The sequence below is a fragment of the Cervus elaphus genome, chromosome 15, assembly GCF_910594005.1.
Source record: "Cervus elaphus chromosome 15, mCerEla1.1, whole genome shotgun sequence".
NCBI lineage: Eukaryota > Metazoa > Chordata > Mammalia > Artiodactyla > Cervidae > Cervus > Cervus elaphus.
This window is the reverse complement of record NC_057829.1, coordinates 61,754,643-62,158,592: the sequence shown is the minus strand read 5'-3', so window position 1 is coordinate 62,158,592 and position 403,950 is coordinate 61,754,643. Positions and strand designations below refer to the sequence as shown.

The 403,950-nt window shown below is 45.8% G+C and overlaps 17 protein-coding genes, 3 non-coding genes and 1 pseudogene across 44 annotated transcripts; 12 read left to right on the top strand and 9 right to left on the bottom strand.

The window, feature by feature from the left end:
• Positions 1-2,548: 2,548 nt before the first annotated feature.
• Positions 2,549-10,829, top strand: AVPI1 (arginine vasopressin induced 1). 3 transcript variants are annotated; one of them, XM_043925637.1, is made up of 3 exons: positions 2,549-2,701; positions 8,883-9,328; positions 10,272-10,829. In XM_043925637.1, the coding sequence occupies exons 2-3, from the start codon at positions 9,042-9,044 to the stop codon at positions 10,429-10,431; spliced, it is 447 nt and encodes a 148-aa protein (XP_043781572.1). In that variant the 5' UTR covers positions 2,549-2,701; positions 8,883-9,041; the 3' UTR covers positions 10,432-10,829. The 3 variants fall into 3 exon arrangements, with proteins under 3 accessions (XP_043781572.1, XP_043781574.1, XP_043781573.1); XM_043925639.1 differs by having other exon boundaries at positions 2,550-2,701; positions 9,034-9,328; XM_043925638.1 differs by having other exon boundaries at positions 2,552-2,701; positions 8,931-9,328.
• Positions 10,830-11,731: 902 nt separating this feature from the next.
• Positions 11,732-38,457, bottom strand: PI4K2A (phosphatidylinositol 4-kinase type 2 alpha). The gene is made up of 9 exons (XM_043925636.1): positions 37,928-38,457; positions 29,826-30,026; positions 25,182-25,313; positions 24,655-24,808; positions 21,326-21,387; positions 19,301-19,400; positions 18,409-18,542; positions 17,858-17,917; positions 11,732-14,146 (listed from the first exon to the last, which is right to left on the bottom strand). The coding sequence occupies exons 1-9, from the start codon at positions 38,360-38,362 to the stop codon at positions 13,985-13,987; spliced, it is 1,440 nt and encodes a 479-aa protein (XP_043781571.1). The 5' UTR covers positions 38,363-38,457; the 3' UTR covers positions 11,732-13,984.
• LOC122709683 lies at positions 21,506-21,612 on the top strand. Its single transcript, XR_006345658.1, has one exon. It is a non-coding gene; the product is annotated as a U6 spliceosomal RNA (small nuclear RNA).
• A 10,404-nt stretch (positions 38,458-48,861) lies between the features above and the next one.
• On the top strand, positions 48,862-62,134 carry MORN4 (MORN repeat containing 4). 4 transcript variants are annotated; one of them, XM_043926106.1, is made up of 5 exons: positions 48,862-48,996; positions 57,204-57,296; positions 59,950-60,064; positions 60,482-60,591; positions 60,820-62,134. In XM_043926106.1, exons 2-5 carry the CDS (start codon positions 57,230-57,232, stop codon positions 60,966-60,968), a joined length of 441 nt encoding a protein of 146 aa, XP_043782041.1. In that variant the 5' UTR covers positions 48,862-48,996; positions 57,204-57,229; the 3' UTR covers positions 60,969-62,134. The 4 variants fall into 4 exon arrangements, with proteins under 4 accessions (XP_043782041.1, XP_043782043.1, XP_043782042.1 ...); XM_043926108.1 differs by having other exon boundaries at positions 48,874-48,935; XM_043926107.1 differs by having other exon boundaries at positions 48,880-49,028.
• A 2,719-nt stretch (positions 62,135-64,853) lies between these two features.
• Positions 64,854-87,481, bottom strand: HOGA1 (4-hydroxy-2-oxoglutarate aldolase 1). 4 transcript variants are annotated; one of them, XM_043926103.1, is made up of 8 exons: positions 86,874-87,481; positions 76,231-76,359; positions 75,910-76,037; positions 75,306-75,440; positions 74,938-75,034; positions 73,136-73,269; positions 67,300-67,365; positions 65,729-65,817 (listed from the first exon to the last, which is right to left on the bottom strand). In XM_043926103.1, the coding sequence occupies exons 1-7, from the start codon at positions 87,082-87,084 to the stop codon at positions 67,300-67,302; spliced, it is 900 nt and encodes a 299-aa protein (XP_043782038.1). In that variant the 5' UTR covers positions 87,085-87,481; the 3' UTR covers positions 65,729-65,817. The 4 variants fall into 4 exon arrangements, with proteins under 4 accessions (XP_043782039.1, XP_043782036.1, XP_043782040.1 ...); XM_043926104.1 differs by lacking the exon at positions 67,300-67,365 and having other exon boundaries at positions 64,854-65,730; XM_043926101.1 differs by lacking the exon at positions 67,300-67,365 and having other exon boundaries at positions 64,854-65,817; positions 86,874-87,478.
• C15H10orf62 (chromosome 15 C10orf62 homolog) lies at positions 80,468-86,413 on the bottom strand. The gene is made up of 3 exons (XM_043926276.1): positions 86,390-86,413; positions 83,759-83,765; positions 80,468-83,275 (listed from the first exon to the last, which is right to left on the bottom strand). Exons 1-3 carry the CDS (start codon positions 86,411-86,413, stop codon positions 82,344-82,346), a joined length of 963 nt encoding a protein of 320 aa, XP_043782211.1. The 3' UTR covers positions 80,468-82,343.
• Positions 87,482-87,890: 409 nt separating the features above from the next.
• On the bottom strand, positions 87,891-97,119 carry ANKRD2 (ankyrin repeat domain 2). The gene is made up of 9 exons (XM_043926171.1): positions 96,826-97,119; positions 93,118-93,219; positions 91,652-91,810; positions 91,436-91,543; positions 90,815-90,913; positions 90,346-90,444; positions 89,449-89,547; positions 89,240-89,338; positions 87,891-88,185 (listed from the first exon to the last, which is right to left on the bottom strand). Exons 1-9 carry the CDS (start codon positions 96,898-96,900, stop codon positions 88,036-88,038), a joined length of 990 nt encoding a protein of 329 aa, XP_043782106.1. The 5' UTR covers positions 96,901-97,119; the 3' UTR covers positions 87,891-88,035.
• Positions 97,120-98,718: 1,599 nt separating this feature from the next.
• UBTD1 (ubiquitin domain containing 1) lies at positions 98,719-149,104 on the bottom strand. 2 transcript variants are annotated; one of them, XM_043926175.1, is made up of 4 exons: positions 148,373-148,505; positions 143,595-143,633; positions 101,143-101,370; positions 98,719-99,803 (listed from the first exon to the last, which is right to left on the bottom strand). In XM_043926175.1, exons 3-4 carry the CDS (start codon positions 101,315-101,317, stop codon positions 99,418-99,420), a joined length of 561 nt encoding a protein of 186 aa, XP_043782110.1. In that variant the 5' UTR covers positions 101,318-101,370; positions 143,595-143,633; positions 148,373-148,505; the 3' UTR covers positions 98,719-99,417. The 2 variants fall into 2 exon arrangements, with proteins under 2 accessions (XP_043782110.1, XP_043782109.1); XM_043926174.1 differs by lacking the exon at positions 143,595-143,633 and having other exon boundaries at positions 148,373-149,104.
• Positions 149,105-149,261: 157 nt separating this feature from the next.
• Positions 149,262-185,305, top strand: MMS19 (MMS19 homolog, cytosolic iron-sulfur assembly component). Of its 4 annotated transcripts, none has more exons than XM_043926161.1 (31): positions 149,262-149,416; positions 163,791-163,839; positions 165,978-166,078; positions 166,869-166,954; positions 167,341-167,415; positions 167,829-167,898; positions 168,275-168,403; positions 168,490-168,551; positions 174,703-174,789; positions 175,224-175,298; positions 175,709-175,786; positions 176,424-176,562; positions 176,805-176,959; positions 177,214-177,292; positions 177,699-177,824; positions 178,018-178,099; positions 178,410-178,507; positions 178,625-178,774; positions 180,035-180,190; positions 181,239-181,338; positions 181,842-181,944; positions 182,093-182,161; positions 182,367-182,493; positions 182,957-183,057; positions 183,196-183,252; positions 183,399-183,585; positions 183,912-183,994; positions 184,135-184,299; positions 184,382-184,441; positions 184,730-184,830; positions 184,911-185,305. In XM_043926161.1, exons 1-31 carry the CDS (start codon positions 149,305-149,307, stop codon positions 184,936-184,938), a joined length of 3,090 nt encoding a protein of 1,029 aa, XP_043782096.1. In that variant the 5' UTR covers positions 149,262-149,304; the 3' UTR covers positions 184,939-185,305. The 4 variants fall into 4 exon arrangements, with proteins under 4 accessions (XP_043782096.1, XP_043782094.1, XP_043782095.1 ...); XM_043926159.1 differs by having other exon boundaries at positions 181,230-181,338; XM_043926160.1 differs by having other exon boundaries at positions 178,407-178,507.
• LOC122709755 lies at positions 179,113-179,230 on the top strand. Its single transcript, XR_006345717.1, has one exon. It is a non-coding gene; the product is annotated as a small nucleolar RNA SNORA28 (small nucleolar RNA).
• A 207-nt stretch (positions 185,306-185,512) lies between the features above and the next one.
• ZDHHC16 (zinc finger DHHC-type palmitoyltransferase 16) lies at positions 185,513-194,857 on the bottom strand. 8 transcript variants are annotated; one of them, XM_043926164.1, is made up of 11 exons: positions 194,676-194,857; positions 190,767-191,014; positions 190,400-190,594; positions 190,159-190,247; positions 189,676-189,765; positions 188,990-189,035; positions 188,804-188,851; positions 187,882-187,967; positions 187,094-187,217; positions 186,834-186,904; positions 185,513-186,105 (listed from the first exon to the last, which is right to left on the bottom strand). In XM_043926164.1, exons 2-11 carry the CDS (start codon positions 191,007-191,009, stop codon positions 185,991-185,993), a joined length of 1,107 nt encoding a protein of 368 aa, XP_043782099.1. In that variant the 5' UTR covers positions 191,010-191,014; positions 194,676-194,857; the 3' UTR covers positions 185,513-185,990. The 8 variants fall into 8 exon arrangements, with proteins under 8 accessions (XP_043782099.1, XP_043782098.1, XP_043782101.1 ...); XM_043926163.1 differs by having other exon boundaries at positions 188,990-189,123; positions 189,737-189,765; XM_043926166.1 differs by lacking the exon at positions 188,804-188,851.
• Positions 194,858-194,929: 72 nt separating this feature from the next.
• On the top strand, positions 194,930-203,230 carry EXOSC1 (exosome component 1). Of its 2 annotated transcripts, XM_043926176.1 has the most exons (8): positions 194,930-195,089; positions 195,196-195,311; positions 197,776-197,850; positions 199,019-199,107; positions 199,875-199,908; positions 200,512-200,562; positions 200,695-200,779; positions 201,105-203,230. In XM_043926176.1, the coding sequence occupies exons 1-8, from the start codon at positions 195,059-195,061 to the stop codon at positions 201,209-201,211; spliced, it is 588 nt and encodes a 195-aa protein (XP_043782111.1). In that variant the 5' UTR covers positions 194,930-195,058; the 3' UTR covers positions 201,212-203,230. The 2 variants fall into 2 exon arrangements, with proteins under 2 accessions (XP_043782111.1, XP_043782112.1); XM_043926177.1 differs by lacking the exon at positions 194,930-195,089 and having other exon boundaries at positions 195,245-195,311; positions 199,875-199,915.
• On the bottom strand, positions 202,789-209,480 carry PGAM1 (phosphoglycerate mutase 1). The gene is made up of 4 exons (XM_043926173.1): positions 209,219-209,480; positions 205,472-205,746; positions 204,763-204,943; positions 202,789-203,877 (listed from the first exon to the last, which is right to left on the bottom strand). Exons 1-4 carry the CDS (start codon positions 209,355-209,357, stop codon positions 203,708-203,710), a joined length of 765 nt encoding a protein of 254 aa, XP_043782108.1. The 5' UTR covers positions 209,358-209,480; the 3' UTR covers positions 202,789-203,707.
• Positions 209,481-222,960: 13,480 nt separating this feature from the next.
• Positions 222,961-251,567, top strand: RRP12 (ribosomal RNA processing 12 homolog). Its single transcript, XM_043926495.1, has 34 exons — positions 222,961-223,193; positions 223,724-223,956; positions 225,450-225,533; positions 226,879-226,955; positions 227,419-227,524; positions 227,729-227,845; positions 228,918-229,056; positions 229,145-229,272; positions 230,210-230,308; positions 230,916-231,007; positions 232,880-232,991; positions 233,223-233,320; positions 234,593-234,707; positions 235,766-235,908; positions 236,118-236,239; positions 237,169-237,233; positions 237,322-237,484; positions 237,894-238,048; positions 238,340-238,407; positions 238,954-239,047; positions 239,876-240,034; positions 240,172-240,252; positions 240,452-240,557; positions 240,784-240,891; positions 241,412-241,569; positions 242,549-242,640; positions 242,824-242,985; positions 243,105-243,277; positions 243,513-243,641; positions 248,058-248,107; positions 248,815-248,884; positions 250,289-250,356; positions 250,646-250,728; positions 251,028-251,567. Exons 1-34 carry the CDS (start codon positions 223,055-223,057, stop codon positions 251,128-251,130), a joined length of 3,891 nt encoding a protein of 1,296 aa, XP_043782430.1. The 5' UTR covers positions 222,961-223,054; the 3' UTR covers positions 251,131-251,567.
• A 17,553-nt stretch (positions 251,568-269,120) lies between these two features.
• LOC122709306 lies at positions 269,121-270,622 on the top strand (annotated as a pseudogene). The gene has a single exon (XR_006345469.1). The product of XR_006345469.1 is annotated as a protein FAM50A-like (transcript).
• An 82-nt stretch (positions 270,623-270,704) lies between these two features.
• Positions 270,705-271,033, top strand: LOC122709308 (40S ribosomal protein S28-like). The gene has a single exon (XM_043926569.1). The coding sequence runs from the start codon at positions 270,730-270,732 to the stop codon at positions 270,937-270,939; it is 210 nt and encodes a 69-aa protein (XP_043782504.1). The 5' UTR covers positions 270,705-270,729; the 3' UTR covers positions 270,940-271,033.
• An 8,670-nt stretch (positions 271,034-279,703) lies between these two features.
• FRAT2 (FRAT regulator of WNT signaling pathway 2) lies at positions 279,704-282,073 on the top strand. Its single transcript, XM_043926568.1, has one exon. It carries the CDS (start codon positions 280,015-280,017, stop codon positions 280,693-280,695), a length of 681 nt encoding a protein of 226 aa, XP_043782503.1. The 5' UTR covers positions 279,704-280,014; the 3' UTR covers positions 280,696-282,073.
• Positions 282,074-290,517: 8,444 nt separating this feature from the next.
• Positions 290,518-293,103, bottom strand: FRAT1 (FRAT regulator of WNT signaling pathway 1). The gene has a single exon (XM_043926826.1). It carries the CDS (start codon positions 292,921-292,923, stop codon positions 292,087-292,089), a length of 837 nt encoding a protein of 278 aa, XP_043782761.1. The 5' UTR covers positions 292,924-293,103; the 3' UTR covers positions 290,518-292,086.
• Positions 293,104-300,251: 7,148 nt separating this feature from the next.
• LOC122709767 lies at positions 300,252-300,384 on the top strand. The gene has a single exon (XR_006345729.1).
• Positions 300,385-308,588: 8,204 nt separating this feature from the next.
• Positions 308,589-371,973, top strand: ARHGAP19 (Rho GTPase activating protein 19). 4 transcript variants are annotated; one of them, XM_043926248.1, is made up of 12 exons: positions 308,589-308,668; positions 335,564-335,829; positions 336,746-336,826; positions 338,717-338,926; positions 341,543-341,769; positions 343,109-343,195; positions 354,870-354,935; positions 355,946-356,137; positions 361,166-361,264; positions 363,273-363,383; positions 363,905-363,983; positions 368,111-371,973. In XM_043926248.1, the coding sequence occupies exons 1-12, from the start codon at positions 308,613-308,615 to the stop codon at positions 368,119-368,121; spliced, it is 1,485 nt and encodes a 494-aa protein (XP_043782183.1). In that variant the 5' UTR covers positions 308,589-308,612; the 3' UTR covers positions 368,122-371,973. The 4 variants fall into 4 exon arrangements, with proteins under 4 accessions (XP_043782183.1, XP_043782181.1, XP_043782182.1 ...); XM_043926246.1 differs by lacking the exon at positions 308,589-308,668 and adding an exon at positions 308,719-309,035; XM_043926247.1 differs by lacking the exon at positions 308,589-308,668 and adding an exon at positions 308,721-309,035 and having other exon boundaries at positions 368,106-371,973.
• A 6,246-nt stretch (positions 371,974-378,219) lies between these two features.
• LOC122708977 (dehydrogenase/reductase SDR family member 4-like) lies at positions 378,220-379,635 on the bottom strand. Its single transcript, XM_043925907.1, has one exon. It carries the CDS (start codon positions 379,489-379,491, stop codon positions 378,721-378,723), a length of 771 nt encoding a protein of 256 aa, XP_043781842.1. The 5' UTR covers positions 379,492-379,635; the 3' UTR covers positions 378,220-378,720.
• Positions 379,636-403,950: the final 24,315 nt, after the last annotated feature.

Here is a 403,950-nt window from a genome sequence, read left to right as displayed (position 1 = left end):
CCTAAGGTTAAGCAGCTAGAATCCCTTTCCTAGACTCTATTCCCCTAAAAATGAGCACCTTGCTGAGCCATATTGGAGCTCAGGGCAAAAGGGAAAATGTGCATCCCTAGATGCAATTATCAAAACATCTTTCCATATTTTGAACCAAATGAAAAAAGTGGATTAAAGCTCTACGATTAAAAAACACAAGCACATATAAATCTCTGTGTTGCCAATCTATTCCAACACTATTGTCAACACTCATAAATCCAACTGGCAGGGGACACAGTGGCGACCTGCCTGGGAACTGCAGGCTGACTGGAAATGACTGTTCTCGATGGACAATGAGGCAGGGTCATAAAACAAACAACATGTCTTTACGTTGTGCTGTGCTGAGTAGCTTTAGTCGTGTCTGACTCTGTGACGGCATGGACTATGGCCCCCCAGGCTCCTCTGTCCATGGCATTCTCCAGGCAAAAGTACTGGTGTGGGTTGCCATCAAATGTCAATATTTTATTCATCATAGGTATTTTGCATTAATTTTTAAAGATAGCACATTAAAATATTTATCTCAGTTATGGCGTTTCTTGGTGCCCCTCAAATATTTCTCCCAAGGAGATTCTACCCAATTAAGATTGTCTCACCTTAATCTGATCCCTGGTAAAACCAGGTGTTAGTCTGAATTACCCAGGACTCCATTCCCCAGAGTAGTAGTCATTCGTTCTTTCTTTAAACAGAGCTCTGTTGGGGAGTGGATACCAGAGGCATTCTGTGGATCCCAGATGTCCCACTCTTGCATGCCCACATGATTATGGAAGTGCCTCATCTTCTCAGCAGAAATACTGAATCATAAAGCTGCAATAATGGAAACTGTTCCATTGTATAGTAAGCACACAATGGTCACATGCCTGCAAAGATGTTTGGAGACACCAGATATTCTCCACCCAGCCTTAGTCACATCTGACCCAGAAACCACAAGCTCCTAATTCCTATCCTGGTACGTTCATCAGAGCTCATGGCATCAGAGTTCCTAGGCTCTCCAAGCACTAATATGCCAAGAGTTTGGCCTTCCTGTTGCTAAGAACGGGGTAGAAGGAGCTCCTGGTTCAGAAGCCCAGCCTCTTGGTTTAAATGTCTGCACAGTACCGTCCTCAGCCAAGCAGTTGACTGAAAGGTTTTCCAATACTTTCTATTGAAGATGAACATTGCTGATTTCTTTGTTCTTTTCAATATTTCCACAGGGCTTCAGGGATAACAAAGAGAAACCACTGTTAAAACCCATTAAACTACAACAAAGCAATTGCCAATGTTTGTGTGCAGAGAGGAATTGGAGACCATGGAATGAGGAAGAACAGCTCCCAAATATACCCTCCACCTAGCCAAAGGGGACCCACAGTCCCACACGCTGGCTCTTATTCTTCCCCCCTTGCAGCTCACAGAAAAGAACTCAGATGACTACAAAGGTCAGCTCTGAAGTGAAAAAGAAGTCAGGGAGACCCAGCTGCCTACTCCCAGGCTCCCTTTGTGACCATTTTTGAACCAGTGCACAAATAACTTGTCTTCCAGTGAAGCAAACAAGTACTGATCAAGGGCCTACTGGACACCCTACATCCACTCCTGCCCTTCCAACCCAAGTTTCAAGCCGTAGTCAGAGTGAATTTCTATAAACACAAATTTGTCATGAGGATGAAATGAGTTAATATTTGTAAAGTCTGACTGGCATTGCTGGCACATTGTAAGTGCTATAAAGTGTCTATTAAATAAACACATGCAGTGCTATTCCCCACCTCTCTCTCTCTGTTGCTGACCTTACTCCAGGCCTCAATTCAAGACTTCCTCAATCAAGTTACCTCCTGGCCTTAGCCTTATCATGTGCCCTCCTCTTTTCCCAGATCCACGCCTCTTCATCTGTTCAATCTCAATGCCTCCTTCACAGAAAAATATTATTCTGCCTTCTAGGACCTCCCCAAGGGAGCTTAGGTTCCTTCATAATGTTTATCACAACTGTAATTCACAATTAAATGCTTTCAGTTTTTTAATATTTTGCTAAGCTGTAAATTCCCCGATTTCAAGATTAGAACCCACGACATTCCGGCTTTGAAACCAAAGGTCTGACTACCGCACTGACTGCCCCTTCCTCTCCCTCAAAGCTGGAGCCAGAAGACAGGTGGAGTAGAGTTCAAGGAGCTGCAAGTCTGTTTGCAGAGGGCCACACGCAGCAGCAAGGAAGGCGGCGCCGCGCGCACAGGCCTCGGGTCTAGAGCAGGGGGGCATCCGTCACGTGTACCCGGCAGGGCCAGCGGTCGCCGCACCCCGGGGCAGGAATGCGGCCCCGCCCCCACTCCGGAGCCAGCAAAACCGCGCTCTCCTGGAGGACTGACGTCAATGACGGGGGCACCTCCGGGCGCCGCGCGAGGGTGGCCGTGGGCGGAGGGAAAGGGCTGGGAGGGCACGCCCCTCGCTGCTGCTCCGCCGCTAATTGGACCTGGGGCCCTTTCGCACTCTGATTTCGAGGCCATTGGAGAGAAGGGGGCGGAGCCGGGACACGCCCCTCGCCTCTTTACGGCCGCCGATTGGCTCACTGTGTCTCCGCGTTCGATTTTGGAAGGCTCGCCGGGAGCTCTCACCTAGGCTCGGCTGAGGATTGGCTGTTCCGGGGCTGGGGAGCGCTTTCTCCGGGGAGCCGCGGCTGCGACCGAGGTGGCCCGCCTCGGGAGGCCAGGTACGTAGGTCGGCAGCCAAGCTTTTGCTGCGGTGGAGGCGGGTGGGAGGGCTGTCAGAGCAGAGGTGTCGCTGAGACCCGAACTCCCAGGTCCAGTTAGGGCCCGTCATGCGAAGCGGCCACGTCTAAGACTCAGGGGCAGACCCGTTCCGGTGGTGTCGTCGTGTGACCTCGGCCGGGACACCCCCTCCCAAGGTCTTGTCCTGTTGATGAACGCCGTCTGGTCCTTGAGAGCACCATCGCGGCAGGAAGCCCAGAGCTGCGTCCGCACTTTAAAAAGCGTTGAAAGGGGTTGGAGTGGGCGCATCTTAACTGACCCCATCCCGATTTGAGGTCTATCGACTCTGTGCTCCTGCGTAGTGAGTAATCGCTCTAACTCCCCACGGGACCATGGAGTGCTGAGGGCACAGTCACACAGTCTTGGGAGACCTGCCTTTCCATCCCTGCGTCTTCCAAAACCTGCAGAAGCAGATAGCAGGTTTCAAAGCCTCCTGGGTCCTTCCTCCCGGTGAAGACTTCCTCAGCCATCTGGCAGGAACAAAAATAGCAGTGGTTGAGAGTGTGGGCCCTGGGATCAGACTAGGGTTCCTAGCCTAGTCTCATCACCTACCCATCTGTGTGACTTTGGGAACTTACCAAACCTTTCTGGGCTCAGCTTTCTCATCTGTAAAATGGGTGTAACAACGATAGTTGCCTCCTCATAGGGGTGTTGTGAGGATTAAAGATATTACTTCTCAGTAAGTGCTGTTCTGCACTTGACAGGGAGCAAGCTTGACAGGGAGCCTCTACTGCAGGTATGATTTAAAAGTCCACAGATGAACCTATCTCCCTTTACTCTCTTCTCCCAAGAGTGAAGGCCCTTTCTGAGGGAATTTCATGACAGTAGTGAGAATGGAAATGGCAGTGATTCTTTAGTCCCTGGTGGCTGAATAGCCTGTCTCCCTCCCATCAGCTTCCCTGGCGGCTCAGTGGTAAAAGAATCTGCCTGCCAATGCAGGAGACACAGGTTTGGTCCCTGGGTCAGGGGTATCCCCTGGAGAAGGAAATGGCAACCCACTCCACTATTCTTGCCTGGGAAATCCCATGGACAGAGAAGCCTGCCAGGCTACAGTCCATGGGGTCACAAAAGAGTTGGACACGACTTAGTGATGAAACAACAGCAATAACAACTCTCTTCATTCATTCATGATGTAATGTGCTGGGATAGATCCTTGGCATACTAAAAAAGTATTAATCTCCCTATCCCCTAAGGGTTATTTATCCTCACCATTTGGATAATGAGCAAATTGAGGCAGGGGAAAACCAAGGCCTGCCAATGTACCCAGTTATCAATGGCAGAGCCAGAATTCAGGGTTCTTGGACTCTAGGAAAGAGTTATTCCTAGATCTAGCAGTTTATTTTCAGGTTATATCTGAGAATTAACCTGGGGAAAGGGTCCATTTCCTTTCTCTACCTTCTGGGACACAGAATTGTAGACCAACCTGTGTCTAGTTCTCTACTGGCTGAGCTAGGCCCTGTGGGAGGCAGGACTCACATAGCCATTTGGACTGAGCCTTCTACTTGAAGGAGCCACTGATTTTGGCTGCTGTCCAGTGGGCAGGGAAACAGGCCAAGGCTACAAGTGTTGATATGGGCCTTGGGCCAGAGCCTCCAGGTTTTTTTTCTTTTTCTAAGAGGCCCTTGGCCTCTGGTTACAGATTATCATCATCACCAGTGCTATCTGAAGGGGGTGAGCTGAGCAAGTGAGGGCTCAGTTGCCGCCCAGGTCATACGAGTGTGTTGTGCCTGTCATAGTTCCCTGCACCTCCCCGAGACCACAGTGTGAAAAGCTGTCTGAACTGAGCTTCATACATTACAAAGAGCGCTCAGTTGGACACCATATTTGTATACTGCAAATTCAGTGCATGGTGAGTCACTTTTTAAATATATTTCTTTGTTGGAGCTCAGCAGTTCCTTTATTGCCTGTTTCAAAACAAGTTGAACTTCAATTTCAACATTTGATATTTACTTTGGGAGTTCATTTTTAAGCTAGTTTGGATCAAATTGAAGGATTTCGCAATTAATCTTTACTCATTAGCTCACAGATCCATGCCTATCTTTTATGTCAGCTCTAAAATGAAAGATCCATTTATAATCTTTTAATAGCCCCATGGTTTCATTTCCCAGCTTAAACAAGTGCCATTGTTCAAGTACACACTGACTTCCCTGGATTCAGGTCTTGTCCAGGAAATCAGTGGGAAAGTAACACATTGAATGAGACAGGAAATTTTTTCCTGATAGTAAATTTTCTCTTGAATTTTCTGATTCAGCTTTCTCAAAGTTTACCATCTAATCCTACTTGAAATCCACTGGTTTTTATTCCCAGCCTCACTCTGCTGTTTGAATTTCAGGGTGGGAGGCCAAGCCAGGAGTGAGGGACCTCAAAACCTGGAGTTGCCAAGGCCTCCCCGAGGTTCACGAGGATATGGTTGAGGCTTGGGGGCTCAGACTCACCCACATGGTTCCTTGTTGGTTTGTTTGTAACTCTGTAACTGACTGCTGGAGGCAGGGCCTTGCAGCCCTGGCAGAGGTAGGTGGCTAGACCATCTGGAAAGTCAGGCTCTGAGCCATTTCCTCCCTGAGACAGTGCTGCTATTTGATCCTATGGCCTGTCTCTCTGAAGGGCGGGTGAGACTGCCTGAGTCTCAGAGCAGGACTATCAGCCCTTCTCCCACTGCCCAGATCAGCCTAGGAGCCTGCTCTGGGCTTGGCCATAGCCAGCCTAGGTCACTAGAATGCTTTCGAGCAGTGAGTTCTTTTTTCTACCAGACCCTAACCCCACAGCAGCACAACAGTGTCTGGCCTCCAAGGAAGACTACGGAGGGCAGAAAAGGGGAGTTCCCTGGCACCTAACTATACAGACCTGTCCACACATGTTGCTTCTGGGCCCTGGCAGACAAGCTAACTCATCTCCACTTCCGTGTGGACCTAGCCTTGCCATGGAATCATTGACTCTCAACACCAGCACACGCCCCGGAGACTGTAAGAATAAACCCTTCCTTTCAGCTCTAAGGAAGACAGGCCCACAGAGGCCATGTGAAGTGCCTGAGGTCTCAGCCAGTGTGTGGCAGCACTCGGGCTCAAAGCTAGTCCTCTGACTCAGAAGCCAGAGCTCTGTGCAATTCCAGGTTTCTTCTGTGGAGGCTGGGGCTCTTCCCCTTCAGAGTGCCATGGGTTCACGGCTTCAAGGCTGGGGCAGCCTGTCACCCTGTAAACAGCTTTGGTGCTACTGAAGATTAAAACAAATTCCACACCCCAACTCTTGCCTGGGGTGTGGGACATTCATCCTTCTTCCCTTTCTACTGGTTGAGTTTCCCCCTACATAAATTAGAAAAGAATAGTGAAAAAGTCTTCACAGAAATAATGGGAAGAAATGTGCTTTGAGCTGCCAGGCTGTGAGGGCAACTTGGTGATTCAAAAGCTCGGGCCGCGGTCACTTAGCCTAGGCCTCACCTGAGGCTAGGGCTCAGGGTTATGTATTTCAGTTCCTCTTTAGTCCCCTGTGAATGGCAATGAGGTTAACAGTGCCTGATTCCTAACAATTTGAGGATGAAATGATATCATGCACGTTGTTGATTCAGAATAAACACCCCCGGCGTGCGTGCTTAGTCGCTTCAGTCATGTCTGACACTTTGCCACCCTTTGGACTTGTAACCCACCAGGCTCCTCCGTCCTTGGGATTCTCCAAGCAAGATTACTGGCATGGGTTTCCATGCCCTCCTCCAGGGGATCTCCCTGACCCAGGGATTGAACCTGTATCTCTTATGTCTCCTGCACTGGCAGGCGGTTTCTTTACCACTAGTGCCACCTGGAAAGACAAACACCGCATAGTAGTTAGCTTTTATTTCTCTTTATCAGCCTGAAAATGTGACTTGGTGACTGTTGTTTTCTGGTCACAGTATATTTATATCATCCAGCTCTGGAGGTTTAATTACCACACATATTAGGTCTTAACTGGTTTCCCATAATTGTGCCTACAGAGAGGCAGATTTTTAAATTCCAGATAAAAAGCACAATTTTTTTTTTAAATTAATTTATCTGAAAGTCTTCTGCAGGTTTATTTTAGCTACTAAATCTTTTCAAAAGAGAGAGCAGTTTATGATAGAAACTGGGACAGGGTGAGTGTAGAAATTATTACAAAGAGGGTGGCTACTGAGGTGAGGAGGAGGGAAGGCCAGGGCAAGGGGGTGTGGGGAACAGTCATATCTGAGGAGTCTGAATGGGAGGGAGAGATGGCTCAAATTCTCAAGAGCATCAAAGGCAGGTGAGAGTAAAGGTTACGTCTGCAGGTGGATAAGCTGAGGATAGGAAGCTGGTAATGCTCTTATTTATATGATTCTGATCTTTTTTACTTTTTACAGTTGAGTATGTACATTTTTTATTTAAATTTATTTCAAATTTGATTTCTCCTTTTTAAGCTGGCTGCTGGTTGACAGATATCTCTGTAATTAACTGTGTAGTGGGGTCTGACTTAGCAACCAAGCCTTCCTCATTAGGCTCAGGACTGTGCAGGGAGAAGGGAGCACAGGCAAGGCCTTCAGCTGGCTCAGGCCAGACTGCTCAGAGGAAAAGGAGGGTCCACATTACACCCCTGACCTAAGTGAAAAAGTCCAGAAGGCCAAGAAGAGGGGCGTTTGCATTTATTTAGCTCTCACTGGAGACCTGATACACACTAGACCCATTTAATCCTTACAATAATCCTGAGAAGTGGTTATTAGCCCCATTTTCTAGTTGAGCAAACAGGCCCAGAGAGATTGAGTAACTTGCCTAAGGTCACAGCCAGGAAGAGCTTGGGTGTGTTAGTTGTTCAGTCGTGTCCGACTCTTTGCAACCCATGGACTGTAGCCTGCCAGGCTCCTCTGTCCATGGAATTCTCCAGGCAAGAATACTGGAGTGGGTTGCCATTACCTTCTCCAGGGGATCTTCCCGACCCAAGGATTGAACCCTGGTCTCCCGCACTGTGGGCAGATTCTTTACCATCTGAGCTAACTGGGAAGCCCGGCACAGCTAGGACTCAAAGCCAGTTCTAAATAATGCCAAGTCTTTGCTCTTCCTGGTCTCCAGTCTATTTTCCAATCCCATAGCCATTTCAGGCTGTAGTGAAGACAAGGATAAGGTGGGTAAGCCTCTTATCCCTTTACCATTCAAGGAAAACTACACACAACTCAGATAATTCCGTTTTCATTTCTTGCATATGGGGTGGGGTGTGGCACTGACCCGAGCCTAACTTTTATTGAACTTATCATAGATTTCAGCCTCTGCGCTGAGAGGATATTTCAATCCTGTAGCCCCTTCTTCTGCCCCTACCTTTCTCTCTGTGGTTCTTCGGACTGTAGTTAGATCTGATTGGTCTATTTCATGCTGTTTAACTAAATTATATGGACTTGTTTAACTAAATTATATGGGGGGGGGGGGGGACGCTCATCCCACCCCCCACCCAGGAGCTTGAAAATAGAAGACAGGATGCTATTCTCAGTGTTACAGATGGAAAAGCAGACTGGTGGGACATCTTGCATGGTCTTAATGCTTTCTGTGTCTTCACTCGGTCCTCACAGCAACTCTAAGAAGTAGGTACTTGTATGACTGATTAAGTTTACACGGGAGGCAGTGGACACGAGGAGGGTCACCTAGCCAGTAGTGGTAGAGGCGGCCAGAAGCCGGATTCCTGCCTGTGAAGCCCAAGGCCACAGCCCCTCTCTTGCCTCTGTGCCACAGAGCTGGGGTCTCAGGATCAGAATATTCTTCTTCAGTTTCCTCACCTGTGACATGAGGAGGTTAAAAAGTATCTACCTCCTAGGATAGTTGTGCTTGTCCATGATTCAATGATGTTATGTGAGTACAGCTGTTATGGGGGTACCTGCGACCTGAGTGCTTAAGACATTTCAGCTGCTGCTGCTATGGGTGTTATCACTCGGGCCTGGGGTCTGTGTGGACTCTGGAGCCAGAGAGACTTGGCCTCTGCTTCTGGCTATGCACTTACACATGGCTTTGTGCCCATGAGAAAGTCATTTAACATCTGAGGTGTGCATCTTCATCTCTAAAGTGGAGACATACAATCCTCACCTTCTGTGACCCGTAAGTTAATACATAGGTCAGGCACGTAAACACTGTAAAGTCTGACTATCATTATTATTTCCCCAAGGTGTCCTGGGAAATCAGTGATTTTAAGTCAAGACTTACTCCATTTCAGCTACCGGAGAACAGAAACACCAGAAGCCCTTGTGTTGGTCAAGACCCCCAGGCTTGGGAAGGGCCCACTGAGCTGCTGACATCCCTCCCTGCTCCTTCCTCAGCACCCAGGATGGGTACCCCTGCCTCTGTGGTCAGCGAGCCACCCCCCTGGCGAGCCCCGCCGGAGGCCCGGGGCCGCAAGCAGGCCGCGGCCAACATCTTCCAGGATGCTGAGCTGCTGCAGATCCAGGGCCTGTTTCAGCGCAGTGGGGACCAGCTGGCCAAGGAACGGGCACAGATCGTCTGGGAGTATGCAGGGGACCATCGTGTGGCTGAGGCCTTGAAGAGGCTGCGCAGGAAGAGGCCCCCTCGGCAGAAGCCCCTGGGCCCCTCGGTACACCACTGCAGCCGGCTCAGGTAGGCCATGGAGCATGACAGGCCCGCTCCTCCATTTCCCGGCTAGTGTGGCCTGGAGCCACTAACCTGGCCTCCCCGTGAAGTACCTGCCATTGGGGTTGTTGCCAGGCCTACACAGTGCCTACCATGGGGTTGGCACTTAGAGACTGTCACTGCTGGAGTCACCTAGGACCCTGTGAACTCCCGTGGGAAGGGGTGCCTGGGTCCACCCGGTGCCACATTTCACAGTGATTCTGAACCAGGAGCGAGGGAGGGACTGTGGTTTGGAAGGGAAAAAAAAAAATCCTGTTTACCTGTTGTTGAACAGGTAACATTCAAAAGGAAGCTGGGTGGTAACCTGAGCTGTGGGACTGCTGAGAACATAGCATAGAAGGGTACCATAGAGGCATCAAAGGTTAAAAACTGTGGAGAAACTTCACCTGAAATTTACCCCAGTCCTTCACCTCTTTGCTTAGGTTGCTGCCCACTCAGGAACAGCAAGCCCCCAAGAGACCAAGCTGAACCACAGAGGTGGCCTAAGCAGTCACTCTGTGTTACGCTCTGGGCCCACAGTCAGAACATTAGAGCTGAACAGGCCTTCAGAGGTCATCAGGGCCAGGGCAGCATATCAGCTTTGTTGCTCCTATGAATTTCAGTTGATCAGTAATCCCTGCTGGAATCATCTTAAGAAGGCTACTTGCCCTCTGGTCTTGCATCAGGACAGGATGAGGAGGGTGGAGAAACACAGAGTGTCACACCCCCTGATCTAGTCCAACTCCCCTTACAGAAAAGCAGTCTGAAAGCTTTGCCTTGTCAGGCAACCCTCTGGGGGCAGAGATGAGACCAGAGCCCTGGTCTCATTTGGCTCTGAACAGTGTGCTTTAATAGTTCATCATGACCAAAATCTCTTCAGCCCGTTCTGTCTTCCCCATTGATGTTGGCTTAACATGACTGTTCCCCGCAGAACTGCACAGCGCTGTGCTCCACCAGCCGAACCACAGAGCAGCGCCACGGAGCCGGCTTCCAGGGAGCAGCATGTGAACTCTAGGAGGACCAGTGCCCGGATCCGCCGGAACTGGAGGAAGCCAGGACCCACAAGCTACCTCCATCAGATCAGACACTGAGCCGGGGAACGGGCTAGGGCCGGCTGTATCTTCCCCAGGATTCACAGAGACTTTTGCCAAAGGGCTGGGGAAGGCAAAGAAGAAAGAGACAGCCTCACTGCTGCCACTGGCCTGCTTGGGGCAAAACAGGCCCGGAGGCTTCCACTGAGTTGTTATAGGGGACCCACTCCTCACCAGACTGAGGAAAACAGTGCCTCAGCCCTTCTCAGTTTAACACTATGCCTGGGCTGCAGGATAGTTCCCTGGGAGTCAAGCGACAGGCACTCTGACGCAGCATCCCACTACTCCTGCTACAACTGTGGCCCATGGTCCAGCAGCTCGTCCCACACCCCTGCCCCTTCAGGCCAACACAGGAAAAACGTAGTTCAAGTGTCAAAATAAAACCATGTGCATCGAGAGTTATGTGAGTCTGTCACACAAGGGGAAGATCTGGAAATGGACACTCTGGAGCCGGGGGTGAGGCTCGGGTTCACTGCAGGGAGGGGGCAGTTCCCAGGAAGGAGAAAATAGGGCTGGCTTCCTGGTCCAAGGAGAGGAGAAGGGTCTTTGGCCCCTCACCAGCTCCTATTACAATCAGAGCTGCGTAGTGGACAGCGGGCCCTGGGTGGGATGAGTACAGTCAACTCAGTGGGTAACTAGCTCCTCAGCTGCCCTCTTTACCCCTGTGGGCACCAATCATGCCTTTTGCGTTACTGAAGTTTCCCGAAAACCCGTGAGGTGAGGATTTCTGACTGCTGTTCTGGCTTTGGCTTAAAAGAAGCCATTAGGATTTAGCTTCCCTCACACCCCTCCTATCTGCTTGATTATCCTCACTTATTGGAGCCAGGGTTCAAATCGCTCCAGGTGGACAGGGATGCACACACAGAGCAGGGCTGCCCTCTTGTGGCCAAGAAGAAAAGCCAGTCCACATTCCATCTCCCAACCCCTTGGGGAAAGATGATTTTGGAATTTAGAATTATTTCAGCTTTTAGAAAGTAGACATTGCAAAAACTGTAAAACCCCTATCGAAGGAACATCTCAAAAAGAAACACTAATATTTCTGCAAGAAATATTCATAGTAAGAAAGATATATGATGATTATAAACAGCTTTGCATCAATCAATGTAGGTTCAGGTCAGGTGTTGATGTCAAATGGGATAAAACCATATTTTGGGAAATGAGAACCTGTACCTTCCTCTACTAGAGGAAAATATATTCAAGAGCCATATCTCAGCAATTCCATGGCAACACAGGGTTCTCTGTCCTTAAAAAGGCTTCCTACCTTGTCTTCTTTCCACCAAAGAAAGCTAGACAAAAAAGGTCGGAATTGGACTTGTTATTCATACATTTGCATTGATTTAAATACATTACATATACAATTTCTACAGTGCATTAGAAGAACAATACAGAGGCAGCAGCACTCTCACAGCCCAGCCTCCACTCCCTGACACTGGGAGATGGGACGAAGGCTGGCAGAGGGCTGGGCCGGGCAGCTCCGTGAGGGCCACCCAAAAGCCTGCCCTGGCACTCAGGGCCCAGGCTCTCCCAAGGTCCACATTCAAGGCAACCTGAATACAGGCTTCAAGGAGAACGGATGTGGGCCAGGAAAGGATGCGCCGCACTTTCATCTGCCAGGACTGGGACCAGCTCCCTCTTACATTGGACCCAATTTCCTTTGCATCCCAGAGCTGGTCTGGCTGAGGGCAATGTGCAGATCTCCTCGGTGGGTGAAGCAACCAGCCCTTTAGACCGCTCAAGCCCTCTCCACCCCAGGTGGGGCAATTCAACAACACATCTATAAACAGATGTCTGTGGAGAGCTAAATATACCCTGGTCCCCTCCGGCCTCTGGGAGCCCTGCTGCTCCCAAGTTCTCACAAACATGGTCCCCAAGGCCAGAGTCCAGGTCAGTTCCATGGGATTGTCAGGGCTGGGGCCGGCGGGGAGCAGTGCCTCTGTCCACAGGGCGTGCACACCCAGCTCCAGAGACTCTTCTGTTGGCGGGGTGGAAGCCCAGGATAAGCTGGCTCCTGGGGGCTGTACTGGAAGGGGACCAGCCTGGCCCAGCTGACGAGAGGGCTGCACACCTCCGCTCTGCTCTCTGCAATAGCGGGAGCTAGGGAAGCAGAGGGAACACGGCAACAGTCCCCACTCCTTTTCTTTGGTTGGTTTTCAAACCTTCAAGATAGTTTCTTTCCAAGGCTGACTGACCAATCGCAGGGTGCCAGAAACCGTCCAGGGCTGCCCCATAGCCGTGGGTGGCACCCTCTGTGCTCCCCACTGAGGCCATTCTTTGCTTTGGTGCAGAAAGGGCTCGGACAGCTGGTAAGGGGGAGAGCTGAGGGGAAAGAGACGTGGAAGCAAGAAGACGCACACTGGGCCGGGCAGGCACCGGGGACAGTGGGAATGCCTCTCTCCTTGGGGCCCCACCTTTCTCGAGAAGCCATAGAAAAATTGGCCTGGAACAAGAATCAGGGAGGAAAAGGAAGCTGCTAATTAGGAGGCAGAATACAAGTCTCATTGCCTCCATCCAGCAGCAGTGGTATCACAAAAAGAAACCCAAGGACTTAATATCCTGTCCTCTCATGAGCTAGACCCACCCTAGAACCCTCACCAAGAGACACTCCAGAACCCAGAACTGAACCTATCAAGTGAAAAGAGTTGAGAAAAAACATCAAAAACAACAGGAACAAATCAGAAGACTGGGAAAGTCTGTCATCTCTGCTAGGGCCAAGGACCTAGGGAGCAAGGAGGGGGTAAGCCCACCCACAGACCATCACAGCTCCCAGCATATACTTAGTGGTATGGATCATGTTCCCATGCTGGGGAGGTAACTTCCTCCCTCCTGCCTTTGCCTGAGTGATAAACAACCTACAGTCCTGGCCTAGAGGGGCTGGGTCCCCAGAGGGGAAGGGAGCAGAGGTGATCTAGACAATCACTGTAAAACTGCTGGGAGTCCCAGAGCAGATGTCCCCCCACTGTGAAAATCGTGTCTGGAGTCAACCTATCGCACTGGTGGGAGGAAGACGGAAAGAAGACTTGGCAAGACACAAAAGGGAAGTGTGGCTTCTGTCTGTCCCGGCACTGCAAGTCACCCAGCTGCCTTGGTTTGCACAGTAAGGAACTGTGAGACACCTGGATGTTTGGGTCCATGCACATTTAGGTCTGGATCAGGTTTTGCTATGAGAGGGTCTGGGATTCTACCTGGGTTTTGCTACTAGTACTGAAATTTGTATTTGTATTTTTTCTGATGCAGAATATAACAAGGAATAGCAACAGAGCAGGGTGTCCAGGAGGGAAGGGACTTTCCCAGCCTGCCTCCAGGAGATGCTCCTTTCCCGGCATCCGGACGGCTTGCGTGGAGCGCTAGCCCTCCCCAGCACTGAGGAGGGCGCACAGCACACACTGTCCCTCTGCGCATGCTTCTCCCCGGGCCTGGGAAAGCTCGAGGGGGTGGTTAGCAGAGAGGGAGGGCTCTTAAGGGCACTGATCTCCACCGGCTTCTCTTGCAACCCGCTCCCCAGGCTTCCTCCCAGCCCAAGTCTCAGACAATATGCCTTTGTCTGCCTCTGGGGCTACCACCAGGAAAAGAACGGCTTCCGACTCTGAAAGCTCTGTGTGTAGGACTCGCTAGAAGATCGCTGGTGGGAACGGGCCGTCTCAACAATCACAGGTGGCATCTGGACGAGGTGCAGGGGACACTTGTTGTCTTTCAGGGCCTGGGTCAGATTTAGGATCTGCAGGGGGGAAATAAGATCAGTGAGAGCAGTGCCTAGGCATCCTGGTCTGCCTCTGAAAGGAGACCTGCAGGCAGAGTGCTCCTATAAATCAATACAAAAATAAACCATACACTAGTGGAAAACTGTACCAATAGGCTATTTACTAAAATAAGAATATAAGAGGACAATACACAGAAAATGGAAACCTCTCTACCTTTTTAAAAAATATAAATGAAAACACCTCCTCTTTTTTGCCTGTCTAGTTAGTAAAGATACAGAAGAAGATAACGACTCAGAGTTGGGGAGTGTTCAGATCGTGGGACAGTTTTTCAGAAAGGCAAGTGGACCATAAAGGCTTAAAAGTGGACAAGCCCTCTGACTCAGCAACTTCATTTTTAAGGATTAAGGGAACAATCATTGACATGCACAAAACACTTAAGTTTCAATCAATGCAGTGCAGTATTGTTTATAACTGAAAATTATATAAATGCCCGAGAGTACGGGATCAGTTAATAATTTAAGGGATTAGAAACAAGCAATTAAAAAACATATTCTGCTGGCATGGAAAACTGATCACAATGTCTTGGACAGAAAAGAAAGGAGATAAGGAACCAGTATTAGTGTGACCCCCACCTTTATTTTCTAAAATCCTATTTTCTTATCTACAGAGGAAAAAAAGTCTTAAAGGTTGGCAGTGATTATTTTTGGGTCAAGAAAGGTGACCTAGAGATAGAGTGATTTTAGTTTATCCTTATTTTCTGATTTTCCTACAAAGACTATGTGTTTAAAAAATAAAAGCCATTTCAGTTGATCTTCACCTCTCATGCTGTCTTTTTTTTTTTAATAAATTTTTACTTTAGAATAATTTTACACCTACAGAAAAGTTACAAAGATATGTAACATTTACCCAAGTTCTCCTAATTTGATCATCTTCTATAACCATGGTACCTTTACTAACACTAGGAAATCAACATTGGAACATTAATATTAACCACACTCCAGATTTGATTCGGATTTCACTAGCTTTTCCAGTACTGTTGATACCACAGTATGTTTGGCTCCTCACAAATTTTTGTCCGTATTTTACAGATATTTCAGACATGTGAACAGAGGAACACACTTCTTTTCCCTGTCACAATCAGTCACCACCGTGTATCTTCTTGGGTAGGAAAGAACAAAAGCTGAAGTGGTCCTACCACAGCCTTTAAACCACTGGATGCTGAAGATTTTCACAGCCAGGCCAGGGACACAAGAGAGAGGTGGCTGGGCGGCTGCCCCCAGTCACACAGACACAGAGGCCTTGAGCCATAACGATCCTTGACCTACAAATGCTACCCTCAAGAGGCAGAGGTTCACCTGGAACAGAGGGCAGAAGTGGATCCTACCAGTAATGAGTTCCTTTTTAACTTCACTGTTTTGGTATTTATCAGCACCCTACACGGCTTCAAAGAGCCTTGAGTACAAGATCAGGGCAGAGAACTAAGAGGTTCAAACGGAATTAAAGTGCACCATGCCGGAGACCATCCAGCTTATGACACAGGATTTTACTACCTCTCTGGCTGGCTCTTCTTCGGGTTAGAAGCCACCTTTCAAGCACATTTAAGTCTTTGGGGTAAAATGTCAAACTGTCTACAACTTACTTCCAAAAGATTTGGCCAAATGCAAACATACAAAAATCTATCTATCTAGGGAGAGAGACAAATTATAAAAGAGATAAAATTATACAGATGTATAGATAATACTCAGATAGATAATATTTAGAGATATGAGATAAAGCAAATGTGGCTAATTAAATGTAATGACTGGTGAGTCTAGATGACTCCCCTCTTTCAATTTTACTGAGGTTTGAAATGTTCCTAATTTAAAAGTTGAAGAAAAATGTATAGCAGGTACATAATGCCAAAAGAGAATACTGTCTTTGAAGATGTTATCTAAAGTAGCTTTCCCTCAGACCCTGCATTCTTTATCTAACGTCTGGTTAGAAGCCTTCATGGTGAGTAACAACCCTATCACCCGAGTCCACCTCTCCTGGGTTCCCCATTCTTCCCCTTTGGCTCCAGGCCACTGTACAGTCTACTCCATGATTGCGGCTCAGGTAGATAGAAGGTGGTGCATTCCTTTTACCCATGTGCTAGGAGGAGGAGCTAGATACTCATCCATGACTCATCCTGACAGTTTCAGAGGTAGGCACTCTAGGTTGTAAAAGGCCACATGCTCTCAAAGGACATTAAGAGCACATGATGGAAAGAAAGCTAAAATGGCTCTCTCTCAACCCCCGCCCCTCTGCCTTTTGCCACTCTAGACAATGGCCTTAACTAAATATAAGAAGAGGAAAGTTGCTATGATGTTAAATATAACAAGAGGAAAGTTGCTATGATGTTCGCAACAGATTGGGAAGGGATTAGAGAAGACAGTACAATAGGGACAGAGGTACAATCTATATAAACTAGAGAAGAAGCTTGTTCCTTTATGCTGTTTCACAATACCAGAGTATGTCACGTGGTTTTTAAGATTTCTAACAATTCTGCCAGTCTAACCGGGCCTTTATATTATTTGGGAAATGTAGGAAGACTATATTATGGTATTCAGGCAGCTCTAATAACTACAGCTATTAAATCCTCTGTCTGTCCCATTTCTAGAGAAAATGGGTTCGGTAAGCTCAAGAGTTGCCCTCATCAGGAGCCTTTTGCTAAACGGAAGAAAGAGATTAACTGGCTAGTTATGACTGAGAAAAGCTTCCTGTCCTTCAAAGATGTGAGAAGCTGTATACAAAACCCTAATAAAATAGCTAACTCCTATTGAGTACTTCACTATACCAGCACTACTCCAACTGCTTCCAATCACTGATCTCATAATAACCTTATGAGATAGGTGCTGTTATTAATCCCATGTTACAGATGGAGAAACTAAAAGGAGGAGAGATTAAGTAACTCAACTGAGACCTCATAGCTAATAAACGGCAGAGACAGGCTTCAAATCACATACCCTGATCAGTTTGTGCCCTAACTGCTAGGCTATTCCAGCTGTCTTTAAGACTTCAAAGTGATAAGCAGAATGTCAGTGTCCATGAGCTTTTAGGAAATTTTCAAGCTATTCTTTGCTCTGCTATGGAAGATCAACAATGCCTTGGTGGTTTCCTTGGTTCTCTTTGAAGATGAAGGGGAGAAAGAAGAAATAATGTGGCTTGTAACTATAACAACAAAAATTATAACCATGATCAGCATCTGAGTGCTTACCATGTGCCAGGCATGGTTTTTACTAAACACTTGGTACATATAATCTTATGTCGTTCTCTGACCAGCTCTGCAAAGAATGGCAACTGTCCTACTTTATAAAAAGGAAGCAGAAGCTCCTGCCCAAGGCCATGGTACTGGGGAGTGGTGAAGCAGCAGTCTGACTCCAGAGCCTAGCTCTTAACCACCAGGGCTTACAGCTGCCTTGAGCAACTTGAGGACCCAGACCACCAGCTAAATCCACCAATGAACTATCAAGCAAGTGGCACAGAACCAAGCACATAGTAGGTGCTTCACCAAGTGCTTGATACCATGGAAGAGGTGGGAGATCTGGGACGGCTACCCTTCCTCTCAGGTGTTAAGACAGAGTCACAAGCATGGATGGCACAGACTAAAACGGGTATGAGATACGACATTTACACACTCACTCAACACGAGCATGTGACCCTCTCAGAGAGACCCCGGGGATGACACCGGGAGGATGTCCCAGGCTTACCTGCCCCCGCATGACCGCAATCTGCTTATGGAATTGGCCCCTATCGAAACCAGGATCTTTCTGCAAAAGAAGGGCAGAAGGAGATACAAACTGCATGAATGCCTCAGAAGAACGCATTTCCCTCCCCCAACTAGAAACTTTCTAACAAAGAAAACCCTCAGGAGGCTTAGTGATGTTCACCCCAACCCCAATGACTCCCTGTTTCACAGACAGGAAAATAGAGAACAAGTAACCATCTTGTCCTCAGTTTCATGACTAACTCTGAATAACTCCAGGCTCTGGGGCTCCATTTGAGAAGGAGAGTTCTGTAGACACACTGCAGCCACGTGACACACAGGACACAAACCGGTGTGATTCAGCCCAGCTGCCAACTGTTTTCAAACCAACCCAAACTAGGTCCTGCTGTCCACGGGAGGAAACCTTGCTCTCCACTGGCTAACACAAGCCAAAGGGTGTTTCCATTCTATCTTGGCTTATATCAGGACCAATTAGGAAAAGCGTTGGAATTCTTTCTTCTATACGGTTTTAAGGCTAAGGTTCCCAGGCCTAACCTTGAAGAGTTCATACAGATCCTCCTCCAAGTCCTTGACGAAGTTAGGGTCTGATATTTTTGGAAGAATCAGATCTTTAATCTCCTGAGAGAACTGGACTTTTGCCTGGGGCAACCAGGCCCAGTAAAAAGGATCTGAAAAGAAGAAAAGTCAAAAGCAAAGCTGGTGTTGAAAAAGTCTCTGTCCATCTATGTCCTCCACCTATAAGAGCAAGGGTAAAGTTGGATATCCCTCTTATTTGAAATACAACAGAAAATTAAAGTTACAGGGGTTGCTAACCCTAAAGGTTAAACAGTTAAGTGGAGAAACCAGGATTCAAACCCAGGTCTGTCTAATCCCTGAGCCTGTGCTCTTTCCCAGACATTATATGACTTTTCAAGATGCAAGCCTATCTAGAAGCAATTATCAATGTTTGCCACTGAAACACTGAGACGCTCCTTCTCAAAAGACAGACAGGTACTGTAAAGGGACTAGTGACCCCCCACTTGTATCTCTCTCTTTTTAAAGGTTTCTCAGTTATAATGGGGCCAAGGGTTGGTTTCCAGGATGTCGACAAGGAAGACAGAACAGGAACAGCAGCTTATATTTAGAAACACAAATAGAATAAATTACGGTAAGACAGTCTTCAGAAAGACTAAGAAAAATGCAACGCAGAGATGTGAAAACTCAGCTCTGTGCTTTTGATGGGAATAATGTATGGGAAAAAGGATACTAACAGCTTCCACTGTGGAGTAGTTGCCGTGTGCCAGCCATTGTGCTCAAGCACTGAGCTGCATTATTGCATTAGTCCTTAGAACAATCCTGTGATAGAGGTATTATTCTCTTCATTGCACAATAGGAACACTGAGAAAGAGCAAGAAAAGAGCCAGACCACGGTGGTCCTGAGACTTACATGCCCTCCAGGAGTCAGGATGCTTCAAAGGGAAAGCCAGCCCATTATCTATGGCGGCCACCTTGATAACAGGCTCCTTCACCACCACCCAGTCTGTGTCCTGAAGAGCAAGGGAAGATTAAATATTTAGGGAGTCCCACCTTCCTCCAGCGCTTTAAATTAGCAGCAAAGGCTCCCATCTCAACCTGCTCAGGCACCGGTCCTTACTCAATCTCTGAACTGACTTCCAAATTGTTACCTGGACTTAATATACTTATGGCACTTTGATTTGGCTAATTCAAGGTTCTCAGAGTCCCCTTCTCTTCATAGAAAAGGTACACTTCCTCAAAAGTTGTCACAGTCCTTGGTAACACAGGAAATGACAATAACAAAAGAGAACTATAAGCCATTCCTCCCAGGGAAAGGCAGTGAGAACCCTAAGAGTCCAAAAAAAAAAGGACAAAAAGTTGTGTCTGACTCTTTGCGACACTATGGACTGTAGTCCGCCAAGCTCCTCTGTCCATGGGATCCTCTAGGCAAGAATACTGGAGTGGGTTGCCATGCCCTCCTCCAGGGAATCTTCCCAACCCAGGGATTGAACCCAGGTCTTCCACACTGCAGGTAGATTCTTTACTGTCTGAGCCACCAGGGAAAACCAAAAATACTGGCTTGGGTAGCCCATCCCTTCTCCAGGGAAACTTCCCAACCCAGGAATTGAAGCAGGGTCTCCTGCATTGCAGGTGGATTCTTTACCAGCTGAGCTACCTAGGAAGCTCATTTAAAAAAGGAAGAAAAACCAGTTATAAGCCAGTCAAGGTCCTTTCATGTGGACCTTGACTCAGTGGCCACATCACTGGTGGTGACATTTTCCAGCAAGATACAAGAACCATGGATGATAACAGCTGGTTGCACTTGTACAACGGAATCTGTTCCTCTGCTTCACTGAGGCATTAAGAGGAAAAGGACAAGAGCTGAGTGCAGAAAGAGTGGAAGAGGCTGCCTGGGACAGTGCGTGTCAGACCCTCCCATGACTGTGTACTTGGCTCCATGCTCAGGTTAACTAGTGCCACGAGAGAATGGGGCAGATGGGCCCAGAATATCGGTACCAGAATCCTCTGGGATACCTTACTAAAAGTGTGAGATACTCAGTGTTACCCGAGATCTAATGGAGGAAAGGCTTGTAGAATCTATACTGTTTTTAATAAGATCGTCAAATGATTCTGATGTACAGAATTTGAGAACCACTGACCTTACTGTGGGAAGCATTTTGCAGTATATACGTGCATCAAATCATCACAATGTACATCTTAAACTTGCACAGTATTATATATCAATTATATCTCAATAAAGCTGGAAGGAGAAAAAAAATACTAGAAAGAATAAAAGTCAGTCTTACTCTCCTTCTCCAGGTGGCCTTCCTGCTAATTTTTTAAAATGCACAGCGCAAGTATGGTGGAATAGAAAAGCAATGAGATGGTAAAGAAAGTTGTAGGAAGCAGCTTTTTCTAAACTGATATTCTGTGGAATTGCAGGCTTGTGAGAAAAGTATTCCATGGCCAAAGGTTTAGAAATCACCAGGCCAAATGAACTCACACAGCTGCACTAATGCATTCGTTCTCAGACCTTTACTATGCCCCCACACAATGCGAATCTTAAAAGAAGGCACGAAGAATGTAACAGGCTCCACATTTATTGAACTTTTCTTTGTTCTATCTCTATTAACATCAATCAGCAGGATATTCCTTAAAAAACATATTGAGGTGACAGAGGGTGAGATGGTTGGATGGCTTCATGGACCCAATGGACATGAGTTTGAGCAAACTCCAGGAGATAGTGAAGGGCAGGGAAGCCTGGTTGGTTACAGTCCAGACATGACTTAGCAACTGAACGATGACTACCAAATATTAACCTCAATTTTAAAGACGTGTGCTATCCTGATTTCTCTGAACTTATGTGACCTAAATATCACACTATTATGTGCTTCCATATTATGCATATACCCCACCTCATCCTCTCCTTCAAAAAAGATACAGATTAACCGCTTACCCGAGAGTTAGAACTATCCATTGGACAATCGTATTTGATCAGCCAGTTGTCATTGCCTCGATCTGTGAACAGAAATATGAAGTTAGTAGACAAAACTGGGGTGATTTTCACATTCAGTAGTGGTGAAGCAGACATTCTGACACTTGGTGGAAACCAATCATACTGTTAAGAATCACTATAGTGCTCGCTTCGGCAGCACATATACTAAAATTGGAACGATACAGAGAAGATTAGCATGGCCCCTGCGCAAGGATGACATGCAGGTTCGTGAAGCGTTCCATATTTTTAAAAAAAAAAAAAAAAAGAACAACTATAAAAAATGGACAAAATGTTTTAAAATTTCTTGAAGGCCCTGGAGATTTTATAAGACTCTTAAAAATTTTCTCCCATGATCTGGGAGAAAAAGACTCCAGAAAGGGGAGTCCACCCTTTGTGGCTTCTTTTTTCTTACATCACCTGCTGCTGATTTGGAAAGAGGTGGTTATGAGGCTGAGAGGTAGAACAGTGTGCTAACAGCCCCAGGGAGCTAGGGAGACAAAACTGCGGCCTGGTGAGGAAGGAGGAGGAGGAAACCCTGATAGATCATCCATGCTCTGCATTGAAACCTAAAGGGCTACACCTTGGAAGTAAGCAGAATTTCTTCTCAATACCTAAAATTAATGCGATGCTACATTTCTGATGACCCCGGCAGCTTGCCAGAGGCAAACATCTTCTTCCAGACAGGATTGATACCAACACCCTTGACCTCCAAATAATTCTACAGTTTTTGATATACAGCATCTGACACTTAAAAATAACAAGGTATACAAAGAGACAAGAAGACACAAAAACGAAGAAAACAACAGAAAATTCAAATAAATAATAGGGGCACCAAATAAAGATACAGGCTCTGAAGTGTTCAAGATAAAATCCTTAATACGTTTAAGAAATAAGAGTATCAGCAGAAAACAGTAATTTATAAAAAAGAATCAAATAGAAATTTAGGAAATGAAAAATATAGTTACCACATGGACAACTTCCTTCTCCACAGAAGCCATGGGAGCACAAAGATTAATTAAATGTATTTTAAAAATACTGCTGAAAGAAAATAATTGCCAATCTCAAATTCTATGTATAGTAAAAATATCCTTCAAAATGAAGCTGAAATAAAGACATTTTCAGACAAACAAAACAGAAAATTTGTCACCACCAGACTAGTACCTCAAAATAATAAAACTCATATGTGAAAAACCCAGAACAAACATCATATTCAACAGTGAAAGATTAAAAGTTCTTGCTCTAAGATCTACAGCAAAGGAAAAATGGCCAATATTACCACTTCTATTCAACATAGTATTGAAAGAACAGAGCAATAATGCAAGAAAAGAAATAAAAGGCATCTGCACTGGAAATGAAAAGGTAAAATTATCTCCATAGATGATATGTTCTTATGCAGAAAACCCTAAAGATTCTACAAAAAACTGTTAGATCTAATAAATAAACTCAGTGAAAGTCAGGATCAGGATACCAAGTCAACCACAGAAATCAGTTGCACTTCTAATCAATAACAATGAACAATTCAAAATGGAAATTAAGAAACAAACCCATTTATAATATCATCAAAAAGAATAAAACATTTAGGAATTAGTTTACTAAGGAAGTAAAAGACTTGTATAATGAACACTATACAACATTGCTAAAAGAAATTAAAGAGACATAAATAAATGGAAAGACACCCCATGTTCACAAATTGGAAGATTTAATATTGTTAAGACAGCAATACTACTGGAAGTGAACTAATCTAGAGATTAAATGCAATTGTATAAAAATCCCAATGATGTTTTTTACAGAAACAGAAATTCATATGAAATCTCAAGGGACAGCCAAAGAGTCAAAACAATCCAGAAAAAGAGTAAAGCTGGAGGAAATCACATTTCCTCCAAAACTTACAAACTGATGACAAAACTTACTACAAAACTATAGTAAGCAAACAGTGTAGTACTGACACAGAGACAGACCAATGGACTAGATTACAGAATTCAGAAATAAACCTTTGCATATATAACCAAACAAAGTTTGACAAGGATGGGATGACCATCAGCAGGCTACGGTCCACACAGTCTCAGAGAGCTGGACACAACTGAAGTGACTTAGCACGTATGGAAAAAGCATATGAAAAGATGTTCAACATCACTAGTCACTAGGAAAATGCAAATCAAAACTACAATGAGATACTACTTCATACCTATTAGTATTAGGATGGCTACTATATATATATATTTATATATAGACTCAGAAAATAACAAATGATGGTGAAAATGTGGAAAAACAGGAACTCTCATGCACTGCTCTTGGGAATGTAAAACGATGCAGCTGTAAAATGTTTTCCATACTATGGAAAACAGTATAGCGGTTCCTCAAAAAAATCTAAACACAGAACTACCATTATGATATAGCAATTCTACTTCTTGCTACACACTCAAAAGAACTGAAAGCAGGGTTTCAAAGATATTTGTACACCCATGTTCACAGCAGATTTATTCACAATAGCTAAAATGTGGAAGCAACCCAAGTGTCTGTCTACAGCTGAATGGATGAGTGAAATGAGGCATATACACACAATAGACTATTATTCAACCTTAAAAAGGAAAGAAATTCTGACACATCCTACAGTATGAAAGAACTCTGAGGATATTATGCTAAGTGACTAAGCCAGTCACAGGATGAAAATACTGTATGAGTCCACTTGAATGCATGCATGCTAAGTCACTTCAGTCATGTTCGACTCTTTGAGACCCCATGGACTGTAGCCTGACAGGTTTCTCTGTCCATGGGATTCTCCAGGCAAGAGTACTAGAGTGGATTGCCATGCCTTCCTCCAGGGGATCTTCCTGACCCAGGGATCGAACTAGTGCCTCTTACATCTCCTGCACTGGCAGGCAGGCTCTTGACCACTAGTGCCACCTGGGAAGACATGAGCCCACTTAGATGTGGTATTTAAAGACAAAACTGCCCCGTACTAGGCCAGGCTACCACGAATGACTAGGGATCAAGGATGAGAGCACTCTTTGTGCTGCTTTAGAAGAGCCAAAGTGTCTTCTGTATGAGATTGGGAGAGACGCAAAGATGAAACATAAATACTCACTGCCTCCAATAACTACACATGATGTGCCTACACAAAGCTAGTCTAGAAAAAGTATTTTCAGTACCCTCTCCTATGTGTATAACCCTTCTGTCTTATTCAAAACTCATCCTGACAGGGTACTCTGATACCAAGCTCTGCAAGGGAGCCTCCATGTCTGCCCTGTGCTCACGGCAGCCAGGCCACAGGACCACCCAGAGCTGCTCACCAGTGTTGCGGATGATGTAGTCCAGTACCACCAACCGCTCAAACTGCAGGAGCAGCTGCCTGTTAGTATTCTCAGGAAGGGGTTCTGCTTCAAAACGCCGTAGCCAGTAGTCTGCATCTTTGTAGCTTTCAACAAAGAGCTGGAATGAACCAACCTGCAACCAAAAAGGAAGAATAGAAGAAGTATTTCCCTACAGCCTAAGTCCAAAGATCCCAGGAATAAGCCAGGTACCCACTAAGGCCCTACAGAGTTTATATCAGAAAAGGGTTGTGACAGTAATTGCTCATCCAAATTCAAAAGGCACAATTGAATGGTCCAGGGGAGTAAAGTAAGAAAGTTATAGTCTCTATTCTCTGGAGAATTACTCCTCAAATCTTAGGCCCTTGACAGAAATGAGTAAGACTGGTGCCTCAGGGCAGGCTATTCAAGTGTCCAAAGGTGAATCTGCAGACACCTTATTTCACCACTTGGATGGTTATGCCATTATAATCACCACCTTTGATGAGCCACCTAGGTGCAGTCTATACCTTTGGTGGTAGCCCAATGCGGTTAAACCGCTGTCCAACTTTTGGCACTTTCTCCAACGCAAGCCGCTTGCCTCTGGACTTCACTCGGTCAATGGCACTATAGTTGAAGGTCTCACTGGCCAGGTACACTACCTACAATGGAAACAGAAGAGATACCAAGGTTAGAATGAAGTTTAAGGAACTATACCCATAAGGCAGAGAATAATAGCTAGATGCTCACCAGTACTGTTCCTCTTCTGCATATGGAAAGGATGCATTTCTCAGCACTTCTAACTGGTAGGAGAGAGCATGTGACTAGTTCAGGCCAATGCAATGTTGACAAAGTGATGTATGCACATTACTTTCAGGCCTGGCCCCTAAAATTTCCCATGATCCTTAGTTCACATTTCCCAATCTGTGCAGCTGGAAGAAATGAAGGGCTCTGAGATGGTAAAACCACAGCATGGAAGGATCCAAGATCTCTTGTGGCTATATAAAGTGACGTGGATCTAGGAGAGCTGCCTAACTGGCATGAATCTTGATGTGAGCAAGAAATAAACACCTATCGTGTTAACCACTGCAATTCAGGGGTTGTTATAGCATCTAGAATGAATTATGCTGACACAACAGCTAGCTCCTGGGATAGGAGAAGATGGTCCAGGGTCTATTTTCTCTCCAGATAAAAATAAATTGCACTTTATTCCATACCTTTTTATTTCCTGTTGAATTTTATACTGTGTGCAACAATTTACATTTAAAAATTAAGCAAACATTAAAAATGGTTTTAATTTTTAGACTATATCTGGAATAAGCAGATATTAAACTAAGCAGGAAACTAGTAATAACATCTGCCTCTGAGGAAGGAAACCAAGTGGCTGGAAGACAGGGGTGGGAGAGAAGCTGGATTACTCTTCTTTGTTTAGGTATGTCGGTGTGCTCAGCCGTGTCCAACTCTTTGTGACCCCATGGACTGTAGCCCACCAGGCTCTTCTGTCCACGGGATTTCCCAGGCAAGATTACTGGAGTGAGTTGCCATTTCCTTCTCCAGGGGACCTTCCTGACCCAGGGATCAAACCCAAGTCTCTTAGGTCTCCTGCACTGCAGGCAAATGCTTAACTGTTGAGCCATGAGAGTGGGCTTTTTAAAAAAAATCTATTATGCCTTCTAATTTTTGCACTAGATGCATGCATTACCTTTAAAAAAATTTTTTTAATGGGCTACCAATATTACACTTGATTGTCAAACTGCAGTGATACCACTATAATCCATAATCCATTTGGACATCCATTATCACACTTAACCACACTGTCTCATGATAATCCATATCTAACTTGTTTTTTAAAACTAATGAAATGTGGGGTGGATGAGAACATCTTATTTACATTAGCATCCTGAGTACAAAACAGTGCCTGGCATATGCCTATTTATTAAGTGAATGAATGAATGAGTTACAAGCTTCTTTTAGATAGCACTGAGTTTTAGTATATAAATACCAAAAATAAAATTTATAAGAAAATTCTTTTCCTAAGCCTTGTAAAATTCATTACAAGTAACTAATTATTTTGCCCTTGAACCTTAGAGATAGCATAAAGTAATTCCCTTCCTCCCATCCATCCATCCAGTTTGAACAGGGTACCTAAAACAGATGTGCCAAGATGTATTACAAGTTAGCACTTTCTACCTTACAAATTTGGAAACATGGCACAAGAACAAATGGGAAAAAAGGCTTTCTTAAGACTACCTTGCCAGTTTCTATGACGAAAACCCTGCTCTCAAGACACATACCACACTTTCCCTCATCAGATTTATTTTTGATCAATTTTTGTAACGAACCACTCTTTCCCTATGACTAATGAAACTCTCATAACCTGAAACCTTGTAGGAACAGAGAGCAGAGATTGTGATTAAGTGAGAATTAGAGCCTTATTATTTGAAGCTCTAGCACAACTTAAGCCCCGTTTCCATAGTGACAGATACTGTGATCAACTGGATAGAATGCTGTCACAAGGGTGGGGAGGCAGGAAAGAGAGAGATCTCCTCTTACTATTCTCCAGCAGCCGTTATGTTAAGCTTGCAAATGTATGTTAAGCTTGCAAAGTTCTGCCTCATCTCAGTCTCATGGAAGACAAGATTTTTTGTTGCTGACTTTTTGATGCAAAAGATCCTCAGGCCTCATTAAGGTTCTCGAACAGCGAAAGAGGAAGACTAGAGATGGGGACGAACAGGATTATGGGGCGTGGCATTAATGATTAGAACAGTCATAAAAATAGCACAGGCAAAAATGTATGGAGTGTTTACACTGTGCCAGGTGCTGGGCTACATATTCCACATGGATTATCTTGTGTAATATCAATGGCCACCCTATCAAGTAGGAACTCTTTTTTTTTTTTTAAACTTATTATTTTGGTTGCACTGAGTCTTCGCTGCTGCGCTTGGGCTTTCTCTAGTTGTAGTGAGTAAGGACGACTCTTCCTCGCAGTGCTTGGGCTTCTTATCACAGTGGCTTCCCTTGTTGCAAAGCACAGGCTCTAGGGTGCATGGGCTTCAGCAGTTGTGGCATACAGGTTCAGCAGTGGTGACTTACAGGCTCTAGAATGCAGGCTCAGAAGTTGTGGCACGTGGGCCTCATTGCTCTGCAGTATGTGAAGTCTTCCCAGACCAAGGATTAAACCCACATCCCCTGCACAGACAGGTGGATCCCATCCACTGCGCCACCAGGGAAGTCCAAGGAGGAACTCTTTATATCCCTATTTTTATAGTGAGGAAACCGAAAGGGAGAGAACGCGGAGTGTCTTAACTCACTTGCCCAAGGATTACTCAATAAAGAACTGCAGCACCAGAATTTGAACTCGATTCCTGATTCTTAGGCACTGCACTGAGAAGCACAGGCAAAACAGACAGGCATGGGGTCTGGGTGGTCTGCGACTTACCCAGCAAAGGAAGGAGATTACAGTGATGAGCAAGGAGTACTGAGAAGGATTTCTAGAGTCTAGGAGGGGCCTGCTGGGAGGATTTCAGGTTAGGCAGGAGATCTTAGGAGCATTCATCACCATATAAGATGTTCAGTGTGCTGTTTCACTCTATGCACACAGAGAGAATGAAAGCGCAAAGGGAAGGAATGCGCTACACAAGGCCAGGCAGTGACGTAGATGTCAGATGGAAGCTATGAGCCGGGAGCTACAATCAAATATATCAAACATTCACTCCACTGGCCTGAGGTTGGGGGATCTCTATCACTGTTCTTTTTTCATGGTTTGATATCTATTCACTGATTCAGCTGGTATTTAAGGGAACACTTACTAGAAGTATAGTATTTTGCTAGGTGCTGAGAATGAGCAAAGGAAATTTAAAGAAGTTTTCCCTGATTTCTACTTCCTTACAAACTAGTTGGCTTATTTGAAGTTTTTTGGCAAAGGAGCAGACATAGTTAAACATCCACAACTATCACATTTTCTTGTAACATACCCTGGGAAAACAGGAAAAAACAGATTTGAAGGGAAGCTCCTGTCTACTGATTAGGCTCTTTGCCCACAGTCTGCTATCTAAACCTGCAAAGAAAACCTCAAACAGGGGTTTTTAATCTAGTTCCTATGGGTCAAAGGGTAGATTTCAACTGGTCCATGAACCATCCTCTTGAAATTATATACAGTAATTGCAAATATGTATATTTTTTGTGGGAACAAAATTTATAGCTTTTATCCAATTTTCAAAGACAATTTTTATCCAATTTTCAAAGACCCAGACAGAGATACAAAGACGGCCCTGCAGCCACAGGGCATCAGACCAGAGTTCCACCTTGTTACTAAATCTCAGGGAGTAGTATATTAAATGCGTGATGATGTGCCCTTAGATGTTCATATGCTGACCAGAAGATTTCTTCCCCTCAGAATCCTTGGAAGGTTTCATGAGACACCCTGTGGCAGAGTGGTTCTTAACCCAGTATCAGTAAACTTTCTGAAACTGTTACAATCAATTCTATATTTAAGCATGTTTTTGAAAGGGGGTGGGAGGTATGGTCCAGATCCTGAGTTAGAACTTCAGCTAAGTCTGTAACACATATAAGGTATGTACAAATCCATTCTAAGTGTGGATTTGCCTAGATCTGGGAACCCGATTTTGTAATGTTCACACAAGCACCAAAATCCATAGCATAAAGATGGGTGAGGAGAATTCCTTGTCAGTTCCCTGTAGGTGTTCAGGCTAGACCTTTACACTAACCCTCAGCCAACCCTAGAGTCCTACTTGCCAGATCTCACATTAGTGCTTAGCTGACAATCAGCCAGTCCATTGTAGACTGTGTCTAAATCCTGGAATGGCTCAGAAATCTCAGAGTGAGCTACAAAAGTAGCTAGGTTTCTAACCAGCTTGCGGTTACCTGGAATCCAAAGGCCCAGGGAGCCCATACATGTGCATCAGAAGGGAACCTCCTGAAATTGTATGCAAAAAATTTATGTGTATCCTTCTCAGGACAGCTTCCATCAGATGATCAAACCATAAGCCTGCACATACCACTCCCCACCAAAAAAAAAAAAAGGCTGAGAACCCTAGACTCGGAGCACAAATAGCCCTTCACTGGATCTAGCAGTCCCACTAACATGTAGCCAGGGCTTAGGCCCAGGAAAACCTTGGCCAAGCAGAAAGGCAACCGGAAGACAGGTCACCGACCTTTGTGCGGGGTACGATGTTGAGCTCCAGTTTTTGGTCCACCAGGCTGGCCCCTGCCTCTGAGAGGTAGCCCTGGTTGAGGACAAGGCAGTCACGGCCAAAGCAGCAGGGGCAGCACAGCTTCTGCAGCCACTTGGTCCACTTAGGATTAAGCTGCCCATACGGCTCTTCATTCTTGGGTTTGAAAACTGCGATGATCTTCTACAGAGACAAAAGGAAAAGGGTGTTAAAGGCAAGTTCCTGCCACTGGCTCACAGACCAGGTCAGCGAGACTCTAGAAGGAAATGAGAGGGCACAGGCAGACAATCCCTATGTACAGTTAGACACTTCCCTTGTAAGGGAAGACACCAGCTCATATGCGCAGCTGAGAATAACGCTGCCAGAAGGGGCTGTGGCCAAAGAAGATGCCAATCTGGTATCGATAGTACAACAGATTTTAACACCATCAAACCCCAACTTCTAAGGTACATTAATAGTCACTGTTCCTCTGCATCAATTAAGGAAAGTAGCAACTGAAAGGAAATCAGTAAGGTATTATGGAATGAGGTTAAGAAAATTCTTTTATCAATGGCTGACTTCCTCTATCAGCCTTTTTACCCCCACCCATCTTAAAATAACAAGTTTAGGAATGACAAATTAAGTAAGCAATGGAAGAGAAAGATCACAGCAGGAAAAAGGGTCTGCTACCTGGTTAGAATGGGTTCTTTTAAGTAATTCTGATAGGCAAGGGACCAGGACATGAGAGGCCACAAAGATTAAGATCCACCTTCTCTAGCAGACAATAACTTAATCCTCAAAGATCCTCAGACATATGGGATGCTGCTGCAATCTAGAAACTAAGGCCTTCCTTCCTGAAGGCTTTCCTTCCCAAGCCAGTCAGCCCCCTTAGGTTGTTTTATATTTATCTCATTCCCTCCAGTCCCCAAACTGATACTTTCAAAGAAAGAAAAGTAAAGTAAATATGCTATTCAAGTAATTCATCTTAATATCATATGACTCTCCCTCTCCCCTCAGCCCACAGCCAACTCAAGCTAGTCTGGGTCATAAGACATTCTCCTGTGGGTGTCATTTCCTGAATGGCCAGTCACAGCAAAAAAACATACATCCATCTGCCTGCATTATGTAAGTACTCATATTAGGAACTGGCTAGGCATATGTCTGAAACAATAACTGGTCAATCTTGAGGGCAGTCCCTTCAAGAAGCCTTGCAAGAAGGCAAGAGAAAAGAAGCACAAAAGAAATCAATTGATTCTTAAAGATAAACTTATTCACTGGAAAAAGTCAAATGCATATGTTCATTCAGAATTATATCATTATCCAAAGTGGCTAGGAAGAGGCCTCTTTTGGCAATCTTCCTATCTCCACACCCCTGGAACCCTGGGCTCTGAATCACATAGCAGCAGTAGTAACTGGCTCAGCTAGCAGAGAATGACTTTTGACTCCACCGGAACTCTCTGGAACCTGGGCAGTGAAACCACAGGACAACTTGAGGCCCATCCCAAAACCCACCAGTCGGTTCATTGAAGTACAATGCGGAGTTCAGCAAGCTGGTCCCCAGTGAAAGGGAAACCAAGACTATAAGCGGGGCTGAAAAATACCAGGACTGAGGCTTAAACACTTCCACTTAAAGAAAGCAGAACTTGGGAATTCCCTGATGGTCCAGTGGTTAGGACTCCAAACTTCCACTGCGGGAAGCACAGGTTTGATTGCTGTTCCTAAGATCCCTCAAGCCGCATGATCCCTCAGCCAAAAAAAGAGCAGAACTTGAAGGCCAAGATTGCAGCCAAGCATCATTTATAGACCAACCTCTCTAACTTCTCAATTTCCTTCCACCAAAAGGAGAATCAGAAAGCATTTCATCGACTCTAAAAGCATTAGTCATCATGATTCTCTCAGTGTAACAAGGGTTTCATTAAATAATAATGTCTGGCATGCACAAATAAGGGAATAGTAGGGGGCGGGAAGGATGGAGGAACAGAAAGACATTCAGACAGAAGGGGGACAAGTCCCTTTCAGGACTAAGCGTTGCTTCAGTTCACCTAGTTGGCGCAATACAGTGTATCGGCACTCTGTGGGTTTCCTAGAGAGACACATAAAGCAGTGTCTGGCCTAATTTCCAAAGCTAATGTTAAATTCACATAATCAACTGTTTGTTACTGAAGACTCAAGAATATTCTCCCAATTCATAAAAAACAAACTCTAAAAGAAAAAGAAAAAAAACTCTAAAACCACCCACCATTATTTGGTTGAGAAAGAAAAAAATACTAATTCATTTCACCATATTCTCTCTTCTTCAATAAACTTTCAATTTCTTTTTACAAGCAGCAGAAAGCTTCAGTTTGATGTCAGTATTTTAAAAAACACCCTCCCTTAACACCCACTTACTAAAATCCCTTTTAACGAAGGGGTTAACATGCAGGTAGCTCGAGTAGCAGTAATGCATGAAGTCCAGGATAAAAACAGTAATGCACAAGAAAGCAATGGGGCTTGGCTGGGCCAGACCCACAATGACTGAAACCTGAAACCCAAAGGGTTTTCTGAATCTATCCAGCAGCTCCAAGGAGCAGTGTACTAGGCTATACTAAAATCTAAGACAACTCAAGCACATCACTCATATTATATAGTGAAATATGCAGAAATAACATAAAAGTTTTGTGGGTTTTTTTTAAGTTTGGTAAATACAAAGTGGATGGTTCTCAAACTTTCTGGTTTCAGGATTCCTTTAAACTTTTAAAAACTATTAAAGACCCCCAAAGCTTTTGTTTACATGGGTAAAATCTATATTTGCTGTTATTAGAACTTAAAACTAAAATGTCAAAAATATTTAATTCACCTAATCATAAAAACAAGCCAATTACATGTTAACATATGTGGCATATTTTTTTGAAAAAGAACTATATTTTAAAAAACAATTTTTAGTGAGAAGACTGGTATTGTTTTACATTTTTGCAAATCTCTAATGCTTAGCTCAATAGAAGAAAACTGTATTCTCACATCTTCTTTAATATTCAATCTGTTTCAATATCACACATCATGCAACCTCTTGAAATGTCTGCTATACACTTATAAGGAAATGAGAGTGAAAAAGGTAAGTCTGTATTCTGTAGAGGCTGGATGGAAACAACACTTTTTGACTTAACTATTTAGGTAGAGAAGCCTGATTTACATGTTAACTCTTACAAAAGAGAGGATGGACTACTCCAAATATGTGAGACTCTGAAAAAAGATGGGATCCAAATATAATGTAATAAAAGAGATTCAGCCTGTATTTATTTTCCTGTTTACTGCTATCAATCCAACCTGCCTCACTGATTATAACTTGGGGCTTGGGACAGCTCCCTATAACAGATAACAGGTGTACTGATGATGCTTAAAAATCTCCAAACTACATCTATGTATGGTATATAAATATGACTGCATCTTAACATTTTAATAATAAAAAAGTTACTCTGGGGGCTTCCCTAGTAGCTCAGTGGTAAAGAATCTGCCTGCCAATGCAGGAAACAATGGATTCGATCCTTGGTCTGGGAAGAGTCCACATGCTTCAGAGCAACTAAGCCCATGCACTACAACTACTAAGCCTGTGCTCTAGAACCCACATGCTACAACTACTGAAGCCCTAGCCCTAGAACCTGTGCTCTGCAACAAGAGAAGCCATCACAATGAGAAGCCTGGGCACTGCAATGAAGAGCAGCCCCCACTCACCACAACTAGAGAAAAGCCTGTACAGCAGCAAAGACCTAGCACAGCCAAATAAATTAAAAAAAAAAATTTTTTTTTTTTTAAGTTACTCTGAGATCCTTATTCTTTATTTGGCTATTAGTGTCCTTCTCAACCAAATGTAAGGACATCAAAACTTCCTGGAAGACACAGGTGGTTGGAAGAAACACATGTGATATTACAATATAAATTTATATTTGAAAAATGGAAAATAATACTGTACTATTTTCAAGACAAACTCTTGGTGAAGAAAGTATTTTTAAAAGGCTAAAAAGTGCTAATATAAGGCCAAGCTCCTAGAACATGTGAGAAGTATCTATAAAACTGTTTTGCAACTACCACTTAGAATTGTCTAATGAATTACTATCCTAAATAGGAATGGATCCTCTTAGAATTACACTACTTTTGCTTTATTCAATGCCATGTATCCAAGAAAGCCTAATCCAGGGGTCAGTCGGCATGTAACTTAAAAAAGAAGCAAAACACTCTGAACTCCTGCTAAGCACCAGGAACTAGGCCAGGGGCTTTCATATGTGGTATCTCATTTATTTGTCCAAATAAACTAGTCAGTCATATGCTGTTCTATGATCTGGCAATATGAATGCTTAGTATTACTAGCCACTCAAAACAGAAAATGCTCAAAAAATACTTTTGTGAGCAGCCTGACACCTGAAACACAAGGATGTAGGTGAGGAGGGTAACCTGAGCATTCTACCATGACTCCTGATCCAGCATTTTCCATCTTACTATTTCAGGTCCGTACTTGCTCATTCTGAGGAAGAAACCATTCTCAACCGGGAAATGAAATCAGGGCTGTTATCTTCAAGAACGTTTCAGATTGTCCAGCTCCAAAAGTACCTGTGGCAGAAACTGCTGGTTCTGCCAATTTCTGTTCCCTCTTATTCCTCGGGCACAGGCCCCTGATTTTTAGCTGGACAAAATAAAGACTATAGTTCCCAGTCACTAATGAAGCTCAGTTCTGGACAACGGCATGTAAGGAGAACAGTCCAGTGCAACTTCTAGGAAATGTCTTACAGGAAGAGGGTATTCCCTTTCTCCTCCTCTCCTTCCAACTGGTTGGCTGAAAAGCAGACAAGACGTCTGTAGTCTGAGCATCCATCTTGGCTCTCGAAGTGGAAGCCACACACTAGGGATGGCTGGACCAGCTGGACGTATGGATGCATACTGTTGATACTGTCTCCCCAATAAACGAAAATGCCATGCCAGCTCTAAGTAGTCTGTAGACTTCTTTCATGAGAGTCAAATGTACTTTTATCCAAGTTATTATTATTTAAATATTTCTGTCACACACAGCCAAATTTAGTCCTAACCAATATGGTAGCTGAAAAGAGAAACCAGAGATTCAGATGACTAACTCTGAGGTAGCAGGACATGGTAGTTAGAAGCATGAACTCTGACGCCAGTCTGCCTGGGTCTGAAACCCGCCTTCCATTTAATAGCTTTGAGACTCTGGGTAAATTAGCTGTACTGTGTGTCTCAGTGTCATCATCTGTGGGGACAATGATAGTACCTACCTCAGAAGGTGTTGTGAGTATTACATGAATTTTTATTTGTAAAGCACTTTATTTTTTTTAATGTATTATTTTTATCTGGGTATGTGTGCTCAGTCACTCAGTAGTGTCTGACTCTTTGCAACCACATGGACTGTAGCCTGCCAAGCTTCTCTATCCATGGGACACTGCAGGCAAGAATACTGGAGTGGGTTGCCATTTCCTTCTCCAGGGGATCTTCCCGACCCAGGGATCAAAAGTCTCCTGCATTGCAGGCAGATTCTTTACCACTGAGCCATTGGGGAAGCCCTGTAAAGCACATTAAGAGTACCTGACATACAGTAAATACTATCTAAGTATTTTTAAATAAAATAAACACATTTTGAGCAGGCTAAAGATGACAAAACTAACTACAGTTAGTTTGTGGTCTAGTATAACCCACCACAGCATTTAGGAAGTGATCCTCTGCTCTGAACCACATTTTCCTCAGTGGGAACAGACTGGTTACACTAATAAGTTTTGCTTGGTCATATGTATTTTGATTTCCCCTCTAAGAAAGGACAGTGGCCAGAAAATTTGGGAGACTAAGATCCTGCAAATCACCGGGAAACATATCCATAGTCTGCTATTCTCCATGGCCTATGTACTAAGGTGGCAGTACTTTACCTGCCAGGTAGAACAGAGAGATCACGTTACTCCCACCTGTCAGAGCATCAGATCACTTCTCTGCTGACCCAACACAATTCCAGTGTTACAGAGCAGCTGTAACAGTGTCATGAAAGAAAAACAAAAATCTTCCTCCTGCTGTTGTACCTAACAAAGATAATCTTAGCCCCTTCAGCCAACAAGCTAGCAACAAAATAAAAACCATTCATATCTTAGATTTCAGTCTGGTTCCTAAATAAAAAATGATGAACATCTCCCTAACATTTAAACCCAAGGACACCCTATCTTTCTTTTCTTCTAGAACTGATGGTTCCTGTTTGAGCTTTCGATTTAACACACTACTCCCTTATCTGAGAGATCTGGAAAAACCTAACTACTCTCAAAGCTTTTTCCCATCTCAGTTTATGTCAACTGAGTTAATGGTGGAAATTCTCTCTGGTTCTTGGTGATAATTCTAGGACATCTGGGAGAATAACTGAATCCAACATGAACCTAACCAAGAGCTACAAGTCACAGCGCATCCTGGCCATTCAGCACTCCTGTCAAAAAAGCACACCACCAATCTCAAGAGTTCACATAAGAGAGATGTAGGGAAAATGTGAGGGAACTCTGATCCCCATCATTTTAATAATAGTATATTTTTCCAGTAAGTCATTCTGGACCACCTGAGAACATTCACATAGAAGACTTGAAAGGGTTTTTCCAGTGGTCATGTATGGATGTGAGAGTTGGACTATAAAGAAAGCTGAGCGCCGAAGAATTGATGCTTTTGAACTGTGGTGTTGGAGAAGACTCTTGAGAGTCCCTTGGACTGCAAGGAGATCCAACCAGTCCATCCTGAGGGAGATCAGTCCTGGGTGTTCATTGGAAGGACTGACGCTAAAGCTGAAACTCCAGTACTTTGGCCACCTCATGCGAAGAGTTGACTCACTGGAAAAGACCCTGATGCTGGGAGGGACTGGGGGCAGGAGGAGAAGGGGACAACAGAGGATGAGATGGCTGGATGGCATCACCGACTCGATGGGCATGAGTATGAGTAAACTTCGGGAGCTGGTGATGGACAGGGAGGCCTGGTGTGCTGCGATTCATGGGGTCGCAAAGAGTCGGACACGACTGAGCGACTGAACTGAACTGAATATTTCAAAGACACCTCTAGTTTGATTTGTTGGTGGGCTGTTTAGTCGCTAAGTTGTGTCTGACTCTTTTGCAACTCTATGGACTATAGCCCATCAGGATCCTCTGACACGGGACTCTTCAGGCAAGAATACTGAAGTGGCTTGCCTTTCCTCCTCCAGGGGACATTCCCGGAAATCAGGGATGGAACCGGCGTCCCCTGCATTGGCAGGCAGATTCTCTACCACTGAGCCACCACGGAAACCCTAATCAAAAGAATAAATGTCACTTTTCAGCTGCCCTCCTCACTCTATGTCCCAACTCATCCTCATCTCCCTTTAAACACATACAAGGGACAAAATGAAGGTGAGATAAACACTAGTCCTGGATGAGAAATGAAAGTAAAAGGTAACTGACAGTCCCATGTTTCTCAAAGTTTACACTCTAAACTGAGGAACAATAAAAAAAGATTTGAACAATTTCTCAGAAGTAAGCAATAACCAGGACAGATGAAACTGATGAGTCCAGTCAATCAGCAACATCTGCCAATAGGAGACCTGGGTTGGTGTCGGAATACAACCCCACAACAGAGAAAGCTGGAAGGGAACCATCAGAGCCCCTGATGGGTCACCGGTCCTCCTGGATGAACAGTGACAATACTGATTTGGTCCAAAAAGAAAGGACGGGCTCAAAGCTCAAATCAGTAAGTAAGTAGCTGAACTAATGTCTGTAGTTTAAAGCTAAGGAACCTACTAGAAAGCAGCATCTCCCTGCACGTCTCTATCCAGAGGCCAACTGCCCCACCACACCGCAGGGCCCCTCGCCTATATCTGGTCAATTTCCTCTTTTCATTTTCCGCTTACTCCTCCCCTACCAAATAAGTTCTGATTTATTTCTTCATTCCGCAAAGCTTCTCCATCTCCAGTTCTCAGGGGCATTCCAAAATCCTGCCCACGAAGCTCCGCACTGTAGTTTTTTCCTTTCGCAGCCTTTCAAAACCCCTTCTCGCTCTGACTGTGCGAAGCCTCAAACTCCCCCGGACAGGTCCACCCTCCCCGAAGACGGCGGCCGCAGTCCCCAGCCCGCTCTCACCCCCTGAGGGTCCTTGACGAAGTAGCTTCCGCTGGAACCCTGATAGATGCGCTCGGGGAAGATGCCACGCTCGATGGCCAACTCGGCCTGCCGCACCACCGCCTCGAACTCCGGGTCCTCCGGAAACTCGTTCCGCTCGCGGTGGGCCTGCGCGGCGTGCGCCGCCGCCGCGGCCTGGGCCGCCAGGGCTTGGGCCTGCGCCGCCACGGTTTGGGTTTGACCCTGGGCCGCCGCGCCCCGGGCCCGATCCAGCAGAGGCTGCCGCTCCCGGTCGTGGCCTGGCGAGCCCGGCGGAGAGGGGACCGGGCCGGCTGCCGCCGCAACGCGGACCGCGCCCCCCGGCACCTGCGGAAAGTGAGCGCTCGAGCCGGACGGGAAGGTATAGTCCGGAGGTTGCGCCCGCTCGGGGGACACGAGTGGGCTCGTCTCGTCCATCCCTCAGGCCGCGGGCTCCGGGACCCGGTGCGCTCCACACAGCTGAGTTCCTGCCCCGGACCAATCCGCGAAACCCTCAACCCTCTCCCGGCCAACCAAGTCCCGGTGCCTCCTTGGCCCCGCCCCTACCTTCCCTGTTTACTTGGCGACGAGTAGGCACGACCCCTCGCGCGCAGACTGTATCCAATCAGAAACAACGCCTACGCAATCCCGTCCTCCGCATTTTATGCCCGTCACCTTCTCTGAAGATTGCGCATGCTCCAGGAGCAAGCGTCTGGGTCAGACACGCCCCCTTTCCCTTCCGGCCCAGCCCCGCCCTTAGCTTCCCACTGCTGGCTCTTATTTGGCATCGAACAAATAAAGTAGCCTACCTCAACAGTCCTTAGGGATTTAATTTAGGTCATATCTAAATGGTATAGTGGTTTTCCCTACTTTCTTTAAGTCTGAATTTGGCAATAAGGAGTTCATGAGCTGAGCCCCAGTCAGCTCCGGGTCTTGTTTTTGCTGACTGTATAGAGCTTCTCCATCTTTGGCTGCAAAGAATATAATCAATCTGTTTTCGGTGTTGACCATTTGGTGATGGCCACGTGTAGAGTCTTCTCTTGTGTAGCTGGAAGAGGGTGTTTGGTATGACAAGTGGTTCTCTTGGCAAAACTCCATTAGTCTTTGCCCTGCTTCGTTCTGTACTGTCAAGGCCAAATTTGCCTGTTATTCCAGGTGTTTCTTGACTTCCTACTCTTGCATTCGAGTCCCATATAATGAAAAGGACATCTTTTTTGGATGTTAGTTCTAGAAGGTCTTGTAGGTCTTCATAGAACCGTTCAATTTCAGCTTCTTCAGCATTACTGGTTGAGGCATAGACTTTGATTACCATGAAATTGAATGATTTGCCTTGGAAACGAATAGAGATCATTCTGTCATTTTTGAGATTGCACCCAAGTACTGCATTTCAGACTCTTTTGTTTACTATAATGGCTACTCCATTTTTTCTAAGGGATTCTTGCCCTCAGTAGTAGATATAATGGTCATCTGAGTTAAATTCACCCATTCCAGTCCATTTTAGTTCACTGATTCCTAAAATGTCGACGTTCACTCTTGCCATCTCCTGTTTGACCACTTCCAATTTGCCTTGATTCATGGACCTAACATTCCAGATTCCTATGCAATATTGCTCTTTACAGCATGGGACCTTGCTTCCATCACCAGTCACATCCACAACTGGGTGTTGTTTTTGCAACACCCTAAGTCAAATCCCTAGCGATTATACAATGGCAGTGGGAAATAGATTTGAGGGACTAGATCTGATAGACCGAGTTCCTGATGAACTATGGACGGAGGTTCATGACATTGTACAGGAGACAGGGAGCAAGACCATCCCCAAGAAAAACAAATGCAAAAAAGCAAAATGGCTGTCTGAGGAGGCCGTACAAATAGCTGTGAAAAGAAGAGAAGCAAAAATCAAAGGAGAAAAGGAACGATATACCCATTTGAATGCAGAGTTCCAAAGAATAGCAAGGAGAGATAAGAAAGCCTTCCTCAACGATCAGTGCAAAGAAATAGAGGAAAACAATAGAATGGGAAAGACTAGAGATCTCTTCAAGAAAGTTACAGTTACCAAGGGAACATTTCATGCAAAAATGGGCTCAATAAAGGACAGAAATGGTATGGACCTAACAGAAGCAGAAGATATTAAGAAAAGGTGGCAAGAATACACAGAAGAACTATACAAAAAAGATCTTCATGACCCAGATAATCACAATGGTGTGATCACTCACCTAGAGCCAGACATCCTGGAATGTGAAGTCCAATGGGCCTTAGGAAGCATAACTACAAAGCTAGTGGAGGTGATGGAATTCCAATTGAGCTATTTCAAATCCTAAAAGATGATGCTGTGAAAGTGCTGCACTCAAATTGCCAGCAAATTTGGAAAACTCAGCAGTGGCCACAGGACTGGAAAATGTCAGTTTTCATTCCAGTCCCTAAGAAAGGCAATGCCAAAGAATGCTCAGACTACCACACAATTGCACACATCTCACATGCTAGTAAAGTAATGCTCAAAATTCTCCAAGCCAGGCTTCAACAGTATATGAACTGTGAACTTCCAGATGTTCAAGCTGGTTTTAGAAAAGACAGATGAACCAGAGATCCAATTGCCAGCATCTGCTAGATCATCGAAAAAGCAAGAGAGTTCCAGAAAAACATCTATTTCTGCTTTATTGACTATGTCAAAGCCTTTGACTGTGTGGATCACAATAAACTCTGGAAAATTCTGAAAGAGATGAGAATACAAGACCACTGACCTTCCTCTTGAGAAATCTGTATCCAGGTCAGGAAGCAACAGTTAGAACTGGACACGGAACACAGACTGGTTCCAAATGGGGAAAGGAGTATGTCAAGGCTGTATATTGTCACTCTGCTTATTTAACTTATATGCAGAGTACATCATGAGAAATGCTGGGCTGTAGGAAGCACAAGCTGGAATCAAGATTGCTGGGAGAAATATCAATAACCTCAGATATGCTGGTGACACCACCATTATGGCAGAAAGTGAAGAAGAACTAAACAGCCTCTTGATGAAAGTGAAAGAGGAGAGTGAAAAAGTTAGCTTAAAGCTCAGCATTCAGAAAACAAAGATCATGGCATCCAGTCCCATCACTTCATGGCAAATAGATGGATAAACAGTGAAAACAGTGGCAGACTTTATTTTGGGGGGCTCCAAAATCACTGCAGATGGTGACTGCAGCCATGAAATTAAAAGACTTACTCCTTGGGAGAAAAGTTATGACCAACCTAGACAGCATACTAAAAAGCAGAGGCATTACTTTGCCAACAAAGGTCTGTCTAGTCAAGGCTATGGTTTTTCCAGTAGTCATGTATGGATGTGAGAGTTGGACTATAAAGAAAGCTGAGCACTGCAGAATTGATGCTTTTGAACTGTGATGTTGGAGAAGACTCTTGAGAGTCCCTTGGACTGCAAGGAGAGCCAACCAGTCCATCCTAAAGGAAATCCACCCTGAATATTCATTGGAAGGACTGATGTTGAAGCTGAAACTCCAATACTTTGGCCACCTCATGAGAAGAATTGGCTCATTGGAAAAGACCCTAATGCTGGGAAAGATTGAAGGTGGGAGGAGAAGGGGACAGAGGATGAGATGGTTGGATGGCATCACCAACTCAATGCACATGGGATTGGGTGGACTCCGGGAGTTGGTAATGGACAGGGAGGCCTGGCATGCTGCAGTCCATGAGATCACAAAGAGTCGGATACAACTGAACAACTGAACTGAACTGAACTGACGTCATCAGTCAGTCACTCATTTCTTGAGTACCTACTATGAGCCAGCTGTAAGATCAGGGAACTGTCGTCTTTGTGTCTGAGTCATTCCATCATGTGCTCATTCATTAAATATTTATTGAGCACCTACTGTTTTCAAGAGAGCCAGGAGTGAAGCAAAGAAACAAAATCCCTGCTCTAAGTAAAAAAGTTTTTAAAAATTTCAGTCCTCATGCAGTTTACACAATGCGTGACTCAAATCTCAGTGCTTGTTAATTGAAGAAAAATATGGTACCATTAGCCTAAAAAATTCTGAGATCCGAGAAGTAAGAGTCCATGACTTCTTTTGTTCATCACTGTGAAACCTCAGTGTCTAGACTTTGTAGGTGCTCAATACATTTTTATTAGTGGAAAAGAGGACGATACAGCCCCTGCCCACAAGCTGAAGACCACAGCTCTCTGAGACAGTAGAAGAAAAAGTGTCACTAATGAGAGCTGGAAACGCCATAATAGGAGTTCAGCAATTTCGGGGTTGACTGGAGAGTCAGCAAAGGCTTTCAGTTCAGCATGTGCTATGAGCTAAGTCTTAAAGGAAGAATGGAATTAGATCACTGGAAGGAGGGAGGGCACTGTGGGATTAATCAGTTGTCAATTTACAAAAGAAATGGAAAATTTTATTTGATCCAGCCTGAAGATTATAACCTTGGAGAGGGTCTCTCAGACAACTATGAGCACAGTTCTGAAGAGGGGAGGGGAGGCATGATTTTGAGGAATAGGTACTGCAGTTAAGCACACATCTTGGTAGAAGTTTACTGCTATTCACAAGGAACAGAGATATCTTACTTAATGTTTGATGAGGGTGAAAGAGGAAAGTGAAAAAGCTGGCTTAAAACTCAACATTCAAAAAACTATAATCATGGCATCCGGTCCCATCACATCATGGCAAATATTGTAGGTGAGTGACTGCCGTGCCTAATGACTTGATTCCTATAGGACTGAATGGTGCGTAACGCTCTTTATTTTACAGTCCCTTCTCTTTCGGTCTTAATTTCAGCCAGGGCTTGGGAGGCATTTTGTGACCAATTTGTCCCATGGCGTGCTGATTCCCAGGTCAGGTGAGAACTTCATTCATAGGCCATTCCATGTGCTATTCCTGGACTAGGCTCTGTTAACAGTCGCCCAGAGCCTCTTGACCACCTGTCCTACTTGTCTGTTGTGGTCCAGGAAATAGTTCCCTTTTGTTGTTTCTTCCCATATCTAGAGTTACACTATTACATCATTGATCTTATAGGACTATGTATCTGGTCAGTCATTTCAAGTCAATTAATCATCATTAATTTTACTGGAGACTCAGTTTCACATTTCATAATGCAAGAAACAATAATTCCATAAAACAGGCAGAATACAAGTAACATAGCTAGTGACATTAGTAAAGTCATAAGTAAGTACTTAAGCTAAGAACTTCTATTACATGGAGCCTAGTATCTCCCCAAGTGGTCGAATCAGTCCGTTCTTCACTAATTGCTATTGTTAAAGAAAATGATATACTGGAATTGTACATATGTTAATAGTTCACCAAATATGTCTGTACACACAAGGATTGAGAAATGAACATTATTTTCTAAGGAGTTATATGGCTGGAGCCAGAAGAAAATTTGATCTTTATAGTTGAGCAGGTATTTCTGCCATTGAGGAGGTCTGATTAATGCATAAGGCAGATGCACAGTCCACACTAGAGAGGAAGAAGGAAGTCCAAACTGGCAGACAAAATGTTTAAGTTCTTCTTTTGTCTTAAAATGTGAATATTTATTTCATCATTGGGAAAAGAATGAATCAGAGACATCTGAGTTTGAACTCCAGCTCCACACATTATTTTGTACATTACTAAACTCTCTAAGCCTCAGCTTCCTCCTCTATAAAATGAGAGTAATCATCCCTTCCTCAATTGGTTAAATAGGAATCAAGATAAGCACATAAAACACTAAGCGTAGTGCTTAGCACATGAAAAAGCATTCAATGAATGGTAACTTTTAATTTTGTTAATATTGTTGATGTTGTTTTTGTTTTTATGTTTAAAGTAACCAACAGACTAAAGGCATAGGTTTTCACAAAGGATGACCAGCCACACAGTAACCAATATTTAAAGGTCATTCTTTCTTGAATCAAATTATTGCCACAACTAACTAGAAGCAGTGGTGTTACAGAACAAAATTCAACTGGATAAATTTTAAAGAACTTCCTGGCTTTCTTAAATGATTCATGAATTGTGCAGCATCCCATCTAGCAGATAGAAAGGAGCTCTGAGGAGCTGCACAAAATGAAAGGCCTGTATAGGCAGAGGGCAAAGAGCCAAGGAAGTTACAGGGAAAGCAGATTGGTTGCGGCAAGATTCCCTTGAGGGCCAGGCTGATGGGGTCTATTAGAAAGATTACCTCACTAGTGCTGACCAGGTAATTCCAGATTGCCTGGTTTAAGATTCCATGTCTGGGAGAGGCTGTAACAGTAATTAAGAAAGGTATTAGGTTTAGGTTTGGTGACATAAGCTTAGCCTAAGTGATTCTATTTGGGGCCTGTGTCTTATTTTTAACAATAGGAATGTCTTAAACACTTTTTTTTGCCAAGTAAACCTAGGCAAAAGTCCATACAGATGGTTCAGTTTTCCTTTTCAGTTATGACATATATTTCCTTTTCCTAACTAGACATCAAATAATTAAGTAATACTTGCCTCTTATGTCCCAGGGGCCATAGCCACAGAGGTGATCTCTTAGTATTATTCATCTCATTTAGCCCTTAAGCTTCAAATTATGGTCAAGGAGAGCTCCAAGATTCAGAGTTCTCCTTTGAATTCTGAGTTTTGTCTATGGAAAACCCTCAGAAATTATTTCTGTATTTACCTCTGAGAGCTTGATTTTCCTTTTACTGAAAAGTGTCAGTACATTCCCTAGACATTTTAAGAGCTCCTGCTGAATCCATGCTTGATTGCCCAGTTGTGTCCAACTCTTTGTGACCCCATGGACTGTAGCCCACCAGGCTTCTCTGTCTATGGGATTCTTTAGGCGAGATCACGGGAGTGGGTTGTCATTTCCTCCCCCAGGGGATTTTCCCGGCTCAAAGATCAAACCCCTGTCTTCTGTGGCTCCAGCATTGTTAGGCGGATTCTTTACCCACTGAGCCATCTACCACTTACCCAATGCTAAAGCATGTGGCAAGTATTGTTTTACATATATTACTGGGATTAAGCCATGTAACTGTCATTACAGCCTCATGATGTTGGAAACCAAGGAAACTAACCTGCCAACGGTCATGCAGCTGATAAATGGCAGAGCTGGACCGAAATCCAGTCAGACTACCTCCATGCTTTCAACACCACATTGCTTCTTATTATTTCTATGAAATGTGTTTCATATTTACCCCTTTCTGTCCATCCTCACTGATCACTCATTACTTTTGGTACTCTCAGGATGTCTTAGCTACATTATTGCAATAGTTTCTTTCTTTCTTTCTTTTTTAAATAAAGTGTCAGTTCAGTTCAGTTCAGTCCTCAGTCCTGTCCAACTCTTTAAGACCTCATGGACTGCAGCATGCCAGGCTTCCTTGCCCATCACCAACTCCCAGAGCTTGTTCAAACTCATGTCCATTAAGTCAGTGATGCCATCCAACCATCTCATCCTCTGTCATCCCCTTCTCCTCCTGCCTTCAATCTTTCCAGCATCAGGGTCTTTTCCAATGAGTCAGTTCTTAACATCAGGTGGCCAAAGTACTGGAGCTTCACTTCAGCATCAGTCCTTCCAATGGATATTCAGGGTGGATTTCCTTTAGGATTGACTGGTTTGATCTCCTTGCTGTCCAAGGAACTCTCAAGAGTCTTCTCCAAGACCACAGTTCAAAAGCATCAATTATGAGGCACTGAGCTTTCCTTATGGCCCAACTCTCACATCCATACATGACTACTGGAAAAATCATAGTTTTGACTAGACAGACCTTTGTTTGCAAAGTAATGTCTCTGCTTTTTAATATGCTGTTTAGGTTGGTCATAGCTTTTCTTCCAAGGAGCAAACATCTTTTAATTTCATGGCTACAGTCACCATCTGCAGTGATTTTGGAGCCCCCAAAAATAAAGTCTGTCACTGTTTTCACTGTTTATCCATCTATTTGCCATGAAGTGAGAGGACCAGATGCCATGATCTTAATTTTTTTAATGCTGAATTTTAAGCTAAATTTTTCACTCTCCTCTTCAACTTTCATCAAGAGGCTCTTTAGCTCCTCTTCACTTTCTGCCATAAGATTGGTGTCATCTACATATCTGAGGTTACTGATATTTCTCCCGGCAATCTTGATTCCAGCTTGTGCTTCATCCAGTCTGGCATTTCACATGATGTACTCTGCATATAAGTTAAATAAGCAAAGTGACAATATAAAGTATAATTTAAAAAAAAAAAAAGGAGGAGGAGAATGGGGAGAGAACATGCACAAAACAACTGTTTTCAGCAACACCATGGTGGTAATACTAACATTGTCAATTGTGTATAATTTACCAATTGTGTGGAAGGTACCAAATAAGTGATTGTGAGATATTTTAACGTCATTTGTGCCCTGGAGAATCAGGGTGGAAGAAAAGTAGAGACATAGAATGGAAGAAATTAAGTAAAAGCCTTGTAGTCCCATATTTGAATTGGACTTACCAGTATGAACTCATTAGATATTTTAATCTTTATATATATATATATATATATATATATATAACTTAGTTTTAATTGAAGGATAATTGCTTTACAGAATTTTGTTGTTTTCTGTCAAACCTCAACATGAATCAGCCATAGATATACATATATCCCCTCCGTCTTGAACCTCTCTCCCATCTCCCTCCCCATTTCACGCCTCTAGGTTGACACAGAGTCCCTGTTTGAGTTTCCTGAGACAAGCAGCAAATTCCCATTGGCTATCTATTTTACATATAGTGGACACAGGAGGTGGGGGAGGAAAGGGCAGAACAAATCAAGAGAACAGCACTGACACATATACACCATCATGTGCAAAACAGATCAGCTCAGTTCAGTCGCTCAGTCATGTTCAACTCTTTGCGACCCCATGGACTGCAGCAAAACAGATAGCCAGCAGTTAACTGCTGTATTGCACTGGACACTCAGCCCCGCACCCCACAACTGCCAGAGCTTCTGAGTGTGTTTCTCTGCTTTCACTCTCTCTCTGATCATCTCTGGTGTCAGTGCCAGATTAATTTTCTTAAAACACTGGTTTGATTGTGTCACCACTCTGATCAAGAAACCATTTTTTTTTTTTTAAGAAACCATATTTTTTTTACTGTGGTAAAATATATGTAATATTTATTATTTTAACCATTCAGTTCAGTTCAGTCGCTCAGTCGTGTCCGACTCTTTGCGACCCCAGAAACCACAGCACACCAGGTCTCCCTGTCCATCACCAGCTCCCAGAGTTTACCCAAACTCATGTCCATCGAGTTGGTGATGCCATCCAGCCATCTCATCCTCTGTCATCCCCTTCTCCTCCTGCCCTCGAACCCTCCCAGCATCAGGGTCTTTTCCAATAAGTCAACTCTTCACATCAGGTGGCCAGAGTATTGGAGTTTCAGCTTCAGCATCAGTCCTTCCAATGAACACCCAGGACTGATCTCCTTTAGGATGGACTGGTTGGCTCTCCTTGCAATCCAAGGGACTCTCAAGAGTCTTCTCCAACACCACAATTCAAAAGCATCAATTTTTCGGCGCTCAGCTTTCTTCACAGTCCAACTCTCACATCCATACATGACCACTGGAAAAACCATAGCCTTGACCAGACGGACCTTTGTTCACAAGTGTCTAATTCAGTGACAGTAAATACATTCACAATGTTGTGTAACTATCACCACTATCTATACTCAAAGCTTTTTTTTTTCATCCCAACAAAAACTCTGTACCTGTTAAACAATAATTCCCTCTTCCCCTGGCTCTTGGTAACCTCTATTTTACTTTCTGTGTCTACAAATTTGCAGATTTGAGAAACCACATTTTGCAAAATATATCTTCTAATTTTTCAAGTCTTTCCATAATTTGACCAGTGTATTTAACTTTATTTCTTCATATTTTCTAAATACACATTCTCCAATCTAATATCTGTTTTATTAACACTATGTTCTCTCAATTATTGTACTTATATCCATAGCTAACACTACATAGTTCGGCTCCTTGAACCAGTGAGTTGGAGCTGGACAGAATCTTCCAGGTTTGCTAGTGCAAACTCATTTCACAGGCTAGAGAGCTTACCAACACAATTGGTAGCAAAGAGGGGATCTGAAGACAAAATCCCAATCATTTAAATGTACAGTTTACTGAACACTTACAGTGTCAGACTCCTACAAGATCAGACACAGTACTGAGAATTTTATGTTGTATTTTCGTACAAGTTCTGGGGAGACTTTATCATTATTACTATTACCATCCTATTCTACAGATTAGGAAATCCAAATTCAGAGGAGAAATCTACTTACTCTGTTCATGTGCTTGCCTTCTCTTAATAATTAAATATAGTCTTGGATTTTTCCACTTGCACGAATCTTTTCTTCTCCACATGGAGGCAGTTTAAATCCTATGAGAGCGGTGATCATGTCTATTCTAACCTGGCAGAACCTAGCATCATGTAGCTTTCACATTGTTCAGTAAATAAATATGGGTAAGTCGGTTGGTGTGCATGATATTTGGGAGGATTTGTTCCAATCTTGACATTATATTTTAAATATAAATGGTATGAGTAATGCGAACGACAACACAAATCTGTATAGTGAATGCAAAAGTGCCCTGATATCACAATGCCAGCACAGGGCGGATACTTATGAGACTGCAGTTGTCCTGTCTTGCTCTTTACAATTTACAAAGTCGCAACCTCTGAAGTCCTCTGTCCTTTAGCTCCTCATGGGTGCCTTTGGCAACTGTGGAGATCTGAGCAGGATAGAAGACGCTGGTGTAGGTGGTCATTGCTGCCTCTGACTCAGGTTTGGTTTGGTTTGGTTAGTCAGCTAGGCTACCCCTGGTAGGTGAGTTCTGAGTTCTCCGGGTGGCTGAGACGTGACGGTAGTTCAGCTCCACCCTTCTTTCGTGTATTCAGCGCAGGGAGCCTGAGACACTGCCCCGCACAAAGATGGCGAAGAGCCCGGGGCTGGCCCAATGGGGAGTGGCGTTGCTACCGGTTGCCTAGGTAACAGCCAATGGGCTGCGGGAATTGTTCCCGGTGTGGCTACGCGGGATGGCGGCGTCCAGTGGGGCAGGCACTGGAGGTAGCCGCGGAGAGGCAGGTGGCAAGGGCGAGCCGGGCGGAACCGAGGTCAGGGCCGTTGCAACCCGGCGTCGGGGTGAGACGATCATCCTTGAAGCCCCGGCCCAGGTTGACTGGCAGCACGGGTGGGAGGGGGCCGGGAGAGTGTGATCGGGAAAAAGGGACTGGGGAGCCCAGCCCGAAATGACAGGGGCTGGGGAGCGCGGGTCCATCCCGGGGGGTAGCACCCGCGGGGGTCCCAGAACCCGGGCTTCCGTCTCTGCTGCGGGGTCTGAGGCTCGAGGGAGCCCATGGCGCCCGGGATAGCGAGCGGGGTGGGTGGGGGCTTTGTGAAAAGCGGATGGCAGACCTGTGTGAGCGGAAGACCCCGCCCGCGTGGAACAGCTGACCCTGGGTGAAGGGAAGGAGCGGTGCTGAAAGGCCAGGACCCGTGGGAGAAGAAATGGGGAGGTCGACGAGAAGAGTTGCTTTCTTGCGGTCTAGGACTTTGTTTGCTCAGGGTTCGCCTGTCACACTTTGGTGGAGAGGCGTCCCGCACACACTCAAGTGAGGCTTGGGAAAGTGGATGCTTAAATTAGCTGACGGTGGCATTCCTACATCTAGCATCTCCAAACTGCTCAGGTACCAGCGGAAGTCACGCGGCTATATTAGAACCCAGCCCAGGCATTTTACTTTCTCATGGACCAGAATATCATCCTGACAGTTCGCATTGCCCCAAGGCCTCTGGGTTTTTTGTTTTGACCTTCTTTCTGGCATCAGGATTTGCTTTCCACTTTCTGCAATCTTAACTGTCTCACAGTCTTCCTAAATAAGACCTTTATCTAATAGTGATACATTTGTTTACTTTTCCTGTGGAAGGAGGAATTGGTATAGTGAAAGAGATTTACAGACTTAAAAGAGACAATATTTTAAGTTCACTTAAAATACTTTAAAAAGAACATTTGACTTTTTGTTCTAAGTCCCTTACAAGCCTGATGTTTGTTCATCAAAGCCTTCATTTTCTTCTTTTTGGAATTCTAAAAGCATAAGAACTGCTTTCTTTATAGCTCAAAGAACTTTGACAAGACTGTCATACCCTGGGGAGGTTGGCTTTAGGGGAACCATGTGACGCTTATTAATATATGTGGGTAGTTAAAGTGGATGCCTTCAAAAAATATTCTTAAACTGAAAATCTGCTCTCTTTTAGTTTGTTTTTTTTTTAATTCTCTGGATTTGGACATATGTTAATTACTGTGGATGCATAAATATTTTTGATCAATTTTATTTCTGAAATTTTATAAAAAGACAAATGAAATGGAAACAAAAGTTTTCATCCCTGTCTTCTAGCTCTATTTGGAAATGTCTGGGGCAGGAGAAAATAAAGATAGTGAGGATATAGTGTATGGTGTAGCCTAACAGTGTGTTGGTTTATGAGGACAAAATAGTCATTTTCTTTTAGATAAATGTTTGGTTTGATCCTTTGCAACCTATCTATCAAGAGAGAAAGGGTGGGCATCTGTTAAGAAGGATGACTCATCTTGACTTTCTAGCTAGATTCCACATATGTATCTGAAGCCTAAACTCCTAGGCCATCTATTCTCTTTAAAAAGATTTTTTGAATAGCTGATACAAATACTGATTTGCATCCCTTATTAAAGTATTGGGTTTTTGTTTTAGTCTATATCAGCACTGGCTATACTTCATTAAACTAGATTTGTCTCAATAACTATGATTACTGATAAAGTTCCTTTTTGGGTCAGTGGCTATACAGCTATTAATTAGCATGGCTAATTACAGAAGTCATAAATGAAAACCCTGACACTGTCTCAGGCAGTGACAATATCAATTATTTGCACACATGTAGAAGTTTCTAATCGAGTGTGTTCAACCATGACCTGAGAGGAATGGAGTATACATCTGGTTCCTTTAATTAGCACTTCTGATTGTGTTCTTGGGAACTGACATCATTTTGACAACCAACTATTGAAGTTTGCTCTATCTCCCTAGAACAAAAAGGAATGGGAATTTGTAGTACCTGCAAACATACTACATTGAAAACAAATGGAAAAGGACGGTGGCAGGGTTAGGTTGAGAGATGATGTTTCAGTTACAATTGCTATATAACAGCTACCCCAAAATTAGCTGCTTAAACCCTGCCATATGGTGCTCACAGATCCTGTGAGTCAGGAATTCAGAGAGGGCATCATGGCAATACTTCAGCTGAGATGCAGGTTCAGTGGCTGGGAGCTGGAATCATTCTGAAAGCTCCTTTACTCACTCCTGGTGCCTAGGTTAGGGTGGTTCAGAGATGAGGACTGCTAACTGAAAGTACCAATGCATGTGACTTTATATGTGGCCCAGCCTCTGAGCATGGTAGCCTCAGGATAATCAAACTACTTATGTAGTGTCTCAGATCTCCGAGCTCAAGTTTACCAGTGAGCAAGATGGAAACTGCACCACCTTTTATGATCTAACCTCAGAACACACCATCACTTCCATCACCTTCTATCGGTTGAAGCACTCATAAGCCTGGCCAGGTTCATAGGTGAGGAGTTAGACACAAGTTTTTGATGGGACAGTGGCAAGGTCGAATTGTAGAAGAACGTGTAAGACAGGAAATATGGTCGCAAATATCTTTGGAAAATACAGTCCACTCTATTTCATTTCTTTGGCTTTGAAATGTTTAGGATATATTGCCCAAAAGCTAAGAGCATAATGAAAGAGTGGCTAGGTTTACAATTGGAGGGGCTGGCTAGTACTTGGTCCCTAGATAATCATGAAATTCTAGAGAAGCACTGTTCCCTTTCAGGTTCCTTCTACTGGTAGGATGCCACTGTTTGGAAATTTCATACAAGAAAAGTAAACATACAAGAGACTAGGCCCCTGTGTCGTCAGTCTGATTCCTCAACGTGCACTGCAATAACTCCTACCAAAACTGTGAAGACAAATTAGCTGCTTCTAAACATTTAAAGGGAATGTCCTTAACATCTTCTTCCTGTGGAAATAATGATTTTGTGTTTATGTATCAGAACAGTTGTTTAGTTTCAATATTTAATAGAAGATGCAACCATTCATATTCTGATTTGTTTTGAAGGAATGAAGTAGTTCAGATTTATATCATAGCTGACACTTTTAGTTCTCTGATGTAATTATTTCTAGGAAGAGCCAATGGTAGCCTCTAGCTGTCAAAATGTCTGTCTGGACTGGAAAGAGTTTTTTTCCTCTTTAGTTTTGATGGCGAACTGTTCTCTTCTTCTCATTAATGTTGTATTTGCCATGGAGTCATGTTGACCTCTACCCCAGGCATACTCTGATGCTGGGTTGATTATAAGAAGCTTGTGAGCCTGAAATTAGATGCTGACCTTCTGGAATGTTGATTCGACAGAGATGGCATGCCAGAGGCCATCATCACCTCACTGAGAAATAGCCCCCTAGAGGTACTGAGGGGCATTAAGACAAGAAAATGATCCTTGTCTTGGGATATCTTCTACTATTTAAGGGACCCTGGATATGGAGCTCCTGAGTAACTGGAAAATTGGCAAAAATCTCTGGTGGACCTATGGGAATGACTCTGCAGTGAAGTGAAAGTCACTCAGTCGTGTCCAACTCTTTGCTACCCCATGGACTGTGGCCCACCAGGCTCCTCTGTCCATGGGATTCTCCAGGCAAGAATACTGGAGTGGGCTGCCATGCCCTCCTCCAGGGGATCTTCACAACCCAGGGATCGAACGTGGGTCTTCTGCACTGCAGGCAGATTCTTTATGATCTGCGCCACCCGGGAAGCCTCTAAACATCACCTAAAGAACTTCCACAAAGCTGGCCTTCATTATAGAGGTAGAAATTAATATCCCTGTGTATTTGGGTGAGAGCACAGGGCTTCTGCTCTGTTCAGGACAGGCTGTCTTCACATCAGATCACTTAGGGGCTTTTAACATCTGTATCAAAATCATTACGACATAGGCCAAAATTAGAATATCCCATACGGCACTGATAAAGAACAGATGAGTGGCTTTAATTTACTTTTCCTCTACTCAGTACTTACCTCATTAGTCAAAATTGTTGATTCCTTTTCCAAAATGTTATTTGAATTTGTCAGGAACACAAAAGATCCTGAATGGCCAAAGTAATCTTAAGAAAGACAACAAAGCTGAAAGTATCATGCGTCCTGATTTCAAACTATACTACAAAGCTAGAGTGATCAAAATAGTACATACGGGCACAGAAACAGGCACACAGATGTAGAATAGAGAGCAGAAAAATGAACCCACAGTTCAATGGGCAACTAGTCTACCACAAAAGAGGCAAGAATATACAATGGAGAAAAGATAGCCTCTTCAGTAAATTGTGTTGGGAATACTGGGCAGCTGCATGCAAAGGAATCAAATTGGACTACTCTGTCACATCATGTACAAATGAACAAGCCCTCAAAATGGAGTAAAGACTTAAATGTAAGTTGTGACACCACAAGACTCCTAGAAGAAAAAATAGGCAGCATGCCCTTTGACATCAGTCTTCGCAATATTTTTTGGATATGTTTCCTCAGGCAAGAGAAACAAAAGCAAAAATTAACAAATGGGACTTAAACTAAACAGCTTTTGCACAGTTAAGGAACCTATCAACAAAATGAAAAAGCCACCTACTAAATAGGAGAAGATATTTGCAAACAATGTATTTGATAAGGTGTTAATATCCAAAACATACAAAGAACTCATAAAGCTCAATATCAAAAAAGCAGACAGCCTGATTGAAAAATGAGCAGAGAACCCGAATAGATATTTTTCCAAAGAAGATGTACAGATGGCCAACATCACTGACCATCAGGGAAATGCAAATCAAAACCACAATGAGAAGACTTGCTTGGTGGCCCAGTGGTTAAGAATCTGCCTGCCAGTGCTGGGGACATGGGTTTGATCCCTGGTCCAGGAAGATGCCACATGTTGAGGGGCATCTAAGGCCATGGGCCACAACTACCGAAGCCCACACACTCTAGAGCCTGTGCTCCGGTACAAGAGAAGCCACTGCAATGAGAAGTCTGTGCACCACAACCAGGGGGTAGCCCCAGCTAGCTGCAACCAGCAAAAGCCTGTGCGCAGCAATTAAGCCCCAGCACTGCCATAAATAAATTTAAAATTTAAAAATATTTCTAAAAACCCACAGTGAGCTATTACTTCACACCTGTTAGAATGACTGTTATCAAAAAGACAACAAATTATAGGTGTTGGCAAGGATGTGAGAAAAGGGAAACCTTGTGTACTATTGATGGGAGTGTAAATTGGTACAGCCACTATGGAAAACAGTATGGTAGTTCCTCAAAAAATTAAAAACAGAGCTACCATATGATCCAGTACTACCACTCCTGGATATTTATCTGAAGAAAACGAAAACACTAATTGGAAATGATATGCACCCCTATGTTCATTGCAGCATTGTTTACAATAGCCAAAATATGGACACAATTTAAGTGCCCATCAATAGATGAATGGGTAAAGAAGATGTGGTGTATATTAATGTATATGTATATATATGGTAGAATACTACTCAGGCATAATAAAAAATGAAATCTTGCCATTTGTGACAATATGGATGGACCTCTAGAGGGTATTATGCTAAAATGAAATAACTCAGATAAAGACAAATGCCATATGATTTCACTTATACATGGAATTTTTTTTTTTTAAATTTTTTTTTATTTTTATTTTTTTTTTTTGTTCATTTTTAATTATTTTATTTCCACTGACTTAATTTCTCCTCCAATACCTGAGTTGTTACTGTTAATGATTGGCTATAGATATATCCTATAACACATTTCATCTAGTCCCCTTTGTAAAAATGTAACAAGGTCATTTTACATTTTTAAAGCACCAAGTAAAGTGGTTTAAAAATGCAAAGTGAGCTTAAATGCTCCTCTTAATTCTTCCTAACTCTTCCACTGGGAAACCCTAGAAAACTGAATTAATGAAATGCAACTTATACTTTTTAAATTCTAACTGTCACATTAAGTTGAAGGTGAGACTAAAACTGCTATATGTTAACTAAGTCAAGAGATGTACTATATCATACATGTTATTTAATGTGTGAATGTTAAAAGTCAAGTTCCCGGCAGAAATAGAAGTCTATACATGGAATTTATAAAACAAAAATAGATGAATGAACATAACAAAACAGAAAGTTACAGAGAACAAACAGATAGTTGCCAGAGGAGACGGCACAGGAAGAAGAGAAAGAGAAAGAAAGAAAGAGAAATAGGGATTGTATGTTAAAAAATACATCAAATTATTCTGTTTATCTCTGTTTATATTTAATTATGTTTTGAGTATCTTAACCCCTTCTTATAGAATACCCTTGAAGATAAACATTGTTTTACCACTCATATGAAGCTATACCTAGTCAGTCTCCAAATATTATCGGTTGTTTTCATTTATTCTGTAACATATCTAATAATCATTCCTGCTCCCATTACCCTGGGCTTCCCTTGTGGCTCAGCTGGTAAAGAATCCGCCTGCAATGCAGGAGACCTGGGTTTGATACCTGGGTTGGAAAGAACCCCTGGAGAAGGGAACGGCTACCCACTCCAGGATTCTGGCCTGGAGAATTCGATGGATTGTATAGTCTATAGGGTCGCAAAGAGTCAGACACAACTGAGCGACTTTCACTTTCACTTTCACTTTATCCTGTTGTCTCCCTAGTTCAGGCCTTAGGAGCTCAAACCTGGGCATATCAGTTAGCTTTTGCTAGGTGTGTTATTACACAGCATCCCCAAATTATAGTGGCTAAAACAACCATTTCTTTAGTCTGTGATTCTGTGGGTGAGTAATTTGGGGTTGAGCTCAGGAGGGCAGCTCTTCCAGTCCTGCCTGAGCTCACCCAGGCATCTGCAGTCCGCAAGTCAGATAACCCACGCAGATCCAATGGGCAGAGAAATAAATAACCTGCCTCTTAGTGGAGGATCTGCCATGTCACGTTACAAAGACATGGATGGAGGGAGAATATGTCATGTGCATTTTTACAGTTGACTATGGACAGGGAGGCCTGGCGTGCTGTGATCCATGGGGTCGCAAAGAATTGGACACGACTGAGCGACTGAACTGAACTGAAAGGATCACATCTCTTGTAGCTTTTCTGGCTGTAGGCTTTTGCTGTTCCAACCCATCCTGCTTCCTTCTGCCACATTCATTTTCCTTAGACTCTGCTTTTATAGTTTGTGTTGTAACCCGCAGAGGTTTCTTCTTTTCCCCTATCTTATCAGCCATCAACTCTTCTGCCTAGCTTCCGAAGGTCTCACTAAGCTGGCCTGACCCTAAAAGCAGAGACATGGTCCAGGGGGAAAGGAACCAGTGGCAGTCGGGGAGGCACGGGCACCATCATCATCATTGCTCACTAAACTAGTTCTTAGCCTCTTTGGGCTTCTGTTTTCTCCAAATGGTTCTCCCTCCAAAATGAGGGGGTTTGGATTCTTTTCAGATTTAAGATTTAAGCTGGGTGTACATAAATGAATTTACTTCCCATTGAAAGTGAAATTGCTCAGTCGTGTCCGACTCTTTGCAACCCCATGGACTGTAGCCTACCAGGCTCCTCCGTCCATGGAATTTTCCAGGCAAGAGTACTGGGGTGGGTTGCCATTTCCTTCTCTAGGGGATCTTCCCAACCCAGGGATTGAACCTGGGTCTTCCGCATTGCAGGCAGATGCTTTATCATCTGTGCCACCAGAGAGGCCCTACTTCCCATTACTCTGTAAATAAACCTTCAAGACCCGGCTTCTTATTTCCCACTGCACATGTCATGTTTATGTTGCTCTTGGTGCTTTCATCCCCGTGTTTTTTCAGTCTGGAATTGCCCTTTGCGTTCTTCACTGCTTGTTTTAAATTCTGCCAATCCCTTGTCTTTGTAATCTCTGCCATCCAGTTTGATATTTAATTATATTATCTCTCATATTATTCAGTGTTTCAATTGTTACTTTTATCAACTAGACTACAAACTCATCAAGGGACAAGACTATATTCTATGCATTGACTAAGCACATAGTAGGTATCAAGCAAATGCTTAAAGATTAATCCTAAATTTCCATCCCAGGTCTTGGAAAATTAGAACTGGCTGAAACTTTTGAGACAAGTAAGAGGATAAGACTGTTTGGGCAGAGGTGGTGATGGTGGTGGTGGTGGTTGGGGGTGAGGATTTTTGTTAAATGTACTCAAGGTAGTTCATGCTTACCAGGCTGGTAGCCTTTAGAAGATATCTGTAAAATTGCTCTCCAGGCCTTTCCTCCAGCCATTCTATGACACTGGTTCTCTCTATTGTTTCTTGCAGATTTCACCCTTCTGTGAGCTGTCACCATGACCCTGACAAAAGGTTCCTTCACTTACTCCAGTGGAGAGGAGTATCGTGGCGAGTGGAAGGAGGGTGAGAGGACCCATGGGGGACATCCAGTGATGAACCCTGCATTTGGCTGAAGGAGAAATACATCAGGACATATAAGCAAGCTTTATGAGACTTTATTTCTATATCCAGGATTTAATCCAAATAGTGCCTTTCCTTTATTCAATTTTAGGATTATAAATAAAAGAATTGGAAAATGCTACTATTATGCCAACCTCCAAAAATTAAATGTTCCCACTGCTAAAACACTCATTTATTACTTTTTGCCATGCCTCATGGTTTGCAGAATCTTAGTTCCCTGACCAGGGATGGAACCTGGGCCCTCAGCAGTGAAAGCGCTGGATCCTAAGCACTGGACCACCGGGGATCCCCCCCAGCACTCTTTTTCTCTTTTCATGGTATTATTTGGGAATTGTTTTTATAAACGCTAATGTACTCAGCAGAGCAAAATGAATGATTTTTAGTGCCTATAAATTAGAAGGTATAAATTCATTGCAATGACTTGATTCTAGGGAATCTTAAGAAGTTAAGGAGGAAATTAGGGCAGACACTCAAGAGAAGATGACATCCATGGCCTTGAGTTTCCTGTGACAGCTCATTACACTTGGAAGTATCTATTCATAGGCATGGCAGAATTCCTCAGAGCCTGAGACTATACAGGAAGCAGGTTAATGATGTTCAGCTTGGAAACAGTCTGGCCACTTAAAAGTCTCATGGGTCCAATCCTAGCAAGCCAGGAACTGCCCTGAGGAGACTAGACTCTTTATAGTTGTGCCAACGAAGAGCAGTTCACACAATTTCCAGACACCTCATTTTTTTCATGGTAGATTCCTGTAGCTGATGAATTGTTGAGATTTGAGAGGAGAAATTGTGCATATGGGATGTGACCTTACCTCCATACATCCCAGCCTTTTCTCCTGCCTCCCAAACTGCTCTCCCCTTCAATGTGACCTTTTCGAGGAGAGTCTTCCTGAGGCTCTGCTGGGCAGTCTCTATCCACCAAAAGAACTCCCTGGTACCCTGAAAGGCATTGCTGTTTCTCCAGTATCTTACTCTGTTCTCTGGTCAGTCCAGTGGGTAGGCACAGCCGTATTGATGGAGCAGAGCTCAAACTAGTCTTGCCAGTCAGGCTGTTAGGTTTGCCCCGCCGCTTCATAGTCTCAGAGGGTACTTTTTCTTAGACTGGCAAGGTAGTTAAGTGTTGAGGGCTCCCGAGTCAAGGTACTGACTGCGTTTGCTGTCTAGCTCTGCCTCTTGGTTGTTCTGTGATCTTGAGTACCTTTTTTTTAGCTTCTCCTTGCCTTGGTTTCTGCATCTGTTAATGGGAACAATAGGGGTTTTCCCTGGCAGTTAAGTAGTAGAGACTCTGCACTTCCATTGCAGGGGACATGGGTTTGATCCCTGGTCAGGGAGCTAAGATCCTATATGCTGCATGTTGTGGCAAAAAAAAAAAACCAGTGGAAATAATAATAGTATTGTGCCTCTTAAGGTTGTTGTGACGATCAAATTAGATGGTAAATACAAAGTGTTTGAAAGAGTCCCTGGCACATAGTGAAGGCCCTGAAAACATTAGCTATTGTGATTTTTATTTTAAAAAAAAAATTTTTTTTAGCTATTGTGATTTTTAAGTGCTCTCTTACCTTCATACTTAGATCTGCTCCAAATCTGAGGGCTGTTGCTGGCCAAAATCTTGGCTTTCTCTGCCCATCAAATCCAAATAAAAAAATGTGGAGACAGAGTTTGGAGGAAATAGAAGGGTGGCTTTAACTCTCAGCAGGCAGAGAGGGAAACACAGTAGGCTCATGCCTCAAGAACTGTGCCCCCTCTGCTTCATGAGGAGTCTATGGGCTTATATAAGATGAGGGCTTGCAGTCAGGGGTCTGTGATGAGGAGCGAAGGTGTAAGAATCTTGTATTCTTCTTCCTCTTGCATTGTTTCACTGCAAGGCTGGCGTCAGTATCCCAGTAATTGAGTCTGGCAGTCCTGTGGCCCTGCCCCTTCTTTCTGATATGTAAAAAGAGAAAAACTACAAGAGGTTTGCAGAGAGAGTGCTATAAAGGTAAGCACCAGATACAGGATATAAGTAGCACAGAGTCAAGGGCTTCCCAGGTGGTGCTAGTGATAAAGAACCTGCCTGCCAATGCAGGAGACATGAGAGACATGGGTTAAATCCTCTGGAGGAGGGCAAGGCAACCCACTCCAGTATTCTTGCCTGGAGAATCCCATGGACAGAGGAACCTGGCGGGCTATAGTCCATAGGGTCACAAAGAGTCAGACACGACTGAGGTGACTTAGCCCACATGCATGCAAAGGATAATAGGTGCAAAATGTAGCTCATGCAGAGTTAGGGGGCAGAAAAGCAATTTCAGTTACAGATTACAGATTAGGAAGAGTTAAAGTAAAAACTGGGAATCTTCAGGCCTGTTCACTGTTCTCTTTATCTTCTTTGATCTCAGGAAAGGGAAAGAAAAACTCACTGCTCTTTTTTCCTTTTCACTGCAACAGTCCTTGGAGCCAAGTTATTACTCTAGGCAATGGTTCTCTGCCCTGCTAATGTCACTGTTTCTCTTCTTTCCTTTGTGGGTGGGGTGATGCAAGGCAAAGGATGTTAGACAGTGACAGAGGACCCTGAAGCTGCCCCATCCCAACCTGACCAACCTGTCTTCTCTTTGCTCAGGCCGCAGACATGGTTTTGGTCAACTGATGTTTGCAGATGGTGGCACCTACCTGGGCCATTTTGAGAATGGGCTGTTTAATGGCTTCGGGGTACTGACCTTCTCGGATGGCTCAAGGTGGGTACCCGGTCATTCTTTTCCCAACCTTAGACTAGGGAAGGGAATGGTCTAAAAATGATAGTGAGAAACACCTGGTCAAATCTGAGCTTGTCCCTGACTCTCTGAAAACAGGCAAGGAGTAGCATTTGTTCTTTTCTTGGTTACTTTATAAATACATCTAAAATTTGAGGTGGCAAGGAGGTCAGTGACCTCTTAGCCCACCACTGTGTTCTTTGGTTGTTTCCTTGAGATTAGAGCCTCATATCATTTGGGCTGTGTGACTCCTCTCTGCTGGGTGAGGTAGGAGGAGTGGGGTGGGGGGAGCTCTGGAAGAGTGGAATCAGCTTTGCTCCTTAGCGTTAATAAACCACATGTTTGGTGTTAGTAGCTGCCTGACTCAGTTATCCTGAAGGCTGACATCTTGCGTTTCCCCAGGTATGAGGGGGAGTTTGCCCAGGGCAAGTTCAACGGCGTCGGAGTCTTCATTCGACATGACAACATGACCTTTGAGGGAGAATTTAAAAACGGCAGAGTGGATGGTTTGGGTAAGTTGCCAACCAGCAGGACAGGTGACTAAGGCGAGTGTAAATGGGTGGCAGGACACCTTTGCAGCTTTAATCCTTCTGTGGACACCCAGCAATACAGAAAGGTGGGTCCCTGGACTCAGCACCCAAGAGCTGCAAATTTTCTCTCCCTCGGCTTCAACGTAGAAAGCTGGCCTCCGAGCCACAGATGCCACCGTCACACCTTTATTTTCTCTGTCCCCCTCAAAGGCCTGCTGACTTTCCCTGATGGTTCTCATGGAATACCCCGCAATGAAGGTCTGTTCGAGAACAACAAGCTTTTGCGGCGTGAGAAGTGCTCGGCGGTGGTCCAGCGGGCCCAGAGCGCCTCCAAGTCAGCCCGGAGCCTCACTGCCTGACGGGGGCTGTGCCCGGCTGACAGCAATGCCCGCCACCCCCTGAGGGTGGAAAAATGAACCCAACGTGAGAGGAGACAAAAATGACCGTGGAGCAGAAGCCCCGGGAGGGGCCTGTCACCTGCAAGACAGGGCTTTGGTCACAGACGGTCTGAGGCTCAGGCCACTGCAGCAGTGGTCACCCAGCGTGTCCTTCCCTTCTCTTGTTCATTGGTACTCTGTCCCTAACACCGTCGATCACCTGGTGCAGACCGGCTGCCACCTTTCTACTTAATTTTCTGCCAAGTGATGCAGAATCTCTTCCTTCTGCCTCTGTTTGGTGCAGGTGATCCCAGCCCCAGATGAGGGCCAAGTGCTCAGTGCTCTGTGAGAAATGAGGAAAACAATAGGGGTGGCCTCGACAGTATAGCGGTCCCGTGAAAGTCAAGACCAGAGCTTTTCTGTATGTTGTCCTGCATTCCTGGTGGGCATCATGGCCCCGGGCCTTCCGCTTTGCCTGACCAGCCTGGTCCTGTGTCTGCCTGTTGCCCCTGTGAAGGTTTCAGTGAAGTACTGTTTTCCTCTCCCTTGACCTTACAAGCTATCTTCCTTCCCTGAGTTCCAGCAGGTAATCTGTGCCCCTTGCTCCTTCCTTCGCCATGGGAAAGGATCCTTTTAGTCAGAAAGAAACTGATGTAAACAGTCATCTTATAGCTTGTAATTATTACTTACTCCAGGTCAAGGACAGACATCTCTGGGTCGCATCAGGCCTTGTCATGGAGTGAACTGAATCCTCAAGGATGGCTTGGGCTGACACAGCTCCTTTCCAGTGGACCAGTGGGTCAGACCCACCTCAACCCCTTGGGGTTCAGTTAGAATTTGACCCATCTTGGGAAGGCAATGAACTCAAAGATCATTTGGTTCATGGTAACTTTTCCACCATGAGCCTTGGCCATCAGGCCTAGGGATCAGATCTGGATTGATTGGACTCCTGCACAATTCGTCACAGAGGCCTCCAGTTACCCTGGGATCCCAAAATGCCCCACCCCATCCCCAGCCCCTTATCCTCACACTGAATGTCTCCTCAACAGCAGATTGTGGTGGAATTGATAGTTGTGTGCCTCTATTTATTCTCTGCATTATACTGTGGAAACAAGTATATGAGGAATAAACAAATCACCAGAACTGCCTATACTTGGTTTTCCTGACTCTCTTGCTCTACATCTGCATGGATATTGGCCCATTTGCTGTTTCTAAAAGTTAGTCATAGATGAGGGTTGAAAACTGAGGGTTGCACACTTTACTATGAAATAGCATCTAATTCTGCAAGGTAGGTATAGGCAGAATTTAAAAAAAGAAAACACAAACAAACAACAACAGCAGACAGGCTGAGGTTGCCCTAACTAGTGAGTAGCAGAGCTGGGTAGGATTTGTATCTGGGACTTTCTGGCTCCAAAGCACTTTCCCCACTGTACTCATCTTGAACGTCAGGGTGCCCAAGTCCTGAGACAGGTTATTGTCCCACCTGCTGGTTATCTCGGGCAACTCTTTGCACAATCACCTGCCACGCCAACCCTTTCACATGCACGATCTTATAAGTCCTGAGAGGAAGGTACCATCATTATCCTGCTATCACCGATGAGGTTCAGGGTATTTACATAGTCTTCTAGGATCCTGCTGACACTAAGGCATCTACAGATCCAAGAACTTAAGCTCAGTCAGTTTAAGCCCAGAGGCTGAGCTCTTTACCAGTGCACCAGCCTGTCTCCCTAGCCCTAACTTTTTGCCCGGTTCCTGAACCTGATTCTCCTCAGTCCAGATCCTCTAGAAGTCAACTATGAGAAGAGCCCAGATGCCAAGCCCCAAGCTTCTAAGTGTCAGCCAGATGCCCAGTTTCTGTTGAAGACTGATACCCTTTATATTCTGTCCTGTAGTCCTTGCCCTAAACAAGGATTCGTTTACCTTTCTTTTTAACCAGAGTGGTTTTTTTAAAAATTCATCTCAGGTTTCCTGCCACTAGTCAGATTATCACTGAATAAGGTTAAACATTTCAGAGAAAAGTGAAAGTGAAGTCACTCAGTCGTGTCTGACTCTTTGTGACCCCATGAACTGTAGCCCATCAGGCTTCTCCATCCATGGGATTTTCCAGGCAAGAGTACTGGAGTGGGTTGCCATTTCCTTCTCCATAAAAGCAGCCTTTTAAATTAATATGCTAGGTGTTTCTAAATATCTCACTTGAAATGTTTTGCCTCTTACCTCTCCCATGGAAAACTTCAACAAGCTTTTTCCCTAGGACACCAATAATCGAATGCTTATGTTTGTTCAGTATTCTTAAAGCCTCTCTCAGAGCTGGGAAAAAGCAGACATTTGGAGCTAAATTGCCTCTAGGAAGGTCTTGATATCTGAGCAGGAAACCTAAGATCTGTGTAACAGTGGAGTGTTAGTCTGTACATAGTCATGCCAATTTAACTTATTAAACTTTATTGCAATAACAGGGGAGGAGCTAAGATGGCAGAGGAATAGGACGGGGAGACCACTTTCTCCCCTACAAATTCAACGAAAGAACATTTGAACACTGAGCAAACTTCACAAAACAATTTCTGACTGCTAGCAGAAGACAGGCGCCCAGAAAAGCAGCCCATCGTCTTCGAAAGGAGGTAGGACAAAATATAAAAGATAAAAAGAGAGACAAAAGAGTTAGGGATGGAGACCTGTCCCGGGAAGGGAGTCGTAATAGAGGAAGTTTCTAAACACCAGGAAACCCTCTCACTGGCGGGTCTGGGGGAAGTTTTCGAATCTTGGAGGGCAACCTAACTGGGAGGAAAAATAAATAAAACCCACAGATTACATGCCTAAAAGCAACTCCCAGCAGAAAAGTACCCCAGACGCCAGCATCCGCCACCACAAGTGGGGGCAGAACGGAGAGGAGCGGGCGGCATTGCTTAGGGTAAGGACCGGGCCTGAATGCCCTGAGGGCAATCGGAGGGAGCTAACATGAGATAGCAACTTAAACTGTGGCATAGCAAGCGAGAGAGAGAAAATTAACCGGCCCGATCACACTGCCAGCTGTTGGCAGAACAAAGGGACTGAGCAAGTCCAGAGAAGAGCTAGCCGGCGCATCCCCCACCAGAGGCAGGAAGCAGTGGGGAGGGGAAAGGGGCAAACGCGGCCCCAGAGATGGCACCCCCTACCAAACGGCAAACAGGCTCCCAGTTTCTAACCAAAGACTTCCTGAGATTCTGGATGGTCGACATCCACAGGGAGGGTCGTGGCTAGACACAAGGGGCACGCACCCGACTGGCACGCGGAAACTGAGGCTGGGACCACGGAGGGGAGAAGGCGCACCGCGCCGGGGAGAGCGCGCCAGTCAAGCTCCTGGCCGCCTGAGCTGCTCAGGCGGGGAAGGCACAAAACGCAGGCCCAACCGAGTCCGTGCTTTTGTAGAATACCCGAAAACTGGAACCGCACGCAATGCAGGGCCCGCTCCAAACAGAGCAGCCGGGAGCCTGAGCAGTGTAGATGGGGAGAGCACACACCCGTGAGCGGGGGCAAACCCAGTGTGGCTGGAACACTGCGAGTGCTCCCCACACAGGCCAGCGCTATCTGTCTGCAGTGCCCCTCCCTCCCCGCAGCAGGACTCAACAAGCGAACCTAAACAAGAGTCCACCTCCACCCGCCTGTGTCAGGGTGGAAATTAGACACCGAAGAGACCGGCAAACAGAAGCCAAATAAACAAAGGGAACCGCTTCAGAAGGGACCAGTGCAACAGATTAAAATCCCTGTGGGTAACACTGACTACACCGGAAGGGGCCTATAGATATCGAGACGTGTAAGCTGGAACGAGGAGCTATCTGAAACCGAACCGAACCCACACTGACCGCAACAGCTCCAGAGAAATTCCTAGATATATTTTTACTTTTTTTTTTAATTAAACTTTATTGCAATAACAAAGTAACTGTTCTTAATAATAAAAGCAGAGTGTGTATAGGCAAGAAGATGGTCTTTTCTCAGGTCAAGTCCCCGTTCTTAATGTTTCAGACCTGGGTTGGCTAGCATAGCCTTCTAGAATGTCACATTTATCCACCAGGTGTCATTGTTTACCAATTCTGGTTAAGTCACTGGGCTGTCTCACTGGTACATCTGATGGCTGGGATCAAGGCTAGAGACAATATGAGATGAATCAAAATAGATTTAGGAAAGGACTACAGTGTAGCTTGGGGGACTGTCAAAGACCAGTGACAGCCTTCTGATCAGATTTTCCAACCTACCGCTTCTCCTGGAAGGAGTCAGAACTAGGGCTCTTAGAATTACACCAGCTTCCTGCTGCGCTGTGCTGGACACAGGTTTGTACCCTCAAGCCTAAGCAGTCTTCCTGCCATTAAAACATAGCCTTTCTGTGCCCGACACCCTTCCCGTCTGACTCCTGGTTCACGGGTCTCAGGGGACAGAAAAGCACAGTAGAGAGATAAATAAGTCATGTTCCTTCCTACACTGAAGGTCTCTAAAGACCCAGAGTTCAGGATACAAATACCCAGAGATCAGAGATCATGGGGCTGGGAGGACAGGAAATGAGCATGCCTGGTAGTGCCTGGAGAAAGTCTACCTGGAGGACTGAAGTAAGAAGAGGAGCCTCGAGCCCTGAGCCCTCGTCTTCCCCACGTTTCCTTCAGGCCGCCGCCACCCGGCGGGAGGCTGAGGTGGGCGTGGTCCGGCAGTCCGGCGCTCAGAGCCACCCGTTGCTGGCGAAGTCCAGGCGCAGCGCCTCCTCCTGGGCGGGGCTCAGCTCCTGCAAGGGGGAGCGGCAGGGGCCTCCGTAGTAGCCAAACCAGTCCATGGTTTTCTTCAGCCCTGGGATCCCGAAGCGCCGGGTCACCTAAGGAGCAGCTCCTGTTAGAAGAGACTGGGAGTCCCCTTCACTCAACACACACACACACACACACACACACACACACTCACTCACTCACTCACTCACACTCACTCACTCACTCACTCTTAAAGTACCCAGGCATGTCCCTTTCAGAACGTTAGGAGCAGCGCCTGTTAGAAGAGACTGGGAGTCCCCTTCACTCAACACACACACACCCAAGGCATGTCACTTTCAGAAGGTCACACACACACACACCCCTGGCATGTCACTTTCAGAAGGTCACACACACACACACACACACACCCCAGGCATGTCACTTTCAGAAGGTTAGGGTACCCACCCTCCTTCCCCAGTAAAGTAACTCTGCCAAATCTATGACAGCCAGGGTAGATTGGGAATCCAGAAGGCAGGTGGGTGGTAGAGAACACAGGCCAAAATCTAGAATGAAGGAAGGCACTTCCTTTGGTTTTAGAGAAATCCACCCCACTGGGGAGGAGAGCAGCATTCAGTCCTCAAGTTGAGAAGGGAAAAGGCAGCAGTGCTGTGGGTCTGGGGGCTAGAGCATCCCTGGTCTACAGCCCAGTTCCCTGGTACCTGACCTGGGCGGATGGGTTGCGGGAAATCAGCATGGTCCAGACCTCTACTGTCCCCACAGCAGGGTCCTCCCATCCACCCATAACTCTCCCCTGATCCCCAATTACAAATGCTCTCACAGGGAAAACAATGCGTCTGTTGTCCAAAGAATAACCTTGTATCCGTTTATCTCTGAGCAAGTTCACTTGCCTCAAAAAGGAGGGGTCTGGACAACATGATCTCTAAACTTTTCCACTGTATTGGGAGACCTAATTTAAAATCAGGCATGGAGTTTTACAGAAAGTGAGGCATCTCGTTTCTTTGCTTCTAGCATAGCAACTGGTTGTTTCAGGCTGATCACAAGTGTTAGATTGGTCTTTGATTGCTTAAAAAGAAGTAATTATTACTTAATAAGGTTTCACTTTGAGGGAAGTAAACCCTTAGAAATATAGGCTTCGTGAAGGGTAAAAATAGAAAAGAGGTTGTTTGGGGTAAAAAAAAAATTGGGAACCACTGATGAATGACTGACATTTAATAACTATTCACCACTAGAGGCCAGTAGACTTTAGCAAGCTTCCTCCCAGTCCTGGTTCCAGCCATAATATTCTAATAACCTGGGCATGTGCGTGAGTGTGTGTGCTCAGTCGCTCAGTCCTGTCTGACTCTTTTGGACCCTATGGACTGTAGCCCACCAGGCTCCTCTGTCCATGGGGTTCTCCAGGCAAGAATACTGAGTGGATTGCCATTTCCTCCTCCAGGGGATCTTCCCGACCCAAGGATCAAACCTGTGTCTCCTGCATCTCTGGCATTGGCTAGAGGATTCTTTACCACTGAGCCACTTGGGAAGGCCCAATAACCTGGGCATTTCACCCAGAACCTGAGTAGGGTGGGAAAGACGATGGAAACAAGAAGTACCTAGAAGAAAGCCTTCTTCCACCGTGGGTGTCTGAAGATCTCTGATTTGTTGTCCCTCTTTAGACCCTGAGAAAGGGTGGAATGGTTTGGAGGTAAAAACCATGGAAAGTCCTAAATATAGCCAGGGCAAGAGGCTGGCTGGGTGGGAGGGCAGCGGAAGCACATTGTGTTCGAGCAGGGCAGGGCAATAAGGTGACATCAAGCTGCTCTTGGGGTGGCTGAGCCTATAGCCCAGGCAGCAGAAAGGTGTTCCAGGCATTCCTGAGTGTGTGCCCAGAGCTGGCACAGGATGGGGCACAAAGTGAAGGGTAAGACAAGATGGCATGCCGAGGGCAGCAAGCATCCTCTCTTCCCAAGGGGCAGCCCAAACTGCTTCGTCTGTAAAATTAGGAGATAACGAAAGCTACCCCATGTCACAAGAACTGGATGAGAAAAATACCACTATTATAAGCAACAAGGTTCTACTCTGTAGAACAGGGAATTATATTTAATATCTTGTGATTAAACCATAATAGAAAAGAATATGAAAAAGAATATATATGTGTGTATAACTGAGTAACTTTGCTATATAGCAATAATTAACAATATAATTCAACCATGCTTGGATAAAAAATAAATTTAAAAGATCCTACTATTAGTCCAGACCCCAAGGGGCCTGGAAGCTCCTCCTCTTCCTGTCTGGTGGTATGTAGACTCTGGAACTTTCTCTCTCACAGGGAGGGGAATGGGAGAGCAGAGGTCCTGCCCCAGTGGAATGTTGGTATGTATAGTACAGCCTGGGGCCAGATGGGGCTCAGCCTAAAGGACCTTATTCCTGCAGTTATTACAACGTATCTATAGCGCATCCTATGCCAGGAGAGTTTCACAGCCAGGGAAACTCAAGCTTGCCTCCTCAGCTGTCCTTTCTCTACATCTGAATTAATCTGTCCCTTTGAGGTAAAGATATAAACTGTGAGGGACATCTAGAGCCCACCCACCACTTTACCTGCCTCAGAGGCAAAACTGGACGGAGCACCAAAATACTTAGTCATGAGACAAATATTTAATGCAATATTTTTTAAAATGTAAAAATCAATGCAAAAAAAGCCCACGATGAGCAATGATGAGTCAAAGTTTTTTTTTTTTTTTTTTCAAAGTTTTAAATAATGGCAAGATCCAATAGAACCGTGCCCAGAATCTTATAGCCTGAGGCCATTAATTACATGTGCCCCCTATACATGTTTTGCATGTTTTTAATGGTAAAGTTTTTTTTCTAGAAGTAGATTTAGGGAAAAAAGTTGGTTTGATGTGTTTGCTTCCATTCAAGCCAGGGAAGTAAAATTCTAATAAGTTATGTTTTTGGTATTAAATGAAAAAAGTGTTGCAAATGTTAATGTACCTACTTTAAAATTTTTCAATGTTTTTTCTCAACTATTCTAATATCCTGGGAGGGAAAAGTCACTGTTTAGAAAACTACCTGAAGAACTTCCCTCCTGGTCCAGTGACTAGGACTCTGGTCTCCCAATACGGGGAGCCTGGATTCAAGCCCTGGTCAGGGAACTGGATCCCACATGCCACAACTAAGAGTTTGCATGCTGCAGCTAAGATTTGGTACAGCCAAATAAATAAATAAAAGAAAACTGCTTAGAGCTTTCACTTCCAGGAAGATGAAATAGGTGTACTTTTCTTTATTCCTCTCAAAAAGTAGAACTAAAAAAAAAAAAAAAGCAAAGCCCAGGACATTATATAAAAACCAACATAAAAGTTTGAAAGGAAGAGAGAAGGAAGACTGACTAGTGACCTCGGGACCCAAGAATCAACACCGTGCCAAGCTCCTCGGCCCAGACTTGGAGCCAAAGGAGCAGTGACCCTGAAATGCCAGTAAGCAGAGGCAAGAAAAGCCCCACAAAAGCCTGCTCCCTCTGGTCTGAGACAAGGAAGGGGCAGCTGAGCAAGATGGAGAACTTGTGAGCAATAATCACTCCAGCCAGACCCCACAGGAGAGTCAGAACTTTGACCACTGCCCACCCTTAAGGAGGCCACCCTGTCAAACACACTCGAGGTGTCAGGGGAGGCCACATGGGGAGCAGTAAGGAAGCACTTCTACCCCTTCCAGCCAGTGAGGTATCAGTAGAGGCCTAGTATGGAGTTATTGTTATTTTTAAACTCCCAAAAAAGAAACCTCCAGGCCCAGATGGTTTCATTGAAGAATTCTAAAAAATGTTCCAAGATATAACATCAATTTTCATAATCTCTTCCAGAAAACAGAAGAGAAGGGAACATTTCCCAATCAATTAATGAAGCTATTTTTATCCCGATACCAAAATCAGACAAAGACAGTACAGAAGAAAAGAAGCAAAGAAAGAAAGACTATATACCAATATCTCTCATGAATATAGACATGAGAGGCTAATATTGATAAAATATTAGCAAATGGAATTCAGCAATATATAAAAAGAGTTATACATCATGTGCCAGTGGAGCTTATTCCACTGGGATACAAGTCTGGTTCAGTATTTAAAAATTATTAATGTAACTCACCATGTTAACAGGCTAAAGAGGAAATAAAACACTTGATCATATGAATCAATAAAAAAAAATTTGACAAAAATTCAACATCCATTTATGATTTTTAAAAACTTTCTGAAAGCTAGAATAGAGGAAGGAAACTTCCTCAACTTGATAAAGAGCATCTACAGAAACCTACCTACCTTTGTGCTTAACAGTGAAAGACTGAATGCTTTTCCTTAAGATCAGAAACAAGTCAAGATGTCTACTCTCACTACTCTTATTCATCTTAGTGCAGGAAATTCTAGCCAGTGCACTAAGGCAAGAAAGGAAATAAAAAGCATGCAGATCAGAAAGGAAGAGATTAAAACATGCCCTGTTTATAGATGATATGATTGTCTATGTAGAAAATCCCAAGGAATATAGAAAAAAATCTCGTAGAACTCACAAGTGAGTTTAGCAAAGTCATATACAATATGAGATAAACAAGCAAAAATCAATTGGTTCCTATACATACTAGCAATGAACATATGATAGTGAAATTAAAAATACAATATCATTTATAATCACTCAAAATATGAGCCACTTAGGTGTAAATCTCTCAAAACTTGTAGAGAACTGGTGCATCAAAAACTACAAAATGCTGATGAAATAAATCAAAGAAGGTTTACATAAATGGAAACATAGCCTATTCAAGGATTTGAAGACAACAAAGCAAAAATGTCAGTTTTTCCCAAATTGGTGCACAAGTTTAAGACAATTCCTACCAAAATCCTAGCAAAAGTATTCATAGATATAGATACTATTTTTCTAAAATGTATATGGCAAGATAAAAGATTTAGATTAGTTAAAACAATTTTGGGGAAGAAAAGAACAAAGTAGGAAGAGTCGGTCTAGCTGATTTCAAGATTTATTATACACCTACAATAATCAAGTCTGTGTGGTACTGCAGAGGGATAGATCAATGGAGAGAATAGAGAATCCAGAAATAGACCCACACAAATACACCCAGCTGATTTTTGACAAAGGTGCAAAAGTAATTCAATAAAGGAAAGATCATCTTTTCAACAGATGGTGCTGGAGCAAGTGGATATCTACAGGCCAAAAAAGAAAAGAAAAAAAAAAAAAAACCTTGATCTAAGTCTCATACGTTTTACAAAAATTAACTCAAAATGGGTCACAGGCTTGTAAAACATAAAACTTTTAGGAAAAAGAAAAGAAAACTTCACAATCTTGTGCTAAGCAGAGAGTTCTTAGAGTTGCATCAAAAGCATAAACATGAAAGTAAATATTGATAAATTAGACTTCTTTAAAATTAAAAAAGGGCTTCCCTGCTGACTCAGAGGGTAAAGTGTCTGCCTACAATGCGGGAGACCTGGGTTCAATCCCTGGGACGGGAAGATCCCCTGGAGAAGGAAATGGCAACCCACTCCAGAACACTTGCCTGGAAAATCCCATGGACGGAGAAGCCTGGTAGGCTACAGTCCATGGGGTCGCAAAGAGTCAGACACAATTGAGCAACTTCACTTTTCACTTTCAAAATTAAAAAACTTTTGCTCTGCAAAAGATCTGTTAAGAGGATGAGAAGATAAACTACAGACTGGGAGAAGTATTTGCAGACAACATTTTTGACAAAGGATTAGTATCTAGAAGGTATAAAGAACTTCTAAAACTCAACAGTGGGAAAAAAAAATCCAATTGGAAATTGGGTAAGAGACAAAAATAGACATTTCATATAAATGGCAAATAAATACATTATAAGAGGTTCAATAGCATTAGCCATCAGAAAAATGTAAATTAAAGCCACAATGAGATGTCACAACATGCCTATCAGAATGGAAAAAAACTCACAACACCAAATGCTGTTGAGGATACAGAGAAGCTGGGTTACTCATACATTTACACTGATGTAAATACAAAATTGGAGAAGGAAATGACAACCCACTCCAGTATTCTTTCCTGTGAAATCCCACAGACATAGGAGCCTGGCAGGCTGCAGTCCATAGGGTCACAAAAGATTTGGACACAACTTAGCGACTAACAACAGCAAAAATACAAAATGGTACACTTACTCTGGAAAAAAGTTGGTCAGTTTCTTAAAACGCTAAGCATGCAAACATTATACAACCCACGAGTTGTGTATTTATCCCAGAAAAAATGAAAACTTATAGTCATACCAAAATCTGTTCATGAATGTTCACAGCTGCTTTTAATAGCCCCAAACTGGGAACAACCAGCTGTCCTTCAACAGGTAAATGGTTAAACAAAGCTGTTTCTGGCCACATTCAATAATAAAAAAGAACTGCTACATGTGTTTGAATGAATCTTCAGAAAATTATGCTGAGTGAAAAAAAAGCAAATTTCAAAAGGTTCTAGATGATCTTATTCCATTTATATAACTGTCTTGAACTAATAAAATTACAGAAATGAACCTATTTGTGACTGCCAGGGGTTAAGGAGGGGGTGGGGGCAAGAGGTGAGTAGGTATGACTATAAAAGAATAGCATAAGAGATCCTTATGTTAATGGAAATATTCTATATCTTGACTATATATTAATCAAAATCCTGGTTGTGATATTGTGCTATAGTTTTGTAAGATGTTACCATTGGGGTAAACAGGGTAATGGGTAGATGGAATCTCCCTGTATTGTTTCTCATCATTTCATGTGAATCCACAGTGATATGAGAGTAAAAAGTTTAATTTAAAGTATAAATGAAAACATGTCTCCAGGGACACAGGTTTTTCTTTTTGCCTCAGACTCCAGTATGGCTCAGCACAGCATTGCCTACACTTGACCAGCATTCCACCTTGCCTCTTCTCCTTGATTTGCCCAACACAGTCTTGGGGTACTCGGTCTGACTGCAGAATGGATTATTTGAAGACAGGACTCTCCTGGGAAAGCTGGGCTCTGAATACCTCCAGGCTTCCCACGCCTTTATTAACCTGTCATTCCACTTTTCAGGATCTGGCCCCTTATAAAGCTGACATTAAAGGCCCATGGTTCCCTCTCTAGGCAGTGTATCTCTAAGTACAGTTCCAGGATTCCCTATGTCACAATCACCTAGGACGTTTGTCTCAGTGACTATTCCTGGGCCTAAAAGAGCAGAATTTTAACCAGCTCCCTGAATGAATTCTAATGTACACTTAAGTTTGAGAACCAACGGGGCTTGACTTTGTCTGAAGTCAAGATTTTCTGGGAAGGCACAAAGAGTTTCCCACACTGGGATGTTCTCTAAAAGGCCTTTCTGGAAGAGGAGAGACCAAGGAGGGACCCTGTGCCAGCACTGGCCCCTGTTCCAACAAGGACACAGACCACCCCCATGCTGGGCCCACGGGCTGGGAGCTCACCGCAGTGTTTGGCTCGATGAGGCGGTGCTGCAGTTTCTGGGCATCTTCCCATTGCCCTGTGAGGCAGAGTCGCTCCAGCTGGCACACCTGAGCCCCCAGGACATTGGCCAGGGCACACACGCCCCCCACAGCTCCTGCCACAGGGTAACAGGCAGAATATCAGCCAGAACCTCTTCTCGAAGAGAATTCCAAAACTGGTCCCCAGCACCTCTTTGTTCTGGGGAGTCAGGCTGCAGATTTTTAGGCCACCGGTGAGCCACAGCTGAGGCACGGTCTGTCAGTTTATGGAGTACAGGTTTCCAGAGAGAACCTTGCCAGCATATTCAGAATAGAACCCCACAGGCTGAGGGGCAAGGAACAGAGCCTGAAGGCTGACTCAAGGACGGTTCCTTTCTCTCATCCCCCTCTCCCCCACAGTAAATTCCCACCTGCCAGTTGGCACCTCTACGCTCCTGCAATTGCCCCCTGACTCATCAGCCCTGGAAGGGGATGGCATGGATGGGAAGCCTCTGCTCTATGGAAATTGTATTCCCCCCCGTGAATTCAGCCTGGGCCAGTCGTGGGGGAGGAGAATGAGCACTAGACTTAGTCAGGAGACCTGGTGTTTCCTCCCATTGGCTGTGTGAACTTGGACGAGTCATCCAACCCTCGCCGGCCCTCTTTGTTCTCATCTGGGCAGTGGAAACGGGCTGGCTGTGATCTCGGAAGTTCTGTCACTTCTGCCAGCCTGTTTAGTGTGATTCCAAAGCTAGTTAGGAGTGACTCAAAGCAGAGTGGCCTCAAGACTGGAGAGAGAGTGGGCATTTCTCATGAGTGAATATAACTGCTGTTTATCAAAAACCTACTGTGTCAAGGGCTATGACAGACACAGGGCCAATGCTCTCTAATCCTCACATCTCCCTGCTTTGCCGAGTAAGAACTCAGGCCCAGAGAGGTCGTTTACCTTGCCCGGTGGTAGTCAGTGAATAAATGGCAGAGCTCAGATTCCAGCTTAGATCTCCAGCCTGCAGAGCCAGTGCTATTTCCACCTACCACTCTCAGGAAGGAAGCATAAATGGGTCTCCTTTAACTCTCCCCTTTAGAGACTGTGACAGGGCAGAGGGGAGTTATGTGGAACCTATACCACAAGCCAAAGTCTGCAGAGACCAGAAAGAACATGAAGCAGCATTGTCCCCTGCATCGCTGGGAAAGTAACTCAAATTTCAAATCACTGGGGCTTCAGCTGATGGGAGCAGGTGCTCCCCTCCCCTCTGGGGCCCAAATCCAGTCTGAACTCAGGGACCTTGACCCCAAGCAGACAAGAGCACTTGGTCTAAATGGTAACATTCCTAGGATCCTATACTGGAATAGTGTCTGATCAGTTAGCTGAAGATCCCCAAGGCCAACCCTGCAGGCCTGACAATTCATTCTGGCCTGGGCCCAGGGAGAGAGGAAAACGCACTCCCAGACTGGTGGGAAGCACCCCAAGGCCTCTGCCCTTAGATGATGATTTACAAGGTGAGATTAAAGGAGCTAAATTTGTCACCTAAGCAGGGAGCTTGGGACTTAGAACAAACTGCAGGCATCCCCACTACAGGCCAGGGGATTGTTCACGGCCACCCTCCTCCGCCTAACAAGGTCACTTAGAAGCATCCACTATTCAAATAAGTAAGTGGTGAGACATATCTCTGAGGTTTCCCAGCAGGCAGGCTGGCAAAAGCCCCCTGTCCACACAGTCCTGGCCTTCAGTGTCTTTCCCAGCAGAACCCAGCTGCCTGTATCATGACCACTTGTCACAATCTGAGAGGAGTGGGAGGGCCTACCTATGGCATAGCTAGCCAGCAGGAAGCCAGCCGATCCGGCCAACACCTGGAAATCCTGACTCCTGGTCTTGTGAACAATCAGCCCAATCCTGGTCACCTGTAATAACGGCCAAGCTAGTGTGAGAACTGGGCCCACAGGCTCTGCTGCCGACCTGGCTGGGGGCTGGGGGCTGGGCAAGTGTGGGAGAATCAGAGTCGAGGTCCCAGAGAGATACCCCTCCTTGATTCAGACGAACCCCAGAGAGACCAGAGGACAGAGGGAATCCACACCAGAGTCCAGAACTGAAGCAGGTCCTAGAGCTGCCCTGAAGTGGGTATCAAAGGAGAAGAGGAGGAGGAGTCCCTGGCCGAGGGCTGCTGCCACTCACGTCACCCCCGCTGTCCTTGATGCCCACAATATTGGGGTGATGGGAAAGCGTGACCACCGCATCCACCGGCAGGTCCAGCCCCGTGTTGGCTGGGACACTGTACAGCACCACAGGAATTGGAGACAGGTCAGCCACCTGAGGGGTGCAGAGAAGAGAGGGGAGGGCAGCTGCCCCAGGCCTGAGGCGGTCGGAGCCTGGGTCTGTGCAAGACTGCCTGGACTGGCCCACCTCCTGGATGAGAAGTCACAGAGTTGTGCACCCTGATTGCAAACACTGATGCTGGGTGATATTTAAGAGTGCTTTCTGTGTGCCAGACACAGCTCCAAGTCCTTTTTGTTTTGACTGATCTTAATCCTCCCTGGAGGAAGATTCATCATTCCTCCCATTGGAGAGGGGCGGGAAGAGCGACCCAGCAGGGTTAGGTCAGTTGCCCACGGTCACACAGCTGGTAGCTGGTGGTGTCCCTCCCCTCTCCCAAGCTGCCATTCATGGGAAGTCAGCTCACCACTCTGCTTCTAGCTTCTCCCCTCCCTGAGCAGAATCTCTGCTCCACCCAGCTTCCTCTGGGCCCAGGCCTCAAACCTACACCTCCACCTTAACCCACCTTGGTGTAGTGGTGAATGAGGGCGGCGCTGCTCATGCGGCCACGATAGTAGCAAGGGGTCACCACCATGGCGGCGTCAGCCCCGACCTGGGCCATGCTCACCGTCATCTCCACCGTGGCCTGAGTAGCTACAGGGAGAAGAAAGAAGTCTTCCCTACAGGCCATGGTGGGTGAGGGCAGGAGGGAGAGGACCAGACTAGGACCGAGGCAAGCAAGGGACGCAGCAGAGAGAGAGCAGGACTTAGACTGAACCCAGCTCCAGGCTAGGGAGCCAGCCCCCCACAACCAACCACCACCAGGCCCCGGGCATTCAGGCCTCACACTCGCAGCCGGAGCCGGCCAGCAGGAGCTTGTCCTTGGGCAGGGCCTGGCGTGCACGGCTCACCACCTCCAGGCGCTCACTGCTAGTCAGGAAGGGGAACTCGCCATTGGAGCCCTGGATCACGAAGCCTGCAAGAGAAGCGACACCTTACCATCTGCTTGTGAAAAACCGGACGTTGGTCTTAACTCACCCAGGTTCCTACCTCCCCAACACCACTGTTTTTCATACATCTCCTTCCCATCTTTGTCCTGAGGAAGGCAGAGTGTTGTACCCTGTTGCAGTGAGAGTGTTCACACCATTTGTTTTTTGTTTGTTTTAATGAGATATTTCAGCAAACCAGAAAGAATAGATAATAATATAATCCACATCAGTGTAGCCGGTACCCTCGACAACCTCCCCCCATCTCTTCCTCATCTCTGGCCTGTCTCAAGTGTCCATGGTTCCCATTCATGTCTTTTTACCCTTAAAACACATATCTGGAGCCATAAACAATATATAATAGGTTTTTTTGCCTATTAAGACTTTACAGAAATGGAATCACATAATCTCCTGCTCTTTGCCATATTTGCTCACCATTATGTTCTGAGCTTTGTCCACAGCAGTACAGAGAGCCCTGATTCATTTGTTTTCATTGCTATATAATACTCTCTTGTGAAGCTAGACCACGACTTACTTTTCATTCTCCTTTTGATGATATTTAGAATATTTCCTATTTTGCTATTACAAACAATGCGAAAACCAACAGTTTAAGAATTTCTCTCAGTTTAGATACTTAGGTGTGTAATGGCTGAGTCACAGGTAAATGCACCTTCATGTGCCAGACTTCTAATTAGCCAGTCCATACGTAGCAGCACGTAGAAAAACCTGTGAATTTCAATACTCAGTATTCACGTCAATACTGAGTATTGTCAGAACAAATTCTCACCAATTTTCTGGATGAAAAGTGGCATCTCATTATTTTATTTTGCATTTCCTCATTTATCCATCATTTGTGAGGTTTCTAATATTAGAGGTGTCAATCCTTTCATATCCACAAGAGACCAGTAGAACTGATGTTCTTCAACTAAATCTAAAGGGAATGTAAAACCATTTTCCTCTCAGCTTATTTCATTTAACTTTCTTTTTCCTCTTCTTTCTCCTCTCTACTCCATTCCAAATTTTTTCCTTTAAATGTAGCATACAATACATGAAGATTATTAATAAATAGAAGACTGTTGGGGAGAAAGGAAAGAAGCGGGGGCTATCTTAATATACAAAATCACTGCCATACACTTCTGACAGATATCTGATTTGGAGGTTCCTGACAGTCAAAGCTAAAAGGGAAATGTAGTCATCTGACAGATATGTAGAAATCAAGATAAAGCAAAGCAGCTGCCCTGGAGAAACACAGATTTTCCTGGCACTGGGACTGAGAAAGATTGTTCCTGTGAGTCATCCTTAAGGGGACACAGTGTGGTGGGGAGTCAGCTTTACACCACAAGGCTTTCTCTGTGCTGTTCACTATCCCGTTCAAGTCCACTGAGCGGGCTTCCGGGAGAGCTTCCTGGATACTTAGCATTTCTCCCCCAGTTTCGTGTCTTAGTAGCATTGCAGGGAACATCTAGAGGCAAATAGCTTTCTGCTTCTGTTAGATCATTGCCTCAGCATCAGTTCCTCTATGTCAGGCTAGGAGCCCATGGTAGGAGCCTCCTTCTGTCTTGCTACATAAGGTCCCGGTGGTTTCCCAGTGGATCTTCCCACTTGCAGAATTGCCAACCCCAGAGAGGGCTCCAGGCCAGCCATGACAGGACCAGTAACTTCTGGCTAAGGATTTAGAGGTCAAGCTGCTCCTGCCTCCCCAAGTCCTCTTGAAGGGGGATTCTTGCTTCAGACATATCTCCAGCCATGGTCATTCACTCCCAAGTCCCCTTTCATTCTGGTGGCCAAGCCCAGAAACCTCCATGTCCCACAGGTGGACTTGGCCTAAACAGCAGGACAGCTGGGTCTTGAGCTTGGCCAGGGGTGGGAGCAGGTGGGTGAAGCAGGCCCTGTGCTCAAGACTCCTAGTGGCCTCTCCTCATTTGCTTAAGGGGGCATCCGACCCAGATCTGACTCTCAAGAAGTCAGTGAGTCCAGGCTGGGGAAGAGGATGTGTGATAGAGTCAGGCAAGTGCTGGACTCAGGCCCCTCTGGCTGGTGGGCGAGTTACATCGCTTTCTGAGACTCCGGACAATAAGGGCACTTCAATCCTACCTTATAGAGCTGTCTTAAAGGCTCAAATGAGAAAATGTATGAGAGAAAAAGCACTTTGAAGTCTGTGAAGTGATACTGCAAAGAACCCCCTCCTTTTCCTTGGCCAGATGTCCAGGTTTAGGCCCAATGTGCCGCTGGGTGTGGAGGCGGGGCTAAAGAAGAGCTTGGGTGTGGAGGCGGGGCTAAAGAAGAAGCCTGGATGGGTGGCGAATGAGGAAAGTGAGCTCTGGGTAAGCAGGGAGCAGCAGAGTTGGCAGCCAGAGCCCAAGTTTAACTCCCAAGGTGGCCCCTTGCCAGCTCTGAACTCTTGAGCAAATAGCTTAATCAAACTTCAGCTTCCTCAACTGAAAAATGGGGGTAATTTTAGTGCCCTTTCTAGAGTTGTGTGAAGTTTTAATGAGATCCTATTTACAAATGCCTGGAATAGACAGAACCTGGCATCAAGTAGCTATAATCATTATGGAGTCAGAGGAAGTGCTCAAGCCTTAAAACTGGAGGGTGGCAACTTTCAATCTGAGGAGGGGGACGGTGGTTGGTATGGGAGGGGAGGCTGCATCCAGGGACCTCTCAGCCCCTCCAGCTCTGAGAGGAAAGAGGCTCATGTCAGAAGCTTCTTTCCCCTAGGAGCCAGTGTGGCCTGATAAGGGGAATTGGGTGGAGGCTGAGGACACACAAGCAACAGGGTGACTTACTGTGGCCAAGAGGAATCACAATCTCTTTTATGTAAGGAGCTTCCCCAGTCAGTATTATACACTTTGGCCCATCGTCATTGCCACCTCTTCTGAGAAGTCTTCCTGGAATCCAGTCTTCCCTGAACATATTTCCTCTGAACTTCTCCTGCCTGTTCCTAGTCCTTCCCTGCTGTCTACTCAAAAATGCATGTTGATCCTCAGAATCCTTCAACCTCCCTTACCCCCACCTGTTGGGACTAGGAAAAATTTCTCCAACTGGCCTCTGCTGTGAAATGAGGAAACTGAACATTTTCCTAAGTCCTCCTTGGCTTGAGGCTTTGGAGTCACTTTTCAGGCTTTTCCTCCTCCCCTTTGCTGATCTCTAAACACTCCCTTCCAGCCAAACTGACTGTCAGAGCCCGCCAGACACAGGCCCATCTTCCTGTGGTACGCCTTTGCTTCTGCTCTTCCCTCTGCCCAGAACACCTCCTTAGTTGCAGCCCCCCACATGCTGCAAGGATCTTGAAGCCTTTCTCAACCCCCCTCCCCACTGGGTGTTTTGTCCTTGCTCAGCACTTGTCTAGAAGAATCTAGGTCAAGGATGGCGTCTGCCTCATTTTGGCCTCCTCTGTGACACCTAGCACACTGCCTGTTGACCTATGCGTTGATAATTGGTAGTATAAAAGGAAAATTATCCCAAACCTGGTCTGGGGCAGAACTTTTTTGCATGATGTAATTCATAACCTCCCACTAGGAAGAAAGGAAAGTTCCTGATGAAATGTGGAAGCAATTTCCTAATGAGTTTTAATGGAATTAAGCCTTGATCTGGGAAACCAGCCACCCCCCACCCCCCAGCAGACTCTCAGGCAAGAGGCTAGTGACTGTTAACTTTTCTTTGTATCTAGTCTAACAATGATTTAACCATTTTCTTTTCTTATAAAAATATCCTTACCAAGAGTTTATACTTGAATTGTCTCCTTAGAAGCTATTTTCCTTGAAGTACAACTGTAGTAAAACTTTGACATGAGCTCATAACTGAATTGTCCAATAATTTTTTGACTTTTAACTTGAACTACCTTCAGATTTACAGGAAAGCTTCAAAAATGATACAGAGGATTTCCATACATCCCTCCATCATTGTACCTAACTAGAGAACAGTGATCAATACCAGAGAGGGAACATGAGTACAATACTAACTGCAGACCTTATTTGAAATTTTTGCCAGCTTGAAACTTTTTTAAAGCTAAGATTCCAAAGTCATAATTAGCTAATCTGAAATTTTATGTATTAAGTTTTAGTAAGGGATTTAAGGTCTTTCAGATAAATGCACATATTTTAACAATCATTTTCAGAAGCCAAAATGCACTGCATTTGGTTTCTGTCTAATTAGCATCTTCCAACATTTTCCAGTACGATTGGCTCCATTTTTTTTCCCAATTGAGATTTTTATTATGAAGTACCTTCCACACTCACACATATCAGTGTTTATATAGCCAGTGATTAATAGTGTCAGAAATATTCAAATACTCCTAACTGTGCTCCATAAAGTCACAATTGACAACAGGTAGACTGTTTATAGATTTATTCATTCTTTGCAATGATTCTAGGCACCTCCTTCCTGGAGTTTGAGGCCCACAGTTTGGAAACCACTGGTAAATCCATAATAGTTACAAATGGTAAGACATGCCTATGTAAAGGAGACACTGGGGGTTAGACAGTGCCCTGTAGCTGACTTCTCTCAAGTTTCCTGGGGAAGACAGCTGTCTCCCTTTAACAGCTTAACAGGGAGGTCACCACTTGCCCCAGACATGGCTTTCTGGGACCCAGAAAGAGGAGGTGGGGGAGTCCCAGGCTTGCAGGTGGGCACAGAGCATGTCAGGACATGTGGGAAGAGGACAGGGACAAGTATGAGAGACAACAGTTCAGGGGACAGTGGGCATCAGACCAGGGAGCAGCACAGGGCAGGGATGAGGGGTACGGGCTTTGCAGTCAGGCCACACTGGGCTCTGACCCCAGCAATATCCACCTGCTGTCTATGCCACCTCTGGGAAGATTGCACCTCTGAGCCTCACCTGCAAAGTGGAGATAACGTCATACCTTCCTCTTCGGTCTGTGCCATAACATGACACAGAGCGCGGCATGTACTAAAAACTTGAAAAAAGATGGTGGTTGGAGGGAGGGATTTCCCTGGTGGCCCAATGGCTAAGACTCCACACTCCTAATACAGGGGGCCCAGGTTCGATTCCTGATCCGGAAACTAGATCCCAGATGCCACAACTAAAGATCCCACATACTGCAACCTAGACCTGGCACAGCCTAAATAAATAAATATTAAAATTTTTTTTAAAAAGGCAGGGGGAGCTATTGTAGTATGAGGAGTAATGCTACTACTTAGTAGCACTGCAGCAGTAGCAGCCCCAGCCCCAGCAATAGCAGCATAAACCAGGAGAGAGAGTACATAGCCCAATACCATGGCTCTGAAGGTAGCTGGTGGGGAGGCACCACCACGATCCCAGTGGGGGCGGGAAGAGAGCAGCATCGTGTGAGCAGCACAGGGTGGGAGCAGCACCAAGAGGACCGTAGCCCCACATCCCACCCCTACTTACTTCCAACCCGCACCTTACTTCCGCACACCTCCCAGCTCCTGGCTGCTTCCTCCTCCTCTGGCGGCAGCAGGTTAGTGGGGGCTGAGCCCTGTGGAGAGTTTCCATGCCCAGAACCTAAGACCCCAGAAGCTAATTTAGGGATCCTTGAACCAGCCTACCAGAGGAGGACTTGGGAGGAGGAACACTCTCCCCAGAGGCCCGCCCAGACCCAGGGCTGGCCACAGAGCCTCCAGACTCAAGAGTAAGGGCATGCAAGGCTTTATTGGCTCAGCTCAGGCATTTGGCATCGGTGTGTTGCTCTCGGCTGCTCCTGGGATCTGCCTCTCCCATCTTCTCTCGGGGGTTCTTCAGGGGCCTGTGAGTCTGCCTCAGCTACCCCAATTCTCCCCAGCTCTCCCTCATCAGGGGCCGTCACGGGCAGACCCCACTCACGGAGAGCTGAAGGGGCCCGGAACCCCTTGTGGGGGGCCTGAGGAAGAAGGGACTTGGGCAGCAGCATCTCACTCTGGGCCACACAGGTTGCCCCATCAGAGAGGTGGGCCACACACGATGCCTGTGTTTGTGAGCCAGCCCTGCGGGGGGAAGGGGCATCTCCACCTGTGGTCAGGTGGCTTTAAAGGGGTGGTAGGCCTGGGGGCTGCGGCTGGGCAGGCTGTGGGACTGGTGGTTCGGATAGCCCTGGTGGCCGTGGTGGCAGTGGCTGTGGTAGGTATGTGCGTGGTTGGCACCAGCTACGGTGGATTCCCGCTGGGTGAGGAAATTCCCCTTCAGCTTTATCTCCACCTCCTCGAGGGCCTTCAGCTCCTCCTGGTTGATGTCCTTGGTCTCCAGGTGGCCCGAGTTCTGGCAGGCCGTGGCCCGTTGCAACATGGAGTTAGCCAGCTGCTGCCCCTTGGTGTCAATCTCCTTGGTACAGGCGGCCACGGCGGCCCACGTGGCCTCCTCCGGGGACGAGGACTTCCCAGACTCCTTGTGGGTCTCTTTGGTCACGGAAGTCCCAGACATTCTCTGCTTGCTGGTGAAGGACTCCCGGTGAAGGGCCATGCCCTCGTCTCCTTGCCGCGTGCTGAAGGTCTCCACGCGAATCGTGGTGCTGGCCTCCCCGCTGCCGCTGTTGGGCTGCGGAGCAGCCGCGGAGCTGCTGGGCCCGGCGGTGTTGAGGCAGACAGTGTTGCTGGCGGCCAGCTTCTCTTCAGAAAGACGGCTAAAGTGCGATTTGATCCAACTCTCATCCTTCGAGTGTTCGCTCTCGGCCGGCTCCTGCACCTCTGGTGTGGTCTCAGAATCTGTCTTCCTTTTCCTCTTCCTCTGCATCCACAACACGAGGCCTCCACCTCCCAGTAACAGGGCGGTCCCCAGCACCACCCTGCATGATGGTTGCTGGATGAGCTCCAAGAAGGGCTCCAGGACCCCACGCCAGGCGGGCAGAGCTAAGGGCACACTGGGAGTGGGGGAGCCCAGGTGGTCTGGTTCATGCTTGGCATGGTCTGGCAGGCAGGCCCCCCACTGCACCCTCCCTAGGATGCCCCTCCCACCTCAGCAATGAACCTCATTGTGAGGAAGGTGGTTGAGGGGCGGGGTGGGGAGAGACCACACAATCCTTTCTGTCCAACCTGACAGGAATGGCCTGAGGCCCGGGACCTTTGTCCCACCCTGACAGCTGTTCCTGAGGTCAGTGAAAGAGCAGCTTCCCCAATTCTGAGTCCCCTCTGCCTCCTGCTTGGGATCTATTCTGCAAACCAGGCCTTCTTATCCTTCAGTCTTTGGTTTCTCTTCATCCTCATCTGGTGGTCCCCAGGGGACAGAGGCTTCTGGGTCAAGCTGGCCATGGATGAAGGGCCTTCTTGACTGGGCTGGCATCCATTCCTTGTTGCCTAAGCCCCGTGTCTGCCCCCGTGCAGGGCCTACCCGTACTGTCGGCTCAGAGCATTCCATCTCCACTTGGAGCCACCAGCCCCATTACAGAGAGGGCCCAGAAGAAAAAGGGAGGGGCTCATTCTGAAGTAACACGAGCTCACAATTGGGCTGAGAAGGCAGGAAACAGAATAGGCGATTTCACCCAGCCCCAGATTTCTGGGGCTCTTTCAGGATGAGGGGCTGCTACCTCTTGCCTTAGTGATGCCCTTGCAAACCCAGACTTTGCCCTTCCTCCTCACTCCCCTGTAAATGAGCACAGCTCAGGTGATGAGTGGGTGGGCTGGCTAGCCAGGCTCTTGTAGTTACAGACAACCGAGTCTGGCCCTCAATTCCAAGTTATACCCAGGGCCTCTCAGGGTAGAGACAGACCTGAGTCACTCCCAGAGGCATAAAACACATTTTTTTTTTAATGCCAAAATACAGTTATAAAAACTGTGATATTTTAAACAAAATATTTTATCTAACAAACAAATGGCTTCAATATACACAAAATATTAACATGACACCTTATCACAAGAATCCATGGTCTTGCCTACATAATAAGGAAATAAGACAGAAGCTTCAAGTTTTATAGGAAACATCATCTCTCTGCTCCTGATGGAGTAGTTTTGGGGTAGTCCACTAACCTCATTTGGAAATAACAATTCATAGTTCATCTTTGAGGTTGTTTGTGGGTGTGAGTTCAGGGACAAACGGCCCTTCTGCAAAAACCCCTCCTTTTGTTCTTTGGTTATAAGTTTTATTTAAATGAATAGTCTTTATTCAAATAATTAATACAAATTAACAATGCTAAATAAATAATAAAAAGTTTTAGGCAATGTCTTCCAGAAGAATCTATCAACTGTTCACTGATTCCTCAAAGACAGGTTCCCATCTCTTTATTTTCTTTTGTTCTATCTATATTTGCTCAGTCATGACCAACTCTTTGTGACCCCATGGACTGTATCCTGCCATACTCCTCTGTCCATGGGATTATCCAGGCAAGAATACTGGAGTGGGTTGCCATTTCCTTCTCCAGGGGATCTTCCCGACTCTGGGATCAAAGCCAGATCTCCAGCACTGCAGGCAGATTCTTTACCATCTAAGCCACCCAGGCAGCCTATTGATCATCTCCTCTTTGGAGGACCTTTAATTCATTGCAGGACGCCCTGGCAATGGGACGAGTAATGGTTCCCTCCCCTGCCCCTGAAACCTGGGCTGCAAAAAGAGGCAAAGATCCAGCATGAGAGACACAGATTTTCGAGCTAAAATGGCTCATTGCCCCTTTCCCAGGCATTCTGACTGCATCCTGGGAGCTGGGACAGGGCCATATAGCCCGATGTTTTCTCTGCCAGGGCCTCAGGTTTGGGCTCCTTAGGAGAACTGCATTGAATGCTGTGGCCCAGTTCTCATTCTAAAATGAGGAAACCGGATTAGAGAGTTTCAGTGATTTTTCCAAGGTCGTTGTAACAGGCAGAAACATACTCCTACAAGTCTTCTAACCCTGGATGTTGGCCTCTTCCACACAGCGCCCTGCTCCCACATGTGTGGGGGTAAGAGAGAGCTGAGGTGGGAGCTGACGCCTGCATAGGTTATATGGGAAATGGACCAGTGGCTAGTCTGCCGAAGTCACGGCAGCCATGCTCCCAGGCACCCCAGTACCCACCTGCAGCAGTGAGTGGGGTAGGGGAGGGGAAGGAAGGGTGCAGAGAAGAGTCTGGGGTGCACACAGACCCCAGATCAAAGTCCACCCTCCCCACCCCCTGCACTAGAGTGTCCTTGAACCTGGGAGGTGAGGCCCAGTCTTCTCTCAGAGATTCAAGGAGCTTCTTACTTTGCCTCAAGAGAATCAGGCCTCAGCTCAAACCTTCACGCTTCAGTGAGCTGGGCCCCAACAGAAATATCTTTTGTGTTGCTGCTCAATGTGGGCATCCACAGGGCACTCACTGTGTCCTAGGGAAGGGTCACATCGCCTGAGCACAGAGATATGAAAGGGGTCTCCATTAGGCCAGCGGGCGCTGTCACAATGCGTCTCTGCCCACGGTGGCGATCATACTGTTATTCTAATCAGCACCATCATTGGAGTCCATACCTGCTAATGTATATCACCCTCCACAGTTTACAGCATGCTCTCACTTGCATTCTCTCAGATTTTTCTCCCAACCCTCCTATAATGTGGCCGTTATTACTCCCACGTGTCAGATGGGGCAACTGAGGTCTGGAGAGATTTATCGCACAGCTAAGTCAGTGGTTGAGCTGTGGTTTGAATCCAGAGTCCATGTTCTGAACTGCTCCACTGCATCACCCTGGTCAGAACCACTCCATTCCCAAGTTGGTGCTGGGTGTGCTAAGTCACTTTAGTTGTGTCAACTCTTTGTGACTCCATGGACTGTAGCCAGCCAGGCTCCTCTGTCCATGGGATCCTCCAGGCAAGAATACTGGAGTGGATTGCCAGGCCCTCCTCCAGGGGATCGAACCTGTGTCTCTTATATCTCCTGCGTTGGCAGGCAGGTTCTTCACCACTAGTGCCACCTGGAAAGCCCTGGGAAGTTGGGGCTGACCAGGGTCTATTTGTTGGAATCTGGTCTAGTGCGAGGAATTCATCAGTCAGCAGAGGAGTAAGCCGAATGTGACCGTGCAGCCTGACCTGAGTTCAAATCCCACCTCAGCCATTTATTAGCTAGAGTGACCTTGGGCAAGTGATCTCATCAGTGTGAGCTCCAGCTTCCCATCTGTGAAATGGAGCGACTGACAGCGCTGCCTCGGGGAGCTGCCATGGGCGCGGGATGAGGGTGGGCAGGGCGGGATGATGGGCGGGACTTGCCCCTTCTATCTTCATTTATTGTGCCTGTGACTGTATTGCATGTTGAGTGTCACAAATATGATCTGTCCCTGATCTCAGAGAGGGGAGGCCCCTGTGTAAAAGGGGAAATGAGTCAGAGGGTGCAGAACAGGAATTAATCTGGCCAAAGGAGGCTTTGCCCAGAAGAGGGTGCTGACAAGGCTTTGGGGGAGATGATCTTTGTTCCAAGATCACAGGCCAGCAGTTAGCTTCCTCTCTGCCTCCTGACCCCAGACAGTGCCCCCTGCTCCTCTCCTGTAATGGAATGACCCCCAGGGTACCTGACTGTCCATGAACAGCTCCACAGAGCCTGTGTACCCTCCTCTGGTCGCTGGCTGAGGAGACCAGGGTCATTCACACCCCTCCAACTCCCCCACTGGACAGACCCCACTTACCTCGGAAGGGAAAGGTGCCCAGTTTATGCAGATTCTCCTGCAGTTTCCCATAGTCCACCTCAGCCGTGGCAGTGAAAGGGGTGGTCACAGGCGGGTAGATGCCCGAGAGGTCCATCCTCCTCCCCTCCCCTGAGGGCCAGCCCCCCAGGGTCCTGGACAAGAACTTGCTCAGCCCCGGCCTCACAGAGGACCAGACTCGGGGGACCAGCATCTCCACAGGAGGCTCGAGATTGAGCTGGTCTCTGCCCTCAAGGAATGCTGAGTTTGGACTCTTTCCTACCCCTGTTAATGATCAACGTTCCAAGTTAAAAATTTGCTGCCCCCTGCCCTGACTTGTTGGCCCTCAGGCAGGCCCAAGCTGGGTGTTTCCAGGGTCAGAGGCTAGGCCTATGGTTCCAGGGAGGTCCTCCCTCCCCCTAGAGAGCCTCTGGAGAAATGCCACAAGCCTGTGTCCCTCTTTCCAGACAGAGGATTGGTTCCTGGGGTCTTGATACTAAAGGTTGCCTCCAGTGGGGCCTGGGCCCTCCTCCCACAGTTCCCAGCCCCAAAGCCAGGAGCCAGGCTGGCTTCCTGTCTTCTGCTTGGCAGTTGCGAGGTTGGCTGAGCTGACCGACTGAGCAGGCCCGGCCCTGTGGGAGGTGCCGCCAGCGGGGTAAGAAGCTGCCTGGGATGTGCCGCCCCTTGACTGCCCCACTCCCCTGCCAAGCTCCTCCTGAGCCTGCCACATGACAGCCTGCTCTGGGCATACACCGCCCCACTGGAAAGCTGTCACCAGGAGGGGGCCCCAGGAAGAGTGCACTGCGAAGCTGATCCACGCTGGGTCTTAGGAAGTGGGGTGAGAGGGAAGCGGCAAGGCGAGGCCTCGGGCAGGAAAACTAGCAGAGCTGGCTCAGGGAGGGCGGAAAGGCTCCCAAGTGCCCCCTCACCTGCGCCCGTCCTTGCTCCCAGTCTCCCTTCATTCCTAAATATTTCAGGCACAAATAGAACAAACATCACACATAGCAAAAATGATTCTTTTTTTTTTTTTTTTATTGCAGTAGCTTGTGGGTGCTCCTGGGGTGTATGCAAGAGGAATGGTATCCTCAGCTCTGCGGGCCATTCCTATGACCCTCGGGCTGTATGCAGGGGACTGGCCAGGCACCTGGTAGGCCAGGACAGGCGTTTACTCGGCTGCCACAGGCTGGGGGGTCTCCCGCCCACTCTCAGCAGACCCCTCCAGTCCATTCTGCTCTGACCCCGGCTCAGGGTTCTCCAGAGCGTGCCGGGTGTCGGCTTGCCACAGTTGCACCAGGTCCGTGGGGGTCTTTCCTGCCTGCGGGAACCAAGAGGAAATCTGGTCACTGTTGAGAAGTCTGTCCCAGAAGGTGCCTCACCTATACCAGTGGCCTCCAGCTGGGAGCAACTGGCAATGTCTGGAGGCATCTTTGGTTATGACAACTTGGGGGTCGGGGGTACTTCTGGCATCTTGAGTAGAGGCCAGGGATGCTGCTCAAACATTCTATAATGCGCAGGACTCCCTCCACCACAGAATATTTTCATTTCAAAATGTGAGTAATGCCCAGGTTAAGTCCTCATTTACACCGTCCTCTCATCTTCCTGATTTTCCCGCTACCCCCTCAACCTTCCTCTTTTCTTTCATACAGCTAGCTTATTTTCTTTAAAAAAATGAAGTATAGTTGATATAAAATATTACATAAGTTACAGGTGTACAATATCGTGATTCACAATTTTAAAGGTTATACCCCACTTATAATTATTATAAAATATTGGTTATATTCCCTGTGTTTTACAATATCCTTGTAGCTTATTTTATATATAATAGTTGGTACCTCTTAATCTCCTACCCTTATGTTGCACTCCCCGCCTCCTACCAGCCTTTCTTGAGTCACAGTGCCCCCTTACTCAATTCTCCTCCCTTTTGTGATTGTTCTAGGCCCCAGAGAAGACCTTGGACGAGGGCACATAGGATCCTAAAGAAACTAGGGGACCACAGGAGCCAATACAGGGTGATAGGAATGATTGTACCAAGTGCTTAGCTTCCTTTCAGCTCTGTTTTTCCACAACTCTGGCCTCCCTGAGCCTGGACTTTAGGACACCCTGTGTTCTATCTGGGGGCCTTTGGGAGGTCCTCTTACCCTCCTGGCTGTTTTCTGCACTTAGATTTTCTGGATGTAGAAAAGCATAGAGAGTTGGGAAGCTGGGTGGACCCCAATCCCCAGGGGCCCAGAGAAGCCCTCCACTGTGATAGTGTCCCGAGAGCAGGCCAGCCAAGTCTTGCTCAGTTCCGTCTTTCCTCCAAGTGCCTGGCACAGGGCCTGGGAGACCAGTGCACCCTGTTTACTGAATCAGGGAAGGAGGGAACTTACCAGGTTCTTGCTCATCATGTCAGCCCCATGCAGGAGTAGCAGTTTGATGATTTTGTAGCGATTGAGCCTCACAGCATCATGCAGGGCGCTGTCCCCTTCCTAGAGCCAGTATGACACTCAGCATGGTCCACGGGAGCATGTGGGAGCCCTCAGGGGGCACAGGGAGACCCCTGCAGCAGGGCTGGGCAGGAGGGAACCCAGACACTCACTCTGTCTTTGGCATTGATGTCCAGGCCCAGGGATAGAAAGTGTTCCACGATCTCCACCTGCCCCGTCCGGACTGCCACATGCAGAGGGGTGCTCAGCAGCTGGGTGGGAGGAAGCAGAAAATGCTGGCTGAAGGGACCTGGGCTCTGGTGCCTCTGAGGGTGGAGGGGCTGTCAACTCCAGCCTTCTCCCAAGGAAGGGGAGGGAACTCTAATTTCCCATCATCCTATCTGATGATCTAACTCTAAGGCATTACCTGCCACCTCCTCTGGGATGCCTTCTATGATTCCCCTCTCACTCAGATGTGAGCAACTGCTCACTCCTCTGCCCTTTGAAAATAATTATAATAGATGCCATTTATCAAGAGATGACTATGTGATGTACACAGCAAAAGCTTATAAAACATCAGTCTTATGTTAAATAAATAATTACTTGACATACATTTCCCCATCCAATACATACAAGAACTCTGCAAAGATGTTTCATAGATGAGCATCAGAGGCTCAGAGGCCATCACCTGTTCAAGGTTACATACAAAGGATTGAGTGAATTAAAAATGGTGAATGGATAAAAAAGTGAACAGATGAATGAATCAATGGAGGGATGGATGGATGGATAGACAAATAGAAGGATAATGAAGGATTGCATGGGTGAACAAATCCTGCATCTTTTGGATGGTCCCAAAGTCACCAAGATAGTGTATTTCCTCTGCTCTTCCTGCTTCCATTCCCAGATGGTGGTCTCCAACGATCTGACACTGATGGCAAGACCTATCCGTGGGCTCTGAGGCACCCCAGAAACCAGGCTAGCTCACTAGCCACCTGCTTTCTGCTTTTCTGCCCTCTGCTTCCTTCCCCTCCACTCTGCCACCCCAACATCTGTGAGCATTATTGCCTCACCTTATCCCTCACATTGGTGTCTGCTCCTCGGCTCTGCAGGAGTCTCACCACCTCCAAGTGGCCCCCACGACAGGCCCAGTGCATGGCTGTGCAGTCCAGCTAGGAAGCAAGAGTGGAGCCTCATTGCAAAGCTTCAAGGAAGAGTGTGCCTTTGGGGAAATGACCCCACCCAAGAGGGCAGGGAGATATCCAGGGGAAGGGTTCAAGGAAGGACAGTGACACTCCAGTGGCTGGACAGTGGGTGGAGTGGAGCCGGAGAACCCTTGGGGTCCATTAGTCCAAGCCAGATTTACAGACAAGGCTTGGGGAGGAGGTGGTGCCCACACAAGTTCACACAACACACTAGCGGTGGGGCCTGGCCCCGGAGGCAGTTTGTTTATGTCCCAGGTGGGAGGTCTGCAGGGACAGGGAGTCTATTAGTGCTGGACCCACCTCCTGCCCCTCACCCAACACCTGCCCTCTTGCTCACCCGGTCCTGGAAATCCACAGTGGCCCCACGCTCCAGAAGCTTCTCAAGGATCTCCATGTGGCCCTCCAGGGAAGCTCGGTGCAGGGCAGTCCGGCGGAACTGTCCCCAGAGAAACAGTCAGGGCCCCAGCCTGACCCCATCATCCACCCAGATTGAGACCAGGGCTTATCCCAGCCCGATTCTGACCCCTGTGCTGGATCCCCATATGGTCCACATTCTGCCAGCTCCTTCATGCTCTGTGGGGACCAGCCTTGGAGGCCTCCTATGCACTGGGGACCTTCTCACTGGCCCCCGAGCACACAAGCTGAACCAGGGCATGGTGCAGGTGGGATTCCAGCCCAGTTCTTCTGGTCTTCGACTCTGTATTTGATTCCATCCTCTTTCCCCCCTAAATATCCAGGTATGTATTACTCTGGAGGTGGTTCTCCACCACCAGCTGGAAAGGATCTCCTTAGAGACCTGTGTGGGGAAGGGAAGGGGGCATCCCAAATCTTCTGAGGGGCCCCCTCTCAAAGGGGGCCTGTTCTCAACCGATGCCTGTTCTCAATTCACAAGGCACAGCTCTTGTGTGTGCCAGCCAGAGGAGGCTGGCACAGGTACAGGGCCTGCAAAGACCATCACCTGATCGCAGGTGTCAGGGGAACCCCCATCCGCCAGGAACTTCTCGATGACCTTCATCTTCCCCTCCACCGCAGCTTTCAGGAATGTCTCCTCATCCACAGGGCCCGTCTGGAGGGCAAGAATGCAGTCATGGGGGGCCGCCCCGAAGTGATCCGCGCCATCCTCCCCTCCCCCGGCTCCCCCTGCCCACACAGGCGTCCTCCCTAGGATGCTTACGATCTCCTCCGGCTCTGGAGGTGGCTCCTGGGAGGTGGCCAGGGCTTCCCGCTTCTTCTGCTTGCGTTTTTTCCGCAGCTGGATGAGGTTCTGGATGCCGCCCACGTCGATGATCTCCCTCCGCAGGTCTAGAGATGTCTTCCGCACGCGCTCTTGGCCCTGCAGGGGGAAAGCCCATCAACCCCGCACTTGGGTGCGGAGTGTGGGGCTTGGGGACCTCTGAGCTGAGCCGGAGGTGGAGGACAGGGAGCTCCTCTCAAGGAAGAAAGAATCCAGGTCTAACTCTGCCACCCAGGACTAGGTGAAGCCAATGAAACTGACACAGATACCTCAGATTGGGGGACCAGGCAGGCCTGAGGGGGCTGCCTGGGAGTTGCCCAGTTTCAAGGCTCCACATAGGGTGAGGGGGGGTAATGAGGCAATCTCAAGGGCAGTTCTTAACCCAGGTCTCCAGAACCAGCTCCTGATTCTCATTTTTCCGTGCAATTCTCCGCCTCTCTCCCTCCCTCCATCCCTCTCACCCTTCATAAAAATAATACAAAAACATGAAAGCTCTTCTCTCCCAGAGGTAACCTCTATCACAGCTCAGTTGATGCCCTTTCAGAGGGGATCATCCCCCACATTGTGGTCTGGAAACTGCTTTTCTCTGAACAGCATGGAGATCTCTCCCATCAGCACACACAGCCTCCTCCCCACATCCCATTACCACCTGCATCCCGCCCTGTTGTAGGGCTGCCCCATCAGGGCTGCTTCCAAAATGAGTCCCCTGGGATCTTGGACACCTGCAGATTCTGACTCAGAAGGTGTGCAGAGGAAAACTCTTACCCCCCCACCACCCTCCCCCACCCGCCCTTTTTCACTTCTAAGTTCTTCCGCTGGCCTAATAGTTAAATTGATGTAAGACTGATTAATAGGAGAAACAAATTTAATTTCATGTGTATGGTAGTCCATAAAAATATGAGACTCGAAGAAGTGATGAAGCAGGCAGCTTTTATACCTTTTAGACAAGGAAACAATAAATTTGTGAAGCACTGAAAAGCCAAAGGAGTTTGGATTTGGAGGAGCTAATTAGTGAAGAAACAACAAGGTTTGTTTATATAGCCTTCTCAACCCTGAATTCCCGATATCTGGTGATAAGGAAGCTCTCTACTTTCCTGATAGAGGGAGGCTAACTTCACATGGGAGATTTATCTCCTACTTTCTGGGAAGCAAAGGAGGGTCAGTGTATTCTTCTTGCACTGGCTTTTTCCCAAGTGACTTTAATTTAAAATAATCAGTAAGCCAAAGTGGTATATTTGGGGGTGGCATATTCCCCTTCACAAGTGTGGGGTGGGGCCAGGAGGCTGCATCGCTCACACCTCCCAGCGGTGCTGAGCTGCAGGCTCATGGACTCTACTAGGAGGAGCAAGACTGTAACTGCCTGGCCTGTCTGCTGAGGGTGGATTCTGGCTTCTCCTAGCACTTACCTTAACCTTTTGTAAGGACGGACTCTCAGGCCTGTGGTGCTTCTCATCCTCCAACACCAGCATCTCCATGGGCAACTTCTGATGGGTGGTTCCTCGGAGTTTCTGGGCAACCAGGGAGAAGACAGGTTCCGGGATCTGCCTGCTATGCCTAGAGGACCTGACAGCCTCCCCCACAACTAATTCAAGGACACCCCCAAAAGTCTTCCTCCTGTGTGACCTCACAGCCCTTCACCTGCTCCACGCCTGTCTGGTCCAGGAGAGGCCCAGGTCAGAGCTGCGCTCCCCACCTCAGAGCTGGGCTCCCCAACTCAGCCTCAACCCCAAATCCACTTCAAACACCTGCCTATTGACAGCCCTGGGTCTCCAGAAAAATAGGATTAAGGGCTAGCATAATGAATTTTCATGAAATTAAATATATTCAATTTTTATAAGCAATGAGGTCTTTTGGGGGGTTAGGTTTAGGGGCATTTAAAATTCACTGATAAAATAATTGTGATAAATGATAAGTGTTTTTTAATGGGCTTACTTGACAATATAAAATTTTGGGAACTCTGTCAGTTACCAACTTCTTTCCCTCAGATTTTACTGATCTGTGAAATCCTAGGGCATGGAAACGATTGCTCTCAAGGAATCTGAGGGGTGGGGCCTGCAGCTCTCCAGCTCTCAGCCTGAAGTGAACTCTAAGTATTAACCTCAGATGTGGGTTAGTCGCTCAGTCATGTCCTACTCTCTGTGACCCCATGGACTGTAGCCTGCCAGGCTCCTCTGTCCATGGGATTCTCCAGGCAAGAATTCTGGAGTGGATTGCCATTCCTTTCTCTAGAGGATCTTCCTGACCCAGGGATTGAACTCCAGTCTCCTGCATTGCAGGCAGATTCTTTACCATCTGAGCCACCAGGGAAGCCCCCAAGTGTTAACCTTCTCTTTGTAATAATACAGGGGGGAAACTCTGGCAAGGTCTCCTCCCAGCTTGTAGCTCCAACTTGCCTGGACTACTTCCTTGTCGCCACCTCCTCTTTTCTAAAGAAAAACACTCTTTGAGAAGTGCGGCCCCTCCATCTCTGAAGCCCCCCCTTGCCAGGATATTCACTCAGGCTGGAGGGTGCTGAGTCTAGATGGCAACGGGGAGGAATGACTCCCTCTTCCAAAGTTCTCAGCTGCCTTTTGCACTCCAAGGGTTGTATTCGTCAAGGGTCATTTGAGGGCTGATTTTCCAGGGCTTTTTTTCAGATGTTCTGTAGTCCACTGGCGCCTCCCTTCCATATGAAGTTTACATGGTTTGAGGTCACCCCAGGGCTGGCCTTGCCTGAAACATTGCATCTTTACCAGGGGACAAGGGATCGCCTAGGGCTTCAGCTACTACTGCATGTGGGATCTTGGCTGGCCCCTGGAGCATCTAGAGGATGGGTTGGTCGTAATCATCTTGGCAACCTGGCAACCAGCTTGGCAATCACTTGGCAACCTGTGACAGAGGCTAGCACACAGTAGGTGCTCAGCAAGTTTTTGGAGAGTAAATGAATGAATGAGTTCATGGATGATGTCAGGCAGGCTCAGCAGCTCTGCACAGCTCCAAGTCTTCAGTGATGACCTAGCCCAGTAAACCCCCCACCAAAGAGCCCAAGTCCCTGGGCTGGTCTCCGAGGTCCTCCTTCCTCACCCACCCCAAGAAAGGGGTGCAGGCTGGACATGAGGCTCTGCTCTAAGAATGCTGCTGGGCTGGGGCCTGGGGGGGACAGCTGGGTCTCTACTGCTCACCCGTGCCTTACTCAGACTCCATAGCCCCTCGCTTCGGATTTGTCTCTGTGGATTGGCATGCAGCAGGTGCTCGAGAAATGTTTCCTGAATTGGGTGTTCGTTGATGAAACGCAACACAACAAAACGTCCACCTTACTTCATAGACGGTTGCATGGATGAAATGAGAGAATGCCTGTCCGCTTGTAGCACAGTGCCTGGCACGAAGAAGGCATTGGTGGCAAGGCTGGCTCTGTGGGCACGCAGGGCCCTGACAGTCTTGCCACTATATTTATTGGATGAATGAATGGATGAGGACTGCTCCCTGTCCTCTTGCTGAAGATCTCTGTGTCCAGTGGCAGCATTCCAGAAATGGGCCAGCAGCATGACTCACCTGCCTGGCCCTGGTGCTCATGCCCTTGGGGGGGGTGAGAAATGGCATTCCTGGAGATCCAGGGATGCCCCGACTGGGACTCACTGGGCTCAGTCCAAGCTCTTCTGAGACAAACCTGCCCTCCCTTCCCTAGGCCTCTTGTCTTCTTCCACCGGAGCCCTGACCCTCCCCTCTTCCTCACTCCCATTCACTTTTCCTTTTATGAATGAAGTCTGTAGGAGACGCTGGAGACCCAGGTTCAATTCCTGGCTTGGGAAGATCCCCTGGAGGAGGAAATGGCAACCCACTCTAGTATTCCTGCCTGGGAAATTCCATGGACAGAGGAGCCTGGCGGGCTACAGTCCATGGGGTCTCAAAGAGTCAGACATGACTGAGCAGCTGAGCGCGCGCGCACACACACACACACACACATACACAATCTCTAAATGAATTTAACTCCTCCCTCCCATTCCTGCTAGGGCTAGTCTCTCCCCCTCCCAGTTCTTCTCAGGGCCGTCAGAGATGCCTTCCTAAAACAGGTCAGATGGCACCATTGTGCCTCCCTCAACACTCAGTGGCTTCCCACTGCCACAGAGTATCTTTCATGTGGCCCTTGCCCGCTGGTTTGTGCCCTGCCTGCCTTCCCAGCCTCAGCCCATAATGCCAGACACCCTCCTGACAGCCACATTTCCACACCTGGAAATTAGCACCTGCCATTTCCTTAGCCTGGAATACCCTCCCCATCCTGATCACCACTCGCCATCATTGAAGGCCTGACTCAGTGCCCTCCTGTCCACAGAGAAGTCCTCAAGAGGGTCCGTGGGCAACGTGATCACCCACGTTTTGTGCTCCTTCATTCTGAGTTACGCCTCTATTTCACCCTCTCTCCACTCTGCCTTGTTTCTGGGTTGACTGTGCGCCTGACAAATGTCAGCTAAAATGAACACAGGGTTGGTAAGGGAGAGGCAGGGGCTGACCTTACTGAGCCCCTCATTCCTCCCAGCATCAGGCACTTGGCAGAGAAACTCCAAGTCAAATATTCATTTCCATCAAATGAACAGTGGGACCAGACCACACCCTCCTCCCTTGCTTCTTTATTCCACAGAAGATGCAACTGTCCAGAGCCCTGTGCTCAGAGGCCTCCCCTGGTGTGACTGATGGTCCTAGAAAACCCATGTTTCCTTTGCCAGCATCCCTTCCTCACTCTGCTCCCAGTCTTTATCCTTCTTCAGGGAACAAACACTGGAGTTTCTTTTATCCCAGCCTCCCACCCAGCAGCAGGGGGATCTTGGGGCCCCGCACTCCCAGGCCACATCCTGGCTGTCCTGCTGTGTAGCTTAGCCCATCTTCTCAAGGCCCAAGTGAGCAGACAGGGTCTCGGGGAACCCAGCTTGGCTTGCCTCTTGTCTCTCAAGATCTGGGGGCTAAAGCCTTCATATCCCACGACCAATAGCCCCCTCTCAGGAGCACCCTGGAATAGCACCAGCTGGGCTCTTGAGGACACCTGTCTTCCTTCCTGCCAGGTATGGCAGCCGGGTTCTGCCTTCCCTTGACAGCAAAGCTGGGTGTCCCCAGAACCCCTTGGGCCCCCACCCCAGCCCTACCTCATTCTCCTCCTCCTGTGCCAGCCGCTCCTCAATAAGTGCCGTGGCCCGCTGCACCTCCTCAGAGTCTGCCATGGTGCCGTCGCAACCCGCCTCGGCAGGCCCCGGGGGCTTTATATGCCAGGGCCCCCACCCCCGCCCCGCTAGGCGCTTTTGCCATGAGCTCACTGGCCCAATTCTCCACCTGCCTCCCCCACCTGTCACCTTCACCCCAGGCAGCCTCAGGGCACAGGGGGAAGGATGGGACAGTTGCAACACCTAGCCCCTGGCCTATTAGAACTGGAGGGCCCAGTGCCTTGAGAGTGGCGATTGCAGGAAGGAGCCTGCCCGGCGCCTGTCCCGAGTGCTTAGGCCCAGCTGGGCCCCAGCCAGGGCAGCCGGGCCGCTCCAAGGACCCGCTGGCTGCTCTTAGCCCTGAGGGCAGTGCCACCTGCTGGATGCCCAGAAATCCTGCCCAGCCAGTGCCAGTGTGGGGACCCAAAAGCCAAATGTGGAAACCCAAGACAGGCCTGCATTCCGAGGCTGTCCTGAGAACAGGCTCGCTGGCTCTGGGGAGGTGCAGACGCTGTCTCCTCTGCGCTGCAGTGCTGGATGGGTGGTGGGGAGAAGGGCAGTCGCCTCCCTCTGCCTGTAGCTCTGGCAGATCTTTGCGGCTCTGGCATCCCACAGTGCCCCCTAGTGAAGCATCGCTGCATTTGGCTGCAAGTCCATGTAGTGCTTGGGCTCAGTCGTGTCCAACTCTTTCCGACCCCATGGACTGTAGCCCGCCAGGTTCCTTGGTCCGTGAAATTTTCGCAGCAAGAATACTGGAGTGGGTTGCCATTTCCTTCTCCAGGGGATCTTCCTGACACAGGGATCGAACCCCCAACTTTTGTGTCTCCTGCAATGGTAGACGGATTCTTCACCACTGTGCCGCCTGGGAAACCCATGAGTCCCTGACAAACCTCACCCATCTGTCTCAGGGGACCTCTGGGGGACTTACAGAGTCTTGCTTCAAAAGAAGCCACCAAAAGGGCCAGAATGCAGAGCCAAGCCCTGCTGACAAGGACGCCAGCTCCAGCTGATCATCCTTCCCTCTCTGGTTTCCCTGTCAGGACACCCTGACCGGTGGTCATGCTCACTAAGAAAGAAAACTACTCCCAACTGGAGAAAGAGCAGACCTGCTTTGCTGAGCCCCACACCTGGATCTGTGGGAGCAAGCCCTGGGTCACCACAACCCAGGTTTAACCTGCCAGTGAACCAAAGATGCCACAGCCCTGTGCTTCCGTGACACTCACGTGGCTTGCCCTAAGCCAAACAACCTTATCTAAGATGCCCCTCTCTGCTTACCTGCATGCTCTCCCTTAAGGAAGCACAAGACCCGGCTCCTTCTGCCCTCTGCTTCTCTTGGTGGCAAGCCAACCCAGGCTCATCATCAGAATGTGTCAGAGATTTCACTGGAATGTCACCGAGGGTACTATCTCCATGACACTGCACATCCCCCAGTCCCAAGGGCCTGGCTCAGGGACTGAGAGGGAAGCCAGCGCCCTTGAGCTGCGGGGGCAGAGCAGCAGGTAACTACTGCTGCCCGATGTGCCACCTTGGCTTTCAAAGTGAGTTCACGTCCTTTACCCCACTGAGTCCTGCCAGCAACGGAGGGAGGGCGCAGGGCAGGTGGCACCATCTCCACTCGAAAGATAATCAAAGCGGGCTCAGAGGTTAAGTGGGTTTTCCTGAGGACCCACGAGAACGCAGGCCTGAATACCAGCAGTTCGTGGCTTGCTTCACCATACTCTCTGCGGTGCCCAGAGCTGCTGGGTAGGCTGGACACCCACCTGCTCCACCCCTCTGAACTGGCTCCAGGCTCCACAGAGCCGCAGGAGAACCCAGAGTCAAAGCCAGGCAAGCAAGAAGGAAGGAGCAAAAGGCTTTATTGATAAATATGCAGATATGTCTGTACACAGGGACCTGCCGTGGGGCCATGACCAGGCTGCGGACCCCCCACCACCAGGGTTACAGCCAGGAGATGGCCCTGTGCAGACCCCCGGCCACCACTGCCCAGCCACTGCCTCCTCTCTGCCAATTGTGCCGGGGGCTGGGAGAGGCAGAGGCCAGCCTCAGGCTCCTGGCCCCTGGGGCTCACGCGTGGTCCCCTCCCCTCCAGGGCACTGGCCCTGTGCCCCAGGGCAGAGTCAGGGGAGGGAGACAGCAGCTGCTTCAGACCCTGAGCAGAAAACCGGAGTGAGCACAGCCATCAGCACCAGAGGGCAGATCTGGGCTCCAGGGGCCTCCGGGCTGGCCCTCGTGGCTTGAACCGGCCTCGGGAGAGAGACCGGGTGGAGGCCCTGGTTGCCTTTTCTCTGACCAAGCTGGCAAGGCCGGTGTGTGGCAGCACACTCTTTCCTGGGTGCTGAGCACTGGTGGCCCGCGGTGTCCCCGGGAAGCAGGGTCCTCTCAGGGCTTGCCCAGCAGCCGTACACGAGAGGTGCCCCTGAAGAAAAGGACAGCTCTCAAAGGCAGCAGCAGGGTGGGGGGGCCTAGTGCTCCAGGCTGGAGGCCTCTCGGCCCTGCAGAGCGCTCCCTGGCCTCTCTGCCCAGGGGTCCATGGGCTCCTCAGTCCTGGGGCGGCGGGGGCTGGTTGATGATGACCTGGATGACAAAATCTTTCTGGATCTTGGTTTCCTGGAGCCGCGTGCGGTCTGTGAGCAGCTTTCCGGAGAAGAACCATCGCTGCCAGGATGGCTCGATGCCCTCCTGGGTGTGCAGCTGCCTCTTGAGCTGCCCCACCGTGTCGGGCAGGCTGGCGCTGAGCCTCACGTCCTTGCCCGTGGAGAGGCGCACCTTCAGCGGGAACTCTCGGCGCACGCTGGGGGTGGGCTCGGGGGGCTCCAGGCTCTCCTCTTCGGCGTGCTCCAGAAGCAGGTTCACGGGCGGCGACAGGCAGTAGATGGGGAGTTGGTAGCGATTGCCCAGCTCGTCGTAGCACTCACAGAGGGTGCCTGTGGGAAAGGCAGGGCGGTCAGAGTCGGCTCGGGGACCCACTGATATGGGTCAACTTGTGTCCCCTCCGTCATATTCATACACTGAAGCCCTAACCCTTGGCACCACTGTATTTGGAGATAGGGGCCTATATGGGAGCAGTTATGGTTAAGTGAGGTCATTGAGGTGGAGCCTTGATCCAGGGGGATTAGTGCCCTTATAAGAAGAGATACCAGAAAGCTCTCTCTCTCTTCTCCCACAATGAGGACTTAGTGAGCAGGTGGCATTTACAAGCCAGGAAGACAGTTATCACCAAAACCCAAATCAGCTGCCACTTTGATCCTGGGCTTCTCAGACTAAATTTCTGTTGTTTAGTGAGCCACCCAGTCTGCAGTATTTTGCTATAGCAGACCGAGCAGACAAATATACCTGTCATGGTCACCCCACAGTCCTCAAACCCACCCTACAGTTAGGTCTTCCTCTTACAGCTGGTGGGGGCCCTAGGTAGAGTCAGGAAGAGCTGGGCTGACACTCTGGCTCCACCAGGTTCTGGCTCATTCAACCCTAGCAAATTACTTTTCATTTGTTCATTCAACAACCCCTTCCTGAGCACATGTGCCAGGTACTGGCGTTATAAGGATGAATGAAATGGCATAGGCCCTGCTCTTCATGACTCATACCTAATGGGCCTCAGCCTTCTTACTGGTACAATGTATTGCACGTAGTAATGTATTTCCTGTATCTGAAGCACCTACTACGTGCTGAGACTGGACTAAATGATGTTATCTGTATCTTACTGAATCTTAACACCCATCCTGTGAGGTAGGTATCCCCACTTTATAACTGTTAAGTCACTTGGGCTTTAAATTCAAGAAGCTCAAGGTCACATAGCTAGTAAAGAGACACAGTTAAAACCCAGTTTCTGACTCTATAGAGTTTCCACTGTTATTCTCTGCTTTACACAGCCTCAGGGGCTGTTATGAACTTAAATGAAATGATGCCGTAGAAGCTTCTAGCTCAGTGCCCAGCATATAATAATACTCAACAGAAGGTTGGTACCTGAGGTGTGCTAGGATCCCAAAGGGCCCCAAGTAATCTTTAACTTGCTCTCATCACACTGCCCTGAGGTGTGTTGTTGTCTTTCCACACGCTCCTTAGGCAAGCAGGGACTGTGCTCTCATTTTCTAGGTGTCCCGCTCCTGGTCTATGCTCGTAACAGTTGCTTGAATGAACAAATGACTAGCCACACTTGCCACCCACAGCCTGCATGGAAGCGCCTGACATGGGGCTGGCCACTGGCTCTCTTCCACCAACAGCCCCCTTGCTCTGGTGGAGATAGCCCCCGCTCTGCCCACTGACCATGGGGCAAGGTGATGCTGGCTCCGTCCAGGATGGCCTGAGCCAGCTCGTGGTCGTTGGCCTCGGCCGCGTAGGCGGCAGCCTTGAGGGCGTCCCAGATCTCCTTGCGGCCCTCGAAGGCGGGCGCCGTGTCCCAGAACTCATCCCTCTTGCTCCGCAGCTGCCCGTCGGTCATCGGGTAGTCGCTCTTCCACTTCAGCCGCTCCTTCTTCAGGGGCTCGTTGCGTCCTGGGCAGGAGAAGGGAGAAGCTCTGCATGCGGAAAGCCAGGACTGTAGTCCACCCTCTAGCAGCCCAGCCCGCCCAGTCCTCACTGCTGTGGCTCCTGAGCATTCCGGTCTCTGGGCCCCTTCCTGGACCAGGGAAGAGTCTGGAAACTGCACAAACCCCTCCTGGGGGTGAAAACCCCTTTTGTCAGCAAAGCATATACTGCCTTTGTTGCTGCTGTCTAAGTCTTAATTTTACTCTTTCTTTGATTATAAAATAGGATGTGTTCAGTATTTCAAAAATCTGGAAAAAATGTAGTTGTGTCAAAAAACAGAAAAACAACTGTGACCATTTTCAGACCCAGCTTGTGTCAGAATGACAGGCTAGGAATTTTAGACTCAAAACGACCCAACAGATGGGGAAACTAAGCTTGTCATTGGTGTAAAGCCCCACAGGTACCAATTTAATGCCAGGTTTTCTGACTCAGAAGGTCACTCTCGGACCACTGTCTCTGTACCATGCTGCCCTTGGAGAAAACTTACTCAAGAATTCCACCATTTAGAAGTGACCATTGCTGGGGCTTCCCTGGTGGTTCACTGGTAAAGAACCTGCCTGCCCATGCAGGGGACATGGGTTCAATTCCTGATCCAAGAAGATCCCACATGCCATGGAGCAACTAAGCCAATAGGCTACAACTACTGAGCCTGCTCTAGAGGGTAGGAGCTGCAACTACTGAAGCCCAAGCGCCCGAGAGCCCCTGCTCTGCAACGGGGAAGCCTGACCACTACAACTAAAGGGCACGTCCCCTGCTTGCCACAACTACAGAAAGCCCACGCAGCAATGAAGACCCAGCAGAGCCAAATATAAATAAATATAATTTTTTTAAAAAAGTAACCACTGCTGACACTTAAGACACATTTCCTTTCAGCTCCCTTTCCTCACTTTTCTCAATAGAGCTGGAGTTCTAAATAGAGTTTTAAACACAAAAAACAATTTATTTTAAAAATAATACTTGTTATAGAAAAGGATTTAACTGTTTTTGTGCCAATACACAACTTGCTGTTTATTTCACACTTATATTACTGTCCATGTATATTCCCATGACTAAAAATAATAAACATTTATACTGTCTTGTTACTAATATTCCACCATAAAGTTACACAAGAAGTTTTTTGAATGGTAACCAACCAACCAAAAAACCCCTGCAGCACTGGAAGAAGAAAACAATTCTGTGAAATGTCACGATTCTTGTTACCCAGCCCCAAGTGACCCCCAAGACAACTCTGGACCGAGGTCAAGACTTGAGAGCAGAAACGTCTCTCAAAGGCTTTAGGAAGCTCAGTCATCTCAAAGCTGAAGGCAGAATGAGCCACACGGGTGAGGTCGAAAGCACCTGGTTCCTGTTACAACTCAGATTCTAGGAAAGATGGGGAACTAAAGCTGGGGCAGGACCCCGGGCTGGAGCAGAAGAGGGGTCCTCAGGGGAAGAGGGAGACATTCACTGTCTACCAACCGTGTGAAAGAAAACTTGTGGAAGCACTTTACCTACATACATCATCCCGTTTCACCCTTCCAATGGCTTTAGGTGGCAGGTACCATTATTGCTATTTCACAGATGGTGGGCCAGGCAGAGAGAATGAACGACTTGGCCTGCAGTCACACAGCAAGTGACGACAGGGTGCGGGTCCCACCGCAGGTCACACCGAATGCACAAGCGGCCCGCCTGTGCCTGTGCCACTACCTGTGCAGACAGAAAACTCTCAAGCCAGACGTTTAATCTCAAGTGTTCCTGGGTGAGCACAAGGAAATGCAAATCCTCGTTGTAGGAAAACAACTTCAAACCAGGCCTCAAAGAATTCCCGAGATGAAGTTCCAAGAAAAATAAATAATAAGGTCATAGTTTTTTTTTTTTTGTTTTAATCACAATGTACAAAGAAACAAGGCGCTGTGAGCCCGAGCCAGCAAAAACAGCAGGCAAGAGAGTCAGACGCACAAAGACTTCAGATACGGGGCTTATCAGACACAAGGGATGAAGTACCAAGTCTAAGAAATGAGAGCCTTAAAAATATGAAAAGGGCATGGGAAAGACACCCACATAACTATCATCAGGAGTATTCTGTGAGAGCAGCAGAGGAGAAACACTGGAGATTTTTATTTACAATGGGCTATTGATAGACAGTGTTGGGACTACAGGTTCTCCATATAGAAAAACATGAAACAGGATCCCTACCTCACACCAGCCGCAAAAATCAAAGCCCAGGTGGATCAAAGGCTTAAGTGCGAATGCCTTAAGGAGGCAGAAAGAGGCAGAAAGGAGGCAGAAAGAAATAGAGGATGACAGAATTATTTATGTTTTGTTGTGGAGTTTTGGCCTGGAGGTGTTTCTGCCTGGATCAATCAAATCCCCCTGCTTCATGATTTCTGAGTCCTTTTCTCTTTGATCCTTTAGCATTGGTGTCTCTCTAACAGCTTTGATCCCTCCAGATTCACAGGCTTTATGCAGTGACGCCTTTGGGACCTCTGGCATATGGCACTTCTGCCCCTCCACCCAAGGACCCAGATGTCAGGACCTTTTAACTTCTTGAGCTCATTTCTATAGTTTTCCTGTCTCCTTCATCTTTGCCAGATGTCACTTCTTCCTGGTCTCTATCTAACTGCTGTTCCCTCTGGGTAGAGGTCAGGCCCAGCTAATGGGCCACTCCTAATCTGCTGAGGGTTGAGAAAGCTTTGTCAGCACTGTCAAAATTGAGAGCATCTGGTTCTAAGAAAGAAGTTTCCTAAGGAAGACAGAGACAAGGCTTTGTTAGGGACATCTGTTGTTCCTGCTCAGATCCTCTACCCCACCGCCTCCCTTACTTACATGGTCAGGTTTTAATTTTGTCCCTGACAATTGAGGTTGTGACCTCAGGATACCTGAAGTGTAACTGTGTATGCATTCATCTCACTGTAATATCAACAGAGCCCCATGGTGTCACCTTTCAAAGCTGTCACCTGAGGAGGCCCCACGTGCCTGGAGGAGGCTTTGCTTGCATACCTGGCCCTCAGAGTCCCCTCTCCTCCATGCAGAGAACAGCATGCTTTCCTGTCGGTGCTGTCAGAGACACACTTCTCACCCCAGGATGGACACGACGCCCATGAGCCTCCCCAGGTATTAACTGCATCTGCATCACCCAAGACACAAAGGCTTAAAAGTTCCTCACCCTGTGCACTGGTCCTTTTAGACTGAAAATACCAGAAAATATTAGAACAGGGGGCAGTGGTAGGAACGGGGAGGGTTGAAAGGGCAGCAGGAGCCCAGCCTTCTCAGTCGGCACTGCACCTCTTCACCAGCAGGGGGCAGCCACAGCACCTCTGCTGGCCCAGGACTCACTTCCTTTGCAGTGAATCAAACACAGCAACAAAGTACCCAGGAAGTTTTCCAGGTTCAAGGAAGCAGGAGTAACAGACAAGACAAAATGTCTGGATCCCTAAACACCAGTGCTTACAATTTTAGACAAGTTACAGACAAAACATAAAAGAAAGCTTTTACTCTAAACATAGAAGCAAACTGATGATTAATATTTTAAATTTCATTTCCCTAATGTCTTTTATATTAAAAATACTGGGCAGTGGAAAGGGTGACTTTTATATGTGGTACAAATTGATACAAACTTTCTGGAGGGCATTGGCTATGTTACCAAAAGAACTTAAGTGTATCCCTTTGGCTCAGTGATCTGGTTTCTAAAGTGAAAGTGGCTCAGTCATGTCTGACTCTTTGCCACCCCATGGACCATATAGTCCATGGAATTCTCTAGGCCAGAATACTGGAGTGGGTAGCCTTTCCCTTTTCCAGGGGATATTCCCAACTCAGGGATTGAACCCAGGTCTCCTGCACTGCAGGAGGATTCTTTACCAGCTGAGCCTCAGGGGAAGCCCAAGAATACTGGAGTGGGTAGTCTATCCCTTCTCCAGCAGATCTGCTGGGCCCAGGAATCAAACTGGGGTCTCCTGCATTGTAGGCGGATTCTTTACCAACTGAGCTATCAGGGAAGCCCTCGGTGTCTAAGGAAGTATTCAAAGAAAATAAGCACAAGTGTGTGGCGGAAGTTCATCTACAAAGATGTTTAGCTCAGCCTGGTTTTCTAGAAATAAACTCAGTGCACAGGAGAGAGGCTACATCATATCAGTGCATCCCTGGCAGCCACTGTATGATGGAGTGGAAGGAGGCTAAGCAGCATGGGGAAAGGTCCTTGATATGGTGAGACGCAGCGCTCTATGCTCCAGCTTTTATTTCTAAAAATATATGTAAAATTACATATATAAAAGACTGGAAGGATTTATACTAAAATGTTTGGTTATATCTGATTGGCAGTTAGCAACGATTTTCTTTTTGCTTCTATTTTCCAAGTTTCCAACAATAAGCATTAATTATTTTAGTAATAAGATTAATGAAAATTGTTAACAATGAAAGCTGTTAACAAGGGAAAGGGGAGGAAGAGTCTGGGGCGCCAAAGGGGTGGGGTTTGAGGGTGGTGGAGAACTGGAGAACCCAAGGCCCACAGCCTCTAGGATTTCAGTTCCTGGCAGCTCTGCGTGACTCTGCTCAGGGCCAGGCAGGCTCTGCTGGTTTCAAGAGCAGCAGCAGCAGCATCTAGGGGCCTCTACTTGTGTCTCCACCTGTCCTAGATAAGCTCCAGGTCAAAGACAGAGTAACAAAAATGGTCCTTATCCCCCGTGAAGTTGACAAAAGAGAGATTAAAAAAATCACAAAATAAAAGATCAAGGTACCTGCTTGTCTAGGGAGGGACAAAATGCCCACGATAATCCTGGGTTTCTGTGATTGTGGTAGGCAGGGAACTGAGAAGAGAATGTAAGTTTCTGAGAAGAGGCAAAAGCTGGGGTCCTGAAGGGTTACCTGAAACATCACAGGTGTCAGGACCAGAGCTGGAGGGCGAGGCTGGGGTACACACTCAATTCTGACTAACGAACCCCACACCGAACACAGAACAGAAGTGGAGATAGCACGCTCATCCACACCCTAACATCAGCAAGTTCAGCGGATCGCCTCCAGAGTCGCTGCTGAGAGCAGATTCGGAGGGTAACGAAAGAAGAAAACAGAGGGCACGATGTCTGGGTCGGGGGAGGATAATGATGGTGGACGCTGTGGTTTGGCCAGATAATGAATGGTGTCTGGTGATATATCACCCCCAGGGGAGGGTACTGAAAGGAGAGTGGGAGAGGGAGCATTAAAGGTCCTTTCCAATTTGCATAGAGCTGGAGTGCCTCTGCGAGTGTGTGTGTGCACGCATGTGTGTATGCGTGTGTGTGTGTGAGATTCACACTGCTTAATTCAGAATAACTACACAAGAGGAGGTTCTCAAGAACCCATGGAAGGGGCTGCTTCCTGGCTGCTTCCCTCTGAACCATCATGGCCCAGGTTCTCAGCAAGTGTCTGCTGAGTTGAAAAGGAACTGACAAATGCACAGTGAACGGGGTGGGAGGGCAGTGGAGGAATCACAGCTGAGATCAGCAGTGGGCAGCTGGGGGAACTGGGAGAAAGGCCTGCCGGCAGGGAAAACTCAGGCAGTCCCTTCACTCGTTCATCTCAGACCCCAAGAGATCCTTATCGTGGCTTCGAGCGCTGGCACACCTGAGCCACTGGGGAGTGACACCAAGTCTGAGACCAGCCAAGGGAACCAGAGATTTCCCAGGACAGTCAGTCCACCCAAGCCGGGAGACGGCCCTATTTATACCTGCGGCAATCCCCAAGCTCTATTTCCACACTCGTTTACCAAGCTCCAGCTCCAAGTCCCTGCTCCAAGGCTGGGGCCAGCAGTGTTTTCCCCAGAGGCACTGATTATGTGACAAGCCTGGGCCTGCTCGGGCTGGTGGGAGAGATGAGGCTCCAGGCAGAAGGAGAAGGGACAAGGGCCTCCCCATCCCAATGGCCTGGGCTGTAATGGCCCTCTGACCAGGATGCAGACTCAAGTCTCTCCTCCCTTCCCCTTCCGCCCTGGCAGGCAGAGCAGGGCTACAGGGGGCTGGAGAGACATGGCTGAAGTGCCGCACCTGGCAGAGGGGATAAGAGGTCCAAAAGAACAGCGGGCCCAGAAAAGGATCAGCCTGGCCAAGAAGGGTGCAGGCAGGGGAAGCGGAGCCCAGGTAATCCCTTCAGGAAGCATGGTATTTATAGTCAGCCTTAACCTAAGATGACCCTCAGAGCCTGGGTAACCTTCGAAAGGAAAGTGCTGGCCCAGCTCTGCTCAGCTGGGGCCTCCCCACGTGGCCTCTTTACAGCCTGGGCCCATCTTCCCCATTCATTCCCTCAGGCCCAGCTCCAGGCTTCAGGGAGGGAATGGGATGGGGCCAGTTGCTAAGTGACAGCCCAGGTTTCCTAAACTGCAACCCTTCCTAGGACGCGTCTGGTCTCAGGGGTCCTGGGCAGGGTTGAAGGACTCGAGGCTCCTCTGGGAGCCCTAAACTCAGCTCTGTGATGGCACCCTGCCTGGGGCAACTGCAGCTCCCTGAAATGGTCCAGTCTTCCCCCCAGAGGCTGGGACCACCCTCAAGTTCATCACTGGGGTCCTGGGGGCAGGCACACTAGCAGGTTTCAGCCACTGTTTGCCCAGTGAATGAATGAATGAAGTGAAAGAGCTGTTGAGGAAAAATGGGAGGAACTGGGGAGGCAGAGGCCAGATCAGAGATGGGGGAGCAGAAGGAATCTGCTAGAAGAAATCCCAGGAAGGGAGAGAGGTAAAAGACAGGGGGAGGCCGGCCAGGAGGGACAAAAACAGTTCCTGAGGTGTACAGTGAGGAAACCGGCCGAAGGATGGGGGCCTGGATGTCAGAAACCATGCCCAGTGCGGGCCTGGAACCTTCGTGGCAATGGGAGAGACGAAAGTGCAGCCAAGGAAAATAAACTTACCCAGAGGCCCCCTGCTTGGGTGTGGACAAGGGGGGCACACAGAACTGTGGAGACAGTGTGTGCTTTCACTGCGCTTGCCCACAGCGCACACATTTACTGGGTTGTGCTGAGGGGAGCAGGCCCTGCATCTGCTCTCCGCTCTGTGCCCCCAGCCCAGGGCCCCTGGCAGCAGGGCCAGGCAAGGCAAAAAGAGCCATCCCGCATTGGGCTCTGATCAATTCTCACCCTGACCTGAGCTGACTTCCCCCAGCCACCCCCCATCCCATTTCCCAAGGGAAAAATTGGCCTTCCTGAGCTCTACAAACAGAACCCCCAAGTCCCCAGGGCCTACTCTGGGATCCAGGCTGCCATACGACCAACAGCTCCTTTTCTGGGGCTGACTGGGGAAGAATGATGTATTTCATAAGCAGAGTTAGCACATCAGGTGTTTCAGAAATGACAGTAGTTCTGCTTAAGTTCATATGAATTTAAAAAAAAAAAAAAAAACCCTCAAAACCCAGCCTGTTCCTTTCTTATAGTTCATATATTCCCATCCTCATCACGTGCTGATTTTTACTCCCAGGTGTAACAAAGTCCTGGCCTGAATGTGAACAGTCCCAGGACTACCGGCTCTAGGAGGAACCTAATTACAGATGATTGTGAGTTACTAGACACTTTAGCAAAGACTCCCTCCCCAATCCGGCTACTCACGTATGCATGGGGGCTTCAGAGATGGATGGTGTTGGGGTGGGGGCAGCCTTGGTTATTGACCACCTGTGTGAGTGCAGAGACCCACCTCGTCACCCTAAGCCTCAGTGTTCCCATCTGTGAAAAGGACGTAACTGCCACCTCATGGGATTACTTTGAGGATTACAGAGACCACTCTGCCTGGTACTTAGTAAAAGACAGTAACTGTTGTAATTAGAAATCAAGCCAAGTCAGTAATGCTCATTACCTTTAGGCAATGAACAGAATGAAAGGGTATCATCTTTTTTTTTTTTTTTTTCTTTTTTCCATAAAGTTGCTGTGATTTTGAAAAGTTTGAAAACTCCTGCTATAGGGAACTCCTGGTCTCTATCTTGTCCTGTGCAGGAGGATGCAGGGGGTTAAATGAGGTTAAGTGTGACCGGGACAAAGAGAGGGTTTGATGGATGCTCGCTTCCGTGTGCGGCTGCACGGCACAGGGTCAGCACTTCTCCTGGGGCAGGAGAGTGAGGATGGCGGCTAATAAATAAAACAGGAACTCCCCAGAGGTTGCTGCAAAGGTCTCCGGTGTCTGGCCAGCTCCCCTTGCTACCTCAGGACTCTAGAGAGGACAGACAGGTCACCTCTGCCACTTGCTTTCCACAGCCCCACAGTCAGGGAGGGAGGGTCCCTGCAGCAAGGATCCATCTCAGCACCAGCTTGGCAGCCAGGTGCCTAGAGGCCTGACTTCTGATACCCAAGGCTCAGTTGCCCTGGATGTCAACTGCCACTAATGCTTCACTCACCCCTGCGCCACTCCATCAGGCCGGGTCCCCTGAGCCTGGCAGGATCCTGAAGCCAGGAGTGACCTTAAAGTCTTTATCCAAGACTCTTCATTCTACAGATGAGGATGAGGCTCTGGGGGGTCATGTGACCTGTCCATACCCCCACAGCCTGTGCCTGTGTGCATGTCAGCATGGGGGGTTCGAGGGGTAGGTAAATTGTTTCTAGCAAACCACTCCACTGCCAGTGAAAGCTGAATTATAACTACAACATTAAAACATCAAGAGTTTGACCCAAAGATAATGAATACTCTGATAGGAAAAGCAGCGAGCAGAACACACTTCAGGAACAAGAGTGGAGGAGTTAAGAGGCGGTCTGACCTTTCCTGTCCTCACCAGGAAAGAAAGGACTCTAAGAGCTGGGCCCTCCCAGGACACCAGGGCCTGACCGGGCATCCACATCTCCTGCGGGCTTGACAGAAACACAGACTTGGGCACTAGCCCAAGACTCTAAGTCCGTATGGCTGGTTTGGGGCTCAGTGAGGCAGACCAGGGGCAATTCAGACTCTGCGGGCACTTCCGGACACACTCACTGCCAGGAGGAAACCTCTTCCAGTGTCAAATGGATCAAGTGGTTAGAAAGCTAAGTTTTATAGTCACTTTTCACTGAGCACCAACTAAGGAGCAGGCAGGACAGAGAAACACAGAGACTGAAGGTCAAGATTCTGGAGTCAGAGAGACTGGGGTTTAAACATCAGCCCTGACATAAATCAGTGGAGTGACCTTGGGTAAACGCCTTAAACTTTCTAGCCTCCCCTTCTGAGAAGCAGGGAGTTAATTACAGCCCACTTCTTAGGGAGGTAGGGAGGACTGAAAATATACACATATATATTCATTAGCTAATAGGCTCAAGAAGATTATATATAATAAATCAACTGACCTATAAGCCCCCAGGCCCGAGGTGCAGTCTTCCTGGGAGCATAGCTCTAGCTCCCTCCACCTGAAGACTAAGACACACACACACCAGCTCCATATTGGCTAGAGGAGGCATGACTACTGTCACTGAAGTTGGTTTTGCCATTATCATTATTAAGCCACCAGCTCTCCTCTAGAATGACACAGAGTACGTCACCACCCGGCACAGGGTGACATTTTGCTCTGCTCCACACTCAAGAGCCCTCTTCCCTCTATATTACTCCAGCTTCTTTAACTTTCTGTCCACCCCCCACTCAGCTAACCAGTTCACCTAACAGCCCATGGAGGTGTGCCCAGCGCCAGGTGCCCCCAGGGCTCTGGCTTCCTCCGCCGAGCACCAGTCCCTCTGCCTCCACGGCAAACAGACAGCAAGTCTGCCCAGCACCGCTGCGGCTGCAGCTAGAAGAGAACCCATGACCTTCCCCTGGCTGTGGCTCTGTCCTCTCCTGGACCTGCCTTTCTTCAGGCCTGTCTTAAACGGGTGAACTGGAGTTAGAAGGCCTGGGTCTGTTTCCACACTGGCCCGTGCCAGCCCCTCACTCTCCGCGCACACCTGCCCAATTCTGTGCACCTCAGAGACGCTGAGATGCCCTGGGGAGCATCAGTGAGAAGTGCCTGGGTCAAGTGTGAGGTGCACACTGATGCCGGACACCCCTGAGACCTGGAAATCCACCTTTTTCAGGCTCACCCACTTTCTCACATGGCACAGCTCAGGGCCCACAACATTCTGCTTATGGAGCAACAGAGGACTCTTCATCTGAGCACGTTCGTTCTCCTCCAGAGCCTGGCTCAGGCCTTGCAGGCAGCTAGCTGGGCCTGACTCATTGTTTCCCCTTCCTCCTCTACTGCCTGTGAATCATGGACCGCGTCAGGCGAGCATCCTCCCTGGTTTCCTTCCCATGGTCTGCCTGCTCCTGACCTCCATCCAACAGGACAGAGCCTCTTCCCTCCAGGCCCACACGCACCTCACCCCTGGTCCTGCCGGGTGTGAGCATCCCACGCCGGCCCTGAGTCACAGGTTGCCTTCCTTGTGTGCATGTCCCCTACACATTGTGCTGTCCCCTTGCAACTTGGCTGTCAGCTCCCGGAGGGCAGACTCTCGAGAGGCAACAACACAGCACGTCAAGTCCAAAACCTGGCTGCCTGGGCCTCAGGATTCTGGTTTAGTTGCCTGGGGTAGGGCCCAAGCATCGGAGGGGTTTAAAGGCTCTCCAGGAGCTTCTCGTATGTGACCAGGGCTGAGAAGCACTGATCTGGAACTAGGCCGACAGCCGGACTGGCTGCTTTGACTGTTTAATGAGGCCTCTGAGAGAGCCTGGCAGGGGGGTGCTCCGGGGAACCCCAGGCCTGCCTGAGCTGACCATCTGGACCATTCTTTGAAGGCTCACAGCCAGAACTGGCCATAAGGCAAGGAGCAGAGGGCTCAGGGGACCCTGTGCCTTGGGAAACCCAGCTTCCAAAGCCCCTCTTTGGAGAAAGGAGTGGGTAAGCCCAAAGGAGAGGCCCAGAATGGGGCTCTGGAGTTAGACAGCCCTGGACTAGCTGCCTCACTCTCCTTACCAACAATGAGGGCCCTTTCTCTCTCCACTCTGCTCAGCCCGAGGCCTGCTCTCTCGTGCCTGTGTGACCAGCACCCAGATACCCGCTTCTGTAGGGACTCAGGCTGAGCCACAGACTTTTGGATAGAAAATGTGTAGCTCCAAGGCACTGGGGGACAATGGGAGAGCAGAGGGAGGGAGGTCCTGTTTCCTAACAAAACCCCCCACCCTCTCCCCAGCTGCTCTGGGCAAGAAGGAGGGAAAAACCTGACTCATCAACGCTGTGTGACTCACAGGCCGACAAAACTCACTTGCCAGACGGGCAGGGACAAGAGCCTGCTGCTCCCACCACAACCGGGGGCCGTGGGCAGGTAAAGCCCGTCCCTCTAGCCCTGCCCACCGCCAGCTGCCAGGCCTGAGTGGCTGGCCTGGCAAGAGTGCCTCGCTCCGCTTGGCCCCCTGACAGCCACACCCTCCCGTGGCTGGTTCGGTACTAGCAAGGGGCAGGGCCGGGAAGGGGAGAGAGAGCTCAGAAGGTCTGGAATATAGAGAGGTGGCCTGTGTGAGCCCAGGCAGTTGAGCCTCCGGACCTGTTTCCACAGCCATGAAATGGGAGCTAGTGTAAGGATTAAGCAGGCACTGTGTGTAATCTAGTGTTGTGTGAGGGGCTAAAAAATGGCAGTGATTATTATTAGTCATGTCAAGTACTTGATTTAAGGTTATAAAGAGCTTTTTTTTTTTATAAAGAGTTTTTTTAAAACATCATTTCAATTAATCCTTACAACAACCTTGCGTGGCAAGTATTATTACTCCCATCTTACAGATGAGAATACTGAGGTTCAGGGACTCTGGAACAGTGGTAGGAATCCAGTGAGTGGTTTAGATCCCTTCACTTTCAGCCCAGTGCCTGTCCCAGACCCTGTCCTGTTCTGCCTGCATGCCACGTCCCCAGGGCTGTGAGGAGGCCCTGGCTGGGGCTGGGAGCGGGTAGGGGAGATGACCCCCTCTCTCCTCTGACACGCATAGCTGACAGGCACAGAAGCCGCTCTGCCTCCAGCCCAGGAGGGAAGGCCCAGCTGGTGGCACCCCTGACCAGTCCCGTGTGCTCTGCGGCATCGCTGCCAGCCCTGCCCTGCCTCCCACTCCGCCTGGCTTGACTCTAATGCATGTGGTGCCTCCGGAAATTCAGTCATTGATGACCATGTGTGTGTTGGCCTCCGCGCCAGGCTGAGAACTCTTCAAGGCAGCACCTGGTCTCGTTAGTGTTGGCATCTGAATGCCCAGCCCGGAGCCGGCTAAGCAGCTCAGTCGGGTTGCCAAAAGCCTCAGACTCCAGGTCTGAGATGGAACCCTGGCTCTGCCACTTACATGCTTGACTTGGGCATGTTATTCATCCTTGAAGAACCTCAGTTTCCTCATCTGGAAAATGGGGATAATATCAGCTACCCTCACAGCATTACTATGAGAACTATGGTAAATACCAGGAGATTAATAATCATGGCTCACATGTACTAACTTCTTATCATATGTCAGATACTGTTCTAAACCTTTACATGTACTAAGTCACCTAATCCAAAGGTCACACAACTAGGTGGCAGGCCAACTCTGAAACCCCCAGAAGGTTCGATCTTCTCCTGAGTGTTGAGGGCTTGGTAGGTTGTGAAAGTTCATCATAGAAGCTACTCCAACAGATGCTCAGAAAGCATTTCTGAGCCAAATAGATGAACGAACCTCCTTGGGTCTAATTTCGCTTTCATCCACAAACATTTATTACTGAGCCCTATTCTGTGTACAGCTAAGCTGAGTTATTTGAAGTTCCTATGAAATAAAAAGTAAAAAAAAGAAAAACAATTTTTTTTTTTTTAAAGCAAGGCCTCCTCACCCCTCTCAGGAGGGTAATGGGATCCAGATTGCCAGAGTCAAAGGCAGGGGCCCAACCCGGGAAGTTCCCCCAGCCCCTCCCCTTCCTCAGAAAAGGTTCCAGCTGGAAGCCCCGGCCCTTCAGGAGGAGAGGGGACGGAAATGGATGGAGGTGCTGACTGCGGTGGCCTCCAGGGTGCTGCTGCGGGTGGCTGTGTGGAAGGGCCTCTGGGCACCCAGGCACCTCCGGCTGTTTGTTTTGGCAACGCCTGAGGAGGCGGTGGGCCGGGGGCAGGGAGCTCCCAGGGGCCGAGGGCCTCCAGGGGTGGGCCTGGCGCCTGTGTGGAGTGCTGGAGAGGCAGGGCCGTCCTCCCACAGAGCACAGCCCGCCCTTGGCCAGGCCACAAGGGCAGGCCCCCAAGTTAAACAAGCAGAGGGCGCCTCGACCAGCTCCAGGCAGCTCTTCTCTAAGCGGCAAAACCCTCATTTCAGAGAAAAGAGTGAATGATTTTCAGAGAAGCTCACTTCCCGTGGGAGGCAGGTAAAGTGGAGCTGATGGGGACGCGTCGGGGAGAACACGGATACAACACACCGCACGCTCACCCCTCCCGACAGCCCCCAGGAATCCCAGGCTCCAGTCCCTATGCTCACTGCCCATGGGGCCTCTTGGGCACAGACCCCCTTCACCTGCAGAGCAGCTCCTGACTCAGCTCTGAAGGCTGCACACCTTGGCCCCAAGACCACCTGGTTGGTTCAGCCACTGTGGCCTGGGGCAGGTCATCTCCCTGCAGGCTCCCATCTAGAAAATGAGGCAGCGGGACTTCAGGCTCTAAGACAACACAATCCACTTGTGGACAGACCTGTACGGGGCTCGCAAGGGACACAAAGACTTAAGCAAGAGCCTGGCCCTCCAAACACTCATGGCTCCCACCCAACACTGCAAAGCAAACCACACGTGCAATCGTGCACGCACGCACGCACACAAGAGCTACGAGAGTCGGTGCACAAAACGCTGCAAGACTGGCAGGGGAGACAGACTCTCAAACACCCCTGGGGCCCCCGCTAAAGTGGAAATGGCTCAGTCTCGCACATGGCCAACTGCCAGCGCCAGGCAGTGTGCAACCCCGGGGAGCAGGACGCGAGCTTCTATGATCAGGCTGGTCTCCTGGTCAGGGCTGAATCACACTAATGATGCACACTGATCCTTCCTCGTTTGGGGACACATTATGTTCACATTCCTTATTTTGAAAACACTTGAATGCATAATTTAGGAAACTCTTGTAGTGTGTTACTCTGCAGCACATTTAAAGAAATATAAACAAATGCATGATAAATAACTGATCCACGCAAATTTTGTTCAAAGAAATCCTGACTCCCACATAAGGCAAATTGCTCTGTACTAGGGCAGAGAGAGGTGTGTGGACAGTGTATACCGGAGCCCACACCCTGACAACCAGACCTTGTTTATGCATCTGTTAAAGGGGTGGGCAGGAGCCGGGTTAGAACATTTTCACACGCCAGCCGCTTCCATCTCTGACCCTGTGACAAGGACGCTGGAAATAAGCAGGCTCCAGTGGGCTGGGAGGTCAGGATGGGGGCAAGTCTCACCCTCACCCTTGCATTTCAGACTTTCCATCTCTTCTCCCTGAATATACAGACCCCCTTTTGAGCTCTGCTGCTGCTAGGAAAAGAGGAAGCTTCCAAGCTCTGGGCCTCAGTTTCCCTCTGGGGTTATAGCAGTGGTAATGGTGCAGGTGGTGGTGGTTGCGAACCGTCCCTGAAGGAAGATCCAGATGCAAGAGAACTGGCCACACGGAGAGCCTCCAGGCTGTCTGGAGCTTGTCAGCCCCTGCTCATGCTCGCTTTCTCTCCAGCCCCTGATGCGACGAGCCTGGCCTGGGAGCAGCCTGGCTGGCCCTCACCCAAGTTCACAGGACCCTGCACCCCACCCCCAAAGTAACCCAATTCTTCCTGGTCAAGTGACAGCTGGAGGTGGGGCTAGGAGCCCTAAAGCGGGAGAGGGCAACGGTTACCGGCTCCCAGACCCCCAGGCCGCTGAAGCCCAGACAAAAGGGTCGTGGCCTAGATTCATTTCAACACGATTCTGCACACCCATTGTGCTCAAGATCCTACCTGACACTGAAGGACCGGAGATTGTGAGGATGATATTTTCAGGACCTTAAGGTTTAAACAGCACCTCCTCGGAGAGGCTTTCCCTGCTGCCCTAACTAGGGCGGGCTTCCCCCAACCCCCGCCCCCGTCCCAGTCTCTCCTCTCCTCTCCTAAGTGGTGCGATCCCAGTTCTCTGGTGGTGAGTTTACTTCTCTTTCTGTCTGTCTCCCATCAGAACACCAGCCACTCATAGGCAGGGCCCTGGTCTCTCCTTCACAGACGCACCTGGCACCTCACACAGTATAGGCCCTCAGTATTAGCTGAATGAAGGAATGAGTGAACAAATGAAGGGATGACTACACCACCAGACAAGCCAGAAGTACCACAGATTCAGAAGGCGGTGGGGAAGCAAAGGAGGGAATGGGCACATCCGAGAGGCTCCATGGAGGAGCCACAATGCTGTGAACTTGGCCTTGAAGTAGGTGATGGAGGAGGTGTTCCAGGGGGAAGGTACAGAAGCAACAAAGGCCTGGAGTCATGCCGGAATAGTGAGTGCTGGGCAGCAAGACGGGATGAAGTCTGATGAGTCCACCCACGCCCCGATGGGTGCCCTCTCCCGGGCCCACTGTCCTCCCACTCAACACTGCTCTTCACCCTTTGTGGACAAGGTCAGGACTACAGAAATATCTGAACACCAGCTGCAGTGTGGTAAGCAGGGGCCATTTCTAAATCAAACTCTAGTTGTCGTCTCCTGCTTTCTTCATTTCTAGTGCCCACCCCTGGCTAACTGGTTCCGGTTCTACACAGTCATGCCACCACTGGGGGACTGTGGAGCAACCCCCAACCTTGTCATGACAGAGACCTCTTATTACCCTCCCCCACAAGCCTCCAAAGAATTTCTCTCCAACTACATTTAGACTATATTTTTTCTAATGGAAATGCTAAGACATCTGTCAATTACAGCTTCTGATCTGCATATGTAAATGAGTGGCTCATGGAGCTGACAGAATTCCAGCCCAGAAAAGATGCTTTGCTCAATTCTAGAAGGTTGTGATGCTTTTGTGACTCAGTTATTTGAGGTGAAGAGATGGGCGAAGAACAGAAGAGGTAAGAGACATGGTCAGAGGCAGGAAGAATGGGCAGAAAAATCCACAGGCCCCACCTCTAGATCCAGATGGGACTTCTCCACTGCTCACACAGGTCTAGTCAAGGGAAGAGGAGCCTGGGGCACAAGGCGGGAGGGGAGGCTAGTAGGAAATTCTAGCCAATCAAAGGCTTTCAACACAAGAGTTTTAGATGTTGGGCTGTGCTGTGCTTAGCTGCTCAGTATCTGAGTCTTTGCAACCCCATGGACCGTAGCCTGCCAGGCTTCTCTGTCCATGGGGATTCTCCAGGCAAGAACACTAGAGTGGGTTGCCACGTCCTCCTCCAGAGGATCTTCCCAACCCAGGGATCGAACCCAGGTCTCCTGCATTGCAGGCGGATTCTTTATTGACTGAGCCACCAGGGAAGCCTTGACTTCTATGCAAATTAGTGCAAATTGGTGTGTGTTGGGGGAGGGGGCAGGAATCAAGGAAGACTGTGAGCTTGACACCATTTTTCTGGGTAAAGGTATAGAGCTGGAATAACTGCTAGGGGTAGGTGGTGGTCCTCGAAGTCTGTGTGCTTCCCAAGAAAAGAGGCGCCTTCAAATAATCCCAAGTTTATAAAGATAGTACTAGCATGGGCAGCAAAACATATCTGGGGGATACACACCAATTTTTCCACCAGCGGGATGTGGTGATGGGCCTTTAACTTTCTAGAATATATATTTGTATATTCATTGACTTTCTTTTTTTTTTTTCATTGACTTTTTAAAAAACAAGATTCCTGTTGTGTGTCTATGTGTTTTAAGCTTTTAAGTGTGGTTTGGTAGAAAACTTTATAAGCCTTATGGGGAAAGGCAGTAACAGCTCAGCCAAGACTTAGGGCGTCTTCTGCCCACAAGGCACCTCTAAGGAAAGATTCTTTCTCAGCTGCCCTGTATCAATAAAGCCTTACACCACTTCACACGAGTTGCACTACAAACAAACTATCAGGGCAGGGCTGGGCCTTACCCATCTCAAGAGCTCCAGGGCCCAGGCCAGTGCCTGGCATACAACAGGAGCTCAATACAGGCTGAGAGGAGGATCATATGGTGGGATAGAGCTCAGGTCTTCTGGGAGGAGATGAGGGTGAGAGAGAAAGGGGACAACAGAGAGCATCTGCCCAAAGGCAGAAAACACCCGACTTCCCAGTGGAGCCACCCTCAGGCCTTGGTCTCAGGTGAAGGCCTAAGGTCACCAGCTGGGTGACCAGGAGGGCTGTGGCCGGCCCTGCCTGCAGGGTTTCCCAGAGGAGAAGGCTGCAGGGCCTGGCCTATCTCTGGCCTGGGCCATGGCCCACAGCACCTGCCCTGCCTGAGACCAGTCTGACGAGGACTCCAGATCTGTGTCAAGCAAGAGCTGACCCAGACTTGAGGGGACAGGTCAGATCTCATCCCTTCAGGTGTGCGCCGCTATCCCGAGGCTGGCCAGGAACAGCCTCCTCATCCCCTTCCCCGCCTCCATCCACCCCCACCCACCACCCTCCAGGGCAAAGGAGAAAGGCAGGCTCCCAGGGGAGCTAAAACCCAGAAGAAAGCAGGGATGTGGGAAGGCTCCCTGGCATACAGGATGCAGCTGGCAGCTGGGTGCTAGGAGACCACCTGTTTTGCCCCAAGCCTCCCCCCTGCCGTGGATCATGCCGACAGGCTGTGGCAGAGGCGGGGGAGAGGAGGCAGCAAACCCGGGGCAGCGGGAGGTATCTGTTTTCAGCACAGTCACTACAGGGGCAGAGAGAGAGCCCTGTGGGCTGGGCTCTCGGGTGCTGGAACAGGCATCCTCTCAGTTTCAACTCAGCTGGGGTCAAGAACTGCTGAGGCCGGCAGCCCTGTGCGGGGGATGCTATTTGCTTGTGGGTGAGCATCCTGTCGCCGCGGTGACCCAGGGAAGCACCAGGCAGGAGGCCAGCCGCAAGGCCAGGAGCAGAGCCCTCCCTGCTGCAGCCTGGCCTTGACCTTTCCAACTAGGAAAGCAGGTTCCAGGCACTTCTCCACCTTCCCTGGACCTGACCATGGCTTGAGTGGACTGTAAAGATGCATGAGACTTCATCTGACCCTTAGGAGGGCACAAGACATGCCCAGAAACAAGAGCACAAAGATAAGAGAGTGATCAAGGCCATAAGAGGCATGGACAGGACCATCAGGGCTTTAAAGGAAAGAAAGAGCTCACCTTGATGGAGGACATACAGGGAAAAGACTCAAAAAGGCTCTGGGAGGAAGATGGCATTAGATAACAAACAAGCAAAGACCACCCCTCACCACTCCCACCCCCGCAGACAACCCCAGCAGCCAGAGTCAAGAGATTACAAATCAAGAGCTTCTTGGTTCAGGGTACTCCCTCCAATTGGCTGCTTTCCTTGACCCAGTCGGTCCCATGCTACCTGCTCCCCAACTGTCTCACCTTCCTAGCCCTCAGAGTCCCACCTGGCTGCCCCTCCCTGCCTCACACTTATCAGGTGGCTCTCAACCCAGCCCCCAGTATCACAATGTCCCTACTGGCCTTGGTCCCCAGGTCAATGGCCTCACCTCTGGCCCAGCCCAGCTCAGCTTTTCTGTTCTGAACCTATTTGGAGACTACATTGTGTTGGCAAATTCTTACCCCCAAATCCCACCACATTCCTCAACCTGGAGACCTGGAATGACAAGGCAGCCTGCTCCAGACCGAGCGAATGTCTACAGCAGTTTCCAAGGTACCCGGGGTGGGTGTTCAGAAAGGGTTAAAGAGTCGGGTTCTAGAGCCAGAGTCAGAATTGGTCCCAGGAGCCCAGGGAATGCTACAGGCCAGGACGGACCCCAGGACCAGCCATGGCAAGCACGACCAGGACCCCTTTGTCTAACTGCCCTTCTTCTCATTCTTTATGTTGTTTAAAAGATGACATATGCAGAACTTCTCTTGGCGCGGTGGGGGGGTGGGGGGCTCCAGTGGTTAAAAATCCTGCTTTCAATGCAGGGGACACAGGTTCAATCCCTGGTTGCGGAACTGGGATCTCACAGGCCAACTAAGCCTGTGCAGTCATTATTGAGCCCACATGCCACACTAGAGGGGAGCCCAAGCACTGCTGCAGAAGATCCCTCACCTGAAGCAACCAAACAAATAAAACATAAACATTTTAAAAAGTAAATGACTTTAAATAAAAGTGACATATGCTACATAAAGAAAAAGTACACAATAAAACATAAAAAGAAAAAAAATTAAAGTCACCCAGATCCTGACTCCTGACACCCAACAATAACTGGCAATAACACAGTGTGGAATTGTTTCTCCACTTCTCTCAGTGAGTGCATACATGTATCGCAGGGAACACATAGCATGTACAACCCAAACTCACACCATCAATACGTCCTTGGTCCTGTTTTTATTTTAAGCTACAAAGCCAGTGATTTGCAGCCCCTGCTGCTCACCAGATTCACCTGTGGAAGCTCTATAAAAAAAGGCAGATGCCCAGGGGTCCACCCCGTGAGATCAACTCAGGAAATAAAGGAAATCCAGAATTAATGAGACACTTCCCAAAAATCCCATTGTTTCTGTTTCACAAAGAATCATTCAATAAATATTTATGGGATATCTGCTACATGTTTAGCACTGTACAGGATGTATTTCTTCATAACAAAAACTTACATCATTCTCCACTCATTCATTCATTCACTCATTCAAGAAAATGTTTTGAGCTTCTCCTATGTACCAGACCCCATGCTGGGGAGCAGAGACATAAAGTCAATGAGACAGGCTCTCAAGGTCAGAGCTGGTAAGGGAAACAGAAATGCAAGGAGATAGCAGACACCAATGTAAACACAAATGCAAGGACTGTGATCACACAGGATCATGGGAACACAGGAGATGGGGTCTCGCTCAGTCAATGAAAGGTCCCGAAGTCCAGTCCAAGTCCTAGGATGAGTCAGCAGGGTTTGCGGAAGTGAGCCAGGCAGAGGAAGCAAGGGGAGCAAGGGTCTGGAGGTGAGCAGGGTTTGGGGAAGCACAGCAGTATTACCAGAGAGCGACATGCAAGGTAGGAGGTGACATGCAAGGCACAGCGGAGGTGAAGACAGGCTATGGAAGGTCTAAGGCCAGTGTAGACATTATCATTAAGAGCTAGAAGAACCCAAAAGAGACGCTGGAGAAGGACATGCATCTTGGAATCCACGCATAGGGTGGGTTTGAGGGGAAGAAGGCCGCTGTATTAACTCATGAGAGAAAACAAAGGCCTGGGCTCCAGCTGTATGGAGGGTCTGTTCTGTGACAGGCAGAGTCTTGGTGAGATGGAGATGAGGGGTGGATTTCAGAGGTACTTAAGTCACACATACAGGTAATTTCTTATTTTTCACATTGGCACGAAAGTCTTCACACATAGAGCTTTGCACATACTTTGGCTTACTTTCCTATGATAAAAAGTCCTTGTGGAATTTCTAGGTTAAAGGTAGGGATATCTCTAAGGTACTTGGTTACCTTTTGCCAAATTGCTTTCCAGAAAGACTGCATCAATTTTCACTTCCACCAGTGAAGTGCACATGAGTGCTTATTAGACCCTCTTTGGCCTTCAAAAAAGAAAAGCAGAGGTCAGCTCACATCCGTTCCGCTGCTAGGAATGAAGACTTGCCAGAGACTGAGTTTCTGCTCGGCCCTGAACAAAAATGACTGCGCCCAGGGCAAGGTTTCCAGGCTGCACCAATGGAGCACAGGCTGAAGGGTATATTGCTGTGGAGCTGGGGCAGGACCAGGGAAGGGGCACTCCCTCCTTGCTCCAACCCTTCTTCCTGCTGCCAGTAACCTTCTCTCCAGTGGCTATGTCATTCCCCTGCTCAAAAGCTTTCCTTTGCTTCTCACCACCTCCAAAATAAAAGCCAAACTCTTCAGCATGGAAATCAAGGTGTCTCAGGAATGCGATCTTCAACACACATTTCTGTTCATTCATTTATTCATTCAACAAACATCTGAGTACCTGCTATTTGCCAGGGACTGGACAAAACAAAATCCTTGCTCTCATGGGGCTTACACTTTAATGGGAAAGACAGACGATGCACAGGTCAGTAGAGATGTGCCAGGCATTTATATGTGTTATGCTCAAAATAAAGCAGAAGAATAAAGTCAGGAGTAGGGGCACAACTGTAGAAAGGGTGGCCAGGGAAGGTAGGTACAAGGAGCAGGTGCAGAGGCCAAAATGGAGTGAGGAGTGAGCCATGTGGACATCTGGACTCTCCGTCTCCCCACTATGCTCATACCACCCCCAGCCCGGTGACCCTGCCTGGGTTTTCAAGTCTGCATGCCTTCTCTCTTGGATTTCACTCTTGAAGATCCCCACCTCCTCCCCTCCCTTTCCTTCAGCTGAAACTGAACCCTCCTGTGCCTGGCTCCAACATCACCCCTTCTGAGAAGCCCTCCTCATTCCCCAAGCCAGCCCTGATCCCAGCACTTCACTTCCATCTAGTCCACACAACTGCAAGCATATGGAGGCCACGCAGAGTCCTTTAGCTTTGTATCTGCAGTGCCTTGCACACAAAAACAACAGAACCTCTGTGTTGGCACTTACAGACTGGCCTCCACACGTGCCCTCTCCAGATGACACCAAGTTGCTAAAAGGCAGGAATTGCCTTACTCAACTTCTGGTTCATCCAGTTTGTGCAGCACTGAGTCTGGGGCACAGGTGTTTGCCAAGGAGGAAGGCATGTGTGCAAGTTATCAAAGAGATCTGGCGCATTACAGGCAGGGAAAGTTCTTCTTATTAGCACATGCAAATGAAAATACTCTCCATTGTCTGCGGTGAGGCTGGCAGCTGTCTACCCAAATCCATTCTCCCTTCCTTCTTGGCAAGGGGCAGTCCAGCTGGACTACATTTCCCAGCCTCCCTTGCAGTCAGGGCGGCCACGGAATGTGAGCTGTAGGGATGTGAGCTCTAGAGGACCTGGGTCTAAGGGCAGAAGGTTTGCCTCCTCCACCTCCTCTTTTCCCTTGCCCTGGTTGGAATCCAAGCTTCAACCACGTGGACAATGGGGTCCCGTGATAAAGCAACACCTCTAAAGGAACTGGATCCCAGAATGACACAGCAGCAGAGGCGCCCTCTCATGTGGCCTGTTCACATCAGGGAGAATCAGGGCCACTGTAAGAGACAGAAAAATAAACTTCACTCTTCAAGCCTTTGTATCATTAGGCCACTTTCATACAGCAGGGGAGTGCTACATGAATAAATACACTTGCCTTCACAGGGTGAGCCGAGCACCGGGGGGACCTAAGTCTTCATCATCGTCTATACCTTCCTCAGTTCCTGCTGGGAAAGGGTGAGTGCTGACCCCCAGCCCAGCCCCTAAGATCAATGAGCATCAGGGGAGGAGGTGAGGTGAAAAGGGTGTACAAGGCAAAGCAAATGCTCCGTGAGGAAATCATAAGGAGGCACGAACAGGGGTGATGAACACTGTGGTGAAAGCAGAGAAACGCGGCCTCAAAGGCAATGGAAGTGACGACAAAAACAAGTCTGAAGCCCCGACTCTCCCTGGAGAAAGCACTAGGGGATGCAAAACCATACGCACACCAACATTTATTCCAGCCCCTTGATGGTCTCCTCACACTCGGCCTGCGGCCTGTCATGGGGCAGAAGGTGGGGAGAACAAGAGAAATGGGGAAGAAGGTGGCATAACCTCCCCAATACCACCTCCCACAGTGGTACCAGGAAGCTGGTCTCTGTCAGCCTGGGGAGCCAGCCGAGATCAAAGGTCCTGCCGGAATGCAGGGTCTCTGTTAGCCCCAGCATCCACTTCTGGATGCTCTCAGCTGTGAACCTGGTGCCCACCAAGTCACACCCACACAGAAGGCCCAAGGACAGAGGACAGCGCTACCTTCCTCCAGCCCCAGGAGCCTCAGACATCTGCCCAATCGTCCCAGGTCTACCCGGCTCAGCAGGTCCCTGTCTGACAGCCCGAGCCCACCTTCTCTAACCACCATGATGATTCGTGCTCATGCCAGGGGCTGGGCTCAGTGCTGGTAGGGAACAGTGAAGACAGAGGCCCTGAGGAGAGGGAGCACAGACCAGGAGAAGGAAGGAGCCTGGGCTCTGGAGTTGGCAAAAGAGGAGTCACATTCTGACCCCACTCATGAACTGGCTGTGTGACTCTCAGCAAGCTTGAGTTCTTGAATCTGTAAAGCAGAGATAAAGGTGCCACTTCACAGGCCTGCTGGAAAGAGAAGCTCGCTCTGTTCCTGACATGTGAAGGTACTCCACAAATGACTGGTTTCCTTCCATTGCTCTCTGAGTCCTCTTGCTGACCTGCCACAACACATCAGATTCCAACCACTTGCCCTATCCTTCAGAATTATGGCACTGTCGTGAAATGTCCCTGTGGAATAAGATGTCACCTGCAGGGCAATTAAATGCTCCAGGTGGGCTGGCAGCCAGGCATCCAGACTCTCTGGTAGAGGCTCAACATTAAAGCTCCTAGGTCCAGGAGTTGCTCTGAAGTGGCAGGTATGGCTGCCGAGCCCTCAAGGGGAAGAAGTTATAAAGTGTCAAGGACACTATATCTTAAGCTCAGGAATTTCCAGGTGGACAGAAAAGAAGACACTAAAGAGCTGGAAAGCAGAACAGCTCAAGGCTGCCTTACAAGGAGAGAAAAAGAAAAGCAGGAAGAAAAAGGAGGCAGAGGGGTGAAAGACCTCTAAAGGAGAAACAGGAGGGAGTTACCAGGGTGGCCCCAGCCTCTGACACAGAAGCCCTTCTCTGAGACACTCAGCTATCACACCTGGCCCCCCTCCAGATCCCTCCTCCCACTGCTATGTCCTGTTCCTGGTACCACGTGGCTCCAACGTGTCCATCCAGCCAGGTGTACTTGAAAGAAAGAAGCTAAAAGGTTTGTCCTTGCTGTTTGGAAAGGGCTTTCTGAATCTTGCCCATAAAACACGCTGGAGATCAGGGAGGAGGCAGACTGTGGCTGAGCGGCAAAGGACAAGACTGAGCATCTCAGGGATTGTGTCTCTGGCCTGGTCACACGTGTGGAATCATCTGGGCAAGGCCCATGCCTTATCTTTGATCCTCACCATGTTGTAAGACAGGTCACCAATGCTCACCCCGGACTCCCATCCCAGGAGCGGTAACAGGAAAACTTCACCAGAGGGAAGCAGACTTGCCCGTGCAGAATCAGGGGGTAGGAGACACAAAGGAGGCCCACCCAGGATCACCCAAGCTCACTGAGCACTCCCAACAAGGCCACGGTGAGGGGCGGCAAGGCAGTGCACAGGGACACTCTCTGCAGAGGGCCGCGCCCATGTGAAGGACTTCCCCGCTTCAGAGTCACCCAAAGTTTTGGCCCTGTTGAAGGGAAGCCTGGCCGACTGCCTGGCAGGGGTGTTGAATGAAGCAACTCCCTGCTGGGTGGGTAGCTAGATAATATCACCTTTAGTGCTTTCCCAACTCTAATTTCTGGCCATAATGCTCTGGAGTTGAAAACGCAATCTCATCCGTGCCTTGAAATTCCAACTGGTTGGCCCCTGTTCCTGCAGCCTCCTGGAGTTTACAAAAGGGCTCCCGGAGATATCAACTCACTCGACGTGTGGCAAGGGCTTGAGAGCCACAGCACACCCTTCTGCATCCTAGGATTAGCCACATGGCCACCAGAAGTCAGTGAGGCAAAGCTAGAGTCAAAGGACAATCAGTGCATCCATGTAAACATCTGTAGCCCCAAGGAGCCCGGAACACATGTGCCTGACCAATCTGCCCTTCCCTGCAGCCTAAACAAGTGCCAGGGTCCGGAGACCTGGCCAGGTGGTTGTGTGGCCCATTCCAAAGGGGTCAGGTACACGCTCCTGCCCAGCTCTTGGAAGAAACCAGAACTCAGCCCTGTAACTGAGGCTTCAGGGAGAAGAGAGACCAGAACCCAGAGTCCAGGCTGGGACTCAGGAAGTCTGGGTACTGCTGCTCATGTTGGCTGCAGGTGGCCCTCACTGTTCAGCTCAGAAAAAGCCCCTACCACGCTAGGGCAGGAGAGCTTCAGCTTTTGTGGAACCAGATCCCAGTGGAGCTGGAGATCCTGGGAGGTCTTTTGCAATAGAGGCTCGGCTCTCAGAAGGCCGCCCAGTCTAATTTCAGGCTGTTCTCCTTTAGGAAGAGAAATCACCTTATGGGGAACAGAAAACTACCTTCCTGAACTCCTACCCACAAGTGCTGGCTCCAGTTTCTGAAACCACATGACAGAATCTCTAGGCAGCACTGTGTGGTGGTTAAAATCTATGCAGAATCAGAACTATGCACAATCAGAGACCCATCCCAAATCCCAGAGAGATGATCTTGGGTGGGTCATTTAATCTAAGCCCCAGGTCCCTCCCTTATCAAATACAGATACTAAGATTCTTCTCTTTGGATTACTGTGAAGATTAAATGAGATTATATATATGAAGCCCCTAGCACAGTAGCCAGCACATTGGAAGGGCTCAGCAAAAGGTTAATAATGTCACTTGACAGCAGTTCTTAGAGGATTTAAAGACCACCTTCCTGATCTCCTTATGCCTTTGTGTTTTCTTGCTAAGCACTCCCAGTTCCCCAGGGCATGATTTCAAGTTCCTCAAATATCCCTTAGTTGTTCTGTCACTAGGCAGCTGGCACAATGGCAGGCCTTGGGCAAAGAGACAGAAAACCTGGGTTTGAATTTGGACAGTCTTCCTGGAGAGAGACTGAATCTCCAAATGAATCTCTAAGCCAGACTGGGAACCTACATGAACCAGGTGTCAATATTCAGTACTTCATATTATCTCTTCCCCCAAGAGCTTAGAGTTTAGCCCCTCCATAAATTAATAGTCCATGGCATCAATGCTGAGGGCTTCCCAGGTGGAGCAGTGGTAAAGGATCCCACCTGCCAATGCAGGAGACACAGGAGACCTGGGTTCAATCCCTGGGTGGGGGAAGATATCCTGGAGAAGAAAATGGCCAGAGGAACTGGAGGGCTACAGTCCACGGGGTTGCAAAGAGTCAAACACAACTGAGCACGCACATGCATGCACACACGTGCATTAATGCACCTGGGACTGACTCAAATGCCACTTCCTCCAGCTCTCCCTGCCACCTTCCCCAGGACAAGCAGAGCCCTCCATGCAGCAGAGCCTCCCTGCACCAGCCATCATTCACATTTGAGTCCATTATCCCTACTTGTGGATTGAAAGGTGGTGTGCCCCAGGGAAGACAAGAAAATGGTCAAAGGTTCATGACATTCCAAACTGACATGATTAGCGAAGAACTTGGCACAAAGCATGTACTTGGCCTGGGGTGGCTGAATGGAAGCTGGCAGGGACAGGCCCCAGGCTTTGGTCTCTGTCCTGGCTTCCCTGTAACACCCTCCTATGGGTCCTTCTCTCCGCCTAGGACCCTGTGGAAGGGACATCTGTTGTGGGAAGAAGGTCAGAGCAGACACTCACTAACTATGGCCCCATGGAAGCCAGACTCCAAGGGCTTGTTGGACAGCCTCACAGCTCTGGACAATGCCCCTGACACAGCCTCTCTCCTTCCTCCTTGAAAGGGAAAATACCTCCTTATGCGGGGAGAAAAGCTGAGGTGGTGACTGGCTTCTTCCGACGCTTCTTCCCCTTCTTGGAAGGCATCAAGCCCTTTGCTGTCCAAGGCCTTCACCTGTGCAGTTCCTTTTATCTGGCTTGGGTAACCCTCCCTGCCCTTGCCCCACTTTGGGTTGTATCAGCACATAAGGGCCAGGACCTGGGGCCAGCAGAGGCTGAAACCTAGCTCATGTCAGGCATCAGCAGTGGGCTCTAGTAGGAAGGCTAGGGACAGAACAGGCATCTTTTTCTCATTCATCCAAAAGGTGTCTCACAGGCCAGCGAGTAGCCCTGGCCAGGAGTGGGGCCACATGAGACAAACATGGCTCCCTCAGTCTCAGCCTTCAGGTCAGCTTAGGTATCTGTCAAGGAAGTGATTTTGACCCTCCACCCCCAAATAATCCACTCCCCTACCCCATGATTCTCTCCCAGCACCCTTTTCTCTCCTTTGTAGTATGCATTTGGATGATTTGGGTATAAACTATCTCTCCACTTCTCCGTGGGTTCTATGAGGGTAGTACCATACCTGTTTTGTTCAGTTGCATACCCAGGACCAAGCCAGGGTCAGGCACACACAAAACAGTGCATACCTTAGCTTTACAAAGGTATATGCTTCACATTCGCTTTGAACTCCAGGATGGGGCCTCTACCCTAGATATCACCTTCATTTGGCACATGACAAAGCCATCAGGTAGGCCACCCAGAGCCCCAAGAGAATTTGGTCCAGCTGAGACAAAGCAGGCAAGATGCCCCCACGCGGTGTAAGGCATCCACAGGCCTCTCCAGAAAATACCTGTAGGGCCATAGGATAATACAGTCTCCTACTGGGAAACCGTGTTTCCCAGCCTTTTTAAGCACACACCTCTTTTGATAAATACAGACTTCACACACACACACACCCACCCACAATTGTATCATGCCCCACTTGAGAATTACTGTAACATCAGGCAAGATTTTTTGCCAAACACTACCTTTGATAGTTTATATTTTAGAAATGACATATTTTCCCAAACCTAAGATGTGATTATGATACTGAAGACACTCTTTCAAACTTCCTATATGTCCCAGTCCCCAGAGATTTAGTTCCAGCTCACTCACATTGACATTCAACAGTCACAGATAAGAAAAGGACACAGAGGGCTGACCGCGAAGAGCAGACGTGTTCCAAGTCAATACGGAACGTATGGAAGAGGCAACCTCGGGGGCATATTTCCAGCACACTCAGAACAGAATGGCAACATGACTCAGTTGGAAGGGTACCAGACGCCTGTGAAGAGATCAGACTACGATTTCAACTTCTGGAGGTCCTTTGTCAGAATAACGTCAAACGCAGTTCTTAAGACTAGGAGGCACTTTCCCATCCGTAAAATGGAAAGCTGGTACAGGGGGAGTACACAGCAAAGAGAAATATGATGACCCCTGCCATCTGAAGGTCTCTGTTTGGGGTACAGAGAAAAGAAAAGAAAGAAAGCACAGCTCTGAGAAGGATACCATGAGGGTTCCTTATCTGGGCAGTTATTAGTTCCAACGGGCAACTGGTAGAAATGTGAACTTGAAGTTTTTGTGGGCTGAGGGGATGTTGGCCCTGTGGCAACTTTTCTTCCTCCGGGGGAGGCAGATACATCACCGCAGTTAGGAGACGGCTGTGGGAGTTAGACCCACACGAGTTCCAGTCTCATTCTGCCACTGACTCACAGGTAATGTCAGACAATTTACGTAACCTCTCAAGCCTCAGTCCCCCTCAACAGTGAGAGGATGACAATAAAATCTGTATCTCTGGGTTGTTATAAAGATTAACTGTAAATAATGCATGTAAAATATTTAGCACAGCATCTGGAAAATAGTAAGTGGAAATGCAAAGGATTAATATCAGCATTACCCTTATTATTTTTGTTACTATTACTGTTTTCCCGGTAGGATTGCAGGCAGCAGGAAGGGCTGCCCAGAGGCACCAGGCAACCCTCTCATTCTCATTTTTTATTTATTGTAACAGATTACATGACCTCTGTGGTCAAGGACAAGAACAGCTGGGGAAGCCAGCAAAATGCACAGCTGCTGCGATTGAGGAAAAGTAATACTCCTAGGGGCCCTGGCTTGGAAAGGAGTTGGCAGCAGGGAGCAGAGGCTCCGTGGGAGGGAAACAGACAGAAACGGCTGAAGGGGCTGGAGGGGGAAGAAGAGAAAGCACCGGGGAAGACCCAAACCAAAGCCAGGTGGGCACAGGAAGCCGGCCCTCCCAGTGACAGGAAGCTGCAGGTGAACCGGCAGGAAGCCAGGAGGCACAGGACGTGGGCAGCCAGGGAAAGCCAGGCCACATCCTGAGGAAGGGGCGGCAGAGAGGACGGAGTAGGCTCCCAGGCTGCTGGAGGCTGCAACATGGAGCCAGGCGGGGACAGGATGGGAAGCAGGGCCACACATTAGGCTCTCCCTCACCCTGTGTCCCCTCCTCAAGTCTCTGCTCCCCAAACTCTGCAGGCCCCAGAGTTTCACCAGAACTCCTGTCTCTGCCACCATCTACCATCCCCACCTGGGTCCCCTTCCCGAGGCCGGTGGCAAAACAGGATGCGGATTTCATCATTTCCCCCTTTCCTGGGAACTTTGACACAAGTGCTCCATAGTTTTCTCTGTGGGGAACAGGCCAAGGAGGCCCACATAGGGGAAAAAAACACCTTCCAGCTCCACTCTGAAATGCAGATGGGTAAGCCAGCGCACATCTGGTCCTTCCCCAAATGCCTCTTCACCTTCTCCTAAAGGACTAGCTCAGTCTCAGCCCTGCCCACTGGGCTCCACATACCCAGCACCCATGAGGGGAACGCTGGATGTCAATGAGGGGGGACTGATCTTTCACTTATTTGGCCCTCTGGGTACCCCCAGGCTCAGGTTCCAGAAGGGTGCTTATCTCAACGTGACCCCAGGTGATAGGGCGTCAGCAGCGAGGTCAGCTGGGAGTCATGGGTGGCCTCGGGAAGGAAGGCTCCCTGACCCGGCAGAGGGGTCAGCATGCAGGAAGGCAAACCAGCAGCCATGGTAACAAGGCTGCCTGCAGCTGCACAAGCTTCTCCCGTGATGAAGCATTGTCCTGTATGATGACCTTTGACCCTCCCCACATGGCTAGCAGGGGACTGGGCAGATACTGCTCCCATTTTGAAGATGAGGAAGCTGAGTGTCTCGGGTAAGATCACAGTTTCTGAGAAGCAGAGCTGGTGGGCCCAGGACCCAATCTCCAGAAGTCTCCTTTCTTTAGCCTGGGACTTACTTCCCTTTCCGCGTTGACTCAGTTCTCCCAACTTAAAACAACAAGCGCTACAGCAGCCCTCTGCCCTACAAGGCTGACGGTCTCTCTCCTTTGACGAGTTTCCCCAGTGAGGGCCACACCTCTGGCCCTCATTCTCTTTTGGTCAACCTGTCACCCAGGTTGTGGATTCCTTCTTCAAAGGGGCTTCCACTCCCAAGACATCAGGGCTGACCTTTCCCCTCCTACCCCTATCCAGCCTCACTGTCTTTGGCCTTGCCCCAGCTCTCCTTCTCAGCCTTTGAGTCCAGAGTACCCTTTCAAGTCCCTGGCATCCGCCTGGCCACATGCTCCCAGGGGCTCCCCATCACCTCCACACCCCTGGTCCACAGATTGGCTTGCAAGGTGCCTTTCAGGCCTTGCCTCCTATTGCCCTCTCCCTGAAGCACACACCGGCCTCCAGCCCCTCCCTGCACCCTTGCTTCAGCTCAGGCTGGTCCCCCTTCCCGAGCCCTCTACTCTCTTCCATCTTCAGGGCTCCCCTCATCTGTGTCCACAAGCACTCCCCTGACTGCAGGAGAGATGAAGAGACCCTTTCTTAGCACCTGCCCTGCCCAAAGTCCTGAAAGACGCAGCCACACGGCCTGGAGAATCAGGCCTCCCAGCTTCTGCTGCCTGTACCTGGGTGATCCCCGCACCCAGAGAACTGGCTGCCAGAACTTGGCACTGGTGTGCTCAGTTGTGGAACAAGCCGACAAGAGGAGAAAGCTGTTTATAGGGAGGGAGCCAGGAGCAGATGTTCAGACGCAAGTCGAGAGGTCACCAGCCGCCTCCATCCCTGACTACTCTCCGGGCCCGGCTCCCATGAGGCCAGCTGACTCGCTGTAATCCTGCCAACAAACCCTTTGCCCCTAAGTTGACAAGGAGGGACCCCAGCTCTGCAGGGACCACCGCTGACACCAGCCTGGGAGCCCTGTTACCTCCATCAGACAGCCCCAACTGGAGGAGCCGTGTACAACATCCCCTGCCAAGGGTCGCTTCTTTTCTTGTCTCCCTGTGTGGCGAGTAGGTGTTCCATGTACACCTGTTCCCGCCCTGGGCTGGAGCTCCTGGCTAAGGGCTTGGGAGTTGTCTGTGTGGCTCACCAGTGCCCCCGCGCCAGAGCTGCCTCCAATAGGCACAGAGTCCGAAGTGGCCCCACTAGTCGGGTTTTGTTGTATGTGAGCCCACCTCCTGGCTGGAGCCGAGTGGACCAAGCTGGGCCAATCAGGCCCGCTTCCCTGCGAGTCTGGAATGAGGCTGAGCAAGCTGAGCCCCTCTGAGTGTGTCTGGAGCTGTAGTAGGAACATTTGTGGCCATGTGGGCTGAGGAAGAAGAAAGCCTGGCTGCAGAGGTGAGGAGGAGGCCCAAGGGACAGCAGAGTTGAGAGGAGGAGGGAGAATCTAACAAGGCTTTTCCAATCTCTGCTGAAGGCCAGGCTGCAACTGTGCTGTGGGCTCCTGCACACCCCTGAGACCCTGTAATTAATCACCTCTTGTACTGAAGTTAGATTCAGCTGGTTTCTGTTACTCGAAATCGAGGGGTGCTAATAAAGCCGGGATCTCTCCTAAGCTTTTCCAGGAATACAAAGCAGGTGCTTGACAAACAAACTTGCTCAATGAAGAAAACTGGCCCTAGATCCTGGCTTTCTGATTTCTGCCAGAGGCGCCACCATGCTCTACAAATACTCCACATATCAAATATGTAACTCAGCCCCAGGCAACTTGAGTTAAATGCATTTTCCTTGCCTGAAGTGCATTATATCCTCACTTTCATCTCATCTTTGGGACAAACCAGCATTCAAAGGAAAGGCAAGCAGGAGCAGGCCAGAGAAAAACAGCCTGTGAGAGTGTGGGCCAGCACATCCAACTGATCTGCAAACTGTGTTCCCCCGGGGGGTGGCCCCCACTACAGAAACCTCTGCCCCGAGATTTCTGTCCCTGTGCCATTCCTGCCCCTGCGAAGATGACCATCAAGGACTCCAAGAGGTCACAAAGTTTCCACCCCTACTGATGGGTCATTTATGCCACAGGCCATCGTTAAGGACAGACCCGCGAATCCTAAGGCTGGAAGAAACCTCACAGGGTCACTTCACCTAGTGGTTTTCAAACTGCACCTACAGGACCCTGAGACTCCGATGGAGCCTCTTGGGGCTCCAGTCTCCCCAGCCTCTACAGTGCACTGCCCACTTGGTTGTAAGCATCAGGCTACCTTGTGAGCGTGCATCTGAAAGGGTTCCAGGGGCTTAACGCAACAATGCAGAACTCCTGTTTCAGATCAACTCCTCTATCATTCAGATGAAGAGCCAGAGACTCAAAGGCATAAGACCACAGAGGTGCCAAGTGGCTGAGCTGGCAAAGAACCCCGGGTCCAGACTCTCCCTGCTGCCCCTTCCCCTAGGCAACTCCTTTAAAGGTTCTCTTGGGCCTGGGCGGAGCCCAAACCCCAGTCCTGTGTGAGTGAGCAGCGGCTGGGGAACACAGAGAGAATTGAAGACACAAGGCAGAGTCCAGTAGATGCGCGCTGAGTCCCAGGTGACCCTGTCTGTCGGAGGAAGGGCAATGCCAAACGGCCCGAACAATATGGAGTTGTCCTGATGCTAGTCCTCCGCTATATTTAGTTTCTCCCCTGAAATGACCTCAGGCAGCAGCAAAGCTTTGTGGTGTGGCAAAATCGGCCGTGTGTCCCCAACTCCAGGGGAGGAGAACTCTGCAGGAGACACCGGATAGTAAATAGGAAAGAGAGTCTGTGGGATGCGGGGGTGGGAGCAAGCTGTTGACACAACTAGAGACAAATTCTTTCCTTTGACCCCCTGGGTGGTAGCAGTGAGGAGTAAACCTGTGACTCTTGTGCAGTGGGTGATGAAATTTGAGACCCAGGGCCGGGGTGGAGGAACCCCTGCTTCACCCCAGGCTCTGGTCCCATCCGCTCACAGGTGTTGGGTGCCTCTTCCAGAACCACTTCATTCACTGCACCCCTGTGGAAGGAACCAACAGAGGTTCTCTCTGACCTAAACTCCCCATCTACTATTCGAGACCTTCCCCGACCTTGGTGTACACAGCGATTTGATCCTATCGCCTGAAAAACAAAAAAGAAAGGCTAGAAAAATAAACACCAAACAGGAATAGGGACTCTCTGGGTGGTGGGAATATGAAGGAGATTTTCTTCTTTGGATTTTCTGATATTGTCCACATTTAATACCTAACCACATCCTACTTTTACAATAAAGAAAACTGTATTGCTTGCTTCTCTCTAACCTGAACCCCCTTACTCAGATCACTAACCCTTCAGTAATCTCTCCTCACTTGTCCTTAATATCTGCCCTATCCAACCTCAACTCTTTCTAAAATGTCTACATATTGCCTTTGTCTCTGCTTGTCTACACTGCATGATTTAGCACTTGCTTACGCATTATCTTGCCTGAAATTGTATCACACCTCTATTTGTCTTTGCTCCATTCCCCAGATTGTAAGCCATTATGGACGATGAGACATACATATATAACACGTGTACCCAGGAATGAGGCAGGATGTACAGAATGGGTTTAGAGACAGTCAGACATGACTGAGCACACACGTACAGAAAAGACATAGGAAATAGAGTCAGGTTGCCTGGGTCAGGTACTAGCTCCACCACTTCTGACTGTGGCAGGACAGGCCACAGATCAGTGGCTTGACCTTTCTGAACCAGTTCTTCCAGCTGAATTCCCTAGTAATGCCAAATTCTCTTCTAAAAGGTAAGGGTGGATTCTGAGCAAGCCTGGCCACCCCACAGTTTTTGGATCATTTCACCTCTAAAACAGAGGCCCCAGACTACAAAAGGGGTCCCCATCAATCCATATCCAAACCAGCATCAGGTGGTGAGCCAGACACCAGGGGAACAGGGTTCGCAGGCTGAAGTCTTTTCTTGAATATTTCCCCTGGGCCTCGGCCCCTGAACGCCCAAGGAGTGGTGCTGTCAAAGCAGCAGACTGAGCAGCTCTGCCCGGGGCTTCAGGAAAACGTGCCTGGGGGCCAACAGTGGGTCAGACATGCAGGCCTTGGATCTTCCGTGGGACATATGTCAAAGCTAGGCTTCAGAGAGGAGGGGTCGGCTGCAGATTAAAGGGTCCAATGTGGCTTTCCTTCTGCCTGTGGACTCTGAAGACTAGCCCATTCTGTTCCTCAGGGGACAGGACCAAACAACAGTGCATACAGCATGTGGATGTTTCCCAAAAATCATTTGGGGCCTTATAAAAAGCCACAATAGCAGCAGATTTCCAGTGAAATAAGGCCTCCCTTCTCCATGTCCGCCAGCCTAGCACTGGGCCACAAACAGGAATATCACACGGGGCCAGAGCCAGGTGACCTCTGGGCTCTAAGAACTTGATATGAGAGGCCAGAAGGAAGAAGGGTAAAGAGCAAGCAGAGAAGTCAACCTGGGGTGTAAACACGGCCGTGCAGGGCATCATCAGCTCCCAGGGGCTGTCCCCTCAGCTCGCCCTGCCTCCTTGGTGTGCGTGGCATGAATCTGCCCACCCAGGTATGCCCGTGGAAATGGGCTTGGAATAAATAAAAACAGATCACAGGAGCTTGATATTATTCAGCCCATCACACTGTGAAGTCCTAGAAGAAAGGAACTCTTCGCACTGCTTCCTGTGCAAACACCACGGACAAGGCAGATGGGGTGGCTCTTTAGAGGCAGTTTCCCATAGCAGTTAAGATACGGGTCCCCAGGGTACAACTGCTAGGCTTCAAATAGAAGCTGCAGCACTTTTGTGGAAAGGGTCTTAACCTCCCTGAGCCTCAGCTTCCTCACCTGTAAAATGGAGGTAATTATGGCTACCTCCCGGGGCTGATGGGGAAACTGAAGACAGTGAGGTCAAACCCATAGTAGGGTGCTAACACACGTGGAGATTAGCACGTACAGGGGACTGGTTCTGGGGAGGGATGATTCCTGGAGCTGCTGTGAGTGCTCATGAAAGGAAGCGCCCAAGCCATGCAACAGTCTATTTGCGGGGAAGAGAGCACAGTAGCTAAGTGAAAAAACCAATGCCATGCACCATATCCTATGGTATGGAGGCAGATACTGGGGGTATGGGGGACAGGGAGAGGTGGAAGGAGGGGAAAACCCATGAAGGCTGCTGCAAAGTGCTCTTTCTGGCATACTCAGGATACACAGAAGCGGACGATTTGAGAGTCATGGGTGGCAGTGACGTCAGTAAACCAGCTATACCTGTTTAGGGCCTCGTGAGCCCTCAGTTGAAACTGACGGTGAGGCAGGTGTCGCATGGAAGGAAGGCAGGGCTGAACACTGAAAACAGAAGTCTGGCATCTGAAACCTTTCATGTTTCACCATGTGACCCTGGGCATGACAGTTAATATCATGGAGCCACTCCCCTAATACAAGGACAGTGTCACTCACAGCGAATTACCAGAGGATTGGAGATGTGTGAGAAGCACCTAGTGAAGTGCCTGCCATGCAGTTGGTGCCCGATAAATAGCAGGATACAGTAATTCTAAAACAGCTGCTTTTGAAGCCAGTTGCAGGGGGTTGTGTATCAAATGTGGAAACGTGGGCCTGCTGTGGATGCTTATCACCACTTTCTTGGAAATTCATGGAGGAGGTGCCAGGCTCCAGGAAGTAAGCCCCAGTGGACCCAGACAGGTTCTGCCAAGCTGCAGCTGGGTCACAGCACCTGAGGGCACTCCTGAGCCTTGACCCACCAGGCAAGAAGTTTGTATCTGTTCCAGAGAGGCCAGAAAAGTAGCCACTGGTTGTTGCTGGAATCAGTAAGAGTATGTTGGACGCTGCAAGAGATCTGTAACTTACAAGAGTTGAAGTCCCGGGTTTTTGTGAATGCTTCACATTTTTTAAAGATGAAGCTAGATTCAAGGTTGTCTCTATAATAATTACTCTTGTGCAACTTGCTTCCAATTTTTCTTTCCTGAATGAGTAAGTGGAGATATAAGAATGGTAAATAGGCAGGGTACACAGCAGAAGGTAGGTTTTGTATATGAACTTCACTGGCCATATATCTCATCTGGTGGAGGGAGAAGGTGGCTGGGGACAGCTGGCTTAAATACAGTGCCAAGCATGGTGATAGTAATAAAAAATAACAACTACCACTAACTGAATATTTTAACATGTCCCAGCTACCACTCTGAGGGTTTTATGTGTTTTAACTCATTTGATCCTCATGACAGCCCCGTGGAATAGGTACTGTTATCTCCATTTGACAGATGAGAAAGGTGAGGCTCCTAAATCCAAAACAACTTGCCCAGGTTACACAGCTAATGAGCTGGAGGAGCTAGGATAATAGAATGCAAATGGATACTAAAAGAATAAAATATTTGTCACAACTGTCATAATTACCTGTTATCAAAAGAAAAGCTCCATCTCATCAATGCCCTCTTTGACAGATCTCATATTTTGCAAATCAAAAGAAATTCATGGGGACTTCCTTGGTGGTCCAGAGGCTAAGACTCCACATTCCCAATGCAGGGGACTGGGGTTCAATTCTTGGTCAGGGAACTGGATCCACATGCTGCAACTAAGACCCAGCACAGCCAAATAAATAGATATTTAAAAAAAGAAAAGAAATTCATGGTCAGCACTTGCTATGTACTCTGAGTGCAGAGGAAGGGCCAGAGGGTGCACCAGAATCAGACTTCCCATGTTGGGGTAGAGGAGACTACACTCTGCTCTTCCCAACACTCTGAGCTGAACAAGAGTCAGCAGAATACAAGCCCCCAAAGGAACAAAGAACTTCGCCTTGGTTACTGTCATTAATGACCCACTGCCATCATTTGCTAAGCATCTGCTATACATAAGCACAGTGGTGATCACTTCATACACATCATCACCTTTAATCCCTGACTACCTAAGCAGTCTACTCTTGTCCCCATTTCACAGATGCAAAAAACGAGGCTCTGATCTCAGGCTTCCTCACAACAGTGAGAAAGCAGAGGAACCACTACCTCCCATGGCTTCTGCCTCTCTGCCACTTATTTGTCAACAACCTTGGACGGTTCTTAACATCCTAAGTCTCCGTATCCTCATCCATAAAACTGGAAAAATGATTCCTGCTCTGACTACCTAACAGAATGATTGTGAGGATCAAATCATAATATTTGAGAAAGCACTTTGAAAACGGCAAACTGCTGAACATAGCAAGGGATCATTAGTCTTGTTAATTACAAAGAGTAACACCTGATCCAGCAAGTACTTTGCTAAAGTGACTCTCCACTGCCTCTTTTCCCTTGGGAATTTGGGGATAATTCAGAGCCTGCAGAGCAGGGGCACTCTATTCTTCAAGTCCCTGGCATCTGGGTGCTGGGAAGTAGAGGTTCCTTCTGGGAGGAGAGGGAGGAAACAACGCTGTTTGCATTCCGCTAATGTTTTTCTCCAGGAACACTACAACGGCTGAGGTTCTGCTTCCACCGTCAAAAAACATTCAATGCAAAAAAAAAAAAAAAAAACATTCAATGCACATTTACTGGGCACCTACTGTGTGCCAAGTACTAGATCTGATGGATGCATGGGACCCCTAGATGTAGTCTAGGGGCTAGGAAATGAAACGAGGAGGCAAAAGCCATGGGGAGGGAGCAGAGTGACCACAGTCCTTGGAGCTCTGCAGACTTCAAAGTCACCTCCCAGATTCAAGTCCTGGGGAGGGGGGGCAGGGTGGGGTGGAGAGTGGCAGCACATGAAGTGAGCTCAGAGCACTGAAATTTTCAAGTCAAAGTACTTAAACTGAGTTCCAGTTCTGTGTCTGCTCAGCCTCATGACCACTAGAAATCAACTTACATTCTTGACTGTGGCGGCTTTCCTTTATGTTGGGTAGGAATGTTCCCATAGGCAAAATGAGAAGAATCAAATGCATGACTGATTGACCCTGGTAAGCAGGGTGCCTGAAGGTGCTCAATAAGAAGCTCTTATTTACAAAACAAAACAAAATCTTGTTCCCTTCCTCCCAGTCTTGAACTATATAGGGGCTGAAGCTCAGGCTCTGAAATCAGGCCCTGCTGTTTACAAGTAGAATGGCCTTAGGGAGGGGACATTACCTTTCTAAGGCTCAATTTCTTCCTCTGTAAAAAGGTGATAATAGTATCCACCCATAGGAGGGTTGTGGAGAAGGAAGTGGCAACCCACTCCAGTACTCTTGCCTGGAGGATCCCATAGATGGAGGAGCCTGGTAGGCTGAAGTCCATGGGGTCACTAGCAGTCGGACATGACTGAGCGACTTCCCTTTCACTTTTCACTTTCATGCATTGGAGAAGGAAATGGCGGCGGCCCACTTCAGTGTTCTTGCCTGGAGAATCCCGGGGACGGGGGAGCCTGATGGGCTTCCGTCTATGGGGTCACACAGAGTCGGACATGACTGAAGCAACTTAGCAGCAGCAGCATAGGAGGGTTGTGAGGATTAACCAACACACTGCACATGATGCTCCCAGCACATGGCACACACCCAACAAAGGTGAGCTGTTGCTAACTGCCCCTCTCCAAGTCCTTAAAAACAACAGAATTTCAAGTCCACAGGCTCACCTCTAAGATCCAGGCTGCCTGGTAACAGGCTGGCTGCCTAGGCTTCAGCTCTAGTGCCAGCCTCCCAGAGGAAACAGGTACCAATGAGGCGCCATCCCCACCCCCCTGTCTCCACCCCATGCCCTGAAGAAGGTGCCCCAGACCTCTTCCTGACACGTTCCCCTTTCCGAGGGCAACAAAGGCCACAAGTTGAGGGGCTGTGGCTGGTCAAAGGTGTGAGGGCACACTGAGTTCAGTTCCCCATTCCTGTGGGCTCAGAAAGCAGGGAGACCTTGCCCCCGACAGCTTAGGGAAAAGCACGTGGCCGGGAGCAGCTGACAAACACACCAGGAAGCCACGTCTCTATAAGACCCTCTGCCTTTTACCCATCCCAAGTGCTCCCAACTGAACCACAGACCTACATCTCTGTGCAAAAGGGAACACTCCATGAGGAAGACAGCATCGACCTTCTTTGGGAGCCACATGAATTTTAAGAACCCAGAACTGCTTTGCGTAACTGGAAGCCACTATCCACCTATCCTAGCCACTGACCACATTACTAGAAACCCAGAAGCAAGCAACATTCTGAGTGACCAGAAAAGATGTCACAAAATCTACCCACCCAAGCTCCTGGACTTCCCTCTCTGGAGGGGCCCTCAGGCTTCTCTTTGAGCCCGTCTACTCTGGGGCTTCCCAGATGGCTCAGATGGTAAAGAATCTGCTGGGTTCAATCCCTGCGTTGGGAAGATTTCCCCCGGAGAAGGGAAAGGCAACCCACTCCAGTATTCTGGATAATTCCATAGACAAAGAAGCCTGGTGGGCTAAAGTCTGTGGGGTTGCAAAGAGTTGGACACAACTGAGTGACTGACACTAACAAACTAACTCTCTCTCTACGTACAGTTCTAACCAGCTCTGCCCTCTGTTTCCCCAGGAAGTCAGAGGGGCTGCTATCTGACCCTGGGAGATGCTATCTCAAGAAGTGACCACTACGCTGAGATGCCACTGCACACCCACTGGGATGGTTACTATTAAAAAGACGGAAAATAACAAGTATTGGTGAGGATGTGGAGAACTTGCAATCTTTGTGCACTACTGGTGAAAATATAAAATGATGCAGTGGCTCAGCAAAACAGGACAGCAGTTCCTCAAAGAACTAAAAATGGAATTAACATACAATCCAGCAATTCCACTTCTAGATACATACACAAGAAAACTGATAGTATCGAACAGATACTTGTACACCCATGTTCACAGGAGCATTATTCCCAATAGTCAAAAGGTAGAAACAGCCCAAGTGTCCACCAGCAGACAGTGGATAAGCAAAATGCGGCACAGACATACAGTGGAGTTCAGCCCTAAAAAGCAGTGGAAGTACAAGGTGGATAACCCTGACACAGAAGGACTAACAGTGAACAAGTCCCCCCCAAAGTGGTACCCAGAGTCGTGAAATTCACAGAGACAGAAAGTAGCATGGTGATTGCCAGGGGCTGGGGAAGAGGTGAATGGTGAGTCTGTGTTTAATGGGTGCAGATTTTCAGCTGGGGAAGATGAAAAAGTTGTGAAGATGGATGGTGGTGAAGGCTGTACCATAATGCCAAGTACTTAACGCTACAGAACTGTACACTTAAAAGCTGTTACAATGGGATATTTTATGTTGCGTATATTTAACCACAATCTATTTTACTGTGGGCGGGGTGGAGGAGGAGAAGTGACACTGATTACCAGGGAGAGGACAGAGCAACAGTTTTGGGTGGAAACACAAACCCCAAAAGCACAGCAGTCAGGAACCACCATATCGTTTGGGGCCCACGGCCCTACCATCTCAGAAACCTGGGGGCCTCACACTGTCATGAACACAGTAACTGATCTGACAGGACTCACTCTTCTCATTCAGAGCCCAGAACAGGATTCCAGAGCCTCCCCACACCAACAGGGCTTGGGCCCTTGAGGCAGACCACTGTGTAAGGGGCTCTCCCTTGTCAATCTACCTTCCACCCACCACCAGTTCATCCCTATCTTCTTTCAGAGATAAAGGCTTTTCAGAGAAAGAGGCTTTTGTGGTCCCTCCCCTCCACCAAGCAGGTGCTTTGTACATACAGGTATGAACTCAACACCCCTGAGTTGCAAAGAGGAGGTTATTCATGCTCGGCATACTTTGCTTGGAAGGGTATCATCCATTTCAGAAAGATCCCATCCAAAAATAGTTTTTAAACATTTCTTTTATAGTTTTGCTCTTTAAAAAAGAGTAAGCTTCAATGATCTGGGGAAAATCACTGGCTATGGTTTTTGTGTGTAAAAATCCTATAGCTTTGAATAATATGAACTTCATAAGTTCACAAAGTCTCTTTTCATACAGGATCTCACTTGATTCTTACAATGTCTCTGGGAGCTGAATAGGGCAGCAGCCATCCCACTGTACAAATGAGGAAACTGAGGCTCAAAGAGATCAAGAGGCCTGTCCAAAGCAGCACACACAGCTAGGAAGGAGCAGAGAACTAAGACCTCATTTCCCTTGGATGCCAGATGACACTCTGGATTAGAACCTCACATTTGAGCAGACCATTTAGCCATGAAAGTTATTTTAAAAACAATGTTTGATTGTTTTAGCCCCACAACATCTCTGAAATAAACTGGAAATATCATCTTTTTTTTTTTTTAAGAGATGATCAACTAAGCAAAAAACAAATGACTTGCCCAAGAGCACCATTCAAGAAAGTGGCAAAGACACTATAGCCCCTCCCTTTGAATGCACTTGACCTTGACCACTTCCCTTATAAACTTAACTTTGCCCACAATTTCTTCTTTTTTTTCAGCCATGCCATGCTTAGCATGTGGCATCTTAGTTTCCTGACCAGGGATCAAACCCACGCCACCTGCAGTGGAAGCTCAGAGTCACCAGATGGCCAGGGAAGTCCCCTGTCCACAATTTCTTGACCTTAGCATACTCAAAACTTAAAGGAGCCCATGCAGTTTTTATATAGGTTGCACCATATTTCTGTGAAGTTGGCAGGGAGTAGACATACCTTTATTCTCTTTTTAATAGCTGGGGAAAAGAAAAAGAGGTTAAAGAAATCTTTAAGTTCCTTTTCAGCTCTAAAATTCTATGATTCTAAAAATTCCCCAGCAAGTCAATTCAATGTGTAGAGAGGCCTGGAATCCACTTCACCCACTCTCCGGCCTCACACTCTATCCGACCTCCCCATGTCCACCCCTGAGTTAATGGCCACAAAAAACATGTGTGCCTGGGAGAAGAGCCCACGCCTACAGAAAGTGCTACTGCTTGGCTGGGACCCTGGTAAGAGGCTTCATCCTGTCCTCCTCCTTCAGCCCCAGTATCTCCTTCCAAAAGGCCCCCAAACAGTGGGGAATTATATCCTAGGTATCTGAGAGCTTCTCCAGGCCTGGGCTGAGACAGAAGCCAGTCCCAGGAACAGAACACCACTTTGAGGTTGCAGTTAAATCTGTTCATTAGGATACACCCACCCACCTAACACCCAACTAAGATGAGAGCAATCAGGACTGCTTCCTCATGCTCTTCCACAGACCTTACAACTCTGTTCTACACACTAACTTCATTCAATAAATATTTATTAGGTACCTACTCCATGACAGGCATGGATCTAGGTGCCATAGAACAAACAAATAAGAATCTCAGATCGCACAGAGTAGGGGAGATAGCCAATGTCAGGTGGTGGGAAGTGACAGGGAGAAAAATAAAATAGGGAAAAGGTGGTAGATAATGCTGAGAGCAGGCAGTGGAGGGAAGGGGATCAATTTTAAAAAGGATGGCCTGGGAGGGCGTGACTGATGAGAAGTGGCGAGTCTTGGAGGAGGAGAGGGGGAAACCCATTTAGCTATCAGAGGGTGGCACAGGAATGAACAGCCAGAGAAGGCTGAGGAAAGGCAAGGTGGTGACCATCCTCTCATGCCTTGTAGGCCAACACAAGGACTCAGAATGAGATGGGGAACAAAGGAGTAACAGAATCTGACTTACAGTTTGCAGCATCTCTCTGGCTGCTGTGATGAAAATAGTCTGTCGGGAGACAAGGGAGGAAGCAGGAAGGTCAGTTAAAATGCCGATGGGTAGCTTAGACCAGGATGAAAGTAGTAATGATGGTGAGAGTCAAGTGCTGGATATATTTAAGGCAAAGTCAACAGGATTTATTGATTAAATGGATGTGGGATTGAGAGAAAGGGAGGAGCCAGGGATGATGATAGAATTTGGGGGGGGACCTGAGCAATTGAAAGGATGAAATCACCATCAGCTGAGATGGTAAAGATTGGGAGAATGTAGGCGGTGGGGGGTGGGGGTGGCGGCAGTGAGGATAGGAGGGTTCATTCTGTTTTGGACACATTAAACTTGAGAAGACTTTTAGACATTAGATGTGTTGAATAGGCAGCAGAATATACATGGTTGGAGTTGGACCAAATGGGTTGAAATGATATATGTGGGAGTCACCAGCATATATAATAATACATAATTGTATGTATTATCATATAGCATTTCCATGTATGGTGAGATTGTTTACTGTCTGCCCCCCACCCCCACCCCAAACTATAAGCTCCATGAGGCCAAGGACCATGTCAGTTCACACCCAGCAAGGTACCTGGCACTCGGTAACTATTTACTGAGCAAATGGAGAAGTTGCCCAATTACTCCCTTAAGAATAGTCACAGCAGCCTACACAACGAGAAGTACACTCTCTTGCAACCACAGCGCCAAGCCCAGCCAGCCCAAAACAGGGCCTTGGGTCTGTTCACCCCGAGCTTGAGATTCCAGAATGTAAGTGGATATGCTTGGCACATCACAGATATCTGGGTTTCAGCCTTGCCACATTCTCAAAGGGTGGAGCTGGGCGAGAGACCTGCCTGTTCTACCACATCTACTTCTCCCCGGGATGGGCAGGGGAGGGACTGCCTCACCCACTCACGGGCAGAGAGATTGCATCTATCCAGGGCACAAGCACAGGTTGGTGAGAGCCCCCCAGAGGAGTCATTCCCCTCCTTCATGTATTCTCCGAAGTTTGAAAAGACCACTCAGCACCTGAAGGTGAGAACACAGACCTACTGGGAACCTATTACAAGTAACAGGTGAAAAAAAAAAAGTGACAACCACAAATCTTGATGAGAGTACTGCCTAATCCTTCGAGCTAAAGCAAGACTCCCTGACCAGTGGGCATCGTGTCTTTGCTTCACCCACCAAGTGACCAGGAAGACAGAACTACAGCCAATAAGTGACATAACCAGGCGTAAGATTTCAGCTCATTAACTTCCCAGTTTAGAATCGCTACCTTTGTGGAGATGATAAAAACAGCTCTAATGATCTGGTATAGTCCCCTCCCTTTCTGAAATAATGCAAGTGCGACCCTAAGATGGTTGATGACTGGCCAAGGGTTACCCAGCTGCAGGCCCAGGACAAGAAGTAGGGTTTTAGCCCTCTATTGAGGGCTTCTTCAGTGACAAAGGAAGGGTAAGAGTTACAGTGGCAGTTTTAGGCATTAGTCTTATAACATAAAATTATGTCCTAGTCAACAGGGAAACTACAGGTGTCATAGGAACACCAGGTACACGCTGTGAAGTTAAGAATGGTTCCTTCGCTTGTACCAAATTTGTCATCCTCCAGGGTTCTGCTTGGCTTTGGACTTCATGAATAAAGCTGTTCACAGCAGGACCCACAAAAGTGAAATAAAGATACACTAGCAGATTTTCTTTTTTCTTTTTGCAGATTTTCTTTTTTAATGCAGATATATACCCCAGTAAAACTTTAAGGTGAAATTTTTATTTGTTTATTTATATTTATTTATATCTAATTTTGGGGGGCTGTGCTGTGAGGCTCATGGGATCGTAGTTCCCAGGGATTGAACCTGGGTCACAGCAGTGAACCTGCTGAGTCCTAACCACTGGATCACCAGGGAATTCCCGTGTAAGCTTTTTAAAATCAACAAAAATTGAGTGCTTCCTCAGTACAAGTCATTGTGCTAAGTACCTAGTGTGTGTGTGTGTGTGTGTGACAGTATCAGTAAGAGGCAAGCACACACACATACAAGGTCTTCAAGGCTGGCAGTGCGGTTGCTGACAGAAGACTAACATCAAAGAACCGTCTAATAACATGGAGTGGATCACTGTTAAGTAAGTGGCATAAGGCGACTCAGAAACAGCAATTCTGTCTGCTGCGGGGCTGGGGGATTTGTCAGGCAAGGTGCTTCTAGAAAGATAAGGGATTGGAGGTGGACCTTGAAGAGTAGAAAGGCTCTTGATAAGAAAGGGGAAAGGGCATGAGTAAACACAGGTGACCTTAATGTCAAGGAAGAGAAAGAAATTGTGTCATAAAAGGAAGGACTGGACCAGACCTGAACAGCCTTGGAAGTTAAAGTTCTTACAGGAGTGGGAGGCGCAGAAAGATTTCTGAACATAGAACTACAAGGTTTGGAATAGGTGAATTTAACAGATGTCTTCTGGGATACCAGTGTGTGTAGGCATTGGATGAATGACTGAAGATGTACTTGTCTCTGTTGGGAAACTAACTTCAGCCTGGGAGATGAGCTGGCCTTGAGGTAACAAGGAGCAGGTCTGTAAGACCTGCTGAATGAAGAACTAGCAGGTCCCAGAGAATGACTCCTCCAGGTCATGGAGGCAAAGAAAGTTAGCAGAGAGGGTTCCTCAAAGTATAAATTTAGACAGCTGGAAGAATGGAAGAGCACAGGGAAGCTAGCTGAAGGCGGGGAGACGCAGAGCTGGTTTAGAAGCATTGACTCTGAAGTTAATTACATCAGTGTCCAGTACATGAATCTGGGGTTGGAGAGGCAATAGCTGAAGATAGAGTCTAGGTATCTTTCCAATGGACAAAGAGTTGTGGGTCTATTTCCTTGGGAGGGAGATGAGAGGAAAAAAAAAAAGAAAATGTAAAACTGAACCATGGGGATTTCCCAGGTGGTGCAATGGATAAGAATCTGCCTGCCAATGCAGGGGACATGGGTTCCATCCCTGGTCTGGGAAGATTCCACCTACCTCAAAGCAACTAAGCTGGTGCACCACAATCACAGAGCCCGCACTCTAGAGCCCGTGAGCTGCAACACTGAAGCTCCTGAGCCCTAGAGCCTGTGCTCTGCAACAAGAGAATCCCCTGCAATGGGAAGCCCTCACATCACAAAAGAGTAGCCTCCTGCTCCCTGCAACCAGGAGAACCCAGCACAGCCCAAAATAAATAAATACATAAAAAACAAACAAACAAACAAACAGAACCACGGTGTCCCACACTAGGAGGTGATGGTGGGCCTGAGTAATCAGAGAAAAACCAAAATGCCAAGGAAGGAAAAGTTTTTGCTGGGAGGGTAGTTTCAAAGGGGAGAGAGTTGTCAACAGTAAAAAAAAAAAAAAAACAAAAACAAAAAAAAACCACCCTACTAATCAATTACATACACTGAGCACATAAATAATAAGTATTTGTTGAATAAATGAATGAAAGAAAGCCCTTGGATTTGAGAACCCTCTTTCCACGTCAGAAGAATGGCTTGTGTTGCCCTCAGACAAGTGGATTTCAATGCTAAATTTTATGTCGTCCTCCCTATAAAAAAACATGTTGCTTCTTGCACAAGTCATCCTGTCCAACACACAGACATCCTTCCCTCCTTTCCCCTTGTTTCCCCTCATTTTCATTCCCAGTTTCCGAAACTCAAGCAACACAAACCTGTGGTGTCAAAGGAGACAGGAAACACCAACTAGAGTTTCTACTTCATTAATAACTGCCTGTGGCTCCTCTTACATAAAGGGCTATGTGGCAACTGAGTAGGAGACTGCGTTCTAATCCCAGCTGTACTACTAACTAGCTGTGTGGCTGAGGACAAGTTGCTCAACTTCTCTGGATCTGGGCTTTTAATAGACAAGAGAAGGTAGGTCTATCTGGACTCTAGACAAGTTTCGAAGGTCTCCTTGAGCATTAAAGTCTGCGATTTTATCATTCTCAGAAGGTCCTTGCAACACTCTCTAAGAAGGAAGTGAAATGAGTACAAGACCCGGGGAAACGACCGCCAGACCTCTTACCCAGGCGGAGCGCCAGGATAGGAGGAGTGTACCCAGAAAGTGAGAAGGCGCTGCCGGCCCTCGCGGATCACCAGCGAGCAGATCCCATCCCCAAGGCTGGGAAGGATCCCAACAACCCGAGCGCGATTCCCACCCCGCACCCCACCTTTCCTAGACACCCAGACGGCCCAGAGGCTCTAAAAAGCCCTGCGGGAAAAATAAAGATTTCTTTCCCAGAGTCCTGCGCTGCTTTTGCAAGTCGGATTCCAGCAGACATGATCTGCAGCCTGATAATGACACAGTCTTCGGAAAGAGAGACTGTGCTCGTCTCGTTCGCTCAGAGTTCTGAGGACGCCTGGCCGCCCGCGCCGTGCCCCGACGTGCGGGCTTCCGACCCCGGCCCCGTGGCCAGGCCAGCTGCGCCCCAGCCCGGGGCCCTCCTTCCCTCCGTCGGCCCCTCAGCGGTCTGCAAACATTTCCTGCCCCTGCCCCCACCCCCACCCGGAGCTTCCCAGTTGGAGCGAGTTGGGCTCACAGCCGGGTCAGGGCTCGCGGTTACCCCAACTCGGCTTCCCCGGCCACGGGGGCTGGGAAGAGGCGGGGGGGGGGGGGGGTCCCGCCTGGCTCGGGAGGAGCCACCGGGGAGACCCAGGCGCCAGAAGCTGCGGGAGGTCGCTCGGGAAGCCCAGGTCTCCCGCAACAAGGAGGAAAACTAGCCGGGCGCCGACGACCCTGCTCCCTTCCCCGTCTTACCTGCTCGCTTGCGGGGGTGTCCTGGGGCGGTCGGCCTCTCCCGGCGCTGTCTCCCCACGCAGTTGCCCATGCTGGCTCTTCAGCCGGGCCCCATGCACCGGAGACGGCGGGCTGATCGGCTGCTCCGCGCTCCTGCCCCGGACGGCGGCGTCCCGGGTCAACGGCTCCTGCTGCCAGGCATCGGGCGCTCACCAATCTACCCCGGGGAGCGCTCTACCCCGGCACCGGCTTCGCCACAAACTTTGCGGGCGAGGGGAGAGAGGGAGGTGGCCGACTCCCCAGCACAGTCCCAGGTGGCCGGGCCAGGGGGGCCCGCGACGGTGCCCTGCCGAAGACCAGCTCCGCTGGAGGGGCGGAGAGAGGGGGCGGGAACCGCCGCAGCTACTCCCGGCTAGCTCGGGGCTCCCAGCTGGGGCCGGCCCCCCGCAGCCTGTCACTCACCTGCCTAACCCCGCCCCAGCCCAGCCCCGCTGCCTGCTGCCGGCTCGCGGTGCCCGCGCCGCCGCCGCCGCCCGCCCCAGGTGCGCATGTGACCGACGGCACCGCCCCCTCGGGCCGGGCCTGGTTTTCTCATTGGTTTCCCCCAGGGTGCGGACCGCCCCCTCGGCCCCACCCAGCCAGGTGCCCGCCCCGCCGCCCGTCTCCCGGGCAGCTGGGCCGGGAATTATTCGCCCTCAATGGCCCCCGGCTGCGTGCCCGGCAGCAGCCTTCCCTTCCCTGAGCCACCGCCCCGACTCCAGGCCCCGCCCCTTGGGGAGGGACCGTCCCCATCCCTCCCGGGAACTGCCTGGCCTGGAGCCGGCAGACACGTGATCCAGGGAGCGCCCCGCCCCTCAGCCTTCGCCAGGCGATTGGCTCGGGGAGGCGCGTGCGCTGAGAGCCCCGGCCAGTGCCACCGCCCACTTCCCCTCCCACGGTCTCCAGTTCGCGTCATGGCCGCCGCCGCGGCTCTGGAGGCGGTGGCGCCTCTGGGCGCCCTGTGGGGCCTCGTGCAAGACTTCGTTATGGGTCAGCAGGAGGGCCCCGCTGACCAAGTGGCTGCAGGTACGGCAGACGGCGCCGGACGGCTTCCTCTTTGGGACATCCAGAAGGGAGCGGCCTCAGCAGAGGCGCCTGGCGGGAAGGGAGTAAGGGACAGCGGTGACTTTGAGAGATTGGTCCGGGGCTGGTTGTGAGCACCGCAAGCTTGAGAGCCATAACAAATTGCGAGTCGCTTGCAGTCTTCCTTAAAACGCCCTTACGCCCCTCGTCTCGGTTTATTGTCACTGTGTGCGCCGGCCGGGGTTAGGAGACTCATTACGGTTTCAGAGATGAGGAAACTGCTGCCCAGCGAGGGCATGAGACTTTCAGATGAGGCCGGTGGAGGAGCTGGGACTCGGACCCAGGTCCTCCAGTTTAGAACCAGGGGCTCATGCCGCGAAAGCGTGTTGTTTCTGTGAAGTTGACGTAAGAAAAAGCGTCTTCAGCGGCATCAGCTCGAGTCGCGTGGCATGTTGGGAGTGGCCGGGCGGCCCGATCTCTGACTGGCTGTAGTTGCAGAGAGGTGGAGAGAAACCTGTCTAGGGGGAGTTTGAGATGTTCTGCGTATCCTTCTTAAGGCTTACCCTCCGTTTCTTGTTAAAGTTCTTGATTAATTTGCTTTGTGACTTTTTAATGTGGTGCAAATGGTGCTTGTTTTTATCTTTTCCCCAGATCTCCTGTTTCCCGCGTTTGATCAGTTTAGGAATCTCTTAGTTCTGGCAGCTTATCTAAGATTTGAATAAAACAAATTAAAGATTTCCTTGGAATTCTGAGACGTTACTCTTTTAGGAAAAGAAAAAAAACCTAAGTAGTTACTGAGTGTCAGAAGGCCTTCAGACCTGACATTTAAGTAATAGAATACAAAGTAATCTTGTCAGTACAGATGACTTTTATTTTTGGAAATTTTGCATGTTTTAGGGAGAAGTAAAGGATACATTTCTCTTGAAAACCGAACATAATCACTTTCAGGATGTGTGAAAAATGAATAAAGTGAATTTGTCAGAAGCATAAACCATTGATCCTTAGCGTATCCCACTTTCATTCAATGCTTCCACAATTATCTAACACATTTTTCAAACATGATACAAAGTTATATATAAAAACAAATTACACTAGATCTGTGCCTGCCAGGGACTTAAAATGTAGTGGGAGCAGCGATCATGCAAATAGTATGAAAAGGACTGCAAGAGGTATTTGCAGGGTGTGGAAACATTAAGGAGCAAATGAATTGCCGGATGTAGTCATTCCTCTAAAGCTAAACTTACAGCTCTGTGCACTATAGTGCGTTGTCAGTGCTTATAATTAACAACTGCACTGTTATCAGTGTCATTTTCCCCAGTGTTTTATTATTAAAAACTTCAAACATCCAGCAAAGTGACACACACCCACTGCCTAGATTCTACCATTAACATTTTAATATAATTTGCTTTATCATGTATCTGTCCATCATTTAAATTGCAGCTATGAGTACACCTCCCTCTGACTGCTTTGGTATGCATGTCATTAACTAGGGTTTGTTTAGTTTATTTTGGTATAAAGTTGGTGTTCAGTGAAGTGTACAACTCTCAAGTATACATTCATTGATTTTGAAAAATGCATACACCTACCAGCTACCAAGGTAAAGAACATTACTATAAAAAGTGTTCTTTGTAACTCTTTCCTTTCCCATTTATATATTAGGAACAAAGTAATTTAGGGTTTTCAAATTCAGAACACAATTGAGAAGCCAGGATGAATAAGGACTGCCAAGTTCTTAAAATATTTTTGTAAAATTTGTATTTTTTATGCCTGAAAAAAAAGTGGCCTAAACTATTGTCTAGTTTAAATTTAACTCAGCTCAGTTAAGTCTGTAATACTAGCCCTGTTGTAATTTAACCCTCCTGATTAGGAAAGGAGGTTAGTAATAACAGATAACTAACAGAGGAGTAATAATAGATAAGGTTGAAAAGGTTTGGTGGGGTTGAATGATGCCTAACCTTGGATTCTAAGCAGAGGGATTTGAATGACCTATTGTACATAATTGGAGTCAGTGTAGATCCTTGAGCAAGGGAGTCATATAGTGAAGGTGAATTTGAGAAGGATTAAGTTGGTATTCTTAATCTTATATCACAGCTTTAGTTAGAGTTGTTGAAGGGTGACAGAGTTTTGAAGCATCCCCAGAATAAGATATGCTTTCTAATCCTCCAGCCTAAGTCAAGCTTTGTGATTGCTGAAGGGGACCAACTTTCTATTCAGCCACTCATAGCAGCAGCGCCTCCTACAAATTGTAACTGCAGAAGGAACACCCTGTGATCACAAAGGTAGTTACCACCAACTTTATTTTGCATTTGAGTTCCTGATGAAAGTAGGTGTCAGATGCAGAGGGTACAAATGATGGAAGAGAAATGACTTGGCAGCCTAAGGGTTAAAGACTTCTCAGCCAGGCATTCAGTGGCTGCCACTCCCCTCCTGGATCTTTAGTTCCAGGCAGCCACCTTGATTTGCTGTTCCCCTGAGTACCTTTCTTCCCAGATCCCTCCACTAGCTCCATCTAATTCAAGTTAGACCTGGGATTAAAGGCCCAGTTTGAGTGCTCAGTGCCTGCCCCCAAGTGTCTCCTGATTCTCTAGGCAGACATCATCTCACACTAGAATCTTTGTGGAACTTATTTCTCAACCAGTCATACTTTTTACCTGACTTTAGTAGCTACTTCTGTAAACGTCTCCATATCATACCCTACTGTAGAGTCCCCTGGAGACTAGCCTAAGTAGGTAGTATAAGAGATGAATAAATGAATAAGAGATGTTGAAGGAAGTATTTATGGAATTTGAGGCCTAACTAGTTACAGGGCTTGGGGGTAAGAGAGGACTCTTAAGATGACCTCAAGAATTTGAGCCTGAGGATGAGCAAAAGAAAAGTACTTTGTCCAAAAATTGGGAAAGGAGATTTTGAACACGTTGGCCTTACAGGTGATGGATATAAAATTTCTTCCTCTTATTTGGATTTGCCTTCATTTTAGTCTTCATTGTATATTCCCACATTTGTGATTCCATGAGGAGACCACTATTCTTGAAATCAGAAGGCTGTTAAAGAAAAATAAATATAGTTCTGAGAAAAGTGTGGCATCCTCAGCAGAAAGGGAATTTTGAGAACTTGATTGGAACTGAGTACCGGCTGGGATTTCTCTCCTGTTCCTTCACATCCTCCCCCCTGCCCGCTTGGCTGCTACTCAAGAGGCTGCGACTCCATCAGACAGAAGTGTGATTGTGCATTCTGTGTCATTGCTCATGGAAATACTCCTTTGACGACTCCTCAGTGCCCCACATGAACTGGTGCCCCACTAAGGAAAGAGTGGGTAGTTAGCAGGTGCTAGTAGGTTCATTTTTAGAGAACAAATCTTGAACACATTGGAAAAACTTAGATCTACCTAAATAGGGAGAGAAACTTACATTTATTTTTCCTTATGCCTGTGAGACTGCTGTTGGGAAAGTTAACTTTTTATTAGCTTCTTTCATCCCTGGAGTTCAAGTGCATAACTAACTTCCAGGTATTCAGGTGTTTTTCATTTGGAAGAACTAATCACTTGAAGTTAGTAATGAGGGGTTCCATCCCTGGTCCTGGAAGACCCCACATGCCATGGAGCAACTAAGCCCATGCACCAGAGCTATTGAGCCTGTCCTCCAGAGCCCAGGGACCACAACTACTGAATCCTGCGTGCCCTAGATCCTGTGTTACACAACAAGAGTGTTAGTCGCTGTTGTATCCAGCTCTTTGCGACCCAATGGACTGTAGCCTGCCAGGCTCTTCTGTCCGTGGGATTCTCTAGATGAGAATACTGCAATGGGTTGCCATTTGCTTCTTCAGGGGATCTTCCCTACCCAGGTATGAACCTGGGCCTCCTGCGTTGCAAGCAGATTCTTTACCGTCTGAGCCACCAGGGAAACCCACAACAGGAGAGGCCACCGCAATGAGAAGCTCATGCAGTGCAACAGGAGAGTAGCCGACCGCTCTCTGCAGCTAGAGAAAAGCTCATGTAGCAATGAAGACACAGCACAGCCAGATAAATAAAATTACATTTAAAAGAAAGTTTAAAGATAAATAAAGTTAGTAATAGATCGTCCCACATGGGCTTCCCTGGTGGCTCAGATGGCAAAGAATCTGTCAGGAATGCAAAAGACCTGGGTTCAGTCTCTGGGTTGGGAAGATCCCCTGGAGAAGGGAATGGCTCCTACTCTAGTATACACTTAAGAATTTAACTCCTTTCCTATGTTATCCCAGTCTCTGTTTGTATCACTATAGTAACACTGAACTAGTTGTTTTTTAATTGTTTTAAATGTCTTTCTGTCCCCCAAAACTGGGTTCCTTAAAAGCTCCCTATCTATATTTCTTTCTCCAGTCCTGACATGTTAGTTGATTTATAATAGATTTCAATAAATATTGAATGAATAAATGAAAACAAACATAAATGATAATCTTTTAAAGAATGGTTAAAGGAACATGTAAAAGGGAGTAATTTTGTTTGGGAAATCAAGGAAGCCTTCATAGGAAGAGTTGCAATTTGAGCTGGATCTTGAAGAGTTAGAGTTCCTCAGACTGACAAGGGCAAAAAAGAGGCATTCCAAACCAAGGGAGCATGTCTCCAGGCCTGAGGATATGGAAGAGCTGCTCATGTTGAGAACTCATGTGACTGAATGATAGGAACTATGATGAAAGGTGAGGCTGGAGGAGATTGAGGGCTAAATCATGAATGACAGCAAGCCAAGGAGTCAGGTCTCAGGCAGTGAGGAGCAAATGGAGAATGGTGAACAGATAATTAATTGTGCATTTTAGATAGATTAGGGATGGAGCAGAAGGCTTTTTAAAAAGTGAGATAGATAAAATTCACTGTAAAAAGTGAGATAAAAATGAGATAGATAAAATTCACACTAACCATTTTAAGAAATAAGTGGCTTAGTATATTCACAATGTTCCACAGCTATCAGCACTCCCTAAAAATTCCAGAACATTTTCATTCCACTAAAAAGTGGAAGGCTATTTTGACAGCTGTCCCTGATAGCCTGGTCATAGGGATGAAAAGGAAAAAAAGATGAAACTTTGAAAGACATTTCTAACATAGGCTCAACAAAACTAGAATAAAATGTTAATTTTAGTCATCTTTTTGGAAACATCCTCAAAATACTGATTCTAGTTTTTTGCCACCTTACTTGCATTTTTCTTACTATTATTTAGTGTTGCAACAGCTTTACTGTCTCTTCATTTTTTTCCTTTTTTTTTTTTTTTCCTTTGGGCTGTACCACATGGCATGTGGGATCTTAGGTTCTCAGACCAGGGATCAAACCCGTTACCCCTATCATGGAGACTCAGAGTCTTAACCACTGGACTACCAGGGAAGTCCCCATTTTTTTCCTAATTTTATATGACTTTTGTACTTCTCTTTTATGTTGGTGCTGCATTAATTCAAGATGAAATCTTTGTGAAAGGATGAAGACTGAAGGGCTGTGCTAGGAGAATTTGCCCATATACTGGGATTCAAGAAATCACATGCAAATGGATGTTTCTTTGTAATTATTAATACAAAGCAGCCAGTTTTGTAATAATATATACTGAATGCTGAAGAAGTCTTTTTCATTTATAAAATTTGAGGCCGGCTGTAGGAGTGAGATTGACTATAGGGAGCACGAGGGGAACTCTATCTGGTGATGGAAATATTCTGTGTCTTGGTTTGGGTGTTGGTTACTCTAGGTATACTCTTGTTAAAACTAATCAAATTATACATTTCACTGTATATAAAGTTTACCTCAATATTTTTTAATGAAAAAATTAGAGGTGACTGAATGGGGCCTAGTAGTCAAGTCTTTGTCCTATAGCATTTGAGGTATTTCCAAAGAGAGACTCTAGCCGAGCATCCACAGTGGGCTGTGATGGTATTGCTGAAAAAGAGTGCTTCAGTTCAGTGATATTCTTTGCTAGTAACAGTTATCAGTCCCCTGTGGCTTCCTGTATGCTAACACCCTTGTGGCTGCTACTGAAATTTGTTTTTAGATGGGTTTTTCAGCAGTTTCCTGGGTTCTGTCCAGGAGATTCCAGAAAAGTACCCTTTTCCACCCTCCCAAGTGGTACAGTAATTTGTAACCTGGGAATGGGTCTGTCTCTTAAGTATTGCCATTACAGGATGGGGTGTAGAACCTAACTCTCAGTGCCTTAGTTTGTCCTGTTAGTCTAGCTGCTGATCTTCCCCCACCCCACTGCTTGCAGATTTTTTTCCCTTGGCTCTTTTTCAGGAGCAGGGGCAGCAGCTGGGCCTTCCACATCCTGGCACGAGTAAGGCTAAGAGTGCCTGATGTCTAAATTGGTGCCAGTCACGAGCTGTGAATCCCAACTAGAGCACTCTCTTCCTCAGTCAGATTGGGCTTCTTACTCTAGTACCAGATTACGCCTCTGCCCAGCTCAGCTCACAGCTATTGTTCAGAGACCACAGACTTAAGGGGAACTGGAGTTTAGTTTTCTCAAGCCTGTTCTTCACTTAGCCAAAGTCTGGTCTTGGCGAGAGCTGACTAATTAGGTCTTGTGTTTAAAGGTACGTAGGTTGAGGACCCAGAACAGACTGTGGAAGTAATTGCCTGATTGCCACACCTTATTGAGCTAAAACTCCTCTACATTAATCAAACGCTTAGAAGATTGCTAACCTTTCACTCTTAGTTGCTCCTTTGAAAATTTCTCCTATGATAATTCTGTTAGATCTAAGTGAATTACCATTGTGCTGTTAAACTTGCTTTTTCAAAAATATACTCACGTAATATATTCACATGGTACAACATTCAAAAGGTGCAAAAAGACCCACAGTGAGAAGTCTTCCTTTCATCCCAGGCAGATGAATTAACTATATTACTCAGTTCAGTTCAGTCGCTCAGTCATGTCTGACTCTGTGACCCCATGGACTGCAGCACGCCAGGCTTCGCTGCCCATCACCAACTCCTGGAGTTTACTCAGACTCATGTCCATTGAGTCTGTGATGCCATCCAACCATCTCATCTTCTGTCGTCCCCTTCTCCTCCCACCTTCAATCTTTCCTAGCATTAGGATCTTTTCAAATAAGTCAGTTTTTTGCATTAGGTGGCCATATTAGAGTTTCAGTTTCAACATTGGCCCTTCCAATGAACACCCAGGACTGATCTCCTTTAGGATGGACTGGTTGGATTTCCTTGCAGCCCAAGGGACTCTCAAGAGTTCTTCAACACCACAGTTCAAAAGCATCAGTTTTTCGGTGCTCAACTTTCTTTACAGTCCAGCTCTCACATCCATACATGACTACTGGAAAAACCATAGCTTTGATTAGACGGACCTTTGTTGGCAAAGTAATGTCTCTGCTTTTTAATTTGCTGTCTAGGTTGGTCATAATTTTTATTCCAAGGAGCAAGTGTCTTTTTTTTTTTTTTTTTTTTGCCCACCCCCTCAAGTGTCTTTTAATTTCATGGCTGCAGTCACCATCTGCAGTGATTTTGGAGCCCAAAAAAATAAAGTTTGTCACTGTTTCCACTGTTTCCCCATCTATTTGCCATGAAGTGATAGGACCAGATGCCATAATCCTAGTTTTATGAATGTTGAGCTTTAAGCCAAGGTTTTCACTGTCCTCTTTCACTTTCATAAAGAGGCTCTTTAGTTCTTCTTCTCTTTCTGCCATAAGAGTGGTGTCATCTGCATATCTGAGGTTATTGGTATTTCTCCCGGCAGTCTTGATTCCAGCTTACTCCTTGGAAGGAAAGTTATGACCAACCTAGACAGCATATTACAAAGCAGAGACATTACTTTGTCAACAAAGGTCCATATAGTCAAGGCTATGTAGTAGTCATGTGTGGATATGAAAGTTGGACTATAAAGAAAGCTGAGAACCGAAGAATTGGATGCTTCTGAACTGTGGTGTTGGAGAAGGCTCTTGAGAGTCCTTTGGACTGCAAGGAGATCCAACCAGTCCATCCTAAAGGAGATCAGTCCTGGGTGTTCATTGGAAGGACTGATGCTGAAGCTGAAACTCCCAATATTTTGGCTACCTCATGCGAAGAGCTGACTCCTCTGAAAAGACCCTGATGCTGGGAAGGATTGAGGGCAAGAGGAGAAGGGGACGACAGGAGATGAGATGGTTGGATGGCATCACCGACTCAATGGACATGGGTTTGGGTGGACTCTGGGAGATGGTGATGGACAGGGAGGCCTGGCGTGCTGCGGTTCATGGGGTCACAAAGAGTCGGACACGACTTAGCGACTGAACTGAACTGAAAGGGGGCATGAAGGGCAAGCTGATGTGTTCGAAAAACAATATTTTGTCTGGAAACTATTTCAGGCTGAAGGCAAAACTGTCCATAAATACTGTGCTCTGTTTATGAATTTGTTTCTCACAGAGGTTGACAATTCCAAAAGTAATTTATAGCTACACTAGGGTTGAAAAGAATAAAAAATGGTAGATAATGGGAACCAAGTTTCTCACTGTCCAAGAAACAAATTATAAATAAGCAAGGGGGAAGGCTAGAATGGACCCTGGGGTACTATATTAGAGTGGAGACTCTAATATAATCTTCTATTTAGTTTGATATATATGGATAGGTACAGAAATAATGATAATATGTGTATACACGTAAGTTAGAATACGTACATATATTTCCCAGCTCTCTCTGCCGAGGAGGGCCTAAAAGCAGTGATATCACAATAGCAATGAGTACAGCTACTTCCATATCTTGGTTTTTAATACCATTCTCCAGTAAAAGGAGCCAGGACTTCTTGGGGCAAAGGCTGATTCAAGGGTTGGGGCAGGGAAATTACAACATGAACCTTTAGTATTTTGTAGTGCCAAAAGGTAAGAAAGCACTTTAAGAAAATAAAAGGATAGGGTATGTCAAAGGGACGCTGGTGCCAACCAGTGTAAAAAAACTCCTGATGGCTAAAGATAGAAAATTGAGCAACAAAATAGCCTAGTATTGGATTATAACCCAAGGCATAAAATATGCATGAGCCTATGCTGATATAAATAACTAAATAAATGAAGGGAAGAGGTGAATCTTCCTTAGAATAACTCCAAATAACATAGATAAATACTCCTCCTTCTAAGAAATGGAGCTTAATCTCCCCTTTGTCCTAACACTAAGTGTGGACTCTGGACTTAGTGACTCCTTCCAAAGGAAAGAATCGGGAAAAGGAAAAATGATAACTGTTTGCGTGGCGCAGAGACCTGCTGGCACTACCTTAACCAAGTGGTCAGAGTTAAAATCACCAGTGATAAGTCGTGTTGATATATTGTACCTGTGAAAGGATGTGATGAGAAAGGCACTTTACCTCTATGCTATTATTCTTACCCCAAATCCATAACCCCAGGATAAACATGAGAAAAACATGAAAAAAAAAAATCATCAAACGACACTTTATGAAAATATTGATACTTTTTTAAAATACCAAAGTCATGAAAAACAAGGAAGATTGAGGGATTCATTATGGCTAGTTGCAATGTGATATCCTTAATTGGATCCTGAAACAGAAAAATTACATTGGTGGAAAAATTGGTAAAATCTGATAAAGTCTAGAGTTTAGTTAAAAGTAATATACAAATGCTCACCTCTCTTTAGTTCAGTTCAGTTCAGTCGCTCAGTCGTGTCCGACTCTTTGCAACCCCATAAATCGCAGCACGCCAGGCCTCCCTGTCCATCACCAACTCCCGGAGTTTACTCAAACTCATGTCCATTGAGTCGGTGATGCCGTCCAGCTATCTCATCCTCTGTCGTCCCCTTCTCCTGCCCCTAGTCCCTCCCAGCATCAGGGTCTTTTCCAATGAGTCAACTCTTCGCATGAGGGGGCCAAAGTATTGGAGTTTCAGCTTCAGCATCAGTCCTTCCAATGAACACCCAGGACTGATCTCCTTTAGGATGGACTGGTTGGATCTCCTTGCAGTCCAAGGGACTCGCAAGAGTCTTCTCCAACACCACAGTTCAAAATCATCTCTCTTAGTTTTGACAAATGTGCTGTGTAAGATGTGAACATTCAGGGAAACTGGGCAAGGAGTATATAGGAACTCTGTACTACCTTTACAACCTTTTTTCTTTAAACCTAAAATTATTCCAAAGTAAAACCTTTTTTTAAGTCTACCTCTCAACCCCATTGGATTGCAAGCAGATCAAATCAGTCAATCCTAAAGGAAATCAACCTTGAATATTCATTGGAAGGACTGATGCTGAAGCTGAAGCTCCAGTACTTCAGCCACCTGATGCAAAGAGTTTATTCACTGGAAAAGACCCTGATGCTGGGAAAGATTGAAGGCAAAAGGAAAAGGGGATGTCAGAGGATGAGATGGTTAGATAGCATCACTGACTCAATGGAAATGAATTTGAGCAAACTCTGGGAGATTGTGAAGGACAGGGAATCCTGGCGTGCTGTAGACTATGGGTTCATAAAGAGTTGTACAGGACTTAGTGACTGAACACACACACTCTCATTCCCCTAGCTGTCAGTCTCCTTCCCTGGAGGCAATCCTTTTTTCTTCTAGAGATAAAAATATAAATAAATACAAATAGAAATAATTCCCCCTCCCTTTAAAAACAATGCTATGCACATACTCTATATTAATACTATTTATGTACAAAGAATTCCAAAGTTCCAAAGAATAGCAAGGAGAGATAAGAAAGCCTTCCTCAGTCATCAATGCAAAGAAATAGAGGAAAACAACAGAATGGGAAAGACTAGAGATCTCTTCAGAAAATTAGAGATACCAAGGAAACATTTCATGCAAGGATGGGCTTGATAAAGGACAGAAATCGTATGGACCTAACAGAAGCAGAAGACATTAGGAAGAGGTGGCAAAAACACACAGAAACTGTACAAAAAAGATCTTCACGACCCAGATAATCACAATGGTGTGATCACTCACCTAGAGCCAGACATCCTGGAGTGTGAAGTCAAATGGACCCTAGAAAGCATCACTACGAACAAAGCTAGTGGAGGTGATGGAATTCCAGTTGAGTTATTTCAGATCCTGAAAGATGATGCTGTGAAACTGCTGCACTCAGTATGCCAGCAAATTTGGAGAACTCAGCAGTGGCCACAGGACTGGAAAAGGTCAGTTTTCATTCCAATCCCAAAGAATGCTCAAACTACTGCCCAATTGCACTCATCTCACACACTAGTAAAGTAATGCTCAAAATTCTCCAAGCCAGGCTTCAGCAATCCGTGAACCGTGAACTTCCAGATGTTCAAGCTGGTTTTAGAAAAGGCAGAGGAACCAGAGATCAAATTGCCAACATCCGCTGGATCATCGAAAAAGCAAGAGAGTTCCAGAAAAACATCTATTTCTGCTTTATTGACTATGCCAAAGCCTTCGACTGTGTGAATCACAATCAACTGTGGAAAATTCTGAAAGAGATGGGAATACCAGACCACCTGACCTGCCTCTTGAGAAACCTGTATGCAGGTCAGGAAGCAACAGTTTGAACTGGACATGGAACAACAGACTGGTTCCAAATAGGAAAAGGAGTAGTCAAGGCTGTATATTGTCAACCTGCTTATTTAACTTAAATGCAGAGTACATCATGAGAAACGCTGGGCTGGAGGAAGCACAAGCTGGAATCAAGATTGCTGGGAGAAATATCAATAACCTCAGATATGCAAATGACACCACCCTTATGGCAGAAAGTGAAGAAGAACTAAAGAACCTCTTGATGAAAGGGAAAGAGGAGAGTGAAAAAGTTGGCTTAAAACTCAACATTCAGAAAACTAAGATGATGGCATTCAGTCCCATCACTTCATAGCAAATAGATGGGGAAACAGTGGAAACAGTGGCTGACTTTATTTTTTTGGGTTCCAAAATCACTGCAGATGGTGATTGCAGCCATGAAATTAAAAGATGCTTACTCCTTGGAAGGAAAGTTATGACCAACCTAGACAGCATATTAAAAAGTAGAGACATTACTTTGCCAACAAAGATCCATCTAGTCAAGGCTATGGTTTTTCCAGTGGTCATGTGTGGATGTGAGAGTTGGACTGTGAAGAAAGCTGAGCACCAAAAAATTGATGTTTTTGAACTGTGGTGTTGGAGAAGACTCTTGCGAGTCCCTTGGACTGCAAGGAGATCCAACCAGTCCATCCTAAAGGAGATCAGTCCTGGATGTTCATTGGAAGGACTGATGTTGAAGCTGAAACTCCAATACTTTGGCCCCCTCATGCAAAGAGTTGACTCATTGGAAAAGTCCAGTGATGCTGGGAGGGGTTGGGGGCAGGAGGAGAAGGGGACAACAGAGGATGAGATGGCTGGATGGCATCACCGACTTTAATGGACATGAATTTGAGTGAGCTCCGGGAGTTGGTGACAGATAGGGAGACCTGAGGTGCTGCGATTCATGGGGTCACAAAGAATCGGACAGGACTGAGTGACTGAACTGAATTGATGTTCTGCTTTTAAATCTTGTTCCATTATTAGTGTAAACATACAGATTTCTCAGCCTTTTTTCAATTTCTTTCCCTAAGTTACCTATAGAGAATTCCATTGTATGGGTGTACTATAACTAATTTAATTGGTTTCTTATCATTGATGGCCATTTGTTATTTACAGTCATTTGCTATTATAAACTACTCTGAAGAGAAAATTTTTACATGCATTATTTTGCACTTTTAAAAGTACATAGGGTAAATTTTGAGAAGATTCCCTGGGTTAAAGCATATATATTGATACATTTGTAACTTAAAAGATACTCTCAAATTGCTCTTCCTAGGGACTTCACTGGTGGTCCAGTGGTTAAGACTCTGTGCTTCCAAAGCAGGGGGCGCAAGTTCAAACCTTGCTCAGGGCATTAAGATCCCTTATGCCAAGTGGATGGGCCAAGAAAAAAAAATGCCCTCTATAAAAAGGCTGTACCAACTTATATGGCACCTACAGTGTTTGAGTGCCTTATTTCTGCCTACCATCACCAAACATAAGAGTTATACAAAATGTTTGATCTTTGCTAGTCTGTTTGCCTTCCTGTTTTTAATATGGTTGAGCATCTTCCTGTCTTGCCCATTTTTAAGTTGGTTGTTGGTCTTTTTCTCATTGATTTGTAGAAGCTCTTTTTATATTGGTAAAATAGCCTTTTGTTATAAGAGTTGCATATATTTTTTCCTAGTTTGTCTTACAATTTTTTTCTTGCCTTGCTGAAAATCCAGGTTTTTTTTTTTTTTCAGGTGTTTTTTTTTTAATGTAGCTAATTTTAATTAATCTTTTCTATTATGGTTAAAGTAGAACTTTATATTATACTCAGAAATGTTCTCCTGTTTTTTTCTTTAATCCATTTGAAATTTACTTTGGTGAAAAATTCAGAGCCATTGGTTTTTTGTTTTTGTTCTTTTTCCCCAAATATCCAATCATTGCAACATCATTTATTGAGTAGTCTCCGTTCTTCTTTAATTGAAATAATGATTTTTAAAATCATATTCTCATGTATTTGTGTCTCTTTCTGGATTTTCTGTTCCATTTTTGTACCATTGATTTCCTTGACTATAAATTCATACTCAGGTGAGTTCAGTCACTCAGTTGTGTCCAACTCTTTGCAACCCCATGAACCACAGCACGCCAGGCCTCCCTGTCCATCACCAACTCCCGGAGTCTACCCAAACCCATGTCCATCGAGTTGGTGATGCCATCCAGCCATCTCATCCTCTGTCATCCCCTTCTTCTCCCGCCCTCAATCTTTCCCAGCATCAGGGTCTTTTCCACTCATACTACACTGTTATTTTTTGTTTGTACTTTTATTATGGAGAATATAAAGTATATTCAGAAGTATACAGTACTTTAATTATTGTAAAATTGATTTATAAAAATCTTTTACTGTCTGGAAGAACCGCCTTTCCTCCCTCATTACTCTTTTTTAGAATTTGCCTGTCTAATTATGTATTATTTTTTGCACATTAACTTTCTTACTTGTGCTTTAAAGTTTTCACCATTCAGATATTCACATTTTTTGTTAAGAAATACTGAGGTATTTCTCTCTCTCTTTTTTAAATTTCATTTGTTGCTGTTATTACTTTTTTCCTTTATATAATTTTATGGGCTAGTGTACATATATATGTGAAAGTTCTTAATTTCATATTAATTTTGTACCTTGCCACCCTAATCAATTATTTTGTCTCTAATATTTTTTCATGTATTTCCCTTGAATTTTTCTAGGTAAACAATCAGGTTACCTACAAATGATATATTTACTTTCTTTTCAGTTTTTATACTTGGAGCTGCATATTTGAAGTATTATAGAAATGCCTCTAGTGTAGGAGGGACTCTTGGCAAGCACAGTAGGCCCCAAGGTGTAAACCCTAGGATAGGCAGAAACATTGGTAATAGAGACATTAAACCCTAGGATGGAGTTTCTTGTTGTTATTGTTGTTTCATGTTTCTTTTTTTTTTTCTTTCCTCTAGATGTGAAATCTGGCAGCTATACAGTGTTGCAAGTGGTGGAAGCCCTTGGGTAAGAGATCTGCTCTAGAACAACCCTCATCAGCCCTGGCAGTACACTCTGAAAACAGTTCTTTTGTCCTCAATTTCTTCCACTGTAGCGCAGTACCCTCCTCCCCCTTCCATGTTAGTACCTCAGGCTAAACCTATATTTCTCTTGAAAAAAGTTTCATGCCAACTGATTGAGACCCCTGAAGAGGTGTTGGGAACACAGCCTGTGGGCCACAGTAGCTCTTGGATCAGCCCACAGGTTTAGGTGAAGGTGGGTGGTTGAAAGCCATCAAATGTTATGCTTCTGTAGCCCCACCCTCCCGCATGGCATCCTAGTCAGCCTGCATCTGACTCATACCCACTGTGAGCCCAGCCTGAGAGGCTGACCTGGCACCAGATTCCCCGCTGTAGGAAAAGGCTTGGGACAACAGCTGAATGACCACTGTTAAAACCAGATATTCCAAGCTCCAGAGGAGGCATGTGCTTGTAGTCTAATGCCTGCTCTCCTCATATTTTGTACTTGGAAGACCATTTAAATTGGAAAGTCTTAGTAGCAAAAGTTGTTAACTGTCAAGGCTAGCATGTCTTCTAAAACAGAGAAAAATAGAAAATTGGGGAGAAGATGGAAGAGTAGGTCACTATTATGCATTTCTCCCATATGTTGTTGTGGCCTTGGTCCATTTTTTAAAGTAACAGCTTTATTGAGATATATAATTTCCCTATCATAAATTCACCATTTTAAAGTGTGCATTAAAAAATAAATAAAAAATAAAGTGTGTATTCACAGATTTGTGCAACCGTTAGTTACCACAGTCAATTTTAGGACATTTTCATTACCCCAAAAAGAAACCCCACACCTATTAACAGTCAGTCCCCATTCCTTTCTCTTCTTGCACCTAGTAACCACTAATCTACTTTGCTTCTGTGGATTTACAGATGCTGAAAATTTCAGATAAATGGAATCATACAATAATATATAATCTTTATGATTGGCTTCTTTGATTTAGAATAATGTTTTCAAGATTCATTCCTGTTGTAGCATGTATCAGTACTTCTTTGCTTGCTGAATAATATTCTGTTATATGGATATACCACAGTTTGTTTACCCATTCATCACTTGAGGGATATCTGAGTTGTCACATTTTGACTATTCTGAATAATGCTTCTGTGAGCATCTGTGTGCCTTGGTCGATTTTTAAATGCACAGTTTTCTGCTTCTGAGTGGGGCCCTTTCTGTAAGTTCCTATCCCAGGGATCCTGTCAAGACTGATCTTTTTTGCTCCAGTTCCTCTAGCTATAGATAACTCTTGAGACTTCCCTGGTGGCTCAGTAGTAGATAATCCGCCTGCAATGCAGGAGATGAGGGTTTGATCCCTGGATTGGGAAGATCCCCTGGAGGAGGAAATGAGGAAATGGCAACAGTATTCTTGCCTGTAAAATTCCATGGACAGAGGAGCCTAGCGGGCTACAGTCCATGGAGTAGCAAAGAGTTGGACACGACTGGACGACTGAGCTCAGCATAGGTACTCTTATCCTTGAGGTTTCCTTAAGGTACCCTGGCCAGCTCTCCTTCAGAAGTCTTCTGCCTCCTTCATTTGCTTAGATTCCTTGTGGTATGTTTAAATGTAATCTCTGTGATTTGTTTTGAAGATAAATCGCCTTGTTGTTGCTTCAGCCTGGGTCCTCCCATATCAATAATCCTAAATCGTTAAAGCCTTTATTCTGACCATCTTACTTTGTAAACTTCCAGTTATAAAGACTGGTCCCTAAGACTATAAAGGTTGCTTTAATAGTGATACATTTATTCTTCTCCTGTTTTGGTAGAAGCTGCCAATCATCTCTTGAGCCCTGTGGGTAACTGCTAAGCTCTCTTTCAGAGGAATGTCACAGTTTTATCACTGTGGAGAAAGAGGAAGCCCCACACCCAGTCAGTGCCTGGAGACAGACACTTCTGTGGCTGTGGTGTCACATGTGCCCCTGATGACACCTCCAGGCCAACCTGGGGTTTGGCCTTTATTGTTGTTTGTAATGCTAAGCGCCTCCAGAGCACCTTCCCCGGCCGGCTTCCAGACCTAGGGGGTGAGTGTGACTAATTGCAAAATGTTTACTTCAGAAGTTTTAACTGGATAATATCAGGCTTTCTATCTTACTCTCCCCCAGGTCTTCTCTAGAGAATCCAGAACCCCGAACTCGGGCACGAGGAATCCAGCTTTTGTCACAGGTGCTCCTCCAGTGCCACTGCTTGCTCCTGGAGAAGGAAGGTACTGGTCGGTGTGCTGAGCCAAGGCGGTCCTTGTCTGTCAGGCCAGTTTTATAGGGCGGGAGTGAGGGAGGGACATAAGGTATCTGCGAACTCCTAACTCAGGGTCTTCACACTTCACTAGTGTATGTGGCAGAGAAGATAAGAATTGAGACACAAGACACATAGATTTCAAATGTAGCCTTTGACAGTTCTTTTTTTCCCCCCAGTATGTCTTCTCCTGTCTGTAAAATGGACAAAGTAGTGTTTCATAGGTGGAGCAGAAAAGTAATGAAATACCAAAATGCTTTGAAGTCCTGAGGAAAAAAACCCCACAACTTATTTATCTTACATAGCAGGGGTAGGCAAACTACAGCCTGTTTTTATAAACAAAATTTTATTAGCATATAGCCATGTCCATTTATTTACCTGCTATTTGTGCTGCATTTATGTTACAGTGGCCCAGCCGAGTAGTTGTGACATGCTGTGTCCTACACACCTAAAAGATTTGCCACATGGCCCTGCGACAAAACTTACCAACCCAAGTTCTATAGAAAGGCAGTTCTCAGGTTGAGAATGGGTTTGATTGTGACCTCTGTGTGAATGGATAACCCAAGATGTTCACCTGTTTTCTTGACAGATAAGGAAGGAACCCCCCAAATGGGAGGGCTTGGGACATATGTCTGGGTGAAGGAGACAATTTGTAGTGAAGCCCAAGCAGGAATAGCCCTTAGAAACTTCGGGAAGAAGCAATGCCTGTGGACCCTTCTCCAGCCTATGGAAACTAATGACTGAATTTCTGATCTGTTCAGTGGTCCACCTGATCCTGTTCTATGAGAACCGGCTGAAGGACCATCATCTTGTGATCCCGTCTGTCCTGCAGGGTTTGAGGGCACTTGTGAGTTCTCCTTTTCTGTATTACATACCATCTTTACAGGAACCTATTTCCAGTGAATTCTCTCCTTCCCCTTAGACGGTAAGACTTCAGGTACTTTAAAGCAGATGCCTAGATATGGGGCTAAACTAGTCTCAGCCAGCTCCACTTCGGTTTTTAGTCTGGAGAGTAAAAGTGTCCTTTGGGGACTGGAATTCAGAGTCAACCTGGAAGGAGCTGCAGAGACCTAATCAGCTTGAGAAAAGGGACCATGTTTCTCACCGTCAGCATCTCTTCCCCAGCCTGAATGTTGTAATTCCCACTGTAGTTAGATAGGCCTGTTTTAGGCTTGAAGGCTACCCTAAAATTTCCAGAATTCACCCTGTGCTCACACTTCTCTTCTCCCCCAGAGCCTATGTGTGGCCCTGCCCCCTGGGCTGGCAGTCTCTGTGCTTAAAGCCATCTTCCAGGAGGTCCACGTACAGGTGAGTGATAACAGTCACCTCGGTATTTTCTATCTTCCAGCCCTTGACATAACTAGAATAAGACGGCAAAAAAAAAAATTTGCCTTCTAAGAGTTCTGAACTCTTCCAGGCCTTTGACCATATTTGCATGCTGTCCCTTGCTCCTGTATAAGGAGAGGAAGGCATGCAATTACGTCTGACCTGTGTCCTCTTACACCTAAAGAAAGTGAGGCACATAGGAGACAGGTTTTGGTTATTGGTTCCACTGCTAGACTACTGGGCCATAGCCATACCTTTTCTCTGCGTTTCCTCTGAGGTTCATCTTATTCTGGTATGAAGAGAATTACCCAGTTAGAGACGGTGAAGCAAGAAATAGTTTTGTCAGCTGAGGTAGTCTTTGGGCACTTTACTTACTTCCTGTCTCTCCTACTAAGTCCCTGCCACAGGTGGACCGACACACAGTCTATAGTATCATCACCAACTTCATGCGAACCCGGGAAGAAGGTAAGAGGCAGGACTTCCGGGAAACCCAAAAAGTAAACACAACTTTTCTCCCCTCTTTACCAGGACTGATGTTAGCCCAGGGTGATATAAAAGAGCCAGTACTCTGAGAGGAAGATAAAGGGGAACTGGGAGTCACTCACTCCCCAGTAAAGAAAGGATGGAGTTTGAGCTGAGGTGTTAAATTCCTACCTCCATAACCATTATATATTGTTGCACATCTTCTCTTCACTGAGAACTCTCTTGGAATAGGAAAACAGAAATGGCCGGCTCTGGGAGGCATGAAGGGGGAGGCAGTGATAGAGGGAAAACACAGGCCAGAAGAAAGCCCCGCTTTCTATCTTGTGTGACAGTAGTGACCTTGTTCTCTCCTCCCCAGAGCTGAAGGGCCTAGGAGCTGATTTCACCTTTGGCTTCATCCAGGTGATGGATGGGGAAAAGGATCCCCGTAATCTTCTGGTGGCCTTCCGCATCGTCTATGACCTCATCTCCAGAGACTATAGCCTGGGTACGTCCTTGTAGTTTTGGATTAGCTGGTTGGGGCTTGTCAGATGAAAGGCTTATAAGTCCTTATTCTTTCTCTGTTGCCTTTAGGACCTTTTGTGGAGGAGTTGTTTGAAGTGACATCTTGTTATTTCCCTATTGATTTCACTCCTGTAAGTAGTACCTTTCATTCATTCATTCAAATATTGAGTGTCTATTGTGTGCCAGGCCCAGTTCTAGGCACTGAGGGTACAGCAGTGAACAAAAGAAACAATCCCTGCCTTGAAGAACTTAACAGGTCAGTGAACTGGGAAGTGAGAAAGCAAACTTCTTAACAAGGTACTTCCTGCTTAGAACTATAGGATCGTAGAACATGATTCATGTCCTTGAAAGCTGAAACATTTAAGTAACAGCAAGAGATTATGGACCAAAACAAGTGGTGTTACAGTTGTTCAAAGAAGACAGTTCAGTGTGAGCTAGAGTAGGCAGGAACTGACTCACAGATAAAATAGGATTTCAGTTGGTTTCTGAAGGATGTGTAGCATATGATCCTGGATTCTGAGGGCACATCTCAGGCAATAGAAACAAAGAGGACACAGTTGAGCATAGTATGTACAGGAGGTGTTTGCTCTGATGACCTCAGACCTTCCTCCCACTCTGCATCTTGATTTACCTTCTCTTTCCAGATACTCAGGGTCTCGTCACTATATGGATATTCATGGTATGTAGACTGAAAGCATTAGTAATTTGGAAGAAATGAAAGGAATTACACCACACACATCAAATTTACATCAGAGCTCAGTCGGTAAAGAATCCACCTGCAATGCAGAAGACCCCAGTTTGATTCCTGGGTTGGGAAGATCCACTGGAGAAGGGATAGACTACCCATTGCAGTATTCTTGGGCTTCTGTTGTGGCTCAGCTGGTAAAGAATTCACCTGCAATGCGGGAGACCTGGGTTCGATCCCCGGGTTGGGAAGATCCACTGGAGAAGGGAAAGGCTACCCACTCCAGTATTCTGGCCTAGAGAATTCCATGGACTGTATAGTACATGGGGTCGCCAAGAGTTGGACACGACTGAGTGACTTTCACTATTGACTTTCCCTGCCTTTAAGATAAAAAGCCATTTTTGCCATAGGGAATTTCTTACCAGCTTATTTTAGCTGACATCATCTTGCTGGGACCACCTCTCTCCTAATATTCTTTTCATTGCTTTTGTAATCAGTATCACTATTTCTGTTCAGAAGTATTTAAGCCTTTGAATTCTTGAAAGCTCTTGGTTAGGCTGCCAGATTTCTCTGTTTTCACTTTATTTTGTGTGTGTTTTGAAAAGATAATAAATTCACAGGATTCAAAATACAAAAGGTACAAATAGGTGAAAAATCTACATACCATAAAGTTTATTTCTCCATTGTCAACCAGTTTTATCAATTATGTCTGTATCTTACAGAGCTTTTTCATCCATGTATTAAAAAGTGCTCTTCCCTTTCCCCATAAAAATGGTAATTTATACATTTTTCCTATACTTTGCCATTTTCACTTAGCAGTATATCTTGGAGAGGGTTCCATAACAGTATATAAATTAGCTCTTTATTCTTTATGACTGTGATTTTCCTTTGCATGGAAATACCTAATTAATTTTACTTGTCCTCCATGGGACAAAGGTTTTTGCTAATCTTTTGCTGTTACAAGCAATGCTGCCACTTAACATACCCTGCCTGTACATGTATCATTTCATACATATGTGGGTATATGGGTGTAACAGTAGGATAAATTCCTAAAATTTAGGAATATGTGCTGGAATATATGCACTTAAAATTTTAGGGTGGGCAAGGATATTTATTTTTTGAAAGATAGTACAATGAACATGATGCAACATTTAGAAAATTAAGCCTCTTTACTGCCACCAACTATGTTCCTTTCAGAGATAATCATTGCTCCCAACTGCTTATATATTTTCTCAGAGATGTTCTAGGCAAAACAAGTTTATAGATAATAATTGGAAACTTTCTTTTATTTGAGCAGAGTTGTGTGTTTTTTTCTACAGTGTGGTCTATGGGAAGCAGAAAGCTCTTGTCAGTTAAAATAGGGGCACCTGGCTTTCAGTGTAACAATTTGTGTTAAAAATATTCTTTATGGTCTTATCAATCTGTATAGGCCACTTGCTGTCATCATCATAGATCACAGCAGTATAAGTTAGGGCCAGATAGCTGCTGTTTTAGACCTTGTGGGCCATATGTTCCCTATTGAAACTCTTCACCTCTACTGTTCTAGCACAGAAATGGTCCTCGCCGCTGGAATGTGGTACAGTGGCTGTATTGCAATAAATATATTTATGGACTTGGGAATTCAGATTTTATGTAATTTTCATGTGCCACAAAATATTATTTGATTTGTTTTTCAACCATTTAAAAATGTAAAAACCAGTCTTAGCCGTACAGTCTTAACTGGTTGCTTCCTACTCTTAATGCAGAGTCAATACTGAATCTTTCTTTCCCATCATCTAGGGATTCCTTTATCTTTTCTCTTGGATCATCTCCATTTTCTGTATTTACGTATTCCTAATTTTATGGTTTATTCCCTCATTTTGGTGGTGCTCGTCGCTTATGAGCTTCCCGTGGGTGTAAAAACAGTATAAAATGTTTTCATTTTTGTAAATCTAGAATCTCTTCATTCTTTGCTCACACGTATTGATAATATGGGTATAAAATTGAAGGCATTGCTTTATTTACTTCTAATTTTCAATTGCTGTAAAGAAGTCTGAATTCTTTCTGCTTTGCAAAACTTTTATGTTCACTTTTTTTCCCCTCTTTTTGGGAAACTTTTAAGCGTTATTTCCCCCCAATATATTGAAAATTCACAATGATGTACCTTAGTACAGGTCTGTCTTCATGCATTGTATTGGGTACTTGGTAGGTCCTGTCAATCTGGAAGTTCATGTCCTTCAGGCCTGGGAAATTTTCTTGGCATTCTTTCATTGATGATTTCTTTCCCTCTGTTAGTTATCTGTTCCTTCCTTTTGGAACTCCTGTCAGTCTTTTACCTTTTCTTTCATATTTCCTTCCTTTACCTTTTTGTTACTTTATAAGAAAATTTTAGTTTTATCTTTTCTATCAGTCAGAGTCCAGGCATGAAAAACAGAAACCACTTTGGTATTTAAAACAAATAATTTAATGCTGGAAATTGTTTATACAAGTTATAGGAGAGCTGAGAAGCCAAAGAAGGGATAGTAAGGCAACCTATCAATAGCAGGAAACCATACCCCCCTGAGGCTGGAGGGACAAAGGGAAAAGTTGATGTTACTGGACCTCAGGGGCTAAGAGTATGACAAAACATAGGCCTTCAGTGGGACCTGGAGCCAAGGAGGAGATGCTACCAGTGGTGAAAGTGCCCACTAAATAGGAGAGATGGGAAGAAATGTCCTGGGTTTTCCTTTCCTTCTGACCTGCATTCATCTACAAGTGCTTCCCATTGACTGAACCTTGGCCATTGTGGGAACCTGGAGAATGCAGCCTACCATGGTCAGCCTGAGGAATGGATCCGAGGGCAGAAAGGCCCAGGGCCAGCACATCTCCCAGCAGTTGATTTTGTTTTTCATTTCTGCACTTATGCTTTGAATTTCCCAGGGCCTTTTATTGTAATTTTTTATGATTTTGTGAATGTTTTGGGGTTTTTTTTTTTTTTACTAGCATTCTATTATTATTTAACCCATGAATGAATTACTTTCTTACCATTCTTGAAAACTCTCCCCACATGTGTGGTCTTTGTTTCATCCAAGTTTTTTTTCAATTTATGTTGTTCTCTGTTTCCAGGTTAGGGGCTTTCTTCAGATACCTAGTAATCCTTGGGAGTTTGCACATGTTTCAAAGTGAGGATTATAAAGTTGAGTGGGAACTCTGAGCACATAGAATGGGCTGATTGAGGATGAACTTCCCTGTAGAGTGGCTTACATGGACAGTTTGGGAACCCCCAGGTTGCAGGATCTTTGTTCCCTGTCCAGGGCTTTGGCAGTGAAAGCGCTGAGTCCTAACCACTGGACATCCAGGGAATTCCCACTTAGACCTCTTGATTCAGCACCCAGGCCCTCAACTGCATTTTTGTCTGAGCTCTGTCTCACCCTCTCCAAGAATTAAACCCCCAGATTCTGCTGCAGCTGGGAAGGACTTGAGAAGCAATCTGGGAGGTCAGACTGCTTCTCCAACCCCACTCCCAGTTCCAAAGGTACCTGGTACTGCTGGTTGCAAAGCTTTTTGAGGAGACTGTGTGGTGTATATGCGGAGTTATTAAGCTTTCCTTAAGCCTACTGAAGATTCTGTTGTCTTGGCTCTAAGTCATTTTCTTCTTACCCGTCTGCTTTTACAATTTTGTTGCTAGTATCTCTTGTCCTATTCACCCTTTAGCTATATATCTTAAAAAAAAGAAAGAAAGAAAAGAAAATCCCCTTACTACATTTTTGGTGGGGTTTCTAAAGAGGAAAAGGAAAATCTGATTCTTTTTTTCAGTCTGCCTTCTTGACATACACATGGGTAATAGGCACATGAAAAGATGCTTAACATTGCTAATTATTCAAGAAATGCAAATTACAGCTACGAAGAGGTATCACCTGACACCAGTCGGAATGAAATGAAGTGAAAGTCGCTCAGTCATGTCCAACTCTTTGCAACCCCATGGACTATACAGTCCATGGAATTCTCCAGGGGATCTTCCCAACCCAGGGATCAAACCCAGGTCTCCCACATTGCAGGTGGATTCTTTACCATCTGAACCACCAGGGAAGCCCCTAGAATGGCCATCATCAAGAAGCCTACAAATAATAAATGCCTGGAGAGTGTGTGGAGAAAAGGGAACACTCCTACACTGTTGGTGGGAATGTAAATTAGGCAGCCGCTATGGAAAACAGAATGGAATTACTATATGATCCAGCAGTCCCACTCCTCAGGTATATATCTGGAAATGATGAAAACTCTAATTTGAAAAGATACATGCAACAAAGTAGAGGACCCTAGATTTTCATACTAAGTAAGACACAGAAAGACAATTATATGTTACCATTTATATGTGGACTCTAAAAAATAATACAAATTTAATTCATTTACAAAGCAGAAACAGACTCACAGACATAGGAAACAAACTTTACACTTACCAAAGGGTTTTCAAAGAGGTTGGGGAGGAATAAATCAGGAATACAGGATTAACAGGATATATAGGAGTACAGTCCATCCTAAAGGAAATCAGTCCTAAATATTCCCTGGAAGGACTGATGCTGAAACTGAAACTACTTTGGCCACCTGATGTGAAGAACTGAGTCATTAAAAAAGACCCTGATGCTGGGAAAGATTGAAGGCAGGAGGAGAAGGGGATAACAGAGAAGATGAGATGGTTGGATGGCATCACCGACTCTATGGACATGAGTCTGAAAAAACTCCGGGAGTTGGTGATGGACAGGGAAGCCTGGCATGCTGCAGTCCATGGGGTTGCCAAGAGTTGGACACAACTTAGCAACTGAACTGAACAGGATTAACAAATATATATTACTATATATAAAACAAGTAAACAAACAAAGGTTTACTGTATAAAACAGGGAACTATATTTAATACCTTGTAATAACCTATAATGGAAAAGAATCTAAAAGATACATATATAAATGTATGTAACTGAACCGCTTGGCTGTACATCTGAAACGAACACAATATTATACGTCGACTGTATACTTCAGTTTAAAAAAATCTGCCTTCTTGATACAGAAATCGTCAGTGCTTTTATATTGCCAGAATTACAGCTTTTATAGGTGGAAAAATAGAATTGTCCATCAAAGGGAGATTATCCAAATAAATTGTGGCTCAACCACACAATGAAATAGTATCAGCCACTAAAACAACTGCTATGAAAGAATAATAACATGAAAAAAAGTACCTAATGTATAAAGTGAAAAAACAGATAGCAAACCATATGTTCAAAAGATTCACGTTTTCTAAAGCTATATATATTTTAAAGGGAAACAGTGTTACCAATCACATAGTCATAATACTCTACATACAGAGAAGAAAGTTGCACCAGAAAGTTAAGGGTGCTTATCTCTGAGTGGTGAAATGATAGATCAGATGGAAACTGCGTGATCAGATAGAAAATAAAGGCCCAACAGACAGAAATTTCCCAAGGAACAACACGAAAGAGCAAGCTGTCTTCCTTCTGGGGCCTTGTACCACTTTTCTGGCAATTTGGGTATAAATCTCACCCTGTTCTGCAGGGTTGGTAGGTTCAGTCCTGTGTCCAGGCATGGTCTAAAGAGATATACAAGGCCACGCCCCCTTCTCCCTTTTGCAGCCACCTAATGATCCCCATGGCATCCAGAGAGAAGATCTCATCCTGAGTCTTCGCGCTGTGCTGGCTTCTACACCACGCTTTGCTGAGGTGGGTCTGGCCAGAGTTAGGGCATGTAGCCTCAACCCTCAGAAGGGTCTGAAGAAAGAACAGTTAAAGGCATGGAGGAAAAGAAAGATTCAGTATACATTCTAGGGTATGGCATCCTGCAAGTGTCTTCAGACCTTTGAAGTAGAAAACTTTACCATCTCTTCATTTAAGATAGTAATCCAGTCACTATATGGTGCTATCTTTTGAGATTCTTTAGCTTTGCCAGCTAGCCCCCGTTTCAGGTCAGTAGTAGCCCGGCCATGGCTTGGGAGGGAGATTGGTTTACAGTCACAACTCCTGACTCAGTGCAACTGAGGTGACGTAGGTGACGTAGCACCTACCCCGGGGCCTGGTGGCAGTGAGGACATGGTGGGCTGGGTGCAGCTGCAGCACCACCCATATCTCGTGCTTCAGTTCTTCCTTCTCTCCCACAGTTCCTGCTGCCCCTGCTGATTGAGAAAGTGGACTCTGAGATTCTGAGTGCCAAGCTGGATTCTCTGCAGACTCTGGTGAGTGATTTTTCTCTTTTGAGGACCCAGCTGTCTTTAGACAATTTAGCGGTGCTACAGGATTATGGACTGATTCTTGGAGAGCCAGGGAGCTGTTCCCTGGGCCTCAGGAGGGGGATACCCAGGGTCTCGGCCTGTAGGTTGTCCTACTGCCCCCAGCTGCGTTTTGTCCCGTTCTGTAGTAACAGAGTGGCAGCTGAGGAAAGGCTGACCAGGGCTCCTTCTTCATGCTTGTTTTCATCAGTTGGGACAAGCTCCTGTTTTTCGGTGATCTGGGTAGGATGGTTATGAAACCCTGCTGGTTTTACTGCTGAGAGCTGCCTCTTTCAGGTGCCATTATGCTGAGGGGGCTGCACATCCCAGGAAGTCTGAGAGTATAGACAGCTGTTAACCTCTGCTTTCCCTGGCAGAATGCTTGCTGTGCTGTGTATGGACAGAAAGAACTAAAGGACTTCCTCCCCAGCCTCTGGGCTTCTATCCGCAGAGAGGTGAGTGTCACTTAGATAAACCAGTTGTCAGGCATGAGGGGAGATAACACACCCTATCCTTTTCCCTTTGTTGCTGTGCCTGGGTATTCAGCAGGAGAGCCAAGGGGCATATTTCTAGTTGAATGATACGGGTAGGGCCAGCTGCTTGGTGATGACATGGTCAGTCTCCCATAGTGCCCACTTCCTGTCCTTCCATGCTAAAGGGCATAGGTCACTGAGTAGAGGGGGAGAGGAAGAGACTTGGGGAAAGGGATCCCAACAACCACCGCTCAAGGTCGGCATTCAGTTTCTCAAGAAGTATGTGGGGATGTCCCTGGCGATCCAGTGATTAGGACTCCATGCTTTCAGTGCAGGGGGCGTGGGTTCAATCCCTCGTCAGGGAACTAAGATCCTACATGCTGTGCAGCACAACCAGAATTGAAAAGGAAAAAAAAGTATGTGTATCAATGTCCTAGTGGGACTAAGGACTTAGTGAGAATACAGCAATTGAGATGAAACTCAGGTGAGGGGTTAATTTCCATTGTTGTGCCCTAAAGGTTCTCACCACCCTCTCCCCAAAAGGAAATAGGCAGCAGGTGGGTAGGGTCTCACCTGGTGCAGGCTCACCTCAGTAGCCATGGGATCCCCTCCCTGACAGGTGTTCCAGACGGCAAGTGAGCGGGTAGAGGCCGAGGGCCTGGCGGCCCTCAACTCCCTGACTGCGTGTTTGTCTCGCTCTGTGCTGAGGGCCGATGCTGAGGACCTCCTTGACTCCTTCCTTAGCAACATTCTACAGGGTAATGGGGCATGGCAGCTAGAAAGGGGAGTGCACACAACAGAGGGAAATTCCTTAAGGCCAGTGACCTTTCATGAGTGACCCCAAGTTCAGTGATTTGCATACTGGAGCCCTGCTTTGAATTGAAAGAAATTTAAGTGATAACTGCTAGTCCTGGGGCTCAGCCTCCAGCTTCTATGACCTGCAGGGGAACCAGGCAACATTCAGCCTACTCCCCAGGTCTGTGATGTGCTGCCTCTCTAGACTGCAGGCACCATCTGTGTGAACCGGACATGAAACTGGTGTGGCCTAGTGCCAAACTGCTGCAGGCGGCTGCAGGTGCGTCTGCCCGGGCCTGCGACCACATCACCAGCAACGTGCTGCCTCTACTGCTGGAACAGTTCCACAAGCACAGTCAGGTAAGGAAGCAGAATCTTTTTAAATGATGGGACCCTGGGCTAGGATGGCTCTCTCATAGAGAAAGCTGTGTTGCACTTGGGCCTAGATATAGTAGATCTTGGGTTTTGCTCCCATTAGCTGCTGCTGGTTCCCTTGTTCACTCTTTTCCTCACACTCTTAACGTACAGCGATAATTCTCCCCACTTCCATAAAAGCAAGACTGAAATCCATTAAAAGGTAGTCTTTGACCCCCATACCCCTTAAAACATTACAGAGCAACCAGCGGAGGACAATCCTTGAAATGATCCTGGGTTTCTTGAAGCTGCAGCAGAAATGGAGCTATGAAGACAAGGGTGAGGCCGTCTTCTAGATGTGCTGTCCTGGGGTGCTGAGCACTGTAGCCCTGTAAGCGAGGGCAGGCCAGGAGTGCTACAGAGAAGTAGCCTAGAACAGCCAACCTGTTGTTCTCAAGTTGTAGCACAAGAGAACACTTAAGAAATGAGACCTGTTCATTTTTTTTCCCGGTGTACTTCCTGGATATCCAATGGATTAAATTCTTTAAACCTCCCAGGAGTTCCCTGGTCCAGTGGTTAGGACTCCATGCTTTCTCTGCAGGGGGCATTGGTTTGATGCCTGGTTGGGGAACTAAGATCCCACGTTCCACGCTGCACAGCCAAAAAAAAAAAAAAATCTGCCCCGTTATCTTTGCATCAGTGCTGAATGAAGTTTCCCACTAACCTGGACTCTGTCTCTCCCTAGATGAAAGGCCTCTGAGTGGCTTCAAGGACCAGCTATGCTCACTGATATTCATGGCCCTGTCAGACCCCAACACCCAGCTTCAGCTTGTTGGCATTCGTACACTCACAGTGTTGGGTGCTCAACCAGGTACACTTAAGGGAAAGAAAAAAGATTGGAGTTCTTGGTCCTTTTCCTGTGGTTTTCTGTCTTAAATGAAGAGCACTCTTTATTCCCTGGTTCTCACAATTCTGTATGATTTGGGATTTCTAATAGGACTTTGGGAAGGATGGTGGTGGCTGCTGGGGAAGAAAGATGAGGTTCATGTTTCCTCCTAATACAGATCTCCTGTCTTCTGGGGACTTGGAGCTAGCAGTGGGTCACCTGTACAGACTGAGCTTCCTGGAGGAGGATTCCCAGAGTTGGTGAGAATATAAGACAGCAAGATAGAGCCAGCTGTTCCAGGGTGCTGGGCTCCTGACCCTTGGCTTTCCCAGAGGACATGGACTCTGCTTGGCTCTGACTGCTAACTGGTTGGAGCGATTGTTGTGGGAATGTTCTCTTTTGGGGGGCATTAAGAAGCCCTGTCCAACTTAGTGGTATAGGTACTTGAATCCTGCTTTTTTAGAAAAGTGGTCTCAGACGCCCACATCCTGAATCTGCCTAATGGCAGGCCTTGGCAAGAGAGCCACAGACCCAGCTCAGCTTATGCTCACCTGCCCTGTGCCCCAGCAGGGCAGCAGCACTGGAAGCATCAGGAACCCTGGCCGCTCTCTACCCCATGGCCTTCAGCAGCCACCTAGTGCCCAAGCTTGCTGAGGATCTGTGTACCGGTACGTGTCTCTGATCTTCTGTGGCTTGCTCCTTCCCAGGGAAGTTGGTGGGGCAGGGGGGGTTCCTTCATGCTTGCCATCACAAAGTGAAACCTAATCTCCTGGGTTGCTTTTCAGAGGAGTCAGATTTGGCTAGAGGGGATGGGCCCACCAGGTGCTCCCGGCATCCACGCTGTCTGCAAGCCTTATCAGCTGTATCCACACATCCCAGCATCGTCAAGGAGACGCTGCCTCTTCTGCTGCAGCATCTGTGCCAGATGAACAGAGGTGACTACAGGGAACATTCACTGAGGAGCTAGGCTGGAGGGGGAGCTGCAGTCTGGTTTGGAGTTGATGTGTCTAAAACAGTGGTTCCAGTGGTGGCTCTAGTAAGAGTCACATAGGAACTTGAAAAAATGCTGACTGCCTGGGCCTCATGCAGTCCTACTGATTCAGTCTCTAAGGAGGGATGGGATTTGGGCAACAGTTATTGAGAATGCCTCGACGATTTTAGTGTGGAATCCATTGAAAAGCACCACTGTAAGGCTGTGCTACTCAAAATAGAGCTTATCAGCTAGGAGCACGGGCATGGTCTGGGAGCTTGTTAGAAATGCAGAATCTCACGCAAGCAGCACTCTGCAGCAGATAAAACTGACACAGTTTGAGCTTGCTATAGAAGGAAAGTCTAGCCTATTCCGGTATTCTCTTCTCTGTGAGACAAGGCGTCATGTAGACTTAAACAGGGTTCCAGCTGAAATATAAAAGAAATGCACAATCTCAGGCCCCACTGGTCAGAATCTGCATTTTAGCAGGATCTCCAGGTAAACTGTACACGCTCTGGAGTTTGAAGATCACTGCTCCTCACAAGTGACAATGGCTGTGGCTGTTACGAACCTGTGCATACCTGCCATGGGCCCTTACTAATTCCCTAAGCTCCCCACTCTGTACTGCCCCATCCTTTGTGGTTGATCCAGTCAACAGAGGATGATCCAGCACCTGATACAGAATAGAAAGAACACTGGATTCAGAGCATGGCCTGGGTTTGATCCCTGACTTTTGCACTTACTGTGACCCTGGAAAAACCACTGCTAATTTATTGAGCTTTCACATCCTCCTCTATAAAATGGGGGAAATGATACTGCTGAGGGGGTTGTTATGAAAACTAAAGGAGAATGTATGTTTGACGCTTGACAAAGCAAGTTTGTACAGCACACACAGATTTTTTTCATTGGGTAAAAACTATAGTACAACACGATCACAGTTGGTTGAGTCCACAGATGCAGATATGGAAGAACCGCTTCAAGGAGGATGATTATAACTGACACATAGATTTCCAACTGTGCAGGAGGGTAGCTCCCCTCACCCCCATGCTGTGTATCAGTGCTTCTGTTGCAGAGCTGGCAGGGCAGGTCTCCATTCCTGGATAAACTGACTTGGCTCTTTATATTAATAAGATACTTATCTTTGATTATTCTTCCTATATCCCGTATCTGACAGACCTGGGAGTGCTTTTAAAAAAACCTTACAGAGAACTTTCTCACCACACAGGGATTACGAGTCCAGGAACCAGTGAAGTTATTGCTATCTGTCACAGCCTCCAGCAGGTGGCAGAAAAATGCCAACGAGACCCCGAGAGCTGCTGGTATTTCCATCAGACAGCTGTACCCTGCCTGCTTGCTTTGGCTGTGCAGGCTTCCATGCCAGGTAACTTCCCCATCCTTGTCACCCCTCCCTCCTTTCACCCCAGCCTTTCCGCTAGTGTTGAACAGCACCGCCACCCTCAGGGTTTCACTAGTATTGCATTTTGCACCAGCAGAGGTGTCTTTTGAATTCTGTGTCCACACAATGAGATTTCACTTTAATCAAAAGGTGCCAAGCTGACCTCTGGAAAGAACCAAAATCTACTAGTGTTAGCAACACTCAAAAGGATGCACACTTCCCCCCCCCCCACACACACACACTTCAATTGCTGTGTAATTAGATTAGTTAGAATTAGGCTCTGGAGTCTAGCAGACCTGGTTGGGTCTCATGGTCAACTGTACCACTTGCTAACTTATGTGCTTAGTCACTCAATTGTGCCCGACTCTTTGCAACCCCATGGACTGTAGCCTGTCAGGCTCCTCTGTCCATGGAAATTCTCTAGGCAAGAATACTGGAGTGGGTTGCCATGCCCTTCCCCAGGGGATCTTCCCAACCCAGGGATCGAACCCGGGTCTCCCACACTGCAGGCGGGTTCTTTACCGTCTGACCCACCAGGGGAGCCACCACCTGCTGATTTAGGTGAAGATATCTAGCCTTTTTAAGCTCTGTTTCCTCACTTGTGCAAAGGAGATGGAGAGTAATATCTATATATCACAGGATAGTTGGTAAGGATTAAACAAGTTAATTCATAATGCTTAGCAACAGTAATGTATGTGTGTATGGTAGCTGCTGTGTAAAAGGAGCTGCGAAGATAAATCCACGTTACCTTTTAAGTTTTTGAAAAGACTGACATTTCTGATGTTAAGAATATTCCTATTAGCTTGCCTTATTTCCCACTGTTGTCTAGTCAGAGGCAATTCTTGGGAACTCCCTGTGGCCCACATTAGACATTCCTGCTTCTGGTGCCTCGCTGGTTCCCAGGGCCACAGCACTACTGAAGGACAGGTTACAAACTGCTCCTGCTGTAAAGGCCCAAAGGCACGAGGGGGACAGGGCCTCAGCATGTGAGCCACAGCCATGGCCTGGGCATGTGTGTGTGTTGATTTGGCAGAGAAGGAGCATTCAGTTCTGAAAAAAGTCCTGCTGGAGGATGAGGTCTTGGCCACCATGGTGTCGGTCATCGCCACTGCCACCACCCACTTGAGCCCTGAGTGAGTATCATCATGCATGCGACTTGATCCCGGGGAGGCTAGCATTCTTGAGAAGCAGCAGCAGATGATTTCCTTCTGAGCTGTCCTCTCACCCAAATGTAAATGTGAAGGTGGTTATTTGTTTTGTAAGTCTTATTGGCAAAGAAAGAAGGGGTCTTTTAGCGCCATGGACTGTGGATGGGGGTTTGGGGAGCCATGGACTGATGGTTCTTAGCTACAGATAGGTGTGCATTAAGAGTCACCTCTGAAGCATTTTTGACATATACACTGAGTCCTCTTGCTAGATTGTAAGCTCCAAGGGAACAGGGATTTGATCTGACTGGGTCACTGCTGTAGCACCAAGGCCTAACACAGGAATGGTTCCTGGCATATAGTATGTGTTAAGTTAGTGTTTGTTGAAGGTGTGAATGAGCATGCTCTGGTCCCTGGACTCAGTGAGTCCCGGGAACCCCAGGGCTGCTGTAGAACCCTGGCTCCTTGGTGACACTAGGTGTACCCCCTAGCTTAGCCACGCAGAGTGTCGCCCACGTCGTGCCCCTCTTCTTGGACGGCAACATCTCCTTCCTGCCTGAAAACAGCTTCTCTGGCAGATTCCAGCCATTCCAGGTGAGGGTCCGATGGATCAGACCCAGATGGGGAACAGTCTTGGGACATCTGCCCTCCAGATCTTTCTGGCAAATCTGGGATGGGTGTCATCAGGGCCACAAGTCTCTTGCTGGTGGGACAGGCTTGATAGGGCTCTTCTTCCTTACAGGATGGCTCCTCAGGGCAGAGGCGACTGGTTGCACTGCTTATGGCCTTTGTCTGCTCCCTGCCTCGAAACGTAAGTGACCACAACCTTTGTGACCAGGGGAGCTGGAGCCCAGGTGACTTCTGGGCTGAAATTTGTCACAGCTAAGCTGATTTTCTGCCTTTGCCACTGGAGAATTCACTTCTCCTTCACCCTGGCCCCTGCTGCCACTCTCTCCTGGGTGTCTCCTGGAGTTCAAGTGTTCTCTGGGTCCATGACATGACCAGGTTTTCTACAGGTGGAAATCCCACAGCTGAACCGACTCATGCGGGAGCTTTTAGAGCTGAGCTGCTGCCAGAGCTGCCCCTTCTCCTCTACTGCTGCCGCCAAGTGCTTCGCAGGACTCCTGAACAAGCACCCTGCAGGTACTGGAGGGAGAATCAACTTCTGATGCAATCTTGAAGTTTAGTAACTCATTCTCTCTTTAAAAGGAGTTTGCTAATATAATCAGGCTTTCCATGGGACAGCTCTTGGGACAAGAGTCAAGACCAGAGCTGGGCAAAGCTTTATAGGATGTATAAGGGCTTCAACCAGAGTACTCTTGTCTAGTTCTGTCCTCCTGTTCCCTACAGGGAGCTATCAGAGGTAATTATTAGAAGTGGACAGCTCTTTTTGGAAAAAAAAAAAAAAGACTTTTAGACTTTTCAAATGGCAGCACCCCAACATTATGAGAATACCAGGCGCATGCTGGTGTCCTAGAGCTGAGTGGGCCAAGTCTCCACAGCCAAAATGACATTGTTCTTTTCTAATGGCTTCTGCATTTAAAGGATTTACAGCCTTTGTTGTCAAAACAGACACATGCGTCAGCATTTCCTCCCTCCTTTTTAGGGCAACAGCTGGATGAATTCCTGCAGCTGGCTGTGGACAAAGTGGAGGCTGGGCTGAGCTCTGGGCCCTGTCGTAGTCAGGCCTTCACACTGCTTCTCTGGGTAAGGAGTCGGAATGGAGTTTGTTAGAGAGAGCAGTTAATCTGGTTAAATAAAATCTCTCCATTGAACCCTGAACCATCTGCATGCTTCTCAGGGTTTGGGCATCTTGCCCTGACTGTTCTTTCTCTCTGGTGACAGGTCACAAAGGCCTTAGTGCTTAGATACCATCCTCTCAGTTCCTGCCTTACAGACCGGGTAAGTCTTTGCTGAACATGCAGAACCTAGGATCTAAACAGGAACTTTGCTCTTGATCCTCTTCCGCCCCAAAATGACTGCTGTCCTCTTCTTGGTATTTAAGATCCTTCCCCACTGACATACCTCAAAAGCTTTCTTTCCTCCAGCTCATGGGCCTCCTGAGTGATCCAGAACTAGGCCCGGCAGCAGCTGATGGCTTCTCTCTGCTCATGTCCGACTGCACTGATGTGCTAACTCGTGCTGGCCATGCTGAAGTGCGGATCATGTTTCGCCAGCGGTTCTTCACAGATAACGTGCCCGCTTTGGTCCGGGGCTTCCATGCTGCTCCCCAAGGTGAGGAGAGGTTAGAGGAAGGCCCTCAAATATATAGACCTCTCCTTTGTTCAGGCCACAGTCTCTAAAAGAATTTAGGACCTGAGTACTTGTAGAGCATAACATGGCCTGTACTGGAGGGTGAACATCTAGATTCTTGACCCACTCTTTTCATTTGATGGGTATGCCTTGCCTATTCTGAGCCCCAGGGGCTTTTTGTTTTTTTTGTAAAAAAGAAAAAATAAAAATCTCTGTAGGCTGATGTCCCAGCTTCACCAGAGATTGGAATTGAATTCCCAAGCTCTGTCTGAGCCCAGTTTTCCCCTAAACTTTTCCATTTTTTGCAGATGTGAAGCCAAACTACCTTAAGGGTCTGTCTCATGTACTTAACAGGCTGCCAAAGCCTGTGCTCTTGCCAGAGCTGCCCACGGTAAGCCTTGCCGTCACAGCCTTTAAGCAGGGACCAAGCCATTGCCCACGCTCCCCCCGCCGGCCGTGCTGGGGCTAGAAAGGGGAGGAGAAGCAGGCTCACCAAAATGTGGTCACCCCCCCTCTCCTGTGACCCCTTAGCTGCTCTCCCTGCTGCTGGAGGCCCTGTCCTGCCCCGACTCCGTGGTGCAGCTCTCCACCCTCAGCTGCCTTCAGCCTCTTCTACTGGAAGCGCCCCAGGTCATGAGTCTTCACGTTGACACCCTTGTCACCAAGTTCCTGAACCTCAGTGCCAGCCCTTCCATGGTGCGTTGAGCCTTAATAACTCTTTGCCCTGTACGTCTCCCCTTCGTGGGTTTCCCCTCACCTCCTTACGGTTGTGTTCTAGGCGGTCCGGATCGCTGCTCTGCAGTGTATGCACGCCCTCACTCACCTGCCCACCCCCGTGGTGAGTACCACAGGTGTCCCTCTCTGGCCTGGAAACTTCCTAGAAGAGCCAGGGGCACCTTTCTACCTTAAGCAGGCAGGACTGGCCACCCGGCTGTGCTACTGAGGTATGCGCTATGTAGTACAGATCGGCAAGGATTTCCTGAGTCCCTGAAAATAGAATGGCCAGCCTGCCACACAGCACTGTCTGGAGTCAGTAAAGAATAGGAAGAGTATTAGATGTAGAGTCAGAGCAGCTTTTTTGGTTACCTTGGTTGAACAAGTCTGATTAGGTCCTCTAACTCCACAGCTGCTGCCGTACAAACCACAGGTGATCCGGGCCTTAGCCAAACCCTTGGATGACAAGAAGAGGCTGGTGCGTAAGGAAGCAGTGTCAGCCAGGGGAGAATGGTGAGTTTCTAGGTCACAGGGAGAGATAGGACTGAAGCAAGCCTCACCGCCAATGCGGTCAACATTCTTTTTGCCTACAGGTTTCTGCTGGGGAGCCCTGGCAGCTGAGCCCCCCATCCCTGGCCTACACTGACTGACAGTCTAACCTGAAGTTACTAACCATCGAGCCGTCTTGCCCAGGCAGGGAGACCGCTGGCCCCTGACTGCCTTTCCCACAGACACAACATGAATGCCAGGCCTCTGCCACATGGCTGTACAAGAAATACAGAAATCCTGATTTCTAATGGTTTTGGGAAGTAACTGCGCGTGAGACTACTTGTATTTGAAGAATGATCCCTGGTCTTGGGGCTTTTCCATTTATATGTCAGAAAAAGGGAGCTATGCTGCTGAGGGTGAATGCAGATGTGTGTGGCCCTGAGGACCAGGGAGGGTGGTGTGTGTGTACCTGCTGGAGAATAAAAGATTTTTTTGCTAATGGGGCTGTCAGTTATTTCCCTCTTCCACTTATGCCTCAGAAGCATCACTGCCTAACCTAGAACAGAAACGGTAGGGATTGTTCAGGACATCCAACCCCTCCAAGTAAGGCACGGGTGGCAGGACCAGAACACCTGCTCACTAGGCCCTAACCCTGATTTCCCCCTTCCCCGTCCCACAGGAAAGGCAAAGAGTGAAAAGCTACAGGTCTTTACAAAATCAAATACCTTTATTTTTGCTCCCTTCAGCAGCACATGAGAAGTGGCAGTGACCTCAGCAGTAGGCCTGGTATCTTTGCCCTGTTGAGAAGCCAGAATCTCATCTCTACCATTCAGCTGTTTCCTCAGATGGCAAGTGGAAGAGGTGGTGGCCAACCCTAGTGCTGTAACCTGGAGGAGGTCGGGGTCAACCTGGCAAGGTTGCTAGCTGCCTGATCTCCAGTCTGGGGCTGGAACTTCTGTTTGCCTGAGTAAACGGACATCAGTCCTAGGATTTCTCCACATCATGCCTTGCTTCTGCAACAGCCAGGAGACCAGTCCTTGAGCTATCCCTGCATGGTACACTGGGGCAGGCCCTCTGGCTCTTTTGGCTCAAGGATCCCAAGAAGCTATCCTTGGAGGCCCTTGAGGCAACACAGGAAGCAGGGTGGTGCTCAAGTTGTGGCTGACACATTCCAGCTCACACGCTCACACTGCCATCACAGAGGCTGAGTGAGCAGTCACCCAGGGCGGGGGATCCCAGCTCATTCCATTCCCGTGGGGCAAGTGACTGGAAGGTAACAACACCCGAGTAAGCCAGTGCCTGTAAGAGAAGACAAATACTCCTGAGATCCAGGCCTTCCTGGTCTTCCTGATCCTCATGCCTCAGCAAAGAAAGCGCAAGGCAGTCTGAAGCTACCTTGGCATTCATCACAAAAGTAACAGAAGTTCCAATTTAGTCCAAGAAACATACCCTTTGGTGCCTTTTGAAGGCCTTTAGAGGTTTTGAGCTAACTTCTAAGGGGCACTGCGAGCACAGTGACAGGCAGCAATAATGAGGATAGGAAAAAGGAGGAGGGCAGGTACTTAATGGTCACCTACTTATTACGGCCTCAGTAGTTGCAATCTGAAAAATGATTTACCTTTTCCCTTGGGCTGAGGGAGCTAGCTTCATTTATTGTCTTAGGACCTCTGTCACAAATAACTTCAGTCCCACAAGTTATCTGTTTGAAATCCAACACTGCCATACAATTGAGAGGTCACTGCTGGCCGACAGACCCCAGCTAGAGGTCCCTTCCTGAGAACAGCTTTCAGGATTCCACTGTAGTCATCTGGTACTGTACCAATAGAATAGCCAGTAGCCACATGTGCCTAATTAAATTGGTGAAAATGAAATTAAATTTAAAATTCAGTCCACTAATACATGAGCCACGTTTCACACACTCAGAAGCCGTATGTGACTAGTGGCTGATGCCTTAGGCAACACAGGTGTAGGATGTTCTCAACACAGAAAGTGCAATGGACAGTGCTGGTCTAGAGGTTTTACTTTACCTTCCTGTGTCCACACCCAGGAATACCTTCCAGTTGTCCAAGCAGCCATAGTTGTAATGATTCCTAAAAACCTAGAGCAAAGAAAAACGTTTCTAGGAACCCTTTTCCTTAAACCAATTTTGAGCCTAAATTGGCTAGGCAAGTTCTGGGCTTCAGGCCTGCCCTAGTTGGCCCTGACCATGGGAGAAAAACCAGCTCTTTACAGAACAGCTGGTTTGGTTACCCACTCACCCCAGCGCCCGAGTCCCAGCCCTACTCACTCTGCCCTTGGCCTGCAGCCGCTGACGCTCCTTCTTGTTGATGTGCCTTTCGATGCTAGTCTCACCTCGACTGATGAGCACGGCGTGCCACACAGTCAGGGCACCCAGGGCCAGTGCCACAGAACTGCGAGAAGAAGGGCAAAGATTGGGGGTGGCATGGACAGGGTTAGAGGCCATGAGTAGGTCTGAAATTGCACTGAGCAACAGTGACTGGGGAGGGACTTCTGCCTTCTCTCCCAGCCGATGGGTCCTAGATGAACTTTTACTTCACTGCATCTACTGATAAAAACAGCATTCATGAAAAAGCATCTATATGGGCTAAGAATAAATTATTTGGCAAGGAGAATGGGGAAATAAGTCTATTACTAATGAAAATGTTATATGTTTCCTAAAATACCCATGCTTGGGAGACAGGAAAGGGGAGTAAAAGCACCAAGGATCAAAATAAAATGGCACATCAGATTCCAGCTCTACCATCTCTACTTGTGTATCACAGAACAAATCACCTCACCCCCTCACATCTGCAATTTTCCTCCTCTACAAAATGCATCTGCTCTTAAAAGGAGGAGTTGAGCTTCCCTCGGCACATACCAAACCCTCAGTGTTAAGTCCTTCGTGTTCCCTCCCCTAAAATGCTGAAGAAAATTAAGCTCTACTCTTGGCCACCCTAAGTGAGACTAAGAACAGCAACAGTTCACACAGGGAGGGGTTCCTGCCTGTGTGGACACTGTAAAAGGCTTTCTGAAGCTGCCCCTCCCTTCAGCTGTCAAAAATGAGAGTTAAGATACCTGCACAGGAACCAGAGGTAGACAAGACTCTTGTGAGTCACTCTTTCTCGGAAGGAGAAGGTGGGTGGTGGGGTCTGGTGGTAAGTCTAGAAAAAGAAAACAGCATAGTCTGGCTCATTGACTCTGCTGGCTTCCACCAGAGCCCAGCACCTGCAGGCAGGGAAGTGATCCAGGCCCAGGGCAAGAAGAGAGGGGGTTAAGCCACAGAGGAGTCAGGGCAGCAGCCAGATGGGTGGACCAAGCCAGTGGCATCGTCATGTGGACATACACTGGGCAGAGCGGGTCTGGACAGGATGGTAAAGCACAGGAGGGACCGACCCTGGGCCTTTAGCTCTGACAACACAAACGGGGCTCCAGGGGAAGCCACTCCACTTCCCAGTTAGAACTGTGTGGCTGTAATCCCCTAGAGAGGGGACCAGATCACACCCAGAATAGAATGACTGGAGAGGGAGAACAGGGAGCCCCACTAAGGACCAAAAGGGCAGCAGAGGCACAATCTCAAGCCGACAATCTGCTCAGAACAAGAAGTCCTAAAAGGCCCGGGGATCCTGATGCAGATGCAGACAGACCAGGAGCAAAGGATCATCAGACTGGCCCAGCCCGACCTCTGTCCCCTGGAACCCCATTACACAGACTAACATGGACTCCTTGCTGCTCAGGCCATCACCACGGCAGAGCCCTTGCTCAGCCTGAAGAAGGTGAAATGGGATAGGGAGCCAAAAACTCACATACCAGGGACTCCCAGTTTGTCCCCAGGCCCCTTGATCTGCTTGTGGCAGGCAGCCCCCAGAACACCCCTGATCCAGTCTCGACTGGCCGAGCCCAATCTCTACAACTCGACTAACAGGTGGGCCCCAGTTGCCTCAGCAACTCTATACCCCTGGCCTGAGCAGCAGGAGGCAGTGGGGTGGGGACAGCCCACCTGGTTGGCAACCGCCTGTAGTTTGTTCTTGTCGAGCTGTTTCATTTTCTAAGGGGATGGAAAACAGTGCTGGTTACACTCTCAAGCCTCTAGGAGAGGGGGATGCTACCAGCCCCTTCTTAGGAACAAATTCCACACCCCGAAGTGCTCTCTACTGAGCTGCTCTTTTCCTAACTATGGGCTCACCTCAATGGCAGCATAAGCCTCCCGGAAAAGGTCCCAGCTTCCATAGCTGCAGTAGACACAGCCCAGAGTCATGAAAAAGCAGAAAGAGAAGAAGTACCGATGGTTATAGTGGCCCACACAGTTGTTTAGCCAGGCTGGTGGGGAAAGGATTAAGGACAAGACCAAACACACAACTTCAGGGGATGTCCTGGTTTCTCCGGTTTATCTGTGGTTCCTAACAGTATCATCCAGGCCCAAGGATTCCATCACCAAAGGCAGAAAAATATGGGACTTCCCTGAAGTTGAGGTGAAAGTATTAAAGCTTTTCAAAGCCCACACAAGTCCCACCGGGAGATCATGAAAACTGAAATCCTTCAGTAAAATGAGTCTGCCAATATTCAAACGGGTTTACCAGACATCTGTGTGGGACAGCAGAAAGGGACTGATGGTTCTATCTGAACCCCCACTGGACAACCCACTGAACAAAACCTCTCTTGCCATCCGATAGATGTTAACGCGAAAGTCTACGAAAGAAACAGCTGTTGAGAGAGGCCTTGCTCCCAGAAGATCCGTCCCAGAAGGCACATAAGCCTCCTGCTATTCCCAGGAGATGGTTGGTCCCCACAACTGCTCTTCTACTAACTTCCCCTGAGCCCAGCGTTCTCTGCAGGGTGAAGCTAGAAGCCTTGGGCCTGCGACTCTTAAACCTGTGCAGTGCTCTGGAGCTAGAGGAGGAGGTTTCAGGCAGAGGAGATAGCAAAAGGATACGGCAGTGATGATCCATCTTCAGCACACACCTGTGAGGGAGGGACACAGGCTCTGTTACGGTGGCCAAGGTTCTTGAGATGTCAGTGCCAATCCTTTCCTACAAGGACCAGCATCCTGCTGAGGCGGAAAGGGCACAGACTTTGAGGACAGCCAGGCCTTGCTTCAAACCCTGCTTCACTGGCTACATGACACCGGACAAGGTAACTCAGGTCTCTTGCCTACTCTGACCCCTCTCTCTGAAACTCACTTTCCCCAAGCAGTGATAACGCATAACTCGCAGGACCATCTTGGGGCCCATGTCCTCAGGACACAAGGCCTGGCACATGACAGGGTACCCCATGAATGTCCGGGCAAATGCCAGGTCTAGGTTTTGCCCTGGGGCTACAGCAAAAGGGCCATGGCTGGGGTTCCCAGAGACCCACCTATTACAGATGCTGCAGTGGTGTGTTCGGGCTGGCTTGGGGTTAATGCACTTCTTACAGATGGAGACTGTTGTCGTATCATTCCTGCCCTGTGCAGAGGGAGAAAAGCAACATGACGACTGTGGCAGCACCGGTTTCGTACCTCAAAAACACCAAGGCACTCTCCCTCCCCGTTCCTGGGACTGGCTCCTGTGGCCTGCAGTTCTCTTCCACCCCCATGCCCCTGGAGGGGGGTACCCACCTGGGGTGGGTATCCAGGTGGGGTGGTGATAGCCTGGTAGTAATGGAAGACGATGAGAATCAGATTCCAGTGACTATAGAAGAAGTGCCAGCAGAGCCGGGGCACGGAGTAGGTTTGGAGGATGAGGGGCAGGACACACAGGTAGGCGATGGCCACGATGGAGCTGGTCAGCACAATCACCAGCACCACGAATACCTGCCAACACCGGGGAGGTCAGGAAGATGCCGTGAGAGAGCTTGGCAATGCCCAGAGCAGACTCAGGAGCTTCCCAAGGGTAGGGGGCCGGTGTGGGTCCCGATCCAGGGTAGGTTTGTCAGACACATGCGCTCCCCAAACAGCCCTTTTCCTGCCCCCGGGCATCACTCACCACCCCACACCAGCGGATCACATTGTCCACCAGCCAGTAGATAGGCTCAAAGGCAGCGTCCACGGCAGTGTCACTGCCCCCGAAGGAGTTGTAGAGCAGGGAGCGCAGGCAGACCTTGCCGTAGCGCCAGCGCTGCACCAGGCCGCGGAGCAGAGGTGGGCAGCGGCGCCTGTAGCCCAGGAGCAGGAGCAGGCGCAGGCAGAGGCGGGCAGGGCCCAGCAGCAGGCTCCGCTGGCCCCGCATGGCTCCTAGGAAAGCACAGCACCGTGAGGGGCCAGCCTGGGTCCTGTCCCTCCCTGCCCCACCAGTGGGCAGCTTAAAGGCAGAGACCTAAGGCTGAGGCCCTCTGGGCCAGTCACCAGCTGGGAAATAGGGAGGCAGCTCCAAGCTCAAGCAGGGTCTCTGGAATTGTCTATGTGGACAGACCACTGCGTAGAGCCCAACCAATGTGCACAAAGCTATCCGCATGGTCCTGTGGGCCTGGCCACTGTGGCAGAGGTGTCCGGGGTCTCCTGCCTGCCCTGTGCTATGCTTAGTTGCTCAGTTGTGTCCGACTCTTTGCGACCCCATGGACTGTAACCCGCCAAGCTCCTCTGTCCATGGGGATTCTCCAGGCAAGAATACTGGGGTGGGTTGCCATGCCCTCCTCCAAGGGATCTTCCCAATCCAGGGATCGAACCCAGGTCTCCTGCATTGCAAGCGGATTCTTTACCGTCTGAGCCACAAGGGAAGCCCCTACCTCCTAACAACTGTCTTTACCAGGAACAGTAGTGAGGGAGTGAGTTCACATCATGCGAATCCTGCACCTAGATCTTCCCTGGTGCTATCTGGGCAAAAGACACTTATCTGTCCTACTGCCATTACCGGCCTGGGGGCATGAGAGTCCCTGTCTCCTGTGGGGACAGCTTACCTCCCCCTTGCATGACATAAGATGCCCTGTCTCCAATTCTAGTCCCATCCCCACCCCAAGTATGAACAAAACAACTCGGGTCCTGAGCAGACCACCACCACCAAGCAGGAGACATGGCGGTATGGAGGACAGTGGAAGAAGACCTCAGAGAAGAGGTCTGCCCTCTGAGTAATGAGTTTCCCTTGCTCTGTTCTAGCTGGATACTTGAGAGCTTTCTCTGCAGCTGCTGCCCTGGCCCCAGGTGTCCCAACCAGCCTGTCCAGCTCTTTAGCGCTGTGCATAGCTCCTCTCAAAGTGCCTTAACCTCCTCCATGTGATTTTTACCTCAGCTAACAGCCATGGGAGGTCGGCTACCCAGGCAATGCCCAGAACAGAACACACAGATTACTTCGATGATATTCTCATCAATTCTGCAAACAAAAGGTCTTATCAGAGAGGAAATCATCTGATTTTCCCCTATGGCTACTTCGTCCTCTCCAACTCCACTGACTTATTTAACAGGCAGCTCAAAGCCCAGCAGAAACTGGAGGAGGCTGCCCCACTGTAGGGATGGTGTCATTTCAGTAACTGGAGCAAGGTACTCCCCTTACACCCTGCCATCCCCACAAGAGGTCTTTCAAAGAAAACTTAATTACCTCCTTCCATAAGCCCCCTAAAGACTTAAGGCAAAAACAGAGCCAGCAGATAAAACCAGCAAGGAGAAGACAGACAATTCAGTAGGGACCTACTTCTGTAGCAGGATAAAGTAAGTTGGCCATTTCCAATCATCTCCGAGTGCCTAAGAGAACAAAGGGACAGTGCAGAAAAGAGGAAAAGGAAAAGCTCAAACTTCCTACCTCCTTTGACTTGGACTCCTGTTGTGTGGAATCATGATTTGGCTGGAAGCATAAATTTTCAAATAGTGTACAGCGACAATCTAATCTAACAGTGGAACGAAACATTTCACCCCAAAACAAATCCAAGTGACTTAGGTTATCCACACCATCATTCACTCCCTCACTAGAGCTAATGAAGAGTTTTCTATTTACTAAAATACTTTTAACAGCAACAGCGTGCAAATAAGATGTGTGCCTTATCTGTAATAAACAAAAATTATATGCCATCTCTCCTGTTTAGAAGAAAAAAAAAAAACTTCATTTTCTGATTCTCCACTTTTTAGACTGTCTCAGCTACTTCGGGAATTACTAAACTCTACAGGAAATGCCTCAAAAACCAGACTTACCAACTCTCACCTGCCCCATAACTTGACTACTTAGGATTCAATTCTGCCCTGAAGTAGATCTGTGACCTTAGGCAAACCACCAAATTCTGTTGGGATTCAGTTTTCTTGTGTTCCCACTGATGAGAGACTAGGATTAACTACTAAGGCACCTTTCTGCTCTACCCACTTTATGACTATATATATACAGGTGGTAAGATACAAATGAAATGTTTACAAAGTGCTTAGCACAATACCTGGATCATGGAAGTACTCAATAAATACTTATTGAATGAACAAACTGGAGGGATGCCTAAGTGGAAAGGCTGGTCAGATGTCCACCTGTCCTACAAGTAACAACAAGGACACTCCTGCCAACGTGATAACACGAAATAAGTGTACGCCGCTACATTCTTCATGATCAATAAAGAGAGAAATGAAAACCACTGGTGGAATCACTGCACTTCAGAGTTAAAAGTCATTCTAGAAAACTATCCAACCAGTAATCAACATAAACATGTAAGCTGAAAGCTGTAGGTGCAGAGCTTAAAACCAGATTATGTAAAAGAAGTCTGAGACCAAGGCCCCCTTCCTTTATTTTACTTAGTGAGGTTTGGGGGCAGGTATGGGAATGCCAGGGAAGAAATATGTAGTCCACGGGACCACAACTGAGCACAGGAAGTTTTCATCTCAGGAAACTGAGATAAAGCAGAGTTCAAAAAACTGTGTGTTGGGGGTGAGGGGTGGTGATGGAAGTGAACAGGGCAGGAAATAGAGTTTCCCTATCACCCCAAACGGAGAAGGCAATGGCAACCCACTCCAGTACTCTTGCCTGGAAAATCCCATGGACAGAGAAGCCTGGTAGGCTGCAGTCCATGGGGTCCCTAAGAGTCGGACACGACTGAGCGACTTCACTTTCACTTTTCACTTTCCTGCATGGGAGAAGGAAGTGGCAACCCGCTCCAGGGTTCTTGTCTGGAGAATCCCAGGGACGGGGGAGCCTGGTGGGCTGCTGTCTATGGGGTCGCACAGAGTCGGACAGGACTGAAGCGACTTAGCAGCAGCAGCAGCAGCACCACCCCCAACACAAGCCTTGAACACTCTGATCCCTCAGTACTAGCAATGTAGTGACACGTGCCACCAGATCAGAGGGGAGTGTACGTCACAGCACTCTCCTCTCTCCAAGGCTCTCAGTCACCAACTCTTTCCCAAGGGGAAACTGGACATGGGGACTGTTAGGGGTGGGAGTACACACATGGATTCCAAAGACACCAAAGGGCAGAGGAAACAAAATCGACAAAACTCATTTGAACAAAGATGCTGTTTTCAGGGTGTTTACAGTCGCAAGCGGCAAGTCTCAATCATCAGTAAGAGCAACACTAATTCATGCGCAGACTTTCCTTCCAGACTAGCACGCTTCCGCAAGATCGGAGGCTGCAGTCACAGAAACTGAGGAAACGTTTTATTTCTCAATAATTAAGGCTGGCATGGTCAAAGAATGATAGACTGAACGTAAAAAATAACTTGAGTACCCGTTCGGTCTCTATCTTGAACTATCTTAGTGATACGGTACAATTCGAATCCTGTCCCTGGGGATGAATTTCCAAATCTGTGAAATGGGAGAGTTGGCTGGACTGACCTTCCAGCTCCACGCCTCAGGGCTGCCCAGAGGGTGTGCTCCGTCCGGTTCGAGGGCACGACCGTGCAGAGCAGGAACTCGGGCTCACAAGGCCCGGGAACAGGGCCCGACCCTAAAAAAAGCGACAGGACTGGGTAGAAAAGGCCGCAGCTTCGCTCTTACCTGCCGCCGGCCGACTCCTCAATCAGCCAAGTCGAACTCCGCAGCCTCCGCCGCCGCTCACTGCCACCCCCTCCAGTTCGGCGTCCACCGGCCCGGCTCAACGCAACCAACCATGGCCCGCCGCCCACAGGTCCAGCCTGCAGACCCGGACCCACCGCCCGCCCATCCTTGTCCACAGGCGCAAGCGCAAGCGTTCCGAAGCCCCGCCCCAGAACTCGTCCCGAAGCAACCTGGGAAACGGAGTTTACGTCTTCTGGAAGCGCTTCCGGAGATTACGTTATAGAGCACACCAATTAGCGCGTTCCTTACTGCGCAACTGCACCTGGATATTGGCCAATGAGAGGTCGGCCTCATTTTCCTCCGGACTTGGGACAGTGGCAGTCATGGCGCCACCCGTGAGGTACTGCATCCCCGGTAAGTCAGCGGTACCCAGAGCGAATCCTGGCAGGGACAGGGGCAAGAAGGCCAGACAACCCACAGCTTCAACGGACCCGTGGCTGATGCAGCGTTTTCTCTGCAGGCGAACGTTTGTGTAACTTGGAGGAGGGCAGCCCGGGCAGCGGCACCTACACCCGGCACGGCTACATCTTCTCGTCGCTTGCTGGCTGCTTGACAAAGAGCAGCGAGAACGGCGCGGTAAATGGGGCAGCTTCCCTTCTCTGTCTCTGTCTTTGTCTTACGCTGCCTTTGATTTCGCTGTCTTTAGACAGGGCTCCTACGAGCGCGTCTTTAGTGCCTGGTTCAGAAGGAGTTAGTCTCTTAAGTTTCTGACAGCTGGGATCCCCGCTGCTGGACACTTAGCCATCACAAATTAGTTGTGTTGTCTGGTTTGGCTGTGTTGCTGACACTCGGGGAAGCAAGCTGGGGAAAGAACGGAAGCGAGCTCAGCCGTGCTGTGAGCTGAATCCTGGCCGAATGTCGCCTACTTCTCCGGCTTCATCTCGCTCCGCTACCCGCGCCTCACTCTTTGCAGAAGTCCTACTGTCTTCTTTCAATATCGCCAGTGGACCACAGAGTCTTTGTATACACGCCGTTTGTCTGGAACAAGCTCCTCTCTTCCTTAACCCGATTAAATCCTACCTACTCAGCGGAAGAGAATCCGCCACCATTGCAGGAGACGCGGGCTCAATCCCTGAGTCGGGAAGATTCCCCTGGAGAAGGAAATGACAACACATTCCAGTATTCTTGCCTGGGAAATCCCATGGACCAAGGAGCCTGGCGGGCTACAGTTCATGGGGTCGCAGGGGTCGGGCACGACTGAGCGACTAAACCACCACCACCCTTTAGATAACCTCACTAGTATCACTTTCTCAGAGAAGCCCTATGGACACCACTAGTCAAAAAAGGGAGCTTTGTTTTTTGTTTGTTTTAACACTCACAAAGAGCTGTTGGGGTCGGTTTGCTTGTTTGTTTTGCCACATGGCATGCAGGATCTTGGATGGAACCCACGCCCCTGCAGTGGAAGTTCAGAGTCTTAACCACTGGCCCACCAGGAAGGTCCCAAGAGCTATTACTCCCTTTCTAAGCACTTAGTTCAGCATGCAATTAAACACACAGTTATAAGTTCCCCAATAGATCCTTCCACTACTATGCATGTAGTGCAAGGTAAATGCTCAGTAGATGTTTATTGAATGTATGAATAATATTATTTATTCTCCCTGGTTCCAGAGGCTGATCCATGATTAGCTTGGAATCATATAAGCAGTTCTTGAAGGAGCAGGTTAGAGACTGGAGGTGGTGGTGGTGGGGGTTTAGTGGCTAACTCATGTCAGACTCTTGTGACCCCATGGACTGTAGACCGCCAGGCTCCTCTGTCCATGGGATTTTCCAGGCAAGAATACTGGAGTGGATTGCCATTTCCTCCTCCAGGGGATCTTCCCAACCCAGGAATTGAACCCAGGTCTCCTGCATTGCAGGCAGATTCTTTACCGACTGAGCTATGAGGGAAGTTCAAATCTCTGTACAGTCCATGGAATTCTCCAGGCCAGAATACTGGAGTGGGTAGCCATTCCCTTCTCCAGGGGATCTTTCCAACCCAGGGATCGAACCCAGGTTTTCGACATTGCAGGCAGATTCTTTATCAGCTGAGCCACCAGGAAAGCCCTAAAGACCGGGAGCATAGTAGAAAGAGGATTCAGTATTGACTAAACCTTGATTCTGCTTTAGGTAAGAAACTTAAACTCCCTGGTTTTAGGTTCTCACCTATAAAATGAGAGACTTTGTATTCAATCAATTTTGGGAATTTCCCTAGGATTTGAAAGTGTGTTCATTTTATAGCTGTGGGATGTGGTATTGAGCCAAATATACGTGGTCTTTGCTATCAAGGGGTACAGATACAAACTATAGGCAAATAAATGCTCAAATGAATGTATGCTTACACATATGATGACTGCTCTGAAAGAGTATTACAGAGTACCATGAGAACATGTAATAGGCAAATCCAACCTAGTCAGAAGTGATATTTAGTCTGAATCTAAAGGATCAATAAGAGTTGAGTGAGTGAGCAGAAAGAACAGGTTGAAAAGATCCTGAGATGGGAAAAAATTTAGTGAATTGGTGAAACTGAAAAAGGACCAGGAGAGCTGAAACATACTGAACAAGGAAAAGGTTAAGAACAGGCTCAAAAATATCTTTCCTACACCAATAGCCAGTACCATGCTCAAGAGGAAACTCTGTAAGTATTAAATAGAAGTAAACAAGTATGGTCACTGTTATATAACATTTATTTGAAAATTCTAGCTTGTCCGATAAAATGACAAACCAAAAGAAAGATATAACTTTGAAGGAAAGAGTCAAATTATCCATGATTACAGGCAATGTACTTGTATGCTGAAAAACTCTTAAGAAAACCACAAAAAAACTCAGAACTCATCTGAAGTGGTAAGATTATATCTTCTTGGAGCTTTCTTTCTGTGGCCCCTTGGCCCTCCTGTATCCTAAAATTTCTAAGGCTTTCTGCTCTGGGCTACAAATGAATCTGTAGTCCACCTGCCCATGTGATGTCATCTGTGGCCCAAGGTATCCCATTTTACTGTCAAGCCACAAATACCTTTATCCAAGGTTTAGCCAGGATATTCATGTTTTATTTTTCTCTCTGTAGCTTCCTGTCATATCTGTGATGAGAGAAACAGAATCCCAGTTACTGCCAGATGTAGGAGCTATTGTAACCTGTAAGGTAAGTTGATCCTAACCTCCCTGCTTAGGATACCATCCAGTGTTGAAATCATGATCATTATAGAACTGCACTGTTCAGTATGGTAACCAGTAGTCACATAAGGTCATTTAAATTTTAATAAATTAAAATTAAACAAAATTTAAAATTTATTTCCTCAGTTCCACTGGCTCCATTTCAAGTACTCAGTAGCCACAGGTGGATGGTGGTTGCCATGTTGGTCAACACAATTTTTCTATCATCACAGAAAGTTTTACTGGACTCTGCTGGGTCTAGAGATTTCTAGGGTAATGATCAGTGTGGTCAAGTTCAAGCTTATGTAGTCCTTTCACAGAGCTGGTTTCCTGAGCATGTAATTTTTTACTTTTGTCTGGGAAACAGGAGTACCAGAAGGTCATAAGGAGGTGTAGTTTTGAACATCTAAAGCGAAACTTTTTCTGCAGAGAAATGAAAGATTTTTATAGTCTTTGAGGGCAAGTGCAAATTAGTGCTGTACCAATTAGTAACTATAAGACATCAGTATTCCCTGCCCATCCCCACCCTCTGCCAGTTAACTTGTAGCTCTTAGTTTTTCTCTATAAATAATTTCTCCAACAGAAAATCAATGTGGGGAATTCCTGGGCAGTCCAGTGGTTAGGACTCTGCACTTTCAGTGCCAAAGGTACATGTTCAATCCCTTGTCAGAGAACTAAGATCCTGCAAGCCACACAGCGTGGCCAAATATAAGAAAGGAAAAAGGGAAAAAAGAGAAAATCTATGCATTATTTTGAAAATAACTGGACAGGCACAGTGATCCAAATATTACCCAGCAGCTGAAATGGGAGACTTAAGTTCCATTCACACTACAGGCCTCTTAGTGAGATCTGCTAAAGGTCTAGTTAGATTTGCTATGCTTCCCTTGTGTATTTATGTTAGACTTGCACATTTTTGAAAATCTGTGCCATATTATTTCATTTGATTCCTCTGGTAACTCTATTTTAGGTGGCCAGAGTGGCTCTTACTCCACTTTATGAACATCACTTATGCAGGGATAAATAGGAGTTAACTTATCTGAAATTTTATGCTTAGTAGGGCTGCTTCAGCTAAAATCCTAGTCTTTCCTAGTTGATTCCTGCCTCCTTCAGCTGACAACTGCTAATACTCTAATGCTGCCCTTTCCTCTGTTCCACAGGTCTCCAGCATCAATTCACGCTTTGCCAAAGTACACATCCTATATGTGGGGTCCACGCCACTTAAGAACTCTTTTCGAGGAACCATCCGGTAAGGAGTATTTTTGTCTTCATTTCTCCTCAGCGCCTGGAATGAGATTAGGATAGGATGGGAGACTGGAATTTTTAAGAATAATTACAGTCTATTCCTGCCCATGTCTCACCTCTTTGTGGTTTGATTCTCCCCAGGTAATATCTAAAGAAAATATTACAGTATGTGAGTTAACACAGAAGGAAGATATTAATGAGATAGGACTTTAAATAAAAAAGAATTGAATAAGCTGGAGGTGCATTGTGGGTATGATTCATACCAAACAAAGTAGAAGGCATTTTAGGAAATACCTTTTTTTATTGTGTTTAATATCAATTAACCCAAACATTATAAGACAATAAAAAGGGTAATGGGTGAAGTGGTGTTTTTTCCCCCTATGGGTTCTTTGAGAAGGGACAGACAGTTCTTGTGAGCTAGATAATTTAACATCTGAGGCTCTTTCCACCCTCAGGATTCTGTGTGGTTCTGTGATGCTGCCATTCAAGCTCTCCTAAGGCAGCAGAATTCCTTATCCTTCTCTGCCAAATCAGATCCACTTTCCTCTAGTGGGAGGTATTGATACTCCTGTTCTGTGTGATCCGAGAATGGGAACTGTGATTTTCTCCTCGGGGTTAGGACAGGGAATACTTCTCCACCTGCTCCTCTGAGTGGCAGCAGGGTCTCGATCAGGACTTGTTCTCTTTGCTCTTATAGCTCTTTGCTAGGAGTCTACAGGATAATTCTTTCTCACAGATAATTAATCTTTCTGTTACTTCTTTTCTTTATAGCAAAGAAGACGTCCGAGCTACTGAAAAAGACAAGGTTGTTGGTTGGTTCTTTTTTTTCTTTGTGGCTTTAGGAATCTCAGTCCTTTTAGATTATTCCAGTGAATTTCAGAAGTCTCTGGGAATGTGGAGTCCAAGGAAGTTTAAGTTGTTCTCTACTGGAAGGTGTGGAATTTACCTCACTATTCCTTTCCTCTTCGTATGATTTTTCTTCTTTTTGTTGACCAGAGAGGAGCTAGTTTATTCTTTGTCTTTGAAGCCAGGTATTTATTCATGGCTGTTCTTTCAGACTTATTTTGGACCCTTTCAGAGCAACCATAGTACCTTTTGTCTAAGTCAGATTCCTGATCAGGTTCCTGAGTTCAGATCTTTCATTTATGAGATGATGCCACAGAAGCAGTAAAAGTTGTTGATCTACTTGAGTAACGGTGACTTCTACCCTCTGGGGGTTAGAAGTAGACTAGCTCTATTCAGTGGGGTTAATAGTTTCGTGTAGTTTGCTCTGCGTTCAGATGTTCTTTCAATGAATTTGTGGGAGAGAAAGTGGTCTCCCCATCCTATTCCTCCGCTATCTTAGCTCCCTCTAATAGTTTCATATAGACCTGATCGGAGCTTTCACTTTACACTCCTTTCTTTACAGGTTGAAATTTACAAGAGTTTCCGCCCAGGGGACATCGTCTTGGCCAAAGTGGTATCCTTTATTCCCTGCAGACTTGTGGTCCTTTGTCAAAGTAAGAAAGGGAAGTAGAGAAACCACTCACGTAGCTGTGAGAAGGAAGACCTGTGAGTCTTTTGTTTTCCTTCACCAGCGTGATGTGACCAGATCTCCCTAGGTGATGCACAGTCCAACTACCTGCTAACCACAGCCGAAAATGAGCTGGGAGTGGTGGTGGCCCACAGCGAATCGGGTGAGTTTGTCCACACTTCCACATACTCAGCTTTCCCTGCGAGCTAGGGTTTGGGATTAGTCCATTGTTTGCCTGCATTCTTTAATTATCTTAGAAGCAATGTGAGTGTAGATACTGACTACTGAGATTAGAATGATTCTCCTTATATAATCTAAGGAAGAGTCACTTGACTCCATGAATCAGTGGAATAAACAAGGCTTTTTTCTGTATGAGGTGAGAGGTTCACTAGGCAGCTTGGTGATATCAGTTCACACCCAGCTGAAAAGAGAAATGTCTCAAGCAAGTATCTGGGGTCCCAGCTCCTACACCACCTTTTCCCTTGCAGGTGTCCAGATGGTCCCCATCAGCTGGTGTGAGATGCAATGCCCGAAGACCCACACCAAAGAATTCCGGAAGGTGGCCCGAGTACAGCCTGAGTTCCTGCAGACCTAAGAAGCCACTTTTCCCATGCAGAGGGGAAGCTGTTTTCCAAGAGTATATGTGTGAGTGACATCAGGAGGCTGTTGTCTTTATTCAGACACCAGGGGTTGGTCAGCAGCCACCTTTAGAAAAATCTTTTCTGTAGGTGGAACATTTTTCTTGTGAAACTTTCAGCAGATTTTATTCTCTGGAGTAATTTCTTTTGGAGGCACCAGCAAACAAACTATGATGGTAGATTATAGCCTGTTCTTTGAGTGTTACAAATGTGTATTTTTGCTATGACAAAGAAAACATTTTTATGAAAAGAATTTTAGTTTCTGTTGTCTCAAGTAGGGTAAAGAATCTAAACTGACATGACATCTAGAGCAGAGTCTTTGTAGACAATGCCTAATCACCTATCTTTTTTTGTATTTTTTATGTTCTACATACTTTTGAGTACTTGCTATGTGTCAGGCATGGGTAAAGTCTTCCTTGGATTACTGTGCACAGGAGATAAAAAGCTAACTTGGAAAGCAAGATGCTTAAATTTTAGAATAAGGACCTTGACAACATTTATACTGGATCCCAATACTTAGTAGTGTACCTTCTGACAAGTTTCTATTTTCAGCATGTATCCTCTTCCGTAAACCATTAGCCCTTTCAGAGGTTATCAGGATTGAAGATTATGTATATAACATGCCTAACCCAATGGCTAGCATAAAGCGCTTAAGAATTTTCTAGATGGAGGGTGTTACTTGTTCCTACTAGAAGAGAAAGGCATTATGGGCTTTCTCATATTCCAGTGATCTTCTCAAAGGCCTCAGAGAAAAGGTAAATGTGAGCAATGCCCCTTCCCAATTATGTAGATAATTAGTTAGTCCTCCCTATTCATGGCTGTGAAACCCATGAATAGAGAGCCCTCTGTACTATGCCATCTTGCATTAAGCACTTTAGCATCTGTTAATTTTGAAATGTTTGTTTTGGCTGTGCTGGGTCTTAGTTGCTCTTCACTGTGGCATGCAGACTCAGCTGCATGCATATGGGATCTAGTTCCCTGACCAGGGATCCAACCCAAGCCCCCTGCATTGGGAGCAGTCTTAGCCACTGGACCAAGGAAGTCCCTAGCATCTGTTAATTTTAATATCCAGAGGAGTCCTGGAATCAGACTCCCCTCTGCAGATAAGGGATGACTATATATTCATTTTCTCCTGCAAGTGTAATTTCTGAGGTTAGTTAACTGACAGGGATAAAACTTTAGGGGCCAAAAGGAAAGGTGTGAATCAAGTTTACAGTTTACTAATAGAAAGGGACTGGCTTTTTTTAAGTCTAGTAAACAAACTTTTACCTTTCTAAAGAAGGTATAATAGTTTCAGAATTTGATTTTAGTAACCAGTACCATTGAGCAAGAACTGTAGAGACAACAGGAAAGAGTTCAGCTCTCCAACCTGCAGTGGAGAACCCAGTGAGATACATGGTATTTGGACCAGGTTGTGTAAAGTTGTGACTGGCTGTCCTAAAGCTCTTAGTCATACACGAACTTGGGCAGTGAGAGACATTTCAAGTTGAATGTTCGAGTTGGTTTCCTCAGATAAGACATATCACACAGAAAATATTGCACATCACTCCTTTATTTTATACTGATCTGGAAAAAAGTTTTAGTACAGTTATGCTCAAATGAGTACTGGGCCCAAGTGCTGGGCCAAGCAACTGGAACATGATTCAGAAGTCAGGCACAGTGAGAGACACACTTGGACATGATCAAGAGGCATTCCGCTGCCATAAAACAGTAAGGCAGGGGAGGGATTCTAAAACACACAGCAGGATGAACTCCTACACCTTAGAAGTCAAGGAGCTTATCCCATGATGGTGTAAGGAATGACTTATTTGCTGATGACCACATGTGGGAATATTTCAACCGCCACTAAAAACCCCAGAAGGGGTTTTTTTTTTTTGTATTTATATATAATTTTTTGTTTTTGTTTTTTAAGTAAATGCAACACAAAAACATTCAGGATTGATCCAGCCTTTTAGAGTCAGGGAGGAATGTTTGATTCAATCACCATGCAGGTTACATTCATCTTCCACTGGAATGACTAGAGCCCTGAGTCACCTAACAGAATAGTGCCCAGCTGGCCTCTGGGGACACGAATAGGCTCTTACTCCTCCTCATTGGTCACACCTCAGCATGGTTTTCTCCCTGTCCCCTACTCAAGCAGCTCCTTAGTACTAAACCACCATCAAACCCCCCAGTGATGACCTCTCAATGCTTCTGGATAAGTCTTCCCTCGGCTTGGACTGAGGACCATGCCCCAGACGTGCCATTCTGACTAGACTGTATGAAGGGAGTGGGTGCAAGAGATAAAATGGCTAATGTGGAATTGGGAGCCACTGGTCCCCACCTGCAGCTACAACTTACAATGCCTACAGATGTCATCAGTGGGACATGTGCCGGGGAGAGGTGCAGAGGAATAGGATGGGCCAGGGCAGGGGAGGAGGGTAATCCTTGGGAAAGTAATCTGCTGCTTGCCCTCACTTCTTGGCCTTGCCCTGGGCAGCCACAGCCTCCATGGCTTTACGCACGGTCTCTTCATCCCCCAGGAACTGCATTGGCTTGATGGGCTTCAAGTTCTTGTCCAATTCATAGACCATGGGAATGCCAGTCGGCAGGTTCAGCTCCATGATAGCCTCTTCAGAGAGACCTGAAAATATACCCCCTCCTCATGATAAGTCAAGCAGGATAAGAATCCACAGACCTCTCCAGCTTTACTGTTCATCCTCCAGGTGGGGAAATGGGTCCTCCAAGGACTCTGGCAGGAATTAAAACAAGACGCCCTTTCTGATACTTGTCATAAGAGTAAGGATCTGTATTAGGGTAGAGTGATCACCCAAGGAATGCCCCCAATATTCTTTCTCAGCCACTGAACAGCAAGAAAAAAGGGATGAAAGGTATCTCTCTCCAAGGGGGATCTGGAAGCCCACAGTGAAGCAGGACTATACATCTTAGTATCATAAATGTCCTATGTTGTCCATACAGCTGCCAAAACGTGGCACATTTGGGCCTCTAGGCCCTTAAGTGAAACACCTTAGGATGCAAATTGACATTCATGGGGGGAGTTGTAATCAGGCTGTGGTTAAGAAGGATTTTTACCAGCAATTTCAACTAGCAGTCCTAGTCTAGAGGTAGGCATCTCAAACTTTCGTGTGTATCTCCTTTGGAGAGAGATACTTTTCATCCCTTTTTTCCTTGCTGTTCAGTGGCTAGGAAAGAATACTGGGGGCATTCCTTGGGTGATCACTCTATTGTAATAGAGCAATGATAGATGCAGCTTCCAAATCAGGTCTGAAGTGGGACCTGAGGTTCTAATGTGTAACAAGCACCCAGTGGGGTATGGCAGCCTCTGGTTCTGCAGGTGATGCTTTGAGAATCAAGGATCATGTTTCTACTAGGAGATAATCTGGACTCTCTCTAAGGCTCTCAGTACATCCAGCCCTTTCCTAAAGGTCTCCTTTATACTAAATCAGTCCAGAGTAGTGGCAGTTCTGCTTTACCCTTCCCTGAGGGCCCCTCTGAAAAACATACATACCCTCCAGATGCTTGACGATGCCCCGAAGGCTGTTGCCATGGGCTGCAATTAGTACCCGTTTCCCCTCCTTGATCTGGGGGACAATTTCTTCATTCCAAAAGGGCAGAGCTCTGGCAATTGTGTCTTTCAGACTCTCACAGGAGGGCAGCTGGTCTTCAGTGAGGTCTGCGTACCTGCGATCCTAAACAAAAAGTCCCAGCTTACCAGTTATTACCAGTTGCATCTGTTCTGCCTATTCCTCATCCCCTAAGGGATTACAGTAATAGGTAAAAGTCTCTCACCAGGGCACTGAGAGCTTGGGAAGGGAGATTATTACTATCCTGCCCTGCCTCCCCCATTACCCACGACTGCAAAGATTGAATAGTCCAAAAGAAACACAACTTAGGAAAGGTAGGCCTCAAGGCTCTTCCCAACTCACTTTACCTCACAATTGGTCTAGAAAGGCCCTATCAGCTATGGTGCAGTTTTTAAAAATATGGCAATACATGTAAAAAAGATAGAAATTCTTTGTAGATAAACCACATAAACTCTCAACTAAAACTTTTAATGAGTGAAGGTCATTCCTTGGAGAAGAGGGATTACCAAGGGGGATTTATTTTATCATAAATTAGAAACTCGGTGATCTAGGCAGATACCAATAAGAGCTGAAAGTCCAGATTCTGATCCCCTGGTCCTGTGTGCAGCGAGCCAAACCTCAGTTTGTCCATACCTTACTGATGTTGCTGTAGAAGGGATGGTCGGGCTCCATGGGCGGTGGCGGGACGTCATAAGAGCGCCTCCAGATCTTGACCTGCGCCTCACCATGTTTGGCAGCAGTTTCTGCCTTATTGAGGCCAGTCAGACCCCCGTAGTGTCGCTCGTTAAGGCGCCAAGTCCTCACCACTGGCAGCCACATTTGGTCAATGGCATCCAGCACTGTCCAGAGGGTCCGGATTGCTCTCTTCTGCACTGAGGTGAAGCAGATGTCAAACTCATAGCCAGCATCTGGAAATCGAAAGTTCAAAGTGATAAGCTAATGAGGTGCACTCTAGAGCCAGAATTTCTTCTTTTTTCTTTTCTTTAGCCATGCCACACGGCTTGTGGGATCCCTGGTTAGTTCCCCAACCAGGGATTAAACCTGGGCCCTCAGCAGTGAGGGCGAGGAGTTCTAACTACTAGACCGCCAGCAAATTCCCTAGAGCCAGAATTTTTTTACATATAAATCTCAGGTATAGACAACCCAAATGAAAATTATTTGGCTAAACATTTTGTATACCCTAAATATTTTATTTTGCATACAGGAAAAACAATATTCTGCCTTTGGGGAAGGTAACATTTGTTGATTTATGTTGCAGTTGACAATATACTTCCCAGCAGCTTCCTAATAATTCATCTAACCAAAGGCCCAAATGCACTGTCAACGAGCTAACCTGAGATCTGCACTACTAATCCCCAGAGTGCTGTGCTTAAGCACATTGTAATTTTTTATTTGCTTTAATTCTTTTTACATAAGGATACTAAAAACTTGGAATCACTTAATAAATATAATAGTTAATATTTATAGAGGGTTTACCATCTGGACTAATGGTACTTGTATGTACTGGACTAATAAGTACTTGTATGTACTTAATTTAGTCTTCATAACAATCCAGTGAGGTTACATCATTACAATCCATCTTACCAGGTGGGGGAAATAGAAACTGCAGGAATTAAGCAAATTATGAGGTCAGAGATATTACATGAAAGGTAAAAAACCCATGTTGTATGACTCTATAATCCAACTCATAACCACCATCTCTAGCTATCTCCATAGTTTCCTAACTTCTAAGGATCCTGATGCTTGTATTTTAGTTAGAACTGTCACTTCTGATTGACAATTACTAATATATTTCAGTCCTCTCTAATTTCTGGTCTAGGAGAAATGGGATTTTGAATTCAACAATTAGGATACAGCAAGAGCTCTTAGAGGATGCTGATAAAACCAGTTTGTTGCATGAAATTGTATCTTCCCTAGCATATGGAAATCACATCACAGCCTCTTCATCCACAGTTCCTTTCTGCTAGTCAAATCACTTGACTACCCTATATATCTACCTGCCTACATCAACTATTAAACCAAATTTAAGACAAGCCACTCACTGGAGAAAGAACAAACCTCTCCTCTACACACAGCAGTTATGAGGGGTGGCATCAAGAGTTATGTTGGCCCAACCAGTAAGTTACCATATATATCTTCATTTATGTTTCACAAACCATTATTCTCCCTCCCACTTTAATGGGGAGATGTCCCTTTCCTTATGTGGTGAGCCAGGAAAACATTCCTGTTTTCTTCCATGAGGCTTACAAGGCCCTCACTGAAATTCAGCACAAACTTTCCTGTGTGTTGCTTCGTATTGAGACCACCAACAGTAATTAATGAAACGTGAAGTGAATTTTCTGCCAGTCATTCAACTTAGAGTAAGGCCAGTAAGAACTACACTGATGGGGGAAGGGAGGATTAGTCACCAAGAGACTCACCAGCACCCACAAGGGAAAAGACACATCTCATCGTTGAGCCTCAGGACAAGTCCTAGTAGACTCACTTACCATCTCCTCCCTAACTTTATGGGGAAGAATGAGTCCCCAGTAAAAGGCTGAGTCACTGGGAAGCAACATCCTCAGTGCACGGCTCAGCTGCCATGCTGAAAAGCTCTGGTTGTTTCATTGAATTTTCTAATTGCAGTGGAGTGCTGCACATTAGATACACAAATAGATCCCAGAGGAAAAGAGCAGTTCCCCTTATAACACTCAGCAAACTCTAAAGCCTCTTCCTTTAACTTGGCCATCAAACAGAAGCAGGGTTTAGGACACTCCCAGGGATGGGGTTGGCTGGTGTGCCATGTGGTCTCCATCCTCCCTTAATAAGGTGGCGTGGTGAAACTCAGGTCTTGCTAACTTGCTCCTGAAATCATTCAAGATTTTATAAACCCTATAGTACTTAAAGCCCTGGTGAAATTAATATTTTATTTTAGGCCTTTTATATTATTATTCATATGGTCTTCATCATTCAGAATTTTTGCTTTTAGTCATTGACTTTTTATTTAATCATCTGTGATGCACCTAAACGGTTATTTTAAAAATTTAATGGGCTTTCTGTTTTAAACTAATGCTACTAACATTTACTTAAAAACTGAACTAGGATCTGTTATTTTAAGAGATTACAAGTTAAGGCTTTTGACCAGTCTTAGAGGACAGTTGCAATTTGCTTTGTCCTGGGTCATCAGCAAACCACCACAGACCCCATTCAGTTCTTCCTGCCAGACAGGAGAGAAAATGGCCTCCTTTACCAGCACTTTCCCCATCCTGGACTCTCCTAACCGGTATGAGGTCACACCGGGCCATCCCAAATTATTCACACACATCCTCATCAGGATTCCATTTCCCAGACTTGTTTCCAAGCCTTTGCTTCATTTCTAAAAGATCTACAGTGGAGGCAAGAAGCTAGAAAGAGCAAATTTGGGCCAAATACCTTATTCACATCAACCAGGCATCAATGACCCATTTCAATGGCTGCAGCTTTGTCGAGGTTAAAAGGGAGCAGAGCAGGATCAATGGAAGCACTTCCCCAGTCCGGAGATTCTTTGAATTGCTGGCAGCTGGGGATGCTTCCTTATTAGCATTTCAAAATCACTGAGAGCCGTCTGCCAGCGGGGGCCAGCCTGAGTAGGCAAGCTTATCTCACTGCCACTTCCACCTTTGCAACAGCCTACCAGTTCCCTCGCACCTACCTGTTACTCATCCCCAGAACAGAGGCCAGCGTGGTGGACTAGGAATAAGATGTGACCTTGATCAAGTCCTCTTTCCAACTCTCACTTTCCCAACTATGAAAGAGGGCCGGGAGAGTTGGGAAGGAAGGGAATGAAATCTGTATACTTTATGGGGTTGTGAAGAGGATTAACTCAAATCCTTCATTCATTCAACCACTCATTTACATTGGTGGATGCACTCTGGACCCTGGGTTTGCGGAATGCTGCTAAACAGCATCCTACAAGAGCACGTGGATGTCTTTGGTCTCCGCGGCGCCGCGTCACTCCCCCCACGGCGGAGAGAAGCATGTGGCCTGCCACTTCATCAGCCTCCCTAGCCTAGAGTAGGTTTGGTTGTAGTCAGTGGAAGACACTGGACATCCAATTTAGTAACCCGTCCCCGAGTTACTAAATGCTCAGACTAAGACGAGAGCGATTTCGCAAGGCGGTGTGGAGACCGCAATAAAACGGCGCGGTGACCGCCCGGATCCTCTTCTTGGCTGGGTGACCTTGAGCAAGTCGATCCCTCACCCCCGGCCCATTTTCTCAACTGCAAAATACACTGTCAGAAAGAAGCAGCCTAAAGTCTAGACGTTCTCCCGGAGAGCGAAGGTGAGGCCAGGCGGCCGTGACCCAGAGGCGCCAGCCCCGGCCTTCGCAGCCCCCATCCACCGCCCCGGCCCGCTACGCACCTCTCAGGGCCTGCCCGCCTCGCTTCGCCTCCTCGTGCCCGGCTGGGCTCAGGTCCGCGTCGTACCAGCCGCTGAAACGGTTCTCCAGGTTCCATGCGCTCTCACCATGTCGGATCAGCACCAGCTTGTAGGCGGCCATGGCTGCGGGTTCGGGATGCGGCGCAGACTGGGGATCACCGAGATTCCGGAGTCGCCGCCCGGCCCCCGGCTGCGCCTGCGCGCTCGCGCCCCACCCGCCAGCTCCCTCTCACTTGCACAGCCAAATCTTTCCACTAGCTCCAGGCCACCCTCCTCCCGCCGGGTGTACGCATGCGCTCCATGCGGGCGCTGCAGCCGCCGGGCGGAGGGGGCGCTCGCCCACGAAGACAGGGCGCATGCGGCCTCCGCCGCTTACCTCGCGTCCGCCGCGCCGGTCACGGAGCGCACGTAAGCGCCCAAAGGCGGTGGAACCTCTGGGCGATGCCCAGAAATGCAGGCCGGCCGGAGTGTCATCGAGTTGAATTGCAGTCATTCATAAGCCTTTCGGTGTAATAAAATGTTCTTTATTATTCCAATCGCGCTTGGCTTGCCGAGATCACTTTCCCATCCGAACACAGATTGTGATTCACACGCCTGCTTTCCAATCTTCACTCATTTTATTCGCTATGTGGACAGACCGCTTAATCTCGCTCACCCTCGTTTGTAAACGAACGTAGTAAATATTCAGCTGGTGGCTATCCACCAGGAGGGTTTCCCAGGTGGCTCAATGGGTAAAGAATCTGCCTGCAATGCAGGAGACACAGGAAACGCAGGTTCTATCCCTGGGTTAGGAAGATTCCCTGGAGAAGGGCATGGCAACCCACTCCAGTATTCCTGCCTGGAGAAGCCCATGGACAGAGGAGCCTGGCGGGCTACAGTGCATGGGGTCGCAAAGAGTTGGACAGACTGAAGTGGCTGAGCGTGACCTGGAAGGTGCTCAGTAAATGGTGGTTGTTTCTATTTCCATGGACAATGATCTCCATGAGGACACCAGTTCTGACTGCTAGTTTGAAAGACTTGCTCTTCATCTAACACAGAGTTGTGTGTCCCAACTTTTCTAGTCTCTCACGGCCTATGGTCAATGCCTCCTGGACCAACAACAGTGAAGCAAACTAGGCCGATCAAACACTCCAGAAAGAGAAGGATTACTGCTTGTCCCTCCCCTACACCCAATCGGCAGTTTCTGTAGACAGCTTATCTGCTGTTTATCTAGACAGCTTTCCAGTGCCCGCGCCACTGTGTCCTGGTTTATTTCAACTTTGCCACTTTATTGAGCACCAAACATGAGTCAGGCAGTGGGCTAAGGTCAAAGATGGGTAGAATGTGTTTTCTGCCCTTCATAGCAGGCGGAGTGCAAATAAGGCCCATGTGTAAAACATCTAACAAAGAAATTGTGCCGTGTGTTATACTTTGACAAATTATACACAAGTTTTTAACACGCACTCATAAAACACCTACTATGAATCAGGCAGTGTTTTAAGTACTTTACAAACATTAACTCATTCACTCCTCATATCCTCATGATGGTCCTAGGAGCCTAGTACTATCAATTCCCTATTTATTGAAGAGGAAACTGAGGGATGAAGCAATTTGCCCAAGGTTGCAGGAACCAGGATTCAAGCCTAGGCTCGCTGCCTCCCAAGTCCGTGTATATCTAACCTAATATTTTCTGTGGGCTCCACATAAATGTTGCATCTGGGGAACTTACTGACTTTAAAAAGTGAGAAGGGGTTGATAGGCAGAGAAAAGGCACTTTGTTAAAAACATGAATCAAAACACGGAAGACTGGTTTTTAGATATGTCATCCACTGTCCGTGAAAGTGTTGCAGGGAGAAGTCAATTCTGACTCCATGTTGGAACTGTTTCTTTGACTTGCTTTCCATCGCTTTTGTTATTATAATCATACGTAATGGCCTGCCACAGAGAATCCTGCCCCCATGCCAGACTGTTAAATTAAAATGTCTTTGTTCAGAACCCTGTCCACCTGCAGGTGGCAGGAAGAAAGAAATGAACACATCCCCCTGTCTAAAGCGTGCTATATTTTAGGAGATACTTGAAAATTAATGGTCTTTTTATTTTGCTTCCTTCCCTGCCCCTCAACCTCTGATTCGTAAAAGAACCCGGCATCCAGACCCAGGGAAGATGATTATTTTGAGACATTAGTTTACCATCTTCTCAATCAGACAGTTCTCTGAACAAAGTCGTATTGCTTGCCTCAACACCTCGTCTCTTGGATTCACTGGCCTGTCATGAGACAAGCAGATCTTACTTGGACTCGGTAACAAAAGTTTAGCATGTCCAGTGTTTTAATGTATTATCTCAACCTTCTCGCAAATCATATAATGTAAGTTCTCCATTCTACAGATGAAGAAACTGAGGCCTAGGGATATAATTTGTCCAAAGTCACAACTGTGGGCAGAAGTGAAAAAGAACCCAGGACTCAAACCCAGACAGTCAGTGGCCAAGTGTGCACTCTAACCACAATGTTCCACTGCCTCCTTCCTCTGCAGCTGGGAGAAGATGGGACTCAGTGACCAGAGAGGTCACTGGAATGAGGTCCAGCACTAAAAACTGCACTTGGAGTTTATAGACTCCCAGGGCTGCAAAGCAAGACCTGCCCTCCTGGAAGGTTTCCTTGTTCAAGCTCCTGGCATGGCCCATGTGGAGACCTTGGAAGACTCCCTCTTTGGAAATTCTCCCTCTGGCCATTCCTTCTGCTTGATCACTGCAGTACTGATGCGCATACACTCCCAGCCTTAACCTTGGCTTTTCAGACTAGCAAATAGTCATAAATAATAATAATGTATTATTACCATATTGATAACAAATGCTATTAGCCATGTGATCAAGACTGGCATTGGAACTGAGCATGTAACTAGGATACTTTGGGCAGGAGGCCAAGGGTGTCTGTACCACCAGCCTTGGGAAAGAGCCCAGGAATCCTAATTTATTGCTTTCACCAATTTGCTCTGCTTCTGGAAGGAATCTCTCACCTCCTTGGAATTCTGAGGAACTCTAACTCACTCACAAGATATCTACCTTAGATTATCAAAGATTTTTTTAATGTATCTGTTTATATCAGATCTACTCAACTAGAAACTCCTTGAGGATGGGCGCTGCATCTCTATTTCATATACCCATGGAGACTTTGGCCTTGGCCAACTCCTTGAGTGTCCCTGAGTGTCAGAGCTGGGAAAGATCTTGAGAATCGTCCACCACAAGTCCCCACCTCCAGTCCACATGCAACAGATGAGGAAAGTGAGGTGACCCTTTCAAAAGAACAAGAGATGAGCGGGGGACCAGGTACATTAGTGAGAAGTCAGAGATGATGCAAGGAAAAAGGCCACAGAACTGAGGCTTGCTGTGCCGAAAGAAGGCAGGAACCCAGAGAAATCGGGAAAAGAGAGGAGGTAGGGCGGGAGGTGGGGGTGGACCATGAGGACAGTGAGGGCTTTGCAGCAAGAAACCAGAATTCCTGGGCAGAGATGGGGATTCATCCAGCGTCTGTCACAGCATCACAAATCTGGGAAGAATCTTAGAGCCGTTCAAACCAAGATTTCTCAAATGACAGTAAAGGGTAAGGATAAACCAGTGTATGTTGCCCTCTAGTACTTTTTTTTTTTTATCTTAATTGTTATCTCTTTTGAACACAAGACACACAGACATTTGTCAGGGGTGATTCCTCAGCCCTTCTAAAGAAGTGGGCAGATAAGGGAGAGCTTTCACGTATCCTGAGAATAAAGCAGTGTGAGGGTCCTGATCACAGCCAGGGGCCAGCTTGGGGAGCAGCCTGAGGGACCCACTGCACAGCTCCCAACCTGGTGACCACCCTCCCTCTCTGCCCTACAGGGAGCAACTATAGCTAAATAAGTCTTCCTTCCTACATGGAGCGTGGGAGTGGGCCCTGTGCTCCAGAGCCTTCTGGAGCCTACTCTTATCTCCTGGTTCGGGCATTCATCAGTAACAGTTCTCATCTCTTCCTGGGCCCCTCACCACCACTCCCAATCCCTGAACTTTTAGGGCACACAGCCTCCCTTCTAGCTCAGTGCTCTAATCCTTCAGTTCATCAGTTCAGTTGCTCAGTCGTGTCCGACTCTTTGAGACCCCATGGACCACAGCACGCCAGGCTTCCCTGTCCATCATCAACTCTTGGAGTTTATCAAACTCATGTCCATCGAGTCAGTGATGCCATCCAACCATCTCATCCTCTGTCGTCCCCTTCTCCTCCCGCCTTCAATCTTTCCCAGGCCTCAAGGAAATCCTTCAGGCCTCAGGTAAATTCACAGGACTCTAACAGCTTCTAACCACCAACTTGTTGGTTAAGCTGCTACAAAAACTCAGATAAGCATATCAGTGATCACATTCCTATTGCCCTTGTCCCTTAAAATAATAAAGGCCTCTCTCAGCCTTCCCTTCCCAAGTATTTTTTTTCTGCAGAAAGATAACTCTCTTATCAAGTAGCAAACATTCAGCAAAGCCCGATTTAGAATCCCAGCGAGGAGAACCACATTTTCTGCTGGGTGGAAGGCAGGGAGGGGCGACTGCCATCAAGTCCACAGGACTCCCCATCACAACATTTTAAGTCTTTATGTGTGGAACATCAAGCAAACCCATCGCAGAATGCTCAGATCTCCCCAGCTCAGCTGATGCCTGAGCCAAATGATTGTGGCTAAAGTCTCAAGACTGAGCTTCCAGGAGAGGAAGCAGTGCTTCGATGAACGGTTAGAGGCACACTCCACAGCCTTCTACAGTCACCATCTGAAGATACAGAGCTGGAACTGGCTTTCTACTGCTCCCCTGACAAAACCCTTTCTTCTCCAACCTCAAAACCCAGCTTTGGACTTGAGTGTCCAGTCTGGCCATAGTATAAACTCTTTTTCTTGGGTTATGGAACTCTTTCAGTCTCTGAAAGGGAACCACAAGGGGTGCCCCAGGTCATTTGTTTCTAGGCCCTACATGTGAGAACTATGACGATGAAAATGCTCAAACAGGGCCCTCTGTTCTCCTTCACATTGGATTGTTCTCCTAGTCCATATATTTTTTTATTCAATTCTAAGTATTTTATATATATATATATATATATATATAACACCCATTAATTTGAGATGTCTGGGTGTTTTGTGATTAGCAGTAATTTTTTGATTTTTTTTTTTGTTTTTTATTTCTGTTTCTTTTTTGTTGTTGTTGTTTTTGTCTTTGCAGCAAACAAGATTATGTATCCTGGCTCCTCCCTTACCTTTCCAGGGCAGCTCCTCAGAGCTATCTGAGAGGCTGTCCTCCCAGCTGTAGTTCTCAGTAAGGTCTCCAGATAAAACTTTGATTCACTCCTAGATCCTAGTTTTGACTTGATACATGACTCCCACCCCCCGGGCCAGGACCTTCCCCTACTGTGCAACTAATTTCCATGATCCCTGTTTTAGGACCACCCCAGGTCCAGGATTTGGAAGGAAAGGACAGAAACTGGATCTTATTGCCACTGCCTGGACCAGGCAGGTGTCTAAGCCCCCAACAGGTCCTAAATCCCTCTGGAGATTTAACCCTTTGAGAAACATGGTCCACTGTTAAAGTAAAATGCTCCTGAGGGTAGGGTGGTGAATGGTTTAAGCTAGCTGTATCATGAAGAAAAAAGTTCTCATACCCCAAAGACTGTCCTGCTGCCAAGGCAACAAGTAACAACCCCAAAGGGTTTTAAACCATATCAGCAATGACAACTCATCTCCCTTTAATGGAACAATGACAGTTTGCCTTGGTGACCACACTTCTGTAGGCCAGTCACTCAGAAACAGTCACCAGCCAGCCCCTAAATGCTCCCGCCTGTAAGTGTGCCCATCCCTGACCTTCACACCTCCCAGCACCTCATGGACGATCACTTCCCTGCTCCACTCAGAGACTGCCCCACAGGCAATGCTATGTACTCTCAAAGTAAATCAGAGATTCAGCTTTCTGTTTCAGCTATTGCGAGGTGGTGTCTTCCATAGGCACCTCCACATCTAGTCTGGAACCGCTTGCTTCTCTGGGAGTAATTTTTCCTCCCTCTAGGACTATTGCTAGTCTCTATGGTGTCTTGGTTACTTAGAAAAAGACCAGTTCCAATGAGGATGGGAATTCAGATCCCTCAGCTGGGAAACTGAGCAGTCCACAGTCTACATAACTGCACATTGCAATCTAGCTCATTCCTCATAACTGGTCAGTCAGTAAGTGCTGCCCATTCCACCTCCTAAATACATTTTTCCATCTATCTTCTCCTTTTCGCTCCCACTGCCACAGCGTTGGTGTCAGACCTCATTGTTTCTTGCCTGTACCTGTGCAGCAGTCTTTAACTAGCATCCCGCCTCTAGAGCAAACATGTTATGTTACCTCTAGCCTCTGTGTCTTTGCAGCTGCTGTTGCCTAGGCCTGGCCCACACCTCCACCTTTCCTTTTGGTCAGCTTCAGTTCACCATACAGCTTGAGTGTCACTGCAGTGGACTGAAGGTTTATGTCCCCAAACTCATATGTTGAAATCTTAACCTTCAAAATGAAAAATCTAAGAGAAATCATAACCGGATGAACCTAGAGCCTATTATACAGAGTGAAGTAAGTCAGAAAGAGAATAATAAATATCATCTATTAATGCACATATATGGAATCTAGAAAGATGGTACTGATGAACATATTTGCAGGGCAGCAATGGAGACGCAGTGATAAAGAACAGCCATCTGAAAAAAAAAAAAAAGAACAGCCATCTGGGCACAGGTGGGTGGTGGGGGCGGGGAGGGGAAGGAGAGGGTGGGATGAATGGAGAGAGTAGCATGGAAACATATGCACTACCGTATGTAAAACAGATAGCCAATGGGAATTTTCTGTATGAGTCAGGGAACTCAAACCAGGGTTCTGTAACAACCTAGAGGGGTGGGACGTGGGAGGTGAGAAGGAAGTTCAAGAGGGAGGGGACGTATGTGTACCTACGGCTGATTCATGTTGATGAGTGACAGAAACCAACACAATACTGTAAAGCAATTATCCCTCAATTAAAAATAAATGTTTTAAAAATGCAAAAAAAGATCATAACCTTGATGTGATGGTATTAGGAGGTGCAGACTACGGGAGGTGCTTAGGCCATGAGGGCTCACGGGATTAGTATCTTATAAAAGAATGCCCAAGGACATCCCTGATGGTCCAGTGGCTAAGACTCCACGCTTCCAGTGCAGGTGGCTGGGGCTCAATTCCTGGTCAGGGAGCTGGATCCCACATGCCACAGTCAAAGATCCTGCATACTTCAACCAAGATTGAAGATACTGTGTGTCTAACTAATACCAAGTGCAGCCAAATTGAAGAAAAATGAAAAGAAATAAACACATTTACAAAAAAAAAGAGAGAGAGAGAGAGCTCACAGAATTCTCTTGCCCTTTTTGCCATGTGGGGACACAGCAAGTAGACAGCAGTCTATGGATCAGAAAGCGACCCTCACCTGACACTGAATCTGCCTCCTAGACCTGACCATACCCTGCCAGGCTCGAGGTTCCCTGACTCCTAGGCATACCGGGATGATGGCACGGATCATATCATCACCACCAGGTTTCTTCACCGCCACCCCAGGCAGCCTGTGAACATTGTACATGAGAACTAGGCCACTTTCATCTCTTTGTAATCAGCTGATCATGAAGAAAAGGACTTGAGAGAAAAGTAAGTTTAAAATGCCAACTCTGTCATTTAGTGCTGTTGGGAACCTAAGCAAGAACTCAACTTTCTTTAGCTTTGGTTTCTCCATATGTATAATATGGATAATGATGTGAAAGGAAAATAAAAAATGGAGTCAGTATTGCTAAGAGAATGCTCTAAAATGAAGCTGGGAAAGATTTCCCTGGTGGTTCAGTGGCTAAGACTGCATGCTCCCAGTGCAGGGAGCCCAGGTTTGATCCCTGGTCAAAAAACTAGATCCCACCTGCTGCAACTAAGACCCAGGGCAGCCAAATAGATAAATAAAAATAAAAGGTTTTAAAATACAAATAAAAAATTAAATGGAGCTGGGAGGTCTTTAAGGATGTGTGGCTTATGTGGGTCTTGGCCTGGATGGAAATCTGACCTTTTGAGCACTTATTGCCTTAGTGAAGGCATCCAGAGTATCTGCCCAGTGTTCCAGAAACTCAAGATATTTATCAGATTACTACCCTAAAACACTTGTCACAGCTTGTCCCTTAAGGGCAAACATTTCTTTTCTTGCTCTAGAATGTATTCTGGTGGCTTTTGTCTTTATAACCCTCTGACTCTTCCCTGGAACACTCTTTAGTTTTCACCCAAATTTGATTCTCCAGAATTACAATTCTTAAGAACAAAATAAACTCTCTTCTTATTTGCAGCCCTCTGTGTGTGTGAGTGCTTGCTGCTGCTTGGCTGATGATAATGACACCTACTGCACAGCACAGCTGTGAGAACTCAGTAGCAGCATGAGTGCAATGTGCTTCCGATGAGAATCCGGACCCCTTAGCCTGGCCCTCAAAGCCCGTTAGGATATGCTCCCAATCTACTTTGCCAGTTTCACTTTCGAAAAGCCACCTCATGGAATTTCTTTGGCCATTCAGAGGTTAGGATACTGTGCTTCCACTGCAGGGTACACGGGTTCAATCCCTGGTCAGGGAACTAAGATCTGTATGCTTCATGGCAAAAAAAATAAATAAATAAAGGGGGGAGTGGGATTCAAAGTAGTAAGTGGCAAAGATTTCATTTTGGAGTAAGACTGATTTGGGGGGAATCAGGACGCCAGTTTATAGCGGCAATCACGCTCTCTCCTTACCCAGACTCCCTTCTACTAGCCATGGACACCTACTGTCAGGTGGGAGGAAAGGGTGGACCCCACCTTGGAAGACAGTTGTTCTTTTGAGCAAGATCACACCTGCCATGCCCAGATATTGGTCCTCTCTGTCATTTTTAGTACACCAGGCCATTCACTTACCCCCCAGACTTACTCTAGGAAGTAAGCTCTTCTTCCTAAAAGCTCTTCTTTGCCAGATGAATGTCACTGCCCCAGAAGCCAGTGCACTCGGCTCCTGCAACAGTGATGTGCCAAGTGCGGTGCTAAGCATTTGGCACGTGTTATCTCATTTCTGCCTCCAAAGAGCAGCTCCATTTTCAGATGAGCAAACTGTGGCTTATAAAGTCCAGTCACCTGTCCCTGGTCATACCTAGGATGTGGCTCCAAATGCAAGCTTGCCTAAGCCCAAAGTCTGGTTGTTAACACAACTCCAGCAGTTAGGAAAACACTCTGGAGTTGCAGCTCCACTGTTTGATCATAATGGGCTGCCCAGGGTGACAAAGCCCTTCTCCTACCCTCAGGGCTTGAGCCCTATTTCAAACATCCAAACCATTGGTTCCTCTTCGTTTAGGGCAAGAGGCTAAACCTCAACTTCCCTTTCCTCCTGCCTAGCATCATAAGAGATTACAACACCACAGATCTAAAAAAGGCCTGGGGCCTTCCTGTGGCCCTGGGCTCAGTGCTTTGGACTCAGCAGCCCTTTTCCTTTTCCTTTTCCATGTGAGCCTTAAAGAGAGTTTTAAGAGCAGTGACTACAGAGGGGGCTCCTCGGCAAAGAGTTGGATCTCCCGGCTTTTGCCCATTGACCGCCTGTATGACCTTAGTGGTGTCACTCAACTCCTTGGAACCATATTTACCCATCTGTGAAATAAGGAAATGTGCTCTCTCTCTCCTCCTCACTTAGATAGTAGGTGAGAAGGTGCTTTGTAACTCAAGAAGATTTTTTTTTTTTGGAGAATAATAATGTTGTTAAGTTGCTAAGTCATGGCCAACTCTTTGTGACCCCATAGACTGCAGCACACCAGGATTCTCTGTCCTTCACTATATCCTGGAGTTGGTGATGGAGATATCCATCAACTCATATCCATGGAGTCAGTGATGCCATCCAACCATCTCACCATCTGTCACCCCTTCTCTTGCCCTCAATTTTCCCCAGCATCAGGGTCTTTTCCAATGAGTCAGCTCACAGTTATTGCCTTCTCATTATGTGCCAGATAGTGTTAAACACTTTTACATGTGTTATCTTATTTAGTTCTCAAAAATGCTATGGGTGGGCATTCTTATCTCCATTTTACAGATGAAAGAAACTGAGGCTCAGAGAGTAAGGTGACTTGCTCAAGGTCAGACAGCAAGTGGTGGTACTCGAATTCTAACCCTGAGGGTTTGACTACAGGATCTATCCTACAAATGTGAGTGGTCCTTTGTTGTTGTTCAGTCACTCAGTCAGGTCCGATTCTTCACGACCCCATGGACTGCAGCACGCCAAGCTTCCCTGCCCTTCCCTATCTCCTGGAGTTTGCTCAAACTCACGTCTATTGAGTTGGTGTGTCGCCCCTTTTTTCTCCTGCCCTCAATCTTTCCTAGCATCAGAGTCTTTTCCAATGAGTCAGCTCTTCTGATGCTGAAACTGAAGCTCCAGTACTTTGGCCACCTGATGCAGAGTCATCTTTATGAGCCATATATACATGGCTAGTCATGGAGATAGTTAATGCCTCTGGGTGGAAGGCGTTGGAATTCTGGGTGGAGGTTAGTCCTTCAGCAAAAAGGTGAGCCCTGAGGTGCAGGGTGGGGAAGAGTGTGCTAGAGTGTGCTGAGGCCATCTGGATGCCTCTTTCCCCTCTTCTGGCACCACATGCCTTCCGGAGGAGACTCTGAGCAGATGCCTCAGGATGGAGGGCCATGAGGGAGCCTGGGGCCCCTCCAATACTTGCTCTAGACTGAGCACCCAGGGGCTGTATCCAGTCATGGTGCAGACTCAGTTTGCCGGCCCACAGTGCCTGCTCTCTAGGAAAAGGATCTGAAGGCTGCCACTACCCTGTGCCTCTTCATCTCCCCATCTGATTTGCAAAACCCCAGGTTGCTTAGTGGTTGTTGCTGTCTCTGTAGGGTTTTGGCTTTAACAGTTTGTTTGCAGTGCTCCCTCTGGTGGCAAAAGGGCACCATAGCACCCTCCACACGGTACCACTAACAACACTTAAACCGTGTTGTAGTCATTTTGACACAATCCTCATTGTAGACCAGTGGGTTCAGTATTATTTTTACCACCTTATGAAATGCCGACTCAAAGAGGTTAAATTCTTGCTCTGTGTGATGAAGAAAGTAAGTCCAGACTTGAACCCAACACTTTCTCTGCCTTCTCTCAAATGACTGTCCCTACATCATGACTTCTGGTCATGAGCTGCTGCTGCTGCTAAGTCGCTTCAGTCGTGTCCGACTCTATGAGACCCCAGAGACAGCAGCCCACCAGGCTCCCCCATCCCTGGGATTCTCCAGGCAAGAACACTGGAGTGGGTTGCCATTTCCTTCTCCAATGCAAGAAAGTGAAAAGTGAAAGCGAAGTCGCTCAGTCGTGTCCAACTCTTCCTGAGCCCATGGACTGCAGCCTACCAGGCTCCTCCGTCCATGGGATTTTCCAGGCCAGAGTACTGGAGTGGGTTGCCATTTCCTTCTCCGCTGGTCATGAGCACTGCCTTGCTTATAGCAATTTCCAAGTTTGGCTCCCTTTTCCTCCTCAGGCCACTGGTTCCTTTTTCTCAGACCTAAAACTCAGCCTCTGTTCCAGAAGTGGGTCTGACCAGAGGAATTGGTGGTGATTCCTGTGGCTGGAGGCTCGGGCAGCGCTCAGCTGCCATCACTGCCTTCACTGCAGTGTGCTTTCTCATGTCAACAGTCTTCATGCTCTCTCTGCCCTGTATGCAAGGATGACTTCCAATTTTTAGTCAAACAATGAAGTGTAATATATACACAGGAAAGTACACAAATTATGTGTACAGTTCAGTGAGTTAGCACACAGTGATAACATCTATGTAAACTCCTTACTCAGAAATAATTAGAATGTTACTATTCCCTTTGTGCCCACTCTCAGCTACTGCCACCATGAACACTGCTATCCTGACTTCTAATACTATAGATTAGTTATGTCTGGTTTTAAACTTCGTGGGGGCGGGGGCAGTGTGGTTGGTGAGGGCCCTTCTCGCTTTGTGGAAACATGGTGGGAAAAGGTTGGGAAGCTCTGCCAGTTCCTTTCATGAGGGTCCATCCTTATGAGTTAAACGCCACCCAAAAGCCCCCTCTCCTAATACCATCAGCTATGGGAATTAGGATTTTTAACATTTGAATATGGGCAGAGGACACAGTTAGTTTGCAATACATAGGGGAAATTCACATTGTATAAAGTGAAGGAAGCAGGATGCAAAATGGTTGTCAATTTCTGGTACATTAAGATTGACTCATTGAAGGGTCTTACTTTAGTGGAAGCCAAAAAACAGAAGTTTTAAAAATGAATGTTTAAAGCCTAATCAGCCTAAAACCCCAGATCAAGCTTTAGTCTGACAAAATCAGATTTATTGATTTGAACTGAGGAAGAGAATTCTGGAGGAAACTTTGAATGTTGCTCTGCAAGAGAGGGAAGGGAAGCTCTTTTGTAAACTTCCAGTTCTGGATAAAGGATTTTGGGGAGGGGCTCAGGGGAGTGGGAAGCAGTTCTGGATTGCATTCTGGTTCTGAAATGAAATTAGGAGAAGACGAGATTAAGTAGGCGGGAATTGAGTGCTATCATGAGGTAAGAGGATGAGATGGTTGGATGGCATCACTGATTTGATGGCCATGAGTCTGAGCAAACTCAGAGATAGTGAAGGACAGGGAAGCTTGGCATGTTGCAGTTCATGGGGTCAAAAAGAGTCAGACAAGACTTAGCAGCTGAATAGCAATAACAATGAGGCAAGAGTGGTTTAGCAAGTGCATATCCCCAGTAATAAATGAAAATAGCTGAGCGGGTTTAGAGAATCACTGGCTGCTTTTCTCTTTTCCCAGCCTGAACTGGTTTTCACTCAGATCTGGCCAGGTTTTAACTCTCTCTCTCCTTTTTTCCCTCAATTGAAGTACAGTTGATTTACAATGCTATGCAAATCTCCGCTTACAGCAGTGACTCAGTTATACACACATACACATTCTGGTTTATATATGTATTCTTTTCCATGTTTCCATTGTGGCTGATCTCAGGAGACTAGATATAGTTCTTTGTGCTATAGAGGACTCTGTGTGTGTGTGTGTGTGCTCAGTCATGACAGACTCTGCATGCAACCCCATGGACTGCAGCCCGCCAGGCTCCTCTGCTCATGGGATTCCCCCAGGAAGAATACTGGAGTTGGTTGCCATTTCCTTCTCCAGGGGATCTTCCCAACCCTGGGATTGAACCCTTGTCTGCTGTGTCTTCTGCATTGGCAGGCAGATTCTTTACCACTAGCGCCACCTGGTTTCTATGCTTACCTTTTGAAATTAGATTTTTTTTTTTTTAATTATTTTTACTTATTTGGCTGCAAAGGGTCTTAGTTGTGGCACGTGGAATCTAGTTCCCTGACCAGGGATCGAACTCAGGCCCCCTGTATAGAGAGTGCAGAGTCTTAGCCACTGGACCACCAGGGAATTAGATTTTAATCCCTGAAATTGGCTTTTAAAAAGTAATATAAATGTACGTTTGTGTTTTAACCTGCAAAGGAATTCCAGTTTAACAAGGCTCACTCTTGTGGCCAAGAAGCAGTAGCCTTGGGGTAAGAGCCCCAGCTACACTCTACCACCAGAGCTTCCTTCCTAGAAATGGGTCTCCCTCCAGCCTCTCCTTCAACCGAGGCTACAGCCTGGAGACTACATGAAACCGGATGTTGATTCTTTTGCCATGGAAACGGACAGCGAATAAGGAAGTTACGCCAGAGGAAGAGGAAGTGGAGCGGCTGCGAACCCACGTGGGTCCTGCGTGTATTTTAGTTCCCCGAACCCAGTCCTTTAAACTCACTCCCTGCATACTAGGCATGGGTCGCTCGGGGAAGTTGCCCTCCGGGGTCTCGGCCAAGTTGAAACGCTGGAAGAAAGGCCACAGCAGCGACAGCAACCCGGTCATCTGCCGCCATCGCCAGGCCGCCCGCAGCCGCTTCTTCAGCCGGCCTTCAGGTAGCACGGTCGCGATCAAGGCGCAGCCGGGCGGCGGGGTTTTGGGCCGGCTTGAGTCTCGATGGATCTAAGCCGCTCTGGGGCCCAGGCACCAGACGCTTCGTCTCTTAAAATGTCCAATCTCGAATCTGCTGTAAGGGCCCACTCTCCCCGTTTAACAGATGCAGAAAGTGAGTTCACAGGAGGGAGATAACTTGGCTTGGGTACCACAAGTGTCTGCGTCTGTAATCATGCCTGTGATTAATCTTGGCTCTTCACAGAGCGCTTTCACCCTCTTCTCTTTCCCAGGCCCCTCACTGCAGCCCCCAGCCGACTCACACAAGCGAAACCGTTAGCTGGAGGGTTCCCTTTCTGGGTCTGATAAGTTCTAGGCGTACCGTGGGCTGCTGAGGCGGACAGCGTTCAGAATTTAGCCTCTCAGATTAGGAGCCAGGACTCTGTCGGTTTGTTTCCTAGGGATGGTTTTTGTTCTCTTGGCCAAGGAGTTTCGAGCAGAAGTGGGGGCCTTACTCTTTATCTCTGGTTCTCAGGAAAGAGCGACTTGACAGTTGATGCGGTGAAGTTGCATAATGAGCTGCAGTCAGGGTCCCTGCGCCTGGGCAAAAGCGAAGCCCCTGAGACGGCCATGGAAGAAGAAGAGGTGACGCCGGCTTTCACCGAGAAGTCTTCTGGCACCTTCCTGAGCGGCCTGTCTGACTGCACAAACGTCACCTTCAGCAAAGTGCAGCGCTTCTGGGAGTCCAACTCGGCTGCCCACAAGGAGGTAGGGGGAAGCTCAGCCTGAGGCTAATTGGGGGGGCGGGGGCGGACAATTGACTGATGTCTGGTGACAACAGGTGGAATTTCTGGGTGTTGTGTCACCCTTCCTATCCTGTGTCCCTGACCTATTGCATCTCCTAGGGCAGGTTCCACTCTGCTTTTTCTGAGTATCTTCTCATCTCAAGTGTAAAGTCCCTTAGTGTATTTTCCAGACAATTTCCAAATGTCCAAAAAATATTTTGCAAACGTTTATCTCTTCAACTATACCTAACACAGGCCTTTTTATATAGACTGTTTTCAGAAAACATTTGTTAAATAAATTAACACTGAATAACAGTGGCTAGGAAATGTTTTATCTAATTGGACCTAAATGATACTTTTTTTTTGTTTATAATTTTAAATTATATATATTTATATTTTTTCATTGTTTAAATGAGAAGTGTCAAAACTATAAATGATAACAAAGTGAGATGAGTAGAATAAAATATGAAAGTTGGCCTCCCAGCTTAACTTCTTTGTGGTAGTTACTGTTAACAAGTCACTGTGTACTTTTCTAGACCAGTGCTGTCCGACAGAAATGTAATGTGAGCCACACAAAGGATTTTAAGTTTTCTAGTAGCTATTTTAAATAAAAGTAAAAAAAGATGCAGGTGAAAGTAACCTTAATTATGTATCTCTCATGTAACCTGGTATACTCCAAATATTGTCATTTCAACTTATAATCAATATTTTTTAAAAGTGAGGTATTTTTCATTATATTTACTGTACTGAGTTTTCAGAATCTAGTCTGACACCTCCATTTGGATGCTAAATTTTCATTGGCAGTACTTGACTAGTATTTAAAGTTCATGAAACTTACAATTGCAAAAGTAGATTCTTATACCCAAATAGTTCTAAATCTGTTTCCCAATAAGTATTTGATGTTTAAAGAGGCAGTTCCTCAGTCATACTAGCCAGATCTCAAGTTCTCAACAGCCTTTTATCAAGTTATTAATACTATTCTAGACTTTTTTACCCAGACTTTGTCTAGTTTTACTGGAGCACCATTATATTTTATATACACTATTCTACAACTTTTTTCCCACTGATCAGCGTTTCTAAATTCATCTATGTAGGTGGTCACCATTCTTTTTAGTGGTTACATCGTATTCGAATCTGTCATTAGTATGTGACACTACATTATTAATCCCCTGCTGAAGGCTGCGTCATTGTTCCAATTGGTTGCTGCAGTGAACACACTTGTACACAAATGTTTGCATATTTGTGCGGGTATTTCTATAAGGGGTAGAGCTCTGGATATAGGTTTTGGGGCAAATGTGTATGTCTTCCAGTTTGCTGGGCCCCGTGATGTGTTCCCCTGGCTCAGGGTGCACTTCATCTTGTCTGCTTTGGGCTTTGTCAGGAGATTAATTGGTGACGGAGGAAGGAGAAGAGGCTACCCTGGGGTGGGATTTGATTGGAAATAGATGTGACAGATGACTTCTCCCTTATGTGCAGATCTGTGCTGTCTTGGCTGCTGTCACAGAGGTGATTCGCTCCCAGGGTGGGAAGGAAACCGAGACTGAGTACTTTGCCGCACTGGTGAGTGAACGCGGCTTTCCGGTGGGCATTGGGAGTAGCAGGTTGTTCAGGCTGTAGAGAGAAGACAGGGACCCCTGCATGCAGGGGTGGAGAAAGACAGCCTTGAAAAGGTGAAAGGGCTTCAGTTATTCTCAAATGGCTTGGTAAGGCTGGCGGGATTTCCTATATGATTCTTGTGAAACAAAATCCAGTCCTCTCTTTTATTTATTTCTTTCCCTAGTTGATAAAACTGGGTTACACCCAGGGGATTCTCTAGTAAAACTGTTTTTAGAGTGTAGTCTGGGGGTTCCCAACACGCTTTCAGGGGATTTGCTGTTGTTTAGTCTCTAGGTCATGTCCAATTCTTTTGTGACCCCATGGACTGTAGCCCGGGCTCCTCTGTCCATGGGATTCTCCAGGCAAGAATACTGGAGTGGGTTGCCATTTCCTTCTCCAGGGGATCTTCCCAACTCAGGGATTGAGCCCACATCTCCTGCATTGCAGGCAGATTCTTTACCTCAGAGCCACTGGGGAAGTCCTTTGGGGGCTTGGCTAGGTCAAAATAATTTCCATAGTACTACTAGACCATCATTTACCTTTTTCTGTGTTGTGAGTGTACCTTAGAGTTTTCCAGAAGTTATGTAATGTCTAATGACATTTTAACAGCTCATGAAATTGTGCTTGCATATTCTTTTTTTTTTGTGCTTGCATATTCTTATGTTTAAAAAAATTTTCTCCATTTTAATTTTTAATATGATAAATATCAGTAGATACAATTTTCATAAACAAAATATCTGGGGAAATCCTCAATAATTTTTAAGGGTTTAAACGTGTGAGAATCACTACTGTGGAGAAGGTGCAAGCTATAACCTATGGGCATCATCTGACCCGTGGCCTGTTTTTGTATAGCCTGAGGGCTAAGGATGGATTTTACATTTTTATAAGATGGTTAAAACACACAAAGAAGAATATGCAGCAGAGACCACATGTGGCCTGCAAAGCCTGAAATATTTATTATCTGGCTGCTTTTTTCAGAAAATGCTTTTTAACCTCTGTTCTAGAATAATGAAGTAAATTGAATAGCAGTATAATGGTTTTCATCACATGTCAGGCAGTGTTCTAAGTGTGATGTGTATTAATTCAGTTAAACCCCACGACAACTTAATTATCCATGTTTTACAAGTGAGGAAACCCAAGTCACAGAAAAGTTAAGTTGCTAGTCCAGAGTCACAGTGACAGAGCTGGGATTTCAGCTTCTGACACCAGGGTTCTTGGTCCTAACCATCCCCATGGGTACACGGGGCCCCAGTACCCCATTTGCCCAGCATGACGTTCTTCCCACATTCCCACCCCATGGCCCGGTCAGATGACAACCATGGAAGCGGTGGAGTCCACGGAGTCTCTGGCTGCTGTCGCTTACCTGCTGAACCTTGTCCTCAAGCGGTGAGTCCTGGCTCCTTGTGAGGGAAGAAGGGAGTGGGGCTGGAGGGGAGGGAGTAACACAGGAATTATTAAAAAGAACCAAGAGATGCTAAGTATCTGGTGGCAGTCTCCCGGCTCAGGCTCCGGGTGGCCTGGGATGTTAACAGGACAGAAGGTGACTGGGGTGGCTGGGCAGGAGGGGTGAGGTGGAATGTGGGGCCCGCTTGTCTGGGGACCTGCAGCCAGGCGACACGTGGGAGAGGACTGGGGGGAGCTTCTAAGGGCCCACTGGGTCGATAGTGGTAGAGAATATGAGGGAGGCGGGGAGCTCAAGGGCCGTCGAAACACACTGAATTGGGTGTCACGACAGGGGAGCCAGCTGAGTGACAGGGCCCGAGCTGCCCCGCTCTGTCCAGCTTCTCCAGACCAGCAGCTCTCAGAGACCCCTCTGGGCTTCTCACCGTCTCTGTTCTCTCCCCCGCAGCGTGCCCAGTCCTGTCCTCATTAAGAAGTTCTCCGATACTTCCAAAGCCTTCATGGATATCATGTCAGCCCAGGCCATCAGTGGCTCCACCTCTGCCCTCCGATGGGTCAGTGTCTGGGTCTGGGTGTCCCCCTGCCATCTTCCAGAGCCCACCTGATTTGGCTAAAGCTTGCACGCCTCCTGGGAGGGGCATAGGCACTCTGTGGACCCTCAGAAAGCCCTTTGGCATTTTCCGGAGTCCCTGAGAACCCGGGCTGTCTCCCACCTGGCTGAAGCGGGTGGAGCTGAGGGTCTCTGCCTCTCCTCTCAGGTCCTCTCCTGTCTGGCCACCCTTCTGCGGAAGCAGGACCTGGAGGCCTGGAGCTTCCCTGTGACCCTGCAGGTGCACCACGGGCTGCTGAGCTTCACCGTGCACACCAAGCCCAAGGTGAGGCTGTGGGACCCCGGGCTTGGAGGGGGCGGCCACTCCCATCCCAGTAAGCTGGCTGCTGCTGGCCCGCTGAGTGGCCCAGGGAGGTCACCCTGAGTGCTGGACTCCTATTCGGAGTTTCTGCTCCGGCCTGAAACCCTGTCTGCTCACTCCTTCTGCAGGACGGATGGTCATAGTCAGGCCTGTTTGAGTCTCTGCTGCCTCACTGGTCAGTGATGTATTTAGTTACAGTGGAAGGAGAGGGGGCTGGAGGGGGCTTTGGAGTCACACAGAACTGAGCTGAATATTTGACTCACTGTGCTGGGACCATGGACAAGTTACCTAATCTCTCTGAGTCTTGGTTTTTTAAGCTGTAAATAGGGATAATAAATCAACTTTGCTGCAAGGTCATGGCGACACTCGGGTGATTTCCTCAGACCTGATACAGGCCCCGGCTTATAGCCAGTGCCTAGTAAGTGGTGCTCGGCCACGCTGCTTCCTTCTGAAATTTAGAACTGGGGGGTGTGTATCAGTCATAACAGTCCTAAGAGTCACTCCTGGTGCTGAGCACTCTGATCCCAGGTAGGCCTGTGCCTCCTTTCCTGCAAATCCCCATGGCGGTCCCCTCACTTGCTTCAGGTCTCTGCTGAAACGTCACATCATTGGAGTGACACTTAACCTGATCACTGCATAAAAAAGAAACAACCCCTGTTTTATTGTCTGCAAAGTACTTTTGTCTTCTGGCATGCATTTATTTACTTCCTATCTCCCGATGAGTTGCTGGTTCACTGCTGAACTGGTGAGCACTCTGTATTGTTGAATGATGGCGTGAACAGAGGAATCCGTGTTGTAAAGATGAGACACTGAAGCGCAGAGACTAAGTAGTTTGGTTTGCTCAAGGTTTATTGGTGAGTTAGTAGAAGAGCAGAAATTGAAACCCAGGTTTGTCTTACTTATCAGCCCGGGAATCCACGCAAAGGATGCCCCCAGCATGGGTGTGTGATTGTTGCTCACTGCTGGTGGTCGTGACAACCACCCATGTTGCTGGTTGAGTGCTGACCCTGCCCTGTCCCCTTTTCTTGCCCCTCAGATCCGGAAGGCTGCCCAGCATGGGGTGTGCTCCATCCTCAAGGGCAGCGAGTTCATGTTTGGTGAAAAGGCCCCTGCCCATCACCCTGCTGCCATTTCTACCGCCAAGTTCTGCATCCAGGAGATCGAGAAGTCCGGAGGTGGGGCAGCGCCGTGGGAGTGGGTGGGGCGGGGCTGGGGCCAGCTGCAGACAGTGGGCTGGAGTCTCAGCTGCCTTCCTTCTGCCAGGCTCCAAGGAGGCCACCACCATGCTGCACATGCTGACCCTGCTGAAGGACCTACTGCCCTGCTTCCCAGAAGGCCTGGTGAAGAGCTGCAGCGAGACTCTCCTGCGGGTCATGACCTTGAACCATGTGGTGAGCTCGTCCCCCAGTGCATGGGGCACTCTGAGGAGGAGGGAGGGCAGAGCTTCAGACCCCAGGCCTGTGTGCTGGCACTCGGGAGGCTCACTGTTCAGGCCAAAAGCGGGAGTTGGGGTCTCCTGGCCCTGACCCTGCTCTTGGCTACACCCAAGGACCCATCTCATCCCTGGTGTGGGGCAGACAGGGCAGCCTCAGCTGGGAGATGAGCTCAGGGAGGGGGTGGAATCGGGTGGGACTGGTGAAGCAGCCGTCCTCCCCTGCCTGAGCTCTGCCCCACCCACGCTTATGGTTATATTTTTCTCTCTCTCACCTTCTTCTTTTGCTTACTCAGTAAGATCAGTATGACACTCTAAAGACACATAAAAGTGATGTGTTGCATTTCTGCTATCCTAGCACAATTCTGTTAATCTTTATATGTTCTCTTACAGTGTTTGTTCACATACATATTTTAAAATATTCATTATATGAATAACATGATCGTTGCTTAGGAAAAAAAAAAACTCCAAAGTATATAAAGTGAAAAATAGAGGTCTATTTTTCCCACCAAGTCTCATTTCCTAAGATAAATAGTACAGGCAGCTTGCTGTGTATCCTTTTAGACAGTTTCTTTTTAAATAAGCAAACACATAAAAATACAGTTTTAATTATAGTATGCCAACCATTTGTAGCCTGTTTTTTTAGCCCCTAATGTTAAAAACATTTTGTTCACATTTCTCTGATGTTGTTTAAATCATTAAAAAATTTTCCCAGTGGCTGCCAAGACTTCCTAAAGCAACAACTGTGTCTGAGTATCCAGGCGTCAGGGGCATGTTTGAGGTTCAAAGGGCCCAGGTCTCCCCCGCAACCCACCAGATGGAGTGGGATGTGGAGGAGCCCAGGGCTGCAATGACCTCCTTAGTGGGTTCCCCACTAACCTCCACGTCCTTTCCAGCTGGTGACAGCCTGTGCCATGCAGGCCTTTCACAGCCTCTTCCATGCCAAGCCCAGTGCGAGTACCCTGCCGGCAGAGCTCAACGCCCAGATCATCACAGTGAGACCTAACGGAGGGATGGGGAAACGGGGGACATGGCTGTGCCAGGGGGCAGCCCTGTTACCTGGCTGCAGAGCGAGGTTGGATAGGCCAGGCTGGGCTGTCCCAGCATAGGAGGCGGGTAGACAGCCAGGAGGCCGTCCACCAAAGCCACATTAGTGTCCACAAGTGGGGCCCTGACTCTTGACTTTGTGGTAGTTAACATAGTAAACCATTCAGCATGGTCTCATGGTAGCAGGTACCTCAAACAGGGATCTCTAGGTGGATTTGGGGAAGGGGGCACAACCCTCCCCCAACCAAAAGAAAAATTGTTTGTAAAAATGTGTGTATGTGCTCACATGCATTTTTCCAGAGAAGCGTTCTGGTCTTTCTCAGGTTCACAAAGGGTTGTGTAACCCAAGTTATTCTCGACTGCTCCTAAAGACGTTTCTCCCCTAGAAGCTGAAGCAGAAGGGCTTCATGGATCAGGGAAAGGAGGGCCAAGGGGGCTGTGAGTTCTAGGGCCCCATGTGCAGGCTGTCATGCAGTGATAGGAAGGGGTGTTGTCACTGGGCTGCTGCTGAAACACTTTGCTCAGTCACCTGCTTGTTCCTGGTCCCTCACCTAGGCCTTGTACGACTACGTTCCCAGTGAGAATGATTTACAGCCCCTGCTGGCCTGGCTGAAGGTCATGGAGAAAGCCCATATCAACCTGGTCAGGTAAGGTCATGGTAGAGGGTGGTCCTGCAGCCACCAGCCAGGCTCCCCACCCTGCACTGCAGACAGGAGGGCCGTGAGCCAGAAGTTGGAGGGCGTTCAGCTTTTCCTGGGGGTGGTGGCGGTTCTGTGTTGAGTGTGTGCAGACCAGCTCTTGAGTTCATGAAGGCAGGGCTGGGGAGCACAGCCTGAGTTAGCCAGGGCTGCTGCCTCTCCTGCCGGAGCGATTACCAACCAGCTGTGAGGAACAACAAGGCCTTCTGAGAGCATCTTCCCCACTGAAGGGTGGGGGCCAAGAGCCCCCGGCTGTCACCCTGTGCAGTCGTCTGCTTCTCAGAGGGTATCATCTGCTTTCTGCAGCTCGATCCTACTTCCCACCTGGGTTAATGGTCCCCGTCTCTGGGATTCTTAGTCCTTCGAATCCAGTTTCTGTTTTGTGTCTCTGTCATAACATGGGGCTTCCCAGGTGGTACTGGTGGTAAAGAACCGGCCTGCCAATGCAGGAGACGTGAGTTTGATCCCTGGGTTGGAAAGAGCCCCTGGAGGAGGGCATGGCAACCCCCTCTAGTATTCTTGCCTGGAGAATTCCATGAGCCTGGCCCATAAGGTTGCAAAGAGTTGAACATGACTAAAGCATGCACACAAAACACTCCCTCTTATAGTAGCCACTGGATAGTTCCACTTATCCCAAATAAGATTGAGAATAAAACAGTGTCAGTTGGTGATTTCATTTTGCCTGGAGCCAGGGTCGAGTCCCCGATGGCTTGACCTCTATGTCATCCTCTGTCCTCTGAAGGCTTCTGGTTGGCCCCCAGAAGACTGTGCTGGGTACTCTGCTTCCATGTTCCATCTCACTGATCATACCACCCCACAAGGAAGGTCTCAGCCTATTTCATAAACCAGAAACTGAAGCATTGTGTGTGAGCTAGTCATGCAGCTGCGAGGGAGCAGTGCCGGGTCTGCCAGACTCATGTTCTTTTTCTACACTAAACTGCTCTTTACCTGGAGGTGCCAGAAAATGGCCAGATCATTTTGTTCTCCACTTTTCAGGGTTTATCCTGCAGGAGGTCTCCCGTAATTATAGGATGCTTTTTGTGCGTATATGCTAAGTTGCTTTGGTCATGTCCAGCTCTTTGTGACTCTATGGCAGAAACACCTAGGAGTAACCTGGATGTGTCCCAGGATGGGTACTGGTTAGGTGCGAACAGTGGGATACTAGGCAGCTGTTAGAAATAACTGAGGTAGATGGGTGCATGCTGATATGGGGAGATCTTCAAGATCTATTGAGGAAAAAGCAAGGTGTGTAATTGTGCATTCTTGAGCCAAACTACCAGGGTGTGAATTTAGACCACTCCCACTCCCTCACTAGCTGGATGGCCTTGGACAAGTTATTTGACTTCTCTGTGCCTCAGTTTCCTCATCTCTGAAATGGGAATTGTGATAGGGTTTAATCTCAATTGTTGTTTTTATTTTTTACAAAGTTTAAGTGAATTAATGTTTGTTGTTACACCAGAACTTGGCATGTGATAATTGTTCCATAAGCGTTGGCAGTTATTATTTTGTGTGTTTGTATATGCATAAAATCTTCTGGAAGAGTATTTGAGAAACTTAGCCTTGATTTTCCCCAGGGAAGTGCATCTGAGAGTCAGTCTGGGAGACAGTGTGGGGAGGTAGGCATGCTCTTGGTTTTGTACCCTGGAGACCTGTTTGAACCTTTTACCATGTGTAGCTGTTACCTGCCTGACAGCACTCTGTACAGTTGCCCACCAGAAGGGCCTTTTGGTGCCCCTTGGATCTATGGCTGCTGTCAGACCTGGGCCATCTGAGTCCCCTAGGCCTCGAACCGGGCACCACAGAAGCCTTTTGTCTTGACAGGCTGCATCGGGATCTGGGGCTGGGCCACCTCCCTCGCTTTTTTGGAACTGCAACGACCTGCCTCCTCTCCCCCCACTTGCCGGTGGTAACAGCTGCCGCCCAGTGCCTCCAGGTACCGCTGCCCCCAGCCCCAGCCTTAGTGAGGGGAACAGAGAGTCTGAGGGGGCCTCCTGCTGCCCCGTCTCCCCCAGAGCTCGCCCATGGTCTCTGGCCCCAGCCGGTGGAAGAGGTTCTCGGAGTGGAGGCAGACTTCCTGGAAGCTTCAGGGAGCAGTCACCTGGGAAGGCGGAGTGGCACTGGGGGGCTAGCTTAGGCCCAAATGGCCGTGGCCTCTCTTTTGCAGGAGATCCTGAAAGAGTGTGTAGCTCCCCACATGGCCGACATTGGCTCCGTGACCTCCTCAGCCTCAGGCCCTTCCCAGTACATCGCCAAGATGTTCAGGTGAGGATGCAGCCTCTGCGTGAGGAGGGAGTAAGGTGTGCCTGTCGAGAGCTCCTCATGGTGACAAGGGTTCCTCTTGTCAGCATGGCGGGCCTTGCGCACACTGCCAGAGCGGCGGCTGTCATCTGCGCGCTGGTCACATTCTCGTGAGTGTGGGCTTGGGGGCCTGTCCTCCGCCTCTCAGTACCTCAGGGTCCTCATCAGGCTGACGGAGGTGAGGACTGATGAGGTCTTAAATGTAAAGTCTGCAGGATAGTGCCCACTGTGTAGTCAAGCACCAATAAATAGAAACTACTGGTAGTTCTGTGGTTCCAGGAGATAGGTGCCAGCCCCGTTTTACAGGTTGGGAAGGCTGAGCTGCTAAGTGGCAGCCTGACTGCAGAGTCCGCTCTTAGTGCTGGGCTGCCCTCTACACCACTGTGAGAGGGGCCGTTCACAGAGGCGGCCACCTCGTCCTCCCCGCCACCAGCGAGGAGCCTCGGAGCACCAGGGGGCCCGGGTACCTGGTGTCCCCTCTGGGTCTGTCTGCTCAGCTCTGGGGTGTGCTCTGGGCTCTGTTCCTTGCGAAGACCTGGAGTGAAGTTTCTGGAAAACTGAGTAGAGCTGTTCTACCTCCACCCCACCCCCAACTCCCCTCTTTCCCCACACTGACCCCTATTAGCCATTCTTGCCTGAAGCCTCTGAAGCTCAGCCTTGAGAGATGAACTGACCCCAGTGTGCATAGGCCAGAAAGGGCTGGCGCCCTGCCCGCCTCCACTGTGGCAGCTTCCCTCCCTCTTATCCAGACCACCTGTTCCTACCCCAGCTTCCTACCTCTGGTCAGACTGAGAAAGCATGGGCTTTGGAGGCTCAGTGAAGGGTACTTAGTCTCTCTGAGCCTCAGTTTCCCCATCTGTTGTTGTTGTTCAGTCACTAAGTTGTGTCTGACTCTTTGTGACCCCATGGACTGCAGCATGCCAGGCTTCCCTGTCCTTCACTATCTCCCGGAGGTTGCTCAAACTCAGGTCAATGAGGCCATCCAACCATCTCATCCTCTGTCAACCCCTTCTCCTGCTCTCAATCTTTCCCAGCATCTGAGGATGGAACAAATAACCTCACAGCCTTTTCTGGAAGTGTGAGGATTATATAAATGAGATTCTTAGCATAGAGGGCACTTGATAAATACTAGTTCTCCCCCCTTGGCCTTCCCTGGAGCCCTACCCTCGCTGTGGTCAGTAGTTCCTGGTGCCAGCCATGGACTTGCGTGACCCTGACTGCCCACTCCCTTGGCAGGGCAGTGGAGGAGGGCCTGACGTACAGATTCCATGCAGCATGGAGCTCTGTGCTGCAGCTGCTGTGTGTCTTCTTCGAAGCCTGTGGGAGGCAGGCCCATCCTGTGATGAAGAAGGTGAGTGGGGGAGCGGCTGGGCCAGGGCAGGAGGTGGCGCTGGGGCTGTTAGACCATGACCTCTTGGAGGGGCATGTGTCTCTGTTACGTCTGCACTTCATCCACACTCCCTACCCACCTTCATCCACGCCAAGGGCCCACAGCAGGTGCTCAGTACTGTGTCCCCAGGAAGGTGACTGGGCCAACATGGAAGGAACGAGAAGAGGGACAGAACCCCCCCCCCCACCCCCACCCCCTAATGCCTGCTTGCTAGTCTTGCCTGGAGGTGATGGTTTTAAAACTCACAGGGAACTAGTGTGATTCTTCCTCACCTCTATCTGTTTTGTTTTAATTCTTCAAATTTCCTATAACAAGTGAGCATAGCATGTTAAGCAGCCTTAAGTCCTGGGGAGGTTACTAGGGCCCAGAGGAAGCCATGTAAAGCTCAGGGATCACCCAGAGGTCCTCCTTAGCTCCCGGAGCAGGTGGGGGCCCAAGGACAGGCTGCAGACCTCTCCAGCAGTGGAGCAGCTCCAGGCCTCGTGGGCCCCCCTCACTACCTCCCCCTGATGCTGGTGGGACGAAAGGAGCCGCCTTGGGAGGGTGGGGGCTGCCTTCAGAGGCCTGACCTGGGCGCTACCAGATTAGGTTGGCAAGTCAGACTGCTTGGAGAGGTCCCCGAGGAGTGAGGCTCGCAGCAGGGCTTTGGGGGACCATGGAGAGCCAGAGGGTGCAGCTCTGTCTCGGGGGGCAGACACTCCACAGCACCCAGTAATTTACTAATAGTACGTGCGGGTCTGCACTACCCAAACTTCCCCATTTTTCTAGATAAACTGGAACTCTACATTTGTATGTAAAATCTCCCGATTTTTACATGTTACTAACAAATACAAAATCCTGAGGCATTGAGGAGGGGTCAAGGACAGGTTAACTTTGTTTGTTGGTCCTTGACTTCCAAGGGAGCATAACCTGGGCCCCGCGCTCCTGACCTCATCCTCTTGGAGCCTGTGGCCCAGACTCAGCCGTGGTGCCTGCCCTGCATGCCCGTCTCACGCCTGGTCCTTGTCTCCGTGCTCTAGTGCCTGCAGTCGCTGTGTGACCTGCGCCTCTCCCCCCACTTCCCCCACACGGCAGCTCTGGACCGCGCGGTGGGGGCTGCGGTGGCCAGCATGGGGCCCGAGGTGGTTTTAGAGGCCGTGCCTTTGGAAATCGACGGCTCGGAGTAAGTGCGGCCCTGCCTGGCCTCCATCCCAGCCCCAGGAGAGCCACGCAGCTGGTCTCCTGGGAGGGTGTCCACGCCCTGGGTGGCAGCTCTGTGTGCGATGGTCAGCAGGAGAGGGCGGAACAGGGCCTGTGCTGCTCCGTGCGTCCGCGGAGGACGGCTCCAGGCCGTCACCTCTCTCTCACCGGGCATTCCCTCCCTCTTCCCAGAGAGACTCTGGATTTCCCCCGGAGCTGGCTGCTGCCCGTCATCCGAGACCACGTCCGGGAAACGCGACTTGGTTTCTTTACCGCTTACTTCCTGCCTCTGGCCACCACCCTGAAGAGGAAAGGTACCGTGGGCCCACTGCAGTCCTGGAGGGGTTGGGAAGGGCTCCTGCTCCAGCACCTCAGCCTTCGGATGGGCGGCAGCCTCCCCGGGCCAAGTGGGTGCTTGGCCAGTGCTAGAGCGCCGTCATCAGTGGGGCCTGAGGCATGGCCAGGTCCCCATTACAGGACCCTGCCCTGAGACGGGCAGACAGGGGCCTCATCTCCCACCACGGGAGACAGGTACACACCGATGTACACATGCAGAGCTGTTCCCAGTACACGTCCTGACAGCCCCACATCCCTCAGGGGGGCTCCAGTGAAGGCAGTCATGGTAAAGCCCCCCATGGGACACACAGTGCTCACTATAAGGAAAGACAGACCTGATGTGGGGATGGACTTGTGTAGCCCATGGTGAGCTGAACAGATTATATTCAGATCTCAGCTCGGCCACTCTACAGTTTGGTGATGTCAGGCAGGTTTATCCCCCCCACCTTGGGTCTGCACCTCATCTGTGAAATGAGGACAGTAATTGTGATGGTGTGAGGATTAAATGAATAATCAAAGTGCATGGTACTCATCCTGCCTTGTAGAAAGTTATTCAACAAATGTTGCCAACTTTATTGTCCAGTAAAACAAGGTTTCAGAACAGTATGTATAGTACAGCATACTTTTATGTTTTTAAAAGTGTGCATGTGTTTGGAGAAATGTGACAAAAACAGAAGCGAGGAGGAAGATTGGCGGGGAAAGACGGTGGGCAGACATCGCTTTCTATTTTACACAGGTCTTTTTAGTTTTTCCAAACAAACAGGTATTTGTTTAATAAGTGTTTCATCTGTGGAGCGGAGGAATCACCCAAATTCCTTCTGCATCAGTGGGCTTTTGGTGTAGGTAAAGATGAGGCCTGTTGGCCAGGAGTGTGCCCAGGGTCAGATTGTGTCCTGTGTCACTCTAGCAATGGACCTGGCCCAGGCAGGCAGCACAGTGGAGTCCAAGATCTATGACACGCTACAGTGGCAGGTAAGGGGTCCGCTGGGGGACGTGGGGAGGACAGGTGGGCACAGGGTTGCCGGGCGTCACCTTCCTCGGTCATCCCCTCCCTCTCCAGATCTGGACCCTCCTGCCTGGGTTCTGCACGAGGCCCACGGATGTGGCTGCTGCCTTCAAAGGGCTGGCACGGACTCTGGGCACGGCCATCAGCGAGCGCCCAGACCTGAGGGTCACTGTGTGCCAGGCCCTGCGCACCCTCATCACCAAGGGCTGTGAGGCAGGTACGTGTGGGGTCAGGCCTGGTGGAGGATGGCTGCTGAGGCGTGAGTTCCCTGACCCTGTCTGGCCTGCTCGTTGCCTGAGCTATCACTCATCCTCTGCAAGGATCTGAGTGTCTGCTGGGGACCCGAGGAGTTGATGGGACGCTGAAAACTGCCCCCTTTCTCCCTTTACTCTCAACGTGCTGGCAGTTGTTCAGCCTTTATGTGGGGCTGGTCCTTCGCTGGCCCCATAGACTGGGGTGGCCCCATTCTCTGTGCTCAGGCCTCAGCCTCTCCTGTCCCAGAGAACCCCAGACCTCTGGTCCCATCACAGGTCCCCCAAAAGAAGGCCTCTGGGCTGTAGCCCCAGTGGCCATGGAGGTGGGATCATGTTCTGCCCCTTTTGTGCAAACTTTGGTCTTTCTGCCAGAGGCCGATCGTGCCGAAGTGAGCCGCTTTGCCAAGAACTTTCTGCCCATCCTGTTCAACCTGTACGGGCAGCCTGTTGCAGCCGGAGATACCCCAGCTCCTCGGCGGGCCGTGCTGGAAACCATCAAAACTTACCTCACCATTACTGAGCCTCAGGTGAGCTGGTGGAGGAGCGGGAGGAACGGTCTCCGGTAGGTGAGGGGTGGTTGGGGGTGTTGGAAAGGTTGAGACTCCACCCACCATGACTCACTTGGACCTCTGCCCCCAGAAGAACAGGGGGCCACATGGCAGCAGTGCACTGGGCTTGGGGCCCAAATAGGGAGGAGAGGAGGGGACAGAGACGAGGGGATAGTTCTGTGACCTGCTGCGCTTTGAATTTTCTCTTGTGTGTGTGTGTGTTTGTATTTTCTCCTGAACAACCGTCTCCTTACCCCTTTGGGCTGCCAGCTGGTGAACAGTTTCCTGGAAAAAGCCAGTGAGAAGGTGCTGGACCCCTCTAGCTCTGACTTCACCAGGTGAGTACCCCACTTGAACTGGGGCAACCCAGGGCATGCTAGCAGAAGCCCTGTGTTTCTCTCTGGAATTATTTAGGAACGTCTTGAGGTATTGAATGACCCAGCTCCTCCATGAGGCCTTACCGGCTCCTCCTTCCCAGAGCGGCACTGTAGTCTGCTAGGGATGGGCCAGGACCATGGAGACATGCTGCGCAGGTTCAAATCCCAGCTCTGCCACTTATGAGCTGTGACCTTGGACAAGTTAGTTATCTACTCTGAGCCCTCATCTGTAAAATGGGCATAATGATAGTACCTGCAGTAGAGTTGCTATGAGGATCGAAGGTGTTGACACATGTCAAGTGTCAGGAACAGAAGCTGATATCTTATGAGTGCTGAATTAGGTACAGGCAGTGATTTTTCATGGGCTCCTTCGAGGCCTCTTGTCCTCCTCCCCCTGACCTTGCCCACCTCCTCCGTCCCCAGTAGACACGAGGACACAGATAGTCCACGCCCACGCCCTTCCCCAGCCTCCGCTAAGCCCCTCCTTGGTCTCCTGTCGCCGAGCAGGTTGTCTGTCCTGGACCTGGTTGTGGCCTTGGCGCCCCATGCTGATGAAGCTGCCATCAGCAAGCTCTACTCCACCATCCGGCCCTACCTAGAGGTGAGCCATGGAGGCCAGGAGCCCCGCACGACCACACCTGGGGCAAATGGGGGCTCCTTGTGGTGTGTGTGTGTAGGGGGATGTCTCTCTGTCTCTATGCCTTGCTGCCACCCAAGACTGGGTCTTCATCTAGTTTCTTGTGGCATGGCTGCCCTCTGTACCTATCTAGTCCTAGATTCTTGTCATGTGGATGCCATGTTGAGGCCTCAGCTGCTCAAAGATGCCCCTTGCAGAACTGAGACCTAACTCACTCACTGGGCCCATCCCCGCCTGGCCTACCCTTCACTCCACCCAACCTCATCCCCCTGCTGCCACTCAGGCCTCATTAGGTGGCTTTAAGAGTTCCAGACACAGCAGCCCTTGTGGGCCTTAGCCCGTCCCCTGCCTGCTGCGGCTAACCGCCAGGCAAGAGTCAGGCCAGCATGACCTCCTGAAAACTGTCACCACTGCAATGTGTAATAAGCAGTTACCCAGCAGTGTGAGCAGTGCCCTGGTGGAACGTGCAGGCGGACACACGTCTAGGGCAGGGTCACCCCACCTCCAGAGAGGTGTCCCTGGAAGAGCAGAAGGGAGGGAGGGGGGCTTCACTTCCCCTGGCGTCCCCTGCCTGGCCCAGAGTCAACCTCTCACCGTCTCTGGTCTCCCTCCCCTCTAGTGGGGTGTCACAAGCTCCAGAGGGCGGGCTTTGCTGGGTCCCCTCCAGGGCCGGTCGCAGCTCATGTGGCTGCTCTGTGGGTGTTACTGGCCTGAGTGACGGTTGCGGCGGGTGGATGGATGGGAGGCCGCCCCAGCCTCCTTTCTCACCCTGTCCATCACACACCTTCCCAGAGCAAGGCCCACGGGGTACAGAAGAAGGCCTACCGTGTGCTGGAGGAGGTGTGCGCCAGCCCCCAGGGCCCCGGGGCCCGCTTCGTGCAGAGCCACCTGGACGACCTGAAGAAGACCCTGCTGGACTCGCTGCGGAGCACCTCCTCGCCCGCCAAGAGGGTGAGGACTCTAGGGGCCCCACTCCGCCCGAGGGTGGATGGGCAACACTGGGGGAGGACCTGCCTGGAGACACTTTAGGGGGCTTCCGGGGTGAAGGTGGCATTGAGGGTCCTGACTGTTATCGCCCTGTCCTGCAGCCCCGTTTGAAGTGCCTCATACATATTGTGAAGAAGCTTTCGGCTGAGCATGAGGAATTCATCAGTGCCCTTGTCCCGGAGGTGAGGGGTGTGGGGGGTGGGAGAGATGGAGTGCATGTGTGAATGTGGCTCCTGAAGGTCTGCTGGGATCCGGGAGGGCAGATTTGGGAGTGGGAGTGGCCGGGGAGCATGAGCGCCCTTACCTGGTCCCTCTGCCTCAGGCTGCCAGCCCTGGGGTGGCCAGCTTGGGGAGCCCGTGCTAATGGGGCTGTCCTGGCAGGTGATCCTCTGTACCAAGGAGGTCTCGGTGGGAGCTCGGAAGAATGCTTTCGCGCTGCTGGTGGAGATGGGCCACGCTTTCCTTCGGTTTGGCCCAAACCAGGAAGGTGAGGCCTGGGTGACCTGGGGCTGGGATGGATGCTCTGCTCCCAGCCTGGGGGAGGAGGCACCCCTCAGCCACTAGTCAGAGAGATGAGGTAGTGTGAGCTGTCTGGCCCTGGCCCCGGGCAGGCTGCTCCTCTCTGGCTGGAATTCCTCCTTCCTGGTGGGCCCATGATGCAGCGCACACAGGGGGCTCTGCCCCGGCAACTCCTCCTGCTCTCTGCCCCCCAGAGGCCCTGCAGCGCTACCTCGTCCTCATTTACCCCGGCCTCGTGGGCGCAGTGACCATGGTCAGCTGCAGCATCCTGGCCCTGACCCACCTCCTCTTCGAGTTTAAAGGTAAAGGCTATTTCCTTGAAGGCCTGGGAAGCCCTCGGGGTAGGACAATGCCCAGGAAGTCAGGACAGGGTGGCTGCCAGAATGGAGAGTGGTCCTGGGAGGGAGGATAAAGAGCTGGACCTGAGCCCAGCTGCCTCCCACCTTCTCTGCTGCCTAGCTCGGCCTTCCTCCTTCCGCAGCTGCCAGTATTCTACTGTCAGAGTCCCGGAGGGTAGGGGTAGGGGGCGGTTAGATCCCTTGCCCAGATCTTAGTTAAGGTTCTGCTTATCAGCCTTGTGAAACCCTGAACAAACTCAGAATTCTCCTGGAACCTTACTCTCTCATCTCTAAAACAGGGGAAAAGCATAGCACCTGTTCATAGGGTGGCTGAGGGACTAGAGGAGATATGGAAAGGGTCTAGTCCTTTGCCGGGCACACTGAAGCCCCTCAGGGGTCAACTCCCACTCTTCTGGCCCCGCTGGGGCCTGGGGTCTGCGTGGGGTTCCCGGTGTCCCTGACAGTGGCCCTCTGGCCACCACAGGTCTAATGGGCACCAGCACAGTGGAGCAGCTGCTGGAGAACGTGTGTCTGCTCCTGGCCTCGCGTACCCGCGACGTGGTGAAGTCGGCGCTGGGCTTCATCAAGGTGGCAGTGGTCGTCATGGACGTGGTGTGCCTGGCCAAGCACGTGCAGCTGGTGGTGAGCGTCCCCTTCCCCTCGGCCGTGGCAACATGGCCCGAGGGCTGCCGGCAGAGACCCAGTGGGGCCTTGAGGACAGGCGGCTTCAGACACTTTTTTAGCCACATGCTGTCTTGTGCAGCAGAAGGTCGTGCAGGAGCCCTGGAGGGGCTGGTGGTGGAGGTAAAGGGGCACAGCGCCCCGGCCGCCTCTTGTCATCCCCCCACGGCCCTTCCATAGCAGCATGGGGGGGCTCTGCAGGGCAGGGCCAGTGGGTAGGGCCACCCCTTGTCTTAGATGGCCAACCAAGGCCAGATTTCCCCTGTCCACAGCGCAGGTGAGAGTAGTCCTGGGAACAGAGCTGCAGTCTGGGCTTTCCTTGGGCAGCCCCCAAAGCTCCCTTTGCATTTTCCCTCTTCATTGTGATCTTCTGGGTTTGAGAAGACTCCTTTGGATGCCCCTGCTGGTATCGGGTCCCTGAAGAACCCTCTGGTGCTGGGTCCCTGGCCCCCTCCTGTTGGGCACAAGGGGTGCAGCAAGCTGGGACTGTCTTCTGAGCCCACTGTCCCCTGCGCCCGCCACCTCACTTTCCCACTTGCAGCTGGGTTGAGTCACATCAGGGCTCTCAATTGCCTTTGCATCTGGCCTTGGGTTGGGTCAAGGCAAGAAGGGGCAGATGAGAGGCAGGACAGCCTACCCCCTCCCGCTAAAGCCTGCCACCTAACTGGGGCCATGGATTGGCGGAACGGTCTAGGCGGTGACTTGTCTGTGAGTGACAGGGGTCAATACAAGCTTGAGAGGAGCCCCATGAGGGACACCGCAGATGACACCTGCTGGCCACACGGTTCTCAGTCCAGACCTCATGAAGGCTGGAGAGAGGTCCAGCCAGAGATTAATACAGAGAAGCAGACAGGAAGCGTGGAACCAGGGGAAGCCCGTGGGGTGGGGGACAAACCGGGCCGGGTGCCTCCTCCCCTCAATCCTGCGCTCTGCCCCGCAGATGGGCGCCATCGGAAAGCTCTCAGACGACATGCGGCGGCACTTCCGCATGAAGCTTCGGAACCTGTTCACCAAGTTCATCCGCAAGTTCGGGTCTGTGCCCTGACCGGGAGGGAGCGGGGGAGAAGTGGAGGGACTTCCAGTCCCACCAGGACCGCTGCCAAGAAGGCACTGGGCCAGGGCACTGGAAGGGCTCCGGCTGGACCCCTCACTCTGGACCACACTGTCTGTCCGCAGCACCTCACTGCTCACCTGTGTGTCCCCCTCACCCCCCAGGTTCGAGCTGGTGAAGAAACTGCTGCCAGAGGAGTACCACAAAGTCCTGGTAAACATCCGGAAAGCAGAGTCCCGGGCCAAGAAACACCGGGCCCTCAACCAGGCCTCCGTGGAAGAGGAAGAAGAGGAGGAGGAGGAACCCGTCCAGGGCAAAGGCGACAGGTGAGCCCTGTGGCTAGGTCCTGGGGACCTGGTCTCCCCCCGCCTGAAGCCTGCCCAGGCCGTGCCCAGCCACCCTGCCTCTCCTGGAGCTCCCTGACTTGGGGCTTCTCTATCCTTAGCATCGAGGAGATTTTGGCCGACTCCGAGGATGAGGAAGATGAGGAGGAGGAGCGGAGTCGGGGCAAGGAGCAGCGGAGACTGGCCCGCCAGAGGAGCCGGGCGTGGCTGAAGGAGGGAGGCGGGGACGAGCCCCTCAACTTCCTGGACCCCAAGGTGGCCCAGCGAGTCCTGGGTGAGCAAGAAGTGGCTGGCCCATGGGCGCAGAGGACAGGCTTGCCTCGGGCCAAGTTCGGAAGTAGGATGGCCTCTAGGGAGGCCAGCGGGCACCCTCACCTCTCACATACACACACGGTTGTGCTGCGGGTTCCCACCCAAGGCACAGACCTGGGCCTTGAGGGTTATGATGAGGGTGTGAGCAAGTTAGGACTGGCCTGCCACCTCTTCACCGCCTGACTCTGCCCCACCAGCCACGCAGCCTGGGCCGGGCCGGGGCAAGAAGAAGGACCACGGCTTCAAGGTGAGCGCCGATGGCCGGTTGATCATCCGAGAGGAGGAGGATGCCAACGCCAAGATGGAGGAAGAGGAAGGCGCCAAAGGTGGGTGCCCCCGCGGGAGGGGCCAAGGCTGCATGCATTTGCTTATGCGTCCATTCACTCATCTGGTCATTCAGTCAGTGACCATCTTTGGGGAAGCATAGGTGAAAACAGATATAAGGAGCTTGTATCTCAGGCAACTTTTTTTTGTTTCTCAAGTTTTTTGAGTTTCTCAAACTTTGCTGACCACATTAAGAAATCTTTTTATGTTGTAACTCAGCTACTTATTCAATACTTCATAATTCAAACAAAACTTTCAAAAGGCAGTACTTCCTCTTAGCCTGTGTCATACACTCTCTTGATCTCTCTTCTGTTTTGTTCTATTTGCTTATCCTCCTCCTCTAAAAAAAAATTTTTTTTTAAATTCCAAGTGTAAACTTGGCTGAGGTCTGGAAGTTCATTTAGAGCTTGAAAAGAGCCAGCCCCTCCCAACTTCCCGAGTCACTGTCTCCTGTTGTCCAGGGCAGCTCAGGTGTAACACCTCCAAGTCCTGTTTGGTCTTTCCTGTTCCCTCTCTGCACATTTCTCTCTCCGTATCACGTAAGATCACAAAAGCCTAGGTCTTCTAAAATTTACGTCTTCCTCTTTATTTTGGTTCTCACCGCCGGCATACTGCAGCCTCTCAACTAGCGCTGTCACCGCTGCCCGTGCCGCTAGACTGACCAGCTATGTGACGGTGGACAGTCCCTTAACCTCCCTGTGCCTCAGTTTCCTCACCCCACAGTGGGTGTAACACCAGCACTGACCTCAGAGGGTGGTTGTAAAGATGAAATGGTAGACTTGCTGGGGGTGGATGTGGAGACACTAATTCTCTCCTGATCTGGCCTCTCACTGCCCCCTTCTCATCTCAGTGTATCCCATCTCCTTGCTCCCTTCTTGCATGGATTCCTGACACTGAATGTGCCCCGCCTCGGCCCCCCCTCCATCTTCCCAGACCCTCTCCACTCTAAGATCAAGTGCAAGTCCTTAATGTGGCCTTCCCACAGTCCCTTGGCCTTAGCTGTGTTCCCTCAGAACTCCCCACAAGCCCAGGGACCACCCAGGTTCCATACTTGGTCACACGCTTCCTGTGACATTGGGTTCAGTTCACTTTGTCTTCCTTCCAGCTGATCAATTTCAAAGTTCTCTCTCTTGTGTTTTTCTTTTTTTTTTTTTTCCTTCCTGCTGCACCACGTGACATGCAGGATCTGAGTTCCCCAACCAGAGATGGAACCCATGCCCCTTGTGGTGGAAGCACAGAGTTCTAACCACTGGACCACCAGGGAATTCCCTAACTATTTTTGAAGTGTACCGTTCACTCACATTGTTGCACAGCCCGTCTCCAGAACTCTTCATCTCGCAAAACTGAAACTCTTGTTCACGTGAAATGGCAACTCCCCGCTTCCCCCTCCCCCAGCCCCTGACAGCCACCATTCTGGTTTTTGTCTGAATTAATGTGAATTTGAATATGAATTGAGGTACCTCATATAAGTGGAATCATTCAATGTTTGTGCTTTTGTGACTGGCTTATTTCACTTAGCATAATGTCCTCAAGGTTCGTCCATGTCATAGCTCGTGTCAGAATTTCCTTCTTTTTGAAGGCTGACCTTGTTCTGTTGTACATCTAGACCGCATTTTGTTTGTTCATCATCCAATAGTGGACATAAGCATTGCTTCCACTTTCTGACTATTGTAAATAGTGCTGCTATGTACATAAATGTACAAATATCCCTTCAGGATCCTGCTTTCAATTCTCTTGGGTATATGCCCAGAAGTGGATCATGTGGTAGTTCTGTCTTTAATTTTTTGAGGAACTGCCATACTGTTTTCTTCAACAACTGTACCGTTTTACATTCCTGCACATCCTCACCAACACTTGCTGTTTCGTATTTTGTTGATAGTATACATCTTGGAGTGTTTGAAGTGGTATCTCATGGTAGTTTTGATTTGTATTTCCTCAATGATTAGTGATGTTTAGCGTCTTTTCATGTTTGTTGTCCATTTGTCTTTTCGAAGAAATGTCTACTCGAGTCCTTTGTGCATTTTTGAATTGGGTTGTTTGTTTCCTATTTAGCTGTAGAAGTTCTTTCTCTATCGTGGAGTTCAGTTCAGTTCAGTCTCTCAGTCGTGTCCGACTCTTTGCGACCCCATGGACCGCAGCACGCCAGGCCTCCCTGTTCATCACTAACTCCCGGAGTTTACCCAAACTCATGTCCATTGAGTCGGTGATGCCATCCAGCCATCTCATCCTCTGTTGTCCCCTTCTCCTCCTGCCTTCAATCCTTCCCAACATCAGGGTCTTTTCAAATGAGTCAGCTCTTTGAATCAGGTGGCCAAAATATTGGCGTTTCAGCTTCAAGATCAGTCCTTCCAATGAACACCCAGGACTGATTTCCTTTAGGATGGACTGGTTGGATCTCCTTGCAGTCCAATGGACTCTCAAGAGTCTTCTCCAATACCACATTCAAAAGCATCAATTCTTCTGTGCTCAGCTTTCTTTATAGTCCAACTCTCACATCCATACACGACTACTGGAAAAACCATAGCCTTGACTAGATGGACCTTTGTTGACAAAGTAATGTCTCTGCTTTTTAATATGCTGTCTAGGTTGGTCATAACTTTCCTTCCAAGGAGTAAGTATCTTTTAATTTCATGGCTGCAATCACCATCTGCAGTGATTTTGGAACCCAAAAAAGTCAGCCACTGTTTCCACTGTTTCCCCATCTATTTGCCATGAAGTGATGGGACTGGATGCCATGATCTTAGTTTTCTGAATGTTGAGCTTTAAGCCAACTTTTTCACTCTCCTCTTTCCCTTTCATCAAGAGGCTCTTTAGTTCTTCTTCACTTTCTGCCATAATGGTGGTGTCATCTGCATATCTGAGGTTATTGATATTTCTCCCAGCAATCTTGATTTCAGCTTGTGCTTCCTCCAGCCGAGCATTTCTCATGATGTACTCTGCATATAAGTTAAATAAGCAGGTTGACAATATACAGCCTTGACATACTCCTTTTCCTATTTTGAACCAGTCTGTTGTTCCATGTCCAGTTCTAACTGTTGCTTCAGTCAAAGGCTTTGGCATAGTCAATAAAGCAGAAATAGATGTTTTCTGAAACTCTCTTGCTTTTTTGATGATCCAGTGGATGTTGGCAATTTGATCTCTGGTTCCTCTGCCTTTTCTAAAACCAGCTTGACCATCTGGAAGTTCACGGTTCATGTATTGTTGAAGCCTGGCTTGGAGAATTTTGAGCATTACTTTACTAGCGTGTGAGATGAGTGCAATTGTGCAGTAGTTTGAGTATTCTTTGGCATTGCATTTCTTTGTGATTGGAATGAAAACTGACCTTTTCCAGTCCTGTGACCACTGCTGAGTTTTCTAAATTTGCTGACATATTGAGTGCAGCACTTGCATAGCATCATCTTTTAGGATTTGAAATAGCTCAACTGGAATTCCATCACTTCCACTAGCTTTGTTCATAGTGATAACTTCCTAAGGCCCACTTGACTTCACATTACAGGATGTCTGGCTCTAGGTGAGTGATCACACCATCATGATTATCTGGGTTGTGAAGATCTTTTTTGTATAGTTCTGTGTATTTTTGCCACCTCTTCTTAATATCTTCTACTTCTGTTAGGTCCATACCATTTCTGTCCTTTATTGAGCACATCTTTACATGAAATGTTCCCTTGGTATCTCTAATTTTCTTGAAGAGATCTCTAGTCTTTCCTATTCTATTGTTTTCCTCTATTTCTTTGCATTGATCACTGAGGAAGGCTTTCTTATCTCTCTTTGCTGTTCTTTGGAACTCTGCATTCAAATGGGTATATCTTTCCTTTTCTTCTTTGCTTTTCGCTTCTCTTCTTTTCACAATCTTTTACTATCTTGGAGAGTAACCGTTTATCAGATGTATGATTTGTAAATACTTTCGTATCCTCCAGGCTGCCTTTTCATCCTGGGACCTTCATCTTTGACACACACAAGTGTAACATTTTTAATGGAGCTTAATTTATTTATCTTTATTTTTGTTGCCTGAGCTTTTTGTTGGTTCACGCTTCTTTATGTCCCCACACATGGGGAGGTGAAAGATTCTCAAGTAGGGGAACTGGCAGTCTTCCTAGAGAAGTGGAGTGTATGCAGGAGTGCCTGGCTCCCCGGGAAACCTGGCACTTTCTTAGAGTATCCAAAGAAAAAGCTGTATTTACTTTAGAAGTCGGGTCACCACTTCCTGGAGGGACTTTTGTCCAGGGGGCCCAGGATGGGGAGGAGGATAGGGCAGGAGTCAGGATCTCGTCCTCCACAGGACCAGTCTCCTGGGGCTGCAGTTGGCAGCCCCCGCAGCCTGACGAGCCGGGAGGAGGCAGGTTGAAATTTGTGGGCTTCGGGAAGACGGAGTGGGGAGGTCCCTGCATGATCACAGACCTCTCTCTTTTTGGCTCCAGGGGAGGATGAGGAGATGGTTGACCTGATGGAAGACGTAGGCGTCAAGAGTGTGAGTAGTCATTCCTGCTGCTACAGGGCCGGGGCCCTCAGACCTAAGCCTTGGGCCTCATAGCTTCTCGCCATCTCCCTGCTCCACAGAGTCACCTGCCTTGCTTCCTGACTTCTCAGTGGAGCCTTGGGAGTGCGCATAGCAGGCAGTCTGGAGCTTGCGATGTCACGGCCAACCCCTTTGCAGGGCATGGTGGGCGCTCGGGTCCCCTGAAGCACCTGGTGCTTCCTTCGGTGTTGGCTGCGCTGTCACCAGGAAGGGAGAGAGACGGTCCCTTGTCTCTCCCCCGAGGGCATATGCTGTGCAGGCAGCAGGGGCAGTAGCCAGCCTCCGAGCTGCCACGGGCCGGCTCCACGTGGGGTCGGGTACCTACCGCTGGGGAGTGCCAAGGGCCCCATGTGTCGCCTCACTGATCCTCCCAGGAGGTGGGGACTCTATCATTCCTGTTTCCAGAGGTAGGTAAGCAGCCTGCCCAAGGTCACAGGGGTTGTTAAAAGTGTAAGCCCACGTCTGCACTGCCTAGCTGTGTGACCTTGCGTGGTTACTTGCCCTCTCTGAGCTTCAGTGTCATCATCTGTAAGTGGGGGATCAAGTGCTTGGCAGGGAACCTTTTCTGCTAATGCAGGCGATGACTGCTTTTACTGCTGCCCTTAGCGAGTATGATCATGTCCCCTTGTTCATGAACTTTGCTTGTTGCTTCTTTATAGAAAAAGCACCAGAAGCTTAAGCAGAAAGAGGCTGATGACGAAGAGCTGGAGATGCCCCCTCAGTACCAAGGTGAGGCTTCCTGTCTTCTCTGTTGGAGCAGGTGCACTGTCATCTGCACTAGGCTGAGTGTGTTGCAGGGAGAGCCAAGAGATTGCAAGGCCTGGTTGCACTCAGGTGACACCAGCAAAGTTTGCCTGATACGTCACCTAAGACTGGGCTGAGGACCAGGGGACCTGGGGGTTAGATCTGTGTACAGATCCCCCAGCCCCTCTGGGAAGCCTCTAAGCCCACCCACCCAAGATTTTCTGAGACTTGCAGCCCACCCTTCTGAGGGGTGTCTCTTATGCGGCCTTGGGTCAGGCCAGATTAGTCCTGTGCTGGGGGTGGCAGTTGAGAGGCCTGCCCAGGGAGTCCCCCTGTGCAGTTGTTCCTGAGCTCCTGGAGTAGCTGCTAGAGGTACCAAGGTGGCTGCCCAAAGCCAGGGGAGGTCTCACCTCTGCCTCCATCCCCCCAGGCAGCCCCTGCAGGGTCCCTGCTCCCAGGCCCTTGCTCTGCATCTGGAGTTCTAGGGCCTTGTGTAGGAAGTCCCCGATCCCAGTAGCAAGTGTTTGCTCACAGCCCCATGGCATCAACCAGTAGAAGAATGCCATGGCTCCTTCCACTTCTTGGCCCCGCAGGCCACATCCCAGCTCACCTCCTCTGCTCTAAGAAGGTGTGGTGAAGAAGTGGTAGTAGCATACAATGCAGCAGGAGCCTGGGTTCAGGACTGCTTGCCCAGCTGCTCTCAGCTGTGTGACCTTGGCCTGGTCATGCCACCTCTCTGAGCTTCTGGCTCTTACCTGTAAAGGAGGATCATCTGGGTCATCTCAGAGAGCTGTCCTCAGTCAGCACTATGGGATTCCATCCATGACTGTGTGGAAGTCCAGACTGGAAATGACACCGACTTTGGAAGCACTTCAGTCTTGAAGCCTCAGTTTTCATGTCTGTACAATGGGATGAGAGCTGCCTTTCTATCTCATGGTGTTGCTGTGAAGCTGAATTGAGATCCAGCCTTAGTGCCTCATTTGACAAATAAGCCTAAGAGGCTCCAGGAAGTTAAGAGTCTTGCCTGGAGTTGAAGCTCAGTCTGCCTGATTTCAAAGCCTGTGATCTTTCTTCTAGAACAAATGGAGAAGGTCCAGTTTGGAGAGTGTGTGCTATTTTATGTTAGTCGAGAATATATATATTTCCCAGAGGTCACTGGTAGGTTTATGTGGATTCGAATCAGCCTGAGGAGCCCAGTGGTCTGATTGTCAAGTCACTGGCCAGTCCTTTCTCGAGGAGGGTCTTCGTCCTTTGTTGCTAGGGGACAGCCGTGTGGTCCTGGCTGTGACTTATCTCCCCAGCAGCGTTCTGAGAAGGTGCCTGTGGCCTTCTCCCAGGAGGAGGTGCCCTGGCCTTGCCTGACTCATGGCCTCTGTGTTCCCCCTTTAGCGGGAGGCTCTGGCATCCATCGCCCAGTGGCCAAGAAGACTATCCCCGGGGCTGAGTACAAGGCAAAGGTAAGAGCTGGGGGCAGGGGGAGGGCTCCCCTGGTAGGGGCTCTGGGGCAGAATGTCCATCACCACCCCAAGGGCACCTTTTGTGGAGCCAGCATGAGGCCACACCTAGGGGCACACAGATGTCTTGTGGTCCAGGCCTCTGATGGGTGGCCGTCTGGGGGTGCAGGAGCTCTTGGGTGCCACCTGAGGCAGAGAATGACGGGAAGGGAGGACACGGCCTGTCACAACAGGGGCAAGGGTGGAAAGGGAAACCCACACTCCCGACTGACTCTATTTCTCTGGTGAGCAGAAAGCAAAGGGTGATGTGAAGAAGAAGGGTCGGCTCGACCCCTACGCCTACATCCCCCTCAACAGAACCAAGCTCAACCGCAGGTACGGTGTGTGCAGGCTGGGCTGGCATGCGCTTATTACACTGTCCACTCGACTGCTCAAGTCTCTTCCAGTTTTCTGTTTTTACTTGTTCACGTGCACCTTCAAGTATTATTGACTTGAACTGCTCTGTTAAACACAAAGGGCATGCTCTGTGCTGATCACATGCTGCCCACCTCCTGGCAGCTCCCCTTCTCCTTGTTCAAACTGGTGTCGGGGTCGGGGGCTATCTTCTGACATTAAGGGAAGCGGGACTGCCTGGTCTCAGGGAGACATGACCCTCCTATTCCTTGTTCTTGCAGGAAGAAGATGAAGCTACAGGGGCAATTCAAGGGCCTGGTGAGAGCTGCTCAGCGGGGCTCCCAGGTGGGACACAAGCTCCGCAGGAAGGATCGTCGGCCCTGAGCCCCAGGGCCCCTTTCCTCCCTGGGCTGCTCTGTGGTCCAGCCTGAGGCCCTTTTCAGCCCCCAGACTGCCTTGACATCAGCTCCAGATGCTCCCGTCAGCAGTGGAGCCTGGACTCAGAGTGACTTGTTGGAACCAGGCTCGGGTTCCACAGGTGCCCTGGATTTTGGAAACTCCAAGTGAGACTCTGTCTCCCTTCAGAGATGCCTCTGGGGTCTGGAGATGGGAATGTGGCTTCGTCACCTCCGAGTGCCTAGTGGGGCATCTGTGCTTTCCATCCAGAGCTGTTTGCAAACAACAGAGTAGATAGACGGTCTTCCTTTCCTCCACCTGCTTGTAGCCCCGTGGCACTCAGCCTGGCTGCAGTTCTGAGTGTGTGAGATTTGCTGTGACCAGACACAGAATAAAGATACAACACCATGTGTTGTCCCTAGAAACGCCGTGTTTCATCTCCTGCCTCCCTCAGGTATAAGAACAGTGCCTAGTCATTGGCTCCAGTGGCTTGACTGCTTCCCTACCAGTTCCGGTATCCAGTCTGGGGCATAGCATGATAGCCCTGGGTCGGGCTTTGGATCTTGACCCCCCTGTTTGAGAGGTCTTCCCAACTTCCAACTAACGTCCCAGTTAGAAGGTGACATTTGGAGCATCCAGAGTGGCAGTGAATGCTCTGAAGTTGGTCTGCAGAGCCGTGGTTGAGCACCAAGGACTCAGACTAAAGGGGAATTGCAGCACTGGCTGCCCCAGCCTGCCCCAGGGTACAGGTTTCTCCCAGCAGCTTTGTTCATTGATTCAGTAGGGTGTTCACTGAGCCCTTCTCCACAGCCTGATCACCTACCTTCCTCATCCTCCCATTCTTTATCCCCAGACAAATGGATCAAGCTGTGGTATGAAGAGCAATGTGTTTCCCACTGTCCAGCTTTTGTTGGTCTGGAGCAGAGAAGGGAGTGGTACAGAGCTCCCATTGCTCCTAAGATCGTTTATCCCATCAGCCCAGGATACTCCTTGTGCTTTCCCAGTAGGAATCAAGATGCAAAGAACCGCACGCTCTTTCCCATCCCCAGGTATAAGGAACTGTGCTTGTCCCCTGGCATTGGATTGACAATTTTTCTTATCTCAAAATCTCCACATTGGAAATGGCTCCCAAGAGACCCTGTGCACGATTCCTCTCATCCTCTCAGGGAACTCAGTGTCAACTTGATCCATTGCCCCCAAATTAGGGCATTTCTTCTGCTGATTTGGGGCTAGGAAGGCGAGAGGAATCACATGCTGCCCAGAGGTGGCGCTGTTGACATGTCTTGTTCACAGAAAGTCTGGAATTGGAGAGCAAGGAAGAAAGGTCAAAAGAGGTGGCTATTAGGTTTGAAAGGTGGTCTAACCATGACACCCTTTGTTATGCTTCTGGACACAAGGTGGGTCAAATTAAGCCGGCCCAGCCCTTTCCTGTTTCCATTCTCAGGAATGCAAGCACATACAGTAGAAAGTGTCACATGAAATAAGTATGGGTAGAATTGCCCAACTGCCCAGGATTGATGTCCTCAAAGTTTGAAGCAACTTGCTTATCATGGTGTATTTTCCTAGGAGCTTTGTTTCTTTCAAAAGTGGAAAGAACAGGTGACCTAGAAAGGTATGTGTTCATGATATGTTAAACTCCATATCCTTTGGGAAATAGGCTTCAAATGCAAGTTAGCTTGATGCAGAGGCAAGAATTAATCTTGATCCAGAAACTTCAGGTGCTTGAAACATCTGTTAGGAAAGTCAGTGCCCTTTTGTGTGTCTACAGTGGGGAGAAGGAGAATTGGGCATATTCATCAGTGCAAGGTTCATTTGATTTCAGGGCAACTAGAACAGTGGAGCCCCCCCCCCAAAATTCAGATTTACTATGTTAATTTTGTTCTGCTTTTGGCAGTGTCAGAATCTGAGACTTTGGGCTTTATTTTCTGGGGTCCATCCTCAGAAATGGAAGACAACTCTGACTTCAGACTATACTACAAAGCTACAGTAATTAAGACAGTATGCTACTGGCACAAAAACAAATATAGACCAATGGAACAAGATAGAAAGCCCAGAGATAAACCCACACACCCACAGTCACCATGTCTTTGGCAAGGGAGGCAAGAATGCACAGGGGAGAAAAGACAGCCTCTTCAGTAAGTGGTGCTGGAAAAACTGGACAGCTACATGTAAGAGAATGAAATTAGAACATTCCGTAACACCATACACAAAAATAAAATGGATTAAAGAACTAAATATAAGGCCAGTCGCTCTAAAACTCTTAGAAGAAAACAGGCAGAATACTCCGACATAAATCACAGCAAGACCCTTTTTGACCCACCTCCTAGAGTAATAAAAATAAATGAGACCTAGTAACTTAAAAGCTTTGGCACAGCAAAGGAAACCATAAAATGAAAAGACAAATGGGCCAAGGAACTAAACAGACATTTCTCCAAAGAAGACATACAGATGGCTAACAAACACATGAAAAGATGCTCAACATCACTCATTATCAGAGAAATGCAAATCAAAACCATAACAAGGTACCATTACACGCCAGTCAGGATGGCTGCTATCCAAAAGTCTACAAGCAATAAATGCTGGAGAGGGTCTGGAGAAAAGGGAACACTCTTACCCTGTTGGTGGGAATGCAAACTAGTACAGCCACTATGGAGAACAGTGTGGAGATTCCTTAAAAAACTGGAAATAGAACTGCCATATGACCCAGCAATCCCACTCCTGGGCATACACACCGAGGAAACCAGATCTGAAAGAGACACGTGTACCCCAATGTTCATCGCAGCACTGTTTATAATAGCCAGGACATGGAAGCAACCTAGATGCCCATCAGCAGACGAATGGATAAGAAAGCTGTGGTACATATACACTATGGAATATTACTCAGCCATTAAAAAGAATTCATTTGAATCAGTTCTAATGAGATGGATGAAACTGGAGCCCATTATACAGAGTGAAGTAAGCCAGAAAGATAAAGACCAACACTGTATACTAACGCATATATATGGAATTTAAAAGATGGTAATGATAACCCTATATGCAAAACAGAAAAAGAGACACAGATGTACAGAACAGACTTTGGGACTCTGTGGGAGAAGGTGAGGGTGGGATGTTCTGAGAGAATAGCATTGAAACAAGTATACTATCAAGGGTGAAACAGATCACCAGCCCAGGTTGGATGCATAAGACAAGCGTTCAGGGCTGGTGCACTGGGAAGACCCAGAGGGATCGGATGGGGAGGGAGGCGGGAGGGGGGATCGGGATGGGGAACACATGTAAATCCATGTCTGATTCATGTCAATGTATGGCAAAACCCACTACAATATTGTAAAATAATTAGCCTCCAACTAATAAAAATAAATGAAAAAAGAAAAACAGCCCTTGGAATGGGAGAGGATATTTGCAAGCAAAGTAACTGACAAAGGATTAATCTCTATACAAGCAGCTCATGCAGTTCAATATAAAACAATCCAATCAAAAAAATGGGTGGAAGATCTAAGTAGACATTTATCCAAAGAAGACATAACAGACGAAAAGATGCTCAACACATGACAAGATGTTCAACATCATTAATTATTAGAGAAATGCAAATCAAAACTACAATGAAGCATCACTGCATACCAGTCAGAATGGCCATCACCAAAAAATCTACAAACAAATCAGCTATACCCCAACACAAAAAGTTTAAAAAAAAAAAATCTACAAACAGTGCTGGAGAGACTGTGAAGAAAAGGGAACCCTCTTGCTCTGTCGGTGGGAATGTAATTTGATACAGCCACGATGGAGAACAGTATGGAGGTTCCTGAAAAAATAAAAATAGAACTCCCATATGGCCCAGCAATGCCACTACTGGGCATATACTCTGAGAAAACCATAATTCAAAGAGACGCATGTACCCCAATGTTCACTGCAGCACTGGCCAGGATGTGGAAGCAACCTACCTACATGTCTATTGACAGATGAATGGATAAAGCTGTGATACATGTAAATACAATGGAATCAGCCTTAAACAAGATTAGCTCATTTGCAGTGATGTGGATGGACCTGGAGTCTGTCATACAGAGTGAAGTAAATCAGAAAAATAAATATGGTATGCGTGTTAAGTTGATTCAGTCATGTCCATCTGTTTGTGATCCTGTGGACTGTAGCCCACCAGGCTCCTCTGTCCAGGGGATTCTCCAGGCAAGAATACTAGAGTGGGTTACCATGCCCTTATCCAGGGGATCTTCCTGACCCAGGGATTGAAGCTGCATCTCTTTTGTTTCCTGTGATGGCAGGCAAATTCTTTACCACTAGTGCCACCTGGGAAGCCCAAATACTGTATATTTATGCCTATATATGGAATCTAGAAAAATGGTACAGATGAACCTATTTGCAGGGCAAGAATAGAAAAGCAGATGTATGGAGAAGGAAATGGCAACCCACTCCAGTATTCTTGTTTGGGAAATCTCATGGACAGAGGAGCCTGGTGGGCTTAGTCCTTGGGGTCACAAAAGAGTTGGACACAACTTGACAACTAAACAACAACAACAATATGGATATACTGCATTTTATCTGTCCATTCATCAATTGACGAACATTTGGCTTGTACCTACTTTTTGGCTATTATAAATAAAACTGCTCCAAACATTCATGTACAAAAAAAAGAAAAGAAAAGCAGATGTAGAGAACAGACACGTGGACATAGTGGGGGAAGGGGAGGGTGGGACAAATTGGGAATGTGACATTGATATATATACACTACCGTGAGTAAAATAGATAGCTAGCAGGAAGCTTCTGTTTAGCACAGGGAGCTCAACTCTGTGCTCTGTGATGATCTGGAGGGGTAGGATGGGGATCGGGGGGTTGGGAGGGAAGCTCAAGACTGAGGAGATACATGTATACATGTAGCTCATTCACTCTGTTGTACAGAAGAAACTATCACAACATTTTGAAGCAATTATACTCCAATTTAAATGAAGGTATGATGAAACATAAAAAAATAAAACAGAAATGGAAGACAAAACATACCCTCCCTGACTGCACCAAAACAGCAACACTTGTGCTGGCCGTGAATTTGGCATCATTCTGGGGATTTGCAAAGGCAGTCTGCTCGTATGCCCTATCAACACAACGCTCTGGACACAGGTGGGTCAGGTTAAAGCAACCCTCCCCCTTCTTGGGAGATGATGTATCTCAAGATGGCCTCAGCAGGTGTGGCAGTGGCTGTCCCCACAGCTCATCCCTGGCATAGGCTATCTTACTAGGTCTTTGGCGCTTTTGCAAGCCTACATCTGTCCACATGCTTGATCCTGTGTTTTCTCTGTTGTTTACAAGTGAGAAAACTACTTAAGAAATTAAAGTAGTCCCTGTTTTCATTCATCTTCGTTGCATATGTTTCTTCAAAAAGTAACTTAGAAAATTGGAATGTATTCTATATTTCACTTAAAAGTATTAATGACAAAGATTTGGGAATTCCCCGGCAGTCCAGTGGTTAGGACTCCTCACTTTCACTGTTGAGGGCTCATAGTTGAGGAACAAAGATCCTACAAGTTTTACAGCTCGGCCAAAAAAAAAAAAAGTAAAGAGTCACAGAAGTTATGAAAAACAGTATGGAAAAAACAGAAAGGTGAAAAATGGGCTAGAATCCTTCCACTAAATTCTCACTGTTAATCCTAGTATATTTCATTTGTTTCTATACACAGGGCTTTTTTGACAAGAATAGAGTTTTATTTATTTTTTTTTTTAAGAATAGAGTTTTAAATTATAAGTTTATAGTCTAAGCTTGCACTTGGCTATCACAAAATTTTTACCCTACTGATGTATAAACATTTCATAAGCATGTTTTCAGTGTCCTGGCTTAAATATCTGCCTGGTAGATGTAGCTCAGTTTACTTAGAAGTGGTCTTTGAGTCCATAAGTATGTTGTTCCTTGATGCCCTCACACTGGGCTTCCCGGGTAGCTCAGCTGGTAAAGAGTCTGCTTGCAATGTAAGAGACCCCAGTTCAATTCCTGGGTTGGGAAGTTCCCCTGGAGAAGGGATAGGCTACCCACTCCAGTATTCTTGGACTTCTCTGGTGGCTCAGCTGGTAAAGAATCCAACTTCAATGTCGGAGACCTGAGTTCCATCCCTGGGTTGGGAAGACCCCCTGGGGAAGGGCATGGCAAACCACTCAGTATTCTTGCCTAGAGAAACCCCATGGACAGAGGAGCCTGAGCGCCTACAGCCCATGGGGTCACAAAGAGTTGGACACGACTGAGCAAGTAAGCACACAGCACAATGCCATCACTAGATGCTGGATCATGTGCGAAGCAATATTTAGAAAATGACACGATGACGGCTCCTTGTTCTATTTTTTGCTAGACATTATTATGAATGGATAGATGACTGTGCTCCAGAAAATTACCCTGATTTGGAGCAATGTGAGCTCGCTTGCCGTTTCCTGAAATCATGCTTAGTGTCACTGCTGCCATTAGAAATATTCACCAGGGTGTTAGAGCCTGGCCGAGTCATCCAGGTCCAACAGTGCTGGAAGGTTTTATCCCATTTATGGCTGTTGTCAGTAATGAGTAAATATTGATTAAGAAAGTGGGTGAGGGTATAGTGGCTTGCCACTGCATATGCAGGCTGCATGTTCATCCCCGTTGAGTTCTGGATATCAGCTTTGCAATCTCAAATCAGCCTTGGGACTTCCCTGGTGGTCCAGTGGTTGGGAATCTGCCCGCATATTCAGGGCACACTAGTTAGATCTTTGCTCTGGGGAGATCCCACATGCTGCAGAGCAACTAAGTTCATGTGCCATGACTATTGAGCCTCTGCTCTACAGCCCTGGAGTCACAACTACTGAAGCCCGAGAGCCCTAGAGCCTGTGCTCTAAAACAAGAGAAGCCACTGCAGTGAGAAGGAAGAGGCGCCCCCTGCTCGCCACAACTAGAGAAAGCCCACACACAGCAACAAAGACCCAATGCAGCCAAAAATAAAAACGTGGTTTAGTCACTAAGTTGTGTCCGACTCTTTGTGACTCCATGGACTGCAGCCCACAAGGGTCCTCTGTCCATGGGCTTTCCCAGGCAAGAATACTGGAAATGGGTTGCCATTTCCTTCTCCAGGGGATCTTCCTGACCCAGGGATTGAAACCGCATCTCCTGCATTGCAGGCAGTCTCTTGTATTGCAGGGGGATTCTCTACCAACTGAACCACAAGGGAAGATCCGAATGTTTATTTATAAAAATAAATAAATTTAAAATCAGTGTTGATTAAAACAAAAAAATAAAGAAAGTAAAATCGGAGTTGATAGGCTCAGTGAAGTAAAAACGTACTCACAAGACTCCTAGTTGGAATTGCCATTTATTAACTCATAATGAGAACGATAACTACTACAGGGCTGGAGACTTGGTGTCATGGTGACCGCTCTGGACATACTGTCCCCTGAAAAAGGAGTCAAAATCTGAGGCTTCAGTGAGCATGAAACAGGCAAAGGGAATCATGTGAGTGATATGTTACTAAGGTCAATGCTGTCGGACCACTGTCCTTGGTGTATGGTATATAAATACTGCCCACTGGGTGCCTCTCGGTTCTGTGTACCGCTGCACAACAGGCCCAATCCTTCCTCTCTGGTATCTTCTAGGCTCTTTGGACACACCCTCCTTCTGTCCAGAAGCTTTTCTGAGATTTAATTTGGCTCCTGCCTTCTTCACTTCAGTGCAGACTGAAGGGTTTGAATTCTAGAGGGCAGCCTGATTTCCAGATTCCAGGGATGTCACCCTGCAGACCCACAGGTTCCAATTACAGAGCTGACACAATTTTTATCCAGACATTCAGAGAGGGTCTGAGGCACTGTTTATAGGCAGATGGATTTGTGAACCATGCTAGAAACAGCTCATACAGTCCAGTGGCTCCTCTGTAGGTCTTGCAAGATCTTGAAAAGTCTTGCTTTGCCCTGGAATGGTTGCTCTGCCACAGATCTTGGACTTGAGGCAATTGAACCTGAAGTACATCCATGGCCAATAACCCTCTGTTATAAAACACCATAAAAATGACGAGGCGCAGTGTTACCCCAGCAGATTTTTACACGGCTGCCTGTATGCGTGTACTGATTGGGTCGCTGTGTGAAAATACTTATCTGAAAATGGCCTTCCTTAATCATTCTGGCAGGTAGTTCAACTCCTTCCGAGTAGGTAGAGTATACCTCCAAGACAAATAATAATCAGCTAGCAAAGCTGACATCTAGTATCTATTCTGCAGAAAACCCTTCCCTGCCCACAGGAGGGTCATCACAGGGGTTATATGAATCCCTTCCCTTAGGATGCCACGCGGGGCACAGTCACACCTGATCCACAGTTACCTGCACAGGTGACAGAGGCAACTACAACTCGAGCTGTACAGAGCCTCATTGTGGTAAGATGTTCACCTTCATGATCATCCCTGGTGGCTCAGCTGGTGAAGAATCCGCCTGAAGCGCAGGAGACCTGGGTTCGATCCCTAGTTTGGGAAGATCCCCTGGAGAAGGGAACGGCTACCCACTCCAGTATTCTGGCCTGGCGAATTCCGTGGACTGTATAGTCCAGGGGTCGAAAAGAGTCAGACATGACTCAGCAACTTTCACTTTCATCATCATCCCACTTTATAGCTGAGACCCCACAGGCAACTTAAGCATGTGGCATTAGGGACCAGCCAGGCCTCCAGAGTTCTAGCCCACGCTGCCTGCCACAGAAGTAACTTAGCTCCTGGGGGAACACGGTGTTGCAAAGAGGCTTGGCTGTGAATTTCAAAATGCCATGTGTGGCTGGGACACCAGAGTCTCATCAGAGTCTGTTCCCGTTCATCATCTTGAAGGCTCTTCACTCCCAAAGCCCGGCGACTCAGACTAAAACTAATTACAGAACAGGTTTCTGTAACTGGTGAGAGAAGGGTGGAGCTGGACCAGGACTGACTTTCTTGAGGACTGGGAGGGCCAGGAGGGGTGGGGTGGTGGGGATGTATTCTTTCTTCTTCCTCCTCCCCTTTCAAGGAGAGGGATGGAGTTGGCCTGCAAGTCTTTTCTTTTTTCAACATTTTCTTCACACACTGGCATTGTGCATTTATTCTGAAAAAAGGACTTCCTTCCACAAAAAGATTTTGGGAGGCATGGGAGAGTCAGCAGTATGCAAAGCAGACAGGAACTTTGCCTTCATGAAATTTTTGAGGTGCAGAGACACAAAATAAATTAAAAATAAATCAATAAAGACATGATTGGACTAGCCATGAAGTCTAAGTGTGGCCATGAAGGGATGTGATTTGGACAAGGTGGGGAGTTGGACTTGATTTGGTGGGGGACGCCCCTCGAAGAGAACAATGTTTATCTAAGACCTGGGGTGGAGCAGGTTTTAGGTTAGATTGTTTGCCTAAACAACCAAAGCGCCAACATATTCTGGTCTCTGGGTTCTGTCATGAAGCTCTGTTGTAGACGAGGCCTTTTTTTTTTTTGCTTAGGTTATATGTTTGTGTGTGCGTGTGTGGTTGGGGTTTGGGGGCAGAGCTGCTAAAGCCCCTGTCACCCACTTTTGGGCCATGCTCCAAACTAAGGGCCATGCAGAGGCCCTGGAATCAGAAGGAGTATGGCTTCTTCAGGCTTCCCAGGTGGTGCTAGTGATTAAAGAACCTGCTTGCCAATACAGAAGACCTAAGAGACATGGATTCGATCCCTGGGTTGGGAAGCTCCTCTGCAGAAGGTCATGGCAACCCAATCCAGTATTCTTGCCTGGAGAATCTCCATGGATTCTCATGTAACCTGGTGGGCTACAATCCACGGGGTGTCAAAGAGTCGGACGTGACTGAAGCAACTTAGCAAGCACTCACACATGCACACAAGGCCCCTTTAAAGAATGGACAAGAGGCCAAGGTTGCTGGGTCAGGGGGGCAACGTGGAGAATGGGGCAGCTGAAGACTCAAGAAGATGCTGGATAGGGGTGTTTTACAGGGCCTTGGATTAGTCCAACAAAAATAGGGTGTGGGTGGAGGATACACAGGGGCGACCTGATTTAACTTGCATTAAAAAAAAAAAGGATTACTGGCTGTTGTGTGAGTCATAGATTAGAACAGGCAAGAGGAAATGAGCAGACCTGCTGGGAACCTGCTCTTAACAATCCAGACAAGAGGGTAATGGTACATTAGGCTGGGGTGGGAAGCAGTAGTTTCACTGGTGGAGATGGTAATATGTGGTTGGAAGTGGTTTGGAAACTGCAACTTGAAGTCCAGTGCTGTTCATGGAGGGATCTTTAGCTTCAGTAGAGAGAAGCTGGGCCCCTTGGTTTTTGGACTATGAAGGCTAGATAGGATTTGTTTTTATCATTGCTCCCTGCATGACTGGCACTGCCCTAGGCACTAGGGATACATCAAGAACAAAACAAACATAACACTCAGCCTCCGTGGGGTAATCAAACAAAATAAACATGGAATTCAATACATCAGCAAACAAGTGTTACAGAGAATTGTAAAGCAGAAAAGGGGACAGGGATTATTGGATGGGAGGGAGGGGTGGTTTCAACTTTAAATTGGCTAAAGATTTGAAGAACTGAGCCCTTAGATAACTCCTGTAGCTGGAGGAAACAGCAAGTGCAAAGACCCTGGGGTGGGCATGTGCTCAGGTTAGTCAAAGAAAAGTAGCTGGAGCTGAGAAAGTAAGAGGGAGATGAGTTGGCATAGGGTCTTATAGGCCACTGTAAGGACTTCGACTTTTTCCTCCCAGTGGAAAGGGGGGCCGTTGGAAGATTGTGAATCTAGGGGTCACCTGATGCAAACTGACTATCAGCTGAGATGGGAAAAGCCTGCAGATGAAGCATTTGGGATCTGGAGAGTCTGGAGTCCGGTTTTAGACATACTGAGTTCGAGATGGACATTAGACATCCAAATGAAGACTGAGCCCCTAGAGCAAGTGGATCTATGAATTTGGAACTCAGAGGAGAGCTTCCAGGGTAGGTGTATTTATTCGGGAGCCTATGTGTGTGTGTTTCAAGTAAATAGACTGGGATATCAACAAGTATGTGAGTATAGATAGAGAAAACACATCCAAGACTGAGCTTGGGACACTCCAACCTTAAGGGCAGATAAGAACAGCCTGTGAAGTAGAAAAAAACCAACAAAATATTGATAAAACACAAAACAGGAGAACATGGTATCCTGGAAACTAAGTAAAGATAACATTTCAAGAAAATAGAGGTTATCCGCTGCATCAAATCTGCTTAAAGTTCAAGTAAGCCAAGGATTATCGAATTTAGTAATATGAAGGTCATTGGTGAGGAGTTCTGTGGCAATTCAGCCCAAAATTTTCTGGCGTTCAGCTAAAAAAAAAGTTAGAATGCATTGTAAAATGAAAGAGCTAGGGTATCCCTGGTCGTCCAGTGGTTAAGAATCTGCCTGCCAACACAGGGGACGCAAGTTTGACCCCTGGGCTGGGAAGATTGCACATGCCCTGGGGCAACTAAGCCTGTGTGCCACAACTATTGAAGGCCATGCACTCTAGAGCCAGAGGCCCACAACAAAAGAAGCCGCTGCAATAAGAAGCCTGTGCACCACAGCGAAAAGCAGCCCCAGCTTGCCACAACTAGAGAAAGCCCGAGTGTAGCAACAAAGACCCAACACAGCCAAAAATTTTAAAAAAAAAAACAACTTTAAAAAACAAAATACTTAAAAGAAATGTTCAGAAACATCCAACATTTAAAAAAAAAAAAAAAGAATGAGCTACAAGGACATCATGTGCAGCACAGGGAACATAGTTAATATTTTATAATAACTTTAAATGGAGTATCATCTATAAAATTTTTGAATTGTAAAAAAAAAAATTCTGAGTATCCCTATAACTATTTAAAAGTTGAATTTCAAAAAAAAAATTCCTGGTCCAGATAGCTTCACCAGCACATGTTTAAGAATAAAACTGCATCAATCTTGCACAAATTCCTTCATACAGTAGATAAAAGGGAACATTCTTACCCATTTCATGAGGCCAGCATGACTCTGATTTCAAAATCTGTCAAAGACATTATAGGCATACCTTGGAGATATTGCAAGTTTGGTTCCAGACCACCACAATAAAGCAAATATTATTACAATAAAGGGGGTAACACAAGGGGAATTCCCTGGCAGTCCAGAGGTTAGGACTCCACACTCTCAATGCTGAGGGTCCAGGTTCAATCCTTGGTCAGGGAACTAAGATCCCACAAGCTGTGGGTGGGGCCAAAAAACAAACAGGGTGGCAGGGGAGTAACATGAATATTTTGGTTTCTACACGCATAAGAGTTATGTTTATGTTATGCTATATTTACACTAAGTGTGCATTAATATTATATCTAAAAAAAACACCAATGTCAAGGGATTTCCTTGGTGGTCCAGTGGTTAAGACTCCATGTTCCCAATGCAGGGGACCCAAGTTCAATCCCTGATCAGGGAATTAGATCCCACATGCCACAACTTGGAAAAAAAGTTATGACCAACTTAGACAGCATATTAAAAAGCAGAGATATTACTTTGCCAACAAAGGTCTGTCTAGTCAAAGCTATGGTTTTTCCAGTAGTCATTTATGGATGTGAGAGTTGGACTATAAAGAAAGCTGAGTGCAGAAGAATTGATGCTTTTGAACTGTGGTGTTGGAGAAGACTCTTGAGAGCCCCTTGGACTGCAAGGAGATCCAACCAATCCATCCTAAAGGAAATCAGTCCTGAACATTCATTGGAAGGACTGATCCTGAAGCTGAAACTCCAGTACTTTGGCCACCTGATGTGAAGAACTGACTCATTTGAAAAGACCCCGATGCTGGGAAAGATTGAAGGCGGGAGGAGAAGGGGACAACAGAGGATGAGATGGCTGGATGGCATCACCGACTCAATGGACATGAGTTTGAGTAGACTCTGGGAGTTGGTGATGGACAAGGAGGCCTGGCATGCTGTGGTCCATGGGGTTACAAACAGTCGGACACAACTGAGTGAACTGAACTGAGGTGAACCGATGCTGCAACTAAGAGTTCTCATGCTACAGCTAAAGATTCTGCATGCCACAATGAAGATCAAAGATCCTGTGTGATACAACTAAGATCTGGCACAGCCAAATAAATAAATGAATTTTTTTAAGTTAAAAAAAAAAAACAATGTCTATACCTTAAAGTACTTTATTGCTAAAAATAAGAAAAGGAAGTAGGATGAACCCTTTAAAAAGACAAACATAACTTTTTAAAAACAACAAAGCGCTAACAGCATAGCAAGGAATTACCTGACCAAGCCTCAGGAGCAAATAGGACTCAGAGAGTCCAGCAAAAGGCAACCTTTTGCGTGAGTGGATGAGTGGGATACAAACTGTGTGGCTGAAATGCACTTTTAGGGGTCTTGTGAGGTTAAGGGGACAAAAGTTTGAGTTCAGGAATCACTAAGAATGGAGATCCAAATAAATTACACACACATCTTCAGCTGGGACCTTAATGGATTACAATCTTGGAGTAAGGGTAAATCTAAGGTGTATCACGTACACTTGAAAATTACCATCAAGTAGTCTGGGTGGCTCAAGGAATCTTGAGGCTAGGGCTTGGAGTAAGGTGGTTTCAGACTGCTAGTGTCCTCATGAATTTGATATAAAGAAACAAAAATCTTACACGGAGGATGACAACATCTTAGCTCCCAAATTATTTCTATTGTACAAACAATTTTTCAAATGCAATGACCAGGATTCTATCAACAATAACCCAGCATACAAGGAGAAAAAGTATGAGTAAGAGAAAGCAGAAACAACAGCAAGAACAGACCACAAGCGATCTGTTTATACCTCTGTGACTTCACCCCTCACACTGTGTTGTTATTATTTATCTTTCTTTCTCAGTGGGGATACTTCCTGGTTTCTTCCCCATCAATTATTCCATTCTTTTCCCTTCCCTACACTCTTGATTTCAGTTCTGATTATAATGTGATACTGGAGAGGTCGACCCTCTCACCAGCTGTAGGAGTAGGGCATATGAACTATCCATGGAATCTCTCTTCCTGTCCACAGGATTGACTCAGGGGTTAGCATGTGAACTAAGACAATCCAGTGGGTGAGTCCCAGCCTGTCTGGGAGAGAACGCTGATATACAGACTTTCTACTCTTGAATAGAGAAGCATGTCCCTCTAAGAGCTGCTGGCTGCAACATAACTCCAGGTTGAAATCAATGCTGTGGAAGATCAAACTAGAAAGAAATCAGGTCTTGAGTGACATTGTGAAGCTGCTAGATCAAGGTTCAGCTGTAGCTAGACCTGCTTCTAGAGCAGCATTGACCAATAGAAATATAATGCAAGTCACCTGTGAAAATTTTCTAGTGGCCACATTTAAAAAGTAAGAAAACTTCCCTGGTGCTCCAGTGGTTAAGACTCTATGCTCTCAATGCTCTCAGGCCCCAGTTTGATGCCTGGTTGCTGCTGCTGCTGCTGCGAAGTCACTTCAGTCGTGTCCGACTCTGTGCGACCCCATAGATGGCAGCCCACCAGGCTCCCCCATCCCTGGGATTCTCCAGGCAAGAACACTGGAGTGGGTTACCATTGCCTTCTCCGTGAAGCCTGGTTGGGGAACTAAAATCCTATAAGCCACATGGCACTGCCAAAAAAAGAAAAGGGTGAAATTCATTTTAGTAATATATTTTATTTAACTTAGTATATCCAAATACTATCATTTAACATATGTAATAATTATGTTACATATTAACATATGTAATAATGTAAATAATTACTGATGACTAGCTTACATTCTGTTATTCATGCTAAGTCCGTGAAATCTAGTGTGTATTACACTAAACAGCACATCTCAATTCAGACTAGGTATATTTCAAGTGCTGAATAGTTTTGTAGCTGGGGACCATCAAAGAACTCTAGAGTTTCCCTTTATTGAATCAATATATATCCTTAGAGCAAGGTTTAACTGCTTTGTGCGTGCATACTTGCTAAAGTTGCTTCTGTTGTGTCCAACTCTTTGTGACCCTATGAACTGTAGCCTGCCACGCTCCTCTGTCCATGGAACTCTCCAAGCAAGAATACTGGAGTGGGCAGTCATGCCCTCCTCCAGGGGATCTTTCCAACCCACAGATTGAACCCATGTCTCTTATGTCTCCTGCACTAGCAGGCGGGTTCTTTACCACTAGCACCACCTGGGAAACCCTTAACTGCTTTATTGATGTATAATTTATATACCATTAAATTCACCCACTATAAATGTACAGCTCTAGGCTTTTTAATAGAACAAAAGTTGTGCAACCACCACCAACCTCCAGTTTTAGAACATTGCCATCAACCACAAAATTTCCCTTGTGCCCCTTTGTTGACACTTTCTACTCCCATCCACAGCCCCAGGCTGCTCTACTTTCTTTCTGTACATTTGCCTTTTCTGGAATTTCATATAAATGGAATCAAGTAATATGTAGGGTTTTGCCCCTGGCTTCTTTAACTTAACGTAGTTGGTGTTTTTGAGGTTCCTCCATGTTTTAGCATAATTCAGTACATTTCTTTCTATTGCTCAGTAATATTCTAATGTATGGACACCCATTGTGCTTATCCATTCACCAGCTGATAGACATTTGGAAAGTTTCCACCTGTGGGTGATTATGATGAAAGCAGCTAGAACATTCTCGTCCAAGCCTTTTTATGGATGTGTTTCTGTTTCTCTTGATCGAGTCTTAGGAGTGGAATTCCTGGGTCACATGCTAAGTTTATATTTAACCTCTTAAGGAACTGCCAGACTTCTTTCTTTCTTTTTTCTTTTTGGCCTCGCCTGGTAGCTTGCCCCAGGGTCTTATTTCCCCGACCAGGGATTGAACCGGGGCCCTCAGCATTGAGAGCACGGAGTCCTAACTACTGGACCACCAGGGAATTCCCAAAACTCACCCTTTCAAAGCACCAATGTTTTACAACTATCACCACTAATTCCAGAACATTTCCACCACTCTAAAAAGAAAATCTACACCCGTTAAGTGGTCATTCCTCATGCCTTACTTCCTTTTCCCAACTCCCTGGAAGTCTACTTGCTGTCTTTATGGATTTGCCTATTCTGGACATTTTTTTTTTTTTTTTTGGACATTTTATATATGTGGCGTTTTGCATCTGGTTTCTTCCAGTGAATGTAACGTTTTCAAGTTTTATCCATGTTTAGCATGTATTATACTTCATTCCTTTTGTTTGTTGTTGTTTAGTGACTCAGTTGTGTCTGACTCTTTTCAATCCCATGGACTGTAGGCCGCCATGCTCTTCTGTCCATGGGATTTCCCGGCCAAGAATACCAAAGTAGGTAGCCATTTCCTCCTCAAGGGGATCTTCCTGCCACAAAAATCAAACCCACATCTCCTGCAAGTCTCCTGCATCGCAGGCGGATTTTTTACCAGGAACTCCTGGGGAAGCCAAGCCACTTTATTCCTTATTAAGGCTAAATAACACCCCATGTATAGATATGTTGTTGTTGTTCAGTCACTAAGTCGTGTCCGACTCTTTTCGACCCCATGGACTGCAGCACTTCAGGCATCCCTGTTCTTCACTGTCTTCCAGAGTTTGCTCAGATTCATGTCCATTGAGTTGGTATACCATATTTCATTTATTCATCCATTAGTTGATGGACATTTGGGTTGTTTCTACTTTTTGGCTACTGTGAATAATGTTGCTATGAATATTTGTGTACAAAGTGTTTGTATGGACATATGCTTTTAGTTCTCTCAGGTATACACCCAGAAGTGAAACTGTAGGCTTCCCTGATGGTTCAGATGGTAAAGAATCTGCCTTCAATGTAGGAGACCAGAATGGGTATGGAAGATCACCTGGAGAAGGGAATGGCTACCCACTCCAGTATTTTTGCCTGGAGAATTCCATGGACAGAGAAGCCTGGCGGGCTACAGTTCACAGGGTCACAAAGAGTGGGACACAACTGAGCAACTAACAGTTTCACTTTTTTCATGCTAAGCCCATGTTTAACTTTTTGAGGAACTGCCAAAATGTTGCACTGTTTCACATTCCCATCAACAGTGCATAGGGGCTCCAATCTCTCCATATCTTTACCAACACTTGTTAACATCTTTTTTCCTTTTTACAGGCAACTGGTACTTCTTTTTTCAGTGTGATAAAATAATTACATAGCTTAAAAATTACATAGCTTAAAATTTACCATTTTAGCAATTTTAAGTGTATAGTTCAGTAGCATAAAGTACATTCACATTGTTATACAACATTTATCAACACCATTCATCTCCAGAAATTTTTCATCATCCCAATCTGGAACTCCATACCTGTTAACTCCCATTTCCATTCTCCCCCCCAGTCTCTGGAAGCCACCATTGTACTTTTTGTCCCTATGAATTTGGCTATTTTAGATATTTCATATGACGGGAATCATGAAATATTTATTCTTTTGTGACTTGTTTGTTTCACTTAGCATAATGTTCTCAAGTTTCATCCACATTGTCGTATGTGTCAGAATTCCCTTCCTTTTTAAGGAGGAATGATAGCCCATTGTATAGCTATATCACTTTTGTTTATCTATTCATAAATCTGGATGGACATTTGGGTTGCTTCCATTTTTTGGCTGTTGAGAATACTGCTGCTATGAATGTGGTGCTTTCAATTCTTTCAATTTGGGGTATATACTCAGAAATGGAATTGCTGGATCATATGGTATTTCTGTTTAACTTTTTGAGGCTTTAGAGCCACTTCTACAGGACAGGGGCCACCACTTAAGGACCCATGGCCCTTGAAGTTCCTAGCTTACGTTTGGTTGGGCTGTTTCCCTTTTAGAGGGTTTTCCCTTTGTGTGGAAACCACGACTCAGCCGTGTTTTGAAACGATTTTATTTACAATGTACTTTCATTGTTCAGAAAAGAAAATAAGAACGTCCCCTTTAAAGATTCATAAGGATTAATGGCGGGAAGCACCGAACAACAAGGGGCGTGGTTACTCACGGACGCATTCCGCTGACTTTGCTCTTCTCTTCAGCCAAGCTTTTTCTCCTGATCGAAGGCTACATGGGATGGGGCAGGCTCTGAGCTCTCATCCAAATTCTGGATGAGCCAGAAAAACAGGCTCTGGTTAAAAGCTGTAAAAAAAAAAAAAAAAAAATTAAAAGTAGGTGTGTTGAGTCCATCATCGCTGCCGCTGCCGCCACCGTCGCCGCCACGGCTCAGTACAAGGGTGCCGCCAGCGAGGCGGGCCGCGCCATGCACCTCATGAAGAAGCAGGAGAAGCAGCGCGAGCAGATGGAGCAGATGAAGCAGAGGATTGCTGAGGAGAACATAATGAAGTCCAACATTGACAAGAAGTTCTCCGCGCACTACGACGCCGTGGAGGCCGAGCTCAAGTCCAGCACTGTGGGTCTTGTGACCCTGAACGACATGAAGGCTAAGCAGGAGGCGCTGGTGAAGGAGCGGGAGAAGCAACTCGCCAAGAAGGAGCAGTCGAAGGAGCTGCAGCTGAAGCTGGAGAAGCTGCGAGAAAAGGAGCGCAAGAAGGAGGCCAAGCGGAAGATCTCCAGCTTGTCCTTCACCCTGGAGGAAGAAGAGGAGGCAGGCGAGGAGGAGGAGGAGGTGGCTGTGGACGAGGAGGAGCTGGAAAGGGAAGAGATCACCACAAAGAAGAGAAAAATGGGGAGGAACCCAGATGTGGACACAAGTGTCTTGCCTGACCGAGACCGGGAGGAGGAGGAGAATCGGCTCCGGGAGGAGCTACGGCAAGAGTGGGAAGCCAAGCAAGAAAAGATTAAGAGTGAGGAGACTGAGATCACCTTCTGTTACTGGGATGGCTCTGGGCACCGGCGCTCAGTCAAAATGAAGAAGGGCAACACGATGCAGCAGTTCCTGCAGAAGGCACTTGAGATCCTGCGCAAAGACTTCAGCGAACTCAGATCGGCAGGGGTGGAGCAGCTCATGTACATCAAGGAGGACTTAATCATACCTCACCACCACAGCTTCTACGACTTCATCGTCACCAAGGCTTGAGGGAAAAGTGGGCCCCTCTTCAGTTTTGACGTTCATGATCATGTGCGGCTGCTCAGTGACGCCACTGTGGAGAAGGATGAGTCGCATGCAGGCAAGGTGGTGCTGCGGAGCTGGTACGAGAAAAACAAGCACATCTTCCCCGCCAGCCGCTGGGAGCCCTACGACCCCGAGAAGAAGTGGGACAAGTACACGATCCGATGACTTGGCGGCAGTGTGGCCCCGGCTCCCTGCGGTCCCCTCCTCTGGTCCCCAGGACTCCGGGTGCCCGGCTCCCCGCTCCTAAGATGGGACCGGACCTGCTCAGCCCCTGCCCTAGCGCTGTTGTTTCTTGCCTCTTTCTTACATGACACTTGGAGCACCCGATGTGTGTTTTGTCTAAAAACTTTTTTTGATTGAGCTAAAATTCACTTACAGTGAAATTCACCATTGTGATCATGTGAAAGTACACCACACAGGGGTATGGCGTACAGTCACGGTGTTGTGAATCACTCCTGAAAGAGACCCCACGTCCATTAGCAGCCAACCCCTCACACCCATTAGTCTATTTCCTGTCTGTTTGGATTTGCTTATTCTGGAAGTTTCTATAAACAGAATTCTACAGTAAAAAAAATAAAAGTAAGTGTGTGCTCTCCGCCCGACCGCCGCCGCGGCGCCATCATGGACACGAGCCGTGTGCAGCCCATCAAGCTTGCCAGGGTCACCAAGGTGTTGCGCAGGACCGGTTCGCCGGGACAGTGCACACAGGTGCGCGTAGAATTCATGGACGACACGAGCAGCTCCATCATCCGAAACGTGAAAGGCCCCGTGCGCGAGGGCGACGTGCTCACCCTGTTGGAGTCAGAGGGAGAGGCTCGGAGGCCGCGGTGAACTTGTGACTGGGTGCTGGATGTCTGGGTTGACGCCGTGGCCCACCAGGATGATCTGCTGTTAATAAAGCGTTTATATCGTATGTAAAAAAAAAGTAGGTGTGTTTTACCTTGGGTACTCCCAATCAATGCCTTCCTCTTTCTGTAAGTAGGGGAAGGGGTTTGGTGGAGTGGATGATATTGTACTTTTGTCAGGATATTGTAAGGAGAGGGAGAGTGAGAAGTTAAAAAATTATATGTGGTAGTAATAGTGATACAAATAACGATAACTGCCATTAATGTAACAACCACTGCAGAATGTCTTTGAGGAGCAATGTTGCCCCCCATGAGGACCACTGAGTTACCATAACCACCTGTCCTGGTTGGCCCAAGGGGAGGGTGGTTTCCTAGGACAGCAGATTTTCAGTGCTAAAACAGAGTCCCAGGCAAACTGGGATGGTGGTTCACCCAAAGGCTAGTTCCCCACTTCCTTGTTGTGCAACCCTGGGCTGGTTGCTTTACTTCTCTAGCCTGTTTCCCTAGAGATAATATTCTCAGAGATAATCATATCTAACTCACACATTTGTTGTGAGGACAAAATAAAATCTATGCGTAAAGCATTAAGCCCAGTATATGGGACAGTAATAGCTACAAATACATGTTAGGAATTATTACCTAAATTCTTTTTTTTTTTTTTTTTGCTGCTGAAAGATCCAATAGCTTTATTTTTAATTGGAGCATAATTGCTTTACAACATTGTGTTTGTTTCTGCTATACAACAATGTGAATCAGCTATTTGTACACATATATCCCCTCCCTCTGAAGCCTCCCTTCCACTCCTAAATTCTTATCTAATTTAATCTTGTAAGGTTTGTTTGTTGTTTTGGGGAGAAATTTTTATTTGTTTAAATGTAGAGTCCATTTACATTCACAAATTTATATAATAAAAGCCAAAGATACAGCGAGACTGCTAGAAAAGAAAATATTAAAACCACATAGTAGAAGAAAAGAATGAGCCCCTTCAAATCAAGACCAAGAGATTTCTTAAAGTGTGCATTCCTGGGGCCTGGATTAAGAGGGTGGGGCCATGGTTTACTTGGAGCTGGCAAGCTGAGCACTGGGTGCAGATGGCTCATCCTTCCCTGTTTAGAGTAGCTCCTAAATTAGATGATTTTATTATGTTCATTTTACACAATTGGAAACAGAGTAAAAAGCACAAAGTCTGCCAGCGCCCTTGTCAGCTTTTCCGGCACTAGCTGCTAGCCATTCTAATTTTGCTACAGGACCATGAGGAAGGGTTAGAAATTACAAGCTTGGATATCACCAGCTGCTTGCCCAGTATTCCAGAACCAAGGGAGCCTTTAGGAGTTGAGTCCAACCCCTGGCTTTACAAATGGAACCATGAGGCCCAGAGCTGGAACTGCTGCCCCCAGCATCCAGCTACTGGAGAAGAACCCAAGTCACCCCACTTCCAGTGAGGTGTCCCCTCTAACGTTGGTCAGGACCAGATAGACTGTGGTCCCTGGACAGCTCACTAGACCTAGGGACACAGGCCTGCAATGGGCAAGAATGAATTTAGGCAACGTCCCCAAGTCTACATTTCCAAATGGGCTTGTTTTCCCACATGAAGTTGTGTGGTTTTTCTGTGGAGACCTGCACTGACTCCGAGGTGGTCTACTGTCTGCCTGCAGGAGTCTGAAACAGGAAAGAGAAGGCCTCAGTGCACCTGTGTGTCGTCTACAGGTGAGTCCAGATGCTGAACTCACCAGTCTTTTTCCTCCCCTTAAGATACTAGAAGCAAAGCTACTCCGGCAGGAAAATCCAGAATGGCCTACTAGAAGTGAATTTCCCTCTATAAGACAAACTCTGTAAGATGGTGAAATGCTTGGCCTGGCCTGCAGGACAGGGATGGGAACCCAACCTGGTTGTGGCTCATGGGAAGCTCATCTGGGCTGTGCACGATCAGACCACAGAGTGAGCAGGGAGGCCTCCATTTCACCATCATCCCAAACTGGCATCTGGCGTTTATATTTACTTCTTTGGGGTTTACTTCCTCTGGGCCCTGGCACCTATAGGCAGATTGCTCCTTTTATTTCTTAGTTTTATTTTTTGTATACATGTATGCATTTATTTATTTTGGTTGTGCTGCATGGCATGGTTCCACCACCAGGGCCCCAGCAGTGAAAGCGCCCAAGTCCTAACCTCTGAACTACCAGGGAATTTACCAGATTGCTCTTTTTAAAATGCAAATCAGGTCTCATGGCTCACCTGTGCTCACAACCCACCCAGTGCTTACCTGTGCAGCTCAACCTGCACCCCATCCTTCACAGACCCCCTTTTGTGCCTCATCTAGACACTGGTCCAGCCATATTTGAGCTTTTTCAAGTTGCTTAGAGGTGCTACTCTCTTCCCTGTTAAACTTTCCCCATCCCTGTTACTTAGTGTTATGCTGAATGCTGTCACAAATCTCAAACTTATCAGCAATTAACACAAAAAGTGGTTTTCAAATTCTCATGAAAAGCTAAACTGGTGTTCCTAGATGTTGGGTGATAGGGTTGGGGGTGGGGTTGCCATTTTCCATGTGTGGCTTCCAAGATTGCCCTGGGCATTGACACAGCTGTGAGTACAGTGGGAAAGAGCATTGGATGAGCACATGAGGAGGTTTTTATGGATCAGCACGCATCATTTCTGCTCAGGTTTCACTGACTAGAACTCAGTTAGCTGCAAGCGAGTCTGGAAAATATATTCTAGCTGTATTCCCAGGGAAGAAGGAATGAGTTTTTGTGAACACGTTGCAACACCATCCTTGAGGCATCAGTCTGGGTCACTTTTGTAGAAAGTAATTCCTAACTCATTGAGTGGCTCCTTGATTGAACCATCACACTTGGTACTCAATCCTTTTATGACCCAAGTTTAAGGTAGGGTACAATAATTGTTTATTTATACATTTTTCTGCATTAGACTGTGCATTAGTTTTCTATTGTTTCTTAACAAATTACCAAAAATTTAGAAGCTTAAAACAACACACACTTATTGTCTTACTGTCTAGAGGTCAGGAGCCTGAAGTGGGTCTTATTGGGTTAAAGTCAAGATGTCAGCAAGGCTGTGTTCCTTTCTGGAGGTTGTAGGGGAGGAACTGTCACCTCTCCTTTTCCAACTTCTAGGGGCTGCCTACATTCCTTGGCCCATGGCCCCTTCCATCTTCAAAGTAATCACAGCATTCTACCTCTAATTCTACCATCACATCTTCTCTGACCCACCTGCTTCCCTCTTCTTTAAAAAAATTTTTTTTTCCATTTATGGTAGCTGGGCATGAACATTCTCTAGTTGCAGTGAGCAGGGGCTACTCTCTAGTTGAAGTGCTTGGGCTTCACACTACAGTGGCTTCTCTTGTTATGGAGCACAAGCTCTAGGGCACTTGGGTACAGTAGTTTTGGCTCATGGGCTTAGTTGCCCCATGGCATGTAGAATTTTTCTGGACCAGGGATCAAACCCATGTCCCCTGCATTGGCAGGTAGATTCTTGGTCTAACCACTGGACCACCAGGGAAGTCCTGTCTCCTTGTGATTACATTGGGCCCACCTGGACAATCCAGGATAAACTGCCCAACTCAAGAGTCCCTTAATCCCATCTGCAGAATCCCTTTTGCCATATAAGATAACATATTCACAGGCTCCAGAGCTCAGACCGTGGACATTTTTGAAGGGCCATTATTTTTCCCACCACAGACTGTTAGGCTCTGTAAGGACACTATGCAGGTACCCTTTGATGTGTTGGGTGATGGAATGAGGGGAAGTCACAGCCCCTCAAGCTGAGCTCCAGGCTGTGGTGACCCTGCCAGCATCTCCCTCACCCTACTCCCTGCTGGTCTGTCACACAACCAGCAGCCCAACCGTCATCTTTCCTATTTCCCCATATGATGCGATTTATAAAGAATGTATAGGGCATGTCTTTCATGTCCCAAGGCAAATTTTTGAAAATCAATTTTATTGTGGTATAATATAATTGTGTGTGCGTACGTGCTCAGCCGTTCAGTTGTGTCCAACTCTTTGTAATCCTAAGGACTGTATCCAGCCAGGCTCCTCTGTCCATGGGATTTTCCAGGCAAAGAATACTGGAATGGGTTACCATTTCCTTGTCCAGGGGATTTTCCCAACCTAGGGATCAAACCTTGGCCTCCTGTGTCTCCTTCATTGTAGGTGGATTCTTTACTGCTGAGCCATCAGGGAAGCCCTGTAATATAATTAATTCACTCATTTAAAAAGTCCACTGGGTTTCTCTTTTTCCCGCACACCACGGCATGTGGGAATCTTAGTTCCCCTACCAGGATTGAACCCATGGCCCCTGCAGTGGAAACTCAGAGTCTTAATAACTGGACCACCAGGGAAGTCCCTGTCTATTGAATTTTGACAAATATATATATACCCATGCAACCACCACCATAATTAATATACAGTATTTGCGTTTACAGTTTGTTTTGCTGTTTTGGTGTACAGTTCTAAGTTTTAGGATCTGTGTAGATGTGTGTAACCATTACTGCAATCAGGACATAGAGCAGTTCCATCGGCCCCCAAAATTCCCCTGTGTTCCCTTTTGTAGTCACAGCCTTCCCACTACCAACTTAACCTTTGGCAATCACTGATCTGCTATCTGATCCTATGGTTTTGTTCAAGGCAATTTCTAATCATGATTACCTAGGTAGACATTTTATTAAAAATAATTGCAACCTACGCCAACCTACATCCTTAGCACAAAGAAGAGAGGATGGAAAAGATGACTGAAGAACTTCATCAGGACCACCGGTGTCCCCTGGGTGCCACTGGACTAGTTTTTGCTTGCTTGCCAAAGGAAGACAATGACCCAGTTTACCTCAGTCAGAAAATCACACAGCAGGAGTGAGGGAATCAGCTGATTTGGCATTTTCAATGGACTTCAAAGTTGAAAAAGATCTGTGACCTGCCCTGGAAACATGGTGAAGATGCAATGACTTCACATCCGCTAGTAGGTTGCGGTTACAATTACAGAGAAAGAACTAGATCAAATACCAGATACAACATAGAATTTGTCTTATTGAGGTGATATGCACATAACATAAAATTAGCCTTTTCGAAGTGTACAATTCAGTGACTTTGAATACACCCACAGAGTTGTGCAACCACTACTATCAAGTTCCAAAATCTCTTCAACACTCCAAAAGGAAACCTCTCACCCTTTAGCACTCTTCCCCCACCCCCACCATTCTCGCTCCCCAGGCCTAAGCAACCACCAACCTGCTTTCTGCCTCTGTGGGTTTACCTCTTCTGGATATTTCCTGTAAGTGGAATCCCAAATCATGACCTTGTGTTTCTGACTTTTCTCACTTCACGTAATGTTTTTGAGCCTAATGTTGTAGCACATCATCACTTCCTTTCTTCTTACGGCTGAGTAATATTCCATTGTGTGGCTACACTATTTATCTAGTCATCCATTAATGGACCACAGCACAGAACTTGCCTTTTTTTAGGCTTAAACATCTCTAAGACTATTTCTGCTTCTCAGAGCTTCATTCCAATACCACCCCCAGGGTCATGAGATGAGTTTTCCCATACATGTTCTTATGTAATATAACAATTTTGTAAAGAAGGGATCACCCTCTGTTTTACAGATTCAGAATCTGAGGCACAGAAGGATGAAGTGGCTGGATGCAGGTGGGATTCCAAGCCTGTAGTCTATCTCTCTGCATCCCTTCTGGCCTCTCTGAGTGCAGATGACTGAAAACAAAGTCCATGTGGAAAGCAAACTCCTTGCGAAGAATTTCAATGCAGTCTAAACAAACGCAGAAAATCCTTGAATTCTGTGTCCTTCCACGGGTGATGCTGAATACCCTTCATGTCTCTTTCCAGGCAGACGGCCAGCATGCCAGGCACACAGCTCTCATCGTTTCCCTTTCTGATACCCTCTCATTACTTTTAATTGCATCTGAGTCTCTCTAGCATCTTGTATTTTGATTCCTAATCCAGGGCATTTCTCTGCCTCCCACTGGTCCAGCACTGCACTTTTCCTCTCTCAGAGCTCTCCAGAGAAGTGCCCCCAGGAAAATGGAGTTGGTCTCCAGTAATGAATTCCTCTCTATAATGAATAGGATAATATCCGAGTCCCGGCATATTTACATAGCAATCTCCACACAAAAGCAACATTGCAAAGGGAAGATTTTCAAAAGAATGCCATCTCAGCTCCATTTCCTATAGTACTAAGAGCACTGTGGGAATTACCCTGACAAGAAGACAAAAAACGACTTCCAGGGATGCTGGGTTAGAGACAATAGCTACACCAACCCCATTAATGTTTAAAGTCAATGGAGCATAAAACTGCTTTTCTCTACTTACAGGCAGGCATCATCTTACAGAGAGAAGGGAAAAAAATTACCATTTAACTCTGCTGAAATCCATAAGACCTCCCCTAATTTTCATTCCCCTTGAAATTCTCTAGTAAGTATCATCAGAATGAAAATGAGAATCCTCTCTCTCTGGGGGCAACGGCTTTCAGTTCGTATCCATAAAGTATGTGAAAAGCCCTCCACAGAGATGCAGGAGAAGTCTGCTTGTTGGGAAAGGATCCGTCACCAAAACCTGCAGAACTAGTTGTGGGGTCACACCTTGGGATCTGGGAAGCTTTGGACTGACTTCAAACAATCCCAGGTCCCATAAGCAGGAGGCAGAATTCAGGGACCAGTCAAGTTCAAGGAAGTAATGCCTCGGGGGTACATTTTACTTAGTGGGCTGCAAGGGGGGAAATGTAACGTGAATGTATTAGCTGTTACCCTGAGGGAATCGCTGGAGTTAAGCCAGACTTCTGTTAGTAAACCACTGGACCTAATCCCACATTACTTTGTGTAATGCCTGACAAAGCCTGTTCCCATTATCTCATTTGATCCTGAAAGCAATCCTCAGGGGGAGGCAGGGCCAGGATTATTTTTTTTCATTTTACAACTGTTTTCACTTGTAAACTGATTTGCCAAAAGCCACACACCCAGACTTGGCCGGAATGAGAAGTGAATCTTATTAGGTCTTTGTACAACCTGTTCAGGTCTTTTTTTCAACTGATCAAAATATTCCCAGTCACACCCAGACCTTACAGCCTTCGGCTAACCCAGAAGCTGGAAGCTCATCGGGGAAGAGCTTGTGTCCGTAGTACCCAAACACCTCTGGCCCAGTGAAGAAATACAGCCCTGTCTGCATTCCGCTGTGCCCAGCTGCTGGGTACTGGGTGGGTGCAGTGCCTGGCGGGGTGGGAGGGTGTGGCCATATTATCTCCCTGCACTAGTGACCAAAATTAATCCAGATGGATTTGAAAAAAATCAAGACTTTAGGAAAATCTCAGGAAAATAGAACTGAATATTTAATAACTTTCTGGAGGCCAGATTCTAAATTTAGTATTGTATTAAAAGGATTTTATATAGATATGACTATATTAAAAGTTTAAGTTTTAGTGAAAAATAAAAAACTGCACAGGGCCAACAAAAACGGAAGAAAGAGTCACAGCAAAATATGAAAGAGAAGAGTTAATTTCTGGTATGTAGAGGAGTTACGCAAATACAAAAAAAAAAAAAAACCTCAATAGGAAAAACTTATGAGACAACTACTCCCCACCAAAAGAAGTACATTGGTTAATAAACATTTAGAAAACTCCTCTACCTAAGTAAGATCAAATAAATAAACATGGAAATGAGTTATCCATGTCACTTACAAAACAGAAAAAAAAAAAGTAACTATAATACTCAAGTACTAGGGAAGGCACAGTGAATACCATATACTTACACATGAATGGTGGGAGAATAAATTTACCCAACTGTTGGAAGGAAAGCAATTTGGTACATTTATCAGAAACCTTAAAATATCCATATCCTTTGACCTTAATTTCCATTCCTAGCAATATATTCTTAGGAAAGAATCAACACGGAAAAAAGTTCTGCGCACAAAAATGTTAATCACGTACTTATTTACAGCTGTGAAAGAAGGTAAACTGCAAACGTTAAAAGAGTTGTTTAATAATTCATGGCACAGTCATTTAATGGAAACTTACGTAATCATTAAATGTTCTCAAAGCGCAAGCAATAACACGAACACCGTTTATGGTGTAATGCTAGTGGGAAAGTGAATAACGTTGTACACGAATGGCTGTTTGCATAACACTTTTAATAGAAAAAGGCTGGAAAAGAAAAATTCTAATATGTAAACCATGTTTGAATTCTATGATTAGAGGTTTTTTTTTTTCCATTGCCCTATATTTCTATTTAAATCTTTTTTTTTTTTTTAATGAACAAAGTCAGCTCTTCTTTAGCCAAACGGTGGCGCGTCTTTCTCTGGCGCTGGGCCTGAGGGCCGGAAGCCTGGGCGGAGGGGGTAAGCTCACAGACCCCACCTCAGGTCGATCAGCCCCGCCATAGCGACGTCGCCCTCCCCAGCCCCAATTTCCCCAGGCCCACCCTTTCCGAGCCGGCCGGTCTCAGGAGCCGGCCGGTCGCAGGGCCCGCCCCTCCCCCACCACTCCGGGTCCGGGTGACTGCGGGTGCGCGGGGGTGGAGCCGGGCCGGCCCTAGGCGTGCTGACACGTGGGGAGGGAGGAAGCGTCCGAGGAGGAGGGCTTGGGTGTGTGAGTGGGTGTGTCCGTGAGTGGGAGAATCCAATCCAGGCCTCCTCAAGAGTCTTTATTTTCTTGTGCTGCTGATCGGGCCGGGGAAGTACGAAGTTCTCCCCACTCCCGGAATCCCCTCCGAGGCAGACACCGAGCTCAGACACAAGAAGGTTCCGGCTACGGCCCTGCGCTTCCCGCGACTGCCTGCGCCGCGCCGCCTCCTCGTGTGTCCCCCCCCTCCCCGGCGCGGTGGTAGGGCCCGGCAGCGACGTCACCCATTGTTTACAAATCAACCTGAACCAGTAGGATTTCGGCTCCCGCGGCTGCAGGCTCGCGGCGCGAGTGCCTGGCGGGCTCCGGTTACCTCCTCGGCCTCGGCTTTGGCTTCAGCACCGCGCCCGGCTCCGCCGCGGCCCAGCGAGCCCCCGGGACAGCCGAGCCGCCAGCGACTCCCGCACAGCTCCGGGTGCCGGCGCGGGAGGCCATGCCGTGCCGGAGGGAGGAGGAAGAGGAAGCCGGCGAGGAAGAGGAGGAGGAGGAGGACAGCTTCCTACTGCTGGAACAGTCGGTGACTGTGGGCGGCTCGGTTGAGGTGGACCGGCTGGTGGCCCAGATCGGCGAGACGCTGCAGCTGGACGCGGCGCAGGACCGCCCTGCCTCCGCGTGCGCGCCCCCGGGGCCGCCACTGCGGCCCCCGGCGGCGGTGCGAGCGGACAAGGCTCGGTCCCCAGCGCAGCCGCTGCTTCTACCGGCCGCGTCGGTCGAGGCTGGGGGCCCGGCGTCCCCGGGGGCCTTGCGCTGTGCCCTCGGGGACCGCGGCCGCGTGCGGGGCCGGGCTGCGCCCTACTTTGTGGCTGAGCTCGCCGCTGGAGCCAGCGCGTTACCCGGGCCGTGCCGGCGAGGATGGCTGCGGGGCGCCGTCACCTCCCGCCGCTTGCAACAGCGACGATGGCCCCCAGCTGGGGCGCGCGCCAACGACGACGACCCGCACCGGCTTCTGCAGCAGTTGGTGCTCTCGGGGAACCTCATCAAGGAGGCCGTGCGGAGGCTCCAGCGAGCAGTCGCCGCGGTGGCAGCCACAGGCCCCGCGGGTCCCCCCGGACCGGGGGCCAGCCGCGGCCGACCGGACCCTGTCTCCCTTCAACCCTCCGGCGCTTTGCACTGACGCAGGGCCCCTGGAGGAAGAAAAAGAAGCCGCTGCGCGGACCCTACGGCGTCCTACTTAACCCAACCTTGAGCTGAAGCCGCCGTTGCCGTTCTTGGAGCGACCGCCTAGACTGCAAGGAGGCGTGTGGGGAGAGACCTCAAGCCGAGAAGTTACTGGCCCCGGTGAGGCTGTCGGAGAAAACTTGAGCGTGGAGAAATACGCGGGGCTGGTTGCGTTCGTGTCGCGTGAGAATTAACCCCGGCCCCAGGGACCTGGGACAAAACTGGGAGAACTATGGCAGCTATTTGCATCAACTTGTACCTGACTTAACCCTTGGGGATGTCGTGTGCTAGGATTGTTTAAAGATTCGGCTTCAAGGGGCGAGAATCGCGAGGGCTTTATAACAATACTTGAAAACTGATGACTCGAATACATTTTCTTTATTTTCCGGTGGAGGAGCTTAGTGAAAATGGTGCTACAATCGCTGCGCAAAGAAATTCCAGAGAGAAGAAGAATGTAAAAGCTTGGTGGTGGGTGGGCTGGGATGCCAGCCGCCTTACTCTCCCACCTCATCCGGTGATTGATCGAGGTGGGAGATGGGAACTCTAGTAGTCTGGGGCTGGGAGGTGGAGAATTTTGAAGGTGGGTCGACTTGGATGTGGACTTTTAAATGCCTTGACCTTGCCACCTGTGATTCAAGGTCATGGTGTGCTGTAGGTGGAAGGCTGTGGGGTTCCTAGAAAAGCTAACTCACCCCTGTCTTTCTTTTCTCTTGTTCCAAGAAGAGTCCTGTTTATGCTTTGCTACCTCTTGGAGCGGACATACAGATGTAAGGAGAATTACTTGTTTATTCTGTGCTTACTTTCTATCCAGAACTCCTCCGGTGAGGCCACTCTTGGCCATGCCCTGAGCTTTCTCAGAAACAGTCATAAACAATCCCTTGAGTCTCTCCTGTCCTGCCTGGCCTTTCTTATTCCACTGTTTCTGATGTCTGCACTGCATGGATGAGAACCTGGCTGTTTGTCTGCTCTGTTTTGGCCCTCCGTGGAGCCAGGAGCCTGAGTCTCTTGAGGGTCCTCACCTCTCTGTTGCCTCTAGGTACCAGCTCTTTGTGAGTGACAGAAACTGTGTTTTAAATGTGACTCTCCAAGAGGAGAAACTGCTGGCTTTACCCGTATGAAACTTATGAAACTTGAGGGCGCTTTAAATAAGGTGCCACCCCCAAACTTAAAGGGAGTTTAACTAACTTTTTTAAAAAAGATTCAATGGCTTGCTCATCCTTCAGATGTAGCTGTTGACATACACTTCGCACCGGAGTGTCTGAAATTGTGGTGGTCCTGTTTCTAGGATTTCTTAATTAAAATGTCTGCTGAATAAATTGGGTTTTTGTTTTGGAGCATGGTTTGGCTGTTTGGTGGAAGGCGGGGGAAAGAAAAGCACATAGGTGACACCTTTCATAATGAAGTTATAATGGAGAGGGCCCTTGAGGGAGTCGAGGTGGGAGGTGGAGACTGGTGGAGCTGTGGTCCAAGAGTGCTTCTGGGTCGATATTCCACAAGATACAAAAATTCATTCCAGGTTTTAGAAAACATGCTGGGTGGGCTTTCAACTCCCTTTGTGGAATAAAAACATAGTCCGGAAATTTTCTAGGCTGGAGGGAGGACAGAGGCCAAGTGATTTGCTGTATCTGGAAGAGGGTGGAGGAAGGTGAGTTTTCTGAATTTTTTGTGTTTGAAGAATGGGGAGGGTATAGACAGAGCCTCCCTATTTTCATATTTGAGACTTGACCCAGTCTTGAGCTGTGGCCTAGAGAAAGGACAATAGGGCTTTATAGCAATGTACTTGGTAGTTGGCGTGGTTTGAGCAGGCACAGTTCAGTTCATGAAAGTGGCCCTCCTGGATCCCCTGCTCTCCATCCCATCTTCCCCTGGCATGGGCCCCCTTCCCCCAAGGAAGCCTTACTTGGTACAGCCCGGCTCTGCTAACTAGCCCCAGGGGCACCTGTCCTGCCCGGCACCTTTCCACGTGGGCTGCAGGGGAAGGCTAGTGCTCAGTGACTCAGTTTGACTCAGCCCTGCTGCTCACCATGTGTGTCATACCAGGCAAGTCACAGCTCTAAATTTTTCTCCTCTCATTTATAAAACAATACTGCTAAGTGTAATGAGGACCTGAGATGTCTGGGACACTTAAGGGCTGAAAAAATGATAACTGTTGATTGTTGGAATCACCACTGCCCCTTCTTCCTTCAGCAGGCCCCATCTGTCTCTTCAATGTGCTCCACATGTCTTAACACTTAAGACACCCCTGGATCTCCACTGTGATCACAGTCATTGCCACCTCTTTTGCTTCCGTATTCTATAAGTCCCTTTTCCTGAACGCCTTCCAGAAGGCCACCTCCACCCACCTTCCAGATGGTCTGTCTCTGCTGTTATCATTATGGGGGTTGGCACTTGACACATGCCAGGTACTGTTCTGGGTATTTAAATCATCTCATTATGTCATGGCTTTATTATTTGTTATGATGTAGGCAAAATTTTCTCCATTTTATAAATGAAGACACTGAGGTCCAGGAGATTAAGTGATTTGCTGAAGTCACTACTTTTTAAGTTAAGGAGCTGGGATTTGAACCTAGGCACTCTGGCTCTAGGTTCTTCTGCTGTCCTTAACCAGAGCTTCCAGTCATGCTGTGTACTATCTCCACAAGATGTTTTTGACAGCATTTTCTCCCATGTTGGATTTATTAAATTCTTAAGAGCATTCCACAAAAACCTTGACCCAATAAATACCTCAACCCTGTAGCATCACCATTCTCACAAAATTTTCTTGCAGGCCAGCCACATACATGCAAGGCGCTGGGGATCTGGGATGAGCCAAGGTTTCAGACATCCTGGAAGAATCTGCAAGCAGGTTTGTGGCTGAGACCTTCACATAAGTTAATAGGAATTGCGTTAAGAGAGGCACAGATAACCAATGGTAAATGGCTGCTCTTTTTAGAACCTTGTGTCTTCTCTAAGGTGAGGGCATGAGGCCAAGATGGTGAGGTCTCACCCAGTGCAACTGTCTTCTGCATCTGCAGCATGGCCAGGAATGAAATTAGAATGATGACTGAACCAAAGGACCTGAAGATCTACAGGCCCTGACAAAGCAAGGTAGAGAAGGAAACAGCCCCATTCATGCAGAACTCTGCCAGGCACCTTTAACAAGATGGCCCTTCACTGTTGACACAGGGGAGAGGTAGGAATCGTGGGTGGTAGACCAGAATCTGAATTCATGGCTCTTAAGTCGAATCTCTAACCTCCTTTTTCTGAGCCTACCCACACTTTTCCTCCTGAACCTCAGCCCCAGCTACTGATCAACCATTTGCAAAGGCTGTAGAGAGCTGAGGCCTGGGCCTGGGCCTGGGCAAGGGTCTCTGTGCAAAGGAGGCAATGGCCGTTTCACGTGTTGCAGCTTGGGCTAGCCCATTCCTAGTACTTGGCCCAGGGTGATTGTGGCTGGCATATTCCCAGTCCCTTGGAATAGATGGGCATAGAACTAAGGACATGGGCATGGGCAGAGCTGAGACAACTCTTATCTGCTGAAGGAGCTGAGGCCTAGGTTTCCCCGGTAACATTCTGCAAGCCTTGAGTCCAGAAGGACAAGGGCAATAGGGAAGTTGTAAGTAGCTGGTTGTGTGAGTGTGTGGTGGGGGGTTGGGGTTGATTAGGTGTTTCATGTGGGAAGTTACAGCGACAGCAGCCTGCCGCCTCATCGATGCTTAGGAGTTGGAAGAGCGATCAGGGCTGAAGATAAAGACTGGGTGCTTAGATGGGTGCCAAGTGCTAAGATGGGTGGATGGAGCCTGGGACACGCTGTCGGTTGGGAAGGAAGAACACTGACCGGTATACACAGCACTTACCAGGTGCCAGGCTCTGTTCTAAGCACTTGACAAAGACCAAGAGTAGAACCCAGAAGCCAAGGGAGGCTAAAGGGTGAACTGTAAGGGATGGTTGGGTGCGTGTTATCTACACACAGGCACAGGTGCACACATACAAACACACACAGAGCTATAGGTACATGATCTCTATATACCCTCCGTGGTCAGGTCCAGGGTGTATGGAATCAGATCTTGCTCAGTGACCTTCACTATCTTTCTTTAATCCTAAAGTTATTCCACTTGATCAGCACGTGTAAGCAGTGTGGTTTGAACATCTGCACTGAATCCTTGCCCTGCCTAACCCTACTGAAGAGAAGTCCTGTTTATGGTGAATTTGGGGGAAGGTGGTGATGTTTCTGGTGTCTGGGGAGGATTTTCAGGAAAACCTAGGAAACCGAATCTAATTCAGACAGTAAAACAGAAATGGGCAAAAGGTAGGGCAAAGGTAACAAGGTGATAACCAGCTTGTGATTCTTTTTTAACCCACCCAAATCAATAAGTCAAACAAACTCCCTGAACAGCCTATCAATGGGGAGTGGTGAATTTTACCTCCTGTGAGTCCATTAATTGAGGAGGGGGAGTAGTTAATAAGCACCTTGATACCAGATTTAGATTTCATTCTGCTGTTGAGTATGGTACAGAGAAGAAAGACTTGTTCACACAAAAACATATCCAGCCATCTCAGGTATGAAGGGTTATACAAAGTTGCTTCAACAGCCAACTGGTCCCCAGCCTCTCTGTGGTAGGATAGTGTGTGACTTAGAGTGCTATCACAGGGGACATCCACCTCTAAGGTCCCCCTGAGCCCTGGCCTTCAATCCTATGCAGACTGAGCACCCCATCCCTTCTTATCTCCTTTAGGAGCCTCATCCTTATAGCGTCTTCCCTTTAGTTCCTTCCTTTCCATGTCCTCTAGCCGCAGTTGGTCGAGCGCAGGTCTCCTGCTTGAGCAAACCTCCTCTTGATTCTCATTTCCCTTTTTAGTTGCTGCCTCTCTTACTTCATCCTCTCCAAACTCCAGACACCACAATTCATCGTCTGTGCCCCAAGCACTCTCTTAGTCTCCACAAGTCTGTTGAAATTGCCCATTTGTTTGCTTTGCAAATATTTACTAAATGCCAATACCCAGGTGTTGTTACTAAATGCAGCTATGTTTCAGGCAGTGGCCTAAACATTTTTACTACCATTAACTCAATGAATTCTCCCAACCCGATGAGGCGGGGACTTTATTAATTATCAGACTTGGAGGTGAGAGAGGTGAAGTAATCTGTTCACGGTCACAAGAAGGAGCTTTAAAAAAAAAAAAACTAGGATTGTGACCCAGGCAGAGACTTCATTTTAACAGCTACCTGCTACTGTGCTGAAGGCTATGCGTTTTCTTTCTGAAATGTGTCCCTTCTTGTCTTTTCCTTTCTCTCTATGCCCAGACCCTTATCTCTTGATGCCTGGATGCTATATAGCCATCCAACCGACCATAAAGGCTCCCTCTCCACCCCAGTCCATCCACCACACTGTGTTGCCTGATAATCTGCCTGAAACTTGTCACTCCTGCTGTCAAGGAATAAAATAATCTCTTTGGAAAAAGAAGACATTCACATATGAACCCTTGAGATAACCCTATAATGACAGTAAATAAAATGAAGAGTGAGAACAAGATGAACTTGAAGATCACCTCCTGTGAAGACATTGCAGTTTTCTCCGTACAAATTATAGATGGGAATGGACAGGGTAGGCACGAAGACCTTCAGCTGAACACTGAATTTGAATTAGAAGGGTTTCTGATAGTAATGGTTGGGAAGATCCTCTGGAGAAGGGAAGGGCTATCCACTCCAGTAGTCTTGCCTGGAGAGTCCCATGAAGAAAGGAGCCTGGCAGGCTATAGTCCATGGGGTCGCAAAGATTTGAACACGGCTGAGCAACTAACACTTTCACTGATGGGAATGGAGGATTTAAGAGCTGTGTCCTCCAGATGCTGCCTCACAAACCCTTTCCTTTGTTAACATTCCCTCCTGCCCCTACTGTACAAGTCTCAGTGCTGAGCTGTTTTCAAGCTTCCATTTGAAGAAGACCTCCACCCTTTTCTGATTAAATCTCTTCTAGACAAGTATTCCCTTCCTCTGCTCAGCCCCGGTTTCAATCCCTGGATTGGGAAGATCCCCTGGAGAAGGAGATGGCAACCCACTCCAGTCTTCTTGCCTGGGAAATCCCATGGACAGAGGAGCTTGGTGGGCTACTGTCCGCAGGGACGCAGAGTCAGACACAACTGAGTGACTACACCTACCCACTTACCTACCTACCTACACGTCCCTTAGCACTTTATACAACAAGAGTGCATGTTTAAGGAACGTCTTGTCCTCGGAGCAAACAGATTAATGCCTTTGAAGAAACAGATCGAAGAAGTCACTAAGAGGCAAGAGTTTTCCACAAAAGACTTAAAGTAGTAACCTTAATGGAGTAGCTTCCAGGAATGATGTTTTGTTTTACTATTAGAGTGAAATTAGAGATCTAATTTCAGCTTCACTCAGTTCTTCAAGGCAGGTGCTATTTTTTTTTAACTTTTATTTATTTGGCTGCCCTGAGTCTTAGTTGCAGAACACAGGATCTTTTAGTTGCAGCATGTGGGATTTAGTTCCCTGACCAGGGATCAAACCCAGGCTCCCTGCATTGGGAGTGTGGAGTCTTAGCCACTGGACCATCAGGGATATCTCAGGGTAGGTGCTCTTCTTACCCCATTTTGCAGATGAGTTCGTGGAGATGATTGAGGTTAAGGATCCTGTCTGAAATCCCACACTAGCAATGCAGAGTTGACTGCACAGCCCACGCTCTTATCTATTACACCTCCTGGGAAACACTGTTATGGGCAGGTCATTTGTTCTCCCTTCAGTTATGGTTGGAAAACCAGGAGGAAGCGCTGCATAGGAGAGTTTTGCTGCTTTGCCTGCACCAGCGTCCTCGGTGTTCAAATGGAGGGCACCTCTGAGTAGAAACCTCCCTGCTTCCATCTCTAAAATGAGGCGGTAGCACTAGACCACTGAAGGCTGAGCTCTCCCGGGGCTGACATTCTGTGATTACTGAGCATTGTGGAAGGGTGTGTGTGTGTGGGGGGGGGGGGGGGTAGCTAATTGAGTGAGTTAGTAATTTGGTTGCCAGGGTAACTCTTTCCTGATTGGAAGGAAGGGATCACAGGGTTTGACACAGACTTTGCTGGATAGGAAAGTGGTGTCTGATGTACTCTCCATGTTTCTGCTTCTGAGCTGGAAAAGGAAAGAGCAAAAAAAATGGTAAAATTGAATTCAAATATTGTAGCATGTATGCCTAATTTAGAATGAAATCTTGGGGTGGCAGACTTTGGAGTTATTTGTGAAGTACGGCTTTCTTTTCTCCAAATCACTTATTTGTCAATTTTTGTGTTTTAGTTTATTTAGTATTTTTTTTTTTCATTGAGTTTATAGCTTTGGTCTTTTATCTTACCCAGGCCATTTTCTGTGGACAGCTGTCTTCATAGGATGCTGGACATGAGAAAATGGTTACAGCATACCTAGCTTTCCCTAGCTCAGCCTAGGTATCTGGGGCATGGTTTTCCATGGTTCCAATGGCAGGATCATCACGTTGGACAGCTGCAGGGGTGTCAGTCACATTATAGTATATGTGAGGAGCTGTGCAGTGAACAATATTGGACTGTGTATGATGGCATCAGGCTATTGGAAAGAGGACTGGACTGAGAACCCAAAGACCTTGTTTCTAGATTGTCAGATATTTGACTTTGTAAATGACTTTCTAGGTCATTCTGCCCTGCCCCCTTCCAACTATTTTTCCACGTATGCCACTCAGTCGTGTCTGACTGTGTGACCCCATGGACTCTAACCTGCCAGGCTACTCTGTCCATGGGATTTCCTAGGCAAGAATACTGGAGTGAGTTGCCAATTTCCTTCTCCAGCGGATCTGCCTGACCCAGAGATTGAACCCGAGTCTCTTGTGTCTCCTGTTTTGACAGGTGGATTCTTTACCACTGTGCCACCTGGGAAGCCCTTTTCTACCTATAAAATGGTCTAATTTTTAAAAATTATTATGTAAACCCTGACTTATCCCAAAAAAGGTCTTGGGGGTTAGTAGTAAGACCTTGCAGCATTTTAAAAAATGGACAGTGACGGTTATAGGGTTGTAGTGCAGTTAAGGCTTCCCCAGTAGCTCAGCTGGTAAAGAATCCGCCTACAAAGTAAGAGACCCCAGTTCAATTCCTGGGTTGGGAAGATCCCCTGGAGAAGGGATAGGGCTACCCTCTCCAGTATCGTTGGATTTCTCTGGTGCCTCAGACTGTAAAGAATCTGCCTGCAATGCAGGAGACCTGGGTTCAATCCCTAGGCTGGGAAGATCCCCTGGAGGAGGAGCATGGCAACCCACTCCAGTATTCTTGCCTAGAGAATCCCCACGGACAGGGGAGCCAGGCAGGCTACAGCTCATGGGGTCACAAAGAGACGGATAGACTGAGCCACTAATCACAGTGCAGTTAAAGGACCTCATGGTAGGCACTAGTTTTCTCCAGTTTTCCTTTTTGAAGAAGGGGGCTGTACTATGTGAAACCTATCGTTGAATGTAGCCTTAACCATCTTTACAAGAAGCCAGCATGGTTTGGGCAGTGGCACTGAATCACAGCCAGCTTGGCCCTGGATTGCTTCTAACTCTTTGACCTCCAGGAATACCACCCCATGTTAAGAAGCAAGGATGTTAGGGCTCCTCCAATGCCAGGGGAAATTGACACCTGATCAGTTTCCTCCTGCTCAGTGCCTGGGGGTGAGAGTCCACTGCATTATTGGAGCCCGCCCCCCACCCCCAGAGCCTCCAGTCACCATTCCCTTGCTGGGTAGCGCAGGACTGACTCCCCCACAACCCTTCCTGGGGAGGATGAGGGAGATGGCTGCCTTGGTGTACTCTGCAGTTACCATCAGGGTCTGTGTGTGCATTTGGAGGGAGAGAATGAGGTGGTATAAACAACAGGCATTGAGTCCAAAAGGGAGTTAGGAAACCAGGGTTCTAAATCATGCAGCACTCTATCCAGAAAGTACCCTTCGGATCATGGCGTGCCCTTGTTTTATGTGAAACCAAGGACCCAGTCGACTGGCTACCAAGGGACAGTCCTGGGAAGGAAGGGGTAGGGACTAGCCTATTTTATCTCCAGGATGTGCCAGTCACAAGGAACTCATTTTCTTATCATCTCATTTCTCATCTGTTATACAAATGGGGCAACTGAAGCCCATAGAGGTTAAGCAACTTGTCCAAGGTTCCCATTTAATAAGGGGACTTGAACTCTGGATGCCCTGTTGTCCAGCATGGCTTCTTCCTGGAGGACACGGATTGAAGTAACTGAGAACGGGAGGGATAGAGATGGGCTGTTAGTGAGAAACTGGGAGTAAATGTGCCAAGGGCAAAGAGAGGAGTCCCTTCATACCCCCCCGCCCCAGGCAGCTTTCCCACTACAGGTTTGCACCCTAAGTAGCCCCTAAGGAAGAGCTGACCCCAGCTCTTAAAAGGGCCACCTTGTGGAACAAGTCCACTTAATGACCACAGTAGAAAGAAAAAGGCGATAAGCTTCCCAATCTGCAGTGACTGACTGATCTGATGTCCTTTGCTAATACAGCCAGGGGCAGCTTCTCCAGCACTGACTAGTAATCCAGAAGCTCTAAGGTTTTAGTGAATGGGACTGGTCCAAAACCTGACCTCACTTTCATTTAATTTCATGCCAGCACCAATACACACCCAGCCGGCGCAGACCCTAACTAGGGAGCTGCTCAGACACAAAGGCACTCTAATTACCATCCACAAGCCAGGCCTGACAAGGATTTCAAGTGTTTCATGTTTATGGAGATCAGAGAAATGTGTTCTGAGCATCTTTCCCACCGACGCCAAGTAGAAAATAAAACCAAACAAAAAACCCAACACATTTATTAAAAACAGATATTTCAGTTAAGTTAACATCCTATAATCAGGATAGCCACAATTCCAAACACTCCGGTGCGAAGTGTAGGTATGTCAATAGCCACATCTGGATGACGAACATGCCATTGAATCTTATAAAACTAAAACATCAACAATACCGTCTTAGAGCCTTTAGACTGCGTTAACGTTGTGTTACGAGCACTTCACCAGGTTCACAATGGCAAATCCTGCAGTTTCTCCATTCGGAGGGTCATATTTTTTACTCGGTTTCCTTCACTTACAAAGGCAAGCTGGCACGGCTGGGGGGAGGGGCAGAGGGAGGAAATCAACTCCATCTATCCAGGGAATTGCAGCTGTTATTGCAAATGGCCCCGGAGAGCCCATTATAAGCTGCTGCGCTAGGCTGTGTGTCCCTGGAGTGCCCCATCACGTGGTGTCTCCCAGCCCCCAGCCTGGGCCCCCAGGAGCGGCAGCGCCACCAGCTAGAGTTGGACAGCAGAGCGGAGGGGAAGAGGAGGGACTCGAGGCCACTTCTCCGGGCAGTTTCCGTGAAAGCCCGGGGCGCGGCCGCCCGCAGGAGGCACCGGCGCCTAGCACGTCGCCACCTCCCTCAACCCGCGGTGGCAGCGGTGCCCGTGTCCTCAGGAGACTCCAGCACTTGCAAAACACCGCGTACTACTCCGAGTACAGGCAGAACCGGGCGACTCTGTCCTGCTAGAGCCCCGCAATCTCGTTTGCGCCCAGGAAATGGTGACCTTGAACCCGAGGAGAGGCGGGCAGACTGTGAAAATACACATTCAAGAGGACCGCGGGTTCACTCCGCGCCGCGTCCTCACCTTTCCCCAGGACCTCTCACCCCCATGTCCAATTAGCATCCCAGGTGCTCCGCCTTCCCCCGCCGCTCTGAGAAACGCCGACGGTTGCAAAGCGGGTGGGGGTGGGGGTGTGCAGAGAAAAGGTTACTTCAGTTCTCCAAAAGGTCCTTTCACGGTGCCGCGTGTTTTATACCAAGAACAAGCACCTCAAAACACACGAGATAGGTGTGTTTTTTTTTTTTAAAGTGTCGTAAAATTTCAAGTCTGGCAGTTTGAGGTACTCCTTAAATGATCTACAAATGTTCCCCTCTCCTAAAGTGAATCAGGAACCAGCCCTGGAGAGGTAAAGCAAGTAACTGGGATCCTCCTTGTCCTTTGGGCGCTCCGCGATCCTGAGAAGCATGGACTCTGGCCACATGGTTGCCGGGCTGGAGGTCCCCAGAGGCTGCGTGGAACTGCACGCTGCGCCACCGGGGCTGGTCACACCAATGAGGAGTCCTAGTGACTGCGAGCTTAGGGTGCACTCTGTAATCTGCCTTCAGTGGGACCAACGAACCCAACCACGTCGGGGCCCTCGACCTCAGTTCCCGCGAGCACATTCTCAATTTTTCTATCCCTCATCTTCACATAAGGTATTTTCCCGCCTCCAGAAGTGCGACTTCACCAGTTTGAGTAGAGACATAGCCCTCAGGGGAACCCCTTGCCCTTCAGGCAGAAGCTGGCTCAGTGACCACTCTCGAGGTGTTAGCTGCCGGGGACTAGAACGCTGTCGCCTGTTCTGAGCTGCGCCCTCCTCCCGGACGCGCCGGGGTCGCTGCAGGCCGCGCGAGGGCTGCGGGGCGAAGGGGGCTCATGCACTGGGGCCGACAGAGGGCCCAGGAGCTGGCGCTGGGGGAGCTTTGCGTGCAGTTGCAGCCGTCGCGAATGAAGCCTCCGCACGGCCTCCTTGATGAGGTTCCCCGAGAGCACCAACTGCTGCAGAAGCCGGTGCGGGTCGTCGTCGCCGTTGCGGGCTGGAGGCTGTAGCCCGCGTCGGTGCTGGAGGCGGCGGGAAGCGGCGGCGTCCCGCAGCCAACCTCGCCGGCAAGGGCCCGACAGCGGCTGCGGGGAGCCCCGCTTGTCTGCTCCCAAAGGCCCATCAAGGCTGGGCTGAGGGGGCAATGGGGCCAGTGCGCTGGGGCCTGCGGCAAGCTCGGCCACAAAGTAGGGCGCAGCGCGGCCCCGCACGCGGCCGCGGTCCCCGAGGGCACAGCGCAAGGCCCCCGGAGGCGCTGGACCCCCAGCCTCGACCGACGCGGCCGGTAGAAGCAGCGGCTGCGCTGGGGACCGGGCCTTGTCCGCTCGCACCGCTGCCGGGGGCCGCGGGGGCTGCAGTGGCGGCCCCGGGGGCGCGCACGCGGAGGCAGGGCGGTCCTGCGCCGCGTCCAGCTGCAGCGTCTCGCCGATCTGGGCCACCAGCCGGTCCACCTCAACCGAGCCGCCCACAGTCACCGACTGTTCCAGCAGTAGGAAGCTGTCCTCCTCCTCCTCCTCCTCCTCTTCCTCGCCGGCTTCCTCTTCCTCCTCCCTCCGGCACGGCATGGCCTCCCGCGCCGGCACCCGGAGCTGTGCGGGAGTCGCTGGCAGCTCGGCTGTCCCGGGGGCTCGGTGGGCCGCGGCGGAGCCGGGCGCGGTGCCGAGGCCGAAGCCGGAGCCCGGGCGGACGCGGAAGCCGGAGCCCGCCAGGCACTCGCGCCGCGCGCCTGCAGCCGCGGGAGCCGGAATCCTACCGGCTCGGGTTGATTTGTAAACAATGGGTGACGTCGCCGCCGGGCCCTACCACCGCGCCGAGGAGGGGTGCTCCGTACCTTTGGGGGCCGGGGCAGCCTCTGGGCAAGGGTCCTGGGTGAAGCCTTGCTGCCTTTGAGCTTTACAACCCTGAATGCTGTCTGCGGGAGGAACTGGGGAGCCGATCCTCGCTCTCTGAGCCTGGCATGATTGACATTTCCAGAAGATGGACACCGGCGTGGCCTCCGTTGGTTTCTTCCACACACAAGCACAGACACTTACACCCACACACCCACACACTTCTCTAGGCGCGTCAACTTGTCTGGTTTTGGCATTTACGCCTTTGAGGTTAGGGATGCCGCATTTGGGAAGTGATGGCAGCGTGAGTGAGGCGAGTGATGGAGAGAAGGCGTCAGGCTAGGGGTCTGTCTGGAGATTAGGGAAACGAGGCTGACAGATGAAAAGGAAGAAGGGGACCCTGTGGTGCGATGGGGTGGCGGATTGGAAATTGGCAAAGAAAAGCCACTGATCGGGAGCGTGGGTATGTGGGGACCTGGACAGGGACTGGAGGGGAGGTTGCTCGTCTTGGGAGGGGCGGCGAGCTAGAAAGTTCTTTTAAGAAGAATGCCTCAACCCAGTAGGGGAGTATCCTTTCTGAGGGGGGTAGCAGGAGAGAAAAATGGTCAGCTATTTGGATGGAAATGGAGACACGGCCATGGTAACCCTCCAAGATATCGTGGTTGGCTTAATGACTAACCAAGACTTCACTTTTTAAAAGAAAGAGAGATAGAAAACGATCCTTTAGCACCATATTGTTTGTAGTCTTAAAACCTGTATTCAAAATCCCAAACCCCTCAGGCCTAACTTCCGAACACTAATTACCCTTGTAAGTAGATTTCAGGTGGACCAACCTTTATAGGGGAGGGATAGTAACAGGGTGATTGAAATATGCCAAAACTGGATTATGGTAATGGTTGCACAACTCAGTAAACTTTCTAAAAATCATTTATTTAAAAAAAATTTATTTTTAATTTAATCTTTGACTCAATGGACATGAATTTGAGCAAATTCCAGGAGATAGCGCAGGACAGGGAAGCCTGGTGTTCTGGAGTTTTTGGGGGTTGTGACGAGTTGGACATAACTTAGCGACTGAAAAATTTCTTATAGAAGAAAAATTGCTTTACAATATTGTGTTGGTTTCTACCATACATCAACATGAGTCATCCATAGGTATGCATATGTCCCCTCCCTCTTGAGCCTCCCTCCCACTTTCCACCCCGTCTCACTGCTCTAGATTGTCACAGAGTGATTTGAGCTCCCTGAGTCCTACAGCTAATTCCCAATGGCTGCTTTATATATGGTAATGTATATGTTTTCATGCCACTCTCTCCATTCGTCCCACTCTCTCCTTCCCCCATGTGTCCAAAGTCTGTTCTCTATGTATGTGTTTCCATTGCTCCCCTACAAGTAGATTCATCAGTACCATTTTTCTAGATTCCATATGTATGTGTTAATATACAATATTTATTTTTCTCTTTCTGACTTACTTCACTTTTTATAATAGGCTTTAGGTTCGTTCACCTCATTAGAATGGACTCAAATGCATTCCTTTTTATAGGTGAGTAATATTCCATTGTGTGTATATTCCACAACTTCTTTATTCATTCATCTGTCAGTGGACATCTGGATTGCTTCTATGTTGCTTCTTTGTCCTAGCTATTGTAAATAGTGCTGCAATGAACACTGGGGTACATGTATGTTTTTCAGTTATGGTATTTCCTCAGGGTATATGCCCAGTAGTGGGATTGCTGGGTCATATGGTAGTTTTATTCCTGGTTTTTTTTAAGGAATCTGCATACTGTTCTATTAGTGGCTGTATCAATTTGCATTCCCACCAACAGTGCAAGAGGTTTCCCTTTTCTCCACACTCTCTCCAGCTTTTATTGTTTGTAGACTTTTAAATGATGGCCATTCTGACCAGTGTGAGGTGATACCTCATTGTAGTTTTGATTTGCATTTCTCTAATGAATGAGTGATGCTGAGCATCTTTTCATGTGTTTATTAGCCATCTGTGTGTCTTTGGAGAAATGTCTGTTTAGGTCTTCTGCCCACTTTTTGATTAGGTTGTTTGTTTTTCTGGCATTGAGTTGCATGAGATGCTTGTATATTTTGGAGATTAATCCTTTGTCAATTGTTTCCTTTGCTATTATTTTCTCCCATTCTGAGGGTAAAAACTCATTTAAGTGAAAGAGTTTTGTGCATGTAAATTACATGTCTATAAAGCTGTTTTAACAATTAGCCACAAAGTATACACATACAAACACAGAAGCCAGGCAGTAGAGAACTACTTCAAAATGCAGGAGACTAGCATTATTTGGAAAGAGACTGGAGCCTGGGGATCCAGGTAATTAGAAACAAGGGTCTTGGTGGGCAGTTCCAAGATGATAATAACAGGCGCAAACCTTTAACGTAGGAGTGGGATGGAGGGAAGAGGTGGGAAGTTGTTAAAAAAGAGTTGGGCTTATTTTTGTCAAGTTTGGAGGGAAGAATGTGAGAATAAAGGAAGAGGCAGTATGAAGAAAGCAAATGAATTTTTAAATCTTGGAATTCTGGACTTCTACAGGGGGTCTTAAAAATCATCACCTTATTTTAGTGGATTCCTTAGGATTTTCTGTATACAAGATCATATCATCTGCAGACAGATGAAGGTTTACTTCTTTCTTTCTAATCTGGATGGCTTTTGTTTTTCCTGCCTAATTCTCTGGCTGAAACCTCTAGAACAAGGTTGAAGAGAAGTGGTGAGGGCAGACATCCTTGTCTTGTTCCTGATCTTAAGGGAAAGTATTCAGTCTTTTACTACTAAGTATGATGTTGGCTCTGGGTTTTCATAAATGACCTTTCTCAGGTTGGGAATGTTCCCTTCTTTTTCTCGTTTGTTGAGCATTTTTTATTATGAATGCATCATTTCTCTTTATCTTTACTTGAGTTATAATTGACGTATACCTTATGTAAATTGAAGACATTCCCTCATTTATAATCATTAGTCATTTGAGAGTGGTCAGTGCAGCCAGTTATTAACTAGAATATTCTGAACTTAATTAAAATTTTAAAATGAAAATAATTAGCAGCAGTTTAGGATTTTTGTTTTGATTTTTTTGGTTCAAAATATTGTAAGTCTCATGCATTGTTGTGTATGTGAAAATGGTACAACCACTTTGGGAAAAGGTTTGGCAGTTTCTTACAAAACTAAACATACACCTGCCCTATGATATAACTCCAAAGCTAGATATTTACCTAAGAGAAACGAAATCATAGGTCCATGTCAAGGCCTATAGGCAGATGAATATAGCAGCTTTATTCATAAAAGCCGTAAATTGGAAAGTGTATAAATGATTTATCAACAGGTAAATGGATAAACTATAGCACATTCACATGATGATGGTGACAAAATACTCTTCAGCAACAAAAAGGGCTGGAGTATCGCTACAGGCAGTAACATGAATGAACCTCAAAAACAGTATGGTAATTGGACTTCCCTGGTGGTCCAGTGGCTAAGGTGCCATGCTCCCAATGCAGGGGGTCCTGGGTTTAATCTTTGGTTAGGGAACTAGATTCCACATACCACAACTAAAGATTCTGCAAGCCACAATGAAGATTGAAGATCCTGAGTGCCACAACCAGGATCCAGTGCAGCCAAATAAATAAATGTTTAAAAAACAAAAACAGTATGCTAACTGAAAGAAGCCAGACAAAAAAGAGCATATATGGCTTAATCCTCCTTATATGAAGTTTCAGAACAAGTAAAATTAATTTATGAAAACTGATTGCCTTTGGAGAGGTTGGGGCAGTAGCAGGGACTGACTTGGAAGAGCCCTGAAGGAGATTCAGGGCATGGTGGGAATGTTCTGTATCTTGATATCTTGATTCCAGGTTTCCCAGGAAACTCATTGAATCCTACACTTAGAATTCATTGTATGTAAATTTTACGTGAAAAGAAAAAACTGTTCACAAATATTGATTTCTAGTTAGTAGACACACTGGGTGAGGTATACTGATGTTTGCAGTTTATTCTCAAGTGCCCCAAACCTTGAGATGGATTGATACATAGATAGAAGGATGGTTAGGACAGGTAGGTATATGATAAAGCATGTAGAGTGACCTGCTAATGTCACTGTATAATCGAGCAATTCCACTCCTAGGTATATATGTGGGAAATTTGAAAACATAGTCTTTCAAAAATTTGTACCCAAGTGTTTCAGCAGCATTATTCATAATAACCTCAAAGTAGAATAACCTAAATATTCAGTAGCTAATGAATGGATGAATAAAATGTTATCTATTCATACAATGGAATATAATTTATCATACAAGGTATGAAATACTGTTATATGCTACAGTATGGTGAACCTGTATACAGTATGGGTGAAAGAGTTGGACATGACTGAGCGACTGAACTGACTGATGGGTGAACCTTGAAGACAAAAGTGAAAGAAACTAGACACAAAAGGCCACCTATTGTATGATTCCATTTATATGAAATTTCCAGAATAAACAAATCTGTACAGACAGAAAGTGAATTAGTAGTTGTCAGAGATTGGGAAGAGATGGGAATTAAGACTAATTGATAATGGGCATTAGATTTCTTTTTTTCCCATTTATATTTATTAGTTGGAGGCTAATTATTTTACAATATTGTAGTGGTTTTTGCCATACATTGACATGAATCAGCCATGGATTTACATGTATTCCCCATCCCAATCCCCCCTCCCTAGATTTCTTTTGAGGTGATGAAAATGTTCTGGAATTAGTGGTGATGTTTGTACTACGTAGTGAATACACTTAAAACCACTGAATTGCACGCTTCAAAAGTTTACACTTGATTTTATTTATTTATTTTGCTGTGCAACTGTGGGATCTTAGTTTCTCAACCAGGGATTGAACCTCAGACCTTGCAGTGAAAGCATGAAGTCCTAACCACTGGTTTACCAGAGAATTCCCCAAAGTGTACACTTCAAAAGCGACTTTAAAGTGAATTTTCTGTTATGTGAAGTATAGCTCAATTTTTTAAATGCTAAGAAATGTTAATGGTAGAATCTAGGTGCTGAGTAATAGGGTTGTTCACTATTAAATTCCTTCCAATTTATTGACAGTTTGGAACGTTTTAGAGCAAAATGTTAGAGGAAAAAAAAATAAGCCACAGAAAGGGAGCAACTACTTTTGTGACTTCTTTTAGAATTGGCCAGGGCACAGGGGGCTCTGGGCTGACTGTTGGAAGGCAGGAGGAAGTGTACACCCTGCTGGCATGTTGCTTAATGCCTGACAGGACAACGGTGTAGATTCACAATCTAGTGTTAAAAAGATGTAGACAGCCTGCTGCAGGTTGACTAAATTCTTGCCCACTGTGGAGGATTTCAAACTATATGGCAGGAATAAGACTTGCCTCTCTTCTAGAGGTCAGCAGCATCCTTGAGCAATGGGCCTCGGAAACGGGAAAGCAGACACAGGCTTGCTCCTATATCCCTCCTTTCATTGCCTCCCAGACCTGAGGCTCTAGAAGCTGGGTTGGTCAGGGAGGAGGAATTTTACAGAGAAAATTTAAGAGATCTAGGGGATTCACATTGAGATGCAAAAAGGTGCTAATGAGTTATTAAACACCTCTCTGTAGAGTAGCAGCTGAGAAAGCTGGAAACACCAGGGAAGGCAAAATTTGACAATGTCTTAGAGGCTGTTTATAGGGTGGGAAAGATAACTGCCCACAGGTCAAACAGGGTGCTAGGATCAGTCAGGTCTGTAACTCGGTAGTTAAAATGAATTAAAGGATTGGGCTAACAGTGATGCAGTAATGTGGAATATTTTGCCATTTATAAAAGTAGAAAGGACTCAAGATTGGAAAGGTTTTGAGGGATGCTGCCTCAGAGGTGGAGACTTGAGTAGTGTACTGAGTTGAATAGGGTCCCCTCCAAGTTCATGGGGCTTCCCAGGTGGTGCAGTGTCAAAGAATTTGCCTGCCAATGCAGGAGACACAAAAGATGTGGGTTTGACCTGAGTCAGGAAGATCCCCTAGAGCAAATGGCAACCCACTCCAGTATTCTTGCCTGGAAAATTCCATGAACAGAGTCTAATGGGTATAGTTGATGGGGATCGAAAAAGAGTAGGACACGACTTAGCAACTAAACAACAGCCACCACCAAATTTGTGTCCATTGACGATCTGTAAATGTGACTTTATTTGGAAACAGGGTCCTTGAAGATGTAATCAACTTAAGATGAGGTCAAATTGGATTAGGGTCAGCCCTCATCTAGTGACTGGTGTCCTTTTAAAAAAGGGAAGTTTGGGGACTTCCTTGGTGGTACAGTGGCTAGGAATCCGCCTGCCAATGCAGGGGACATGGGTTCAATCTCTGATCTGGGAAGATTCCACATTCTGCGGAGCAACTAAGCCCATACACCATAACTACTAAGCCCTTGCTCTAGAGCCAGTGAGCTGCAGCTACTGAAGCCCGAGCACCTACAGCCTGTGCTCCATCCACAACAAGAGAAGCATAGCAATGAGAAACCTGAACACCACAACTAGAGAGTAGCCCCCACTCACTGCAACTAGAGAAAGCCTTCCCGCAGCAATGAAGACCCAGCACAACCAAAAATAAATAAGTAAATATTTTAAAAAGAGGGAAATTTGGACCCAGAGACACACAGGAGGTTGCCATGTATGGACAGAGGCAGAGATTAGAGTGATGCTACCACAAGCCAAGGAACACCAAGGACTGCCAGCAACTACCAGAAGCCAAGAGAGAGCATGGAGTAGCTTCTCCCCGAGTCCCCAAGAAGGAACTGACCCTGCCAACTGACACCTTATTTATATCAGACTTTTGGCCTCCAAACCTGTGAGAAAACAAGTTTCTGTTGTCTTAAGTCACCAAGTTTGTGATAATTTATCACAACAGCTCTAGGAAACTAGTGCAAATAGTTTCGAGGAATGGTTTAGAATGTGTAAGCTATGGAGAAATTTACTGAAGATTCCTGGGGGTAGTTCTGAGACTCAGTGGAAAAAACGGAAGGACTATGAGTGTCTCTGATGGATTTTGGGTTATGCTAGGCCCAGTCAGATCTACCATCAGAATAGGAATAAAGAATGAAGAGATGTGGTCCTGGTCTATGCTTTCTTAACTTCCCTGTGCTCAGTTTTAACAGGAGAGTCTGTCAGGATACACAGCAATCTCCTTCTCAGTAGTTTAGGAGGGCTGTCCTAAGAATAGGGCTGCTGTGAGGGGACAGTTAAAAAAAAAAGTTGGGAGGGGGCACTTCTCTGGCAGTCCAGTGGTTAAGACTCTGTACTTCCAATGCAGGGTGCATGGGTTTGATCCCTCATCAGGGAGCTAAGATCCTACATGCCATGAGTTGTGCAATCTAAATACATTTTTAAAAATATTAAAAAAATATAAAGAATGAAGAGATGAAAAGACAAGGAGCCATCATTGTATTTTGATCATAGGTAAAAAGTGGCCATGTAGGAACACATCTCTACAGGGACTGTTAGGGTGATCCTACATAGGCTGATGCGGTTAGTGCGCCTGTTTCTGGGACTGCAGAAAGGGCAGTACTGCCCTTGCCAAACCATGGCAGTGAGAATAGAAAAAGTAGATGCTCGAACTCACAGAATGACTGGCTGCAGGTGTCAGAGGAAGGCAGTCTCAGACCTGCAGAGGCTTTGTGTGTGTGTCTGGCTGCCTGGGTGTCAACAACATTGAAAATCAGGAGACACCGGGTAGCGTAGTTGAGTATTTCAAAAAAAGACCGTAGGACTTCTCTGCTGGTCCAGTGGTAAAGAAACTGCCTGCCAATGAAGGGTTCAATTCCTGGTCTGGGAGGATTCCACATGTGGTGGAGCAACTAAGTCTGTGCACCACAACTGCTAAGTCTGTGCTCTAGAGCCTGCATACAGCAACTGCCGGAGCCCACGTGCCCTGCAGCCCGTGCTCCACAACAAGAGAAGCCACTGCAGAGAGAAGCCCGTGCACTGCAACAAAGAGTAGCCCCGGCTCACCACAACTAGAGAAAAGCCTGCCCAGCAATGAAGACCCAGCACAGCCAAATATAAATAAATAAAATTTAAATAAAATCTGCACAGGTGGTTTGGAGGGCAATGCCAGTCAGGCAAGGCCTATGAGATGTACTCAGATCAGGAACTGAGAAAGGTAATAGTAACTACCACATATTGATTATATTTTTATCAGTTTTATTTAGATATCAAAATTCGCACATTTAAAATGTACAATTCAGTGGTTTTTAGTATTTTTAACAGTTGTGCAACCAGCACCAAAACCTAATTTTAGAATATTTGCTGCATCCTAAAAAGAAACTTTGTACCCATTAACTAAACATTTTAATTTTTAATTTTTATTTTAAAAAATATTTATTTATTTATTTGGTTGAGCTGGGTCTTACTTGTGGCTACAGCATGTGGGATCAAGTTTGCTGACCAGGGATCGACTCTGGGTGCCCTGCATTGGGAGCTCAGAGTCTTAGCCACTGGGCCACCAGGGAAGTCTCAAGAGCACCTTAAAGAGATTCTTTTCTTTAGTCTTCCAACAACTTCTTCATTTAGTATTATTCTCTTTCATGGACAAGAAAACCAAGGCCCAGAGTTAAGAAAAACTTGTGCAAGATAACAGAAACTGGCAATGCCAGAGCCAGGATTCAAACTTGGTTTTGGTTGATGCCAAAAGGTGCCCTTCTCAAACCATTACCCAGGTTCTGTAATCTGTTCTTCTAACACTGCCTGGTTCTTACTCCCTAGGGCCTGTTTCTTGCCCTCAGGGCCTCTGCCAATTGTCATGTCCTATTTCTGGTCCCACCGGCCATACCCTTCATGTTTCCTTGCCTGGGTTCCTGCAAGTTGCTTCTGGGCCCTACCCTCTTTCCCTTTTTTTCCCCCTCTTTCCCCTTAATCCACTCTTCTGGCAGATCAACTTCCTAATGCCCCGTCTTGCTCAGGTTACCCACCACCCCCACTCTGAATAGGTCCACAGTACCTCCTGAATAAAACCCTTAGCTTCTTAACATAGTATCCAGAATTCAAAGGGCTGGTCCTGGTCCACTCTTCCAACCTTCTCTTGACCTCACAGAAGCCCTTTGCTCCTATCACACTGGACCCTTGGCAGCTTCCATATGTATCTAACATGATCCTGTCTCCCCATGTTTGGTCCTATTCTTTCTGCAGAGAGTACCATTCCCCCAAATCTCTATCCATCTCAATCTTGCTTGGTCCAGCTACAAACCTCCTCCAACAGGGAGTGGTTCCTCCTGCCCTCTGCCTTCCCACCACATTCAGCTCACCCAGTGGAGCTCTTACTACATACTTTCCGTATTAACTTGGGTTGGTCCGGACTGTAAAATCCAGAGAGTCCTTTGATTGCCCGACCAGAGTAATTTGCCCACTCCTTTAGACAGAGACAGCATCCATGCCACCCAAAACACACAGAGGATAGGGGAGCAGGGAACCCCTAAAGAGATGCTGGGTGCATTGAAACAAAGACCTATGTCCAAGTATAGGTAGGATGTAGCTTTTCCTTAAGACCTGTGTAACCTCACTATTTTACTTAATACCTCTTTGATATATTTGGTTCACGTGTTCCTTTATTCATTCAAAAATAGTTACATAAGCAAAACCCAAATATAGTCCTTAATCCATAGAACTTACAGTTTAGTGGGAGAAGCCAAAACTAATCAATAATAAAAACAAACCTAGAAATGCTGCAAAACGGTAACCCGAGACATAGTGATTGAATCCTGAGAAGGTTTTCAGGTTTTCTAATTCACAGGATCCTGTAAATTATTTTAACTGGGTGATGAGCCTTTTATTTCACAATTAAGTTGGTCCTTTAAATTTACATGTTCCAGAAGAGGTACTCTTGGATTTAATTCACGCTGAAGTGTGAATGAGCAAGGCAGCCCTCTCTTCCTAAATCCTTGAAAGAAGATAGATTCTGTGGTTGAGGATGAATGCAAAGGCTTAAGGGGCTAAAGGAAGTTTCCTTTACTTTCTGATTTTGACTAGGGGACACTTGGAAGTTAGCTCTGAAGGCTCCTTGTCTAGAGGACAGGAGAGGTGTGGAAGTCATAAGGCCTTTGCTGACCTTCACCCTTCTTCTTAGTAGCTATAGAAGCTTCATGTGCAAAATTTATCTGTGTACCAAAACAACCTGCACAAGAATGGGTTATAATGGCAGGAAAAAAGGATCCCTCCCAGCTTCGGCTCACATGACGGTGGAGATAACACCCAGCACGGAGAGATCATAATGTACCGGCCCATTTCTTGAACATCACATGTATGTTACTCCTTTGAAACTTACCATCAGTACCTGGGGCCTCCTTACCTGAGGTCTGGGGTGTTTTTGATTAGAGCACCAGAGAGATTCCAATTCAAAATGATTCACTCCGTTTGCAGGTCTTCCAACTCAACCTGCAAAACTGAGGACCACTGCCACCTCCCTCAACTCCGCACCACACCAAGCCTGGCTGCTTGTGGTGCTTTCAGGCTTTCATAGACTTTGGTCTTTGCCTTTGCTGTGGCCCAGACAGCCTGGCCGCCTTGCCCTTCAGCTACAGTCTGAGCTTTTGGAGTGTAGGATCCATGACTTATTCAACACTGTAGCCCCAGATGGTGACTCCCAATGAGTAATGCTTCAGGACTGTGAGCTTCCAGTCCTCCTCTCTGCCAGCCTCTTGCCTCTGACCTTGTGGTCCTGGCGGGGGAAAATGACCCTCAGAACTCTCACTCTGGGGTTCCAGCCCCAAACTTGTTTGTTTTTAGCTGCATAGAACTGGTTCCTCTCCTTCCGCTCACTGAGTTCCTCCCTGGATTTCTGGCCCTGTGGCCAATTTTGAAGAGGATTCCGTAGCAAAACTGTCCAGTTTTTTTTTTTTCAACATGTGAAATATGTAGATGTTAGTCTTTAGTGTGTCTGAAGGAGATTGAAGGGTTAAGCTTTGCCCCAGCCCAGAGTAACCATGTGCCCCAGGAAGTAAACTATTGGGAATGATTTGTAACACACATTTATCGTTTAATTTTTCCCCGTTTTTGCCAGTGATCCCCCACTGGATGAGCTTTGCTGGGAGACAGAGCTCTCCCCCAGGAAGAAGCGTAGAGGCAAATGACCTTGGCTAAGTCAATTGGATGTTCTTCTGATGACTCTGCCTCTCCAGGGGGGTGACTTGGAGACCAACGGACAGGTGGGAAATCAGCAGAGGGGTGACTGCTGAGAGTCAAGTGACACTAAATGGACTGACCTTGGCTGGGTTTCCTGTTCCTTAGCCCCCTTCCTTCTTGCAGCTCTTCAACCTAGTTTCATTCCAGTGAATCCAGTTTCTGTTATGTTAGCCAAAGTTAGTTTCCAGAGCTTGCAATCCAGATTGACATAAATCTGAATGTACATCTGCAGGGGATGGTTTTAAATAAACCAGGGAACGTCTATAAGATGGAATACTACATAGCAGTTCAAAAGATTAATGGCAGGGAATTCCCTGGTCCAGAGGTTAGGACTCCAGGCTTTTACTTTAGAGGGTGTGGGTTTGATTCCTGGTCCAGGAACTAGGACCCCACAAGCTTCGAGGCTCGACCATAAGAAAAAGTTGAAAGAATTATGGCAGGTCTAGGTGTTCTGACATGGAAAAATCTCTAAGATGCAAGTCTAAGTACAATATGTACAGCATTTCACCATTTATCTAAAACTTAAAATTATGTATTTCTCTGTGTATGTATGTGTTACCAGTAGAATGAGAAATCATGAGAGTGACGTTGTTTTGTTATCCTGTATTTTCAGGCCTAGAACAGTGGCCGGCACATTGTAGGCACTCAATAAATATTTGTTGAATAAACGTATTGCATAGAAAAAGATCTGAATGAACACACATCAAACAAAAAATAAGGGTTTCTTAAAGGAGGGACAAGAATTATTTGTATTTTTTTAAACAAGGAATATGTCTTCATGTATTATTTATATTATTAAACAATATAAAAATAAAAACTAAATATGAACAGGTGATTAAAAAGCCATTAAAATGTTGATTTCAAAGACTTCATCATAAGAAATACAAGTTAGTTGGCAAGGAAAGGGGGAGAGAATGGGTATTCCAGATAAGTACGTGATATTTTGGTGAAGTTGCTGGCCTGTTTGACAAGAGAACTAATCATTACATTTTTTAGGCCTTTTCCCTTTTTTTTTTTTGTTTCAAATGTTCAATAAGCAGCCTCATCCCATCCCTAGCCAGGCTCAATATTGATGCAAGACTCAGAAAAGCTTATTGTACACATGGTATTTTTATATTTTGACCTAGGCATCAAAATGTCCTGCTTTAATTCAAGGAGAATGAACAGCAGGAGCGAAAGTGGAAAACAGAAAGTTGCATCTGGGAATTCCAAGTCACTTGCTTTGTTGGAGGGTGGGAGTGGAGAGGATGATGTTGGAACTGCTGTCATGGGTAGATCCTCCTCTTCTTTCTCTTCCACCTTGTTCCTTCTTTTACTTCCCTCCTGTATTTCCTCCTCCTTTTTCTCCCCCTTCCCTTGGGGTGAGGGCCTGGAAACACAAAGATGATTCAAATACCCCCTCTGCCTTCAAACTCCACATCTGTTGGATAGGTAGATGGATTTGCAATCACATTTGCGGTGAACTCAAGTCCATGCCTCTGCTCTTCAACGATCCTTTAGATCCCTTGCCTTCTTCCTTTCTCCACATTTCTGAATTCCTGCCAATCTGTTCTCTACTTGGATATTTAGACCTTCATAATTCTAAACTGTGTTCTGTTGTATGTGACTCATGTGTTCATTTGTCTCCTTGAGTTTACTGTAATCTCCTTGAGGGCTGGGGCCACTTTTCTGTGACCTTTTGTTCAGCCAAGCAGTTGGAAACAAGATGACTTTCTGAACTTTCACGAATGCATGGTGTACAGCTGTGCTTATCATCACACTGACAATCAATAACTCAACAGGGTAAGGATGATTTCAGGGGAGCCGTGACATCCTTGCAGAAACAGGGTGTGCAGGCTTGTCAGCTGCGGGCTACTTTTACAGCACTCAGTCAGCAGTGATACTTGCTTTTAATCAGAAGTCACAGAATAACAGTTGGTTTTGAGGAGGAACCCTCCCTTTTTCAGGGTAACCGATTAAACTGTAACTACAAGTGCAATGTATGGTCCTTATCACACAGTAATGGAGATAGAAGGGCTATCTGAGAAGGGAGTTTAGCTATTTTTTTTTTTTTGGCCGTATGATGCCGCATGCCGGATCTTAGTTCCCTGACTAGGAATTGAACCCATGCCCCGTGAAGTGGAAGGGTAGAATCTTAACTACTGGACCACCAGGAAATTCCCCTGGAGTTTAGCATTCTTAATGCTTACCGTCTCACCTTGAACATTTATCTAGACCTAGTGTGTGCTAGGCCCTCTGCTGTGAAGCAGCTCTTCAGAGATGATCTCACTTAATCTTCACAATACCCCTCTGAGAATTATTATTGTCCTCATGTTACAGAAAAGGAAACAGAATCAGAAAATCAAGTAACTTGTCTGGGGTCACACAGCTCAAAGTGATGGAGCCAAAAATTGAAACTAGGCTCACTAACTTTACAGCCTAATTCTAAATTATAGTGCTGTAGTTCCCCAAATATTACAGACATTGTGTAAAAAAAAATAATCAAAACAGATGAACCAGAAATACAGTTGTATGGTCTTCTTCTAGTTGTAGTGGTAATAGTTTAAAGTTTTGAACATTTCATTTGTGTGAAAGCATCAATTTAATTCAGTCAATTAATTGATGTCATGGGTGTCATGGGACCAGAAAAAAAACCTAAAAAACTTGTTCACACTTCAGGGAAATGGCAGATTTGAGCCTTGGATTCCCTTCTTTGTATAGGCAGAAATTATACAACCTGGATTTTTCAAGGCTGTCTGGGGTTCAGTGAAAAGTTTCACTGTTTGTTGAATTTTGCCTTTCTTTTCATGCATTTGCACAATAAGGACAATTTGTTCAACATAAAACTAAATGCAATTTTATTTAGACACGTTTACCCATCTTACAAATTCATTAATTGAAATAATCTATTAGAACACATGATTCAGTTTTTGGTTTGGATAACAGAGTCTGAGGGTTTGCTTATTATGCATTTGTCCAAAAAATGTTTACCAAAAGGCCACGATGTGCCAGATGCCACGGGGAGCAAAATAGATGTAGCTTTTACTCATGTGTGGCGGGAAGTCTAGTTGGGAACCCTCACAGGAAATGAACGGTCACATAAACTATATAAGTTGTGGTGAAAGCTATGAAGGAAGAGTTCAAGTGCTATGTGAAAGTTTAGTAGGGGAACTGATTTATTCAGTGGGGGCCATGGAAGGCATCTGAATCAGTGACTTTTATTTATTTATTTATTTTGGCTGCACCACATAGCTTGTGGGGATCTTAGTTCCCTAACCAGAGATCAAACCAGGCCCCCCAGAGTGAATATGCAGAGTCCTAACCACTAGACTGCCAGGAAATTCCCTGAACCAGTGACTTTTAAACTGAGATGTGAAAAATAATAAGGCAGGCCACCCAGGAAAAGCAATAGAGCAAAGGCTTTTGAGAAACTGAAATGTAAGTGGATAGAACTTAGTGAAAGAAAAGGAGAGTGCTGGGTGATCCTCGGGTGAAAGGTTGTCAGAGAGAACAACAAGAAATATATCCATAGAAAAACCCAGCAGAGGAAAATAACACCGAGAAAGAAATTAATGCTTTAAGTTTACAATGTTCTAGCATCTATTGCCCCAGTAAATCCTCACCAGAAGCCTGTGAGGCAGGGAGGGAAAGCATAATTATGGTTCTTTCTCTCTTTGAGGATTAAAGCTCAGCCAGGGACAAAATTATGCAGGTTTTGGCTCCATGATTCAGATCAGAGAGGCAAACTGTGGCTTCCCTGGGACGCCAGAAGGGAGCGGGTGGAATGAAGAAGTGACCCACTGGTATGCTGTCCGAAGAAAGCAGGCTGTGAAACAAATTTAGTTAGTACTTCTTGGCTGCCACTCTGTACCTCTGTATCAGGACAGAAAAGTAATCTTGCCATTTCAAAGAGTGACTCTTGAAGTCACTTTCAAGTTCGACAATTCTGTAATTCTGAGACTTAACGCATCAGGACAAAATTTGAGCGTAGGCTGTATATTTCTGACTTGAACCTAAAAGTCGGTGGAATCCGAAGGGTTAATCAAAATAAGAAACTACAACTCCCGCAGGCCAAGGGGCTGGGTCTCCCACCGCCCCCTCCTAGGCCCCTCACCCCTTTCTTTTCCGCCACGACAGGGGGCCACTAATGACGGTTAGTTATTTGAATAGACCAATAAAATCATGAAGCTATTCCAGCTGAGGGGGGGCGGGGCAAGTTATCCAATCGTATAAAAAAGGGGGTAACACTTTAGCCAATCCAAAGGCATGAGGGCGGGGCCAGGGTTGGGGGCGGTGAAAGAAGTTCGCTGACTAAGATGGCGGCTGAGGCGCAGAGTGAAGGGGAGGTGCCAGCCCGGGAATCTGGCCGGAGGTGAGCCCAGTTCTTGGTCCAGCTGCCTAGGAAACGAGGCCGTGGGCTGGTCGCACTGACGCCTTTCTCTTGGGTCACGGTGACCCAGGGGGCCAGGCTTTGTTCCTTTTTTCTGCGGCGTTTATCATCTTTGCGCCTGCGGGGACTGAGGCTCGGTGGTCCGGCGCCGGCGCTGGGCACAGCCAGGACCCTGCTTGGTCCAGCTGATGCTATTGGGAGGTCCACTAGCGGGGTTGGCTGCAAACCGACCTGTTTGTGGTGGCAACGCTCCGTGCCTTTGCGCTGAGACTCATCTTGATGGTGAGGAAACAAGCCCAGAGCTGTTAAGCGAATTCCCCAACGTCGCACAGCGCTGGGAGAGAACGCTGTTAGTACTTTTTAATCTCTTCCAAGGCAGTTTATATGGTTCAGTCGGAGCACAGATTTGAGTGTCGTTTAGATATGGATTTGAGTCCTTGGACCAGTTAAACATTTGAAAAATTTTATAGTGGTGAAAACACTTAGCATGAGATCTACCCTGTTGGTAAAATTTTAAGAGTACGGTGAGTGCTGTCGACTGTAGGTAGTGTTGTGCAGCAAATCTCAAGAGCTTATTCATTTTGCATAACTGAAACTTTAAGTAAATAGTAACTTCCCATTGCTCTTCTTGCAGCTGCTAGCAAGCCCCATTCTATTCTTTATTTCTGTGACTTTGAGTATTTTATACACCTTGTGTAAGTGGATACCTCATATAAGTGGAATCATTTGTCTTTCTGTAACTGGCTTATTTCAGTTAGCATAATATCCTCAAGTTTCATCCATAGTGTCACATACTGCAGAATTTTCTTTTTTAAAGGCGAGTAATGTTCCACTCTATGTATGTACCATGTTTTGCCTGTATCTATTCATATGTCCATGGACATTTAGGTTACTTCCACATCTTGGCTATTGTTAATTGTGCCTCAGTGAACATGAGACTGCTAATGATTCTTAGAGATCCTGATTTCATACTTTTGGATAAATACAAAGAAGGAGATTGCTGGGTCCTAGGGTAGTTCTGTTTTAAATTTTTTTGGTGAACTTCTAGGCTACTCTCTGCTGTTGTTCAGTCTCTACGTTGTGTCTGACTCTTTTGCAACCCTATGGACTATAGCCTGCCAGGCTCCTCTGTCCATGGGATTTCCCAGGCAGGGATACTGGAGGGGGTTGCCAGGAGATCTTCCCCACCCAGGGATCAAACTGGTGTCTCCTGCATTGATAGGTGGATTCTTTACCACTGAGCTATGCACTGCCCTATTTTGTTTTCCTACCAACCGTATGCAAAGGTTCCAGATTCTCCAGGTCCTCACCAACACTTTTTTTAAATCATAGCCATCCTGACAGATGTGAGATGGTACCCACTGTGGTGAGGAACAAGGCAAGGCTGCCCACTCTTGCCACTTCTGCTCAACATAGTATTAAAAGTCCTAGCCAGAGCAGTTAGGCAAGAAAAAGAAACAAGGAGGGATCGAAATAAGAAAAGGAAGAAGTAAAGTCATCCCTCTTTGCGGGCATGATTTTATATATAGGAAATCCTTAAGATGCTGACAGAAAAAACTATTAGAATTTATAAACAAGTTCAAGTTGCAGGATACAAAATCAACATGCAAAAATCAGTTATGATTCTATACACTAAGAATGAACTATCTGAAAAGGACATGAGGAAAAGAATCATAATTGTAGGAGCACTAAAAAGAATAAAATACTTGGGCCAATTTTTAAACTTCTCTCAGCTTCAGTTTCTTCATTTGTAAATGGACGTAATGATGTCTACTACAGAGACTGTCAGGATTAAACCAGACAATCCTTTTAAAGCTGTCAGTGCTGAACCTAGTAGTTAATAACCACTTCATCCTTAATAGTTTTTTGTTCTTCTAGTAGAACTAAAGAACAGATCAGAGGAATCAGTTTAGGAAATCATTGCTTTATTTCTACAGAATGTTTTCTTCCAAGTTGGCATACTGAAATTTAGCTTTTCCTAGAAAGAATTTCTAGGTGGTTTTACCCCAGCTTTAAGAACTTAGTTGTCTTAATTGGGGAAAATGCATATTGGAATTCAGTGAAAGAAAAAGAAAGGTCGCTCAGACATGTTCGACTCTTTGCGACCCCATGGACTGTAGACTACCACACCCCTCCATCCATGGGATATTCTTGAGTACTGGAGTGGGTTGTCATTTCCTTCTCCAGAGGATCTTCCCAACCCAGGGATCGAACCTGGGTCTCCCGCATTGTAGACAGATGCTTTACCATCTGAGCCTCCAGGGAAGTCTTAATTCAGTAGAGTGAGCTTATTTATAGTGGTGTTTGTTGAGTCTCTAAGTCGTCTGACTCTTTTTTTAAAAAAATTAATTTTTTTATTGAAGGATAATTGCTTTACAGAATTTTGTTGTTTTCTGTCAAACCTCAACATGAATCAGCCATAGGTATACATATATCCCTTCTGAACCTCCCTCCCACCTCCCTCCCCATCCCACCCCTCTAGGTTGATATAGAGTCCTTGTTTGAGTTTCCTGAGCCACACAGCAAATTCCTGTTGGCTATCTATTTTACATATGGGAGTTTGACTTTTTTGCAACCCCATGGGCTTTAGCCCACCAGGCCTGTGTTGTATACATTGCCCCAGTGTAAATGAGTAAAACGTTTGGTTGGTATCTGTTGGTGCTATTTGTACCAGATAGGAGAATCCACATCCCGGAGAGCTGGGTTTGTGGGTAGGACCTGGACTCCTTACTTAGCAGAGATGGGAGTGGTTGTATATTATTTCATATTTTATAGGGAAGAATTTTCCCCTCTTGGAGCTGCCTATAAATGATTGGGTATTACCGCCCCCGCCCCCCCCGCCTAAACCATAGAGGGAATTGATGAGTTTGATTAGATTGTCCTTTAGCCTGCTTTAAAATCTTGAATTGTGATGAAAATCTGAAGACAAAATACCATTCGACAGCAGAAATAGTTTGAATTTCTTTAAAGGATATTGCTATTTGAATTTAAATTTGGGGCAATAGTATTAGTTACATAATCAGTCGATATTCACAGACTGTTATCTGAACCTGAAATAGTTCATAGAGAAGTTGAGTTTTCTAAGGGCTTTTTGAGGGCAGGTCATGTATATTTTTATTATGTATTCCCAACAATTAGGTTTGTGTAGGTGGTCTACAGTTTACTGGCCAATACTTTGGCCGCTTGGTGCAAACAGCTGACTCATTGGAAAAGACCCTGATGGTTTTGAAAGATTGAAGGCAAAAGGAAAGGAGGGCGGCAGAGGATGAGATGGTTGGATAGCATCACCAACTCAGTGGACATAAACTTGAGCAAACTACAGGAGATAGTGAGGGACAGGGAGGCCTGGTGTCCTGCAGTCCATGGGTTCACAGAATCGGACACAACTTACTGACTGAACAACAATAACAAGGTGGTCAGTAGTGAATGAATAATAGTTTTTGGTATTTTTAAGACAAAAATATTACCTTGTGATAAATGCCATACAAATTACTTTATGCTCTGCAGATATTAACCTTTCTAATCTTCTGTTGGTGGTATGGTCCCTTGTAGTCCATAAAGAAGAGGAAAGAATTGTCTGATTTGCACAAATCAATATATATTTGTGTGTTGAATGGAGAATATCTGATCATCTGTTTAGAACTGTTTAGTGTTCTAGTTCTTTTTCTTCATTATTATTTTAAGCCTGCATCTAATAAGGGAAATCCACAAATTGAAGCTATCCACTCTACCAGTAGTAGTATCAAAATAATAGAAAAAAAAAAAAGTAGAGACTCTCAAGGGCCAAAGAGAGAAAAAGCAAAAGCAGGAAAAGAATTATAGCCACCTACCCACATAATTGTCAGTAGGGAAATATGGCTCAGTATTTTTTTAGTTGAAAAGAGGCATAAAAAGAAAGTCCTAACTATTATTAGATGAAGAGGGGAAATTGATAACAAAGACTCACAAGCATTTTAACCTCAATATTCCCTGAAAAAAAGAAACCCACTGTGAACCAGAAAAAGCAAATAAGAACATATAGGAGTGGAGGGAGGCAGAGCAAGTCATGGAAGCGATAGCATTTGTGAAAAGTTGGAGACAGTTAATATACCAGCAGTGTCTAAGTTTTGGAGCCCTGCCCATGGGACTTAGGAACAGCAGGAAGCGTTGGAACAGACTTTGGGATAGTTACATCCCAGTTTGGAAATGTTTTTGGAGGCAGATGCGTGAAGATGGGGAAAGTGTCCTATATCCTGCTGAATCACTACACTATAGACTTCATAAAGTCCCTTTTTAAAATTACATTGTTCTTTTCTCTTAGAAGACAACAGTGTGGCCCTTCAAGAAAAGTGATAGATAGAACCTGTTGATCTTAGGAAGAATTTTCTGTTTTCACTTGTAAAAGTAGAAAACATGGTTTAAATGTCTGAATCCAGTTTTTTTGGCTGCTAAGCTGTGAGGCATTCAGGATGTTAGTTTCCCGACCAGGGTTGAACCTGGGCCCATGGCAGCAAGAGCACCGAGTCCTAACCACTTGGCCACCAGAGAACTCCCTGAATCTAATTTTTTATTTGTACTGTCAAATTCTGTGAACCGAAATGAGGAATAGATTCTTTAGGGATCTTTCTTGAATGAGAATCTTTTTATTTTGCATTTTTATCAGTTTATCTGGCTTAGAGAGTTTGACCATTATATTTACAGGCAAGGGCAATCTTGGTGGAAGGAGAGGGGAAGAAGAAAATAGAATTTTAAAGTTAATCTTTATAAACTGGTCAGTGGCCTACCTTTCTTTGCCTCTAACCTTTAGCTGTAGAGTTTGTAAGGTTAAACAGAAGGAGGTTTCTGGGTGGTTGTGTGGAAGGTCCTCAGAAAGCAGGAGTCTTTTTGTTACTGCAAGTTCAAAAAACTGTTTTATCTGTTAAACGGATTTAAGAACTGATTCCATTCAGGTTCGTAAGCCAATTGATAAGGCAATTTAGGTAATTTGCGTAAAGTATATAAATGAACTTATTTACAAACCAGAAGTAGATTCATAGACATAGAAAACAAGCTTATGTTTACCAAAGGAGAAAGAAAGGTGGTGGTGGGGAGGGATGGGATAAATTAAAGAACTTGGGGTCAACAGACACATACTATATCTAAAATAAACAACAAGGACCTATCCATCAATAGCACAGGGAACTATCTTCAATATCTTCTAATAATCTGTATTGGAAAAGAATCTGAAAAAAGAATACGCATACACACATATATAACTGAATCACTTTGTCTGAAACTTTGTAAATCAACTATGCTTCAATAAAAAAGAAAAAAAGAATATACCTGATCTGTATGTCAGGTTGTCCCATTTTATCTTTGAAAGAGACTTATTACAGTTGATTAATTAGATCATTGCTTTCTTTTGTTTTTTAATCAGTGTTTACCAGTACTTTCTTCCTGAAGATACCTTCTGGCTACCTTGAGTCAGTTCAGTTCAGTTACTCAGTCGTGTCCGACTCTTTGCGACCCCATGAATCGCAGCGCGCCAGGCCTCCCTGTCCATCACCAACTCCCGGAGATTACTCAAACTCATGTCCATCGAGTCGGTGATGCCATCCAGCCATCTCATCCTCTGTCATCCCCTTCTCCTCCTGCCCCCAATCCCTCCCAGCACCAGGGTCTTTTCCAGTGAGTCAGCTCTTCGCATGAGGTAGCCAAAGTATTGGAGTTTCAGCTTCAACATCAGTCCTTCCAGTGAATACCCAGGACTTATCTCCTTTAGGATGGACTGGTTGGATCTCCTTGTAGTCCACAGGACTCTCAAGAGTCTTCTCCAACACCACAGTTCAAAAGCATCAGTTTTTCGGTGCTCAGCTTTCTTTTTTTTTTTTTTCCCCATAGACGGCAGCCCACCAGGCTCCCTCGTCCCTGGGATTCTCAAGGCAAGAACACTAGAGTGGGTTGCCATTTCCTTCTCCGGTGCTCAGCTTTCTTCACAGTCCAACTTTCACATCCATACGTGACCACTGGAAAAACAATAGCCTTGACTAGACGGACCTTTGTTGGCAAAGTAATGTCTCTGCTTTTTAATATGCTATCTAGGTTGGTCATAACTTTCCTCCCAAGGAGTAAGCGTCTTTTAATTTCATGGCTGCAGTCACTATCTGCAGTGATTTTGGAGCCCAGAAAAATAAAGTCTGACACTGTTTCCACTGTTTCCCCATCTATTTCCCATGAAGTGATGGGACCAGATGCCATGATCTTTGTTTTCCGAATGTTGAGCTTTAAGCCAACCTTTTCACTCTCCTCTTTTACTTTGATCAAGAGGCTTTTTAGTTCCTTTTCACTTTCTGCCATAAGGGTGGTGTCATCTGCATATCTGAGGTTATTGATATTTCTCCTGGAAATCTTGATTCCCGCTTGTGCTTCCTCCAGCCCAGCGTTTCTCATGATGTACTCTGCATATAAGTTAAATAAGCAGGGTGACAATATACAGCCTTGACTACTCCTTTTCCTATTTGGAAGCAGCCTGTTGTTCCATGTCCAGTTCTAATTGTTCCCTATTAATTACATTTTATTAACCATGTTTCTAGAAATGCCAGAGTCCATCTATTTTGTGCTGATGTTTTGTTAGTTTTACCTGATATATCAGTCAGGGTTCAACTAGGACACAGAAACTATACAGTAATTTGAACAAAGAAAATTTAGTATAAAGAGTTATTGATTCTAACAGGGAATTGGAGTAACAAGGGATTGGCTAATAAATAAAGAGATCTCTGAAGAATTACAGATAGAAACCAGAATCAACTATGCACTGCATATGTATATCAAGTCATCATGGTGTACACTTTATAAATACTATATCTTATCATTTTGTCTGCTAATTATACCTTGATAAAACTGGATAAAAAGAATCCACTATAATTTGTAGGGCTGAGATAGAATGTGCTAAGAAGAGATAGATACCCTAGGGCAGAGATCTCACATTGGAGCCACAGAATGGCAGAGAAATAATGTGGTAGAACTTGTTGGAAATTCACCTTCAGGAACCTTCTCGAAACCTACTCCTTTAGGATACTTGGGAAAGCTGTTCATAGATGTCTCAGGGGTTGGGGGGTGGGGGGTGGTGGAAAACAGCTGGTTTATGGGTGCTGCTGACTGCTATAACCTGGAGCCTGGCAGTGGAGAGGCTGTGCATGATGCAGGAGCTTGCCTAGAGGAGCAGCCTGAAACCCTAAAGGGAAAGGCGCTGCCTCCTGGTCTGTCTCTGCAGTGTTCTTTATCGGTAATGCTGAACATCGGACCAGCTAGAAAAGGAAGTACATTTAGAGGCTCTGGCTCCATTTTTGCAGAGTAGGCAGTGATGGATGAGAGGCAATAAGTTGATGACTGGCACATGGAAAATCATCTTATCTCCAAGTTGCTGGTTTCCCTTGTTGCAACACTACCTAGGTCTATTCTATAGAGAAGTATGAGGTGGAAGCTTCCATAAACCTCTTATCCTTATCCATCAGAGGGCAGATGGAATGAAAACCACAATCACAGAAAACTAATCAAACTGATCACATGGACCACACCCTTGTCTAACTCAGTGAGACTATGAGCTATGCCATGTAGGGCCACCCAAGATGGATGGGTCATGCTGGAGAGTTCTGACAAAATGTGGTCCACTAGAGAAGGGAATGGCAAACCACTTTAGTATTCTTGCCTTGAGAACCCCAGGAACAGGATGAAAAGGCAAAAAGATAGGACACTGAAAGATGAATTCCCCAGGTTGGTAGGTGCCCAGTATGCTACTGGAGAACAGTGGAGAAATAACTCCAGAAAGAATGAAGAGACGGAGCCAAAGCAAAAACAACACCCAGTTGTGGATGTGATTGGTGATGGAAGTAAGTCCTATGCTGTAAAGAGCAATATTGCATAGGAACCTGGAATGTTAGATCCATGAATCAAGGCAAATTGGAAGTGGTCAAACAGGAGATGGCAAGAGTGAACATTGACATTTTAGGAATCAGTGAACTAAAATGGACAGGAATGGATGAATTTAACTCAGATGACCATTATATCTACTACTGTGGGCAAGAATCCCTTAGAAGAAATGGAGTAGCCATCATAGTAAACAAGAGAGTCTGAAATGCAGTACTTGGATGCAATCTCAAAAATGACAGAATGATCTCTGTTCGTTTCCAAGGCAAACCATTCAATGTCACGGTAATCCAAATCTTTGCCCCTACCAGTAATGCTGAGGAAGCTGAAGTTGAATGGTTCTATGAAGACCTACAAAACTCTAAAACTAACAGCCAAAAAAGATGTCCTTTTTATTATAGGGGACTGGAATGCAAAAGGAGGAAGTCAAGAGATGCCTGGAGTAAGAGGCAAATTTGGCCTTGGAGTACAAAATGAAGCAGGGCAAAGGCTAATAGAGTTTTGCCAAGAGAACACACTGGTCATAGCAAATACCCTCTTCCAACAACACAAGAGAAGACCACACATGGACGTCACCAGGTGGTCAATACCGATATCAGATTGATTGTATGGTTAGCAGTCAAAGATGAGAAGCTCTATACAGTCAGCAAAAACAAGACCTGGAGCTGACTGTGGCTCAGATCATGAACTCCTTGTTGCAGAATTCAGACTTAAATTGAAGGAAGTAGGGAAAACCACTAGACCATTCAGGTATGACCTAAATCAAGTCTCTTACGATTATACAGTGGAAGTGACAAACAGATACAAGGGATTAGATCTGAGAGAAAGAGTGCCTGAAGAACTATGAACGGAGGTTCATGATACTGTACAGGAGGCAATGATCAAGACCATCTGCAAGAAAAAGAAATGCAAAATGGTTGTCTGAGGAGGCCTTACAAATAGCTGAGAAAAGAAGAGAAGCTAAAAGCAAAGGAGAAAAGGAAAGATATGCCCATTTAAATGCAGAGTTCCAAAGAATAGCAAGGAGAGATAAGAAAGCCTTCCTCAGCGATCAATGCAAAGAAATAGAGGAAAACAATAGAATGGGAAAGACTAGAGATCTCTTCAAGAAAATTAGAGCTAGCAAGGGAACATTTCATGAAAAGATGGGCTCAATAAAGGACAGAAATGGTATGGACCTAACAGAAGCAGAAGAAGAGGTGGCAAGAATACACAGAAGAACTGTACAAAAAAGATCTTAATGACCCAGATAATCATGATGGTGTGATCACTCACCTAGAGCCAGACATCCTGGAATGTGAAGTCAAGTGGGCCTTAGGAAGCATCACTACGAACAAAGCTAGTGGAGGTGATGGAATTCCAGTTGAGCTATTTCAAATCCTGAAAGATGACGCAGTGAAAGTGCTGCACTCAATATGCCAGCAAATTTGGAAAACTCAGCAGTGGCCACAGGACTGGAAAAGGTCAGTTTTCATTCCAATCCCAAAGAAAGGCAATGCCAGAGAATGTTCAAACTACTGCACAATTGTACTCATCTCACAGGCTAGTAAAGTAATGCTCAAAATTCTCCAAGCCAGGCTTCAACAGTATGTGAACCGTGAACTGTGAACTTCTAGATGTTCAAGCTGAATTTAGAAAAGGCAGAGGAACCAGAGATCAAATTGCCAATATCTGTTGGATCATTGCAAAAGCAAGAGAATTCCAGAAAAACTTCTGCTTTATTGACTATGCCAAAGCCTTTGACTATGTGGATCACAACAAACTGTGGAAAATTCAGAAAGAGATGGGAATACCGGACAACCTTACCTACCTCCTGAGAAATCTGTATGCAGGTCAAGAAGCAACAGTTAGAACTGGACATGGGACAACAGACTGTTTCCAAATCCAGAAAGGAGTACGTCAGGGCTGTATATTGTCACCCTGCTTATTTAACTTCTATGCAGAGTACATCATGCGAAATGCTGGGCTGAATGAAGCACAAGCTGAAATGAAGGTAGCCAGGAGAAATATCAATAACCTCAGATATGCCGATGACACCACCTTTATGGCCAAAAGTGAAGAAGTACTGAAGAGCCTCTTGATGAAAGTGAAAGAGGAGAGTGAAAAAGTTGGCTTCAAACTCAACATTCAGAAAGCTGAGATCATGGCATCTGGTCCCATCACTTCATAGCTTAGGAATAGATGGGAAATCTATATAATAGCGAGTGAAATCCGTCAGTCATGTCCGACTCTCTGTGACCCCATGGATTGTAGCCTACCAGACTCCTCTGTCCATGGGATTTTCCAGGCAAGAATACTGGAGTGGGTTGCCATTTCCTTCTTCAGGGGATCTTCCCGACTCAGGGATCGAACCCAGGTCTCCCGCATTGTAGGCAGACACTTTATTGTCTGAGCCACCAGCGAAGTCCTTGATCTATATAATCTACATATTTATAATATAAAAGATACATAATATTTTATACAATATGTTATTATATAATATTTAAATATATAATATATAATTGTATTATAAATATAATTATAAATATAGTTATATAATATAATAATATTAATATAAATATATAAAATCTATATAATATATATAATCTATTCCCAAATATATGGGAAAACAATGAAAACAGTGAGAGACTATTTTTTTGGCTCCAAAATCACTGCAGATGGTGACTGCAGCCTTGAAATTAAAACACACTCCTTGGAAGAAAAGCCATGACCAACCTAGACAGCATATTAAAAAGCAGAGACATTACTTTGCCAACAAAGGTCCGTCTAGTCAAAGCTGTGGTTTTTCCAGTAGTCATGTATGGATGTGAGAGTTCCACTATAAAGAAAGTTGAGCACTGAAGAATTGATGCTTTTGAACTGTGGCGCTGGAGAAGACTCTTGAGAGTCCCTTGGATTGCAAGGAGATCCAACCAGTCAATCCTAAAGGAAATCAGTCCTGAATATTCATCGGAAGGACTGATGCTGAAGCTCCAATACTTTGGCCACTTGATATAGAGCTCACTCTTTGGAAAAGACCCTGATGGTGGGAAAGATTGAAGGCAGGAGGAGAAGGGGGTGGCAGAGGATGAGATAGTTAGGTAGCATTACTGTTCCATGTACATGAGGTTGAGCAAACGCTGGGAGATAGTGAAGAACAGGGAAGCTTGATGTGCTGTGGTCCATGAGTCGTACACGATATGTTGACAGAACAGCAACAACAGCATGGATCTTCGCAGTTTCAAGCTTGGGAAGATCCCAGCCAGATACGTTGTTTACTGATAACTTTTCCCTCAGTTAAAACAGTATGTGTCTTTGAGCAAGCTACTTTAACATTTCTTGTCTTTTTGTTTGGGGTTACTGGTATATAGTTATATGAGGTTTTAAAAACTGATGTTTATAATCTGAAATATGTATAATTTTAAAAATAATTTTCTTTCTTTATTTAAGCCCATGCACAGTGAGCATGCGTGCGTGCCAAGTCTTTTCAGTTGTGTCTAACTCTCTGTGACGCCGTAGACCATAGCCTGCTAGGCTTCTCTGTCTGGGATTCTCCAGACAACAATACTGGAATGGGTTGGCATTTGCTCCTCCAGGGAATCTTCCAGACCCAGGGATCAAACCCACATCTCCTGCAGCTTCTGCATTGCAGGCAGATTACTGCTGAGCTTATGGCCGTGCTGAATCTCTGTTGCTTCATGGGCTTTCCTTTAGTTGTGGCGAGGGGGGAGTTACTCTGTAGTTGTGGTGCATGGGCGTCTCATTGTGGTGGCTTCTCTTGTTGCAGAGCATGGACTTCAGTAGTTGCAGCACGTGGGCTCTAGAGCACAGGCTCAATAGTAGTGGCTTGTGAACAACTAGGAAGCACTGGAAAAACGGTATGGAGGGGAGCAGTGCAAGAGACTGGATGAAAATGAAAAAATGAAAATATGGGGACTAGAGGGTGACTTACTGTAGAGGCTGCCAGCCATAGCCACAGAGGCAGGCTTTGGAGTCAGCGCTGATGAGCCCTGTAGGACGGGGTCTTGGAGAACGGAAACTGTGCGAAGGAGGAGGTTGGGAGTCAGAGTGCTCAAGATGAGTACTGTCAAACTCTGTCAAACCCTCCTCATCTTTAAGACCTACCGCAAATCTCAACTCTCCGTGTATAAGAGTGAAAGATACCTCTGAATTCTTAGAGCTTTCATTGTCTGTACCATGCATTTGGCAGTTAATGATCTTGTTATGTCTTTTGTGTTACAGTCTTTAGTGCCCACTGTAGGAAGACTTGTTCTTTTCTGTAATTTTAAAATATAGTGATGGATAAAAAAGGAACAATTTTGTCAGAAGTTCACAAGTTTTGTGATCTACTTTATAAATAATTTTAAAAGTATGGAGTGAGTTAATGACAGTACATTTTATAATGGGAAATGTGTTAGTATCAAACTATAAAACTATATAAAGCCATAGCTTCTAAGATAATCAGATATAACAATATCAGTTATGAAATTAAATACAGGCAATTTGTCAAGCTGAACTATGAGATTGAACAGTTGCTGTATGTGTATTAATTACATCAATATGTTTGGGAAGGGGCGAACCTCATTAATTTAGGAACTATAAAGAATGACATTGGGATTATATAATGTAGAAGTTCTTCACTTGTTTTATTTTTATGCTGAACACAATTACAAGGATAAAACCAAGAATGTTAAAAACAATGAAATTAAAGAAAAACTCACCAAATAACTTACCAAATAACAGGAAACTAACAATTAGGAGAAGATGAGAAACCAAGAAAGTGTACAGCAATAGTATTTAGTAACATTCTTGACATTATCTTCAAATACTTTCTGCTCTCTAAGAGAGTAAAACTTTAATCAGAGAAGGCTACATGCACTATAATGAGCCCTTTGAAATCTTTTTTTTTTCTTTTTAAATCTGACTAGCTTTTGTATGGTTAAGTCTGTTTATCATTTTAAAGTTTTCTAAATTTTGGAATCCCTACAGTCTCTCATTGGTTGCAATAATAGTTTTTTTTTTCACTCAAATAACAAGGTCTACTTTATTTTTTTTTCTTTTGATCAAGGCATTTTGTAGTAGCTGTCCTTATGACCAAGCTCTCCTTAATTAGATCTGCTATTCAATCTGCTGCTTTTGTTAGGATGACCCTAAGCAAGAGATCAGTCATTTTTCAATCTGGATTTTTTATCAGGTAAATATGGCTTTTAAATATTAAAAATAAAAATAAAAAATATTAAAAATAAGTATACCAGTATGAAGCATACACTTATGTCATTGTGTTAAATTTTCATTAAAATTTAAATTGAGAGTGTGTGTATTATTAAGGTGGGTACAGAGGATAAAGCCTAAATTTTTCAAAGCATAACTATTTTAACTGACACAATAGTTTCTTTTTAGGAGTTAAGAAATAAAAAGTGGTCCAGCAGTTAGGTCTCCGTGCTTTCACTGCCAAGGTCCCAGGTTCAATCCCTGGTTGGGGAACTAAGATCTCATAAGCCCCGAGATATGACCAAAAAAATAAAATAATTTTTTAAAAGTGTTGAAAAGAAAGTGGGATATTTAAATTAAAAAAATTTCATGCACCATAAAATTTCATATATTAGAATCCATCTTTTCAATATCACATATCTCAAAAGTTGGTGTCATTCAGAAAGTGTTGAGTGAGAAAGTGTATGATGTTTCCCCAAAGTGGTGGTTGCTTAAGATTTACCACAGTGGAAAAAGCCTCATGATTACTTCCAATTTCAAAGGAGTTTTAGCAAATACCCAAAGATCTCTTTAAAATAATAACACTTAAAAGACTAGCATGTATGTGCAAATGCAGTAAAAGGAAAAATTATTTGCAACCTAATTTTCAAAGGCCTCTCATAGGGCCTTCTGGGTGCCTATGTGCTAATTGCACCGATAGCTGACCATTTGTATTTTTGAAAATAGAGATAGTGGAAAACAAAATAGCATCTTATAGTATTCAGTGAAATTTAAACTTTTGGGCACCACAGACTTAGTTTAGTTTGTTTAGTTTGTTCCTGTACCTTACAGCTTCTTAAAATTATAAATATAAAGCACTAGGTAGATCACAATTAGTTTGAATTTAAATGACACGTGAGTAACTGTGATTTCTTGTTTGGCTAACACGTGCTTCAGAAAAGCAACTCACTTTCTTAAGCTAGCTGATGAGACTTACTCTTAGGTTCGTTGAGTACTGACTAAGAGATTAAAACTCTTAAAAATTTTCAATATGTGAAGTTGTATAGATATGAACAGTCATGTGCCAGAGCAAAAGCATTAGCAGTCTCTTGGATAGTATCATTCTGGACTTTGGAACAAGTGGATTTAGAAGTAGTCTTTTGAAAGGTAATCTGATCATAGGTAGAAATTCTTTGGTTTTAATTGCCTGAGGCTCATGGCATTTAAACTCTATAGGAAAAGAGTCTCCTGAAGCTTTGACTGTACTTTTTTGAGGAGTAAACAGCTTTTATATAATGATAAGAGAGACACTCTTTTGTCAGTGAAGCATCCTATAGAACTTTCTCCAAATAAATAGGGAATTTTCATGTTACTTTTCCAATACAAGTAAACTTTGTTCCAATTGTTCACCAGCCTTGGTGAGAACAAGTAAGCAAATTGGCAGCAACAGAATTAATGCCAATTCTTGTGACACCCAAAGGGATAAAAATTGACAAATTAAATATATGTTAATTAACTTGCATTATTGGTACTCAGTTCAGTTCAGTCGCTCAGTCGTGTCTGACTCTTTGCGACCCCATGAACTGCAGCATGCCAGGCCTCCCTGTCCATCACCAGCTCCCAGAGTCCACCCCAACCCACGTCAATTGAGTCGATGATGCCATCCAGCCATCTCATCCTCTGTCGTCCCCTTCTCCTCCTCAATCTTTCCCAGCATCAGGGTCTTTAACAGTGAGTCAGCTCTTCACATCAGGTGGCCAAAGGATTGGAGTTGTAGCTTCAACATCAGTCTTTGCAATGAACACCCAGGACTGATCTCCTTTAGGATGGACTGGTTGGACCTCCTTGCAGTCCAAGGGACTCTCAAGAGTCTTCTCCAACACCACAGTTCAAAAGCATCAATTCTTCGGCACGCAGCTTTCTTCATAGTCCAACTCTCACATCCATACATGACCACTGGAAAAACCATAGCCTTGACGAGACGGACTTTTGTTGGCAAAGTAACGTCTCTGCTTTTTAATATGCTATCTAGGTTGGTCATAGCTTTCCTCCCAAGGAGTAAGCGTCTTTTAATTTCATGGCTGCAATCACCATCTGTAGTGATTTTGGAGCCCAGAAAAATAAAGTCAGCTGCTGTTTCCACTGCTTTCCCATCTATCTGCCATGAAGTGATGGGACTGGATGCCATGATCTTTGTTTTCCGAATGTTGAGCTTTAAGCCAACTTTTTCACTCTCCTCTTTCACTTTCATCAAGAGGCTCTTTAGTTCTTCGCGTTCTGCTATAAGGGTGGTGTCATCTGCGTATCTGAGGTTATTGATATTTCTCCCAGCAATCTTGATTCCAGCTTGTGCTTCTTCGAGCCCAGCATTTCTTATGATGTACTCTGCATAGAAGTTAAATAAGCGGGGTGACAATATACATCCTTGAGGTACTCCTTTTCCTATTTAGAACCAGTCTGTTGTTCCATGTCCAGTTGTAACTGTTGCTTCCTGACCTGCATACAGGTTTCTCAAGACGCGGGTCAGGAGGTCTGGGATGCCCAACCTCTTTCACAGTTTATTGTGATCCACACAGTCAAAGGCTTTGGCATAGTCAATAAAGCAGAAATATATGTTTTTCTGGAGCTCTCTTGCTTTTTTGATCATCCAGTGGATGTTGGCAATTTGATCTCTGGTTCCTCTGCCTTTTCTAAAACCAGCTTGAACATCTAGAAGTTCATGGCTCACCTATTGCTGAAGCCTGGCTTGGAGAATTTTGAGCATTACTTTACTAGCGTGTGAGATGAGTGCAATAGTGCGGTAGTTTGAGCATTCTTTGGCATTGCCTTTCTTAGGGATTGGAGTGAAAACTGACCTTTTCCAGTCCTGTGGCCACTGCTGAGTTTTCCAAATTTGCTGGCATATTGAGTGCAGCACTTTCACTGCGTCATCTTTCAGGATTTGAAATAGCTCAACTGGAACTCCATCACCTCCACTAGCTTTGTTCGTAGTGATGCTTCCTAAGGCCCACTTGACTTCACATTCCAGGATGTCTGGTTCTAGGTGAGTGATCACCCCATCGTGATTATCTGGGTCAGGAAGATCTTTTTTGTACAATTTTTCTGTGTATTCTTGCCACCTCTTCTTAATGTTTTCTGCTTCTGTTCATACCATTTCTGTCCTTTATTGAGCCCATCTTTTCATGAAATGTTCCCTTGCTAGCTCTAATTTTCTTGAAGAAATTAGAAATTTCTCTAGTCTTTTTCATTCTATTGTTTTCCTCTATTTCTTTGCATTGATCACTGAGGAAGGCTTTCTTATCTCTCCTTGCTATTCTTCGGAACTCTGCATTCAAATGGGTATATCCTTCCTTTTCTCCTTTGCTTTTCACTTCTCTTCTTTTCATAGCTATTTGTAAGGCTTTCTCAGACAGTCATTTTGCGTTTTTGCATTTCTTTTTCTTGGGGATGGTCTTGATTCCTGTCTCCTGTACAATGTCGTGAACCTCTGTCCGTAGTTCATCAGGCACTCTGTCTATTAGATCTAGTCCCTTAAATCTATTTCTCACTTCCACTGTATAGTCATAAGGGACTTGATTTAGGTCATAGCTGAATGGTCTAGTGGTTTTCTCCACTTTCTTCAATTTCAGTCTGAATTTGGCAATAAGGAGTTCATGATCTGAGCCACAGTCAGCTCCCGGTCTTGTTTTTGCTGACTGTATAGAGCTTCTCCATCTCTGGCTGCAAAGAATAAAATCAATCTGATTTCGGTGTCAACCATCTGGTGATGTCCATGTGTAGGGCCTTCTCTTGTGTTGTTGGAAGAGGGTATTTGCTATGACCAGTGCGTTCTCTTGGCGAAACTCTATTAGCCTTTGCCCTGCTTCATTCTGTACTCAGAGGAAGACAGATTAGTCTTTTAGACTGAGAACTTACCATTGTCATTTCTTAGTGTTAAAATTTGATCACATTTGCAGAATGTTTAGGTTAAGAGGGTAAATGTTCAGGAATTCCTTCATTTGCCACTTTAATTCAGATAAAGTTGCTCTAGTAGTCTGAAATTAGTTCAAGTTGGGATCAAAAGGGCCAAATATATTTTTGTAGACTACTGATTTCTAAATTAGTGATAAGAGGTTCATATTACTAAACCTTGGACAGCTACTCTTAAGGGCAGATCTTGGGATGTAAGCATTTCAGAATTTTTGTTTAAGGAATTGAATGTTATTTCCTGAAAAACTGTGGTAATACTTATCAACCTTAACCTGTGTTATAAAAAACCTGCCAGCTTGAACACCTGGAGCCCGCTTTATCCTTTTTGTTTATGTACAACTTTCATACCAGTTTAACTTTGGCAGGTAGAAAAAGGGAGAGATATAGCCTCTTGTTTAATACTTGTATGTATTCATATCTAACAGCTCTTCAATAAAGTGACACATTTAAATTAAAGTGACCATGTTTCACAGCTAAGGTTGAAAACATAGCAAGAGAGTGCATACTTCTCTCAGGGTGGTAAGTCAGGTTTAGACATCTTTAAATATAGCTCATATTTTGAAAGATGTTGCCAAGATTGTGGTTCTTGGAGAACAAATCAAGTTAAGCAATTCACTAGGGAGGAAACATTTAGTTTTGTGGGTATGCAGTTTTGGTAGTAGTCAGCCAAAAGATACATCTGTAGGATACAGGGTTTTTTTTTTCCCCCCACTGCCTTGAATTTTACAGATTCATGGGTTCAAAATGCCTCAAAAGCACTTGTGTTTCATTTTTACGTAATTGATTTTTCAGCTGTGGATTTTGTTTCCAGTCGTTCACTAAGCATATCACCTTACATGTAGAGTTCCATCTAGTGGTGAAAGTAATCACTGCAGACTATTGGTATTAAAAAATACCCTTTTTAAGGGATAAGTCTTGCCTCTGTTACTCTTTGGGATAGTTGCTTAGTATATGCTTTTTTTTTTCCTTCTATTTTTATAGTCCTTTATTTTGATTTTTAAAAAGTTTACTTATTTTAATTGGAGGCTAATTACTTTACAATATTGTGGTGGTTTTTGCCATACATCGACATGGATCAGCCACAGATGTATATGTCTACTCCCATGCTGAACCTCCCTCCCACCTTCCTCTCCACCCCATTCCTCTGGGTTGTCCCAGAGCACTGGCTTTGAGTGCCCTGGTATATGCTTTTAAATACTGAAGTCTTTGCTATCTCTGTTGGCCTTTATACCTAACTACTAATTCTGGAACTAGCCATCTGTGCAAAAACTTTTATGATGAGGAAATTAACCTTTAATATATACTGTATTTTGATTTTCTGATATTTACATCAAATTGTAGCAAGATTTAGGTCAAATCTATACTTGGTTTCTTAAAAAAATTGTCATGAAAGATACTGGTTATACATACAAGTAATAATATAATCAATACTCTTTCTAATACCCAGCTTCAACAAATCTCAGCATTTTCATGTTTACTTCAAATGAATCACTCCCGTTTCCCCACAGCCTAATACTTTTTCCCAAAACAGTGCTAGCACCCTATAAACTCCCCTTATGCCCTCTTGTCTTCTCATAATCAGTAACCCCCAAAGGTAACCATTATCCTGAACGGTAAATACATCTTTGCTTCTCTCTATAACTTGCTGCTTAGGCAAGTACAATTCTTCCTTGCTTTACAATAGAGGTGAAAATTCATTTAATACACCCAACCTATTGAACATGATCGCTTAGCCTAGCCTAACTTAAACGTGCTCAGACCACTCATATTAACCTGTAGTTGGTCAGAATCATTTAACACAAAGCCTATCTTATAATAAAGTATTGAATATCTCATGTCCTATATTGAATACTGTATTGAAAGTCAAAAAACAGAATGGTTGTAAATGTTTTGGTTTACCCTCATGACCTCGTGGCTACCTGGGAGCTGCGGCTCGTTACTGCTGCCCAGCATCATGAAAGAGTATTGTACTACATGTTGCTAGCCCAGGAAAAGATCAAAATTCAAAAATTTGAAGTAGAATTTCTAGTGAATGCATATTGCTTTCACACCATTATAGAGTTGAACGATTGTAAGTTGAACCATTGTAAATTGGAGACTTATCTCTAAACACTATATTTTTTGTCTTTTTAAAATTTGATATGAATAGTATTATATAGTAAGTAGTTTGTCTGTGTGTGTGTATGTGTGTATGAGAGAGAGAGAGAGAAGGACATCTTTTGCTCAGCTATCTGTGAGATTCATTCATGATTGTGTATGTAACTGGACTTTGTCCTTTTTCATTGCTATAAAATCTGCCATTATTAAAGAATCTGCCTGCCAGTGCAGGAGACACGGGTTTGATCCCTGATCCAGGAAAATCTCACATGCTGCAGAGTAACTAAGCTCATGGGCCACAACTATTGAACCTGTGCTCTAGAGTCCGGGAGCGGCAACTACTGGCCCTCGCGCTGCAACTACTGAAGCCGCTGAGCCTGTGCTCCGGAACAAGAGATGAAACCACAATGAGAAGTCTATGCACTGCAATGAAGAGTAGCCCTTGCTCGCCACAACTAGAGAAAAGCCTACATGTAGCACGGAAGACCCAGTACAGCCAAAAATAAATCACTACATAAATAAAATTTTAAAAATTGGCATTATATATGCCACATTTTAAAAACCATTCTCCTGGACATTTTGCTTCCAGTTTTGGCTGCTTAGAAATTAATGTGTCAGTGAACATTCTTGCTTGGAATTTTTGGTGCCCATGTTGCTGCATGCACATGCTAGGCATGTTTTAAGAATTGCTGCTCATAGGGTATACTTGTTCATTAATATTGTAGATAAGATGAAACAGTTATAGCCCCACTATCTGTATAAAAGAGTTACTTTATGGTTAGAGTTACTTTATAGTTAGAATTATTTCCTCTAATCCTTGGTATTGTCAATTTTAGATATTCTGTTGGATGATAGTATGTCATTGATTTTTAATTTGCAGTTCTTTGATGTCTAGTGGTATTGAGTAGTTTTTAAAATGAGAGTTTCTTGAAATCTCATGCTTGTTTTTCTGTTGGTTATTTATTTTTTCATATTGATTGTACAAAGTCTGTATATATTCAGGGTATGAGCCTTTTTTGACCATATATCTTGTAGATATATTTCCCACCATATATATTGTAGATATACTTTTCACTTTCTTAATGGTATCTTTTTCTAGCATAGTTCTTATTTTAATGAACTCAAATATATTGAGCCTTTTCTTTGTGGTTGCTATTTTTTAATCTGTAATTTAAAAATTATTTCCCTACTCTAAGTTCAATAATATATTCTTCTATATTAACCTTCTGTAGGCTTACTGTTTTGTTTTTCACCTTTAGATCAATAACTCACCTGAAATTGACCTTGTGTATAGTGATGTAGGTGTCAGTTTTCACTTTTTCCCCCTATAGTTGTCCACATGTCTCAGCACCATTCAGTGAAAAGGTCATTCATTCCCCATTGATTTGGCACCTTATCCTGAGTACAGCAAAGAAGAAAGGAAGTAATAAAGATCAGAACAGAAGTTAGTGAAATAAATACCAAACATGTAATAGAGGAATTCAGCAAACCCAAAAACTGGAACCTTGATAATGTTAATAAAAATTGATAAATCTCTAATAAGATCCATAAATTAAAAAAAAAATTACCAGTATGAGGAACAAGGACGAGCAGATCACTATGGAACCTGGACACGTTAATACGTTCCTCACAGGATATTACAAACAAGTTTATGCCAGTCAAGTTTGAAAATTTATGTGGAATAGACAAATCCCTAGAAATATACAACTTATCAAAATTAATACAAGAAGAAATAGAAAATTTGAATAGTTCTGTAACACAAATTGAATATATATATATAATATAATTAAAAACCTTACAAAGAAAACTCTAGGTCCAGAAGACTTCATCAGCCAATTCCATCACTTAAGGAAGAAATGACAATAGCGCTTAAACTTTTTCAGAAAATAGAAAAATAGGACACACTCCCCAACTCACTTTGACAGGCCAGGACAACCTTGATATAAAACCTAATGAAGAAAAATATGAGAAAGGACAATTCCATGATAATCTCACTTAGAACGTATATGGAGAAACCTAAACAAATAATTGGCAAACCAAATTCAGCAGTATATAAAAATGATAAAACATCATTACAATATTGGGTTTATTCTAGAAATACCCAGTTGGTTTAACATTAATCAGTGCCATTCACTACATAAACAAAGGAGAAAAATTATGTGATTATCAAATTTGATAATACTAAGCACATACTCATGCGAAATGCTGGGCTGGATGAAACACAAACTGGAATCACGATTGAGGGGAAAAATATCAATTACCTCAGATATGCAGATGACACCACCCTTATAGCAGAAAGCGAAGAACTAAAGAGCCTCTTGATGAAAGTGAAAGATGAGAGTGAAAAAGTTGGCTTAAAGCTCAACATTCAGAAAACTAGGATCATGGCATCCAGTCCCATCACTTCATGGCAAATAGATGGGGAAACAATGGAAACAGTGATAGACTTTATTTTTTGGGGCTCCAAAATCACTGCAGATGGTGATTGCAGCCATGAAATTAAAAGATGCTTACTCCTTGGCAGGAAAGTTATGACCAACCTAGACAGCATATTAAAAAGCAGAGATATTACTTTGCCAACAAAGGTCCGTCTAGTCAAAGCTATGGTTTTTCCAGTAGTTATGTATGGATGTGAGAGTTGGGGTATAAAGAAAGCTGAGCGCCGAAGAATTGATGCTTTTGAACTGTGGTATTGGAGAAGAGTCTCGAGAGTCCCTTGGACTGCAAGGAGATCCAACCAGTCCATCCTAAAAGAGATCAGTCCTGGGTATTCACTGGAAGAACTGATGTTGAAGCTACAACTCCAATCCTTTGGCCACCTGATGCGAAGAACAGACTCACTAGAAAAGACCCTGATGCTGGGAAAGATTGAAGGCAGGAGGAGAAGGGGACGACAGAGGATGAGATGCTTGGGTAGCATCACCGACTCAATGGACATGAGTTTAAGTAAGCTCCGGGAGTTGGTGATGGATAGGAAAGCCTGATGTGCTGCTACAGTCCATGGGGTCGCAAAGAGGTGGACATGACTGGGAGACTGAACTGAAGCACCGGCTCATGACCATAAATAAATAACACTTAACAGACTAAGAGTAAGAAGATATCACCTGAATCTGATGGGCTTCCCTGGTGGCTCAGCTGGTAAAGAATCTGCCTGTAAAGTGAGAGACCTGGGTTTGATCCCTGGGTTGGGAAGATCTCTTGGAGAGGGGAACGGCTATCCACTCCAGTATTCTGGCCTGGAGAATTCGATGGACTGTACAGTCCAGGGGGTTGCGAAGAGTCAGACACGACTGAGTGACTTTCACTTTCACTGAATCTGATAGTTTATGCCAAAATGATAGATGGAGGAAGATACCATTTTTCAATTTGCTTTACCTTTTTAACTTCTAAAGTTAAGATTATTTTCATATTTATTAGTCATTTAGACCTCTCTTCTATGAATTGGTCATATCTTTTGACTAACTTTCTTTGAGTGTTTTTCTTACAAATTTTAGTCATATTGATCAATTCTGAATACTAATCCTTTTGTATGAATAAAAGTTTTTTTTTCAGCTTATGGCTTATCTTTTATTAATACTTAAAAAATTTAAATTTATTTATTTATTATGAATGAGTAATGCTAATATGTTCACTTGAATCAAAAATCCAGAAAATACAAAACAACATACAGTGAAAAGTTTCTCTCCCACTCCTGTTCTTTCATCCAGTTCCCCTCTCCAGAGGTACTGTTACTTCATTTTTTAAGAACTTTGTTTATAATATCATTTGTTGAACAGACATTTAAAATTTTGATGTAGTTAAATCTTTCAATCTTTTCTTTGTGGATTGTACATTTTATGTTGTGTTTAAGAAAGCTTTCCTCTGCCTCATTAATGTATTTTTTTCCAAGTTTGACTTTTTATATTTAAATCTTTATTCTGTCTGGAATTTATTTTTTGTGTATGATGTGAGGTAGGGATCTCTCTTCCCTTTATATGCTTGTCCTTATACTCTTATATGGAGAAGGCAACGGCAACCCACTCCAGTACTCTTGCCTGGAAAATCCATGGATGGAGGAGCCTGGTAGGCTGCAGCCCATGGGGTCGCTACGAGTCAGACACGACTTAGTGACTTCACTTTCACTTTTCACTTTCATGCATTGGAGAAAGAAATGGCAACCCACTCCAGTGTTCTTGCCTGGAGAATCCCAGGGTTGGGGGAGCCTGGTGGGCTGCTGTCTATGGGGTCGCAGAGAGTCGGACACGACTGAAGTGACTTAGCAGCAGCAGCAGCATACTCTTATATTGTGTGATTGTTTTGTTTAATACAGTGTTCAATGTGATGGGAGACTGTTGTTGAGCTTCATCTATGTGTTGGCAAATATAATTAACTGGTCCAGTTTTTAATTTCTGTTTTGCTCCTACTTGCAGATGAATGCTTAAGAGTCCTAATAAGTACTGCCTTTCAGGCCACATAATGTGCCTTGTGTCCTCTAACATATCTGGAATTTGTGTAGGCTGTGATGGGGCAGGGAAAGGAGGGTTTCTTTGTTACAGCAAACAAGGAGAAAGTTTTTTTCCTGTCTCTTCGATTTACCAATGCCTCATCAGAAGCTTTCAGCACTTATGTAAGAAATTAATTTTTTTCTTAAACTTGAACAAACTTACAGTTCATTTTAAAATTACTGTAGAGGGAGGAAAGTGGTTTTTGCTTAATAATAGTATTTATTTATTTATTTTTTTCTTTAGCCCTTCTCTTAAGTTCTTGACCATGTTCCTTGATATTCTTAGCTTTACATTGTGGTACTATGTATTCCACGGAAAGAGATTATTGGACTTTGTGATATGGGGATAATTTAAAAGCATAACCTACTATATCTGTCTTTTCCTTCTCTTATCTTCTGTTTTACTTCTTTTTTAACCATTTCTCTCCATTTTTGTCTTACCACATGCTCCACTCAGAAAAAGCGAGGAAGAGGACAAAAAAGAATTGGGTTAAAGAAATTAAAGTGAGACAAAACAAAAGTGAATGATTATGGGAAGGAAAGGGAGAAATAGCGGAAGGGGGAAAGAAACTGAGTTTGCTTATTTGTTACTCCTGTATTAGGACCCCTTAGTTATCTTTTTCTTGTATTCCTTGTAATTAGGTAGGGGCAGCCTTGAACTTACTTATTCTCCTCCCTATTCTAACTATTTATGAGGGAACAGACTGCAAGTCAGAAAGGATTCTGTTGAGAAACAATGTCGGTAGGGTTTTGTGCTTCCAGCTCCTTTCTCTGTATTTGACTCAGTTTAGTGCCTGAAGTCACCTCTGATGTAAGTTTTGGAATCTCAACTGAGTCTTACTCTGGATATTAATAAACTGAAGATCTGGAGGTTATATGTATATATGTATTTCTACTTTAGGAATATAATGAATGCTGTTCATGTACATTTATATGTTAGAATTAATTTGATCTGAATTGCTTTTCAGAATTAAAAGAGATGTGACAGCCACAAAAGCTTAGATTTGATAAATTATAAGACTCTTTTGGTGCTAATCCATTTCATGATTTTCTGGCTCTCTCAGTAGAGTAGTAATTTCTCATTGGCAATGATTATAAATAATAGTCTATTGACTCATATCTTGACTGAAATAAGCCAACATTTAAAATAAAAAGATGCTTTGTCAATGACTTAGGATGAAGATTCTTTTGATTTTAATTGGCTCGTATCATAATCATTAGCATCTTTAAATCATTGGCATCTTTAGCCTTAGTATGTAAAAAGGTTGAGGAAAGAACGTTTTTAGTTCTCTTTCTTAAGACTTTGGCTTGAGAACACATATTTATAATTTTTAAGTTTTATGTGAATTCTTATATTATCATTTTAGAGAAAAGAAAGAAATTTAGTAGTCACCAACTGAAGACTTGGGCTGTTGATTAAAATTAGGTAATAACTTCTCAAGGAAGTAGAGATGAACTCTGAAGTTTACCCACACCTTGTTTTCGTTATACCAAATTAAAAATGATCTTTGTAAAACTTCCCTCGCTGTCCAGCGGTTAAGACTCCGTGCTTCCACTGCAGGGAAACTAGGATCCCACATGCTGTGGGCAGAAAAAAAAAAAGATCCAGGTAGTATTGGTAAAGTGTGGTAGAGATTAGTTATATTTAATGTGTAGAGGTATCATTTTTCCTGGAACAGAGGTTTGGTACCTAGGGTGTTGTGGAAACTTGAAAGTTGTGATTGTTTTTATTGTGGGAATGTTTGATTGAGTCAGGTAAATTTCAGCTTTGCCTGACAGATGTGATCAGTTGTTTCTTTCTGGTTTGTGTTGCATCTACTCACAGGTTGTATAATAGATGACTGTTTATATAATAAGAATTGGAGCAAGCCATTAGAGATAATTGATAATAGATACAAACAGGCGGTGATATGTCTGCTACAAGAGATGGAATAATACAGTTCTTAACATGTGACATGTTAAAAGTAAAAAGAATTTAGTAATTACGTATTAGAAAACAATAAGGAAGAAAGTATTTCTGAGTGAAAGGAGCTTTTCCAGAAGTATAGCCCAGATAATGTAGGAGTGAAAAATCAGCTAAGATCAGGGGCCAACAGAGCATATCTGCTGAGTATTACTACTCAGTGATAGAAGAGATAGAAGAAGCAAAATATAAATTTTTTTCAAGTGCCTTAGAGAGGAAGGATCTTGAGCCAAGTTCGGACTTAGACGATGGGCCAGAGACATCCAGAATGAAGTATTTAAAATAAAACCTATTTCTGAACCTGGGCAAGGTTGAATTAATATCTCTTTTATGTACCTGTAAGTGCCTGCCATTCTAGTGAAGGCTTTTTGGTTATGAGGAACAGAATCCAGGGATACTTGGCTCAACTTGGCTCAACTGATTTTAAGGAAACACCTGTCTGTGTAGGGACCTAGGAACCAGAAAAACCTAAGGGTACAGTAAATGTCTTCAAAATGTTTATTATACTAGATATAGTTTTATCTCTGCAGTAGTCTCACGCTCACTGTCATGTGGTTTCTGTGGCCTTTGCAAGTAGCCTGACTGTGGTACTATCAGCAGTTGATCCCTGGATGGGAAATACCATATAGCTGGCCGTACTCCCAAGAGGGGGCTTCCCCGGTGGCTCAGTGGTAAAGAATCTGCCTGCAATGCAGGAGGCCCAGGAGACACCGTTTCAATCCTTGGGTTGGGAAGATCTGGAGGAGGGCTTGGTAACCCACTCCAGTATTCTTGCCTGGAGAATCCCATGGAGAGAGGGGCCTGGTGGGCTACAGTTCACAGGGTCACACAGAGTCAGACATGACTGAAGCGACTGAGCATGTACACCCAAGAAGGCCTTAGTTTAATGATTGCATATTGCCATGTTAGGGGAACAGTTGCAGGTCTGATGTTTTAAAAGTATTTAACAATGTTAGGGTTTAACTTTTAATAAGGAAATGTGGTCTATGTGGCTGCCAATTCTAAAATGCTATTAGACTCAGGAGGCTGTAAGGGTCTTATCTTCTTGTAGACTGAATGTGTGAAATTAAGAGGCAAATTCAGGTCTTTTCTTTAAACTAAATTTCGGAGTATCTATGTGGGTGTAACCTAAACAGCAGCAAGTCCAGATTATCTTCTTTTGTGCAGTCAACAGATTAAATATTAGGTTTTCAAAAGACTGGTATGTGTAGATGAGGCCATAGAAGGAATGAATAATTGTGTTGTTGAGAGGGAATGAAAAACACATACAAAAATGATCCCTTCAAAGATTCTTCTGTTTCATTGTTTTCAGTGATGCTATCTGCAATTTTGTTATCTGCAATGACTCTTCCCTTCAAAGTCAGCCCATTATCTTCAATCCTGACTTTTTTGTGGAGAAACTCCGACATGAGAAACCTGAGGTGTTCACTGAGTTGGTGGTCAGCAACATTACAAGACTTATTGATCTACCTGGAACTGAGTTGGCTCAGCTGATGGGAGAAGTGGATCTTAAGTTGCCTGGTGGGGCGGGCCCAGCATCAGGATTCTTCCGGTCTCTAATGTCTCTCAAGAGAAAGGGTAGGAACTGTGTCTGTGAAGGGGGCAGGTCTTAGTTACTTCCTGAGCTCTCTACTCTGAACATTTGCACATTCGTGGAGGAGTTACTATTATTGTAAAGCATTTTTTTAGTCATTTTTTTCATTACATGAATAGTAAAACTTTAAGTAATATTGATAAAAATTATAAAAATTACCTAGATTAATTAAACCATTATATCAGTCTCCAGAAAATAGCATGATTAGTTTACATAGTTACCAGGAGCACCTTGATTTTCATGCTCTATTAATACTATACTAAAATGATATTAAAAGAACAAAGTTATACAGCTGGAGAGTACAGTAAAGAAAGTTTGACTATTTTTTATTGCAGTAGTTCTTTAATGTTTTCATTCCATAGAATGCTTTGATAAGGCAAATATTAATACTTATGAATCACTCAAAAAGCCTTCTCAGAAGTTATTAGTTTTATATACTATAAATTGTGATTATTAACACTGTTTTTGATAAGATGTGAAAGAGATTCTATTTTGTTTTATTAAATATAAGGAAATCCCGAGGGCAGCAAAAATGTTTAGACATAACAGGTTAGACCCTATACCAACTCTAGTGGATAATCTATCATGTTCTAATAATCATGGGTCTAAGTTCTATTTTTTGTTTGTTTTTAAATTAAATATCAATATTCCAAGTATTGTTAATTAAAGAAGAAGATGGTTTTTGCCTTCAGGGAACCTACTATCTAAGATTAAACTTGGAGAGAGTTGATTGAAAGGTGTTCTGATTGCATTTTCTGATGCATTTCCAACTCTTAAGTTTCTTTGTACTGACCATGTGAACATACTTGCTCAACTGTAACATAGGCTGCTTGAGGGGTATGCTGATTTTGTACTGTTTGTGGAAAATATAGCCTTGTTCTATTGTATGGATTTTTTCAGAAAAAGGAGTTGTATTTGGATCCCCACTGACAGAGGAAGGCATTGCCCAGATATACCAACTGATTGAATATCTACACAAGAGTAAGACTACTTGAAATTGTTTTCATTCTTTGTTAATGAACAGTTGTCAGTTTTCTGTTGGGAGCTTAATATCCTTGAGTTAGTAAGTGTCAGTTAACCATTAACAAAGACACTAATCAATGATAATTTCAGGTGGCATATTTCTAAATATACTTCCTTATAAATTTCATCTCATGTATTGATTTCCTTTATACTCTCAAATACACACACACACACACATATACACACACACATTAGATAGTGTCTATGAAATCGCATTTTGCCCTTGGTTGAAAGAGGCGTTTCTTCTGGAAAAAATACATTGCTTCTAACGAGTCTCAACATTTATTCCAGGGATAATAATTTATTGCCAAAGATACCGTTCATCTCTAGACTTCTCTGATTAAAATACACTCAACTTAATTCCCTTTTCACTTTTTTAGTAGTCATACTGGTTATGTCATTGCTTTAAGTACTTGGCACAGCTGAGTGTATATGTGGCTTTATGTGATGCCATGATGAATTCAACACTAATGGTTATTTTTGGCTTGCTCTACCTGGGACATTGTGCTGGGAGCTAGAGCAGAGGTTACAGACTGACAGCCTAAGGGCTTAAGTTGTCTATTTTCATATTTTGTTTGGCAAAGGATTAAGTTAAAATTAGTTTCCAGTTTTTTCAAATGGGAAAAGTCCAGGTTTTCAGCTTTCTTTGGCTAACAGGAAGATCTAGCATCCTTGAGCCTTGTGGGCTCTTGGACACAGTCATCTGGAGCACAGGTAGGTGCTCACCAGTTTGTTAGGGTTCCTCTTCATTCATTTACTATTGCTAGCCTGGCTGGTAGGCATTTCAACTTGGAAACTTGAATTAGGGAGCTATTCAAAGAAATATATACCTAAGCTGAAAACACGAACTCTCATGCTTCTACCATATCAAACTAAACAATGTGTCTCATCTTTTTTAACCCTTAGATTAGCTTAGAATCTAGGTTGAGGGGAAGAATCGTTTAGTTGGAATGACTCTGAGCTTCTGGCAGTCTCTTAGATGGAAAGGTGATCTGACAGGTTAGAGTTCTAATTCCTGGGGCAGTGCAGAGACCCTTGATTCATTTTAGGCTGGGAAACTGTTTACAGGAGCAATGAACCTCCACAGATGAACTCAACCCCTCCAACAAAGTCTGGGATGGCTCATGGGGAGGGGACTTCAGGAAGATGTGGCTTTCCTTCCAGCTTATTTTTCAAGCTCTATTATATATAAAATAGATAGCCAACAAGGACCTACTGCATAGCACAGGGAACTATACTTAATATTTTGTAATAACCTATAATGCAAAATAATCTAATACATATATGTATATATGGGTTTCCCTTGTGGCTCGGCTGGTAAAGAATCTGCCTGCAATGTGGGAGACCTGGGTTCCATCCCTGGGTTGGGAAGATCCCTGGGATAAGGGAAAGGCAACCCACTCCAGTATTCTGGCCTGGAGAATTCTTTGGACTGTGTAGTCCATGGGGTTGCAAAGAGTCAGACATGACTGAGCAGCGTTCATATATATATATATATATATATCTCACTTTGCTGTATACCTGAAGCTAACATAACATTTTAAATCAACTATTTCAATAGGAGTTAAAAAAAAGACCAGATAAAATTCAGTCTCCAGATGTGCCTTAGGAGGTTCAGTGACTCCTGGGTGGACCATCTCTCAGCCTGGAAGATCTCTAGGTGCTCAGAGATGCTCAGATAAGTTTCCCCAGGGACCAGTAGGTCTCAACCCCTCTGAGAAGAAAGGCAAAAACCTCCTTCAGGGTCTTTGTAAGGGTCTTTCAAGTATAAAGTGGTCTTTTAGATTACTTAATTGTAATTCTCTGTTTCTTTTTTCATGTCCTTTGTTCCTCTTCCACTCCGAACAGACTTACGAGTAGAGGGTTTGTTTAGAGTACCAGGGAATAGTGTCCGACAGCAGATTTTAAGAGATGCTCTCAATAATGGAACTGATATTGACTTGGAATCAGGGGAGTTTCACTCAAATGATGTTGCTACCTTGCTGAAGATGTTTCTAGGAGAGTTACCTGAGCCCTTGCTGACACATAAACATTTTCACGCACACCTCAAAATTGCTGGTGAGTATTGGAGGTGAGAAGGGGCTGTAGGTACATTTACTTCAATTTAGTAAAGTCATCTGGAATATTCTGTTGTTTGTAACCCACAGAATATTCTGTTGCTTGTAAACAACATTCTGTTGTTTGTAACTTCTGCTAATGTTGGTTAAGACTTCATGATATTTCTGGGCTCTCTGAATACTCATAAGCATTGGCTAGTTATGTTTGATTTAGTCAGATTTTTTTGTTGAATAAACTTCTTTGAAGATACAGTCTGGGTTTCATTTATTTTTGTGTTCCTGATGGATCCTGGCATTGTGCTTTGAACATTTTAGTTGTTTAATTAATGTGTGCTTTTCGCTGGATTGATTGACACACCCAAGTCAATGGTCACAGTTTTGATGTATTTGCCTTGGTTTGGAACTTTTGCTAAGTATTAATATGCCTCAGTTGAGATAATTTCTACTGTTGGAAATTTGCTCTTTAAAAAATAATTTTGCTTGTTTTCTAAATAGGCAATACATTCTCATGAATTAAAATTCAAAAGGTTCCAAGAGTATCCAGTGAAAAACCTCTTTTCTATCTCTGTTCCCTGGCACTCAGTTTTTCTCCAAGAGAGAACCAGTACTATTGATTTCTGATGTGTCCTTACAGAGATATTTTACACATTTACAAACACCTGCATATGTTTCTTTTCTCTCTTTTTATGTAATGGTAGGGTGTTATACACATGGTTCTGTGGTTTGCTTTTTTTATTTAATGTTTCTTGGAGAATGTTCCATTTTCAGCTCATAAACAGTTTCCTCTTTTCCTTTTATGCCTGTGTGGTAAGGAATTCATTCTTGAATTACACAGCAGTTACGCTGCTATAGGCTCCAAGTGCACACAGCATCAACATCCATACTGTATTTATTTAGTTTTCTACCCTTGAGCCTTTCCCTCTTGCTTCTAGTCTTAAGGAAAATAAGTAGAAGATTTTTTTTCTTTTGAATAATTTTTACCACTTAGAAAAAATAGGTTTTGAATTTCTAAAGTAAGATTTGATTTGTTAGCACTTCCAGGAACAATTTAGGTGATACATATGAGAAAACATTACTAGAATATTATACAGCTTTATAGTTTTTTTGGCTTCCCTCGTAGCTTAGTCAGTAAAGAATCTGCCTGGAGTGCAGGAGGTCTGGATTCGATCCCTGGGTTGGGAAGATCCCCTGGAGAAGGAAATGGCAACCCATTCCAGGATTCTTGCCTGGAAAATCCCATGGACAGAGGAGCCTGGTGAGCTGCGGTCCATGGGGTTGCAAAGAGTTGGGAGCGACTGAGCGACCAACACTCAAAATCATCACAGTTTTTGGCGGGAGAAATAAAAGTTTTTGGATCTTTGAAAAAGATATGGAAAATATTGATAAGTTCTTTTGATAAGGGTTAACATGAAGAATGCCTGTTCTGTTTGCTTTCCTGTTGAGTTAATTTAGTACAGTATCTGAAACTTCCTCTCCACCACCCCATGATTCACTGGTCTTTGAGATCACACTGAGGTGTGGCACAGGTGTAGCATTTGATATGGCTTGCTAATAACAGGGAGGGATTTTTTGTTTTCAATTTCATATTAACAGGAAACAGTTTCTAGAAATATTATTTGCCTTTCCTAAACCTGGAATTATAATTGAAGTTAAACAGCTTCAATAACACACTAATCATTTTCAGGTCTGTATGGATTATACCCAAATGGTTTTCAGTGTCTTTTGAAATTCTGATGATCTAGGGGACAGTTTTTATTGATAAACCTGTATAGCCTGTGAGAGAAGAAGCCATGATTCTGACTCTGTAAGGAGCTGCCTAGATCATCCTGGCATCAGTTCATGATTCACTCTCATAGTTTTTTAGCAGTAAAATATATTGGTGAGGAAGTGTGAAGGGGGTGGCATTATCAGAGATATGTGTGGACTGTTTTCATTTCTCTTGAGTATATAATTGGGAATGGAATTGCTAAGTCATGTGATAACTCTATGTTTCACTTTTTGAGGAACTGCCAAGCTGTTTTCCACAGTGGTCACACTGTTTTTTACATTCCCACCAGAAATGTAGGAGAGTGGTGGGGTTTTTTTTTGGCTCCACTATATGGCATGTGGAATCTTAGTTCCCCAGCCAGTGATCAAACTTGCACCCCCTACAGTGAAAGCGCAGAGTCTTAACCACTGGACTGCCAGGGAAGTCCCTGTAGAAGAGTTTAATTTTCTCAGCATTCTTTTTTTTTTTTTCTCAGCATTCTTGCCAGCACTTGTTATTGTCAGTCTTTTTGACTATAGCCACACTGCTGATTACGAAGTAGTATCTTATTGGGGTTTTGATTTACATTTAAATTTCCCTGATAGCTAATGATACCAAGTATACCAATGCTTATTGGCTGCTTGTATATCTTATTTGAAGGAATGTTTAAGTCTTTTGGCTATTTTTGACTGGGTTTTTGTCTTTTTATTATTAAATTATATTGATGTGATTTTGTTATTGTATTTTGCTATAATCTCTTGATTCTTTTTTTCCTTTCTCTTATTGGAGGATGATACATAGTAGGAACATTGATTTTTTTTCTTTCTTGTATTTTTTCCATCCTTTACAATCATCTCTTTTATTGTCAAGATTTGATGCAGTTTGATGATAAAGGAAACAAGACCAATGTACCAGATAAGGAACGGCAAATCGAGGCTCTTCAGTTGCTCTTCCTCATTCTCCCTCCACCCAACCGTAACTTGCTGAAGTTACTGCTTGATCTCCTGTACCAGACAGCAAAGAAACAAGACAAGAATAAGATGTCCGCCTATAACCTAGCCCTTATGTTTGCGCCCCATGTCTTATGGCCAAAAAATGTAAGTGTGGGGGGACCATAAAGACTGCTTGGTTTTCTTGAGCTGGGTCTCATCCTATAGCTGTACTTGGTGAGGTTATCAAGGGCCCAAGTTCTGGTCTTCAGCTTTATAAGATTAGGAACTTACTTTGTTAGATCATTTAAGAGTTATCAAACCACAAATTCCTGTTAATTTTGCTTATAAATCAATCTGATAAGCCTGAATGACAATTTTAGTGGAAACTCTTAGTGGAAGATTGTAGCTACGAAATATACCAGAATACTCATGCTGGGTGGTCAGTGTAAACTCCTTCTTAACATGAAAGCCTTCTTGGGAAATTAAATTGATTTCTGAAGATCAAATGGTATGAATTTAAACCAGAGCTGTATGATCATATAGGATAGTGTCACTGAGCTTTTAGATAAGAGCTTTTAGATAGAGCGATGCTGCCTTGTCCTAACTTTTCTATATCCTGTAGATGTACTCTCTTTAGATAAAGCTGAATGTCCTTCTTTTTTTAACTTTAAATTTTTTATTTTGTATTGAGGTATAGCCAATTAACAATATTGTGGTAGTTTCTGACCTGGAAGCCCGTAGCTTCATATTCCTGTCCATTCATAAAACAGAGCTTCTGCCCAGAGGAAGGTTGATGTGGGGAGGGATATGAGAGGAAAAAGACATACCAAGATTTGTCCATGTTAAGGGGATAAAACAACATAACTAAAAGAGATTTAGACCCAGCTCAATGAGACTGAAAATAAACAAGTGATCTATGACTGTAAAGTTAAGAGGTCTTAGAACGAGCAAACATTAAGTAAAAAAGATACGTGTTGAGAATGCAGGGTTTGGATAGTAGAGACACTGAAGTGCTTAAAAAAGAGACAGGGGAAACAGGAGAAGGGAGTCAGTGACCATTTGACTGTTTTTAAGAAACGGATGTCACCTTTAACATGAATTCATAGTGACAGTTCTCTTTTGTCTTTGGAGAACCTAATTTCTCTGGAGAGCAGTGTTATTGGTGACTGGTATGGATTCTGTTCTTGTCCCTTTTCCTGGGAAAGATGATCTTCTGCATACATGTCTAATTCTCAGGCAGAATTGGAAAAGGAAAATGGATTCTCTTGGATTTCCTGGTCACTTCAAGGACACATGGTTCCTCCTAGGTTATATCATTTCAGGTGAAAACCTACTGAACCAAAAAGTCTTTCCAGAATTAAACACTGTATTAAAGTCAACTTTCTTGGCAATAGACGCTATCATACATTTGAAAGAATTAGCTTATCAATAAGTAAATGGGAGTATCTGCCCTCCACTTCCCAGCTCTTCATCTCTCTTTTTTGGTTTCTTTTGCTCTGAATAGGTCACTGCAAATGACCTTCAAGAGAATATCACAAAATTAAATGATGGGATGGCTTTTATGATTAAACACTCTCAGAAACTTTTTAAGGTAGGTAATAAATGGGATTTGGATAGTGAGAAGATAAAGAGATGGAGCAAGGTGGGATCCTGAGAGGGCTGTAAAGATGGCTAAATAAGAAAGGCCCTGACTGGAACTGGAAACCAAATTAGACAGTGGTAAAACTGAGAGGGAACGACCTAGGTGGGGAGGAATATGAAGGTACCTGAGAGCTGAGCAGGGCTCCACCTCCTGGACGGTTGGCTCTACCCTCTGAGTCATCCTTCCTTTTTCATGAAAAACAGTTGGAAGCAGAGTAGTAGTTTTATCCTTCCTGCTTCCTGCCGGTTGAAATTTGACAGCCTCCTTTCTTCTTGTATTCATAGTGGTTTTTAGTACAAGCTAGCAGTGTTTCTGCCAACGTAATTTTCTCAATAACTTTGTGGGTCTCTGTGGATTTTAGTGAGATTCACTCAGAAGATAAACTTGAAGATAAACCCTTTTCTTCCATGGACTCCTGCTGAGAAGGCTGAGGGGCAATACCTTTCAGCTTCCTAGAGGCCCTCTGGTTGTGTTGAGAGGCTTTGGGAGGCACGCCTTTACCCTTTAGCCCTTTTGAAAGTGCTCTTTGTGTTAACTGAATATTTTTGACCTTTTGATGTTTCCAAGATTTTAGCAAAAGGTTTTATAGTCACATCCTTGGTCTTTTTCTTTAGAGTGTACTTTCCTGATGGTGAATTTCTTAATTTTAGTGTCTTTTGCCATCTGGAAAAGCTGAGAATTTTTAAGACCACTCAGTTCTGTTTCCTTTTTTGGCCTTTCTTTAAAAAAAAAAAAGTGCTAAAATACATATGACAACATCTACTATATGTGTACATGCAAGTGGTATTAATTACATTATTAATTACATTCATACTGTTGTGCAAACCATCGCCACCATCGACCTCTTGAACGCCTTTCATTTTCCTAAACTAAAATGCCATTAAACAATAAAGTTAGTTAAAAAACTAAAACTCATTAAACCATAACTCCCCCGTTCACCCCTTGGTGAACCTGGCACCATCTTAGCCCTGGCAACCACCATTCTGCTTTCTGTCTCTGTGATTTTGACCACTTTAAGTACGTCATAAAAGTGGAATCAATCATACAATATTTGTCTTTTAGTGACTGGCTTACTTCCTTTGGCATGTCTTCAAGGTTCACCTATATTGTAACATTTGTCAGAACTTCCTTCCTTTTTAAGGCTGACATTTCATTCATTGCATATACCACGTTTTGCTTATCTGTTGAGGACACTTGGGTTGCCTTCACGTTTAAAACTCTTGTGAATAATGCTTCTCTGAACCTGGGCATATCATTTACATTGTATTTACAACTATATAGCATTTATATTGTATTAGGTATTATCACTAATCTACAAATGATTTAAAGTATACAGGAAGATTATGTAGCTTATATGCAAATACTGTTAATACACCATTTTATATAAGGGACTTGAGTATCTATGGATTTTGGGATCTATGGGGAAATCCTAGAACCAATACTCTTTGGATTCTGAGGTACGACTCCATACCCAGAAATGGAATTGCTGGATCATATGGTCTAACAGAACTGCTGTACTGTTTTCCATAGCTGATGCACCATTTTACCTTCTTACTAATAGTACACAAGAATTCCCATTTCTTTGCTTCCTCAGCAACTCTTGTTATTTTGTTTTGGGGATTTTTTTGATTGTAACTGTGTTATTGGGTGTGAGATGGCAACTCATTGTAGTTTCGATTTACATTTTCCTAATGATTAGTGATGTTGAACATCTTGTCATGTCTTTATTGCTTATTTGCATATCTTCTTTGGAGAAATGTCTATTCAAGTCCTTTGCGCATTTCTTTATTTCTTTTTTGGCTGTGCTGCATGGTTTGTGGGATCTTAGTACCCTGACCAGGAATTGAACCCATGCCACAGGAGTGAAAACATCAAGTCCTGACCATTGGACTACCAGAGAATTCCTGCCCCTTTTTGAATTGGTTGTTATTTTTTGTTACTGAGTTGTAGGTATTCTTTATATATTCTAGACATTAATCACTTATCAGACATATGATGTGAAAATATTTCTTCCCACTCTGTGGATTGCTTTTACTTTGTTAATAGTGTCCTGCTGCACAAAATTTAAAAAATTTTTATGAAGTCCCATTTGTCTATTTTTTCTCTTGTTGCCTATGCCTTTAGTGGCTAATGCAGGAAATCATTGTCAGATCCAATGCTGTGAAGCTTTTGCCCTATGCTTTAATAGTTTTATTGTTTTATGTCTTATGTTTATCTATTTTAGGTAATTTTTGTATATAGTATTAGGTAGTGGTCCAGTTTCATCCTTTTGCATGTGGATATCCAGTTTTCCCAGCATCATTTGTTAAAAAAACTGCCTTTCCCCATTGAATAGTCTTGTTTGTCACTCTTATTGAAAATCCATACATATGGGGGTTTATTTCTGGAACCTCTTCTATTCAGTTGGTCTGTATGTTTGTCTTTATGCCAATATCATACAGTTTTGATTACTGTAGCTTTGTAGTAAGTTTTGAAATAAGGAAATGTGAGTCCTCTAGCATTGTTCTATTTCAATATTGTTTTAGCTATTTGGGGTCCCTTGAGACTCCATATGAATTTTAGGATGGATTTTTCTATTTCTACAAAAACTATCATTGGAATCTTGATAGGGAGTGCAGTAGATTATTTTGGGTAGTATTGACATTTTAACAGTAATAAGTCTTCCAATCCAAGAATCTGGGATGTCTTTGCATTTATTTATGTTAACTTTAATTTTTTTCAGTGAATTTTTGTAGTTTTTATTGTACCAATCTTTTACCTCCTTGGTTAATTCCTAAGTATTTTATTCTTTTTGATGCTATATGTAAATGGAATTGTCTTCTTAATTTCCTTTGTGGGTTGTTCATTGTTAGTGTATGGAAGTACAACTGATTTTTTGTGTTGACTTTGTATCCTGCTACTTTGTTGAATTTATCAGTTCTAACAATTTTTCTGTGAAATATTTAGGGTTTTCTACATATGAGACCATATCATCCATGAATAGAGATAATTTTACTCCTTTCAAATTTGGCTGTTTTTTATTTCTTTTTCTTGCCTAGTTGCTCTGGCTAGTTTTAGTTCCTTTTTATTTAACCGATTTTCCTTCAGTTTGTCTCTCTTCTTACTTTATAGTCTGCAAGGCCAGCAGGAGAGTCTCTCTAGTGTGTGCTAACAAGATGGAGATTAAGATGTATTTATACATATCTTATATATAAAATGTATTACATATATCATGTATTATAAATATAATCTCATAATTTAATCACAAATGTTTAGCTATATCATGTAACCTAATCATCACAGGAATAACACTCAGTCACCAATATTCTATTGGTTAGCAACAAGTCACAAGTCCATTCACATTTAGGAAGAGGGAGTTATGCAGAATGTGAACATGGAGGCCACCCTACAATTTACCCACTCAGGATGGTGTGATCCAAAGTTCAGAGTTTAGAAAACACAGGTCAGAATCTTTGGCTTAGTAGCATGGAAAACAAAGGGTCAGGACTGTATTGGAGGCTTAGGTGCCCAAGTCAAAGATTATGATCAATTAGAAGTCAAGATCTAGGTAAGTAAATTAGAGCAGTAGTCACAGGATAACTGGAGAAAGAATAGTTTTTAATGATGAGCAAAAGTCTCTCAAATCAGTTCTTATACTCCTTATTTAGAGGAAGAACTAGTTCCAAAGCATGATTTTATGGGAATAAGTTGAGAGGAGTTGTGAATATGAAGAGTAAGGCAGTAGTCGTGAATCAAAATGGGGAATTTCTAGGTGCACTTCCTAATAGAACTCTCGTTCTGTTGAGTTCTCTTGCTGCCATTGCCATGGGGTTAACTTTTTGTGGCCTACCACTCATAAGTTGAAAGAGACATGGGATCACAGAGATCTCATTGCATATCACAGTTTAGCTTTCCTACCTTCTGATCTGTTATCTGTGGAGCTCATTCTCTTGCCCATGGTCCAGCATACATAATTCAAGTATACGGTGAAGTTGTACTTCACTGTGAAGGATTTTTTTAAAGTGACTTAAAACAACACAGATTTGTTATCTTACATTTCTATAGGTCAGAAGTCTGGCAGGAATCTCACTGGGCTAAAACTAAGGTGCTGGCAGGGATGCATTCCTTTCTGGATGTTCTAGCAGAGAATCTGTTTACTTGTCTTTTCTAGCTCCTAGAGATTGCCCATATTCCTTGGCTTGTAGTCCCCTTTCTCCATCTTCAAGGCTAGCAATGTTGTATGTCTCTGATCCTTCTACTATAGTCATGTTTCCTTCTAACAACAGCTGGGAAAAGTTCTCTGCTTCTAAGAACCCATGTGATTATGATTATAGTGAACCTGCCTGGATAACCTGGGATACTCTCCCATTGCAAGGTCTTTAACTTAATCACACCAGCAAAATCTCTTTTACTTTACTGTGTCAGGTAACGTATCACTGTGGAGGATCATAAGAATAAGAATAGAGATTATACAAACCTTAGAGATAAAACATGAGTACAGTCTCCTAGATGTATTTGGCTTGGTTCAGTCCCATTCAGTCACTCAGCATGTCTGACTCTTTGCGACCCTATGGACTGCAGCACGCCAGGTCTCCCTGTCTATCACCAGCTCCCGGAGTTTACCCGAACTCATGTCCATTGAGTCAGTGGATGCCATCCAGCCATCTCATCCTCTGCAGTCCCCTTCTCCTCCCACCTCTAAACTTTACCAACATCAGGGTCTTTTCAAATGAGTCAGTTCTTTGCATCAGGTGGCCAAAGGATTGGAGTTTCAGCTTCAGCATCAGTCCTTTCAATGAATATTCAGGACTCATTTCCTTTAGGATGGACTGGTTGGATCTGCTTGCAGTCCATGGGGCTCTCAAGAATCTTCTCCAACACCACAGTTCAAAAACATCATTTTTTCGATGCTCAGCTTTCTTTATAGTCCAACTCTCACATCCATACATGACTACTGGAAAAACCATAGCCTTGACTATACAGACCTTTGTTGGCAAAGTAATATCTCTGCTTTTTAATATGCTGTGAAGGTTGGTCATAACTTTCCTGCCAAGGACTAAGCGTCTTTTAATTTCATGGCTGCAGTCACCATCTGCAGTGATTTTGGAGCCCAAAAAAATAAAGTCAGCCACTGTTTCCACTGTTTCCCCATCTATTTGCCATGAAGTGATGGGACCAGATGCCGTGATCTTAGTTTTCTGAATGTTGAGCTTTAAGCCAACTTTTTTCACTCTCCTCTTTCACTTTCATCAAGAGGCTCTTTAATTCTTCTTCACTTTCTGCCATAAGGGTGGTGTCATCTGTGTATCTGAGGTTATTGATATTTCTCCCAGCAATCTTGATTCCAGCTTGTGCTTCTTCGAGCCCAGCATTTCTTATGATGTACTCTGCATATAAGTTAAATAAGCAGGGTGACAATATATAGCCTTGAGGTACTCCTTTTCCTATTTGGAACCAGTCTGTTGTTCCATGTCCAGTTGCTTGCTGACCTGCATACAGGTTTCTCAAGACGCGGGTCAGGTGGCCTGGTATTCCCATCTTTTTCAAATTTTTCCACAGTTTGTTGTAATCCGCACGGTCAAAGGCTTTGGCATAGTCAATAAAGTAGAAATAGATGTTTTTCTGGAACTCTCTTGCTTTTTTGATGATCCAGCGGATGTTGGCAGTTTGATCTCTGGTTCCTCTGCCTTTTCTAAAACCAGCTTGAACATCTGGAAGTTCTTGGTTCACATATTGTTGAAGCCTGACTTGGAAAATTTTGAGCATTACTTGGCTAGCGTGTGAGATGAGTGCAATTATGTGGTAGTTTGAACATTCTTTGGCATTGCCTTGCCTTTGGGAGTGGAATGAAAACTGACCTTTTCCAGTCCTGTGGCCACTGCTGATTTCTCCAAATTTGCTGGCATATTGAGTGCAGCACTTTCACAGCATCATCTTTTAGGATTTGAAATATCTCAACTGGAAATCCATCACTTCCACTAGCTTTGTTTGTAGTGATGCTTCCCAAGGCCCACTTGACTTCACATTCCAGGATGTCTGGCTCTAGGTGAGTGATCACACCATCGTGATTATCTGGGTCGTGAAGATCTTTTTTGTACAGTTCTTCTGTGTATTCTTGCCACCTCTTCTTAATTTCTTCTGCTTCTGTTAGGTCCATACCATTTGTGTCCTTTATTGAGCCCATCTTTGCATGAAATGTTCCCTTGCTAGCTCTAATTTTCTTGAAGAGATCTCTAGTCTTTCCCATTCTCTTGTTTTCCTCTATTTCTTTGCACTGATCACTGAGGAAGGCTTTCTTATCTCTCCTTGCTATTCTTTGGAACTTTGCATTCAAATGGGTATATCCTTCCTTTTCTCCTTTGCTTTTCACTTCTCTTTTTTTCACAGCTATTTGTAAGGCCTCCTCAGACAGCCATTTTGTGTTTTTGCATTTCTTTTTTTGGGGAATGGTCTTGCTCCCTGTCTCCTGTACAATGTCACGAACCTCTGTCCATAGTTCATCAGATACTCTGTCTATCAGATCTAGTCCCTTAAATCTATTTCTCACTTCCACCATATAATCATAAGGGATTTGATTAGGTCATACCTGAATGGTCTAGTGGTTTTCCCTACTTTCTTCAATTTCAGTCTGAATTTGGCAATAAGGAGTTCATGATCTGAGCCACAGTCAGCTCCCAGTCTTGTTTTTGCTGACTGTATAGAGCTTCTCCATCTTTGGCTGCAAAGAATATAATCAGTCTCATTTCAGTGTTGCCCATCTGGTGATGTCCGTGTGTAGTGTCTTCCCTTGTGTTGTTGGAAGAGGGTGTTTGCTATGACCAGTGTGTTCTCTTGGCAAAACTCTGTTAGCCTTTGCCCTGCTTCGTCCTGTACTCCAAAGTCAAATTTGCCTGTTACTTCAGGTGTTTCTTGACTTCCTCCCTTTGCATTCCCATCCCCTGTAATGAAAAGGACATCTTTTTTGGGTGTTAGTTCTAAAAGGTCTTGTAGGTCTTCATAGATCCGTTCAACTTCAGCTTCTTCAGTGTTACTGGTCGGAAACATAGGCTTGGATTACCGTGATATTGAATGGTTTGCCTTAGAAGCAAACCAGAGATCTTTCTGTTGTTTTTGAGGTTGCATCCAAGTACTGCATTTCGGACTCTTTGACTTGGTACAAGTTCTAATTATTCCATTCTTTCCAACATTGTGTAGTTTTGCTCTTCCATTCTGTAGATCCCTCATTTAGCTCCTCATCCTTGGGATTTTGATTCTTATTTGCTATTTATCTTTGTTTCCAGGCTAGTGTGAGCACTCTTTGAGCCTCTGTTGATCTCTAAAGGAGACAAAGGCTGTGTTTTCTTTTTTTGTTTTTTTTTTGTGATTTGTTTTGGTCATAGAACTTTCATCTTTGGATTTGAGTCAGAATTGTTGTCCTTGTGGGCACCGGCTTCACCTCTTGGCTCAGTAGATTCTTCCCTGAGCATTTCTCTGGATGAAAAACGGTTGATTGTTCTGTGGGCTCCATACTCTGAGAGGCCCTGCTCTACCCCAGATTGTTTGTCTTTTTGTTCTCAGTTTCCTTGGGTGGACCGTTTATCTCTTAATCCTCAGATTTTATGTTGTTTCATTCTGTATACTTTGTATTTTTTCCCCTAAAATTCTTCCTAACTACTTAAAGTTCTGTCTTCTACTATTATAAGTCCATCTGACCCAGTCTGGTTTTCTCTCTTCTCAGTAGGAGTCACCACATCTTTTCTCAGAAATTATGATGTATATATACATATATGTGTATATATATACACACACACACACACATATATATAGTTAAGGCCAATCCCCATTTTATGTGAATTGGCCTTTTGTTGTTTTCCTATGAACTGTAAAATACCTCAGACCCTCAGATTTTCATTTAAACCCATCTACTTTTGATTACTTTTGATTCCCTTTCTGAGTATCTCTTCAGCTCATAGTATCTTTCTGGGGGCAATGGTTTTTATGTTTCTTAAAATTTTTAAGTTATCTGTTTGTTTGTGGCTGTGCTGGATCTTTGTGGCTTTGCGTGGGTTTTTCTCTAGTTGTGGTAAGCAGAGACTGCTCTTTGTTGAGGTACACCAGCTTCTCATTTGATGCCGTCTCTCGCTGCAGAGCACGGGCTCAGGGCGCGCGGGCTTCAGTAGTGGCGGCACACAGCCTCAGCAGTTGCAGCTGCCAGGCCCCAGCGCAGGTTCAGCAGCTGTGGCACCCAGGCTTACTTGTTCCGTGGCACGCAGAATCTTCCTGGGGTAGCAGTCAAACCCCTGTCCCCTGCATTGGCAGTTGGATTCTTAACCACCAGGCCAACAGGGAAGTTCTGTTTTTTTTTCAAATGAAGTTATAAAATAGGTGATGTGGGCTGTCATATTCTTGTTTGGAGGAAATTTCCTTTGGCTCTCTCCTGTCGTTTACCAAGGGAAACATTAAACTTTAGATAATGTAATGTATTTGTCATGAGACTCTTTTTTTGAAAACTTCATTATGAAGTTTTTCAAATATAGAGAAAAGTTGAAAGATTGAAATAAAACTCTCAGATTCAATGAATGTCACCATTTGGCATATTTGCTTTATCTCTCTATGTTCATGCTTTTTATTTTATTTTTTGGCTGAACCACTGACAGGGTATTTTGTCCTTTAAAACTTAAGCATGACTATATCCCTCTACTCTTCTATTCATTGCATTGGATATTGAAAGTCCAACTGGGAATCTTAATTTATCTAACCCCCCAAATAATGGTGATATATAGTAGAATTATATGTAACTTTGCTCTGTTTTCTAAGTATATAAATGTATTATCATTTTTTTCATAATTCAAAAAATAAAAAAAAGAAAAAAGAAGTCAAATAGTAATATAGAAGTACCAATTAAGAAAAGGCATGCATCTCCTAAGAATACGAATATTCTCCTATTATTCACAATATCATTATCACATCTAAGAGAATTTATAACAATTTCATATCAGCTAATATTCAATTCATATTCAAATTTCACCAGCTGTCCTAAGAATGTATTTCATAGTTCCTTTTTTAAAAAACATAAACTGATCAAGGCTTATGTTTTGCCTTATTATATCACTTTTAATCTAGAATAATCACTGCCCTTTTTCTTTATGTCATTGATTTGTTGAACTATTCAGGCCTATTGTGTTGCAGAATATTCCATATTCTGAATTTGTCTTATTGTTTTCTCAGAGTTGTTTAGCTTGTTCCTTTATCCTTTATCCCTTTCTCCGTGGCTCCTATAAACCACAAGTTGGGTCTAGAGGCTTGATTAGATTCAGATTAAGCATTTTTGGCAAAGATTCGTAGGTGATATTTGTGTACAACGTATTGCATCATATTACATCACATTAGGAGGCACAGAATGTCAGATTGCCTTAGTGATGCTGGTTTTGCTAATTGCTGCCACATCTCTCAATTATCAAGGTGCATTTTCCCCTTGACAGTTAGCAAGTCACTTACATCACCGAGTGTAATGGTTTTAGCATCCACTGATAATCCTGCTGGCATCTGTAACTATATTGTAACACTATTACAAAATAGTGATTTTCTAATTCCATTATTTAATCTTGATTAGCTGACTTTTGTCTTTGGACAAGAGCTTTTCTTCTCTCTTTCTTATTTAAAAAAAATAAATTTTATTTTTTGGCTGCAGCATGTGGCATGTGGGGTCTTAGTTCCCCAACTGAGGATTGAACCTGTGTCCCCTGCACTGGAAGCACAGAGTCTTAACCACTGGACCTCCAGGGAAGTCCCCTCTTATTTTCTTTTTTTATGAGTCTCTGTAGACTCATGGATTTTTAGCTATTCAAAGTGTTAGTCAATTTCAGTTGTTAATTTTGATATTCAAATTGTACTAAATTTGGCCTGTAATAGCCCTTGCAGGCTGTTTCCTGCTGTGTCTTTTTGACAGGACTCCATTAGTCTTGGAGTGTTTCCATTCTGGTATAAATGTCCCCAGCTTACTTTGTACTTGCTCTGCCCTGGGCCTGGAATCAGTTGTTTTCTTCAGGGAGTCCTAGGAATAATCTAGGACTTAGGAATTATTCCACTGACACTGGGTGTACCTACTTATTGTTTCTTGGGTGTCATTGCTTCTAGGCTCTTTTGAAGGCAAGGAAGTAGATCAAAAATTTTTTAAAAGGAAATCATTAGTTCATAGTAGTATTTCCAATTCAGATTTAACACTACAGAGCTTTCTTTTTCTTGACGTCTTTTACTTTATACTTATATAAATTTTTACATTGCAAATTCTAGATTTTAATAGCATTTATATTTGTTATTTGTTTTATCCTGCAATATAACGAATTAGTTTCAAAATAGTGCAACTCTTACTACTACTAATAAACTTCTGTATATCTGCTGATGAAAGTTTAAGATTTCCTTACAGTTCCTTTTCCCTTGAGTATATCTCATTAGGCTGTATACTGCATAGTCAAAATACAGTTTTTAAAAGTTGGTGGAATAATTCCTTTCTTTGTGCTTATGTTGTCAGTTTGATATACAAATATGCTTATTTTGTTGTTGTTACTCAGTTTAGGGTTTGCTTTTTTTTCTTTTGGATTTGTTTTTTTGAAACTGTGGTATGTTTACATGGTTCAAAAGTCAAAACTTTTTAGAAAAGTATACTTAGAGAAATTTGAGTTCTTTTCCTAACCATTTTCATTATTTGCTGGTTTATTTTCTTAGTGTTTCTTTTTGTAAAAGCATATTACTGTATCAGTTCAGTTCGGTCGCTCAGTGGTGTCTGACTGCTGTATATATGTGTGTATACTCTTGTTTCCTCTTCTTTCTTACTCAAGTACTTTATACACTGCTGTGTAACTTTTCCACTCAACAGCAGGTCCTGGAAAGACTCATGTCAGTTCATAAAGTATTTCTTCCCTCCCTCCCTTCTCTCCTTTTTAACTACTGCATAGCACTTCATTGTATGGATTATATTAATAAAAGCTTATTCAATCAACTTCCTATTAATAGACATCTGGTTGTATCTATTAATTTTATCCAAGTATGTTTTGTATTTTTGGAGTTATATCTTCAGGATAGGTTTTCAGAAGTGAAATTTCTGGTTTAAAGGATGAATGAAAACGTAATTTTTTTAGATACTGCCAGATTCTCTTCCGTAATGGTTATATTATTTATTCTTCTACTAGTACTGTTTCAGGGTACTTATCAGAGGATTCTGAGTAGTATATCAGTAAGCTAAATTATTCCTTTTCTGTTGTTACTCCACAGTGATTCTAAATGGTATTTTCTATACAGTGTTTCTAAAATGTGATTTAGGGACCACTTGAAATTTGTAAGGATTTGGGGGTAGTTTTTGTAAGTGTAAACATTACTACAGATGTCTGTTTTGGTTCATTTGAAAAAAATTATATATACACACATATAGGTGCCATATATGATTTTTAAAACTATGGTCGTGTCTCGTAGCGTTCCTGTTAGATTTCTTGAGCTATCTTTTTGGTGGCAAGAGAAGTGAAACTATGAAATAGGGCATTTTGAGGATCTTTCATTTTTCTAGAATAATCTGCCAGTCAGATCATTTTAAGAACCACTGTCCTCATGATCTGCAAGAATTTTAGATACTGCTAACCGATTGTTCTTGATTTTCTTTTATCCTGCCCAGGCTCCTGCTTACATTCGGGACTGTGCCAGGTTGCACTATGTGGGTTCCAGAACTCAAGCTTCAAAGGTAAGAATAGAAAATTGCTTTTGGCCCAAACGAGGAGAGAGCTAACTAAGATTCGTGGGGATTTACAACAAAGCAGAGTCAATGTGAAGACATAGGAAGATAAAATGTATGAGAGAAGTCTGTAAATAGCGAATGTCTTAAATATTTTTAGCTATGAAAGTACATTTTTATATAAGACATTCTTTCAAGTTCATTGGTAAGGTAACACTGAAAAGTCTAAAAGACCTAAGACTGTATGAGCTTAGAAAGCAAATGTGTGATGCTTATTAACAAGATTACATATGATTATTGAGCTTTAAAAGTGAGAAGTTAAAAAAATGTCACAAGCACTTTTTGAGAATTTCTGTTTAGTCTATCTTGATTAGAAACTTTAAGCTATCATCTTATGCTTTTTTTCCTGCTCCCGTTGGTTTCTACCTCTCATTGAGCAAATATCTGGTGTGATCAGGAAAACACTATTTTATTTTAACTAGTTTAACCGGAGTGTGGTTTTTCTTAGAAAGTTGTTTTTATTTCTCTACTACTGCTGTGTAGTTATCACATATTGTCATGTGTGGGAAGGAGCACCAGCCAAGAACCAGTGAATCTTGTCTCCAAGATGGGTCTGTCACTTTAGTATCTAGATGACTTTAAGCTTACAACTTAACTTCAGTTTTTACTTCAGTGAAATGGTAATAATGATACTTTTCCTGCTTAACCCATAGGATAACAGTTAGAAATATGAGATTAAAAGATGCTCTGAATAGTGGATTATTATATAAATGTATTTTTTGATGGCAGTATTCTAAATGAATTTAGGTTTTCTGGGCAGGTCATGGGAGTAGGCTGTTGATACAGTCTTTAATTGTAGGTTTCTCTTTATCTGATGATAGTATTTAGGTTTTTCTTGTCCCTACATCTAAGATGTACCCCACATCTCACCCTCCCTTTTTTTTTTCTTCAGGGTTGTGGGAATCTGGAAAAAAGCTGGCAAGATATATTAATTCACTGTTCTTTTAAATTTTCCATAGGATGATCTTGATCTGATAGCTTCATGTCATACCAGGTCCTTCCAACTGGCAAGATCTCAAAAATGGAACCGGGTAGATTCCTGCTCTCATCAGGAGGAGACCCAGCAGCGTACGGAAGAGGCACTAAGAGAATTGTTCCAACACGTTCACAATATGCCAGAGTCGGCAAAGAAGAAACAGCTCATCAGACAGGTGCCGAAGGCAGGGAGATAGTGACGGGGCTTTAGGGACGTGATTTTTGCTTGTAGAATCACTAGAGAATAGTTTGAAAAACTTCATTTAATTTTTGTCTTTTACTGGCCCAAGCTTTGGTTTAGTCAGGAAAACAGACTTGTCTATGGCACCTCAGTGGTGATCTCTGTCTGCTGCCCACTAGGGAAAGAGGTGGAGGCTCTTGGATCTCTTGAGTAAACAGAAGGATCCAGTGTGGTTAGTTTTTCTAACTTGGTCATGTACGACGTTTAAGCCTGGCAAATAACCCAGTCTTTCTGAATTTCAGCCTTCTTATTGGTAATTGTAATGCCCATGTTCCATGGTTGTAAAGATTAGAGAAAATCTATGTAAAGTGGCTGGCATAGCAGGACAGAAGTGGTAGCTCTCACCAGTGAGTTGTTTGCAGTTAGAAAACACGAAATCAAGAGCCTCGTCTGCTACTAAAAATAGAAATTCTAGTGGCTAAGTTTGTTTATTTTGGAGCTGTGGGAGCAAAATTAGGTCTCTTATTTGCCATCTTGAGATTCACAGTGTAAATACTGATGACATGATTAGTTTCTTTCTCAGGAAATTTATTTTGTCTCAACCCTTCTTGAATTTTAGCTAAACAGGCAAGGTCAGCCTCTTGACTTCTTATTCAACTGGGACCTTCTTGAGGGATGAGTCTGTGTTTTCATTTTTATTTTTTATAGTTTATCTCAAGCACGGGGCCAGACAAAAACAAGTGCTCCAAAACTGTTGAACTGAGCTGTTCTTAACAGTTGACAAAGTCCTTTAAGAGAAATTTTTCTGTCACTCTCTTTGAAGTTACTTTGAGATCTAGCAAATTGTGCTCTAACTGGAATTTTATGGCTAAGTAATACTACAGATTTAAAGCAGTTTTGTGGTTTAATTCTTGGTAGAAATTTAGCCAGTAATTCAGGTAGGACAAGTGTAAATGACTTCTCTCATCAAGACTGAGGTCAAAGATAATACAAAGGAAAAAACTAGCATTAGTTTTGCTTTTCTTAGAAAACTGGAAAATTATAGAGAAGGATTAAAAGAAAATAAATCACTTATCCTACCAGTGTTTACATATTGGATATTCTTTCAGTCTGTTTCCTATGGATATTTTATATTTTGACATAGTTATGATCATACCATATACTTTGATTTCTTCCTTTTTCATTAACCATTACAGCATAAGTGTTTTCTCATGCATGCTTGTAAACTACTTGCCTACATTTAAGATATTGCCATTTATTTTTGAAAAAAAAACTAATTTTACTATTCTCCATCATTATAAAGATAATGAATACTCACTCCAGAAACATTGAAGTCTCCAGAAGAGTGTCAAGAACAAGTTAAAAATCATCTATAATCTACTGGTCACATTTTGGAGTATTTCCTTCTTGTATTTATTTCCACGAATATATATTTCATATTATTTTTGCTTAGTTGAGGTAAAAATATACATTCCATTTTAAAACTACCTTACCCTTTTCCTATGACATTACATCAGAACATTTTCCATGTCATTAAAAGTCTATAAGCATTTTTAATGCTTGTATATTTCATTGTATATAACCTGATGTATATAGTTTGTCCTCTGCTGGACATATTGGGGAAATTAGGCATTTTTTTACTGTATACATTTTTGTTCATAAGTATTCTCTGCAGATTATTTCCTAGAAGTGGCATGACCAAAGGGTATGCATTCTCTGGGGGAAGCTGATACAGCTGCTAGGTTCCTTTTATTTATTTATTTATTTATTTATTTTTTAATTTTTTTTTATTTTTATTTATTTTTTTTTTCCAGTGGGTTTTGTCATACATTGATATGAATCAGCCATGGATTTACATGTATTCCCAATCCCGATCCCCCCTCCCACCTCCCTCTCCACCCGATTCCTCTGGGTCTTCCCAGTGCACCAGGCCGGAGCACTTGTCTCATGCATCCCACCTGGGCTGGTGATCTGTTTCACCATAGATAGTATACATGCTGTTCTTTTGAAATATCCCATCCTCACATTCTCCCACAAAGTTCAAAAGTCTGTTCTGTATTTCTGTGTCTCTTTTTCTGTTTTGCATATAGGGTTATCGTTATCACCTTTCTAAATTCCATATATATGTGTTAGTATGCTGTAATGTTCTTTATCTTTCTGGCTTACTTCACCCTGTATAATGGGCTCCAGCTTCATCCATCTCATTAGGACTGGTTCAAATGAATTCTTTTTAATGGCTGAGTAATATTCCATGGTGTATATGTACCACAGCTTCCTTATCCATTCATCTGCTGATGGGCATCTAGGTTGCTTCCATGTCCTGGCTATTATAAACAGTGCTGCTATGAACATTGGGGTGCACGTGTCTCTTTCAGATCTGGTTTCCTCAGTGTGTATGCCCAGAAGTGGGATTGCTGGGTCATATGGCAGTTCTATTTCCAGTTTTTTAAGAAATCTCCACACTGTTTTCCATAGCGGCTGTACTAGTTTGCATTCCCACCAACAGTGTAAGAGGGTTCCCTTTTCTCCACACCCTCTCCAGCATTTATTGCTTGTAGACTTTTGGATAGCAGCCATCCTGACTGGCGTGTAATGGTACCTCATTGTGGTTTTGATTTGCATTTCTCTAATAATGAGTGATGTTGAGCATCTTTTCATGTGTTTGTTAGCCATCTGTATGTCTTCTTTGGAGAAATGTCTGTTTAGTTCTTTGGCCCATTTTTTGATTGGGTCATTTATTTTTCTGGAATTGAGCTGCAGGAGTTGCTTGTATATTTTTGAGATTAATCCTTTGTCTGTTGCTTCATTTGCTATTATTTTCTCCCAATCTGAGGGCTGTCTTTTCACCTTGCTTATAGTTTCCTTTGTAGTGCAAAAGCTTTTAAGTTTCATTAGGTCCCATTTGTTTAGTTTTGCTTTTATTTCCAATATTCTGGGAGGTGGGTCATAGAGGATCTTGCTGTGATTTATGTCGGAGAGTGTTTTGCCTATGTTCTCCTCTAGGAGTTTTATAGTTTCTGGTCTTACATTTAGATCTTTAATCCATTTTGAGTTTATTTTTGTGTATGGTGTTAGAAAGTGTTCTAGTTTCATTCTTTTACAAGTGGTTGACCAGTTTTCCCAGCACCACTGGTTAAAGAGGTTGTCTTTTTTCCATTGTATATCCTTGCCTCCTTTGTCAAAGATAAGGTGTCCATAGGTTCGTGGATTTATCTCTGGGCTTTCTATTCTGATCCATTGATCTATATTTCTGTCTTTGTGCCAGTACCATACTGTCTTGATGACTGTGGCTTTGTAGTAGAGTCTGAAGTCAGGCAGGTTGATTCCTCCAGTTCCATTCTTCTTTCTCAAGATTATTTTGGCTATTCGAGGTTTTTTGTATTTCCATACAAATTGTGAAATTCTTTGGTCTAGTTCTGTGAAAAATACCGTTGGTAGCTTGATAGGGATTGCATTGAATCTATAGACTGCTTTGGGTAGAATAGCCATTTTGACAATATTGATTCTTCCAATCCATGAACACGGTATGTTTCTCCATCTGTTTGTGTCCTCTTTGATTTCTTTCATCAGTGTTTTATAGTTTTCTATGTATAGGTCCTTTGTTTCTTTAGGTAGATATACTCCTAAGTATTTTATTCTTTTTGTTGCAATGGTGAATGGTATTGTTTCCTTAATTTCTCTTTCTGTTTTTTCATTGTTAGTATATAGGAATGCAAGGGATTTCTGTGTGTTAATTTTATATCCTGCAACTTTACTATATTCGTTGATTAGCTCTAGTAATTTTCTGGTAGAGTCTTTAGGGTTTTCTATATAGAGGATCATGTCATCTGCAAACAGTGAGAGTTTTACTTCTTCTTTTCCTATCTGGATTCCTTTTACTTCTTTTTCTGCTCTGATTGCTGTGGCCAGAACTTCCAACACTATGTTGAATAGTAGTGGTGAGAGTGGGCACCCTTGTCTTGTTCCTGATTTCAGGGGAAATGCCTTCAATTTTTCACCATTGAGGGTGATGCTTGCTGTGGGTTTGTCATATGTAGCTTTTATTATGTTGAGGTATGTTCCTTCTATTCCTGCTTTTTGGAGAGTTTTAATCATAAATGAGTGTTGAATTTTGTCAAAGGCTTTCTCTGCATCTATTGAGATAATCATATGGTTTTTATCTTTCAATTTGTTAATGTGGTGTATTACATTGATTGATTTGCGGATATTAAAGAATCCTTGCATTCCTGGGATAAAGCCCACTTGGTCATGGTGTATGATTTTTTGCTAGGTTCCTTTTAATACATAGGTCCCTTCTCTCCCCTTCCTGTTTTTTTCTCCCTAAAAATTGCTGAAGCTTGTTTGTTTGACTAAACTTTTAAATTTGAAATAATTTAGATTTGGAGAAAAATTGCAAAGATAGTACAGAATTTCCACATACCTTTCACCTAGTTCCTTCTACTATTAACTAATGTTCTTCCTTAGTTATCAAAACTAAGACGTTAACATTAGTACATTACTATTAACATTGCAGACTTTATTTGGATTTTACTAGTTGTAACACTAATATCCTTTTTCTGTGCTAGGGGCCAGTCCAGATACCACATTGCATTTAAACACACACACACATATCCTCCTGCTCTCTTTGCACTTTATTTGTGAAAGAAGACAGATTGTCTCCCACAGTCAGGATTTTGCTGATTGCATTCCTGTGGTATTATTTAAGATGTTCCTTAGTCCTTTGTATTTGCTGTAAACTGGTAGTTAGATCTAATTGTAGAAGCTTGATCTGATTCCAATTTGATTGCTTTGGGGTATGTAGTATTTAACTTACCCTCAGGCTAACTTAATAAAATTTGACTTCTTGGTGGCATAATTTCTGCCTTTGTGATTTGCTTGCCAACCTACTAATCCATGTATGTACACATTCACTTATTCCTGGACGTCTCTGAATATTTACATTTAGCTATTAATTGTCACAGAATGCTGTCTCTTGATTTGTTACAGGAGACTGTAACAAAATGTTCTCTATGTTTGCTTCTAGTTTAATAAGCATTCTGGGACCCAGACACCGGGACGCGAGCCTTCTACTCCCCTGGTGCAGAAAAGGGCTCGCTCACGGTCCTTCAGTGGCCTCATTAAGGTAGGCATGCTGTGCTGTCATTTTCAATATTGATCGTGAGAAAATTAACAATCTGGCTCTTCTTAGGCATAAATAGTTTTGTTCCATTCTTTGGGATTCTATAAAGGGTTCACTTATAAAGAGAAAAGGATAGAATTTGGAAATGCTTTTAATTTTCATAGCATTCTGCTGTGTTTCAAATCAGAGAAGGGACTCTGTGATTGGAGAAGTAAGGGATAAGAGAAATAAAGGTCCTTTGCTGTCTTCTGGGGCTAAGGACAGAGTCCTCATTTCTGATTTACTGTGCAGGTTGCTGAAATTAGGAAGTGAGAAAGTTGACAGACACTAGAAATAGATTTTCTAATAGCCTAGTGACTTTTAGGTAAACCCCAAATTTTGATCAGTTGTTTTCTTTTCTTCGTCTAAAACTTCATTAAAAATCTTGTTTTTAAAACAAATGCAATATATACTTCTGTGCTGTTGTTGCCATCATTGTTATTGTATATTCAATTTACTCCAGTCTTCATGGATGATCTGAACATGTAACTAAGGGATATTGCCAGCAGGTGGCAGTAGATAGCTGATTATGGGGGTTCAAATTTCCAGGCATAAAGAAACCAAGGAAAGTCTGTCATTCTTCTTGGTCATAGAGATGATTGATAATAAGAAAAGTAATAGTTAAATAAATGTTTCTCTGTGTTAGTCAAACAAATGTTCCTTAACTGAAGTTAGATGGGTATAGTTTTTTCTTCATAGTGAGTTCTTCTGCTGTTGGTTCTAGAAGTATTGCTAACTGTTGCTTGAAAGGTAAGAATATAATATTCTCTTGGCATCTGCCCTCTTCTTTACTGAGAGAGAATTTAAAACTTTAGAATTATAAAAGAGCTTATAATTCTATCAGGAGAAAACATCAGAACAATAATTTAAACAGTGTTAACAAGTTTCACAGGACAGAAGGGTTAAGTGTTTTTGTTGTAAATGAGGAGACTTTCAAGCTAATAATAGATGTAGGTTTCTGCTTGACAGCAAAGGAATAGTGAAAGGTCTGTTAAAAAATTCAGTGGAAGCTTTATAGCTAGTCCTGTGACTCCTGGCATCTCCTATTCAGCTTACTATGAGGTGATATCTGATTTCTGAAAGGAAGATGGAGTGGCCTTATTTTTCCAGCATTTCTGTGTTTTAGCTATTTGATTTCTTTCCTGCTTTGATACCTTTTTTTGGCTAGACTTATTTCCTCCAAAATTCCTATTATGTAAATGATTTATTGCATCAGAATATTCCTACTGATGTTTATATTGTAAAGTTTAATGTTCTAGTTTTGATATGTTCTTTTTTTGGAATTCAAATTTATTCTCTAAGGAGAAGAAAGAGAGGATTTCTTCGAAGATGGTAGAATTGTCACTGTCAGCTGTTACAGTAGGTTACATCAGCTTCTAAGCTGTTCAGAGATGAAAGGGCTTTTAGTCTTGCATTGAATGTCAGTATGGTCACATGACCCTTTTAAGAAGGCCTGTATCCTCTTGTGGTTATAATAGGAGCTCTTAGAGAATTTTTCCGAATTTTCCAATCCTGTGTGAGGGAGACATGACACGGAAGCAAAATCTTAGAGTGGACCCTGTCTTAAGTGTCTGTTAGTAGGGAGGGGAGGAGGGACTCTTAAAAGCTGCCAGAGACATGTCTTTAGGGAAAAAAATTATACTGGTAGGTAACTGGCATTTCTTTTATGGCCTCAGAAGCATTGTAATTGGCCCATGTTAGTTGGTTTAAATCAACTATAAAGTTTCTTTTAACATTTCAGTCCTTTAGATAGTTTAAAGAGGAATAGTGACCACCTAAAGCAAGGCAGTGGTCTTAGGTTTTTTAGTAACATGCTTTGACCTCTTGTGTAAGATGCCTGTGGGACTTTATCAGAGAGCTGAGATTTTTTTTTTTTAACTTAAGAAACTGTAGTTTTGAAGGCCAGTATAGATATATATAATACAGATGTAGTAGCTGTTTATAAATCAAATATTTTCTTTTCCTAAATCAGCGGAAGGTCCTGGGAAATCAGATGGTGTCAGAAAAGAAAAACAAGTACCCTACTCCGGATTCTGTAGCCATTGGTGAATTGAAGAGAGCCAGCAAAGAAAATATGAACTTAGTAAGATACTGTTCTTTGTACTTTTTCTCTGTATGTGTTCATCTGTAGAAAAGAAGAAAATTAATATGCCCTCATTTGTTTTACTGTGTTTCTTTGGGCCATTCAGCCTTTTTTCTCAATCTTTTCATTTATGCTGATTGTCTTTTTTCTGTAGGCTTTCATTGATTCATTCAACAAACACATTTCAAGTTCAGGGAGGACATAGCCAGTTACAGGCAGAAATGACAAATGCAGTGAAATAGCTCTACACATAAAGTGCTGGAGGGAGCCGTTCGTATTGGGAGAGCCCACAGGGTGCGTTACATTTGAGCCAGGCCTGCTTGACACTGCGTTAGCCATGGACTCATCCTTCCAGGAATGGTTACTTCATTAAGCCAGCAGTAAAACAGTGAAGATTAATGAGATATAACTAAGTTGGTAAAACTCTTCATGTTGAAATTGAACAAGTAAATAATTCCTCTGTTAGCAAAATCTGTTTATAGGAATGACATTTAAACCACTCTAAAATTTTCTTGTTACAGTTATTTTCTGGCTCTCCAGCTGTCATGATGACACCAACAAGACTGAAATGGCCTGAGGGGAAGAAAGAGGGGAAAAAAGGTACTAATTGTACTTATTCTGTATGTCTTAGTGAATGTAGTTTCTTTCTGCATCTAGTCAGTCAGTAGCAGGTTTTGAATTCCCACTGTGGTATGGTGGTAGTTGGAAGTGATGTAAAAATTAGAAGGCCTGGAGTTTATGTAGCAGATGGTTACTGAACATCTCCTCAGAACTGTCCCAGGTGCTGAGGGCAGAGCTGTGAACACAGACCCACAGGGTCCCTGAATCCTCAGACAGACAGGACACATGGGAAAGATATTTTAAGAGTACGTGTTAAGCAAATTAAAAGCAAGTGTAAACTAACTTGTGAAACCAAGTACAGGAGAGCTAAGAAGGTGCTTAGCAAACATGGAACAATTGCGTTCTTTTTCTGTGTAGACTTTAGCTTTGTTTATTCAATTAGGCTTTCCAAATAAAGAGCTCATGCTAAAGGACTCTGGAAATCAGATCATACAACATGTTTTTAAGGATATTTAGGGTAAAAAGGATAATTTAGTGCTGAGACTGCTGACTGGCCAAGTCTCAGCTGATGGAGGGCACCGACTGATGTGCTTTTCTCTGAGGAAGCCACATGGCTCACTGGAAAGGCCGGGGGATCTGTGGTTAGGACCAGCCACTCCCTCTCAGCCCACTTTCTCCTCCAAAAATGGAGATAATATTAATAGTTGTATCTACTTCTTAGTTTTCTAATGAGTCTCAATTAAAACAATGTTTTGAAAGCACATTGTGATGTTAAAGCATTAACAGGCAGCAGTAATTGTTACTAAGGAAAACTGGGCAAGACTTGGTCTGGTTCTATAAGGCTTGCATGGCAGATGAAGTAATTTCTGGTTTGATATGCTCATTTTACCATTGAGATACTAGCATACTTACTGTTTGAGGCATAAACAATAGAATGAGAACAAAAGCCCAATCCTTACAGATGAATCTTTATTCTTTTCTAGGAAATTAGATTTATTTTTGGAAGAAAGAAATGCTTTAAAAAAATAAGCTAGTTAAATATTTTACCAAGAAGTTTTAGAGCAGGGATTCTTCCTGTTTACTGTGGACTTCCTAAGGGCTCTAATAAAGTTCCTTGTATTATTGATGGAGTTTTATGTGTAGGTGCCTATGAACATCTTTCTGGAAGAGAGAATGTATAGTTTTTCTAAGATTCTCAAAAATGTTAGTGATTCAGAAAAGTGGAGGCCCACAGATAATGAATGACCTCCCACTGGATTAGGCAGTGGTATTTTCACTTTACCTTCTCCCTGTTCACTTCCTCTGTCTGGGAACACCTGTGGGTGTCATAACTTCACACTATTCTCCTTCTCCTCCTTCCTGTTTAATTTTTTTCCATCTCTGCAGTGCTTTACTGTCGTCCGCCTCCCCTTCCCTCTCTTCATGTTTTTCTTCCCTCTGTCTTAGGCTCTGCCTGTCCGTGTCCTCCCCCCATGCCTGTCCCCTTAGTGTTTGGTCTACTTATGCAGCTCAGTTCTGTTCTCTGATTCCCTTTCCTCAGCCTGCAGCTCCAGATCTGAGCTCTGTCTAGTCTCCATTTCCACAGATCCAAGTGCCTGCCACCTTTCTTTTACACAATGAACACAGTACTAGATTTTTTTTTTTTTTTTTTGATGTTGATTTTATTAAAGGAGGACTTCCCTGGTGGCTCAGACGGTAAAACGTCTGTCTGCAATGCTGGAGACCTGGGTTCGATCCCTGGATCAGGAAGATTCCCTGGAGAAGGAAATGGCAACCCACTCCAGTACTCTTGCCTGGAGAATCCCATGGACAGAGGAGCCTGGTATGCTACAGTCCACGGGGTCACAAAGACTTGGACACAACTGAGTGACTTTCACTTTCACTTTATTAAAGGAACAAATATTTTTTTGAAGAAGAGAATGCAATTTTATTATCATCATCAATAGTGTATTCCCAAAGACATGTATTTAGCCTGGAGTTTCTCAGGTGGCACTACTGACATTTTAAGTCAGATGATTCTTTGTTGTGGGGAGCTGTTCTGTGCGTTGTGTGAGAGTTCGTTGTATTCCTGGCCCCTGCCTACTGGATGCCAGTACCCTTCCTCCAGTTGTAACAACCAGTGTCTGCCCCCTGACATTGCCAAATATCCCCTTCAGGGGAGGGGGCAGAAACCCTCCCTGATGAGAACTGCTGATTTAGCACCTATGTATTAATGGGCATTATTTTCAGCAGTCAGAGTCCTAGCCATTGTTCAAAGCCCAGCCTAAACCCTACCTCCTCTGTGAAATCTTCTTTGGCTAACTAAGACATGTACTTTTTCCTTTGAGCTCTTATTGACATTGCGAAGATGTTGACATTTAATGTGATTTATCTTAGTTATTTACTTCATATGTTTTGTCTTACTTCTTTAGCTAGTTTCTCTTCTGGAAGACAAAGGCCAAACTTAATATATTTGTGACCCCCCGCCCCTTCTCTTCTGCACAGTAATGATGGCCTTGCATCCAGTAGGCATTTAGTAAACATTTGCTGGTGAGAGGTGTAGTGGTGGTAAGAATATGAGCTTTGAGTTCAGTTAGACTTGGTTTTAGTCCACAGCCTTAATAGCTATATATCTTAGGGCAAGTTCATTTGTATAGGCTTCAGATTCTTTACTTATAAAATGGCAAGAACATTACTTCATGCACAGTTTTTTGTGAGAGTGAATGAGACAGTGTACATAAAGAATTCAGCAACACCTGGCACAAAATACACACTCAGTAAAAGTAGTGTTGTTGCCATTCAGATGATTTAATAAAGGGAGATTAGGGCAAGAGAACAAAATGATGCTTACTTGGTAGAGAGTAAACAATTCTCAGTTAGACTCTCCGACCCGCAGTTCAGTTCAGTTCAGTCTCGCAGTCGTGTCCGACTTTTTGCGACCTCATGGACCGCAGCACGCCAGGGCTCCCTGTCCATCACCAACTTCCAGAGTTTACTCAAACTCACGTCCGCTGAGTCAGTGATGCCATCCAGCCATCTCATCTTCTGTCATCCCCTTCTCCTCCCACCTTCAATCTTTCCCAGCATCAGGGTCTTTTCAAATGACTCGGTTCTTCACATCAGGTGGCCAAAGGATTGGAGTTTCAGCTTCAGCATCAGTCTTTCCATTGAATATTCAGGACTGGTTTCCTTTAGGATTGACTGGTTGGATCTCCTTGCAGTCCAAGGGACTCTCAAGAGTCTTCTCCAACACCACAGTTCAAAAGCATCAATTTTTCAGCACTCAGCTTTTTTTATAGTCCAACTCTCACATCCATACATGACTACTGGAAAAACCGTAGCTTTGACTAGATGGACCTTTGTTGGCAAAGTAATGTCTCTGCTTTTTAATATGCTGTCTAGGTTGGTCATAACTTTTCTTCCAAGGAGTAAGCGTCTTTTAATTTCATGGCTGCAGTCACCATCTGCAGTGATTTTGGAGCCCCCCAAAATAAAGTCTGTCACTGTTTCCCCGTCTATTCCCCAAGCATAAGTTATTTTTGAAGGATACATTGATATCCCATCACATGAAGTGATGGGACCAGATGCCATGATCTTAGTTTTCTGAATGCTGAGTTTTAAGCCAACTTTTTCACTCTCCTCTTTCACTTTCATCAAGAGGCTCTTTAGTTCTTCACGTTCTGCCATAAGGGTGGTGTCATCTGCATATCTGAGGTTATTGATATTTCTCCCGGCAATTTTGATTCCAGCCTGTGCTTCATCCAGGTCAGCATTTCTCATGATGTACTCTGCATATAAGTTAAATAAACAGGGTGACAGTATACAGCCTTGACGTACTCCTTTCCCTATTTGGAACCAGTCTGTTGTTCCATGTCCAGTTCTAACTGTTGCTTCCTGACCTGCATACAGATTTCTCAAGAGGCAAGTCAGGTGGTCTTGTATTCCCATCTCTTTAATTTTCCACAGTTTGTTGTGATTCACACAGTCAAAGGCTTTGGCATACTCAGTAAAACAGAAGTAGATGTTTTTCTCTGTTTCTGTTGCTTCTTAGATGATCCAACAGATTGATCTCTACCCTCAGGTTGTAGAAAATACTAAGTATAGATTTCTCTAGCTTTTAGGTGGGATATTTGCAGAAAGAAATATTTATAAATGTGTTTAATGTTCCTTTTTCTCTTTCAGCGTAGGATTCTTCTGAAGGATCCAGAGTTTTCCTGTTGTCCACCCAGAATTCTTTCTTCTGTGGGCCAGGGGCCGTGACCACCCGCAGAAGAGCTGGGACTTGCAGCTCGCTTGCTGCGTGTTGAATTGTGAAAGCCAACTAATCCTGTGACTCAACTGATACCTCTAACCTCACTCAGCGGCGATGTCTGCAGATTCTGCCTACTGAACCGGTGCTAGCAACTCTCTCTCTCTCTCTCTCTTTAAAAACAATGTTCTGGGGAAACCACTAAACCGCCAAACCAGCTTACACACAGCACATCAATGAGCAGAACTCGGCAGGCTCCCCTGCCTGTTCCATGTGTTTCTTTAGGCAGGTTCTGTGTTTCGAAAATTTGAAGTCTGTGCTCAACTGCAGTGGTTTTTTTAAAAAGTGCAGTCAATCTAGTGGATTGATGTTATTTTTAACTGATAGTTGGGACTTTTCTCTGTTTTGATAGTATTGGGGGATATGTTGGGTATTGTTTTGTTTGTTTTTTCTTATATTTTTAAAAGCCATATTTTGGATAAGTAATTGAAATGGGCTCTAAGCCAGATGTCTTTTCTCTTTTTCACCTTAAGCTCTTTGTCTTATGAGGCTGTACTCCTCAGTACCTATTTGTGTCCAAAGAATTTATCGCTTTCCTGGGAATTTTTTTTTTTTTATGATTTCTTGGGCCTGAGATTATAGGTATTTGGCCTGCAGTATTGACTAATTCTGAATGATGCAGTATCTTAGCAAATGATATTAAACTGTGTCCTTTCTTCCCTCCTTCCTTTCTGTCTCCCTCCCTGTCTTCCTCTTTCCTCAGTGATGTCAGAATAGTCGTATGGTTGCTGAACTCCTGCATTCATTCAGATTCCTCTCACCTAAAACATGTCTGGTGCCAATGTGGTGCCTTCTGTGCCCAGTCACTGTAACTCAAAGCATGTCACCAACAGCTTACTTGAGGCTTGCTGAAGTACCTGTATGTAGTGGAAGCTCTGGAGTAGGATTAGGCTGGGGCCGGCTTTATGGCCAGGATGACTCCTGATGGATGAGATTATCCTTCATCCTTCTAAGGGATCAGGTGTGCAGGCTGGACCGTCTCCTGAGAGCAAGCTGGAGTCAGAGGAAGGAACTGAGCATCTGTCTCTGCAGGATTGAGAGATTTAAAGGAAAGAATGTTCTTGTTTGGAAGCAGTTGTGGTTTATCACCTGTGTTCACGGGCAGCTGCTGGCTTGCCCCTTTGCTTGTCACAGTGGGCACCAGGAGTAGTTTGGAGATGGGCTGGAGCTTTGACTGGGTTGGGGATGTTCACGTGTGTTTTGAGGAGAGTGGCAAAGCTCTGATCCAGTGTGAGATGTCACTGTCCAGAGAGCAGCAGGGGCAGGAGGGAGTGTTGTTTTATGCCTGCTCTGTTAGATGTGTGACCATTCTTACCCCATGTGCTGGGGCTGAGTCAGGCCTCAGGGGAAAGGCAGTTGCCCAGCAAACTATGACTTCTGCCCTATTTTTAAACTGTTGAAATGGTGTGTTATTGCTGAAACAAAAGATGATTCTGGGGAGCACAGTTTGCTGTTGTATCTGGAAGTCAGTCTTGTCCGCTGTATTTTCTGTTTCTTCTGCTGCCGTAACAACAGTAGTGGAGAAAAATGGAAAATTTGGCCATCCAACTTGATAGATTGTAAATAATAGATGGTTAGGAGTATAAAGCTGCTCAAAAGTCCCTTTTTCTACAGTAGTTTTATGTCATTCTTAAAAAATACTTATTAGCAAGTTCATACATATAGGGTTCTATTTGAGTTTTTTCCTTATAAAATGTCCTGCACCAGCTGTCAGTGAGTGCAAACAGGGACCCCTTGTGGTATGACCAGGCGATATCTTCCCTTAACTCAGTACTTGTTTCTTAGTTTGTCTAAGCGTCTCATTCTGGAGTGGTGTGGTCTGCTAAATGTGGTCTGGCACAGGTGGAGGGAGCAGAGCAGTGACCTCATACCTCCTTGTCATCGAGTTGGTTCTGTGGTTCTACTGGAGGGAGGTTCTATATGAGATTTAGTTGGTTGACTGCAGTTAGTAATCCAGGCTAGTGTTCTGGGGCTGGGGTGGTGAGAGATTTCTGTCATGTGCTTCTATATAGCTTGCCCCTTTGGGCAGTTTATGTGGGTATTTGGGCATGTGTGTTTCATTAAAGTATTTATTAAATATGATTTCCCTTGCTGTAAGGGTATGATAGGTCTTTTCTTGTTTGTTTTTTAACAGAAGCTGTGATCTAGTTGGAATCCAAATTTGAGAAATAAACAGCATATATTTCTGCCTTATAATATGTAACTATTCTAATCCTGTGGAATCTTACGGAGAATGCAAAAACAAAGACCCTTTAAGCATTTGCTACAGGAGGGTTGTGTTTCCTTTCTGACTCGGTGGGCAGGCATTTTTGAGCCAGTATTTAACAATTTAAAAAATACGTAATATTTTAAAAATCTGTTTTATGTTTGTTTTTCATGTTGAAACAATTTCTTTGGAAATGCCTCTTGTTGCTTTTAAAATTTCCTTTCTTTCTGGGGTCAGTTGCAGTGGATTTTGATGTAATATTAATGTGGGGCAGTATATCTTGTGTGGGCTCAAGCATAAAAAATGCAGACCACTTCCTTAATTCAGATCAGTTGGCACTGGGTGAGCTATCCTGGTTGAATCAGTGAAAACCTTGGGCACTGGACTTTCTAACTTTCTAACTTGGTACAGCGGTGCAGTGTACCTGCTTTGAAAGACTCCATTGCAGCAGTGAAAGAGGATTGGATGATACTGATTGTACCTGAGTGCCAAAACACAGTCAAGGAGGTGGTACCTCGTGAATCATAACTGAAACTGTAGTTGACCCTCCACCAGCTCATTACCCCGAATAATTCTTCTGTGATCAGGAATGACAATGGGCTACCTTGGGAAACAGAGCAGTTTGGGGTTAATTGTGGTGATCACTGGGTGTTCCAGCGGTGGCTGTTTTATTGGCTTGTAAGAAAGCCAGTGGTTCCAGAGTGTCAGAGCAGAGCCATTCTCTCCTCTGGAACAGGAGTGTTTCTGTTGAGCTTTCCTCATAGAAACCTCTGCTAGGATACGGTTTAAAACACCGCCTTCCAGGAGATCCTGTGGTTGCAGAGTGGTCTCTCTATTTCATCTGCTTCCTTACTTCTTGCAGAGCCTCACACAGATGCTTGAAACTGGCTCTCATTCTGAAGTCTTTTCTGAGTAGAATTCCTTTCCCCAGGAGAGAGCCGCATCCATCTGGAAGCCTTGGTACCGAAGACAGGACCTGGATCCAAAGCTGGATGCCAGCAGTTGGCAGGACTGCTGTAGGAATTGGGGAAGATTCGGGTTTCTAAGATGCACAAGCTTTTCAGACCAGTGGTAATTAATCCGCTTTAAAACTCACTGGGGGAGAGCTGGCTTTCTTCTGCAGGTCATGCTGAGCCGTTTCCACAGGTGGAGAGTGGATGGGAGGGCTGGCGAGGAGGTGGAGTTAAGACTTAATAGCCTGAGTGCTTGGGTTACCATGGAAACTGGAGTGTGGGAGGCCACAGCAGATGCTAAAGAGCCATTGAGCACTCACCCAGACATGTATGGGGACCAGCAGAACTGGTTGGGAAAAACTCCTGCCCCAGGGTCCTTTCTTCACAGCAAGGCTTGCCTTTTCCCTACCCTTAAGCTCGCTCAACAAGAGAAGCAAGGTTTCGTAACTGTCTAACCATTTTTTATTTTTTCATTCTTATTCAACTATATCCTATATATATATATGTAACTGTAAAGAAACATGTATTGTTTTCCTTTTATATTCATGTAATATTCGGAAATTAAATTTCTTTTGTTTCATATCTATTGGCTTTGACCAGTCTCTTCATTTACATTTGACTGATGGATTATTTTAAAGAAAGGTTGCCTCTTAAAAAAATTGTTTGTTTCAAGTTTGAGCTGTTATGACAGAGATGGCCTCTTGTTCTGAGGACTCTGACACCTAAGAACAGTGTGTCTTTGGCTTGCTCTCCAGCTGGGTGGGTGGGTTCAGGGGGAGTAGGGCTTTTTTGGCTGATAGGACATGGGATTGGAACCTCTGGGAATTTTGAGTTTCCTGATTTCACTTGGCTGAGTCTAGAATGCTTTGCCCAGATTTCAGTTTCTCACATAATCTTTATTTCCTCATTTAAAAATAAGGAGGGATGGTTATAGTAACAGTAAAAACCAAGTGACATTTTCATCTCGGCCAGCAAGCTGTAGTGTTTAGACAACTCTGGTTGAGATGTTGTTTCTGTCACTTACGTATGTGGGCTTGGGCATGTTCCCCACTCTGTAAGGGAGTGGGGAACGAAACCATCTCAATGATGCCATGCTCAAGAGGCACATTTAAGGGCTTAGCACAAAGGTTTTAATCTGGAGTTTGTGATTTCAGGAATCTTTTGCTCCTGTAATTCTATGTAAAATTTTGTGTATGTTTGAATTTTTCTAAGGGAGAGATTTCAGAGCCTCCATAAGAATCCCAGAGGAGTCCTTGACCACTAAATACTGAGCACCACTAGCCTCACATAGTGCCTGGCAGATGGCAGGTATTCATTAAATGTTAACTTTCTCTGTCTCTGCCAAGGACACATTTTATAATCAGCTGCTTACTGATGCTGACATGGTTATTTTGGATAACAATTAGTTACATCCAGAATAGAAATAAAAAACTCTTCTGTTTTTGCTCCGTTACCTGCCTGTGTGTTCCTCTTGAGCCGTGTTAGCTCCCTAAGGTGTTGCTCAGACCGTCTGCCACTCTCTCCTCATCCCCCAAGGACCAGTTCATATTGTTTGCTGTAGAAAAAGGAGTTAGTTCTGTTCCTTTAAAGTGTGGAGGGACTCTTAACAGCACATGGGAAACTCAGTAATGCAAAACGAAAAGGGGTAGGACAGGAGTTATTCTGAAAAATAGGAAGAGGATCAAAATGTCTAGTCCAGTGCTGAGCACATAACCATTAATCACTGAGTCACAGAATGGAATGAAGATGCAGACGCATTAAACAGCGGGAAGAGGAGGTGGGAAGAGAGAGACCTGGGAGGAGTCTTCGACTCTCTCCCACTCCAGGGCCTTTGTACCCCATGGCAGGCGGCCCATTTTTGCCCCCCCCTCCCCCCCCAGATTCCTGAATTAGAAGCACAGAGAGTGTGAATAGTGAAGAAGCCTGAGACCTAGGCTAGAGGGCTGTGGTGGGACCATCAGGTTTGTTAGGTGCTGCTTTTATGTCCTAGCCTCTTAAATTCCCTATAAAAAGCAAAAACAAAAATTGGGGTTGAGCGGTTGGCCAGGTCTTGATCCTAGTTGATCATTAATATCTTATCCTTCATTGGAAGCATCTAGTGCCCAGATCCCCAGTCTTCGGCCTTGGAACCAGTGTGCAGATTAGTAGCAGGGGCCCTTGGTGTCCTTGTTAGCTTTCTCCTTTTATTATTGAAAGTCAGTCTTTTAAAGTTTTCAATGCCTTGGTCCCAAGAATGCTTAATTCAGTAGAGCCATATCCGTGGGCAACAAAGAAGGGAAACAGACTGTCTTAAAATTTTAAGTGTGGAAGCCATTCCTCGGCACCAAAGTGGGGGATGCTTTTAAGAGCTTCTCCTGCCCATGTACTTGCCAGTTTTCCAATACTGGAAGAGGAATATAGTAGGGGCTCTAAGGAATTCACATCTGAATGAAAAATTAATACCACAATTTTTCGAGTGCTTATGTACTTAGCTTTGTGTTGGCCAATTAATTCCTTTTCTCGTTAAAGTCATGCATCTCTGTGAAGTAGTCTTAACTCCAATTTTATAGTAAAAGACACATATGAAGAGTTTAATGTATCCATTGTCAACTAAAAAGTGGTAGAGTTGAGGTTAACATCCAGGACTTTAAGAACTGTGGTCTTAAGCAGGGTCACACAGCCCAATGTCTATAGGAGCCAGGAAGGAAGTGTAAAGTCATGAAAACAACAACTACTTTGAGAGATTTAAAAACACCATGGAAGGGACTTCCCTGGTGGTGTAGTGGCAAAGACTCTGAGTTCCCAATGCAGGGGGCCTGGATTCAATCCCTGGTCAGGAAACTAGATCCTACATGCTGCAACTAAAGATCCAGCATGTTGCAACGAATATTGAAGACCCTGTATGCTTCAACTAAGACCTGTAATTAAACAAATAAATATTAAAGAAAACCAAAAACAAATTGTAATACAAGTTCCTCCCACTGGCTATCTTCAAATGAACAGCCAAACAGATGAGAATAAAGGGGAGATATCACATGATGGAAAAATTCCTAATAAGTCCGCAAAACTGGGGGAGGGGTGAATTGGGAAGAACAGGGCCAAGTATAAAGGAAAATAAAAATGCAATCACACTTAAAAAAAACCCCAACAAACCATGGGAGCCAAACACAAGTCCTCTATAGTCTGGCTTTGGCCCTCAAGCCCCATGTGGCATCTTGTGCACGATGCTGCGCTGCTCCTAGCTGGGACCCAGGTCTGCATAGGACTTTCTCCAGTGATGCCCGGTGCTGGCTCTGGGATGATAGCATGGTGTGCCCTCCAGGAACGGTGTTCAGACCCAGGAGGGCTGGTGCCCACTGAAACACACCATACCCCCACCCCCGACTGCCGGGCTTAGGGAAAGTCTATCCTCATTTGTTGCTCTCCCGCATGCACTGCCCCATATGGTAGCCTCTGGCCACATGTGGATACTGAGCACTTGAAATGGGGCTAGTCTAAATTGAGATGTTCTCTAAGTGTGAAATACACCCCAGAATTCAAAGACTTGAATATAAAAATGTCTCTAATTTTATATTCATTCCTTGATATTTTAGTATATTAGATTAATTATATCATTAAAATTAATCTTACCTGTTTCTTTTTATCTTTTTAATGTGATTACTAGAAAATATTAAATTACATATATGACTTACGTTGCTTTTTTCCCCCACAACTCCTGGGGCTCTAGTCCAAGGCTATTCTTTCTTCCCCAGAACCTATTCCTCAACTCCATCAGTTCCTGTGGTCATATCACCTCTTTTCTTTTAGTCCTGAGACCACCATGGGGAGTGGAGGCGAGGGCAGAAAAAAGCAGTGACAGGTTTATCCTTCGGCTTCTCTGGGCTTGGCTCCTGCCATTCATGGCTGGCTCTGGGAATCCTTAGCGTGGTCCAGCTCACTGGAGAGTACCTATGGCCTGCAGCCCTGGGGCGATGAGGTTCCTCCAAGAGGACTTTGCTCAGGGTGTGTGTCAAGCACTGTCCGTCTCTCCCAGAGAGGGTGCTGCCCTTTAGGGTTTGTCCATGTTGTGATCCATCAAGATATTTTTAAGTTAATGAATTCACAGTAGGTAGGGTGTGTCCTGTATTTTTCATGTGGATAAAAATGTTGCTATAAACTGTGGAGACTGAAATGTGTGTGTATTAAGAAGGCTCTTCCTATTCCTAGATGTAGGCAACTACTGGAAGCAGAGATGGAAGCTGTGCTGGTCAGAGGAGAGGAAGCCTTAAAAATGTAACCTCCCTCCCCCATTCCCCATTGTCCTGGGCACAAGGACCCATTAGGCGGTACTGTACTGCTTGGAAGTCTCGGGCCAGGGCCTTCTTCCTCTTGCTGGTGAAAAGCCCCGGGACTTAGTGGAAACCTCATGCCCCAGTAACCCAGGCTTTATAAAGCACTTGAATGTAGCTGAAATTGACCATTGATGAGGGGTCTTGTATGGCAGCCTTGAACACTCACTGTGTGTGCTGCATTGAATGAACTAACGCGAAGAGGAGAGACATGGCCCTCCTCCTGGTCTCTGCTTCGCTTTCCCAAGCCGCCTCTTTCCAGACGAGTCTAGAAACCATATGGTTTGGAGGAAAGGGGGGATATATTTAGTCTGAAGTAGAGATCGGTGTAGAATCAGAGCCAGTCAGAGCTCTTTGGGACTCAGCAGAAGTGGTGGCACCTTGGGGTCCTTGTGAACAGGGGAGGGGGTCTGAGGACACCAGCTTTCCTACGCCTGCTTCAGCCAGGGAGCTCCCCTGTCTCTGGCTTAAAGTAAGAGTTTTACTCTTACTGGCAGAAACAGAGATTTGGAAAGATGGTGACTTGGGGCTGAGATGAGCCCGCAAGTGAGTGGCAGTGAGAGGCAGTGCGGACACTTGGGTTTGTGTCTCTCCTCAAATCAGCTCTACCAAGTGTACCGTTTGATAGGTTTTGACAGATTGCTACATCCCTGAAGCTCACACCCCAATTAAGATGTATGAAAAAAAAAAAAAAAAAGATGTATGACATCCCCGTCACTCCAGAAAGTTCTCTCCTGCCACTTAAGAGTCAATCCCCCACATGCCTGCCCCAGGCTGCCATAACATTTCTGTCACTGGAGATTATTTATGTCACGAATCCCATCTCCTAATTTGTAGTGAGTGTGTTGACAATGTCTCCTTTCACTCCCTGGCTGGCTGTACCTGTTTCGAGGTGTAGGAAGGAGGACCCTTGTTTCTGTATTTCTGGGACCCATGACAGGAAAGGAGAGGACTGATTCTGGGCTTTTGGAGACCTGAGTTCCTTGAAGGCAGGAGCTGTTCTTCATATTCTGTTCCCACGATGCTTCATATAGTGCCTGGCACAGAGAAGGCTCGTAGTAAATGTACTGAACTGGGTCAGACCTGTCCAGTAATAGAAGGATCATCTGTCGGGGAAGCTGGTTCCTTCCTGGATAGAAATGCGCTGAGGGTGCTGGTGCCTGTCACTGAGGAACACAGGAGGACGTGGGCTTTCCTGCACTGAGCGATAAATGCCAGGGCTGGAGCTATATCCAGCCATCGTGGTTCTGCCCCCTGTGATGCAGTGCAGTGGGAGAGACAGTGGATCCTAATATGACCCGGCAAGTGGCCAGGTAGAGCTGAGTGCTGTCGAAGCAGAGACGGGGGGCACAGAGTCTAACTGAGAGATCTGGGGAAGCTTTCCTGGAGGGCACATGCTAGACCAACCGTGGTGCATGTGACTTAATGGCTCTGAGTGGGAGGAGGGAGTTTATGTGGCCCCTGAAGTTGCTGTTATCATAAGATTCTGTAAGTAATAGGTTTGTTGATATGCAGATAACATCACCCTTATGGCAGAAAGCGAAGAAGAACTAAAGAGCCTCTTGATGAAAGTGAAAGAGGAGAGTGAAAAGGTTGGCTTTCAGCTCAACATTCAGAAAACTAAGATCACGGCATCTGGTCCCATCACTTCATGGCAAATAGATGGGGAAACAGTGGAAACAGTGACAGACTTTATCTTTTTGGGCTCCAAAATCACTGCAGATGGTGACTGCAGCCATGAAATTAAAAGACGCTTGCTCCTTGGAAGAAAAGTTATGGCCAACCTAGACAGCATATTAAAAAGCAGAGACATTACTTTGCCAACAAAGGTCCGTCTAGTCAAAGCTACGGTTTTTCCAGTAGTCATGTATGGATGTGAGAGTTGGACTATAAAGAAAGCTGAGTGCCGAAGAGCTGATACTTTTGAACTGTGGTATTGGAGAAGACTCTTGAGAGTCCCTTGGACAGCAAGGAGATCCAACCAGTCCATCCTAAAGGAGATCAGTCCTGGGTGTTCACTGGAAGGACTGATGCTGAAGCAGAAACTCCAATCCTTTGGCCATCTGATGGGAAGAACTGAGTCATTGGAAAATACCTTGATGATGGGAAAGATTGAAGGCGGGAGGAGAAGGTGACAACAGAGGATCAGATGGTTGGATGTCATCACTGAGTCAATGGACATGAGTTTGAGTAAACTCTGGGAGTTGGTGATGGACAGGGAGGCCTGGCATGCTGCAGTCCATGGGGTCGCAAAGAGTCAGACACGACTGAGCGACTGAACTGAACTGAACTAAAAGTGCCCTCAGGTAGCCACACAGATTCGTGATTTGGGTTAGAAAATGGCCTGATTTTGTCCATCTATGTTTTGCTTCTTGGGAACAGCAATGGAAATGAGTGGATGGCTGGGTGAAACATTTTGGGCCCTGCAGACATGAAGAGAGGCAGAGGGGCAAGGAAGCACCTGGTGTCTGTGAAAGCCATGGAAAATTCTAAGTGTTGCAATGTGGAGCACAAGGGGAACTTATTATTATTATTTTTTTTTTTCGTGATCGTCTGCGTTTTATTTGCACCTCATTTGCGAGTTGTTAATTTCCAACTCAGTTCCTTCCACGCCAAGTTTCTTCTGTCCCATCTCCCTCAAATTTCCCTGATGTCCAGAAAAAAATACTAGTTGGTCTTTACCACAGTAGACTAAGCCCTCTCAGCAGGCCTGCCCTGTTCTCGCAAGGGACGTCTTTGTTCAAGGCTACAGCAACAGCAGGACTACACCTTGATAGCAGAGAATGCTGGAGCTTTGTGTGTGTGTGTGTGTGTGTGTGTGTGTGTGTGGCAGGGGGGTGTTATGGTGTAAGGTTAGCAGTATGCTAGGCAGAGGTGGGAAAGGCCAGTTGATGGATTCGGGAACAGGACTCTGGAGTTGGAGCCCAATCTCTGCCCTGGTGGATGCTCTCCACGTCCTTAGAGGTGAAATGGGGTCCCTCCAGCCACCACCACTGTCTCCCCAGTGATGTAGTTGGCGTCTTCAGAGCATAGGAAAGACGATGCCGGCACAGTCCTCTGGCTTGCCTATCCTTTTGATCTGCAAGGCTGCTTTTATGCTCTCCTCTCTTGCCTGATCCTCCCACAACATACGGCTGAAGCTAGTCTTGATGAGTCCAGGCGCCAGGCAGTTCACCCGAACATTCCACTGTGCCAGTTCAGTGGCCAGGTTCTTAGTGAGGCCCAGCAAAGCTGTTTTAGAAACGTTGTAAGGACCCAGGCTAGGAAATGGGCTGTAGGCTGCGACTGAGGACACGATCACTATTGAGCCGCCTCGTTTCGCCATTTCTGGCACCAATGCCTTTGTCAGCAGGGCTGTGGCCTTCACGTTAATGTCCAGAATCTTGTCCCACACCTCCTTGGTGACATCCATCAAGTTTCCAAAGAAAGGGTTGACAGCAGCATTGTAGATCAGGATGTCCACGTCGCCATGAAGCTTCACAGCCGTGGCCACCAGCCGCTCCCGGTCCTCAGCCTTCCCTACATGGCACACGGTGCCCGTCACGCTCAGCCCCTCCCCTTGCAGCGTTGCCACTGCCTGGTCCACATTCTGCTGCTTCCGGTTGCTGACCACCACATGGACCCCGTCCTGGGCCACACGCCGGGCGATGGCAAAACCGATCCCGTCAGTGGAGGCCATTACTAGGGCCGCTTTATTCGCCAGCGGGTTCCGGCGCGCCACCCCGCAGCTTGCCATCCAGACCGACTTCCATGACCGCGCACAGGCACCCAATGGCAGTCCCACCTTCAGCATGGCGCTGGCCGGTTCAGGGCTCTGCACCGCCCAGGGGGGCAGGGCGAGGGGTAGGGCGAAGGGTGAATCACAGCCTGCTCTGCGGCCCGCTCCCCTCCCAGCTCCCCGCTCCCGGCTCCCGGCTCCCCGCTCCCCTTAAGCACTAGATCAGGACTGCGCGGGCCCTTGGCCAGAGACAAGGGGAACTTATATGTGGCTGGTGTGGTGGTTTAGTGCTGTCATGTCTGACTCGTGTGACACCATGGAGTGTGGCCCGCCAGGCTCCTCTGTCCCTGAGATTTCCCAGGCAAGAATAATGGAGTGGGTTGCCATTTCCTTCTCCAGAGGATCTTCCCAACCCAAGGATCGAACCTACATCTCCTGCATTGGCAGGTGAATTCTTTACCACTGAGCCACATGAGGAGTCCCCTGATGTGTCTATAGTGAAAGTGAAGTCGCTCAGTCGTGTCCGACTCTTTGCCACCCCATGGACTCTAGCCCACCAGGCTCCTCCATCCACGGAGTTTTTTCCAGGCAAGAGTACTGGAGTGGGTTGCCATTTCCTTCTCCAGGGGATCTTCCCAACCCGGGGATCCAACCCGTGTCTCCCGCATTGCGGGCAGAGGCTTTACTGTCTGAGCCACCAGAAATATGCTCACCAACACTCTTGTACCGGAACAACCTAAAGGCTCATCAGCAGTACAGCAGACAGATATGTGGTAGGTGTGATAGGCAAGATAAGGCAAACACTCAGACGTTCCCATCGTGTGAGTATGTTATCTTACATAGCAAGGTGGAATAAGTTTGCAGATGGATTAAGAGTTTAATCATCTTAAAGAGATTATATTGGGTTACCAGGGTGGGCAAATGTCATAAGGTTCTGTAAGTGTGGAAGAGGGAGGCAGAAGCGTCAGAGTTGGAGTGTGTGACATGAAAGTCAACCACCCATTGCTGGGTTTGAGGATGGAGGGGGCCATGAGCCAAGAAGTATCGGTGGCCTCTAGAAATGGGAGAAGACAAGGAAGTAGATTCTTCCCTCAAGCCTTCAGAAAAAAATGTAGCCTTGACAACACCTTGATTTTAGCCCAAGAGATCTATTTCTGACCTCTGATCACCAGAACTGTAAGATAATAAGCTGTTGTTTTAAGCGACTAAATTTGTGGTAATTTGTCACAGCAGGAATAGGAAAGTAATACAGTGGAATTTTGAATAGTACACAGCCATGAGAACATGTGATCTATAATTGCATGTAAGAATATGGCTGAAAATCAGACATAAAACTGCATACCGTTTGATTTCATTCAAATACAAAAATGGGCAAAATGAATCTTTGCTATTAGAAAATAGAGTGCTTACTCTTGGGTAGGGATGGACACTGGGCAGTAATTAATGGCAAGTAAGTGAGCAAGAGGAAGTTCTGAGGTGCTGATTAAAGAGGTGTGTTCAGTTTTTGAAAATTCATTGAACTGAGAACTTACATGTGTACTTTTCTCAATGTATATTATACCCCAACAGAAAGTCTGTATGTATGTGCGTGTCTAGTCTACATCAGCCTGGACTAGATTTTGAGGGGCATGAAGGAGATTATTTTTGACTGGATACTAATGATTTAAGGGTTTAGCTCTTGAAGAGAAGGTGCAAAGACTGGGGTGGGGAGGCCCAGGGTCACTTTCTGGAGATACTGCAGAGAGCAGAGGGTGTAAGGAGGGGGTCTGGGGTGCTGTGGCCACATCTTGTGGCCCAGAGTTCAGTCATCCCATATGTACTTATTGGGCTGGTGACATTTCATGGGGCGTCCTCAAGGATATCAGAGTCATGGGCAGGTGGATGAAAGGGTAGTTAACTCAGTGGTCCAGGAAGGGTGCACTGATAGAAGCATGAAGTGAGATGAGAGACAAAGGAGAAATTGAGGCTTTGGGGGATGGGCAGGGGGTGGAGTGTGTTCTGGGAGAGCCAGGTCACACGTAAGGCCCTGTTTCCCCCAAATGACTTTTAGGTGGTGCTTTGGATGAACTCCACATTTTAATAGGGTTTATTTTAATGTGCAGTGGAAAAATATAACTTGTATATTGTCTGAATTTATAGGTTCTTTAGGGCCAGGCTAACATGCATATTTGAACTAGTGTCAGACCTAAAACTGTTGAGTAAGAAATAGAAAAGTGGCTGGCCCATGTGACAGAAAATAGAGAGGTTTGCTATGACTGAGGTGTGGTCAGCATCACTGTGGGCAATGTGGGCAAGGGGGAGGGAACAGGATGGTGTCAGGTACCAGGGGTCACAGGACAGAGGAGGTGGCGGGGAGAAGGCGAGACCTGGCCATAGGAGCTGAGAAGAACTGGCCTGGTGGCTGAGCGAGGTTTTGCGGAGCCGTGGCTCTGACTTGACCATTAGAATCCCCTGGGGGACGTGCTGCAGCTCTGGCCCGGGGGGTTTCTGATTCCGGTGGTCGGAGGCCCAGGAGTCTGCATTTCTAACAAGTTCCCAGGCCGTGCTGCTGCTGCTGGACTGGGGGCAGCTCTGAGAACTGCTGATGTAGAGGTGGCAGTGCGGGCACAGTGTGTGCCCAGTCATGGGTGTACATGCAGGGGCTGCCGGGGGAGGCGTAGCTCACTGCAGAAGGGGAGGAGCAGGTGCGTGGACTGGGAGACACCCAGACAGAACAGCAGACTCAGCCTTGCCTGGCAGGGTGCAGAGCGAGCTGGTGCCTGGTGCTGGGTGCACAGTTGGTGCCGATGGTGGGGGGGGGGGGCACCCAGGAGGGCCACAGCTGGAGCTGACCCACCACAATGAGGGAACCCGATGACTCAGCTAAGGCACTTGCAACTTAGCAATAATGTGGGAGAAGAGAAGCAAATCGAGTGCCTCTGATGGTGCCTGGGGGAGGCCACCTCCTCTATAGTTTTCCTGGCAATTTTATCAGCTCTGAGAGGAAGGAGACCAGATTCCACTGAACACCCACTCTGTCTGAGGAGTTTTTAATATGCCTTATCACATTTAATCATCAAAATCCCATGAGAGTGGTATCATTAATCCATTTTAAGAAGGATGAAACTAAGGCCCTGAGAAGTGCAGGAACATATGTGCACACTGCTGTCTAGACAGACAGGGGAGGCCATCAGCCCTGGAGCTGCCTTTGTCTAATTAAGCTCCTTTGCTGCTCCCCCTGCTCCAGTACTACCATTTCAACATGGAATCAGTATAAAACCAATATTTAATCATTATGAACAATTGTGAAATATTTTACCTCTTTTTTTGACCTTGCTGCAGGTCATCTGGGATCTTAGCTCCGGGACCAGGGGTGGAACCTATGCCCCCTGCAGTGGAAGTGCAGAGTCTTAACCACTGGACCCCTAGGGAAGTTTTACTTCCTTTTTTTTTTTTTGCATTAAGACTTCAAGATCCAGTATGTAATTTACACCTACAGCACATCTCAGTTCAGATAAACCACATTTCAAGAACTCAACAGCCTCCACATCTCACTACCCTATTCCATTGAGCGGCCTTCCAGGATGAGAATGTCCAGGTACAAGTGCCGGTAATCACCATCTCGGCCACTAGATGGCGGAGGCGACCTACCCCCCCACCCGCTACTTAAGGCATTAGGAGTTAGCGATGGGGTGGATGGGGACCTCTCTTCAATCTCTCTTTAACTTTATCCAGAAGTAAGCTTAGAAGATGGAGAGAGAAATGGCAACCAACTCCAGTATTCTTGACTGGAGAATTCCATGGACAAAGGAGCCTAGTGGGCTCCAGTCCATGGGGTCGCAGAGACGGATACGACTGGGCTACTATCACTCACTCACTCACTCACTCACTCACTCAAGCTTAGAAGAGGGCTTTCCTGGTGGCTCAGCAGTAAAGAATCTGCCTGCAATGCAGAAGCTGCAGGAGATGCGGATTCAATCCTTGGGTCTGGAAGGTCCCCTGGAGGAGGGCGTGGCAACCCACTCCAGTATTCTTGCCTGGATAATCCCACGGACAGAGGAGCATGGAGGGTTACAGTTCATGGGGGCCACAAAGAGTTGGACACGGCTGAAGTGACTTAGCATGCATGCAAGCTTAAAAGATTCCATGATAAACTTACTCTAGAAGTAAACACGTGTAGCTGGGTTCATGTGTGTCTGGGGCCAACTGAATAACTGGGAGTTCTTCAAGTTAATATCCATATAAAATTTAATGTTTATTAAAGGATAAGTAGTAAAAGCATGTCAATTTAAAGCTTACTTATGTTAGTAAAACAATAGTAACAGTAGCAATTGTTTAGAACTTAAAAGACTTTTTTGGTGAGGCATATTCTCTCATTGACATTCTTTAGAACTGAAGGTATATGGTGATAATAAAAAGCAGATCAACTATTAGTTGATTATTTATAAAAATCCTCCATGGACAACTGACTCACTTGTGCATCCACCCTTGGTCCACCAGTGGTACTTGCTATCCTGGGGCTTCCATTCTGTTTCAAGCATGGGGCCTGGTTAGGCAACTTGCTTCCATTTGCATCCCATGGGTGTTGATGGCCAACCTAGAACTAGGAATCAGATGCTCTGGACTCCCAGTTCACTGCTCTTTTCAGCATGCCACTCTGTTTGAGACATGGTGGCAGTTGCAGCCATACTGTTTCTCATGTCCTTGTGTATAAAAGCCCTGAGCAAAACACAGTGGCTAAGAGCCCAGCCCCTGCAATGCCAGATAAAGGCTGGGCCCAGGGGGCCTCAGAAAATTGTTTAGTGAATGAAGAACAGAAGAAAATAAGTGCCCTCCAGAGAGTTTAGAAGCTTACATTGCTGGAGGTGGGGGGACCAGTCAGTTGGCTGTCTGGGGGCACATTGATTACACTGGACCTCTTCCATCCTGGCGGGGCATTGATTTGGTCCTCAGTGGAATAGATACTTATTCTGGATATGAATTTGCTATCCCTTCCAGAAATGCTTCTGCCAGCCCAACCGTCTGTGCACTCACAGAAAACCTCATTACTGTCCCGGGATTCTTTCTACATAATATTGCTTCTGGCCAGGGAACTCATTTCAGAGCCATGCGAGTGCAGCAACAGATCTGTTCTCTTAGGAATTCACTAGTCTCAGCACTTGTCATATAACCTGGGATCAGTTGGCCTGATAGGACTATGGGATGGTCTAGTGACATTTTGGTTATGTTATCAGTTGGCCTGAAGGTTTCTTTGGGGCTGATGAAAATATTCTAAAATTGACTGTGCTTATGGTTGCACAATTGTGCAAATATGCTAAAAGCTATGGAATTGTATTCTTTGAATGGGTGTTATGTATGGTATGTAAATTATATCTCAACAAAGCTGTTTCTTGGTCCCCCACTTCCACATTCCCTTCCCCAGTGGTATCCATTATTATCAATCTTTTGTGTGTGCTTCTGGAGATGACACATACACACACATATATAGTATAGTTTTTACATAGGTTGGTAGCACAAGATACAAACTGTTTCTTTATTTGCTTTTCTTTTTCCCATTCTATGAGCTACTCACAACCCTTTGAATTCATTGCTTTTCTCACTTAATTTAAAAAATTATTTAAATTTATAAAAATGTTAAAGTTTTTAATATACCTTGGGGTCCGTTTCATATCAGTATGCAGAGAGATACCTCATTCTTTTTAATGTCTGCACAATATTCCCCTGTGAGGATACATCCTGTGGTTGGCTGAATAATGGTTTCTGAGAAGATAGCCATATCTAATCCCTGGAAACTGTGAATGTTACCTTTATGGAAAAAAAGGACTTTGCAGATGTGATTAAATTAAGGCTCTTGAGATGCGGGGATTGTCCTGGATTATCTGTGTGGGCCCTAAATACAATCACATGTGTCCTTGTTAATGGAGAGGTTGAAGACTTGACACAGAGAAGAAGAGAAAGCAGCGTGATCACCGAGGCAGAGATCGGAGTGATATGGCCACAAGCCAAGGAATACCAGCAGCCACCCCACCAAAAACTGCAAGAGGGAGGAAAGAATTCTTAGAGCCTCTGGAGGGATCACAACCCTATCACTGTGTTGATCCCAGCCCAGCAATACTAGTTTCAGACCTCTGGCCTCCAGAACTGTGGGAGAATCCATTTCTGTTGAGGTAAGTCACCAAGTTGGTAGTTTTTGTTACAGCAGCTACAGGAAGCAAATCTTCACACTGATGGATATTCAGATTATTTCTAACCTTTTGCTTTATAAATCCTGCTGTAGTAAGTTTCCTTGAACATATGTCATTCCATATATGAGTGAGTAAATCTATCAGATAAATTGTGGAGGTGGAATTGCAGGACCAAAGAAACACAATGTTTTTTGTGTAATTTAGTTCTGCTGCTCCCGTCCAAGGAGCACGGATTCACTTTGGATCCATGGGGCAAGTCCCCCTCCCCGACTTTCCCCAGTGTCATTCAAGACCCAACTCAGGGACTTCCCTGGTGGTCAGTGGTCAAGACTTCACCTTCCAATGAAGGGGGTATGGGTTCCATCCCTAGTAGGGGAACTAAGGTCCCACATGCTGTGAGGTGTGGATCCCCCCCTCCCCAAAAAAAGACCCAGCTTAAAAGTTATGTCCCCCAAGACGCCTTGCTCTCACAGGCAGAGCTCTTTGTTCCACGGGCTGAATTCCTGCAGCTTCTTGACTGCATTCTCTCTCTCTCTCTGGTCCAATTGCACCGTGTTCATATGCCTGTTTCTCTCGGAGATGGTGAGTTCCTTCTGCGAAGGGCCCAAGTCTAATTCACCTTTGTGTCTCCGGCTTGGCGTAATTCATGGAGCACAGTAGGCTCTGTAGATGATGGAGGGCGTGGAAGAAGGGAAGCTGCCTCTTTCGAGGGCTGAGAATAGATGGCTGTTTTAGGAGGTCCGTCCTAACTAGGTAATGCCAGGGCTCACGCTGCTCGGGGAACTAGAGGATTCTGGAACTGCGGATGCTGTCCTCTCACTGCAGAAGACGGGAACCGCTCTCTGAACCTGGAAACCCATGGGTGCAGGTTGTATATTTGTGTGAATGTGAGGCCAATGATTCACTGTGAGGCAGGAGGATGGACAAGACAGGGAGTCCCCAGGTTTTAGCTCAAATAGGAAACACTTGCAGGCCTAAGGGTGGAGGTGTTGGTGGGTAGACCTGACCAGGGAAGGAAGCACCTGACCATCCTTCCCTCTCGGTTTCCTTTGGGTTGTTTCTGAAGCCTCCCACTTCTCTGGAAGCCCTTTCTCCATCTGCCCCATTGACCCAGGGCCTGCCCGGGAAGCCAGTGGGGAGTGCAGGGGCCCACCTCCTCCTGTCCTGAGCACCCTGCTTGCTGGGCATATGGTATCACCTGGGGGTGTCCATTAGATTTCCACAGACTTGGTAATGTAGCTGCCTCCTTTCATGAAATGAACCTGGATTTAAGGTTTAGCTCTCTTTAATGTTTTAGGATGAGACACTGGTGGAAATCTCTTTTTTCTAAGAAAGTGCTGGCATCGGTGCAAGGAAACAGTGAGAGGGATGACTTTTTCTGAGTGGTAGTTTGACTATAAGTAGGGCATACGTGCAGCTCAGTTAGTAAAGAATTTGCCTGCAAAGCAGAGACCCAAGTTCGATCCCTAGGTTGGGAAGATCCCCTAAAGAAGGAAAGGGAAACCCACTCCAGTATTCTTGCCTGGAGAATCCCATGGACAGAGGAGCCTGGCAGGGTACAGGTCGCAAGAGCTGGATACGACTGAGCAACTTAACCATCACCACATCAAGCCTTAAAAATTTCCCTTTGTATTTTCATTAATTGTTTTTAGATGGAACTTCACTAGTGGTCTGATGGGTAGGAATCTGAGCTCCCAATGCTGGGAATCCAGGTTTGATCCTAGTGAGGGAACTAGATCCCATATGCCGAAGCTAAGAGTATACATGCTGCAACTAAAGATCCCTCAGTTCAGTCGCTCAGTTGTGTCTGACTCTTTGCAGCCCCATGGACTGCAGCACGCCAGGCTTCCCTGTCCATCACCAGCTCCCAGAAATTGCTCAAACTCATGCCCATTGAGTTGGTGATGCCATCCAACCATCTCATCCTCTGTCATCCCCTTCTCCCGCCTTCAATCTTTCCCAGCATCAGGGTCTTTTCCAATGACTCAGTTCTTTGTATCAGGATTGGCCAAAGGATTGGAGCTTCGGATTCAGCATCAGTCCTTCCAATGAATATTCAGGACTGATTTCCTTTAGGATGGACTGGTTGGATCTCCTTGCTGTCCAAGGGACTCTCAAGAGTCTTCTCCAACACCACAGTTCAAAAGCATCAATTCTTCAGCGCTCAGCTTTCTCTATAGTCCAACGCTCACATCCATACATGACTACTGGAAAAACCATAGTTTTGATTAGATGGACCTTTGTTGGCAAAGTAATGTCTGTGCTTTTTATTATGCTGTCTAGGTTGGTCATAGCTTTTCTTCCAAGGAACAAGTATCTTTTAATTTCATGGCTGCAATCACCATCTGCAGTGTTTTTGGAGCCCAAGAAAATAAAGTCAGCCACTGTTTCCATTGTTTCCCCATCTATTTGCCATGAAGTGATGGGACTGGATGCCATGATCTTTGTTTTTTTGAATATTGAGTTTTTTTTTTTCATTTATTTTTATTAAGTGGAGGCTAATTACTGAATATTGAGTTTTAAGCCAGCTTTTTCACTCTGCTCTTTCATTTTCATCAAAAGTCTCTTTAGTTCCTCTTTGCTTTCTGCCATAAGGGTGGTGTCATCTGCATATCTGAGGTTATTGATATTTCTCCTGGCAATCTTGATTCCAGCTTGTGCTTCATCAGCATTTCGCATGAGGTACTCTGCATATGAGTTAAATAAGCAGCGTGACAATAAAGATCCCTCATGCCTCAACTAAAAAAAAAGATCTCCCCACCAGAAATGTCCTTTGTTTTAGAGGTACATACTGAAATATTTATGGTGAAATATATGGCATCTGGGATTTGCTTCAATACAATCCAGTGGGGATGAGGGATGTGTGGGGGATGTAGCTGAAGCAAGCTTGGGTTGATTATTGCTGAAGCGGCTGGATGAGGGCTTCAGCGTGGTTCATTATACTGTTATATCTACACTGATATATTTAAATTTTTTTCCATAATACAAAGTCAAAAAATAAAGTCCTCTTTGAACCAGCATTTGTGTTGTGGCAATATCAGTCCAGCCTGTGTCATATCTCACCAGACTTTTCTGTTTTCATTCTTACCCCTCCTGCTCAGGAGGGCTCAAGCCTTGTTTGAGCTCCTCAGCTCTCGGGGCTCCCCGGGCCCTCTGGATTAAGAGCAATCTGCTGACATACCTATCTGGCTGTAACCACTTCCTTCTCCAGCCTACCACTGCGCTTTCTGCCCACCTGCCACCCAGGTTCTCAGACCCCAGAGGCTGCAGGTGGCCTCTGGCCTCAGGGCTTTTGTCTGGAAGCTCGCCTCCTCCCCCTAGTCCTCCCCACCATGGTGCGTACACTTTATCCCATATCAAGGTGAGCTTCATTTCTGACTCCCAGCAGAGTCACGCTTTTCTGTTAATCTCTCAGGATCCACATGGTTCCTTCAGCTCTCACTCCTCTGGGTGATTATTATAAACTGGTGATTCTTGATTTTTCAGTGATGTCTGTCTCCCTCACTGGACCATGAACTCCTGGGGAGTGGGTGTGTGGCTCACCATCACATCCCTGGGTCCAGCAAAGGAGCCTGCGTGTAGAGGCTTTCATTATTTAATGGATAAATTAATGCACGATGGATAAGTTAATGCACAAGTAGGGCACATCTTGGGAAAATCTTGGATGAAAAGAGTGTATGATGTTCTAGGCAAACCCTGCATGATACACTCGACTTGCTGAGAACTCCCTGCTGGCTCCATCAAGGGGACTGGTTCAGATTATTCGGATCCAGACACCATCAAAGGGTGGCAAATGAAGGAGTGATGTGTGCTCCAGGCAGCCCCTTTGGCCATCTGTGGTGGACGAGGAGAGGAGGCCAGACTGGATGGGCTGCCCCTGGGGTCCTGATTAGGGTCCTGGGGCCTTGAGCCGAGATCAGGGCAGTGGTGACAGTGGAGCGGGAACAGAGTCAGAGTCGAGTCTGAGACAATTAATCTAACCCAGCGAATCTTGGCCCTTCTTCCCTGAAGAAACAGCATGTCTGCACAAGAGGGATTGGGAAGACAGCCCCAGAGGAGCCTGGTGGGGGCACAGCATGTCCACAGACACATCTTGGATCATGAAGAGTTTTGCAAACGGTCCCTCCAGAGGCAGTCACCAGGAAACAATGAGACAGCCCCACGGCTTGGGGCCAGGCAGGGCCCTCGTCCCTCTGGCCAGGATCTGCGGTGACAGCAGAGCTTGGCACTGGTGAGTGGAAAGTTGGCTTGTTACGCAGAAAATCTCTCTCCAGCACGCCTTCATTTAGGGCTTGACTCGGGGCCAGGGGAAGGTGCTGGGGAGACCCTGGAGCCTGAGAAGCCACGGGGGCCTCTGCAGGCCTCCTGGTCGGGGCCTCCACTGGAGCTGGAAGGGGCTGCCGCTGCGGATGAGGTGGGTGAGTGCCACCCACCAGGAACGGCCGCCTGGGACCCGCCACACTTCTCCTGTCCCAGCACAAGCGTCACACTTTCTCTCCATTCCCTCGGAGACTTGTAATTGGTCGCAGAGATGGAGAGCAGGGCAGCCAAATCACCAGCTCTTCTCCTTGTGGGAAGTCGCTGTGGGGAGGCCAGATGGTTGGGAAGATGCCGAACAAGAACCTATGTAACAGCTACCATAGACTGTTTATTCCACACCACACCCAGAGTCAGGCTTGTTTAATCGGAGCTAGGTCCCCTTTCTTTCTCTCCCACAGAGCTCTATTCTTGCCCTGTACAATACCTGTAATAGAGATATTTGCTTACGCATTTGTCTATTTTATGTCTGTCTTTACTGCTAGACCATACACCCCACGAGGGTAGAGAGGGGTCTGTTTGTCCTCTACAGTGGCTCCAGCACCTAAACATTGCCTAGCATGTAGCTGGAATGTTTTTGTTTTTAATGGATGAATCAGTCTCACAGCAGCCTAGTGAAGCAAGTACAATTATTTTCTTCATTTCAGAATGGGCAAACTGAGACATAAAGAGGTTAGGTTACCCAAGCCACGGAACCAGGATTCAGACTCATACAATGAGCAACCCAAGGGTGAATTGTGGCCCAAGTTTGGCCAATAAAATTCAGGCTGGGGAAAATGAGACCTTTGTCCTCTTTGGCCTTTGGCTGTTGGGATGTGAGACTAAGGCTGCTGGTGAGTCTAGCCTAGAGGGGCAGCTGGTTTGAGAGCAAGATGTCTCAGAGAAGCAAAGAAAAGAGAGAAGAGAATCAATACATGCTGTCTGAAGTTGAGGCTGGCCCTGCTCACGTCTCCTGTTCTTGTGATGGAGAGCTCCCATGAACATGATGGCCAGACTCTTCCACACTGTAGGTGTAGTAGAAAGAGGGCTAAAGACTTGGGTTTCAGTTCTAAGTCTACCAGGCTCTTAGTGGGTGACAGAGCAAGTTTCTTTCCATCTCTGGCTCTCAGCTCCCTCCACTGTAAAATGAGCACTATCATTCCCAAATCTTTGGGTGAAAGTGGTGGTACTGAAAGAGGTTTAAGGTTTGGGATTTGGTGCCTGTTATCAGCATTTGCTTGCAAGTGTCAGCTGCCTGCCTCGTCTTTTAGGTGGCTTTTAATGTAACAGAAGACTCATCCAGAGTCAGCTTCAACATTGTAAAACAGTATGGAGTTTCCTCAAAAAAATTAAAATAGAACTACTGTATGATTCTGAAAATTTATCTGAAGGAAATGAAAACACTAACTTAAAAAGATAAATACACCCCATGTACTTGGCAGCATTATTATTATTTATTTTTAAAAAATGTTATTGATATATAGTTGAACTGTGGTGTTGGAGAAGGCTCTTGAGAGTCCCTTGGACTGTAAGGAGATCAAACCAGTCAATCCTAAAGGAAATCACTCCTGAATATTCATTGGAAGGAATGAATATTCATGAATATTCATGGACTGATGCTGAAGCTGAATCTCCAATACTTTGGCCACCTGATGCGAAGAACTGACTCATTTGAAAAGACCCTGATGCTGGGGAAGATTGTAGGCTGCAGGAGAAGGGGACGACAGAAGATGAGATGGTTGGATGGCATCACCGACTTGATGGGCATGAATTTGAGCAAGCTCCGGGAGTTGGTGATGGACAGGGAAGCCTGGCGTGCTGCAGCCCATGGGGTCACAAAGAGTCAGACATGACTGAGAGACTGAACTGAACTGAAGTTGATTTATAATGTTGTCAATTTCTGCTATTCAGCAAAGTGATCAGTTATATATATATAAACGTTCTCTTCCATTATAGTTTATCACACAGTATTGAATGCAGTTCCCCTCTAGTTGTGACCCGTGAGCTCAGTGGTTGTGGTGTGTGGGCTTAGTTGCCCCATGGCATGTGGGATCTTAGTTCCCCGACCAGGTATTGAACCTGTGTCCCCTGTGTTGCAAGGCAGATTCTTAACTACTGGACCACCAGGGAAGTCCCTTATTATAGTTTTGATTTGTGTTTCTCTAATAACTAGCAATAAGGAGATCTTCTCATGTGCCTATTGGCCATTTGTATCTTCTTTGGAGAAATGTCTATTTAGGTCTTCTGTAGGGTTGCATCCTTTAAATGGAACAATAACTACTACCTCTACTACTAAGTACCAATTCCTTACCCTGAGCCGGGCTCTCTTTGAAGACTTGATGTATTTTAGCTTATTGAGGCCCCATAACAACCTTATGAAATACTTACAAGCCCCACTTAATGTGTGGGGAGACAGAGGCCCTGAGACCATAAGCAGCTGTCACCTAAGCCCAGATTTAAAGCTGGGCAGCCTGAGCCAGAGCTGCACTCTCAGCTACCACCCCCAGCAGCCCCCCGTGCATGCTGCAGGCTGTGTAACAGTCAAGGACTCCATGCTGGGACACTCATGGTGGAGACTGACAGAAGGCTGGTGCAGTCGTGACCCTGTGACGGCACATTATGGTGGCACAAGGATTTTAGCAGAATTCACATTAGAGAATTTGGGAACCAGAAAATGAAATTTGACAGCTGACAACAAAAGCGTCCGAGTCTTATTTTCTGCATTCATGTGGGTGAAACCCTGGCTTATCACGCTGCACAGTCCTGTTTCTCTCTGTGACCCCAGGCAGAGCTCAGCTGTTGTAACTCTGTGAGAATGTCCCTTGTGGGTGGATGGGGGCTGTGTGTGTGCAGGACCTGGGCTTTGAAGGCAGCGGGGGGACACAGGGCAGCACAGGGCTTTGCCAAAGTCCTCAGCGGTGGGGAGGTGAGGTAGACCCGGTTTCCAGTCACCTCGCTCCCAAACTCTCCTCTTTCAGATGAAAGAGTTATTTGGCCAGAATATGCTAACAGGATGGCAGCAACTTTCTTTCTTTTCTTTTTTTTTCCAGTATTTTTGTCTTGCTTTTTAATTGCATTCAAAACAGATACAGAAAACTGCAGGAAACACATGTTATACATAACATGATGATTATTATTGGGTGACCACTTTAGTCAGTCAGCACCTAGGTCAGGAGCTCCAGGAGCCTCTTCATGCCCTGTCCCCATATGCCACTCCTTTCCTCTCTTCCAATGGCTCCATCCCAACCTTTATGATGATCACCTCCTTCATTCTATCCCAACTTTTATGAAGATCATTTTCCTCCATTTTTATATAATGTGATCAACCATGGGCACCTTCCTCAATCTGCCATTTAGTCTTACCCACTTTTGAAAGTTAAATTAAAAAATTTAACTATAGTAAAAAGCATAACATAAAATTCACTATCTTAACTGTCTTTAGGTGTATAGTTCACTTGTGTTAAGTGTAGTCACATTGTTCAGCAACAAGTCTAGAATTTTTCATCTTGCAAAACTGAAACTCTGTACCCACTAGACAACAAGCTCCTATTCCACTTTCCCTTGGTAACTTCCATTCTCTGAATTTTCTGAATTTGACTATCCTGAATATCTCATAAAAGAGGAACCATACAGTGTTTGTCCTTTTGTGACTGTCCTATTTTATGTAACATAAAGTCCTCAAGATTCATCCATATTGTAGCATGTATTAGAATTTCCTTCCTTTTTAAGGCTGACTAACATTCTATTGTACTTTTATACCACATTTTATTTATCCACTCATCCCTCAATGGACATTTGAGTGGTGGCCACCTCTTGGCTTTTGGTGAATAGTGCTGCTATGAACATGGGTGTGCATTTACCCTATTTCTGATTTGATGTATCTTTTAAATCTCTTTTAATCCCAAGATTCTCCCTCTATTCCTCTTTCCTCCTCTTTCAATTTATATGTGGAGGAACAGTTGACCTTGCACAGTCTGGGTTTTTCAGACTGTGCACTGATGATGCAGTTCGGCATGTCCTTCTGTCATTCCAGTAAATTGATAGCTGGATCCAGACATTTCAGGTTTTGATTCTTTGGCAACTCTAGGTGGTAACATGTTCTCTCATCAAAAAGTACATACAATGTCCCATTCTTATTTTTTGTGTGTGCTGTAGGGGGTGTTAATAGCAACTGATACTCAGCACCTAGATCCATTAATTAATTTATGGGTACAAAATGGTGTTGTTCTAATTTGATCATTCCTTTCCCATTAAATAGTTTAATGGGAACTATTGCAGCAACTTTGCAGCAACTTTCTTAACTGTTAGCCAATGGGGAGAAACTATGCTACAAGCAATGCAATATATATGACCTTCGTGTGTCTTCGATATTTGTCTTTTGTATAAGATTTTGTTTGAAGAAAGTGTCCATGGCTTATGAAAATGAATAGAAGCAGATAACTTCTGGGTAGTGATAACTGACTGAGTTGGTCTGCTTTTTCTCCCTTAGAGTCCTATTAAACTGACAGAAAAAGGATTTTTTTTAAAAGATGTAAGACCTGCAAGAATAGGGATGACAGAAAAGGGCTGATGGTAACAAAATGTTGGGTGAGTTGGAAAGGATTGAGCATCCTCTATGAACTTCATGGGAAAAGGGATGGGAGAAGTCAATATTTGGAGACTTTGAATATCTGAAAATGTCTTTATTTTACCCTCACATTTGATTGATATTTTGGCTGTGTATAGAATTCTAAGTTGAGGATCATTTTCATTGAGAATTTTGAAGGTATTATTTCACTGCTTTCTGTGTTCCAGTGTTGCTGTTGAGAGGATCAAGGCCATTGGAATTTCCAGCTCTTTGTAGGTGACATTATTTCTACTCTTTCTGGAAGCCTGTAGCATCTTCTTTGTGCTCTTAGTATGCTGAAACCCCACAGTGATTCAACTTGGCTTGGGTCTATTTTCTATATATGGTGGAGATCAATTATAAATTAATCAGTTTAAAGAGGTCAAAGTTGTTGACTCCGAGGAAAGCAAATGGGCTGGGGGTTGGGGGCCCTGTTATTTTTATAACTAATCTTATAGAATGACTTGGCCATTTTTCTGCATGTATAGCTTTGATGTAAAAATAAAAACTCAAACTAAAGGAAAAGACAAAGAAGGAGCCTGTGTTGGGAGTAAAGCAGGCCTGGGTTTGAATCTTGAATTGTCAGCTTAGTTAACAAAGCTATGTGTGAATTACATGATATCTCTAAATTTAGGGGGTTTTTTTGTTTTTTTTGGTCTTTACCATTGTTCTTTTAGTTAATTAATTAATTAATTAAAAAAATTGAAGCATAGTTGGTTTACAATGTTGTGTTGCTTCTGCTGTGCAGCAACGTGATTTGGATATATGTGTATATATATATATATAATATTGTATTTTCTTTTCCATTATGATTTATTACAGGATATTGAATATAGTTCCCTGTGCTGTACTGTAGGATTTTGTTGTTTATCTATTTTATATACAGTAGTTTGTATCTGCGAATCCCAAACTCCTAATTTATCCCTCCCCCTACCCTTCCTCTTTGGTAACTATAAGTTTGTTTTCTATGTCTTTAAGTGTTTCTGTTACATAAATATTAGAATTTTCATAAATATTTTATTCCACACATAAGGAATATCATATGACATTTACCTTTTTCTTTCTGACTTACTTCACTTCATTTGATAATCTCTAGGTATATCCTTATTGCAGCAAGTGGCTTTATTTCATTCTTTTTTATGGCCGAGTAATATTCCACTGTACAAGTATACCACATCTTCTTCCTCCATTTATCTGTTGACGGACATTTAAGTTGTTTCCGTGTCTTAGCTATTGTAAATAGTGCTGCTACGAACATTGGGGTGCCTATGTTTTTTCAAGTTACAGTTTTCCTCTTAATGTATGTATGAAAGTGAGATTGCTGGATCCTAACTCTATTTTTTAGTTAAAAAAAAAATCCCCCTCCCCCATTTAAAAAAATTTTACAAACCCTTGGGTCAAGGGCTGACTTTCAATAGATCCTAGTGAGGGAACTGTTCTGCTAGGTATGAAACCTGGACCCAGAAGCAGGTTGTCTAAGAATCCAGGGGCCCCACACATGTGCTGTGCATGACAGGCATTGCGTAGTTTTTCAAGAACTTCCGCACTGCTCTCCATAGTGGCTGGACCAATTTACATTCCCACCAACAGTGTAAGAGGCTTCCCTTTTCTCCACACCTTTTCTAGCATTTTAAACCTCAGTTTTAAAATTTCAAATGGAGGAAAGGTATTTCCACTTTGTTCAGATCAAGTGGCTGTATGAGAGAGAAGGTATTCATTAGAAGGTTTTGTAAGTTGTGAAGGATGAACAGGAAGAGTTAGCACCCCTGATGATACACCAGGAGCTGGGGTGACTTCTCACAGGGTGGCTGTGTTTCCAGCTGCCAGAGGACCTTGGGCAAATCAAGAGGTGTCATTTCCTGCAGTCCAGCCTTTCCCTCCCTCCTCTTCCTTCCTGCTAGTAGAGAAAGATCAGTTTGCTTTACGTGGTACTGTCAAATCTAGCCTATGCTGGGCCTCACTGTTATCTGTGGGGCTTCGTAAGTGGCTCAGTGGTAAAGAATCTGCCTGCCAATGCGGGAGATGCAGGTTCAGTCCCTGGGTGGGGAGGATACCCTGGAGGAGGGAATGGCAACCGACTCCAGTATTCGTGCCTGTGAAATCCTGTGGATGGAGGAGCCTGGCAGGCTACAGTCCATGGGGTCACAAGAGTCAGACACAACTGAACGACTGAGGACACACCGTTATCTGTGATACTGGGTTACTCCCCCAGCCCTTGGTCAGGGGGCTCCCTCCCAGTGTGTGCCCCTCACGCCCTCATTCTCCAGCTCCCAAGTACACTCTTCCCAAGGCACTTTCTCCTGGGAAATGAACACAATATTCAGGGAGCCTGCCACCAGGCTTTCCCAAAGCATGGAGAAACAAATTGAAGATGATAGCATCATACTTTCTCTCTTAATTAAGATACTTGTGTATACATGAAGGAACATCAATTGTTTTCTTCTCAAAGCAGACTGGCTGGAGTGCCAAATTGAGAATGGTTCTGATGCTGAACTCAACAAAAAGCAGTATGGTGGTTAACTAATATTAATGGGCAATTACTGGGAAAGGGAGGGACCTTGGTAGCAAGCCTACCACATACGTGTCATCCCAGATAAAAATTTCTTTTTCTTTTTTCATTAAGATCTAACCTTCATAAAGATAACAATTTTAAGTGTACAACTAGGTGTATTTTACACACACACACACACACACACACACACACACACATAACTATCACCTAGATAAAAATACAGAATTTTTCTGGAAGCCCAGGGTCTCCATTATGCTCCTTTTCATCACTATTCTCTCAAATGCAACCATTATTTTGATTTCTATTACTGTAGATTACTTTTGCTTATGTTTTACTTCATATAAATTGAATTAAACATTATGTATTTTCATATCTAGCTTCATTCACTCAGCATAATGCCTGTGGGATTCATTCATGTTGCTTGTGGTTTGTTCTTGCTCATTATTCCGTTATAATGATCCACCACAATGTATTTATCCATTTTTGTTGCTGAACGTTTGAGTCATTTCCAAACTTGGGCTATTATGAATGAAGCTGCTATAAATATTCTTGTACATGTTGTCTGGTGGGCTAAACCCCTCAGTTCTGCTCGGTACTGTTATGGACTGAATGTTTGTGTCTGTGCATGCTTAGTTGTGTCTGACTCTTTGCGACCCCATGGACTATAGCCCGCCAGGCTCCTCTGTCCATGGGATTTTCCAGGCAAGAACACTGGAGTGGGTTGCCATTACCTTCTCCAGGGGATCAGCAGAACCGACTTTGACTGCAGAAAGGAGTAGAGCTGCTTGGGTGCCCCTCCCCAGATGGCTGGGTTGGCTCTGTTTATCCACACTCTAGCCACTCTGGTGGGGAACAGTTTACTGTTCCTGGATTTCTAATTTTGTCTTTCCTCAAAGGACCTGGGTTTCCTATCCCAGTTCATCTCTGTTTCACAAACATTTATTGAGTATTTACTAAGTTCCAGGTACTGGAGTGAGTGTTAGCCTGTAAACACGAATGGTGTGGAAGCTGATGTGATAGGCAGGCAGGCAGACACATAGTCTCAATGTACACATCATGGTGATGAGGTAAACAGAGGGCATTCTGCTCTGTCCCCATCGGCTCCTGACCCTGGGTGTCTTACTTCTCCTCTAGGGGCTCTATTTCCTTATCTGTAAAATGCGGGCATTGCAGTGCTCGTGTCCGGAGAAGCAAAAGCCTTATACTGTGCTTTGCTGGGGCGCTATGTATCTGTCCCCACCGAAGGAAGCTGAGGACAGGGTAGCTGGGCTTCTAGACTTATTCACAGAGCTGGACCTGCTTCAGTTCAGTTGCTCAGTCGTGTCTGACTCTTTGCCACCCCATGAATCACAGCACGCCAGGCCTCCCTGTCCATCACCAACTCCCAGAGTTTACTCAAACTCATGTCCATTGAGTTGGTGATGCCGTCCAACCATCTCATCCTCTGTGATCCCCTTCTCCTCCTGCCCCCAATCCCTCCCAGCATCAGGGTCTTTTCCAATGAGTCAACTCTTCGCATGAGGTGGCCAAAGTACTGGAGTTTCGGCTTCAGCATCAGTCCTTTCAATGAACTCTCAGGACTGATCTTTAGGATGGACTGGTTGGATCTCCTTGCAGTCCAAGGGACTCTCAAGAGTCTTCTCCAACACCACAGTTCAAAAGCATCAATTCTTCGGCGCTCAGCTTTCTTCACAGTCCAACTCTCACATCCATACATGACTACTGGAAAAACCATAGCCTTGACTAGACAGACCTTTGTTGGCAAAGTAATGTCTCTGCTTTTTAATATGCTGTCTAGGTTGGTCATAACTTTCCTTCCAAGGAGTAAGTGTCTTTTAATTTCATGGCTGCAATCACCATCTGCAGTGATTTTGGAGCCCCAAAAATAAAGTCTGCCACTGTTTCCACTGTCTCCCCATCTATTTCCCATGAGGTGATGGGACCAGATGCCATGATCTTAGTTTTCTGAATGTTGAGCTGAAAGCCAACTTTTCACTCTCCTCCTTCACTTTCATCAAGAGGCTCTTTAGTTCTTCTTCACTTTCTGCCATAAGGGTGGTGTCATCTGCATATCTGAGGTCATTGATATTTCTCCCGGCAATCTTGATTCCAGCTTGTGCTTCTTCCAGCCCAGCGTTTCTCATGATGTACTCGGCATATAAGTTAAATAAGCAGGGTGACAATATATAGCCTTGAGATACTCCTTTTCTTATTTGGAACCAGTCTGTTGTTCCATGTCCAGTTCTAACTGTTGCTTCCTGACCTGCATACAGGTTTCTGAAGAGGCAGGTCAGGTGGTCTGGTATTCCCATCTCCTTCAGAATTTTCCACAGTTTATTGTGATCCACACAGTCGAAGGCTTTGGTGTAGTCAATAAAGCAGAAATAGATGTTTTTCTGGAACTCTCTTGCTTTTTTGATGATACAGCGGATATTTGCAATTTGATCTCTGGTTCCTCTGCCTTTTCTAAAACCAGTTTGAACATCTGGAAGTTCAAGGTTCACGTATTGCTGAAGCCTGGCTTGGAGAATTTTGAGCATTACTTTACTAGCATGTGAGATAAGTGCAATTGTGCGGTAGTTTGAGCATTCTTTGGGATTGCCTTTCTTAGGGATTGGAATGAAAACTGACCTTTTCCAGTCCTGTGGCCACTGCTGAGTTTTCCAAATTTGCTGGCATATTGAGTGCAGCACTTTCACAGCATCATCTTTCAGGATTTGAAATAGCTCAACTGGAATTCCATCACATCCACTAGCTTTGTTCGTAGTGACGCTTTCTAAGGCCCACTTGACTTCACACTCCAGGATGTCTGGCTCTAGGTGAGTGATCACACCATCGTGATTATCTGGGTCACTGAGATGTTTTTTGTACAGTTTCTGTGTGTTTTTGCCACCTCTTCTTAATGTCTTCTGCTTCTGTTAGGTCCATACCATTTCTGTCCTTTATCGAACCCATCTTTGCCTGAAATGTTCCCTTGGTATCTCTAATTTTCTTGAAGAGATCTCTAGTCTTTCCCATTCTGTTGTTTTCCTCTATGGCATGTGGGATCTTCCTGGGTAAGGGATCAAACTTGAGTGTCTTGCATTGTCAGGCAGATTCTTTACCACTGAGCCACCAGAGAAGCTCTGGACCTGCTTGCCTGGGTGCAAATCTGCCCTCGGCCCCATGCAGATGGTGCCTGAATCCTCCCAGAGGGGCTCTGTCCCACCAGCACTCACCCCTACTTGTCCACAGACGTTGTTCTGAGGATCCAACAAAAACTCTGAGCCCCTCTTAGCAGACGCAGACAGCGGGTCCAAATGGCCCCACACCACCCTCCAGGCACACTTGCCCTGTTCTCTCTCCTGGGAACCCCCCGGGTGTCCCATCTGTGACCAATTAAGGGGAAGTCAGAAGGGGGCAAGTGTCTGTGAACTATCCCAGGATGCTAGGTTCCAGGCCGTTGCCCCAGCTAGTCCAGGCCAGTTGATGAATGTTCACTGAAGATGCTGAGAGACCCTCCAAGGAATCAAACTGGCTTGGCAGAAGCCCAAAGCAGCTTAACAAGTACTTTAAAAAAATTCTTTCTGCCCTCCCTGAAAACTCCTCCCCTGGTCCTTTGACTCAATTTCAATACTGTGCAGATTGTTTCCAATCGCTATCATTGTCTGGGCTTTGCAGACACCAGCCCACCTTTCAGCCTGGGTCTGAGAATAAAGCTTTCCTGGACTCCCCACCTGGCTGGATACACCGGCAGGCAGCTCATTCTCGGGTTCTGTCTGTGCCCAGGGATAACAGCACCTCCCTGCAGGTTACCTGCAGATGATTCATGTCTTGTAGGAAATCTATAGCAACAGCGCTGTCACGGTGGCGTGCAGTGAAGTGGTTACAGCTGTGACATCTGGAGTCAGACCGCGTGCATTCACGTCCAAGTCCCCTGTCCCTGCTGGTGGTCCATGGTGAGCAAGTTATTCTCCAGGCAGTGGTCCTCGTTAGTGATCACTATTGTTTTCATCATTGATCAAGCCCTTCCTAGGCAGGAGGAGACAAGGACCTTTGGGAGTAGAAGGTTTTCCAAGCCATATCTACTCCCTTAACTGAGCCATCACTTATTTTTTGTTGTGGTAATTATACATATGGGCTTCCCTGTGGCTCAGCTGGTAAAGAATCTGCCTGCAATGCAGGAGACCTGGGTTCAATCCCTGGGTTGGGAAGATCCCCTGGAGAAGGAAAAGGCTACCCACTCCAGTATTTCGGCCTGGAGAATTCCATGGGGTCACAAAGAGTCGGACACGACTGAGCAACTTTCACTTTCAGTTATACATATATTTAAAAAATGCCATTCAAACCATTTTAAATTTATTTTATAATTATTTTTTTCTTTTTTTTTGCCGTACCAAGTGGCATATGGGATCTTAGTTCACTGACCAGGGGTCAAACCTATGCCCCTTGCAGTGGAAGTGTGGTGTCTTAACCACTGGACTACCAGTGAAGTCCCTTAATCATTGTTTAAAACATATGATTCAGTGGCATTAAATACATTCACAGTGTTACACAACTGTCACCCCTATTTCCACAACTTCTATCACTCCAAATGGAAACTTTGTCCAGTAGGTAGTAACTTCGCCTCCCCTCTCCCTCTGGCCCCTGATAACCTCTAGTCTGCTCTCTGTTTCTGTGAATTTGTATGTTCTAGATTTTTCATACAAGTCATCACTTTTTTAAAGCCCCCTCTGCAGATCTATAGCAGCTCTGACAGTGCAGGAATATAAAATGTGTTATTTAGCACATTTATTTGCTCATAAAATCATTAGATTTTATATATTAAATTTAATAGTAATTGTATTCAGGCAATAATTACAGATTTAGTAACTACATTTTTATTTCTATAATAATGTTTAAATTTTTGGTTATAGCCTTTTTATTATAGAAAATATGGGAAATAGAGGAGAGTATAAAATAAGAGGCTAAAAATCACCTATAATTTCAGTGATGTTACCACTTTGATGCTTTTTAAAAAATAAATTAGATTTACAATGAAATACATTCAATGTTTTTAGGCTATGAGCTGCTGAACTTAGGTTTTTGTTCAGTTTGAGAATGATTACTACCTTTGAGGTTGGAAGACCCAGGGTATGGTCCATGAAGACAAGGAAAGCTTGAAGAATATCTGGACTCTGTGTCAGTTACATTGCTAGGCAGATGCAGAAAGCATCATTTGCAGAAGGAGCTGAAGAAAAAGGAGAGAATAAAGTGCTGCGAAATTAATTATATAGTGTTTGTCAGAAGAAATTATCTCTAGACAGACCTTTCCCCTAACCTAAAACTCTTACCGGTTTTGGGTGTTTTTGAAATGAACACATTTTCCACACGCCAGGACAGCATAAGGCACTTTCATATGTACTTTCCATTCAATCTCACACCCTCTTCAGGAGGTTGATCTTATCCCCATTTTACACCACAGCTCTGCCACCTCTGTGCTGTGTGACCTTGGGGGAGTTACTAAACCTCTGTGTGCTTTCAACATTCTCATTTGTAAAAATAGCACCCACCTCATAAGCTTACTGGGAGAATTAAATGATTTGTGCAAAACTCTTGAAATAGCATAAGCCCTTAGAATTTACAAGCATAATGAAAGTGTTAGCTGTCAGGATTATTCTTTACAGATGAAAACTTCAAGATACAAGGGAATTAACGAGCTCCCGGATGCCAGTTTTTGTCATTTTCTTGGACTTGGAGGCCTGCAGCCTGGCTCCCATAGAGGGTTTCAGCATGCCCTCCAGTCCCTCAGCAGCTTGCTCTCTCACACCCCGATTCAATCTCATTGTTCCCCCAAGGAATCCTCTCTCTAGCCAAATGTGCCTCTTCATTGCTTCCACTCTGACTGGAGGCCTGCCTTTTTTGCGCCTTTATTCTCAAGATTCCTTCTCTCCAGAATGACCTCCCTACAATTCAGTAAAATACACTTATTCCCCTGCATCTTGCCCTGAACAGGCAATAGGGAACAAGATAGCTGCAAACCTGTCGCTTCAGCTTAGAGGGGGAGAGAGATGGATAAACAAGTAATTGCAAATGACGATTTCATGCTCTGGGGGAGGCATGGTGAGCCAGGAGATCACACGACAGGTCAGGGGGCTGACTTAACCCCTAAGCGGGTCAGAGAAGGCTGCCTTGAGATGTTGTTTAGGATGAGGGTGATGGAAGGGGATCTGGTGTGGGGACTGTCACGCAGAGAGTGACAGGAGCTTCTTCAACTGAGAGAAGTGGGCCGCCCAGCCCCCCCCAACCTCCCCCCCCAACCCCGCACCCCGCTGCCCCCAGCAAGGCTGAGGCACTTCCTCTCTGGCAAGTTCAGGATACTTGTCAGAATCATGTAATTGTCTGTTTGCTTCTCTCTCTGCAGCACACTGGGAGTGTTTTTAGGGTACAGAGGATTGCTAAAAAATCTCTCACAAACTTCTGTTTCTGGCCAAGAGGGTGCAATGGGCCAGATTTACCATCCTGCCTTAAACAACTAAAAAGCCAGAAAAAAAAAAGATATGAAACAATGGTTTTTGGACATTGAGCAACTGGTCATACAGGATGATGATTCCTTTAAGAGGGAAAACAAGGGTGGTGAGAACTGTAATTGCCTCCAGCTTGTAGCCCGGAGAGAGTTTCCAGGCCACAGAGCAGAAGGGGCACCCAGGCGGAATCTGGTGTGAAGCTGAGTTTCAGAGTCAAAGGTGAGAGTTTGGGAGGCTAAGGGGGCTAGTGGTCTCAGGGGAGAGAGGAGAGAAATTGCTGCCCACAGAGTGGCCAGGGATTTCCAAATAGTTCTTCCCTGTGGTGCCTCATCCCACCGCCAGTGCAGAATCATCACTGAAGCACCCACAGAGTTGGGAAGAGTTGGTGTTCACACCAGCTTCATCTGCCAGAGTTGTTCTGGATGCAGTGGTGGCTTCTATAAAGGCCAGTAATCTTAGGAGTGTGCTCCA

Coding starts and splice junctions, on each gene's coding strand:
- FRAT1 (XM_043926826.1), bottom strand. CDS start 292,923: ATGCCGTGCCGGAGGGAGGAGGAAGAGGAAGCCGGCGAGGAAGAGGAG.
- LOC122708977 (XM_043925907.1), bottom strand. CDS start 379,491: ATGCTGAAGGTGGGACTGCCATTGGGTGCCTGTGCGCGGTCATGGAAG.
- C15H10orf62 (XM_043926276.1), bottom strand. CDS start 86,413: ATGGCAGCTCCCCGAGGCAGCGCT.
- PI4K2A (XM_043925636.1), bottom strand. CDS start 38,362: ATGGACGAGACGAGCCCACTCGTGTCCCCCGAGCGGGCGCAACCTCCG. Junction 25,314..29,825: donor ACATCGTACCCCGCACAAAG/GTCGGTGACCTG, acceptor TTTCCATTGTAG/GTAGTGTACCTGGCCAGTGA. Junction 19,401..21,325: donor TGGATAGTTCTAACTCTCGG/GTAAGCGGTTAA, acceptor CTTGCTCTTCAG/GACACAGACTGGGTGGTGGT.
- MMS19 (XM_043926158.1), top strand. CDS start 149,305: ATGGCCGCCGCCGCGGCTCTGGAGGCGGTGGCGCCTCTGGGCGCCCTG. Junction 178,775..180,034: donor TCTGTGCCAGATGAACAGAG/GTGACTACAGGG, acceptor CTCACCACACAG/GGATTACGAGTCCAGGAACC. Junction 184,300..184,381: donor TCAGTGCCAGCCCTTCCATG/GTGCGTTGAGCC, acceptor GTTGTGTTCTAG/GCGGTCCGGATCGCTGCTCT.
- HOGA1 (XM_043926101.1), bottom strand. CDS start 87,084: ATGCTGGTCCCCCGAGTCTGGTCCTCTGTGAGGCCGGGGCTGAGCAAG. Junction 76,360..86,873: donor GGGCACCTTTCCCTTCCGAG/GTAAGTGGGGTC, acceptor CTTCTCTTGCAG/GCTTCGTGATCCAGGGCTCC. Junction 73,270..74,937: donor GCTGGCTAGCTATGCCATAG/GTAGGCCCTCCC, acceptor ACCCTGTGGCAG/GAGCTGTGGGGGGCGTGTGT.
- ZDHHC16 (XM_043926163.1), bottom strand. CDS start 191,009: ATGCGGGGCCAGCGGAGCCTGCTGCTGGGCCCTGCCCGCCTCTGCCTG. Junction 189,124..189,736: donor GAAGATGGATCATCACTGCC/GTATCCTTTTGC, acceptor TTTCCCCACCAG/CCTGGCTAAACAACTGTGTG. Junction 186,106..186,833: donor CTGGGTGTGGACACAGGAAG/GTAAAGTAAAAC, acceptor CTTCTCTTACAG/GCACTGGCTTACTCGGGTGT.
- ANKRD2 (XM_043926171.1), bottom strand. CDS start 96,900: ATGGCAGACTCTGAGGAGGTGCAGCGGGCCACGGCACTTATTGAGGAG. Junction 93,220..96,825: donor CACAGGAGGAGGAGAATGAG/GTAGGGCTGGGG, acceptor CTGGTTGCCCAG/AAACTCCGAGGAACCACCCA. Junction 91,811..93,117: donor CGTCCTTACAAAAGGTTAAG/GTAAGTGCTAGG, acceptor TTCCCCCTGCAG/GGCCAAGAGCGCGTGCGGAA.
- PGAM1 (XM_043926173.1), bottom strand. CDS start 209,357: ATGGCCGCCTACAAGCTGGTGCTGATCCGACATGGTGAGAGCGCATGG. Junction 205,747..209,218: donor AGGCGGGCAGGCCCTGAGAG/GTGCGTAGCGGG, acceptor TTCGATTTCCAG/ATGCTGGCTATGAGTTTGAC. Junction 203,878..204,762: donor CATCGTCAAGCATCTGGAGG/GTATGTATGTTT, acceptor GTATATTTTCAG/GTCTCTCTGAAGAGGCTATC.
- FRAT2 (XM_043926568.1), top strand. CDS start 280,015: ATGCCGTGCCGGAGGGAGGAGGAAGAGGAAGCCGGCGAGGAAGAGGAG.
- RRP12 (XM_043926495.1), top strand. CDS start 223,055: ATGGGTCGCTCGGGGAAGTTGCCCTCCGGGGTCTCGGCCAAGTTGAAA. Junction 225,534..226,878: donor CTGAGTACTTTGCCGCACTG/GTGAGTGAACGC, acceptor TGGCCCGGTCAG/ATGACAACCATGGAAGCGGT. Junction 240,558..240,783: donor GTTTGGCCCAAACCAGGAAG/GTGAGGCCTGGG, acceptor TCTGCCCCCCAG/AGGCCCTGCAGCGCTACCTC.
- EXOSC1 (XM_043926176.1), top strand. CDS start 195,059: ATGGCGCCACCCGTGAGGTACTGCATCCCCG. Junction 195,312..197,775: donor AGAGCAGCGAGAACGGCGCG/GTAAATGGGGCA, acceptor TTCTCTCTGTAG/CTTCCTGTCATATCTGTGAT. Junction 199,909..200,511: donor GAGCTACTGAAAAAGACAAG/GTTGTTGGTTGG, acceptor CTTTCTTTACAG/GTTGAAATTTACAAGAGTTT.
- LOC122709308 (XM_043926569.1), top strand. CDS start 270,730: ATGGACACGAGCCGTGTGCAGCCCATCAAGCTTGCCAGGGTCACCAAG.
- MORN4 (XM_043926106.1), top strand. CDS start 57,230: ATGACCCTGACAAAAGGTTCCTTCACTTACTCCAGTGGAGAGGAGTAT. Junction 57,297..59,949: donor TCGTGGCGAGTGGAAGGAGG/GTGAGAGGACCC, acceptor CTCTTTGCTCAG/GCCGCAGACATGGTTTTGGT. Junction 60,592..60,819: donor CGGCAGAGTGGATGGTTTGG/GTAAGTTGCCAA, acceptor TCCCCCTCAAAG/GCCTGCTGACTTTCCCTGAT.
- AVPI1 (XM_043925637.1), top strand. CDS start 9,042: ATGGGTACCCCTGCCTCTGTGGTCAGCGAGCCACCCCCCTGGCGAGCC. Junction 9,329..10,271: donor CACCACTGCAGCCGGCTCAG/GTAGGCCATGGA, acceptor TGTTCCCCGCAG/AACTGCACAGCGCTGTGCTC.
- ARHGAP19 (XM_043926246.1), top strand. CDS start 308,875: ATGCTATTGGGAGGTCCACTAGCGGGGTTGGCTGCAAACCGACCTGTT. Junction 336,827..338,716: donor GATTGAATATCTACACAAGA/GTAAGACTACTT, acceptor CACTCCGAACAG/ACTTACGAGTAGAGGGTTTG. Junction 356,138..361,165: donor AGAAACAGCTCATCAGACAG/GTGCCGAAGGCA, acceptor GTTTGCTTCTAG/TTTAATAAGCATTCTGGGAC.
- UBTD1 (XM_043926174.1), bottom strand. CDS start 148,442: ATGGGCAACTGCGTGGGGAGACAGCGCCGGGAGAGGCCGACCGCCCCA. Junction 101,371..148,372: donor ACACCCCCGCAAGCGAGCAG/GTAAGACGGGGA, acceptor TCTCCTGCCCAG/GACGCAACGAGCCCCTGAAG. Junction 99,804..101,142: donor CAGCATCACCTTGCCCCATG/GTCAGTGGGCAG, acceptor CCTTTCCCACAG/GCACCCTCTGTGAGTGCTAC.